At 45.3% G+C, this 576716-nt stretch overlaps 1 protein-coding gene across 1 annotated transcript; it reads right to left on the bottom strand.

Moving 5' to 3' along the window:
* Window positions 1-100640: 100640 nt before the first annotated feature.
* Window positions 100641-450331, bottom strand: LOC147724920 (fucolectin-1-like). Its single transcript, XM_086967087.1, has 4 exons — window positions 450321-450331; window positions 449144-449223; window positions 170454-170736; window positions 100641-100785 (listed from the first exon to the last, which is right to left on the bottom strand). Exons 1-4 carry the CDS (start codon window positions 450329-450331, stop codon window positions 100641-100643), a joined length of 519 nt encoding a protein of 172 aa, XP_086823213.1.
* Window positions 450332-576716: the final 126385 nt, after the last annotated feature.

The raw sequence follows: 576716 nt of genomic DNA, 5'->3' as shown, positions 1-576716 counted from the left end.
TACAGCGGGTAGGTGTGGACCATTTAAATTGTTATTTCACACACAACCACGCCAATACCCCGAGCGAGACCCGAATCTTTGATTTTGTGTCTCCCTCAACACAGCTCCTTCCAAATTGAATGGGAGTACCATTGCCATTGCTTATCTGAAAAACAGTATATTTTAAATCAGGTAAGCTTCCAAAGTTTTTTAAGTTTACTTGAATGAATCTTGTAAAATCCAACAGAGTGGTACTAGTGGCATATAATGAACGACGATTCATTGTCATTTTTATAGTGTTCGTTGAATTCCGGAGTGGAAGTTCGCAATTTACCGACTTGGGGGCATTGATTTTCCAAGCAATAAGGTAATTGACACCGCCCAGCAGGGTAATACATTAGTAACTATTAGGTAGTTTATACAGGGTATACTGATGCAACTTTAATTAATTTTAGGTACCGCCCACCATGTCACATATGAAATAGCGTCACTCTGACATGGACCAAGATATGATTTCAAGGTAAAATGATACTTCTGCAGCAACAGTTACCATTGGTAAATTTGCATACCAGTTTATCTAGATTCTGAATTCCATTCCATTTTGTCTCTACAGGACTCCTGTTGAGATGTGAAGTAGTGTGGCTCACTGGTTAGAGGCGGCAGACCCGAGAGCAGAGGACGGCCCGGGACCAGGGTTCGATTCCCGGCGTGGCAGGTTTCTGGACCAGGGTCAGCGGACTCGATAATTCTCTCGCCTCGGTGCCCACTCTGATCAGCGATCACACTCGGCAACTCTGGGCATTAGCTTGCCTCATCTTCACTAACGGCCCCACCAGACCGCCGGGGATGCCTGGTCTCACCCTGGAGATACCCATTAAGGGACCATCTCTCAGGGAAGCCAGGAAGGGTTTCGCAGCGGTCGAAGCGCCTTGGGACCCTACGGGTAAGTAGTGCGCTATATAAATGCCAATACATACATACATACATACATACATACATGTGGTGAATTCGGATCACCCAACATCGTTTTCTCTACTACGAAGGGTAAGAGAAACTGCCAAACCCCATGTGGGGGATAGGCTTCACCTTTACACCACAGATAGTAATTTTACAATTCCTCTCTTTTTAGGGTTATTCAATATCCCCGGGTTGCCTCGTTTTGCTCTTTGTCCTGATGAAGACTCGCAATCCCCAGGTCCAAATCACCGGTTGGGAATAAGTCGAGTCGAAACGTCGACATTTTCAATATATGTACCTAGGACCATTGTTTTTCCAACATTGTAGACAGTGCAAGACTGAGGACATTTATGCTTGTGTACTACAATGTTGTTGATCACAATCTAATGAACTACGTCGTTGGCCAGGTGTTCAATACGGTGAATTTTGTGTCCAGTATTGATTGTTAAAATTATAAAAACCATCTCTTAATCACTACTGTGTAATTCCTTTTCTCCTCCTCACTTGTTTTCACTTTACTGGATCACATCTTTTCTTTTGCACGCTCCCGTCTTGGGGCAACCTATGTGTTTTTATCGACAAAAAATAATGTAAAAAAATGAATACAGAAAAATTAAACAGGACTATATCTTTGAAAGGAACCTTACACCACGGTTAAAGAAAATATATTTCCGCCTCAAACCAGATGCACAGCATTGTGATGCTGACATGTCTACATATTCAAAATTTTAACCATCAATTCATCCATCTTTTCAAATTTTCTCCATTTGTTAACTCCTGTTTTCTGTTATGCTAATTCGCTGTTCCACTTGTAGGGTACATTCAGCTATTTCCCAAGTTTCTCATGCAAAACTGTGCCCATCCGAGCCTCTAGTTAAAACACGACTGATGCCAAGGTTCGTTCCAGACAGTGTTTATTTAAACCCAATGAAACTGCTTCACTCCTCCGTCTCGCGTAGAGACGCACTACGCGAGATGGAGGAGTGAAGCAGTTTTAACCGTTACAGCAGTGTCCCCTGACGAAGGGCGTACCCCGCCCGAAATGCATTGGGTTTAAATAAACACTGTCTGGAACGAACCTTGGCATAGTCTACTTCTCCGGCCCTGTCACTTCTCCTGTCCATTACTTCTCCTGGCTGGTCAACTCTCCTGCCCTAGTACCTCTCCTTTACTGTCATCTCTTCTGTCCCATCACTGCTCCTGCCCAGTTCACTCAGTGTACAACATTGACAAATTACACAAGGTGCCAAATTCCCTACAGTACTCTGTCTGGGGAAAGTTCCTCTGTAATCACCAACTCCAATCTCACTGGCACTTGATATGTTTAGGGAGAGGGTGGGCGCATTGTCATTCGAAAGGGGATAATCTGCCTCAATCGGAATGACAATGGGCCTGCCCTCAGTCTGTGTGAGCTCAGGGAGGGGCTGCTGCAGCCTCTGGAGTTCAACAGAGAAGTGCAAGCAGCCCCTGGAAGCTGAATAAAAAAAGTTATTGTTTGCCGTCCCGGGACGATACTTTGAAAGAAAGAAGAAGGGGAACGCACTGAAATTTTTTTTAGAAGTTGGGGTAAGCCGTGCCCTTCCGTCCCCGCCCACATCTGCCACTGTTCCAAATTCAGACTCGCGCCTTTCGCCTGCCAAAACTGTTTCATTTAAAGGAAAGAGCGTGCAGAGGTGATTAGATAGTGCGTGAAAGTCCACAGAATTCACTCTGAGGGGAACATGAATTGGGAGGTGCCAGGCAGCGGCATGACATCTGACAGAAGCCGCAGTCTCAGGGAGGGGAGGAAGGGAAGGAGGCGCTCGGGACCCGAGCCAGCCCCGCTCCTCTTTGCGACAATAGCCCAGCACTTTCTGGTGCAGGGGAGGGGCACGGACAGTTTAAGTGCACCGCAGGAACTTTCATACTTCTGCAACGTAACATAAGCCACCCAAGCTTAAAGGTACTTTCAATGCCAAAAGTAAACACTGTCAGGTACCAAGGCACAACTAAAGTGACCAGGCACATTACCAGCTAACTTGCCACATTGTAAAGAGAATTAATTCCAGCCAAGTAAGGATTTTTTTTTTACAGATTAAGTAGACGTGAACCAGGAACACATCTTCCTGAATGCAATAATTGTTAAAATAAGGGTAACGAATATCTTCATTACTTTTCAAACTAACCTGAACTGCTGCTGTTGGTGGCAGTTAAATAGATTTTCACTCCATGCGAGGCTCAAGATGGCTGCCAACACTTCCTGGTTTGAAGTGTTGACAGCCAATTAGTGCCAAGCTCGTGCTGAGGGAGGGAGGATTAGGCTCCGCCCACATATGTAAAGATTTTTTCCTCTAATATCTCAAAAATTACTGAACGGATTGACACCATTTGAGAAATAGGGCTCTTTCTGAACCAAGGACTAACTTTTTGCCAAATTTGGTGTAATTCCGTTCAGCAGTTGGGGCTGTAGCCGTGGCTTGGAAGAGCTTGGGATTACTAACAATGGATTAGGAATGACCATCCCATTGAGGTTCCGTGACAGATTGTAAGTGAGGTTTTTGACTCGCACGAATATGGTCGAGTCTGGTATCTATGAACCGCAAATGACGAGTTTAGTGGGTGTACGCGTTTTTGCAGTGCTAACCTGAACCGTTCGTTTGTTTCGTGGGTTTCTTCATCTGAACCCGCGGGTTCCATCTTAGATACGGCATCCATTTTGTGTCTTGCCCTCAAGTAGCCAGCGAACGGACGCTGTCCGCTTCGCGACCCTGGGATTCCCAAACTCTTGCGGAAGACACGTTTCCTTTGAAGGTGTCATTATGATGAGGGGGATGACACTGTAAGGCAGATGGCCCCGCTCGAGGCTCATCTTGTCGTGCCGGTCTATTGTCTCAGTTGTGCATTCATTAGGCACGTCCCCTTTGATGCCTGCAACTCGAGTTTCCTGGTACCACCCCTTTTACACCCTTTTCGATCTGTTCACTGTCCTCGTCTTCCTCTGCACCTGTTTCTTTCCTTTCCTCGATTCGTTTACTGCGGATTGGAATGTACTAATGGTGGGAAGATATACTTTTACAGTTGGGAACCGCTGAATGTTACTGTAATTATGTTCCGGGCTCTGAATACATGAAAGCGACCCCCTATGATCTTTACAATGGGAACCAAGTTGTAATCCTTTGTGCACCATGTTATCCTATGCTCGAAAACTGTATAAGAAGAGCGATCCACAGATACAATTTGAAGCAGTCTCCTCGAACCTACACATGTTGTACTTCTTGTGACTTCTGTGTTCCCTGCAGTAATAAACCTCGAATCTTTGACGCCGCAGGAAGTGTCCCGTGTCTCTGTCATTTGTACGCCGGAACAGGTTACCCACGAAGGTTTTAGGTGTTATCCCTGGCACCGCTGGGTCTTAGCAAAAAGCCAGTCCTTCAGTTGGCGCCCAACGTGGGGCTGCATCAGTGGTACTGGTCCAAAGCCCAACGATCGTGAGGAACTTCGTTTGAAATCTCCGAGGGAAGGTGCACCCTGCTTCATCGATCCTGTTGTCGAAACAAGTGGCCCGACGACTTTTCCCGCGAAGATCCCCGCCTCCTGATGGCTGCGACGGACTGCTGCCCTGACTGTAGACCTGTTTTGGCGCCTGGCTTAGACCTTGGTACAGCGAGACGATTGACGGGCCTTCCTGGTGACGCCATTGATCTTTGAGTTAAGTATTTGTGGGTCGCTCCCAGAGTCCTTTGTTGTGGGTGCTTAGTTGTTGCATGGTTCCATTGCATTTGTGGTTCTTGGTATTTTGTTCTTTGTTGTGATATTTGACGTCTGCAGTCGCCAAAAACCGAGGGTTTTTGCTCTTTGCAGGGACATTGTAATCCTATAACCCTTGACGTTTGTGAAACTTGGTCAGTGTGCATGATGCCTGGCCGTAGTACTTTGTTCAGTTGCTTTAGAGGTTGTGGTACGGATTCCCGACTGGAGGACTCGTGTCCGATACCTCCGGTTGGAACTCCAACTTATGAGTTGTATAGTCGACACGGTTTGGGTACAATCCCATTTAATAAGTGTTGGGTTTGTTACACTAAAAATGACGGTGTCCTTAGTTGGCCACCTCATGGTAGTTTTGAGGCACCGATTTTAGATAATCTTGAAGCTAAATTGTTCCAAAGAAAAGCAAGGCCGGCCATGTTTGATTCCTTTCGGTTGTGGCGTAAAGAAGCCAAGCAGAAAGAAATCAAGCAGCTAAAACGTAATAAGAGAGAAGGGATCGTCACAACGGTAAGAAACGCAGAGCAGTTTCAGCGAGATAAGGAGGAAATGGAAAAGGAAGTTTTCGATAGATTGCAGCGCATGACTGTCAATAAGTGTTACCCCGCTTTAACGACGGGTACGGATAAGAAGGAGGACGTAGTAGAGGACCCCTTGTTGTCCTATCTCTTGAAGTCACCACCCCCGTATGCACAGGGTACCATACTTCCTGTGGTTCCCCCTCCGCCTGCTCCTGTTCCTGTACCCCAACCTGTTCCCGTTCCTCAACCTGTTCCTGCTCCTCTACCTGCTCCCGTCCCTACTGCTCCCCGGCTTGTACTTCCTCACACTCCTGCTCCCGCTGCTTCTAATGTTCTGATTACTCCTGCTGTCCCTTCTGTTCCCGACACTTCTCTTGTTTCCCCGGTGTGTTACTCTACTACCCCATCTGCTCGACGTCGTGTTCCTTCTGTTGCTGCTAACTTTTTCGATTCTCTTGGACCAGTTCTTGAGTCCGCTGGTTCCGAAGGTCCCCAAAGACGAATTCAGCTTCCTCGTAGTAGGGAACGTGATTCGCTATATAATATGGCGATGGGTTGAATTAGATACCCCCTTAGGAATCCTCCACGTGTAGTACTTGATACGTTTTCTCAATTCAACATACCGACACAGAGGTTCGTGTTTGAGGAAATGTGCAAGCTTTTACGTGATCAAATATCTGCTGATGCATCTGATGGTGTATTGACTGCTCTATCTAATCTCCAGCTCCAGTTTGAGAGTGGTATAATGGTAGGTAGCAATGTTCGACGTGCTGTCGAGCAGTTGCTATCCTTTCGTCCTTCCATAATGCCTCGGGCATTGTTTTTAGAAGACATTGAGGGACCGCCAGCTGCGCCTGGTCAGTATCCCATGCGCGAAGTTCCACCAGTGTGGATGCCAGGTAACCCTGGTGCTGCTCCACCGATCCTGCCACACTTCCAGAGAGTGTGGATACATCTTCCTTGGAAGAGATCGGAAGTATTGCAGGTGAAGCAATCTTTGCCTGACCCTCGCAAAAATCCTGCAGGGTACTATAAAGAATTGTCGCAGCTAGTGGATGCTATGATAATGAATCTTGCTGACATCGATATGTTGTTCGGTAACGTAGTTCCGCAACCGGTTTGGGCGAAAATTCGTCAAGAAAATCATGCGGCAGAATTAGGTGGTGATTGGGCTGCTCTTATAGCGGCGGATACACGACAAGTTGGTGGGGCTAAGCCTGAACAGTTAATTACGGCTTTGCCCAAGAGAATTATTACCCTTATGAAAACGCTTATGCCAGCTATGAAGGTGAATTGGGACAAGTTGTCCGCTTGCAAACAAAAGAAGGACGAGGGTGTCTCTGATTTCTTTACAAGATTCGAGGAGGCATTCATCGATCATAGTGGTCAGGATATGGGTACTGAGGGAGGTCAGAGGTTGTTCGTGGACAAATTTGTGTCTAATTTGTTGCCGGACTTAAGCAACAAATTAAGGAATTCTGAGAGTGCGTGGGCTGTTTCCACTTCTGCTCAAATATTGGCTACGGCACAATATTATGAGAATAGGGAGAAAGAGGAAAATGATTGTGCCGATAAAAAGACAAAAGAGCTCAAAACTAAAGTGTTGTTGCAACAAGCGTATCCTCTGCGTTCGAATCAGAATGATTCGCAAAAGCGGAATCGATCGCAGTCTCAGTCGAATAGGTCGCAATCACGAAATGACTCCTCTTCACAAAGATCTTTGTTGGAGTACAATCAGTGTGCCTATTGTAGGGGAGAGGGTCATTTGAAATTCGAGTGTCCAGTTTTACGTGATCGCAATAGTGGTAATTCATCTAGAGGAGGTCGTAGTGGTCCTCAACAAGCATCACGTGGTAGAGGCCGCGGTGCTCAAAATGATCATTCTGATAATTCTTCAGATTCTAATAATTGTTTCGATCAGCGTGGATCGTCGCAAGGGAGATCTGCGCAGTACAATGTGGACGATTATTACGTCGATCAGGGCACTGATGACGGTAATTACTAGGACAGCCATAGACAAGGAGAGGGAGTAGTATCAGTTCCGGTTGATCAGAGAGGGCCTTACGTCGCAGTTGCCACCTCGGGCGAAAGTTGAGCCTTTTCTGTTGGACACTGGTGCAGCGAAAAGTTCCATCATGCATTCGAAACTCCCTGGCGCACCTTTGTCTGGCTTAACAAATGTTTCCGTTGGATTCTCTGGCGCCCCCGTTAGCAATCCAGTTTCACGCCTTTTGCCCCTTGCAATTGGGCCTCGTGAGCTGAAAGCTCCTTTGATTTTGACTACTGGTTGTGGTGAAAATCTCTTGGGCCTGGATTTGCTAAAACGTCTGTATGCGACTCTGTATTGTTCTCCTGTGGGAGTAAAGCTTACTTTGGGTGAGAGAGTTATCTCTCCTATGTACTTGTCTCTCGATAAACTTCCACCGGAATTGGGTTCTCTTCCTGCATCTTTGTGGGCAACAGGTCCCAATGACTTGGGCCTGCTTGATATCTCCCCTTATGTTGTTCACCTGAAATCTAATGTGCGTTTGCCACGTATTCCCCAGTATCGTATCTCCCTTGATGGAGAGCGAGCGCTGTTAGCTATCATCTACGATTTGATTGAAAAAGACGTTATTGAGGAGACTCGGGGAAACGTGTGCAATAGTCCTGTGCTGCCCATTCTGAAACGCACTGATCCATCAAAGCCTCCTATTTATTGTTTTGTTATCGATTTACGGGAGGTGAATAAAATTGTGATTCCTCAGTTCCCTGTGGTGCCTGACATTACGGCTCTACTGACTCTGATTCCAGCCTCTGCATCTTGGTTCTCAGTGATCGATCTGAAGAATGCTTTCTTCAGCATTCCGATTGCTGAGGAGAGTAGAGACCTTTTCGGTTTCTCTCTAGGTGGCCGCAGCTTTAGGTTTAAACGTGCTCCTGAGGGCTACTATGAGAGTCCATCGATATACAGCCAAGCCTTGAAGAGCCAACTTGATGAGTTTGTGTTACTGGCTGGTGCGGCCTTGATCCAATACGTCGATGACTTATTGGTGGCTGCAGATACTCAGGACATTTGCAAAATTGCTACGGTGTCGTTGTTGCAACATCTCTGTGATTTGCATCACAAGGTGTCACCTTCTAAACTGCAATATTGTTGTCAAGAAGTAACCTATCTAGGTCACTTATTGTCAAAGGAGGGAAGAAGGTTGACCCCAGAGAGAATTGCAGCAATTGCCCGAATGACTATGCCAACAACTCAGAGAGTTGTGCGTGCCTTTTTAGGTATCACGTCATACTGCAGGCAATGGATTCCAAATTTTTCATTGCTAGCGAAGCCATTGGTGGCTCTTACGTGCAAGGATGTTCCAACTCCTTTGCCATGGACGGAAGAATGTCAGAAAAGTTTTTCTGAACTACGCGATGCGTTGTGTTCGGCCCCTGTGTTAGGTACCCCTGACTACAGTAAGCCGTTTACACTATACGTTCACGAGAGGGAAGGTTGTGCGTTGAGTGTTTTGACGCAACAATTCGGTAGTAAGCAGCGTCCATGTGCATATCTTTCCTCGACTTTGGACCCAGTAGCTAGAGCATTGCCGAGTTGTTTGAGAGCAACAGCGGCAGCTGCGGTGTCCATCCGACAATCTGCAGGATTGGTCATAGATAATATGCTTACGGTGATGGTTCCGCATGCAGTTGACACTCTCTTGAATCGTACGAAGACCCAACACCTAACGAGTGCAAGGTTGTCTGGGTATGAGTTGACGCTTTTAGCAAGTCACATTCAAATAAAACGCTGTAATGTCCTGAACCCGGCGACTTTGTTGCCAATCAGTATGGAATCAGACGAAGTAGCACCTCATGACTGCTACTTACGAACTGAGGAGGAAACGAAAGGTCGTGTTGACTTGAAAAATACCCCATTGGAAGACCCCAATGGTACCTTGTACGTGGATGGGTCGTGTTTTAAGTTGCCAAATGGTGATGTAACGACTGCGTATGCTGTGGTGACGTTGAGTACGGTTGTGGAGACTGCGAGACTGAATCAGAATTCTGCACAGGCGGCAGAGCTGATTGCCTTGACTAGAGCATGTGTGTTGTCGAAAGGGAAACGGGTGAATGTGTTTACGGACAGCCAGTACGCATTTGGTGTTGCTCATAGCTTCGGACGATTGTGGAGAGAGAGAGGTTTTATGACGTCGCATGGTACGAAGATCCAGCATGGACAGCTGGTGAATGATCTTTTGGATGCACTTACATTGCCTGAGCAGGTGGCGATTATTAAATGTAGTGCACACCGTAAGGTGACGGATGATGTTGGTCGTGGCAATGCGTTTGCGGATGAAGTTGCTAAGGAGACTGCCAGGAACATCAGCACTAGAATGTATGTGACGAGTTCGGTAAGGTGGCCTACAGAAACGGGTATGTGTGAAGACACTATCGAGAGTGTGAAAGCGATTCAGAATGAGGCCACCGAAACTGAAAAGACGAAGTGGAAAGAGAGTACGGGAAAGTTGGATGCAAATGGCTGCTGGATTGATTTGTCGGAGCATAAGAGGTGGATGTTGCCGGATGCATATGTGCTAGCTGTCGTGACGATGGCACACGGCTTGGCACATATTAGTGCGAAAGGTATCTGCAAGTTGTTGTCCCCTGTATGGAAGAAAGATGGTATCACTAAGTGTGCTGAGAGATTGGTGAGGAATTGTATGATATGTATGATGTACAACCCTGGTAAGGGAACCCCTACACCTCCTGGCCATTTTGCTCCCCCTTCATGTCCCTTTGAGGTGATTCAGCTAGACTTCATCCATATGGAGCGATGCAATAACCTGAAGTACGTTTTAGTTGTGGTTTGCGCATTCTCCCGATGGATCAAGGCTTACCCGCTTAAAGACAACACTGCTCTGTCCACTGCAAAAATCCTACTGAAGGAATACTTTCCTCGGTATGGAATGCCCGGGTTGTATGGTCTGATAATGGAGGTGAGTTTGTGGGGAGTGTGATGAAGAATGTGTGTAAGGGCCTTGGAATTACACAGAAATTCCACAGCGCCAATCATCCCCAGTCAGCAGGTTTGGTTGAAGGGTATAATGGCACCCTTAAACTGAAACTAGCGAAGATTCAGGCTACGACTGGTCTCTCGTGGCCTGACGCTTTGCCCTTAGCTCTTCTGTCAACAAGGGCGACTGTACACTCCCGAGTAGGGCTCAGTCCCTATGAGATTGTGTTCGGCCGCCCTGCAAATGTTTGGGGGGTCCCTAGACCCAGTGTGTTCTCTGATCTTGAGTACAAAATGTTGATCGATTATCTTCATGATCTGACTGCTAAACTGAGGTTAATTCACCAACAGGTCTTTGAAGCACTGCCGACGCAGACGGAGGGTCCAGGCCACCAGCTCCAGCCCGGAGACTGGGTGGTGACGAGGAATTTCGCCCGGAAGCGCAACCTTGAGCCTCGTTTTACCGGACCCTACCAAGTGCTCCTTGCCACGAGGACTGCTGTTCGTTTGGAAGGGCGTAAGAACTGGGTGCATGCCACCCATACCAAAAAGGTACCTATACCTTTACCAGCAGACTCGTGGGGGAGGAAGGGCATTGCCTTGTCTGAAGTCGAAACTGTTGAAGGACTGGGTTCTTTTGGACCCAGCGGTGCCAGGGCACAACACCTGAAACCTTCGTGGGTAACCTGCTCCGGCGTACAAGTCACAGAGACACGGGACACTTCCTTCGGCGTCAAAGAGTCAAGGTTTATTTACTGCAGGGAACACAGAAGTCACGACAAGTACAACACGTGCAACTTGGGGAGACTGCTTCAAATTGGTTTTGTGGATCGCTCCTTTTATACAGTTTTTACCCATAAGATAACATGAGACACAATAGTTTACAACCTGGTTCCCACATGTCGCTCTCAGAGGGGTCGCTTTGGTCACTTTGAAACACATTAGGTCCGGAACGTAAGTGCGGAAACATTTGGCGGTTCCCAACTGTAAAAACCCATCTTCCCACCATTAGCAAATTCCAATCAGCAATAAAGTAGATCGAAATAGGAACGAAGACAGGTGCAGAGGAAGACGGAGACAGTGGGGAGATCGGAAAGGGTGTAAAAGGGGAGGTAACGAGAAGCACGAGATACAGGCATCAAAGGGACGTGCCTAATGAGATGCACGGCTGAGACAATAAGTCCGTGCGGCAAGATGAGCCTCGAGCGGCGCCATCTGCCTTACAGTAGCAACCCCCTCATCATAAAGACACTTTCAAAGAACATGTGTCTTCCGCAAATATCTTGGGAGTCCCAGGGTCGCGAAGCGGACAGCGTCCGTTCGCTGACTACTTGAGGGCAAGAGACAAAATGGATGCCGTATCTAAGATGGAACCCGTGGGTACAGATGAGAAACCCACATATCAAACGAACGGTTTAAGTTAGCACAGCGAAACTGCGCACACTTACTAAACTCGTCATTTGCGGTTCATAGATACTAGACTCGACCATATTCGTACGAGTCGAAAACACCACTTACAATTGTCACGGAACCTCAGACGCTCCTTTTGCCCTCATGTAGGCAAGCACTAGTCGGAATCATATTCGATATTCATCAGACCATCAAGATGTCGTTGTAGCATAGCTCTGTCCAACCGAGTCCCCTTGGTAACAGATGGTTGTCTCATACACGTTGTAGCACAGAGGCCACATAAGGCAGGACCACACTGCACACAAAGGCAACACGTGAACAGGAACACTACCACAACCCCGATGATCATCAGAATCTTCCAACCCCAAGTCGACATCAGGCCCCAAAACCAACCAAGTAGCGTCCAATCCCCTACATCCACGTGTATGGATTCGGAGATCTTATGCAACTTCGAGATGGCTTGATAGACAGTAGGAGCATTATCAGGTATGAAAATGCAACAGCTCGAATGGATCACTTTACATACCCCACCGCGATCTGCCAAGACGACATCTAAAACCATACGGTTTTGCAACGTCATAAGTCTCTCCGCCTGAAGTTCTGTGGTGATATTACCAAGGGCACTGGCAGTAATATTAGCTGTCGATTCTACCACTCGAGTCAAATGTCTCAGGTTCCTACTATTAACCATAGGTCCCCAAAACGGGAGGAAACCCTTGAAAAAGTCTCCTGCCTCTTGACCGGCAGTATCCTCTTCGCTAATTACGCCTCGTACAACTCTAGTCTTATGATAATCGGCATCTACAGTAAACGTCGGAGGCAACAGATTTGCAACAAAACATGAGCCCATGAAGTCTGTGGGCAACCATGTGTATGCACGATCATGACAGATAAAGTACGTACCCTTGGCAGCCAGAAACACAGGGGTCGGGGACATTGGCAGAAGGTAACTTTCAGTGCAAGCACTGGCTCCAAGTGAGGCTTGCGAACCACGACCCACAAGACAAAGATTACCAGTGTGGGGTACGACCCATATTGGAGACGAGCTTTTAAGCTGCTTTTCATTAGTGAACGTACTATATTCCCCTCTACTTAGGACCCTATAGGCTTGCACCTCTTCTGTAGGGATGAGAAAAGCATCATGGATCTCATCTTCCATATCCTCTATTGCCATCGATAGCACCCACTGATACGAGGTAGGACCAGAGTTGGGGGAACGTTGTTCTGGAGTGGGGTGGAAACCCAATGCGCTTCGAAGCATTGTTTGGAATGCTCGAGCTGACCCTTGGGAACTATACGGTAACACCAAATATGGAATTCCCTTACCCGTAGTATGTGGCATCAGCCCACACACCCAACAATTAGTAGTGTTAACCACTAACTGATGCTGATGGAGGAGCTGGATAAAGGAATTGTTGCGGAATTCTACACGTCTAGCCTGTTCGTGTTCCGGTAACATGTGAAAGGAATGAGGAGAAGCGGTAGAAGTAAGATTAGGGTAAGGAGTAGGAGTAGGGGTAGGAAGTAAGAAGTAAAACATAGTGTAATACACCCCACCCGCCAAAAATGCAGAAGCAGTCAGAAACAATACAAACAACGGAAATACAAAACATTTAGTACGACTAAGTTTCTGCAGTCTGACTCTATACGCCTGAGCTCCTTCCAAATCATTAAGCTTCGAAAATGCCATTTCCCTACGACCGTCCGCAACGTTTCTTGACGCACTTCGTTCGGTGCAGCAATAGTCAATCCCCAGGAGTTCCTAGGAACCGACGGCCTTTAACCTAGCGTCAAGACCTACTGTCCAGAAGGAAGTACGCGCGCGGCCCTACGGCCCTCAATACACAATATGTATTTTATTTAGCACAATATTTCAGCTGTGGAAGAAAAAGATACAAGGAAGGAGCTTATTATATGTACAAAAACAATTCAATGATACGATTGTTCAAAGTTGATCAGGGGAAACGAGGATATTGCAGTTATCAATTCAGCAAAGCAAGAAAATTTTATTTGTCCTTAGTATGAGAACGCAGAGAATATCGATGTTTCCCTGGACGTGTCTGCTCGTCGAACAAAGGATCCGTTGAAGAGACAGCGTCCTGTTGATCAATTGGTTGATTTGATCTTGAGTCCTTTGCTGACAAATGTTCAACAGTGGCTTTCTGCTGCGCTGAGTGTTCAACAACAAGCTGTGCGTCGCTAAAAGGTACAAACGCCGGCAATGTTTCTGCTTCTATGGACGCAATGCCTTTCCTCACCCACGGGTCTGCCGGCAAAGGAATAGGGACTCGCTTACAATGGGTAGCATGTACCCAATTCTTCCGCCCCTCAAGACGAACAGCAGTCCTCGTGGCCAGGAGCACCTGGTAAGGTCCGATGAAACGGGGGTCCAGATTCTTCTTGCGTGAAAAATTACGGGTAACTACCCAATCTCCGGGCTGGAGCTGGTGGCCTGGACCCTCCGTCTGCGTCGGTAAGGCGTCGTAAACCTGTTGATGAATTAACCTCAGTTTAGCAGTCAAGTCATGTAAGTAATCAATCAACATCGGATACTCAAGATCAACGAATATACCTGGCCTAGGAACCCCCCCACACATTCGCAGGACGGCCGAACACTATTTCATAGGGACTAAGCCCTATTCGGGAGTGTACAGTCGCCCTAGTTGACAGTAATGCTAGAGGCAAAGCGTCAGGCCACGAAAGTCCAGTCGTAGCCTGAATCTTCGCTAGTTTTAGTTTAAGGGTGCCATTGTACCCTTCAACCAATCCAGCTGACTGGGGATGATTGGCGCTATGGAATTTCTGATTAATTCCAAGGCCCTTACACACACTCTTCATCACACTTCCAACAAACTCACTTCCGTTATCTGACCACACGACTCTAGGCATTCCATACCGAGGAAAGTATTCCTTCAGTAGGATTTTCGGAGTAGACAAAGCAGTATTATCTTTGAGGGGATAGGCCTCGATCCATCGAGAGAATGCGCAAACCACAACCAAAACGTATTTCAGGTTATTGCATCGCTCCATATGGATGAAGTCCAATTGGATCACCTCAAAGGGATACAAAGGAGGAGCAAAACTGCCAGGGGGAGTTGGGGTTCCTTTGCCAGGATTGTACACTATACACACCATACAATTCTTCACCAAACGTTCAGCACACTTAGTAATGCCATCATTCTTCCATACATCAGCCAACAACTTGCAAATGCCTTTCGCGCTAATATGTGCTAACCCATGTGCCATTGTCACAACGGCTAGTACATACGCATCAGGCAACATCCATCTTTTCTGATCTGACAAATCAATCCAGCAACCATTCGCATCTAACCTTCCCGTACTTTCTTTCCACTTTGTCTTTTCAGTCTCGGTGGCCTCATTCTGTATTGCTTTCACACTCTCTATGGTATTTTCACACATACTCGATTCTGTCGGCCACCTAACCGAACTCATCACATACATTCGAGTGCTAAGGTTCCGGGCAGTCTCCTTAGCAATCTCATCTGCAAACGCATTACCACGACCAACATCATCCGTCACTTTACGATGCGCACTACACTTAACAATCGCAACTTGAGCAGGCAAAGTCAATGCATCCAAAAGATCGTTCACAAGCTGGCCATGCTGTATTTTCGTGCCATGTGACGTGAAGAAACCACGCTCTCGCCACAACCGTCCAAAACTATGCGCTACACCGAAAGCGTACTGACTATCGGTGTACACATTCACACGTTTACCTTTTGCTAATACACATGCTCTAGTAAGAGCAATCAGCTCTGCAGCTTGGGCAGAATTCTGATTCAATCATATTGGAGTTTAGAAGGTGACACCTTATGATTTAACTCACAGAGATGTTGCAGCAACGATACCGTAGCAATTTTGCAAATGTCCTGAGTATCAGCAGCCACCAATAAGTCGTCGACATATTGGATTAAAGCCGCACCAACCGGCAACCTAAACGCATCCAGTTGACCCTTCAAAGCTTGACTGTAAATCGATGGACTTTCACAGTAGCCCTGAGGAGCGCGTTTGAAGCGGAAGCTACGTCCACCAAGAGAGAAACCAAAAAGGTCCCTGCTCTCTTCGGCAATCGGGATGCTGAAAAACGCATTTTTCAAATCAATCACCGAAAACCACGAAGCAGTAGCTGGAATCAGAGTCAGTAGCGCCGTGATGTCAGGCACAACAGGGAATTGAGGAACCACAATTTTATTTACCTCCCGTAAATCGATAACAAAACGATAAACAGGCGGTTTAGTAGGATCAGTACGTTTAAGAATGGGCAGTACAGGGCTGTTGCACACGTTTCCCCGAGTCTCCTCAATAACATCTTTCTCGATCAAATCATAGATGATCGCCAACAAAGCTCGTTCACCATCAAGGGAGATACGGTATTGGGGAATACGTGGCAATCGCACATTAGATTTCAACTGAACAACATAAGGGGAGATATCAAGTAGGCCCACATCATTTGGACCCGTCGCCCACAAAGACGCAGGAAGAGAATCCAATTCCGGTGGAAGCTTATCGAGAGACAAATACATGGGAGAGACTACTCTCTCTCCAAACGTAAGCTTTACACCCGCAGGAGAACAATACAAAGTTGCATACAAACGTTTAAGCAAATCCAGACCCAAAAGATTTTCACCACAACCCGTGGTTAAAATCAACGGAGCTTCGAGCTCACGAGGCCCAATTTTAAGGGGCAAAGGGCATGAAACTGGATTGCTAACGGGGGCGCCAGAGAATCCAACGGAAACATTTGTTAAGCCAGACAAAGGTGCGCCAGGGAGTTTCGAATGCATGATAGAACTTTTCGCTGCACCAGTGTCCAACAGAAAAGGCTCAACGACGCCCGATGTAGCAACTGCGACGTAAGGCCCTCTCTGATCAACCGGAACTGATACCACTCCCTCTCCTTGTCTTTGGCTGTCCTAGTAATTACTATCGTCAGTTCCCTGATCGACGTAATAATCGTCTACATTGTACTGCGCAGATCGTCCTTGTGATGATCCACGTTGATCGAAACAGTTATTAGAATTAGATGAATTGTCAGAACGGTCGTTCTGAGCACCACGACCTCTACCACGTGATGCGGGCTGTGAACCACCACGGCCTCCCCTAGATGAATTACCACCACTACGGTCATTTAAAGCAGGACAATTGAATTTAATGTGTCCCTCCTGTCTACAATAAGCACATTGATTGTACCCTAACGAAGATCTTTGGAAAGAGGAATCGTTACGCGACTGCGATCGATTCGATTGCGACTGTGGTCTATTCTGCGGAGACGCATTCTGATTAGAACGCGGCGGATATGCTTGTTGCAACAACACTTTAGTTTTCAGCTCTTTCGTCTTTTTATCAGCACGGTCAGTTTCCTCTTTTTCTCTATTTTCGTAATATTGTGCCGTGGCCAATATCTGAGCTGAGGTAGAAACGGCCCACGCACTTTCTGAATTCTTCAATTTATTGCACAAGTCGGGCAATAAGTTCGATACGAATTTATCCACAAACAACCGTTGTCCACCCTCGGTACCCATATCCTGTCCACTATGATCAACGAATGTTTCCTCAAACCTCGTAAAGAAGTCTGAAACACTCTCATCCTTCTTCTGCTTACAGGCTGACAACTTATCCCAATTCACCCTCATAGCTGGCATGAGCGTTTTCATTAATGTAATGATTCGCTGGGGAAGAAGTTCAATCAACTGATCGGGTTTAGTAGCAGCCACTTGTCCAGCGTCTGCCGCTGTAATAGCAGCCCAATCACCACCTAATTCATTTGCGTGATCTTGGTGACGAATCTTGGCCCATACCGGTTGCGGTACGACATTGCCAAACAACATGTCAATATCGGCAAGATTCATTATCGTAGCGTCTACGAGCTGCGATAATTCCTTATAATACCCTGCAGGATTTTTGCGAGGATCGGGCAAAGTTTGTTTCACCTGAAGCACTTCCGATCGTTTCCATGGGAGGTGTATCCACACTCTCTGGAAATGCGCCGCCACTGGAGCATTAACATTAGTATTATCAGCGGGTACCCAAACCGGCGGAACTTCACGCATAGGATATTGGCCAGACTCATCTTGTTTTTCAATGTCCTCAACGAACAATGCATGAGGAATAGGAGCGGGACGAAAAGATAACAACCGCTCAATAGCACGTCGGACATTAGTGTCGACTATCAGTCCAGTTGCGAACTGAAGCCGAAGTTCAGACAGGGCGTACAGCACCTCGTCAGGCGCAAAGGCCACTATCTGATCATGTAAGAACTTGCACATTTCATCAAACACATATCTCTGAGTAGGTATGTTGAATTGATCAAACGTTTCGAAGACAACACGAGGTGGATTTCTAACAGGGTTTACTATCCAACCCATCGCCATATTGCATAGCGCAACACGTTCTCTATTAGCAGGAAGCTGGCTACGTCTCTGAGGACCATCAGAACCAGCAGACCCAAAAACAGGTCCAAGCGACTGAAAGAAGTTTGGCACACTAGGAGAATTACGGTTACGAGTAGAGGGACAAGAATAAGACACAGGACTAACAAGAGAAGGAGTAGAGACATTAGCAACAACAGGGGTTAACAACGCAGGAGCAGTAGTGTGAGCAGGAGTATGTGGAAGCGGAGGAGCAGTAGGAATAGAAACAGGCACAGGAGCAGGAATAGTCGGAAGAGCGGGTGCAGGTTGAGGAACTGGTGGAGGAATAACAGGTGGAAGTACAGGTACGGCAGGGACCACAGGAGCTGCGATACCCTGTACGTACGGAGGTGGTGACTTCATAAGATAAGACATTAAAGAATCCTCAACTGCCTCTTCCTTCTTATCCGACTCCGTAGGCAAAGCGGGATAGCATTTATCTATGGACATACGGTGTAGCCTCTCAAACACTTCCTTATCCTTATCCTCCTTATCACGCTGAAACTGCTCAGCTTTCTTCACTATGGTAGCAACATTATCTCGCTCACTACGTTTATTCTGTCTGATCTCTTTCTGTCGGGCTTCTTTGCGCCACAACCGAAAGGCATCAAACATGGCCGGCCTAGATTTGCGTTCGAACAACTTTATTTCTAGATTATCTAAGATCGACGCTTCGAAGCTACCGTGAGGTGGCCAACGAAGATCGCCGTCTTTCTTTGTATATTTTATCCAATAATCGTTAAAAGCAATCGGGCCTAGCCCATGTTTGCTATATAAGTCATAAGTAGGAGTTCCAACCGGAGGTATCGGACATGAGTCCTCCAGCAGGGAATCCGCACCACAAGGTCTAAAACAACTGAACAAAGTACTGCGACCAGGCATCTTGCACACTAGCCGAGTTTCACAAACTTCAAGGGTTACGGGATTTACCAAGTCCCAGCAAGAACAAAACCCTCGGTCTTTGGCGGCTGCAGTCGTCAAACAAATACAACAACAAAGTACGCTAGCAAAGTGTCACCGACAAAAACACTCCCACAGCGTGCACAACAAAAACACTAGTGTTTACAACAAAGACACTCACTAAAGTGTCTACAACCAAGAACTCTGGGAGCGACCCACAAATACTTAACTCAAAGAACAATGGCGTCCTCAGGAAGGCCCGTCAATCGTCTCGCTATACCAAGGTCTACGCCAGGCGCCAAAACAGGTCTACAGTCAGGGCAGCAGTCCGTCGCAGCCGTTAGGAGGCGGGAATCTTCGCGGGAAAAGTCTTCGGGCCACTTATTTCGACAACAGGATCGATGAAGCGGGGTGCACCTTCCCTCGGAGATTTCACACGAAGTTCCTCACGATCGTCGGGCTTGGACCGGTACCACTGATGCAGCCCCACGTTGGGCGCCAACTGAAGGACTGGGTTCTTTTGGACCCAGCGGTGCCAGGGCACAACACCTGAAACCTTCGTGGGTAACCTGCTCCGGCGTACAAGTCACAGAGACACGGGACACTTCCTTCGGCGTCAAAGAGTCAAGGTTTATTTACTGCAGGGAACACAGAAGTCACGACAAGTACAACACGTGCAACTTGGGGAGACTGCTTCAAATTGGTTTTGTGGATCGCTCCTTTTATACAGTTTTTACCCATAAGATAACATGAGACACAATAGTTTACAACCTGGTTCCCACATGTCGCTCTCAGAGGGGTCGCTTTGGTCACTTTGAAACACATTAGGTCCGGAACGTAAGTGCGGAAACATTTGGCGGTTCCCAACTGTAAAAACCCATCTTCCCACCATTAGCAAATTCCAATCAGCAATAAAGTAGATCGAAATAGGAACGAAGACAGGTGCAGAGGAAGACGGAGACAGTGGGGAGATCGGAAAGGGTGTAAAAGGGGAGGTAACGAGAAGCACGAGATACAGGCATCAAAGGGACGTGCCTAATGAGATGCACGGCTGAGACAATAAGTCCGTGCGGCAAGATGAGCCTCGAGCGGCGCCATCTGCCTTACAGTAGCAACCCCCTCATCATAAAGACACTTTCAAAGAACATGTGTCTTCCGCAAATATCTTGGGAGTCCCAGGGTCGCGAAGCGGACAGCGTCCGTTCGCTGACTACTTGAGGGCAAGAGACAAAATGGATGCCGTATCTAAGATGGAACCCGTGGGTACAGATGAGAAACCCACATATCAAACGAACGGTTTAAGTTAGCACAGCGAAACTGCGCACACTTACTAAACTCGTCATTTGCGGTTCATAGATACTAGACTCGACCATATTCGTACGAGTCGAAAACACCACTTACAATTGTCACGGAACCTCACTGTGCCGACCTTCGTTCCTTTTAGCGACGCTCAGCCTGTCGGAGAGACCTCAGTGCAGCAGAACGACATTGTTGAACATTTGTCATCACAAAATTCAACATCTGAACAATTGACTGATCAACAGAACTTTGTCTCATCATCGGACCAATTGTTTGACGAGCAGACACGTCCTGGGAGGAGCCGATATTTTCTTCGATCCAGTACTAGAGACTTATAAAGATCTTTTTGCTCTCTTCCCGGACATCTACGTTACCCCATTATCACTGACCAGTTTGAACACGCTTGCATAATTTTGATTTTTGTAAATTTTTAGTCTTTTTCCACATATGTGTTTTGCTTCCACAGCTAGGAGATTTTTGTACATATTGTTGATTAAAGATACCTTGCATCCGGGTAGACCGTAGGGCCGCGCGGGTACTTCCTTCTGGTTAGTAGGTCTTGACACTAGGTTGAAGACCGTTGATTCCTAGGAACTCCTGGGGATTGACTACTGCTACACAGAACGAAGTGCGTCAAGAACGTTGCGGACGGTTTTAGAGGATGGCTTTCTCGAAGCTGTCAGAATTGGAAAAGGCTCAGGGCCATAGATTCGAGTTGCGCAGAATTGCACATACAAAATGTTTCATGTTTCAGATGTTTCTCTTATTCCTAACTGTTTCAAGTCAAGTCAAGTCAAGTCATAACATTTATATAGCGCACTACATACCCAGAGGGTTTCAAGGCGCTTAGGAAGGGGAGGAGGATTATTTGTCAAATATCCATGTTTTAAGCTGCTTTCTGAACGCTAGGTGATTCTGGGTGAGGCGAAGGTAGGCGGGGAGTGAGTTCCATGTTTTGGCAGCTAGGTATGAGAAGGATCTGCCTCCCATGGTGGTCTTGTTGATGCGAGGTACAGTGGCGAAGGCTTGGCTGGAAGAGCGAAGTTGGCGGGAGGGGGTGTAGAAGGATAGTCGAGAGTTGAGGCAGTCTGGTCCGATGTCGTAGAGTGATTTGTGTGCGTGGGTAAGCAGTCGGAAAGTAATCCTCTTATTGACGGGTAGCCAGTGGAGGTCTTTAAGGTGACCAGAGATGTGTTCATTGCGTGGGATGTCTAATATGAGCCTGGCTGAGGCGTTTTGGATTCGTTGTAGTTTTTTCTGGAGTTTAGCGGTGGTACCTGCGTAGAGGGTGTTTCCGTAGTCCAGTCGGCTCGTGACTCGAGCGTGGGTGACTGTTTTCCTTGTTTCGGAGGGGATCCAACGAAATGTTTTTCTGAGCATGCGAAGGATGTTAAAGCAGGAAGAGGATACGGCGCTGACTTGTCTGTTCATTGAGAGTGAGGAATCCAGGATGACGCCAAGGTTCCGTGCGTGGTCTGTCGGGATGGGTGCATTTCCGAGGGCTTCCGGCCACCAGGAGTCGTCCCATGCAGAGGGGGATTTACCTAAGATGAGGACATCTGTTTTGTCTGAGTTCAGTTTCAGACGGCTTTGTTTCATCCATTCGGCGACTTCTTTCATTCCTTCGTGTAGGTTAGTTTTGGCGGTGCTGGGGTCCTTGGTGAGAGATAGGATCAGTTGAGTGTCATCCGCGTAAGAGATGATGTTGAGGTTGTGTTGGCGGGCGATGGCCGCGAGGGGGCTCATGTATACGTTGAAGAGGGTGGGACTGAGTGAGGATCCTTGTGGTACGCCGCAGATGATTTCAGAGGCCTCGGACTTGAAAGGTGGGAGGCGGACTCTCTGGGTTCTTCCGGTGAGGAACGAGGTGATCCATTCGAGTGCTTTTCCTTGTATTCCGATGTTGCTGAGGCGTTGTAAAAGGGTGCTGTGGCAGACTGTGTCGAAGGCTGCAGAGAGGTCGAGGAGGATAAGGGCGACTGTGTCTCCATTGTCCAGTAGAGTTCGAATGTGGTCTGTTGCTGCGATGAGGGCGGTCTCAGTGCTGTGTTTGGCTCGGAAGCCAGATTGTGAGGGGTCGAGTGATTTGTTGGCTTCGAGGAAGGCGGCGAGCTGGTTGTTGACAGCTTTCTCGATGACTTTGACCGGGAATGGAAGAAGCGAGATGGGGCGGTAGTTTTTGAGTTCGGTGGGGTCTGCTGTTGGTTTTTTCAGAAGGGCGGTGAGTTCAGCGTGTTTCCAGTCTTCTGGGAAGGTAGCGGAGTTGAAGGAGCAGTTGATGACGTCTCGGAGGTGCGGAGCTATGACAGAGTCTGCTTTGTTGAAGATGTGGTGAGGGCATGGGTCTGTGGGGGATCCAGAGTGGATGGAATTCATCAGGCGGATGGTGTCCTCAGTGGAGATTGGGTGGGGTGTATTACATGATACAGTCCTTGTTGCCTACTGCCTCACCTACCCCTTCTTCTGAACCTAAACTTACCTCCACTGTTTCTCCTCATTCCTTCCATATCTTACCCCAACACGAACAGGTTAGATGTGCGGAATTCATGAACAATTCCTTCGTTCAGCTCCTTCATCAGCATCAGTTGGTGGTTAACACTACCAATTGTTGGGTGTGTGGGTTAATGTCACATACCACCGATAAGGGAATTCCGTACCTGGTCCTTCCTTATAGTTCCCAGGGTTCAGCTCGAGCATTCCAAACAATGTTTCGAAGCCCACTAGATTCTTACCCCAATCGAGAGCCACGTCCTCCCCACTTTGGTCCCGGTCCGTACCATAAGTCTTTGGCGATAGCAATTGCTGATTTAGATAGGGATATCTATGAGCCGTCGCTCATCCCAGAGGAAGAGGTGCGAGCCTATAGGGATCTGAGTGAGGTTGAGTATAGTGCGCTCGTGGGCGAAAGACAGCTTAGAAGCTCGTCTCCAATATGGATCGTACCCCACCTTGGTAACTTCTGTCTGAAAGGACGTGGCCGAAGCCCGAGAGCTGACCTTGGGGAGAGTGCTTGCTCTGAGACGTATGTCTTACCAATGCTCTCTTCTCCTGTTCTCCTGACTGCCAAGGGTACGTACTTTGTCTGTTACGACCGTGCGTATACATGGTTTCCCCTGGACTTCGCGGGCACCTGTTATATTGCAAACTTGTTGCCACCGACTTTCACGGTTGCCTCAGATTACCACAAGACTAGAGTTGTGAGGGGCGTGATTAGCAAAGAGGACACTGCCGGTCAAGAGGCAGGAGACTTTTTCAAGGGTTTCTTTCTGTTTTGGGGACCTATGGTTAATAGTAGGAACCTGAGACAGTTGACTCGAGTGATGGAATCGACTGCTAATATCACTGCCAGTGCCCGTGGCAATATTACAGCAGAGCTTCAGGCGGATAGGCTGATGACGTAACAAAATCGTATGGTTTTAGACGTTGTCTTAGCAGATCGAGGTGGAGTATGTAAGGTGATCCATTCGAGCTGTTGTATTTTCATTCCAGACAACGCTCCGACTGTCTATCAAAGCATCTCGAAGTTGCATAAGATCTCTGAGTCCATACACGTGGACGTAGGGGATTGGACGCTTCTCGGGTGGTTTTGAGGCCTAATGTCGACTTGGGGTTGGAAGATTCTGATGATCATCGGGGTTGTTGTAGCATTCCTGTTCACGTGTTGCCTTTGTGTGCAGTGTGGTCCTGCCTTATGTGGCCTATGTGCTACAACGTGTATAAGGCAGCCGCCTGTTACCAAAGGAAGTCTGATGGATAGAATTATGTTGCAACAGCATCTAGATGGTCTGATGAATATCGAGATCGATTATGATTCCGACTAGTGCTTGCCTACATGAGGGCAAAAGGAGCGTCTGAGGTTCCGTGACAGATTGTAAGTGGTGTTTTTGACTCGCACGAATATGGTCGAGTCTGGTATCTATGAACCGCAAATGACGAGTTTAGTGGTTGTACGCATTTTCGCTGTGCTAACCTGAACCGTTCGTTTGTTTATTGAGTTTCTTCATCTGAAACCATGGGTTCCATCTTAGATACCGCATCCATTTTGTTTCTTGCCCTCAAGTAGCCAGCGAACGGACGCTGTCCGCTTCGCGACCCTGGGATTCCCAAACTCTTGCGGAAGACACGTTTCCTTTGAAGGTGTCATTATGATGAGGGGGATGACACTGTAAGGCAGATGGCCCCGCTCGAGGCTCATCTTGTCGTGCCGGTCTATTGTCTCAGTTGTGCATTCATTAGGCACGTCCCCTTTGATTCCTGCAACTCGTGTTTCCTGGTACCACCCTTTTACACCCTTTTCGATCTGTTTACTGTCCTCGTCTTCCTCTGCACCTGTTTCTGTCCTTTCCTCGATTCGTTTACTGCGGATTGGAATGTACTAATGGTGGGAAGATGTACTTTTACAGTTGGGAACCGCTGAATGTTACTGTAATTATGTTCCGGGCTCTGAATACATGAAAGCGACCCCCTATGATCTTTACAATGGGAACCAAGTTGTAATCCTTTGTGCACCATGTTATCCTATGCTCGAAAACTGTATAAGAAGAGCGATCCACAGATACAATTTGAAGCAGTCTCCTCGAACCTACACATGTTGTACTTCTTGTGACTTCTGTGTTCCCTCAAGTTATAAACCTCGAATCTTTGACGCCGAAGGAAGTGTCCCGAGTCTCTGTCATTTGTACGCCGGAACATGTTACCCACGAAGGTTTTAGGTGTTATCCCTGGCACCGCTGGGTCTTAGCAAAAACCCAGTCTTTCACCATCATCCCCAATATTTACTTCATCCCTTCATATATATATGTTTAAAACTCCAAAGTCCTGTGAAACACCACTACGCTGCATTTTCAAATCAGGAACGGACCACAACTTTAAATAAAGTGCATATTTATTTTCTTCCCACCAACATAATGTGTTTCGATCGGGCTACCCCGTTCTTCATCACATGACATGCTCAAACTCCCGCGTTCTTTAAATGCCACATTTCCTCATCACAGTCCCTCCCAATCACTTTTATAGAATTAAAAGACAGACTATCAGGTTGAATACATGGAGCCACTTAAGTTTCTAATAACAGTTATGTTGTTAAAAAAACCGGCATAAAGTATATACATTAAGATACCATAAAGGGCAAGTGCCCAAAATCAAACCCACAAAAATAGTCAAAAAACTATCGTAATTCTACAAGGGAGATGAGGACTAAAATATGTACACCCAAGTGTAAAAAATACAACGTACTGTATAGATAACCTAAACAGTACCAAAAATTCAATTTTCATATTCATGATATATATATATATATATATATATATATATATATATATATATATATATATATATATATATATATATATATATATATGTTTTCCGTCTACCATGAATTAAGTTTAATATTTTTTACATGTTTATTGTCACGTGCATAAGTGCTATAGTATAGTTGTCATGTGAACAAGGTCCTTTGCGGACCGAAACGCGTAATGGCAGAAAATAAACCAGCATTCTAAGCACTGAATCCTGGGTCCGTGTCTGCTTACTGCTCGGAAAATGAAGGAGGTGGTGAAAAGTGGCTATCTTTGATATATATATATATACCATCCAATGCTCACCCTCCGTTGAAAGTAAGCGGGACACAGCTCCGGATTCAGACCAGGTAGGATTTTTATTGAACTTTACAGCACATTTCCTTGCAGTCCGTGATACGTTTTGGTTCTATGGGCAGATGCGTTTCTGGCCGTCTTGGCCGTCTTCAGTGCCGATGTCACAGGCTGCTGGCAATTCGTGTGGGCTTTGGATCGCTGGCCACTCCTTTTAGGACAGTCCTACACCTCATTGGGGGGACCCCTCCCTCCAGGGCGGTCTCACAACTCCACCTCCCCTCTGCAGGTGTTTGTGCTTGGAGCGCCTGGCAGACTGCATCCTGGGATGTGTAGTTCAGTGTGGATTCCCTGCTTAATAGCGGAGTTCCAAACATTCGAAAATGTCCTCTTCCCTTGGCACCGTTTCATACATCCTAGCAGTGTAGCCAGGAAAGTGTTGTTCCGTCACCACCTGTGTCTTTGTCCTATCGGGTAGTGCATTGCTACCTCCTCTCTCCCCATCGCGAAATTCAGTCACCTTTGCAGGCAATGTTCTCGCTGGGGGGGCGCCGCACCTTGTACTCCTCGTACTGTCCAAAGTTTTTTGCTGTATGGTGCGGTGCTCCTGACCGAGAGTGCGTGCCCCACCGGTTTCAGCTAACCGTAAAACCTACACCATCCAATGCTCACCCTCCGTTGAAAGTAAGCGGGATATATATATATTCACTGAAAAAACCATAGGTTTGACACATGTTATAGTTAGCTGGACATTTCACTCATATAAAACCAATGAAATTCCCCCGTTATAGTTACTTCAGCTAACTATAACTCGCACGCCCGCAATGCACTGCTGATGATGTCACACATCACATCACTCATACCATCATCTATTAAATGGGTTAGTTTTGAAAATTACATATATTTTATATATGTAGAGCCTAAAGTTGGTTGAACAAAAATGTAGTATATAAGTGAATAAACGGTTGCTTTTTTGGTGAAAAATAGATTCTATAACTGACTGATTAAATATATCTTAATGAGTACATGGATTACTGAGTAATATTTAAATATATACCTATCTGTGCCTGTCTATCAGTTTCTACTTTAGTGGCTGAATGTGTTGATGAGTAGCTTTATCACTGATAAATTATATCTATATAGGTTATTGTTTCTTTATTATTACCAAAAGTGTCTCAGTGTCTAAGTGTTAATATGCTACATTAGGAGATATTACATATTGCATACATGCAAGAATCAGTGACATACTATTCCTAAATGTTGAAGGCAGGATATGTTAGATATTAGATATTATCAGTGATGTCAAGAGTGATGTCACTAACCGTATGATGAGTGATGTAATATGTAACATCATCAGCAGTGCATTGCGGGCGCGCGAGTTATAGTTAGCTGAAATAACTATAACGGGGGAATTTCATTGGTTTTATATGAGTGAAATGTCCAGCTAACTATAACATGTTTCAAACCTATGGTTTTTTCAGTGAATTTCATAGGTTTTTCAAATGCTACTTCCTAACTATAACGTGTGTCAAACCTATGGTTTTTTTCAGTGAATTTCATAGGTTTTTTGAATGCTAGTTCCTAACTATAACGGATATATCTGAAATAAATATCGGCATACCAATCTTACGTGCGCGACCGAGTGTTCGCACCCACCTTTATATTTCGTGAAAGCTTTGCAATTTGAACTTAATGAATTTCTTTATAGAACAATCAAAGAACTTATGGAAAGGGGCGACCACTCGGTCCCCCCGAACGTATGGCGGAGTGCCTCGATCCCCCCGGGAAGCCATTTTTGGGCGGGAGGCGCGTCTCGGCTGGTATGCCCGAAGCGGCGTAGCCGGGGCGCGCCTTTTCCCGCCCTAGAGTGGGCTGGCCTAGACACCGACGTAGCCAGCCCCGCCCTAGGGGCAGGCAGGGGCGGGTTCTCGCCCGCCCTGAAGACGGATAAAAAGAGACGCAAGACCAGAAGACGTCCTCTTGTTCTTGTGCTCCGAAGCTGCACCTCCTCGCTACCCGTGAGCTCGGGACAGAACGAAGAGCCAATTTTGAGCGTTTTGATCTTTTTCTTTGTCTTCTAGATACTTCGTCGGAGAAATGCCAAAGAAAGTCGCAAAGAGAATGACGACCGACCAGATGGTGCGGGCCCTTTGCAAAGAGGTGTCCGACATAAAGAAACGGTTGGCGATACGGGACGGGGAGGAGGGTTCGGGCCCTGCGCCGGCTGGAGGGAGACCTAAGAGGCCGAGAAGGGTTCCAGCCGGTGGAGACGTCCCGGTCCCCTCTGTACCGCTCGAGGCGCCGACCCCAGTACCAATGGAGGGAAATCCAATCCCCGTTGTCGTCACCCCGACATCCAAAGAAGACATGCCCCCCGAGCTGGCAGCACAGCTAGCAGCTTGGTTGGGGGAGAGTAGTGATGGCGCCACGGCTGCCGAGGCACAGGCGCTGATAAAAGGGCTTCGTGAGAAGAGAGATGCAGCTAAAGTGACTGCGCCGTTGGCGGGAATAGACAAGCCGCAAGCGGCCGAAGCTGCGTCCGGTGCAGGTAAGCGGCCATTGCCGATTGCAAGGGACGAGTCAGCACCCTCTCGTAGAGAGAGATTGGGACAACATGTGCCTTTAGCTATAAAAGAAAAGATCTGGGCTGGGGAGTACGTGAATATTTTCTCCTTGCTTGTTGATCATTATGAGGTGGAGCATGTTAAAAGTCAGAAGGACCTAATGCATCCGAGTGTTTGGCGCGCAAAAATGGCCGCCTTTAAGGTAAATGAGAATATTGGCAACTGGGGCAATGCGTGGGGTATTTTTACATCGATTTTGGGGGAACGTAGGCCCGAGTTGCTTTCTGAATTTCCCATTTATCAATCACGAATTATGGGTTACTCGACAGCGTATCAAGGTAACCATTGGTTTTGTTATGACAATCTGTTCAGGAAAGAAAAGGAACATAACAAGGGTTTGACTTGGGATTGTTACGATTCCGTAACATGGGATAAAATGAAAGAATCAGGAATGTTAAAGATGCCATTGGTTGGGAGCAATGTTGTAGATTACTCCCGCCAAAATGTGGGGACGCCCTTTCGACCAAGTACGAGCACCGACGATCAGTCGAGGCCCGCAGGCAATTCAGGGAGGAAGGGTTTCTGCTTTAATTTCAACAAAGGGAAATGTACCAGACCTCCGGGATCGTGTAAATTCAAACATGAGTGTAGTACGTGTGGGTCGTCCCATCCTGAGTCATCGTGCAGAGCCAGAACGGGTGAGAATGGGGGTAAGGGAGGCGCCAAACAGGTCTAAACTAGTCCGAGGGGCGCCTTTACCAACCCCGATTGATACCTTGGCAATGATTCCCTGGCTCAGTGAATACCCGGATCGTACTTCTGCTGGGGTGCTGCGGAACGGTTTTTCACATGGTTTCCGCATCCCGGTGGGGGACTTTCAGGGTGTAGGGATTTGCAAAAATCAACTTTCTGTTTTACAACATACATCTGTGGTGCAAGAAAAAATTCAGAAAGAGGTTAGCCGGGGACGGGTTGCTGGCCCGTTTAGTGTACTCCCGGTACCGGATTTTGTTTGTTCTCCGTTAGGGGTGGTCCCCAAGAAGGACCCGGGTGAGTTTCGTTTGATCCATAATTTGTCTGCTCCACACGGCCTTTCGGTGAACGACGCAATTGATCCAGAAGTTTGTTCGGTGCGATACGCATCGTTTGATGAGGCAGTAGCCATCTTGAATCGCCTGGGGCCCGGGACGTTGATGGCGAAATCAGATATCGAGTCAGCGTTCCGGTTGCTCCCGGTACACCCAGACGATCAGCGTCTTTTGGGATTCGGGTTCCAGGGGTCATTTTACATGGATAGGTGTATGCCAATGGGATGCTCTATATCATGTGCTTATTTTGAGCAATTCAGTACTTTCCTGCAATGGGTGTTCACTAAGAAAACGGGTTTCCGAAATGTAATGCACTACCTTGACGACTTTTTGTTCCTTGGTCCCGCCGGAAATCCCGAATGTGCTCAGGCCTTAGCTGAATTCTGTGTGTTGATGGGTCATTTTGGCGTGCCATTGGCACCGGGTAAAACTATGGGTCCCACGACTTGCCTCGAGTTTTTGGGGATCGAGTTGGACTCAAGGGAGGGGTGTTTCCGTTTACCAGCTAGCAAAGTGTTAAAATTCAGGGCAGCCCTCCAAGTATGTTTGAATGCATCTAAGGTTACACTGCATCAGTTGCAACAATTAGTGGGAAAGTTGAACTTTGCCTTGAGGGTGATCCCAATGGCTCGCCCTTTTTCCCGCTCAATTGCCCAAGCGATGGTTGGCCTAAAGGAGGGTCATCATCGCACGAGGTTATCGGCTGAGGTCCCCCAGGACATGCGGATTTGGTTAGCATTTTTGGCGGACTTCAATGGCCGAGTCGTCTGGAACAAGCCAGCCGTGTCCTCAGAAGAGCTTGGGCTATGGACAGATTCAGCAGGAAGCATAGGCTTTGGCGCCATCTTCGGCACAAAGTGGTCTGCTCAAAGGTGGCCCCTATGGTGGCACGAGAAGGGGCTAACGAGTAATATTGCTTTCCTTGAACTATTTCCCATTCTGGTGGCCCTGAGAACCTGGCCAGAAGGGTTCAGAGATCATTCTGTCGTGTTCTGGTCCGACAATATGACCGTGGTAGAATGCATCAATAGTCAGGCAGCCCATTGTAAATTGATTTTGAGGCTGCTCAAAGAAATTGTCCTACTGTGTATGCAACTGAACGTGGTATTCAGAGCAAAACATGTCCCAGGGGTGATGAATCAGGCTGCTGATGCACTGTCTCGTTTTCACATGCAGGCTTTCTCGGGTTTCCTTCCTTCAGCGGACCCGGAGCCGGCACCCTTCCCCGAAGCTCTCTGGTCTCTCGGTGCCCCGAACTTCGTCACCTCGTGGGAGAGAGTCTAGCACCCAGGACAAGGAAGGCATATGAAGGGGCGTTCCAGGCCTATTTAGCCTTTTTGGGGGCAGAGAGAGGGGGACTTTGGGGTCAGGAAGAGTGGGTAGTACTTTTTCTGATGTCCTTACGTAGGGCTGGGAAATCGGTGGCTACGGCCCAAAGGCATCGTGCCGCCATTTCTTTTGTTGCCAGGGCCCATGGCATCCTGGACCCAACAGCGTCTTTTACAGTACAGAAAGCGCTGCGTGGGTGGCAACGCCTAGAGGGTCGCAGAGTAGACGTAAGACGACCGATAGGTTTAGACAGGTTGTCCCAGTTACTGGCCACACTCCCTAACACATGCTCGTCCCCTTTCGAGACCTGTTTGTTCCGGACTGCATTTACGCTGGCATTTCACGGGGCTATGAGAGTTAGTGAGCTAGTTGCAAGGAACAAACAGGATGTGACGGGGGGCTTGTGCAGGGAACATGTTCAGATCAGGGGTGATGCGATGATTGTCTCCTTTCTCAGGTCCAAGACTGACCAAGATGGGAGAGGGGACTGCACGATCATTCGCAGGAACCCCGAGTCATCCATGTGTCCGGTACAGTGCTTAGAAGACTACCTAGCACGAAGGGTGGCATCATGGGGGGGGACATTGTTGAGGCATGCAGACGCCACCCCGCTGACGAGGTTTCAGTTTCAGCGGGTGCTTGCAATGGCCATTGCCGCAGCGGGCTTGGACCCGGGCGAATTTGGGACCCATTCCTTTCGAATAGGGGCTGCCACTGAAGCTACAGCCAGGGGTCTTAATGTAGAACAAGTGAAACGTGTGGGGCGCTGGTCCTCCAATTGTTATAAGAGGTACGTGCGATTGCACATGTTGTGAAGCTGTAATCATGTACTCACGCCTCTTGTCTTTTGTTTGTTTTCAGCTGCGCAAGCCTACGCGGCAGGGCGGACTGTGCAGTCGACCCAACACCAGGCCAGCGGTCGCACGTCACCGGCTGTGAGGAAGGAGGTGTGGGTCGTGGGCCACTCATACGTGAGACGGGCCGCAGACGTATTCAAAGCAGGTGACATGATTCACGTACCTGGGGAATACGGGTACAGAGTGTCCTTCTACGGAAGGGGCGGTCTCTGTATTGACCAGTTTCAGGAATTTTTTGAGGGTTTGTTAGAGCGGATGAGGTCACCGCCGTCCATAGTCATAGTGCATTTGGGGGGCAATGATTTGGTCACCACCGGTAGACGACTTCTCCTGGAGGCTATGCTTTCCACGGTAAGTTGGTTAGCGAGGAGAGTTCCGGGGTGCATAATTGCGTGGTCTCATATGATCCCACGAAAAGTGTGGCGGGGGGCTATCTCGATCCCTGCTTTGAATCATTCTGTTAGAAAATTGAATAACAAAGTGAGTAGGTTGTTCCGTTCCAAGACATTGCATTCGATCTCGCATAGTTGTATTAATGATGACAGTATGTATCTGGGGGATGGTGTGCATTTGTCGAGGGTGGGGAATGAGTTACTCATAGGTGACTTCTTAGCTTGGTTAAAATCGTTGAAACATGACCTTTAGGTAGGAGTTTTGTGGGGGGTCCGGATAGCCGGTCAACTATCCGGACCTGTGGCGGTAAGGTCATGATCGGTGAGCACTAATTGGTAGATCCCTATGAGTGGGCGTCACCCAACACGGATGGGAGCGCTCGGGAGAGGTGGCCATTGGCCCCTCAATGGGGAGGCGGTCCCGTCTAAGGGCGGGTCACCGGAAGTAAAGGAAAGGCGGTCAAGGCCCCTTCCTTTGTAGGAGGGGTTACAGCCCCCTCCTGGGGGAATTTCCCGGGGCCAGTGTCATCTGCGACGGCAGATGCGGTAAGTTGTGTGGGGTGGGGGGAGGTCCACGATACCTTCTAGATACCACACACAAGTCTTCGAACGACCTTTAAATGGCGTCGAGTCTTAAGTGCCCCCGTCAAGTCAAGGGAAATTGTTAGTAGTTGCACTTGAGGTAAGCCTCTGTGCTGTCGCCCCTCCCAAGTGGGAGGGGTAAGTCTGGTTAGGGATCTTGACACCGGTTATGACCTTGCCGTTGGCCCTTAAACGTTAGGATGTACAATTTCAGTGTTTCTAGAGAATGTTTTTGTAGGATGCTAGTTCGGCTAGGAGAACCTCTGTATTAGAGAATATGTTAAGGTTAGCCAAACATCGCAATGTGATAATGAAATGGTACATAACATGAAACGTTTAATGTTTTAATTTTTTGCTTTAATAAATACGACCGGGAGGGTCACTCCCTCCCACATCCAAAAACTTTAAGAACTGTTTCCGGTTTCCCTCCTTTTGGGGATTGTGTTGAGAGGGGGTGGCGGGTATCTCAGCCATATGGAAAGGGGCGACCACTCGGTCCCCCCGAACGTATGGCGGAGTGCCTCGATCCCCCCGGGAAGCCATTTTTGGGCGGGAGGCGCGTCTCGGCTGGTATGCCCGAAGCGGCGTAGCCGGGGCGCGCCTTTTCCCGCCCTAGAGTGGGCTGGCCTAGACACCGACGTAGCCAGCCCCGCCCTAGGGGCAGGCAGGGGCGGGTTCTCGCCCGCCCTGAAGACGGATAAAAAGAGACGCAAGACCAGAAGACGTCCTCTTGTTCTTGTGCTCCGAAGCTGCACCTCCTCGCTACCCGTGAGCTCGGGACAGAACGAAGAGCCAATTTTGACCCACCCACCAGCCCCTGAGGACAGCAAGTCGTTGTGCAATAAAGTGAATTTTTATAAGTATGTTTTACGTTTCGTTTACAGGCTGTGAAAGTATCAGTTTGTTGTTGATCATAATAAAGTATGGTGAATATCGTGTAAGTTGTTACGATTAAAATGATTTGATGTAGTGTTGCATTTTAAGCATGTTCTTTCGGTCGTAGCGGCCAATGTTTTCTTAGGTTTGAGTAAGAATTGTCGTATTTATTTTTGGTAGGCGGTAAGGTCATGATCGGTGAGCACTAATTGGTAGATCCCTATGAGTGGGCGTCACCCAACACGGATGGGAGCGCTCGGGAGAGGTGGCCATTGGCCCCTCAATGGGGAGGCGGTCCCGTCTAAGGGCGGGTCGCCGGAAGTAAAGGAAAGGCGGTCAAGGCCCCTTCCTTTGTAGGAGGGGTTACAGCCCCCTCCTGGGGGAATTTCCCGGGGCCAGTGTCATCTGCGACGGCAGATGCGGTAAGTTGTGCGGGGTGGGGGGAGGTCCACGATACCTTCTAGATACCACACACAAGTCTTCGAACGACCTTTAAATGGCGTCGAGTCTTAAGTGCCCCCGTCAAGTCAAGGGAAATTGTTAGTAGTTGCACTTGAGGTAAGCCTCTGTGCTGTCGCCCCTCCCAAGTGGGAGGGGTAAGTCTGGTTAGGGATCTTGACACCGGTTATGACCTTGCCGTTGGCCCTTAAACGTTAGGATGTACAATTTCAGTGTTTCTAGAGAATGTTTTTGTAGGATGCTAGTTCGGCTAGGAGAACCTCTGTATTAGAGAATATGTTAAGGTTAGCCAAACATCGCAATGTGATAATGAAATGGTACATAACATGAAACGTTTAATGTTTTAATTTTTTGTTTTAATAAATACGGCCGGGAGGGTCACTCCCTCCCACATCCAAAAACTTTAAGAACTGTTTCCGGTTTCCCTCCTTTTGGGGATTGTGTTGAGAGGGGGTGGCGGGTATCTCAGCCATATAGTACCTTAAAGAGACTGAACCTAGGCTTCTTTTTTTTTCATATGAACTTTTTAATTAAATTGAGCCGAATGTCTTTTTAAACTTTCGTGCGTGACTGGATGTACACACCTTGATATTTTTTTTAAGAATATAAAAGGTTTTATAGTTTAACAATTGTATACTTGAATCGAGCTCTGAAGATATGTAAAATCCGTATGTGTTTGAATTTACTCCTTTTCACGTTTTAAAACTTCGCTGAAGAAGAACGCTACTTCCAAATCACGTACGTGACTAGATACTGTCACCGCGTACACGTCCTGAGAAGCGCATGTGAAGTCATGTGACTTGAAAACAACACTTCCAATTTGTTCTTAGTAGTTTATATTCTGGAATTTACACGCAGCACTCCACCAACTTCCCTCACTATCTTTTCTACTCTCAAGAGAGAACAACGTCCAACATTTTTCCGAAGACTTTGCTGAAATGGCTGCCACTCCGCATTCATCTTCCGAATCTGAAGAAAATGAGCGACTACCTTTAAGAAGAAAAAAGGAATCTTTCATTTGGCAATTTTTCACTTATTCTGAAGATGAAAAGAAAGTGAATGCGCCAAAAGTATCCTGCACGATATGCAAATCGGAGCTCTCAAGAGGAAATCCAACAAAAAAATATTCCTTTTCCATACATACCATGAAGCGGCATGTCAAACAAAGGCACCCTATAGAGTTTGCAAAGGCATCGACAAGAGCCCTGGCCACGCTATTACCATCAGAAGTGGATAGCACATCTTCTGCAGGACGACCTGTATCTCCATCGAGTGCTGAGATGGACTTGAGACCATATCTTGCGAAGGTGCACATGAAATGCAACGACTGTGGAGAAATTCTTCTGTACGGAGAGCAGAGCCTCATTCTAATCAAACTCAAAATTGAGAGTCATAAATGCTTCGAGAAAAGATACATTTCTTCATTTCATTTTGATCGTATGTCATACCTAAAAATGTTGTTGCAAGTTTTCAGAACTAACTCTTTGTACCAAAAAGAGCTCCAAGAGCATATTATAAAGGGAAGTTTAACGCCGCTTTTTTTTCGTGCGCGACCGGGTGCGCGCACCCACCTATATATTTCGTGAAAAGTTTGCAATTTGAACCTATTGAATTTCTTCATAGACCCACCAAAGAACTTATAGTACATGAAAGAGACTAAACCTTGGCTAATTTTCTACTATTATCAACATTTTCATTAAATAAAACCAAATGTCTTTTTAAACTTCCGTACGTGACTGGATGTACACACCTTTGTATTTTTTTAAGAAATATAAAAGCGTTTATAGTTTAATAATTGTATGCTTGAATCGAGCTTAAAAGATATACGAAATCCGGATTTGCTTGGATTTACTCCTTTTCACGTTTTGAAACTTCGCTGAATTGGACCGCTACTTCAAAATAACGTACGTGACTAGATAGTATCATCGTGTACACGACCTGAGACGCGCATGTTAAGTCATGTGACTTGAAAACAACTCTTCCAATTGGTTCTTAGTAGTTTCTATTCTGGAATTTACACGAAGCACTCCACCCACTTCCCTCACTTTCTTTTCTACTCTCAAGGGAGAACAACATCCAACATCTTCCGGAAGACTTTGCTGAAATGGCTGCCGTTCCGCATTCATCTTCCGAATCTGAAGAAAATGAGCGACTACCTTTAAAAAGAAAAAAGGAATCTTTCATTTGGCAATTTTTCACTTATCCTGAAGATCAAAAGAAAGTGAATGCGCCAAAAGTAACCTGCACGATATGCAAATCGGAGCTCTCAAGGGGAAATCCAGGTAAAAAATATTCCTTTTCCATACATACCATGCAGCGGCATGTCAAACAAAGGCACCCTGAGCATTATGCAAAAGCATCGACAAGAGCCCTGGCCAGGCTATTACCATCAGAGGTGGCCAGCACATCTTCTGGTGGGCTACCTGTATCTCCATCGAGTGCTGAGATGGACTTGAGACCATATCTTGCGAAGGTGCACATGAAATGCAACGAGTGTGGAGAACTTCTTTTGCACGGAGAGCAGAGCCTCATTCTTATTAAACTCAAAATTGAGAGTCATAAATACCCCAAGAAAAGAAACATTTCTTCATTTCATTTTGATCCTGTGTTACACTTCAAAATGTCGTTGCAAGTTTAAAAAATCAAGAACATCAAAACACTTGTTTCCCCCCCCAAAAAAAAAAGAAAAAAAAAAAGTTCTTTTCAGAACTAACTCTTTATACCAAAACGAGCTCCAGGAGCATATTATAAAGGAAGTTTATCGCTGCTTTTTTTTCGTGCGCGACCGGGTGCGCGCACCCACCTATATATTTTGTGGAAAGTTTGCAATTTGAACCTATTGAATTTCTTCATAGACCCATCAAAGAACTTATAGTACGTGAAAAAGACTAAACCTAGGCTTATTTTTTATTATTATCAAAATTTTCATTAAATAAAACCGAATGTCTTTTTAAACTTTCGTGAGTGACTGGATGTACACACCTTTGTATTTTTTTTAGAAATATAAAAGGTTTTATAGTTTATTAATTGTATGCTTGAAACGAGCTTAGAAGATATACAAAATCCTGATTTGTTTGGATTTACTCCTTTTCACGTTTTAAAACTTCGCTGAATTAGACCGCTACTTCCAAATGACGTACGTGACCAGATACTGTCACCGCGTACACATCCTGAGACACGCATGTGAAGTCGTGTGACTTGAAAACAACACTTCCAATTGGTTCTTAGTAGTTTCTATTCTCCAATTTACACGGAACACTCCACCCACTTCCCTGGAGAAAAAGTTTATCGGAAAACTTTTAAACCCTCCTCTTATCAAACATTCGACATTGTTAACATAACAGTGTAGTAAATAAAACTAGATCCACCCCGTCCCTTAATTACAAGGGACACATTACTGTGTGAAAACAACTTTTGTTTTCACGCGATAATGTGAAATACTGAGCCTGTTACAGGATTTTCTTTCACATATATGTTCCCATTGATCTTCAAGCACTAACACCGTGGAAAATACCACCGATAGCTGTGATATTTTTTAACGCCGAGAACGGGCGATTTTTATCGCTTAGAGCCCTTGCTATTATAAAGGTTTATCTCCTAAGTCTCTGATTCTCCAACTGTGCAACGCGGCTCCTCTGTGTGTCGTAATGAGGTGCTAGGGGCGCCGCGCTCACTCTACTGTGACTAAGCATCCATAAATTCCACGGACATCTCTACCCTAGTATCTGCAATTGTAAACATCAAAAGGAGCTACGCTGCGCCCCTCGGAGAGGCCTCACTCCCACTGCTACAGCGGCTTGGCAGTCGTCCAGATGCACAAGAACAGCCTCTCCAATCCATTGAACTTCTGTGACGGTCTCAATGAAAATAAGCACTGAAGAATATTCGAGTATGGAGTAGTCCTCCTGCTACAGCATACAGAATGCATTCTGTTAGGTATAAAAAAGGGAAACACCCACACAACAATCATACAGAACACTTCCTGTAAAGAAGCCTGTGATTAACTTTAAAACATCAGGTTAACCTTTTTTCACTCTCTCATCATTGTTAAAGATAAGTATTTATAATACTATATCAAACAATGCCATGGTTCTTGCTTTTTTTATTTAAAGAATCTTGCAATCATTCACAAATCCAATACTCATGGCTTCTTTTTCGTGAGAAAAATCTTGCAACATTATATATCTACATAGAATAACAGAAAAAACATAACACTGCAAAGGCCGAACACTCTACTAAACGCAGATTTGTAACATATAGGGCAGATTTATGTTAACTACTTCATACCCAGATATGCACCAGTTAATGTGCACCACAGTATGCTAGTGCTCCGTCACCCATGGTGTGCCACATTTAAAATGAGGCGCACCATGGCACAAACACAGCATACATGCGTAACATATCTGTGCAGAAAAAATCATACATTACTAGAGTTGCATCGCAAATGTAATGCAGCTACAGCAAGGCTCACCAGTGCACTTTGGGGCATAATATCAAGCAATAGCGATAATTAACACTATTGCTTGGTTAGAGACAAAAATTTACCGATTTGTACCGCAAATAAACCTTGGTATTACCAAGGTTTAACGCAAAGGCGGTAAAAATCGTTGCAAAGCATGAATATCGCTGAAAAGTCAGCGATATTCATGCAATAGCGAGCTAATGCTCTTAGCCATGTTATCCACCTCCCATTGGATAACATGGCTAAGAACTGCTCAGGGCAGGTGTTAGCTTTTGGAGATATTCCCGCTTAGCGCAAATATCTCCAAAAGCTGGTAATAGGAGATAGCGATGTTAGCGACTGTTTTCAGTCGCTAACATCTTGGCACGCCCACTTTGCATCTCATTAGTGATAAATATCACTGACATGCAAAGTGGGGCCCAAGATGGTCGCTATCTCCTACTAGCTGTCGCTAACTGGTGTTAGCGGCAGCTAGGTCATAGGGAGATAATTTTATCTCCGCTTTCTTGGCTTTTAAAGCCAAAAAAAGGAGATAAACCCCCTTGATAATATACCCCTATATTCAAATTGCTGCATCAAGACCTACGCCTGTTTCAAGCACATGCACAGTTTTGAAACAGCATGGGCCTGAAAGTCACTGAGTAAAATCTCATGGATTACAGTCAGCCACTTTCAAGACGCATTACTTCAGAGGAACACTTCCTTATGATACAGGGCTTTAGAATGTCACATATCTCCTAGATTCATTAATGTTGTATATATGATACATTATTTCCACTGTCATTATAAAAAATAAAGTGACAAAATTGTAGCGCAAAGAGACGCAACGTCAACATAACGCTGCCACAATCTGTTTTAAAGTACCCTTTAAATTACAACCAACACTCTCTTTGTAGAGACCCCTCAGGTTTTTTTAACACCTGTTAAATCCTTCCATACTCATCACAAAGCCGCTCCATCACGAGCATCACCTCAGCTGTCCTCAGGACGGACCACAATTGTCATGGGCTTGCCCCTGTGTTCGCGCAACACTAACATTGCGCCTCCATGACACGTTCTATTGACTAAGCAGAACCATGACGGAATTACTCTATCATGAACACACCACAACCATGGCTCGGAAAGGAGTAGCTCTATCATGACCATACAAGTACCACTCAGCCCCCCAGCTCCCTAATCCTGAGGCAGAATTACCACTGCAACACAGGATTTAAACTCCTGCAAAGAACACCATGTAACATTTAATATCATTTTCCACCAATATTTTCATATATCAGTATTGCTAAAATCACTCACTGAAATGTCGCTCATTTCATTAAATCACTTTTAAAGCACGCCTTATAACAATGCACCCAATCCTTTGTGGAAGTGTTTATTTTAAACATGACATTGCTTTAACGAGGATAGACAAAGAAATGACACAATGATGTAAAAGTTTCTTTATTTTATATACTTACCTAAAAAAAAAAAAAAAAAGTAAATTTCTTTTTTAAAACGTAGTACCTGTGGAAGAAAAGTAAAAATAAGATTATAAAGTACATTTCATTAAAGAAAAAAAAATAGTAGACAATAAGAGAGAGGCAGAGAAAACTCTTGGATATTATTAGTTGTACTTACCTTATAAATATAATATCTGTGGAGGACAGTAAAAAAATCTGTTATAATACATATTTCTAAATGCAATGTAACAAAATAAGTCAAACAACATATTAAATGGTTTATTTTTGCTGTCCTCAGAATACAATGATTTTCACTATGAAGAGTGATTTCAATATTAATCATCATATAACAGCGGGGAAAAAAAACACAATCAAAATGATTGTGTTTAAAAAACCCATACAAAATCTCCATACATATTATAAATACCTGAAAAAAACATGTCTTAAATGTTTTTCTCAAATTCGCAATTTCTTGAGTAAGCACACTACATCTTCCACAGTTACAAACTAATTAAAGTATACGACCTATTTTTCAATCGATCTTTACAGTATACATCTTCCTACAGCAAGTCATTCTACTGAAATTTGGGTTCCAAAAATAACAGATAAGAGTTAGTTAAGGCAGAAGGCAAACGTTTCTTAAAAGTCAATTGGCTATCATTGCAAAGCGTCCAGCCACTAGCACACTTCAAATAAGCTGTATAATGTCCTGATGATGTAGAAGGCCCTTCATGAAAAATAATGGCTACAGTTACAAATGTTCTTCTAGAAATAGATATTTGAGAAGCCACAACATTTTTAATTAAAGTTGACAATTTACTCCCATCAGCTCTGCATCGTTGAAACATTAAAATTACATATTGTCCGTATCTATGGATAAATAAAGTTGATAACATTTCAGACTTACATTGAGAACAGACCATGTTCTAATGCGCATCTTTAACTAGTTTATTAAAAGGCACTTCTTTGCAGTCTGGTAATGTTAAATATAAAAATCTTTCACTGTGTATATCAGTACTACTTGAAAATGAGCAATTACCACAATTATGTTCCCATTTATAAGAAAGGCCAAAAAGACTATCTATATCTACACCTTCATCTTCCAAAACTGTAAACATATACATGATAAATTCCTGACAATCTTGCTGAATATTCTGAGAAAATTGATTTACTCCTGCACATATGTCTAAAACATTCCTTAGTTCTGAAACACTTGCTACTTCACTATCACCACTACTACATATTTCAAATATAGAATTTAAAGAATAGCAAAATGTTTGCTCCTGATTTTCTATAATCTGTTCCTTAACATTTTTCAGAAAGAAAACAACATTAACTACTACATTTGCATAGCAGTTGACACCAGACCTATTTTTAAACTTAAATCCAACAATCTCTTCAATACTAACAGTTTGTTTACGGCTACCAACAACAGCTACATCTTTTTTTCGTTGTTTCTCGACTACTTCAGCACATTTCTCCTCATTTTTCCTTTTCTGACCAACTATACGCCTTTCAATTAAACTATACTCCTTCACACAATTTAAATCTGCACTAATCGTTGTCTCATCATAATCAATTAGATAAAGTCCACATAAAGTTCTAACTCGCAATAAAGCAACATACGCCATACCCTCTTTGAATACAGTGCTTCCAATATTTACCAAAGCACAATCTACACTTAAACCTTGAGATTTGTGTATAGTCACTGCATATGCCAAACAAATTGGAAATTGCTTACGACGGACATATAAGTCTTTCACAAGCAAAAAACGAGTTGAACTTGTTGAACTTCCTCAATTCCATCACATTTTATTCTCAAAAATTCAATCTCATCTTTATTTGTATAATTGACAAAACCAACAACATTACCCATTGTTCCATTTACCAATCCTCTTTTTACATGTAAATTTCTCCTTAAAATTATCCGACAATTTAAACATACATACAGATTGTTCTCTAAACCAGCAGTTTTAGATATAGTTCTTTGAAGAGAATCCAATTTTAACTTCAACTTTTCAGACAAAACAATAGTACTACCTTCATGCTCTATTCTATCTTTAGCTTCCAGTTTCTTAATTTCTTGATTTTCTAAATTCAACATTTTCTCATTAAAAACTGAGAATTCTTTCAGAGTTGGCATCAAGCATATCACTGACTTATCTGCTACCTCTTAACTATTTATTTTCTCAGGTACATTATCTTCATTAGGAAATAGCTTGGAAAGTAATCGTGTTCGTAGAGTGTGTTTCGCATCTTCAGTTAGTTTTCCAATCCTAATATCTTGAAGAATATTTCCATATTTAGTATCCTTTGCCTGTCGCATATTTTGAATCAGTTCAGTATATTTGAAATGTGACCATATATTTACATTTCCAATACTGCCCAGGCACTTTCTGGTCTTCTCATGTGTAACAGTTTCAAATACAGGTTGTCCTTTCACAGGAGTTAGCTGCAGTAGATCTCCAAAAACGATGGCATGTTTACCTCCAAATAACACATCATACTCTGTCTTAAGTGTCTGTTGCATTCTTAAATGCACAAAAGCAAGCATTGAATTGGATACCATGCTTACTTCATCAATAATAAGAAGTTTCATTTTTTTAAGGACTCTAGAAACTTCCAAACAAGCTTCTCCAGATAGCTTCTGATATTGTAATTTATTTTCATGTTCAACTGGCAGCATTAGTAAACGATGTAAAGTAACACCTTTAATATTATATGCTGCCAATCCAGTTGGAGCAGTAACAACAAACGACAGTGTTGACTGAGTTGTTTGCTGTAAATATGTAGTAATTCCTTTAATTAGGAAACTTTTACCAGTCCCAGCTTCTCCACTTACATATAATCGAATAGTTTCAAATGACATACATGAGCAATCTTTTCTCTCATGACGAAAGCCATGCTCAATGTGCTCTGTCACTTCATCATATATCTGTCTTTGCTCAACATTAAACTGCTTCTTTAATTCTTCTAAGTTGATTACTTCCTCTTGACCTTGCTGCATTGCTCTTTCCACCTCATCCATGGCGGTGGCTGCTTCATTTTGGATAATTGGTTGTCCCAGTGGATCTTGACTTAATGAAGTCGAACTTTGACTACCTTGTGAACTATCTCTAGCAATCTCCGCTGCAATTGTCGCTTCTTGCTCTATTTCATCATTCAACATTTGGAGATAATTACTAAAAACAGGACATTCAATACTACTTTTAGATGCGTCGAATGAATCTTCATAACTATCAAAGTCTCCAAGTAGTTCCTTTTCTCTACGCCATGGTTTAAAGAGTTGCAAAAGAGCAAAATAGTAAAATTCTCTTTTGTCAGGTGTTTCGCAACTCAGTTTCCGATGATTAATCAAGTGTCCTTTTCTTTGTTTCACCAGACATCCTTCATGTCCAATTACAGCGTGTACACCTTTATCAATGTTCTCCGTAACATTCTTTTTAAAAGTGTAGTTTTGAAGTATTTCATACAGACAAATGTTTTCAAGCAGAGTACTTCTATTTGGATAGTATGTATCCAACATATTTGTTTTCAGAATGTCTGTACTGTTTGGTTCTTTCTGGGCTAATTATTCAATTTCTTGCACAGGTTTCAGAACACGGTTTCCTGTTTCTGCTAGGCCCAAACTCACCCAGAGAATAGTCCTTGATTTAGCATAAAGACTTGCTGATGATAATCGGTCACAACATTCATATGCTCCAATTTCTCGATGAGACAGCATCTTCAAACTGTACGTATACAATTTCTTGCTGTTAGAACCGGCTGTCTCTAGTTGGAAGAGGTATACACTTCTGACAAATAGGGACACACCTTTTCTAGTCAGGGCAAGGGGATCACACCCTTCGATAACCCCTGCTCACCCCCTTGGTAGCTTGGCAGAGCAGAACAGGCTTATCTCAGAGGCTGTGTGTTAAGCATTTATGACCACATACAGCAATACAGTGAATACACTACGAATGGACACGACACGGTAGTATTCTAAAAAATAAGTATTTTTATCTAAGGCTTAGCACAAGACCAAATAACGACAAAAATGTACACAATCTTAATAAATACTCGGGGAAGGGAAAAAGGATAGTTCAAAGGTGGTTTCTCCTTTAGCACGAAAGTCTTTTAGTATCAAAAGCAAATCTTCTTCTTGGCAATACAGTTCTTAGCAACAGGGTAACCCACACGGGGGCTACACGACGTCGAGGCAAAGTTAATCCAAAGGTTTGGCGTCGACCGCGAGGAGCGCTACGTCAAGCCCGGAGTCACACGGACCCCCAACAGCACAGTACCTTTGGAAAATGAAGCACACGATGATCAGCGGCGTCGAGCAATCCGGCGTCGCGTCTTCGGTGTCGATCAGGCCTCAGCAGGCGTCGTCGTTGATGATGCGGTTGCACAGAGTGAGCAGCGCTCACGGAGTCGAGAGGGCACGAGGGCGATGCGATCAGCAGCGGTGCAGACACGAGGTCCCTTGGAGCTGGAGCCGTACTTCCATTCACTGGCGTTGCTGCTGGCGTCGGTCGGGCCCGGCGGCCGGTCGTCGAGGAAGCAGGACACTGGGGCCGTTACCCACTATATCGAGCTGGATTCGGCGACGTCCGTCGGCGTCGAGGTTGCTGGCCCTTTCAGAGGTGCTGGATTCACAGGTTCCAGCAAATAGCACTTTAAGCAGATGAAGTCTTTTAGCCCTGTGACTTCAGCAGGAGACTGGCACTCTTCCAGTCCTTGGAGATTTTCTTAGCAAGCGTGAGAGTACACACACAGTTCCTCTCTCCTGGTTTCCTTGGCAAAAATAAAGAAGCACTCTAGGATTCCCCCCAGCAAACAGCACACTGGCAGAAGGGGTAGGCAAGTCCTCAGATCAGCAGGCCTCTTGTCCTTGGTTACAGGGTTCCTTGTCAGAAGTGATCTAAATTCTTGGTTCAGGGGTCCTTCTCTTATACCCCTTTTCGGCTTTGATCCCTTTGTCCATACAGGGGAATTCCCCACATCCTGGGTCTGTTGTGGGTGGAGCCAGGCAGAAGCACCTGGCCTATTCACTGAGCAGGGCTGGGTCCTCGGACACCCAGCAGGAGGTGGAGTCAGCATTGACACTGGCAGGAGCAGAGCTATCGGCCTCCTGGCAGGAGGTGGGGCTAGGATCGTCCATGGCAGGCACAGTGCCATCCGCCGCTTGGCAGGAGGTGGAGCCAGCATTGTATCAGGCAGGGCAGGCTATCAGCAACTACTCTCCCCCTACTCTCAACGCAAATGTCCCACTCATCCCACACTGACTCATCCAGACCTGTGGAGCCACCCAGCTCCTGTCACATACAAGCAAGACCAGCAGAAACCAGAAATGGTTAGACAAGAAAATAGACACTTTCTAAAAGTGCTATTTTCAAACCCAGAGTCCAAAAACCATCCACACCAACGGATGCGTAATTAAACCCCGAGTTCAGGGATACCTACCTTATACTTACAATGCACCCTGCTCGCGGGCCTACCATAGGGGTGACTAACATGAAGTCAAGGGAAGGTTTGAGGGGCTGGCAAGCAGGTATACCTGCGCAGCTTGCGTGACAGCACTAGGCTGCACGTGGGTCTCGCAATGACCGACCCGTAGACATTCTTTTACGAGGCCGCTCTTGTGGGTGGCACAACACGTGCTGCAAGCCCACGAGTGGCATTTATATTTACAAGCCCCGGCACTCCTGGTGCACAAGACTAGGGACTGACAGTAAACCAAATAAGCCAAACATGGATACAATCGATACATCAATTTAACATAGGGAGCACTTGCGCTGTGGCACTGATCAGCAGTGGCACGGCACCCAAAGCATATACCAGCAAAACATCGAAAAACAGTGGAGGCAAACAGAAAAAATGGAGGAGAGACTCAGGCCAATGATGTCAGGTCTAGGCTTCCCACATCTCCTTCAATTCTGTCTTTTCAGATTTCGTTATGTAAGACGTTACATATCGAGCCACAGCAATAGAATTGTCCGCAACATATTGTATGTCCATGTTAGCATTCCACATGGACAAAATGACTGGGTTATAGTCATTTATATATTTGGATTCTTCACCTCTTCTTAAATTGTATGTATTTTTAGGTGACCTCCTTCTGATATTATGTCGCAAACATGACATCAAATTGTTGACTCTTCCTTTTGAAAGTCCAGTCGTGCAAATACAAAACGACATTTGGTGTAGAATTTTCTCTTTGATTTGAATTTTCTCCGACCATATTTTCCACAACGATGACTTTGAAAACGTAACACTTTTCCTCTTAAGTCCTTATCAGTTGTACTATTAGGTATGTCACAAGTGGCATACTGTTCAATAAAAGACAGTACAGTCTCATCCGAGTCTGTTTCAAATTTAGGAGCATCCTTGATCCATAACAGCATATGAATATGAGGAGCACCTCTTGCTTGATATTCTTTTCTCCAAAAGAAATCCAGTACTTCACCAAGAGGCAGATTTTTCTTGTTTGTAATGAAAGACATCATAGCTTCAAATCTATGATTAAAATATCTGCAAACAATAACTGGATCTAATGAACACAGTTCTCCAGGTGTCTTGTAGTTTATGTTTTATATGTTTGCATTCGCCTCCCGAAGAAATTCAAGTAAATCTTCCCAAGCATACTCTGCACAGCTTAGAGTTAAAAACCATGTTGGTGCTCCTAAGTTTCTAAGCATGCACTTCAAATCTCCATGACGACGGTACCAATACTCATTAGTACCACACTGACAAGCCATTAAATTAATTAGGTGTGAATCCAAAACACTATCTTTCTGTTGCACTTTATCCATAAATTCCTTTGCTGAAATATTTTGCAGATGAACTCCACTTTTTAAGATATGGTTTACTGCATAAGACAGACCAGATAAGTCACTCTCAAACAGAAGATGAAACAAATATGGAATGCATTGGCAAAACCTCGGATCTTCTGCATATAATCTTGTTGTCCGGTATGCAGATGCAGGAATCTGCATAGGTCGATCATCATATCGTGTACCTTCACCTGTAGGGAATAACTGTGGAAAACAACGACCTTCCAAACTTTCTTCCCAAACACTAATAGGATTTCCTTTCGCCTTTTTCATCTGAAATAATTCAATAGCATTCCCTATTGCTTCTTTGGAATGCAGTGGATGAACACTGTAATGTTCATAAATTTCTTCACTTCTGGATACGTCAACTTTTTCAATTTGTCCACTAGACAAATCACTGTCCTCTTCTTCACTTATATCTTCTTGTTCTACGTATACATCTTTGTAGTACTTATTGTTTTGCACTAAATACAACGTTGCCTTTTTCACTTTCCTAACATCCACTAAATCTTGCCAGATTGTCTTACTCTTTGTAGGTACACCATTAACTAGAATAACTAGAGGTTCCTCTTCTACATTTTCAACACCAATTGTTTCCATATTTTTTTTAAATCAAGTGGCAAATATACAACTCTACCCTTTAATCCTCTTTGTAAATCTGAAGGATTTAATTTACCAGTCTTAGGCTCCATACGAACAATAGCCTGAAAAGGATGTACACATTGAATCAGAATAGTCTCATAAGTATTTAAATCCATCAATTCTGATGGAATATTTATCAACTCTAGATTATTATGAACAGCTCTAGCAGGCATTTTATTTTCATTTAATTTATTATAACAATATTTACAAACACGTTGCTCAAAACCCAAATCAAAATAGTTTTCCACCAACAAATAAGTTGCAAAATCTTTCCATTGACCATTACTTTCATCTTCACTTTTTAAATATAAATCAACTAACCTAGTTTGACTTTTATAATGAATGCGTCGACAACAAACACAAGATAAATTTGGTTTCTCACCTGCAATTACCTTAAACTTGATTATATCCTGTTCAAAATGTTCAATATTAACATGTCCAACATTTTCTAATACATTTCCTTCTATAATTATATCAGTTTCTGCACTGTCTTCCTCTGGACCAAAATAACTTACCTCAATTTCTGCACAAATCTTCTTAACATCTAATTGACATCCATGCAAAAGAGCACTATTTAACTGTTTAAGTTTAAGTGCTGGACTTTTTGCATAATTTTCTCATTTCAGTATGATGCACTGCTAACATCCTGAAGTGATGAAACACACTCTGGCATATTTTTTTTAGAAAGACAAGCCAGTGAATGACCTTGCAGACCTATTTTTTCTTGCACTCTGCATTGTTCTAATTCTTGCAACATTTTAAATTTTTTTTAAACTTTCTTTAGTGTACTTACGTAAGAAATTGCGAAAGAAATCAATTGAATCCTGTCGTACACTACAAATGCTACTACAAATCCAACTGTAAACAGGAGCATTAGGACGTCCCTCTAAAGCTTCTCCAGCCATAACCTCTTCTGCATTTCTAACCACAATTTTCTCTTTCTCAATTACACAACCATCCTTCACCTCATACGCTCGACCACTGGTGTCAACTGCATGCAACAGATCGTTAATTTGAAAGTAACTCTCTTCATTGAAAAATATCTCAGAAGTTGAAGTATGCATCCACTTCCCAGAAAACAATTTACAAAAATTACTCCTATTTATGTGTCTCTTCCATTTACTTTTACCTTTTAAAACTCGAATTGCCTTATTTAGAATATTTATTCTATTAAGTACTAAAATAAATAATTTTCTTTTTGTCTCAAACGCGCGCTCAATGATACCCTCTATATATTGTTTCTTCTTAAGAAAAGCAGATCTTCTTTTAGAAACTTTCTCCTTTTGAAAATAAATTCAAAACTAATCTGTTGTAAAACATACGCTTCCTGATTTGGCTAAATTGATTAGTCCGGGTTTTACTGTACTCTTTTTCTTGTCTCCTAATTCCAGAATTTTTTTTATCTTTGATTCCACATCTCCTTCTCGATACTGATATCGTTTTCTTCTTCTGGACTTCAATATTAACATTTTTCCTTCCCAAAATTGCTTTCAAAAACTTTTTAGTTTGCTTACCAGGAGCACTCTTCTTTGTATCCGTCCTCTCTTTGTTTGAAAATTGTTAGATTCCTTTCTTCTTCAAACTGTAAGTCCGTTTATAGAGTTTTTTTTTTCAATTCTGGTCGGCATCTTAATTTAAAATTTTGATGAAATTGTCAATCTGTAAACCACAAAAATAACAAATATTATAGTTTACTACTAGCATATACCGTACAAATTAAAACCACAGATTCATTTCCTAATAGAATAAAGAAAATAACAGAAAATCTCTGAACAAAGTAGTAAATCCTGAAGTGAATGTTTGTTCTAAATTTATCACACTCCATATCTGTTTTAACATTATAGACAGTTTTTTATTCTAATTTTTAAAGCATACAAACAGTACACTTTTTTCAAGAACTATCGGTCATCGTAGATGTTTTAATCTTTTTTACTACAATCTTCTTTTACACTTCATGAGAACATATCTTAGCACTCTTATAAAGCACATCATCGACGAATATGTCAAGAAAACTGTTGTCATGAATGCTTTGCTATCAATTTTTTTTATTTAATCAAAAGTTCATAATTTAGAAGAACTTCCAACATTAGTTCATCAGGAACTTCTTCAAGTCCATAGTCCTCATCTCCTTCTACCATCTCTAAGTAAGCTGAGTCTAAAGATATGTCCATAAAATCATCATTTTCATCTATTTCCTCTCCAAACACTGCGTCTAAAATTTCCTCCATCACTTCGTTAATGATGTCAAAATGAATTTCATTGTCATCTGAGCAATTCTCCATAACTAGACTGTGTTTATTCTTCTGTATCCTTTTAAAAAACATATAGAGACTAAATTATATCTTTTTTCATAAGTGTATAACTGAAAAGTACCTTTACTAATTTTTAAACTACATATATTTTTATAATCTCTAACTTATTAACTCTATATATTGTAAGATACCACATTCCTCTTGTTTTGAAAAGAAATTGGCAATATAACCCTAAACATTTACACTGATCTTTTTTTCCATTAAATAATTACTGTTGTTAAAAGACATTTCACTGTAAAATTTATTTTTAGATTTCTAGATATCAGAAATATTTATTACCTGTACAATAATTTTTAGAGACCCATTTTTTGAGTTCATCACTATAAAGTGCAATATAAATTATATGCACTCTGAAGAAAAGGATCACACTATACAAACGATAGCATTCACTTAACAAATTACTACTTCCCACAGAGGCAGTTCCTTTTATGTTTCAACAGCATACTCACCATGTAAATGTCATAGCATATGCAAAATGTCATACTAACCATGAAGAACCACTTCATAATAAAGCTCTGCATTAATATGTAAAACAGTGCCTATACATAGAAATGCAGGAAAGATGCCCATCACACCTAGAACCATATCATAATACCTCTCTGTAAATAAAGGAGAAACACTGCCAAACATAATACAACAAGATTTCAAAAATAATGAGAATTTATTAAAGGAAACCTGAAGGAATTATACTCCAATGATCCGTAAATCTGAACTCCTTCCAAAAGAACACATGCACCAAGCTCATTAAAGGATAATTTGAACTGTCAATGGAGAACATCTCAAAATACATATCTAGTATAAGGAGATAGAACCACATGTGAAACATTTAAGATAAAATCATGTTCCAAACATTTAAAAAAATAATCTTTATTATTTTCATAAGCACCCAAAGAAATTGACAAAGCAAAAAAAGTAACTCACCTGAAAAAAAGAATATATTTCCTCAAATTGTATAACTCAAAAGGCAGGTTGTTGCTTTCAGGCACCAAACACTATAAAAAAGGAAATAATAAAATGTAATTAACTTATTACAGACTTATTTCTTACACAACATAGAACCATTATAGCAAAGAATAAGCATAACAGATAAATTCCCCAAAATTCTATCATTAAAATAAGATACAAAATGTCTCATTTATGAAAGCGTTGCGCCACAGATATGTTACTTTTTCCCATGTTAAAACTGATGCACCAGCGACACTAGGCCATCATATCAAAAAGCCCATGTGACAGAAAACAAGTGCATAAACAGAAAATACAAGGCCCGCCTTAGGCATATGCAAGCAGTACACATGCACAAGACCACCAAACCCCAGGGGCCACCATGTAAATATATATCCTTAATATAATAATCCTCTAAGGATGGATACATATTTGCGTGGCAACCCATGCCAGAAATTTGACATCCTCTTGATCTGTTCCACTTCCAAACACCCTGACCTCCCCCCCTTGTCACTGAACTCCGCACTCCACTCCGCCCAGACCCCCCGTTATGAGGCCCCATACCTACGCTCCCTGCCCAGGGCTACCATGAGCCTAGAGCCGCCCCTGGAAAATATATAAGACACAGCAATAGTAAAGGTCAAAGAATAGTCAACAGGCTAATAAACTAAACAGTAGATAAAGAAACATATCTTTTAGATAACCCCATTGAAAAACATGTAGTGATTTTTTTAATCTACCATGCATCTGGCCCTCCAGGACCACTTTGGAAACTCCTGCTTTAAACCTTTACATTTCTTTTTGAAACCATACACACGTTTTTTATCAAAGCTGCCTATGCAAAAAATACCAACTCACCTGAAAAAAAGAATATTATTCCTCAAAAAGTATAATTCAGAAGGCAGGTTGTTGCTTTTCAGCACCAAACACTATAAGAAAGGAAATAATAAAATGTTATTAACTTATTACAAACTTAGTTCCTACACAATATACAGCCATTATAGCATTGAACAAGCATAACTGATAAGTTCCCCAAAATCCTCTATCATTAAAATAAGATACAAAATGTCTCATTTATAAAAGCATTGCGCCACAGATATGTCACTTTTTCCCATGTTAAAACTGATGCACCTGCAACAGTAGGCCTTCATAACTAAAAGCCCAGGTCACAAAAAAACAAAGGCCTTATTTATGAAGACCTTGCGCCGCCGGTCCGTAACTTTTAACATGGGAAAAAGTGACGCACTGGTGGTGCAAGGCCTTCATAAATAAGGCCCCATGTCCATAGACAAAAAATACAGGGCCAGCCTTAGACACATGCAAGCAGTACACTTGCACAGGACCACCAAACCCCAGGGGCCACCATGTTAATATATATCCTTAATATAATAATCCTCTGAGGATGGATACATATTTGCGTGGCGGCCCATACCAGAAATTTGGCGTCCTCTGACTCTGTTCCACTACCAAACACCCTGACCCCCCCCCCCCCATCTTCACTGAACTCCGTACTCCACCCCAACCGGACCCCCTGTTACAAAGCCCCCTACCTACCCTCCCTGCCCAGGGCCACCATGAGCCTAGAACCGCCCCTGGTAAATTAATAAGACACAGCAATAGTAAAACTCAAATAATAGGCAACAGGTTGAAAAACTAAATAGTACATAAAGACACATATTTTTTACATAATCCCATTGAAAAACATGTAGTAATTTTTTTTAATCTACCATGCATCTGGCCCTCCAGGACCGCTTTGAAAACTCCTGCTTTAAACCTTTACATTTCATTTTTAAACCATACACTTTCAATTACATTTTTTAATTAATTACAATTCCTGTAATGTTACACACCTTTTCAAAAATACACCAGTCCCTGTTATTATAACAATTTTTTTTCATTCTTCATCAGTGATATTTTTTTAACATATAATGAAAATCACTATAACTTTTTAAACGACAAAGCTAACGCGGTAAAAATAACTCTCCATTTGCTTCCCTTTAAGAATGTAGATTATCTACCCCACGCATGCGATCCTTGATATTTCCATCTGGCAGGGAATACCGACCTTGAATCGGAAGACATGAACAACAGCTCCATTGTCACATTTAGAACTTAATGTAGCATCTGCTCACACACATATCTTTCACTTAGCTAATATTCACAGAGAACAGCATTCGTTTAAAAAAAAAAGTGACCTTCCTTTACAATTTGCTGAAATGACTCCCTTATTTTTTAACGCATCCTCCACTTCAAGACAGGCTATTTTTTTTGATAACTACTAAGCAATATTTAAGTGACTACTCTTCTTGAAATGTTATCAAGTCATTCTGCTACTCTTCACTACATAGACCTGTTTCTGTGGACTTCCTGTTGAACTGGCAGTGCTGCGACGTTTGCCTTACCATCTTGGTGAATTCAAAATGGATGTCCCTCCTGTCTTCGCAAACGAGCTGGACCACTTAGAACTATTTTGACAGAGGATGCTTCTCTACTACGGCACCTTAGCACTCTCGACTTTGAATACTTCATATCGATTATCATTTCGATATTCGTATTTCACCTGTGTGCAGCCTGTATTTCATTGCCTGAGCTGTGATTTCATGTGGGCCCTGGACTTATGTCTCTGCAACTTGGTACCTCCTGAAGCGAATTACAATTCATGAATCCGTTAATTGATCATGAACAGCTTTGTTACAACGGAGGGTTTATGGCCTTTGCAGCGATACAAGGAGTTCTGGGTCATTAGAATATATTCGCAGCGGCGCAAGATTTCCTAACAGAGAGCTACATCGAAAACCCACCGAGCTGTCCTCTGATGGTAAAAGAGGCTCCGATAATAACAGATCATGAATGCTGCTTTCCTCTTTTCAATTGGATGGCTGACATGTTTTCAGATGATAACAGTGATTTCCTGTTAGAAGCCCTTGCTGCCTACTTTGCTTACCCAATGTGCGGATAACTCTTTCCTAACAGAGAGCTACATCGTAAACCCACCGAGCTGTCCTCTGATGGTAAAAGAGGCTCCGATAATAACAAATCATAAATACTGCTTTTCTCTTTTCAATAGGATGGCTGACATGTTTTCAAATGATAACAGTGTGTAGTAATAAACCACTACTGTTGAGGGTTCTAATGATTAGTTTATTAGTCATAAGTACAAATGGTGCTCCCGGCTTGGCGGCTTCAACAATCTCCGAACATTCTAACCCGCACTCCCGGATGGAGCGTGGTTCATACCAAGGGAGGGGAGAGAAAGGGGGGGAATGGGGAGAAGAGAGAGGAGTAAGATTACAACACACCTCCCTCCTTAAGGAAAAGAGGGGAGGAGAGAAACTGAAAGACTCCACACAATGGGTGCGAGGCGGAAGGGAGGGAAGGGGGGGGGGTGAGAGAAGGACACAGTACAGCAACGTAGGGGTCGGAAAAGGGAACCCCTAGCTACAGTCTAAATGGGTGATCAGTCAACACTGCACACTAACTGTGGCGCATTAGCTCTGAACAGTAGGTTTCTTTTTTCCAGTAGACGAGGCTGGAGAATAATACTCAATTGATCCCAAGGCACGTAATGTATAGATTTCATGAGTAGCTCTAGTCCACATTTATCTGCAGGAATCAAGATAAGGCTCTTAAGAATTCAGAAAGTAATGAGTAAAGTTCTCAGGTTGCATTGTCAAACGTTAAACAACAGTAACTGTCAAGTGCATTTAAAACTCAGCAAGTAATGGGTAAAACTATCAGGTTACATTAACCAACATTAAGCAACAGTGACGGTCTGGAGCAAACAGGGCGTGCACCGTTAAGATATGGTAATACAATTCCATGGATGCACGGGGTGATGCTTAAGGCATCCTGGCATAGGTGGACCACAAGTATTTATCACCAACTTTTCACCCTTGTCTCCCCTATGTCTGAGCTTGCTACGCCGTCAATTTCTCCCTAGGATTCCGAACTCCTCATGCTGGAATACATCCCTTTTCGGAAGACTGAGAATGGCTGTGCAGTTCATTTCCCTAGGCAGTAGCTTGAGCCAGGACACACCCCAAGACTACCTCTTACTGAATAAAGCCTCAGTTTCCCTGTCCTTGTCCATGCAGGGACTGAGCCTTCTTCTGCTCTCATTTCCTAGGCCATGACCAGTATTGTAATCTTTATCGCATTTTGTTTTAGACAGCCCCCCGATAATTTGCATGAGTCTCATCAGGCATAAGTATGTCTTCCTGTTCCCTCTTGGGCTTGCCATAACAGAACTTGTCTGTGTTTTCTGGACCATTGTACTTTGGCTTCCTCTTACGATCATTTGCATGAGTCTCATCAGGCATAAGTATGTCTTCCTGTTCCCTCTTGGGCTTGCCATGACAGAACTTGTCTGTGTTTTCTGGACCATTGTACTTTGGCTTCCTCCTACGATCATTTGCATGAGTCTCATCAGGCATTAGTATCTCCTCCTGTTCCCTCTCGGGCTTGCCATGAAAGAACTTATCCGTGTTTTCTAGAGTATTGCACTTCGGCTTCCTCCAATGATCATAGACTGAACCCCTCTTCCCCTCCATGACTTTTAGTGAGGATCCTCTAGGGTTTCTCCGCGTTATATTACTCTCCCTCTCCTTCATTCCATACTCGATCCCTTGTATGTATACATCTTTGTTCTCTCCTTTTGACTCAATGTAACTTGCACCCCTCGCTCTTTCCGGATCACAATTGTCCATGTGCTCCTCTGACCTCTTGGGTCTGAACCCAGCCAACTTAATTCTTTTCCACATCTCCTTGCAAATGGACTTGTTGTTTTTATTTTTTTTTCTTCTGCCATTCTCGTTCTATGGTTGTGGTATTTACACACTCCACCTCCCTTCCAAATTTTCCATCTGTCTCAGTTTATTGTTTCCTACTGACCATTCTCTCTAGTTTCTTACGTATTTCTCTTTCCTCCACCTGGCTTTGATATGTGTTTTTTCTCTCGTTGAGTTCGTCCCTAATAGCTTCTCTTCCCCACTTTTTTTTACTTGAAGCTCTTTCAAATGCTGCATTACTCTTGGATGGTTGCATGCGAACATTAACAGTTTCAACTCTGGTATCTTGTTTGCCTTGATTTCGTGCCTGCTCATTCCTGTGTCCTTTTACTTTTTTCTCCAATGAAATCCTCAACTTTTGTTGATCTCTCCACCCTAGCATGTTGATACCACCTTCAGTTATGTATATGGTACTTCTCATATTGTTTCCTTTACAAACTACTTCCAGGACTTTGTCGCCAATGGCCTGTATATCCTCCCCTGCATATGTTTTAAGGACTGTGTTAGCCTCTTTTAATTCATTACCATATTTTTTTGCAAATTTTCTGTCCCAATCACTTTTGCTTACCATACTATATCTTGAACCCGAGTCTGTAATCATTTCTGTCTCAACTTCACCTATTATAACGGTACATCTCTGAGATGTCTTCCTGGCTCTTACATCCTCTTTGCCATCCCTTCTTCCCTTGAAACCTACATCCTTTAGTGTCTTTCCACTTGTGGCTTGTATATAATATTCATCCCACACGTTCAAAATGTTCTCATACTTATTTCTATCAGTTCCTTTTATGAAAACCTTCTCCATATTGTGATACATTTTCCTTCCTCTCTTTCCTAAGCTGTGAAGTAGAATTTCCGCCTTTACTTCCGGGGACAGAGACGCTACCTCCTCCACCAAGACAGACAAATAGTTTTCAAAATACACTTTCCACTCCTTCCACTCTGCAATGTTTTTATTATCCTCCTCCATGAACGGCACAGGTGGAGGGAGATTGTACATTCGGCCCCACTCCATGTTTGGGGTGCTGCAATACCTCTGAATTACCCAGGAAGGTGCCACCACCCCAAAAAAATACAGCACCACAGTACCCGAACTGATCACTACGGGGCACTGCTACTCTATTAGCCACGTTGCCCGCTATAACCCTAAGGGGTATGAAGCACTTGCGTTGGATTAATATGAATACTACAACAAGGCTTCTGGGAAAACTGCTCGGACAACCCTTCCGAAAAATGACAAGAGAGATTAAATCCTGGCAGGATTGCCAAAGTGGGGTGGTCAGGTTGGTGGCAACTATGGACAGGGGGTGAATATTAATGGTAATTACTGTGCTGGTTTAACTGAGTGCATATAGATAGGGGCTCTTGAATTGTAATGTGACGTGACTGAAATGCGCCCTTGCCACGCGCTGAGGTACTCGCAGAGTGTAGAATACTTCTCCCACTCACACGCTGCAAACTCCGAGTTCATTAGCCGCGTCCCTTGGATGAGCAGTGCGCAGCCTATGTCCTGATGTTTCACCAAATCAGCCGTATGCCCTCAAAGCGATCGTCTCCCAACCGTCGTCCTCGCCTTCGCGCTCTTCACCTCTGCGCCAACAGTGCCCAGACAAACATACGAACTTGGTCTGACGCGCACCTCCTTTGATCGAACGGCGACACCCTTCAAAGCTTAAGGTTGGTCGGACGTGAGGTGCCCGACACGACACCTGAAATTAATTCCCCAGCTCCTTGACCTTTTCCCTATGCCCATGCGCGAGGATAGAGTCAGGGATCCTGCGTCTGATACTCTAATGGGGTGCGTAGTTTTCCCGCTTACACAAACGATGGGTGGTCACTGCTTCTGTTACCTCACCTCAATTGCTCCCGTAATATTATTTCCATTACTTTCTTCTTTGACCTCAATGAATTCACCTCAGGGAGACAACAACCACTGTCCCTTGTACAGTTTACTTTTACTTCCTTCCTCAATAATCACAGACGAAATGTCACTCAAGGTACTGCCTCGGTTAATTTTCAGTCACGGGAACACAAGCTCGCTAAACTTTATGTCCCTCAAATATTTTTCTCCCAGCAGTTACAATACTCTGCCTCCGTACAGTTCCATGAGTTTTCCACACCATATGTTTAGTTGAGCGCTCCTCCTAGCGTTTCAATGGCTCAATGCAATCATGCAGCACGGCTGCGGTTAAACCTCCTCCCAACTTAATGTGAATACTTCCAAATTCACTGTGGCTATTAATTACTCGCCTCCATTACTTCTGGGAGTTAGGGGTTAGTGGCTCCCCCATGCTGTCACTCACTCATTCCTCGAACACATAGCGCTCACCTCAAAACCGTTTAATTCACGTTGTCGAGAAAGTGACTTTGTTCCTTGTTCAGCTCCCTTCTCCTCACGCAGCTTCAAGGACTCTCCACACAGACCTGTGCAATTTGCTCGGAAACCACGTGGAGTACCTTCAGTTTCCCCAGCTCTCTACTCACTTCACACTGGAAGAGCGTAGGTTACGAGGTCCTCCTTCTAAAACGCGTCCACAGGACCGGAACTTCCCGTCAACAACTCTGCGCATAATCCGAGCAAGACTCGCTCCGTCTTCTACTCACGAGGGCTCCCTGCCTTTCACCGACAGCATGACAGTCCACACAAACCACGGAGGGGACTAAGCATGGTGTAAAGGAACGCCCCTTCAAAACCAGGAACGGAACACAGCTGCCGAGAGTCATATGCTTCACATCGACTTTGACAGTTTCACTTCATGTCTCCTGCTCTCCACCAGCAGCTCGTTAAACCGATTTCCCGTTCATCAACTGGGTGAGTCTTACTTGTAACTTCATTCCGCTCAAGCTTCAAATATGTCCAGGGGGGAGACACCACACTGACCCTGGCTCAGCTCCACGTCCTCGTCGCCATAAATGTAGTAATAAACCACTACTGTTGAGGGTTCTAATGATTAGTTTATTAGTCATAAGTACAAATGGTGCTCCCGGCTTGGCGGCTTCAACAATCTCCGAACATTCTAACCCGCACTCCCGGATGGAGCGTGGTTCATACCAAGGGAGGGGAGAGAAAGGGGGGGAATGGGGAGAAGAGAGAGGAGTAAGATTACAACACAGTGATTTCCTGTTAGAAGGAGAAGCTACCTACTTTGCCTACACAATGGTTCGATAACTCTTATGCAAACCATTGACGTCCACATTTCCTTTTGCCTCCCTATGTTCTTCACGTTCTTTTGGATATTTTCTTAACAAGAACAGACCTATTGGCTTTACTAACAGTGGACATTATGATTCCGTGCTGGTTAAATTTTGGTCTTTTAGGTGGACTACATTTTTTTCTTCAGCTACTCAATTTTCAACTTAATTTTTTTTTAAACTCTAATCTCAACAATTCTATTGCATATCTTATCTTATGTTATTTCAAACGTACTCCAAGCAAAACTCGCTAATATATGCTACATGTGCCCTGATTAATGTGTAAATATAGAATGAGTTTTTTATAACTGTAAACTCCATTTTGCCTTTCAACTGCTTATTTCCGCCTCACACGCCTCTGCTCTTTAATTTTCCATAAAAATATTTTTTTTTAAATACATAAGAGAAAAATATGTTCTTTCAATTATATTTCCATTGTTTTTCGTGCTGTATTTCAAATGCAATTCTGCAACCTTGAAAGGATATCTCAATACAGTAGTTCTTCTCAACAGTGATTTGCGAACGATCCAACAGATGAGATACATGCACCTCTCGCCATTTTGTCGCTTTTGGCGCCTTTTTTTCCCTTACACAGGAACATAACACAAACTTGATAGTGCTTCTCATGTAGACAGCTGATTGATAAAGTGATGATGTATAACCACTAGCATTTTCATATATCGTTCCTAAACTGAAAGGCCAGAGACCTTCTTCCATTTATTAAAATATAATATACTTCCTTATAAGAGTGTACAATTAATTTTGCGAAACTATATTCATTTTTCATCAACTATAGCGTTTGTATTCCAGGTACTACTGACTATACCGATTACTTTGTTTTTTGCAATGGCTGTACTCATATTACATAATGATTTGCCTTCAAAACAGTGCATTTCTAAATAAACTTCTCAAATATACACGTTCTCTCTTTTAATCCATAATCTCAACTGAAATGATTGTATATTGAAAGAGTATTCATGTGTTCCACGTAACCTCAGCTGTACTAACTTAATGTTTTCTTTTGTCGACCTCACTTACTGATACTAGAACCCGCAAGCCTATAACGGTCCGTGAACTCTTTTTTAGTAGGTCGCGCACCGTACAGACAGTTGTACCGCTGTTAAAAATTGTTTTATTACTGTTACCAAGCACCGACACAGTTCCGCTTGACTCAGAGGTAATCACTGCTCCCACGCTTCTACAGGCCAGACGCTATGTCGTATTTCACTCCTTATCACGCTTTCATCTCCACAATAACAAACAGTTCTCCGCCAACCACCAGAGAACAAACTGCAGAGGCACTAACTAGTGAAATACGACATACCCTCTGCTCTGTGAAAGCAACCAAGCGGTAATTGTGAAAGAAAACATTCACTAGCGCTTCAAAAAAGCAATGCAATTATATAATTATTTTTTAGAAAAGGTTCCAACTACTTCGATAGGACTATCTGTGTGTGCCTCCACAGCAAAATTCCTCAGCCCGAACTGAAGGCAGACACAGACAGACACACACATAATAAGATAACACAAGGCAATGGAGACGGAAAACAGAAGGGACATAAACATGCAGTCAAACAGCAGGAGTGAGAGAGATATTTTTATACTCCGTTTGGTACCTCAATTTACGAACACATTTACTGCACAAATCTGTGTACAACTTCATGTCAAAACTTTTCATTTAATTTCACTCGACCACCTCCCCTTCTCACCCCACCAGTGCAAGCCGCGGCCAGAAACCGCACTATAATTTTGTCGTCTAACAGAAACTTTCTGAATACCTTAATCATTACCACTTTGGCCCCCTTATCCCTCCCTCTCGCCCCACCCCCACCAGTGCAGGCCACGACCACCAACCACACTGTAATTTTGTCGTCTAACAGAAACTTTAAGAATTCATTAAGCATTACCACTTTTTCAAGACGATATCACAAGTACTATACCAACTTTTCATTTTATTTCACTGAACTACCTGCTCCTCTCAAACTATGCCCACCAATGCAGGCCGCGTCCAGAAACCGCCCTATAATTTTGTCGTCTGACAGAAAGTTTACGAATTCATTAACCATTAGAATTTTTTGACGACAGTATTACATGTAATTTACAATTTTTCTCTCTATCTGCATTATCTGTCTCTCTGCTAATATTTACGAACACATTTACTGCACAAATCTGTGTACAACCTCATAGTGAAAACTTTTCATTTTATTTTACTCGACCACCTCCCCTTCTCACCCCACCAGTGCAAGCCGCGGCCAGAAACCGCACTATAATTTTGTCGTCCAACAGAAACTTTGTGAATACCTTAATCATTACCACTTTGGCCCCCTTCACCCTCCCTCTTGCCCCACCCCCACCAGTGCAGGCCACGGCCACCAACCACCCTGAAATGTTGTCGACTGACAAAAAGTTTACCAATTCATTAACCATAGTCATTTTTGGACGACAGTATCACATGTAATTTACCATTTCTCTCTCTATCTGCATTATCTGTCTCTCTGCTAATATCATTTTTTCACTTCATGAGCAACTTCTCATTATATATAAAAGCTTCAAAATCTCACAAATAATTACTCTTTATATTAAACATATTTTATACTGCGTATTTCACATTTAAATAAAAAAATAAGTTTTAGAAATACAACACATTATGACTGCCAAAAATTCGTTTTCTTTCAGGATACGAGGAAAATCAATCAATGTTTGTGATTGAACCATATTTTACAGTACATTATAAAACAAACTGTTACAGACTTACCTTTACCAATGCTTTGTACGATATACAACAGTGACAGTCACAAAACAGATATTCGTTTGACGGAACTCTCTATTAAGCTTCTATCACTGCAACCAAAATTCAATGGCACAGATATCCAGTCAATACAGACTCATATAACTCTCTTCAGCCAATCATATTTCGTCACGCAAAATCGTAAAATGAAATTTACATTTCAATTGGTTGTCCCTCACAATATTTTTAATGTCACATAAAAGTCACCCATCACCCACTGCCATCTCTGGCTGTTTCCATGGTAACACCTCATTCTGCACCTGGCTGAAGGCACAGGTCAAAAGTTCATATCTCAACGGCCTACAGAAAACTAACAATACTGTTTTCCCTCCAGAAACACCTCCCAATCCACAGCTCTGTTACATGTCATTTTTTCACACCCAATAGTACTTTTCCTCACATATTGCATCATTCATGACATGGTCAGTGACATCACTGATGACATCACTGATGACAACATCCAGTGACTGTATGTTTCTGTAAACCTAAAATATGTCTTACATATTGAAGAATGAGTGAATGTATAAGTGTCTGGATGAAGGATTTAGTAGGTGCATGACTGACTGTATGAGTGAGTGATTAAAAGTGTCTCACTGATTGCATGGGTTAGTGACTAAACGGTCTTAATTTGTGCATCATTATGTCTGTTGTTCTGTAAACTGCTGCATGTGTTGATCAGTAGCTATATGAGTAACTATATGGGTTATTGATTGGTTGCCCAAGTATTTGTATGGGAGACTGAGAGTGTGTGTGGGTGGCTGGGAGGTGTATGACTCTGTGCATAGATGTGTAAGCAGTTGATTCACTAGATGTATGGGTTCAAAATTGCATGTGGAAACAGCTGTATGGGCAGTTGACTGTGTGCATGAGTGTATTGGTGAGTGAATGGATATCTCAGTGCTACATGTCAAAGTAAGTACATATGTAAAACACAGTACATGTGAGAGTTGACATATATAAATAACTGTGCATAAGAGCCAGTGAATGTGTGAGTGGCTGTATGGATCATTGTGAACTTGTATCAGGGATTGTATAAGAGAGTAAATATGTGTTAGTATATGTTTGAATAAGTAAGGTGTGTATAACTGTATAGTTGAGGAAATGGAGGTGTGATTGATTCTTTGCATGACTGACTAGGTGTGTGAGTAACTCCATGGATGAGTGACAGTCTGTGAGTGTCTGTTTACACTGAGTGTATCTAAGGTTATATTAGAGTCTGAAGAGGTTCATTGTATAATCACATGAATGATGTCATCAGTGATGTGATCAGTAATGTCAAATGAGATGTCATCAGTGATGTCATCAGTGATCTCATTTGAGATGTCATCAGTGATGTTATCAGTGATGTCATTTGAGATGTCATCAGTGATGTCATCAGTGATGTCACCCACCATGTCATAAACGATGTAATATGTGACATCATCAGCAGTGGATTGCGGGTGCGCGATATATAGTTATTGCAACTAACTATATATGCGGATTTCTATGGTTTTGTGCGAATAAAATAAGGTTTTGTAAATGCTAATCCCTAACTATATATGGTCTATAACCTATGGTTTTTTCAGTGAATTTTCAAGGTTTTGTAAATGCTAATTCCTAACTATATATGGTCTATAACCTATGGTTTTTTCAGTGAATTTCAATGGTTTTTTAATAGCAAATATCAAAAGCTGTCAAATGTCAAGTACGTGATAGGTAAAAACATTTTCGTGTTTATGCACGCTGATGTGCTTTGAACGCTGCCCCCCTCCCACCCCCTCCCTCTTTTCTCTTAGGAGTACTCTCTCTTTGCAGATAGTGAAGGGTGGTTAACGCAGGCCTTTGCCCCCGTTGTAATCCGTTGTGCCTGCTTCTCTCCCTATTTGATTGATTGTTATCCAAGCATTTACTGTTTTAGAATTGGTTCTCTTTGGTTCATTCTCTATTTAAAAACAAGCACAGAGTCGCAATACTCTGTTTAGTCTTTGCAGATAGTGAAAAATCATTTAACAAAAGGAATCGAGCAAAATCAGTAGGCCACTAATGGGATCTCTTTTTGACCTCGCTAAAATAGAAACATTAAGAACAACCCCTCATGAGAAATACAAAACTAGTGACATGAACTGAGCTCCACACCATGATGGCTGCAAGACAGCTCGGCTCCGCCGCCTACCCCGCCCAAAATACTGACAAACCCTATGCAAACATCATAAATATATACAACACACCAGCAAAGTAACAGGGTAAAACATTTTATTTAATAACTATTTACATAACTATTTTATACTTTTTGTTGCCCAATCCGGCTAGCTCAATTGATCGAGCATGATACTCATGCACTCTGATCTCCTTGGCCTCAGTCAAGCATTAATAGTAAGATTTTCATACATGAGTGTACTTTTTGCCTTTTGGTGACTCTTTCATTCTGACCATTTTTCCACAATCCGTTTGACCTGAAATGATTACACAAATAAAACATTTGTGAGTTTTAAATTTCCGGAGAAGTATAATTCACCAATAGCTTTCTCTGTAGATCTTTTTCCATTAACAATCCCAGTACCATCACCCACCCGGAATATCACTACTGTTGGATGTCATTGTTGTTTCTGTTTTAATAAAAAATGTTTTAAGGTGTTTACTGTTTTTGTTGCGATGTATATATTTATAAGTTATTAAAGTGTTATAATCCTACAAATTATTTATCGATTATTGCTCTTTGAGATATTCCCTGTCTACAAACAGAGAAGAATAGGAATATTCTGTCTCCCTTTGCAGATAGTGAAGGATAGGTAATGCGGACTTTTGTCCCCCGTTGTAATCCGTCATGCCCATCTACTCCCCACTGATTGAGAAACTAGTTCCACCCGGACCATTTATTAGAGGTACATCATCTGGCTCAACCGGAGAGTACCCCTAATAAAGAAGACATATGTAAAATACGAAGTAATCACTGTATCCTGTTAAACAGAAACTTTAGCATGAAACACATTTGAAAAGGAAGGGAAAGAAATCGAACAAAATCAGTAGGCCACTGATGAGTTTTTGACTTCGCTAGAAATAAGAAACATGGAAGTGGTGAAAGAAGCCAAGCTTGACGTTACGGCAGCCACGAGGTAGCTAACCTCCGCCACCCCCCCACTGCTCCAAGCATGTCTGTCCCACCGCTCGCCACGCCCAATAACGGTAACATGAAATAGATACAAATCAGCAGATACCTACCCCCATTCCGGAAACTCCCGAAGTGCAACAGGTCCACGGTTACGCCCATCCGGAAGACGAGGCCTCGACACGTGCAGGGCGGGGCCCGACTAGCTGCCATCAGCCGGAGAAGTCATGGGATGGTCGGCCCGGAACGTACTGGTCCTCCCATTCTCTTCTGGCGCCCTGCAGGCCACGGGGGGGATGTCTTGCCTCTGCCTCCGACCCCCCCCTCTTATCGCCTGGTCCGTACATCACGGATATCAATGCCAGGTGTCGGCGTGGGGTGCGCTGGGAGGGAGAGGCGGCGCAAACGAGCCTCTCCCACCCCCACAGGTGGGGGCCCCTCGGCTGCACCCCCAATGCTCCACTCACCCGACAAGGGTTCGTCCACTCTTGCGATGCAGCGGTGCTCCACTCACCCAACAAAAGGTCCTAAAGCGGCGCCCTGCAGGCCACGGGGGGGATGTCTTGCCTCTGCCTCCGACCCCCCCCCTCTTATCGCCTGGTCCGGACATCACGGATATCAACGCCAGGTGTCGGCGTGGGGTGCGCTGGGAGGGAGAGGCAGCACGAACGAACCTCTCCCACCCCCCCAGGTGGGGGCCCCTCAGCTGCACCCCTAACGCTCCACTCACCTGACAAGGGTTCCTCCACTCTTGCAATGCAGCGGTGCTGCACTCACCCGACAAAAGGTCTCGTCCACTATTGCGAGGCAATGATGCTCCGCTCACCCAGCGGGGGTCTCATTTACTTTTGCAGTACAACAACGCTTTTGAGTTCAGCTAGAAAATGAGTCCTGCGTCCAGAAACGTTCTCCTCAATTTTGAAGATTCTATAAGAGCCACAGGGGAGCCGATGGGGAATGACTGCCATGATCACCCACGGAACGACCACAACGTAGCCGCGGGACGTCGGCGCGCTCATGCCGGCGCCGGCCTCAGTCTTGAAATGACCAAAATCCTACAAGAATACCAACTTGATCAGTTCCGGTGGGACACCAGTATGACCCGGTAGGAGAGATTGTTGCCTCCCACCCCACTTTGACTGATGGTTCATGTCGGCAGTCCCCTCTGCTACCCTTCAACGAAAACTTTTGGACTGCCGAAAGAGGTCCCGGTCCAACCACGAGTTGGTGGAGACATTTTGACTATACTTGGACCTTCCTGACCTCACCCAAAATGGCGCCGGTACAAATGAAACTCTCAACTCCTTGTTGTGCCCCGATTGCTCAGCCTTGATATCATGAGATATGTATGCAGTTTTTAGCACATGAATTGATATGGGATACAACTGATTATATGTTCGGACAATGAATTGATCCGGGATGGGTATTGATTATACGTTCGAACAATGAATTGACATGGGACGGGTACTGATTACACGTTCGAACAATGAATTGATATTAAGTTCTAATGCATCATTGATTACTGTATTTATTATTGAAGGTTCGAATTGTCGACACTTTTGGTACTTGCTCACAATGAATTATCAATATGATTTTGTTGCACTTGTCGCACTTTTTACTATGAAATCAACGACCACGTACCACTGTAGGTTATCTCTCTTCCTCAAAAATGACAAAAATTACTTTCTAGGACGTTTTGGACATTGATGATTTTCATATGATCTATTTATTAAAGTAATACTCATCTCGCCGCATGAAATTAATTTTCCACATGCTACACAAGTCAATCTCATCTGCCCAAAATTCTTTTGCAGATTTGGGACCGTTTCCCTTGCCTCTGACTCACTTATTGCTAAGTCATTGGTGGATGTTTTTGCCGGTCGGGGGTTATCCACCAAATCTCGAAGTTGTGCTTTAGAATAATTAAGAGGGTGCCACCTCTCCATGTGCCGATGCATGGTATGATTACCATAGCTATATTTTTTTTCGGTCTCTCTCGAGAGTTTTTTTTTTGCAGATGAGGCAGGTAACGAACCTGGCATTAACTTTTTTTTCATGAGAAGAAAAAGAAAAAAATTGCCAGATAAAATTCACTTTCACATGGGACGTTCTTGGCATTTCTTTCAGAAACTTTTACATCACTGTGTCATTTCTTTGTCTATCATGGTTAAAGCAATGTCATGTTTAATATAAGTACTTCCACATAGGATTGTGTGCATTGTTATAAGGCATGCTTTAAAAGTGATTTAATGAAATGAGCGACATTTCACTGAGTGAGTTCAGCAACACTGATATATGAAAACATTGGTGGAAAATGATATTAAATGTTACATGGTGTTCTTTGCAGGAGTTTAAGTCCTTTGTTGCAGTGGCAATTCTGCGTCAGGATTAGGGGGCCGGGGGGGCTGAGTGGTACTTGTATGATATGTAGAGTGAAATAACAGGCTCTCCTCATGAGAAATAAAACTCTGTTCTTGTGTTCCTGCTTCCAGCGTCCGTCTCTTTATTTGGTAACCGTTCAAGATGGGAACTAAGTGGCGTCTTGTGCCAGCAGCCTGGGCATCGGTTGTAATCTGGGCTGAATTTTCCTCAGCACGGGGTGTGATTCTCAGGGAAGAGCAGCGCATATGGGAGGAGGTTTATGACCCATACATGAGAGAGAGAGCGTGGGTGACCAGTGCATGGGGGAGATGTTTAAGAGGGTGGGGAGCCATGCTGAGGATCGGCGGCAAAAGTGTGGCATTGGAAAAAAAGCAAGATGGCGCAGACAATGTTTATCAATACGGATTAATTTATAACAATTATTTTTAACAATATATTTACTCGCAGTGTCAAAATGGCGGTCAACACTTCCTGATTTCCTTCGAATCGAACGTTAACAGAAGTCATGCAGCAAAAAAAAACAAAAAAACGCTCACGCGCAACCGCTGGAAGACAAGTATCAACATATATGAGCCTCCTCAACCACCCTCAGAAAACATAGGGGGTCAGGATACGTCTCCCATACCTCCTTATACCCAATACTCACATTGCTTTTCCTCCATCTTGTAATTTAATTAAATCGAAACACAAAATGGCGAATTCCCGTTTCGCTACCAGTTTGCGACCCGGTTCGCGAACCGAGAAGCGCTTCTACCGCGAAAAATCAAATTTTTTTTATTTGCCCCACGGGACCCTTTAATAACCCCAACATCATTCCTAGGGGGTCAACAGGAGTCTACCTTGCCCCTTTTCATTAAATTCCCCCTTCGTTTTTCTCCTCCTCTTGTCTCTCGATCCTACCGAGAGACAAGATGGCGGCCGCACCGGACTGTTTAGAATGTTGACAGGCACCGGAGAGCCAATCAGCTTCGCTTCGCAAAGCTCCGTAACGCGAAAAGTACGCGATCTGGAGCGCTATCCGGGACGCTGTCACAGATATATCTGTTTTTTTCGTCAAGGGGGGGCCGAGAAAAAAGGGGGGTCCCAAAACGCGTTTTTCCCATGTTAATTTCCATAGGGCCTTTGGCCTCACTTTTAGCTCAAACGGCTGAATGGATTTACACGAAACTTGGCAAAATTGTAGGGACTGTTAGCCCGATGTGCCTTTGCTGGGTCTCAATATATGTGCTCTAGTGGATTTCGAGAAATTAACGTTCAAAACAAGATATATATCTGTAACAGCGCTCCGGGCTGCGCTCCGGTCCGCTTACTTTTCGCGAAAAGGAACTTTGCGCGCAGAAAGCTGATTGGCTCTCCGGTGTCTGTCAACATTCTAAACAGTCCGGAGCGGCCGCCATCTTATCTCTCGGTAGGATCGAGAGAGAAGAAGAGGTGAAAAACGAAGGGGGAATTTAATGAAAGGGGGCAAGGTATACCTCTCTTGACCCTCTAGGAATGATGTTGGGGTTATTAAAGGGTCCCGTGGGGAAAATAAAAAAATATATATTTTTCACGGTAGAAGCGCTTCCCAGGCCGCGAACTGGGCCGCAAACTGGTAGCGAAACGGGAATTCGCCATTTTGTGTTTTGTTTTAATTAAATTACTAGGTATAAGGGGGTGCGGGAGACGTATCCTGACCCCTTGGCTGAGGAGGCTCATATATGTTGATACATGTCTTCCAGCGGCTGTGCGTGAGCTTTTTTTTTTTTTTTTTTTTTGCTGCGTGACGTCTGTTAACGTTTGATTCGATGGAAATCAGGAAGTGTCATTTTGTCACTGCGAGTAAATATTTTGTTATAAATGAATCCTTATTGTTAAACATTGTCTGCGCCATTTTGCCTTTTTGTCCAATGCCACAATTTTGTCGTGCACGGCAGCCATTATAGATGCCTTGACCAGACCCACTCTCTGCATGCCGTTGATTCTCAGCACGGCTCCCCACCCTCGCAAGCATCTCCCCCACGCACTGGTCACCCCCGCTCTCTCTCTCATGCATGGGCCATATACTTCCCCCCATCTGCGCTGCTCTTCCCTGAGAATCACACCCTGTGCCTGCCCGACACCTCCCTTTCACCCTATTCACTACCGCACCCTCTGACACTCCTCTTCCTCTGTGTCCGATTGTCCAGGCCGGACCCAGGCTATCACCTAGCCCTGCGGATGTAGTTTATGGCCCCAGCTGTAGAGAATCCAGACATACCAATCCTCCCGATTCAGGCGTGAGACTACTGATTTCAGTGCTAGTCTTCCGCCTCCCGATTCCTGCAAGGAAATACCCGGGGGCATATTACCAACAACTAGCGATAATTTTTGTCTCTAACTTGTTTAGAGACAAAAATTATCGCCGCACATCGGCGAATTTTATCGCAGATAAACCTTGCTATTAGCAAGGTTTATCCCAAATGCGATAAAAAACGGCCGCAATGCATGAATATCGCTGAAAAGTCAGCGATATTCATGCATTATCCAGCAAATGCTCTTAGCCATGTTATCCACCTTCCATTAGATAACATGGCTAAAAACTGCTCAGGGCAGGTGTTAGCTTTTGGAGATATTCGCGCTTAGCGCAAATATCTCCAAAAGTTGGTAATAGGAGATAGCGATGGTTAGGGACTGTTTCCAGTCGCTAACATCTTGGCACGCCCACTTTGCATGTCATTAGTGATAAATATCACTGACATGCAAAGCGGGGCCCAAGATGGTCGCTATCTCCTTTTAGCTGTCACTAACTGGTGTTAGCGACAGCTTGGTAATAGGGAGATAATTTTATCTCCTTTTTTTTCGCTTTTAAAGCCAAAAAAGCGGAAATAAACACCCTTGATAATATGCCCCACGATTCCTGGGGGGTTTCAGCTGACAGGGCTTGGTATTGTGTTACGTGCTAATTCTTCCAGGAAACGTCAGAGGGTCGATGTAGGGGTTCTAGAAGGGGTGATAAACCATTTAAGCCTCATGAACAAGCGCATGGTCTTTTAAAGATTTGTGAAGTACTCAGGGCGGCGGTGTGTGTGTGCCCTCTTTCAGGAGCGGGCGGGGGGGCACTGCCAGCAACTTGCCAGGCCAGGCAGTGTTCAACACGTGCATCACCCTTTCTCTGCCTGCTATTGCGCTCCATGCTTCGGAAAGGTAAGAAAAAGAACGTGCATTTGAGTTTGAAATGTCCGATTCTGTAGCAGTACACTTGCAAAGCCCACACATGACAATAACCCGATTCAAGGCCCCATTCACCCGATTTTTAAAAAAAGATATAGTACTCCAAGAAAGTTGGATTATAAAACTTTATTAACTTTTAAATATAACGAACGCAACAAAAACTGTAAATATATTTAAACATTTTTTGATAAAAAAAAACAACAATGGTCAGAAGCTGTCTTTTGTGCGAATAGTCCCAAGGCAGCACAACGTGCTGAGTTGTGGAAGGCACCCAGGTCACCAACTATAGTTTCAATGAGTGCTATGTCCCAGGTTTTACATAAAGTAGTGTTTACCTAGAGTGGTGCTGTGAAGGACACTCTGAATGGAAATTAACCAGAACTATAACGATAACAACAACAACAACAATAATATAACTTTTATGCCCAAATTACGCAAACATTTAGCTAATCTGCTAAAGGGGGGAGTCGCCATTTCTTTACAATAATCAATAATGAAAAATCAACATCAATAGGGTTGTCCGTATTCCCGATGCAGCTCTATAGTGCAACATACACAGCACCTGGGGTGTCAAGAGTGAACAGGTTCTAGCTGCTTAACCAATGACTGACAAATGCTATATTAAACACTTACTATGTATAATACTTGCGTTCACAATAGTTTTACTTTACAAAACAGAACAAAAGATGTCCCCTGTAAGTAAACCCATATTAGCTGTTTCAGTTATTGAACATCCTAAGGTTTTATGACATGGGGAACAGTGGTGATATCCTGGGCCACCTATCCGTAGCCTCTCTAATCTCCATTACAATGTGTTTCTTTGTTCCTTAAGATGTCATCTGTGTCAACCTCTTCCGAGAATGCTGATGCATTAGGGATTTCCTTGTGTTTCTTAATAGCATTGGTGTCTGCACACTTCTTTGTCAATTCTGTGAACATGACAGCTGCTTCATAGACAGACGATATCTTTGTTTAGTCATTAGTGTTAAGTGTGTCTGAAACTACAGTGCCCTTCTGTTTTTCTTTCTTCAGGCTCTACAGAGTTTTGTGTGTTGTTCTTTTGAGCGACAATTATTCCAGAGGTTTCAGGTTCACTTGTTTTGTCCTGCAGTGAGTTAACAGCTTTAGAGACTTCATGTTTATTTGCTATGTCCTGCTGAGCGTCAACTGCTTCAGAGACGTCAGCCTCATTTGTTATGTTTGACTAGATCCTGGACCTGCCCGGCCGCGCCCAAAATGGTGCCGGTGTAAATGGGACTCGTAACTGCTTGTTGTGTACTGGTTGCCCAACCTTGATATCACGAGATACGTATGCAGTTTTGAAGCACATGGCGGAGGCTCGTCTGCTGTAGTGGGGCGCCCCTTTATCATTTCAGTCGCCATTCCGCCCGCTTTTGCTACACTGTGCCTTTTCCGCCATTCAGCTGTTTACCGCCCGCTCTTACGGCTACAGCGTCTCGCTCACCATGTAGTTGAGTTGCTCCCACTCTTGCGGTGCAGCGATAGGCGGCTGCCACAGGACGCTTAAAATGGCGGCCGGCTCTTCGTATTTGGGCCTGGTCAAGTAAAATGGCCCTGGGACACCTTGGAACTCGGACGCTTGTCTGCCAGGGCTTGGGTCCCATTCTCGAAAGCGTCCCCTCAGCCTTGAAGATTGTACAAAAGTCTTGGGGGCCCTCGACTCCCGCAGGCTTCCGGTGGGGAGCGGCTGCCATGATTGCTTGCGGAATGGCCACGACGGAGCTACGAGATGGTGGTGCTCTCATGGTGACGCCAGCTTCAGTCTGAAACATCCAGAAACAAGGTGGGGCTTTCATCGTTTGGGAAAAAAAATGTTCTAAACCAATGAAAAGTGTTATTTTTAGGTCACATGACCTAGTCTTACATCATTAGGAAAACAAAAGTAAAATGAACCAATGAAAAGTTTTATTAACAAGTCACATGACCTGTTATGCTTACGTTACGCGCTGCGCGGCGCGCTCTGGATCGTTTCCGGGAAGCTGCGCCTTGCGCACCGGAGCACTTCCGGGTAAGCTAACGCGGCGCGTCATATGACGCATTACGCGACAACGCAGGTCCAGAATATAGTCAAAATGTCTTCACCAACCAGCGGTCGGAATACAACCGCTTTCAGCAGTCCAAAAAGTTCTGTTAAATCTTAAGACCGGGAGCAACTCAACTACATGGTGAGCGAGACGCTGTAGTCGCAAGAGCGGGCGGTAAACAGCTGAATGGCGGAAGAGGCACAGAGTACCAAAAGCGGGCGGAATGGCAACTAAAACGGTAAAGGGGCGCCCCACTACAGCGTGTCTTCAGGTCAAACGGATTGTGGGACAAGGTCCAGAAAGGAAGAGTCATCAAAAGGCAAAAAATTCCGCCGGACCCCGGGATCCGGCCGCCTATGTTGGGGGCGATCTCAGGCCACACCAGGGCAACACGATTTGGGGAGGGGGCAGGAGCCAAGCGCCCCCTCCCAGTCCGCGCCATCTCACCGCCCCTCAGGGGCCTCCGTCAAGCGGTTTAGGGAGGCACCGTATCACATTGTTTTCCAATGCAGTCAGGTCCACAAACGGACCCCACTTACTTTGAATAGTGAAGCTGCAGCAGGTGCAAATAAGGTTTAGACAGTGTTACAAGCGCTGCTTAGAACTCTGAAGTATGGCACTCAACATCCAGAACTTATGCCATTTGTGTAAGGCAGTGACATCGAAGCAACTCAGGGACCAAAAGCATGAACGAACACTCACGTATGAAAATCTTATTTGGGGAAGGGGCAGGATCCAAACGCCCCCTCCCAGTTCGCGCCACTACACCGTATGTAGAAAATCTGAAGCCATCGTTCTACAAACTCTCAACGCTTGCTATCAGTGCATGAGTTTCATGCTCGATCGATTGAGCTAGCCGGATCGGGCAACAAAAAGTATAAAATAGTTATGTAAAAAGTTATTTAATAAAATGTTTTACCCTGTTTCTTTGCTGGTGTGTTGTCTATATTTATAATATTTGCATAGGGTTTGTCGTTATTTTGGGCGGGGTGGGTGACGGAGCCGAGCTGTCTTGCAGCCCTCATGGTGTGGAGCTCAGTTCATTTCACTATTTTCGTATTTCTCATGAAGGGTTGTTCCTAATGTTTGTATTTTAGCGAGGTCAAAAAGAGATCCAATTAGTGGTCTACTGATTTTGCACGATTACCTTTATTTTTTTACACGATTTTTCACTATCTGCAAAGACTAAACAGAGTATTGCGACTTTGTGCTTGTTTGTAAATAGAGAATGAACCAAAGAGAACCAATTCTAAAACAGTAAATGCTTGGATAACAATCAATCAAATGGAGAGACAAGCAGGTACGACGGATTACAACGGGGGTAAAGGTCTGCGTTAACTACCCTTCACTATCTGCAAAGAGAGAGTACTACTAAGAGAAAAGAGGGGAGTGGGGGGGGGAGCGTTCAAAGCACATGAGCGTGCATAAACACGAAAATGTTATTACCTATCACGTACTTGACATTTGACAGCTTTTGATATTTGCTATTAAAAAACCATTGAAATTCACAGAAAAAACCATAGGTTATAGTCCATATATAGTTAGGAATTTGCATTTACAAAACCTTGAAAATTTAATGAAAAAACCATTGGTTATAGAACATATATAGTTAGGAATTTGCATTTACAAAACCTTATTTTACTCGCATAAAACCATTGAAATTCCATATATAGTTAGATGCGCTAACTATATATCGCGCACCCGCAATCCACTGCTGAGGATGTCACATATTACATCATTCATGACATGGTTAGTGACATCACTGATGACATCACTGATGACATCTCAAATGACATCACTGATAAAATCACTGATAACATCTCATTTGACATGACTGATCACATCACTGATGATATCATTCATGTGATAATACCATGAACCTCTTCAGACTCTAATATAACCTTAGATACAATCAGTGTAAACAGACAGTCACAGACTGTCACTCATCCATGGAGTTACTCACACACCTAGTCAGTTATGCAAAAAATCAATCACACCTCCATTTTCTCAACTATACAGTTATACACACCTTACTTATTCAAACATATACTAACACATATTTACTTTACTCTCTTATACAATCCCTGATACATGTTCACAATGATCCATACAGCCACTCACACATTCACTGGCTCTTATGCACAGTTATTTATATATGTCAACTCTCACATGTACTGTGTTTTACATATGTACTTACTTTGACATGTAGCACTGAGATATCCATTCACTCACTAATACACTCATGCACAGTCAACCGCCCATACAGCTGTTTCCACATGCACTTTTGAACCCATACATATAGTGAATCAACTACTCACACATCTATGTACAGAGTCACACACCTCCCAGCCACCCATACACACACACTCAGTTTCCCATACAAATACTTGGGCAACCAATCAATAACCCATATAGTTACTCATATAGCTACTGATCAACATATGCAGCAGTTTGTAGAACGACAGATATAATGATGCACAAATTAAAACAGTTTAGTCACTAACCCATGCACTCAGTGAGACACATTTAATCACTCACTCATACAGTCAGTCATGCACCTACTAAATCCTTCATCCAGACACTTATACATCCACTCATTCTTCAATATGTAAGACATATTTTAACTTTACAGAAACAAACAGTCACTGGATGTTGTCATCAGTGATGTCATCAGTGATGTCATTTGAGATGTCATCAGTGATGTCATCAGTGATGTCACTAACCATGTCATGAATGATGTAATATGTGACATCATCAGCAGTGGATTGCGGGTGCACGATATATAGTTAGCGCATCTAACTATATATGGAATTTCAATGGTTTTATGCGAGTAAAATAAGGTTTTGTAAATGCAAATTCCTAACTATATATGTTCTATAACCAATGGTTTTTTCATTGAATATATATATATATATATATATATATATATATATATATATATATATATATATATATATATATATATATATATATATATATATATATTCACTCGAACCTCCTGCACAGCAACGTGAAGGAATCACAAGCCACTCCAGCCGGGTAGATTATCAGGTATTCTTTAATGGGCACAAAGAAGACGCGTTTCGAGCACACAGGCTCTTGGTCACATGACCACCATGGACATAGTTTCTCTTTAAATAACATGACACAACATAGAATAATGGAGGTGAAGAAAATACTCATTGTTTACATCACATTGAGCTTTCTAATGCTTTAGAAGAGTTAAATTAAATCATGTGAATACATGTAAAGAAAATTATTTAAATAAAGCACAGTTTCAATACATTTGTGTTTTGAGGCAAAACATTGTACAATTTCTAATTCATTTAGTACAAAATTAAGGGTGTAGTACCCGATTAGTTTTATAACTGAGGCTCTTATAAGGGGGTAGGGGAAAAAGATATATTGATTGATTCATCTAGATTACAGAGGAACGACTGTTAATAGAAAAACTTTTCAGGGAGTAACAGCGGCTATGGTGAAGAATGTATCGATATAATCGAGCATAGGGTGACTAAAGTTCAAAATCCCGGGTATAGTACCCATAGTTGTGAGAGCAAATTTTAGAGATAAAGTTGCAGTTCATTAAAGTAACAAATGAGGTGGGGGGGGGTTCTTGTCATAATGGCAGTAACTATCCTATGACAGTCTTAACCCAATTTTTATATATAAGCTAATTCGCACAAGTGTACTGTGTCTTTTCAATTTGTTCATACAAATCCGTGCTCTTATCATATTATCACTACCAGTCGGTGAACGTAGTCGTGCTCATATCAATATCCTATACCCGTGAGGTGGTTTAATCACAGTGATGCGTCCATAGCCTGTATTCTGGAGATAAGACAAAGACAAAGAGATATTGGTCATTATATCATTATCACATACTCATTTATACAGTCTTTTCATTATATCATAGTTCATTAGATTCAGTTCTCCTACCATTCACACAATGATTTACGACTACACAAAATTATATATCAACAAAAATATAAGTGGGTGTTTAAAAACCATATGGTCAAAAGGATCAGAGTCCCTAAAGGTAGACGGAAGAAGTTCTCAGATCAGAAAGCAATTTTACAAATGAACGTACATTTCTTCGTCGACGTTCATCCCCATTGGAACGATACTACCTGCCTGGAGAATGAATCTCGATTCTGCTCTGTGTAGTGCTGTTACTCTATTACCACCTCTTACGTGTTTTGGTATAGAGTCAAGGACGGAAAAATTAGCCTTAGTCCAGTCCCCATCATGATGGCTATGGAAGTGTTTGGCTGTGCTGTGTGTGAAATCTTTATTGGTAATGGCACGCCAATGCTCCAGAATTCTCTTTTTGGCTGGAAAAGTGGTGGACCCTATGTACCATTTACCACAGGGACATGTTACAACATAAATGGCAAATTCTGTATTGCAAGTGATTTTTTTTGTTTATCTTCCACTTTTTGTTGACCCTGCTGAGTACTACCTCCTTCACATTTGTACTGTACCTACAGGCTTTGCATTTACCACATGTTGAGAATCCGCCCTTTGGTTCTAGCCATGTCTTTTTCTTCTCCATGTGGCTTTGTACGATTAAATCCTTAATCGATTTGTCTCTTCTGTAAGTTATTGATGGGTGTTTGCCTAGTTTGTCTTTCAATGTTTTATCCTGTAAAAGGATATCCCATCTTTTTCTTATTATTTTACTGAACTCTGGCGATTGAGTGTTATAGGTAGTTATTAACCTAATTGGTTCAGTAGAGGGGTCCCGTCTGCACTTTGGTGCTTGAAACAGGGTGTCTTTCCGGTCTATTAGAGAGACTCTAGCCTCACTTTTCTGGAGCATATTCTGATGGTAACCCCTTGTTACAAATCTCCCATACATGGCTTTCTTGTGTTTCTCAAATGAATTGGGGGAGCTACAATTTCTTTTGGCGCGTAAAAATTCGCCAAATTGTATTGCCCACCTGAAGCTTGGGGGATGACTGTTGAGGAGTCTTGCGAGACTCTTCTGACGTTTTCCTCTCGAGCTGCAAACTCCCAACTCCCTCAAGGATCAACCAACCCAATCAGGACGTTGACACTGACTGGATTGACTTCTCCCCCAGGGAAAGGGGAAGTGGACAGAGAGACTCACAACAAATTATACAAGATTAAATCTTCTGTTGTCTCTCTCTCTAGGAAGTGCTCCAGGCCGAGGACCTTTTCTTAAGAAATGTTCTGCGCTGTCTTCACGCTACACTGTGATGCAATATAAACAACATTTACTCATCTGTAGCTTTCTTAACTGGCTTAGATAATTAATTAGACATCATGCTTACTGACCATTAATCCGTCTGGCCCTTGTTTGCACTTTTACGAAGGTTTTTAACTCTGACTCTGTATCTTGTCACCTTCAAATAAACATTACATGTCAGAAAATCTTAAGACTACTACTGAAAAGCCAGGCAAATTAGATTAATAGGGTTAGTTTAAACTGAACTTGTAACTTCATGCAGGATCATACCTGAATCTTTGGTTACTTCTTCTGTTAGGAAGTTCTGCAGTAGGAAGACAGGTAGACACAACCTATCTAAATTCACTCTTCTATCTAAGGTTAATTATCCTGACTGACCTTGTAAATAAGCTAACCTTTCTCATATAACTCTGCAAATAAACCAACATATCACAGAATTAATCATACACATTTGGTTTGCCTATTTAACACCTTTGCCTTTATCTAGGCTAGTTTGTCTCTTATCTGCTACAGAGCGCTTACAACAATACAATACTTGGCTCTATGTAGCTACTGCCATTAATCTCCTCCACAACTCGTTTAGGTATCTCCAAGTTTTGCAAGCGCTTGTCCATAGGTTTAAATGTTCCAACTCCACCTCATAAGTCACTTGCCTTTACCAAGGCTTGTTCCTTGGTTAACACTAAACGACGAGTAATTTCCTTTTTTAGCGTTTCTAAGAACTTACACTGAATTAACCTAGCCACATTGCATTTAGACAAAGTCCGTGGCCTTTTTAAAAACAAAAGCGATCTCTTACTGTCTTCTTTTCATTTAGGCAGAGCAGCGCTGCCAAGAGACTCGAACTGCCGGCAGAGAGGGAGCGAGTAAACAAACCTCCCGGCTGGCTGCCTCAGAGAAGCTCCGGAGTCCGCCCGCGTCGTCTTCTTTCACTGTCATGAATCAACGACGCTGACAGCCAGGAGCTTGGGAAACTTGTCAACACGGGGTTTAAAGGAACGGAATAAATGGGGCTTGAGTTTTCTTTCACGAACGGAAACAAGAGATGACAGGGACTGAAGGATCCAACGTGGGAGCAGAAGCTCTCGTCAAGAACAACGAGAGACGAAGCATTTGACAGTTGGTAGAAGCTCATATTTATAGCTTCCACCACGAGACTCAGCGCGAGCCTCTTACAACGTAACACCAAGCACGAGGGCTGGCGCGAGCCTGTCTCAACAGAGCGCACATTCTAGGAATTAGTTCATGTTTCAGTAGGTAAATAAACAAGCATTGCCAAAGGCAATTATCAAAATAACCTTACTAATTCACAAGATGTTAACTGAACCAGTTCTGAATCAGAATCTAATGAAGACGACCGGTAACACCCCTAACAATGACAGCTAGTGGAGTGTAACAATGAGTTTCCTGCTGTCTCTTTTCTGAAAATTTCAGTTTCAATTTTATTTTCAACGATATTCATTCTAATGTCAAGGAAGTCTAGGGTTTTTTGACTATACTTCATTGTAAATTTCAAATTAAGACAGTTTGAATTCAAAACATTCACAAATGTGGTTAGTTCGTTCTCACCTCCCTCCCAGACAAAGAAAATATCATCGATGAACCTTACCCAAACGTTCACATTTTTAGTCCATTCCTCAAGGGCATCGTCTCTGAGCACCTGTTCCTCCCACCAGCCTACCAATAGATTGGCATAGCTGGGGGCAAAACAGGTGCCCATTGACGTGCCCTGTATCTGCTTATACAAAGATCCATCAAACAAAAATACATTTTCCTCGAGACATAGCTCAATCATTTGTAACAACATAGTAGAGTGAGCTTTCAAATGTTTACTTCTGGTCTGTAAGAAGTATTCACAAGCTTTAAGGCTGTCTCTGTGTCTTATAGACGTATAGAGACTCTCCACGTCCAAAGATACTAGCCAAAAATGATGCTCCCAGTTAATGTTCTCCACTTTTTGGAGAAAGTCCTTAGTGTCCTGTATGTGAGAAGTTAAACCCTTCACATAGTCTTTCAAAAAGTAGTCCACATAGTGAGATACATTCTCCATAAGGCTATTAATAGAGGACACAATGGGCCTTCCTGGGGGTGTAGTGGGGTTTTTATGTACCTTGGGCAGTAGGTAAAATGTGGGTGTAGTTGGATTTTTATTGATGAGGAACTTAGTCTCATCCTAGTTTAACAGATCATTGTTATTCCATTCATGTATATACTGGTGAACTCTGCTCTGTAGTTTGGTAAGGTAGGTGTGGTTTACTTTAACATAACATGTGTTGTCTGACAGTTGTCTCATTGCCTCAGTGATATATAGCTCCCTGTCCCATAGGACGATATTCCCGCCCTTGTCTGACGGCTTGATGATTACAGAGTCGTCATTTCTTAAAGATCTTAATGCCTCCCTCATTTCTATATATATTAATTACCTACTGGCGGTAGGTAGTTATAGTTAGGATTTTTTTCAATGTTAAATCTAAAAAATTTTTGGGAATAACTTTGGCACCAGTTGACGAATCTGCCTGAAAATGTCCTCAAAATGGCCTCCTCGAGTTTCGGGCTTCCCTGAAAGTTTGGGGGGGATTCGTCAAGCGGGGGCCAAGATAAAAGGGGGGTCCCAAAACGCGTTTTCTTCATTTTAATTTCCATAGGGCGGTCGATTTCACTTTTAGCTTGAACGGCTGAATGGATTTACACCAAACTTGGCAAAATTGTAGGGACTAGTAGCCCGATGTGCCTTTGCTATGTCTCAAGATGTGTGCTCCAGTGGATTTTGAGTAATTTAGGTTTAAAAAAATATATATATCTATAGGCGCGCTGATTGGCTCTTGGGTGTCTGTAAACATTCTAAACAGTCTGGAGCTGCCGCCATCTTGTGTCTCGGTAAAATCGAGACACAAGAGGTGGCAAAAATAAAGGGGGGAATTGACCATAAGGTGTCAGGGTAGACCCCCTCCTGACCCCCTAGGTTTAATGTGGGGGCTTAAATAGGGTCCCGCGGTGTATTTAAAAAAAATATTATTCTCGATTTGCGCGGGGGGAGCGCCCGGTACGCGCACGGGGAAGCGAACCAGGGAGCGAAGTAAGGGGAAAATCCAGGACCATATTTATGAAGGCCCTGCGCTGCCAGTTTTGCGCCGCCTGTGCGTCACTTTTTGTGACGCACCAGCGGTGTAAAAAAATGCGCCTTGTTATACGCTATATTTAAAAAGTGACGCATCTAGGTAGATAGGTCACTTTTTAAAACCCTGCGCCACATTATACCTGCGTCAGGTATAATGTTTGCAGAGGGGGCGTACCTTGCAAAATGCTTCGTAATAGCGACGCATCTCAAATGTCATCAGTGATGTCATTTGAGATGTCATCAGTGATGTCATCAGTGATGTCACTGACCATGTCATGAATGATGTAATATGTGACATCATCAGCAGTGGATTGCGGGTGCGCGATATATAGTTATTGCAACTAACTATATATGCGAATTTCTATTGTTTTGTGCGAGTAAATTAAGGTTTTGAAAATGCTAATCCCTAACTATATATGGTCTATAACCAATGGTTTTTTCAGTGAATATATATATATATATATATATATAAATATATATATATATATATATATATATATATATATATATTTTTTTTTATTTTTTTATTTTTTTTTCACATCACATTGAGCTTTCTAATGCTTTAGAAGAGTTAAATTAAATCATGTGAATACATGTAAAGAAAATTATTTAAATAAAGCACAGTTTCAATACATTTGTGTTTTGAGGCAAAACATTGTACAATTTCTAATTCATTTAGTACAAAATTAAGGGTGTAGTACCCGATTAGTTTTATAACTGAGGCTCTTATAAGGGGGTAGGGGAAAAAGATATATTGATTGATTCATCTAGATTACAGAGGAACGACTGTTAATAGAAAAACTTTTCAGGGAGTAACAGCGGCTATGGTGAAGAATGTATCGATATAATCGAGCATAGGGTGACTAAAGTTCAAAATCCCGGGTATAGTACCCATAGTTGTGAGAGCAAATTTTAGAGATAAAGTTGCAGTTCATTAAAGTAACAAATGAGGTGGGGGGGGGTTCTTGTCATAATGGCAGTAACTATCCTATGACAGTCTTAACCCAATTTTTATATATAAGCTAATTCGCACAAGTGTACTGTGTCTTTTCAATTTGTTCATACAAATCCGTGCTCTTATCATATTATCACTACCAGTCGGTGAACGTAGTCGTGCTCATATCAATATCCTATACCCGTGAGGTGGTTTAATCACAGTGATGCGTCCATAGCCTGTATTCTGGAGATAAGACAAAGACAAAGAGATATTGGTCATTATATCATTATCACATACTCATTTATACAGTCTTTTCATTATATCATAGTTCATTAGATTCAGTTCTCCTACCATTCACACAATGATTTACGACTACACAAAATTATATATCAACAAAAATATAAGTGGGTGTTTAAAAACCATATGGTCAAAAGGATCAGAGTCCCTAAAGGTAGACGGAAGAAGTTCTCAGATCAGAAAGCAATTTTACAAATGAACGTACATTTCTTCGTCGACGTTCATCCCCATTGGAACGATACTACCTGCCTGGAGAATGAATCTCGATTCTGCTCTGTGTAGTGCTGTTACTCTATTACCACCTCTTACGTGTTTTGGTATAGAGTCAAGGACGGAAAAATTAGCCTTAGTCCAGTCCCCATCATGATGGCTATGGAAGTGTTTGGCTGTGCTGTGTGTGAAATCTTTATTGGTAATGGCACGCCAATGCTCCAGAATTCTCTTTTTGGCTGGAAAAGTGGTGGACCCTATGTACCATTTACCACAGGGACATGTTACAACATAAATGGCAAATTCTGTATTGCAAGTGATTTTTTTTGTTTATCTTCCACTTTTTGTTGACCCTGCTGAGTACTACCTCCTTCACATTTGTACTGTACCTACAGGCTTTGCATTTACCACATGTTGAGAATCCGCCCTTTGGTTCTAGCCATGTCTTTTTCTTCTCCATGTGGCTTTGTACGATTAAATCCTTAATCGATTTGTCTCTTCTGTAAGTTATTGATGGGTGTTTGCCTAGTTTGTCTTTCAATGTTTTATCCTGTAAAAGGATATCCCATCTTTTTCTTATTATTTTACTGAACTCTGGCGATTGAGTGTTATAGGTAGTTATTAACCTAATTGGTTCAGTAGAGGGGTCCCGTCTGCACTTTGGTGCTTGAAACAGGGTGTCTTTCCGGTCTATTAGAGAGACTCTAGCCTCACTTTTCTGGAGCATATTCTGATGGTAACCCCTTGTTACAAATCTCCCATACATGGCTTTCTTGTGTTTCTCAAATGAATTGGGGGAGCTACAATTTCTTTTGGCGCGTAAAAATTCGCCAAATTGTATTGCCCACCTGAAGCTTGGGGGATGACTGTTGAGGAGTCTTGCGAGACTCTTCTGACGTTTTCCTCTCGAGCTGCAAACTCCCAACTCCCTCAAGGATCAACCAACCCAATCAGGACGTTGACACTGACTGGATTGACTTCTCCCCCAGGGAAAGGGGAAGTGGACAGAGAGACTCACAACAAATTATACAAGATTAAATCTTCTGTTGTCTCTCTCTCTAGGAAGTGCTCCAGGCCGAGGACCTTTTCTTAAGAAATGTTCTGCGCTGTCTTCACGCTACACTGTGATGCAATATAAACAACATTTACTCATCTGTAGCTTTCTTAACTGGCTTAGATAATTAATTAGACATCATGCTTACTGACCATTAATCCGTCTGGCCCTTGTTTGCACTTTTACGAAGGTTTTTAACTCTGACTCTGTATCTTGTCACCTTCAAATAAACATTACATGTCAGAAAATCTTAAGACTACTACTGAAAAGCCAGGCAAATTAGATTAATAGGGTTAGTTTAAACTGAACTTGTAACTTCATGCAGGATCATACCTGAATCTTTGGTTACTTCTTCTGTTAGGAAGTTCTGCAGTAGGAAGACAGGTAGACACAACCTATCTAAATTCACTCTTCTATCTAAGGTTAATTATCCTGACTGACCTTGTAAATAAGCTAACCTTTCTCATATAACTCTGCAAATAAACCAACATATCACAGAATTAATCATACACATTTGGTTTGCCTATTTAACACCTTTGCCTTTATCTAGGCTAGTTTGTCTCTTATCTGCTACAGAGCGCTTACAACAATACAATACTTGGCTCTATGTAGCTACTGCCATTAATCTCCTCCACAACTCGTTTAGGTATCTCCAAGTTTTGCAAGCGCTTGTCCATAGGTTTAAATGTTCCAACTCCACCTCATAAGTCACTTGCCTTTACCAAGGCTTGTTCCTTGGTTAACACTAAACGACGAGTAATTTCCTTTTTTAGCGTTTCTAAGAACTTACACTGAATTAACCTAGCCACATTGCATTTAGACAAAGTCCGTGGCCTTTTTAAAAACAAAAGCGATCTCTTACTGTCTTCTTTTCATTTAGGCAGAGCAGCGCTGCCAAGAGACTCGAACTGCCGGCAGAGAGGGAGCGAGTAAACAAACCTCCCGGCTGGCTGCCTCAGAGAAGCTCCGGAGTCCGCCCGCGTCGTCTTCTTTCACTGTCATGAATCAACGACGCTGACAGCCAGGAGCTTGGGAAACTTGTCAACACGGGGTTTAAAGGAACGGAATAAATGGGGCTTGAGTTTTCTTTCACGAACGGAAACAAGAGATGACAGGGACTGAAGGATCCAACGTGGGAGCAGAAGCTCTCGTCAAGAACAACGAGAGACGAAGCATTTGACAGTTGGTAGAAGCTCATATTTATAGCTTCCACCACGAGACTCAGCGCGAGCCTCTTACAACGTAACACCAAGCACGAGGGCTGGCGCGAGCCTGTCTCAACAGAGCGCACATTCTAGGAATTAGTTCATGTTTCAGTAGGTAAATAAACAAGCATTGCCAAAGGCAATTATCAAAATAACCTTACTAATTCACAAGATGTTAACTGAACCAGTTCTGAATCAGAATCTAATGAAGACGACCGGTAACACCCCTAACAATGACAGCTAGTGGAGTGTAACAATGAGTTTCCTGCTGTCTCTTTTCTGAAAATTTCAGTTTCAATTTTATTTTCAACGATATTCATTCTAATGTCAAGGAAGTCTAGGGTTTTTTGACTATACTTCATTGTAAATTTCAAATTAAGACAGTTTGAATTCAAAACATTCACAAATGTGGTTAGTTCGTTCTCACCTCCCTCCCAGACAAAGAAAATATCATCGATGAACCTTACCCAAACGTTCACATTTTTAGTCCATTCCTCAAGGGCATCGTCTCTGAGCACCTGTTCCTCCCACCAGCCTACCAATAGATTGGCATAGCTGGGGGCAAAACAGGTGCCCATTGACGTGCCCTGTATCTGCTTATACAAAGATCCATCAAACAAAAATACATTTTCCTCGAGACATAGCTCAATCATTTGTAACAACATAGTAGAGTGAGCTTTCAAATGTTTACTTCTGGTCTGTAAGAAGTATTCACAAGCTTTAAGGCTGTCTCTGTGTCTTATAGACGTATAGAGACTCTCCACGTCCAAAGATACTAGCCAAAAATGATGCTCCCAGTTAATGTTCTCCACTTTTTGGAGAAAGTCCTTAGTGTCCTGTATGTGAGAAGTTAAACCCTTCACATAGTCTTTCAAAAAGTAGTCCACATAGTGAGATACATTCTCCATAAGGCTATTAATAGAGGACACAATGGGCCTTCCTGGGGGTGTAGTGGGGTTTTTATGTACCTTGGGCAGTAGGTAAAATGTGGGTGTAGTTGGATTTTTATTGATGAGGAACTTAGTCTCATCCTAGTTTAACAGATCATTGTTATTCCATTCATGTATATACTGGTGAACTCTGCTCTGTAGTTTGGTAAGGTAGGTGTGGTTTACTTTAACATAACATGTGTTGTCTGACAGTTGTCTCATTGCCTCAGTGATATATAGCTCCCTGTCCCATAGGACGATATTCCCGCCCTTGTCTGACGGCTTGATGATTACAGAGTCGTCATTTCTTAAAGATCTTAATGCCTCCCTCATTTCTATATATATTAATTACCTACTGGCGGTAGGTAGTTATAGTTAGGATTTTTTTCAATGTTAAATCTAAAAAATTTTTGGGAATAACTTTGGCACCAGTTGACGAATCTGCCTGAAAATGTCCTCAAAATGGCCTCCTCGAGTTTCGGGCTTCCCTGAAAGTTTGGGGGGGATTCGTCAAGCGGGGGCCAAGATAAAAGGGGGGTCCCAAAACGCGTTTTCTTCATTTTAATTTCCATAGGGCGGTCGATTTCACTTTTAGCTTGAACGGCTGAATGGATTTACACCAAACTTGGCAAAATTGTAGGGACTAGTAGCCCGATGTGCCTTTGCTATGTCTCAAGATGTGTGCTCCAGTGGATTTTGAGTAATTTAGGTTTAAAAAAATATATATATCTATAGGCGCGCTGATTGGCTCTTGGGTGTCTGTAAACATTCTAAACAGTCTGGAGCTGCCGCCATCTTGTGTCTCGGTAAAATCGAGACACAAGAGGTGGCAAAAATAAAGGGGGGAATTGACCATAAGGTGTCAGGGTAGACCCCCTCCTGACCCCCTAGGTTTAATGTGGGGGCTTAAATAGGGTCCCGCGGTGTATTTAAAAAAAATATTATTCTCGATTTGCGCGGGGGGAGCGCCCGGTACGCGCACGGGGAAGCGAACCAGGGAGCGAAGTAAGGGGAAAATCCAGGACCATATTTATGAAGGCCCTGCGCTGCCAGTTTTGCGCCGCCTGTGCGTCACTTTTTGTGACGCACCAGCGGTGTAAAAAAATGCGCCTTGTTATACGCTATATTTAAAAAGTGACGCATCTAGGTAGATAGATCACTTTTTAAAACCCTGCGCCACATTATACCTGCGTCAGGTATAATGTTTGCAGAGGGGGCGTACCTTGCAAAATGCTTCGTAATAGCGACGCATCTCAAATGTCATCAGTGATGTCATTTGAGATGTCATCAGTGATGTCATCAGTGATGTCACTGACCATGTCATGAATGATGTAATATGTGACATCATCAGCAGTGGATTGCGGGTGCGCGATATATAGTTATTGCAACTAACTATATATGCGAATTTCTATTGTTTTGTGCGAGTAAATTAAGGTTTTGAAAATGCTAATCCCTAACTATATATGGTCTATAACCAATGGTTTTTTCAGTGAATATATATATATATATATATATATATAAATATATATATATATATATATATATATATATATATATATATATATATATATATATATATATATATATATATATATATATATATATATATATATATATATATATATATATATATTTTTTTTTATTTTTTTATTTTTTTTTCACTGAAAAAAACTTAGGTTTTACACCAGTTATAGTGTTATAGTTAGCTGGAAATTTTACTGACATAAAACCATTGAAATTCCATGTTATAGTTAGTTGGACTCACTATAACTTGCGCGCCTGCAATGCACTTCCATAGTTTTCATAACTGGTGTGAAACCTATGTTTTTTTCAGTGAATTTAATAGGTGTTTTAAATGCTAATTCCTAACTATAACCCTTTCAAAGTTTTTTTAATAGCAAATTTCTATAGCTAAGAAATGTGATATTTTTTAAAATAATGAATCCTATATTGTATATTTATGGAATACTATTTTTTTATGTATATTCATATATATATATATTTGTTTCGCCTTGGATCGTTCCCGGTGCGCGTACCCGGCAGCGCACCCAAAAAAAAAAAAATTATGAAGGAGTGGGCATGAAGAAAAGGGACAGAGAGAGTGGTGTTAAGAGAAAGAGAATTTGAAGGAGGAACACAGAGGGACTGTGTAATAGATAGTAAGACAGAGAAAAGGTGTTAGAGGAAGTAACTGAGAAAAGGAAAGACATGGGAAGTAACAGAGAGAAAGGACAGAGAGAGTAAAGGAAGGAGTGACAGAAAGGGATTCAGTGAACCAGAAAAAAAGGTAAGTGAGGGAGTGTAGGTGAGCAGGGAGACTAAAAGAAGTTGAATGTGGTAGGAAAGTAAGGAAAAGAGAACTAAACATAGAGGATAAGAATAAGTGAGGGAAGCAGAGTAAGGAAACAGGGGTGAGGTAGGGTGAGAGAAAAGTAGTGAGGTTAAAGCAAAGGGTGATGACAAACTACATTTTTTAGTAACACTGACCATATAATTAATGTAAACTTAATTACATGTTTTTACTACACTTTGTATCTGTGAAAGACAGAAGAAAAAATAAGTTATAATTAGTAAAATATATATTTTAAAATGGAAGAGACAGGTCAAGAGGTAAAAAACATAAAAGTGTACTAAGAAATAAAGCAAGAGTGAAGGATACAGAAAGGGAAATAAAGTAATATAGAAGGAGAAAAAGAGGGAAAAAGAAATAGAAGGAGAGCAAATTATTGAAGGTAAGTAAGATACTGAAAGAATGTGAGATACTAAAACTAAATCAGGAAAGAGGAGTAAGTAAAAGGGGAATGAGTGAAAGGGAAAGGAGTCTGATTGAGGATACATTTACAAGAAAGAGGAATGGAAGATGACTGAGAGTGAGTGAAGGGGAGTCATAGAGTGAAGGAATGAAGGGAGTGAGGATAATATAGAAGGATTGAGGGAAAAGGAGTGAGGAGGTAAGTACACAGAAGGACTAAGGGAAGGACTGAGTGAAGTGCAGTACAATGAGTGAAGAAAGGAAAAATAGTAAAGGAGCAAAAGAACGAAAGAGAGGGGAAGAGGACTAAAGCAGTGGTACTATGAGAATGTGATAAATCTAAAAAGTGGTGCAAGGGAGAGAGGGGATGCAGACAGTTGAAATGGGATTGAGGGATTGTGAAAGAAGTGGAGTAAAGGAACAGCAATGAAACAAAGTGAGAGAAAGGCAGTGTGAGTGTGTAAAGAGAGCTGAAAAAGGGTGGAAAATTGAAAGTGAGTGTGAGACAATGGAAATACAATATAAATTACACAATACAAACTATAGAATAACTTGTACAACATGTTAGATAGTTTATTTTTGCTGTTCTCAGAATATAGTGAATTTCACTAAAAACAGTAAGTTCAAACTATTCATCATATGACAGCGGGAAAAAAAACACAATCTAAAAGATTGTGTTTTAAAAAACCCATATAAACTTACAAATCATATATGCACACTAATCTTTCATTCACTTACTTTTCCTTGAGGCCAAATAGTAGATCGTGAAGGTCCTTTTTGTTAGAAAATACTCTGCTGTTCTTTTAAATTTCCATTTCATCAACTTTCTATAAAAAAAGATCTAAAAACATCTGAAATAATTCTCAACGTTTTCATTTTCCTCCTTGTGTTAAGTTATGACTCTTTGCTCATACCTTCAACTTTCCTTACGGCCAAATAGTGTCAGATATGTCAGTATGTTTTTAAATTTCTCAAATAAAACTCTGAAATTACCGTTTATCCAATGTTTTGAAAGAAAAGCTCATATGACATTTTCACAATGTTTAAATATTCATATTCCCTTTTTGGATCACTCATGTTCAACATTTCCTATAATACTGATATCACTTACTATGAGATCCACTTACAGTACCTATATGAAAACTGGATTTTTTATATTATGTTGATCACTTTTACTCACAATATAATTTTAAACAGTGAACTAACTTTTATTAACTGCTCCCGTCTTCATAGGCCAATTACCTTTACTTAAACTTTGGTTCTAAAAACAAAAACACTAGGTAAGAATTTTTTAAGGCTAAAGGCAAACGTTGTTTGTAAGTCAAATGAGTATCATTGCAGTAAGTCCAACCTTTTCGACATTTTAAATAAGCTGTATAATGCCCTGATGTTGTCGAAGGACTGTCATGATAAATAATAGCTACAGTTGCAAAGGTTCTTCCTGAAATTGATAACTGAGAAGCCACGACATTTTTGACACAAGTTGTCAATTTAGTTCCATCAGGTCTACATCGTTGGAACACTAAAATGACATACTGACCATAAGTTTGTATAAATAATGTGAACAGCATTGGACACTTACATTGGGTACACACCATATTATGATCAGCTGCTTTAATTAAATTATTACATGACACTGATTTGCAGTCTGGTAAAGTCAAATATATAAATCGTTCAGTGTCTATTCTAGTAGTACTTGATAAACTACAATTGTCGCAGTCATGCTGCCATTGATAAGAAAGACTAAAAAGATTTTCTACATCTACACCTTCATCTTCCAAAACACCAAACATATACATTAAAAATTCCTGACAATCCTGCCGAATGTTCTGTGAACATTTTTCTTGACCCGAACATATGTCTAAAATATTTTGAATTTCTGTTACACTTCCCATTTTTGCTCTATCACTGCTACATTTCTCAAACACAGAATTCAATAAACCGCACAATCTTTGATCCCGATTTTCAACAATCTGTTCTTGTAAAGTTTGAAGAACAAAAACAACATTAACCACCACATTAGCATAGCAGTTGACACCAGAACTGTTTTCAAACTGAAATCCAACAACATTTTCATGAGAATCCTTTTTCTTTCTGTTTTCAATTACATTTTCATCTACTTTTTGTCTTTTTGCTACTACCTCACTGCAATTATTCTCATTTCTTCTTTTTCGGCCTACCACACATTTTTCAAACATCCACTACCTCAAACACACTGCATCCACTACCTCAAACACACCTACCTGCTAACCTACCTGTTTATTTTCTTGCAGCCTTTGCCAAGTATTATTCTAATTCAAATTACAGTCCCTAAAATGGGCCCGGTGTTGTACCTTTTCAGCCCTACCACCCACAGTGGTAACTTAATGCACTCACATTGATTCCTTCAATCTGGTAGCCATTTCTTAGCATCCCACTGCACTATTTGACGCCCTATCCGTATAATGAGGTGGAAATTCAAAGATCCACTTCCCTGACAAGTCAATGGATACTTTGCACGTCTGCAGCCTTTCTAATTTTTCACCTTTTTTATCTTCCACTCAATTAACACATCATCTACACCTAACACACACCAACTTGCTAACATTTTTGTCTGGGGTTATCAATCATTCTTAAATTTCATATTCTAATTCAACTCATGGCCCTTTATTGAACCGTTTTGTTGTAGCTACTACCCCAGCCGAAGGCAGTGGTAAATGTGCAAACTTGCTGCCTTTCTTGGCTGGAGTTATACATTATTCCAACATTAATTCAAATTCAAAACGCAGACCCTTCATTCAGCCTTCTTGGTAACTACTAATCATGAAGTGAGTAATTTGCATACTTGCGTACTTTTTTGCGTCTTTTCTACCGCACAGTGTGCGTACTTTCTGCACTTCCACTGTTTGCTTAGATGTGATACCCATTTCTCAGGCTCCCACTGCCAAATTTGACACACAGTCTTTGTAATGGACTGGAAAACCAAACACCCACTTCCTTTACAAAGCCCAGGGTAGTTTCAACGTCTGCTGCCTTTCTTAATCTTCACTTTATTCTGCATCCCCTAGTACAAACACACCTACCTGCTGCCTTTCTTGACTGTCTCTGCCAACTATTATTCTAGTTCAAAGTAGAGGCCATGGAAAGGGCCTGGTGTTATTTTTGAGCACTACGGCCCAGAGTGGGAACCTAGTGCACTTGCTTTGCTTCCTTAGATGTGGTAGTCATTTCTCAGCGGAATCCAACACCCTGTCTGTATAATAAAAAGGATATCCAAAGACCCACTTCGCTGACATGACAGAGGGTAATTTGCGTATCTGCAGCCTTTCTTATTTTTCACCTTATTCATCTTCTACTCGATCAAGACACCATCCACACATACACCCATTTGCTGCCTTTTTTAACTGGGGTTATCAGTTATTATTCAATTTCATATTCTAATTCAAAGACAAGGGGCCTTTATCAAGCTTTTTTGTTGTAACTACTTCCCCAACTAAGCACACTATGTAATTTGCACACTTTTGCTGCCAATAGAAAAATTGGAAACTTTAATTACATTTTTTGTAGCTGGTCAGGTTTCAATATCAGGAAGAATTTTTGTAGCTGTTGCAATAATTTTTCATCATGTACCTTCTACAACATCTGGACATTACACTGTTTATTTAAAATGTCTGAAAGGTTGGATACATTCCAATAATCAATCAGTTTTTTAAGCAACATTTGCCTAAAGAGTTACCAAATTGTTACCTAATATTTTTAAAGCCAATATTTTAAGATCAAAATTTGGTGTTTCAGGATTACTTCGGTTAAGGTAGATCAGTCTGGTGTTGTAGAGTATTTTGTAACTAAGGGTGAGGAGCTAGAAGGTGATCCTATTATTGGTATTGATGCAGTGTACCTGTATCAGGAGCTGAGTGATGTGGCTGCCGCAGGGGAGATTGATAATCCCTCGGGTGGAGGTCTTTTAGATATGTTGTAGGTGTTTGGCTACAATTCCTCTGTACAGAGTTTTCCCACAGAGTAGTCTGCTGCTGATGAGGGACTGTGTCACTGTTCTTCTTCTTTTGGTTAGGATCCACTTGTAAATGTTGCAGAGCATGTGGAGGGTCTTATAGCAGTACGAATAGACAATGTTGACTTGCTTACACATTGAAAGGAAGGATGTCATGCTTGCAGGTTGTGCTACTCTGTTAATGGAGCTGACTTGCATCCAGAAAGCCCTGGAATCTGATTTTTCTATGTTATGCAATATGTTAGCCCAAAAGTTGTTAGCTTTGTTTCTTTTTTCCATACAGACCAGCTTCTTATATTGTCTCCTTGTCGATCGGACTTCTTGCCAGATGGGACTCAAGGTGCTGGGGGAGAGGGGTCCGTTACTGCTCGAAAAGCCAGGTCCTGCGTTGCTTCCTGAAGAAGAGATGGTCCTGGGTTAGCCGAAGGTGGATGGGGAGGGAGTTCCATGTCTTGGCTGCCAGGTAGGAGAAGGATCTTCCTCCGGCGGTGGCTCTGCGGATGCGTGGAACTGCGGTGAGGGCGAGGCTGGTCGATCGTAGCTGGCGGGTGGGCGTTTAGAAGGTCAGGCGGTTGTTGAGGTACTTGGGGCCCAGGTCGTGGAGGGCCTTGTGTGCGTGGGTGAGGAGTCTGAAGGTGATCCTCTTGCTGATGGGGAGGCAGTGCAGGTCCCTCAGGTGGCCGGATATGTAGCTGTGTCAGGGGATGTCCAGGACGAGTTGTGCGGAGGCGTTCTTGATGCGTTAGAGTCATTTCTGAAGTTTGGCTGTGGTTCCGGTGTAGAGAGTGTTTCCGTAGTCCAGTCGGTTGGTGACGAATGCCTGGGTGACCGTCTTCCTGGTTTCGGTGGGGATCCATTGGAAGATCTTTCGGAGCATGCGCAGGGTGTTGAAGCACGATGATGAGACAGCATTGACTTGTCTGGTCATCGAGAGGGAGGAGTCCAGGATGAAGCCCAGGTTGCATTGGTTGTCTGTTGGATTGGGAGTGGTGCCCAGGGCAGGGGGCCACCAGGAGTCGTCCCAGGCAGAGGGTGATGACCCCAGGATGAGGACTTCCGTCTTGTCTGAGTTCAGTTTCAGGCGGCTATACTTCATCCACTCGGCAACGTCTTTCATCCTTTCATGTAGGCTAGTTCTGACGGTGACAGGGTCGTTGGTGAGGGAGAGGATCAGCTGGGTGTCGTCGGCGTAGGAGATGATGTTGAGGTTGTGTTGGCGTGCGATGCTGCGAGGGGGCTCATGTAGACGTTGAAGAGGGTGGGGCTGAGCGATGATCCCTGTGGTACGCCGCAGATGACTTCGGTGGCCTCGGATCTGAATGGGGGAGGTGGACTCTCTGGGTTCTTCCGGCGAGGAACCGAGATGATCCACTCCAGTGCCTTCTCCTGGATTCCGATGTTGCTGAGGCGCTGCACTAAGGTGCGGTGGCAGACAGTGTCTAACGCTGCGGAGAGGTCCAGGAGGATGAAGTCCGCTGTCTCCCCGTTGTTGAGCAGGGATCTGATGTCGTCAGTGGCTGCGATGAGGGTGGTCTCGGTGCTTTGGTTGGCTCGGAAACTGGACTGCGAGTGGTTGAGGGATCCGTTCGTCTCGAGGAAGGTGGCAAGCTGTCTGTTGACGGTCTTCTCGATGACTTTGGCAGGAAAAGGGAGGAGCAAGATGGGGAGAGTGGGGGTCCAGCGGTTGGGTGGAGAGATCCACCCAACCGCCCCCCAGTTTGAAATAAGACTTAATATGTCCTACAGAGAAATATATATCCAGCATACTGTTCTGCTTGTCCTGGCCCCTGTCTCTCAGGTCTCCATAGCCCTCTTGGTGGTCCACCTCTTGCCCCGTGACTCCTACCTTTCATCCTCCTCCTATTTCTTCCTTTGCCAGCCCCCCCTCCAAAATGGCTTTAATCAGATACAGTGTCCATGCCTGTCACACATATTACTTTTGTCTTCCAAATTTCTTTTAATGAGACAGCAATATCAGGTACAGAAATGAGGCCCAGTAGAGACAGGACCTTGCCCATTTAAAACACTTCTTAACATGTTTAAAAAAACTACCATTCCCAATATGCATTCTGTAAGTGACTAAAACTACAGTGTGGCTGAAGGGGCCACTCATTACATGGGACCAAAAAGCATGAATTTAAAAAACCTACGCTCCTGGGTGAATAGTATGAACATATGTATTTAATCACTTGCAGCAGAGTGGACTCCTCCTGTAAAATATTTTACTTGTCTGCCTCCTGCTTTTACTTCACCTTTTCAAGGAAACTCTATTACAGTGTCTTGCTCAATTTACCTCCTGCAGGTGCCTCGTAACCTTGTGTCTGCAAACACCAATTTTCTACTATATGTGTTCCTCCCCATGGGGCCCAGATGCCACTTATCTGTATGCATTCCCTGTTTGCTGCTGCTTGTTGACGTTTGCTGTGTTGCCAGATTTCAAATACTAGGTAAGAACAATTCACCTTAAACAGAAACCTGAAGCTTTGCATGAGGCCTTCCATAACAAGCCACTAAAGAGCTCCCCCCACAAAAACAACAAAAGGAGCATTATGAACATGAAAAACTATGTATTCTTATGAGTGACTAGCAGCCCGTCCCGACGTTGTCCGGGTATGAATTGCTGCCGGCCAGTAGTATATTGTTTTGTAGGATTTCGTTTAGATACCATTTCTTATCTGTGACAGGCCTGTGAAACACTCTGATTCACAGTGCACTGATGAGTGCGCGTTCAGTAGTGTGTGAACTCGAGTTTCCATACTTTATTTTTCCTTGCAATATTATATAGAGCGAACTCGACAACATGGCATGAGCACAATTTACATTACAGAAGAACACATTCATTTGTGGTAGGCACGGGTAGACAAAGCGATTTGCCTGGAATCACAGGATGTTGAGCTGATGCCGACATTCAAACGTAGCTCCCCAGCTCTAAAGTTCGCGATTCTAGAACTTGTGGCGGGAGGTGTGTCTAAAAGTGTATGTCGGTGCTGGCCATCAATGTGAGAGACCTGTGCATTTTTCAAATTGGTGGTGAAAAAATATGAGTATGTGGGCCGCCGTGCCACCAATGTACTTACCAGGGGAGGGTAAACACCCATTATTCCGCAACTTTCTTTCCGCATACCATCACTCCGCATACTTTCATTACGAAAGTACCATGACTCCGCAATGCCATTATAACGCATGGCAATACATTTTATATGCTTTTACCACGCATACATTTACAACGAAATTCATTGTAAATGCATGAATGGTAAAAGCATGTTTTTTTTAATGTTTGGATAAGGTAAGTATGGGTATAGGGGTGTATGTTTTGGGGTACTGAAGTATATGTTTTGGGATGTTTGGGTATTTTAAGGGTTCAGATATAGTTTTGGGGTATGGGGTACAGGGGTAGTTTTAGGGTTAAGGGATAGGTATGGGTTTTGGGTACAGGGGTATTTTTAGGATTCAGGGCTAGGTTTGGGTTTTGGGGTATTTTTAGGGTTCAGGGGTAGGTTTGGGTTTTGGGGTACAGGGGTATTTTAAGGGTTCAGGGCTAGGTTTGGGTTTTGGGGTACAGGGGTAATTTTAGGGTTCAGGGCTAGTTTTGGGTTTTGGGGTACAGGGGTATTTTAGGGTTCAAGGCTAGGTTTGGGTTTTGGGGAACAGGGTTATTTTTATTGTTTACGGCTAGGTTTGGGTTTTGGGGTACAGGGGTATTTTTAGGGTTCAGGGGTAGGTTTGGGTTTGGGGGTACAGGGGTATTTTAAGGGTTATGGGGTAGGTTTAGGTTTTGGGGTACAGGGGTAATTTTAGGTTTCAGGTCTAGGTTTGGGGGCACAGGGGTATTTTTAGGGTTCAGGGGTAGATTTGGGTTTAGGGGTACAGGGGTATTTTAAGGGTTCAGGGCTAGGTTTGGGTTTTGGGGTACATGGGTATTTTAGGGTTCAGGACTAGGTTTGGGTTTTGGGGTACAGGGGTATTTTAAGGGTTCAGGGCTAGGTTTGGGTTTTGGGGTACAGGGGTATTTTAGGGTTCGGGGGTAGGTTTGGGTTTTGGGATGCAGGGGTGTTTTTAGGGTTCAGGGCTAGGTTTGGGTTTTGGGGTACAGGGGTATTTTTAGGGTTCAGGGGTAGCTTTGAGTTTTAGGTACAGGGGTATTTATAGGGTTCAGGGCTAGGTTTGGGTTTTTGGGGTACAGGGGTATTTTTAGTGTTTAGGGATAGGTTTGGGTTTTGGTGTACAGGGTATATTCATAGGGTTAAAATGGGTTAGTGTTTAAGGGTGTTGGGATATTTTAAGGAGTAAGGGTGGGTTATGATTATGGGGTGCAGGGATATTTAAAGGGAGTAGGGTGGACACCCGGAGCTGGAATTTACAGAACCTGGGAAGAAAAAGCAATGAAATATTTGGCAAAATGCTCGCTTTTTTTTCCATAATCCTGCGCCCCGCACACGCAAACACCCCCAGCACACGCCCACAGCACACGATATGAGACATGGCATGAAGGGCGGAATGTACCACACCCCCCCAGCGTTTGTCATGCCCCCAGCACACTCCCACAGCACAATGCAGACACGCCCACAAGGGACTACTTTGCTGGCACAGTTCTTTTACCTTTTAGATGTATATGGTGGGTGTCTGCATAGCCTATGTCCTTCTGCTGCAACTGCCCTTTCCAACGCTGTATTGAGTGTTGTGATTGGCGCTGTGGTTCCTGAGATTACCCGCCTCAAAGTGTTGGGCTCTCTCTTTATTACATTAGTATAGATTAAAACATTTATGTAGTAGTCTTTGCTGACAGTCAAATACTCTCTAACTGAAAAGCAAAATATCTGTGTTCCATACCCTCCTGAATCTTCTATTTTATTCCTTCATGTCCCATTTGAATATTAGAAATGTTTATTTAAAATTGATTTATATTTTTATCTGAAAAAGATACATTTTTACATCAATAAAACGTTTTTGAGTAGCTTCTAGAAACTGATTGTTAATCAGACATGCCATGAACTGTATGGGCTCATCCCAAACTGATGCTGGCTTGCTGCCAGTTCACACTCAAGAAGGATGGATTATCCTCGTAGAAATGCAGTGCCTCCTAAGAGAACACAGACAAGACATGCTAGGGCAAAAAACAGTCCAAATGCAGGTGAAGAATGGAGGGGGAGAACATTCCGACTGCTGCTGATTTAAGTGAAAATGAAGTTCACAAGAGCAGTAAAGATGGGGAGCATTGGTTCGTAGGTAAATATCCACATGTCCAGAGACAAAATGCTAGGACTGACTGTGAAGAAAGCCAGGGACTGGAGTGGGCTGTTCCATTGCCATATGTGGAAGGCTGTGATGGGTAGGCCTACATTGCGAATGACACTACAACACACCAATGGATGAAGAGGGATGATGAAAGCTCATACTTATGTCTGCATTTTTATAAAGTATTAATAAGGAAAAAACAAAAGATCCTGGCTAGTGCGACACCTAAAAAATACAATGTCAACAGCCAAACCACAACTACTGAGCTCGAGGTACTGTTGTTTGTGGTATTTTCATCTCCACTACACCCACACCTGGCTTTGGGACAAAATTGTGCATGTTGGACTTCAGTGGATGAACAAAACAATTTGTAGGAAAGTAAACTGTTATGTTGGCTACTGTATACCTGTGGGATTTGTCACTCTTGGTCAAGCAGCTTAGTGAGTGATTGCACCTTTCTGATTGCACCTTTTTAAGGCATCCGGCTGAATTGTGAATGCTTTGGGACCTACATAATAGGCATTTGCCAATTTTAGGTTATCTCCTTGAATTTATCAATTAATATTACCAGCCTGTTCCACAAAATGTACGACATCCTTTGTTTATCAGCATGTGTTTTGGTGAGGCATCACCCTGTAACCCTTTGTTGTGTGTCTTTTTTGCATTTTGCTGGTTGTGGCATTGAGCTATGTACGAAAGGGATCATAACATGAAATTTGAGCTAACGTGAAACTTTACAGAGCATACTTTGAGGGTAAGGTGTGGCTGACATTCTGTGATTCTGGACCAATCATATAATTTCATGCATCTAAAAAAAGGAATGTGTAATGTTGTCTGGTTCAGTTATAAGTTGCTCAAATGTTCTTGGACCAAGTTCACATTGTGTAAAACTGGCAAACAAAACTGTAGGATTCTAAATGCTTTCTTCCAATGTATTGTTGTCCTTCATTCTGTTTTAGGCCTGGTTTGACATCACAGCTTTCTCTGACACATTGATACCAATTCTTTTAAATATATATGCATTGGCCTTATGCTCCACGGACAGAAATACTATAAATCCTATTGGGTGTTTGGTTATCATTCCACTCTACAAGAAGTTCTTGCTTCAACGGGAAATTATGAGGTGTTATTTTAAATCTCAAAGTATAGTCAATTATCATGCTGTTTGTCACATTCAGTTCTCTGTCTTCTGTATGCATCCAATACAGATAGAAATCATATTTTGCTACCTATTTTCCCAGCACTGGCATAGCCGATATGGAAGGCTTTAATGTGATAAACATAATTTGAGGATGCAGCACATGCAAACGGCATTTGAGTATCTCAGTATTTACTTACGTAGGCATGCTGGAACAAACCATTTGGCTTTGCAATGCACTTTTTCGTAGCCCAGTCCATTACCCTCCGAAACGTGTCATTAAATGAAAAACTGAGGGGCATATTATCAAGGGGGTTTATCTCTGCTTTTTTGGCTTTAAAAGCCAAGAAAGTGGAGATAAAAATATCTCCCTATTCCCTAGCTGTCACTAACACCAGTTAGCAACAGCAAGTAGGAGATAGCGACCATCTTGGGCCCCACTTTGCATGTCAGTGATATTTATCACTAATGATATGCAAAGTGGGCGTGCCACGATGTTAGCGATTGAAAATAGTCGCTAACATCGCTATCTCCTGTTACCAACTTTTGGAGATATTCGAGCTAAGCTCGAATATCTCCAAAAGCTAACACCTGCCCTGAGCAGTTCTTAGCCATGCTATCCAATGGAAGGTGGATAACATGGCTAAGAGCATTAGCTCGGTAATGCATGAATATCGCTGACTTTTCAGCGATATTCATGCATTGCGGCGATTTTTATCGCATTTGCGATAAACCTTGGTAATACCAAGGTTTATTTGCGGTAAAAATCGCCGCAGCTCAGCGGTAAATTTTTGTCTCTAACCAAGCAAAAGCGATAATTATCACTATTGCTTGGTAATATGCCCCTGAACTTTAGCAAGGCTCAGGGCCATTTCTAGGTCTTTTGCCGCCCTAGGCGAGTATTGAAAAATACCGCCCCTCACTTTTACTACCATCACTCTCTTCCCCCTGTCATCCAGGCTAGAAGAAAGACACATCAAACATTAAATATCACTGAAATTCACAACAAAATAAACACTGAAAACTGGGCAGGCTGTTGGATGGCTCTTCTCGTGCTCTGACTCTCAACCAGACTCCGCATTGCCTATCCTCATTAATTTTCTGACCCCCCTCACCCAAGACTAAATTGCTAATGGCTGGAGTTGCTTAGTGGGTGAAAAAAAGGATGAATTTGTTTGATGCACCATTTATTTACCACTGGCTGAATTTACTAGAAAAATCCCACCCGTGCCTTTTTTGTTTTTCCATTTGAGATGTTCTGAGTATGATGGGTAGTCCCAGAACTAGAACTTGTGCTCTGGTCTAGAAAAAAACACAGCCAGCTGGTAATTATACAGATATATTTAGGAGGTTAGATTCCATGTTCTTTTTGGCCTGCAGGTGTTGGTAAATTTGTTGATACAGTCAGCGTGGGTTTGCGTATAAATGGAGAGTCAGGGTTGCATGTTGAAATAAGAAGGACTAGATCAAAAGCATCAAATCACAAACTACTCTATAATATATGTGCACTGCTTAAAAAACACGTTTATCTTTAGATGCAGTCCAATAAAACAAGCTCTCAATCTAATTCATGATGGGAGTGCTAAAAGGGCAGCAATATCGTTCTCAAAAAGTACAGGTCTTAAAAACTGCTGGGAGGGACAAACAGCATACATTTATTTTTTATATCTGTTTAATTCATAAGCGAGGATGCCTTTTGAACATGCAGAACCTGCTATTTATGAGTTTACGTCTGTCGCTGAGGAAAATATGGACTATTTAGCACGTAATATACAGACGTTCTTGGGAACTTTTTCAATACTCGCCTAGGGCGGCAGAAGAGCTAGAAACGGCCCTGTCAGGAAGCAGACAAAACAAGAGATTAACTACAGCCAGTTACGTACTTTCATAGTTTTTTCTATGTTGGCTCTTATAAATGCCAGTTTCAACACATAATGATTTCAAGTAAAACAGTTGTGCAATCTGCCGGCTTGAGAGCAATTAGCGCGTGCTGAGGTAGGGAAACGTTAATGCCTGCAAGAACACATGAGTGACTGGGTCATATTTAATCTGTGACGGTATTCTGCAGCCAGGGTATCTCGGGTAATTAACAAAGTAATAGTGACAAGATTGCATTTTTTTTCTTGAACTGTAGATTAAACCCACTTGCTAAATGTACTGGGGATTTCCAAACTCGTGCTTTTGCCGCCCTCCCACTTTTGCCGCCCTAGGCAGCCGCCTTGTCCTGCCTAATGGTAGAAAGGCCCTGGCAAGACTATAATCATATCACTGGCATTTTATTAGAATCCAGAAAAATTCATGAAAACCAAAAAAGAAATTAGAATGGCTGCTTAAAAGAAGACACCAAACACCAGGTTTTTCACATATAAAATTAATTAGCTATTACAACAAACATGTAAGAAAGAAGGTGATACACAGGGTGAAGGCCATTTCCTAGACCATGGTGCAGCCAGGCTTATCAGAGCTCGGAGTATCTTGGCTCATTATACAGACTATGTGATGTGTCCGTTTTACTTCTGTCACTTCACCGCATAAACCTCTACTTCACACAGTGTAAGGAACTGGGCATAGTATGGAATAAGGATATGGACGTATTGTCCCTCCATCCCATTGCAGCAGAATACGGCAGGGTTGTAAATGTCTGACAGTGTGATCATACCACAGCTACGACAAAAGAGATAAAAGCAACAGGTTTAGGTTAATGAGAAACAATCCTGACTAAAAACAAAGGAATACATCATAAATAGGAATATATTCTCACTACATTTATAATTTCCCTCCGCTTAAATAAAGAAGGCAACCTCAAATCAATGTGACATTAGTTTTTTGGACTCTCTCCCATCTTTCCATTCTTGATGGATTCCTACATACCATGCCTTTACGTAGAGAATGTGATGGCTTTACCCTTCCTTTCCTTGTCATGGTGGCCCAGCTTTATCGATACATTACTTTGGTCCTATCAATATGGCACTGACCTTTGTGAATGTCTGCAAGCCTTGACTTTCCTATGAACATAGATGACCCCCAAACATAACTCTTCTCTGTATAACAACATCTTGTGAGCTCTTCAGTTGACCCACGCCTATCTTCATATTGACTAAATTCAATTTGGCACAAATTGGTAGACTCCTCTTTGATCTATAAACATTTCTCAAGAATCATCATTATCTGATTGTAGCAGCAGATTCACCTCATAATCCCTTGATGTTCCAGCCAATGAATTTAATATGCTATAAAGTGCACTCCCCAAAGATCACCATATCTCAAATTCATATCCTGTGTGATGAGTGAGGGAGTCTCATTCCAGAGTACACATGGACAACAGAATACTGCTAAAATGGAATGTGGTTCTTTGCTTTTCCACATCAAGATGCCAACAGGGTTTCTTTTCTGGGTTGTGCATGGGCTCAGTTCACAGAGATTTAATACACTGGGGTACTGATTCATGGGGATGTAAACCCTTTTCAATCAGCAATCACAAAAGGCCCTAAGTTAACCCTCTTGTAGGTTTGTCAGAAGCAGTCAGGCTAAACTTCGAGGTAATTTGCAAAGTATTAATGCAGCATACACAAAGTATTTAAATTAAACACAACACAAAAAATATCCTAAGTCAATAAAAAATAGATTAAATGAAATGAGACTATAATGACAAAAGTCCAATCAGTAGAATCTGAGATATGTAATGGTAAAATATTACGTGGATGCAGTGTCTAAAAATTAAAAGAGCCACTCTCAGTCCTCTGGTCATGCTAGACCCGGAGAAAGTCACATTTGCAGGCTGACTAGAAATAAACATACGAAAGGCACACAAATAATGGATGGAATGCAGAACAAATCAAAACATTTGTCCAGAGTCAAGAGACCTGGGTTAAATATATAGTTATTTTGCTTACCATGCCACCCCAGTTTAGACCCAGCAATATGCAAATCAGTCCTGACTCTGTCCGTTATGGGAAAAAGTCTAGCCCAAACTGCCAAGCCAGGTCCTTCGTGGATCGGAACAAGCATCCTAGGGCCAGTTTTTGGGTTTTACCCCTCTTCAGCTAGGCTAACTTGAATCCAGTAGCGCAGTGAGCCTGGGACCCACGTCTAGGCAAACCCATTGCACTTAGGGCTAGAAAGCAAAAGACACAAGAGTCCTGTGGTCTCCATGCCACTAGAGTCAAGCTAGCCGGGTTGATGAGCGTTATAACCCCAAAACCGGTTCCAGAAAGCTTGTTTCCAGTCCAGTGAGGATGAGGCATGGCATTTCAGGCTGCACTGTTCTCATTAGGAGAACTGTCAAGACTGATTTGAATATGGCTGGGTTTACACTGGAATGGAACAGGGGGCAAACAAAATTGATTTAGGCACAGATCTCTATATTAGAGTGAATACTTGACATTGTTCAGCATTCAGTCAATCAAGTGTTCTTTTTGAATTTGTCACTACGAGTGAAATGGGTATACCCAGACATGGGTCCTGTGCTCTCCATGCCACTGGAGTCAAGCTAGCCTGGCTGATGATGGGTGAAACTCCAAAACCAGTCCCAGGATGCTTGTTCCCAGTCTAGGGAGGGCCTGATCTGGCAATACGAGATGGACTGTTCACATTGGGAGCAGGGTCAAGATTGATTTGTATATTGCTGGGTTTAAACTGGAAAGGCATAGGGAACAATACAATGATGAATTTAGGCCCAGATCTCTGAACTGGGGTAGATGCTTGACATTGTTCAGCAATCTGTCCATCAAATGTTCTTTTTGTAGAATGAACCAATGGCCAGATACAGGAAACAGGATAGTCCCACTGAGAAAGGTTACCTTCTCCAAGTCATGTGCAAGAGTCGAGAAATTCAGGAGTTCTCCTTTTTTTGAAGAGGAGTGCACGCTGATGCCATCCAATGCTCCAGTGACTGGAGAGGCACCTCTTGGGGATAAGAGATTCTAGTTGAGCCCAGCAAGACACAGGCTTGTTCAGTTGCAGCAAGTCAGCTGGTCAGTTGCAGGGAGGCCTCTAGAGAGTATTGTGTCACTGTAGCTCAGAACAAGAGGTCGGTCAAATGACCTTTAGAGTCACTCAGGTAGCCTGGGATAAAGAGAGCAGGTCTAGTCTTTCTTCGCAGTGAGTAGTTCAGGACCCAAGCAGCATGGCAGTCCTCTGGAGAACAAGTCTTGCCTCAAGCAGTAGGGCAATCCTCTGGGGAACAATACAATCCTCAAACAGCAGTGCAATCCTCTGGTAGCAGCAGGGCAGGTTCTCAGAGGAAATATGCAAGCCTTGTCCCTTGCCTCTGGGGAACAAGGCAAGTCTCAAGCAGCAGAGCAGTCTTCTAAAAGCAAGGTAGGCCTCCAGCAGCAGGGCAGTCTTCTGAAGAACAAGGTAGTTCTTCTTCTGTATTGTCCTCAGCTATAGGAATGTACTGAAGAGTTGCTCAGGAGGTCCAATATTTATTACTCATGCCATCTGTTGAAGTGGGGGAATTCTACAGTCTATCACTACATCTGCTTCTGCAAAGGTCTTACCATGCCATGCCACGGATCAAAGAAGTCTAGGGTCACAAACACTAGTGTTAGGTTTCTTTGTGTGTGCTAGAGGCAAGCCCTTGGAAATATAAATGGGTGCAGGGTACAGCTCCAACCCATCTTTTCTAGAAGGATGGCCATGCTATTCACATTTAGTCCACTATTGTTAACTCTCTGGGTCCAATACGCATTCTTGATGGTGGAGCCATTAAGAGACCTGGGCAGCTGGGAATTCCTAGAAAGCCTAAGAAGGAAGGCTATGGGTAGGAAAATGTGTGCTTTCTAAAAGTGGCATTTTCTAAATGTTAATCTAAAATTTGATTTAACCATCAAGGGGGATTTTAAAAAACAATTAATTTAAGTCCAAACTTGAAATATGAAATGAAATGAAATGAAATTGGATTTATAAAGCGCATGGCTGCCCGTAAGCGTCCCAGCGCTACCATGCGAAAATAAGAAGCTCTGAAGAGGGGCAGGGGAATTTAAGAGGCTTTGGGAAAAAGAAGGAATTTAAGAGATTTGCGGAATTTGCTAAGGGATGGTTCAGTGCGAATGTGTCTCGGGTGGGCGTTCCAGGTCTTTGCTGCATTTACCGAGAAGCGACGGCCTCCCGAGCGAGCTTTCCTAACTCTGGGGACTATGACCAGGCTTTCAAGGTCCAATCTCAGGGGCCGTGAGGGTCTGTACGGGCGTATCAGGCTACTTAGGGCCTGGGGACCTTTACCTTGAAGAGCTTTGTGGACGATGCATGATGATTTAAAGGAGATACGTTCACGCACTGGGAGCCAGTGCAAGGCTTTCAGCAATGGCTTTGCTGATGCTCTTCTTGGGGCACCCAGGAGCATCCTGGCAGCAGCGTTTTGTACTCGTTGTAGGATGTTAATAGTGGCTTCCGGAGCTGCCAGGAGCAAAGCATTACTATAATCCAGTCTGGACAGGATCAGTCCCTGAATTAGTAGTTTTCTGGATTGGAAGGGTAGCAGTGGCAGGACTTTCCGCACAGTTCGGAGCAGGCCGAAACATGTGCCTGCCACTTTCTGGGCATGTGCCCTGAAGGTTAGTTCAGGCTCGAACCATACCCCCAAGCTCTTGATTTTGTCTTTTGGTGAGGGCACCTCTCCCATGCAGGGGGGCCAAGATGTATTGGGTAGAGAGGAGAGTTGGTGACCCAGCATTAAAATCTCGGTTTTTGCTCCGTTTAATTTGAGCTTGGAGTTAGTCATCCAGGAAAAAATTTCCGAGAGGCAGGCTGAGAGGTTTTCTGAGCATCCCGAATTTTGCATCAGCGAGATGACTAGTTGGGTGTCATCAGCGTAGGTGACGCATTTAATCCCGAACGGGGCTACTACCTCCTCCATTGGGGCCATATAAACATTGAATAGGGTAGGGCTCAGGGATGAGCCCTGGGGGACTCCGCACTGGAGGGGAGTAGATTTGGACATGATGCCATTTTCCCAGATCTTAAATGCTCGTTCATCCAGAAAGGATTCCAACCATTTCAGGGCCATTCCCGTGACCCCGAGTCTTGCAAGACGGTGGACTAGTATTTTATGGCCCACCGTATCAAATGCAGCGCTTAGATCCAGGAGGATCAGAACTCCGGATCCCCCTGAATCCAAGATGCATCTAGCTTCCTCAGTTACCACTATGAGGGCTGTGTCAGTGCACTGGCCTGGGAGGAAGCCCGTTTGCGAGCCACTCAACAGGTCATTGTTTTCTAAAAACCCAGAGAGCTGTTTATTTACAATTCTTTCAGCAATTTTCCAAGCAAAGAAGGTTAGCACTTATTATATGTAATAAGGTGTATAAATGTTATACACTGGGAGAGATAGCACTTCAGATAGTAAAAAACTAAATTTGTAATTTTTCCACTACCTGGACATGTAAAACCTACCAACACATGTGCTATTTTTTAAATATAATGCACCCTGCCCTATGGGGCGACTTCAATGTGTAAACAAAGGTCTAGCCCTCACAAAAGATGTATTTTGCTAGGCCAAAATGGCAGTTTAAAACTGCACTACAGATTGAAGTGGCAGACCTGAGGCATGTTTTTAAGGGCCACTTTAGTGGATGGCACTATGAGTGCTGCAGGTCCACTAGTAGCATTTAATAGTACCATTTTACTAGAGACTGACCATTAAATTGAATCTATTAATCAGGTTAAAGTCAATTGCACCATGCTTGAGGGAGAGAGCACAAGCACTTTAGCGCTAGTCAGCAGTGGTAAAGTGCACTGATTCATAAAAGACAACAACAACTGATTCAAGAAAGGAAAAGTGGGAAGGCAAGCATTGGGACAACCCTGCAGAGAGGGCCAGTGTCAACAGGAGACATATATGACGTGAATAAAAAGGACAGAAACATCCTCAAGGAGTAGAAAACTTTATTTAAGCCTTCAGCAACATGTTGGGAGACCACCTGAAAAATGTTCCTAAAGAAGTAAAAATTTGGATTTTTAGTCTAATTTAACTTAATCCACATTTCTAAATAAGAACACAATACCAATTTTGAGAAAGCTAATGGGCATTTATTCTGATTTTTTTGTAATAATATCATCATAAAGTACATTAGACAACAATGTACATTTCAAGACATACAAGCACACATAGCTACTCCTACAAGCTTCCATTTAACACTATGGGGCAGATTCTGATTCGGGAAAGAAAACCGTCCGACGATTCGTATTCGTAGCCGTTTCCGTACGAATCGTCCAAATCCACCCGAATCACATAGTACGATCCATTTCATAAAAATACGTCTGAATCCTTGCAAACCGTACGAAATTCATGCGAACATCCGCACAACACGGACTTGGGAAATAAACCGTACAATCCGTAAACATGTTGTATGACCCGACAAGTACGATCCAGACTGGAGACTGAGAATGGGATTCGTACGGGAAAACGTCCTCACGTATCAACTATGATTTGTACGGAAAACATCGCGTATGAGCGAGCCGCACAATCCAATACGATTCGAACACCCCCTGCACAAAGCACATGCGAACCCCGGAAAAACGTCGCGTATGAGCGAGCCACAAAAACCAATATGATTAGAACCCCCCCTGAATGAAGAGCACATGAACCCTGGGAAAACAATGCGTATGAGCGAGCCACAAAAGCAAATACGAATCGAACCCTCCCCCCTTGAACTAAGCGCGCACAAACCCATAAAAACAGCACAAGGAGGGTGCAAACGACTCACACAACACCACAAAACATATCTCCTGTGTACAAATCATTACAAATGAATGTCCTGGCCAGATCCAAACAGGCAAACAGAGGGCCTAACTCACACCCACCCCTTATAACACACCCACAAAAAATTTAAACAAAGTCCCACCCACAAATGGACCAATAAAAAGGGCCCACACACACAAACCATGATCCTTTGCAACACACCCATTTAGCCACAGAGAGCCAGACAACAGACAAACAACTGCACACATCCACCTTCACACATAGATGAAGTCATCAGAGTCGAGCCACAGCTGTTTGGTGCATTGGTCAGACAGACCAGCATACCTCAGAAAACACAACTGTGTTGCACCCATCAGACGCACAGGACAAAATGCCAGGCCAGATGGTACGATCTGCGGAGGATGGTGAAGAAGAAGATGGACACCGACTACCAACAGAGCCAATACACTGGAGGTGGTGGTCCCCGCAGACCAGTACAGTACCATCCCTGGGAGGAGAAGGTCATGGTCCTGCTACCACCTGTGGGAGTACATGGGATTGAAGGATTCGTAGAGCCTGGTGAGTGTACAAACAACTCATGTAACATGGGGGTAATGGCAGCTACACAAAAAATGCCCGCAACAAGCGCCAAGTGCCAGCTGTCCAAAACCACAGGCAAAAACAACGCAAATGCTACTAACATGTGTATGTTCCATTAACCAACGAAGGCAATACCATGTCCCATGCTACAGGAAGCACAGACCCAAGATCAGATGTTCTGTATTCTGGGAGGGTGGGTTTCACTAAATGCATTGTGGGACCCCAAATCAGACCCAATTTCCTGTGCGTCCGCAAGGGGTAGAAGGGGGGATCTTGGGCCCCCCTGGATTGCCAGTGTTACTGGTGTTGGCCCAATCAGGGCCGGCCCTAGTCCATCGTGCCTTAAAAATGGTCCCATTGTCCCAGGTGGTACGCTCGACATTGGGTGGGAAATATTGCAATGGGTAGGGTGAGAAGGGTGCAAGGGGGAGTGGAGGAGGGTGCAGGGGGAGGGTGAGAAGGGTGCAAGGGGGAGTAAGAAGGGTGCAAGGGGGAGGGTGAGAAGGGTGCAAGGGGGAGTGGAGGAGGGTGCAAGGGGAAGGGTGAGAAGGGTGCAAGGGGGAGTGGAGGAGGGTGCAAGGGAGAGGGTGAGAAGGGTGCAAGGGAGAGTGGAGGAGGGTGCAAGGCAGAGGGTGAGAAGGGTGCAAGTGGGAGATGAGGGGGTGTAAGGGGGAGGGTGAGAAAGGTGCAAGGGGGAGTGGAGGAGGGTGAGAAGGTGCATAGGGGAGGGTGAGAAGGTGCATGGGGGAGTGGAGGAGGGTGCAAAGGGGAGGGTGAGAAGGTTGCAAGGGGGAGTGGAGGAGGGTGCAAGGTAGAGGGCGAGAAGGGTGCAAGGGGGATGGTGATGAAGCTAAAATTTTGCACACCCCTATAAACATCTCTGTGGATGCCCATGTCCAATTGTACTCATCCCATATGGCGCAGGTACACAACCCTTCACCATGCTCAATACACATCGAGTGTAAATGTACTGACCAGTTACCTGACACTGGGCCCTGGTGTAGGCAGCACAAACCCCTCCTGTGACCAGTGCAAACACAAACACCAGGACATCAAGGTCAGATATCCTGTGCAGGAACTCACAGCCACTGTCATGGCAGCATGCTCCATGGGTGGACAGCCACACCATGAGGGAGGCCAGTGCCAACGCAGACTCCAACTACCACCACAGGCTGTCATACACACCCCTTACACAAACATACCCACCTGGAACAGGCAATGGAGTTCCCCACTGTCACAATGGTCTTGTAACACAACTCAACCAATTCAGATCTGATGAAGCATCCAAGCAACAAATGCATGGTGCACGTTCACAAGCCACTTGCGCCTCTTACATGCCCCTGATGCGTCACCTCTGTGAAACAGCTGCGGCACAAAAGAGGTGCCATAGTGCTGGGAATTTACAAGGTGACGCATCTGGGAGATGTGTTACGTCCTAAAGCCCTGCACCACAAGTAGGTGTACTGACACAAGGGGGAGGGGGTGGGTGGGGGTAATGGCACAGGCATGCCTCTCAAAAGTGGCAATGTGAAATCTACAAGATTCCACCCTGTCACTTATAAGCACTTGCTGCGTCAAAACCCTGTGCATGGCTGATGCAGGCGTAAGGAATGAAGCAACATTGTGCAGATATGTCCACACAGACGATTGTTGGAGCTGTCTTGCGCTGGTGACGCTACTCCATCAATGAGCCTACTTATACAGCACAGATGTGTGACGCTGCTGACCCATTTTTCCCACTATGGTGCTCCACAATGTGAATGCGTTGCATCTGTGCTGGCATTGGTGTGGTGCACAAAGACTGGTGAATCCCTGCTGATATGCAGGGCTGTGCCAGTTATAGTAAATATGGCACCCCCATGTCAATGACTCATGGGGGACACATCAATCGGACACCACAACATACCCATCCACAAGTGAACATTAAGGACAATCCAAAGCATGGACAACTACCAGGTAGAACTGTGCCAACTACAATGTGTATGAGAAATGGATGTTGCATTAAATTGCATTAACATAGTCTTTCTCTCACACCCACAGGGCAATGTGCAGAATTGAACCCCAATGATGGGGAAGATGATTCACAGTCCCAGTGTCCGCAGGACCCTCATCCCACCAACAGCGACACCTCTCACCACTCCGCGGATGACCCCGACCGACCTGGCACCTATGGTGCCCCAAAACGTGCAGCATCTGGATCAGGCAAACCTTCGCCACCACCACCACCATTCCTGCCACATCCCAGCAGACAGCTCAGAGCCCTGCTCACACTCAAGAACTGAGCCAGTCTGACAATGAGGGACAAGGTTCGATGGCCACCCATGAGGGGGCAGACAACACCACCACTGCCATCACTCATGGATCCCGTTGAGCCGATGTGCTCACAACGGCAGGCCAGGCTCATGTGGGCAGGGGTGGCGGGAGTGGCAGCAGGCGGAGGCGAGAACCTGACCAGACAGCAGCAGGTCCGGGTATGTCTTAGCTCCGCAACATCATGGAGGATTACCGGCAGTACACCAGGGAGTTCAGCCAGGTAGTAGGGGTCCTCACAGAGATAAAAAACCTGCAGGCAGAGCAACAAGCCAGTCAACAAGAACATCAAGGACGGATGGAGGCAAGACTGGCTGAGGGACTTTAGCCATTCACTCCGTCGGATTGCTGACAACATGCAGCACCCTCCCTGTGTCACCAGTTAAGACACTTTGAGGCAAAGACATCCACCAGGCACAGGGAGGGAGGAGGAGGAGGAATTATCTGATGGAGCATCCATTGCATCATCAAGGCCTGCACATGAGGGTCCCCCAAGAAAGGTGGATCGTCCACAAAAGACACACTGAGAGGCAGTGGGACATGCACATCTCCCAGGACACCTGGTTTGGCACCTGGAATCTCTGTGCAACAGCATTACCTCATTTGACTGTCCTACACTCCCACATGGACTTGCTGGTTGCAGTCTGACCAATGATGCCAAGCACTGTGGTCTGGACTCTGGTGACTCAAACGCCAAGGCATCACATCTCCCTTTGTGAACTTTGGTTACCCCCCCTTTTTGTACTGCACCCATCACCAACTCACATTTCCTGCACAAGAAAGATAAATAAAAAAAAAACACTACTGAAATTGATGTTGTAGTCAGTTTCCATCATTCTACAACATACGTGTGGGGATTAGACAAAGTATTCCACAGTGTGGAACAAACTCAACCCATCCATACACAGGGATCTGAGTATGGTCGAGGACACACATAGGTCACAATGTATCATCAAATACATACATGGATCGCTTTACTCACCTGTGATGGTTTCAATCTGCTGAGGGGGGGGGGGGGTCTGCCATACAGCTCAGACAGACAGTTTTGGAAGAGTGTAATGAAGGTGTAGAGGTCATGGGTCATGTGGAGGTGCCAAGGGAGGGAGTACCAGGTCTGTTTGGTGAGGTGGGAGAACTAGCTTCCACATGCAGTTGCACTTTGGATGTAAAGAATGGTGCACAGGGCAAGGTTGGCTGGAAGGAGTTGGTGCAATGTTAAGTTATGTTATGTTAAAATCATTTTTACCGCACACGGTCACCAGACGGTTTCATGGGGCTCATAGACTAAAGCAGAAGGGTCAAGCAGCAGGGTTACTCGTAGGCTAACTGGAAGAGATGTGTTTTAAGAAGTTTGCGAAAGAAGGTATAATTGGAACATGCAGCACCCTCCCTGTGTCACCAGTTAAGACACTTTGAGGCAAAGACATCCACCAGGCACAGGGAGGGAGGAGGAGGAGGAATTATCTGATGGAGCATCCCATGCATCGTCAAGGCCTGCACATGAGGGTCCCCCAAGGAAGGTGGATCGTCCACAAAAGACACACTGAGAGGCAGTGGGACATGCACATCTCCCAGGACACCTGGTATCTCTGAGCAACAGCATTACCTCATTTGATTGTCCTACACTCTCACATGGACTTGCTGGTTGCAGTCTGACCAATGATGCCAAGCACTGTGGTCTGGACTCTGGTGACTCAAACGCCAAGGCATCACATCTCCCTTTGTGAACTTTGGTTACCCCCCCTTTTTGTACAGCACCCATCACCAACTCACATTTCCTGCACAAGAAAGATAAATAAAAAAAAAACACTACTGAAATTGATGTTGTAGTCAGTTTCCATCATTCTACAACATACGTGTGGGGATTAGACAAAGTATTCCACAGTGTGGAACAAACTCAACCCATCCATACACAGGGATCTGAGTACGGTCGAAGACACACATAGGTCACAATGTATCATCAAATACATACATGGATCGCTTTACTCACCTGTGATGGTTTCAATCTGCTGAGGGGGGGGTGGTCTGCCATACAGCTCAGACAGACAGTTTTGGAAGAGTGTAATGAAGGTGTAGAGGTCATGGGTCATGTGGAGGTGCCAAGGGAGGGAGTACCAGGTCTGTTTGGTGAGGTGGGAGAACTATCTTCCACATGCAGTTGCACTTTGGATGTAAAGAATGGTGCACAGGGCAAGGTTGGCTGGAAGGAGTTTGTGCAATGTTAAGTTATGTTATGTTAAAATCATTTTTACCGCACACGGTCACCAGACGGTTTCATGGAGCTCATAGACTAAAGCAGAAGGGTCAAGCAGCAGGGTTACTCGTAGGCTAACTGAAAGAGATGTGTTTTAAGTAGTTTGCGAAAGCAGGTATAATTGGGACAGACTCGGATTGTAGTCGGAAGAGAGTTCCACAGTGCAGGGGCAAGAAAAGAGAAACAAATGAATGAAATGAAATGAAAATTGCACTTGTATAGCGCATAGCTACCCGGAGGCCTCGCAGCGCTTGTGAATGATTACTTAGTGCGTGCTTGGGGTAGATTAGCAGGTGTTAGCAAACAGGTGCGTTTTCAGGGCCTTCCTGAAGGACATGTGATTGTTGTGTTCCCGAAGAGAGAGCGGGAGAGAGTTCCAAAGTCTCGCCGCCGTATGAGAGAAAGAGCGGCCTCCCCAGCGAGCTTTCTTGATTTTGACGGACGTTGCCAGCTGGAGGGTGCAAGAGCGAAGGGAACGGGACGGAACATATGGCGTGACCATAGGATGTAGAATTACAGGGCCCGTTCGATGGAACGATTTGTGTAAAATACACATGGCTTTAAATTGCACTCTTGCCGCCACAGGGAGCCAATGGAGCTCCCTCAGGGCGTTCTTAGCTGACTGCCAGCGGGGGATGTTGTAGAGTAGGCGCGCCGCACTGTTTTGTGTGATTTGGAGCTTCTGAGTAACGGAGATGGGGACTCCCATATAAAGAGCATTCCCATAGTCCAGGCGGGAGAGTATCAGGGCCTGGACCATAACCCTCCTCGCCTGGAATGGGAGCAGAGGGAGCACCTTCCGCAGCATCCTCATTAGCCCAAAACAGGTGGCGGCCGTCTTGGTAGCCTGGACCGAAAAATCGAGTGCTCTATCGAGCCAGATCCCAAGGCTCTTTATCTGGGACTTGGGGACGGGGAAGGAGCCTAAACATGGAGGCCAGATGGATGCAAGGGCAGAGGGAGAAGGGTTGCCCAGTAAGATGATGTCTGTCTTCTCCCCATTAAGCTTTAAGCAGGAAGATTGCATCCATCTGGCGACAGCCTCTAGACAGGGGCCTAAGGTGAGGGACGATCCCTCAGAGTGGTCTAGAGAGACCACCAATTGGGTATCGTCTGCGTAGGTGACGATACGCACACCAAAGGGATGGACTATCCTGTCTAGAGGTTCCATGTAGGCATTAAAAAGGGTAGGACTTAGGGAAGAGCCCTGGGGAACCCCGCACCTAAGTGGGTGTTTGGGAGACACCACTTCACCCTCAAAGACTTGAAAAAAACGCTCATCCAGGAAGGATGTCAGCCACTCTAGAGCCGCGCCCGACACGCCCATGCCCGCCAAACGATGTAATAACGTGGCATGGTTAACCGTGTCGAACGCGGCGCTGAGGTCTAGTAGAATGATGGCGACTTTTCCTCCCCGATCCAGCACGGCTCTCGCTTCTTCCGTTACCGCAAGGAGGGCGGTTTCGGTTCCGTGCTGAGGACGGAAGCCTGTCTGAGAGGCACGCAATAGACTATTGGACTCTAAATAGTCCATTAGGATGTTATTCACGTGCCTCTCAAGCAATTTACTCAGCCACGGAAGAAGAGAGATGGGGCGATAGTTTGCCCAGTTGCTCTGGTCGAGGTTGGGTTTTTTTAACAAAGCCTTCACCATCGCACATTTCCAAGATGGTGGAACAGATTTGGAAGAAATGGACGCGTTAAGAACGTCTAAGATGACTGGACGAACGACGTCCAAGACCTTGATGAGGGTCTGAGGAGGTGCTGGGTCATTGGGAGAGCCAGAAGTGATCTTAGGGATCAGTTTGTCTAGTCCAGGGGTGTCGAGAAGTGGGATTTCCTCCAGCTTACAAGGAACAGAGGAATCAGAGGTGATGAGGAATTTTGAATCGTCCGTAGTGTTGTTAAATGAAGAGTATATGGCCTGAATTTTTTGAGAAAAAAAGACGGCCAGATCATTACAACGGTTTTGGGCGCCTTCAGCGGAGGGACGCTCAGCCGGAGGCGAAATAAGGGACTTAGCGATTTTGAAAATTTCCCTGGGGGCATTCGCCGCCGCATTGATTTTCCCTTCATAAAAAAGAATTTGTGCTGTTTTCATCTCCAAACAAGAGCCTCCGTGCTTTTTAAGTTTATACCTGGGGACAGTTAGGAGGTTGTGTGCAGAGGACCGAAGATTTCTTGAGGGAATGTGATGCTTGAGGCTGAGGGAAGTGAAAGCTGGGGCAAGAGCAAGAAGTGCCTTAAAAACAGTGCAACCCAGTTTAAAAGTGCATCGAGAGGCAACTGGGAGCCAGTGCAATCTCCTCAACAGGGGCGAGACATGTTGGTGCTTAGGCTGTTGAAAGACCAGTCTGGCCGCCTGATTTTGTACCAGCTGAAGCCGATGAAGATAGCAAGCAGGAATCCCAGCATACAGGGAGTTGGCATAATCAATACGGGAGGTGACAAGGGCCATGATGACAAGTGTGAGAGCCTCAGTAGTGAGAAACCTGTGAATTTTGCAGATCCTGCGCGGATGGAAAAAGCAGGAAGAGGTGACAGCATTAATTTGAGGCCTCATAGATAAATCACTAGATATAATTACACCAAGGCTTTTCACCGAATTGACAGGACAGGGTGGGGGGCCAAGGGAAGGGGGCCAGAAACTAGAGCTCCAAGGATTAGCCAACCCTCCTTTCAGCACCAGCTCAGTCTTGCTGGGATTGAGCTTCAGCTGGCTAAAATGCATCTACTCGGAGATGGCAAGCATGGTGGATTGGAAATTAACACAGGAAGAAGGGGAGGAATCAATAGGAACAATTAGCTGTAAATCATCCGCATAATTGAAAATAGTGACCGGGGTTTGACGGAGAGAAACTATAAGGGGTTGCATGTAAAGATTAAATAGGAGGGGCGAAAGAGCAGAGCCTTGAGGGACACCACAGGAAAGTGAGGAATAGGGGGCTGAGAAAGTGGACAGGTGGACTGACTGGGTGCAAGAAGGAGCTGATCCATGTTAGAGCCATGCCCTGGATGCCCGCATTTTTGACACGGTCGATCAAGATGGCATGATTGACCGTGTCAAAAGCAGCCGACAGATCTAATAGAACAAGGGCTTGCGGCAAGTTCTTATCGGCGCCTTGCCTCAGCACGTCCATTACAGCCACGATGACAGCTTCTGTAGAGTGGGCCAGTCTAAAACCAGCTTGCTGGTCATCTAAAAAAGAAGACCCTTCAATGAATGCCTGAGGCAGCGGGTGACATAAGTCTCCAGAATCTTCCCCAAATAGGCGAGAAGGGAGATCGGCCGATAATCACTCAGGACAGATGGATCAGCGCCATGCTTTTTAAGTATGGGGACAACAACCACCTGTTTAAAAGCATCAGGGACAGAGCCTGTGGCAAGCGAGTTGTTAAGAAGTACCAACGGGGGATCAGGACATGCAAATAAGTCGGCTTTCATGATTTGGGGGGGACAACAGTCGTTAGGGGAGCCTGAGCTGACCGCGTGTAACAGAGAGATGAACTCTGTCTGGGAAATGGGAGGGAACTCGTTAAAACAACGAGGATTCATGGGGGGTAAAGAACAAGCAGTAGACGAAGAAGGAGGATGGATATTGTTTTTGATGGTGATGATTTTGTCAATAAAAAAGAATTAAGGGAATCGCAAAGGACTGGTGAGGGTTGGGGTTGGGCAGTAACACGGTCAGGCAGAGAAAGTTCCTCTACGATTGAAAAAATATCCTTAGTTTTATAGGCAGAACTTCGGATTTTCTAAGAGAAATAGGAAGTTTTGGTCAGTAAAATAGATTTTTTGTAGAGTTTTAGTAAATCAACATATGCAGTTTTTAAAAGTGAGTCATAGTTACGCCTCCAACGGCGCTCAGCTTGTCTAAGGGCCAGTTTGTCCAGTTTTAATTGATCTGTGAACCACTGCTGAGCATCGTGAGGACGTTTAGTTTTAGTAGTTCTCAGCGGGGCCACCACGCCGCTCGCATGTTTCAGCCACTGTTCGAGGGCGTCAGTCTGGGCAGATGACATAGTCATGTCGCTGGGGGCTGTAGTGAGTAGGATAGAATGAAATTCAAAGATGTCAGCTCGCTACCAATTCCGCGCAGTAAAGTTGGTGGTGGGTGAAGGGCGGTAGGGCAGGGAGAATTTCAGTGAAAAAGAGATGAAGAAGTGATCCAACCAAGTGCAGGAATATACTGGGGGAGGAGCGATATCAAGATAGCAAGATTGGCTTTCCACACTTGGTCGAGCATATGGCCTTTATTATGAGTAACCACTGAGATGTGCTGTTTACAATTCAGGCCAAGTAGGAGATCATTAAATTCTTCAGAAAGGCTACTTTCACAGGGGTCTAGCGGCCAGTAATTAAAATCGCCAATGATGAGAATTCTATAACTAGCCGGGAAATGAGGTTACCAAATTGATGGGAGAAAAGAGGCATATTGTCGGGGGGTCGATAGACAAGAACACAAATAAAGGAAAATTTGGGAGAAGTAAATTTCAAAGTGAGAATATCAGTTTTGGGGAGAGTGGTAGTTTCTAAGATTGTAAAATATATTGGGAACGAATGATAGCAGCTACCCCCCCACCGACTCTACCCGCTGCCCTATTGGACTGTAGGATGTAATAGCCCGTAGGGACAGCGGCGAGGATGTTGGGGGTAGAGTCATCAGTTAGCCAAGTCTCCAAGAGGAGAAGAATGTCAATATTGCTATTGTCCAGCAACTGAAATATTTCAAGCTGATGCTTAGCCAGCGAGCGGGTGTTAAGGTAGACTATTGACATGGAGTAAGGTACTGATGGCCCAACAGCGAGTGGCATGATGGGAGAATCATTGCAAGTAATGGGAGTGCACACATCAGGTGTTCCTGAAAGAGATCTGTGAGGGTTCAAGATGCCGCAATCTCGAGCGGCGCCGATGACACAGGGATCGAGAGGGCCAGGGTGTTGAAGGGAGAGGAGGGCCTTGGAGGAGTAAGTGATGCCGTCGGCATAGTGGGCGGCCGCTGGACGCGGCCGGCCGCGGCCGGCCGCGGACGGGCGCAGACGGGCTTGATGGGGTGTTGGATGGGAGACGTCCGTGTTCGTCTTTGAGCCTGGAGTTGTTGAGTGCCTCTTGAGTGTGGAGTTGTCCCAGCCATAAAGGGACATCCCTCAGATCATGATCCCAGTCTTGTCCAAGTCCAGCCTCGTGTGGCTGAGGTACCTCCATTTGTCAATGAACCTCATGCCTTCTTGAATGTTAGATCTGGGAGTGGCTGGGTCTTTGGTGAGGGTGAGGAGCAGCTGGGTGTTTATGGCAGAGGACATGATGATGAGAACATGTGCGCATGTGATGTTGGAGAGGGGGGTCCTGGAGATGATGTAGATAGTCACACTGCAAGATGACAGATGGGCCCAATGGCTCCAGTGTACATGCTGAAGGGGAGAGGCAGACTCCCTGGGCCTTGCTGGTGAGGTACTTGGGGCTTTCATCCTGGCACTTCCCCGGGATCCCAGTGTTGGAGATGTGTTATCTGACACCGTGGTACCACATGGTGTAGAATGCTGCATGAGAGGTCAATGGGGTAAGGGTGGTGTTCTCACCATTGTTGAGCACGGTCCAAAATGTTGTTGTTGGTGGCATTGACGGCTGTTGCAATGGGGTGATTACTGTGGAAAATGGTCTGGTGCGGTTTGCCTGGAGATGTTTGCTTGGAGTGAGATGGTCAGTTGCTTGTTGACTGTCTACTTGATGACATTTCCGGGTAGGGAAGCAGGGTGATGTTCCAGGTGATCCTGCGGTACAGCCGTATGTCATAAAAATAGGGCCTGGCTTCCTGCATGCCTACAGCTCCCATGGAAAGTGGCATACTCAAAGGAGACATTCATGATGTTCCTGAGATGGGCTTCAAGGATGGGGTATGCTGTGATTGAGATGTTGTGAGGAAAGGGTCCAGATGGTGCGCTGGCGTGGATAGTGTACATGAGCCAGGTGGTGTCTCTGCTGCTGATTCGAGTCCAGGACCTGAGGGGGGCTATGTCCTGTGGAAAAAGCGCTGTCTGCCGCTGTGTTGCGAGGCTGTCGTGTACATCCAGGAGTTTGAAGTAGTAGTAAGTTGCAAGGGATCCCCTTGGCCTTGCCAGGGTGATATTATTATTATTATTATTATTATTATTATTATTATTATTATTATTATTATTATTAAAGACATTTCTAAAGCGCCTGGTCACGCACACCGGCGTGTTCCTGCGCTATGGTGAGAGACAGTGAGGAGGCCCACTAAGCCACTACACAAGTGTTGAGCGGAACAAATGGGTTTTAGGAGCTCTACAGAACTTAGACTCTGAAGGTTCCAGATGCAGCTCCATCGGGAGCATGTTCCAACTCTTGGCTGCCAGGTGTCTGAATGATCTGCCCCCCCATTCGCGCCTTCTTAATTTTGGGAACAGCTATCAGGCCAACGCCAGTGGATCTGAGTATCCACTTTGGTCTGTAAGCTGTGATAAGGCTTATAAGGGGCTAGGCGCCTTGCCCCCGAAAAATGCGGTGACATGTGCATAGCGCCATAAATGCAATCCTCTCCCTGACAGGAAGCTAGTGGAGAGTCTCCAAGGTGGCTTTGGAGGCTGCTCTTCTAGGGAGCCTCAGCACCAGCAGGGATGCGGCATTCTGTAACACGTGAAGGCGGTTCAGACTTTTGACCGTAGTCCCCAGATAGAGAAGGTTAGCATAATCTAGTCGCGAGGTTACAAGGGCGTGCACCAGCGTCCGCCTAGCACCAACAGGAAGCAAATCCAAAGTCTTCTGCAGGTTTTTAAGGACGCCAACACATGTCCCAACCACACGACCAATCTGGGGAGTGAAAGAAAGGTCTGAGTCAAACATTACCCCAAGATTTTTAGCCTGCTGACAAGGCACAGGAGTAATGCCTAGGCATGCTGGACACCATGCTGAGGACCACACAGACGGGCCACCCCCCAACACGAGCACCTCAGTTTTGGCACCGTTCAACTTCAGGCAGTTGTTAGACATCCAGGAGGCAAGCTCCTGCATGCAGGCACTGAAGCAAGATGCCGCAACCTCGGGCACCCGTGACAGCGAGATTACTAGTTGAGTGTCATTGGCATATGACACAATTTGCATGCCATGGCTCTCCACGATATTTGCTACGGGGGATACATATAGGTTAAACAGGGTTGGACTCAAGGCAGAGCCCTGCGGCACTCCTTGATCCAAATTGATCATATGGGAGTAATACTCCCCCTGCCTAACCTGAAAACCCCTATTGGACAGAAAGGATTGGATCCACTTCAGCGCAGTCCCCATAACTCCACCCTTGTTCAGACATTGTAGCAAGGTGAAATGTGCTACAGTGTCGAACGCAGCACTCAAGTCAAGTAAGATGAGGGCCATCGTCTGCCCTTCATCTATCCCTTGCCTGATGGTTTCAGTGGCCATAAGTAGCGCTGACTCAGTGGAGTGGCAAGATCGAAAGCCAAACTGAGTTGGATAAAGCAGGCTGGCATTCTCCACATGAGCCATCAGCTGAAGATTAGCCACCTTCTCTGCCACTTTGGCCAGGTAGGGTAGGAGAGAAATAGGGCGGAGGTTATCCAATCTTTCCCAACTAACATTTAACTTTTCTTTTAAGCGGAAGTACCACTGCTTGCTTCCATCTATCAGGTACGGTATGAGTACTGAACAATAGAATGGTATGTCTCTTGGATGGATTGCTGGGATCAGATAGTTTTTTCACGATGCCGATAAGGTCATGCATGTCGTGTGTGTTGGTGCCTGGAGGTTGTCCTGTTGTCCATGCTGATCATATGGTGATGTCTGTGTGTTGTGGATTTCATGGCAGAAAGTTAACTGATGGTTGTTTGTTTTATGTAAGTCTACACATGAGTCTTGGTAGACGTGTATGAGTCCGGTAGTTCTGCCTTGTCCGGGCTGGCTTAACTGTTGTTGTGCTTCACAGGAAATTCCGTCAATGTGAGAAGAGTGTTGGGTCAGTCGGTGATCCAGTGTGTGTGGTTGCAGGGTGTGGCAGTGTCGTTAGTTGGAGTGTCCTGTGTGAGGGTGCCACACAGCTTGTTTGTGTTGACTATGGTCAGTCATTCTTGGTGGATCTGTAACGGAGTGTGATGCAGTGTGTTGTTTTTTGGTCCACTGGATGCAAATCTTGACGTACACATGCAGGATGGTGCTATGGTTGTCCTCCAGCCAGGAGTTGCTGTATCCATGACCCATGTTGTCAGTGTAGGTGAGGTCCTGCGTGCTGATGTTGTTGTCCAATATCTGAGTACCAATCTGTAAATCCATTTCCCCTCACTGTGGTCTCAGTATATCTTATACATGTTCATGTGAAGCCTCTCTTCTCTAATTGCAGATGTGTAAATCCCTTAACCCTACTGACCCCTTACCCCCAAGCCATACAACATCGATGCTAAGAGTCACAATCACCATTTAAGCTCCATCTGGAACCTTTCCCTCAAATTTGGCTCTAATACAGATGTGTGGAGACACGTGATCCTCCTGCCCATCTTAAGGAATGCCAATGCAGAGCCTGCATTTCCTTGCAATCATAGACCTAAATCTCACGTACCAGCTGTGGCCAAGTTAAGTGAACAATTCCTTGCAGCAACTGATGGCCTTTGTTGAAGATAATAGCCTCCCTCACGACTCTTAATCCAGCTACAACCCCGGATAAAGTACAGAGTCGGCCCTCATTGAAATGGTAGACTCTATATCAATCAATCAATCAATCAATCTATACGCTGGGCGGTTGACGGAGGTTCCAAGGCGTTGTTGGTGCTGTTAGACTTGTCTACAGAATTTGACACAGTTGCACATCTGATTCTTCTGAACCTCCTAAAGAACATAGGTATGTGTGGCTTCATTGTGAACTGTATATCATCCTTCCCATCTGACTGCAGGTCCAGACCTATGCATCCATCTCCCCAGTCAAATCACTGAAGTGGGGCTTGCTGCTTGTCTCTGCTCTGAGCCCTTTGTCTTGTAAATTTTACTTAACACCGCTGGCTGCATCGATTGCCATGTCTGAAGACCAAATCATATCATATGCTGATGAGCCTCAGCTGCTAATCACCTAGAATGCTGTGTGTGCCGCTGACTTTTGACCAAGTAGGAAATATTCTCTAGATTATTGTGGCCTGGATGTACCACAATTTCTGAAAACTTCTTACAGTTACCACAAAGTTCCTCTTCCTCTAACCAACCTTCTCCCCTCTCATCCAATCTTTGGTGACCACAGGAACTGGCCGTTGCCCCAGCACACAAGGACGTGATCAGGAATCTGGGAGTAAGATAAAACAATCAGCTATCCCTTGCCATACAGGTACAAGAGGCGGGTGCTGCTTGTATTCGCAAGAGTAAAGTCATCAAGAAAATTATAAAATATCTGCACATTGTAACCCGCAAAACGGTGCTTCACGCACTGATTCCAATGGCGTGCTGGTGGATGTAGCGGGTGTGCAGTATGAGGCACATAACCTTGTTGTACGGACATGGTCTGTCATGCATGGCAGTGCGTTGCTGGCAGTAGGAGTTGCATACAAAGCCAGCAAAGCTGTAATGGTTGTACTTAGGGGTTGCCTGATAGCAGGTGGATGAATCTCTTTTTGTTCCCTGTTTTGAGGGGGCTGGAGCATGAGTCTGTTGTGTTACCTGTGGCATGGAAGGACCAGAGGGTCTTGCACAGTGCATGTTGCATGTGCAGACGGTCCTGCCTTTGGCACGGATGTGGCGCAACAGTGGCACTGACAAGCCTGCATTAACAATGGTTGGAGGGAGGGAGGAGCATCTGGGAGATCTGTGTTGAAGAATCAGGGCACTCGGTGGTGTGGTGCCACAGGGGAGGAACAGGTGCAGCAGGAATGAGTGAACACATGATGGTGAAAGGGGTGAAACACCATGCATAAACTAGCAGAGAAAGAGAAGAAGGATCGAAAGGCCCAATGTAACCGGTGTATGGAAAGGAAGGAGCGTCTGGTTACTCATGGGTCAAAGACCTAAAATGGAAGAAAATCACCATAAATAAGAGGCACAGGATTAGGCACCAAAAGGCCAAAATGCGCACAGGACACACATCGTCAGCAGGTGTGGGCTGCCCGTTGTATGTATCAAGCTGCAACAATACATACACAACCATGTACTTCATGCACAATATGGATCATTACCTATGATGAACACCATGCATGTTGACCCAGTACACATACACCCCTATGTACAATCTTTGTCAAGTATGTCATAGATGACGCATGCAAACTAGAAGGAGATCGGCGTTAATAGTAATGTTGCACATTGTGCTGTATGGGACACATTTGCTATACAAATGGATGAAGTTTGTGTGGAGGGCATGCTGCTTTCCCCAATGTCCATGTCTAGCTCCATTGATCAGAAGAAAATAACCCTCATGCAAGGAGTTTACCTGTAATGCTGGTCAGACAATGTGCACAAGACTGCCTGGGACTGGTGTTTCCTTGAATCCTCATAAAGGTGCGATGATCATTGTGGTCCACCTCCCAACAGCCCCTTGGTCTGAGTATAAAATACTGACTCAATAGGGTGATCATGCGAGGAAAGGAAAGGAAGGGTACAGCAGGGAGGGAGATCTGAAACAAAGACAAACAAGCATAAGCATTCAACACATCTTGCCACTGATTCACATGATACCTCAGGACCTATACTGTAACCGTTACACCTGTAAAGGAAAACAACAGCCACTGTATCATACTTGGCATGACAGTAATGAAAATAATTTCTAGATCTGATGTTTCAACATGTAAACCTAACTGGTAGTAGAGTTACCTGCAAAAATGAAGTGTGTATAACGCTGTGCAGGCAGCTTCAATGCAATTAGAGCCATTGGGTAACGAACGTACTCACAGTGTATGAATAATGCACCAATTTTAAAATGCACTATTGCGTTGCAGGGGTACTCACACAAAGGCAACAATCCGTAGTTACCCCTGGCAATCAGTGAGGGTCAAAAAGGGAAATCATACATCACCCGCAAGAGCCTTAAGAAGCTCACCCAATGAGGGAGGGAATTATGTAAACACACGAAGCCCCACAATAGACAGTCATTGTCTCATCCAATTGGGCTTAGAAATGCCTAACCTGACAAGCTGCTGGTCCGGCAATCAACAGAGAGTAATGAGGAGCAATGCCACAAAACAAATCCTAATATTTTGGATATACAGCATGACACAAGAGAATCCTGGAATTGACGTCACCCGACTGGTGTAACATAAGCGTTCACATTAGCTACATCATAACGTTGTGACGTCATCAGCGCAAGATTCCTGGCATCATGGGAATAGAAAGGTAACATCAACTGACCAAGAAGGCTTGCAAAGCAGCGTTCTCCACTGGCCATGAGGAAGCAACGTGACAGTGACGTGACATACTGGCACAAGGGGCAATGCATCCATACGAACAGACTCACAGGATACGTGACAGAACAGGTGGGACATAAGCTGGCCTACACATTCACAACATGGTTGTTGGAAATCCCAAAGTACTGGCACACAAGATTAAGTGGTTGAGCCAAAAACATCCTGCTGCACACAGTGAGGCTGCAATTCACCATGGAGCGTGTGGTTGTGATGTCCCACACAATGTCAACAAGAGGAATACTTAAAGTGTCAGGGTCAAGGTTGACACATATTCATGCCTTCACCAGAGTCAATACTCCACAACGGATGACTGTCAAGAAGGGTGACTGTCCTGTCTTGGGAGTGGTGCAACATGTAATTCGATCCATGTCGATTACACATTTATGGATGGTTCTTCAACATGCACAGTAACACTTCCCACAAATTCCCAAACAATACCAACCCTTAAAAGCCTGTTTGGTTCTCTTACCTGAAATGACATTTACACATGTCGTGCATGGAACGCTGATTCACCCCACGTTGCAATCATCATGAGGAATAGCAGGAGGACTGAGATGACACAAACAGACAACAGGCACAGCAACCTGAGAATTAGAGAAACTCAAGGGCTCACTGTTACAAATATTTGCTAAAGACATAGGTAGGTACAAAATACTTACAATGTAGTACGCATGTAAAATTAAAGCTAAGTCATTGGGCATTTCAGTGTGGTATGACATCAGCACTTGCGTGATGCATCAGAACACACATCAAAGTGACTGTGCATACAGTCAGCTGGACACACACATTGCAACACATGCCACTGAACACTACAAGCTTGCTCACTCATTTGCAGTGACTCCCCATTATGAGAAGTTGCGTATGAGCTGACACTGGACATCCTCCTTCTCCTCCTCCTCCTCATCACTTGCATCGTGACCAACCCCTTCATCCTCAACGGGTGGATGTTCCTGCTCCTCAGGATCCAGGATGAGTGGCACTGCCTTCTCAACTGCCATGTTGTGCAGCATGCAGCACACAATGAAGATATTACAGACTTTGGCTGGGGCATATGGGAGGAATTCGCCGGTCTTATCGAGACACCGGAATCTGCTCTTCAGGAGGCCAAATGTCCGCTCGATCACTCGCCTGGTCTCCCGTGTGCATTATTGTACCGCTGATCTGCAGCTGTTCCTGGGTTCCGGAGAGGTGTCATCAGCCATGGCATGTTGGGATATCCAGAGTCACCTGCAAATATACATCATGTAAATAAGTGGTTCATGAGATGCAGGCAGAGCAAAAGATACTGAAACACAGAGGACACACAGAGTATACCCACCAACAAGACATGCCCGATGGTTGCGCAGATGCAGCATCAATCTTGGCACCATGCTACGTCTCATGATGAATGCATCATGGCACGATCCTGGATAACGTGCATAAACATGGTAAATCCTCATGTTAGCAAGACACACCACCAGGGCATTTATTAGAGTGATAATGTTTCCAGTTGCGGAAAGCCTGTTCCTGAGCTTGTGGTGGCACCAAAGCCATATGTGTCCCATCAATGGACCCAATTACATTTGGCATCCCACCCAGGGCATAGAATTCACCTTTCACATCTCTAAAATCTTCAGGGGTAGGAAATGTGATGTATTCATCAATATGCTCCAACATGGTGGATGACACATCACGCGAAACGTGGCTGAACATTGTTTGGGACATACCACCTACATCGGCTATGGTCAATTGGAACGTACCTGTTGCAAAAAAATGTATTTATTTATTTATTTATTATAACATTTGTAGAGCGCGAACGAAGGCCCTAGGGCATCTCGGCGCTGATAACTGAAATGTTAAACCCACAAGGGGTGCCTAGGTGATAGTCAGGATCATTGGTTAAAAAGCCAGGTCTTCAGATTCTTTCGAAAGGACCAGAGGGAAGTACTGGTCTTGATAGAAAGAGGAAGAGTGTTCCACAGCTTCGGTGCCGCTAGGGCTGCCATCAGCTTTAGCTTGGCTGTCAGTGCAGTAGGATACCTGTGTTGCGGTAGGAGATGTGGTGCCAGCTTGTTTGTCGAGTCCTGAATCAAAGCTCAAGTGAATCTGTAACGTCGGATGCAGTCATGTTCCCTTATGGTATCCAAGTCTGGAAATGGCCTTGGTAGAGGCGGTGCCCTGCAGGACTTATTTGGAAAGAATGCATGGCAAGGTACATATCACATGCAAAAATGCTACTAGACATCAGATCACTATGGAGTCTGGCATGTGCAAGCAATTCCGGACAGATATGTGGAGAAGTGTGGCTCAATGGTTAGAGTGGAAGACCCTGATGCAGAGGTCTGGCCAAGGACCAGGGTTCAATTCCCGCCTCGGTGGGTCTTGGTCTCAATTTCCTCGTACCTGATAATTCTTGCCTCAGTGCCTATTCTAATCATGGGTCCCAGTCTGCAACTCTAGGCAATAGCTTGCTTAATCTCCACAACAGCCCCAACAGCGCTGGGATTCCTGGCTTCAGCTTGGGGGTGCCCAGGAGTGGACAATACAAAGGGAAAAGCCAGGAAGGGTTCCACAGCAGTATGCGTCCAGCACCAGGAAACCCCAGTTGGGGTATGAGTGCGCTTTACAAGTACAAATTAATTTCATTTCATATGGCAGTTTGCTGCCACTCCTAAGTAAACCCAGATACACCTGTGGTTTGCCTCAATAAATATGACATGCCCTGAGACAAGCTGCTGGTGTGGTCTGAGTGCACAACCCAAGGTATCACTTGAGTGACACATTGTACTAAACCTGCAGTGGAAGGTCGACAACCCATCCAGACAGCTGACTGCAAGGCACATACACAGGTCACATGAAATAGCAAATTTACATATAAAAAACATAGCGATAAAGCTGTGCATGTGACAAAATAACTAGTCAGCCCTTGTCAGGATGCAGACATGTGTGCCTTTGGTAAATTGATGCCTGATGCCATCAGACCCAAAAGCTGTAGACATGTACATGTGGCATGGTGAGCGTACATGTGAAACCATTCCCCATCTCAACACAGACCCATGTTAGATGCACCAACAGCAGATGCAGTTTACGTGACACAAACAACAAGCTCAAGGTTTGACATAACACACACCGGCCATAGTCACATAGGATCATGCTGAGCGTGAAATGTCAAGTGTCAAATTGCCCCGGTCCCTGGCATCATGAGACAGGTGCCTATATTGATGACTGTGCCATCCCAGTGTTGATGTAAATGGCTACATATGCATAATTGTACCCATGTGACAAGTGTAAAGGTTATGTGTACCACATAGTGACACATCACACATGACATGTGTCAACATGTCAGCACACATCAATTGTGCAACAAGATCAAATGCCCTGGGCTATATCACTTCCTGCCACACCTAGGGTCTGCACATGTATGAAATTAAAAGTACTTGATACATATCATTGTTTGAACCATACCCCTACATCCCTGCCATGTGTGTGCCTCGTATCACTATTGTAATGGTGCCATACGTGAGCGTGTGATACGCATCATACCCCTGCATTCACAAGTTTGTGTGTGAACAGCATCTCACTATTGTAATCGTGCCATACATGAGCAAACCATACCCCGACATTACGTGGGTGTGTGCGCAGCGTCTCACTATTGGTATGGTGCCATACACAACGAGCCGTACCCAGACATTACGTGCATCTGTGCGGCACGTCTCACTATTGTAATGGTGCCATATGTGAGCGAGCCGTACCCCGATATAACGTGCGTGTGTGTAGCACGTCTCACTATTGTAATGGTGCCATACTCGAGCGAGCCGAACCCCGACATTACATGTGTGTGTGCGGCACGTCTGATTATTGTAATAGTGCCATACGCGAGCGACCCTAACCCGACATTACATGCGTGTGTGCGGCACGTCTTACTGTTGTAATGGTGCCATACGCGAGCGAGCCGTACCCTGACATTATGTGTGTGTGTGTGCGGCACATCTCATTATTGTAATGGTGCCATACGAGAGCGAGCTGTACCCGACATGACGTGCATGTGTGCAGCACATCTCACTATTGTAATGGTGCCATACGCGAGCAAGCCGTACCCCGACATTACGTGCATGTGTGCGCAGCATATTACTATTAAAAAGGTGCCATACGTGACGTGAAACACAACGTACATGTGTTTGGATCTGAAAAAATACATAGGGGACACCTAGGGGATGAGTAGTAGGCCCTGAATTCAGCTTGGTTGTCATGGATAATGAGATTTGAGTGTGTGCTACAGGTGTCCTGCAAAAGTCAGTTGGGCAAAAATATACATTGTTGCAAATTTGTTATGGAGCTAAAGCTCAAATTTTGAACCATGCAAATGTGTGTCAGGGCATTATGTTTAAAGGGATTGGATGAACGTAGGATGCAAAGTAATCTGGCCTATCACACTGTACTCCTGAGAGTGAAAGCCCCTCAGCAGCACTGATTTAAGGCTGCATGCGGCTGTGAGTGAGCACTTGCCTGCACAACATTGGAGTGGACTACACTGCTGCTGACTCTGCATTCCCTGGACTCTTATGTCGCGTACAATGGAGAGGGCACCAGCATTCACTGATGAGGAAAACCAGACCCTGCTGGATACCCTCCTTCCACAGTACAGCAAGCTGTATGAGAGAACAGGGGAGCAGGTGAGTGCTGACTGCAGTACCTTTGACTGTGCACCTGTTGTGTGAGTGTCACAACAGGCATTGTGTATTGGTGGGACGGAGATGCAATGTTGTTCTGAGAGTGTCCCAGGGGGTGTACATGGTGGTGTCTCTCATGCAGAGCATGATGTAGTTCATGTGTGTTCAGTCCTCAATTGCATTGTGCTTACTGTGACATTCACTGCATAGTGCGTGACACATTCAGCCATGCAAGACCTTGTTGGCTTTATTCCCAAATGTCCGAGGTGTAACAGTAGTCCCCCAGAGTGACATTGGACTGTACTCACAGCTATGTATGACTTGTGTGGGTGGACCTGTGGTGATATTGTACAAATGATGTGTTTAACCTCATGGACATTGCAGTGTGTGAATGTTCCTTATCATCTGGGTGAGTGTGTATGTGAAGTGTTACACCACAGATGCATGGCGTTGGCAGCAGCTAGAGCCATCTGATGTGACTAGTAAGCAGTGGTGTGTGCCTGACTTGCAAAGTTAGCACAATGCCTGTGACACCTCTTTGTCAAGTGGCACATGTGCAAAGTGAGGGTTGTTTCCACTTCTGTCAGTGACAGGCGAGTGATCTGTGCCAGGGTGTGTCTGTCTGGTCTGCTGAGGGTTGTTAAGTGGAGTAAGACATGCGACTGCTTGCCACGTGCTGTCCCACACCCTGCTGTTGCATGTGCTGTACAGTGCGTGCCATGATCAGTGTGTGTGTTGCATCTGTTACACCATCTGTTGCCTTTAAATGCCATGTAGTGCATTGGGGTTTGCCCAGAGGCCTAATTCACATGATGCAAGTCCTGTCAGCATCCAATGCGCTGTTCACATTATCAATGGTGTGCGAAGTGTGTGTCTCTGGGAGATGGAGCAGGTGTAGTGATGTTGTTTCACTTTGTGTTCCTGACAGGTATCTGCCTATGAGAAGGGAGAGATATGGCTGGAGATCGACAGGGCTGTCAGGATTGCGGGGGGCGATCGTCGGCGGCTGTGCAACATTAAAAAAAGGTGGCAGTGTAGTGTACTCCCTATTTTCCGAATAGGCTCTGCGCATTGGAATAACATAAACAGCAGTGTAGACATAGGACTTAGGTCTTCTAGGTCTCTACTGACTATGTTAAACTTAATTTAGGTTTGCGCCAGCTAGCTCAGAGGTCACTGGAAACTTTCTTGAATGAATAGGTAGGGATCAGCTTCCCTGGCTCAGACAAGAAGGGATTCAGCTTCCGAAAACCATATAACATGACAACTTTGCTCCCCCAGAATAAGAGTAAATCTCTAGAGTCGTGTGAAAACAATAGACAACTATTTCACTCAGTCAGAAGTGCGTTCTTAGTTTCCCCAGAGTGCAGAGAAGAGAGAGACAGGCGTTTTCAATAAAAAGATATTATTTATTGAGCAGTCTTCCTTCTCATGCAAGAGAAATGAATTGCCACAATTGCAATACTTAATATAAAGTAGAGTACGTACAGTAAAAGGAGTATTATGAAATAATACTGCAAAAGCATTGATATGGTTTCTTAGCCATAAGACACTTTAAAATGGATGAAATATATACATACATATGTACATTGACTAACGTGCTCAACTGATGCTTCTAAAATACACCTACACCGGTGTACCTGACCTAAGCCTAATACATGGGAAGGAGTAAGTAAGTAGCAGTTTAAGTGAAGTCGTTTTTGCCAAGAATCTGATTCAAGAATTCTCTCTAAGGGTTTAGTCAGCACTGTACCTTGGGAATAGAATGTAGGTGGGTGAGTCGGAGTGCGAAAACCCCCCCCCTCAAAGTTGATTGGCTCCCTCGAGCTAGAGCTGACGAGCTCGGAGATCGCACCCGCGCCAGAGAGGTACATACCTGAGAACACTTGGCAGCCTGCACAGCTAACCCCGAAAAACCTCCACTCTGCTGACGAGGAACAAGAATTCCGAAACACCGGTGTCCAGAGTTGGTGCTGCAACCTTGCTACGACACACTTTCAACGCAATAGCGCACACGCTATTTAGAGACTGCATCTACCATGATGCTCCTGGGGCACACCTGCTGGTGGGTGAGTCGGAGTGCGAAAACCCCCCCCTCAAAGTGGATTGGCTCCCTCGAGCTAGAGCTGACGAGCTCGGAGATCGCACCCGCGCCAGAGAGGTACATACCTGGGAACACTTGCCAGCCTGCACAGCTAACCCCGAAAAACCTACACTCTGCTGACGAGGAACAAGAATTCCGAAACACCGGTGTCCAGAGTTGGTGCTGCAACCTTGCTACGACACACTTTCAACGCAATAGCGCACACGCTATTAAGAGACTGCATCTACCATGATGCTCCTGGGGCACACCTGCTGGTGGGTGAGTCGGAGTGCGAAACGCCGCCCTCAAAGTTGATTGGCTCCCTCGAGCTAGAGCTGACGAGCTCGGAGATCGCACCCGCGCCAGAGAGGTACAAACCTGAGAACACTTGGCAGCCTGCACAGCTAACCCCGAAAAACCTACACTCTGCTGACGAGGAACAAGAATTCCGAAACACCGGTGTCCAGAGTTGGTGCTGAAACCTTGCTACGACACACTTTCAACGCAATAACGCACACGCTATTAAGAGACTGCATCTACCATGATGCTCCTGGGGCACACCTACTGGTGGGTGAGTTGGAGTGCGAAACCCCCCCCCCTCAAAGTTGATTGGCTCCCTCGAGCTAGAGCTGACGAGCTCGGAGATCGCACCCGCGCCAGAGAAGTACATACCTGAGAACACTTGGCAGTCTGCACAGCTAACCCCGAAAAACCTACACTCTGCTGACGAGGAACAAGAATTCCGAAACACCGGTGTCCAGAGTTGGTGCTGCAACCTTGCTACGACACACTTTCAACGCAATAGCGCACACGCTATTAAGAGACTGCATCTACCATGATGCTCCTGGGGCACACCTGCTGGTGGGTGAGTCGGAGTGCGAAAACCCCCCCCTCAAAGTTGATTGGCTCCCTCGAGCTAGAGCTGACGAGCTCGGAGATCGCACCCGCGCCAGAGAGGTACATACCTGAGAACACTTGGCAGCCTGCACAGCTAACCCCGAAAAACCTACACTCTGCTGACGAGGAACAAGAATTCCGAAACACCGGTGTCCAGGGTTGGTGCTGCAACCTTGCTACGACACACTTTCAACGCAATAGCACACACGCTATTAAGAGACTGCATCTACCATGATGCTCCGGGGGCACACCTGCTGGTGGGTGAGTCGGAGTGCGAAACCCCCCCCCTCAAAGTTGATTGGCTCCCTCGAGCTAGAGCTGACGAGCTCGGAGATTGCACCCGCGCCAGAGAGGTACATACCTGAGAACACTTGGCAGCCTGCACAGCTAACCCCGAAAAACCTACACTCTGCTGACGAGGAACAAGAATTCCGAAACACCGGTGTCCAGAGTGGATATATGATGTTACAACGCGGACTATTACAACGCATACCGTTACAACGCGGATTTTACAACGCGGATACTGTAACAACGCATGTATTTACAACGCATTTTTCTACAACGCAGGTACCTTTACAACGCAGACCATTACAACGTAAGTATTGGTAAGTATATATTAATATTAATAATATAATAGTAACTTAATTTTTAAAAATATAATTTAATGTAATTTTAAATAATTTAATTTCCGTTAATTAATTTAAATTTAAATTAATATTACTTTATTTTTACCCTGTACCCCTGTACCCCAGAAACTCAAAACTGACCCTAAACCCCAAAAATAAATTAAAGTAATTTTATTAAATATAATTTAAATTAATTATTGTAAATTAAAAAAATGATAACTTTATTTTTACCCTGTACCCCTGTACCCCAAAAACTCAAAACTGACCCTCAACCCCAAAAATAATGTAATGTAATTTAATTTAATTTATTTTCTATTAAATATTTTAATTTAAAATTAATTTCAATTTATTTTTACCCTGTACCCCAAAAACTGAAAACTGACCCTGAACCCTAAAAATACCCCTTTACCCAAAAACTGAAAACTGACCCTGAACCCTAAAAATACCCCTTTACCCACAAACTAAAAACTAACCCTGAACCCTAAAAATACCCCTTTACCCAAAAACAGAAAACTGACCCTGAACCCTAAAAATACCCCTTTACCCAAAAACTGAAAACTGACCCTGAACCCTAAAAATACCCCTTTACCCAAAAACTAAAAACTGACCCTGAACCCTAAAAATACCCCTTTACCCAAAAACTGAAAACTGACCCTGAACCCTAAAAATACCCCTTTACCCAAAAACTGAAAACTGACCCTGAACCCTAAAAATACCCCTTTACCCAAAAACTGAAAACTGACCCTGAACCCTAAAAATACTCCTTTACCCAAAAACTGAAAACTGACCCTGAACCCTAAACATACCCCTTTACCCAAAAACTGAAAACTGACCCTGAACCCTAAAAATACCCCTTTACCCAAAAACTGAAAACTGACCCTGAACCCTAAAAATACCCCTTTACCCAAAAACTAAAAACTGACCCTGAACCCTAAAAATACCCCTTTACCCTAAAACCCAAAACTGACCCTAACCCCTAAAAATACCCCTTTACCCCAAACATATAACATTTAAAATATAACTATATACTTACCAATACTTACGTTGTAATGGTATGCGTTGTAAAGGTACCTGCGTTGTAAAAAAATGCGTTGTAAAAACATGAGTTGTAACAGTATCTGCGTTGTAATAGATGCGTTGTAACAGTAGTGCGTTGTAAAAAATGCGTTGTAACAGGTGCACACCGTCCAGAGTTGGTGCTGCAACCTTGCTACGACACACTTTCAACGCAATAGCGCACACGCTATTAAGAGACTGCATCTACCATGATGCTCCTGGGGCACACCTGCTGGTGGGTGAGTCGGAGTGCGAAAACCCCCCCCTGAAAGTTGATTGGCTCCCTCGAGCTAGAGCTGACGAGCTCGGAGATCGCACCCCCGCCAGAGAGGTACATACCTGAGAACACTTGGCAGCCTGCACAGCTAACCCCGAAAAACCTACACTCTGCTGACGAGGAACAAGAATTCCGAAACACCGGTGTCCAGAGTTGGTGCTGCAACCTTGCTACGACACACTTTCAACGCAATAGCGCACACGCTATTAAGAGACTGCATCTACCATGATGCTCCTGGGGCACATTTGCTGGTGGGTGAGTCGGAGTGCGAAACCCCCCCCCTCAAACTTGATTGGCTCCCTCGAGCTAGAGCTGACGAGCTCGGAGATTGCACCCGTGCCAGAGAGGTACATACCTGAGAACACTTGGCAGCCTGCACAGCTAACCCCGAAAAACCTACACTCTGCTGACGAGGAACAAGAATTCCGAAACACCGGTGTCCAGAGTTGGTGCTGCAACCTTGCTATGACACACTTTCAACGCAATAGCGCACACACTATTAAGAATCTGCATCTACCATGATGCTCCTGGGGCACACCTGCTGGTGGGTGAGTCGGAGTGCGAAAACCCCCTCCTCAAAGTTGATTGGCTCCCTCGAGCTAGAGCTGACGAGCTCGGAGATCGCACCCGCGCCAGAGAGGTACATACCTGAGAACACATGGCAGCCTGCACAGCTAACCCCGTAAAACCTACACTCTGCTGACGAGGTAAAAGAATTCCGAAACACCGGTGTCCAGAGTTGGTGCTGCAACCTTGCTACGACACACTTTCAACGCAATAGCGCACACGCTATTAAGAGACTGCATCTACCATGATGCTCCTGGGGCACACCTGCTGGTGGGTGAGTCGGAGTGCGAAAACCCCCCCTCAAAGTTGATTGGCTCCCTGGAGCTAGAGCTGACGAGCTCGGAGATCGCACCCGCGCCAGAGAGGTACATACCTGAGAACACTTGGCAGCCTGCACAGCTAACCCCGAAAAACCTACACTCTGCTGACGAGGAACAAGAATTCCGAAACACCGGTGTCCAGAGTTGGTGCTGCAACCTTGCTACGACACACTTTCAATGCAATAGCGCACACGCTATTAAGAATCTGCATCTACCATGATGCTCCTGGGGCACACCTGCTGGTGGGTGAGTCGGAGTGCGAAAACCCCCCCCTCAAAGTTGATTGGCTCCCTCGAGCTAGAGCTGACGAGCTCGGAGATCGCACCCGCGCCAGAGAGGTACATACCTGAGAACACATGGCAGCCTGCACAGCTAACCCCGAAAAACCTACACTCTGCTGACGAGGAACAAGAATTCCGAAACACCGGTGTCCAGAGTTGGTGCTGCAACCTTGCTACGACACACTTTCAACGCAATAGCGCACACGCTATTAAGAGACTGCATCTACCATGATGCTCCTGGGGCACACCTGCTGGTGGGTGAGTCGGAGTGCGAAACCCCCCCCCCTCAAAGTTGATTGGCTCCCTGGAGCTAGAGCTGACGAGCCCGGAGATCGCACCCGCGCCAGAGAGGTACATACCTGAGAACACTTGGCAGCCTGCACAGCTAACCCCGAAAAACCTACACTCTGCTGACGAGGAACAAGAATTCCGAAACACCGGTGTCCAGAGTTGGTGCCGCAACCTTGCTACAACACACTTTCAACGCAATAGCGCACACGCTATTAAGAGACTGCATCTACCATGATGCTCCTGGGGCACACCTGCTTGTGGGTGAGTCGGAGTGCGATCCCCCCTCTTCAAAGTTGATTGGCTCCCTCGAGCTAGAGCTGACGAGCTCGGAGATCGCACCCGCGCCAGAGAGGTACATACCTGAGAACACTTGGCAGCCTGCACAGCTAACCCCGAAAAACCTACACTCTGCTGACGAGGAACAAGAATTCTGAAAAACCGTTGTCCAGAGTTGGTGCTGCAACCTTGCTACGACACACTTTCAACGCAATAGCGCACACGCTATTAAGAGACTGCATCTACCATGATGCTCCTGGGGCACACCTGCTGGTGGGTGAGTCGGAGTGCGAAAACCCCCCCTCAAAGTTGATTGGCTCCCTCGAGCTAGAGCTGACGAGCTCGGAGATCGCACCCGCGCCAGAGAGGTACATGCCTGAGAACACTTGGCAGCCTGCACAGCTAACCCCGAAAAACCTACACTCTGCTGACGAGGAACAAGAATTCCGAAACACCGGTGTCCAGAGTTGGTGCTGCAACCTTGCTACGACACACTTTCAACGCAATAGCGCACACGCTATTAAGAGACTGCATCTACAATGATGCTCCTGGGGCACACCTGCTGGTGGGTGAGTCGGAGTGCGAAACCCCCCCTCAAAGTTGATTGGCTCCTTTGAGCTAGAGCTGACGAGCTCGGAGATCGCACCCGCGCCAGAGAGGTACATACCTGAGAACACTTGGCAGCCTGCACAGCTAACCCCGAAAAACCTACACTCTGCTGACGAGGAACAACAATTCCGAAACACCGGTGTCCAGAGTTGGTGCTGCAACCTTGCTACGACACACTTTCAACGCAATAGCGCACACGCTATTAAGAGACTGCATCTACCATGATGCTCCTGGGGCACACCTGCTGGTGGGTGAGTCGGAGTGCGAAAACCCCCCCCCCTCAAAATAGAATGTAGGAGGTCTGGTATCTCTCTCTTAGGACTCGATATCCCAGTCACCCGCAAGGGCAGGCTGGAAACGCCGGAGCTGGATTTTCTCGGCAGAAGAAAAGGCAGTGTCATTCTCAGCGCGTCAAAGAGGAGGGGCAGCGTCCGTGGGCTTTTCACATCAGCTGGGCTCTCGGAAAGTAGATAGCTTCTCTGCTCTAAAACCACCACCGTGTGTTTGTTTAAGGCAACGTTGGCATATTTATACCTGATAGGTGCTGAGTTTGACATAAGGTTTGGACATAAGACGTCAATAAAGATGTCACTAAGAACTGGCCGTTCTTACTGTGTTCGCAGGAGTTCTATTACAAATCAAAAGAAAGCAAGTAGGGATTTCCCAGGTTGCTGGAGGTTTGGTGTGTCGAAAGAACTCAATGTGCTTTCTAGGAATCCAAGGAAGTAGCTTTTGCCGTGCCTTGGACTGCAAGGGCGAATTACTGAAATATGGATCTGATTCTTATGCCATTATAGGGATATTATTGATTATAGCCGTACAAGGGCATAGAATAGCAATATTGATTCAGGTTCCTAGATAAAAACACAATACCCACTCCACGATCTAATGTCCATCATTACTAAAAACTAAGCAATAGTCAACATGTAAAGGTGCATGTGTATTCCAACCCACCCCAAAATACATTTTTGCATTTGAAATTGTGTATGCAAAATACACAAAAGATTATTGGTACTGTACGCTTATCAAGCAGTGTAATCATTCAGTAAAAAAGGATGCATATATATTTAGCTGAACGATTTGCGAAAATTACACATGAAATGTCTCTTAATACAGAAAAGAAGGTCTGGACTATTTCATCACATATAAATGCAATTGCTTGTGCTTGTGCTAGAGGCTGAGGTAATATTTTGTCTCTAGAATTACTAAAAATAGAAGCTCTGTTCTTTAAGAATAGTTCTACTTTAAGCAGAGTACATGTGCCAGAAAAAAGGGTAAATATTTTGGAACTTTGAAAAAAAATAATTTCGTTTTCAGAGGAGAAAATACTTCCAAATACTTTTAGTAGCTTTTGTTTATCAAAGCTGAAGGCCGAATTCAGAGTTCAGAGGAAAGCTGTGTGCCGGTTTGCTTAAAAAGTTATTCTTTCTGTTCAGGGGAGAACATTACTTCAGACAGATGTGCAAAAAAACAGTCTACAGCTTCAGGTGAAAGATCGACCATGGTTGAAAATGCTGTAACGGGGCAGTCGTGAGAATGATTGCTATCATCGATGTCAGGATCAGCAATGCTCACAGAAGGTCGTACCTGGGTGATGTTGCTCTCATCTCGTACTTCACTGCCACCACCTAATCATAGTGGTGAAGTTTCAATGAATTCCGTCATCAGGATTGGTAACCGCTGGGGACAACACGATGCATGAGCCGTTACAGGACTTAGCGAAGTATCGATATCCATTAGTACTGCTGATTGTGTACAACACACATTCTTCTCCGCATAGCATACATCGAAGCACAGGTAAGATGCAGTTCTGCCATATAGGTCTGAATGAAAGAAACCAGGTCATATTCAGATCTCTTAGCCGGGCTAATCCAAGGACTTTAGTTATGCGGTCCCGATAGCGTATAGCTAGGATCGTTTTTTCCATTGTTGCTGGAGTCTTGTCTGTGGTTTGGCTTGCCATATCGGAGCAGAAGAGTCAAAAAATAAAATTCCTGCTACGAGTCCCAAAAGTAGTGGTAGGCCGCCAAAGACAGAATGGACAAAATTGGGAAAGATGCCCAGGATTGCTTCGAAGGGTGTTAACAGTCCCGAAAATATTGTCTTAAATACATGTGCGATGCCACTGGCATCTGACATATTTAGACTTTGGCTTAGCATTTCTGCGAAATGCATGGGGCAATCAGTTGAAGATCATACGTTTCTTTTGATGACGTTAAAGGCACGGTTTTCTGTAAAATAACAGACTTCATTCTGCTTAAAGTATCAATTCGTATAGAAGAGATATTTAGGCATGAGCGGGAAATCCGATACGCCCGCGGATTTTGCGGATTTTAAGGAAATCCGCAATCTGCTAATTTTGCAGATTTCCCACAAAATCCGCAAAAAAAAATCAGCGGACTTAACGGGTTCAAAAGTTGAACCCCCACTCATGTAACTATTTTACAATGGCGCCAGCAAGCTGCCAGCGCCGTTGTAAAATAGTTACAAAGTTAGCTTGCACAGGAACCACTAGATAAAACGAAGCAGGTGCTGCCTTATTTTATCTAAGTGCTTCCTATGCAAGCTAATTTTGTAACTATTTTACAACGGCGCTGGCAGCTTGCTGGCGCCATTGTAAAATAGTTACATGAGTAGGCTGGGCACAGGTCTGCTTTCTCCCCACATCTACCTTCAAAAATCCGCTGTGATGCTGGACAGAGCCACTTGCATCCTTGACTTTCACGAGCGCAATACCAGTGCTGTTCCTGTGACCAGGGGCTTCTTTCTCTTCATCTGCTGAACTGATCTTTCTCTGACCTTTTATACACACAAGAGGCATGTGAACTCGCATTGAAGCCATGCCTGTTTGGCCCCGCCCGCACACTCGCGGTGTGCACCGTCTTCCCGCCATTTACCCGCTATGATGGACAGCTCACTCAAGGGCCCCCTGCGCCCTTCGGCGCGATTGCATAGTAACACACACATGGTCGCTCGAACTAATTGAAGCTCAAATTCAGTGACTCATTCATTAGCCCAAAAACAATCATGAGGGTCGTTTAGGCTGGGCAGGTCTGCCTTCTTCCCAAATCTACTGTGGAACATCAGCTGTGATGCTGGATAGAGGCCTTTGCATCCTTGACTTTCACGAGCACAACACCAGTGCTGTTCCTGTGACCAGGAGCTTCTTTCTCTTCATCTGCTGAACTGATCTTTCTCTGACCTTTTATACACACAAGAGGCATGCGAACTCGCATTGAAGCCATGCCTGACCATACACATAGGAGGCACGTGAACTGGCACAGAAGACCCCCTCCCACCACAAAATCCTCAAATCCGCGGATTTTGTGAAGTCGCAAATCTGCAAATTCGCTAATGAATGAGTAACTGAATTTGAGCTTCAACTAGTTCGAGCGACCATGTGTGTGTTACTATGCAATCGCGCTGAAGGGCGCAGGGGTCCCTTGAGTGAGCTGTCCATCCGCTCATGCCTAGAGATATTCAAGGAAGGCCAAATCGTCACCTCTGTATCAGGAGGGCCTTTTGGATACAATACTTGCATACAGCAAGTGACCATGGAACTAACGCTTACGAGATATGCTTTCCCTGGCACCATGCCACAACTGCTGTGGTCTGTTTTTAGAACGTAACTCCCGTTAGAAAGTTGTCTGAAGAATGGCTCTATTTGTGTTGCAGGTGTGCCATGCTGGTGGCATGAAAGGTTATTTGAAGTCCCCTCACAGGCCCCAGGCAAATTAATACCTTGGCACAGAAGTATACCACTTACTGTAATGTACCCTTTACCCAACCTTTCATACTGGCCTGCTGGTATATACTCTTGGCAATTTTTAAATTGGAAAGTTGTTATCGAAATTGTGATTATTCCGTTTACTATCCATTCAATGACAGGTCTTTCTGACATTGTCATTGGTAATCTCTCAAGTTTTTCAATGCTCAGAATTGTATAGTCTGCTCCTTTTTGTGCCAAACTGATTTGTTTATCAGTAAGGTTAAAGATAGAGAATAATGACGATATGTTTATCAGACGCCATGGCACGTAGCCTGAACGCAGGTTTTGCAACATCCAGCCTAGCTGTACAATAGAATGTAATTGGGACTGACCGTGTTGTAACATTAGCAAGTCCTGATCTATTATATCGATAGCAGATGATACAATACTGTCCAGTGAATATATTCTGGAAGACAGAGTCATTAACCCATTGTCCACAACAGAAAGCGATTTTTCCAAATTAATATGATCAATTTCTCGTATTTTCTCTACTGTCTCAATTTGAGTTACGTTCCAAGCTTCGTTGTACGCAGCGTATATACTGGCCGCTATGAAACGTTTTTTACGCTGTTTGCGTGGTCCCATTATGAAATCGTGCAAGTCAGCACCATCTTTAAGTAAAGCCAAGTGTTGCTTAATTTCTGCCAGTGTGGATGTCTGTAGCCATTCAAGGCATAATTTCCCTTCACTCTATGTTGTTACTATACCTGGATGTTGTCTCTGGGAGTATCTAGGGTCTGGTCTGGTCATTTTTAACCCCTGTATTTTGTTCAGGAATCTATCTTGACAGTTATTTGTGTCTGTTGGCCAGATTAACCACTTTTTCAAATCAGGATGTGTTCTGTTTTGGTGTAAAATTTGGGATACGTCTATCTCAATATGTGTGGTTGTATTATCAGGTATTGGTTTTGGAATAGACGGTGTGTTTAAGTCTTTAATCTTAGCTAGGCCAAGACAAGTAGTCTGTTGAATGGTGTCATTCAAGAACATTATTTGTTCTGGGATCATGCAGCCATGAAATAATGCTTCTAAACCTGTGACCTGCTATTCTTTTGTACCCCAGATGGTTTTTGTTTCAATGTTGTTTTTCCAGAAATCAAAACCAAATGTAATAATTTTTTCATAAAATGTTTCCGAATAAATCAATTTAGTATTTGTCAACATAGTTTTTATCCCTGTTTTATCTAACAGTTTATAATAAAATGTTTCTGCATCACTTGTGTTAAACCTTGAGAAGTATGGGAATTTCTCAAAAATGTTTTCGAACTGCTTTTAGTTGGAGTTGCACAATGTTCCCATTGATTATATTTAAAAATATTTCTAGGTTGTGCAGATTTATGCAAATAGTGAAGTGCATAGTGGTTATAGCAGTACATTTGTTCATAGTTCGATGAACCCTGTAAATAATCATGTTCTGTAAATTTTGCTGACATTACTAAATCTGACATGATATTATTTATGCTTTCAAAGTCCCAATCATCAGAAAATGTACTTGGTTTTACAAAGTCACTTAATGAAACCTTGAACTGGTGAGGATATTTCAAGAGTTCGACCGGGCCATAGATTTCGTAATCCGTTTTGTCCCAAACTACCCCACCGGGTATTGGAATGGCTGTGACATTCACTGATGATAGTTCTCTTTTCTCGATGTGAGATGACTTGTGTGGCTTTAGGACCAAGTTGATTTTCTGACTTGCTGTGTCCATTGTACTGTATTTTCCCTCAATGAATTTTCCCAAACAAAGTACCATGATGAGCCATAGCAGGAGGAGAAGTACACCTAACACAATCCAAAATTCAGTCCATGGAGAAATCAGATAGGTTTCTTTGAGTTGATGAAAGAGTTCTGTTTCTTTGTCTTTAAAAGTTTTTGTTGTTGGATTTTCTTCAGGTTCGCTTGGATCTTCAGAAAAGTTATCGAAATTGATGAAGTAGCCAGATGCAGTTCTATCAATTGTTGGAATTGCTTTTTCAAGTTTTCTTTCATTAGCATAGTCTGAGGCTACATCGTTGTAGACTGGTGTTACTTGACGAACTGTTTCAATTTGGGTTTCAAGAGGCAAAAGTTCCATGGCATTGTTGCATAGTCCTTTTTTATTCACTTTAGGTTTATCAAATGTGATTAGTCTCTCAGTTTGAACCTCTTGGATTGTAGCAAGTTTTGGAGTCCTGCTAATTCTTGGGAGTCCACTGGGCCTAGTACTTATTATTGGCCACATGGTTGTGGTTTTACCAGGTCAATGGATACAACTCGGTTCTCCTTTTTATCAGCAAGGGGCGGTAGTACAACTGATCTTGTTCCGCTGACAGCTGAGACAGGTACTGCTTTTCTGTAAGAAGGCCCAAATTCCTTCTTCACCGCGATCTTCTCTCTGACCAGATCCCCAATCTTTGGAATCCAGACAGACCTTGCTGGGACAGGTGGTGTTTCTTCAGTGGTTGTTTGCTGTTGTTTTAACTTTATGTTACTCAGGGCTTTTCTTGTTTCATTTAAGTCCTGTAAAACAGCCAAACGATCTTTGATGTCAAAGCATGTTTTCTTATCTTCTACCACTGAAGTTTGACTATCTAAATCCTGAATATACATTCTAGTTCCGACCAATAGTTCGTACGGGCTGAAACCTTTTAGAGAATTTCTTGGCAGATTGTTAAGACTACGTTGAACACTTGTTAAATGTTGGACACACCCATCACCCGAACCTAATACCTTTGCTGTTATGGATTGCTTTATGTCTCGGTTTTTTCTTTCCACAATCCCATTTCCCTCAGGATGGAAGGACAAGAGTACCGCAACGCAATGCCCATGCTGGTCATGGCCTCCTTATAAGCTTGAGAGCTTAAAGCAGGACCCTGGTCATAATGTAGCATGCCAATTGCGTATGTGCCGATAAAGACTCGCAAATCTTTTATAACAGTTCTGGCGTCAGCTGAGCGCTGGGGTCTGTATTTTTAAGTGAATCTAATCTTAAAAGGAATTAATGGGACGCTGGATTTTACGTATAGATAGCCTTATGCTAACTACAGAAATGGACATGGCAATACTCCGGTTGGCTTGCTACTGCGATCTCTGTTGCAGTTTGGACAGCTCTTTGCAAATTTATAATGTTGCAGGCTCATCCCCGGCCACCAGTATTCTGATTGTAATTCTGTCGGAGATTCCTTGATCTGTTTGTGCCTCGGCCCTTCACCCATGTGGGTGACGTGGTGGCACTCCAGTGGCCTAACAGGTAACATTGGGTTCTTGGAGCTATTTCCCATTTGGGTGGCTCTGTTGGCATGTCCAGAAGATTTTAGGGACCGCTCAGTTGTGTTTTGGTCAGACAATATGACAGTGGTCGAGTGCATTAATCAGCAGGCAGCACGCTGCAAGTGGATCTTAAAACTGTTGAAGGAAATTGTATTACGTTGCATGAGATTGAATGTACAGTTCAGGGCAAAGCATGTGCCGGGTGTGCTGAATAATGCAGCTGATGCACTCTCTCATTCACACATGCAGGCTTTCAGGGGCTATCTACCTACAGCGGATCTAGTGGCGGCACCGTTCCCCAAAGCACTATGGCTGATTGGTGCCCCGGATTACAGGACCTTGTGGCAGCCAGTTTAGCGCCCAGGACGAGGAAAGCCTATGAGGGAGCGTTTCGTTCTTACTGCGCCTTTTTAGGGCCGGCAGGGAGTCATAGCTGGGGGCAGGAGGAATCCTTCCTGGGGTTCTTAGTGGCGCTTCATAGAGAAGGCCGATCAGCGGCGACGGCCAACAGACATAGGGCGGCCATATCATTCATGGCACAGCTCCACGGAATACAGGACCCAACGGGTTCCTTTTTAGTCAGGAAGGCGCTTCATAGTTGGCAATGCCTGGAGGGTCGCAGACAAGATACAAGGCACCCGATTGGTTTAGAAAGATTGTCTCTGCTACTAGCAAAACTGGATGAGACATGCTCCTCCCCTTCCGAGGTAGTTCTGTTCCGAGCAGCTTTCGCCTTGGCATTCCATGGGGCTATGCGGGTGAGTGAACTTGTAGCGGGGAACAAGAAAGATATGGAGGGAGGCCTATGCAGGGATCACGTTCAAATATGGGGTGATTCTATGCTAGTCTCGATAGCCAGGTCCAAGACAGACCAGGATGCTATGGGGGGTAGTGTTGTTGTGCAGCGCGCTCGAGGGAGCCCCAGTTGTCCGATAAGGTATGTAGAGGACTACCTGGCACAGAGGCCGGCGACATGGGGAGGGAGTCTGCTTAGACACAAGGATGGCACCCCTCTGACGAAATTTCAGTTTCAGAGGCTGCTGGCACTTACAATCCCTGCGGCGGGCATGTACCCGTGCGATTTTGGGACCCACTCATTCAGAATTGGGGCCGCTACTGAGGCTACGGCTCGGGGTCTGGGTGCGGAAGAAGTGAAACAGCTAGGCCGTTGGTCCTCGAACTGTTTCAAGAGGTATGTGCGATTGCACATGTTGTAAAAGACTGATGAAATGCACTCACGCTTGTTGTCTTTTGTTTGAATTACAGTTTCGCAAGCCTGTGACGCAGGGCGGAATTTGGGATCAACCCATCACCAGGGGACCAGCGGTCGAGGATCACCGACTGGAGAGCAAGTGGTATGGGTCGTGGGCCACTCATACGTGAGGCGCGCCGGGGAAGTATTAATGGCAGGTGACGCGATTCACGCATCTGGGGAATACGGGTTCAGAGTGACCTTCCATGGGAAGGGAGGCCTCTGTTTTGACCAATTTCAATCGTTTGTGGAGGGTCTCTTAGGGCGGGAAAGGTCACCGCCATCTATAATCATAGTACACTTGGGGGGCAATGATTTGGTATGACATTTTGTCGGCAGTCAGCTGGTTGGCTAGGAGGCTCCCGGGGTGCACAATTGCCTGGTCCCACATGATCCCCAGGAGAGTTTGGCGGGGGGGTTTCTCAGTGTCGGCGTTGAACCACTCGGTAAAGAGGGTCAACAATAAAATTGGGAAATTGTTTCGCTCAGCGCATTTGCATAGCATTCCCCATGGGTGTATTCGGGGTGATCACTTCTATTTGAATGATGGGGTTCACCTGTCTAGGGCGGGGAATGATTTACTCATAGGAGACTTCATAGCATGGCTAGTGGGATTGAGGAGGCATGACCTTTAGGAGGTGTGGGGGGGCCGGATAGTCGGTCAACTATCCGGCCTGTGGCGGTAAGGTCATGATCGGTGAGCAGTAATTTCAAGGTCCCTAGGGGGGGCGCCACCCAGAATGGATGGGAGCGCCCAGGAAGAGGCAGCCATTGGCCCCTCCCACGGGGAGGCGGCACCCACTACGGATGGGTCGCCTAGGGGGAGACGGCCATAGGCCCCTCCCAGGAGGGAGACGGCTAGATGCCCCTCCTACGAATTTCCCGGGGGCCAGATATCCGCTCCGGCGGAAGAGAGTGTGGGGAAGGGGGGGAGTCCACGCTGTCCTTCTTACAGATACCTCACACGGGAACTCGGACACCCTTTAAGATGGCGTCGAGTGAAAGGGGGCCCCCACGACAAGGGAAGTTACAGTTGGCAATGAGGGTAAAGTCCTCTGCGCATGCGCCACTCACACCGTGAGGGCGGGAGTTTGATAGTAGGGATCTGACACCGGTTAAAGACCTTGCCGTTGGCCCTTAATGCTAGGATGTACAATTTTATTTTAGAATATATGCATTTTCAGGATGCTAGACTCGGCTAGGAAACCTTTGTATTAGAGATCTGTTAAGGTTAGCCAAAGAACATGTCTACATCAAAATGTAATGAAAGTACATTTGTACATAATTTATGAAACGTTTTAATTTAATGTTTTACATTTTGTTTCATATTTTTAATAAATACGGCCGGGGGGGGTAACTCCCCCCCCGCCTTCCAAAAGCTCAAACTTGTGTCTGTCTCCTCCCCTTGGGGAATTGGTGTTGGGAGGGGGTGGCGGGCATCCCGGCCATATCTTCTTCATATTTCAAATCATTCAGTTTTTTCATGTTCGGGTCAAAATAGTATGGCACGTCTTCTGCAGCAAGAGAATTTTCCCACTGTATCCATTTTGGATCTAATGCCACCGTTTTTAGATTAACTGGGCTGAATAACGCCTCAAAGGCTGGTTCTGCTGTAAAAACTGTTATTCTTTTGCCTTGGGCTTGGGCTCTTTCTTTTGCTACAGCAGTCTGAACCGCCTTTACAGTATTTTCTGTAAGACTGAATGTTTTTTCAGCTTGTGTGTACAAATGTGATTTGTAAGCAATTGGTACCGTTTCTCCATCATTAGAGGTCAGGTACGTGAATCCGCATCTTCCTGGGATGACTCGGATTACAAGGTTGCATGTATTGTCACGAGTTTCTAATTTTGTTTTAGCTAATATGTCTGTTTGCAATGATCTCAAAATTTCTGTGTGTTTCTGAGTCCAATTGATTAGTTTAAAATCAGGTTTTATTAATTCGTACAGAGGTTTAACCCTCTTTGCATAATTTATAATGTAAGTTCTTCCAAAATTCAGGAAGCCTAGTATCGATTCTTAAGCGTTTTTGGTGCTTTGAGTACAGCGCACTTCTCTAAAAAGTTGTCTGCTAGGCTTTTGCCTTCACTTGATAATCCATATCCTAAAAATAGGACAGTTAGATGGGCAATTCGTGACTTTTTAAAGTTGAATTTGTACCCCTTTGCTGCGAACCCAAATATTATGGTGTTCTCTCATTTCAAGTGAGTATCCAAGTCGTCATCTGTGAGATAGATGTCATCGACATAAGATAATGCCTCATCATCATATATTTGTAGTAACTCTGTTACTCTTGCTGAGAATAATCCTGGGCTATTCTTGAATCCCTGTGGGAGTCGACAGAAATTTTACTGTGACCCCATTATTGAGAAAGCGGTTAAATACCTGCTTTCCGGTGCAGTGTTTTGACAAAAGAATCCGCTAGAAATTTCTAATGTTGTTTTGTATTTTTTACGAATGATGTTATTCATTAGTGCCGCACTGTGCGAATTTTGTACCGCAAATGTCTTGCAACATGAGTTAAGATGTCTGTAGTCCAAGACTAGACGATATGAATCATCTGGTTTGGAGACAGGAAACAAAGGATTGTTCATTTGAGAGGTGCATGTTTCAATCACCCCTTGGTATTCAAGTTGATCTAAAAGATCCCTGACCTGCTTTTTTAGCTTCTTGCTTAATTGTGTACTGTCTTTGTGCAGTTGGTTGACTTTTTAACTGGATTTTGTGAGGAGGAGAGTCCTCATCCCACCCTACATGATTCTTATATAATGCAGGTGCTTGAACTACTGCCCATTTTCTCGCATACATGTATTTTCTATGTATTGGAATATGATTTGAGAATGCAGGCATAATCATTTCTTCACCATGAGGGCACTCCCTGACAAACTCTAGTGGCCAGTCTTTCTCAGCTAATAGGATGTCATAGCCTTTTGAGAGGTTATCCCAAAACAGACCTCTTACCTTCCTAGTCTTATCTCCCTCTATACGCAATGTTATTTCGTATATTTTATGAGGTTCGCTAACTCTGGTATCTGCAGTTTCCACCTGAATGTATTCATTCGTGTCCACTGTCTCCAGATGATTCATCAGGATCTTGCGAGCTATGGTCACTTCTGCTGTGCTGTCTAGCATTGTCTGGGCCCACTCTCCGTTTTTTTGCTGTGCCCTCGGTATCCTCTGCATGTTTGATTATTTTAATACTTGCTACCTTCTTTCTTGGAAATTGTAATTTTTTACATTGAGCACGTTCCTTGTCTTTGGACTTGACGTGCTTTTCCCTGTGTTCTGACCGTCCTCTTCTTTCCGATTTCTGTGAGGAATATATCTTGATATCTATCAGGCTTTTTCAAATTATCCCTATTTCTAAGGTTGTATCTTTTTTCAGAGGGCTCCCTTTGGGGAGACTTGTGTTCTCGGTTCGGAGATCTTTCTCTCCACCGAGGAGACCTTCCTCTGGAGTGGAATCTTTTTTTCTTTGGGAGTGGATTGTTTGTTTCCATCCCAGCTTTTTCTTTTGGAGTGTTTAGATTATTTTTAATAAATAACACCGCTGTACCTGACCTAAGCCCAATACGTGGGAAGGAGTAAGTAAGTAGCAGTTTAAGTGAAGTCGGTTTTGCCAAGGATCTGATTCAAGAATTCTCTCTAAGGGTTTAGTCAGCCCTGTACCTTGTGAATAGAATGTAGGAGGTCTAGTATCTCTCTCTCAGGACTCGATATCCCAGTCACCCGCAAGGGTAGGCTGAAAATGCCGGAGCTGGATTTTCTCGGCAGGAGAAAAGACAGCGTCTTTCTCAGCGCATCAAAGAGGAGGGGCAGCGTCCGTGGGCTTTTCGCATCAGCTGGGCTCTCGGAAAGTAGATAGCCGCTCTGCTCCAAAACTACCACTGTGTGTTTGCTCAAGGCTTTGGACAGAAGACGTCAATAAAGATGTCACTAAGAACTGGCCGTTCGCAGGAGTTCTATTACAAATCAAAACAAAGCAAGTGGGGATATCCCAGGTTGCTGGAGGTTTGGTGTAACGAAAGAACTCGATGTGCTTTCTAGGAATTCAAGGAAGTTGCTTTTTCCGTGCCTTGCACTGCAAGGGCGATTTACTGAAATATGGATCTGATTCTTATGCCATTATAGGGATATTATTGATTATAGCTGTACAATGGCATAGAATAGCAATATTGATTCAGGTTCCTAGATAAAAACACAATAGCAGGACATACGGTGCTGGACCCGGCGGATGAACCATGGCACCTTTACTAATGCCAAAAAGTGCATTTGTAAAAGAATTCGCAAATTACAACCAACTACAAGTTGGTGGTAGTTTGCGATTTCTTAAGGCAAAATCGCTAATTTTAAATGCATGATGCATAGCATTTAAGGAATCGCAATTTGCGATTCCATAAATGCTTTCGCAAAATTAACGAATCGCAAATTTTGCGATTTTTTAATTTTGCTATGCATTTTGCTTCATACATTCTAAACTACTAATTTTTAGTCGCAAACGCTGATTTTTTGCGATTTGCAGCATTTGCAACTAAAAATGACCTTGATAAATCTGCCCCCTTGTGCCTTGATCTCTATAGACATGTCCCCTCAGTTGAATTTGTGAAGTATGGTAAGTCCCAAGATGCCAACAATGTGTTACATTATGTTTCACCCAAATGTACTTACAGGGCTCTGAGTGTGGTGTCACCTTGGGGAGTGAAGTGTGTCAGTTTGCCCTGAGGGGTACCACAACTGTGTATTTCTTTGTGAACTTGAGGTGGCATCACTTCATTGTATAGATTTGCTCTCCTGTAAACAAACAGAAGCTTCTCAGTGTTACTCTCATTCGAGTTGCGGCCTGGTGTGTTCTTTGGATCCTTGTGTCCAAGTAGCACTGTATCTATACCAACTGGGCAGTACTAGTCTCAAAAATGTGCTAAGCTATCTGGCTGTTACTCATGATGTATGCCATGATTTGCAGTGTGACCAACTGTGTTTGTGCTCATGTGTCAGATGTGTACAGGTGACTGATGCATTTTTGGTTCTTCTCCATGCCCACAGCATCACCAACCGACGCAGGAGGAGACATGAGCACGGACCAAGAGGAGGGACCCAGCAGCAGTGCCACCACATCTGAGGAGTTGTAGGGAGCCAGTGTCACTGAGAGTGAGGGGAGTCAGGCGGCTGGACCTGTGGAAGGCGACACTTCTTACCATGCAGACGGCTCGGCATCTAACTCCCAGGAGGAGGGGGAATATGCAGCGACACCATCTACCATCACTGTGTCTGTCCCCACCTCCTCCAGACCCATCACCACCCTCCCAGTTTCTAGGGTCCCCTCTGTCCGTGCTGTCTCCCATGTTTCCTTCATCCCCAGGACATCAATGCTGACTGTCCTCCATGGCCATACTACAATACTGACACAGTTCTTATCATTCATGGAGGGCATTACAGCTACGATGTCTGACCAACGTCAGATTCTATCGTCCATGGACTCCTCACTGACGGCAACGGTCCGTCCCCTCATCCCTCGGACCCATCCACACCCCCCTCTCCCATTACTGTCCAGAGCACACGCAGACAAACAAGATCATGCACACAAACGGACACAAACAGCACACCACCACGGAAGTGTAAGCGCAGATCTCCTGGCACGCAATCTCAGGAGGATGCAGGCACACCCACAGGAACTGGGGTCAGACGACAGGCACACAGCCCAGATATAGTCTGCAAGACTCACAGCCCTATACCTCCACTCCCATTGTGTCCCCGGTTGCAGGTGGTGGTCTGGCTGAACTGGCAGCAGTGTGCAGCTCTGAGTTTGTTTCTACCTTTGGCGCTGCACAAGCCACTATGGAGGATTCCTCCCCCCTACACCCACAACACCTACCCTTCCCTCACCTGTCCCTGCGGTGCCTGGCCCTGAGCAAGATGATGCCCCCCCACGGGCCAACAACCCTTTAGCTCCATCATGTGCAGGCAAGTTTGGGTTCGACGACCTTCCCAACATCCCCCAACCAGACTTTAATGTGGACTGGCCATTGGCCTTGTTTGAGCTGGGACTCATTTTTAAAATCATTTTCCTTTGGAGCTGAATAAAGCATTTTATTTCTAATTCTAAACTATTGCATTTCATTTACTTTCTTTAGGTGCTGGGTGCCTAGGAGTTGGTGTCATGCTAATGTTTTGGGGTTGTGAAAGATGTCTATTTTATGATGGTTATGATGTGGACCATGGTATCTATGTGCCATCATAATGTGTCTGCAATTAATCTTTGGTTGTGTGTGTTCAGTTTGCCTACAGACATTGTCCCAAGGAGTGTTCCTTCCTCAGTGACACATGAGATCTTCACTACAGACAGTTGCACTATTGCTGACATGTGTGCAGATTTCCTATTTTGTTGAACGTTCTCTTCAGCAATGGCCATGCCTGCTCACAGATGACTAGTGCTCATTAGTCTGTGCCATCAATGCTACTCACTGTACTTGTGTTTTGAGTAATGTAATGTAATGTAATTGCCCATTTATACAACGCAACAATCGCTCCAAGGAGCATCTCGGCGCCCATGTATGGTCAACCTGGTGTCATGTTGCCTTACTGCTTGGCTTAACCAGGACCGGAATCACACTAGAGCTCTGGCAGTTGTGTCTTGAAGGTTATAGATCCAGGTTTTTAATTGTTTACGGAATTCTGATTCCCTGTCCAATGCTCTCAGGTGTGGAGGGAGGATATTCCACGCTTTTGCACCTAGTACCGCCAGGGACTTGCCCCCTCGGGTTTTGAGTCTGAACCCTGGGACGGTCAGTAATTTGGCATTTGAGGATCGTAATGCTCGAGTTGGACAGTATCTCACAATTTTTTTTCTTAGGTATAGTGGGCCTAGGTCGTGGACAGCTCGAAAGGTAATTATCAGCACTTTAAACTGGACCCTTTTTGTTATAGGAAGCCAGTGTAGTGCGATAAGAGCTTTGGTTGCTGAGGATTTTCTCGGCTATTTTAAAATCAGCCTTGCTGCTGCATGTTGCACCATCTGGAGTTTATCGGTGACCACTTTATTGGTGCCAGCATACAGGCTGTTACAATAGTCGATGCTTGACGTCACTATTGCAGATCTAATAAGATCAGGACGGCCTTCATGCCTTGGTCTAGGGCTGAGCGGATGGTTTCAGTAGTGAACAGGAGAGCTGATTCAGTGGAATGTTGAGTCCTGAAACCTGCTTGGTTAGGATGCCATGCTTCACTATCTTCCAGAAAGCGTGTGAGCTGCTTATTTACCATCGACTCTGTGATTTTACACAGTGCTGGAAGTAGTGAGATGGGTCGTAGGTTTGATAGTGTAGTGGGGTCAGGAAGTTGTTTTTTTTGCAGAGGTTTCACTGCTGCCAGTTTCCACTCTGAGGGGACGTTGTACCAATGCCTTCATGGACACATTCGCCCTTTTTTTACTATGCAGATGTGTAATCACAACCTACCCCTATGTTGGGATTTGTTATGCAGGGTATTTATGCACATGACTCACAATTTTGTGCATTGTATCTATGGGGTTTCAACCCTATTCCTTCCATGAGAGAGTACATGTTGGTGGTCTGACCACCACCTGGACATTCATATCAGCCCAGGGATGTACATGACAGTGTGTGTTCCCTTTCATTCGCTTTATTTGGTGGGCTGTTCCATGACTATTCTCTATTGTGTCATTATGGTAGGGTGTGTAGGTTGCCTGCAACCTACATGGGTGGGTATGCATGTGGGATCTGACATCACACCCACATGTGGTGTGTCACGTAGTGTGTGACAGAAATCCATCCTCTGTGTAGTGGTACACTGCTGTAAGAGATGTGTTGCTATGGCACTCTCAGGACACTCACAGAATAGGGATGTAACCATACACCCATGTAGTTGTGGTATGATGATGATAATGCCCACCCCCCTATATCTGAGCACTGCTGGGAGTCATGTGCACCCACCCCTCATATGTCTGGACACTGCTGGGAGTCCTTTGCACCCACCCCTCATACTTCTGGATACTGTTGGGAGTCCACCACTCATATGTCTGGACACTGCAGGGAGTCCTGTGCACCCACCTCTCATATGTCTGGACACTGCTGGGAGTCCTCTGCACCCACCCCCATACTGTAGGCCTATGCTGGGAGTCCTCTGCACCTACCCCACATATGTCTGGACACTGCTGGGGGTCCTCTGCACCCACCCCCATACTGTATGCCTTTGCTGGGAGTCCTCTGCACCCACCCCTCATATGTATGGACACTGCTGGGAGTCCACTGCACCCACCCCTCATATGTCAGGACACTGCTAGGAGTCATCTGCACACACCCCAATACTGTAGGCCTATGATTGGAGTCCTCTGCACCTACCCCTCATATGTCTGGACACTGCTGGGAGTCCTCTGCACCCACCCCCATACTGTAGGCCTATGCTAGGAGTCCTATGCACCCACCCCCATACTGTAGGCCTATGCTGGGAGTCCTCTACACCCACCCTTCATATGCCTGGACACTGCTGGGGGTCCTCTGCACCCACCCCCATACTGTAGGCCTATGCTGGGAGTACTCTGCACCCATCCCTCATATGTCTGGACACTGCTGGGAGTCCTGTGCACCCACCCCTCATATGTCTGTACACTGCTGGGAGTCCTCTGCACCCACCCCCATACTGTAGGCTTATGCTGGGAGTCCTCTACACCCACCCCCATACTGTAGGCCTATGCTGGGAGTCCTCTGCACCCACCCCCATACTGTAGGTCTATGCTAGGAGTCCTGTATACCCACCCCTTATATGTCTGGACACTGCTGGGAGTCCTCTGCACCCACCCCCATACTGGAGGCCTATGCTGGGAGTCCTCTGCACCCATCCCTCATATGTCCAGACACTACTGGGAGTCCTGTGTACCCAGCCCTTGTATGTCTGGACACTGCTTGGAGTCCTGTGCACCCACCCCTCATATATATGGACACTACTGGGAGTCCTCTGCACCCACCCCTATTATGTAGGCCTATCCTGGTAGTCCTCTGCACCCACCCCTCATATGTCTGGACACTGCTGGGAGTCATATCCACCTAACCCTCATATGTGACGCACCGTACCCCCGTGTTCAAGGCATGTGTGCGGCTTGTATCACTAGTGCAATGGTGCCATACGCAAGCACTTGTGACGAACCGTACCCCAACATTCATGGCGTGTGTGCGGCTCATATCACTTTTGCAATTGTGCCATACGCGAGCACTTGTGATGCACTGTACCCCAACATTCATGGCGTGTGTGCGGCTCGTATCACTATTGCAATGGTGATATACGTGAGCGTGTGATGCACCGTACCCCAACATTCATGGCGTGTGTGCGGCTTGTGTCACTACTGCTATGGTGATATACGCGAGTGTGTGACGCATCGTACCCTAACATTCATAGTGTGTGTGCGGCTCGTATCACTATTGCAATGGTGGTATACCCGAGCGTGTATGATGCACTGTACATGTACACTTCCGTGGTTTAGGTACGTTGTACTCACCGTCTGTGCCGTCGTCGGTTTCTATGCACCAGGTTGTAAGCGTGCAGGACTGTGATGACAGGTACCGGGATGCGTTTCGGGCCGGACTCTGCTGTTACGGCAGATTTTGGTTCCCGTAGAAAAAGGGTCGTACAGAGTGTTGCAGAAACGAATCGTACTTGCTGGGCCGGAAAATGCTGCTTGTTTACGTACGGACATAGCGTATTGCGTGACCCGGATACAAAACTTATGTATTGTTGTGTCGTACGGTGTTTGGTACGATTTGCACGGGGTTGTGCGTTGAGATAGGATCGTACTTGAACGTACGTACGGGGAACTTGATGGTGTACGATTCGTACGGGAAATAAGCTCCGTACAACTATACTGAGCGCATTTTTCCAAATCGGAATCGACCCCTAAATATATACCCTGACACCATTAAATGTAAACTTACATGTTCATATACATATGCATTTGCAATCCCTCTCTAGTCTTTCCAACAAGAAATAACCAACGTAATAAAATCCTAAACTCTTTAGTTAACATTACCTAAACATCTCTAAAGATACACATGCACATAAACGCATACACACAAACACACACATGTCCACACCAACACACTTAATCTTAAGGGCAAGCTACGGGCATCAAAATGCACACACAAAAATCATTATAGAATCATATATACAGCAGCCTACATATACTTCCATATAGCCACCCTATTGCTACAATAAAACGGAACAAGCCTCATTATTATTACTGAGTAGTCCTACTACTAGTCCCTATAATGGATGTCTTGTGTGGTAAACTCACAGATATGGGAGAAATCCTCATTAATTTAAATGGCATCACTTGCAACAACAGAGAGGTCCTCTGGCTTGACGTTCCTATATTTAAATAGTTCTGTAGTTGCCTGCAAAGCTTTTTGGTGGGTTTGGGGGCACTTTTTCACTGCTTTCTGAGAATGTTGGTGCTAAACCACATGCACCCTGATTCCATTCAGGGGGTATAGATCTTCCGGCATTTCAGTGTGTGTATATGAATATTTCTAGCAGTCCCTGACTGCTATTGTATCCTATGCTACTCACTTTGTATTCATATGTTCCCTCAGTTGGAGCTTGAGTTTCTTTGAACTAATTCTGAGGACATCCGTGCTCAGTGTAATGTTTTGAGAACTAGACATTCATCTACCTTCAGAGGCCAACAAGGAAAAATATACCAAAGGTCTTGCTGGAGTATGGGACATCATATTTTCATCCATAAATTCCAATGCAGAGTGGGTACCCCTGGTAAAGACAAACATTACCTTTGAAGCAATCCACTATAACCCTAACTAACCAAATCTTCTGGGCAGTTTAGCAGATTATAAAAATCAATTATGGGACAACTAGATGAATTGGGTACTAAAATGGAATCCCTCAGATAGGACATTGACTCACTTGTAACCAGGATGATGGATCTGGAAAATAAAGCCACTCAACTGAAAACCCCAGGATGTAAGGAGATGGATAACCGCTTGTTAGAAAGTTGGTTTCTGGCTGGCAGAGGTATGCACTCTGTCCAAGCAGAAACTGTAACATCCTAGTCAGCTTAAGTCAGAGACACATCCTATATTAACCTGTGCTCAGCCTCTGGTAGCTTGGCACAGGGCAGACAGCCTTAACCATGAGTCAATATGTAAACTATTTTTTTAACACTTCAAAAAGTAACACAGTGAAAACACCACAAATAGACATACCAGTTTATAAAAATAGATCATGATTTTATAAATAAAACTAGACAAAAATGACCCAGAAGTCAAAATATGCATTTTTAAAAATTAAATGTACAAATAATTATTGGGATCCATACACGCCTAAGGGAGTTATCTGGTGACCAGTGCAAAGTCAAGAGTTCAGGCTGACCATGAAGGAGTGCAGGCCAGATACAGCAGCCACACAAGGCTCGCTGAACTAAGTATTCTGATCCTTAAAGCAACATCGAGATGTGAGGTGCAGCCAAGCAATGAGTCAATGTTGATCCCGCAGTTGAGGTGATGCAGTGATTTCCCTGATGTAATGATGGTGATGCACCAGTTCTGCAGGCGAAGCCAAGATGTATTTGTTTTGAAGTTGATGCACTGGGTTGCTCCATGGAGTAGAGGGATGCTTCAATATTCTCACACTGCAGAGGCAGCGTTGCAGCAGTTCACATATGCATGCTTCTTGTGGCGCTGTGCTGGTTCAAGTGTGATGCACTGGGCCTGTTCCAGCAACAGTGGTGATGCACTGATTCTGAATCCTTCGTCAGAGCATGCATTAGTTGCAATTCAGAAAGCATGTGAATCCACTTTAAATGTACCAGGCACAGAAGCAGGGGGTGAGGCTTTTATACACCTGAGTCTCAAAACAGGAGCAAGGAAGCTTGCTCTTAGAGATCACACTCAGTTCCAGCAAGACTCTAGTTCTTTCTCAGCAGGGCAGAGCATAGCTGGCATCATGGCACCACAGCAGAAAAGCAGTTATTCCTGAGTAGCAGTCCAGTAGAGTTACCGCCCTTGCAGCAGCAGAGCCATCCTTCTTCTTGGCGAAGTTTATTTACAGGCCCAGAAGTCTCTGATTGGGTTGGGCCAGAGATCCTGCACTTATATCCAGTTGTGCCTTTCAAGTGAAGGTGACTTCAAAGAATGACTTTGATATGCACAGAGGTCCTTCACTCCAGATCCACTACAAGTGGGCAATCAACCCTTTGTCTGGTACAGGACACAGCACATTCAATCAATCAAAAACTTTATTTTGATCACTTATAGATCACAAAAGTACATCAAAACACAAAACAATTACAAATACACAATACAAATAAGATTTAAAATTATAAATAAACAATCACAATACATATGCAGTCACAGCATTATTTATACTTAATTGAGTCATCATAGAATACTTTAAAAAGGAGGGAGTAAAATATGTTAAAAATAAACAGCCATTTGAAATAACTCATGACCCGTAAGAAAACCCTAAGCAGGTGCAATAGAATATGGTACGCCGTAGGAAGTAAACCTTAAACACTATCAGGAGAGTACTTAGTGCGCCTGATCCACATGTCCAATAAAAACTACAATCATTTGCGCTGGTCTGCGTTATTCTATACGACTCCTTGTACCTCCTGTCTCCCAGATTTCTACAGGGAGGCGCAATCCATTTTACTCTGGATTGGTGGTACAGGGGACAAAAAAGAAGAATGTGTTCAGGTAATTTGGTGATCCCACGGCAATAGGGACAATGTTCTTCAGTGCTCTCGCCTGCTTTAGACCAATTCTTTTAAAATAATTTACAGATAAACAATCATACATAAACTGTAGGTAAAGTTTCCTTGCTAGTGGGGTTCAATTTCATCCAAAGTGGGTTCTAAAAACACAGACTGTTTAAAATTCATAAAAGCAATCGACAGTGATCCCTTATAATTCACTATTCACCAATCAGTTTCAGCCATACCCCAATATACATTTTTGAGTTGTTATTTTTTAATCTGGCTAAGGGTTTCCAAGAAATCTTGTCCACACAAGATGTTGTCATTAGTTCACGGACGCCAGCCTATAGCGAGGGAGGGCTGCCGTAGGCCATAACTGATACCAAAACATTAGTATCCGCAACATAAATGTATGTGTAATTCTCTTTTGGCCAAGATGAAAATAAAGAGGAAACAATGGGGTAGATAGCACTAGATTCACTAATGATCTAAGAAACCCTTTGTCCATGACTGGGAGATTACCACAGTTCGAACTACCCCAAAGCTCTGCACCACATAAAGTTGCACCTAGTGCTTTAATATTATAAATCTCCAGCACTTGTGTCAGTTTTCTAGAAACTGCTTTCCTGTGAAATTTCAAAATACTCGCCGTTTTGTGAACCAGAGTTAACTGTGATTTTTGCAATTGTGGGACCCATCTCATATTCGGTGTGAGTTTAATACCCAGATAATCAAACTTTGTCACTAGTTCTAGTGGTTCACTGCCCACATTCAAGGGCTTCTTGGATTTGGACTTTAGAATAGATGAAAAAAGCATACATTTGAAATGAAATGAAATGAAAAACAACTTATAATGCGCAACTAAAAGCCGAAGGCATCATGAATGAAATGAATGAATGAGATTTTTATATAGCGCACGACTTACCCTGGGGCATCTCAGCGCTTGCTTAGGGAACCCGTCCTGGTATTCCCCTGTGAGATACCCTGGCAGGGTATCCACAAGGTGAAAGCCAGGCATCCCACCGCGAGGGGCCGTTGTGGAGATTAAGCAAGCTATTGCCCAGAGCCACAGAGTGTGAACCTGTGAGTCGAGAAGGCACCGGAGCGAGAATTAACGAGTCCGTGGAATTTTTGAGCCCAAGACCCGCCGAGGCGGGGAATTGAACCCTGGTCCCAGGCCAAACTCAAGCTCCAGGTCTGCCGCCTCTAACCCCTGAGCCACACTTCTCCGCCTAACAGACAAAAGTCCTAAAAAAAAGGCAGAGACAAAAACTACAGGTAGGCTTTGGCAAAAAGACGAGTCTTCAAAGCCTTTCTGAAGGCTTGCATAGTAGGCAGGGACTTAATTTCATTCGGTAGGGTGTTCCACCATATAGGTGCAAGGCTCGAGAAAGCTCTGCCCCCCCACTTAGCTCTACGAATGTGGGGCGCTCGTAAAAGAGACTTCTTGGCAGAGCGTAAATTTCTGGAAGGGCTATAAGGGACCAAAAGGTCTCCTATTCCTCCCAGCCTACTTCTCGCCAAGGCTCCATATGTCAGGCAGAGCATTTTAAAAAGAATCCTGTCCTCCATCGGGAGCCAATGAAGGAGTTTCCTAGCAGCGGTGGCTGATGAACGTCTGGGCAGGTCTAAAACAAACCTCGCTGCGGCGTTCTGAACCATTTGTAAACACTGCAGCAGGCCCTTGTTGATCCCTGTATACAGCGCATTACAGTAGTCCAATCTTGACCCTATGAGGGCTACCACGACTTGCTTTCTCGCTTGCGGGGACAGGTAGTGTTTGATCTTCCTTAGAATGTGGATAACACCCCAGCAGGTGGCAATTGTTCTGTTCACCTGCTGCTGCATGCTAAGCGAGGGGTCGATCAGGACTCCCAAATTCTTAGCCAGGCCCGTAGGTGCTGGACAGGCTCCCAACGAAGTGGGCCACCATTCGGCCGACCATATCTCCTCCTTTCCGCTGAACACCAGAATCTCCGTCTTTTCGCCGTTAAGCCTCAATGAATTGCTGATCATCCATTGGGTGACTGCCTCCATGCATAGTCTAAAATTGGAGGCAGTCAGAGTGACAGACTGGGCGAGAGACACCAGAATCTGTGTGTCGTCGGCATAGGAGACTACCTCCATCCCAAAAGATCTAATAAGCCTGGCCAGTGGGGTTACATAGATGTTGAAGAGGGTCGAACTTAATGCCGACCCTTGAGGAACCCCACAGTGCACAGGAAGGGATGGAGATATAAACTCCCCCAGCTTGACTCTCTGTTCTCTCCGATCAAGAAAGAGGTCAGTAGGCTAAGTGCAGACCCCTCCACCCCTATCTCCCTCAGTCGAGATGTTAATACCGAGGGAGAGAGGGTGTCAAACGCAGCTGTGAGATCCAGAAGGATGAGCAGGGTAGTCTGGCCCCTATCCACTCTAGAGAGGATGTTGTCGAGCACAATGGTGAGGGCAGACTCCGTACTGTGCCCCCTCCTGAAACCATGCTGCGAATGATCAAAAAGATCGGAGTTTTCAAGGAAGGCTGAGAGATGCTGGTTCAGTTGTATTTCCAGCATCTTTGCAGGGGCTGGGAGCAGGGAAATGGGGCGGAAATTTTTTAGCACCCCCGGATCCAACGTGGGTTTTTTCAGCAGTGGTTTCACCACTGCCCTCTTCCACTGCGATGGAAAAATACCGTCCCTCATCGCCCTATTCATGATCTCCAAGAGTGGCGGCAGCAGAGTCTCCTTGCACTGCTTTAGGAGCTTGAGGGGGCAGGGGTCTAGCGGGGAGCCCGACCTGATCCTGCTGAGAAGATTCTCCAGGTCTGAAAGAGAAAGGGGAGGAAAGCTACTCAGACTACCCTGTAAAGAGACCTCAGCCACCAATAAGGCGGGGGGGGAAGAAGGGGGAGAAATGGATAATAAAGTCTTCTGCAACTCTAACGCAGCATAGATATCCCCAATTTTTGATTGAAAAAATTGGGCAATGTCGTTGCAGAGCTGTTGAGACCCAATGACGGGGTCAGACATCTGCAGGGAGGTGAGAGAATCCACGATTTTAAAAAGCTCTTTCGGAGAGGACAGGTAGGTGGTACGAGTTGTAAAATATTCCTGCTTGGTTCTGATAACCTCAGCCTTATACCTCCTCAATAATGTTTTATGAGCTACTTTGTCCTTAGGGTCCCAGGAAGCCCGCCAGAGGCGTTCCTTTCTCCTGACTCCCTGCCTAAGAAGCCTTAGCGACTCAGAAAAGCAGGGGGCCAACGGCCTTTTCATGGCGCAATAACGCAGGGAGGCCGGGGCCAGCTCATCAATTGCTATTATGACAGCGGTTTCTAGTTGATGTACCGCCATGCCTACATCTTCCTCCCGGGAGATAGCCTCACTAGGGATCCTCGGGGCAAGTGAATCATTAGAAATATTTTTAAAATTTCTCAGAGATTCCATTTTACTCCCATCCTTAGCTTTACTATTCGTGGAGGTAAAGGTCAGTTCTATCGGGACGGCACGAGAGAGGAAACGGGTCAGCCTCCCATCAAAAAAGATCCCGTCAAGCGTATGACCCGCCTGGTGGGTAGCCCCCTTTACTCGCAGTTGTAGCCCACAAGCAGATAAGGCATCCAGGAGGGATAGGGTTTCCGTGGACTCCAAATTCTCTAAATGGTAATTCAAGTCCCCCAGAATCGTTAGGTGCTTGCAACCAAAATAGGGTTCTAAAATGCCGAGCAAATTTTGTCCAAAATCTTTTCTGGACCCCGGAGGTCAATAGATGAGGATGCCCGTTAATGGGATCACATAGGACCATTTAAAGAGAAATAAAGAGCCTGAAAGGCATCCTGAGGGTCAGTTAAAGTGATGGTGTGATATACGAGACCCTCCTTAAACAGAATACCTAACCCTCCTCCTATCCGTCCGACTGCCTGACCAGTGTGTAACCTTCTGGGACAGCTTCCACCAGAACAGGGCATGAGGAATCTTTGGCCCTAGTTTCGGTAGCAAAGACCCAAGAGGGTTTTCAATCTAGGACGAAATCCTTAAAAGCGACATTATGTTTTATAATTGATCGTGTGTTTAAAAGGAATCTATGTTCCCCCAAGGCGCAACTGCCCATAGTATCACCTTTTGCGCCCGAAATAGGGCCCAAGAAAGAAGCAGACTCAACGGAACCTGTCTGAAAGCAGACGCACGGGGGTGAATTAAGAAAATCCTCCGGCCTGAATTTATGATGGCAAGACATCCTGGTCGGATGAAAAGTCAGCAGATCCTGCCAAGAATACCTGATAGGAGGGAGCTCCCCAGCAACCACCCCAGTCGTCCGCCCGACCACCCCATCCTCAGCGGGACGGGCGCAGACAGGCTGGACTCTGGCGTGACTCCGGTGATGCTTCGGCGCACACGCAGCTGGCACACGCTGCGCGCCACCATACCACGATTTTGAAAGGCTCTAGCTAGTCAGCCTGACTGCTAGAACGCTCGTCCCAAGTCTAAAGCGTCCCCTCACAACCCCCAAGATGGCGCTCCAAGTTGCCCTAAACGCGATGGCCAGCCCGCTGAAGCCGCGGTGGGGGAACACAATTATGGTGCAGGCAATGTGGTGGGTGAGCTAAAAGCAAGGCGAAGTGCAAAAATAAATTTAAACTAAAAAGACAAAACGAGGAAATTTAAAAGTAAAGCGGCGCCTGATTTACAAAGCGCAGCGCGCAGTGATGTATGCCTTAACTTAATTTAGTTATCGAACTATTAGCTTCAACCCCTGCACAAAAAACCTGAAAGCCATCTAACGGCTGCTGGAGACCTTGCGGTGTCTTTGTTATGAGCAGAGTCTCATCTGCAAAAAGGAGAGCAGGGGCCATTTGCCATCCTATTTTTGGAGCATCACAACTATCCCTGCTCAAAAAGCTAATAATATCAACAGGGAAACAGGGTGGGCACGAAGACACACACCTGCCTTACTCCTTTTTCAATATGGATCACTCTCGTCAGAGCCCCATTATTGCCCCACCAAACGTGTGCCAGAGTATTAGCATGAAGTCTAATTAAAATATGGAGAAAGGATGATGGCACTCGCATGTTTTTCAACACTTCCCACAATTTCACTTTTGGTACCATATCAAAGGAGGCACGTTGATCCACAAAGGCAACATATATAGTTTGCCCTTATGGATTGTCACTTTCCTCCAGAAGATACACATGAAGCGGAGGATTTGGTCTAGGGTACTAACTTGGGTCCTAAGCCAGCCTGCCACTCTAAAATAATACTCCCCTCTCTAATCCAATTATGAAGGTGGACAAGAACCTGTTTACAAACCATTTTTTGTAGTGAATCAATAAGGCTAATAGGCCTATAGTTTACCGGGAGTGCTTGACCTCCCTTCTTAAATATAGTAAATATCTCTGCCAGCTATCAAGAGTTGGGTTTTTCTATAACTGAAAGGATACTATTAGAGAGTAGATTTGTGTATGGACCCAAGGTTTTTAGATCTTCTTTATAAAGATCATTAGGTATCCTATCAGGTCCAGGTGCACGACCAAAAACACAGGAGCTGATTGCTGTTTCTGTCTCAGTGAGTGAAAAATACAGATCATTAGGCTCAGATTAGGCCTCACTTACAACTAAGGTTTCTCTGTCATTTTCCAACTTGTGGTTGTCTGTGTACAAATGGCTGTAATGTGCAACCCACTCCTCTAGTTGTATACAAATGTCAAGTGCAGGTTTGTTTCACCAAGAAACAACAGCTAGAACTTTTCCAAAAATATCTTATGTCCTTATTCACCAAAGCATCATGCAAATCCGACCATATCGAATCTTCCCACACCCTTTTTGCGTTAACAATTAGTTGTATGGTGTGCTCTGGATTTAGTAATCCTTAACTGTGACTTAGATTTGATAGCAGCCAAAAGCTCACCTTTGGCTGCTTTGCAGTCATTATTGTACCGGGACTCTGCTTAAGGGCAAAGTTTTTCTTGTTTCTTTCTTTACCCAGGACATCCCTAATTGTCACCCCTAACTTCTCAAGTGTATGCAGCATCCTTTCATTTCTCTCAATAGCGGGGAGTTTAGACAGATGATCAAATTCAGCCCTGACAAACTCCTTGACAGTAAATAGAGCCACAGGAGTTTTACCTGCCCATTCCCATTTAAAAGATCTCATGTTATTTGTGGGCTGGAGCTCTCCAATGTCACAGTGGCCTCTACTCCCAAGGTGTGGTGTTTTCTTAAAGCTCAGTGACATGCTGAGGATGTTATGGTCACTATCTAATTAATCAATCACTTCCATATCCATTATGGTAGGCTTTAGATCGACTTGGACTAAGACATAGTCTATTTTACTACAGTGACCTGGTCTATTAAAAGTCACTTTTCCCTGGTGATCGGAGGGACACCTGGCATTGATGGCTCTAAGATTGTGCTCAAGAGTTAACGCCAACAGCTGGCCAGCTTTTAGTGTTCACCTAACCTAGGGCAAATCTAAATGGGGTTTTCCCCATTGATTATAGAAGTCCTAAAGATAGGTCATGAGGGGCCACCGCTACTGGCTAAAACGTTGTGTTAAGATCTCCCCCCAGCAGTATAAAATCTGTTTCCCCAGGGCTCAAAAGCAATTGCTTGAGTTGATAGATAGTGTTTGTTTCATTATTCCTGCCCTCAACCCTATTATAAACATGCATTATCTTTATGGTCAATCAGAGGGAAACAAAATTCTAAAGGCTAAAATATCCTTTGAGCTGCAGGGCAAAGAGCTGATGGTACATCACAGCGATGTCTTAATCCAGATACCCAATCCCCCTGAGGCTCTTACCTTTGTACCCTTTGTTTTTTTCAATACAAAAGGATGTATACCCATTTCTAAACATGGGTTTCTTGAAATAGGTATATTTCATAGGTCTCTAAAAAATCTCCCAACTCAACATCAGACAAGAGTTTTGCTGATCCTGCTACATTCCATGATGCTATCTTCTCCACGGAATCCAAGTTTTGTTCAGCCTCGTATGGGGTAAGGATAACTTTTGAGGTACTCACAATGGACACATTGTTACTTTCTGACAACAATAAGTCTTCTTGCTTACACAGGGGATTGCCATACTCAAGTTCCCTATTTTGGAAGATCCCCCTCTTGCAGTGGAAGCGTCAGTAAATTCTTAACCCCCATATTTTCACATACATCCACAGAACAAAGGGGCCTGTACTGCAGTCAATGGTGGTTTCTACTAGCTACTCTGTTTTCTATACCTGATCCCATATCTGTCAACACACACTGAGGGCTCAAAAGGTCAATAGGGGAACACAATTTGAGCTGGACAACAGTAGGTGCATTTGAGATTTTACGTGCCTCAACCGCCAAAAGTCCCTCCACTATGTCATGACTTGTAAAAGAGACCCTAATTAGGTCTTGTGTTCCATCTAAATTAGTGAGCCTTTCCACATTTGAGATATCGCTCCTAAATATTGAATAACACTGCCTTATTTCATGGAACCAATAGATGACTTTGTTTATCAGGGACTCTGTATCTTCCCTTAGCCCCACAGGCAGCTTTGCAACATGAGTTAAATATACAGCTAACTTAACAACACCCCCCCTCGTCCCACCATTACTTTGTAACCGTTGATTATCCAAATGGGGAACACGAGTCCACAGCCCCCCTCCACTGCTCCTTGTTAGCGGCCTCAAGCTCTGCAGATGATCTCTCCCCATACAACCTTCTTGGGGGCAGCCATTCGTCTATCTTTTCCCTCCTATATGGTGTCATGTAAGGAGCTTGTTTGGACTGGGCACCTGTAATTAAGGGAGAACCATGCCGACATAGGGAACCTGAGTGTCTCTTTAAAGAGAAAAATATAACCTATTTTTAGGTCTGGTGTACTAAAAGAATATGTATAATTTACTTATTTAAAGGGGATTTCAGCAAAACTCTTCATCCATTGGTCTGCTATTGTGTAATTCATATTTTTTTCCCGCTCTCTATGGCATAAAGCATGGGCCAATGGATAACTTCAGCTTAAGTGATTGCATTTATCTTTTTCACAAGTTGCCCATCCGCACACTAGGTTGTTCCCTTCAGTGTCAGTGTATTTGTTTTTACTTTATTATTGCTTTAGTGTTAACTTTGTTTGTAGTGTTAAATTTGATAGCAGGATTTTTTCTGTCTGATAATACAGGTACCACTCCAGATTTATCAGTAACTGTTGCCTGTCAATGCTATTGTCAAGGCTCCTGCTAAGATCTTGAGTGGCAGGTAGGAACTATTGGCACCCTATGTCAAGCACCTTTTAACTTTGTCATTTAAATCGGGCATGGTGCCGAACACATGCAAGCAGGAGGTAGGGTGTTTAAATAGTGATTACAAAAATATAGCTGACATAAATATCGTTGTAAAAATATTGTTTATAAAAATATCGACACCCTATACTTAAACAGGTAAGTACATAAATATCGACTCCAAAATATTGTTGTAATTAATATAGATGTAAAAAATATCGACTTTTTAAAATAATTAAAATTACATTAAATAATAAATACATATAAGTACAATTAACAAAATACATTACATTACTTGTATTTTTTAACTATTTAAAACAAATGAACAACACTTTTTAATTATAAACTTAATAAATGTGGACATATACATATATTTAACACATTACTTTATATAACAACAATAATACATACATATAATTAAAATATACAATATATTATTAATTAAAACATTTGATAGCGTAGGAGTAAAAATTACTATTCCCACTCCAGAGGGTGCAACAGTAGGGAAAGCGTTGGATAGCGTAGGGGTAAAAATTACTATTCCCACTCCAAAGGGTGCAACAGTAGGGAAAGCGTTGGATAGCGTAGGGGTAAAAATTACTATTCCCACTCCAGAGGGTGCAACAGTAGGGAAAGTGTTGGATAGCGTAGGGGTAAAAATTACTATTCCCACTCCAGAGGGTGCAACAGTAGGGAAAGCGTTGGATAGCGTAGGGGTAAAAAGTACTATTCCCTCTCCAGGGGGTGCAACAGCAGGGAAAGCGTTGGATAGCGTAGGGGTAAAAATTACTATTCCCACTCCAGGGGGTGCAACAGTAGGGAAAGCGTTGGATAGCATAGGGGTAAAAATTACTATTCCCACTCCAGGGGGTGCAACAGTAGGGAAAGCGTTGGATAGCGTAGGGGTAAAAATTACTATTCCCACTCCAGGGGGTGCAACAGTAGGGAAAGCGTTGGATAGCATAGGGGTGAAAATTACTATTCCCACTCCAGGGGCTGCAAGAGTAGGGAAAGCATTGGATAGCGTAGGGGTAAAAATTACTATTCCCACTCCAGGGGGTGCTACAGTAGGGAAAGCTTTGGATAGCGTAGGGGTAAAAATTACTATTCCCACTCCAGGGGGTGCAACAGTAGGGAAAGCGTTGGATAGCGTAGGGGTAAAAATTACTATTCCCACTCCAGAGGGTGCAACAGTAGGGAAAGTGTTGGATAGCGTAGGGGTAAAAATTACTATTCCCACTCCAGAGGGTGCAACAGTAGGGAAAGTGTTGGATAGCGTAGGGGTAAAAATTACTATTTCCACTCCAGAGGGTGCAACAGTAGGGAAAGCGTTGGATAGCGTAGGGGTAAAAATTACTATTCCCTCTCCAGGGGGTGCAACAGTAGGGAAAGCGTTGGATAGCGTAGGGGTAAAAATTAGTATTCCCACTCCAGGGGGTGCAACAGTAGGGAAAGCGTTGGATAGTGTGTGGGTAAAAATTACTATTCCCACTCCAGGGGGTGCAACAGTAGGGAAAGCGTTGGATAGCATAGGGGTAAAAATTACTATTCCCACTCCAGGGGGTGCAACAGTAGGGAAAGCATTGGATAGCGTAGGGGTAAAAATTACTATTCCGAATCCAGGGGGTGCAAGAGTAGGGAAAGCATTGGATAGCGTAGGGGTAAAAATTACTATTCCCACTCCAGGGGGTGCTACAGTAGGGACAGCGTTGGATAGCGTAGGGTTAAAAATTACTATTCCCACTCCAGGGGGTGCAACAGTAGGGAAAGCGTTGGATAGCGTAGGGGTAAAAATTACTAAATGTATTTAGTCATTTATAAAATAACAATTATTTAATTTTTTTTTAATCATTATTTAAATAATTAATCAATTAAATTGTGATTAATTTACTACATTTTCACTAAAAAATTCCTGTACACACACCTCAAATTAATTAAAAAATTAACATAATTAATTACATAATTATTAATCAATTAACTAATTGAAATTAATTAACTATTATTTATTACAATATTTATATTCATTCAAAACATTAATTAATCTATTATTTAAATTACTTCCCACCCTTCTCCCCTATAAACCCACAACCCGCTACGGAACTATTAATACTAAATTCTACATAAAATACATTATTAACTAATAAAATACTACTAAAAATACAACTTTGACTACAAATACTCATTAAAAACACTACATTACTTATATTTATTTAAAAAACGATATTTTTGTAAACTATGTTTTTGTAAACGATATTTATTACAACTATATTAATGTTATCGATATTACTTACCTGTCTGTCGATATTCTGGTCAGACTATATTTTTGTCATCGATATTTCTTCCTGTAGATATTTTTGCAGCGATATTTAGGTTTGTCGATATTTTTGCGACGATATTCCCGTTCTGTACCCAAGCAGGCTGTTGTACTTCCACTCAAGAAAAAGCCACAAATTAGCTCCCTTTTCCCCTACATATCTAAAGTAGCCGAAAAACTGGTTAACCATCAATTGTCGGCTCACATCAAAGCGCACAGGCTTTTCCATCCCTCCCAGGCCAGTTTCCGTGCCTATCACTCCACCGAATCTGCCCTCCTCTTCTCCACAGAGGCGCTGAGGAAACACGTAGACGAGGGACAGACAGCGGCGCTCATTCTTCTCGATCTCAGCGCCGCGTTCAACAATGTAGCCCATTACACCTTGCTACAGTGTCTGAGGAGAAGCGGAGTGACTTGGAGGGCTTGGTCATGGCTGGAATCTTTCCTCCATGACCGCAGCTTCTATGTGGAACAGGGTGTATATAGGTCAGAGGTTTTTGACCTAAAGCAGGGAGTTCCCCAGGGCTCCAGTCCTTAGCCCCACCCTGTTCAATCTGTACGTAGCGCCGGTGGCTGCTATTACTGAGCAGTATGGGATAGAGGTGGTGACTTATGCTGACGACACTTAGCTGGTTGTGGCTCTGTTGCAACCAGCTGAGCACGCAGCCAGCAGATTCGCATTCTGCCTTCAAGATCTGGCAGGCTGGATGGCCAACAAATGTCTCAGACTGAACGGGGACAAAACCGACGTGCTCATTGTTGGCAGGTCCCCTTCGGTGTGGACCTCTTCCTGGTGGTCGCAGGTTCTGGGCCCATTACCCGTCCCCAAGGATCATGTGAAGAACTTAGGCATGTGGATAGATTCCAAAATGTCCTTTGATTATCACACTCGGGGTGTCGCAGGGACGTGTTTTGGAATACTCCGCAGTCTGAGATGGACACTCGACCTCCTCCCAGCATCTGCCAGAAGGGCCCTGGTCCATGCCTTGGTTACTTCTAGGCTGGACTATGAGAATGCCCTATACCTGGGAGCTAATGCGAGTTGTATCCTAAGACTGCAGCATATCCAGAACGCAGCTGCGCGCCTGGTGCTGCAGCTACCCAGAAGAGACTCCTCAAAAAGGGCCTTGTAGACACTGCATTGGCTCCCCATCAAGGAATGCATCGAGTTTAAAGCACTCTGTGTCAGTCACAGGATTGTTCATGGTAAGGGTCCCTGCTTTCTGCGCAATCTGCTCCTCCGGTACAAGCCCACCCGGCTCCTGCGCTCTATGGATGCTGGCCTGCTCTCGGTTCCTAGAATCAATAGGGCGAGAATAGCAGGGAGATCCTTCTGCTCCTTAGCCACACAGAGATGGAACACCCTCCCACTCAGGCTCCATGTGGAGCCCTCGGAGGCGGTGTTCCGGAACGTTCTGAAAAGTTTCCTGTTCCCTAAGCCTTAATTTTGTCAAAGCAGGGCTATTTCCCTTCTATCTTCTCAGGGTGCTGCTCAGTCCTTTGATAACACGGGGGCACACTGGCAAGTGTAACCAGGCACTTTAGAAACTCAGAATTATTATTATTATTATTATTATTATTATTATTATTATTATTATTATTATTTTAAATTCCTTTTCAAGTGTCCTATTTCACAGCATATAAGATTGCATCCATTTGAAACTGTTCTGCATTAAGTTATTCCCTTTTAACTGTGCAGGCAGTACACAAACCAAAAGCTACAATAATATACATGTAAATTTGTGAGCAGAACATGGTTATTCTGGACTCATTTTACAAATAGTTCTTTAATGTATTTTGTTCGAGAACAAAATCAGCCTTCATTATGTTTCATTTGCAGCACTTGTAACACTTTTTTTCTTTCTTCCTTCCTTTTTTCTTGTGTTTTCTTTCTTACTTGTATTCTTTCCTACTCGCCTCTTTCTTTCCTTTCTCTTTCTTTCTTTCCTTACTTCTTACTCATTTACTTGCAGTCATTCTTATGTTTTGTTTCATTTATTCACTTCTTGTTTTCTTCCTTTCTTGCTGTTCTCTTTCTTTATCACTTGCCTTTTATTTTCCTTTCTTTCTTGCTTTCATAAAGGCAAGAGCCTGGCTGTCAATGGCTGCAAAATTTGTTTTTTTAGGTCTCTGTTTGCCAAGACAATTAGATTTTACTAAAATGATGGATTGTGACTTAGCTATTTATAGGGGTCTCCAGCAATACTTAATCTATTTGCAGGCGGTAATTGCAAAAACCATGAAAAACAAGAATTGGTAAAAAGTTGATGGACAATGGCCGACCTATTGAATTTGTCAATAATTGCTTCAATTTGGTTTGATAGTGTTGTGTTTCTACTTTCTCAGCTGTTCTGGTACTTCTAAATGCTTTACTCTTGTGCTTTTGATTAAGTCTGACTTCTCTGAGACCCCAGGAACCTAGTACTGAAGAAGACCCGCCTCGTAAGGACAATTTCCCTACACAGAGTTTGGGTCGAAACGTCGACAATATAACTATGACCAATCTCCTACCCCAACAAGACCCTATCGGCTGAAGCGGAGTTTGGTTCGGTGCATTTGTTAAAGTTTTGGACTCTCTTTAGAGCCTTATACTGTGGCCCTTTGGCTATAGGGACCGCGTGTACTCGTTTTCCGAATTGTGATTAAAACTTGTCACAGAATGAATCGTAATACCCTTTGACCCTACCCTGCCCTTGACACATCCTTCACTCCCCCCCTCCCCGTTGTGAATGTGGGCACGTATATCTAATATCAATTTGAAAGGTGTTTAACTAAATATGATATGAATTTCAACCAGTAAAAGGTATTCATGCAAATCTGAATAAATACTTTTTTGCGTTCATTAACTTTGTACTTTGAATTCATCAGATGTTATAAGTGTATATATTAATCTGTCTTTTTGTCTGGGACCCCTTCCCTTTATAACGATACCTACCCAGGTCCCTTAGACTTCATTGGGTCTGACCCTGTTCTTCATAATCTAGTACTGAGCTATGGTTTTAAAATTGCACCTGACTGCACTTGATTTGGAATTTTGACATTATTACATGGAAAGGTCACACAACCACACCATACAATGAACCATTTGCCTCACACATTTTAAAAGAAATGATAACATTTCTGTCTGCTTTGTTCAGCAAACTTCAAACCTGACAGGTCACTGTGGAGAAGATTACTTTGCAGTAGTATAAATGTATCCTCACTAAGGTATTTGTGACTTCAGCCAACAGGTCAGTTCAGGTTGAAGGAAAATTTTCATTCCTAACCTTGGTTACTGTAACCGACTTGCCCCACCACAGAGTTATTGTGCGAACCTAAAACCTACAGGAAATATAACTTCCAAGATTTTTGGCTTCAGGGTAGGATGTGAGCCATGGATGCCCCCATATTTATTAACAGGCCATATAGAGTAACTCGGAATCTGCACCCATGTCTTCATAGTGGTTTGGTCCTTGGTATTTCGGTGGCCTTATGACTTAATATCCATCAAACTCTAAGAAAGACAGTTATAGGCATTCCTTCGTACCTTTGATGCTTTATTAACTTTGGCAGTAGATTAGGTGTTCAAACCATTATTGCTTACTTAAATTAAAAGAGTTCATAGAACCGCAGCAATGACTTACAGAGGATTGATGCCATCTGGAGAGTTTCCAACACGGATTTGAGCCAACATCAGGCGCTTTGCGCAACAGTCATTTCTGTTAAATATCCTGATTGCTGATATTTTGTAGGGTTTTCCCAGATTCAGGCTCCACCAGGGACTCTTCTCTCTTGCTGTGTGGCTGCAGGAAGACATTTTGAAATCCATTGAATTGAGTCCATCAATGGCAAGCCAAGCAGTAGCCCCTGGTAATATTTTGGACTGAGAACTCTGACGGACATATCCTTTCCGGGCAATATTAAATTCTGAAACAATGAAGAACATTAAGAGATATGACTCAACAAGAATAGAGAAGGCTGTGTAATACTGAAACCTATGTGCAAGTTACACCTAAAAGTGCTTGACCATTTTTTATTAAATATAAGAAAAAAGATTGAGGCTAAACAATCAAGCAACCATGAGAGAGAGGGAAAGTCTGGGAGCAGTCTAAGATATACATGTGTGTTAATTAGTCCTTTTCTCATGTATCAGCACAGTTGTAGGACAAGATGTCCTAAAGTTAGGAATAGCAATTTCATAATTAAGATTTGTTTGCAAATCGAAAGTAGGAACTCTCTATTCCTAATGTAGGAAACACTTTTGAGTTTCAATGGAGATTCATAGTGGTTCAGAAATAGACCTACCTCATAAATATTATTGAAGCAGGTCACAATTTGTGGCTCACTGTGATTTAGTGTCACCACAGGGATGGCGGCCTGCTAGAGTCAATAGACCACCATTTAGGTGATTGCTTTTAAATAAAGCAATTTTTAAACAGCCTGTTTTACTTAAAAGAAAAAGAGACGCGTTTAAAAAGAAATACAATAATAATTTCTTTCCTTTTTTTAAAGGTACACAGGTGTCCAACAGACCACTGCCTACTCTTATAAATATTTGTTCTACCGTTCTCAAAGGAGGCAGGGTCTTATTGGAACCCTTTTCCATTTACAAGTGGGTTCCCACCAACTTCGAGTTGCTGATAATGTACAAACACAAAATTTGTGCATACCAATGCAAATTAGTATTTTTTATGGATGCCCTAAACACCCCCTTCACATAAATGATTCGTAAACCCAAATTGCAATTTGGTGATAAGTTACTGATGCGCAACCTGGACTTTTAACATTTGGAAATGCTTTTTGCATTCATGAATCAGGCCATTTGCAACCTTAAAAAGATTATGCACATCTAGCCCTATCTTCTTAGAATACTTAATGACTTTACGCGGTCTGTGTCTCTGATGAAATGTTGGATACACAATGACCTATTTGTGTTATGCAGAAAACATTACTTAAGCGGAGCAGCATGTATGTGAGTCGTTGCTGCTCACATATTTGCAAAAAGAGTTGTTACATAACAGTAGTCCAGCCCATCCTCACTTTTCACAAATTAATCAGATTTGTCGAAATCATATTTGGAACCAGCCGAAAAGTACGCACTTTGGCATCCCATCGTCTTGTATGAAGAACCCAGCATGAAACAATTGCTGCTCCAGACTGAAAGGCAGAGCTGTTGTTACAGAAACTGAAAAATTGATTTTACAGTACACTAATGGCATTACTACAGAAAAAGTGGACAGCAAAGAACACCTAAATTCTGGATATGTTATATAGTAACATTGATATTTTGCTGCTTAGCCCGGTGCAGTCGCCACCAACACACGCATTTGAACAGAAAATTATATTAATTTTATTAATTCACAAAATCATTTGATTGAAGGATATGCAAAGTACACTATGTCCAGAGTGATATTATGGCAAAATACATATATTAAAAACAGGGCTCAATTACTGTCTACAATAATACACTGTCACATTGCAGCATCACTCAGTCTCAAAAAAATTCATGATGTCTTTAGTGTCCCCCAAAATGGTACATACTTTAAAAATGTGGAATACGATCCAGCTGAAATGTTACTAGTGTCTTTAGTTAATGAAGACTTACATACCATTTTTTTTCAGTTGAGATGGCTACTTTCAAAGCAGCAGAATGACCTTTGTGGAAACTGAGTAGTTCTATGGCACAACATGAACGTCTGTTCTACAAAGCACAGAAAGTCGTTTTCACCTGAAACACACTAACATTTGAAGAACAGCTATGTTGATGGACCTCCAGCACATCTTTGGCATCAATCTTGGTTAATATTTATGTTGATCTATTTGAAGAAATGCTACACTCTGAAAACAATCCCTGCAATGCAATTAGAGCCATATGGTGACATTATAGAGATAGAATTCTCTGAATTTGCCATGATACATGCTCACGCTTCGCATCCTAACATGATTATATTTATTATAATTTCTTCTATATTTCACATGGTCAATTAGCTCTGAGAGTTTTTGCTCTATGTCTCAATGTAGAATAATTTAAAAAAGGCCTTCTAATAAAGAAGCATCACATGCACATTGATAAGAACCCCTACTACATTATCTATGTTGCCATCCCTGTACCCATTGGTACAAAGTACATGTGGATCATATTTGAACATTTAGAGCCTATGACTAGGCTTTCCTGTTTTAGGTTTAAACCTATAATAGCTGATAAAAACCCCACCGAAAGAGAAATAACACCCACCGGTGTAAACATGTTATCACTGAAAAAACCCATAAACAACCACAACTAAATGCCATTCAAAGAAAGGAAAAGGAGAGTGAAGGAGTCATTTTTATTTTTTCCAGAAGTGCCCAATACATTGTAACTTTGTTATACAAGGTAGCAACAAGAAAGACTGGGCTAACATAGTTTTGCTTGAGTTCTGTTGTTTAGAGGTTGTCACTAAAATATTGTTTCTTCTTCCTTCTTTTTTTTCAACTTTGTGCTCGTTGGTCTAAAGATGAAGGGTTAAGAAGCAGTTTTTAAGGTCTTCTGTAATTACTTTGTGATGTATAGAGAATAAGGAAATGTCAAAATCATATTTTGGATATGTTTAATTCTTTCACTGATAGGTAAAATAGCTGGTTTCATAAAAATCTTTCTAAATATGTACCATTACATTTAACCACAGACAGAGAATGGGTGAAACCCTTTGGTACATCATCCCCCTTTTTTAGTGAGTCAGTATTGATAATAGGCAAATTACTAACAGTCCAGGCTTTTGAGCATTCAATGCAAGGTGTAGTGATAGGTATATGTAAAAAGAGTGCTGCCACCCAGCATTTGGGAAAGTGGTGAAACCTTGACACCAGACCTTTGGAAAACATGGAATGCAGTGTTACTTGAAATGCTGTTGCAAAAATTCTTACCAAGTCAAAAAAAGATCAGAGGGATATTTTTTGTATTTGCAGTGATTCAGTAAAGTTTATGAAAACACCTGAGCTGAAGTGCTTCCCTGTAAGAGATACTTGCCAATTGCTAGATGGTATGCTGAAAACATATTTACAATGAACAGAGTTAATGAAAAATGCTATTGAATTTGTAGTCCATTCTGGTGCACTATTTCGATATCCACTGGAACTAAAATACAAATATTTTTCATTTTGTGCTTTGTGCGTCATCAAAGAAAGTAATTGCAACGGTGTCATTTAGTCAGCGATTCTCAGTCATTGAGGTTGTAAATGCTATATTATTCATGTGGCAACCGCTTACAGAATTGTTGCATAGTGATAATGCCAAAGGAAAGAAATGCAAGGATCTTTGGTCGCATACTGATATTGATGTGAAAAAAAGACTACTGCATTCTTAGATTTTTACAGGAAAACATCTCCTTGAGAGTATACTGGGTGACACTTTCAGTGATTTTAGCACTGTAACATGTTCCATGTTAGAATGCTTACCACTTGGTAAGCAAAGAAATGTTGAGGAACGATTCAGGAAATTGTATTTTATAATGCACTAGCTTACCCGTCGCGTGTTGCTGCTATTTCAGAAGAAAGGAAATTTAAAGAAACTTGTTATGATAACATTCAATTTACATTGTGTCATTTTTATTGACACTTATTCATTTCAATATGGAAAACATTTTAAAGTATTGTTTTAATTCTGTTTATTTATTCGAGTGCTTGTGGATACATGGTATTTTTTGTTTTTCCATCTGGTGCATACACAAATAAATCAGAAGGTTTTCCGATGTGTGAGCTTGCCACATACAGTTGTCCATGTAAGAAGCACGGATTCTCCAAATCTAGTCCACACACTTGCACCGATTGTCCTTGTGCTTTGCTGATGGTCATTTAAAAAGCGAGCCGCACCGTAAACTGTAAACGTTCAGTATTGGAAAGATCATGAGGGGGCCGGGAGGGCCGATATTTAACAATTGTCTTTTTTTTTGCCAGAAACCTTCGGGGGAGTGTACTCAACAACTTTTAGCACATTATTTTTTTATTTGTATTTTTTTTGCCAGAAACCTTCGTGGGAGTGTACTCAACAACTTCCCAAAGTTTCATGGCGATCAGATGAATGGTGTAGTAATGCATAAAGGACAAACAGACATACTTTTTATATATATAGATGAGTAAGGGCTTGCAATGATGCATAGACATGTCCCTACACCAACCATGGCATCTGAAGTCAATGAAGCCTCACTGTGGTACTCTGCACAAGTTCTAGATCCCTTCCATAAAGGGGAATTGTCTCTGGACTTTCAAAAATACTGCTTCCTTTTTGATTGCTTCAAGAACTCTGAGGGCCTATGTGCCCAGTTCAATGCCTAAGTTGCAGAACCTGTCCCAAAGAATCTCAAAATTTAGGTGCACAAGTATTGGTATCAAAAGTTATGTCAGTGGCCAGAGTAAGCAAATGTACTGGCTGTTTTGGTGTCACCGATCTCAAGTGCCAATTTTGAGAAGGCCTTTCCAATAAAAGTTTACATGGAAAGGAATGAGGGAGTAAACATGACTAAAAGCTCACTGAAGAAGTATTGTATAGTGTACTACAATCAGTTTGCTTTGTAAAAAAGTATTTGGACCTCATATACACTGTACGCAAACTCTCTGTACACCATACACTATCAGTGCAGTAAGCAAGTAGCAAAAGCAAAATGTTCCATAAACACCAGAAAAACACTGTTTCTGTTGTTTTTAGTGGCACAAAATATGTAACCACTGAAGAAAATGACAAAACCCCAATAAATATGACCAGAGTTATGAATTTTCATAGAATGCCATGAAATGTGTGCTATATGTTCATGCTAGATCGAGTTAAAAACAAATGTTCAGGCTGACCGCTATGTTGTGTGGGTTGAATACAGGGGCTCGCTGCAAAGTACCTTAGTTGTGTCATCAACGGAGCCAAGATGTGCCTTGCAAAGAGGAGATGTGTTGTTGTCGAAATGGAGGAAGAAAATGAGTAGGCTCCAAACCACACCAAGTCAAGGATATGCCAGGAATGGTGGTTATACACTGTACAGTCGGCAGTGCGATATCCTTGATCTTCGTGGCAGCATTGTTTTTGGAGATGTGCTGGATCAGAGCAGTGCAAAAGCGTCAATGCATGGATTTCTGCTGGTGCAGCACTTTATACTCCCTTTCAAGTGCCTACGACATACCCCAAGGATTGTCTCTCAGCCCGACACTCTTCAAAATCTACATGGCACTGCTCGCCAGCATCGCCAGATCGCATGACCTCAACATCGTCTCATACACGATGAGACCAAGCTGATCCTCTACCTCACCAAGGCCCCCAACACCACCAAATCCAACCTCCACAAAGGAATGAAAGCCAACTCTGAATGGATGATGAACAGATCCCTGAAACTTCACTCGGACAAGACACAGGTCCTCATCCGCGGCTCCACCCCTTCCGCTTGGGACAACTCTTGGTGGCCGGTGGCACTGGGATCTGCAATCATGACTACAAACCACTCACGCAACCTGGGTGTCATCCTGAACTCCGAAGTGTCAATGACCCAGCAAGTGAACATTGTCTCCTCCTCCTGCTTCAACACCCTCCACATGCTCCGCAAGATTTACAGATGGATCCCCCAATGTACCAGAAGGACAGTCACCCAGGCCCTCGTCAGCAACAGACTGGACTACAGCAATGCTCTCTACGCAGGAACATCACCCAAACTTCAGAAATGACTACAACGCATACAGAACGCCTCTACATGCCTCATCCTCGACATCTCCCACCACAGCCACATCACAGCCCACCTGAAAGACCTTCACTAGTTCCCCGTCAATGAGAGGATCACCTACAAGCTCCTCACCCACGCCCACAAAGCTCTCCACTAAATTGGACCAGTGTACCTCAACAAACAACTCCCCTTCTACACCCTGAATGGCCAACTATGCTCCTCTGACCTCGCCACCTTCCCCCGCCCCCGCCGAGCGACCGCCGGGGGCAGAACGTTCTCTCACCTCACTGCAAAAACGTGGAACACCCTCCCCAATCACCTACAACAGACCCAGGACCTGCTGGCCTTCAGGAGACTTCTCAAGACCTGGCAGTTTGAGCAGTAGCAGCACTCCCACCCCCCAGCACCTTGAGACCCTGACGGGTAAGTAGTGTGCTCTACAAATGTACTGATTGATTGACTGACTGACCTCATCAGGACCACCAAGAAGGCCTCCTTCAAAGACCACCTCGACAACAACACACACAACAGCAAGGAGCTCTTCAACATCGTGAAGGAACTCTCAAACCCTGGCTCCTGCATCAACGACATCCCGCCATCTCAAGCCCTCTGCGACGCCCTCGCTGCCTTCTTCCACCGCAAGATCACCAACATCCACTACAGCCTCAATCCCCGGATGCGCCCCACCAACCCCACCGCACCGTTACCACCGGCACCCACCGACCACGACCACCTCACCGCATGGACCAACGTGACCACCGAAGACACCATCACAACCAAGAGCACCATCCACTCCGGCGTACCATCCGACCCTCTTCCCCACCACATAATCAACAAGGCCGACAGCTCCATCGTACCCCACCTGCGGAACATCATCAACCTCTAATTCAAGACCGCGACCTTCCCTGAGTGCTGGAAGCACGACAAAATTAACGCCATGATGAAGAAACCCAAGGCAGACACGAGCAACCTCAAGAACCTCTGGCCCATCTCCCTGCTCCCGTTCCCGGCAAAGGTCATCAAAAAAATTGTCAACACTCAGCTCACCCGCTACTTGAAAGATGACAACATCCTCCACCCCTCCCAGTCAGTTTTCTGCAAGACCCACAGCACTGAGACCGCCCTCATCGCCACCAAAGACCAAATCAGGATCCTACTCGACAATGGCGAGACAGCAGCCCTCATCCTCTTGGACTTCTCCGCCGCCTTTGACACCATCTGCCATCACACACTATGCACACGCCTCTTCGGCACAGGGATCCACAACAAGGCCCTGGAATGGATCACCTTTTTCTTCTCCGACAGAACCCAAAGAGTCCGCCTTCCCCGTTCCACTCTGGAGTCACCAGGACCATCTGCGGTATCCCGCAAGGATCATCCCTCAGCCCGACGCTCTTCAATATCTACATGGCTCCACTCGCATGCATCACCAGACTCAACGACCTCAACATAATCACATATGCTTATAACACACAGCTGATCCTCTACCTCACCAAGGACCCCCTCTCCACCAAAGCCAACCTGCACCATGGTATGAAGGCTGTCGCCAACTGGATGGAAGACAGTCCGCTCAAACTGAACACGAACAAGACAGAGATCCTCCTCCTCGGACCCAACCCCTCCGCCTGGGACGACTCCTGGTAGCCTAACTCCTTCGGCACCTCCCGACTCCTACCAAACATGCACGCAACCTGCGAGTCATCCTCGACTCGGAACTCACCATAGCCAACCAAATCAACGCAGTCTCTTTAACCTGCTTCTACACCCTCCGCATGCTTCGCAAGATCTACAGATAGATCCCTACAGACAAATGGAAAATGGTCACCCACGCCCTCATCAGCAGCAGACTCGACTACGGCAATGCCCTCTACGCCAGAGCCCCATCCAAGCTCATCAGCAGACTGCAAAGAATCCAGAACGACTCGGCATGCCTGGTCCTAGACGTCCTCCGCCGAGACCACATCACTTCACTTGAGAGACCTGCACTGGCTCCCCGTCGACAGAAGAATCACCTTCAAACTCCTGACCCACGCACACAAAGCACTACACAACACCGGCCCAGAATACCTCAACAGCCTACTGTCATTCTAGGTACCCAACAGAGATCTCCGCTTTGCCGACCTCTCACTTCCCACCGTCCCACGTATCCACAGAAACACCGCCGGGGCAGTTCCTTCTCACACCACGCAGCCAAGACATGGAACGCCATCCCTCTACCCCTATGCCAGATAGAAGACCCACAGACCTTCAGGAGTCTACTCAAGACCTGGCTCTTCGACCGCTAGCTGCAGCCCCCCTCTCCCCAGCGCCTTGAGACCCTCGCGGGTGTGTAGTGCGCTTTATAAATTCTGTGATTGATTGATTGATTGTTGACACTAATTGGCAGTGTGAGTCTCTGAAATGTCAGAGTCCAGGTCTGTATCAGGATGAGTTGGAAGTCATTGATATTCCTGAGTCTTCAAAACAGAAGACAAGTCTGAAACTGAACTCGGACAAGACAGAGGTCCTCATCCTTGGCTCCACCCCTTCTCCAGGGACAACTCGTGGTGGCCGGCTGCACTTGGAGCTGCAATGATGCCCACTAACCACCTTCACAACGTGGGAGTCATCCTGGACTTTGCAATCACCCACCAACTAAGCACCAACTCCTCCTGCTTCAACACCCACTGCATGCTCCGCAAGATCTACAGATCAATCCCCACTGGTACCAGAAGGGCAGTCACCCAGGCCCTCGTCAGCAACAGAATGGACTGCAGCAACGCTCTCTATGCGGGAACATCAGCAAAACTCCATAAATGAATACAATGCATACAGAACGTCTCTGCACGCCTCATCCTTGACATTGCCCGCCAGAGTCACATCATAGCCCAACTGAAAGACCTGCACTGGCTCCCAGTCAACAAGATGATCACCTTCAATCTCCTCACCCACGCTCACAAAGCTTGCCACAACACCAGAACAGCATACCTCAATGAAGAAGTCATTGAGTTGGAAGTCATTAATGTTCCTAAGTCTTCAAAACAGAAGACAAGCCCTTGTAGGCACTCTGAGTTTAAGTGGTGCATCTCTTGTTATTCTCACCCAGGCAAGCAGGGTAGTCGGCAGGTCTGCACAGCAGAAAAGCAGTTCTTCCAGAGTAGCAGTCCAGCAGAGTGGTAGTCCTTCAGCAGCATAACAGTCCTTTTTCCTGGCAGAGAATCCACAAGTCAAGAAGTGTACTGAATTGATAGTGTCAGCAATTCAGTACTTAAACTCCATTGTGCCTTTGAAGTGGGGGAGACTTCAAAGAGGGGATTTGAAGTGCACAGAGGTCCTCCCGTCCTGTCCTGGCTACAGACTCAGTACAATGGGTTAAGCAGTCGTTTGTGTGGGGACAGGACACAGCCTATGATGGTGTGAGTGTGAGGCTGTGTTCAGCTCCTCCCTCCTATCCTGACAGTAATGGCCAATCCAGATGTGGATGGGCCATTATTCACACCTACGGTCTCTTTGTTTGTCGCTATCTAGAGGTAATACTCAAAGTCCGGCAGGCATCCACCTCAGAAGTATTGTAGGCATGCAGCAGTCACATAGGGCTAAGGGTAGAAAAATTATATCTTTCTAAAAGTGCTATTTTTAAAATCATAATGATAAATTCAACTATACCAGTAAAGCGGAATTGTCTTTACAATTCTAGAGGTACGAAACGTGACAACACTTAATAGATATAACAAGGAAACACTTATGTTAACCTATGAGAGGGGTTGGCCTCAGTAGTGGAAAGCAAATTTGGGAATTTTTCACGACCAGGACTTGTAAAACTTTAAAGTATATGTCATGCCTTTTGCTTACTCATCACCCTGCCCTATGAACTACCTTGGGCCTACCTTAGGGGTGATATATATGTATTTAATGGGGGGGTTTAAGGCTTGGTAAAGGGTAAAAATGGTAGGTCACCATGGCAGTGTAAACTGCATACTTTGCAGTGGCACATCTGAGACATATTTAAAGGGGTTACTTAAGTGTGTGGCACAATTAGTGCTACATGCCCACCTGTAGAAATTAATGTACAGGCTCTGGGCACATTTAGTGTATTTTACTAGGGACTTATAAGTAAAGCAAATATACCACTTGTAAATAGGTCAATCACACTATATTTAGGGGTACAGCACATGCATTTTAGCACTAGTTAGCAGTGGTAAAGTTCCCTGAGTTCTTAAACCCAAAAAGCAAGATCAGCAAAATTGAAGCAAAACAGGCATTACGTTTGGAGGAAGACCACCCCAAGGTGACAGGTCAGGCCGTGATTCTACACATGTTAGGTGTATGGTTTGGTTTGTACATGACTGCTAAGATACATTAGCTTTACATGCAAAAAAGGGTGTAAAGTAAATGTCTGTACTGTAAAGCAAAGAAAACGGAATATTAAGCTTGACACCCATTTTAGGGAAGTCAATCAGCACTTTCAAATGGCGGGACTAGAGCATGATACAGCACACAATCGCTACATGAAGAGCAACAATGGATCTTTCCCGAAACATGCTGAGGCTGAAGGACTGAATGACTGTTTAGATTGTATCATTTTAAGATGTTGATAGTCAGCAAATAATTTTTTTTGTCTTTGTTGTAAAAATGTAGTACTTTATACAGATCCTACACATGTTGTAGCTCAGAGAGTGGCTTTTTCTTTTGTAAGTGATGACATTATTTTGAGAAGTAGGTCCTACATATGCTCCTCATTTCCTTATAGTATGGCTCATTGCTCTATGTTACTTTATTTTATGGGGCTATATATAACGCACAGCTGCCCCAGCAAAGGGCTGGGAGAGAGTTCCAAAGTTTAGCTGTGGAAGGAACAACCACCTGTGCAAAACTTCCTCACCGGATGGACGGCCATCAGATGCTGGCCCATAAGATGGCGAGTAGGTGTATAGGGTGAGAGCAGGTTTCACAGAATGTTAGGGGAGGAGAACTGTATAATTTTGAAGGAAATACAGAAGGACTTGAACTCGACGCACCTAGCCACTCGCAAGCAATGTAGTCGGCGGATGGCATTAGTCATTGAACAGGTTCTAGGGAGGACAACGAGAGTTCCAGCAGCCGTGTTTTGAACACTCTGCAATCATAGAATTTCAGCCTTGTTAACCCCCAGATAAAGAGAGCTGGCATAGTCTAACCTAGACATGATGGTGGCCTGGATGACGAGTGGAAGGGTAGAAGAAACCAAACAACGGTCTAAGCTTGTGCAGGAGACTAATACCCGCAACTTTTTTAGTTTGAACCTGGAAACTGAGGGCCGAGTATACCCACCTGTTTAGGGGTAGGTGCACATGCCAGAGATGCCGGCGACCAGCACTCGCTCCACAGCTATGAGTCTTTCCCTACCAGCAGCACCTCAGATTTGCATGAGTTGACCTGGAGACAGTTAGCAGACTTCCACTTCACGACAGCTGCAATATTGCTCCGAAACTTGAGGGTATCCTGCATGGGCTCATCAGAGAGTGATACTACCAATTGAGTATCATCAATATATGATACTACTGTTAGTCCTCTGCTCCTGGCCACGGCCGCCAGCAGTTGGCCATACAAATTCAAAAATGTAGGGCACAATGCTGAGCCCTGTGGAATCCCTTGTTTCACAGTATGTATCAGGGAAGCGAAAGGGGGGTCTGCCCCCTGGAAGGTTCGCTCAGCAAGAGAAGGGGCTGTGCCCTCGATTCCGGCCTCCTCCAACTGTTGTAGCAAGGTCTGGTGTGATACTGTGTTAAATGCGGCGCTGAGATCCAATAAAATCTGTGCCGAAGTACGTCCTGCATCTATATAGGAAGAGGGTGAAATTTGTCTGCTTAAGCTGGCCTCTGTGTATCATACCCCCTTATATCTTTAGGTTTACATTACTATAGTTGTATTGACCCATACATTACTCGTTTGAAGATTTTGCAATATTTGTGCATCAAAAGATTAAACCATGGTAGTTTGGAATGCAACATTAACACCTTTGAGAATTTCAAGCTATAATGGCTGCTCCTTCATTTGCATACTACTAGATGGTGCACATTTTCACTCTTCAACATGTTTCCTTTCAAGATAATCACTGTCAAAGAATTGGTCTGTGGGTATGTATACAATTCTTGTTCTGAAGAAGACCACAAGTAATTCATCTTCACTCTGCTTCGCTTCATCTTTTACAGGGTAGACACTTTTTCTAATGTAGAAAGAGACTGGCACAAGAATGTGTTTATGCACTGTCAAATATTTTTCTATTCATGAGGCTTTCTTTATCATTGACATTAACAAACTTGTGGTGTGAGTGATGATACCCTTTTTTCCTTTTCCATTTTAATTCTCCATTTTAATGTGGACTTATCATAAAAATTGTGAAGATACTTTTGGGCCTATTGTTGCACTACATATGTGGGGAGGGGCTCCAGGGTACCTGGCTCCAAGATAGTTGCACCTCTGTGATGCTACTTGGAATGGGATCTTCATCTGTATTCATCTCAGTGGATACTGTAGTGTCCTCCCCTTGCTGACAGCATACAAATGAACACACCACAATCAGAGCTCTGGATTGTATGTCTATATTCCTAAGCAGACAATCATGTTCTGTTCTCTGATTATGTCATAACAGTTAATAAACACACCTTCACGCCTCCCACCAACTTATGTACTTACTCTATTGAGGTCATCAGAACTACAAGGCTCCTAGAACACAGAGTTTCATTGAACTACATCTCACCCATTGTTAAACCACAATTATATTATATGAGTCATTTAGGTACTGGAACTCAATAAATCAATCAAACTTAGCATTATACAGCACATTAAATACCTGTGAGGGTCTCAAAGTGCTAGGGGGGAGCTGCTACTGTTTGAAGAGCCAGGGCTTGTGAAGTCTGCTGAGGGTTAGGAGGTATGGCTGGAATGCCAGAAATCAGTCCTCGAAAGCTTGTTTCCAGTCCAGGGAAGACATGGCTTGGCAGTTCGGGCTGGACTGTTCCCATGAGGCAAAGGCTCAGACTGATTTGCATATAGCCATGTCTGAACTGGGGTGGCAGAGTGGGCTAAAGAACGGTGATGGATTAAACTCAGATCTTTTGACTGGGTGTGAGTGTTTGATTGATTCAGATGCTTCGTCCATCACCACCCCCTTTTGTACTGCTTTTGGTCGCCATAGGTGAGGCAGGGTATGCTCAGACGTGAGTCCCTTGCTCACTTTGCCACTGGATTCAAGCAAGCCGGGCTGAAGACGGCTGGAATCCCAGAAACCAGTCCTCTGAAGCTTGTTTCCGGTCCAGGGAAGACAGGGCTTGGCAGTTCGGGCTGGACTGTTCCCATGAGGCACAGGGTCAGACTGATTTGCATATAGCAATGTCTGAACTGGGGTGGCAGAGTGGGCTAAAGAATGAGAATGGATTAAAGCCAGATCTTTTGACTGGGTGTGAGTGTTTGATTGATTCAGATGCTTCGTCCATCACCACCCCCTTTTGTACCGCTTTTGGCTGTCATAGGTGTGGCTGGGTATGCTCAGACAAGAGTCCCTTGCTCACTTTGCCACTGGATTCAAGCAAGCCCGGGCTAAAGACGGCTGGAATGCCAGAAGCCGGTCCTTGAAAGCTTGTTTCCGGTCCAGGGAAGACATGGTATGGCAGTTCGGGCTGGACTGTTCTCATGAGGCACAGGGTTAGACTGATTTGCATATAGCCATGTCTGAACTGGGGTGGCAGAGTGGGCTAAAGAACGGTGATGGATTAAACCCAGATCTTTTGACTGGGTGTGAGTGTTTGATTGATTCAGATGCTCCGTCCATCACCACACCCTTTTGTACCGCTTTTGGCCGCCATAGGTGTGGCAGGGTATGCTCAGACGTGAGTCCCTTGCTCAATTTGCCACTGGATTCAAGCAAGCCGAGCTGAAGACGGCTGGAATGCCAGAAACTGGTCCTCGGAAGCTTGTTTTTGGTCCAGGGAAGACATGGCTTGGCAGTTCGGGCTGGACGGTTCCCATGAGACACAGGGTGAGACTGATTTGCATATAGCCATGTCTGAACTGGGGTGGCAGAGTGGACTAAAGAACGGTGATGGATTAAACCCAGATCTTTTGACTGGGTGTGAGTGTTTGATTGATTCAGATGCTCCATCCATCACCATCCCCTTTTGTACCGCTTTTGGCTGCCATAGGTGTGACAGGTTATGCTCAGACGTGAGTCCCTTGCTCACTTTGCCACTGGATTCAAGCAAGCCGGGCTGAAACCGGCTGAAATGCCTGAAACCGGTCCTCGGAAGCTTGTTTCCGGTCCAGGGAAGACATGGCTTGGCAGTTCGGGCTGGACAGTTCCCATGAGGCACAGGGTCAGACTGATTTGCATATAGCCATGTCTGAACTGGGGTGGCAGAGTGGGCTAATGAACGGTGATGGATTAAACCCAGATCTTTTGACTGGGTGTGAGTGTTTGATTGATACAGATGCTCCATCCATCACCACCCCCTTTTGTACCGCTTTTGGCCTCCATAGGTGTGGCAGGGTATGCTCAGACGTGAGTCCCTTGCTCACTTTGCCACTGGATTCAAGCAAGCCAGGCTGAAGACGGCTGGAATGCCAGAAACCGGTCCTCAGAAGCTTGTTTTCGGTCCAGGAACGACATGGCTTGGCAGTTCGGGCTGGACTGTACCCATGAGGCACAGGGTCAGACTGATTTGCATATAGCCATGTGTGAACTGGGGTGGCAGAGTGGGCTAAAGAACGGTGATGGATTAAACCCAGATCTTTTGACTGGGTGTGAGTGTTTGATTGATTCAGATGCTCCGTCCATCACCACACCCTTTTGTACCGCTTTTGGCCGCCATAGGTGTGGCAGGGTATGCTCAGACTTGAGTCCCAGACTCACTTTGCGACTGGATTCAAGCAAGCTGGGCTGAAACCGGCTGAAATGCCTGAATCCGGTCCTCGGAAGCTTGTTTCTGGTCCAGGGAAGACATGGCTTGGCAGTTCGGGCTGGACAGTTCCCATGAGGCACAGGGTCAGACTGATTTGCGTATAGCCATGTCTGAACTGGGTTGGCAGAGTGGGCTAAAGAACTGTGATGGATTAAACCCAGATCTTTTGATTGGGTGTGAGTGTTTGATTGATTTAGATGCAACTTCCATCACCACCCCCTTTTTTACCTCTTTTGGGCACCATAGGTGTGGCAGGGTATGTTCAGACGTGAGTCTCTTGCTCACTTTGCCACTGGATTCAAGCATGCCGGGCTGAAGACGGCTGGAATGCCAGAAACCAGTCCTCCGAAGCTCGTTTCCGGTCCAGGGAAGACATGGCTTGACAGTTCGGGCTGGACTGTTCCCATTAGGCACAGGGTCAAACTAATTTGCATATAGCCATGTCTGAACTGGGGTGGCAGAGTGGACTAAAGAACGGTGATGGATTAAACCCAGATCTTTTGACTGGGTGTGAGTGTTTGATTGATTCAGATGTTCCGTCCATCACCACCCCCTTTTGTACCGCTTTTGGCCACCATAGGTGTGGCAGGGTATGCTCAGACGTGAGTCCCTTGCTCACTTTGCCACTGGATTCAAGCAAGCCGGTCGGAAGACGGCTGGAATGCAAGAAACCGGTCCTCTAAAGCTTTTTTCCTGTCCAGGGAAGACATGGCTTGGCAGTTCGGGCTGGACTGTTCCCATGAGGCACAGGGTCAGACGTGAGTCCCTAGGTCACTTTGCCACTGGATTCAAGCAAGGCGGGCTGAAGATGGCTGGAATCCCAGAAACCGGTCCTCTGAAGCTTGTTTCCGTTCCAGGGAAGACATGCCTTGGCAGTTCGGGCTGGACTGTTCCCATGAGGCACAGGGTCAGACTGATTTGCATATAGCCGTGTCTGAACTGGGGTGGCAGAGTGGGCTAAAGAATGAAAATGGATTAAACCCAGATCTTTTGACTGGGTGTGAGTGTTCGATTGATTCAGATGCTTCGTCCATCACCACCCGCTTTTGTACCGCCTTTGGCCGCCATAGGTGTGGCAGGGTGTGCTCAGACGTGAGTCCCTTGCTCGCTTTGCCACTGGATTCAAGCAAGTCGGGCTGAAGACACCTGGAATGTCAGAAACCGGTCCTCTGAAGCTTGTTTCCGGTCCAGGGAAGACATGGCTTGGCAGTTCGGGCTAGACTGTTCCCATGAGGCACAGGGTCAAACTAATTTGCATATAGCCATGTCTGAACTGGGGTGGCAGAGTGAGCTAAAAAATGGTGATGGATTAAACCCAAATCTTTTGACTGGCTGTGAGTGTTTGATTGATTCAGATGCTCCATCCCTCACCACCCCCTTTTGTACTGCTTTTGGTCGCCATAGGTGAGGCATGGTATGCTCAAACGTGAGTCCCTTGCTCACTTTGCCACTGGATTCAAGCAAGCTGGGCTGAAGACGGCTGAAATCCCAGAAACCAGTCCTCTGAAGCTTGTTTCTGGACAAGGGAAGACATGGCTTGACAGTTCGGGCTGGACTGTTCCCATGAGTCACAGGGTCAGACTTATTTGCATATAGCCATGTCTGAACTGGGGTGGTAGAGTGGGCTAAAGAATGAGAATGGATTAAACCCAGATCTTTTGACTGGGTGTAAGTGTTTGATTGATTCAGATGCTTCGTCTATCACCACCCCCTTTTGTACCGCTTTTGGCCGCCATAGATGTGGCGGGGTATGCTCAGACGTGAGTCCCTTGCTCACTTTGCCACTAGATTCAAGCAAGTCGGGCTGAAGACACCTGGAATGCCAGAAACCGGTCCTCTGAAGCTTGTTTCCAGTCCAGGGAAGACATGGCTTGGCAGTTCCGGCTGGACTGTTCCAATGAGGCACAGGGTCAGACTGATTTGCATATAGACATGTCTGAACTGGGGTGGCAGAGTGAGCTAAAATACGGTGATGGATTAAACCCAAATCTTTTGACTGGGTGTGAGTGTTTGATTGATTCAGATGCTCCGTCCATCACTACCCCCTTTTGTACCGCTTTTGGCCGCCATAGGTGTGGCAGGGTATGCTCAGATGTGAGTCCCTTGCTCACTTTGCCACTGGATTAAAGCAAGCCGGGCTGAAGACGGCTGGAATGCCAGAAACCGGTCCTCGGAAGCTTGTTTCCGGTCCAGGGAAGACATGGCTTGGCAGTTCGGGCTGGACTGTTCCCATGAGGCACAGGGTCAGACTGATTTGCATATATCCATGTCTGAACTGGGGTTGCAGAGTGGGCTAAAGAACGGTGATGGATTAAACCAAAATCTTTTGACTGGGTGTGAGTGTTTGATTGATACAGATGCTCCGTCTATCACCACTCCCTTTTGTACCGCTTTTGTCTGCCATAGGTGTGGCAGGGTATGCTCAGACGTGAGTCTTCTTGCTCACTTTGCCACTGGATTTAAGCAAGCACGGGCTAAAGACGGCTGGAATGCCAGAAACCGGTCCTTGGAAGCTTGTTTTCCGGTCCAGGGAAGACATGGCATGACAGTTCGGGCTGGACAGTTCCCATGAGGCACAGGGTCAGACTGATTTGCATATAGCCATGTCTAAACTGGGGTGGCAGAGTGGGCTAAAGAACGGTGATGGATTAAACCCAGATCTTTTGACTGGGTGTGAGTGTTTGATTGATTCAGATGCTCCGTCCATCACCACCCCCTTTTGTACCGCTTTGGCCGCCATAGGTGTGGCAGGGTATGCTCAGACAAGAGTCCCTTGCTCACTTTGCCACTGGATTCAAGCAAGCTGGGCTGAAACCGGCTGAAATGCCTGAAACCGGTCCTCGGAAGCTTGTTTCCGATCCAGGGAAGACATGGCTTGGCAGTTCGAGCTGGACAGTTCCCATGAGGCACAGGGTCAGACTGATTTGCGTATAGCCATGTCTGAACTGGTTTGGCAGAGTGGGCTAAAGAACGGTGATGGATTAAACCCAGATCTTTTGATTGGGTGTGAGTGTTTGATTGATTTAGATGCAACTTCCATTACCACCCCCTTTTTTAACGCTTTTGGGCACCATAGGTGTGGCAGGGTATGTTCAGACGTGAGTCTCTTGCTCACTTTACCACTGGATTTAAGCAAGCACGGGCTAAAGACGGCTGGAATGCCAGAAACCGGTCCTTGGAAGCTTGTTTTCCGGTCCAGGGAAGACATGGCTTGGCAGTTCGGGCTGGACTGTTCCCATGAGGCACAGGGTCAAACTAATTTGCATATAGCCATGTCTAAACTGGGGTGGCAGAGTGGACTAAGGAACGGTGATGGATTAAACCCAGATCTTTTGACTGGGTGTGAGTGTTTGATTGATTCAGATGTTCCGTCCATCACAACCCCTTTTGTACCGCTTTTGGCCACCATAGGTGTGGCAGGTTATGCTCAGACATGAGTCCCTTGCTCACTTTGCCACTGGATTCAAGCAAGGCGAGCTGAAGACGGCTGGAATGCAAGAAACCGGTCCTCTAAAGCTTTTTTACTGTCCAGGGAAGACATGGCTTGGCAGTTCGGGCTGGATTGTTCCCATGAGGCACAGGGTTAGACTGATTTGCATATAGCCATGTCTGAACAGGGGTAGCAGAGTAGGCTAAAGAACTGTGATGGATTAAACCCAGATCTTTTGACTGGGTGTGAGTGTTTGACTGATGCAGATGCTCCGTCCATCACCGCCCCCTTTTGTACCGCTTTTGGCCTCCATAGGTGTGGCACGGTATGCTCAGACGTGAGTCCCTTGCTCAGTTTGCCACTGGATTCAAGCAAGCCCGGGCTGAAGACGGCTGGAATGCCCGAAACCGGTCCTTGGAAGCTTGTTTCCGGTCCAGGGAAGACATGGCATGGCAATTCGGGCTGGACTGTTCCCATGAGGCACAGGGTCATACTGATTTGCATATAGCCATGTCTGAACTGGGGTGGCAGAGTGGGCTAAAGAACGGTGATGGATTAAACCCAGATCTTTTGACTGGGTGTGAGTGTTTGATTGATTCAGATAATCCGTCCATCACCACCCCCTTTTGTACCGCTTTTGGCAGCCATAGGTGTGGCAGGCTAGGCTCAGACGTGAGTCCCTAGGTCACTTTGCCACTGGATTCAAGCAAGCCGAGCTGAAGACGGCTGGAATGCCAGAAACTGGTCCTCGGAAGCTTGTTTACGGTCCAGGGAAGACATGGCTTGGCAGTTCGGGCTGGACGGTTCCCATGAGACACAGGGTGAGACTGATTTGCATATAGCCATGTCTGAACTGGGGTGGCAGAGTGGACTAAAGAACGGTGATGGATTAAACCCAGATCTTTTGACTGGGTGTGAGTGTTTGATTGATTCAGATGCTCTGTCCATCACCACCCCATTTTGTACCACTTTTGGCCACCATAGGTGTGGCAGGGTATGCTCAGACGTGAGTCCCTTGCTCACTTTGCCACTGGATTCAAGCAAGCCAGGCTGAAGACGGACGGAATGCCAGAAACCGGTCCTCGGAAGCTTGTTTCCGGTCCAGGGAAGACATGGCTTGGCAGTTCGGGCTGGACTGTTCCCATGAGGCACAGGGTCAGACTGATTTGCATATAGCCATGTTTGAACTGGGGTGGCAGAGTGGGCTAAAGAACGGTGATGGATTAAACCCAGATTTTTTGACTGGGTGTGAGTGTTTGATTGATTCAGATGCTCCATCCATCACCATCCCCTTTTGTACCGCTTTTGGCTGCCATAGGTGTGACAGGTTATGCTCAGACGTGAGTCCCTTGCTCACTTTGCCACTGGATTCAAGCAAGCCCGGGCTGAAGGTGGCTAGAATGCCAGAAACTGGTCCTTGGAACCTTGTTTCCGGTCCAGGGAAGACATGGCATGGCAGTTCGGGCTGGACAGTTCCCATGAGACACAGGGTCAGACTGATTTGCATATAGCCATGTCCGAACTGGGGTGGCAGAGTGGGCTAATGAACGGTGATGGATTAAACCCAGATCTTTTGACTGGGTGTGAGTGTTTGATTGATACAGATGCTCCATCCATCACCACCCCCTTTTGTACCGCTTTTGGCCTCCATAGGTGTGGCAGGGTATGCTCAGACGTGAGTCCCTTGCTCACTTTGCCACTGGATTCAAGCAAGCCAGGCTGAAGACGGCTGGAATGCCAGAAACCGGTCCTCGGAAGCTTGTTTTCGGTCCAGGAAAGACATGGCTTGGCAGTTCGGGCTGGACTGTACCCATGAGGCACAGGGTCAGACTGATTTGCATATAGCCATGTGTGAACTGGGGTGGCAGAGTGGGCTAAAGAACGGTGATGGATTAAACCCAGATCTTTTGACTGGGTGTGAGTGTTTGATTGATTCAGATGCTCCGTCCATCACCACACCCTTTTGTACCGCTTTTGGCCGCCATAGGTGTGGCAGGGTATGCTCAGACTTGAGTCCCAGGCTCACTTTGCGACTGGATTCAAGCAAGCTGGGCTGAAACCGGCTGAAATGCCTGAATCCGGTCCTCGGAAGCTTGTTTCTGGTCCAGGGAAGACATGGCTTGGCAGTTCGGGCTGGACAGTTCCCATGAGGCACAGGGTCAGACTGATTTGCGTATAGCCATGTCTGAACTGGGTTGGCAGAGTGGGCTAAAGAACTGTGATGGATTAAACCCAGATCTTTTGATTGGGTGTGAGTGTTTGATTGATTTAGATGCAACTTCCATCACCACCCCCTTTTTTACCGCTTTTGGGCACCATAGGTGTGGCAGGGTATGTTCAGACGTGAGTCTCTTGCTCACTTTGCCACTGGATTCAAGCATGCCGGGCTGAAGACGGCTGGAATGCCAGAAACCAGTCCTCCGAAGCTCGTTTCCGGTCCAGGGAAGACATGGCTTGACAGTTCGGGCTGGACTGTTCCCATTAGGCACAGGGTCAAACTAATTTGCATATAGCCATGTCTGAACTGGGGTGGCAGAGTGGACTAAAGAACGGTGATGGATTAAACCCAGATCTTTTGACTGGGTGTGAGTGTTTGATTGATTCAGATGTTCCGTCCATCACCACCCCCTTTTGTACCGCTTTTGGCCACCATAGGTGTGGCAGGGTATGCTCAGACGTGAGTCCCTTGCTCACTTTGCCACTGGATTCAAGCAAGCCGGGCGGAAGACGGCTGGAATGCAAGAAACCGGTCCTCTAAAGCTTTTTTCCTGTCCAGGGAAGACATGGCTTGGCAGTTCGGGCTGGACTGTTCCCATGAGGCACAGGGTCAAACGTGAGTCCCTAGGTCACTTTGCCACTGGATTCAAGCAAGGCGGGCTGAAGACGGCTGGAATCCCAGAAACCGGTCCTCTGAAGCTTGTTTCCGTTCCAGGGAAGACATGCCTTGGCAGTTCGGGCTGGACTGTTCCCATGAGGCACAGGGTCAGACTGATTTGCATATAGCCGTGTCTGAACTGGGGTGGCAGAGTGGGCTAAAGAATGAAAATGGATTAAACCCAGATCTTTTGACTGGGTGTGAGTGTTCGATTGATTCAGATGCTTCGTCCATCACCACCCGCTTTTGTACCGCCTTTGGCCGCCATAGGTGTGGCAGGGTGTGCTCAGACGTGAGTCCCTTGCTCGCTTTGCCACTGGATTCAAGCAAGTCGGGCTGAAGACACCTGGAATGTCAGAAACCGGTCCTCTGAAGCTTGTTTCCGGTCCAGGGAAGACATGGCTTGGCAGTTCGGGCTGGACTGTTCCCATGAGGCACAGGGTCAAACTAATTTGCATATAGCCATGTCTGAACTGGGGTGGCAGAGTGAGCTAAAAAATGGTGATGGATTAAACCCAAATCTTTTGACTGGCTGTGAGTGTTTGATTGATTCAGATGCTCCATCCCTCACCACCCCCTTTTGTACTGCTTTTGGTCGCCATAGGTGAGGCATGGTATGCTCAAACGTGAGTCCCTTGCTCACTTTGCCACTGGATTCAAGCAAGCTGGGCTGAAGACGGCTGGAATCCCAGAAACCAGTCCTCTGAAGCTTGTTTCTGGACAAGGGAAGACATGGCTTGACAGTTCGGGCTAGACTGTTCCCATGAGTCACAGGGTCAGACTGATTTGCATATAGCCATGTCTAAATTGGGGTGGCAGAGTGGACTAAAGAACGGTGATGGATTAAACCCAGATCTTTTGACTGGGTGTGAGTGTTTGATTGATTCAGATGTTCCGTCCATCACAACCCCTTTTGTACCGCTTTTGGCCACCATAGGTGTGGCAGGTTATGCTCAGACGTGAGTCCCTTGCTCACTTTGCCACTGGATTCAAGCAAGGCGAGCTGAAGACGGCTGGAATGCAAGAAACCGGTCCTCTAAAGCTTTTTTACTGTCCAGGGAAGACATGGCTTGGCAGTTCGGGCTGGATTGTTCCCATGAGGCACAGGGTTAGACTGATTTGCATATAGCCATGTCTGAACAGGGGTAGCAGAGTAGGCTAAAGAACTGTGATGGATTAAACCCAGATCTTTTGACTGGGTGTGAGTGTTTGACTGATGCAGATGCTCCGTCCATCACCGCCCCCTTTTGTACCGCTTTTGGCCTCCATAGGTGTGGCACGGTATGCTCAGACGTGAGTCCCTTGCTCAGTTTGCCACTGGATTCAAGCAAGCCCGGGCTGAAGACGGCTGGAATGCCCGAAACCGGTCCTTGGAAGCTTGTTTCCGGTCCAGGGAAGACATGGCATGGCAATTCGGGCTGGACTGTTCCCATGAGGCACAGGGTCATACTGATTTGCATATAGCCATGTCTGAACTGGGGTGGCAGAGTGGGCTAAAGAACGGTGATGGATTAAACCCAGATCTTTTGACTGGGTGTGAGTGTTTGATTGATTCAGATGCTCCGTCCATCACTACCCCCTTTTGTACCGCTTTTGGCCGCCATAGGTGTGGCAGGGTATGCTCAGATGTGAGTCCCTTGCTCACTTTGCCACTGGATTAAAGCAAGCCGGGCTGAAGACGGCTGGAATGCCAGAAACCGGTCCTCGGAAGCTTGTTTCCGGTCCAGGGAAGACATGGCTTGGCAGTTCGGGCTGGACTGTTCCCATGAGGCACAGGGTCAGACTGATTTGCATATATCCATGTCTGAACTGGGGTTGCAGAGTGGGCTAAAGAACGGTGATGGATTAAACCAAAATCTTTTGACTGGGTGTGAGTGTTTGGTTGATACAGATGCTCCGTCTATCACCACTCCCTTTTGTACCGCTTTTGTCTGCCATAGGTGTGGCAGGGTATGCTCAGACGTGAGTCTTCTTGCTCACTTTGCCACTGGATTTAAGCAAGCACGGGCTAAAGACGGCTGGAATGCCAGAAACCGGTCCTTGGAAGCTTGTTTTCCGGTCCAGGGAAGACATGGCATGACAGTTCGGGCTGGACAGTTCCCATGAGGCACAGGGTCAGACTGATTTGCATATAGCCATGTCTAAACTGGGGTGGCAGAGTGGGCTAAAGAACGGTGATGGATTAAACCCAGATCTTTTGACTGGGTGTGAGTGTTTGATTGATTCAGATGCTCCGTCCATCACCACCCCCTTTTGTACCGCTTTGGCCGCCATAGGTGTGGCAGGGTATGCTCAGACAAGAGTCCCTTGCTCACTTTGCCACTGGATTCAAGCAAGCCGGGCTGAAACCGGCTGAAATGCCTGAAACCGGTCCTCGGAAGCTTGTTTCCGGTCCAGGGAAGACATGGCTTGGCAGTTCGGGCTGGACAGTTCCCATGAGGCACAGGGTCAGACTGATTTGCGTATAGCCATGTCTGAACTGGTTTGGCAGAGTGGGCTAAAGAACGGTGATGGATTAAACCCAGATCTTTTGATTGGGTGTGAGTGTTTGATTGATTTTTGATGCAACTTCCATTACCACCCCCTTTTTTACCGCTTTTGGGCACCATAGGTGTGGCAGGGTATGTTCAGACGTGAGTCTCTTGCTCACTTTACCACTGGATTCAAGCATGCCGGGCTGAAGACGGCTGGAATGCCAGAAACCAGTCCTCCGAAGCTCGTTTCCGGTCCAGGGAAGACATGGCTTGGCAGTTCGGGCTGGACTGTTCCCATGAGGCACAGGGTCAAACTAATTTGCATATAGCCATGTCTAAACTGGGGTGGCAGAGTGGACTAAAGAACGGTGATGGATTAAACCCAGATCTTTTGACTGGGTGTGAGTGTTTGATTGATTCAGATGTTCCGTCCATCACAACCCCTTTTGTACCGCTTTTGGCCACCATAGGTGTGGCAGGTTATGCTCAGACGTGAGTCCCTTGCTCACTTTGCCACTGGATTCAAGCAAGGCGAGCTGAAGATGGCTGGAATGCAAGAAACCGGTCCTCTAAAGCTTTTTTACTGTCCAGGGAAGACATGGCTTGGCAGTTCGGGCTGGATTGTTCCCATGAGGCACTGGGTTAGACTGATTTGCATATAGCCATGTCTGAACAGGGGTAGCAGAGTAGGCTAGAGAACGGTGATGGATTAAACCCAGATCTTTTGACTGGGTGTGAGTGTTTGACTGAGGCAGATGCTCCGTCCATCACCGCCCCCTTTTGTACCGCTTTTGGCCTCCATAGGTGTGGCACGGTATGCTCAGACGTGAGTCCCTTGCTCAGTTTGCCACTGGATTCAAGCAAGCCCGGGCTGAAGACGGCTGGAATGCCCGAAACTGGTCCTTGGAAGCTTGTTTCCGGTCCAGGGAAGACATGGCATGGCAATTCGGGCTGGACTGTTCCCATGAGGCACAGGGTCAGACTGATTTGCATATAGCCATGTCTGAACTGGGGTGGCAGAGTGGGCTAAAGAACGGTGATGGATTAAACCCAGATCTTTTGACTGGGTGTGAGTGTTTGATTGATTCAGATGCTCCGTCCATCACCACACCCTTTTGTACCGCTTTTGGCCGCCATAGGTGTGGCAGGGTATGCTCAGACTTGAGTCCCAGGCTCACTTTGCGACTGGATTCAAGCAAGCTGGGCTGAAACCGGCTGAAATGCCTGAATCCGGTCCTCGGAAGCTTGTTTCTGGTCCAGGGAAGACATGGCTTGGCAGTTCGGGCTGGACAGTTCCCATGAGGCACAGGGTCAGACTGATTTGCGTATAGCCATGTCTGAACTGGGTTGGCAGAGTGGGCTAAAGAACTGTGATGGATTAAACCCAGATCTTTTGATTGGGTGTGAGTGTTTGATTGATTTAGATGCAACTTCCATCGCCACCCCCTTTTTTACCGCTTTTGGGCACCATAGGTGTGGCAGGGTATGTTCAGACGTGAGTCTCTTGCTCACTTTGCCACTGGATTCAAGCATGCCGGGCTGAAGACGGCTGGAATGCCAGAAACCAGTCCTCCGAAGCTCGTTTCCGGTCCAGGGAAGACATGGCTTGACAGTTCGGGCTGGACTGTTCCCATTAGGCACAGGGTCAAACTAATTTGCATATAGCCATGTCTGAACTGGGGTGGCAGAGTGGACTAAAGAACGGTGATGGATTAAACCCAGATCTTTTGACTGGGTGTGAGTGTTTGATTGATTCAGATGTTCCGTCCATCACCACCCCCTTTTGTACCGCTTTTGGCCACCATAGGTGTGGCAGGGTATGCTCAGACGTGAGTCCCTTGCTCACTTTGCCACTGGATTCAAGCAAGCCGGGCGGAAGACGGCTGGAATGCAAGAAACCGGTCCTCTAAAGCTTTTTTCCTGTCCAGGGAAGACATGGCTTGGCAGTTCGGGCTGGACTGTTCCCATGAGGCACAGGGTCAGACGTGAGTCCCTAGGTCACTTTGCCACTGGATTCAAGCAAGGCGGGCTGAAGACGGCTGGAATCCCAGAAACCGGTCCTCTGAAGCTTGTTTCCGTTCCAGGGAAGACATGCCTTGGCAGTTCGGGCTGGACTGTTCCCATGAGGCACAGGGTCAGACTGATTTGCATATAGCCGTGTCTGAACTGGGGTGGCAGAGTGGGCTAAAGAATGAAAATGGATTAAAACCAGATCTTTTGACTGGGTGTGAGTGTTCGATTGATTCAGATGCTTCGTCCATCACCACCCGCTTTTGTACCGCCTTTGGCCGCCATAGGTGTGGCAGGGTGTGCTCAGACGTGAGTCCCTTGCTCGCTTTGCCACTGGATTCAAGCAAGTCGGGCTGAAGACACCTGGAATGTCAGAAACCGGTCCTCTGAAGCTTGTTTCCGGTCCAGGGAAGACATGGCTTGGCAGTTCGGGCTGGACTGTTCCCATGAGGCACAGGGTCAAACTAATTTGCATATAGCCATGTCTGAACTGGGGTGGCAGAGTGAGCTAAAAAATGGTGATGGATTAAACCCAAATCTTTTGACTGGCTGTGAGTGTTTGATTGATTCAGATGCTCCATCCCTCACCACCCCCTTTTGTACTGCTTTTGGTCGCCATAGGTGAGGCATGGTATGCTCAAACGTGAGTCCCTTGCTCACTTTGCCACTGGATTCAAGCAAGCTGGGCTGAAGACGGCTGGAATGCCAGAAACCGGTCCTCGGAAGCTTGTTTCCGGTCCAGGGAAGACATGGCTTGGCAGTTCGGGCTGGACTGTTCCCATGAGGCACAGGGTCAGACTGATTTGCATATATCCATGTCTGAACTGGGGTTGCAGAGTGGGCTAAAGAACGGTGATGGATTAAACCAAAATCTTTTGACTGGGTGTGAGTGTTTGATTGATACAGATGCTCCGTCTATCACCACTCCCTTTTGTACCGCTTTTGTCTGCCATAGGTGTGGCAGGGTATGCTCAGACGTGAGTCTTCTTGCTCACTTTGCCACTGGATTTAAGCAAGCACGGGCTAAAGACGGCTGGAATGCCAGAAACCGGTCCTTGGAAGCTTGTTTTCCGGTCCAGGGAAGACATGGCATGACAGTTCGGGCTGGACAGTTCCCATGAGGCACAGGGTCAGACTGATTTGCATATAGCCATGTCTAAACTGGGGTGGCAGAGTGGGCTAAAGAACGGTGATGGATTAAACCCAGATCTTTTGACTGGGTGTGAGTGTTTGATTGATTCAGATGCTCCGTCCATCACCACCCCCTTTTGTACCGCTTTGGCCGCCATAGGTGTGGCAGGGTATGCTCAGACAAGAGTCCCTTGCTCACTTTGCCACTGGATTCAAGCAAGCTGGGCTGAAACCGGCTGAAATGCCTGAAACCGGTCCTCGGAAGCTTGTTTCCGGTCCAGGGAAGACATGGCTTGGCAGTTCGGGCTGGACAGTTCCCATGAGGCACAGGGTCAGACTGATTTGCGTATAGCCATGTCTGAACTGGTTTGGCAGAGTGGGCTAAAGAACGGTGATGGATTAAACCCAGATCTTTTGATTGGGTGTGAGTGTTTGATTGATTTAGATGCAACTTCCATTACCACCCCCTTTTTTACCGCTTTTGGGCACCATAGGTGTGGCAGGGTATGTTCAGACGTGAGTCTCTTGCTCACTTTACCACTGGATTCAAGCATGCCGGGCTGAAGACGGCTGGAATGCCAGAAACCAGTCCTCCGAAGCTCGTTTCCGGTCCAGGGAAGACATGGCTTGGCAGTTCGGGCTGGACTGTTCCCATGAGGCACAGGGTCAAACTAATTTGCATATAGCCATGTCTAAACTGGGGTGGCAGAGTGGACTAAAGAACGGTGATGGATTAAACCCAGATCTTTTGACTGGGTGTGAGTGTTTGATTGATTCAGATGTTCCGTCCATCACAACCCCTTTTGTACCGCTTTTGGCCACCATAGGTGTGGCAGGTTATGCTCAGACGTGAGTCCCTTGCTCACTTTGCCACTGGATTCAAGCAAGGCGAGCTGAAGACGGCTGGAATGCAAGAAACCGGTCCTCCAAAGCTTTTTTACTGTCCAGGGAAGACATGGCTTGGCAGTTCGGGCTGGATTGTTCCCATGAGGCACAGGGTTAGACTGATTTGCATATAGCCATGTCTGAACAGGGGTAGCAGAGTAGGCTAAAGAACTGTGATGGATTAAACCCAGATCTTTTGACTGGGTGTGAGTGTTTGACTGATGCAGATGCTCCGTCCATCACCGCCCCCTTTTGTACCGCTTTTGGCCTCCATAGGTGTGGCACGGTATGCTCAGACGTGAGTCCCTTGCTCAGTTTGCCACTGGATTCAAGCAAGCCCGGGCTGAAGACGGCTGGAATGCCCGAAACCGGTCCTTGGAAGCTTGTTTCCGGTCCAGGGAAGACATGGCATGGCAATTCGGGCTGGACTGTTCCCATGAGGCACAGGGTCATACTGATTTGCATATAGCCATGTCTGAACTGGGGTGGCAGAGTGGGCTAAAGAACGGTGATGGATTAAACCCAGATCTTTTGACTGGGTGTGAGTGTTTGATTGATTCAGATAATCCGTCCATCACCACCCCCTTTTGTACCTCTTTTGGCAGCCATAGGTGTGGCAGGCTAGGCTCAGACGTGAGTCCCTAGGTCACTTTGCCACTGGATTCAAGCAAGCCGAGCTGAAGACGGCTGGAATGCCAGAAACTGGTCCTCTGAAGCTTGTTTCCGGTCCAGGGAAGACATGCCTTGGCAGTTCGGGCTCGACTGTTCCCATGAGGCACAGGGTCAGACTGATTTGCATATAGCCGTGTCTGCACTGGGGTGGCAGAGTGGGCTAAAGAATGAAAATGGATTAAACCCAGATCTTTTGACTGGGTGTGAGTGTTCGATTGATTCAGATGCTTCGTCCATCACCACCCGCTTTTGTACCGCCTTTGGCCGCCATAGGTGTGGCAGGGTGTGCTCAGACGTGAGTCCCTTGCTCGCTTTGCCACTGGATTCAAGCAAGTCGGGCTGAAGACACCTGGAATGTCAGAAACCGGTCCTCTGAAGCTTGTTTCCGGTCCAGGGAAGACATGGCTTGGCAGTTCGGGCTGGACTGTTCCCATGAGGCACAGGGTCAAACTAATTTGCATATAGCCATGTCTGAACTGGGGTGGCAGAGTGAGCTAAAAAATGGTGATGGATTAAACCCAAATCTTTTGACTGGCTGTGAGTGTTTGATTGATTCAGATGCTCCATCCCTCACCACCCCCTTTTGTACTGCTTTTGGTCGCCATAGGTGAGGCATGGTATGCTCAAACGTGAGTCCCTTGCTCACTTTGCCACTGGATTCAAGCAAGCTGGGCTGAAGACGGCTGGAATGCCAGAAACCGGTCCTCGGAAGCTTGTTTCCGGTCCAGGGAAGACATGGCTTGGCAGTTCGGGCTGGACTGTTCCCATGAGGCACAGGGTCAGACTGATTTGCATATATCCATGTCTGAACTGGGGTTGCAGAGTGGGCTAAAGAACGGTGATGGATTAAACCAAAATCTTTTGACTGGGTGTGAGTGTTTGATTGATACAGATGCTCCGTCTATCACCACTCCCTTTTGTACCGCTTTTGTCTGCCATAGGTGTGGCAGGGTATGCTCAGACGTGAGTCTTCTTGCTCACTTTGCCACTGGATTTAAGCAAGCACGGGCTAAAGACGGCTGGAATGCCAGAAACCGGTCCTTGGAAGCTTGTTTTCCGGTCCAGGGAAGACATGGCATGACAGTTCGGGCTGGACAGTTCCCATGAGGCACAGGGTCAGACTGATTTGCATATAGCCATGTCTAAACTGGGGTGGCAGAGTGGGCTAAAGAACGGTGATGGATTAAACCCAGATCTTTTGACTGGGTGTGAGTGTTTGATTGATTCAGATGCTCCGTCCATCACCACCCCCTTTTGTACCGCTTTGGCCGCCATAGGTGTGGCAGGGTATGCTCAGACAAGAGTCCCTTGCTCACTTTGCCACTGGATTCAAGCAAGCTGGGCTGAAACCGGCTGAAATGCCTGAAACCGGTCCTCGGAAGCTTGTTTCCGGTCCAGGGAAGACATGGCTTGGCAGTTCGGGCTGGACAGTTCCCATGAGGCACAGGGTCAGACTGATTTGCGTATAGCCATGTCTGAACTGGTTTGGCAGAGTGGGCTAAAGAACGGTGATGGATTAAACCCAGATCTTTTGATTGGGTGTGAGTGTTTGATTGATTTAGATGCAACTTCCATTACCACCCCCTTTTTTACCGCTTTTGGGCACCATAGGTGTGGCAGGGTATGTTCAGACGTGAGTCTCTTGCTCACTTTACCACTGGATTCAAGCATGCCGGGCTGAAGACGGCTGGAATGCCAGAAACCAGTCCTCCGAAGCTCGTTTCCGGTCCAGGGAAGACATGGCTTGGCAGTTCGGGCTGGACTGTTCCCATGAGGCACAGGGTCAAACTAATTTGCACATAGCCATGTCTAAACTGGGGTGGCAGAGTGGACTAAAGAACGGTGATGGATTAAACCCAGATCTTTTGACTGGGTGTGAGTGTTTGATTGATTCAGATGTTCCGTCCATCACAACCCCTTTTGTACCGCTTTTGGCCACCATAGGTGTGGCAGGTTATGCTCAGACGTGAGTCCCTTGCTCACTTTGCCACTGGATTCAAGCAAGGCGAGCTGAAGACGGCTGGAATGCAAGAAACCGGTCCTCCAAAGCTTTTTTACTGTCCAGGGAAGACATGGCTTGGCAGTTCGGGCTGGATTGTTCCCATGAGGCACAGGGTTAGACTGATTTGCATATAGCCATGTCTGAACAGGGGTAGCAGAGTAGGCTAAAGAACTGTGATGGATTAAACCCAGATCTTTTGACTGGGTGTGAGTGTTTGACTGATGCAGATGCTCCGTCCATCACCGCCCCCTTTTGTACCGCTTTTGGCCTCCATAGGTGTGGCACGGTATGCTCAGACGTGAGTCCCTTGCTCAGTTTGCCACTGGATTCAAGCAAGCCCGGGCTGAAGACGGCTGGAATGCCCGAAACCGGTCCTTGGAAGCTTGTTTCCGGTCCAGGGAAGACATGGCATGGCAATTCGGGCTGGACTGTTCCCATGAGGCACAGGGTCATACTGATTTGCATATAGCCATGTCTGAACTGGGGTGGCAGAGTGGGCTAAAGAACGGTGATGGATTAAACCCAGATCTTTTGACTGGGTGTGAGTGTTTGATTGATTCAGATAATCCGTCCATCACCACCCCCTTTTGTACCTCTTTTGGCAGCCATAGGTGTGGCAGGCTAGGCTCAGACGTGAGTCCCTAGGTCACTTTGCCACTGGATTCAAGCAAGCCGAGCTGAAGACGGCTGGAATGCCAGAAACTGGTCCTCGGAAGCTTGTTTACGGTCCAGGGAAGACATGGCTTGGCAGTTCGGGCTGGACGGTTCCCATGAGACACAGGGTGAGACTGATTTGCATATAGCCATGTCTGAACTGGGGTGGCAGAGTGGACTAAAGAACGGTGATGGATTAAACCCAGATCTTTTGACTGGGTGTGAGTGTTTGATTGATTCAGATGCTCTGTCCATCACCACCCCATTTTGTACCACTTTTGGCCGCCATAGGTGTGGCAGGGTATGCTCAGACGTGAGTCCCTTGCTCACTTTGCCACTGGATTCAAGCAAGCCAGGCTGAAGACGGACGGAATGCCAGAAACCGGTCCTCGGAAGCTTGTTTCCGGTCCAGGGAAGACATGGCTTGGCAGTTCGGTCTGGACTGTTCCCATGAGGCACAGGGTCAGACTGATTTGCATATAGCCATGTTTGAACTGGGGTGGCAGAGTGGGCTAAAGAACGGTGATGGATTAAACCCAGATTTTTTGACTGGGTGTGAGTGTTTGATTGATTCAGATGCTCCATCCATCACCATCCCCTTTTGTACCGCTTTTGGCTGCCATAGGTGTGACAGGTTATGCTCAGACGTGAGTCCCTTGCTCACTTTGCCACTGGATTCAAGCAAGCCTGGGCTGAAGGTGGCTAGAATGCCAGAAACTGGTCCTTGGAACCTTGTTTCCGGTCCAGGGAAGACATGGCATGGCAGTTCGGGCTGGACAGTTCCCGTGAGACACAGGGTCAGACTGATTTGCATATAGCCATGTCCGAACTGGGGTGGCAGAGTGGGCTAATGAACGGTGATGGATTAAACCCAGATCTTTTGACTGGGTGTGAGTGTTTGATTGATACAGATGCTCCATCCATCACCACCCCCTTTTGTACCGCTTTTGGCCTCCATAGGTGTGGCAGGGTATGCTCAGACGTGAGTCCCTTGCTCACTTTGCCACTGGATTCAAGCAAGCCAGGCTGAAGACGGCTGGAATGCCAGAAACCGGTCCTCGGAAGCTTGTTTTCGGTCCAGGAAAGACATGGCTTGGCAGTTCGGGCTGGACTGTACCCATGAGGCACAGGGTCAGACTGATTTGCATATAGCCATGTGTGAACTGGGGTGGCAGAGTGGGCTAAAGAACGGTGATGGATTAAACCCAGATCTTTTGACTGGGTGTGAGTGTTTGATTGATTCAGATGCTCCGTCCATCACCACACCCTTTTGTACCGCTTTTGGCCGCCATAGGTGTGGCAGGGTATGCTCAGACTTGAGTCCCAGGCTCACTTTGCCACTGGATTCAAGCAAGCTGGGCTGAAACCGGCTGAAATGCCTGAATCCGGTCCTCGGAAGCTTGTTTCTGGTCCAGGGAAGACATGGCTTGGCAGTTCGGGCTGGACAGTTCCCATGAGGCACAGGGTCAGACTGATTTGCGTATAGCCATGTCTGAACTGGGTTGGCAGAGTGGGCTAAAGAACTGTGATGGATTAAACCCAGATCTTTTGATTGGGTGTGAGTGTTTGATTGATTTAGATGCAACTTCCATCACCACCCCCTTTTTTACCGCTTTTGGGCACCATAGGTGTGGCAGGGTATGTTCAGACGTGAGTCTCTTGCTCACTTTGCCACTGGATTCAAGCATGCCGGGCTGAAGACGGCTGGAATGCCAGAAACCAGTCCTCCGAAGCTCGTTTCCGGTCCAGGGAAGACATGGCTTGACAGTTCGGGCTGGACTGTTCCCATTAGGCACAGGGTCAAACTAATTTGCATATAGCCATGTCTGAACTGGGGTGGCAGAGTGGACTAAAGAACGGTGATGGATTAAACCCAGATCTTTTGACTGGGTGTGAGTGTTTGATTGATTCAGATGTTCCGTCCATCACCACCCCCTTTTGTACCGCTTTTGGCCACCATAGGTGTGGCAGGGTATGCTCAGACGTGAGTCCCTTGCTCACTTTGCCACTGGATTCAAGCAAGCCGGGCGGAAGACGGCTGGAATGCAAGAAACCGGTCCTCTAAAGCTTTTTTCCTGTCCAGGGAAGACATGGCTTGGCAGTTCGGGCTGGACTGTTCCCATGAGGCACAGGGTCAGACGTGAGTCCCTAGGTCACTTTGCCACTGGATTCAAGCAAGGCGGGCTGAAGACGGCTGGAATCCCAGAAACCGGTCCTCTGAAGCTTGTTTCCGTTCCAGGGAAGACATGCCTTGGCAGTTCGGGCTGGACTGTTCCCATGAGGCACAGGGTCAGACTGATTTGCATATAGCCGTGTCTGAACTGGGGTGGCAGAGTGGGCTAAAGAATGAAAATGGATTAAACCCAGATCTTTTGACTGGGTGTGAGTGTTCGATTGATTCAGATGCTTCGTCCATCACCACCCGCTTTTGTACCGCCTTTGGCCGCCATAGGTGTGGCAGGGTGTGCTCAGACGTGAGTCCCTTGCTCGCTTTGCCACTGGATTCAAGCAAGTCGGGCTGAAGACACCTGGAATGTCAGAAACCGGTCCTCTGAAGCTTGTTTCCGGTCCAGGGAAGACATGGCTTGGCAGTTCGGGCTGGACTGTTCCCATGAGGCACAGGGTCAAACTAATTTGCATATAGCCATGTCTGAACTGGGGTGGCAGAGTGAGCTAAAAAATGGTGATGGATTAAACCCAAATCTTTTGACTGGCTGTGAGTGTTTGATTGATTCAGATGCTCCATCCCTCACCACCCCCTTTTGTACTGCTTTTGGTCGCCATAGGTGAGGCATGGTATGCTCAAACGTGAGTCCCTTGCTCACTTTGCCACTGGATTCAAGCAAGCTGGGCTGAAGACGGCTGGAATCCCAGAAACCAGTCCTCTGAAGCTTGTTTCTGGACAAGGGAAGACATGGCTTGACAGTTCGGGCTAGACTGTTCCCATGAGTCACAGGGTCAGACTGATTTGCATATAGCCATGTCTGAACTGGGGTGGTAGAGTGGGCTAAAGAATGAGAATGGATTAAACCCAGATCTTTTGACTGGGTGTAAGTGTTTGATTGATTCAGATGCTTCCTCTATCACCACCCCCTTTTGTACCGCTTTTGGCCGCCATAGATGTGGCGGGGTATGCTCAGACGTGAGTCCCTTGCTCACTTTGCCACTAGATTCAAGCAAGTCGGGCTGAAGACACCTGGAATGCCAGAAACCGGTCCTCTGAAGCTTGTTTCCAGTCCAGGGAAGACATGGCTTGGCAGTTCCGGCTGGACTGTTCCCATGAGGCACAGGGTCAGACTGATTTGCATATAGCCATGTCTGAACTGGGGTGGCAGAGTGAGCTAAAATACGGTGATGGATTAAACCCAAATCTTTTGACTGGGTGTGAGTGTTTGATTGATTCAGATGCTCCGTCCATCACTACCCCCTTTTGTACCGCTTTTGGCCGCCATAGGTGTGGCAGGGTATGCTCAGATGTGAGTCCCTTGCTCACTTTGCCACTGGATTAAAGCAAGCCGGGCTGAAGACGGCTGGAATGCCAGAAACCGGTCCTCGGAAGCTTGTTTCCGGTCCAGGGAAGACATGGCTTGGCAGTTCGGGCTGGACTGTTCCCATGAGGCACAGGGTCAGACTGATTTGCATATATCCATGTCTGAACTGGGGTTGCAGAGTGGGCTAAAGAACGGTGATGGATTAAACCAAAATCTTTTGACTGGGTGTGAGTGTTTGATTGATACAGATGCTCCGTCTATCACCACTCCCTTTTGTACCGCTTTTGTCTGCCATAGGTGTGGCAGGGTATGCTCAGACGTGAGTCTTCTTGCTCACTTTGCCACTGGATTTAAGCAAGCACGGGCTGAAGACGGCTGGAATGCCAGAAACCGGTCCTTGGAAGCTTGTTTTCCGGTCCAGGGAAGACATGGCATGACAGTTCGGGCTGGACAGTTCCCATGAGGCACAGGGTCAGACTGATTTGCATATAGCCATGTCTAAACTGGGGTGGCAGAGTGGGCTAAAGAACGGTGATGGATTAAACCCAGATCTTTTGACTGGGTGTGAGTGTTTGATTTATTCAGATGCTCCGTCCATCACCACCCCCTTTTGTACCGCTTTGGCCGCCATAGGTGTGGCAGGGTATGCTCAGACAAGAGTCCCTTGCTCACTTTGCCACTGGATTCAAGCAAGCTGGGCTGAAACCGGCTGAAATGCCTGAAACCGGTCCTCGGAAGCTTGTTTCCGGTCCAGGGAAGACATGGCTTGGCAGTTCGGGCTGGACAGTTCCCATGAGGCACAGGGTCAGACTGATTTGCGTATAGCCATGTCTGAACTGGTTTGGCAGAGTGGGCTAAAGAACGGTGATGGATTAAACCCAGATCTTTTGATTGGGTGTGAGTGTTTGATTGATTTAGATGCAACTTCCATTACCACCCCCTTTTTTACCGCTTTTGGGCACCATAGGTGTGGCAGGTTATGCTCAGACGTGAGTCCCTTGCTCACTTTGCCACTGAATTCAAGCAAGGCGAGCTGAAGACGGCTGGAATGCAAGAAACCGGTCCTCTAAAGCTTTTTTCCTGTCCAGGGAAGACATGGCTTGGCAGTTCGGGCTGGATTGTTCCCATGAGGCACAGGGTTAGACTGATTTGCATATAGCCATGTCTGAACAGGGGTAGCAGAGTAGGCTAAAGAACTGTGATGGATTAAACCCAGATCTTTTGACTGGGTGTGAGTGTTTGACTGATGCAGATGCTCCGTCCATCACCGCCCTCTTTTGTACCGCTTTTGGCCTCCATAGGTGTGGCACGGTATGCTCAGACGTGAGTCCCTTGCTCAGTTTGCCACTGGATTCAAGCAAACCCGGGCTGAAGACGGCTGGAATGCCCGAAACCGGTCCTTGGAAGCTTGTTTCCGGTCCAGGGAAGACATGGCATGGCAATTCGGGCTGGACTGTTCCCATGAGGCACAGGGTCATACTGATTTGCATATAGCCATGTCTGAACTGGGGTGGCAGAGTGGGCTAAAGAACGGTGATGGATTAAACCCAGATCTTTTGACTGGGTGTGACTGTTTGATTGATTCAGATAATCCGTCCATCACCACCCCCTTTTGTACCGCTTTTGGCAGCCATAGGTGTGGCAGGCTAGGCTCAGACGTGAGTCCCTAGGTCACTTTGCCACTGGATTCAAGCAAGCCGGGCTGAAGACGGCTGGAATCCCAGAAACCGGTCCTCTGAAGCTTGTTTCCGGTCCAGGGAAGACATGCATTGGCTGTTCGGGCTGGACTGTTCCCATGAGGCACAGGGTCAGACAGATTTGCATATAGCCGTGTCTGAACTGGGGTGGCAGAGTGGGCTAAAGAATGAAAATGGATTAAACCCAGATCTTTTGACTGGGTGTGAGTGTTTGATTGATTCAGATGCTCCGTCCATCACCAGCCCCTTTTGTACTGCTTTTGGCCGCCAAAGGTGTGGCAGGGTATTCTCAGACGTGAGTCCCTTGCTCACTTTGCCACTGGATTCAAGCAAACCGGGCTGAAGACGGCTGGAATGCAAGAAACCGGTCCTCTAAAGCTTGTTTCCTGTCCAGGGAAGACATGGCTTGGCAGTTGGGGCTGGACTGTTCCCATGAGGCACAGGGTCAGACTGATTTGCATATAGCCATGTCTGAACTGGGGTGGCAGAGTGGGCTAAAGAACAGTGATGGATTAAACCCAGATCTTTTGACTGGGTGTGAGTGTTTGATTGATTCAGATGCTCCGTCCATCACCACCCCCTTTTGTACCGCTTTTGGCCGCCATAGGTGTGGCAGGGTATGCTCAGTCGTGAGTCCCTTGCTCACTTTGCCACTGGATTCAAGCAATCCGGGCTGAAGACGGCTGGAATGCCAGAAACCGGTCCTCAGAAGCTTGTTTCCGGTCCAGGGAAGACATGACTTGGCAGTTTGGGCTGGACTGTTCCCATGAGGCACAGGGTCAGACTGATTTGCCTATAGCCATGTCTGAACTGGGGTGGCAGAGTGGGCTAAAGAACGGTGATGGATTAAACTCAGATCTTTTGACCGGGTGTGAGTGTTTGATTGATTCCAATGCTCCGTCCATCACCACCCCCTTTTGTACCGCTTTTGGCCACCATAGGTGTGGCAGGGTATTCTCAGATGTGAGTCCCTTGCTCACTTTGCCACTGGATTAAAGCAAGCCAGGCTGAAGACGGCTGGAATGCCAGAAACCGGTCCTCAAAAGCTTGTTTCCGGTCCAGGGAAGACATGGCTTGGCAGTTCGGGCTGGACTGTTCCCATGAGGCACAGGGTCAGACTGATTTGCATATAGCCATGTCTGAACTGGGGTGGCAGAGTGGGCTGAAGAACGGTGATGGATTAAACCAAGTTCTTTTGACTGGGTGTGAATGTTTGATTGATTCAGATGCTCCGTCTATCACCACCCCCTTTTGTACCGCTTTTGGCTGCCATAGGTGTGGCAGGGTATGCTCAGACGTGAGTCTCTTGCTCACTTTGCCACTGGATTCAAGCAAGCCCGGGCTGAAGATGGCTGGAATGCCAGAAACCGGTCCTTGGAAGCTTGGTTCCGGTCCAGGGAAGACATGGCATGGCAGTTCGGGCTGGACAGTTCCCATGAGGCACAGGGTCAGACTGATTTGCATATAGCCATGTCTGAACTGGGGAAGCAGAGTGGGCTAAAGAACCTAGATGGATTAAACCCAGATCCTTTGACTGGGTGTGAGTGTTTGATTGATTCAGATGCTCCGTCCATCACCACCCCCTTAAGTACCGCTTTTGGCCGCCATAGGTGTGGCAGGGTATTCTCAGACGTGAGTCCCTTGCTCACTTTGCCACTGGATTCAAGCAAGCCGGGCTGAAGACGGCTGGAATGCCTGAAACCGGACCTTGGAAGCTTGTTTCCGGTCCAGGGAAGACATGGCTTGGCAGTTCGGCCTGGACAGTTCCCATGAGGCACAGGGTCAGACTGATTTGCGTATAGCCATGTCTGAACTGGGTTGGCAGAGTGGGCTAAAGAACGGTGATGGATTAAACCCAGATCTTTTGACTGGGTGTGAGTGTTTGATTGATTCAGATGCTCTGTCCATCACCACCCCATTTTGTACCACTTTTGGCCGCCATAGGTGTGGCAGGGTATGCTCAGACGTGAGTCCCTTGCTCACTTTGCCACTGGATTCAAGCAAGCCAGGCTGAAGACGGACGGAATGCCAGAAACCGGTCCTCGGAAGCTTGTTTCCGGTCCAGGGAAGACATGGCTTGGCAGTTCGGGCTGGACTGTTCCCATGAGGCACAGGGTCAGACTGATTTGCATATAGCCATGTTTGAACTGGGGTGGCAGAGTGGGCTAAAGAACGGTGATGGATTGAACCCAGATTTTTTGACTGGGTGTGAGTGTTTGATTGATTCAGATGCTCCATCCATCACCATCCCCTTTTGTACCGCTTTTGGCTGCCATAGGTGTGACAGGTTATGCTCAGACGTGAGTCCCTTGCTCACTTTGCCACTGGATTCAAGCAAGCCCGGGCTGAAGATGGCTAGAATGCCAGAAACTGGTCCTTGGAACCTTGTTTCCGGTCCAGGGAAGACATGGCATGGCAGTTCGGGCTGGACAGTTCCCATGAGGCACAGGGTCAGACTGATTTGCGTATAGCCATGTCTGAACTGGGGTGGCAGAGTGGGCTAAAGAACGGTGATGGATTAAACCCAGATCTTTTGACTGGGTGTGAGTGTTTGATTGATTCAGATAATCCGTCCATCACCACCCCCTTTTGTACCGCTTTTGGCAGCCATAGGTGTGGCAGGCTAGGCTCAGACGTGAGTCCCTAGGTCACTTTGCCACTGGATTCAAGCAAGCCGGGCTGAAGACGGCTGGAATCCCAGAAACCGGTCCTCTGAAGCTTGTTTCCGGTCCAGGGAAGACATGCATTGGCTGTTCGGGCTGGACTGTTCCCATGAGGCACAGGGTCAGACAGATTTGCATATAGCCGTGTCTGAACTGGGGTGGCAGAGTGGGCTAAAGAATGAAAATGGATTAAACCCAGATCTTTTGACTGGGTGTGAGTGTTTGATTGATTCAGATGCTCCGTCCATCACCAGCCCCTTTTGTACTGCTTTTGGCCGCCAAAGGTGTGGCAGGGTATTCTCAGACGTGAGTCCCTTGCTCACTTTGCCACTGGATTCAAGCAAACCGGGCTGAAGACGGCTGGAATGCAAGAAACCGGTCCTCTAAAGCTTGTTTCCTGTCCAGGGAAGACATGGCTTGGCAGTTGGGGCTGGACTGTTCCCATGAGGCACAGGGTCAGACTGATTTGCATATAGCCATGTCTGAACTGGGGTGGCAGAGTGGGCTAAAGAACAGTGATGGATTAAACCCAGATCTTTTGACTGGGTGTGAGTGTTTGATTGATTCAGATGCTCCGTCCATCACCACCCCCTTTTGTACCGCTTTTGGCCGCCATAGGTGTGGCAGGGTATGCTCAGTCGTGAGTCCCTTGCTCACTTTGCCACTGGATTCAAGCAATCCGGGCTGAAGACGGCTGGAATGCCAGAAACCGGTCCTCAGAAGCTTGTTTCCGGTCCAGGGAAGACATGACTTGGCAGTTTGGGCTGGACTGTTCCCATGAGGCACAGGGTCAGACTGATTTGCCTATAGCCATGTCTGAACTGGGGTGGCAGAGTGGGCTAAAGAACGGTGATGGATTAAACTCAGATCTTTTGACCGGGTGTGAGTGTTTGATTGATTCCGATGCTCCGTCCATCACCACCCCCTTTTGTACCGCTTTTGGCCGCCATAGGTGTGGCAGGGTATTCTCAGATGTGAGTCCCTTGCTCACTTTGCCACTGGATTAAAGCAAGCCAGGCTGAAGACGGCTGGAATGCCAGAAACCGGTCCTCAAAAGCTTGTTTCCGGTCCAGGGAAGACATGGCTTGGCAGTTCGGGCTGGACTGTTCCCATGAGGCACAGGGTCAGACTGATTTGCCTATAGCCATGTCTGAACTGGGGTGGCAGAGTGGGCTGAAGAACGGTGATGGATTAAACCAAGTTCTTTTGACTGGGTGTGAATGTTTGATTGATTCAGATGCTCCGTCTATCACCACCCCCTTTTGTACCGCTTTTGGCTGCCATAGGTGTGGCAGGGTATGCTCAGACGTGAGTCTCTTGCTCACTTTGCCACTGGATTCAAGCAAGCCCGGGCTGAAGACGGCTGGAATGCCAGAAACCGGTCCTTGGAAGCTTGGTTCCGGTCCAGGGAAGACATGGCATGGCAGTTCGGGCTGGACAGTTCCCATGAGGCACAGGGTCAGACTGATTTGCATATAGCCATGTCTGAACTGGGGAAGCAGAGTGGGCTAAAGAACCTAGATGGATTAAACCCAGATCCTTTGACTGGGTGTGAGTGTTTGATTGATTCAGATGCTCCGTCCATCACCACCCCCTTAAGTACCGCTTTTGGCCGCCATAGGTGTGGCAGGGTATTCTCAGACGTGAGTCCCTTGCTCACTTTGCCACTGGATTCAAGCAAGCCGGGCTGAAGACGGCTGGAATGCCTGAAACCGGACCTTGGAAGCTTGTTTCCGGTCCAGGGAAGACATGGCTTGGCAGTTCGGCCTGGACAGTTCCCATGAGGCACAGGGTCAGACTGATTTGCGTATAGCCATGTCTGAACTGGGTTGGCAGAGTGGGCTAAAGAACGGTGATGGATTAAACCCAGATCTTTTGACTGGGTGTGAGTGTTTGATTGATTCAGATGCTCTGTCCATCACCACCCCATTTTGTACCACTTTTGGCCGCCATAGGTGTGGCAGGGTATGCTCAGACGTGAGTCCCTTGCTCACTTTGCCACTGGATTCAAGCAAGCCAGGCTGAAGACGGACGGAATGCCAGAAACCGGTCCTCGGAAGCTTGTTTCCGGTCCAGGGAAGACATGGCTTGGCAGTTCGGGCTGGACTGTTCCCATGAGGCACAGGGTCAGACTGATTTGCATATAGCCATGTTTGAACTGGGGTGGCAGAGTGGGCTAAAGAACGGTGATGGATTGAACCCAGATTTTTTGACTGGGTGTGAGTGTTTGATTGATTCAGATGCTCCATCCATCACCATCCCCTTTTGTACCGCTTTTGGCTGCCATAGGTGTGACAGGTTATGCTCAGACGTGAGTCCCTTGCTCACTTTGCCACTGGATTCAAGCAAGCCCGGGCTGAAGATGGCTAGAATGCCAGAAACTGGTCCTTGGAACCTTGTTTCCGGTCCAGGGAAGACATGGCATGGCAGTTCGGGCTGGACAGTTCCCATGAGGCACAGGGTCAGACTGATTTGCGTATAGCCATGTCTGAACTGGGTTGGCAGAGTGGGCTAAAGAACGGTGATGGATTAAACCCAGATCTTTTGACTGGGTGTGAGTGTTTGATTGATTCAGATGCTCTGTCCATCACCACCCCATTTTGTACCACTTTTGGCCGCCATAGGTGTGGCAGGGTATGCTCAGACGTGAGTCCCTTGCTCACTTTGCCACTGGATTCAAGCAAGCCAGGCTGAAGACGGACGGAATGCCAGAAACCGGTCCTCGGAAGCTTGTTTCCGGTCCAGGGAAGACATGGCTTGGCAGTTCGGGCTGGACTGTTCCCATGAGGCACAGGGTCAGACTGATTTGCATATAGCCATGTTTGAACTGGGGTGGCAGAGTGGGCTAAAGAACGGTGATGGATTAAACCCAGATTTTTTGACTGGGTGTGAGTGTTTGATTGATTCAGATGCTCCATCCATCACCATCCCCTTTTGTACCGCTTTTGGCTGCCATAGGTGTGACAGGTTATGCTCAGACGTGAGTCCCTTGCTCACTTTGCCACTGGATTCAAGCAAGCCCGGGCTGAAGATGGCTAGAATGCCAGAAACTGGTCCTTGGAACCTTGTTTCCGGTCCAGGGAAGACATGGCATGGCAGTTCGGGCTGGACAGTTCCCATGAGACACAGGGTCAGACTGATTTGCATATAGCCATGTCTGAACTGGGGTGGCAGAGTGGGCTAATGAACGGTGATGGATTAAACCCAGATCTTTTGACTGGGTGTGAGTGTTTGATTGATACAGATGCTCCATCCATCACCACCCCATTTTGTACCACTTTTGGCCGCCATAGGTGTGGCAGGGTATGCTCAGACGTGAGTCCCTTGCTCACTTTGCCACTGGATTCAAGCAAGCCAGGCTGAAGACGGACGGAATGCCAGAAACCGGTCCTCGGAAGCTTGTTTTCGGTCCAGGAAAGACATGGCTTGGCAGTTCGGGCTGGACTGTTCCCATGAGGCACAGGGTCAGACTGATTTGCATATAGCCATGTTTGAACTGGGGTGGCAGAGTGGGCTAAAGAACGGTGATGGATTAAACCCAGATTTTTTGACTGGGTGTGAGTGTTTGATTGATTCAGATGCTCCATCCATCACCATCCCCTTTTGTACCGCTTTTGGCTGCCATAGGTGTGACAGGTTATGCTCAGACGTGAGTCCCTTGCTCACTTTGCCACTGGATTCAAGCAAGCCCGGGCTGAAGATGGCTAGAATGCCAGAAACTGGTCCTTGGAACCTTGTTTCCGGTCCAGGGAAGACATGGCATGGCAGTTCGGGCTGGACAGTTCCCATGAGACACAGGGTCAGACTGATTTGCATATAGCCATGTCTGAACTGGGGTGGCAGAGTGGGCTAATGAACGGTGATGGATTAAACCCAGATCTTTTGACTGGGTGTGAGTGTTTGATTGATACAGATGCTCCATCCATCACCACCCCCTTTTGTACCGCTTTTGGCCGCCATAGGTGTGGCAGGGTATGCTCAGACGTGAGTCCCTTGCTCACTTTGCCACTGGATTCAAGCAAGCCAGGCTGAAGACGGCTGGAATGCCAGAAACCGGTTCTCGGAAGCTTGTTTTCGGTCCAGGAAAGACATGGCTTGGCAGTTCGGGCTGGACTGTACCCATGAGGCACAGGGTCAGACTGATTTGCATATAGCCATGTGTGAACTGGGGTGGCAGAGTGGGCTAAAGAACAGTGATGGATTAAACCCAGATCTTTTGACTGGGTGTGAGTGTTTGATTGATTCAGATGCTCCGTCCATCACCACACCCTTTTGTACCGCTTTTGGCCGCCATAGGTGTGGCAGGGTATGCTCAGACTTGAGTCCCAGGCTCACTTTGCGACTGGATTCAAGCAAGCTGGGCTGAAACCGGCTGAAATGCCTGAATCCGGTCCTCGGAAGCTTGTTTCTGGTCCAGGGAAGACATGGCTTGGCAGTTCGGGCTGGACAGTTCCCATGAGGCACAGGGTCAGACTGATTTGCGTATAGCCATGTCTGAACTGGGTTGGCAGAGTGGGCTAAAGAACGGTGATGGATTAAACCCAGATCTTTTGATTGGGTGTGAGTGTTTGATTGATTTAGATGCAACTTCCATCACCACCCCCTATTTTACCGCTTTTGGGCACCATAGGTGTGGCAGGGTATGTTCAGACGTGAGTCTCTTGCTCACTTTGCCACTGGATTCAAGCATGCCGGGCTGAAGACGGCTGGAATGCCAGAAACCAGTCCTCCGAAGCTCGTTTCCGGTCCAGGGAAGACATGGCTTGACAGTTCGGGCTGGACTGTTCCCATTAGGCACAGGGTCAAACTAATTTGCATATAGCCATGTCTGAACTGGGGTGGCAGAGTGGACTAAAGAACGGTGATGGATTAAACCCAGATCTTTTGACTGGGTGTGAGTGTTTGATTGATTCAGATGTTCCGTCCATCACCACCCCCTTTTGTACCGCTTTTGGCCACCATAGGTGTGGCAGGGTATGCTCAGACGTGAGTCCCTTGCTCACTTTGCCACTGGATTCAAGCAAGCCGGGCGGAAGACGGCTGGAATGCAAGAAACCGGTCCTCTAAAGCTTTTTTCCTGTCCAGGGAAGACATGGCTTGGCAGTTCGGGCTGGACTGTTCCCATGAGGCACAGGGTCAGACTGATTTGCATATAGCCATGTCTGAACTGGGGTGGCAGAGTGGACTAAAGAACGGTGATGGATTAAACCCAGATCTTTTGACTGGGTGTGAGTGTTTGATTGATTCAGATGCTCCGTCCATCACCACCCCCTTTTGTACCGCTTTTGGACGCCATAGGTGTGGCAGGGTATGCTCAGACGTGAGTCCCTTGCTCACTTTGCCACTGGATTCAAGCAAGCCGGGCTGAAGACGGCTGGAATGCCAGAAACTGGTCCTCGGAAGCTTGTTTCCGGTCCAGGGAAAACATGGCTTGGCAGTTCGGACTTGACTGTTCCCATGAGGCACAGGGTTAGACTGATTTGCATATAGCCATGTCTGAACAGGGGTAGCAGAGTAGGCTAAAGAACTGTGATGGATTAAACCCAGATCTTTTGACTGGGAGTGAGTGTTTCACTGATGCAGATGCTCCGTCCATCACCGCCCCCTTTTGTACCGCTTTTGGCCGCCATAGGTGTGGCACGGTATGCTCAGACGTGAGTCCCTTGCTCACTTTGCCACTGGATTCAAGCAAGCCCGTTCTGAAGACGGCTGGAATGCCCGAAACTGGTCCTTGGAAGCTTGTTTCTGGTCCAGGGAAGACATGGCATGGCAGTTCGGGCTGGACTGTTCCCATGAGGCACAGGGTCATACTGATTTGCATATAGCCATGTCTGAACTGGGGTGGCAGAGTGGGCTAAAGAACGGTGATGGATTAAACCCAGATCTTTAGACTGGGTGTGAGTGTTTGATTGATTCAGATGCTCCGTCCATCACCACCCCCTTTTGTACCGCTTTTGGCCGCCATAGGTGTGGCAGGGTATGCTCAGTCGTGAGTCCCTTGCTCACTTTGCCACTGGATTCAAGCAATCCGGGCTGAAGACGGCTGGAATGCCAGAAACCGGTCCTCAGAAGCTTGTTTCCGGTCCAGGGAAGACATGACTTGGCAGTTTGGGCTGGACTGTTCCCATGAGGCACAGGGTCAGACTGATTTGCCTATAGCCATGTCTGAACTGGGGTGGCAGAGTGGGCTAAAGAACGGTGATGGATTAAACTCAGATCTTTTGACCGGGTGTGAGTGTTTGATTGATTCCGATGCTCCGTCCATCACCACCCCCTTTTGTACCGCTTTTGGCCGCCATAGGTGTGGAAGGGTATTCTCAGATGTGAGTCCCTTGCTCACTTTGCCACTGGATTAAAGCAAGCCAGGCTGAAGACGGCTGGAATGCCAGAAACCGGTCCTCAAAAGCTTGTTTCCGGTCCAGGGAAGACATGGCTTGGCAGTTCGGGCTGGACTGTTCCCATGAGGCACAGGGTCAGACTGATTTGCATATAGCCATGTCTGAACTGGGGTGGCAGAGTGGGCTGAAGAACGGTGATGGATTAAACCAAGTTCTTTTAACTGGGTGTGAATGTTTGATTGATTCAGATGCTCCGTCTATCACCACCCCCTTTTGTACCGCTTTTGGCTGCCATAGGTGTGGCAGGGTATGCTCAGACGTGAGTCTCTTGCTCACTTTGCCACTGGATTCAAGCAAGCCCGGGCTGAAGACGGCTGGAATGCCAGAAACCGGTCCTTGGAAGCTTGGTTCCGGTCCAGGGAAGACATGGCATGGCAGTTCGGGCTGGACAGTTCCCATGAGGCACAGGGTCAGACTGATTTGCATATAGCCATGTCTGAACTGGGGAAGCAGAGTGGGCTAAAGAACCTAGATGGATTAAACCCAGATCCTTTGACTGGGTGTGAGTGTTTGATTGATTCAGATGCTCCGTCCATCACCACCCCCTTAAGTACCGCTTTTGGCCGCCATAGGTGTGGCAGGGTATTCTCAGACGTGAGTCCCTTGCTCACTTTGCCACTGGATTCAAGCAAGCCGGGCTGAAGACGGCTGGAATGCCTGAAACCGGACCTTGGAAGCTTGTTTCCGGTCCAGGGAAGACATGGCTTGGCAGTTCGGCCTGGACAGTTCCCATGAGGCACAGGGTCAGACTGATTTGCGTATAGCCATGTCTGAACTGGGTTGGCAGAGTGGGCTAAAGAACGGTGATGGATTAAACCCAGATCTTTTGACTGGGTGTGAGTGTTTGATTGATTCAGATGCTCTGTCCATCACCACCCCATTTTGTACCACTTTTGGCCGCCATAGGTGTGGCAGGGTATGCTCAGACGTGAGTCCCTTGCTCACTTTGCCACTGGATTCAAGCAAGCCAGGCTGAAGACGGACGGAATGCCAGAAACCGGTCCTCGGAAGCTTGTTTCCGGTCCAGGGAAGACATGGCTTGGCAGTTCGGGCTGGACTGTTCCCATGAGGCACAGGGTCAGACTGATTTGCATATAGCCATGTTTGAACTGGGGTGGCAGAGTGGGCTAAAGAACGGTGATGGATTGAACCCAGATTTTTTGACTGGGTGTGAGTGTTTGATTGATTCAGATGCTCCATCCATCACCATCCCCTTTTGTACCGCTTTTGGCTGCCATAGGTGTGACAGGTTATGCTCAGACGTGAGTCCCTTGCTCACTTTGCCACTGGATTCAAGCAAGCCCGGGCTGAAGATGGCTAGAATGCCAGAAACTGGTCCTTGGAACCTTGTTTCCGGTCCAGGGAAGACATGGCATGGCAGTTCGGGCTGGACAGTTCCCATGAGGCACAGGGTCAGACTGATTTGCGTATAGCCATGTCTGAACTGGGTTGGCAGAGTGGGCTAAAGAACGGTGATGGATTAAACCCAGATCTTTTGACTGGGTGTGAGTGTTTGATTGATTCAGATGCTCTGTCCATCACCACCCCATTTTGTACCACTTTTGGCCGCCATAGGTGTGGCAGGGTATGCTCAGACGTGAGTCCCTTGCTCACTTTGCCACTGGATTCAAGCAAGCCAGGCTGAAGACGGACGGAATGCCAGAAACCGGTCCTCGGAAGCTTGTTTCCGGTCCAGGGAAGACATGGCTTGGCAGTTCGGGCTGGACTGTTCCCATGAGGCACAGGGTCAGACTGATTTGCATATAGCCATGTTTGAACTGGGGTGGCAGAGTGGGCTAAAGAACGGTGATGGATTAAACCCAGATTTTTTGACTGGGTGTGAGTGTTTGATTGATTCAGATGCTCCATCCATCACCATCCCCTTTTGTACCGCTTTTGGCTGCCATAGGTGTGACAGGTTATGCTCAGACGTGAGTCCCTTGCTCACTTTGCCACTGGATTCAAGCAAGCCCGGGCTGAAGATGGCTAGAATGCCAGAAACTGGTCCTTGGAACCTTGTTTCCGGTCCAGGGAAGACATGGCATGGCAGTTCGGGCTGGACAGTTCCCATGAGACACAGGGTCAGACTGATTTGCATATAGCCATGTCTGAACTGGGGTGGCAGAGTGGGCTAATGAACGGTGATGGATTAAACCCAGATCTTTTGACTGGGTGTGAGTGTTTGATTGATACAGATGCTCCATCCATCACCACCCCATTTTGTACCACTTTTGGCCGCCATAGGTGTGGCAGGGTATGCTCAGACGTGAGTCCCTTGCTCACTTTGCCACTGGATTCAAGCAAGCCAGGCTGAAGACGGACGGAATGCCAGAAACCGGTCCTCGGAAGCTTGTTTTCGGTCCAGGAAAGACATGGCTTGGCAGTTCGGGCTGGACTGTTCCCATGAGGCACAGGGTCAGACTGATTTGCATATAGCCATGTTTGAACTGGGGTGGCAGAGTGGGCTAAAGAACGGTGATGGATTAAACCCAGATTTTTTGACTGGGTGTGAGTGTTTGATTGATTCAGATGCTCCATCCATCACCATCCCCTTTTGTACCGCTTTTGGCTGCCATAGGTGTGACAGGTTATGCTCAGACGTGAGTCCCTTGCTCACTTTGCCACTGGATTCAAGCAAGCCCGGGCTGAAGATGGCTAGAATGCCAGAAACTGGTCCTTGGAACCTTGTTTCCGGTCCAGGGAAGACATGGCATGGCAGTTCGGGCTGGACAGTTCCCATGAGACACAGGGTCAGACTGATTTGCATATAGCCATGTCTGAACTGGGGTGGCAGAGTGGGCTAATGAACGGTGATGGATTAAACCCAGATCTTTTGACTGGGTGTGAGTGTTTGATTGATACAGATGCTCCATCCATCACCACCCCCTTTTGTACCGCTTTTGGCCGCCATAGGTGTGGCAGGGTATGCTCAGACGTGAGTCCCTTGCTCACTTTGCCACTGGATTCAAGCAAGCCAGGCTGAAGACGGCTGGAATGCCAGAAACCGGTTCTCGGAAGCTTGTTTTCGGTCCAGGAAAGACATGGCTTGGCAGTTCGGGCTGGACTGTACCCATGAGGCACAGGGTCAGACTGATTTGCATATAGCCATGTGTGAACTGGGGTGGCAGAGTGGGCTAAAGAACAGTGATGGATTAAACCCAGATCTTTTGACTGGGTGTGAGTGTTTGATTGATTCAGATGCTCCGTCCATCACCACACCCTTTTGTACCGCTTTTGGCCGCCATAGGTGTGGCAGGGTATGCTCAGACTTGAGTCCCAGGCTCACTTTGCGACTGGATTCAAGCAAGCTGGGCTGAAACCGGCTGAAATGCCTGAATCCGGTCCTCGGAAGCTTGTTTCTGGTCCAGGGAAGACATGGCTTGGCAGTTCGGGCTGGACAGTTCCCATGAGGCACAGGGTCAGACTGATTTGCGTATAGCCATGTCTGAACTGGGTTGGCAGAGTGGGCTAAAGAACGGTGATGGATTAAACCCAGATCTTTTGATTGGGTGTGAGTGTTTGATTGATTTAGATGCAACTTCCATCACCACCCCCTATTTTACCGCTTTTGGGCACCATAGGTGTGGCAGGGTATGTTCAGACGTGAGTCTCTTGCTCACTTTGCCACTGGATTCAAGCATGCCGGGCTGAAGACGGCTGGAATGCCAGAAACCAGTCCTCCGAAGCTCGTTTCCGGTCCAGGGAAGACATGGCTTGACAGTTCGGGCTGGACTGTTCCCATTAGGCACAGGGTCAAACTAATTTGCATATAGCCATGTCTGAACTGGGGTGGCAGAGTGGACTAAAGAACGGTGATGGATTAAACCCAGATCTTTTGACTGGGTGTGAGTGTTTGATTGATTCAGATGTTCCGTCCATCACCACCCCCTTTTGTACCGCTTTTGGCCACCATAGGTGTGGCAGGGTATGCTCAGACGTGAGTCCCTTGCTCACTTTGCCACTGGATTCAAGCAAGCCGGGCGGAAGACGGCTGGAATGCAAGAAACCGGTCCTCTAAAGCTTTTTTCCTGTCCAGGGAAGACATGGCTTGGCAGTTCGGGCTGGACTGTTCCCATGAGGCACAGGGTCAGACTGATTTGCATATAGCCATGTCTGAACTGGGGTGGCAGAGTGGACTAAAGAACGGTGATGGATTAAACCCAGATCTTTTGACTGGGTGTGAGTGTTTGATTGATTCAGATGCTCCGTCCATCACCACCCCCTTTTGTACCGCTTTTGGACGCCATAGGTGTGGCAGGGTATGCTCAGACGTGAGTCCCTTGCTCACTTTGCCACTGGATTCAAGCAAGCCGGGCTGAAGACGGCTGGAATGCCAGAAACTGGTCCTCGGAAGCTTGTTTCCGGTCCAGGGAAAACATGGCTTGGCAGTTCGGACTTGACTGTTCCCATGAGGCACAGGGTTAGACTGATTTGCATATAGCCATGTCTGAACAGGGGTAGCAGAGTAGGCTAAAGAACTGTGATGGATTAAACCCAGATCTTTTGACTGGGAGTGAGTGTTTCACTGATGCAGATGCTCCGTCCATCACCGCCCCCTTTTGTACCGCTTTTGGCCGCCATAGGTGTGGCACGGTATGCTCAGACGTGAGTCCCTTGCTCACTTTGCCACTGGATTCAAGCAAGCCCGTTCTGAAGATGGCTGGAATGCCCGAAACTGGTCCTTGGAAGCTTGTTTCTGGTCCAGGGAAGACATGGCATGGCAGTTCGGGCTGGACTGTTCCCATGAGGCACAGGGTCATACTGATTTGCATATAGCCATGTCTGAACTGGGGTGGCAGAGTGGGCTAAAGAACGGTGATGGATTAAACCCAGATCTTTAGACTGGGTGTGAGTGTTTGATTGATTCAGATGCTCCGTCCATCACCACCCCCTTTTGTACCGCTTTTGGCCGCCATAGGTGTGGCAGGGTATGCTCAGTCGTGAGTCCCTTGCTCACTTTGCCACTGGATTCAAGCAATCCGGGCTGAAGACGGCTGGAATGCCAGAAACCGGTCCTCAGAAGCTTGTTTCCGGTCCAGGGAAGACATGACTTGGCAGTTTGGGCTGGACTGTTCCCATGAGGCACAGGGTCAGACTGATTTGCCTATAGCCATGTCTGAACTGGGGTGGCAGAGTGGGCTAAAGAACGGTGATGGATTAAACTCAGATCTTTTGACCGGGTGTGAGTGTTTGATTGATTCCGATGCTCCGTCCATCACCACCCCCTTTTGTACCGCTTTTGGCCGCCATAGGTGTGGAAGGGTATTCTCAGATGTGAGTCCCTTGCTCACTTTGCCACTGGATTAAAGCAAGCCAGGCTGAAGACGGCTGGAATGCCAGAAACCGGTCCTCAAAAGCTTGTTTCCGGTCCAGGGAAGACATGGCTTGGCAGTTCGGGCTGGACTGTTCCCATGAGGCACAGGGTCAGACTGATTTGCATATAGCCATGTCTGAACTGGGGTGGCAGAGTGGGCTGAAGAACGGTGATGGATTAAACCAAGTTCTTTTAACTGGGTGTGAATGTTTGATTGATTCAGATGCTCCGTCTATCACCACCCCCTTTTGTACCGCTTTTGGCTGCCATAGGTGTGGCAGGGTATGCTCAGACGTGAGTCTCTTGCTCACTTTGCCACTGGATTCAAGCAAGCCCGGGCTGAAGACGGCTGGAATGCCAGAAACCGGTCCTTGGAAGCTTGGTTCCGGTCCAGGGAAGACATGGCATGGCAGTTCGGGCTGGACAGTTCCCATGAGGCACAGGGTCAGACTGATTTGCATATAGCCATGTCTGAACTGGGGAAGCAGAGTGGGCTAAAGAACCTAGATGGATTAAACCCAGATCCTTTGACTGGGTGTGAGTGTTTGATTGATTCAGATGCTCCGTCCATCACCACCCCCTTAAGTACCGCTTTTGGCCGCCATAGGTGTGGCAGGGTATTCTCAGATGTGAGTCCCTTGCTCACTTTGCCACTGGATTCAAGCAAGCCGGGCTGAAGACGGCTGGAATGCCTGAAACCGGACCTTGGAAGCTTGTTTCCGGTCCAGGGAAGACATGGCTTGGCAGTTCGGCCTGGACAGTTCCCATGAGGCACAGGGTCAGACTGATTTGCGTATAGCCATGTCTGAACTGGGTTGGCAGAGTGGGCTAAAGAACGGTGATGGATTAAACCCAGATCTTTTGACTGGGTGTGAGTGTTTGATTGATTCAGATGCTCTGTCCATCACCACCCCATTTTGTACCACTTTTGGCCGCCATAGGTGTGGCAGGGTATGCTCAGACGTGAGTCCCTTGCTCACTTTGCCACTGGATTCAAGCAAGCCAGGCTGAAGACGGACGGAATGCCAGAAACCGGTCCTCGGAAGCTTGTTTCCGGTCCAGGGAAGACATGGCTTGGCAGTTCGGGCTGGACTGTTCCCATGAGGCACAGGGTCAGACTGATTTGCATATAGCCATGTTTGAACTGGGGTGGCAGAGTGGGCTAAAGAACGGTGATGGATTGAACCCAGATTTTTTGACTGGGTGTGAGTGTTTGATTGATTCAGATGCTCCATCCATCACCATCCCCTTTTGTACCGCTTTTGGCTGCCATAGGTGTGACAGGTTATGCTCAGACGTGAGTCCCTTGCTCACTTTGCCACTGGATTCAAGCAAGCCCGGGCTGAAGATGGCTAGAATGCCAGAAACTGGTCCTTGGAACCTTGTTTCCGGTCCAGGGAAGACATGGCATGGCAGTTCGGGCTGGACAGTTCCCATGAGGCACAGGGTCAGACTGATTTGCGTATAGCCATGTCTGAACTGGGTTGGCAGAGTGGGCTAAAGAACGGTGATGGATTAAACCCAGATCTTTTGACTGGGTGTGAGTGTTTGATTGATTCAGATGCTCTGTCCATCACCACCCCATTTTGTACCACTTTTGGCCGCCATAGGTGTGGCAGGGTATGCTCAGACGTGAGTCCCTTGCTCACTTTGCCACTGGATTCAAGCAAGCCAGGCTGAAGACGGACGGAATGCCAGAAACCGGTCCTCGGAAGCTTGTTTCCGGTCCAGGGAAGACATGGCTTGGCAGTTCGGGCTGGACTGTTCCCATGAGGCACAGGGTCAGACTGATTTGCATATAGCCATGTTTGAACTGGGGTGGCAGAGTGGGCTAAAGAACGGTGATGGATTAAACCCAGATTTTTTGACTGGGTGTGAGTGTTTGATTGATTCAGATGCTCCATCCATCACCATCCCCTTTTGTACCGCTTTTGGCTGCCATAGGTGTGACAGGTTATGCTCAGACGTGAGTCCCTTGCTCACTTTGCCACTGGATTCAAGCAAACCCGGGCTGAAGATGGCTAGAATGCCAGAAACTGGTCCTTGGAACCTTGTTTCCGGTCCAGGGAAGACATGGCATGGCAGTTCGGGCTGGACAGTTCCCATGAGACACAGGGTCAGACTGATTTGCATATAGCCATGTCTGAACTGGGGTGGCAGAGTGGGCTAATGAACGGTGATGGATTAAACCCAGATCTTTTGACTGGGTGTGAGTGTTTGATTGATACAGATGCTCCATCCATCACCACCCCCTTTTGTACCGCTTTTGGCCGCCATAGGTGTGGCAGGGTATGCTCAGACGTGAGTCCCTTGCTCACTTTGCCACTGGATTCAAGAAAGCCAGGCTGAAGACGGCTGGAATGCCAGAAACCGGTCCTCGGAAGCTTGTTTTCGGTCCAGGAAAGACATGGCTTGGCAGTTCGGGCTGGACTGTACCCATGAGGCACAGGGTCAGACTGATTTGCATATAGCCATGTGTGAACTGGGGTGGCAGAGTGGGCTAAAGAACAGTGATGGATTAAACCCAGATCTTTTGACTGGGTGTGAGTGTTTGATTGATTCAGATGCTCCGTCCATCACCACACCCTTTTGTACCGCTTTTGGCCGCCATAGGTGTGGCAGGGTATGCTCAGACTTGAGTCCCAGGCTCACTTTGCGACTGGATTCAAGCAAGCTGGGCTGAAACCGGCTGAAATGCCTGAATCCGGTCCTCGGAAGCTTGTTTCTGGTCCAGGGAAGACATGGCTTGGCAGTTCGGGCTGGACAGTTCCCATGAGGCACAGGGTCAGACTGATTTGCGTATAGCCATGTCTGAACTGGGTTGGCAGAGTGGGCTAAAGAACGGTGATGGATTAAACCCAGATCTTTTGATTGGGTGTGAGTGTTTGATTGATTTAGATGCAACTTCCATCACCACCCCCTATTTTACCGCTTTTGGGCACCATAGGTGTGGCAGGGTATGTTCAGACGTGAGTCTCTTGCTCACTTTGCCACTGGATTCAAGCATGCCGGGCTGAAGACGGCTGGAATGCCAGAAACCAGTCCTCCGAAGCTCGTTTCCGGTCCAGGGAAGACATGGCTTGACAGTTCGGGCTGGACTGTTCCCATTAGGCACAGGGTCAAACTAATTTGCATATAGCCATGTCTGAACTGGGGTGGCAGAGTGGACTAAAGAACGGTGATGGATTAAACCCAGATCTTTTGACTGGGTGTGAGTGTTTGATTGATTCAGATGTTCCGTCCATCACCACCCCCTTTTGTACCGCTTTTGGCCACCATAGGTGTGGCAGGGTATGCTCAGACGTGAGTCCCTTGCTCACTTTGCCACTGGATTCAAGCAAGCCGGGCGGAAGACGGCTGGAATGCAAGAAACCGGTCCTCTAAAGCTTTTTTCCTGTCCAGGGAAGACATGGCTTGGCAGTTCGGGCTGGACTGTTCCCATGAGGCACAGGGTCAGACTGATTTGCATATAGCCATGTCTGAACTGGGGTGGCAGAGTGGACTAAAGAACGGTGATGGATTAAACCCAGATCTTTTGACTGGGTGTGAGTGTTTGATTGATTCAGATGCTCCGTCCATCACCACCCCCTTTTGTACCGCTTTTGGACGCCATAGGTGTGGCAGGGTATGCTCAGACGTGAGTCCCTTGCTCACTTTGCCACTGGATTCAAGCAAGCCGGGCTGAAGACGGCTGGAATGCCAGAAACTGGTCCTCGGAAGCTTGTTTCCGGTCCAGGGAAAACATGGCTTGGCAGTTCGGACTTGACTGTTCCCATGAGGCACAGGGTTAGACTGATTTGCATATAGCCATGTCTGAACAGGGGTAGCAGAGTAGGCTAAAGAACTGTGACGGATTAAACCCAGATCTTTTGACTGGGAGTGAGTGTTTCACTGATGCAGATGCTCCGTCCATCACCGCCCCCTTTTGTACCGCTTTTGGCCGCCATAGGTGTGGCACGGTATGCTCAGACGTGAGTCCCTTGCTCACTTTGCCACTGGATTCAAGCAAGCCCGTGCTGAAGACGGCTGGAATGCCCGAAACCGGTCCTTGGAAGCTTGTTTCTGGTCCAGGGAAGACATGGCATGGCAGTTCGGGCTGGACTGTTCCCATGAGGCACAGGGTCATACTGATTTGCATATAGCCATGTCTGAACTGGGGTGGCAGAGTGGGCTAAAGAACGGTGATGGATTAAACCCAGATCTTTTGACTGGGTGTGAGTGTTTGATTGATTCAGATGCTCCGTCCATCACCACCCCCTTTTGTACCGCTTTTGGCAGCCATAGGTGTGGCAGGCTATGCTCAGACGTGAGTCCCTAGGTCACTTTGCCACTGGATTCAAGCAAGGCGGGCTGAAGACGGCTGGAATCCCAGAAACCGGTCCTCTGAAGCTTGTTTCCGGTCCAGGGAAGACATGCCTTGGCAGTTCGGGCTCGACTGTTCCCATGAGGCACAGGGTCAGACTGATTTGCATATAGCCGTGTCTGCACTGGGGTGGCAGAGTGGGCTAAAGAATGAAAATGGATTAAACCCAGATCTTTTGACTGGGTGTGAGTGTTCGATTGATTCAGATGCTTCGTCCATCACCACCCGCTTTTGTACCGCCTTTGGCCGCCATAGGTGTGGCAGGGTGTGCTCAGACGTGAGTCCCTTGCTCGCTTTGCCACTGGATTCAAGCAAGTCGGGCTGAAGACACCTGGAATGTCAGAAACCGGTCCTCTGAAGCTTGTTTCCGGTCCAGGGAAGACATGGCTTGGCAGTTCGGGCTGGACTGTTCCCATGAGGCACAGGGTCAAACTAATTTGCATATAGCCATGTCTGAACTGGGGTGGCAGAGTGAGCTAAAAAATGGTGATGGATTAAACCCAAATCTTTTGACTGGCTGTGAGTGTTTGATTGATTCAGATGCTCCATCCCTCACCACCCCCTTTTGTACTGCTTTTGGTCGCCATAGGTGAGGCATGGTATGCTCAAACGTGAGTCCCTTGCTCACTTTGCCACTGGATTCAAGCAAGCTGGGCTGAAGACGGCTGGAATCCCAGAAACCAGTCCTCTGAAGCTTGTTTCTGGACCAGGGAAGACATGGCTTGACAGTTCGGGCTGGACTGTTCCCATGAGTCACAGGGTCAGACTGATTTGCATATAGCCATGTCTGAACTGGGGTGGTAGAGTGGGCTAAAGAATGAGAATGGATTAAACCCAGATCTTTTGACTGGGTGTAAGTGTTTGATTGATTCAGATGCTTCGTCTATCACCACCCCCTTTTGTACCGCTTTTGGCCGCCATAGATGTGGCGGGGTATGCTCAGACGTGAGTCCCTTGCTCACTTTGCCACTAGATTCAAGCAAGTCGGGCTGAAGACACCTGGAATGCCAGAAACCGGTCCTCTGAAGCTTGTTTCCAGTCCAGGGAAGACATGGCTTGGCAGTTCCGGCTGGACTGTTCCCATGAGGCACAGGGTCAGACTGATTTGCATATAGCCATGTCTGAACTGGGGTGGCAGAGTGAGCTAAAAAACGGTGATGGATTAAACCCAAATCTTTTGACTGGGTGTGAGTGTTTGATTGATTCAGATGCTCCGTCCATCACCACCCCCTTTTGTACCGCTTTTGGCCGCCATAGGTGTGGCAGGGTATGCTCAGATGTGAGTCCCTTGCTCACTTTGCCACTGGATTAAAGCAAGCCGGGCTGAAGACGGCTGGAATGCCAGAAACCGGTCCTCGGAAGCTTGTTTCCGGTCCAGGGAAGACATGGCTTGGCAGTTCGGGCTGGACTGTTCCCATGAGGCACAGGGTCAGACTGATTTGCATATAGCCATGTCTGAACTGGGGTTGCAGAGTGGGCTAAAGAACGGTGATGGATTAAACCAAAATCTTTTGACTGGGTGTGAGTGTTTGATTGATACAGATGCTCCGTCTATCACCACTCCCTTTTGTACCGCTTTTGTCTGCCATAGGTGTGGCAGGGTATGCTCAGACGTGAGTCTTCTTGCTCACTTTGCCACTGGATTTAAGCAAGCACGGGCTGAAGACGGCTGGAATGCCAGAAACCGGTCCTTGGAAGCTTGTTTTCCGATCCAGGGAAGACATGGCTTGACAGTTCGGGCTGGACAGTTCCCATGAGGCACAGGGTCAGACTGATTTGCATATAGCCATGTCTAAACTGGGGTGGCAGAGTGGGCTAAAGAACGGTGATGGATTAAACCCAGATCTTTTGACTGGGTGTGAGTGTTTGATTGATTCAGATGCTCCGTCCATCACCACCCCCTTTTGTACCGCTTTGGCCGCCATAGGTGTGGCAGGGTATGCTCAGACAAGAGTCCCTTGCTCACTTTGCCACTGGATTCAAGCAAGCTGGGCTGAAACCGGCTGAAATGCCTGAAACCGGTCCTCGGAAGCTTGTTTCCGATCCAGGGAAGACATGGCTTGGCAATTCGGGCTGGACAGTTCCCATGAGGCACAGGGTCAGACTGATTTGCATATAGCCGTGTCTGAACTGGGGTGGCAGAGTGGGCTAAAGAATGAAAATGGATTAAACCCAGATCTTTTGACTGGGTGTGAGTGTTTGATTGATTCAGATGCTCCGTCCATCACCAGCCCCTTTTGTACTGCTTTTGGCCGCCAAAGGTGTGGCAGGGTATTCTCAGACGTGAGTCCCTTGCTCACTTTGCCACTGGATTCAAGCAAACCGGGCTGAAGACGGCTGGAATGCAAGAAACCGGTCCTCTAAAGCTTGTTTCCTGTCCAGGGAAGACATGGCTTGGCAGTTGGGGCTGGACTGTTCCCATGAGGCACAGGGTCAGACTGATTTGCATATAGCCATGTCTGAACTGGGGTGGCAGAGTGGGCTAAAGAACAGTGATGGATTAAACCCAGATCTTTTGACTGGGTGTGAGTGTTTGATTGATTCAGATGCTCCGTCCATCACCACCCCCTTTTGTACCGCTTTTGGCCGCCATAGGTGTAGCAGGGTATGCTCAGTCGTGAGTCCCTTGCTCACTTTGCCACTGGATTCAAGCAATCCGGGCTGAAGACGGCTGGAATGCCAGAAACCGGTCCTCAGAAGCTTGTTTCCGGTCCAGGGAAGACATGACTTGGCAGTTTGGGCTGGACTGTTCCCATGAGGCACAGGGTCAGACTGATTTGCCTATAGCCATGTCTGAACTGGGGTGGCAGAGTGGGCTAAAGAACGGTGATGGATTAAACTCAGATCTTTTGACCGGGTGTGAGTGTTTGATTGATTCCGATGCTCCGTCCATCACCACCCCCTTTTGTACCGCTTTTGGCCGCCATAGGTGTGGCAGGGTATTCTCAGATGTGAGTCCCTTGCTCACTTTGCCACTGGATTAAAGCAAGCCAGGCTGAAGACGGCTGGAATGCCAGAAACCGGTCCTCAAAAGCTTGTTTCCGGTCCAGGGAAGACATGGCTTGGCAGTTCGGGCTGGACTGTTCCCATGAGGCACAGGGTCAGACTGATTTGCATATAGCCATGTCTGAACTGGGGTGGCAGAGTGGGCTAAAGAACGGTGATGGATTAAACCAAGTTCTTTTGACTGGGTGTGAGTGTTTGATTGATTCAGATGCTCCGTCTATCACCACCCCCTTTTGTTCCGCTTTTGGCTGCCATAGGTGTGGCAGGTTATGCTCAGACGTGAGTCCCTTGCTCACTTTGCCACTGGATTCAAGCAAGCCCGGGCTGAAGATGGCTAGAATGCCAGAAACTGGTCCTTGGAACCTTGTTTCCGGTCCAGGGAAGACATGGCATGGCAGTTCGGGCTGGACAGTTCCCATGAGGCACAGGGTCAGACTGATTTGCGTATAGCCATGTCTGAACTGGGTTGGCAGAGTGGGCTAAAGAACGGTGATGGATTAAACCCAGATCTTTTGACTGGGTGTGAGTGTTTGATTGATTCAGATGCTCTGTCCATCACCACCCCATTTTGTACCACTTTTGGCCGCCATAGGTGTGGCAGGGTATGCTCAGACGTGAGTCCCTTGCTCACTTTGCCACTGGATTCAAGCAAGCCAGGCTGAAGACGGACGGAATGCCAGAAACCGGTCCTCGGAAGCTTGTTTCCGGTCCAGGGAAGACATGGCTTGGCAGTTCGGGCTGGACTGTTCCCATGAGGCACAGGGTCAGACTGATTTGCATATAGCCATGTTTGAACTGGGGTGGCAGAGTGGGCTAAAGAACGGTGATGGATTAAACCCAGATTTTTTGACTGGGTGTGAGTGTTTGATTGATTCAGATGCTCCATCCATCACCATCCCCTTTTGTACCGCTTTTGGCTGCCATAGGTGTGACAGGTTATGCTCAGACGTGAGTCCCTTGCTCACTTTGCCACTGGATTCAAGCAAACCCGGGCTGAAGATGGCTAGAATGCCAGAAACTGGTCCTTGGAACCTTGTTTCCGGTCCAGGGAAGACATGGCATGGCAGTTCGGGCTGGACAGTTCCCATGAGACGCAGGGTCAGACTGATTTGCATATAGCCATGTCTGAACTGGGGTGGCAGAGTGGGCTAATGAACGGTGATGGATTAAACCCAGATCTTTTGACTGGGTGTGAGTGTTTGATTGATACAGATGCTCCATCCATCACCACCCCCTTTTGTACCGCTTTTGGCCGCCATAGGTGTGGCAGGGTATGCTCAGACGTGAGTCCCTTGCTCACTTTGCCACTGGATTCAAGAAAGCCAGGCTGAAGACGGCTGGAATGCCAGAAACCGGTCCTCGGAAGCTTGTTTTCGGTCCAGGAAAGACATGGCTTGGCAGTTCGGGCTGGACTGTACCCATGAGGCACAGGGTCAGACTGATTTGCATATAGCCATGTGTGAACTGGGGTGGCAGAGTGGGCTAAAGAACAGTGATGGATTAAACCCAGATCTTTTGACTGGGTGTGAGTGTTTGATTGATTCAGATGCTCCGTCCATCACCACACCCTTTTGTACCGCTTTTGGCCGCCATAGGTGTGGCAGGGTATGCTCAGACTTGAGTCCCAGGCTCACTTTGCGACTGGATTCAAGCAAGCTGGGCTGAAACCGGCTGAAATGCCTGAATCCGGTCCTCGGAAGCTTGTTTCTGGTCCAGGGAAGACATGGCTTGGCAGTTCGGGCTGGACAGTTCCCATGAGGCACAGGGTCAGACTGATTTGCGTATAGCCATGTCTGAACTGGGTTGGCAGAGTGGGCTAAAGAACGGTGATGGATTAAACCCAGATCTTTTGATTGGGTGTGAGTGTTTGATTGATTTAGATGCAACTTCCATCACCACCCCCTATTTTACCGCTTTTGGGCACCATAGGTGTGGCAGGGTATGTTCAGACGTGAGTCTCTTGCTCACTTTGCCACTGGATTCAAGCATGCCGGGCTGAAGACGGCTGGAATGCCAGAAACCAGTCCTCCGAAGCTCGTTTCCGGTCCAGGGAAGACATGGCTTGACAGTTCGGGCTGGACTGTTCCCATTAGGCACAGGGTCAAACTAATTTGCATATAGCCATGTCTGAACTGGGGTGGCAGAGTGGACTAAAGAACGGTGATGGATTAAACCCAGATCTTTTGACTGGGTGTGAGTGTTTGATTGATTCAGATGTTCCGTCCATCACCACCCCCTTTTGTACCGCTTTTGGCCACCATAGGTGTGGCAGGGTATGCTCAGACGTGAGTCCCTTGCTCACTTTGCCACTGGATTCAAGCAAGCCGGGCGGAAGACGGCTGGAATGCAAGAAACCGGTCCTCTAAAGCTTTTTTCCTGTCCAGGGAAGACATGGCTTGGCAGTTCGGGCTGGACTGTTCCCATGAGGCACAGGGTCAGACTGATTTGCATATAGCCATGTCTGAACTGGGGTGGCAGAGTGGACTAAAGAACGGTGATGGATTAAACCCAGATCTTTTGACTGGGTGTGAGTGTTTGATTGATTCAGATGCTCCGTCCATCACCACCCCCTTTTGTACCGCTTTTGGACGCCATAGGTGTGGCAGGGTATGCTCAGACGTGAGTCCCTTGCTCACTTTGCCACTGGATTCAAGCAAGCCGGGCTGAAGACGGCTGGAATGCCAGAAACTGGTCCTCGGAAGCTTGTTTCCGGTCCAGGGAAAACATGGCTTGGCAGTTCGGACTTGACTGTTCCCATGAGGCACAGGGTTAGACTGATTTGCATATAGCCATGTCTGAACAGGGGTAGCAGAGTAGGCTAAAGAACTGTGACGGATTAAACCCAGATCTTTTGACTGGGAGTGAGTGTTTCACTGATGCAGATGCTCCGTCCATCACCGCCCCCTTTTGTACCGCTTTTGGCCGCCATAGGTGTGGCACGGTATGCTCAGACGTGAGTCCCTTGCTCACTTTGCCACTGGATTCAAGCAAGCCCGTGCTGAAGACGGCTGGAATGCCCGAAACCGGTCCTTGGAAGCTTGTTTCTGGTCCAGGGAAGACATGGCATGGCAGTTCGGGCTGGACTGTTCCCATGAGGCACAGGGTCATACTGATTTGCATATAGCCATGTCTGAACTGGGGTGGCAGAGTGGGCTAAAGAACGGTGATGGATTAAACCCAGATCTTTTGACTGGGTGTGAGTGTTTGATTGATTCAGATGCTCCGTCCATCACCACCCCCTTTTGTACCGCTTTTGGCAGCCATAGGTGTGGCAGGCTATGCTCAGACGTGAGTCCCTAGGTCACTTTGCCACTGGATTCAAGCAAGGCGGGCTGAAGACGGCTGGAATCCCAGAAACCGGTCCTCTGAAGCTTGTTTCCGGTCCAGGGAAGACATGCCTTGGCAGTTCGGGCTCGACTGTTCCCATGAGGCACAGGGTCAGACTGATTTGCATATAGCCGTGTCTGCACTGGGGTGGCAGAGTGGGCTAAAGAATGAAAATGGATTAAACCCAGATCTTTTGACTGGGTGTGAGTGTTCGATTGATTCAGATGCTTCGTCCATCACCACCCGCTTTTGTACCGCCTTTGGCCGCCATAGGTGTGGCAGGGTGTGCTCAGACGTGAGTCCCTTGCTCGCTTTGCCACTGGATTCAAGCAAGTCGGGCTGAAGACACCTGGAATGTCAGAAACCGGTCCTCTGAAGCTTGTTTCCGGTCCAGGGAAGACATGGCTTGGCAGTTCGGGCTGGACTGTTCCCATGAGGCACAGGGTCAAACTAATTTGCATATAGCCATGTCTGAACTGGGGTGGCAGAGTGAGCTAAAAAATGGTGATGGATTAAACCCAAATCTTTTGACTGGCTGTGAGTGTTTGATTGATTCAGATGCTCCATCCCTCACCACCCCCTTTTGTACTGCTTTTGGTCGCCATAGGTGAGGCATGGTATGCTCAAACGTGAGTCCCTTGCTCACTTTGCCACTGGATTCAAGCAAGCTGGGCTGAAGACGGCTGGAATCCCAGAAACCAGTCCTCTGAAGCTTGTTTCTGGACCAGGGAAGACATGGCTTGACAGTTCGGGCTGGACTGTTCCCATGAGTCACAGGGTCAGACTGATTTGCATATAGCCATGTCTGAACTGGGGTGGTAGAGTGGGCTAAAGAATGAGAATGGATTAAACCCAGATCTTTTGACTGGGTGTAAGTGTTTGATTGATTCAGATGCTTCGTCTATCACCACCCCCTTTTGTACCGCTTTTGGCCGCCATAGATGTGGCGGGGTATGCTCAGACGTGAGTCCCTTGCTCACTTTGCCACTAGATTCAAGCAAGTCGGGCTGAAGACACCTGGAATGCCAGAAACCGGTCCTCTGAAGCTTGTTTCCAGTCCAGGGAAGACATGGCTTGGCAGTTCCGGCTGGACTGTTCCCATGAGGCACAGGGTCAGACTGATTTGCATATAGCCATGTCTGAACTGGGGTGGCAGAGTGAGCTAAAAAACGGTGATGGATTAAACCCAAATCTTTTGACTGGGTGTGAGTGTTTGATTGATTCAGATGCTCCGTCCATCACCACCCCCTTTTGTACCGCTTTTGGCCGCCATAGGTGTGGCAGGGTATGCTCAGATGTGAGTCCCTTGCTCACTTTGCCACTGGATTAAAGCAAGCCGGGCTGAAGACGGCTGGAATGCCAGAAACCGGTCCTCGGAAGCTTGTTTCCGGTCCAGGGAAGACATGGCTTGGCAGTTCGGGCTGGACTGTTCCCATGAGGCACAGGGTCAGACTGATTTGCATATAGCCATGTCTGAACTGGGGTTGCAGAGTGGGCTAAAGAACGGTGATGGATTAAACCAAAATCTTTTGACTGGGTGTGAGTGTTTGATTGATACAGATGCTCCGTCTATCACCACTCCCTTTTGTACCGCTTTTGTCTGCCATAGGTGTGGCAGGGTATGCTCAGACGTGAGTCTTCTTGCTCACTTTGCCACTGGATTTAAGCAAGCACGGGCTGAAGACGGCTGGAATGCCAGAAACCGGTCCTTGGAAGCTTGTTTTCCGATCCAGGGAAGACATGGCTTGACAGTTCGGGCTGGACAGTTCCCATGAGGCACAGGGTCAGACTGATTTGCATATAGCCATGTCTAAACTGGGGTGGCAGAGTGGGCTAAAGAACGGTGATGGATTAAACCCAGATCTTTTGACTGGGTGTGAGTGTTTGATTGATTCAGATGCTCCGTCCATCACCACCCCCTTTTGTACCGCTTTGGCCGCCATAGGTGTGGCAGGGTATGCTCAGACAAGAGTCCCTTGCTCACTTTGCCACTGGATTCAAGCAAGCTGGGCTGAAACCGGCTGAAATGCCTGAAACCGGTCCTCGGAAGCTTGTTTCCGATCCAGGGAAGACATGGCTTGGCAATTCGGGCTGGACAGTTCCCATGAGGCACAGGGTCAGACTGATTTGCATATAGCCGTGTCTGAACTGGGGTGGCAGAGTGGGCTAAAGAATGAAAATGGATTAAACCCAGATCTTTTGACTGGGTGTGAGTGTTTGATTGATTCAGATGCTCCGTCCATCACCAGCCCCTTTTGTACTGCTTTTGGCCGCCAAAGGTGTGGCAGGGTATTCTCAGACGTGAGTCCCTTGCTCACTTTGCCACTGGATTCAAGCAAACCGGGCTGAAGACGGCTGGAATGCAAGAAACCGGTCCTCTAAAGCTTGTTTCCTGTCCAGGGAAGACATGGCTTGGCAGTTGGGGCTGGACTGTTCCCATGAGGCACAGGGTCAGACTGATTTGCATATAGCCATGTCTGAACTGGGGTGGCAGAGTGGGCTAAAGAACAGTGATGGATTAAACCCAGATCTTTTGACTGGGTGTGAGTGTTTGATTGATTCAGATGCTCCGTCCATCACCACCCCCTTTTGTACCGCTTTTGGCCGCCATAGGTGTAGCAGGGTATGCTCAGTCGTGAGTCCCTTGCTCACTTTGCCACTGGATTCAAGCAATCCGGGCTGAAGACGGCTGGAATGCCAGAAACCGGTCCTCAGAAGCTTGTTTCCGGTCCAGGGAAGACATGACTTGGCAGTTTGGGCTGGACTGTTCCCATGAGGCACAGGGTCAGACTGATTTGCCTATAGCCATGTCTGAACTGGGGTGGCAGAGTGGGCTAAAGAACGGTGATGGATTAAACTCAGATCTTTTGACCGGGTGTGAGTGTTTGATTGATTCCGATGCTCCGTCCATCACCACCCCCTTTTGTACCGCTTTTGGCCGCCATAGGTGTGGCAGGGTATTCTCAGATGTGAGTCCCTTGCTCACTTTGCCACTGGATTAAAGCAAGCCAGGCTGAAGACGGCTGGAATGCCAGAAACCGGTCCTCAAAAGCTTGTTTCCGGTCCAGGGAAGACATGGCTTGGCAGTTCGGGCTGGACTGTTCCCATGAGGCACAGGGTCAGACTGATTTGCATATAGCCATGTCTGAACTGGGGTGGCAGAGTGGGCTAAAGAACGGTGATGGATTAAACCAAGTTCTTTTGACTGGGTGTGAGTGTTTGATTGATTCAGATGCTCCGTCTATCACCACCCCCTTTTGTTCCGCTTTTGGCTGCCATAGGTGTGGCAGGGTATGCTCAGACGTGAGTCTCTTGCTCACTTTGCCACTGGATTCAAGCAAGCCCGGGCTGAAGACGGCTGGAATGCCAGAAACCGGTCCTTGGAAGCTTGGTTCCGGTCCGGGGAAGACATGGCATGGCAGTTCGGGCTGGACAGTTCCCATGAGGCACAGGGTCAGACTGATTTGCATATAGCCATGTCTGAACTGGGGAAGCAGAGTGGGCTAAAGAACCTAGATGGATTAAACCCAGATCCTTTGACTGGGTGTGAGTGTTTGATTGATTCAGATGCTCCGTCCATCACCACCCCCTTAAGTACCGCTTTTGGCCGCCATAGGTGTGGCAGGGTATTCTCAGACGTGAGTCCCTTGCTCACTTTGCCACTGGATTCAAGCAAGCCGGGCGGAAGACGGCTGGAATGCCTGAAACCGGACCTTGGAAGCTTGTTTCGGGTCCAGGGAAGACATGGCTTGGCAGTTCGGCCTGGACAGTTCCCATGAGGCACAGGGTCAGACTGATTTGCGTATAGCCATGTCTGAACTGGGTTGGCAGAGTGGGCTAAAGAACGGTGATGGGTTAAACCCAGATCTTTTGACTGGGTGTGAGTGTTTGATTGATTCAGATGCTCTGTCCATCACCACCCCATTTTGTACCACTTTTGGCCGCCATAGGTGTGGCAGGGTATGCTCAGACGTGAGTCCCTTGCTCACTTTGCCACTGGATTCAAGCAAGCCAGGCTGAAGACGGACGGAATGCCAGAAACCGGTCCTCCGAAGCTTGTTTCCGGTCCAGGGAAGACATGGCTTGGCAGTTCGGGCTGGACTGTTCCCATGAGGCACAGGGTCAGACTGATTTGCATATAGCCATGTTTGAACTGGGGTGGCAGAGTGGGCTAAAGAACGGTGATGGATTGAACCCAGATTTTTTGACTGGGTGTGAGTGTTTGATTGATTCAGATGCTCCATCCATCACCATCCCCTTTTGTACCGCTTTTGGCTGCCATAGGTGTGACAGGTTATGCTCAGACGTGAGTCCCTTGCTCACTTTGCCACTGGATTCAAGCAAGCCCGGGCTGAAGATGGCTAGAATGCCAGAAACTGGTCCTTGGAACCTTGTTTCCGGTCCAGGGAAGACATGGCATGACAGTTCGGGCTGGACAGTTCCCATGAGGCACAGGGTCAGACTGATTTGCATATAGCCATGTCTAAACTGGGGTGGCAGAGTGGGCTAAAGAACAGTGATGGATTAAACCCAGATCTTTTGACTGGGTGTGAGTGTTTGATTGATTCAGATGCTCCGTCCATCACCACCCCCTTTTGTACCGCTTTGGCCGCCATAGGTGTGGCAGGGTATGCTCAGACAAGAGTCCCTTGCTCACTTTGCCACTGGATTCAAGCAAGCTGGGCTGAAACCGGCTGAAATGCCTGAAACCGGTCCTCGGAAGCTTGTTTCCGATCCAGGGAAGACATGGCTTGGCAGTTCGGGCTGGACAGTTCCCATGAGGCACAGGGTCAGACTGATTTGCATATAGCCGTGTCTGAACTGGGGTGGCAGAGTGGGCTAAAGAATGAAAATGGATTAAACCCAGATCTTTTGACTGGGTGTGAGTGTTTGATTGATTCAGATGCTCCGTCCATCACCAGCCCCTTTTGTACTGCTTTTGGCCGCCAAAGGTGTGGCAGGGTATTCTCAGACGTGAGTCCCTTGCTCACTTTGCCACTGGATTCAAGCAAACCGGGCTGAAGACGGCTGGAATGCAAGAAACCGGTCCTCTAAAGCTTGTTTCCTGTCCAGGGAAGACATGGCTTGGCAGTTGGGGCTGGACTGTTCCCATGAGGCACAGGGTCAGACTGATTTGCATATAGCCATGTCTGAACTGGGGTGGCAGAGTGGGCTAAAGAACAGTGATGGATTAAACCCAGATCTTTTGACTGGGTGTGAGTGTTTGATTGATTCAGATGCTCCGTCCATCACCACCCCCTTTTGTACCGCTTTTGGCCGCCATAGGTGTGGCAGGGTATGCTCAGTCGTGAGTCCCTTGCTCACTTTGCCACTGGATTCAAGCAATCCGGGCTGAAGACGGCTGGAATGCCAGAAACCGGTCCTCAGAAGCTTGTTTCCGGTCCAGGGAAGACATGACTTGGCAGTTTGGGCTGGACTGTTCCCATGAGGCACAGGGTCAGACTGATTTGCCTATAGCCATGTCTGAACTGGGGTGGCAGAGTGGGCTAAAGAACGGTGATGGATTAAACTCAGATCTTTTGACCGGGTGTGAGTGTTTGATTGATTCCGATGCTCCGTCCATCACCACCCCCTTTTGTACCGCTTTTGGCCGCCATAGGTGTGGCAGGGTATTCTCAGATGTGAGTCCCTTGCCCACTTTGCCACTGGATTAAAGCAAGCCAGGCTGAAGACGGCTGGAATGCCAGAAAACGGTCCTCAAAAGCTTGTTTCCGGTCCAGGGAAGACATGGCTTGGCAGTTCGGGCTGGACTGTTCCCATGAGGCACAGGGTCAGACTGATTTGCATATAGCCATGTCTGAACTGGGGTGGCAGAGTGAGCTAAAAAACGGTGATGGATTAAACCCAAATCTTTTGACTGGGTGTGAGTGTTTGATTGATTCAGATGCTCCGTCCATCACCACCCCCTTAAGTACCACTTTTGGCCGCCATAGGTGTGGCAGGGTATGCTCAGACGTGAGTCCCTTGCTCACTTTGCCACTGGATTCAAGCAAGCCAGGCTGAAGACGGACGGAATGCCAGAAACCGGTCCTCGGAAGCTTGTTTCCGGTCCAGGGAAGACATGGCTTGGCAGTTCGGGCTGGACTGTTCCCATGAGGCACAGGGTCAGACTGATTTGCATATAGCCATGTTTGAACTGGGGTGGCAGAGTGGGCTAAAGAACGGTGATGGATTGAACCCAGATTTTTTGACTGGGTGTGAGTGTTTGATTGATTCAGATGCTCCATCCATCACCATCCCCTTTTGTACCGCTTTTGGCTGCCATAGGTGTGACAGGTTATGCTCAGACGTGAGTCCCTTGCTCACTTTGCCACTGGATTCAAGCAAGCCCGGGCTGAAGATGGCTAGAATGCCAGAAACTGGTCCTTGGAACCTTGTTTCCGGTCCAGGGAAGACATGGCATGGCAGTTCGGGCTGGACAGTTCCCATGAGGCACAGGGTCAGACTGATTTGCGTATAGCCATGTCTGAACTGGGTTGACAGAGTGGGCTAAAGAACGGTGATGGATTAAACCCAGATCTTTTGACTGGGTGTGAGTGTTTGATTGATTCAGATGCTCTGTCCATCACCAACCCATTTTGTACCACTTTTGGCCGCCATAGGTGTGGCAGGGTATGCTCAGACGTGAGTCCCTTGCTCACTTTGCCACTGGATTCAAGCAAGCCAGGCTGAAGACGGACGGAATGCCAGAAACCGGTCCTCGGAAGCTTGTTTCCGGTCCAGGGAAGACATGGCTTGGCAGTTCGGGCTGGACTGTTCCCATGAGGCACAGGGTCAGACTGATTTGCATATAGCCATGTTTGAACTGGGGTGGCAGAGTGGGCTAAAGAACGGTGATGGATTAAACCCAGATTTTTTGACTGGGTGTGAGTGTTTGATTGATTCAGATGCTCCATCCATCACCATCCCCTTTTGTACCGCTTTTGGCTGCCATAGGTGTGACAGGTTATGCTCAGACGTGAGTCCCTTGCTCACTTTGCCACTGGATTCAAGCAAGCCTGGGCTGAAGATGGCTAGAATGCCAGAAACTGGTCCTTGGAACCTTGTTTCCGGTCCAGGGAAGACATGGCATGGCAGTTCGGGCTGGACAGTTCCCATGAGACACAGGGTCAGACTGATTTGCATATAGCCATGTCTGAACTGGGGTGGCAGAGTGGGCTAATGAACGGTGATGGATTAAACCCAGATCTTTTGACTGGGTGTGAGTGTTTGATTGATACAGATGCTCCATCCATCACCACCCCCTTTTGTACCACTTTTGGCCGCCATAGGTGTGGCAGGGTATGCTCAGACGTGAGTCTCTTGCTCACTTTGCCACTGGATTCAAGCAAGCCAGGCTGAAGACGGCTTTAATGCCAGAAACCGGTCCTCGGAAGCTTGTTTTCGGTCCAGGAAAGACATGGCTTGGCAGTTCGGGCTGGACTGTACCCATGAGGCACAGGGTCAGACTGATTTGCATATAGCCATGTGTGAACTGGGGTGGCAGAGTGGGCTAAAGAACAGTGATGGATTAAACCCAGATCTTTTGACTGGGTGTGAGTGTTTGATTGATTCAGATGCTCCGTCCATCACCACACCCTTTTGTACCGCTTTTGGCCGCCATAGGTGTGGCAGGGTATGCTCAGACTTGAGTCCCAGGCTCACTTTGCGACTGGATTCAAGCAAGCTGGGCTGAAACCGGCTGAAATGCCTGAATCCGGTCCTCGGAAGCTTGTTTCTGGTCCAGGGAAGACATGGCTTGGCAGTTCGGGCTGGACAGTTCCAATGAGGCACAGGGTCAGACTGATTTGCGTATAGCCATGTCTGAACTGGGTTGGCAGAGTGGGCTAAAGAACGGTGATGGATTAAACCCAGATCTTTTGATTGGGTTTGAGTGTTTGATTGATTTAGATGCAACTTCCATCACCACCCCCTTTTTTACGGCTTTTGGGCACCATAGGTGTGGCAGGGTATGTTCAGACGTGAGTCTCTTGCTCACTTTGCCACTGGATTCAAGCATGCCGGGCTGAAGACGGCTGGAATGCCAGAAACCAGTCCTCCGAAGCTCGTTTCCGGTCCAGGGAAGACATGGCTTGACAGTTCGGGCTGGACTGTTCCCATTAGGCACAGGGTCAAACTAATTTGCATATAGCCATGTCTGAACTGGGGTGGCAGAGTGGACTAAAGAACGGTGATGGATTAAACCCAGATCTTTTGACTGGGTGTGAGTGTTTGATTGATTCAGATGTTCCGTCCATCACCACCCCCTTTTGTACCGCTTTTGGCCACCATAGGTGTGGCAGGGTATGCTCAGACGTGAGTCCCTTGCTCACTTTGCCACTGGATTCAAGCAAGCCGGGCGGAAGACGGCTGGAATGCAAGAAACCGGTCCTCTAAAGCTTTTTTCCTGTCCAGGGAAGACATGGCTTGGCAGTTCGGGCTGGACTGTTCCCATGAGGCACAGGGTCAGACTGATTTGCATATAGCCATGTCTGAACTGGGGTGGCAGAGTGGACTAAAGAACGGTGATGGATTAAACCCAGATCTTTTGACTGGGTGTGAGTGTTTCACTGATGCAGATGCTCTGTCCATCACTGCCCCCTTTTGTACCGCTTTTGGCCGCCATAGGTGTGGCACGGTATGCTCAGACGTGAGTCCCTTGCTCACTTTGCCACTGGATTCAAGCAAGCCCGGGCTGAAGACGGCTGGAATGCCCGAAACCGGTCCTTGGAAGCTTGTTTCTGGTCCAGGGAAGACATGGCATGGCAGCTCGGGCTGGACGGTTCCCATGAGGCACAGGGTTATACTGATTTGCATATAGCCATGTCTGAACTGGGGTGGCAGAGTGGGCTAAAGAACGGTGATGGATTAAACCCAGATCTTTTGACTGGGTGTGAGTGTTTGATTGATTTAGATGCTCCGTCCATCACCACCCCCTTTTGTACCGCTTTTGGCAGCCATAGGTGTGGCAGGCTATGCTCAGACGTGAGTCCCTAGGTCACTTTGCCACTGGATTCAAGCAAGGCGGGCTGAAGACGGCTGGAATCCCAGAAACCGGTCCTCTGAAGCTTGTTTCCGGTCCAGGGAAGACATGCCTTGGCAGTTCGGGCTGGACTGTTCCCATGAGGCACAGGGTCAGACTGATTTGCATATAGCCGTGTCTGAACTGGGGTGGCAGAGTGGGCTAAAGAATGAAAATGGATTAAACCCAGATCTTTTGACTGGGTGTGAGTGTTCGATTGATTCAGATGCTTCGTCCATCACCACCCGCTTTTGTACCGCCTTTGGCCGCCATAGGTGTGGCAGCGTGTGCTCAGACGTGAGTCCCTTGCTCGCTTTGCCACTGGATTCAAGCAAGTCGGGCTGAAGACGGCTGGAATCCCAGAAACCGGTCCTCTGAAGCTTGTTTCCAGTCCAGGGAAGACATGGCTTGGCAGTTCCGGCTGGACTGTTCCCATGAGGCACAGGGTCAGACTGATTTGCATATAGCCATGTCTGAACTGGGGTGGCAGAGTGAGCTAAAAAATGGTGATGGATTAAACCCAAATCTTTTGACTGGCTGTGAGTGTTTGATTGATTCAGATGCTCCATCCCTCACCACCCCCTTTTGTACTGCTTTTGGTCGCCATAGGTGAGGCATGGTATGCTCAAACGTGAGTCCCTTGCTCACTTTGCCACTGGATTCAAGCAAGCTGGGCTGAAGACGGCTGGAATCCCAGAAACCAGTCCTCTGAAGCTTGTTTCTGGACCAGGGAAGACATGGCTTGACAGTTCGGGCTGGACTGTTCCCATGAGTCACAGGGTCAGACTGATTTGCATATAGCCATGTCTGAACTGGGGTGGTAGAGTGGGCTAAAGAATGAGAATGGATTAAACCCAGATCTTTTGACTGGGTGTAAGTGTTTGATTGATTCAGATGCTTCGTCTATCACCACCCCCTTTTGTACCGCTTTTGGCCGCCATAGATGTGGCGGGGTATGCTCAGACGTGAGTCCCTTGCTCACTTTGCCACTAGATTCAAGCAAGTCGGGCTGAAGACACCTGGAATGCCAGAAACCGGTCCTCTGAAGCTTGTTTCCAGTCCAGGGAAGACATGGCTTGGCAGTTCCGGCTGGACTGTTCCCATGAGACACAGGGTCAGACTGATTTGCATATAGCCATGTCTGAACTGGGGTGGCAGAGTGAGCTAAAAAACGGTGATGGATTAAACCCAAATCTTTTGACTGGGTGTGAATGTTTGATTGATTCAGATGCTCCGTCCATCACCACCCCCTTTTGTACCGCTTTTGGCCGCCATAGGTGTGGCAGGGTATGCTCAGATGTGAGTCCCTTGCTCACTTTGCCACTGGATTAAAGCAAGCCGGGCTGAAGACGGCTGGAATGCCAGAAACCGGTCCTCGGAAGCTTGTTTCCGGTCCAGGGAAGACATGGCTTGGCAGTTCGGGCTGGACTGTTCCCATGAGGCACAGGGTCAGACTGATTTGCATATAGCCATGTCTGAACTGGGGTTGCAGAGTGGGCTAAAGAACGGTGATGGATTAAACCAAAATCTTTTGACTGGGTGTGAGTGTTTGATTGATACAGATGCTCGGTCTATCACCACTCCCTTTTGTACCGCTTTTGTCTGCCATAGGTGTGGCAGGGTATGCTCAGACGTGAGTCTTCTTGCTCACTTTGCCACTGGATTTAAGCAAGCACGGGCTGAAGACGGCTGGAATGCCAGAAACCGGTCCTTGGAAGCTTGTTTTCCGGTCCAGGGAAGACATGGCATGACAGTTCGGGCTGGACAGTTCCCATGAGGCACAGGGTCAGACTGATTTGCATATAGCCATGTCTAAACTGGGGTGGCAGAGTGGGCTAAAGAACGGTGATGGATTAAACCCAGATCTTTTGACTGGGTGTGAGTGTTTGATTGATTCAGATGCTCTGTCCATCACCACCCCCTTTTGTACCGCTTTGGCCGCCATAGGTGTGGCAGGGTATGCTCAGACAAGAGTCCCTTGCTCACTTTGCCACTGGATTCAAGCAAGCTGGGCTGAAACCGACTGAAATGCCTGAAACCGGTCCTCGGAAGCTTGTTTCCGATCCAGGGAAGACATGGCTTGGCAGTTCGGGCTGGACAGTTCCCATGAGGCACAGGGTCAGACTGATTTGCGTATAGCCATGTCTGAACTGGGTTGGCAGAGTGGGCTAAAGAACGGTGATGGATTAAACCCAGATCTTTTGATTGGGTGTGAGTGTTTGATTGATTTAGATGCAACTTCCATTACCACCCCCTTTTTTACCGCTTTTGGGCACCATAGGTGTGGCAGGGTATGTTCAGACGTGAGTCTCTTGCTCACTTTACCACTGGATTCAAGCATGCCGGGCTGAAGACGGCTGGAATGCCAGAAACCAGTCCTCCGAAGCTCGTTTCCGGTCCAGGGAAGACATGGCTTGGCAGTTCGTGCTGGACTGGTCCCATGAGGCACAGGGTCAAACTAATTTGCATATAGCCATGTCTGAACTGGGGTGACAGAGTGGACTAAAGAACGGTGATGGATTAAACCCAGATCTTTTGACTGGGTGTGAGTGTTTGATTGATTCAGATGTTCCGTCCATCACCACCCCCTTTTGTACCGCTTTTGGCCACCATAGGTGTGACAGGGTATGCTCAGACGTGAGTCCCTTGCTCACTTTGCCACTGGATTCAAGCAAGCCGAGCTGAAGACGGCTGGAATGCAAGAAACCGGTCCTCTAAAGCTTTTTTCCTGTCCAGGGAAGACATGGCTTGGCAGTTTGGGCTGGATTGTTCCCATGAGGCACAGGGTTAGACTGATTTGCATATAGCCATGTCTGAACAGGGGTAGCAGAGTAGGCTAAAGAACTGTGATGGATTAAACCCAGATCTTTTGACTGGGTGTGAGTGTTTGACTGATGCAGATGCTCCGTCCATCACCGCCCCCTTTTGTACCGCTTTTGGCCTCCATAGGTGTGGCACGGTATGCTCAGACGTGAGTCCCTTGCTCAGTTTGCCACTGGATTCAAGCAAGCCCGGGCTGAAGATGGCTGGAATGCCCGAAACCGGTCCTTGGAAGCTTGTTTCCGGTCCAGGGAAGACATGGCATGGCAGTTCGGGCTGGACTGTTCCCATGAGGCACAGGGTCATACTGATTTGCATATAGCCATGTCTGAACTGGGGTGGCAGAGTGGGCTAAAGAACGGTGATGGATTAAACCCAGATCTTTTGACTGGGTGTGAGTGTTTGATTGATTCAGATAATCCGTCCATCACCACCCCCTTTTGTACCGCTTTTGGCAGCCATAGGTGTGGCAGGCTAGGCTCAGACGTGAGTCCCTAGGTCACTTTGCCACTGGATTCAAGCAAGCCGGGCTGAAGACGGCTGGAATCCCAGAAACCGGTCCTCTGAAGCTTGTTTCCGGTCCAGGGAAGACATGCATTGGCAGTTCTGGCTGGACTGTTCCCATGAGGCACAGGGTCAGACAGATTTGCATATAGCCGTGTCTGAACTGGGGTGGCAGAGTGGGCTAAAGAATGAAAATGGATTAAACCCAGATCTTTTGACTGGGTGTGAGTGTTCGATTGATTCAGATGCTTCGTCCATCACCACCCGCTTTTGTACCGCCTTTGGCTGCCATAGGTGTGGCAGGGTGTGCTCAGACGTGAGTCCCTTGCTCGCTTTGCCACTGGATTCAAGCAAGTCGGGCTGAAGACACCTGGAATGTCAGAAACCGGTCCTCTGAAGCTTGTTACCGGTCCAGGGAAGACATGGCTTGGCAGTTCGGGCTGGACTGTTCCCATGAGGCACAGGGTCAAACTAATTTGCATATAGCCATGTCTGAACTGGGGTGGCAGAGTGAGCTAAAAAATGGTGATGGATTAAACCCAAATCTTTTGACTGGCTGTGAGTGTTTGATTGATTCAGATGCTCCATCCCTCACCACCCCCTTTTGTACTGCTTTTGGTCGCCATAGGTGAGGCATGGTATGCTCAAACGTGAGTCCCTTGCTCACTTTGCCACTGGATTCAAGCAAGCTGGGCTGAAGACGGCTGGAATCCCAGAAACCAGTCCTCTGAAGCTTGTTTCTGGACCAGGGAAGACATGGCTTGGCAGTTCGGGATGGACTGTTCCCATGAGTCACAGGGTCAGACTGATTTGCATATAGCCATGTCTGAACTAGGGTGGTAGAGTGGGCTAAAGAATGAGAATGGATTAAACCCAGATCTTTTGACTGGGTGTAAGTGTTTGATTGATTCAGATGCTTCGTCTATCACCACCCCCTTTTGTACCGCTTTTGGCCTCCATAGGTGTGGCGGGGTATGCTCAGACGTGAGTCCCTTGCTCAATTTGCCACTGGATTCAAGCAAGCCGGGCTGAAGACGGCTGGAATGCCACAAACCGGTCCTCGGAAGCTTGTGTCCCGTCCAGGGAAGACATGGCTTGGCAGTTGGGGCTGGACTGTTCCCATGAGGCACAGGGTCAGACTGATTTGCATATAGCCATGTCTGAACTGGGGTGGCAGAGTCGGCTAAAGAACGGTGATGGATTAAACCCAGATCTTTTGACTGGTTGTGAGTGTTTGATTGATTCAGATGCTCCGTCCATCACCAGCCCCTTTTGTACTGCTTTTGGCCGCCAAAGGTGTGGCAGGGTATTCTCAGACGTGAGTCCCTTGCTCACTTTGCCACTGGATTAAAGCAAGCCGGGCTGAAGACAGCTGGAATGCCGGAAACCGGTCCTCGGAAGCTGGTTTCCAGTCAAGTGAAGACATGGCTTGGCAGTTCGGGCTGGACTGTTCCCATGAGGCACAGGGTCAGACTGATTTGCATATAGCCATGTCAGAACTGGGGTGGCAGAGTGGGCTAAAGAACGTTGATGGATTAAACCCAGATCTTTTGACTGGGTGTGAGTGTTTGACTGATTCAGATGCTCCGTCCATCACCACCCCCTTTTGTACCGCTTTTGGCCGCCATAGGTGTGGCAGGGTATGCTCAGACGTGAGTTCCTTGCTCACTTTGCCACTGGATTCAAGCAATCCGGGCTGAAGACGGCTGGAATGCCAGAAACCGGTCCTCCGAATCTTGTTTCCGGTCCAGGAAAGACATGGTTTGGCAGTTCGGGCTGGACTGTTCCCATGAGGCACAGGGTCAGACTGATTTGCATATAGCCATGTCTGAACTGGGAAGGCAGAGTGGGCTAAAGAACGGTGATGGATTAAACCCAGATATTTTGACTGGGTGTGAGTGTTTGATTGATTCAGATGCTCCGTCCATCACCACCCCCTTTTGTACCGCTTTTGGCCGCCATAGGTGTGGCAGGGTATTCTCAGACGTCAGTCCCTTGCTCACTTTGCCACTGGATTAAAGCAAGCCGGGCTGAAGACAGCTGGAATGCCAGAAACCGGTCCTCGGAAGCTTGTTTCCGGTCCAGGGAAGACATGGCTTGGCAGTTCGGGCTGTTCTGTTCCCATGAGGCACAGGGTCAGACTGATTTGCATATAGCCATGTCTGAACTGGGGTTGCAGAGTGGGCTAAAGAACGGTGATGTATTAAACCGAGATCTTTTGACTGGGTGTGAGTGTTTGATTGATTCAGATGCTCCGTCTATCACCACTCCCTTTTGTACCACTTTTGGCTGCCATAGGTGTGGCAGGGTATGCTCAGACGTGAGTCTTCTTGCTCACTTTGCCACTGGATTTAGGCAAGCACGGGCTGAAGACGGCTGGAATGCCCGAAACCGGTCCTTGGAAGCTTGTTTTCCTGTCCAGGGAAGACATGGCATGACAGTTCGGGCTGGACAGTTCCCATGAGGCACAGGGTCAGACTGATTTGCATATAGCCATGTCTAAACTGGGGTGGCAGAGTGGGCTAAAGAACGGTGATGGATTAAACCCAGATCTTTTGACTGGGTGTGAGTGTTTGATTGATTCAGATGTTCCGTCCATCACCACCCCCTTTTGTACCACTTTTGGCTGCCATAGGTGTGGCAGGGTATGCTCAGACGTGAGTCCCTTGCTCACTTTGCCATTGGATTCAAGCAAGCCGGGCTGAAGACACCTGGAATGCCAGAAACCGGTCCTCGGAAGCTTGTTTCCGGTCCAAGGAAGACATGGCTTGGCAGTTCGGGCTGGACAGTTCCCATGAGGCACAGGGTCAGACTGATTTGAGTATAGCCATCTCTGAACTGGGTTGGCAGAGTGGGCTGAAGAATGGTGATGGATTAAACCCAGATCTTTTGACTGGGTGTGAGTGTTTGATTGATTCAGATGTTCTGTCCATCACCACCCCCTTTTGTACCACTTTTGGCTGCCATAGGTGTGGCAGGGTATGCTCAGACGTGAGTCCCTTGCTCACTTTGCCACTGGATTCAAGCAAGCCGGGCTGAAGACGGCCGGAATGCCAGAAACCGGTCCTCGGAAACTTGTTTCCGGTCCAGGGAAGACATGGCTTGGCAGTTCGGGCTGGACTGTTCCCATGAGGCACAGGGTCATACTGATTTGCATATAGCCATGTCTGAACTGGGGTGGCAGAGTGGGCTAAAGAACGGTGATGGATTAAACCCAGATCATTTGACTGGGTGTGAGTGTTTGATTGATTCAGATGCTCCGTCCATCACCACTCCCTTTTGAACCGCTTTTGGCTGCCATAGGTGTGGCAGTGTATGCTCAGACGTGAGTCCCTTGCTCACTTTGCCACTGGATTCAAGCAAGCCTGGGCTGAAGACGGCTGGAATGCCAGAAACCGGTCCTTGGAAGCTTGTTTCCGGTCCAGGGAAGACATGGCATGGCAGTTCGGGCTGGACAGTTCCCATGAGGCACATGGTCAGACTGATTTGCGTATACTCATGTCTGAACTGGGTTGACAGAGTGGGCTAATGAACGTTGATGGATTAAACCCAGATCTATTGACTGGGTGTGAGTGTTTGATTGATTCAGATGCTCCGTCCATCACCACCCCCTTTTGTTCCACTTTTGGCCACCATAGTTGTGGCAGGGTATTCTCAGAAGTGAGTCCCTTGCTCACTTTGCCACTGGATTCAAGCAAGTGGGCTGAAGACGGCCGGAATGCCAGAAACCGGTCCTCGGAAGCTTGTTCCCGGTCCAGGGAAGACATGGCTTAGCAGTTCGGGCTGGACTGTTCCCATGAGGCACAGGGTCAGACTGATTTGCATATAGCCATGTCAGAACTGGGGTGGCAGAGTGGGCTAAAGAACGTTGATGGATTAAACCCAGATCTTTTGACTGGGTGTGAGTGTTTGACTGATTCAGATGCTCCGTCCATCACCACCCCCTTTTGTACCGCTTTTGGCCGCCATAGGTGTGGCAGGGTATGCTCAGACGTGAGTTCCTTGCTCACTTTGCCACTGGATTCAAGCAATCCGGGCTGAAGACGGCTGGAATGCCAGAAACCGGTCCTCCGAATCTTGTTTCCGGTCCAGGAAAGACATGGTTTGGCAGTTCGGGCTGGACTGTTCCCATGAGGCACAGGGTCAGACTGATTTGCATATAGCCATGTCTGAACTGGGAAGGCAGAGTGGGCTAAAGAACGGTGATGGATTAAACCCAGATATTTTGACTGGGTATGACTGTTTGATTGATTCAGATGCTCCGTCCATCACCACCCCCTTTTGTACCGCTTTTGGCCGCCATAGGTGTGGCAGGGTATTCTCAGACGTCAGTCCCTTGCTCACTTTGCCACTGGATTAAAGCAAGCCGGGCTAAAGACAGCTGGAATGCCAGAAACCGGTCCTCGGAAGCTTGTTTCCGGTCCAGGGAAGACATGGCTTGGCAGTTCGGGCTGTTCTGTTCCCATGAGGCACAGGGTCAGACTGATTTGCATATAGCCATGTCTGAACTGGGGTTGCAGAGTGGGCTAAAGAACGGTGATGTATTAAACCGAGATCTTTTGACTGGGTGTGAGTGTTTGATTGATTCAGATGCTCCGTCTATCACCACTCCCTTTTGTACCACTTTTGGCTGCCATAGGTGTGGCAGGGTATGCTCAGACGTGAGTCTTCTTGCTCACTTTGCCACTGGATTTAGGCAAGCACGGGCTGAAGACGGCTGGAATGCCCGAAACCGGTCCTTGGAAGCTTGTTTTCCTGTCCAGGGAAGACATGGCATGACAGTTCGGGCTGGACAGTTCCCATGAGGCACAGGGTCAGACTGATTTGCATATAGCCATGTCTAAACTGGGGTGGCAGAGTGGGCTAAAGAACGGTGATGGATTAAACCCAGATCTTTTGACTGGGTGTGAGTGTTTGATTGATTCAGATGTTCCGTCCATCACCACCCCCTTTTGTACCACTTTTGGCTGCCATAGGTGTGGCAGGGTATGCTCAGACGTGAGTCCCTTGCTCACTTTGCCATTGGATTCAAGCAAGCCGGGCTGAAGACACCTGGAATGCCAGAAACCGGTCCTCGGAAGCTTGTTTCCGGTCCAAGGAAGACATGGCTTGGCAGTTCGGGCTGGACAGTTCCCATGAGGCACAGGGTCAGACTGATTTGAGTATAGCCATCTCTGAACTGGGAAGGCAGAGTGGGCTGAAGAACGGTGATGGATTAAACCCAGATCATTTGACTGGGTGTGAGTGTTTGATTGATTCAGATGCTCCGTCCATCACCACTCCCTTTTGAACCGCTTTTGGCTGCCATAGGTGTGGCAGTGTATGCTCAGACGTGAGTCCCTTGCTCACTTTGCCACTGGATTCAAGCAAGCCTGGGCTGAAGACGGCTGGAATGTCAGAAACCGGTCCTTGGAAGCTTGTTTCCGGTCAAGGGAAGACATGGCATGGCAGTTCGGGCTGGACAGTTCCCATACGGCACAGGGTCAGACTGATTTGCATATAGCCATGTCTGAACTGGGGTGGCAGAGTGGGCTAAAGAACGGTGATGGATTAAAAACACATCTTTTGACTGGGTGTGAGTGTTTGATTGATTCAGATGCTCCGTCCATCACCACCCCCTTTTGTACCGCTTTTGGCCGCCGTAGGTGTGGCAGGGTATGCTCAGACATGAGTCCCTTGCTCACTTCGCCACTGGATACAAGCAAGCCGGGCTGAAGACGGCTGCAATGCCTGAAACCGGTCCTTGGAAGCTTGTTTCCAGTCCAGGGAAGACAGGGCTTGGCAGTTCGGGCTGGACAGTTCCCATGAGGCACATGGTCAGACTGATTTGCGTATACTCATGTCTGAACTGGGTTGACAGAGTGGGCTAATGAACGTTGATGGATTAAACCCAGATCTATTGACTGGGTGTGAGTGTTTGATTGATTCAGATGCTCCGTCCATCACCACCCCCTTTTGTACCACTTTTGGCCACCATAGTTGTGGCAGGGTATTCTCAGACGTGAGTCCCTTGCTCACTTTGCCACTGGATTCAAGCAAGTGGGCTGAAGACGGCCGGAATGCCAGAAACCGGTCCTCGGAAGCTTGTTCCCGGTCCAGGGAAGACATGGCTTAGCAGTTCGGGCTGGACTGTTCCCATGAGGCACAGGGTCAGACTGATTTGCATATAGCCATGTCTGAACTGGGGTGGCAGAGTGGGCCAAAGAACAGTGATGGATTAAACCCAGATCTTTTGACTAGGTGTGAGTGTTTGATTGATTCAGATCCTCCGTCCATCACCTCCTCCTTTTGTACCGCTTTTGGCCGCCATAGGTGTGGCAGGGTATTCTCAGACGTGAGTCCCTTGCTCACTTTGCCACTGGATTAAACCAAGCCGGGCTGAAGACGGCTGGAATGCCTGAAACCGGTCCTTGGAAGCTTGTTTCGGTCCAGGGAAGACATGGCATGGCAGTTCGGAATGGACTGTTCCCATGAGGCACAGGGTCAGACTGATTTGCATATAGCCATGTCTGAACTGGGGTTGCAGAGTGGGCTAAAGAACGGTGATGTATTAAACCGAGATCTTTTGACTGGGTGTGAGTGTTTGATTGATTCAGATGCTCCGTCTATCACCACTCCCTTTTGTACCACTTTTGGCTGCCATAGGTGTGGCAGGGTATGCTCAGACGTGAGTCCCTTGCTCACTTTGCCACTGGATTAAACCAAGCCGGGCTGAAGACGGCTGGAATGCCTGAAACCGGTCCTTGGAAGCTTGTTTCGGTCCAGGGAAGACATGGCATGGCAGTTCGGAATGGACTGTTCCCATGAGGCACAGGGTCAGACTGATTTGCATATAGCCATGTCTGAACTGGGGTTGCAGAGTGGGCTAAAGAACGGTGATGTATTAAACCGAGATCTTTTGACTGGGTGTGAGTGTTTGATTGATTCAGATGCTCCGTCCATCACCACCCCCTTTTGTTCCACTTTTGGCCACCATAGTTGTGGCAGGGTATTCTCAGACGTGAGTCCCTTGCTCACTTTGCCACTGGATTCAAGCAAGTGGGCTGAAGACGGCCGGAATGCCAGAAACCGGTCCTCGGAAGCTTGTTCCCGGTCCAGGGAAGACATGGCTTAGCAGTTCGGGCTGGACTGTTCCCATGAGGCACAGGGTCAGACTGATTTGCATATAGCCATGTCAGAACTGGGGTGGCAGAGTGGGCTAAAGAACGTTGATGGATTAAACCCAGATCTTTTGACTGGGTGTGAGTGTTTGACTGATTCAGATGCTCCGTCCATCACCACCCCCTTTTGTACCGCTTTTGGCCGCCATAGGTGTGGCAGGGTATGCTCAGACGTGAGTTCCTTGCTCACTTTGCCACTGGATTCAAGCAATCCGGGCTGAAGACGGCTGGAATGCCAGAAACCGGTCCTCCGAATCTTGTTTCCGGTCCAGGAAAGACATGGTTTGGCAGTTCGGGCTGGACTGTTCCCATGAGGCACAGGGTCAGACTGATTTGCATATAGCCATGTCTGAACTGGGAAGGCAGAGTGGGCTAAAGAACGGTGATGGATTAAACCCAGATATTTTGACTGGGTATGACTGTTTGATTGATTCAGATGCTCCGTCCATCACCACCCCCTTTTGTACCGCTTTTGGCCGCCATAGGTGTGGCAGGGTATTCTCAGACGTCAGTCCCTTGCTCACTTTGCCACTGGATTAAAGCAAGCCGGGCTAAAGACAGCTGGAATGCCAGAAACCGGTCCTCGGAAGCTTGTTTCCGGTCCAGGGAAGACATGGCTTGGCAGTTCGGGCTGTTCTGTTCCCATGAGGCACAGGGTCAGACTGATTTGCATATAGCCATGTCTGAACTGGGGTTGCAGAGTGGGCTAAAGAACGGTGATGTATTAAACCGAGATCTTTTGACTGGGTGTGAGTGTTTGATTGATTCAGATGCTCCGTCTATCACCACTCCCTTTTGTACCACTTTTGGCTGCCATAGGTGTGGCAGGGTATGCTCAGACGTGAGTCTTCTTGCTCACTTTGCCACTGGATTTAGGCAAGCACGGGCTGAAGACGGCTGGAATGCCCGAAACCGGTCCTTGGAAGCTTGTTTTCCTGTCCAGGGAAGACATGGCATGACAGTTCGGGCTGGACAGTTCCCATGAGGCACAGGGTCAGACTGATTTGCATATAGCCATGTCTAAACTGGGGTGGCAGAGTGGGCTAAAGAACGGTGATGGATTAAACCCAGATCTTTTGACTGGGTGTGAGTGTTTGATTGATTCAGATGTTCCGTCCATCACCACCCCCTTTTGTACCACTTTTGGCTGCCATAGGTGTGGCAGGGTATGCTCAGACGTGAGTCCCTTGCTCACTTTGCCATTGGATTCAAGCAAGCCGGGCTGAAGACACCTGGAATGCCAGAAACCGGTCCTCGGAAGCTTGTTTCCGGTCCAAGGAAGACATGGCTTGGCAGTTCGGGCTGGACAGTTCCCATGAGGCACAGGGTCAGACTGATTTGAGTATAGCCATCTCTGAACTGGGAAGGCAGAGTGGGCTGAAGAACGGTGATGGATTAAACCCAGATCATTTGACTGGGTGTGAGTGTTTGATTGATTCAGATGCTCCGTCCATCACCACTCCCTTTTGAACCGCTTTTGGCTGCCATAGGTGTGGCAGTGTATGCTCAGACGTGAGTCCCTTGCTCACTTTGCCACTGGATTCAAGCAAGCCTGGGCTGAAGACGGCTGGAATGTCAGAAACCGGTCCTTGGAAGCTTGTTTCCGGTCAAGGGAAGACATGGCATGGCAGTTCGGGCTGGACAGTTCCCATACGGCACAGGGTCAGACTGATTTGCATATAGCCATGTCTGAACTGGGGTGGCAGAGTGGGCTAAAGAACGGTGATGGATTAAAAACACATCTTTTGACTGGGTGTGAGTGTTTGATTGATTCAGATGCTCCGTCCATCACCACCCCCTTTTGTACCGCTTTTGGCCGCCGTAGGTGTGGCAGGGTATGCTCAGACATGAGTCCCTTGCTCACTTCGCCACTGGATACAAGCAAGCCGGGCTGAAGACGGCTGCAATGCCTGAAACCGGTCCTTGGAAGCTTGTTTCCAGTCCAGGGAAGACAGGGCTTGGCAGTTCGGGCTGGACAGTTCCCATGAGGCACATGGTCAGACTGATTTGCGTATACTCATGTCTGAACTGGGTTGACAGAGTGGGCTAATGAACGTTGATGGATTAAACCCAGATCTATTGACTGGGTGTGAGTGTTTGATTGATTCAGATGCTCCGTCCATCACCACCCCCTTTTGTACCACTTTTGGCCACCATAGTTGTGGCAGGGTATTCTCAGACGTGAGTCCCTTGCTCACTTTGCCACTGGATTCAAGCAAGTGGGCTGAAGACGGCCGGAATGCCAGAAACCGGTCCTCGGAAGCTTGTTCCCGGTCCAGGGAAGACATGGCTTAGCAGTTCGGGCTGGACTGTTCCCATGAGGCACAGGGTCAGACTGATTTGCATATAGCCATGTCTGAACTGGGGTGGCAGAGTGGGCCAAAGAACAGTGATGGATTAAACCCAGATCTTTTGACTAGGTGTGAGTGTTTGATTGATTCAGATCCTCCGTCCATCACCTCCTCCTTTTGTACCGCTTTTGGCCGCCATAGGTGTGGCAGGGTATTCTCAGACGTGAGTCCCTTGCTCACTTTGCCACTGGATTAAACCAAGCCGGGCTGAAGACGGCTGGAATGCCTGAAACCGGTCCTTGGAAGCTTGTTTCGGTCCAGGGAAGACATGGCATGGCAGTTCGGAATGGACTGTTCCCATGAGGCACAGGGTCAGACTGATTTGCATATAGCCATGTCTGAACTGGGGTTGCAGAGTGGGCTAAAGAACGGTGATGTATTAAACCGAGATCTTTTGACTGGGTGTGAGTGTTTGATTGATTCAGATGCTCCGTCTATCACCACTCCCTTTTGTACCACTTTTGGCTGCCATAGGTGTGGCAGGGTATGCTCAGACGTGAGTCTTCTTGCTCACTTTGCCACTGGATTTAGGCAAGCACGGGCTGAAGACGGCTGGAATGCCCGAAACCGGTCCTTGGAAGCTTGTTTTCCTGTCCAGGGAAGACATGGCATGACAGTTCGGGCTGGACAGTTCCCATGAGGCACAGGGTCAGACTGATTTGCATATAGCCATGTCTAAACTGGGGTGGCAGAGTGGGCTAAAGAACAGTGATGGATTAAACCCAGATCTTTTGACTGGGTGTGAGTGTTTGATTGATTCAGATGTTCCGTCCATCACCACCCCCTTTTGTACCACTTTTGGCTGCCATAGGTGTGGCAGGGTATGCTCAGACGTGAGTCCCTTGCTCACTTTGCCATTGGATTCAAGCAAGCCGGGCTGAAGACACCTGGAATGCCAGAAACCGGTCCTCAGAAGCTTGTTTCCGGTCCAAGGAAGACATGGCTTGGCAGTTCGGGCTGGACAGTTCCCATGAGGCACAGGGTCAGACTGATTTGAGTATAGCCATGTCTGAACTGGGTTGGCAGAGTGGACTGAAGAATGGTGATGGATTAAACCCAGATCTTTTGACTGGGTGTGAGTGTTTGATTGATTCAGATGTTCTGTCCATCACCACCCCCTTTTGTACCACTTTTGGCTGCCATAGGTGTGGCAGGGTATGCTCAGACGTGAGTCCCTTGCTCACTTTGCCACTGGATTCAAGCAAGCCGGGCTGAAGACGGCCGGAATGCCAGAAACCAGTCCTCGGAACTTGTTTCCGGTCCAGGGAAGACATGGCTTGGCAGTTCGGGCTGGACTGTTCCCATGAGGCACAGGGTCATACTGATTTGCATATAGCCATGTCTGAACTGGGGTGGCAGAGTGGGCTAAAGAACGGTGATGGATTAAACCCAGATCATTTGACTGGGTGTGAGTGTTTGATTGATTCAGATGCTCCGTCCATCACCACTCCCTTTTGAACCGCTTTTGGCTGCCATAGGTGTGGCAGTGTATGCTCAGACGTGAGTCCCTTGCTCACTTTGCCACTGGATTCAAGCAAGCCCGGGCTGAAGACGGCTGGAATGCCAGAAACCGGTCCTTGGAAGCTTGTTTCCGGTCCAGGGAAGACATGGCATGGCAGTTCGGGCTGGACAGTTCCCATGAGGCACAGGGTCAGACTGATTTGCATATAGCCATGTCTGAACTGGGGTGGCAGAGTGGGCTAAAGAACGGTGATGGATTAAAAACACATCTTTTGACTGGGTGTGAGTGTTTGATTGATTCAGATGCTCCGTCCATCACCACCCCCTTTTGTACCGCTTTTGGCCGCCGTAGGTGTGGCAGGGTATGCTCAGACATGAGTCCCTTGCTCACTTTGCCACTGGATACAAGCAAGCCGGGCTGAAGACGGCTGCAATGCCTGAAACCGGTCCTTGGAAGCTTGTTTCCAGTCCAGGGAAGACATGGCTTGGCAGTTCGGGCTGGACAGTTCCCATGAGGCACATGGTCAGACTGATTTGCGTATACTCATGTCTGAACTGGGTTGACAGAGTGGGCTAATGAACGTTGATGGATTAAACCCAGATCTATTGACTGGGTGTGAGTGTTTGATTGATTCAGATGCTCCGTCCATCACCACCCCCTTTTGTACCACTTTTGGCCACCATAGTTGTGGCAGGGTATTCTCAGACGTGAGTCCCTTGCTCACTTTGCCACTGGATTCAAGCAAGTGGGCTAAAGACGGCCGGAATGCCAGAAACCGGTCGTCGGAAGCTTGTTCCAGGTCCAGGGAAGACATGGCTTAGCAGTTCGGGCTGGACTGTTCCCATGAGGCACAGGGTCAGACTGATTTGCATATAGCCATGTCTGAACTGGGGTGGCAGAGTGGGCCAAAGAACAGTGATGGATTAAACCCAGATCTTTTGACTAGGTGTGAGTGTTTGATTGATTCAGATCCTCCGTCCATCACCTCCTCCTTTTGTACCGCTTTTGGCCGCCATAGGTGTGGCAGGGTATTCTCAGACGTGAGTCCCTTGCTCACTTTGCCACTGGATTAAACCAAGCCGGGCTGAAGACGGCTGGAATGCCTGAAACCGGTCCTTGGAAGCTTGTTTCGGTCCAGGGAAGACATGGCATGGCAGTTCGGAATGGACTGTTCCCATGAGGCACAGGGTCATACTGATTTGCATATAGCCATGTCTGAACTGGGGTGGCAGAGTGGGCTAAAGAACGGTGATGGATTAAAGCCAAATCTTTTGACTGGATGTGAGTGTTTGATTGCTTCAGATGCTCTGTCCATCACCACCCCCTTTTGTACCGCTTTTGGCCGCCATAGGTGTGGCAGGGTATGCTCAGACGTGAGTCCTTTGCTCACTTTGCCACTGGATTCAAGCAAGCCTTGCTAAAGACTGCTGGAATCCCAGAAACTGGTCCTCTGAAGCTTGTTTCCGGTCCAGGGAAGACATGGCTTGACAGTTCGGGCTGGACTGTTCCCATGAGGCACAGGGTCAGACTGATTTGCATATAGCCATGTCTGAACTGGGGTGGCAGAGTGGGCTAAAGAATGAGAATGGATTAAACCCAGATCTTTTGACTGGGTGTGAGTGTTCGATTGATTCAGATGCTTTGTCCATCACCACCCCCTTTTGTACCGCCTTTGGCCGCCATAGGTGTGGCAGGGTATGCTCAGACGTGAGTCCCTTGCTCACTTTGCCACTAGATTCAAGCAAGTCGGGCTGAAGACACCTGGAATGCCAGAAACCAGTCCTCTGAAGCTTGTTTCCAGTCCAGGGAAGACATGGCTTGGCAGTTCCGGCTGGACTGTTCCTATGAGGCACAGGGTCAGACTGATTTTCATATAGCCATGTCTGAACTGGGGTGGCAGAGTGGGCTAAAGAACGGTGATGGATTAAAAACACATCTTTTGACTGGGTGTGAGTGTTTGATTGATTCAGATGCTCCGTCCATCACCACCCCCTTTTGTACCGCTTTTGGCCGCTGTAGGTGTGGCAGGGTATGCTCAGACATGATTCCCTTGCTCACTTTGCCACTGGATACAAGCAAGCCGGGCTGAAGACGGCTGCAATGCCTGAAACCGGTCCTTGGAAGCTTGTTTCCAGTCCAGGGAAGACATGGCTTGGCAGTTCGGGCTGGACAGTTCCCATGAGGCACATGGTCAGACTGATTTGCGTATACTCATGTCTGAACTGGGTTGACAGAGTGGGCTAATGAACGTTGATGGATTAAACCCAGATCTATTGACTGGGTGTGAGTGTTTGATTGATTCAGATGCTCCGTCCATCACCACCCCCTTTTGTACCACTTTTGGCCACCATAATTGTGGCAGGGTATTCTCAGACGTGAGTCCCTTGCTCACTTTGCCACTGGATTCAAGCAAGTGGGCTGAAGACGGCCGGAATGCCAGAACCGGTCCTCGGAAGCTTGTTCCCGGTCCAGGGAAGACATGGCTTAGCAGTTCGGGCTGGACTGTTCCCATGAGGCACAGGGTCAGACTGATTTGCATATAGCCATGTCTGAACTGGGGTGGCAGAGTGGGCCAAAGAACAGTGATGGATTAAACCCAGATCTTTTGACTAGGTGTGAGTGTTTGATTGATTCAGATCCTCCGTCCATCACCTCCTCCTTTTGTACCGCTTTTGGCCGCCATAGGTGTGGCAGGGTATTCTCAGACGTGAGTCCCTTGCTCACTTTGCCACTGGATTAAAGCAAGCCGGGCTGAAGACGGCTGGAATGCCTGAAACCAGTCCTTGGAAGCTTGTTTCGGTCCAGGGAAGACATGGCATGGCAGTTCGGAATGGACTGTTCCCATGAGGCACAGGGTCATACTGATTTGCATATAGCCATGTCTGAACTGGGGTGGCAGAGTGGGCTAAAGAACGGTGATGGATTAAAGCCAAATCTTTTGACTGGATGTGAGTGTTTGATTGCTTCAGATGCTCTGTCCATCACCACCCCCTTTTGTACCGCTTTTGGCCGCCATAGGTGTGGCAGGGTATGCTCAGACGTGAGTCCTTTGCTCACTTTGCCACTGGATTCAAGCAAGCCTTGCTAAAGACTGCTGGAATCCCAGAAACCGGTCCTCTGAAGCTTGTTTCCGGTCCAGGGAAGACATGGCTTGACAGTTCGGGCTGGACTGTTCCCATGAGGCACAGGGTCAGACTGATTTGCATATAGCCATGTCTGAACTGGGGTGGCAGAGTGGGCTAAAGAATGAGAATGGATTAAACCCCGATCTTTTGACTGGGTGTGAGTGTTCGACTGATTCAGATGCTTTGTCCATCACCACCCCCTTTTGTACCGCCTTTGGCCGCCATAGGTGTGGCAGGGTATGCTCAGACGTGAGTCCCTTGCTCACTTTGCCACTAGATTCAAGCAAGTCGGGCTGAAGACACCTGGAATGCCAGAAACCGGTCCTCTGAAGCTTGTTTCCAGTCCAGGGAAGACATGGCTTGGCAGTTCCGGCTGGACTGTTCCCATGAGGCACAGGGTCAGACTGATTTGCATATAGCCATGTCTGAACTGGGGTGGCAGAGTGAGCTAAAAAACGGTGATGGATTAAACCCAAATCTTTTGACTGGGTGTGAGTGTTTGATTGATTCAGATGCTCCGTCCATCACCACCCCCTTTTGTACCGCTTTTGGCCGCTATAGGTGTGGCAGGGTATGCTCAGATGTGAGTCCCTTGCTCACTTTGCCACTGGATTCAAGCAAGCCGGGATGAAGACAGCTGGAATGCCACAAACCGATCCTCGGAAGCTTGTGTCCCGTCCAGGGAAGACATGGCTTGGCAGTTCGGGCTGGACTGTTCCCATGAGGCACAGGGTCAGACTGATTTGCATATAGCCATGTCTGAACTGGGGTGGCAGAGTGGGCTAAAGAACGGTGATGGATTAAACCCAGATCTTTTGACTGGGTGTGAGTGTTTGATTGATTCAGATGCTCCGTCCATCACCACCCCCTTTTCTACCGCTTTTGGCCGCCAAAGGTGTGGCAGGGTATTCTCAGACGTTTGTCCGTTGCTCACTTTGCCACTGGATTAAAGCAAGCCGGGCTGAAGACAGCTGGAATGCCAGAAACCGGTCCTCGGAAGCTGGTTTCCAGTCAAGTGAAGACATGGCTTGGCAGTTCGGGCTGGACTGTTCCCATGAGGCACAGGGTCAGACTGATTTGCATATAGCCATGTCAGAACTGGGGCGGCAGAGTGGGCTAAAGAACGTTGATGGATTAAACCCAGATCTTTTGACTGGGTGTGAGTGTTTGACTGATTCAGATGCTCCGTCCATCACCACCCCCTTTTGTACCGCTTTTGGCCGCCATAGGTGTGGCAGGGTATGCTCAGATGTGAGTCCCTTGCTCACTTTGCCACTGGATTCAAGCAATCCGGGCTGAAGACGGCTGGAATGCCAGAAACCGGTCCTCCGAAGCTTGTTTCCGGTCCAGGAAAGACATGGTTTGGCAGTTCGGGCTGGACTGTTCCCATGAGGCACAGGGTCAGACTGATTTGCATTAAGCCATGTCTGAACTGGGAAGGCAGAGTGGGCTAAAGAACGGTAATGGATTAAACCCAGATCTTTTGACTGGGTGTGAGTGTTTGATTGATTCAGATGCTCCGTCCATCACCACCCCCTTTTGTACCGCTTTTGGCCGCCATAGGTGTGGCAGGGTATTCTCAGACATGAGTCCCTTGCTCACTTTGCCACTGGATTAAAGCAAGCCGGGCTGAAGACGGCTGGAATGCCAGAAACCGGTCCTCGGAAGCTTGTTTCCGGTCCAGGGAAGACATGGCTTGGCAGTTCCGGCTGGACTGTTCCCATGAGGCACAGGGTCAGACTGATTTTCATATAGCCATGTCTGAACTGGGGTGGCAGAGTGGGCTAAAGAACGGTGATGGATTAAAAACACATCTTTTGACTGGGTGTGAGTGGTTGATTGATTCAGATGCTCCATCCATCACCACCCCCTTTTGTACCGCTTTTGGCCGCCGTAGGTGTGGCAGGGTATGCTCAGACATGAGTCCCTTGCTCACTTTGCCACTGGATACAAGCAAGCCGGGCTGAAGACGGCTGCAATGCCTGAAACCGGTCCTTGGAAGCTTGTTTCCAGTCCAGGGAAGACATGGCTTGGCAGTTCGGGCTGGACAGTTCCCATGAGGCACATGGTCAGACTGATTTGCGTATACTCATGTCTGAACTGGGTTGACAGAGTGGGCTAATGAACGTTGATGGATTAAACCCAGATCTATTGACTGGGTGTGAGTGTTTGATTGATTCAGATGCTCCGTCCATCACCACCCCCTTTTGTACCACTTTTGGCCACCATAGTTGTGGCAGGGTATTCTCAGACGTGAGTCCCTTGCTCACTTTGCCACTGGATTCAAGCAAGTGGGCTGAAGACGGCCGGAATGCCAGAAACCGGTCCTCGGAAGCTTGTTCCCGGTCCAGGGAAGACATGGCTTAGCAGTTTGGGCTGGACTGTTCCCATGAGGCACAGGGTCAGACTGATTTGCATATAGCCATGTCTGAACTGGGGTGGCAGAGTGGGCCAAAGAACAGTGATGGATTAAACCCAGATCTTTTGACTAGGTGTGAGTGTTTGATTGATTCAGATCCTCCGTCCATCACCTCCTCCTTTTGTACCGCTTTTGGCCGCCATAGGTGTGGCAGGGTATTCTCAGACGTGAGTCCCTTGCTCACTTTGCCACTGGATTAAAGCAAGCCGGGCTGAAGACGGCTGGAATGCCTGAAACCAGTCCTTGGAAGCTTGTTTCGGTCCAGGGAAGACATGGCATGGCAGTTCGGAATGGACTGTTCCCATGAGGCACAGGGTCATACTGATTTGCATATAGCCATGTCTGAACTGGGGTGGCAGAGTGGGCTAAAGAACGGTGATGGATTAATGCCAAATCTTTTGACTGGATGTGAGTGTTTGATTGCTTCAGATGCTCTGTCCATCACCACCCCCTTTTGTACCGCTTTTGGCCGCCATAGGTGTGGCAGGGTATGCTCAGACGTGAGTCCTTTGCTCACTTTGCCACTGGATTCAAGCAAGCCTTGCTAAAGACTGCTGGAATCCCAGAAACCGGTCCTCTGAAGCTTGTTTCCGGTCCAGGGAAGACATGGCTTGACAGTTCGGGCTGGACTGTTCCCATGAGGCACAGGGTCAGACTGATTTGCATATAGCCATGTATGAACTGGGGTGGCAGAGTGGGCTAAAGAATGAGAATGGATTAAACCCAGATCTTTTGACTGGGTGTGAGTGTTCGATTGATTCAGATGCTTTGTCCATCACCACCCCCTTTTGTACCGCCTTTGGCCGCCATAGGTGTGGCAGGGTATGCTCAGACGTGAGTCCCTAGCTCACTTTGCCACTAGATTCAAGCAAGTCGGGCTGAAGACACCTGGGATGCCAGAAACCGGTCCTCTGAAGCTTGTTTCCAGTCCAGGGAAGACATGGCTTGGCAGTTCCGGCTGGACTGTTCCCATGAGGCACAGGGTCAGACTGATTTGCATATAGCCATGTCTGAACTGGGGTGGCAGAGTGAGCTAAAAAACGGTGATGGATTAAACCCAAATCTTTTGACTGGGTGTGAGTGTTTGATTGATTCAGATGCTCCGTCCATCACCACCCCCTTTTGTACCGCTTTTGGCCGCCATAGGTGTGGCAGGGTATGCTCAGATGTGAGTCCCTTGCTCACTTTGCCACTGGATTCAAGCAAGCCGGGATGAAGACAGCTGGAATGCCACAAACCGATCCTCGGAAGCTTGTGTCCCGTCCAGGGAAGACATGGCTTGGCAGTTCGGGCTGGACTGTTCCCATGAGGCACAGGGTCAGACTGATTTGCATATAGCCATGTCTGAACTGGGGTGGCAGAGTGGGCTAAAGAACGGTGATGGATTAAACCCAGATCTTTTGACTGGGTGTGAGTGTTTGATTGATTCAGATGCTCCGTCCATCACCACCCCCTTTTCTACCGCTTTTGGCCGCCAAAGGTGTGGCAGGGTATTCTCAGACGTTAGTCCGTTGCTCACTTTGCCACTGGATTAAAGCAAGCCGGGCTGAAGACAGCTGGAATGCCAGAAACCGGTCCTCGGAAGCTGGTTTCATGTCAAGTGAAGACATGGCTTGGCAGTTCGGGGTGGACTGTTCCCATGAGGCACAGGGTCAGACTGATTTGCATATAGCCATGTCAGAACTGGGGTGGCAGAGTGGGCTAAAGAACGTTGATGGATTAAACCCAGATCTTTTGACTGGGTGTGAGTGTTTGACTGATTCAGATGCTCCGTCCATCACCACCCCCTTTTGTACCGCTTTCGGCCGCCATAGGTGTGGCAGGGTATGCTCAGACGTCAGTCCCTTCCTCACTTTGCCACTGGATTCAAGCAATCCGGGCTGAAGACGGCTGGAATGCCAGAAACCGGTCCTCCGAAGCTTGTTTCCGGTCCAGGAAAGACATGGTTTGGCAGTTCGGGCTGGACTGTTCCCATGAGGCACAGGGTCAGACTGATTTGCATATAGCCATGTCTGAACTGGGAAGGCAGAGTGGGCTAAAGAACGGTAATGGATTAAACCCAGATCTTTTGACTGGGTGTGAGTGTTTGATTGATTCAGATGCTCCGTCCATCACCACCCCCTTTTGTACCGCTTTTGGCCGCCATAGGTGTGGCAGGGTATTCTCAGACGTGAGTCCCTTGCTCACTTTGCCACTGGATTAAAGCAAGCCGGGCTGAAGACGGCTGGAATGCCAGAAACCGGTCCTCGGAAGCTTGTTTCCGGTCCAGGGAAGACAAGGCTTGGCAGTTCGGGCTGGACTGTTCCCATGAGGCACAGGGTCAGACTGATTTGCATATAGCCATGTCTGAACTGGGGTTGCAGAGTGGGCTAAAGAACGGTGATGGATTAAACCAAGATCTTTTGACTGGGTGTGAGTGTTTGATATATTCAGATGCTCCGTCTATCACCACTCCCTTTTGTACCGCTTTTGGCTGCCATAGGTGTGGCAGGGTATGCTCAGACGTGAGTCTTCTTGCTCACTTTGCCACTGGATTTAAGCAAGCACGGGCTGAAGACGGCTGGAATGCCAGAAACCGGTCCTTGGAAGCTTGTTTTCCGGTCCAGGGAAGACATGGCATGAAGGTTCGGGCTGGACAGTTCCCATGAGGCACAGGGTCAGACTGATTTGCATATAGCCATGTCTAAACTGGGGTGGCAGAGTGGGCTAAAGAACGGTGATGGATTAAACCCAGATCATTTGACTGGGTGGGAGTGTTTGATTGATTCAGATGCTCCGTCCCTCACCACCCCCTTTTGTACCGCTTTTGGCCGCCATAGGTGTGGCAGGGTATTCTCAGACGTGAGTCCCTTGCTCACTTTCCCACTGGATTAAAGCAAGCCGGGCAGGAGACCCACGGGGGATAGGTGCAGTGTCTAAACACAATAAACGTCTATGAGGAAAGTTTACGTTACAATTTTAAAGAATAAGGGCACTTAGGAGAGGACTGCCGTGCACCCCCTTTAGACGAGGACACTTTGAGAGTCAAGACCCACAGGAGCACCGAAGTACTCATCTTACCTCACCCAGGGAAGCCGGGTTCAGAACTGTCTTTTCGTGTCGGGTTTTGTCGTTGTTTCCAATGGAAAGCTGCGAAGAAGTGCTGCAGGCGACCAGAGGAAAAATGTTCGGGATGATCCAAGGGTGGATCGGATATCTGAAGAACCTGAAAGCAAAGGGGACAGAGTCTGGGTCACCAGCCAGTGACCAGGATGGTGACAAGAAGATGCCAGCAGATGTTGAGTGCTTTGAAGTGAAGTAGGTGAAGCTTGACTCTTTAGCCACGAGGACCAGGAGGTGTTGACGACAACCAAAAGCTGGATCCGAGCTGCCCCACGAAGGATGTTGAATGCTGCAGCATCGGAATCTATTGGACCTAACAAGCCTTGGCAACAGCAACCCATGCAACCCATGCAAGGTGAAAAGATTGTCTTTGGTGCAGACCAGCAAGTTCTCAGGGACTCACCCTTTGGAGGGGGGTCAGAGTACATCTGGAGCAACCAGGAAAGCTCAAGAAACAAAGGATTATCCTTCATGGGGATCCACTAGCCAATGGACTAGGGTTCACAAAGGCGCCTCGAGTTGCGGTGTAAAAAACAGGGCCCACGGAACACTCGTGGACTGTAGGCCTCTCAGCTTCTGTGAAAAAGTTGCTTGTGGCAAGGCAACAAATAGACCAATGCACAACTTCGGGAAACTTCGGGAAGTAGGTGCACTTGCAAACTTGCAGGGTGTCCAGGAGTTCTGGTCCCACGTCTCTCGTGATAGCTACAGGTCTCAGCTTTGCTGAGGACTCGTGTCAGCTTTGGAGATGTCTGGAAGTCTGTGTCCTGTGTCGCAGATTCTTCGGGATCCAGCGGGAGTCTTGAAAATACAGACCGGCAAGATGCTTCTTTGGTGCCTGTTTGAACAGGGAGGTGACTCCTTGACCTCAAGGGAGATTTCTTCTGTCTTCCAATCGATATGGAATGTTGAAGGTCCAAGATTTCATCTTCAGAGTTTCGTCCAGGGTAATCTAAAGTCCTAGGTACTGGGTTCCTATACTTATACTAAGTTTAGGGGTTGGACTAACTCTAGGGTCCCACCTATGGGAGGACCTGGGGAGGGGGTGGTTACACCTCTTCCCCTTTGTCAAGTTTCATGTCAGAGCTGGGGCTGAGTGCCCCAGCAACCGGTTTGAACTGGGAAATGCATGGGACACCTTGTGTGCCCAAGGCAGTGTCTGCAAAGCATTCACTGAATGCAACCCTCTCAGCCCCAATACACTAAAGCCTGTCTGGGGAGGGGGGGGTAGGATTCCAAAGTGTTTGACACCAAACACAACATGTTTTGATGAAGCCAAACCGAAGTTAGCATTAACCGTGAGGATTATAATGCACTTAAGAGTATATGGTATGACTATACCATATAACAGCTATAAGGAAGGGATTCCGAAAGCTGCAGAGGGGTTCAGCTCATGCTAGGGCACCCTCTCACACAAAACCAAGCACTCTGCCTTCAGGATTGTAAAGGCCTGCCATATGAGTGACTTATAGGTTAATATGTGTCTATATATATAGGTAGATATAGGTATACTACATCTAATTAAGGGGTGATTATACCACCTTACCCAGGCTGCAAGTGCAGACCGGTGGTGTCATTTTGGAAGGCTTCCCCGGGGTGGCATAATACATGCTTCAGCCCCTGGTAGGCCTTTGGGGTACCTATGCCCTTGGTACCTAGGGTATCATATACTAGGGGCTCACAAATGTAACTCAGTAACCAATCTGGTATGTACCTAATGTACATGGATAACAATTTAGAGTTAGAAAAGCTAGGCTGTGGTCCTGATTAGCAGGGCTACAGCCAGACTAAAGTCGAAAAAACAGTGAAACACCGCAAAAAGTTGGGGTAACCATAGGAAGCAGATCGTACTCTCCTACAACCTCCCCCCCCCCCCCCCAATGCAGGGACATTAAACTAACCTTGACCAGTTGAGTCTTCATGTTCTAAGTGGAAATATCTGGAGAGTCCATTTGCATGGTTACTCCAAGGTCTATGTTCCACTGCTCAGGTGGTCCATTTCCCTACAGGGGATCGACCACCTGAGCAGTTTGGGATTTTCACCCTTCATCTGTTTTAGCCATCAGAGGGGCTCATGGTCTGTCTGAACTGTGCAGTGAGTGCCAAACAAGTATGGCTTCAACTTCTTCAGAGCCCAAACCACAGCATAGCCCTCCCTCTTAATAGCTGACTAACGTTTCTCTCTAGGGGTCAGCCTTCTGCTAATAAAAGCTACTGGCTAGTCCTGACCTTCATCATTCAATTGAGATAGCAAAGCCCCTACCCCCAGCTCAGATGCTTCTGTTTGGACAATAAACTCTTTGGAGTAGTTAGGACTTTGCAGAATTGGTGCAGTACACCTGGCCTTCTTTAGGTCATCAAATGCCTTTTGACAGCTTACTGTCCACTGAACATTCTCAGGCATCCTTTTAGAAGTTAAGTTATTCAGGGGTGTCACAATGGATCCATACCCCTCGACAAATCTCCTAAAGTACCCAGTCAGGCCCAAGAAAGCTCTGACCAGAGACTGGATGGTTGGAGTAACCAAGTCCATTATGGTCAGGATTTTTCTCTGCAATGGTTGAACCTGGCCTCCACCTACAAGGTGACCCAGGTACACAACCTGACTCTGCCCTATCTGGCACTTAGTAGCCTTGATAGTTAGGCCTGGTTTTTGCAGGGCCTCCAAAACATTTTTCAGGTGGATCAGGTGATCCTCCCAGGTGGAGCTAACGACAGCTATAGCATCAAGATAAGCTGCACAATAGTCTTCCGGGCCTGTTAGGACTGTATTCACCAACATTTGAAATGTGGCAGGTGCTTTTTCAGACCAAAGGGCATTACTACAGATTGACATAGTCCACTAGGGGTTGAAAAGGATTTCTTTAGCTTTGCATCATCAGCTAGTCTGATCTGCCAGTAGCCAGCTGCTTAATCAAATGTACTCAAAAACTTGGCAGAGGCCAAAATATCTATGAGCTCATCTGCTCTGTGTATTGGATGGGCATCAGTCCTAGTGACTGCATTGAGACCTCTGTAGTCTACACAAAATCTCATCTCTCTCTTACCACCCTGGTTGTGAGGTTTTGGTACCAAAACTACTGGACTAGCCCAAGGGCTATCTGAGGGTTCAATAACTCCCAATTCCAACATTTTCTGGACTTCTGTCCTGATACAGTCCTTGACATGATCTGTATGCCTGTAAATCTTTCTTTTAACAGGCCGACTTTCTCAAGTGTCCACTTCATGGGTGCACTAGCTAGTCTGACTTGACGTCAATGAAAACATATTTCTAAACAGTTGTAGAACTTGTCTGCAATCAGTTTGATATTTCTCAGTGAGGCTGCCAGCCAAGGCTACTCCATAATAATAATAATAATCCACATTTGTAAAGCGCACAATCACCCGTAAGGGTGTCTAGGCGTTGGGGGCTGTCGGGAAGATTAAGCAAGCTATGGCCCAGAGTCACATGGTGTTGGGCTAATCTGCCGCCGGTGCTGGGAAGCGAACCGTGATCCCCAGATCAGTTGCCCTAGCCTCGGCACCACACCGCTTCCCATCAACTGATCCATTATCAGGGTTCTGAGAGAGCAGGTCTGGGAGAGGGTTACTCTCTTCCTCCTGTCCTTCATCAGTAGCCATGAGCAAGCCCATGTCTGCTATGTCAACATATGGTTTCAGCCTGACATGAAACACCCAATGGGGGCACCTGGGAGTTCCAAGATCTACCAGATAGTCAACCTCTCCCTTCTGTTCAAAAATATTGTGAGGTCCACTCCACTTGTCTTGGAGAGCTGCTGGGGCCATAGGCTCAAACACCCAAACTTTCTGTACTGGCTGTTAAACAGTCAGTACAGTCTTTTGGTCACGCCAGGCTTTCTGTAATTCCTGGATAGCCTCAAGGTTTTTGGATCCATTTTTCATGTACTCAGCCATCCTAGAGCGGCGATCAAGTACATAGTCCACAATATCCTGTTTAGGGGGTTTGAGAAGTAACTTCAATCCCTCCTTCACCAGACAAAGTTGTCCTCTAACAGGGTGCCCAAAAAGTTCAAATGGGCTTTAGCCAACCCCCTTCTGTGGAACCTCCCTGCATGCAAACAAAAGGCAGGGTAGTAGGATATCCCATCTCCGCCTGAGCTTCTCTGGGAGACCCTTAATCATTTCCTTTAACGTCTTGTTGAATCTTTTAACTAGACCGTTGTGGATGATAGGGTGTGGGGAACTCCACACTCCTTCCACATTGCAGTCAAGTAACTAGACATAAAGTTTGCACCTCTGTCAGATACTACCTCCTTAGGGAAACCCACTGTTGAGAAAACTCCCAAGAAGGCTCTTGCCACAACAGATGCTGGAGTGGTCCTAAGAGGAATTGCCTCTGGGTACCTGGTGGCATGATCCACCACCACCAGGATTAACATGTGCCCAGATGCAGTTTGAGGATCCATGGTCTAACAATGTCAATCCCTACACGTTCAAAGGGAACCCCCGCACCAGGTAGTGGTATAAGGGGGGCCTTTGTATTGGCACCTGCTTTGCCACTGGCTTGGCAGGTCACACAGGAGTGACAAAACTCCTTGTTGTCCTAAGACATGTGGGGCCAGTGAAAGTGAGGGAAAATTCTGTCCCAAGTCTTGTTCTGGCCCAGGTGTCCTGCTTAGGGAATAGTTGAGGAAGTGAGCAACCCGGAATACCCTTGAGGGCTTGGGTAATAAAGGTAGAGGGGTAAACGTGCCTTCAAGGAACTTTATTCAAACTATGTTTGGTGATTGGAATTATTTTTGTAAAGAACTAATAAATCGTCCTTATAGTGAATTAATCAAAATTAATCAATTAGTATCATCAACATATAACATATAAACAAAGACACAAGGTGTATATGAAAAAAATGTTTTTATCAAGTAGTTCATTGAAGGAAATCAGTTTCATATACAGATAATTAAGCAAATAAGGTTTTAGGACTGTGGGTACACATAAAAAATTAATTAATCAGTGACTCAACAGAACCTAAACGACACCTATCCCAGAATACATTTGAATAAAACAAAAGAAAAGGATGAGGTGTAATGTCGACGTTTCGGTTTCTAGCAGTTATTTGATGAAACCATCCTCAGGACTGTTTTTGATTCAGATCTGTATAGAAATATTGTGATCTGCTTGCAGGTTGTTTATGCAGTATACAATGGGAGGATAGTGGACCAGTCACAGTATCCCCGGGGCCTAATAAATGCGGAAACCGCTCGTCAAAACTGAATCTCAAGGCAAAACTTCACTTGTATATGGTTCAGGAGATTAAAATCAGCACAATCCGTCCGGTATAGCTCAGACCTCGTCTTGTCAAGTCTCAAAACTGAGTAGGAGACGTAGCGAGCAATTGAAGCTTAATTCGGCTTATAGGCAGTCTCAAATCCTGCAGCGTCTTAAGTCACAGCGAGGTGCAGCCAAAGGTGTGTGTCATCCAAAATGAGATCACAAACTATATACAAGTGAAGTTTTGCCTTGAGATTCAGTTTTGACGAGCGGTTTCCGCATTTATTAGGCCCCGGGGATACTGTGACTGGTCCACTATCCTCCCATTGTATACTGCATAAACAACCTGCAAGCAGATCACAATATTTCTATACAGATCTGAATCAAAAACAGTCCTGAGGATGGTTTCATCAAATAACTGCTAGAAACCGAAACGTCGACATTACACCTCATCATTTTCTTTTGTTTTATTCAAATGTATTCTGGGATAGGTGTCGTTTAGGTTCTGTTGAGTCACTGATTAATTAATTTTTTATGTGTACCCACAGTCCTAAAACCTTATTTGCTTAATTATCTGTATATGAAACTGATTTCCTTCAATGAACTACTTGATAAAAACATTTTTTTCGTATACACCTTGTGTCTTTGTTTATATGTTATATGTTGATGATACTAATTGATTAATTTTGATTAATTCACTATAAGGACGATTTATTAGTTCTTTACAAAAATAATTCCAATCACCAAACATAGTTTGAATAAAGTCCCTTGAAGGCACGTTTACCCCTCTGCTTAGGGAATGTCATGGGCTAGTGTAAATAGGAAGCCCCTGAATTCCAAAGGTATGACCAAGCTCCTGGCTGCACCAGGCTTGGGTTCTCTACTGTCTGAAAACAGGAGTCCATCATTCCAGTAGACTTTATGGGTGCCACTAGTATTCCCAGCAGCCTCTGCAGCAGCTTGCTGTCAGAGGGGTTCAAGAGAATGGCAGGTCCTTCTTGGCGTGAGGAACATGGCGGTGGCAGGCTAACGGCTGCTGCGGAGCTCCTCGCCCAAGATAGCACTATGCAGTTTCTGAGTGGTCGTTTCCCCATGTAGAGGACGGATATTAATACTTTGAACGGTGAGGATATGAGTACTCTTCCCCTTCTTTATATTAAGGTTGGAGAATAAACTCTTGTTTTGGCTTTCTTTTTCCTTCGGCGTTTTGTGAGGTTCTATGGAGGCGCTCCGGGGCACTAGGACCCAGCAGTTGCGGCTCCGGAGATGCTGACGCGGTTCATGCAGGAATTCATGCAGTGGAGAGCTTTGGGAGGAGGACGCTGCGTTCCCCAATTTAAGTGGCCCGTTACAGTCAATACAGTCGGTAAAATCGGGTGACCGGCTGTGGGAGGCTCGCATTTTGAGCAAAATATGAGTAAAAAACAGAGAGACATAATAGGTTCACTCAAAAATGACCCTTCCATAGTGATTAAACCGGAGGACAAGGGCGGGCCGATAGTCATCTGGCCCCGTCCTATGTACCTGTCAGAGGGTGGGAAGCAAGTCAACAATACCATCTGGTACCGCCCACTAACAGAGGACCCCACAAAGGACATCCAGGGACAAATTGCGAGAGTCTTGGACTCCGGCAAAGAAAGTGGTTTCCTGGGCAATAAGGAGTAGGATTACCTCTTAAAGGAAGTGCCCTAGGACCCCTGTCCTCTATCTTCTACCGAAGATACATTACAGCTTGACAGAGCCCCCCAGACGTTCCATCGTGTCGGGCTGTGACTCCTGTTTAGAGCCGATAACGCAATATGTGGATTTCTTTCTAAAGCCATTTGTGTGCCAGGTTAAATCTTCTTTGCGTGACACAACCGACTTTTTGAACAAAGTCGAAGGTACCATCTTTGAACCACAATCGCAAATCATGGTTACAATGGACGTTACATCCTTGTATATGCAAATCCCTCAGGAAGAAGCCCTAGAAGTCATGCAGTTATATCTGGACATGAGAGAAAGACCACATCGGGTTCCGACTGCCTTCATTTTAGAATTGGCAACAATATCACTGAAGAGAAATGACTTCACCTCAATGACAATGACTTCTACATGCAAGTGAAGGGCACCGCCATGGGATGTCCTTATGCCCCAGAAATGGCGGTGCTCTTCATGGCGCAGTATGAAAAAAGGTTTGTGGACATGAATAATCCCTTTAAACATCAAATACTACAGTGGTACAGGTACATAGACAACGTCTGGCTCCTGTGGCAGGGGAGCCAGACCGATTTAATGGCCTTTCACGTATGGCTTAACACTAGGCACAGAGATATAAAATTCTCGATAGAAAATAGCCCTAGCCGGATGACTTTTTTGGATATTGAAATGAGGTGTGTAGACGGTCGGTTGGTTTCATCATTGTTCAGGAAAGACACCGACAGAAACACGATTTTACATCACAGAAGTGCACATCCCCGCAGTCTAAAAGCTAATTTACCCTATGGGCAATTATTAAGAATAAGACGGAATAGCTCAGAAATACAAGACTATGAGCTGCATGCCCAAGCATTTTGCTGTGATATGCAAGAGCGTGGTTATCCACGGAAGCTCCTTAAACATTCTCTTAAGCGTGCCAAATATACGCCTAGAGAATGTTTATTACAAACCAAACAGCGCGCACCCTTGAAGAAACTCGTGTGTGTCACCACCTTCTGCCCGGACACACACAAAGTAAGACAGGCTGTCTTAAGGAATTGGCATTTGTTGGAGGGGTTGAGCTGCCCGTTCCCCAAACCCACTTTTGCCTACAGAAAAAATCGCAGCTATTGGCCAGGAACTCATCTGAGCTGATGTGGTTATTCCTAAGCCTAAGAGCGACTTATTGGCGCAATGGAATCTCAAGCCTTTCGAGGGCCACCACAAAGTGGTAACTGCCTCACCTGCTCCAGCACAATAGAAGGCGACGAGTTTGTACATCATGCAATCAAGTGGAAGCACAAAGAATTTTCTAATTGCAGAACAAAGAACGTTGTGTACATGATTCTATGTCCGTGCCAATTAATTTACATTGGAAAAACCAGTCAGTAAGTCAACCAAAGAATAAGCCAGCACCCATCGCGAATTAAGAAAAAGGTGATGTCTGATCCAATGGTGGAGCATTTCTGTGAGAAGTCCCACAATGAACAAGAATTCAAATGGTCTGTTCTGTACACTATGAATTCCAGGTGAAAATGCCATGACGTCGAGCGCGTTCTGTTACAAAAAGAAGCGTATCTGATTTTAAAATTTAACAGTGCACAGACTGGTTTGAATAACCTGTCTGAGATAGCGCATATCTAATTACATCTGTCCTGATTTGCACCGGTTAGACATCCCTGGTTTTTCTGCTGGTCTTGGTCCTCTATCTCATGAGAATAGGTCCCTGGCCCCGAGAAGCCACCCAAAACGCTAGCACATTCTAGCAGAGTCATTCTTTGCTTTAAAACAAACAATACATCAAATATTTGGGAGTGATGTACCCATTACTTCCAAACTACGATTAGGTGTTGACGATAATATGCCCAGCACCCACTCATGATTTTTGTGGCAATAATAAAAAAATGTTTTTAAGTAATTGGGATTTATGGGACTACATGCCCCATAATGCATCAGCACAGTTTTTGCATATATAACAAACAGGAAATGGCGGCGGCCATCTTTATTGAGAGAAATTTGAATCCAGCAGCACAGAGCAGCAGCTCCAGCTACAGGTATTTGCCTCCCCTGCACTAACAAGGGCTCGCCTAGGGCTGAACTAGCAAGAACATCCCACTAAGATCGCGCTTTGTTTTTCCCTTTAGAAAGCTGAAATTAACAACCCTTTCCATGTCAAAAGAGAGATTAAATCAAGGTAGGCAACCTTTCTTTGAATTGTCCAAGCGAGTGTGAAAAACCATTTGCACGTCGCCAAGCCTCTGAATGTCAATCTCTCTCATATCTCAGAATCAAATTGATGGTTACGCCGCTCCTAATGCATCTTGCCAGCACTCAGCACTACCCAAAGTAAAAGGTACGCTTTCACTTCTCCAAACTGACTCAGCCACTAGCATAATGAATGAATCAATCATGAAATTAAAAACCATCCTTAAAATCTTCCTAGGCTTCTCTGTCCGGCCACGCTATTCATTTAAACGGATCTCCAAAAGACCCCCTCTGAAATTCTACATTGAGCAGCCTTGGTACGTAGCGCACACCGTCATTATAGCTACTTCATGGTAATAAGGAGCCCACACACAAGACTAAGCAAAACATTGCTTTTGTATTCTACAGATAAAAGACACATACAGCCCTGATGACAGGCCAGTGATTCCAGTCTGATCTAGAAACGCGTTGGCAGTGTTGTTTGGGAGATACAAAGTATCATTGTTGTACAAAAGCTAGGACCGGCTGGTCCAGAATTAAAATATATATAAGTCATTTAATTACTTATATTCTATCCTCCCAACCCCTAGTGTCTCTCATTGAGTGTTTGCAATTTTTTTGTTGTTTGTGATAAAAATGTTTGTATTATTTTTTCAATAATTGTTTTATTTAATGTCTGATGTGAGAACTCTTTCTAATGTGTGACATAATGGTTTCTAAATGTGTAAATGGTCTTTGCCTTTAATGTTTGTTAAAGTTTGTTTAGCCTTGTAAATATTTGCAATCAATGTCTTTTTCTGTCAGCAATTCTTTGAAAATATATAAAATACAAAATGACTGACACAAAATAATGGTGTTTAGGGAAGCAACAATAAATTGGTTTCTTACCCTGTATCAAGAAAACGTATTGAGTCACTGTGGTTTGAGTACTTTGTGTTGTTCGCATTTTGAGCAGTGGCAGAGGCTGTGGTGGTTGTGGCTTCTACATTGGGCATTGGCAGAGGACAAGAGGTGCGCTAATACAACGCGTGAAAGGCCCCGTGTGTCGGGGGCTTTCCGCTATCGAGAAAAGTACAACAACAATTGCGGGTAAGAGGTCCCAGGAGGGGGGGGGCTTGCATGGGGATAAAGGGTTTGAAGCCCATATCGTCTGAAGCTGCAGGGTTAGGTCAAGCCGACACTGAAGCTGGGATTGTGTCTGTGACTGTGGGTACAGACCTTGTCCTCCTGCCCTCCGGTATAGTAGTAGCCCTAAAGTTGCATCGAACCTGACAGAGAGTGTAGTTTCTGGTAAAAGTGCTGGACATTCGGGAGAGATTAGAAATAGATATCAGTTAAGGTCAAAGCAGGCACTTAGGAAACAGGGACTTTGGGAATCAGGGGATTCAAGTGAGAAGAGAGGTCCTATACCGATATCTCCTAAGCAGAGGAGGAGAGGGGGTCCCAGGAAAACAGGGTCAGTCAGGGGGAATAAGCAGTTTCAGGCTCAGAGGAATACGCCCTCGCTTAAAAGCTTTTTCAAGATAATGGAACAAGCAGTTAAAGATGGGGAGTCAGCGGATAAAGCCGTCAACACAAACACCAGTACTGGCGCTGGCACCAAGGATAATACTAAGGCCAACATTAAAATAAAGACAATTAAGACAGTCGTAGCCGATCAAACTAAAGTTGACCAAACGAAGGTAACCCCCAGCCTCCCATCTACACATGTATCATCTGCCTTGTCTTTCTTGCCGCTGGAGAATAAGTATTCTGTGCTGGAAAGTATACCTTGTGAGGGCGGGGGAAATCAGACAATCCCAAAGGACGCCCTAACGCCCAGGGCCCCTCGAGAACGAAAGGTTGGTGGCAGCAACTTAGGTCTCTGGGAACCTATTGCTTTGCAATTTCACGTGCAGTTAATGGTAGTGATTGCTGCAGTACTGGCATGACTGATATGGCAGCGCTGCATAATATTTTATGTCCGATATTTTAATTTGAATATCGATTGCACTCACTTAAACTTGCCCACTGTGTTGTGTATTTCATCTGTACCCCGCCCCGTTCCACCGCGGCTGGTGCCGTTTGTGTGGAGGGCGAGGCGAGGCGCAATATTGGGTGGGGCTGGAGCGGAGCTAGCGGTCTAGTTCTTCCGGGAGGCAGGCCATAAAACTAAACGTGTATACGGGAGCGCAGCGGACGAGCGCAGCGGGCGCGACGAATGCGCGCCGAAGTCGCGCATAAGTCAAGCCCGTCTGCGCCCGTCCGCGGCCGAACGGGGCTTGGGGCTAGAACCCCTGGCCAAATTTACACTTATTCTTCCCAGGACCTGATACTGCTAAGACCTACAGATAATTTATGCCCACTATTACCATCGTATGTACTAAAGCGTGCAGCTACTTATGGCATTCTTAAGCCTAAATATATAGCCGGTAAAGCCACGCATCCCAATCCCCGCATTCCCCCTCAACCCTTAACGGAACTAGAGACTACGCTTAAATGTTATTATTTGAACACTAGGTCACTGGCCAAACACCACATGCACATATTTTTTCTGCTACAAGCTGAGCAACCTGACCTCTTGCTCCTTACAGAGACTTGGCTTAACGCAGATTCATTACCATATATTTTAGCGGCCGTCCCTTCTGATTATTACATTTTAAATGTTAATAGACCTGCTGATAAAAGGGGCGGAGGAGTAGCAGCCATTATCCGCAACATCTATAAATTCTCATTATTACCATCTCTTGACCTTACAGGATCAGAGGACATTGTTCTTAAAATGGACACTGATAGTGGATCATTATTAATAATCCTCATCTACCGCCCCCCCTCAAACCATGCCTACATTTGCTGTATCATTGGCAGAACAACTAGCTCCCCTCACTATGAACTATAAAAAAATTGTGCTGCTGGGCGACTTTAACCTTGGCTGGATACCACTGTGTTGGACACCCAGGCAGCCGCGCTGAATGAGGCAATATTAGATTTGAACTTAACCCAACAGATTCACTCCCCCGCCCATGAAAAAGGGCATAGCCTTGATCAAATATGGTCTCAGAATATCCCCCTGGCTATTTGTTCCATTACTCCTTGTATTTGGACGGACCACTTTCTGATACACTTTACTCTCGCTATTGCGAAGAGTAGAATGCAGCCTTTCCAGAAAGGTGGGAAAGTTAGAATATGGAAGAACACTGATATCTCAGTTTTTATGGACACTTTGACGTCTTCTCTCCCCCCTTTGGCTCAGGACATTGATGGCATTGAAGAAGCCTATACCAACTGGCTACGTCAGGCAGCTGACGTACATGCCCCTTGTTCTAACATTCCCCGCTCCCGCCCTAATGACGCACATAAGTGGTTTACACCTCACTTAAAGTCTCAAAAACTTGATTATTTGGCACAAGATAAAGCCAACTACCGCAAGGCCCGTAAGGACTATCAGAAACTTGTCCTAAAACATAAAACTGAATATTTTTCAGAGAAAATTCTGAATTCCCACAATAAATCAAAAGAACTGTTTAATATTGTAGACGGTCTTAGTGGTAGTGACAGAATTACTCCATCGGTCACTCATACTCAGGACCTTTGCAACTCACTAAACTCTTTTTTTTCCTCGATAAAATCTGTACTATAAGACAAAGCATCTCTACTACTCTGCTCCCCCCCCTCTCCTGGATGATGCATATCATAACTCTTTGACGTTGGAATCATTTCCCCTTATTGATGGTGATACCCTATCTAAGTTGTTTGCTAGGGTCAATTCGGGCTCACCTGATGATATCTGCCCCCCCGTACATCTTGAGAGAGGTGGGAACAGCCATTCCCGAGGGTATGCTTTCTCTGTTGAACGGATCTCTTCTACAGGGTAAAGTCCCCAATAACCTCAAAAAGGCCCTACTCATCCCTTTGATAAAGAAGGTCGGAGCAAACCCGCTTGACCCGCTTAATTACAGGCCTATATCACTGCTGCCGTACTGTGCTAAGCTATTGGAGGCTCACGTCTGCGATAACATGTCTAAATTCATAGAAGAAACAGAATACCTAGAACCTAATCAAGCCGGCTTTCGCTCGTGTCACTCGACTGAGGCAGTCATCCTGGCGGTACAAAATACCCTGAGGCAGAACGCGGACAACGGGATTCACCAGGCCCTGGTTTTATTGGACCTCTTGGCAGCGTTCGACACGGTTGATTATACCATCTTGGTCAACCGTGTCAAACAAGCTGGTCTTAGGGGACCTGCGTTGAGTTGGATCCGCTCATTCATTACTGGCCGCACTCAATCTGTAAGATTGGGCCCTTTTACAGCTCCCACTATTTCCATCACATGTGGAGTACCTCAGGGCTCGTCCCTGTCACTTTTACTTTTTAATTTGTACCTACGCCCTCTACTGTATGCCCTAAGAAAAGCGAAAGTTACCATCTTTGATTACGCAGACGATCTGCAACTCATCTTCCCTCTGAACACCAAGGACTCAGTGGAGGAATTCCAAAACACCATGTCACATATTCAGGGTTGGATGAGTTGCAACCATCTGAAACTTAACCCAGGCAAGACAGAATTGGTCTTGCCTGGGCAGAGCGTACTAAGGTGGAGCCCATGCTTTTGGCCATCTGGCATGGGGACTCCACCTTCCAGGTCGTCCTCAGTTAAAAGTCTGGGAGTACTAATTAGTGAGGATCTGTCCTTGAAAAGACAGGTAGGCGCGGTGGTGTCATCCAGCTTCTTTCAATTAAAGAAAATTAGGAACATTGCTTGCTTTTTCTCACAGGCTGCCCTCACCCAGATTGTAATTGCCTTAGTTTTGTCTGGACTAGACTTCTCCAACAGTCTCTATCTGGGGCTCCAGATTGGAGAGTTAAAACGTCTTCAGCTAGTCCAAAACTAGGCTGCCAGACTGATTCTGAGCCTTCCAAAAAGGCAGTCTATTAAACCTGGGTTGAAACATTTACATTGGCTGCCTGTTGCGCAGCGAGTTGCATTTAAAACAAGGTGTATTTTATTTAAATCCTTACATGACTCTGGCCCAAAGTTCATAAGAGATCTGTTCCTCAGATACGATCCTTCCCGTAATCTTTGGTCCGCTCAAAAATCCCTTTTGAGTGTTCCATCTTATAAAAGGAAGCGTCTAGGTGGTTGCTGCTTTGATCATCTTGCATCCACCTTCTGGAATTCCCTTCCTCTACAATTGAAACTGAGCGGTAATCTTCTGAGCTTCAGACACTCCCTTAAAACCTGGCTATTCTCACAGGCTTACTGCTAAGTTGTATTATTACTATTTTTAACTGTTATGTTATGTTATGTTACGTGCATTTGTACTGCGCAAAGCTGCCCCAGCTAAGGGGCGTCCTGGCGCATGGCAAGGTAACACGCAACAGCCACAAGAAACACAACAGCTAAAAAGAAGAAAGCAAGTTAAAATAAGAACGTTTTAATAGCCTTACGAAAGGAGAAAAGATCCTCCAACAGCCGAATTTCCACCGGGAGGGAGTTCCACGGTTCGGCTGCTTTGACCCGGAAGGAACGGCCTCCAACACGGCACAGCTTATATCGAGGGGTGATAGTAAGCGCTTGACCCAGAGATCTCAGAGGCCGGGTGGGGACGTACCAAGACAGGAGGTCTATAAGAATTTGGGGAGCTGAACCCTTTAGAATTTTGAAGGCTAGGCACAGTACCTTGAATTGGATTCTGGCCCTGACTGGCAGCCAGTGCAACGCTTTCAAAGTACTGGAAACAGAGCAGGATCTAGGAAGACCAACGATTGCTCTGGCGGCAGCGTTCTGCACGCGTTGGAGGCGGGTGACTTCGACCAGGTTAACCCCCACCTGGAGAGAGCTGGCATAATCCAGGCGCGATATACCAGTCCCCTGTATTACCAACTGCCGGGTGCGGGGGTCGAAGAACTTCAGGACTGGTCGCAGAGCCCGGAGGATTCCAAAACAGCAGGCAGCCGTTTTCTTCGTGTGCCCCACAAAACTTCTAGTGGGATCCATCCACACTCCCAAGTTTTTTAATTCCGTCACCGGAAGCGGAGCCGACCCAAGCTCCGAAGGCCACCCCCTGTCCCCCCAGAGATCCGCCCTTCTACCGACGATCATGATCTCGATCTTCTTCGCGTTGAGCTGGAGGCAGTTGTCCTTCATCCAGCTTGCCACCGCCCTAAGTCCACTCTGAAACCTGGGGGTATCCTGGTCCGCATCCCCGCTGATCGTAACCGCTAGCTGGGTGTCATCGGCATATGACACCATGGTCATATCCCACTGCCTGACAACCTCAGCCAGCGGTCTCACGTAAAAATTGAACAACGTGGGGCTCAGCGAGGATCCCTGCGGCACTCCCTGTTTCAGAGGATGGAACTTGGACTGGAACGGTGGCACCGCAACGCTGAAGAAGCGACCATCGAGGAAGGACCGGAACCACTGGAGGGCGGATACCCCCACTCCAATCTCCTCCAGGGGATGCAACAGGATGGGATGAGAGACAGTATCAAAGGCGGCCCTTAGATCTAATAGTACAAGCGCCGCCGTCTGTCCTGCATCCATCACTGTGCAAAGATGTTCAGCCATGGTGAGAAGGGCGGTCTCCGTGCTGTGTCCAGCACGGAACCCATTCTGGGTGGGGTCTAAGATGTTAGGTCGAGTGAGTTGGTCGGAAAGAACCTTGTTCACGTGGGCCTCCACGACTTTGGTCGGCCAAGGGAGCAGGGAAATAGGCCGATAATTTTCCGGCTTTTCCGGGTCCAGGGAGGGTTTCTTTAAAATAGGGGAAACCACAGCCCGCTTCCAACTTGCTGGAACCGTACCCGAGGCCATCGAGATGTTAATCAGGGAGAGTACCAAGGTACGACCCACAAACGACTGGTCTCTGAAGAGGGCTGGCTTAAGCGGATCAGCGGGCGACCCGGATTTCACCTGCTGAGCCAAGATGTCAAATCCCTCAGATGTCAGCGGGGGCAACACATGAAGCAGAGAATCTCCATAGATGTTGCATAGAGTGCCTGCCGGTGGCCTAGTGTCAGGGAATGTTAAGTAGATGTTCTGAACTTTTTCTAAAAAGAACAAGGCAAGAGCCTCACAATGCGCCGTGGAGCTCGTTGTAGTGGCCGAGGCTCGCTTTGCCACAAGGTCCTTTACCACTTTGAAGATGGTTTTTGATGGATAGCGGCTATTGCTGAACTCCGCAGCGTAAAAAGCTGCCCGGGCCCGGCATATAGCGCGATGGTAAATTTTAACGGCAGCGAGATAAGCGACCTTCCCGCTGTCGTACACCTTCCGCCATTCCCTCTCTGCTCGCCGGCAACTGCCCTTAAGTGCACGTAATGCACTGTCATACCAAGGGCTTGACTCCCTGGAGCTGATTTTCCTAGTCGAGATGGGAATCAGGGAGTCAAGTGCCTTAGTGACCCACGAGCAGAACCGATCGTACCCTGCCTCTACATCCTCCAGAGGTCCCAGCGGCACTGCTGCGAGGGCTCGATGAAGGTCCTCAAGTCTCAATTTACTCCAATGCGGTGTGGAGACCATCCTTACGGGAGCAGAAGAAGAAATTCCCGGCAAGGGGACATGGATGGCCACTGAAGAATGGTCCGACCAGCCGAGCGGAGAGACGGCCGTAATTGTGGCCTCTGTCAAGTTCGTAAAGAATGGATCCAACGTATGGCCACCTACATGTGTGGGATGCCGCACTATTTGGTGGAGTTGAAGAGCCTCCAGATCGGCTAGAATACAGCACACCGTAGGGATATTGAAACCTTTACTTTTCAAAGACGCTTTCACGTTCCAGTAGCCGATCATTAGCTCTAGACACTTCTATATTTTCTTCTTGTTTCTTGTTGCTGTACTTGGTCAGTAGCGCTTTGAGACCTGTCGGTGAGTTGGCGCGATACAAAACCCAGTTACAAATTACAAATTACAAATATTCTGATTCTCAAAGTGCAGATTAAGGTCCCCCAAGATGGAAAAGTTAGCACACCCCACCGCCAGAGAGCTTACAGCATCAGGAAAGGAAGCCCTGAATGCCACCTCGCTTCCTGGAGGGCGATAGACTACCATCCCTGAAAGGGAAAACTGAGGGTTAACCCGAATTTTAAAGACGGCGCTCTCGCAACCTATGATGCTAAGGGCAGACCAACAGCAAGAGAGACTAGACCTCATTGCGAGAGCGATGCCCCCTCCCCTAGTCGATCAATTCAGGGTGAAGACCGAAAAATCGGAGGGAAATGCCAGATTAATAATGGCCGTATCATCGTCCTTCAGCCACGTTTCCATAATAGCCACAATGTCAGGGGCCTCATCACGCATCAGGTCCCTAACAGCTTGGTGGTGTTGAACTAGAGACCTCGCAATAAAGCTCAGGATGCGCAGAGCATGAGTCTGACGGCTACTGCCCGAAGCGACCGGTCGAGCCTCCTGACATATCTTAACCGGAGAGTCCACCACCCACGGGGCACAGGCGCACTGATAAGGGCCACAGAGCGGGTGTACAGGTGCATGTATACGTCTCGGGACAGAGCGTCCTAAGACCCGCAGCGTGGCGGCAGAATAAACAATCATAGCGCAATCCTGTGTAGCCGACCCTGAGGATGTTTAGATACCTAAAGACTGCCGCGCCCGGCGCTTCCTTGGCGCGGACGGGCGCAGACGGGCGCAGACGGGCAGGACTCAGGCACGACTCCGGCTAAGCGACGGCGTCCCACTGCGCGATCCCGCTGCGCGGGAGAGGAAGACTTTAAGTAGGCGAGGCGATTAGCACACCGAGCGTCGAGACGCTCCAAGATGGTGCCCGTAGAAGATCTAGACAGCCCAAGGCAAGATGGCGCCCCCCGAACCAACCCCAGGACCCGGACCCGCCAAACGGTGGTGCGTTAACACATTTATGTGCAGGTGAGAGGGCCGAAAGATTTCCCTGAGCAAAGCGCCTAAAAACAGGGAAGAACAGACTCAGACTAACACAAATACAAAACGGGCAAGTTTAAAATAAGCAGCGCAGCAGCAGCGCGACCTGCAGCAAAGCCAGTACCTTGACCAGGCTACTGGTGAGGAGTCCGCTTTAAGTAGGCGAGGCGATTAGCACACCGAGCGTCGAGACGCTCCAAGATGGAACCCGTAGAAGATCTAGACACCCCAAGGCAAGATGGCGCCCACCGAACCAACCTCGGGACCCGGACCCACCAAACGGCGGTGCGTTAACACATTTATGTGCAGGTGAGAGGGCAGAAAGATTTCTTTGTGTTGTGTTCTCTCCTATAGCGTCATGAAGCCCTTGGGCGTACGAGCGCTTAATAAATACATATTAACATTAACATTAACATTAACAAAGGGATCAGTACGTAACCCAGAACAGGACTTTGCTCCCATTTCTAAGGTTGGGGAGCTAGAGACATTGGTTTCTTCAGTTCCCCCAGGTCCCCCTGTTCCATCTGCTCCCCCTGCCCCTCCAGTTACAGCAGTTACAGCAGATACAGCGGTTGTTTCAGCCTTCCCCCTGCACCCCTAGCTATGGTAGTTACTCCAGCTTTAAATTCTGTGTTAGAGGGGAGAGCAGTACCTACCACTGTACCTCAAACTGTTACCCCAGGAATATTTGCTCCAATCACACCAATGTCACTGAGACCATCTGCATCCGCCCCATTGACACAGGGGGGGGAGTGGAACGGGGCCATTTCTTCAACTCCAACCCCAGCCGTGGAAGGGGAAAATGTAACCCCGGTCGCATTAACTGATCTGTTTACAGCATTGCCAGTACTACCGACTCCTTCAAACCCCCTCCCTGCAGCCTCACACAATTTTCCCATGTATTCTCCCCGCCCCTCAAGTAGTTATGCAATTAGTACAGCTCAAAGTAATCCGTGTTTGAATAGAGAGGTTCAAGATGTAGCGGTAGGAGGAGTGGAGGAGGACAGGCTTGGTCAACTGTTCTACTCACTGAGGGAGGATTTGATGGAGAAATTTGCCACATCGGAGAACTACCAAAGAGGGCTTCATGACAGATTTGATATTTTGGAGGCAAAAATTGAGGGTATAGCGGCTCGAACCGGTGTGTTAGAAGGAAAGGTTACCTCATTGTCAGAAATATCAGTGAAGAATACCAAGGATATTGAGGCTCTTAAAGTTCAAAATCGTAAATTAGTTAAGGACAGGGAACGGCTGGAAATGCAGAGTAGACGGAATAATCTACGAATTCTGAAAATTCCAGAGGGCGCAGAAGTGGAGGATAGTAAGGGTTTTGTATGCCGTCTGTTACGGGAAGATGTACTAAAAGACAGACCTGACATAGACCTGGAAGCTGAGATACAACGTGTCCACGGAGACCCCTTCAGACTGCATCCGGAGGCTCCGAGAAAAATACTTGTCTACTTCAAACGTATGCGGTTAAGGAACTTATCCTTAGTAGATGTCTTGCACGCTCTTCTCTCCATTACCGTGCTAATCCTTATCAAATTAGATCAGATATGGCGGGGAAGACTGCGCAGAGGCAGTGGGAGATGAGTTCTAGGATGCCCGAACTCCGATCATTGGGCGCACAGGTCCAAATGAAATTCCCCGCACTACTGAAGATCATGTGGAAAAACAAAATTTATTACTGTAATTACCCAGAGGAGGTAGATGAATTGTTGGTGGGGATGAGAAAATAGTAGGGTAATAAGTTCATTTCTAATGTAATCATCTTTTGGCGGGAGGGAGCGATAGACGGAGGGGCAATATGGTGAAGGGAAGTAGGGAAAAAAAATTAGAGAAACTTAAAAAGTTAAAAAAAAAAACCTTAAAAAAAAAGGGGAAGGGATGCCAAGAACGCAAGCTATAGGTGTTGTATAGGTTCAGTAAAAAAAAAAGTCAAGGTATATAAGCATTAAAAACAGAACTAAAGTGGGTTGGGAAAAATTCTACTAGATGTGCTTTGGGCTGGGAGCTCCTTATGCCGTTGGATACGCCAATTGTGAAGGGAGGGTTCCTCGGGGGGAGGGGGGAGGTGAAGGTCCAAGGGGGTAGGGGTAAAAATAAAAAAATGTCCTCATATGCCAGAAATTTATGTTGTAAAGGTTTGGAATATCACTACAAGTCTATACAATTATTAGTCAAAAGATTATTACTCTATCAATATATATATGGCATTGAGTACTAGAATCCTATCATGGAATGTAAATGGATTGGGAAGCCAGACAAAAACAACAGAGAATATGCGTGTTTTTCAGGAATTCTGAAGCATTCTTGTATCTTTTGCAGGAAACACATTTTGAGTCGAAGGAGTGTGCGCAAATCTTTACCAGATATAATTGGGTCCATGAAGTCCTGTGCTCAAATCAGAAAGGGTCAAATAGAGGTGTAGCTATCATAGTACGGGCATATAAAGGGATAAGGGTGATCAGTTGGGGTACTGACCAGTCGGGAAGGTGGTTAGCAGCATTACTGTCTGTTGGAGGTTTTACTTTTCTTTGCGCTGTGTACGATGGCCCTAATGAAGATAACACAGTGTTTCTTCAGAAGCTACGAGAGTATTTGATACAGTATACAGTGCCAGTCATACTAGGTGGCGATTTTAACTTTGTGTTTTATCAAGATCTAGACCGCACCTCGAAGGTGAAATATAATCCCCCCAATAAATCCATCTCAGCACTAAATAATATTATCAAAGAATTTGTTTTATTGGATGTCTGGAGAATTAAGCATGGTAATCTTAGAGAGTACTCCTTTCTTAGCAAAAAATATAAACAATTTTCCAGAATTGATTTTTTTCTGATAGATCAGACTTTTCTTTCAGACATAGTGTTTATATCTTATATGCCAGTAGGTTTGTCAGACCACTCTGTGGTGGAGTTGGAAATGAATTTCAAAATTAACTATACAGAGCGGGGGTGGACCCTGGATAGAACAATGCTCTTAGACGAAAAAGTTAAATTAAATATCAAAGAAAGTCTCTCTGAATTCTTTCTGTTTAACGTAGGGACAGCTTCAGAGCGAATTGTTTGGGATGCATCAAAATCCTTCCTAAGGGGGGTCTTTAAGTCTCAGAAGGTTTCAATAATAAAATGTAGAAAAGAAATAGACATCCACAATCTAGAAGAGATTAAAAATAAGAAACGGCAACTCCAACGGGCAGTGTTAAATGACAGAGGTAAGATCCAGGTATTAGAAAAGGAACTGGGCGAGATACAAGCACGTCTTAAGGCTCGTACTTATAAAATTAACAGGGACAGGTGGGAGGTGAGCAAGCTTCGTAATTTCGAATATGGGAAAAATGTGCGGCTCGCTCCTCGCATGGAAGGCTAGATCTGAGAGAAGCAGAAATAATATCACGTCGTTAATTAAGGAGGAAACAGGGTCAAAGCTAACAGAAGACTCCAAAGTAAGGGATGAAGCAAGAGGGTTTATGGAGGAACTTTTCAAAGAACAAGATATGCCTAGTGAAGATGCATTGGAAAATTGGTGGGTGGAGAAAGTATTGCCACAGTTGAGCGAATCAGATAAACTTTACCTAGTTACAGCTATAACAGAGGGAGAGGTAAAGACCCAATTAAAAAAAATGACTAGAAACAAAGCGGCAGGCCCTGATGGGCTGCCGACTGAAGTCTATAAGGATAACCTAGAGGAAGTAGTAGGCCCACTTGTTTCATTATTTAACAGGATTGGGGGAATGTTTTCCTGATACTTGGGCTGAGGTAACAATAACATTGCTGGTAAAACCTAACAAGGATCCAAAAAGAATAGCTTCATACTGGCCGATTTCGCTCCTTAACTCAGATTCCAAAATATATTCCGGCATCCTTTCGACTAGACTTGCAACAGTAATTAAATCCATTATACACTCAGATCAGAGAGGTTTTATACCTGGACGCCAATTAATGAACTAACATATCAGGTTATAGGGGCCATAGACTTTGCAACTAAGAACGGGCTTCCACTGGCTATCGTTGCGATTGACGATGCAAAAGCCTTCGATCGAGTTAATTGGAGGTTTCTGTGGAAAACCATGGAAAAATTCAGATTTCAGGACACATTTATCAAGGGGATTGAGAGTCTATACAGACAGCCTAGGGCTAAAGTTTGAGTTAACGGAAGCCAAACAGATTGGCTATATATTTCAAGAGGAACAAGACAGGTTTGTCCCCTGTCACCTCTTTTATTCGATATTTACACAGAGCCCTTTGTTTGTTCCATAAGATCTGACCTTAATATTTTACCATTTTTGTTGTCAAATTTGGAGCTTAAGACGGTACTTTATGCCGACGACCTTTTACTTTATACATCAAACCCAGATGAGGCTATCCCACGCTTAATAGAATTGGCCAAAGATTTTGGTACAGTGTCAGGGTATGGAATAAACCAAGATAAAACTGAATTAAAACTGAATTGCCCGTCCCCCATATTAGAGGCGAAAATAAAAATAAGATATTTGGGGATTTGTATCACTCAAGCCTTGGATGAAGTAGTGAAGGTCAGTTGGAACATAGTATTAAAAGAAGTTAAGAAACTCTTGACAAGATGGAACGCTCTGCCTTTTAATATCTATGGCTGAGTGAATTTGGTTAAGATGATTATTTTACCAAAGTTCACTTTCTTATTTAATTCAATTCCTCTGGGCTTTGATAAAAAAGATATAGCTAATCTTCAAGGTCGGATCGGCTCATTTATATGGGCTACTAAATCCCCTAGAATAGCATGGAGAAAATTGAGGAGGGGTTTGAAACTAGGAGGATTGGCTTTACCAGATTTACTTTTTTACTGTTATGCTTTTCAGTTAAAAAATTTTAGGCTCCTGGCAAATAAATTGGATACGTCATCTCATGGTAAACTTTTTCAAGCTATGCTTACAGACTTGCCACAAGGTTTCGATTTTTTTTTGTTTAAATTTGGAGACCAGACATTTTTTATGAAGGTTCGTTTGAAGGTTCTGAAGACTGCACTCGCTGTGTGGCAGGTGATGCGAAGAATTTTTGATATTCCCTACTATCATCATTTGGCCCCCATCTGGGATTCTCCAGGTACCCCAGAATGCTTATTGGACCGTTTATGTATTCCATTGAAAGTTGCAGGTTTTTAGCAGTGGGGTGATTTGTGTAATCACGGAGAACTATTAAGTTGGGAATCTCTTCTTAACCTTACAGGAGGTACTATTTCACGGTTTAAGTTTTATCAACTGTCCTCATGGTGGGGAGAGCAATGTGGGGGAAATATAAGAGAGGTTGTAATGTTGGAGCATGTTAACAGGGGAGGGGGCTGGAAGGGTGAGATATCACACTGGTACACCACAATGTTATACGAGAAAGATAATTTGGGAGCAGAAATAGTTAAACTCTGGGGGGACTTAATAACGGAGGACTCGGGGGAAATGGTAAAATTATGGACGGATTCTTTTGTTCTCTCACAGAATGTTATGAAGCCCTCTAATCTAAGGAGGAATCATTTTTATACAGAGTATAAGGCCTATTGGACTCCATCAAAGCTCTCAAAGATCTCTGTAGATGAATACCTATGTCCCAGATGTAAGACAGTAGCAGCCGATGATAGGCATATGTTTGCGGAGTGTCCTGTATTGGAAACTTACTGGGAGGAGGTTGCTAGCTTTTTAGAGCAGGTAACATTATTACCTGTTGAATGCAATACCAGATTAATACTTTTCGGCCTCCCTGAAGACTATGATATTAGAAATAATATTACACAATTGATGTTTTATGATCTAATCATTGCAAGAAGGGAAATATGTAGGGAATGGAAGTCCGCCAGTCCTCTGAGATTTGCGGACTGCCTTAGAAACATCAAAAAATCTTTATTTCGATCTATGCGATCATAAAAGATATACAAACAACAGCATCACAGTATTTAAGAGGTGGTTTAAAACCATAACATGTTAAAAAATACCTTTTTAAAACACATTCAATCCCAATATTACAGATTAGTTCATAAATGTATTAAGAAAAATTTTATCACGACACAGTGCAGTCTCTTAAAAGTCTTGCGCGTACTCTCCACATAGCTGCTAAAAATTTAGCCATTACAAATACTGTCAGAGGTGAAAGATCAGTTTTGAGGACTCTATAGGCTGGGACATAATTTCGAAAGCCCATGTTCCTTAGATGTGGTTTTAGCCAAAGTTTCCTGATGTTGGAATAGGCTTTGCAGAATAGAACTACATGAACGTCGTTTTCCACTTTATAATTACAAGCTGGACATTTGGGTGAAGCATCCTTTTCGTCCCAATTTTTTGTGAGCGCCCTCAGGGGTAGAGAACCATATCTCCACTGCAAATAAATTTTCCTAACATGTACAGGGGACATTGCATCGAGGACATATTCAAAACTGTAGATGTCCTTTATTTTGATGAATGTATCAGTTAGCGAACCCTCTCGAGTTGAGGTGATAGTTCTCTGAAGCATAAAACCATAAAAAAGTTTGGAGAGTGCTTTCCTGGGAAGCCTTAGCGATGTTGCGTGTGGATCATTCCATAGCTCTGGGACTCCAAGAGTCAAACACATATCTCTAATGTACTTGAGCCATTGAATTTTGGATGCAGAAATTGATCTAAGAAGCTCTTGCAGCTCAGTTCTATAGTGGCTCAAATCTTGGCTGCTCCACAGACGTCTCCAGTAGGTCAATGGTTTGAGGCTCACTTCTTCGCTGATTGGGCGTATGGCCAGGTCCATTCTCAGGGGGAGTAGAGGTGTACTTAGTGGAAGAGCCGTCAGCTGCCTAATAAAGTTATTCTCCGCAACTTGAATGGAATGGAGGGGTGTGTGGCCCCAGAGTTCAGCCCCGTATATAATGCCACCCCGCGCTTGGGCCCTATAAATTTGTATTGCAGGGGCCAATGGACGAAAGGGGGATTTGTTAGCGATTCTAGTGATAGCACCCGCCCTCTGGATTAGTTTAGTGGTTGCTTTTGTTTTATGCGGCAACCAAGTTAAATTGTGGTTAAGTGTTATGCCCAAATACTCAATCACATTAACTCGCTCCAGAGGTGTGTGCCCTAAACGTGGGTTTGGGCAGTTTTTATGTTTGCGGCTTAGAATCATGAATTTCGTTTTTGTTGGGTTTATTTCTAAGCCCCTTTTATTACAGAAATCCAAAAACCCATCCAAGATCCTTTGCAGACCCATTGGCGTTTTGGACAACAGCAGGGTGTCATCTGCAAACATAATCGCAGGCACCCTGCTGTTGTTCAATAGTGGCGCGTCGATGTTGGCGATTTTGCAGAGATGCTCTATCACCCCATTTGTAAACAGGCAGAACAGGGTCGGCGCCAACACACACCCTTGTCTTACGCCACGTTGAACAGGAAACCTATCTGTAAGCCTCCCTCCCTTACCGTACCTTACCCGCGCATAGTTGTTGGAGTGGAGCCTAACGAGAATCTGCAAAGTATCCTCAGGGACGCCCATATCCTCCAACACCGCCCACAACCTGGTCCGAGGAACCAGGTCGAAGGCGGCGCGGAGATCCACGAAGACTGCATACAGAGACCCTCCTTCAATGTAAGCAGTCTTCCAGAATATAATGTTTAGTCTCAATATTTGGTCTACTGTAGAGACACCCTTCCTAAAGCCTGCCTGGAGAGGGCTCAAGATCTCATTCTGTTCCATCCAGCATTGGAGTCTGTCCAGAATCAGCCTTCCGAATAGTTTTTGACTGACATCAATGAGGCTGATTGGCCGATAGTTGGCGGGCAGCAGAGGCGAGCCCTTTTTATATATCGGGACCACCTCTGCTCCCAGCCAAGTATCCGGTAGCCTCATGCCCTCCAAAACTGCATTAAACAAGACCATCAAATATGGGGCCCAGATCCCAGGTTCCTGCCTAAAGAGATCGCCAGGGATACCATCTAATCCCGGGGCTTTTCCTGATGACAGACCCGCTATGGCCATCTCGACGTCTTTCAGGGTGAAGGGGAGTGAATTACATATATTGGAAGAGCTAGCTTCGGGTTGTTGTGGCTCCTCTGCCTCGGGGGCGTATAGCCCCTGATAGTGATCTTGCCAGACATTGGCTGCAATGTTTGGTTCTCTTGCAGACGGAAGGTCTGCGCAGCCATGATTAATGATTCTCCAGAATCTACGAGAATCCCTGCTAGCTAGAGACTCAGCCAAGTTCTCCCAGTGGTGTATGTCCCACTCCAATCTTGCATTGACTAAGAGTAGCTTGTAGGCACGTCTTTTAGATTGGATCTGCGCTAAACTACCTCCCTCTTTTATGGTCTTAATGAGGTCTCGTTTTGCTAGACGGCATGAACGATTGTACCAGGAATTATTAAACTGCCTTTGTGTTTTCGGGCGTACCTTGGTAAAGAAAGCTGGTTCAAGCTTCTGGGTCAGACGGAGATGATTCTGGACTAAGACCTCGTTTCTTTCCCTATTAGATGGTAGACCCCCTAGTTCAAAAGCCTCCTCAAGAAAAGGGATGATCCCAGCGTAAAGGGAGGTAAGCCTATCTTCGCTGGAGGCGATAATGTCCCATTTTATCCGCCTCCTGTTATTCTCTAGAAGGAGTCCCCCTATCGATTTCTCCTCGCCAAGTGCTTTCTCGCAAGGGATCATATACTCTAGCTCCAAGGTGTTATGGTCGCTATCCTGTCTTGTTGCTATTTTGAAATCAACCACCCATTTCCATGATTTTAGCTGTACAAGGAAGTAGTCGGTCCTAGATTCCCTCCCTTGTCTATTAAAAGTACATTGAGAGGGGATGTCGGACCGAGTGCGACCGTTGCAAGCCCTCAGCCCATATGTCAGATTGAGGGTGTTAATCTGCACAGCCAATGTTGTCCATGCTCTGGGTGGAGGTGCTTCAGTCCGAGGAACCTGCCAACTCGAATCCTCCTCAAGGGAGGGTCCATCGAGAAGACCAGGTAGAGGCTCGAAATGGGAATTGAAATCGCCCCCAATTAAATAGGACAATTTCTCTGGGATACTTTCCAAAGTACCAGAAAGGAGCTCTATAGTTTTAGAGGTGGACCCATTTTTGACAGGCCTTGAATAGATATTGATGACCATCAGCTTCAATTTGCCTGGCCATTCAAGGACCACAGCCAGTATATCTGGAGAGTCTACTGGGTATCTTGAGGCTCGGCATCCTATATCCGAAGCCACCCAGGTTTCTAATCCTCCAGATGGTCTACCTTTTCCGCCCCATACTGCCGGAATTGAGAATATGTGGAAGCCCCGACAATGGGACTCCTCCCTTAGCCAAGTTTCTTGGAAGAGGCAGACACTTTTTGATTGGATTAATTCCACCCATTCATCTGTGTCAACTTTATTTGCCAAACCTGCAACATTCCATGAGAGAATGTTCATGGAATGCGACAGTTTTTGGGTAGGTAGATTCGTTGACATAGAGATTGTATTTCCAGGGGAGAGGGGTCTAGCTGTTTCCCTCTCATCTGCCCGCAGGGAATCTCTAGTGATGTCCAATTGATGTTGGACTTCACAGTTTTCTATTGCTATTGCTCTTGAAGTGCCCATCTTCCGTTTGCCACCTGAGCTGGGCTGCCTCTTAGGGTTGATTCCTTCATCATATTTTCGGGGTGTGTTGGCCAGCTGTCAATCAACAAAATCGAGGGAATCGTAATGATTGTACAGCGGCAAAGGTGGTGGGTGATAGACTCCTTGGGACCATGGGACATCTCTCACAAATCCACCCCCTCCCATCCTCCTTCTTGGGACAGTTTCCCATCCATAGGAGTCACTAAATATGTTTGGGCGGAAAGGGGGTATCTGTGGTTGAATAAAGGGGGTCCTCCTTCTTTCTTGGTTGCCCTGCCAATTCCCCCTAAAGTTCTGGTGGTTTCCTCTACTAGGCGGTTTGGCCATACGATCATTGGACGGATAGAAGAAGGATAGGGGAACAGGCTGGATGTTGCTGCCTTCGTCTTCCAATGATGGGTTACAGACAAAGGCGGCTGTTCCCGGGTCACCAAAGCTGACCAGTAGGCAATCTCCGCTGATTGTTTTTGGACTCTTGCCTACCCAAGAGACCCGTCTGACCATGCGAATATCGCTGGTCATGCCTCGAGGGAGTGGTCTATGCGTAGACAGCCAATTGATGACCTTGTTTTTCAAAGATTCTTCCGTTTCGTACGAATCTGCTTTTAATTCTGGTGCCCCAACTAGGATAACTGTATAGGGGGCAACCTCAGGTGGTAGATTTACAGTGACCGTTCTGGATACCTTTGACTTTTTGTAATTGTCTTTATTCGGTATAACAATAGAGGAGGGCGTTAGGGAGATCATTGTTTGAGGGGTTGGAAGCGATTTGGTCTTGTCTGCATTTTGTGGTTGGCTTGTTGTATGCAACTGCTTAGGTAAGCTAATAGTAGGATTTTTAGCTGATTTGAGGTTGGCTGGTGGCTGTTGGTTGGCGCCTGTATTTGTGTTATTTCCGCCGGTTGTGAGTGTGGTCGCTGATGCATTATGTGTTGCAAGATTGTGAGTGACAGGGGTATTATTATGTTGAATGTCAGTGATAGTAGGAGTAGAGCCTAGGGCCCCAGGTTTCCAGGAATCCATAATCTGGATGGCAGTTTTTTCGATTTTTATTAGTCTTGCCTCCATTTTTATTAGACGTGCTTCTAGGGGGCCTATAATTGTCTTAAGGAGATGGCCAATGTCTGCTAGAGTTATATCCTCTTCTGGTAACTCCAGATTATGATCTACTATGGATGTTGTATGATCAGTTAGGATATTAGGCTGTAACAGCCGCGGGGAGTGATCAGTTACTAACACTGGTGAAAGGTTCTTCTGGTTATTAGTATTTAAGGTTGGTAAGATGGGGATGCTCCCTGTTTGTTGTATAGAATTTTTGGACTTTTTGCCCCTGTTTGAACGTTTCCCCTGTGCCCTTTTTTGAATGGCTCCTTCTCGTATTCCTCGATTAGTACTAGGTGACCCTGGAAGAATTGAATTGTTACTTGCTATGGTGTGTTCCTCCCTATTTGGTACTACAGTAGCCTCCCCCGGATTTATGTCGTAAGGCAATTGAGCAGTTTCTTTTGTGGGCAATTGCAGAAGGCTCATGTCCTCTAAGTCCCCTAGTGTATCCTCAGTAAGATCTAAACCATCAAGTTGCTGTGCCCCCCCCTGGGAACCTTCTTGTTGGAAATTTCCGAGACGTCTGCCTTCGGGCGTTTTGGCCATAGCTATGGTACCCATCGAGGAGCGCTTGACCCACTCTATCTCCTGTGAGATGCGTCGTTCTAATAAGTGGATATCATCTATTAAGAGGGAGCCAGCTTTCAGGAAGTAATTGTCAATTGTGCCTTGAGATGAGGCAGTTGGTGTGTTGGCGATAGCTGCATGGTTGACTTTACTCCTCGTCTCCATGTGACTCATATTTGAAGTTGGGGCAGGAAAGAAGGATGAACAAGAATTTCAGCTATAGCTTGTTGAATATGGTCCCTACCTGGTATAAATGGGGTGGGCCAGTCCAGTCCTTTCCGTCCTCGAACGGCCTCAAACGGCCCGCTCTTAGCCCGGTCTTGACCCGGGCTGCGTCCCGCGCTGCGGGAGAAGTAACTCCAGTTATAGGAAGGTTAGAGGGCGGTGGGCGGGCCGGCAGGGAGAGCGGACCGGAAGTTGACACGGTCTGTCAGGGACTCCTGGGAATTGGAGTCCCTGAACGCTCGCAGCCCTGCAGCCCTCCGCCGGCGCTGTTTCTATCTCACCAGGCTCTCCCAAAGTGCTCCTCCTCACGAAGGTCCGTCGAAGCGGCACCCGCGTAGCGGGTGTGGCGAGGCGTGGGTAGGATGTGTGCAGGCCACGAGGTGTCCCAAAAAGGTAAGCGCGTCCCAGCTAAGCGCTATAACAAGGTTCAAGTGCTGTCCCAAGAGATACTGGGCGGCGTGGGGTTTTTCAAATCACTCCGGTGGGCGGGGGCGGGCCGGCAGGGAGAGCGGACCGGAAGTTGACACGGTCTGTCAGGGACTCCTGGGAATTGGAGTCCCTGAACGCTCGCAGCCCTGCAGCCCTCCGCCGGCGCTGTTTCTATCTCACCAGGCTCTCCCAAAGTGCTCCTCCTCACGAAGGTCCGTCGAAGCGGCACCCGCGTAGCGGGTGTGGCGAGGCGTGGGTAGGATGTGTGCAGGCCACGAGGTGTCCCAAAAAGGTAAGCGCGTCCCAGCTAAGCGCTATAACAAGGTTCAAGTGCTGTCCCAAGAGATACTGGGTGGCGTGGGGTTTTTCAAATCACTCCGGTGGGCGGGGGCGGGCCGGCAGGGAGAGCGGACCGGAAGTTGACACGGTCTGTCAGGGACTCCTGGGAATTGGAGTCCCTGAACGCTCGCAGCCCTGCAGCCCTCCGCCGGCGCTGTTTCTATCTCACCAGGCTCTCCCAAAGTGCTCCTCCTCACGAAGGTCCGTCGTAGCGGGTGTGGCGAGGCGTGGGTAGGATGTGTGCAGGCCACGAGGTGTCCCAAAAAGGTAAGCGCGTCCCAGCTAAGCGCTATAACAAGGTTCAAGTGCTGTCATGGTAGTGAGTGGTTTGGATTTGTTGTGTGGTGGAGAAAGGGCAAGTAGGGTATGGTCTCCACTGATGGCATGGTCTGAGAGCTAATTCGGAACCAAGCCCGATGATTATGCCAGAGGTTTTTTGGTCCTATCCTCCCGTAGGGCAAGAATCACCGCAAACCGGAGTGGGATGGGAAACGACCAACCTCTAGGTGATCTCCGTTGGCTACTTGCAGACTCCAGGGCTGGAACAATTAAGTCTGAGGTGGTGGCCCGGAGAAAGCCTTTCTAGAGTTATATTTCTGGTGGCATTATATGAGGACTCAAAAAAATAGAAAGAAAACAAAAGAGAATGGCAGGTCAACTGCTCCTGACTCAGATCTGCCCTGGAAGGGCCCCCTGTCCCTAAGAATTCAACCTGATAATGATCAAGCTCCTCTGAGACTGTTCCTACTTCAGGGCTCACAATCAGCCTCCTCAGAAGGCTGATCGTCACTCTGAGTCAGGGGGGAAGGCACTGCCTTAACCCTAATGCGCCTTTTCTTGGTGGGCAACTGGTCCATTATTCCAGAATCCATTGTCTGTCCAGTGTTAGACTTTCTGATGTGTGACCTAGTCACTGCAAGGACAAGTGCTGAGATTTCTAAAATTTCTGCATGGGTCCAAAACTTCACGTCTGACCAGTCTGAAGTTTCCAGGTCATTGCCAAGTAAGCATTCAACAGGGAGGTTTGCACTTATCACAGCTTTCTTAAGGCCAGTTACCCCCCAAGGAGAAATTAACAACTGCCAGACTATGGTTGGTCCTGACATTGCTAACATTGATCAATTTGTAAGTCTCTCCAAGTATGACTTGTCCAGGGTCCACAAAGTCTGGTATCACCATTGCGACACTTGTCCCTGTGTCCCTCTAGGCCTCAGCCTTTTTATCATTAATTAAAGGTGTTTGTCTGTACTTGCCCAGATTACTGGGACTCACAGAGGATGTCATATCCATGCCTCCATCACAGATCAAAACAGCTTGAGATGGCACTTTGACTAGGCCAGAGTCTATCTAAGATCCCAGGGTTAACCCGACTACACCCTTTTGCTGGGAAGTACCACTTGTAGCTGTACTAGGGGGAACAGTTACCTTAGGGGCAATGGTGGCTGGAGCCATCTCCTTTTTGGTGCAATACTAGTCCAGTGACTATTAACCTTAGAAACTTTGCACCATGGTTTCTTTTTGCCTTCTTTATTTTTAGATCGGGGACCCCCACCGTCAGAAGCTTTTAGGGGACCTTGTGAAGACTTCTGGTCTTTACCTTTCTCCCCACCCTTTCTGTCTTGACTCTTTTGGTCACCACCTTGGTTCTGTACCTTCTGCATCACCTTGGTTCTGATCCATTTGTCTGCCTTCTTACCCAATTCTTGGGGAGAGGTCAGATCATTGTCTACCAGGTGCTGATGCAACGGCTGGTTTTGACAGTTATTAAGAATTTGTTCTCTCGTGATCAGATTATACAATCCTGTATAGTCACTCAATTTACTGCCCAACAACCAGCCCTCCAGAGCCTTAGTAGCACAATCAACAAAGTCAACCCAGCCCTGAGTCTTTGCCTTCTGGGTATCTCTAAACTGTATCATGTACTGTTCAGTGGTTAGGCCAAACCCATCTATTAGAGCACTCTTAAGGACTTTGTACTCATCATCATCTTCTTCTCTTACAGCGAGGAGCTTATCTCTACCTTTTTCTGCATAGGAGAGCCACAAGAGTGCTGCCAACTGATCCTGGGGTACCTTGTATACTTTGCAGGCCCTCTCCAGTGCAAATATTCATTTGTGGATGTCATCCCCATTCTGATAGGGAGGGACAATCTCGCTTACGTTTCTATGGTCATAAGACCTTTCCCTACCACTAGGTAGATTGCTGCCACCATGGGGCTCTAGCCCCATCTTTTGTAGTGCTCTTTCAAGAGCTAGGGTTTCCGTTTCTAAGGCTTCTCTTTGTCTCCTTACTCTCAGTTGGGCTTCTTCGATCCACACCTGATGCTTCCTCTTCTCCTTAGAGGTTGCCCTCCTATTACCAGAGGCAGAGCACCCTACAGATGTCCCAGAATGATTGGATTCCACTGAAGGTGATCTATCTCTTCTGGGTCCACCACCAACTCTTCCCGGGGGGACAAAGAGAGGGCCATTTAGGCCATCCTCATATGCAGGCAGAACTGGATTCTCCAGGTCTAGTTCATGGTCAACTTCCTGGTCAACTTCAGACTCTGAATCCTGTGGGGTTGGACCACTAAGATCTTCCTCATCCGCTGCTCCCAACCCACTGCCCACCTGTCTAGGCTCTGTAGCCTTCTTCATGTCATCTAACAGTAGTACCTCTCTGAAGCGTTGGGAGTTGGCACGTTTGCCGGCCTTCAGTTGTCTATCTGTACACAGAGCCCTTAACTCAGAGAAAGGGAACGTGTCATACTTAGATGTCTGAAATATACTGTCATCTGGTAAGGATCCACTAGGTCCTGCTACTGATGTAATAACTAGTGAGGTGTGGTGTATGCACTACCTACTCTAGTTGGTTTCCTACTAACTCACTTGAGTTGAAACGAGGGTGTGCTAAGGCCTTACCACTCGCAACTCTAAGTTCAGTAGAACTTATTGTATTCTAAGCTTGGTTTATATGTACCTACTGGTACCTTTAGTGATTTTTCAAATGATATTCTCAAGATTATCTGGTAAAACAATGCAAGCTGGAATCCCACAGGCTGCACACCAATTTGAGATATTGGTGTGGCATATGTTGTCCACTATTCTAGTGGGAACCTTGCACCAGTCCAAATGACCCTTATTGATGAGAGGTTTAAAGACAACCTATTAGAAAGCTATTTTAGTGGTAGCTGTGGAGAGCAGCCTTCAGGCTAAGTCTTGAAGGAATGTAAAACAGTTTGTTTTACCAGTCTATAATCTCTTGAATGATCCAATGAAAGTACACCACACAAGGTACATATCAATAATATATGTATTTATTCTAAACACAACCCCTCTAGTCTCTTCATGAGGCTAGAGGCAAAAGTACAATACAAGAACTTTAAATAGCACACAGTAAATAGCATAGTATACCTTTTGCCCTAGGGGCCTCACAAACCATATACTAAAACAGTGGTATAAGAACCATGTGAGGGATAGAAGTGAGGCCTAGGGCCTGTATAACCGCTGGGGCAAACAGGAATCACCCAAGGTAGGGACGCAGGAGACCCACGGGGGACGCGTGCAGTGTCTAAACACAGCTGCAAATCACCATAGACTTCTATGAGGAAAGGTTAAGTTACAATTTTAAAGATGAAGAACGCTTAGGAGTGGGCTGCGGTGCAACCCCTTTAGACTAGGACACTTTGAGAGTCAAGACCCACTGAAGCACCGGAGTACTTGTGTTACCTTAACCAGGGAAGCCGGGAGCATAGGTGTCTTTTCGTGTCGGGTTTCGTCGTCATTTCCAATGGAGAACTGCAAAGAAGTGCTGCAGGCGACCAGAGGAAAAGTGTCCAGGTGGATCCTAGGGTGGATCGGAGATCTGAAGAACCTGAAAGCAGTGGAAACAGAGTCTGGGTCACTAGCCAGTGACCAGGATGGCGACGGGAAGAGGCCAGCTGATGTCGGGTGCTTTCAAATGAAGTAGGTGAAGCTTGACTCTTCAGCCACGTGGACCAGGAGGTGTCGACGACAACCAGGGGCTGGATTCGAGCTGCCCTCAAAGGATGTTGAGTGCTGCAGCGTCGGAATCCAAATTGGACCCAACAAGCCTTGGCAACATCAACCCACGCAAGATGCAAAGATTGGCTTTGGTGCAGGCCAGTAAGGTCTGAGGGACTCACCCTTTGGAGGAGAGTCAGAGCAAGTCTGGAGCAACCAGAAAAGCTCAAGAAACAAAGGATTGTCCTTTGTGGGGACTCACTAGCCAATGGACTAGGAATCTCGAAGGAGCCTCAAGTTTCGGTGAAAAAAACGGGCCCCACAGAACACTCGTGGAGTGTAGGCCTCACAGCTTTGGTGAAAAAGGTGCGCCGGGAAAGTGCAACAAACAGTCCAATTCACAACTTCAGGAAACTTGCAGGATGTCCAGAAGTTCCGGTCCCACGTCTTTCGTGATAGCTCCAGGCATCAGCTTTGCTGGGGACTTGTGTCAGCCTTGAAGATGTCTGGAAGTTCATGTCTTGTGTCACAGATTCTTCAGGATCTGGTGGGAGCCTAAAAAATGCAGACCTGCAAGATGCTTCTTTGATGCCTGTTTGAACAGGGAGGTCACTCCTTGACCTGAAGGGAGATTTCTTCCGTCTTCCAGTCAAAATGGAATGTCGAAGGTCAAAGATTTTTTCTTTAGAATTTTGTCCAGGGTAATCTAAAATCCTAGGGACTGGGTTCCTATACTTATACTAAGTTTAGGGGTTGGACTAACTCTAGGGGCCCACCTATGGAAGGACCAGGGGAGGGGGTGTTTACACCCCTTCCCCTTTGTTCAGTTTTGTGCCAGAGCTGGGGCTGAGTGCCTCAGCAACCGGTTTGATCTGGGAAATGAATGGGACACCTTGTGTGCCCCAGGCAGTGTCTGAAAAGCATTCACTGAATGCAACCCACCATGATCAAAAACATCTTGGGAGACTGTGTTTTGGTCAATTTTAGGGATGTACGGGCTGTATCTCACATATGCGATTGGATGCAGCCCAATTCCGGCTCAGTTATACAAACCCTACCACTGTCGTATTTTTATACCCCAGGCCCCATGTGTTACATGCCAGCTATTGATCGAGACTGGAAGAGAGTTGGGTCTTGTGGAGGGGTGGGGATAAATAGGGGCAGGTAGGGAGTAGTTCCTCAACCCTTCGACATTCACACACAAAACAGATACAGCTGTCTGGATATTGTGGATTGACTGGAACATAATGACGAGGATTCCTTGGGGTCAATCCTAGGGACAGAGAGGGTGAAACAACCAAATAGGCTGAGAGGGAATCTCTTGACATCTACAAGTAATGATAGCATGGGAAGAAGTTTGGTAAAGATAGCTCCCTATGTCTCTCAAACTAACCAACAAACCCCCGCTCTAATCAGTATTGAATCCTCATTAAACACACCACTCGAGCCTGACACAATCACAGCAGTTGAAGATAGTCCATCGGGTTCTGTGGTGCATGGCTTTAGACTTCCTAAAGGGGGACAGAACGAGTCTGTAATGAGCACTTAGCCGGGAAAAAAGGGAGTCACACTCAAGATACTGCCCTGGAACATGAAAGGTCTGCATAATAAAATGACATGCCCTGACTGGTGATCTTTTGTAGACACAAATAATGTATGTCTCTTTCAAGAGACTTGGGCGCGTGAAGAACAGTGCCGGGGGGGTTTGCTACATTCCACGTCCCGGCACTTTGGGGGGGAAGGTCGCCCCTCGGGAGGCCTTATTATCTGGGTTTGCTCCCATCTGGGATGCACTGCTACGACGTTAACCACCCATTTGCAAGATGTTCAATGTGTAGTTCTTATATGGCCCAATGAGTGAAGCTTGCCCTCATCAACATTTACTCCCGCTCAGTGTCCATAACCAGTGAGTCTAGGACCATCGAGGAGCTGTCCCACTTTTTGCATACCTTCGGAGCGACATTCATCTTTTGGTAGGGGCGATTTGAACTGTCATTTTGAGCCCCTAGAGGGCCTGAAGGATGAAGTTTTAGCGGCAGAAGATGACATTTGGTCTATACCTGTGACTCAGGCCCCATCTCTGAGGGCATGGTCTCCTCTAGCCATACAGATTATGGCTCTTACTTTAAAATATTCTCTACGAGCCTGTAACAGACGCACTCCATCTGATACCTTAGGTAAGTGCACTTTTAATAAACCAGGCCAGATGTCCCATCTTGACCATATCCTGGCAGAAACTCAGCTATGCCACTAGTTATTGATTTTTATGTAACTACACAAGTGGAGAATGACCATAATCCCCTGACTTTAGAACTGGGCCCGCTTAACGTTGGTGAGAGTAGCATCCCAGCCCCTGGGGATTCTGATGATAGATTAATTCTCTCCAATGATCGGCGTAGAGTCAGATGGCAAAAACTAGTGGAACATCTGGAAGAAATTCGGAAACTCTATAGCCGGATTGTCCCCCTGTTTACTGAGGTTGACACCCTAAATACCCAACCATTACCCCATGACTATTACACAAAGATGCAGGCTCTCCATGAGGATCTAGTATCCAATTTGTCGGAGGTACTCAATCCTCAGGGAACTAGGAGGAATAAAAGGGCCAGACAACACACTTGGTATAATGCAGCTTGTAGGGCTGCAAAGTTCCAACTAGTCCGGGCTTTTAAGGAAAACAACAGTACATCTGACATTAAAGCCAGGAGAGCGTATTATAAATGCTTGATAAAATACGCGAAGGAGGAGTGGGACCATGAGAAGGGGACCAGCTTATCAACCGCACTATTAACCAAAGATTCCCGGAAATTTTGGTCAATAATTTATTATTGGAATGGGAGAACCAAAATGTGCCACTGAATCGAACATAGCAGCGGAAGTGTGGGAAGACAACTTCCTGGCTCTCTACTGTAGCGAGGATCAGTCTGATGATCAGGAACTTTTATTGGCTTACCCAGCTTTTAGTCTACATTCTGAGGTGGAGGCAGGATTCACGCTTAGTGAAGTGTATAATGCAATTTTCAAGTTGGCCCTAGGCAAAGCCCCAGGCCTAGAAGAACTTCCGGGCAATCTATTTAGGCAGGAACCGAGAATATGGGGGACCATATTTTCAGATCCTGTTTAATGCAGTCTTGGGAGGCATGGCGGTGCCCTTTACTTGGCTGGGGGCAGAGATAGTCCCTATCTTTAAAAAGGGTTCTCCGCTGCTCCCAGCCAACTACAGGCCCATCAGCCTTATAGATGTCCCGCAGAAGATCTTCGCTAGGTTAATCATAAATCGCTTGCAGGACGGGATGGAGGAGCACACAATTCTTAGCCCATACCAAGCAGGGTTTAGAAAGAACACTTCCACTATGGACCAAATCTTTCGACTGTCACTAGTGTTTTGGAAGACTGTGAATATAGAGGGTGGCAGCCTCTATATGGTGTTCGTCGACCTTCACTCAGCTTTTGACCAAGTCCCTCGGGGGAAACTATGGATTGTTCTCCTGAAATTGGGCATACCGGTCCCACTGTTGACCATATTGATGAGGTTACACGAGGCGAATTTCGCCCAAGTCAGATGTGGAAAGAATGGTGCACTGTCTGCAAGGTTCCCTGTTGGCAGGGGGGTTAGGCAGGGTTGTGTGCTTGCACCTACCCTGTTCTGCCTCTATGTCAACGGGGTAATCTTGCACCTGAATGGGGTACAGAATAATCATGCCCCAAAGTTGGCAGGCAGTAGGGTTCCTGCGATTATGTTTGCAGATGACACCCTCTTGCTATCTAAGTCCCCAATGGGGATACAGCGCATTCTGGATGGTGTCGAGGAATTCTGCAGAGGAAGGGGTTTGGAGATAAACTCGTTAATGATCTTCAAACCCCCAGTAACCACTCGCCCAAATCCTAGTTTAGGTATGTCAACATTGGAAAGGGTCTCGACTTTTGATTACCTAGGCGTTACCATTAATGAGAACCTGACCTGGGGCCCCCAGCAAATCAAGTCGCAGCTAAAACTGGCCAAACTTGTGGGCGGCATCCTGAAGCTATCCAATACTTCCACTATATAACCGGTTGGCCCGTCACTGGAAGTATACAAAATGCAAGCTAGGGGTGCGTTTAAGTACAGAGGGGAACTTTGGGGGTACTCTTGCTGGACTGAAATAACTAAGACAGAAAAAATATTCTTAAGACAGTTGCTAGTTTTACCATCCAGCACACCATTCCTGCCACTAAGGATTGACTTGGGACTTAGGCCCAATAATGAGGAGCTAGCCCTCAAACCCCTAAGGGTTTGGCGTAGGCCCTGGGTGACTCCGGAACTTGCACACTATAGGCAGGAACTTACTGAATTACTAAGCCTCCCTGGAGCAGGGAAAATTCCCTGGCTCAGATTCATAAAGAATGAATCCGCAAGAATTGGACTACCCGTCCTCTGGTTTGATCCAGAGAAAGGTTTCAATATGATTACATGAAAAAATCTTATGAAGATCTATTGTGAACATAAACATGCTGCTGCTTTGTCTAACTCCTTAGTCAGCACTTTAACTGTTTCTTTTTTAACTGTCAAAGATTTTTATCACTTTGAACAGTTTATAGATGAAATTTACCCTACTTTAGCAAGAAAACTGTATATACAATGGAGGTACAGTGTTCTACCTTTGCTAGCCTTTACTAGCAGGTGGTCATCGCCAGCTTTGGAAACTTGTCCTGGGTGTAACTGTGACAGGGAACATGATCTGCACATTCTCTTCTTTTGTCCAGCTTACCATAAGTACAGGAAGTGTTGGCTCATACCCCTTTGTAAGAATTTGGGTTTTTTCACACTGTATGTATGCTTTTAGAGTCTTAAAAACCGACACATCCAGACCTATTGTTTTTGCTGTTTCTCAATTTTTGGTAGCAATGTGGCACAAGCGAAGGCTTTTAATTCCCAAAACCTGATTGTGACTATGACATGCAGTTCTTAGAGCCTTGTCTATAGCATTGTTTTTTACTGAATTTACTTTTATTATTGCCATACTGCTCCCTATGGGGAATTTTTGGGGAACTTTTGGATTCTTGCTATAGTGCTTTGAATTGACAACCATGAATATTCTATTTTACTGTTTTATATCTTTTATGGCAAATTGCTGAAATAAAGATTTTATGATGATGAATGCAACCCACCCTGCCCCAATACACTAAAGCCTGTCTGGTGAGGTGCTAGTACCTTCCTGGGCAGGAAACCTATTGTCCAGGTCTCCCATGCTGTAGTTTCATTCAGCAGCAAGAGGTCAGACTCGTGTCTGTGGCAGCAGAATCCATTTTGTGATTCTGGGGCTCTATTAAACTATTACTGGGAAAGTAAGTGTGTATATGTCTTCTCCCTCAAGAAAGGTGGAAATCTACCCCTGCCACCAGAACTGGTGGGGGTAGGATTCCAAAGTGTTTGACACCAAAGACGACATGTTTTGATAAAGCCATCCAAAGTTAGCATCAACTGCTAGGATTATAATGCACTTAGGAGTTTATGGTATGGCTATATCATAGAACAGCTATAAGGAAGGGATACCAAAAGCTGAAGAGGGGCTCAGCTCATGCTAGGGCACCTTTTCACACAAAGACAAGCACTCCACCTTTAGGATTCTCAAGGCCTGCCATAGGAGTGGTTAATATGTGTCTATGTCTATAGGTAGATATAGGTATACCATATCTAAGTAAGGGGTGCTTACACCACCTTACCCAGGCTGCAAGTGCAGACCTGTGGTGTCATTTTGGAAGGTTTCCCAGGGGTGGCATAACACATGATTCAGCCCCTGGTAGGCCTCTGGGGTACCTATGCCCTTGGCACCTAGGGTACCATATACTAGGGGCTCACAAGGTAACTCAGTAACAAATCTGTTATGTACCTAATGTACATGGATAACAATTTAGAGAGAGAACAGCTAGGCTGTGGTCCTGATTAACAGGGCCAGAGCCATACTAAAGTCGATAAACCAGTAAAACACAGAAAAAAGTGGGGGTAACCATTGGAAGCAGACCCTACACCAGCCGTATGCAAATCAGTCTTGACCCTGTTCCTTGTGAGAACAGTCCAGCTCGAACTGCCAAGCTAGGTCTACCCTAGACCGGAAACAAGCATTCAGGTACATGGATAACAATTTAGAGAGAGAACAGCTAGGCTGTGGTCCTGATTAACAGGGCCACAGCCAGACTAAAGTCGATAAACCAGTAAAACACAGCAAAAAATGGGGGTAACCATAGGAAGCAGACCCTACACCAGCCGTATGCAAATCAGTCTTGACCCTGTTCCTTGTGGGAACAGTCCAGCTCGAACTGCCAAGCTAGGTCTACCCTAGACCGGAAACAAGCATTCAGGTACTGGTTTTAGGGCATCACCCTTCCTTAGCCAGGCAAGATTGAAACCAGTGTTGTAGTGAGCACGGGACCCACGTCTAGGCATACCCTTCCCACTTAGGGTGAAAATGCAAAATAATTAATTGATGGACTTAATGCTGGACAATGCAAACATTCACTCCCAGTAACAAGGATCTAGGTTTAATCCTCCATTCTTTTGGTCACCACTAAACCCCAGTTTGCAGCCAGCCAAATGCAAATCAGTCTTGACCCTGTTCCTTGTGGGAACAGTCCAGCCAAAACTGCCAATCCAGTTCCTTCCTGGACTGGAAACTAACATCCCGGGACTGATTTCAGGGCATCACCCTTCATCAGCCAGGCTAGCTTGAATCCTGTGGTGTAGTGTGCACAGGACCCATATCTGGGCATACCATTCCCACTTAGGGCGACAAATGCAAAAGAAACAATTGATGTCACAATGCTGGACAATGCAAACATTCACCCCCTGCCATAAGGATCTGGGTTTTATCCATCATTCTTTTGCTCGCCACAATACCCAGTTTGAACCCAGCCATATGCAAATCGGTCTTGACCCTGTTCCTTGTGTGAACAGTCCAGCCCGAACTGCCAAGCCAGGTCCTCCCTGGACCGGAAACTTTCATCCTGGGACTGATTTAAGTGGATGAACATTCATCAGCCAGGCTAGCTTGAATCCAGTGGTGTAGTGAGCATGGGACCCATGTCTGGGCATATCCTTCCTACATAGGATGACACTTGCAAAAGAAACCATTGATGTACAGCCTGCTGGACAATGCACACATTCAACCCCAGTCACAAGGATCTGGGCGAGCAATCATTTTGTTGTTCACCGCACCACCTCAGTTTGGACCCAGTCATATGCAAATCAGTCTTGACACTGTTCCTTGTGCAAACAGTCCAGCCTGAAGTGCCTTGCCAGTTCCTCCCTTGACCGGAAACAAGCATCCTTGTGGTGCTTTACTGGAGGTACCTCGTGGGCCAGTTGGACTCCAGGGACCCTTAGGATTGAAGGGGACTTAATCAACCAACTTAAAACGCGCCACAGGCGCGTTAGCACTAAGTATGGGTGGAAAATTCGTTCCTCCCGCGAAATTTGCAGATTTTCTGTAATTTCGCGATCGCAAATCTCTCAAAATTGCAGAAAAATCAGCGAAATCACGAGCAGAACAGATTTTGCAAAACTGAAGTGCATGTAGCACTTACAGGGTTACAGCAGGTGCCCAAGTTGAAGCTAATTTCTGTGTAACCATTAACAAAATGGTTACAAAGAAATTAACTTCAACTTGGGCACCTGCTGTAACCCTGTAAGTGCTTCCGAAGCGGCGCCTCCAGAGTACGTTGCCTTCTTGAAACTATTCTCTGACCCTGCTCTGACCCTCAAAGCAAGGTCAGAGAATAGTTACAAGTATGGCACAATACTCCTGTCACAAAAATTCAACCGCAACAGGAAGCACTTACAGATAAGGAAGCAGGTGCTGGACTTGAAGCTCAAATTCAGTAACACATTAACCAGCCCCAAATTAATTTGTCTCGGTTGAGGCTGGGCAGGTGTGCTTTCTCCCCATAATCTACAGTGGTGAGATGAACCAGAGGGTGGCAGTGGTGAACCAGAGGGTGGCAGTGGTGAACCAGAGGGTGCTGTGATGAACCAGAGGGTGGCAGTGGTGAACCAGAGGGTGGCAGTGATGAACCAGAGGGTGACAGTGGTGAATCAGAGGGTGACAGTGGTGAACCAGAGGGTGGCAGTGATGAACCAGAGGGTGGCAGTGATGAACTGAGGGAGGCGTTGCTAAACTGGGCGTTGTGAGCCCCCGCGCTACTGAACTGCCCCGGGGCCCAGTTGGTGTGAGCCCTCGTGCTGCTGAACTGCCCCGGAGCCTTCTCAGTGTGAAAATCATTTGTGCTAAATTGCCTGGGAGCCCTCTGGGTGTGAGCACACATTGTGCTAAGTGCCCCCCTGCCCCCAGTACATATATACCCATACCGCACAGCACCATTATGCTTTTGCACCATGAAGTCTGGTGCCTGGATGCTCCTGATCCGCGTAGCTGGTACCACCGACTGGTGCAGTCAAAATGTAATCATAACTTGCTACACAGCTCCAATAAACACGTGTCCCCCCTGGCACTGGTATGCGCATGTACCAGGCGTGCAGCACCCGCATGCACTGCACCCTACTGCCCAGTACCAGCATATGCCTGTACGGGGCAGTTTAGTATGAGATGGGACATTGTCCAGCAGCAGCAGCTGCATGCACCTGCACCCACTGAGCAGGATCAGAATGGCTCTGTACCAAAACACGCAGCAGAGCTATCATGGACATCTGAAGGATTCTGGGGTCCTGTGCCAAACGTATTTTTGCATCCATGAGTTTCCCGAGCACCATCCCCATGTAGCTCCTGTGACCAGGAGGCTGCTTTCTCCTCATCTGCTGCTCTGCTTGGTCTCTGACCCATTATAAACAAGATGCATTTGAACTCGCATAGAAGCCCTGCCCATTTGGCCCTGTCCACCACACACTAGCGGTATGAAACGTCTTCCCGCCCGTCCCCACTATAATGGCCAGCTCACTCAAGAGACCTCAGCGCCTTTTGGCACACTGGCAAAGTTACAGGCACACGTGGTCACATATTTGTGCAAATAGCAAAATCGGTTTTTGCCATTTCGCTCGAATTTGCAGACCGAGAATTCACAAATTTAACCCATACTTAGTTAGCACAGTGGTGAATGTAGGGGTGGGGCCTGAGGTGACATGTGTGCAAACACGTCTTTTGGTGCTTTTTAGGTTGGTGAATTTAGTCACCTTGAATCCTGAGGGTCCTGGGTCCAACTTCCCACCAGGCACCTCCAGTAAGCGCCACAGAGCTCAGTTGCAGAGAGGTGTAAAAAGGGGCGTGGTCTCTGAACACCTCTCTGCAATGCAGCTCCCTGGTGCATACTGAAGGTACCTGGTGGGCTAGTTGGCCCCCAGGGACCCTCAGGATTGAAGAGGAATTAATTCCCCAACTTACAACACTCCACAAGACGTGTTTACACACATGTCCCCTTCCTTCATCACTGTGCAAACGTCCCCTGGTGAGTTGTAAGTTAGGGGAATTAATTCCCCTTGATTACTGAGGGTCCCTGGGGGTTAACTAGCCCACCAGGTACCTCCAGTATGCGCCAGGGAGCTGCTTGCAGAGAGGTGTTCAGAGGCCACACCCATTTTTACACCTCTCTGTAATGCAGCTCTGTGGTGCTTACTGGAGGTACCTGGTGAGCTAGTTGGACCCCAGGTATACTCAGGATTCAAGAGGACCTTGCCACTCACCATGCTTTCCTCCAGTCAGCCATCCAGCACCATGTACTAATCCATTCACTGCGCCAAAACCTCACCACGTATAAATTCACCCAGATAGTCTCCCTGCAATACTCTAATCATTCAGTCAGTACCCAAGTATTCATGCAGTGTCCCAGGCCTTAACACATGGACTGCTACAACCCACTCTCCATATGCGTACAGTCCTCTAATCACCTACACAGTTGTCTTTCACACATTCAATTGGTCAGGTAGTACCTATACACTCCAGCAATCACCCTGTCACCCATGCACCCCCCAAATCAGCCATCCAGCACCATGTACTAATCCATTCACTGTGTCAAAACCGAAACACTTAAAATTCACCCAGGCACTCGGCTTGCAGTACTCTAATCATTCAGTCACAACCACATACTCATTCAATGACCCCAGCATTAACACATGCACTGCTACAAACCCCAGGCCATATGCATGCTGTCCTCTAACCACCTACACGCTTGTCTTTCACACCTTCAATTTCCCAGTCAGTATGCATACACTCCAGCCAACACCCTGTCACTCCCCTTACACTCCTCCAGTGACCCTTTCAGCACCATGTACTAATCCATTCACTGTGCCAAGACCCAACCACTTATACTTTCACCCAGGCACTCTCCTTGCAGTACTCTACTCATTTAGTCAGTACCCAGGTACTCATGCAGTGACCCAGGCCTTAACACAGTTGACAGTTGGATTACCTCATTTAGAAGATTAACAGGACAGAGATGTGAAGCATTGCCTTCAGCATTGGTCGCATTAGCAATGTAGGAATTGGTTGGTACCTGTGTGCCTGTAGTTTCCTCTCGTACCTCAGCATCAGCATTTTGCATCTGTGAGATCTCAATGAATGCCGTCATCAGAATTGGTAGCCGCTGGGGACAACACTGCGCATGGGCTGTTACCGGGTCCAGCAAAGTATCAATATCCGTTGGCATGACTGATGGGAGTGTCAGACAGATGTCTAGCTGCATAGCAGGCAGTGTAGAACAGGTAAGATGCAATCTTGCCAGATTGGTTGGAATGACGGAAACCATGTGGTATGTAATTCTCGTAAACTAGGTAATCCCAAAGTTTCGACATTGCGCTCACGACACTTCATCTCCAATAGAGCTCTCTCTATGGTGTTTGGAGTGGCGCTGGTGATTTGACATCAGTGGCACAGTTTTTTGCAAAAGAATGGCTTTCATTGTGCTTAAAGTATCAATTCGTATAAAAAAGATATGTTCAGTGAAGGCCATAAAGGCGACTCCCTGTGTGTCTTGGTTTTAGGAAACAATACTTGCGTCATAGGATTTTTCAATTATTCTAGCCAGTTCTTGTGATTGCTCAGTTACATCAAATTCCCTTAAATTTTGGCGGATCGCCACTGATGCTGCTTCTCCTTTAATATTAGCTAATAATATTGCTGAGACCTGTTAGTAGGTTCATTCCCAAATTTAAGGCAGGCTCTACCCAGTATTCATTTTGAATCTGTTTCAGGACATCAGGTAATACCACCATAGAGGTAACACCATGTGTTTTAGTGTAGATTGCACCCCAAGTGTTGCAGTCTTCCAGATGTTGTGCGATCCCCATGGGTAAACAGATTGATACAATCCTGTGTTTCTCATGAGGTGTAGTATTAGGAAATACCCTTCGATCTGAGTAATTTTTTGAGCTATCCAGAATGGAATTTGTTCTCGTTTTGCAGGTAATTTACCAATGACTGAGTGTAGAATTATTTCCAGTGTATTCCCCTGGTGTGGGATATGTTGTGGAATCATTATTGCTGGCTGGACTGTAAGAGTCTAAAGTCTAATAATCTAAAATTAACTTTAAACTCTCTAATCACATCCAGACAAATTGGCCAGCTTGAACACTTTTGGCTTCTCCGATGAAGACTTAATCTCAATGGTAGGCTCTTCGGTTAATTTTGAAAGCCGAAAAACAACAGGTACAGATAAAAATGATGACTTTATAAAAATGCTGTCACTAAAGAAAAAATCCAAATGGATTGAGTTGCATGGAGAATTCATGTTAGATTATTTGCGAGCAGGAATCATCCCGCAAGGTCTTCAGATAAAAAACATTCCAGGTTTATTTGTACAAATAAAAGCATTTCTAAAAAAGTGGTCTATGATCGCTAATAGATGTAGTAGAGATCTAATGATGCTGATTGTGGTAACAGTGAAATAATTGCTCTCAGAGATACTTAATGAAATCACCGAATTAGAAGATAAAATCAAAAATTCTGCTGCCGTAGAGGATGCAAAGAAAAAACTCGAGGAATTAGATCTGGAATTAGACTCCTATACAGAATATCTATTGAAAAGAAAAACAGAAAAATTAAAGAACGATATTAGATACTACAGTCGAGAAAACACTTATCCATACTTGTCTGAAGGGTATTATTGCTCATCAGAAACATCGGAACCAGATTAAATGTCACATCAACAACCTAAAAGTTACCACTTTCTCCGAAAGCTCTGAGTCAGACAATGAGGGATCACCAGGGAATTTTGATAATAAAGGCACGAGATACAATTCCTGACCAAATCAAAGCTATTGTCAGCCTTTTTTAGGGAGGCGCTGACAGACAAGGGGGAACTGGCGACCGCCATACCAACAATATCAAACACAATTTACACCCCAACCACAGTACCAAAATCAATTCCAGGGACATCAACATTACAATCAGAACCACTACCTAGAAACAAGGAATGCAAGGTACTGGAGAGAGTAGATGAAATCCCCATCTTCAATCTAAGCTCTACTGAGTAACTGAGGCAGCTAACAGCTTGTTATCCAAGGGTTTAACATTTGTCCCACATTCTGGATTAAATAGATGTGAACTATTTAACGATCTTATGTCTTTTTTCAGAAAAGAACGCCTTAAATGTTTTTTCACCAACAGTATATCAACTGATGGCGTAACAAATAAATCAGGACTTACTCCAAAATCGACATTTACTCCTTCAAGTGATCAGATTGATCCAGAAGTAAAAATCTTTGAGCAAGTGGTATATAAAAAAACTATTAGCTGCCACTAAATTTGTGCCAAATACCCCCTTCAATAATAACGAAGAAGAATATTCAGCGTTAATGAAACTTAAAAATTTGCCAGATATTACAATCAAATGCTGCGATAAAGGAGGGGGTATAGCCATTCTGGACACCACAAACTATATATCCAAAATAGATGAAATGCTCAATGATAATCAGTTTTACCAAAAGATTTACAGAAATATAAAATAAATAAAAAGATTCTCAAAAGAACATCGAAGGCCCTTAAAGATGGAGACATATGCCAAAAAGAATTTGAATATTTAAATGTTGACAATCCCAGACTAGAAAGCCTCTATGGCACACCAAAAATTCATAAGGATGAGAACAATCTCCCCTTTCGCCCGATAGTTACGGCAATAGGGTCAGTAACTGAGCCAATCTCAAAATAACTTGATACAATTCTACGTCCGCCATATAATCAATCTGATCGAAGCGACTACATTCAATCCAGACCAACAATGGTTAGTAACACTAGATGTAGAAAGTCTTTATAGTAATATCCCCTGTGGCTGGGCCATCAGTGCAGTTGAATGGTTCATACATCTAATGGATATTGATTGTAATGTGAACTTCATCTTGGACTGTCTACACATAGTCCTAGAAGAAACATTTTTTGAATTCCGCAATGACCTATACAAACAGGTCAAGGGGGTAAGTATGGGTGCATCTTGCACCCCAACTATTGCGAATATCTATGTAGCGTACTTTGAAAGCAAGTTCATCTATAATGAAATAGCGCCCTTTTATGAGACAGTGTTACACTGGGCAGGCTATATAGATGATATTTTTCTAGTATAGGATGACAATACAGAAAAACGAGATGAATTTTTGTTATGGCTCAACCTATGCGATCCCAATTTACGATTCACATCTAAAGCTGACAACCATAAAATTGACTTTTTAGACATCTGGATCAAACAGGAAAATGGGCAACTGATGGCACATCTTTTTGTAAAAAGGAGTGCAAGGAATACACTCTTACATTACAAATGCCTTCATCCGACCACACAGAAAGACAGTATTCTCTTTGGCGAGTTTCTTCGTCTCCGAAAAAACTGTACCAAATTAGAAGATTTTGACCAGGATTTATCCAGGAAGATTGGTGAGACAATCCTATAAAAGGGCGAGATTTTACGATCACCAACATTTGCTATAAAATACCAACACCAAACAAAATGAAAAATTGTTTTTTGTTACACAACATTCTGTTATGAATGAACAGATTTGCCAAATAATTTTTTTCTAATTGGCACCTATTGAATATCAACAATGCATTTCTGACCCCATTGGAGAAACCATTACTTGCATATCGCAAAAACAAGAACCTTAAAGATATTGTAGTTAGGTCACGCATGAAAGGAAACATGAAAGAGCCAACACAGAGAAGTGTTGAGGACATGCAACCTATAGTAGGTAACTACAAATGTGGCTGTTTTAAAAGTTGCCCCATGGCCCTGGGAACAAAAGAAATGGAATTCAACGGTCAGAGAATAACATCTAAGGACATCACGAATTGTAAATCGAAGAATATAATATATCTGCTGATCTGTCCATGTGCCAAAGGCTACGTAGGGGAAACCTCGCGTATGCTAAGTGTCAGACTAATTGAACACAGACCGGCCATTAGGACACAAAAAACATCTTCCCCTTTGGTTTCACATTTTCTATCAGAAGGTCACACAGAAAATGATATTGTCTGGTTTATACTAGAGAAGATTAAAACCAAAGAAGGTATAGACTCTGACACTATAAGAAAAAAACGTGAAGTGTTCTGGATCTTCTTATTGGATATAGTGACTAGAGGACTAAATCTCGAAATCCCGTGGGAAAATGCCATAATCTAAATAAATAATATCTAATCTGTTTATAGTCCCAATATAAAACTTCATACGATAATGAAAACTCAAACATATATCAAAGATTTAGCAATAGCATTCTGTCTCTTCATAACTAATTTTTTACCTTGGGTTCAGACGTTTGTAAAAATATTTAAAGGATATTTAAGTCAATGGTATCCGGTAAACAGACACGGACCTTTTAAAATGGCACCCATCGTTTCCACCTTGCTACTCTTAGCAATAGAGACATAAAGAATAACAACTACTGAAATAAGTTTCAGGATAAAATATACTCTCTTCGGGATAAAATATACCTATGTAACTATATATGTGCCCAATAACAAGTATCCATCTTAATCATCTCGTATTGACTGATAAGCACCCGTTATCATGATACGGTAAGTCCTCACGTAACAAGTCCAAAGTTTAGCCCTGTTAAGATGGCGACCGCGGGATGTAAGTCTACTTTCCATCTCCATGACTTGATTATCATGTGACCAGACCCAAGTGAAATAAAGAAACGCGGAAATCGGAAGTCTCGCTGATGGCGTTTTTCGAGCCCGAGACAGGCGGAATGAACTAGACAGACACGGTAAGCCAGTACTGGGAAACTATTAAATACCATGATAATAGGTGCATGAGGAAACCTGTCAGAGATCCTTTCTCTTTCAGAATAACAAAAGCAGGCTAAATCATGCTTACTCACCGGTAACTAAGTTTCTTAACTTAACTACATTTCAGAAACGATGGCTGGCCATTAAAAGACTGCATAACTCTGAGGAAGCGTGATACATCCCATGGTAAGCCGAGGACTGGGAAACAACACAATGGTATCTATGTAGCATATATCTAGCTTATGCGTCTATCTCCCTAGAGAATACTCGATTTAAAAGGCAATATATCTTGATTACAGACACATACGTTGTCGGCGTAATATGAAATTATCGCCAGGCGTACCCGAGTTAACCTAGAAGATCTATCTATCAATTTAAAGTAAGAAAATACTCACTTTTATTGTATGAATGTGTCTAACTAATCAATCTGCCATCTACCTTACGATGTTACATAGCAATGCATTATTTACTTTCAGAATACGCACTAAAACGTCGATACAGAGACATTCACTGATTTCAATATAAGCGATCATATTTGAAAACTTTATCAAAACGTTCAGGTAGGAAGCAAAAACTGCTCGCTATCTAGATACTTTAAAAGCTTATATAGCTGGGTAAATTAACCAATAGATGCTTTTTAACACTTTCCATGCTCATGACAAGCTCAGCACATCATGCAGTACACTGGTCGTGTGCTTATGAAGAGCTGAGCTCGTCATGAACAATGGAAATCTGAAAAGTTCAGCACCAAGCGGGAATTGCTACAGCCGTCAAGGTGTTAATATATGCCCCCTCAGACGTTATAAGCCAATCCGCATGGGATAAACTGAAGTCTACTCAAAAACACTGGACTGTTGAAAAAACCCCCAAAAAACCACTGAATGATATAATATGTAAGTATGCAACAGAGCTTGAACTTAGAATTAGACAAGTAAAATACAATATAGATCAACAATACTGTAAATCAACATATGTGCTACTCCATCTCTTGCCTTTTATCATAGACAAAACAACTGTTTTATGAAGTAGAAAGTGAGTATACCGCCTATTTTGTGTGAGTCTAACAAAAATGAGATAGATATGGAATGGCCGGCAAATAAGTACTGTTGCATATAAACTAGATGTATTAGTCCACATAGGGTACTCGATGCTATAGTTCATCCTGAATACTAAAATATTAGGAAAGGTATAATATGAACCATCGTATATATATATATTCACAGAAAAAAACATAGGTTTCACACCAGTTATAGTTTGGAATTAGCATTTAAAAACTGAAAAAAACATAGGTTTCACACCAGTTATAGTTAGGAATTAGCATTTAAAAAACCTATTAAATTCACTAAAAAAACCATAGGTTTCACACCAGTTATAGTTACCTGGAAATTTTTACTGACATAAAACCATTGAAATTCCCACGTTATAGTTAGTTGGACTCATTATAACTTGCGCGTATAATGCACTGCTGATGACATCACATATTACATCACTCATGACATGGTCAGTGACATCACTCATAACATCACTGATGACACCATCCAGTGAATGTGTGTCTTTCAGAAAAATAAATATGTTTTATATATGTATATGTAAAGGTCGATGGAAGAATACATGTTTAAATAAGTGTCTTAATGGATGTTTTTTTATTAAAAAAATTGATTTTGATTTTTCACTTAGCACTTTCATTATTGTTATTTTACTGTTTTGGATCGTTTGATTTTAAAAAACGCTGCACGTGTCTATAACCTTTTAAAAAATAACATTTGCACTGTGTAGGATTGTTGATCTTAAAAACTCCTGCACGGGTTACTGCCCCCTCGAACTGACTTCCAGAGTGCACTTACACTTCCTGGTGCCTGGAGAGAAGGGGTTCGGCCATCTTGGGTGAGGGAGGGGTAGCGCTGCAGCTGCTGGCCGCTTCCCGCCCTCCCACACTACTTAACTCGGTAAGCAGCGCTGCTCGCTGACTCTACCGATGTCTTTCCCCTGAGGCAGAAGCCGGGGGCGCTGTCTCTAGCTCATTTTTTATAATAACATTGCACTTAGCACTTTCATTATTGTTATTTTACTGTGTTGGATTGTTTGATTTTAAAAAAAGGCCGCACGTGTCTATAACCTTTAAAAAATAACATTTGCACTGTGTGGGATTGTTGATCTTAAAAACTCCTGCACAGGTTACTGCCCCCTCAAACCGACTCCCAGAGCGCACTTACACTTCCTGGTGCCTGGAGAGAAGGGGTTCGGCCATCTTGGGTGAGGGAGGGGTAGCGTTGCAGCTGCTGGCCGCTTCACGCCCTCCTCACTCCGGATATAAGGAGATGCACTACCGTCCGCGCAGTGGGCGGGTGCAGCGGGCGAGCCGGCGGCGTGCCAAAGGCAAGCCCGTCTGCGCCCGTCCGCGCCTTGACCGGGTCCAGGGCCATGACCCCTGTTCGTACGGTTATTTACAACCGCAGTGCTTTAATGGAGCTCCACCAAACCTCCTCCCCCCATTGTATAAAACATGACTTATTTCAAAATCTCATGGATATTAACACAAAATGCTCTCACTGCGACAGTATAATTCCTTTTAATAACTCCAGTACCCCTGCTAAAGTACCAAAAGACGTCAGTGAGATGGTCGTTATGAGCCCCTTATCAATGCGCGATCCCTGGGCAAACACTGCCAAAAGATAGCGGACCTTATTACTGATCACAACTTAGATGCCCTCTATATTACAGAAACATGGACTGATGAGACATCCGCCCCCGACCTCGTAACGGCTGTCCCACCTGGTCATAACGCCTATCGGCAGGATAGGGCCAGAAAGAAAGGCGGAGGTCTAGCCATTATAGTAAGAGACCAATTTGAGGTCCGCATATCACCTAGTCCTGTCACGTCATGTGAAGCAATACATTTTAATATAAAATTCACACCTCTTTTTAACTTTAAGAGAGTGCTCCTATATCACCCTCCTGGGACTAGAGCAGCCTTTCTCACCAACTTAAGTACCATAACGGAATCAATAGCCACCGAAGCCTCAAGTGCAACCCCAACAAATCGGAGGTGCTCTTCTTTGGCTGTCAGGTTGACCCGCCTTGGCAGGAATGGTGGCCAGTGAGTATGTCACCCCCTTCTTCTTCTTCCACGGTTGCTAAAAACCTTGGGATTGAAATTGACAACACCCTTTCACTGAAATCCTAAATTACAGGTCTCACCAGTACTTGTTTTGGTCTGTTAAAAATGCTGCTCCCTTTGGCCCACAGGAAGTTGACGGTACAGGCTTTAATTTGAATTTGAATTTGAATTGTAACATATTTATTAAGCGCACTTATACCGAGACGGTTTCATGGCGCTAGGCGGCGGTGAACCAGTGGAGGCAGAGAGGGAGGCTAGACTGCTAGAGATCTGGAAAACAGGAAGGTCTTAAGATGTTTACGAAATTCCGGATAGGAAGTAGAAGCTCTGATGGCAAAAGGGAGCGAGTTCCAAAAAGATGGAGCTAGAACCGTGAATCTCGTCCCCCCGGACCTCTGCTTCCTGAAGCGGGGAACTGACAAGAGGGCCTGGTGGGAGGAGCGAAGCTCTCTGGCCGGAAGATAGGAAGATATAGCTTCACAAAGGAAAGCGGAGGCAGTCCCTGACCTAGCCTGATAAGTAATGCAGCCCAACTTGAAGAGAGCCCTCTCCTTCACCGGTAACCAGTGCAGAGATTGCAACAGAGGGGTGGCATGGGGAAATTTGGGAAGACCATAGATCAGGCGAGCGGCCTGATTTTGTATCAGTTGAAGCCGGCGAATTAGATAATCTGGGGCGCCATTATAGACCACATTCTCATAATCAAGGCGCGATAGCACCATGGCCATGAGAATGAGCTTAAGGGCGGGAACAGAAAATAAACGGGAAACCTTACGAATGGTGCGAAGGGAAAAGAAACAGGAGGACACCACTGAGTGAACCTGCGTGTGAAGAGAGAGCTGGGAATGAATAAAGATGCCCAGGGTTTTGACCTTAGAAACCGGGAGGGGAGGGGGACCAAGAGAGTGGGGCCAGAAGGAAGGGGACCAAGGACTGCAACCACTCCCGGTCAAAACCAGTTCGGTTTTGTCTGGATTCAGTTTGAGGTGGTTGCAGTTCATCCAATCTTGGATGAAGAACATCACCCTCTGGAAATTCTGGGCAGAAGTGGGGGAGTGGGAAAGGTTAAAAAAAAGTTGGAGGTCATCGGCGTAATTGAACACCGAGACCTCCATCTGCTGTAAAGAAAAAATGAGGGGTGAGATGTATAAATTAAATAACAGGGGGGACAAAGAGGAGCCCTGGGGAATGCCGCAAGTCACTCTGCGAGAGGGGGCAGCAAAGTCTGCCAGATGGACGGCCTGCTCCCTGTCCGTTAAAAAGGACCGGAGCCAGGCATGGGCCGTGCCCCCAATGCCCGCCGCCTCGACACGGGTCAACAGAATGTCATGGTCCACCGTGTCGAACGCGGCGGACAGGTCTAAAAGGACCAGGGCCTGGGGGAGGCAGATGTCAATGCCCTCCCTCAATTTGTCCATCACCGAAACTACCACCTTCTCGGTAGAGTGCAGCGGGCGAAAACCTGCCTGACTAGAGGAAAGGCGGCCAGTGGACTCCACAAAGGAGCTCAGAGAACCGGTTACATGAGCCTCTGAGACCTTCGCCAGGTAAGGGAGAAGGGAAATGGGACGGTAGTTAGTTGGCAGAGTTGGATCGGCACCTGCCTTTTTTAGGATCGGAATAATGACTGCTGATTTGTGGGCATTAGGGACGATGCCAGTTTTAAGGGAGTGATTAATTAATGTGAGTGGAGGGGAGTAACAGCTAGAGAAGATCTCTTTCAGGGCAAATGCCGGGCCGATATCCTGGGGTGAACCTGATTTTACCCGGGCCAGTAAGGAAAGGAGGGTTTCTCGTGTCAAAGGAGGAAGCTGAGTGAGGAGGGGAGCCGCGGGGGGCAGGTGAACAGTGATCGTGTCGGGAGAGCGGGAGGGATGTTGGCCTTGATGAGAGCTACCTTCTCAATAAAGAAGGAGTTAAGGGAGTTACAGAGTGATTGAGACGGGGGAATTTTAGAAATCAACCTGTCTGAGGCAGCTAGCTCGTGTACTGTGGCGAATATTTCCTTGGATTGATTTTCCGCTGCCAGAATTCTACCAGAGAAATACTCAGTTTTTGCTTTTAATATGTCCCTTTTATATTCATTGAGTACCAGGCAGTAGTTTGCTTTAAGGAGGGGACAGTAGGTGCGTCGCCATGCTCGTTCTGCTCTGCGCGCCGCCAACTTCTTGTCCCTAAGAGAGGGACCAAACCATCTGTTGGCAGCGTGGGCGCGTTTAATAGCCACTCTCTTAAGGGGAACAAAGGTGTTACACGCCTTTAGCAGCCAGTTGTTGATAGCTGTGAGCTGAGCAGGAGGGGACAGATCACTAAGCTCAGGGCTAGATGCAGCAAGGGAAGTGCAAACATCGGGAAGGTCAGCCTTGTCCCACTTTCTAACCCAGGTGTTTTTGGGCAAGGGAGGTTTTGGCTGTCGTCCAAGGTCCAGTGCAAAAGAAATAAAGGAGTGATCTGACCAGGAGCAGGGCGAGATGGTGGGGGAGTTGGATGGAATATTGAGGGTCCATATTTGGTCAAGCTGATGACCTTGGATGTGGGTAGGTGTTGCAGGCTTGATTACTCCAATATCCTCTACCTTGGTCTGCCTGACTACCTCCTGCACAAACTTCAGGTAGTCCAGAATTCCACGGCAAGGGCCATTTTTGGCTTACCCTGCCATGCTAGGGCATCGGAGTTGCTTTTTTCCCTTCACTGGCTTTCTGTCAGGAAGCGGATTACATTTAAGGCTCTTACATTGGCCCATAAGGCACTCCATTCGGTAGGTGCCTATTACATTCAGAAACGGCTTTCCCTCTATAAGCCCACTCGATCTCTTAGATCTGAATTCCTTGGCCTGGCAACTGTTCCACCCACTAAGAAAGTCAGGATAGGTGGACGCTCATTTAAACATCTCGCCCCTAAACTGTGGAACTCCCTTCCCGTCGATCTGCGCCGCATTCCCAATTTGCTGGCTTTTAGAAAGGCCTTGAAAACATGGCTTTACAATCAATAACTGGTATGTCCCCTGTTTCCTTATCTCTCTTTTCAGCCATGGGTCAGAAAGCGCCGGGACACTCCTTGGAGTAGCCGTGCGCTATATAAGACACCCATTAACATTAACATTAACCGAAGAGTCCATCACAGTTATGGGCGACTTTAATTTTTATTTAGAGCAAAAAAATTATAGGGACACTATCGCCCTCACATCAGACCTAGAAATCATGGGCCTAAGACAACTGGTCATGGCCCCTACCCACCAGGCAGGACACACGCTGGATGGCATATTTTCCAACGTAGAAGGTCTACATGTAACCAAAACTCTCCCCATGACTTGGACAGATCATTCTGCCATATTCAGTAGCCTAACTATTAAAGGATCATTGAGGAAGAAGGTCTCATCCTCGAAGCCAGGTGCTTTTAAAGCATGGAAGGACATAAACTATAATGATCTAAACATACTCCTGAACAAGACTAGTCCTGATCTATCTAATGAACTTAACGCCACAACTCGCCAATTCCATGAATGGCTGGGTGATGCTACTAATCAACTAGCACCCACCAAATCCCACTCAAGGAACAGGAGTACTCTGACTGCTCAGTGGTACACAGAGGAGTTAAAAATCCCAAAACAACTAACTAGGAACAGGGAAAGGCAATGGCGTAGAACTTACGATAGTGTAAGTACGAATAAATATAAAGAAGCCCTCGCCACCTACAAAATAATGACAACAGCAGCCAAAAAACACTTTTTCCCGCTACATATAGAAAAAAGCGCAAAATTCCAGCAAGCAATTGTATGACATTGCCAAACCCCTATCTGGTAACACACTGGACCTAAATCCGCCCGTCACAATCATTATGCAACGCTTTGTCCGAGTTCTTCTTCTCTAAGGTAAACAACATATATCAAGCTTTTACTTCAGAATCTAACATAAGCAGTGCCTCCACTCCCTCTATCATCTTGGGAAACACCATGACTAGTTTTAAAACCCAAACCACTGATCAAACAAAGGCCATTGTGAGGTCTATCAAATCGGGATCAGCTCTGGACCCCTGTCCCACCTCTGTACTCTCCATGGTATCGGATAAAATTATTCAGATTATTATTCATGTCTGTAATACGATACTGAGTTCTGGGACCTATCCTGACTCTTTAAAAAACACGCTGTCAAGCCTCTGCTCAAAAAACCAAATCTAGATAAGGAGGAATTAAAAAATTACCGGCCTATAGCAGGTCTCCCTTTTTTAGCTAAAGTGACGGAAAAGGCCATGAACCAGCAGTTATCTGAACATATAGAAAGAAATAATCTGCTTGATGACACTCAGTTTCGTTTCCGTAAGTACCATGGTACGGAAACTGCCCTTATCAAAGCAGCGGACGATATCAGAATCATCCCTGACCAAGGAGGAACCGTACTATTGGTACTCCTAGATCTCTCGGCAGCCTTCGACACGGTCGACCATAAGACTTTGGTCGACCGTGTCGGAAGGATGGGTGTTCAGCTCACTGCGAGAGACCTGCTTACCTCCTTCCTGGCCAACAGAACACAGTCAGTCACACTGGGACCATACCAATCTGCCAAATTGTCATTACCGTGTGGGGTTCCCCAAGGCTCATCCCTAAGTCCGACACTATTTAACATCTATGTGTCGGACCTTGCTAGTGTCATCAAAGCACATGGGATGAGACTAACCTCATACGCAGATGACACGCAATTGGTGTTGGCCATCAAGGGTGATGGGCAGGAGGTAGCAGAACGTTTTCAAAATGGAATGATTGCTATTGGTGAATGGATGGCGGGCAACTGCCTGAAGCTCAATTCCGATAAAACAGAGGTTGTCATTTTTGGAACTCTCTCCCCGGCCTGGTCTGCAACCTGGTGGCCCCCAGCTTTTGGCACCCCCCCATGTCCTACCTCTAAGGTCAGGAACCTAGGAGTAACCTTCGACGACCAGCTCCATTTCATGGCACATGCAAATAAGGTAGCGGCCTCTGCCCACTATAAACTTAGAATGATAAGAAAAATCATTCCTTTTCTGCCGGATGCGGCCACCAAGACCCTGGTTACTTCTTTGGTTTTAACATCTTTAGACTATTGTAACGGACTGTTTCTTAACGCACAATCTCGAGTTACAAAAAAGCTGCAGACTAGACAGAACGCGGCGGCACGCCTGTTGTCCAGAACACCTAAATTCGATCCCATCTCAGACACCTTGAGGACTTACCACTGGTTGACCATCCAAAATAGGATTAAGTTTAAATCTCTATGCACAGTTTATAAAGTACTGCAGGACCAAGGACCTCGCTTTCTCAAAGACCAGCTTATTCCTTATAACCCGGTTAGACAGCTTCGATCTACATCCCTAAATCAACTAGTGGTCCCACGTTCCAGAACAGTCTCCTGGGGCGACCGCCATTTTTCAGTTGCGGCTCCTAAGATCTGGAATACTCTGCCACACCACATAAAAACCAGTCCTTCACTCCTGCAGTTTCGAAAAAGACTGAAGACATGGCTATTCAACCAATAACATAGCACACCAATCTGCATGAGCTTTTAATCACTTGGGAGGGACATTACTGTAGTCAAGCGCCGAGACGCCTATGGGTATTCGTTTGCGCTCTATAAATGTCAGTAAATAAATAAATAAATAAATTGGTTAACTGGCTTATTAGGCGTATCTTAGTGAATACATATATTAGCGAGCAATGTTTAAATATTTAAATATATGTATCAGTGTTTCACTTTGTGTATAAGTGTCTGCATGGGTTGGTGAGTAGCTACATGTGTTTTTATATGGGTTATTAGATGTTTTTTTTAGTATCTTTATAATTGTCAGTTTGATTTGGTGGGGGTGTTACTTAGCACATAGATGCATCAATGACTGACTCACTGTTTGTATGTGTTTTGAAGACAGCATATGTGTCGGACTGTATGGGTGAATGAGTGTGTATATGTATGTGTTAGTAAGTGAATGACTGTCTCACTAGTGTCTTTATCAGTAACTACATATGTTGTAATCTAGTATATGTGAGTATTGATGTATATAAGTGAGTATATGTGAGAGTGAGAGATTGAAAGAGTTCTTGTTTTAATAAGTATGTGTTTCTATAAGTGATTGTTTAAGAGAGTAAGTATGTGTAAGTTTCCTTAGAAGTAAGGTGGTAGTGTGTATATAGCTGTATATGCAAAAAAATGGATGCTCAATAGTTTATTTGCATGTGTGAGTATGGAAAGGGGCGACCAATCGGTCCCCCCGAACGTATGGTGGAGTACCCCGATCCCCCGGGAAGCCATCTTGGGCGGGAGGCGAGTCTCGGCTGGTATGCCCGAAGCGGCGTGGCCGGGGCGCGCTTTTTCCCGCCCTAGAGTGGGTTGTCCTAGACACCGAAGCCGCCAGCCACGCCCCCGGAGGCGGGCGGAGGCGGGTTTACGCCCGCCCGAAGAAGGATATAAGGAGCGACAAGCCAAAGTAGCATCCTCTTGTTCCTGTGCTCTGAAGCTGCACCTCCCCGCTGCACGTGAGCTCGAGACGGAACGAAGAGCCAATTTTGAGCGTTGTAATTTTGTCTTTGTTCTTTCAGACATCATCGTTGGAGAATGCCGGGCAAGAAGGCCGGAAAGCGGGTCGGTACCGATCAGATGCTCCGCATGCTCGTAAAAGACATGGCCGTGATGAAGAAGCAGATGGCGGCAATGAACGGTGTAGGGGGCCCTAAGCGAGTCGTCGGACCAGCATTGCCGGGAGTAGTCCCCAACGGGAGAGGCAAGAGGTCCAAGAGGGGGGCAACTGGGGGAGAGGCCCCGGTTCCCGAGGCGCCGCCGGCGCTTCCCCATACACCGATTGAGGAGCCGATCCCGGTTCCAAAGGAGGGGCAACCAATTCCCGTCGTAGTCACCCCTGTGAACGGGGAGGATATGCCTCCCGAGTTGGCTGCACAGCTGGCAGCGTGGTTGGGGAAGGATAGTGAGGGCACCATGGCAGATGACGCCAGGGCAGTAATGAGGCAGTTGCGGCAATCAAGAGAGGCTGCAAAGGCACCATGTTCTTCTGTTTCCCCACAGGCTCCAGTGGGTGAAACCGCAGCGGGCACGAGTTCGGCAGCGACTACGGCTACAGCTTCAAATTTAGGTAAGCGGCCACTGCCGATTGCGGGGGAGGGGTCTGTACCCTCACGAAGGGAGAAAGTGGCCCAGCATATTCCGATTGAAGTCAAGGAAAAGATTTGGGCTGATAAGTATGTAAACATGTTTTCTTTGCTAACTGATCACTATGAGATCGAGCATGTGAAGGGTCAAAAAGAGTTTCTGCATCCGAGTGTTTGGCGCGCCAAGATGGCCGCCTTTAAGGTCGATGAGAACATAGGTAACTGGGGCAGAGCGTTTGGCATATTCACTTCAATTATGGGGGAACGAAGGCCTGAACTGTTGGCCGAGTTGCCCGTGTACCAGACACGTATTATGGAGTACTCTCAGTCATATGAGGGAAATCAGTGGTTTTGTTATGATAATGTCTTTCGGAAGGCCAAGGAGTACGACACATCTCTGACGTGGGATTGTTACGACTCCATTTCCTGGCAAAAGATGGAGAAATCAGGCATGTTAAAGGCACCACTGTCGGGGGGGAACGGGGGGGAGTTTTCCCGCCATTCATCTGGGGTGCCCTTTCGGGCGGGTGCAAGTAACGAGCATCACTCAAGGTCGAGTGGCAGCACAGGTAAAAAAGGGATCTGCTGGAATTTTAACAGGGGGAAATGTACAAGGCCCCAGGGGTCATGCAAGTTTAGACACGACTGTGGGGGGTGTGGGCAGTCCTCTCATCCTGAGTCCATGTGCAGAGCCAAAACGGGTGATAACGGTGGTAGGGGAAGCGCCAAACAGGTCTGAAATAGTCCGAGGGGCGCCTTTACCTACCCCGGTGGATACCATGGCAATGATTCCTTGGCTCAATGAATACCCGGATCACGACTCCGCTGGGGTGTTGCGAGACGGGTTTTCGTATGGTTTCCGCATCCCAGTGGGGAATTTTCAGGGTAAGGCACATTGTAGGAACCAACTGTCGGTCCTGCAGAATACGGCGGTGGTACAGGCAAAAATTGGGAAAGAGGTGGCCCGGGGTCGGGTCGCCGGACCTTTCGACATGCCACCAGTTGCTAACTTTGTTTGTTCCCCCTTGGGAGTGGTCCCCAAGAAGGACCCGGGTGAGTTTAGATTAATACATAACTTGTCAGCCCCGAGAGGTCTTTCAGTGAATGATGCGATAGACCCGGAGGTGTGTTCGGTGTGGTACGCATCTTTTGATGAGGCCGTCGCCATGTTGAATCGCCTGGGGCCTGGAGCGCTGATGGCCAAATCAGACATCGAGTCAGCATTCCGGTTGCTCCCGGTACACCCAGACGATCAGCGTCTCCTGGGTTTTATGTTTCAGGGTCGCTATTACATGGATAAATGTATGCCGATGGGATGCTCCATATCTTGTGCTTATTTTGAGAAATTCAGTTGTTTTCTGCAATGGGTTTTCACAAGAATGACGGGGTTTCAGCATGTTATGCATTATCTTGACGATTTTCTGTTCCTGGGGGCGGCCGGGGACCAGGAATGTGCACAGGCCTTAAAAGAATTTTGTAGTCTGATGAATCGTTTCGGTGTGCCACTGGCGCCAGGTAAGACTGTGGGGCCATCTACTTCGCTCGAGTTTCTTGGAATAGAGCTCGACTCCGAAGAGGGTTGCTTCCGGTTGCCCAAAGAAAAGGTAATGAAATTCAGGGCCTCGCTTGAAACATGTATTCGGGAGACCAAGGTGAACTTGCATCAATTGCAGCAAACTGTGGGTCAGTTGAATTTTGCCCTTAGAGTCATGCCAATGGCCCGCCCTTTTTCCCACTCGATTGCACAAGCCATGGTTGGTCTTAAAGAGGGACAGCACCGCACGAGGCTCTCGGCAGAGATTCGCCAGGACATGCGCATTTGGTTGGCATTCCTGGTGGATTTCAATGGTCGGATTGTCTGGAACAAACCGGCAGTGTCCTCCGAGGAGTTGGGGCTGTGGACGGATTGGGCAGGGAGTATAGGCTTTGGCGCCATATTCTGGTCGGCTCAAAAGTGGCCGTCATGGTGGCACGAGTGTGGGCTGACGAGTAACCGTGGTCGAGTGTATCAATAGTCAGGCAGCACGATGTAAATGGATTCTGAGATTGCTCAAAGAAATTGTGTTACTATGTATGCAATTGAACGTGCTCTTTAGGGCAAGGCATGTGCCCGGAGTACTTAATCAGGCCGCTGATGCGCTTTCTCGTTTCCGTATGCAGGCCTTCTGGGGTTTTCTGCCCACAGCGGACCCGGTGGCGGCACCATTTCCCGAAGCTCTCTGGTCTCTCGGTGCCCCGAACTACAAAACCTCGTGGGAGAGAGTTTAGCACCCAGGACAAGGAAGGCATATGAAGGGGCGTTCCGTTCCTATTTGTCCTTTTTAGGTTCGGCTAGGGGGGAGCTTTGGGGCCAGGAAGAGTCTGTCGTAAAATTTTTGCTGTCTTTACATCAGGCAGGCAAATCGGTAGCCATTTCCTTCATGGCGCGGGCTCATGGGAACCAGGACCCTACTGCATCTTTCGTAGTACAGAAAGCGCTGCATGGGTGGCAACGCCTTGAGGGTCGCAAAGTAGATGAAAGGCACTCGATAGGTCTGGAGAGGTTGGCTCTGTTATTTTCCGTTCTCCCTGCGACTTGTTCATCCCAGTCTGAAACAGTGTTATTCCGGGCCGCTTTTGCATTAGCATTCCATGGGGCTATGGGGGTAAGCGAACTGGTGGCGAGGAACAAGTAGGATACGGGGGGGGGGACTGTGCCGAGAGCACGTTCTAGTTAAGGGGGATACGATGATTGTTTCGTTTCCCAGGTCCAAGACCGATCAGGGTGCGATTGGGGACAGTGTAGTAGTCCTTCGGATGCCCGGATCTCCCATGTGCCCCGTCGTATGCGTTGAGGAATATTTGGCGCAGAGGGCGGCATCATGGGGGGGGACTTTGTTGAGACACACTGATGCCACCCCACTGACGAGGTTTCAGTTCCAGCGGGTGCTTGCAATGGCAATTTCGGCCGCGGGCTTGAACCCGGGCGATTTTGGGACCCATTCCTTCCGGATAGGGGCTGCTACAGAGGCTACAGCCAGGGGTCTGAGTGTGGACAAAGTGAAACAACTGGGGCGTTGGTCCTCGAATTGTTACAAAAGGTATGTGCGGTTGCACATGTTGTGAAGCTGTAATCATGTACTCACGCTTCTTGTTTTTGTTTGGTTTACAGTTTCGCAAGCTTACGAGGCGGGGCGGACTGTGCAGTTGACCCGACACCTGGGAACCAGCGGTCAAAGATCACCGGCTGCGGAAAAAGTGGTGTGGGTCGTGGGCCACTCATACGTGAGGCGTGCCGGGGACGTATTCAAAGCAGGTGACATGATTCACATGGCTGGGGAATACGGGTACAGGGTGACCTTCTACGGAAGGGGCGGGCTCTGTATTGACCAGTTTCAACCTTTTGTTGAGGGTTTGTTAGGGCGGACAAGGTCACCGCCATCTATAATTATAGTGCATCTTGGGGGCAATGATTTGGTGACCACTGGTAGACGACTACTTCTCGAGGCAATACTATCCACAGTAAGTTGGTTGGCGAGAAGGGTTCCAGGGTGCACGATTGCATGGTCCCATATGATTCCACGAAAGGTGTGGCGGGGGGCAAATTCTGTATCTGCTATAAATCATTCAGTGAAGAAGGTAAATAACAAATTGGGTAGACTGTTTCGTTCAAGTTCATTGCATTCGATTCCTCATGGTTGTTTTAGGGGGGACAGTATGTATATAGAGGATGGGGTACATTTGTCTCGGGTGGGGAATTCTTTACTCATAGGAGACCTCGTAGCATGGCTAAAGAGTTTACGGCATGACCTTTAGGTAGGAGTTTTGTGGGGGGTCCGGATAGCCGGTCAACTATCCGGCCTGTGGCGGTAAGGTCATGATCGGTGAGCAGTAATTGGAAGATCCCTATGGGGGGGGTGTCACCCATTACGGATGGGAGCGCCCCGGGGGGAGGTGGCCATTGGCCCCTCAACGGGGAGGCGGTCCCTTCTAAGGATGGGACGCCGAAAGGAAAGGGAAGGCGGTCAAGGCCCCTCCCTGGATAGGAGGGGCTACGGGCCCCTCCTGGGAATTTCCCGGGGCCAGGACATCTGCGACGGCAGATGTGGTAAGTTGTGTGGGGTGGGGAGGGGGGTCTACGCTACCTTCTAGACACCTCACACGAGTCCTCGGACGACCATAAAATGGCGTCGAGTTAATTGGGGCCCCCGTCAAGACAAGGGAAATTGGTATGTGCACAGGAGGTACAGTCCTCTGTGCGGCCGCCCCTCACAACTGAGGGGGTAGTTCTGGTTTAGGGATCTGACACCGGTTACGACCTTGCCGTTGGCCCTTAACGTTAGGATGTACAATTTCAATTTAAGAATGTATTTGTAGGATGTTAGTATCGGCTAGGAGAACCTTTGTATTAGAAATATGTTAAGGTCAGCCAAAACATCGTAATGTGGAAATGAAATTGTACATGATATGAAACTGTTATTTTAATGTTTTAATTTTTGTTTCATATTTTAATAAATACGGCCGGGAGGGTAACTCCCTCCCGCCTTCCAACAGTTCAGAAAACGTTTCCGTATTCCCATTCTTGGGGATTTGTGTTGAGAGGGGGTGGCGGGTATCTCAGCCATATGGAAAGGGGCGACCAATCGGTCCCCCCGAACGTATGGTGGAGTACCCCGATCCCCCCGGGAAGCCATCTTGGGCGGGAGGCGAGTCTCGGCTGGTATGCCCGAAGCGGCGTAGCCGGGGCGCGCTTTTTCCCGCCCTAGAGTGGGTTGTCCTAGACACCGAAGCTGCCAGCCACGCCCCCGGAGGCGGGCGGAGGCGGGTTTACGCCCGCCCGAAGAAGGATATAAGGAGCGACAAGCCAAAGTAGCATCCTCTTGTTCCTGTGCTCTGAAGCTGCACCTCCCCGCTGCACGTGAGCTCGAGACGGAACGAAGAGCCAATTTTGACCCACCCACCAGCCCCTGAAGACAGCAAGTGGTTTGAAATAAAGTTTTGATGGTAAACGCAATTTTCTTACAGGTTGTTGATTAAAGTCGTGATTCATTATGCAATAAAGTGGATAATTCTTTACAGTATGCTTTATCGAATAAAGTTTTGCACCAGTGTTGACCAGTGATGTTTCGACAGTTCATACTTTGAGGATCTGTGTCTTTTAGTAATTAGTCTTTTTAGTTTAATGTCGTATTTATTTTTTCGGTCGGGCGGTAAGGTCATGATCGGTGAGCAGTAATTGGAAGATCCCTATGGGGGGGCGTCACCCATTACGGATGGGAGCGCCCGGGGGGAGGTGGCCATTGGCCCCTCAACGGGGAGGCGGTCCCTTCTAAGGATGGGACGCCGAAAGGAAAGGGAGGCGGTCAAGGCCCCTCCCTGGATAGGAGGGGCTACGGGCCCCTCCTGGGAATTTCCCGGGGCCAGGACATCTGCGACGGCAGATGTGGTAAGTTGTGTGGGGTGGGGAGGGGGGTCTACGCTACCTTCTAGACACCTCACACGAGTCCTCGGACGACCATAAAATGGCGTCGAGTTAATTGGGGCCCCCGTCAAGACAAGGGAAATTGGTATGTGCACAGGAGGTACAGTCCTCTGTGCGGCCGCCCCTCACAACTGAGGGGGTAGTTCTGGTTTAGGGATCTGACACCGGTTACGACCTTGCCGTTGGCCCTTAACGTTAGGATGTACAATTTCAATTTAAGAATGTATTTGTAGGATGTTAGTATCGGCTAGGAGAACCTTTGTATTAGAAATATGTTAAGGTCAGCCAAAACATCGTAATGTGGAAATGAAATTGTACATGATATGAAACTGTTATTTTAATGTTTTAATTTTTGTTTCATATTTTAATAAATACGGCCGGGAGGGTAACTCCCTCCCGCCTTCCAAAAGTTCAGAAAACGTTTCCGTATTCCCATTCTTGGGGATTTGTGTTGAGAGGGGGTGGCGGGTATCTCAGCCATATGTGTGTGAGCAAGTTTTGGAAGACTTTCGGTGTGTGAATGGATGTAAAGGTGTCTCACTACATATGATAAGTGAGTATATGTATGAATGACTATATAGAACTGTTGATGAATGAGTGGAGCTGTATATAAATGGTGGAATTACTGAATTGGTTGTTGTAACTGGTATAGGTATCAACACTTTTTTGAAAATGTTAGTTTCTGTTTTTGAATATGTGTTTCAAGGGTTACTTTACAGTGCAAGGAGGTCAGTCACTCTGTCACAAGGATGGTGTCATCAGTGATGTCATGAGTGATGTCACTGACCATGTCATGAGTGATGTAATATGTGATGTCATCAGCAGTGCATTACACGCGCAAGTTATAGTGAGTCAAACTAACTATAACGTGGGAATTTCAATGGTTTCATGTCAATAAAATTTCAAGGTAACTATAACTGGTGTGAAACCTATGGTTTTTCAGTGAATTTAATAGGTTTTTTAAATGCTAATTCCTAACTATAACTGGTGTGAAACCTATGTTTTTTTCAGTGAATTTTATAGGTTTTTTAAATGGTAATTCCTAACTATAACTGGTGTGAAACCTATGGTTTTTTCTGTGAATTTCATAGGTTTTTTAACTGCTAATTCTTAACTTTTTATAGGGCCTCATACCTATGTGTTTTTTAGTGAATTTCTAAGGTAATTTTTTTGGCAAATATCTATAGCTTAGAAAGGTACGTTTTTCTAAAAATGAATCCTATATTTTATATTAATATAATATATAATTTTTTAAAAATATATTCATTTTTTTTTATATTTCTCTCTGGAGCGCCCCGGTGTGCATACCGGGGTGCGTCCCGTCAGCGCACCCAAAAAAAAAAAGAATGAAGGAGTGAGCATGAGGAATGGGGACAAAGAGAGTGGTGTAAAGAGAAAGAGAGCTAGAAGGAGAAACACAGAGGGACTGTGTAATAGATAGTAAAATAGAGAAAAGGTATAAGAGGAAGTAACTGAGAAAAGGAAAATGAATAAGGGAGCTAAAGAAGAGATAAAATAGGAAGAAGACTAAAGCAGAGGTTTTGGGAGAATGTGAATAGGTGATGAAAGTAAAAGGAAGGAGAGTAAAGGATGGGGAATGACAGCTAGTGACGGAACCAGAGAAAAGGAACAGTGGTGACGGAGGGAAAGAAAATAGCAGTGAGTGTAAGTAAAGAGGAGTGAAAGAGGGTGGATAAAAGTGAATAAGGGTAAGACATGGGGAGTGACAGAAAGAAAGAACAGAGAGAGTAAAGGAAGAAGTGTTGAAAGGGACTAAGTAAAGCAGAAAAAAAAGGAAAGAGAGGGAGTGTGGGTGAGCAGGGGCACTGAAAGAAGTTGAATGTGGTAGGAAAGTAAGGCAAATAGAAGTAAATATGGAGGATAAGAATAAGTGAGGGAAGCAGAGTAAGAAAACAGGGGTGGGGTAGGGTGAGAGAAAAGTAGTGAGGTTAAAACAAAGAGTGATGATAAATTCCATTTTGTACTCACACTTACCATATAATTATTGAAAATGTACTTTCATCTTTAAACTACACTTTGTATCTGTGAAAGACAAAACAAAAAACAAGTTATAATTAGTAAAATTTATATTTTAAAATAGAAGAAAGAGGTCAAGAGGTGAAAAATATAAAAAAGTTTACTAAGAAATAAAGCAATAGTGAAGGATACAAAAACAGAAATAAAGTAATGTAGAAAGAGAAAACAGAGGGAACAAGAAATAGAAAGAGAACAAATTACTGAAGATAAGTAAGATACTAAAAGAATGCAAGATACCAAAACGAAATCAGGAAAGATAAGAAAGTAAAAAGAAAATGAGTGAAAAGGAGAGGAGTCTAAATGAGGAACTATTAATAAGAAAGAGGAATAGAAGATGACTGAGAGTGAGTGAAGGGGAGTCACAGAGTGAAGGGATGAAGGGAATGAGGTTAATATAGAATGATGGAGGAAAAAGGAGTGAGAGAGTAAGTAAACAGAAAGACAAAGGGAAGGACTGAGTGAACTGCAGTACAATGAGTGAGAAAGGAAAACGAATAAAGGAGCAAAAGAAGGAAAGAGAGGGGAAGAAAACTAAAGCAGTGGTACTCAGAGAATGTGAGAAATATGAAAAGTGGTGGAAGAGAGAGAGGAAATGCAGACAGTTGAAATTGGATTGAGGAGTTGTGAATGAAGTGGAGCAAAGGAACAGCGATGAAACAAAGTTAAAAAAAAGGCAGTGTAAGTGAGTAAAGAGAGCTAAATAAGGGTGGAAAAAGGAAAATGAGTGTGAGACAATTGGAATACAATATAAATTACACAATGCAAACTATAGAATAACTTATACAATATGTTACATTGTTTATTTTTGCTGTTCTCAGAATATATTGAATTTCACTTAAATTAGTGAGTTCAAACTCTTCATCATATAACAGCGGGAAAAAAAAAAGAATCTAAAAGATTGTGTTTAAAAAAAAACATAAAAAACTTACAACTCATATATGTACAATAACCTTTGATTCACTTACTTTTCCGTGAGGCCAAATAGAAGATAGTGAAGGTCCTTTTGGTGGAAAAAAAGTCTGCTGTTCTCTATAACTTCCAGTTCATCGACTTCCTATGAAAAAAGATCTAAGAACATCATACCTTACACTTTCCTATCGGCCAAATCGAGTCAGATATATGAGTATTTTTTACTATGAGATCCACTTACAGTACCTATATGAGATAAATAATTTTAAACATTAGATTAACTAACTAACTAACTTTTATTAACCATTCCCGTCTTCAAAGGCCAATTACCTTTACTAAAACTTTGGTTTTAAAAACACTAGGTAAGAATTTTTAAAGTCATAAGGCAAACGTTGTTTATAAGTCAAATGAGAATCATTGCAGTAACTCCAACCTTTTTTACATTTTAAGTAGCATGTATAATGTCCTGATGTTGTCAAAGGACCGTCATGATAAATAATAGCTTCAGTTGTAAAGGTTCTTCCTGAAATTGATAACTGAGAAGCCACAAAATGTTTGATACAAGTTGTCAATTTAGTTCCATCAGGTCTACATCGTTGGAAAACTAAAATGATATACTGACCATAACATTGTATAAATAATGTGGATACCATTGGACACTTACATTGGGTACACACCATATTATGATCTGCTGCTTTAACTGGATTTTTAAATGACACTGATTTACAGTCTGGTAAAGTCAAATATATACATCTTTCAGTGTCTATTCTAGTATTACTTGATGAACTACAATTGTGGCAGTCATGCTGCCATTGATAAGAAAGGCTGAAAAGATTATCGACATCAACACCTTCCTCTTCCAAATCACCAAACATATACATTAAATATTCCTGACAATCCTGCTGAATGTTCTGTGAAAATTTATCTTGACCATAACACATATCTAAAATATTTCGAATTTCTGTTACAATTTCTATTTTTGCTCTATCACTGCTACATTTCTCAAACACAGAATTCAGTAAACCACACAATCTTTGATCCCGATTTTCAACAATCTGTTCTTGTAAAGTTTGAAGAAAAAAAACAACATTAACCACTACATTAGCATAGCAGTTGGCACCAGAACTATTTTCAAACTGAAATCCAACAACATTTTCATCAGAATCATTTTTCTTTCTGTTTTGAATTACAGTTTCATCTACTTTTTGTCTTTTTGCTACTAGCTCACTGCAATTATTCTCATTTCTTCTTTTTCGGCCTACCACACGTTTTTCAAACAGAGGATATTGAGGCAAATGTGGAGCATACTCTCTTCTTAACCTATTGTATTCTTTAACACAATCTAGATCTGCACAAATCTTTGTCTCATCACACTCAATCAAGTACAATCCTGATAAAGCTCCGACTCGTGATAATGCCCCATATGCCATACCCTCTTTAAACACAGATCTTCCAATGTTCACCAAAACACTATCTACACTTAAACCTTGAAATTTATGAATTGTTACTGCATATGCCAAACACACAGGAAACTGTTTTTGGCGAACATATTAGTCTTTTACAAGTAAAAATCTAGCAGGACAACGACTGATTTGTTGTACTTGCTCAATACCATCATATTTTCAATTCCATCTCTATTTCTATAATTCACAAAATCAACAACATAACTAATTGCTCCATTTACCAGACCTCTTTCAACATTTAAATTCCTTCTCAAAATGATACGACAATTTAAACACACATTCAGAGTCTTTTCAAAACCAGCTGTTTTAGAAATACTTTTCTCTAATGAATCCAATTTTGTTTTCAAATTTTCTGACAAAACAATTGTTGCACCCATATGCTCTATTTTATCTATTGCTTTCAGTTTCACAATCTCTTCATTTTCTAACTTTAACATTTTGTTGTTGAAGATGGAACATTCTTGCAGAGTTGGCATCAAACATATCCCAGATTTCTTCTCAGTCATATTTTTTAAAATATTTTCTGGAAGAATGTTCTCATTTGGATACAAATTTGAAATTAATCGAGCATGTAAAGCTTCTTTCCCAAGCTCACTTACTTTTCCAATTCTTACATCTTTTTGAATATTTTTATAATCTTCATCCTTTGCCTGTCGCATATTTTGAAGGAGTTCAGCATATTTAAAATGTAACCATATATTAACGTTTCCAATGCTTCCAAGGGACTTTCTGGTATCTTCATGCGTGAGCATTTTAAACACTGGTTGTCTTTTCACTGAAGTCAACTGCAGTATATCTCCAAAAACAATAATGTGTTTCCCTTCAAATGACACATCATACTCTGTTCTAAGAATTTCTTGCATTCTCAAATGCATAAAAGCAAGCATTAGATTTGAGACCATGCTTACTTCATCAATGATAAGAAGTTTCATTTTCTTCAAGACTCTGGAAACTTCAGAACACGCATCTCCGAATAACTTGTTCTAATGCAATTTATTATCATGCTCAACTGGCAGCATCAGTAAATGATGTAGAGTAATCCCTTTAATGTTATGTGCTGCCAGTCCAGTTGGAGTAGTTACAACATAAGACAGCGGTGAATCAGCCCTTTTCTGCAATAAGTTGCAAAGGCTTTAATCAGAAAACTTTTTCCTGTTCCCGCTTCTCCACTTACGTACAGTCGAACAGGCTTAAATGATGTACATGAGCACACTTTTTTCTCATGTCTGAATCCATGTTCAATCTGTTCTATAACTTCGTCATATATCTTTTTCTGCTCAACGTTTAGTTGCTTTACCAAATCTTCTAAGTTAACTCCATCCTCTTGATCTTGTTCCATAGCTCTTTCTACCTCATCCATGGCAGTTGCAGCTTCATTTTGGATAATTGGTCCTCCTAGTGGATCCTGACTCAATGAAGTAGAATTCTGACTGTCTTGAGAACTGTCTCTAGCAATCTCTTCAGCAATTGTGGTTTCTTGCTCTATTTCTTCGTTCAACATTTGCAGATAATTTAGAAAAACAGGACATTCTATGGTATCCTCAGTTGCATTAAAAGAGTCTTCATGAAAATCTCCAAGTAGTCCCTCTTCTTTAAGACATGGCTTAAAGAGTTGCAAAAGAGCTAGATAGTAAAATCCTCTTTTGTCTGGAGCTTCGCAACTCAATTTTCGATGATTAATCAAATGGCCTTTTCTCTGCTTTACTAGACATCCTTCATACCCAATGACAGCATATTTTCCATTATTGATATCTTCTGTGATGTTCCTCTCATAACTGTAGTTTTGCAGAACTTCATACAAACAAGTGTTCTCAAGGTGAGTACTTCTATTTGGATAGTATGTATCCAACATATTTGTCCTCAAAATATCTGTACTGTTTAGTTCTTTCTCTGCCAAATATTCAATTTTTAGTACAGATTTCAAAACTCGGTTTCGTGTTGCAGCAAGACCTAGACTCACCCAAATGATTGTTCTTGATTTGGCATAGAGACTTGCTGATGATAACCGATCAGAACATTCATATGCTCCAATTTCTCGATGCGACAACATATTCAGTTTGAAACTGTATAATTTCTTGCTTAGACTCTTTTCATGTGAAATGTCCTCCCACATTTCCTTAAGTTCTGTCTTTTCTTTTTTTGTGATGTAAGATGTCACATATCGAGCCACAGCAATAGAGTTGTCAGCAATTAACTGAATATCCATGTTAGCATTCCACATGGACAAAATCACTGGGTTGTAGTCGTCGATGTACTTGGACTCTTTGTTTCTTTTTAAATTATATGTATTTTTGGGTGATTTCCTCATCACAGTATGTCGTAGAGATGACATCAAATTATTTACTCTTCCCTTAGAAATCACTGGTCGCGGAAATGCAAAACGACATTTTGTGTAGTACTTTTCCTTGTTTTTAAATTTTCAACGACAGTGCTTTCCACAACGATGAGATTGAAAACGTAAAACTTGTTGCCTTAAACTGTTTTCTTCAGTAGTTTTTGGAACAGCACATGTTGAATACTCTTCAATGAAACTCATCACTGTTTCATCCGAATCTAATCCAAATTTGGGTGCATCTTTAATCCATAACAACATATGTATATGAGGAGCACCTCTCGCTTGATATTCCTTCCTCCAAAAGAAATCCAAAACCTCTCCAAGGGGAGGATTTTTTTTGTTGGTAATAAAATACATCATAGCTTCAAATCTATGATTAAAATTTCTGCAAACATTTACTGGATCCAAAGAACACAGTTCTCCAGGTGTTTTTGATTCTATATTTTTATGTTTCCATCTGCCTCTCGTAGAAATTGAAGTAAGTCATCCCATGCATACTCAGCACAGCTAAGAGTGAGGAACCATGTAGGAGTTCCTAAGTTTCTTAGCATACATTTCAATTTCCCATGACGAAGGAACCAATACTCATTTGTTCCACGCTGACATGCCATGAGATTGATTAGCTGAGATTCCAAAATACTGTCTTGCCGATTGACTTTCTCCATAAAGTCCCTTGCTGAAACATTTTGCAGAAGAGCTCCACTTTTCAATATATGATTAACTGCATAAGAAAGCCCAGACAAATCACTTTCATAAAGTAGATGAAACAAATACGGAATGCATTGCCGAAACCTTGGATCTTCAGCATATATTCTTAGAGTCCGGTATTCAGCTGCAGGAATTTGAACTAGTCGATCGTCATATCGTCCACCACGACCTGTTGGAAATAACTATGGAAAACAACGAGCTTCCAAACTTTCTTCCCATACACTAATGGGACTTCCTTTGGCTGCTTTCATTTGAAACAAGTCAATTGCATTCCCCATTACTTCTTTGGAATGCAAAGGATGAACAGTATAATGTTCATATATTTCTTCACTTCTAGGCACATCAACTTTTTCAATTTGGCCAACTGAACAATCACTGTCTTTTTCTGTAGCTGTTTCCTCTGCTCCAACACTTACATCTTTAGAGTACTCATTGTTTTTGACCAAATACAATGTTGCCTTTTTGACTTTCCTAACATCCACTAAATCTTGCCAGATTTTCTTACTCTTTGTCGGAACCCCATTAACTAGAATAACCAGAGGATCCTCTTCAACTCTTTCTACACCAATATTTTTCTTGACATCTAGAGGCAAATAAACAACTCTTCCCTTTAATCCTCTTTGTAAATCTGTAGGAGGTAATTTCCCTATCTTAGGCTCCATGCGAACAATAGCTTGAAAAGGATGGACACATTGAATCAAAATTGATTCATAAGTATTTAAATCTATCAATTCAGTAGGAATATCTATCAGCTGAAGATTATTATGAACAGCTCTAGCAGGAATTATATTTTCATTTAATTTTTTTAAACAATAATTACAAATACACTGATCAAAACTCAAATCGAAAGAATTCTCCACCAACAAATAACTTACAAAATCATTCCATTCACTATTATTTTCCAATTCACATTTTGCATATAAATCAACTAACCTAGTCTGAATCTTATAATGAGTCCGTCGACAACACACATAAGTTAAATTAGGCCTTTCACTTGATTTCACCTTAAACTTGGTAATTTCCTCGTCAAACTTTTCTATACTTGAAATATGTACATTGTCTTCCACATTACCATCCATTACTATATCCATTTCTACACTGTCCTCTTTGTTCCCAAAATAACAAAACTCTTCACAAATAGTCTTCACATCTACTTCGGATCCATGCAAAAGAGCACTGTTTAACTGTTTAAGCTTAAGTGCTGGACTTTTTGCATAATACAACCTTCTCACTAATTTCCTCACCTTATTATGATGCACTACTAACATCCTAAAATGATGAAAAACACTCTGACATACTTTTCTAGAAAGACAAGCCAGTGTATGCCCATGCAAACCTGTGTTTTCTCTTACTCTGCAAGGATCTAACTCTTGCAAGATCTTCATTTTTTTATAGAGTTTTCTTACTATATGTACGTAAGAAATTACGAAGCAAATCCATAGAATCCTGTCGCACACTACAAATACTACTGCACTTCCATGTGTACACTGGACCCTTAGTACGTTTCCCTAATACTTCATCATTTAACACCTCTTCTGCATCTCTAGACATAAGTTTCTCTTTTTCCATCACACAACCATCTTTCACCTCATATGCTCAACCACTGGTGTCAACTGCATGCACCAAATCATTTTCCTGAAAGTAACTCTCCTCATTAAAAAATGGCTCAAAACTTGAACTATGCATCCATTCTCCAGAAAATACTTCACAAAAATGAGTCCGATTAATAATTCTTTTCCATCTACAGTTCGATTTGAAAACATCAATTGCCTTATTAAGTATCCTAATTCTATTGATTACTAAAATAAATAATTTTTTCTTAACTTCAAAAGCCTGATCAACAATCTTCTCTACACTTTTCTTTTTCTTGTAAAAAGCAGCTCTCTGTTCACCTTTCTTTTCATTTTTTAGCAAATTTAAAACTACCCTATTGCGAAACATTCGTCTACAAATGTCCCTAAATTGCTCTCCAGTGGGAGACCGATGCAAAGAATCCTCTACAACAAGTACTTCAAAAAACACCAGAAAATCTCCTGGTAAGACAATTAAGTCTTTTCTTCGCAATTTATGTAGATCAAAAAGTAATGTTAACGGTAATGTGAAGATCCAGAAGCAGAGAGCAAATCTAAAAAGGAAGGAGAGACCCTCAAAAAATGTCTCTATTGGAGCAGGAGATAAGAGCAGAAGCCCTCTCTCTTAATTGGGGTGAAAGAGAAATCAGATAATGTTCCTTCATGGTGGTAGGCTGTGCAGTGGTCAGGAATGTCTCATGAGTGGGTGCGCTTTCTTTCATAATCCAGAGGGTGGTCATGAGAAGGAGGCATAAGAGGAGGGCAATAAAAAGTGCAATAGTTTTTGCACTGTGGATTTTGTCAGTCTTTGGATTTCTGTAGCGGATCTTCGGATGTCCGGCTGCTTCCATCATCTTCTTATCGGGCGCTTCCATCATCTTCTTATTGGGCGCTTCCATCATCTTCAAGGGAGCTTGCTACCTCCCCCTCGGCTTAGAACAGCACGAGGCAACGACGGAGAGTGCATGTCCTCCTTTATCCTGAGCCGTTGCCAGGTGAGGCGAGGCTTCTCATCCCAAAAATTTGGGAGATGATATACCAATTGGGATATTGTCTGTAGACTGTCATTCACAGCACATAAAGTAAGTGTTGCAGTAGTGAATCATAGGTCCTGACGAAAGCCTATAAAGGCTGAAACATGTTGACCACATAACATCTATGGTAAATAGCAATTCTTTGCAATCTATTATCACTCTGCTTTTAATGATACCATCTTGATGGGCAGACCTATTAAAGTTGTCTTATGACATCAAGATAGGTATTTTTAATCACTTGGATAATTGTCTTTCCTTTTTCTTTTTTCACATATTTCTAAGCACTGCAACTAAGCCTTATCACCCTATACTCTGTCATCCTCTTTGGTTGAGGGTTCAACCAGTGGGTCCAGGAATAGCTAGCCTCAAGTATTTCTTGGGGAAGGGCTTATTGGGCACCAGTTTCCAACGTGAAATCCCAGATGACGAAGTTCCACTATTGAGTGGGCTGATGGGTACTTTTTCAGTTTCACACTCTGAACTATATCTCACGACTCCCTATCTCCTCTGTCTCTTCTTCTTTGTAGTGACCTTCTGGCTCTACCACCTATGTAGGACACTTTACAGGTTCTATATAGTAATTTAATCAACCTAAGACCTTTGGTATCTCTCGTGTGTTTTAACTTTGTAGTTGGGGGACAAGGTACCACTAGGTCTATAAATAAGCTCTCCCCTCGGGCCCTCCACCACCCTTTGTTTTTCTTGTTTCTCTCCTGACAGCTTTTGTAGTGTTAGGCCACCGATCTGAGAATTTTGACTTAGTCAATGGTCTGCTTAGCTGAAACTCCCTCCTTTCGTCGCAGGTTATACCCTTCTCTGGATGGCACAGTGGGATCAGGAATCCTTGCCAGTTCGAGTGTCTCTGTGTCCGGATAGCAGTTCAGTGATGGTCGGTCTTTGTTCAGGAGCTCTTCCCGGGTGGTCAAGTCTTCGGTCGTCGTCAGAGTCGAAGAGATCCGCTTGCAGTGGTGCGCATGTACCCAGTTGCGTTTTCCCTCCACTCGAAGTGCTGTTCGGGTGGTGATGAGGACTTGCCAGGGGCCCGTCCACACGGGGTTCCAGACTCTTAGAACACTGGAAATTCCGGATCAGAACGAAATCCCCAGGTTGGATGGTGTCCGGGACCCCTGGAAGCGTCAGGGATGGCATGCAGCACCTGTTGGTGGATAACAGACAGTGTCTTAGTCAACTGGCATAAGTAATCAGACATTAGGACGTCCGGGACGTCATGAATGGATGTCGGTTTTGGTGCAGACCAGATATTCATAGGCCGGCCGAATACAACCTCGTAAGGAGTCAAGTGGTGTTTGATGGGGGTGGAACGCATTGAGAGCAATGCCAGTGGGAGTGCGTCTGGCCATTTCAGTCCTGTGATAGCCACTATTTTGGCCAATTTAAGTTTCAGTGTGGCATTATGTCGTTCCACTAGTCCAGCAGATTGGGGGTGGAAGACTGCATGGAACTTTTGTTTTACACCCAACCCCTTCAAGATGAATTGGATAACTCCGGCTAGAAAGTGGGGGCCATTGTCGCTCCACAAAATTTGACAAAGGCCGTAACGAGGGAAGAATTCCTTTAGTAGTACTTTTACGGTGGCCATGGCAGTGTTGTCACGGGTTGGAAAAGGCTTCCACCCACTTGCTAAATGCGCACACCACAACTAGTACGTACTTCAGGCCTTGGCATCTATCTAGCTGGATGTAGTCCATCTGCAGGACTTCAAACGGGTGATTGGGAATCCCAAACCCTCCCCGGGGTACTAGAGTTCCTTTCCCAGGGTTGTGTTGTAGTCATATCAAACATTGCTGGACCAGACGTTTGGCGGAGTCTGCGATTTTATCATTGTGCCAGACTTTGGAGACAAGTTCGGCCATAGGGGCTGGTCCTATGTGAGCAGGGGAGTGTGCCATGGTCAGAATGGGCAGAATGGGAATCAGGTATGAATCAGGTAGTAACCATTTGTTCGAGTCTTGTGTCCGCCAGCAGCCTTCATCATCTTTCAGTTCCACCCGTGCCCATTCAGTCAATTTGTGTTGTGAGCTAGCCATTTGAATGTCCCTAATAGTGTCCCTAGCGTCTGTCCATTTCTCTGCTTGTGACCTGGTCACGTACATGCGTGTCGTCGTCCTATTCTTAGCTGTGGTCCGAGCAGTGATGTCGGCTAGTGCATTTCCCTGTCCAATAATGTCTGTCACTTTCTTGTGTGCCTGGCATTTGATGACTGCAAGTCTTTTGGGGAGGAGGACGGCTTCGATCAGGGCGGAGACTAGATCTCCGTGTAAGATGGGGGTGCCGTGTGAGGTCAAGAATCCCCTCTCCTTCCAAAGGAGCCCAAAATGGTGAACCACCCCGAAGGCATACTGGCTGTAGGTGTAAATATTTGCTGTGGTTCCTGCTGCCAGGATACATGCTCGTGTGAGGGCAATAAGTTCTGCTGCCTGTGCAGATCTTTGCGTGATGCGGGCTATCTCTACTACAGTTCGGGCTGTGGTGACTGCATAAGCAGCTGAGGTGGTGCCATCGGGGAGTTTGATGCAAGAGCCGTCCACCCACAGCTCTCCGTCAGGGTCAGAAAAAGCTGTGTCTTTGAGGTCAACCCTACTCCTGGTCTGTTCGTCCGTGATGGTCATACAGTCATGTACAGGGGACACATTGGGATCGTTCTCTGGTAGGGGCAACAAAGTTGCCGGGTTCAGTGTGATGCATCTTTTCAGGGTGATGTGGGGTGCAAGCAGAGTCAATTAGTAACCAGTCAGTCGTGCACTCGTCAGGTGTTGCATCTTAGTTTGGTTCAGGAGGGTGTCAACCGCATGGGGTACTAACACCGTGAGGGAATTCGAGAGTACGATCCCCTCACTCTGTCGGATAGAGATAGCAGTGGCAGCTCCAGCTCGAAGGCAGGCATGCAAGGCTCTGCCTACGGGGTCAAGAGTGGCAGAGAAGTAAGCGCATGGTTGTTGCTTTGGGCCAATGGACTGGGTCAAGACAGACAAAGCACATCCCTCCCTTTCGTGAGTGTAGAGGGAGAAGGGCTTCGTGTAATCGGGGGTTCCTAGGACAGGGGCTGAACAAAGGGCATCTCGTAGTTCTATGAAGGAGGATTGGCATACAGGGGTCCAAGGGAGTGGGAAGGGGACATCTTTAGCTAGCAGAGAAAGCAGCGGTTTCACAATGAGGCTGAAGTTTGGCAACCACTGCCGACAGAAGGAGGTGAGGCCTAGTAGGGAGCGGACTTCTTTCTGCGTCTTAGGGACAGAGGTCTCTAGAATGGTTTGGATCCGGTCGGGAGTAAGTTTCCTTCCGTCTTTAAACAAAAGTTGGCCTAAGTAAGTGACCTGGGGTTGGCAGAATTGCAGCTTCTTTTTGGAGACCTTGTGGCCATTTTCCGCAAGGAAGTGCAGGAGTTGGATGGTGGCTGTGACTGCAAGTGGAGTGGTATCGGCCGCCAAAAGGATGTCATCGACGTATTGTATCGACACCACTCCATCGGGTAACTGGACTTCGTTCAGTTGTCTCTTGAGGGCCTGACTGTAGATGCTGGGGCTTTCTGTGTAGCCTTGGGGTGCTCGACAGAATCTATATGAGCGGGCTTTTAGGGTGAAGCCAAAGAGGTATCGGCTGTCTGGATGGATGGGGATAGAGAAGAAAGCATTTTTGAGGTCAATGACAGTGAAGTTGGTGGCGGTAGAAGGAATCAAAGTCAGAATAGTGGTGATGTCCGAGACCACGGGGTACTGAGGTATAACTACTTTGTTGACCTCTCGAAGGTTGATGATGAAGCAGTACGCTTTCTCATCTCAGTCTCCTTGTTTCTTTATGATGGGTAAGATAGGGCTGTTACAAACATTGCTAACTACTTCCTCCACCACTCCTGCGTCTATCAGGGACTGAATGATCTTTACCAATGCCTTCTCGCCCTCGGGTGATATCCGATATTGTGGAAGTTTCGTGAGTATTGCGTCCTGTCGAACAGTGATGTGCACTGGGTCAATCATCATGCGTCCTACATCCGAGTCAGTCTTGGCCCACAGATACAGAGGCAGAGTGTCAAGGAGGGATGAGTCAGTGTCAGTGATGGAGAACATGCGTCGGGAAGGGCAATGTCTAAGCAGAGCCGGGTTGTCGTACAGAAAAACTCGAACTCCGTCTTGTGAACATCTAATGGTAGCTCGGAAATTTTCAGCAATTCAAGTCCCATAATGGCGTCAGGAGTATTGGAGGAAAGCAAAACATTGTATCAGTGGTGTTGTTCTCTAGGTCAAAGGAGATCGGTGTGGACAAAGGGTTAGTGGAGGGCGTTCCATCGAAACCTATCGATGTTACAAGTGAGCCAGACAAGGGTGCCCTTGGAATCAGTCATTTAGATAACCAACTACGTGTTGCGCCAGTGTCTACCCGGAATGGAGACTTCGTACCTAGGACCTTAGCGGTGACATAAGGACCTTGCTGGTCAACATAGAGCTCGACTGGATCCTTCCCTTGTCCTAGGCAGTCCTATGCGAAGTCACGGGCATCGTTGCAGTCAGACTGCTGGTACTGGTTCTGTCTGGGACGGTCAAATGTATTCGGTCTGCTTGATCTATCGTTATTTGTGTCATCCGCGGACCCCCGTTGCTGTCCTCTATTTCTCGGTCCACCCGCTACGTCTTTGGGGTCCCTATTCCTGTTCATCTCCAACAGAACCGGGCACTTGAATTTCCAATGGCCGAATCCCTTTCAGAATGCACACTGGTCCTCGCTACTGTCTCTCCGTCCAACATGGGGTGTCCGAGTACGGTCTTTAGGGGGTGCGTTCCTAGGGGCATTTGTCTGGTAATTCCCTTTGTATTGCTCTCGTCTTATAGTCGCCCCTTGCAACTGCGCAATCATCACCCTCTCTTGTAAGTCTTTCTTCTTTTTCTCTGTCACTCTATCGTTTTCATTTTTCTGGTGCTCGTAATATTGGGCCATCTGGAGGATAGCCACGGGTTTGGAGGCTGCCCAGCTACTCTCGCTGGCCTGCAGTTTCTGAGAGACCTCCTGCGACAGACCCTTTACGTATTTCTGGACAAACAGATGGTGTCCGGTTGCAGTGGTCATGTCCTGGCCGCTGTAATCGGAGAACACCGTTGCAAACCGGGAGAAGTATTCGATACGTCTTCCTGGGGTTTCTGGCGACAGGCCGTTACTATCAATCAATCTACTAATCAGTGCTCCTCACTCTCTTTTCTTTCTACTAGTGTCTTTACTATCTTGTCAATCCCTGCTCGCTCATCTTTGCTCAACCTGTTTGTTCTTGTGGAATCTGTCTTTCGGGCCTCAGGGTCATCTAACATTGTCGCTTGTGCTGTATCTAGTACAAGGGGTTCGGCCGGCGCGGAGGCCAAGGGGGCCAAAGCTCTGATACTACTCTCGCTGGTGCTTGGGGGCGACGGGGTCTGTGCTAAAGGTTGGGAAGGGGCATATGGAGGGGGCATGTAGATGATCGGAGGACCTAACAAAAGATCATCGTTGGCTCGCCGTTTCGAGGGTAATTCAGGGTAGAGCGTAGAGGGTGTTCTAACCGGACACTGATTTGATGTCTCTGACTCTTGCTTCCGTTTGGCTTCCTCTCTCTCCTTAATCTCTTCTTCTAATTTCCTAGCAGCTAGGTGGGCTGCCTTTCGCAGTTCTTTCTCTAGTCTAATTTCGCTTCTCTTCTTACGTTGTTCTGTTTCTTTGCACCACATGCTGAGACTATCAAGCATAGTGGGCGTTGTCTTATTGTTCCCAAGGGCTGTTTCTAGCGTGCGAGTTTTGGAACAATTCCTGCTGCACCAACACAATCTTGCTACCAATGCCACCAATTGCTGGATCTGTGGGTTGCTACCCCACGCCACTGGACATTCAATTCCCTTCATCCCTTCACCCTTCTCAATTCACGGCTCTTGCCTTGCTTGGCTGATCCTCTTGCAATAGAGCTATAGGGACAATGCCACTTCCAGCAAAACTATGACACATTTCTTCCATGAGGTCTGGCAGAACAAAACGAAGACACACTTCTGCCCACAGACCTCCAACGACTCTATCCACATGGACATCCCTGTCAAAGAACGAATTGAAATGCAGGTATTTAACAATCCGACCAGACCCACCTTCTCCTACCTTCGCAAACGAACAGCTGCCACCCTGACTGTGGCCCTATCCGTCATCAACGTCAAAGGCCTTATGTGCATCGAAGGGCTTGGGACACAGCTCGTGGGTCGCAGCGCTTGCCGCATCACCAGAACTTTGGACTCCACCGATCCACCATGTGAGACCTGTCTGCTTTTGGGGGTCCTCTCACAACTATGATTTATTTTGTCCCCTTTGGCCTCCGAGTGTTATTATCTTTTTCTTTTATGTCCACCCAGATTTTTGGTTGTCAGCATTGACTATGGGGCTAGGTGTTCCTTGAGTAGGACGTTGCACCTTATCCTTGAGGCCTAGTCATCTACCTGAAAATTTAGTGAGATCCCTGAATCCCTGACATAACAGTCATCCTAACCAAGCTGACCCATTGTGTTGCCTGAGGAAGGTTCTGGAACCAACTGCCAAGTCCAACTGACTAGGGTCAGCCTATAAAAGGACCGTACTCAGGTGGCCATTTTGTGTAAGCCTGTGACCAGAGAGGTAGCAGTGACCAGTGAGGAGAGAGGTGAATTACAGAGGAGAGAGTTGCACCAGTAGGAGCCCACTTGTCCTGTGGTCGACTGTGTTCTACTTGGATGTGACCCCCCTTGGATCCGACTGAACCCCACTGAGTCCGAGTGTCATCTACGCACCTGGACTTTCACCTCAAAGGCACCGTAAATTCCCTTGGTGTACTTTGATCATAGCGGGGGTTCATCAACCCCTGGGTCGCTCCTGTCAACATTCAACTTAATTGCCCCTTTTGAAACGGCATTAACGTGAAGAAGGAAGAGGAGCTGAAATTACAACCGCTGTGTCTGCCCTCACAGCAGACGAGGCACACTTACCGAGTCAAAGGAAGAGTAGCCTGTAGCAGAGGTCGAGGAAGAGATCATCCGTCCCACTCGAAAACACCTGAAGCAGCATTGGTGTATCTGAGGGACGGAACTTTCGCGAAACTGTAGTGGTGGAAGACGGACCAATGCCAGCGAAGGCGGGGCCGAGGAAGAGCTTCTGAAGGAGAGCCGAGCGACGTCGGTGAGGGCGGTCCCACGCAGAGGAAGGTACAGCGCTCGCACTGGTGAGGAGATCGGGAGGAGTGGTGACGCGCGCTGTTAATACCGCCGGTGGACGTCCCGCCCTTGACCTGTTCGCAGTGGAGAAGTATCGCATGCCGACCCCCTGACCTCTGAGGTGAGGTGGTTCCCAAGACTGTTTCATCCAAGCTGACAAACTCCGGCAGTGTCGAAAGTAAGCTGGGGCATTGCTAGGAGAAGGGTGGAAACGGTTCTTGGAGGAGCAGTGCTTGAAAGGGGTGACAGGCGATTCCCGTGTGAACTAGAAGCCGGCCAGAGTATTTCCCTGAACTTGAATGTCACAGTACGAGTAAGCCAGTAGAGGATCAAGCCTGATAAATACGAGGAGAGTGAGAGGAGCGAGTGGAACTCGTAAGGGGCTGTGGGTTAGAAAACCAGGAGTTGTGGGGAGATAGGCACAAATTCCATCATAGGGAAGTGTGTAGATACCATCCTCCAATCTGAGGTGACAGTGTAATCAGATCCTACTAAGCTGCCTAAAGGTCAGCGGGGGTGATGTTACTGGGGCCGAAGTGAAATGTGATGTTAATTTGCCTATTCTTCCCTAGTGTAACAGCCGTGCCAACCCTTGAGAAGTATTGTGTACAGTGAATGTTAAAAGTGATCTGAACCTGAAGCAGCGGGGGTGAAGTATACTCTGGTTCGTTCTGGGGAATCGTTTATTGATCTTTCTGTAAGCAACTGAATTGTATTGATTTCTCTAACAAGAAGAAGGAGGGTCATGTAAAATGAAATTGTAACGTGAAATGTAAAGAAACGTAAGAAGTGATAAGAATTGCATTCATTTGAAAGGTGATGTACTAATGTAATAAGAAAGTTATCTAACCAAAGAGAACAGAGTCTATTTTTATAAAGTAGGAACCTTATTTTCCTAACAAGGTGTAGTGTCATTTTTCGAATGGATGGGCGCTGAGTTCCTGAGAGGTTTTACGCAAGCTTACACATTTAGCCTTTGGAATCAGTCTTCCCCTCTGTGCCATACTACCCACGTGTTGACTAGGAGACCCCTAGGTCTAACATATTGGTGTTTCTGCGGTGGGATACTACTTGTGCTTGCGTATACCTTGCAGTAATTCAGGGTGCACCATAAACCTACACCTGGAGTTTTCTCCAAGCGGTCTCCCAAATTTATATTTTGATTTTCCAAATTTACTTCTGGTGGTGGGTGGAGGTTATCCACAGATTACGCTTCTTAGTTCTCTCCTGATACCATATTTGAAAAATGGAATTAAACCTTGAAAAGATAGAGACCTACACTGTGACCCAACTTAAAGAGTGGTGTCAACGACAGGGGGTGTTCTTCAAAAAAGGTGCCAAGAAAAGTGAGTTACAGAAAAGCGTGAGGGCATGGGTGGAAGCTCATATAGAGGAGGAACGGGACACAGAAGAGAGTGATAGGGACACTGTCCTTGAGACCGCAATGCTGTACCAAACTGAAGGGGGGAATCTGCTGACAGGTCCCAGGACACTTTAAAGGGAGGGCAGCAGTGTCTCAGTGAGGAGTTTTACTGACGCCGAGCTGGAAGACAGGAGGGAAGAGAGGAGACTGAAATTGGAGTTAGCTAAATTAGAAATGGAGCGGGAGGACAGAAGGTTGGCCCACGAACGAACAATAAAGGAGCTAGACCTTCAAGCCTTAACATTAAGGTCCCCTAATCCAAACAATGGTGGCAGCGAAAACAAAGAAAAAAGGGAACCCAGACCCTATTTATCCAAGGATGTCATTGCTAGTTACACCCCAGGTGATGATATTGCCAAATGGTTAGCCGCATATGAGGTCTCTTTAAGGGCTCATGGGATCTTAGAAACCCACTGGGGGGGTGGGCTGTATAAGTATATGCCACCTGCTGGCAGGGATACCTTGTTGGCTCTGGAGCGGGATGAGCAAACCCACTACCCTACAATAAAAGTGGTGCTGGTGAAAAAGTTTGGACTTACCCCCGAAAAATACAGACAACAATTTAGGGGAAGTCATAAATTGAGTACCCAGAATTGGGTGGATTTCTTAGATTACGCAAAGAAAGCCTTGGAGGGTTGGGTGAAGGGCAGCGAGGTAGGGGATTATGAAGGTTTATATAACCTCATACTCAAGGAACACCTACTCGAGAAATGTTTTCCCAAGCTGCGACAACACCTGGTGGACAGCAAGCTGACCAGCCCCAGAAAGCTTGCTGAGGAGGCGGACATCTGGGCTAGTACCCGGGTGTCCACGAAGGGGACTGGAGGGGATTCCCATAAGACTGGACAGGGCGCCCCCCAAAAGAAAGAGGGGGGGGTTAACAAAAGGGAGTTCTCAAAAGGTCCACAAAATACTTCACAAGGAAGGGGCAGAGGATTCATCCCTAAGGTTAACCAACCCCGCAACCCTAATCCTGGCCAAAGCCAGCAGCCAAGGGTTGTACATTGCTTCGAGAGTGGTGGTGTGGGACACTATAAAGGAAATGTGAAATGCCCAAAAAGACCACCCCCCTCCCACTGGAGGAAAAGCCCCGGGAATAACTAGTGTAGTGCTCGGGGAGGAGATGCCTTTGGATAAGGGAGGGGAGCGGGCGGGTGTCACTTTAGTGTCCCTGGGGGATAAGGAGATGGTGCCAAAGACCCAATTACCCTCAAATACTACCAAGTATGAGCAGTGGTATTACCATCAATGGCCATAGAGGGGAGGCTCTGAGAGACACAGGAGCCAGTATGACTATGGTGAGGAGTCAGCTGGTGTCTCCGGAGCAGATCATCCCAAATGTACCCCATCCCGCTGTGATGGCTGACAGCAGATTGGGCCACTATCCCGTGGCCGAAGTACCCTTTGAGTGGGGAGGGGTTGCAGGTTCACTTCGAGTTGCCGTAAGCCCTGCCGTGCCTGTTGATTGCCTGTTAGGAAATGATATGGAGCACAATGCTTGGAGGGAGGTGGAATACCGGACTCATTCTGAGATGCTGGGTACACCTGACTGGGCCTGTGTCAGCACAAGGTCCGCGACTACCCGGAGGGGGAGTTCGCTTACGCTGGAGCCTGGAACAATGGCCCAGCCCGCTGCCAGAGAAGAAAAGGACAGTAGGCAGGAGGAACCTGCCTCAGCATCTCTACCTCGTGAGATAGATGGGCCACCTGCAGAGGTGGATCTGGAGTCCACGGAGGAGGATGTTACTTCCCTGGAGAACCTACCCATCCCTGCAGACAATTCTATTGCTGTGGCTCGATATGTAACGTCTTACATCATGAAATCTGAAAAGACGGAATTGAAGGAGATGTGGGAAGACATTTCTCATGAAAAGAGCCTAAGCAAGAAATTGTATACGTACAGTTTGAAGATGCTGTCTCATCGAGAAATTGGAGCATATGAATGTTGTGACCGATTTTTATCAGCAAGTCTTTATGCTAAATCAAGGACTATTCTCTGGGTGAGTTTGGGCCTAGCAGAAACACGAAACCGTGTTCTGAAACCTGTGCAAGAAATTGAATATTTAGCCCAGAAAGAACCAAACAGTACAGACATTATGAAAACAAATATGTTGGATACATACTATCCAAATAGAAGTACTATGCTTGAAAACATTTGTCTGTATGAAATACTTCAAAACTACACTGTAATTGGACATGAAGGATGTCTGGTGAAACAAAGAAAAGGACACTTGATTAATCATCGGAAACTGAGTTGCGAAACACCTGACAAAAGAGAATTTACCTATTTTGCTCTTTTGCAACTCTTTAAACCATGGCGTAGAGAAGAGGAACTACTTGGAGACTTTGATAGTTATGAAGATTCATTCAACACATCTAAAAGTAGTATTGAATGTCCTGTTTTTAGTAATTATCTCCAAATGTTGAATGATGAAATAGAGCAAGAAGCGACAATTGCAGCGGAGATTGCTAGAGATAGTTCACAAGGTAGTCAAAGTTCGGCTTCATTAAGTCAAGATCCACTGGGACAACCAATTATCCAAAATGAAGCAGCCACCGCCATGGATGAGGTGGAAAGAGCAATGCAGCAAGGTCAAGAGGAAGTAATCAACTTAGAAGAATTAAAGAAGCAGTTTAATGTTGAGCAAAGACAGATATATGATGAAGTGACAGAGCACATTGAGCAAAGATTGCTCATGTATGTCATTTGAACCTATTCGATTATATGTAAGTGGAGAAGCTGGGACTGGTAAAAGTTTCCTAATTAAAGGAATTACTACATATTTACAGCAAACAACTCAGTCAACACTGTCGTTTGTTGTTACTGCTCCAACTGGATTGGCAGCACATAATATTAAAGGTGTTACTTTACATCGTTTACTGATGCTGCCAGTTGAACATGAAAATAAATTACAATATTAGAAGCTATCTGGAGAAGCTTGTTTTGAAGTTTCTAGAGTCCTTAAAAAGGTGAAACTTCTTATTATTGATGAAGTAAGCATGGTATCCAATTTAATTCTTGCTTCTGTGCATTTAAGAATGCAACAGACACTTAAGACAGAGTATGATGTGTTATTTGGAGGTAACCATGTCATAGTTTTTGGAGATCTACTGCAGTTAACTCCTGTGAAAGGACAACCTGTATTTGAAACTGTCACACATGAGGAGACCAGAAAGTGCCTGGGCAGTATTGGAAATGTTAATATATGGTCACATTTCAAATATACTGAACTGATTCAAAATATGCGACAGGCAAGGGATACTAAATATGGAAATATTCTTCAAGATATTAGGATTGGAAAACTAACTGAAGATGCGAAACACACTCTACGAACAGGATTACTTTCCAAGCTGTTTCCTAATGAAGATAATGTACCTGAGAAAATATATAGCAAAGAGGTAGCAAAAAAGTCAGTGATATGCTTGATGCCAACTCTGAAAGAATGTTCAGTTTTTAATGAGAAAATGTTGGATTTAGAAAATCAAGAAATTAAGAAACTGGAAGCTAAAGATAGAATGGAGCATGAAGGTAGTACTATTGTTTTGTCTGAAAAGTTGAAGTTAAAATGTGATTCTCTTCAAAAAACTATATCTAAAACTGCTGGTTTAGAGAAAAATCTGTATGTATGTTTAAATTGTCGGATAATTTTAAGGAGAAATTTACATGTCAAAAGAGCAATGGTAAATGGAGCAATGGGTAATGTTGTTGGTTTTGTCAATTATACAAATAGAGATGAGATTGAATTTTTGAGAATAAAATTTGATGGCATTGAGGAAGTTCAACAAATTAGTCGATGTTCAACTCGTTTTTTGCTTGTGAAAGACTTATATGTCCGTCGTAAGCAATTTCCAATTTGTTTGGCATATGCAGTGACTATACACAAATCTCAAGGTTTAAGTGTAGATTGTGCTTTGGTAAATATTGGAAGCACTGTATTCAAAGAGGGTATGGCGTATGTTGCTCTATCGCGAGTTAGAACTTTATGTGGACTTTATCTAATTGATTATGATGAGACAAAGATTAGTGCAGATTTAAATTGTGTGAAGGAGTATAATAGGTTAAGAAGAGAATATGCTCCAAGTTTACCTCAATATCCTTTAATTGAAAGGTGTATGGTTGGTCACAAAAGGAAAAATGAGGAGAAATGTGCTGAAGTAGTCGAGAAACGACGAAAAAAGATGTAGCTGTTGTTGGTAGGCGTAAGAAAACTGTTAGTATTGAAGAGATTGTTGGATTTAAGTTTGAAAACAGGTCTGGTGTCAACTGCTATGCAAATGTAGTAGTTAATGTTGTTTTTTTTCTGAAAAATGTTAAGGAACAGATTATAGAAAATCAGGAGCAAACATTTTGCTATTCTTTAAATTCTATATTTGAAAAATGTAGTAGTGGTGATAGTGTAGTAGCAAGTGTTTCAGAACTAAGGAATGACATATGTGCAGGAGTAAATCAATTTTCTCAGAATATTCAGCAAGATTGTCAGGAATTTATTATGTATATGTTTACAGTTTTGGAAGATGAAGGTGTAGATATTGATAGTCTTTTTGGCCTTTCTTATAAATGGGAACATAATTGTGATAATTGCTAATTTTCAAGTAGTACTGATATACACAGTGAAAGATTTATATATTTAACATTACCAGACTGCAAAGAAGTGTCTTTTAATAAACTAGTTAAAGATGCGCATCAGAACATGGTCTGTTCTCAATGTAAGTCTGAAATGTTATCAACTTTATTTATCCATAGATATGGACAATATGTAATTTTAATGTTTCAACGATGCAGTGCTGATGGGAGTAAATTGTCAAGTTTAACAAAAAATGTTGTGGCTTCTCAAGTATCTATTTCTAGAAGAACGTTTGTAACTGTAGCCATTATTTTTCATGAAGGGCCTTCTACATCATCAGGACATTATACAGCTTATTTGAAGTGTGCAAGTGGCTGGACGCTTTGCAATGATAGCCAATTGACTTTTAAGAAACGTTTGCCTTTTGCCTTAACTAACTCTTATCTGTTATTTTTGGAACCCAAATTTCAGTAGAATGACTTGCTGTAGGAAGATGAATACTGTAAAGATCTGAAACTTACTAGTTTACAAATATCATGTGACTGAGGGTGTACAAATCTATAAATGAAATTTGTGTTTGGCATAGTGATAACATCAGGTACAAATTTACTTAATGTTTGATGATATAAAACATGTTACAAATTTTAATTGTAAATGTTCAGAAAAGAATAGATAAGACTAAGAATAAATAATTTTAGAAAAAAACTTCTTAACTCATAGTATTTGGCCACGTGGAAAAATATGAGAGAAGAAAATGAGTACTTTAGATAATTATTTTAGAACTTATATGGACGCAAGTTTTTGGGAGAGGTATTTAAAAGATAATGAGTTAGCTTATACAATTTGGCCACGCGGAAAGGTATGAGAGAAGAAAATGTGTCCTTCAGATAGATTTTTTATAGGAGATACTTGCACTGGGCTTTGTTGAGATATATTGAAAAATAGGTCGTATAGTTTAATTAGTTTGTAACTGTGGAAGATGTAGTGTGCTTACTCAAGAAATTGTGAATTTGAGAAAAACATTTAAGACATGTTTTTTTCAGGTATTTATAATATGTATGGAGATTTTGTATGGGTTTTTTAAACACAATCATTTTGATTGTGTTTTTTTTTCCCCGCTGTTATATGATGATTAATATTGAAATCACTCTTCATAGTGAAAATCAATGTATTCTGAGGACAGCCAAAATAAACCATTTAATATGTAGTTTGACTTATTTTGTTACATTGCATTTAGAAATATGTATTATAACAGATTTTTTTTACTGTCCTCCACAGATATTATATTTATAAGGTAAGTACAACTAATAATATCCGAGAGTTTTCTCTGCCTCTCTCTTATTGTCTCCAATTTTTTTTTCTTGAATGAAATGTACTTTATAATCTTATTTTTACTTTTCTTCCACAGGTACTACGTTTTAAAAAGAAATTTACTTTACTTTTTTACTATTTTTTAGGTAAGTATATAAAATAAAAAAACTTTTACATCACTCTGTCATTTCTTTGTCTACCCTGGTTAAAGCAATTTCATGTTTAATATAAACACTTCCACGTAGGATTGGGTGCATTGTTATAAGGCATGCTCTAAAAGTGATTTAATGAAATGAGCGACATTTCAGTGAGTGAATTCAGCAACACTGATATATGAAAACATTGGTGGAAAATGATATTAAATGTTACATGGTGTTCTTTGCAGGAGTTTAAGTCCTTTGTTGCAGTGGTAATTCTGCCTCAGGATTAGGAGGCCGGGGGGCTGAGTGGTACTTGTATGGTCATGATAGAGCTACTCCTTCACGAGCCATGGTTGAGGTGTGTTCATGATAGAGTGGTTCCGTCATGGTTCTGCTTAGTCAATAGAACGTATCATGGAGGCGCAATGTTAGTGTTGTGCAAGCACAGCGGCAAGCCCATGACAAATGTGGTCCGTCCTGAGGACAGCTCAGGCGATGCTCGTGATGGAGCGGCTTTGTGATGAGTATGGAAGGATTTAACAGGTGTTAAAAAATCCTTAGGGGTCTCTACAAAGAGAGTGTTGGTTATAATTTAAAGGGTACTTTAAAACACATTGTGGCAGGTTTATGTTGACATTGCGTCTCTTTGCGCTACAATTTCGTCAGTTTATTTTTTACAATGACAGTGGAAATAATGTATCATATATACAACATTAATGAATCTAGGCGATATGTCACATTCTAAGGCCCTGTATCATAAGGAAGTGTTCCTCTGAAGGAATGCGTCTTGAAAGTGGCTGACTGTGATTCATGAGATTTCACTCAGTGACTTTCAGGGCCATGCTGTTTCAAAACTGTGCATGTGCTTGAAGCAGGCGAAGGTCTTGACGCAGCATTGTACATATAGTGCACTGGTGAGCCTTACTGGAGCTGTATTACATTTGCGATGCAACTCTAGCAATGTATTACTTTTTCTTCACAGATATGTTAGGCATGTATGCTGTCTTTGTACCATGGTGCGCCTCATTTTAAATGTGGCACACCATGGGTGACGGAGCACTAGCACTGTGGTGCACATTAACTGGTGCATATCTGGGTATGAAGTAGTTAACATAAATCTGCCCTATATGTTACAAATCTACGTTTAGTAGAGTGTTCGGCCTTTGCAGTGTTATGTTTTTTCTGTTATTCTATGTAGATATATAATGTTGCAAGATTTTTCTCACGAAAAAGAAGCCATGAGTATTGGATTTGTGAATGATTGCAAGATTCTTTAAATAAAAAAGCAAGAACGATGGCATTGTTTAATATAGTATTATAAATACTTATCTTTAACAATGATGAGAGAGTGAAAAAAGGTTAACCTGATGTTTTAAAGGTAATCACAGGCTTCTTTAGAGGAAGTGTTCTGTATGATTGTTGCGTGGGTGTTTCACTTTTTTATACCTAACAGAATGCATTCTGTATGCTGTAGCAGGAGGAGTACTACATACTTGAATATTCTTCAGTGCTTATTTTCATTGAGACCAACACAGAAGTTCAATGGATCGGAGGGGCTGTTCTTGTGCATCTGGACGACTGCCAAGCCGCTGTAGCAGTGGGAGTGAGGCCTCTCCGAGGGGCGCAGCGCAGCTCCTTTTGATGCTTACAATTGCAGATAACAGGGTAGAGATGTCCGTGAAATTTATGGATGCTTAGTCACAGTAGAGTGCGCGCGCCGCCCCTAGCACCTAATTACGACACACAGGGGAGCCGCGTTGTACAGTTTGAGAATCAGAGAGATAAAACCTTTATAATAGCAAGGACTCTAAGTGATAAAAATCGCCGGTTCTCGGCGTTAAAATTATCACCGCTATCGGTAGTATTTTCCACGGTGTTAGTGCTTCAACATCAATGGGACCATATATGTGAAAGAAAATCCTGTAACAGGCTCAGTATTTCACATTATCGCGTGAAAACAAAAGTTGTTTTCAAACAGTAATGTGTCCCTTGTAATTAAGGGACGGGGTGGATTTAGTTTTATTTACTACACTGTTATGTTAACGATGTCAAATGTTTGAAAAGAGGAGGGTTTTAAAGTTTTCCGATAAACTTTTTCTCCAGGGAAGTGGGTGGAGTGTTCCGTGTAAATTGCAGAATAGAAACTACTAAGAACCAATTGGAAGTGTTGTTTTCAAGTCACATGACTTCACATGCGCGTCCCAGGACGTGTACGCGGTGACAGTATCTGGTCACGTATGTCATTTGGAAGTAGCGGTCTAATTCAGCGAAGTTACAAAACGTGAACAAGAAGTAAATCGAAACACATCCAGATTATAGATATCTTCTGACCTCGATTCAAGCATATAATTGTTAATCTATAAAAACTTTTATATTTTTTAAAAAATATCAAGGTGTGTATATTCGGTCACGCACAAAAGTTAAAAAACACTTTTGGGTCCATTTAATGAAAAATTTAAAAATAACAAAAAAAGAAGGATAGGTTTAGTCTCTTTGACGTATTATAAGTTCTTTGATGGGTCTATGAAGAAATTCAATAGGTTCAAATTGCAAACTTTTCACAAAATATATAGTTTGGTGCGCGCACCCGGTCGCGCACGAAACAAAGCCACAAAAGCGGAGATAAACTCCCTTTATAATATGCTCCTGGAGCTCGTTTTGGTACAAAGAGAAACTTTTTTTTTTTTTTTTGGAAACAAGTGTTATGTTGTTTTTGATTTTTGAAACTTGCAACGACTTTTTCAAGTGTAACACAGGATCAAAATGAAATGAAGAAATGTATATTTTCTTGGGGCATTTATGACTCTCAATTTTGAGTTTAATAAGAATGAGGCTCTGCTCTCCGTACAGAAGAATTTCTCCACACTCGTTGCATTTCATGTGCACCTTCGCAAGATATGGTCTCAAGTCCATCTCAGCACTCGATGGAGATACAGGTCGTCCTCCAGAAGATGTGCTAGTCACTTCTGATGGTAATAGCGTGGCCAGGGCTCTTGTCAATGCTTTTGCATAATGCTCAGGGTGCCTTTGTTTGACATGCCGCTGCATGGTATGTATGGAAAAGGAATATTTTTTTGTTGGATTTCCTCTTGGGAGCTCCGATTTGCATATCGGGCAGGTTACTTTTGGCGCATTCACTTTCTTTTGATCTTCCGGATAAGTGAAAATTTGCCAAATGAAAGATTCCTTTTTTCTTCTTAAAGGTAGTAGCTCATTTTCTTCAGATTCGGAAGATGAATGCGGAACGGCAGCCATTTCAGCAAAGTCTTTCGGAAGATGTTGGACGTTGTTCTCTCTTGAGAGTAGAAAAGAAAGTGAGGAAAGTGGGTGGAGTGCTTCGTGTAAATTCCAGAATAGAAACTACTAAGAACCAATTGGAAGTGTTGTTTTCAAGTCACATGACTTCCCATGCGCGTCTCAGGTCGTGTACGCGATGATACTATCTAGTCACGTACGTTATTTTGAAGTAGCGGTCTTCTTCAGTGAAGTTTCAAAACGTGAAAAGGAGTAAATTCAAACACATACGGATTTTACATATCTTCTGAGCTCGATTCAAGTGTACAATTTTCAAACTATAAAACATTGTATATTAAAAAAAAAAAAGGTGTCTACATCCAGTCACGCACGAAAGTTTAAAAAGACATTCGGCTCCATTTAATTAAAAGGTTCCTATGAAAAAAAAGAAGCCTAGGTTCAGTCTCTTTAACGTACTATAAGTTCTTTGATTGATCTATGAAGAAATTCATTAAGTTGAAATTACAAAGCTTTCACGAAATATATAGGCGGGTGCGCGCACCCGATCGCGCACATAAGATTGGTATGGCAATATCCATTTTAGGTATATCTTTTATAGTTAGGAACTAGCATTCAAAAAACCTATGAAATTCACTGGAAAAAACCATAGGTTTTACACACGTTATAGTTAGGAAGTAGCATTTAAAAAATCTATGAAATTCACTGAAAAAACCATAGGTTTTACACACGTTATAGTTAGGAAGTTGCATTTGAAAAACCTATGAAATTCACTGCAAAAACCATAGGTTTGACACATGTTATAGTTAGCTGGACATTTCACTCATATAAAACCAATGAAATTCCCACGTTATAGTTACTTCAGCTAACTATAACTCGCGCGCCCGCAATGCACTGCTGATGATACCATAATCTGTGTTGTTATTGCCCCATGCTGCTCTACAGTGTACATGTTAAAACTGATGCATAAGTGGTGCACGGGCCTTGTAAATACACCCCTATGTGTGCTTAGCCATTTCAAGTCACTTCCCCCTGGTTCAAAGGCCTTGTAAATACGTCCCCATGTGTGTTTTGTCATTTGTAGTCACTTTCCCCGTGGTGCAAGGTCCTTGTAAAAAATACGCCCCCATGTGTGCTTGATAAATTTTGATTTTGATTGTTTGAGTTACATAGCCATGTTAAAAGTGATTGAAAAAAAGGTGCAAGGACCTTAAAAAAATGTTTTCATGTGTATTAGTTCCCCATGAATGTAGGTATATAATTGTTTTACATAAAAGGTTTAAAAACGTTTTTTGAAATCAATTAGGTTTCTTGATATGTACTGCTAGTGTTTCATAGGTTGTTTGGGGCATATTTACAAGGCCTTTGAGTCCCTTTGATGTAATTTTTCCAATTTTAATTTAAGACATTTCCCCTGGAGCAAGGTCCTTGTAAATACGCTCCCATGTGTGCTTGGGTAATTTAAGTATTGATAGGGTGTGCTTCTACATAGGACGTAGAGTACATCTGCATAATGAGATAAGTAAGCTGAAGAAATACAGGTGATGTGATTGTTAAATGTGCAAAAATATTTTCACGTTTTTCAATTATATCACTTGTGTTTCCTAACATTACGAATCACATTGTGCAGATGATGTTTAGTCGTGTTCAGGGAGATAGAGGAGGTCTGGCCTTTGTTCAAGAGTGCAGTGGACATGATTCACTTCATTGGTAGGCCTGTACATGTATTATCACCTCTGTACTCTTCAACAAGTCTAAATTTCATCTGCAACCCTGAGTAGGCCTCACCTCAAACAAACTTCTAGATAGTCCACACCTTATCGTCATCCTGAATCAATCATTTAAAGTGTTAGGGGCAGATTTATGAGGGTTGTGCACCTATTTTGTGCTGCTGTTGCGTCACTTTTATAATGCAGTAGTGATTTACAAGATGCATCATGTTGCAAGATAGCAGCCGCGGGTTGTGGAGGGAGTTACGGTGGGGCAGGGAGGCGGGGAGGGGGAGGGGCAGGGTGGAGGGATCTAAACACTGGCATATGTATTATTGCTGGTAAGTACACAATTTAATGTGCGTCAAGTTTCATGTGGGCTTTTTGTTGCAGGGGGGCAGTCATTTGCATGAAAGCCCTGTAATACTATCAATATCACAGTAAAATTAAGAAGACTTCACTGAACCATCTTTATAGCATTGCTGAATCAAATCCTTACTGTTATTGATTTACTGTTTAGTAATAGTGGTTATTAACATTTTTTATTATATTTTACCACAGATTCAACTGCAGATTATTTAGAAATTAGACAATGCCGTCTAAGGATAGAATCCGAAAGGCTACAAAACGTCAAAGACAACAGATTACTAAATGCTTGCAGCAGTCCTCTACATTAAAATCACCTCAACGCACAAAGAAGCTCCGGGTAAGAGAACGAAATCATTCCTTAGAAACATTTGTAGAAACAAAAGTATAACTACAGAACAAGTTTTAGTCCAGAAAAAGAGAGCCAATTTAAATGGAAAGGAAAGGCCCGTCAAAAAAGTTTCTGCTAGAGCAGGAGATAACTCTGTGTATGGCAGTAGAAGGGAAAATACATTCAGGGAGATTCGTAGGCGAATGTTCCGTAATAGGGTAATTGTCAATTTGCTAAAACAATTTGAGAAAGGCCAACAGAAAGTGGCATTTTATAAGAAAAATAAAAATGTAGAGAAAATTATTGATCAGGCTTTCGAAATTAAGCGAAAGTTATTTATTTTGGTAATTAATAGAATTAGGAAACTAAACAAGGTAATCTAATAGTAGATGGAAGAGAAAAGTTAATCGAAATAATGTTTGTGAAGTTTTCTCAGGAGAATGGATGCATAGTTCAAATAGTGAGGCATTTTTTAATGAGGAGGGTTATTTTCAGGACAATGATTTGGTGCATGCAGTTGACAGCAGTGGTCGAGCATATGAGGTAAAAGATGGTCGTCCGGTTGAAAAGGAAAAACTTTTGTCTGCAGATGCAGAAGATGTGTTAAGTGATGAGGTTTTAGGGAGATGTCCTAAGGGACCAGTGTATACCTGGAAGTGTAGTTCTATTTGCAGTGTGCAACAGGATTCCATCAATTTGCTTTGTGATTTTATACAGACATTTAATAAGAAAAGTTTAAAACAAAAAATAAAGTTGTTGCGAGAATTAGATCCTTGCAGAGTGAGACAAGTGACAGGTTTGCATGGTCATTCACTGGCTTGTCTTTCTAGGAGAGTATGCCAGAGTGTTTTTCATCATTTCAGGATGCTAGCAGAGCATCATAATAAAGTGAGGAAATTAGTTAGAATGTTGTATTATGCTAAGAGTCCAGCAATTATGCCTAAACAATTAAGCAGAGCTCTTTTGCATGGTTCTGAAGTAGATGTGAAGAATATTTGTCAAGAAATTGAGTTCTGTTACTTTGCTGGTAAAGAGAACAATGTTGACATTGAACCACTAGAAGAAGGTAATGTGGAAGACAGTGTACAGATTTTCAGTACACATAAGTTTCACAAGGAAATTTCCACTTTTATGGTGAAATCATGTGAGAGGCCTAATTTCTCTTGTGTGTGTTGTCGACGGACTTATTATAAGAACCAGACTAAGTTAGTGGATTTATATGCAAAAAGTGATATGGAAAACAATAGTGAATGGAAGGATTTTGCCACATACTTGATGGCAGAAAATTGTTTTGATTTGGGAGCGGACCAACGTATGTGTACTTATTGTTATAACAAATTAAACCAAAACCAGATGCCTGCTAGAGCGGTTTATAATAATCTGGAATTAGTTGACATTACTTCTGAATTGAAGGATTTAAATACTTATGAATCTATTTTGATTCAAAGTGTCCATCCCTTCCAGGCTATAGTACGAATGGCCAAAGACAGGCAAATTGCCTCCATCAGATTTACAGAGAGGATTAAAGGGAAGAGTTGTTTATTTGCCTTTAGATTTGAAGAAAAACATTAATACAGCTGGAGCAGAGAAAGTGGAAGAGGAACCTCTGGTTATCATAGTTAATGGTGTTCCGACAAAGAGTAAGAAAATCTGGCAAGATTTAGTGGATGTTAGGAAAGTCAAAAAGGCAACATTGTATTTGATAAAAAATAATGAGAATGTATGTGTTGCAGAAGAGGAAGTAAGTGAAGAAGAGGACAGCGATTTGTGTGCTGGACAAATTGAGAAAGTAGAGGCCTCTAAAAAGGAAGAAATAAATGAACATTATAGTGTTCATCCTTTGCATTCCAAGGAAGTCATGGGGAATGCTTTTGAGTTGTTTCAAATGAAACAAGCCAAAGGGAGTCCCATTAGTGTTTGGGAGGAAAGTTTGGAAGCGCAATGTTTCCCACAGTTATTTCCCACAGGTCGAGGAGGACGATATGATGAGCGACCTGTTCAAATTCCTGCTTCAGAATACCAGACTTTACGATTATATGCAGAAGATCCTAGGTTTCGTCAATGCATTCCCTATTTATTTCATCTACTGTTTGAAAGTGATCTCTCTGGATTGTCTTATGCAGTGAACCACATCTTGAAAAGTGGTGTACAACTGCGAAATATCTCGGCAAGGGACTTTATGGATAAAGCCAATGTGCAAGACAGTATTTTGGATTCTCACCTGATTAATCTCATGGCTTGTCAGCGTGGTACTAATGAGTATTGGTACCACCGTCATGGTGACTTAAAATGTATGCTGAGGAACTTAGGAACTCCCACATGGTTCCTCACTCTCAGCTGTGCGGAGTATGGCTGGGAAGACTTACTTGATTTTCTACGAGAGGCAAATGGAAACATTGAAAATATCTAATTCAAGACACCCGGAGAACTGTGCTCTTTGGATCCAGTGAATGTATGCAGGTACTTCAACATGAACAAGAAAAATCCACCTCTTGGAGAGGTGTTGGATTTCTTCTGGAGAAAGGAGTATCAAGCAAGAGGAGCTCCTCATATACATATGCTGCGATGGATCAAAGATGCACCCAAATTTGGAACAGATCCGGATGACTTAGTGATGAGTTTCATAGAACAGTATGCTACATGTGCTGTTCCAAAGACAAACGAAGATAAAAGTCTAAGAGAACAAGTTTTACGGTTTCAAAGCCATCGTTGTGGAAAGTACTGTCGTAGTAAATTCAGAAACAAGGACAAGTACTACACCAAATGTCGTTCTGCATTTCCACGGTCGGTGATATCAAAAGGAAGAGTTAACAATTTGATGTCTTCGCTGCGACTTAATGTGACGAGGAAATCACCCAAAAACACATACAATTTGAAAGAAACAAAGAGTCCAAGTACATTAACGACTACAACCCAGTGATTTTGTCCATGTGGAATGCTAACATGGATATACAGTTTGTGGCTGACAACTGTATGTCTGTGGCTCGGTATGTGACGTCTTACATCACCAAAAAAGAAAAGACAGAACTGAAGGATATGTGGGAGGATATTTCCCATGAAAAGAGCCTCAGTAAGAAGTTGTACAGTTTCAGTCTGAAGATGTTGTCGCATCGAGAAATCGGAGCTTACGAATGTTCTGACCGGTTATCTTCAGCAAGTCTCTATGCCAAATCTAGGAGTATCATTTGGGCGAGTCTTGGTCTTGCTGCAACGCGTAATTGAGTTCTGAAACCTGTACGGGAAATTGAGTATTTGGCGGAGAAGGAGCCAAACAGTACAGATATTTTGAAGACGAACATGTTGGATACATATTATCCAAATAGAAGCAGTCACCTGGAGAATGTTTGTCTGTATGATGTCCTACAAAATTACGTTTTCAAGAGGAACATCAAAGAAGATATTGATAAAGGAGTGTATGCTGTAATTGGAAGTGAGGGATGTCTGGTCACGCAAAGAAAATGTCAATTGGTAAATCATTGAAAATTGGATTGCGAATCTCCAGAAAGAAAAGAGTTTTTCTATTTAGCTCTTTTGCAACTTTTCAAGCCTTAGCGTGCAGAAGAGGAACTGCTTGGAGATTTCCTCTGTTACGAAGACTCTTTCAATGCAGCCAAGGAGTCCATAGAATGTTTTGTTTTTCCAAAATATCTAGAAATGTTGAATGCAGAAATCGAGCAGGAAGCAACAATTGCAGCTGCGATTGCTAGAGACAGTTCTCAGGACAATCAGAGTTCTGTTTCATTGAGTCAGGATCCACTAGGAGAACCAGTTGTCGAAAATTAAGCTGCTACAGCCATGATTGAAGTGGAAAGAGCCATGGCACATGCTCAGGATGATGCGGTTAACTTGGAAGATTTGGAAAGACAACTCAACGTTGAGCAGAGGAAAATATATGACGAAGTTACCAACCAAATTGAGCATGGATTAAGTCATGAGAAGAAAGAGTGCTCATGTACGTCGTTGAAGCCTGTCCGACTGTACGTCAATCAGTCAAAATACTCTTTATTCGATTTTTGTTAAAATCATAAAAGGCATAAAGCAAACACAATACAGTATTTTAAAAACATCACTTAATCACATTAAAAAGAGTGGTTTTCTACATAGTGATTACATTTCATCAGATTGTTGCATGCAATAGTACAAATCTATTTACAAATGTTAAAAATGTTTCCTTTAAAAACAAATTTGAATTAAAACAGGTCAATCTGGGGTAGCCTTTTTTTCCTAGTTCTAAATGCCGCAGTTAGATAGCAAGCAACACTAAACATGGTGTAAGTATCTGCTAACGTTTGAAGGAAGATTAGGGCTGGCCTTATTTGAGTAAAGCCCGCTGCCTTCAGAACAGGGAATAGATATTTCTTCCTTTCACTGCTATAAAAATCACAAAAAAATATAAAATGAAGGGTGTCTTGAACTGAAAAGTTATCACAACCGCATGGCGGGCCATCATCAGGTTTTGACCACACCGGAAAATTTCCTAAGGAATAATGAATTAAATTCATCCTAAATTTGGTCAGTAGGAGTCTATGAAGAGGATTAGTCACGGTTTTTAGGTAAGGTTCCATGGTGGGTAAAGTAGTTAAAACAATATGTGCCCTCACCATGGGTTTCCTCAGTTCCAGATCTTCTCTATCCATACGGGCCCTCTCCAAAAACATCTGCTTAATCCACCTAACATCCTCCCTCCTAATGTTGGTTGGGTCATTAAAAAGTTCCGGTCTCCCCAGCATTAGTAAGGTAGATTTAATAAATTTTAGCCAGGGGATTCTCATGGCGTTATCCCTTGCGATGACGTCCTTAAGGATGGCATGGTTCAGCGTCAACTCGGGATTCAACCACGTTTTGACCCAAAAAAGGAGGGGTGCCAATTTAAGTTTATCAGAGATGTATGGTAGGCCTATTTCCTCATGAATAGAGAAGGTAGGTGTGGAGTCTGGGACAGATAGGATATTCCTGATGATACCGTTTTCTACCCTCTGAATTTTTGCCGTCTCTACGTAGCCCCAAATCGCAGATCCATACATAGCGATTGGAACGCACTTGCTATTATATATTTTGATCACAGCCTCCATTGGTTTTGCTCCCAATCGTTTTGTAAAGGCCAGCAAGGCTGATGAGGATCGTGCTAAGCTAAGACTTTTGGCTGTGACCTGTGGAACCCAAGACCCTCTTTGATCAAAAAGGACTCCCAGGTAAGGAAAGACTGGGACCCTAGAAAGGGTCTCCCCTTTACAGATAAAAGATTTTTTCTGCAGCATATTAACTTTACGGCCAATGATCATGGTGTGGGACTTGGAGACATTAATTTTCAAGTCTAGGTTCTCCATAAAGGAACCAAAACGGTCCAGAAGAATCTGTAGGCTAATCCCTGTTCGTGCTATCAGGACGGCATCGTCCGCGTATAGGAGGGCTGGGATCTGAGCGCCTCCTACACGTGGAACATCCGCCGATCCTGTTTCTAGGTATTTCCCGAGACCATTTATATAAATAGTAAAAAGAAGGGGGGCCAGGATACAACCCTGTCGCACCCCTTTTTCAGAATTAAAACTTTCTGTGCACCTACCGTCCCTGGTGACTCTTATTTTTGCCTTGAGATCTTGATGTAGCCTTGCCATAAATGCCACCAAGGGTTCCTCTATACCTAAATCTAATAGGGTAGTCCATAGCTTACTTCTATTCACCAGGTCGAAAGCCGAGGAGAGGTCCATAAAGGCCAGATAAACTGTCCCCTCCCCGGCCACCGTATACCTGGAGACTAGAAGGTGGAGGTTGGAACATTGTTCCAATGTCCCCCTATTCTCACGAAAGCCGTATTGGATATTCGAGAGTCCCCCATTCAGTTCTATATTTTCCCTTAGTTGATTCAAAAGGACTCTACCTAAGATTTTAAAAGTAGAGTCGATGAGGGAAATAGGGCGATAGCACCCAGGGTCCTCCCGATTTCCCTTCTTAAAAATGGGAACTATTATGGATGTTGCCCAGGTTTGAGGTAGGCATCCTTCGGCTGCTGCTCTGAACACTCTGGTCAAGACTTTACTCCAAAGTACTGGGCAATATTTAAAAAAGTCTGCCGGGACACCATCCGGGCCTGGAGCCTTATTTTTTGTGGTATCCGCAATGGCTTTAAGGACCTGCTCTTCCGTAACTACCACTGTGGCTGCACAGGAAGTCACCACAGTAGTACTTGGACAAACTGACGGTTCACCCCCGTAGATCTTACTAAAATGCTGTACCCATCTTTCATCGGGAATTACACAATCTGTGTTCAGATTGTTCTCTCCTGAAAAAAAGGAGTGGTTGATAATTTCCCAAAACTGTTTACTGTTTTTTAAGACATCTACATTGAGAAGATCAGTCCAAGCATTATTCTTAATTTCATTTTTCCTTGCCCTCACGATGGTTTTATAGGCCCGTCTTAAATTTGAGATTAATACTTTATCCCTTTTCTTGGCCTTAAGAGCCGTTTTCAATTCTCTATGTGCCCTTGAACATTTGCTATCGAACCATTTGTGGGGCTTTGTGGGGTACTTAGATTTAGGTTTTATAAGATCCCTAACGGTTTGTGCACAGATGCAATTAAAAGCTGCAACAACCTGAGGGTTCGAGGCAGTTTGATCTAGACAAGTTTCTATCGGTCCCTCAATTTTGGGAAGTAGGGTTTCCATAAACCGTTCCTCCATGGCCATACCCCATCTAAGTCGTCTGCCCTGATCACTGGGCACCGTCAAGGCGCAAACCCGGGGCTGATCCACCTGCCTGCGCCATAAGTCACTCCAGTGTATTGCAGTTGACAGAGGTTTATGATCACTATGATGTGAGACAGTGACTTTATAGTCACTTGCCTTTGAATTTAAGCCTACGGACATATATATGTAATCAATTATCGTCCCTTTGGTTGTACCTTTGTACGTGGGGACCTTCTCATTAATAGCAGTTTTAAAAGATTCGTATAAATTGGAATTGGCACACAATAAGTCAAGTGTCTCCCCCATTTTGGTGTGTTCAAAGTGAGGAATGCAGGCTCCGTCAGGAGAATCTGCATCTAATGATTGGCAAGGCAAATGACATTTGTGGCTATTAAAATCGCCCATTAAAAGAATTTCGAATGGAGTATGTGAATTTTGACTGTAATTATTTATCAAGTTCGCCAAACAATGCACATGTTCATATTCATTTGGTCCACCCCAGGCATTGTAAAAGTTAATTACTAGTATAATACAGCTTGGGGAGACTGTCCATTCTATTGCTAGGATGTTTGGGGAACCTGAATTCAATGAGTTAAAAGATCCTACTAGATCTAAAGAAAAAAGTGTAATGAGCCCCCCTTTTGCTCTCCCCGCGTTACTGGTACTGGCAGGTATTGTGTAACTTAGGAATCCATCTAAATAAAAGGAAAGTGAAGTGTCCCACGTTTCTTGCAGAGCTATGACCTTATGTTTAGAAATATATTGGGTCCAAGTAGGGTCAGATGTTTTAGCTCTTATTCCTGCCACGTTCCAAGTCATGAATGTACATGGTAGGGAGGTTACCCTCTCAGGCATAACTGTTGTAGGTGATGTTAGGGGTAAAGGTAGTCAATCGTTGGTGTTCAGATCACTTAAAGGATTAAAACGATTTACCAAATCCATAATAGGGCCTGTGTTATGGGACGTTGGTCGGTTTCGTCTCACATTCCTAGTTACAGTTTGCCACCCATTCACTGATGGGACCGTAATTGGGGGGGGCATCCTATGTGGATAAAAATGGGGCTGTGGGGGATAAAAGAAACCTAATGGGACTGCCCTGAGGCTATCACTTTCCTTAATATCTGATCCATCCCAGAACAAAGTGCTCGGGCAATGGTCGTTGTTAAAGTTTATCACCACACAGTCACCTTTCACATTTTTAGCCCGTTTTCCCACCCATCCTACCCTTCTAGCGGCTATGATACTAGAGGATGTATTTGAATCACCACTACTTAAATCATGACACCATTTTTTTGCTTTTCCAATAAGTGCAGGAGTTGACTCCTCCTCGCCTTCCCTTAGCGGAGTCACCCCTAGGAAAACAGCTACATAGGGTACTACCACTGGGGGCAAATTTAGATGAATCTTGCTTCCCGGGAAATTAGTTGCCCCTGGTGTTGAGTGGATCTCCTGTGGGATAATAGGTATGGGTGATTGGGCAACCTGTAAGCCTGCTATACCTGATTCCATGGGCTCGGAGATGGTCTCAGGTGGTGGTAAAGGTAGGTGTTGTGCTCTGTGACAATCTACGACCTTTTTCTCGCCAAGATGCAAGCTATCAAGTTTTTTCGCTATATCATCAATCAGGACACATTTTTTTAACAAGCCTTCGAGACATGTGGTCATTGTGTCTACTATGTCCTTTGCAATTCCCACTAAAAGGGGTTCAATCCGTTCCTCAAAAAGAGCCTCGATAAGGTCCTTTAGAAACTCCTCCATCCCATGAGTGACTCGGGGGGGGGGCTTCCCTCTTCTTGCGTTTTTTCGAGGGTGATTTTAAAGTTCCCAAAGGGTCCGGAATCACAGTAGGGAGCAAAGTTTGGGATGCGCAAGATTGATGTAAAGTGGAAACAGTAGCAATTGTGGGTTTTGTTATAATGATGTCAGGCTCTAAAGGGATGGCTTGTGTTTCAGATGATGTAGCTGGGGGGGGGAGATTTAGCTATTAAACCCAGTTCTTGTTGTGCTGTAGCAATTTCCTTGGTTAAAGCCCCCACCGCAGAAGTAAGATAGGACAGAATAGAGTCAGATTGTTTTGCCACTTTAGCTTTTTTTCCGCCATCTTCTGCGGTAGCACCGCATTTCCGCTTACCCATATTTGCAGGAGATGTACGATAGGTGGCCCAGCCCTGCCTGGTCTTGCCGTGGACTGCCGTAGACTGTCCCGCCCTTGTCCCGGGCTTCTCCCGGGCTGCTCCCGCGCGCTCCCGCGTCGCGGGGGGAGACGCTGATGTTTATGCGCCGCCTGGCGCCAAATCGCGGTATGCGGCTTCCGGCCGCACTGGTTGCTGGGGCTTGTAGTTTCTGCTCCTGCTGCCCCCGGTGGAGTGTGCACGGCGGCGGCGGCGCTCGAAGGCACAGAGCGCCGCGGCTCCAAGCTGATGGCTGTTGTCCCCTCGCGGGCCCCTCACGCCTACACCACTACAACGTTGCGCCCCTGGTAGGTGCGCTGAGTCCCCCGCTCTGCCGGGGGAGACGCTGATGTTTATGCGCCGCCTGGCGCCAAATCGCGGTATGCGGCTTCCGGCCGCACTGGTTGCTGGGGCTTGTAGTTTCTGCTCCTGCTGCCCCCGGTGGAGTGTGCACGGCGGCGGCGGCGCTCGAAGGCACAGAGCGCCGCGGCTCCAAGCTGATGGCTGTTGTCCCCTCGCGGGCCCCTCACGCCTACACCACTACAACATTGCGCCCCTGGTAGGTGCGCTGAGTCCCCCGCTCTGCCGGGGGAGACGCTGATGTTTATGCGCCGCCTGGCGCCAAATCGCGGTATGTGGCTTCCGGCCGCACTGGTTGCTGGGGCTTGTAGTTTCTGCTCCTGCCGCCCCCGGTGGAGTGTGCACGGCGGCGGCGGCGCTCGAAGGCACAGAGCGCCGCGGCTCCAAGCTGATGGCTGTTGTCCCCTCGCGGGCCCCTCACGCCTACACCACTACAGCGTTGCGCCCCTGGTAGGTGCGCTGAGTCCGACTGTACGTGAGTGGTGAAGCAGGAACTGGAAAAAGTGTCCTCATTTAAGCAATTTCATGTTATCTGCAGAAAAGGACTGAGTCATCGCTGTCTTGTGTTGTGACCGCTCCAACTGGACTGGCAGCACATAACATTAAAGGGATTACTTTGCACCGGCTACTGATGCTGCCAGTGGAGCATGATAACAAATTACAATACCACAAGTTATCTGGGGATGCTTGTTGTGAAGTATCTAGAGTCTTGAAGAAGATGAAACTTCTTATCATTGACGAAGTAAGCATGGTTTCCAATGCCATGCTTGCCTTTGTGCATTTGAGAATGCAGGGAGTTCTTAAAACAGAGTATGATGTGTTATTTGGTGGCAAACACATCATTGTTTTTGGTGATCTCCTGCAGCTGACACCAGTGTAAGGAAAACCAGTGTTTAAACTGCTTACACATGAAGATACCAAGAAGTGCCTAGGGAGCATTGGCAACGTTAACATATGGTTAAACTTCAATTGTGCTGAGCTGCGTGAAAATATGCGTCAGGCGAAGGACGAAGATTACAAGAATATTCTACAAGATGTTAGAATCGGGAAAATGACTGAGCGTGGGAAAGAAGCTTTACATGCACGATTACTGTCATATTTGTATCCAGAAGAAGACGTTCTGCCAGAGGACATTTTTCAGAAAATTACTGAGAAGAAATCTGGAATATGTTTGATGCCAACTCTTGCAGAATGTTCCATCTTCAACAACAAAATGTTGAATTTAGAAAACCAAAAGATTGTTAAACTGGAAGCTATTGACAGAATAGAGCATATGGGTACAACAATTGTTTTGTCTGAGAATTTGAAAACTAAATTGGATTCATTAGAGAAGACTATATCTAAAACTGCGGGTTTTGAAAAGACTCTGAATGTGTGCTTAAATTGCTGTATCATTTTGAGAAGGAATTTACATGTTGAAACAGGTCTGGTAAATGGATCAATGGGTAATGTTGTTGATTTTGAGAAATACAGAAGTAGAGATGGAATTGAATTTTTAAAAATTAAATTTGATGGCATTGAGGAAGTACAGCTAATTGGTCGTTGCACAGCTAGGTTTTTGCTTGTAAAAGACCAATATGTTCGCCGTAAGCAGTTTCCTGTTTGCTTGGTATATGCGGTGACAATTCATAAATCGCAAGGTTTAAGTGTAGACACTGCTTTAATGAATATTGGCAGTTCTGTGTTCAAAGAGGGTATGGCTTATGTAGCATTGTCACAAGTCAGAACTTTATCGGGATTGTACTTTATTGACTGTGATGTCACAAACATTTGTGCGGATCTAGATTGTGTTAAGGAATACAATAGGTTAAGAAGAGAGTATGCGCCACATTTGCCTCAATATCCTTTGTTTGAGAAACGTGTGGTAGGCCGGAAACGAAGAAATATCAGTAATAGTAGGGAGTTTGAAGCAAAAAGACCAAAACTTGATGAACCAAAAATTGTAAGCAGGAATAAAATGAATTCTGTTGAAAATGTTGTTGGTTTTGAATTTGAAAATAGTTCTGGTGTCAACTGCTATGCTAATGTAGTTGTTAATGTTCTCTTTTCACTAGAGACTTTAAAAGAACAGATTGTGATCAATTCGGAACAAAGTTTATGCTGTTTGTTGAATTCTGTGTTAGAGAAATGTAGCGCTGATAGAACAAGAGTAGAAAGTGTGTCTGAAATTCGTTATCTGTTAGACGAATGTACAGGTCAAACACAATTCTCTGAAAATATTCAGCAGTATTGTCAGGAGTTTTTAATGTATATGCTTGATGTATTGCAAGATGAAGGTGTAGATGTAGATTATCTGTTTGGCCTTTCTTATCAATGGCAGCATGATTGCGAGAACATATAGGCTATCAAGTACTACTAGTGTAGACTCAGAAAGATTTATATATTTAACTTTGCCTGACAGTAAATCAGTATCCTTCAATAAGCTAGTAAAGGCAGCCGATCAAAACATGGAGTGTAGCCAATGTAAGTCTGCAATGCTGTCCACGTTAATTTTACGAAGTTATGGCCAGTATGTCATTTTAATGTTCCAACGATGTAGGCCTGATGGAACTAAATTGACAACTTTAATTAATAATTTTGTGGCTTCGCAGTTGTCAATATCAGGAAGGACTTTTGTAACTACAGCAATTATATATCATGACGGTCCTTCAACTAGTTCAGGACATTACACAGCTTATTTAAAATCTGTAAACGGCTGGTCATTCTGCAATGATTCTGTTTTAACTTTCAAAAAATGATTGCCTTTCCACCTTCAAAATTCTTACCTGGTGTTCTTACAACCAAAATTTTAGGAAAGAAGCCTTGGGATTTGTTCAGAGCAATTTCAAGAGGTTCTAATGGCTCCTACTCTATATGGCCTTGTTGATAATTGTAGTACAGAGCGAAAACTGTTTGTTTATATAAGCTAAGTCAGGCAGCAGATCAAAATAAGGAGTAGAGGAAATGTAAGTCTGCAATGCTGTCCATATTTTTTATGGAAACTTATGGGTGAAATGTTTTTGAAAGGTTTTATATTTTTTTTGTTTTTTTTTCAGGGGGAAGAACGAAAAACAGGCATTAGAAACGGCTCAACAGGGGCAACAAAAAAAAAATCACTTTCTGGGGCGTTTTGAGCACTTGTTATTTTCAAATGCTCTGTTCATTAATGTAAAGCTCATCTTGCCGTAACAAAGCAAACCCCCACAATAAATGCACACCAGCTTGATATGTTGAAAATTAGTTTGAATAGTGGGGACCATCTCCCTCGCCCCTGGTCCCGAAAGACTTTCATGGGATGAGGTGTTGGCCACAAGAGTTGGTGGATTTTCACGTAGGTTACGCACCTCCGCCATACTATAATTTATTGGATGCCACCTTTGCATGTGGCGATGCGTTGTATAGTTACCAAAGCTATACTTTTTATCCGTGCCTCGAGACAGAGGTTTTTTACATATCAGGCATGTAACATACCGTGCATTCACCTTTTTTTGGCCTGCAGGAAATGAAAAAAACTACCAAATAAAATTGTCCTTGCGGTGTGATTTCCGGGGCTCTTCAGGGAAAAATTCTATTTGATGTACATCTTGTTCTTCTTCTTCCTCCTCTTCTTCAGGGTTGGGAATAAACTGGGGAGGTGGTCCATCCTTCCTAGGAGGTTGTTCTTCCTCTCACAAAGTTGAAAGTCAGAGTGAGAAAAATAGAAGGGGGCTTGCATCATTTTGGAAAAAAAAATGTTCTAAACCAATGAAAAGTGTAATTCTTAAGTCACATGACCTAGCTTTACATCATTCAGAAATAAAAAATGAAATCAACCAATAAAAAGTGTTATTTCCAAGTCACATGACCTGTTATGCTTACGTTACGCGTCCCGTAATAGACCCGGATCGCTTCCGGGTAGCTGCGCTTCCCGCCTCCGTTCGCGTTACAGAACGCTTCCGGGTGCGCTAATGCGGCGCATCATAAGACGTATTACGCGGTAACGCGATACGTCGCGCTTACGCGACGTGTCACAATGTTGTTTTCTAACGCGGTGGTTGCACTAATGGAACGTTTACCGGTTCGCGGACCGGGTCGCGGAACCATATTAAGCTAACAAATAAATATAAAAATAATATTACAAAAATATAAAATATATTTTTGAATTAGAATAAGAATACATTTTACAGCTTTTGATTTTTGCTATTAAAAAACCATTGAAATTCACTGAAAAAACCATAGGTTATAGACCATATATAGTTAGGGATTAGCATTCACAAAACCTTATTTTACTCGCACAAAACCATTGAAATTCGCATATATAGTTAGTTGCACTAACTATATATCGCGCACCCGCAATCCACTGCTGATGATGTCACATATTACATCATTCATGACATGGTCAGTGACATCACTGATGACATCACTGATGACATCTCAAATGACATCACTGATGACATCACTGATGACAACATCCAGTGACTGTATGTTTCTGTAAAGTTAAAATATATCTTACATAAATCAAAATGTCCTCATTTTTAATCAGGAAATCTACTGATTGTACACATTGAAGTAGTTCATAGTCCCGTAATTCATCCATGAATTCTGAGTTATCATTGGGTTCAATAACTTTTTCATTGTTGCTCTCCAGAACAATTTTGATGGAAATTTTTGTGCTGTAATTTGCATTTAAAAAAAAATATCAGTAGAGATAGGGCACTGTTGGGTTTAGGTTCAGACAGGTCCTTTGGTTTTTTTAACAGTGATTTTATCTTTGGCAGTGTATGGTATCAGACTGGAAGTAAAAATATAAAAAAGTGTATGTGATAAAGCCTAAGTAAATTCATAATTATACAAGACAAGCCTAACTCCATCCATAACTATAACAGAGAAGTCTATCTCATTCTATAACTATTACAGAGGGATAGTATATAACTATCAGAAAGTGTTTTCCAAATTAACTTGCACAACATACTTCGGTTTTTAAAATAACATCTTACCTTTCAAAAAGAAGTTTAGGTTGTCAGTGAAAATGCTCTTGAAATGTACTTCCGGAAGTAGTCGTCAAAATGGCTGTGTTTCTCTCTCTTTCTTTATATATATTCAGGTACATAACCAATCAAATGCCATGAAATAATAGTAGAAAATGAAAGTAACATTTTAATTGGTTGTCAATTCTAACACTTCATATGTGTTTTTGTCATGTAATTTACATCAGGATATTTAGTCAGGCCTACAGTATAAATGTCTCAATGGAATTCCATCAAATTTGGGTAAATGGTAGGGACTGTTTGTAGTAGGGACTGCTATGTAGTAAGGCCTATTCTATATTTGAATAAAGTGTTTCCAGTGGTTTTTCTGTAAATTACTTTCCCACCTTTTTTTAGGGAGCGCTTACCGGTGCACTCCCCGGTACGCGCGCCGGCAGAGTTACGGGAGTCCTCCATTATGTGTTTAGGTAGAATCGAGACACAAGATGGAGGACAAACAACGTTGGAAATGGGTAGTAGGGGGCACGGTAGACACTTCCTGACACTCTAGGTTTTCTGAGGGGGGCTTAGGATGCTCATATAGGCCAAAAATAAAATACTAAATTTCGCCGGGGGAGTGCCCGGTACGCGCACCGGTAAGCGTACCGGGGAGCGTACTTTGGTGAAAAATAGTGAAAAAAATTAGAAAAAGATAAACGTTTTGAATGATCAGAGGTAGGGTAGCTCTGAAAAGAGCTTTTGGGTTCTGTGGCTGATTTAGGTACCTACAAGTAGGTTCCAATGCACAGTCTTAAATTCGGGAGGAATATTTTATTCCCCTCATCTGAGAAGTGCACACCATCTCCTCTGTAGATGTCTTGCATGTTGTAACGCAAGTTATTGTTGTATATTGAACCCATTCCAAAGTCTCTCATGTAAGCAGAAACAGATTTATTCACTTGTTTCCGTGCTTTCTCAAATTGTGGACAAAATTGGTTGGACCAGTTCCATTTCTATCTTTGGAATATATTGGAATATACCAAAGCAGTTTGTGGAAAAAGTGTCATCAATTGATCAAAGGTGTCCTTTAAAAGCATTTCCAGACCAACCCCAGTCATAGTGCCCAAATCATTTCCACCACAGTGCACTATTAAGAGGTCAAGGTTTGGCAGATGCAAAAAGGTTTTCACCAATGGTATCAATTGATGACATCTCAATCCTCTCTGGCCAATCCACTTGATTTCCACATTTGATAAATCAAGGTTGTGATCATTTCTGCTTGCTGCATACCTTTGAGCCCAGTGGATGTAGCTATGTCCAATAATCCATACAGAAAACATTATGAGAGAAGGTTCTGGTGCAGTCAGATGAAGTGTGGGAATGAAATGGCAGTTGGAACAGTATGAGTTTACAAAAAAAAATTGTGGAGTTTCCCTGCTGTTGAATCACAAGCAATGATTGGTGGATTCATATAGTTGAAAACTGAAAGTTAGGTGCATGGTTGTGTTGAGTGAAAGAAGTAATTCGAATGGTTAAGAAAAAGTCACTAAAAGCAATAATGCCCTGGATAAGCTGGCGTATTGAGAGGTCAAACATCCTTGCTGACTTAATTTGCAACATTGTAGAATAAACTTTTGAACCTGAGAGTTCAGGTAGGAGGGAGTTGCTATGGTAACAGATAGAAAGGTCTGAGAGGGGGAAGGCTGTTGGTTTGAAAATAGTGAGGGAAGACTTTAGATTGGTTTAAATGAGGCATATGTGTGTAAAGTCAGACCCCCCAGGATATAGCGGCATGGATTAGCAAATTTAGCGGCACAAAAATAGAAATTTAGCAGCACAAATATGGAAATTTAGCGGCAATTTTGCGGCATTTTATGTGACCATTTTTCCTACAACAAGCACAGATATCTTAGTTTTTTAGTTATTTAACAACATGAAGTTATGTATATTTGGTTTCTTTACAATATAGACACTTTGGGGCAGATTTACAAGCCCCTTGCGCTGCTTTTACGCCGCCGTTGCGTCACTTTTGTGACGCAGCAGCGGCGCAAAAGATGCACCATGGTGCAGGGTATTTACAACGTGACGCCGGAGAGTACAGCCAGGGTGCAGATAGTACGGCCCATGTGTGCAGAATCCGGCCCAACTGCGGATGTAAAGATACGACTCGCAAACGATCTCTGTAAATACTAAAAGTCATAAAGTTAGACCTTTATCTAAGATTACCTTTGGGAATCGGCCCATAAGTTTCTCATTGCTTAAATAGGTGTAATTTCTGATATTTATGTTTCCCTCGTCTTCATTGCTTGATTTGCTTGTGAGAAAGTGTCATTCATAATCGTTGAAATGTAACTCCTATTCACACTGAAAAGTATGAAAATGTCACACATAACAATCTGAAGCCTTGACAGTTATGCTGTTTTATTTGCGAATAGAGGCCACTATTATTTTGGCGCCAGCGCGTACTTTCTGTTCCAGAGGACACTGCTTGTTGGTGGTGCAGCAGATCGCACAGTGTTGTCACGAAGGAAACGGTGGAAAACCACTCGAGAAAGTTTTAAATATTTTTGTTTGAGAAAATTCAACAACAAGTGAATCCCAAAAAGAAATTGCTGCTCCTCAACAAAAGCTTAAAGATGAGATCGTTATTCATTACCAATCAATGCTTGGTTTTAACATTAAATGCACCGCACAATTAATTGTTTACCAGAGAGGCTTTTAATTGGGCACCTGCAAAGGGAGGCACTGTGGCATAACAGTACAGCACTACTCAAGGCTCAAGAGGCGCTAAAAGGGTTTGTTTATTGAGTAGTTTACACAACGCCGCGCCCCCTCGAGATCTCCCCCTCCACTGATTTATAACCTTGTGATAAGAATGCCGTTTGATTAATCTCTCTGAAACCTTGTAACGAGAAACATAACAGCCCTGTATATATTTGTCATAAAACCATCAGGGAGTTAGCGGGTATTATATGTGCCTCGGAGATCAGCACCTCTCCCCCTTTGTGAACATCACGAAGAAAGGAAGGAAGGCCTGTCGAAAGAGCCAGCACCTGCCCGTCAGTACCGGGGGATAAGAGCAGGCGCCCTTAGCTCGAGCCATCAGTGCAGAAACAGCAGGCGGCCTTAGCTTTGACCAATGTGGAAACCAGCAGGCGGTGGTGACGGCTTGTAGGTTGGCTGGAGAGGAAGGCAGACAGCCACAAACACGCCAGGTACGGTAAACTACCCAATCCACAGGCGATAGCCTCACAATTGCCAAATGGGCTGGCGCTGGGCTTGGCACCTTCACTCCTTCCTAATGTTTGTCAAGCTGTGACTTGTAGGTTTGCAAATTTGTGTTGACTGAATCTCCAAGACGCGCTGGAGGTGTCAGATTCTACACGAGCCCTTGCATCAGCTTTGCAAAGGAATCCCTGACTCCCGGCCCCTGCTGCCAGTGTATCATCTCGCAGCGGCCTTCATGAAAGGAAACCGAAGCTCGCGGCCTGATAATCTACCTGTTCAAGGTGAAACAGAGGGAATGCTAGAGCTGGGAGTTGGCATGTTTAAATTCCATCGAAACAGAAGAACTCACCTGCCTACCTTGCTTGGCCTCTCTTTAAAAATGCTTGGCTATCTAGTGTACCCCAGCCAGCTTTCCACCACTGACTAGGCTGAGAAGTTATCAAGGACGCCCAGCCCTTGGTCGCACATTTCCCATCCCAAAATGCACTGATTCGAGGTGCCAAAAGTTTCACGGGACTCTGACACCTGGCCAGATGGCAGGAGAAGAGGCGGGGCAGCGCATTCCCTCCCCCTGGTTCCCAGCCTGTGAGGTGGGGTGCGCAGGCCATTTGCATTGCTGATTATTGTGTTTGATCACAAATGAGTTGCCAAGACAAAGGGCACATTCAGAGCTGTGGTGCGGGGTGTCAGATGTTATATACACCCATTCCAGGACAAAGATCTTTCAGCATGCTGTGTGAAAAGGATTAACGCGCACCCGTTTTTAGGTTAAGTTTTCTTTTTAGGGTTTTAAGTTTCCCCGTAATGAACTGTTGGTCTCGCAACCTAATTACATGCCCTTGCGATAACTCATCTGAGCAGTCTGACATCCACATCCTTTTATTCAGTAAATACTACACTTTACCCCAGAAAAGACTGATTGTACCAATTTTAAAGGAAATGAATGTTAGACGATGTCGTGCCGCCTTTTTAGAACTCAAGAAATTAGACATTATTTTTATTGTAGCTTCCATTTCGGAATATTTTAGCAATGTTTTTGGATTACGTAAATCAATTTGCACCTGAAGTCAATGTATGTTGCATTTAAATGTATTGCATATTTGTACTTATATTTGCATTTCTAATAACCTAGTGGTCCTAAATGTTTCTTTTAATAACAATGATGATGTGGTAAAATATATTGTTTTATGTACTTTTATGGTTAATAATTTTTAACCAAATAAAGTCAAATTGAATTGAATTAAATACTTATAATAAATCAGGACAATTGTACCTGCTCGACTATATTTTGGTTGAGACAAGGCTATGGTCCCTGGTCATTGATTTCAATGTTGTCACAAGAGCTGACAGTGATCATAATGCCCTTTTTTTAGAACTGGCCTTACCTTATAGCAGTAAGAAGGGTGCCCCAGCTTCTGACACCAAAGATGACAATTTTACCATCTCCAATGATAGGCGGAGAGTAAGTTGGCAGAAATTGGTGGACCGAACGGAACAACTATGGAAACTTTATAGCTCAATAATTCCTTCATTCAGTGAGGTTGCAGTATTAATTAATCAACTAGCATCTCATGAATATTTAAGTAAGCTGGAGGCGATCCATGAGGGCTTACTGCTAAATTTGGCCGAGCTACTGAACCCTCGGGTGCCCGAGAGGGTAAAAAGGGTGCCTCACTGCTCATGGTATAACCCAGCTTGTAGGAGGGCCAAAGCAGAGCTATTGTAGGCCATAAAATATAATGATAGAATAGCAGGTAAAATCAGTAGGGTATACTATAAACGGTTGACCAACTGTGCCAAGGAAGAGTGGGACCACGAAAAGTGGTCCAGTTTATCTCTGGCGCTTGCAACTAAAGACTCCCGTGAATTTTGGTCTATAGTTGATCATGGCAATGATGAGCAGAAAGCAGAAATAGAACCAAACATAGAGCCTGAAGTCTGGGCAGGTCACTACTGGGCCCTATATGCAACTGAGGGATTCATTGATGACACTAAGGACTTGGACACTATGCCTGAACTAACTCTCACCCAGAGGTGATTGAGTTCACAGTGCCAGAAGTGTGTAATTCCATCTCCAACTTTGCCTCAGGTAAAGCCCGGGGTTTGGATAAACTTCCAGGGGATCTCTTTAAGCAGGTACCAAAGATCTGGGGTCCATACTTTCAGATTTTGTTTCATGCAATCCTGGGAGGCATGGTGGTTCCCTGTACTTTTCTGGGAGTGGAGATAGTGCCTATATTTAAAAAGGGCTCTCCTCTGCTCACATCCAACTACAGACCCATTAGCCACATTGACCAGCTACAGGAATGGATGGATGAGTCTGCAATTCTCAGCCTCTATCAGGCAGGGTTCAGGAAGAACACCTCCACTGTGGACCAAATTTTCCGTCTACAACTTTTGTATTGGAAAACAGTGAGGATAGAGGGTGGCAGCCTCTATATGGTGTTCATTGACCTCCGCTCGTCCTTTGAACTTGTTCCCCGGGGGAAACTCTGGACAGTTCTCCTTGAGCTTGTCATTCCCATGCACCTTCTGTCTGTTCTGATGAGGTTTCATGTGTCAGGATCTGCCCAAGGATTGCGCCTGCTTAGAAACTACAACTCCCAGATGCCTCAGTGTGCATTAACGCATGTTATTTAAATGACTGCGATGCACTCCTGAGCGTGCGTAATTTTCGAGTTGACGTTCGTCCAGGAAGTTTGTCAGAGTGGCGAGTTTGTCTGCATCTACCATGGATCCGAAGCGTGGGTGAGTTTTATCATCTTCTGCTTCCCAGGCAGCGGTTCTGGATTTAATAGTGGATGCCTTTTTGTTCTTGGCTGTGTTTGTTGAGGAAGCCGCTGATTTCTTTTCACCGCTGACGCCCACATCATTGCTCTGATTTAGGACAGGACTCTTCGGTGGGCGGCGGTGAGAGTAACCGTGACCACTTGCCTTTCTCTTGTTTGGCACTATACGGCGGCGGTTGTACAAATACCGCGGAAGCCCCACAGCCTCTCTCGGCGGCGGTTGTACTAATACCGCGGAAGCCATTGCAAGTACGGAAGGGGCTACGGTGACGTAACCGTGGAAGCCCATCTCTTTTCCTCATCCTAAGTTTGACATTTGTTCTTGGCGGCGGTATGTACACCGTCGAAGTCCAGCATCTGCTCTTTTTCTTTTGTTAACCTTCATGTTGGCTAAGAAGGAAAGATACAATGTTTAATTCCGATAACTGATTTCAATTGGATCATATTCTTTGTTTGAACTGTTGAGCCACTGAGTATACATTAGGAGGGGGTAAAATAAAAGCCTGTTTGAGTATGCCGCTGCTAATGTTTTGATCTGTTATGCATTAGGTTCTACCAAAGTTGAAGCGCTTTGTTATGATTGATGTTCTGACAAGAATATGCTAGTACTTCTGGTAGATAAGTTATGCGAAGATCCCTAGCGAGAACATATGAGAGTAGACTGCATATATATTATGTTTCTGATCCTGTCATTTTGTATTTTCAGGTTCTCATCCCGCTGTTCCGTCCCTTTCCCTTTTTTCCCCCGCCTGACCACTTTTAAGCTTTTTACAATTATGGTTGGATCTTGGGGATGCCTGGAGGTGGAGCATAGTTTATGTCATCCAGATCCTGAGGAGTGCCGATTCTGACATCATGAGGCCAATTTTGGCCAAGTTAGGTCTGGGGAAAAATGGCTTACTTCATCTAGATTTCCTGTTTGCAGGGGGGTAAGGCAAGGCTGCATGCTCGCATCGACCCTGTTTTGCCTCTATGTCAACGGAATAATCTCGCATCTCAATGGAGTCTTGCACAATGATGCGCCAAAGCTTTCAGGCAAAAGGGTCCCTGCAATTATGTTCACTGATGACACCCTTTTGCTTTCTAAATCCCCAATGGGTGTCCAGCGAATACTGGATGGTTTTCAGGAATTCTGCACCATATGCGGCTTGGAGATCAAACCTTTGAAAACAAAATTCATGATCTCCAATCCACCGAGATCTACAAGGCAAAACCCAAGTCTAGGGGCAATGTTATTAGAAAGGGTATCCACCTTTAACTATCTGGGGGTCACAATTAATGAAAATCTGATGTGGGGGCCCCTGCAGATTAAGTCACAATTAAAATTGGCCCAACTCTCAGGGGGAATTCTTAAACAATCCAACAAGTCTACAATCAAACCGGTGAGAAATTGGAGGTTTACAAAGCACAAGCGAGGGGTTCCATTATGTATTGGGGCGAACTTTGGGGCTATTGTAACAGGTCCGGAATCATTAGGAACGGAATTTTTTTTTTTAAGGGTGTTGTTAGCACTACCGTCTAGCACAGCACTCCTCCCCTTAAGGTTTGATCTGGGAATTAGACCGATTGATGAGGAGTTAACTCTAAAACCCTTGAGATTTTGGCACAGGCTTTCGGTAACCCCAGAGCTGATATACTATAGAGAAGAACTCAAGGAAATGCTGACCTTTACAGCTTCAGGGAATATTCCCTGGCTACACATATGAGAAAATAATTCACAAGGCTAGAAATATCTGAGCTATGGTCTGACCCAGAGCAGGGCTGTAAAAAGCTGTCGCGCACCAAGCTTACAAATATATTTCATGCTGATAGACTTACTGTTGCATTATGCAAATCCCAAATCAGCTTTGCAACAACCTCTTTTTTGTGGGTCAAAGATTTTTACCTATTTGAGCAATGTTTTGGTAACATTTACCCACTCTCAGCAAAAAAAATATATGTTCAGTGGAGGCATGGGGTTTTAACACTGTGAGCTTTCACCAGCAGTTGCTCACCCGCTGCCCCAAAAAACTGTCCAGCTTGTAAATGTGACACCGAAACTGAGCTTCATGTGTTGTTTTTTTGTCCAGGGTACCATAAGGCTAGGAACCACTCGCTCGTTCCTTTATGTAAAAACCTAGGTTTCCACCAATGCATGCTGGCATTTAGAGTCTTAAAAGCCGACACAACTGGTCCGATTGTGTTTGCTGTTTCAAAGTTTTTAGCTGCCATGTGGCATAAGCGCAGGCTCCTAATTGCCTGAACTTGAGCCGGGACGTCAGGCCAAGGTTATTTATTGTCTTTTTATATGATTTTAAATCATTGTATGAAATCTATTTATTAGTACTATTTTAACATACATCAACTGTGTTTTAAACTCATGAATTTTGACCAAATGTGTCTGTGGTAAAAGTTGCTGAAACTATTTTTTGCTTTAACTAATTATTCTCTCATCAATTTGTATCTCTTTTTACATTACTGTTCCCTTTTATGGCATATTGCAGAAATAAAGGTCTTTGAAATGAAATATTCCAGGAAATTAATGCACACCTTTTACGCTCAAAATCAAAATGCAACTCATCTATGCAAAAGAAGTTCTGAACTCCTCACAATACCATCCACTCACTGTTTTTAACATGGCAGTTGCCAAACTCTTATGAGTATGATGGCCGATTGCTGGATATGAAATGTGGGTCTGTGAACACTGAGTTCATGCTATACAGTGCTTTTATACAGGCTTTTTAGAGAGCACTCTAGTTAAAACAACTAGAGTGTACTGCGCTTGCCTCATTAGACCTACTTCCTCTTTCATAGAAAACACCTGTGATTAAAACAACTACAGTGGACTGCTCTTGCCGCGTAAGATCTACTTCCTGTTTCTTAGAAAACACCTGTGATTAAAACAACTAGAGTGCACTGCTCTTGCCTCGTTAGCCCTACCTCCTGTTTCATAGGAAACACCTGTGATTAAAACAACTAAAGTGCACTGCTGTTGCCTAGTTAGACCTATTTCCTGTTTTGCTAGTGATGGAGCAGGGGAGAAACAAACATTTTTGCGTAACCCTTGCAAAGGTAATCTCTCATAACCATAATAGTATTAAAGGAGTGAAGAATGTAAACTAATTAACAAAATATATGTAAGAATTGACACTACACGTGGGGAAACTAATTGCTGTTTGCAAAAAAAATATACTAATGAAAACAAAATGAGTCATACTAACATAGAGCTGTGATAATTTATAATGGACTAAATAAGTGTATATTTGTGCCTATATTAAAAGTCCTTTTGTGGCAAAAGAGAATGCAGATGGTGAGTAAAATGACGCTTACTTGTACGCTTTTGCTAGGTAACATCTATAGGAAAAAATTAGAATGGTGGGAGGTAAACAAAAGGGCTAAAATTCTAAATCTAATTGCTGTTATGTTTATTTTCACATTAGTTCCCATTGAGGCCAGAGCGGCCTAGTATGAAAGATGACTGTTTACTGAATTAATGGCAAAACTCCAGAAAAGATGGCCCCACACATGCGTGGTGCGCAAGAAATGTAAGTGGACTCCCTGTGCTCAGAGTGAGAGATGTCAAGGTCAGCTTGAACAATAAGCAGGAGATGTGCCAAAGGATGCCTACATCTATAAGCGTGAGAAAGGAGGCTTAACAAAATACAATGATGAAAAACTGATACAAGGAATGGATGATCTAGTAAAGTTTCGCCCTGACATGTATGCCTAAAAGCCAGGGATCAATTCCATTGTGTTTTTGTGGGGATTAGCCTATATAATGCAACCAGCCCGATGTATTTTGACTTATGACTCCTAATACGCTTTATAATGTATCTACCATTTTAAGATGGCGGCGAAAATCGACTGCAGGGTCATGAAGCCTATATAATGCACTAAGCCTGATGTATTTTGACTTATGACTACTAATACGCTTTATAATGTATCTACCGCTTTAAGATGGTGGTGAAAATCGATTGCAGGGTCATGAAATCCATGTTACTCTTTGCCTGATCGTCATTAACATAACGTGTGATTCCTGTACATACATATATGTACTGACACTTTGCTCATTTATCAATTTTTTTAAAATTATGTCCAGTTCAATTAAATTAGTAGAATAGCAAACATGACTACCTTATTTGTGATATATTTACTATTTAAATATGTCAGCTAATACGGAGTGCAGGATGTGGATACTACTGATATGTGAAGCTTGGTCATTTTAGCCATAACGTATAAGTTTTTGAATAGACTGTTAGATATGTTAAGTGTCCAGACATAAGCATATGGACACTTATGACATTTTCCATTTAAACCATGTTTTTATGAATTCGTGTTATAGAATGGTAATTACTACTACCACCTCCCTATGACTTTTACTTGAAATCATGACTTTATTCTTGCCGGATATGCGAATTTGGGGAGTTTCGTTAATATTTATAATGTATCATGCTTACCTAATGGTTGTTGGAGAGTGAAGAAGTTATGATGGTCAACATTTCTACCATTATAAGTAAGGATATCTGTTATAGCTCACAAAATGATATCTTTTATAAAGCATGTTCTGAAATATGAATTATCCCTTATCACACTTTTCTGTGCTGGTAATCGGAGGATATAGACTGATTAGTAATTTTTTCCTCCTAGATCCGGTAATATACAATAATTACATCAACAATACACTTTATAGCTCTCCACTAGAGCTTTTTAGATTCAAAATGTCACATCATTCCTATTGAGGTATGTGTGCTTATATAAAAGTTATTTGTCATAAATCCTGAAACTATGGTTATAAGGAGTGTTTATATATTTTGTTTCTGATGTCTTTATTTAGGAAGCTTACAGAAGCATTTAAAACATTGTATCTTTGACAACCATCTTGCGCATTAATAAGAGAAGAAAAGTAGAACCGGGTAAAAAACATCACTAGAATAATAATATTTTTTGGTAAGCCTATACAATTAACTTTTTCCCTGCAAATAGCTTCCCTTAAATCATTTAATAACATAATTCAAAGCAAATTCTTTGTATATGGTTAGAAAGGTGCCACCCAGGATAAATCTTTGATGATTTATATTAAATGTGGTTTTTGAATTAGTTGTCTGACTATATATTTGCATTAAAAATGTGTTTACCATGCAATGACTGTTCTTGAATGAAGACTATTCTCTCTTTGGTTGCTTCTTTAAAAACGTGAGAATGTAAACTTTTATTTCTTGCCTATTGAGTCAGCAGATTTTGCTTATTAAGATACTAGGGGGGCTTAATCGCTTGTCAACTTTGTGTGATCTATCTAAAACAATTCTCAAATACATAAAAATTAGATCATCAGAATAGAGTTCACTGTTTGAAAAGAGGATTTCTTAAAATTGCTTTTTTTTGTACATAATACCTATTTTTGTAGTGTTTATATATAGTGTATATAGGATAGACTTTGTACATAATATCTATAAATCATGTTTTTATGTATTTGTTTGTAGCCCTGAAGAAGTCTGTAAGGATGAAACACGTTGGCTACTCCATGTCATAGTTTTTAAGAAAGAAAATAACACTGAATAAAGAAGTTATACCACGACCTGCTGACTCATCTCTGGAAATTGTGTTTATTATAAAAGTTTATTTCTGAAAATTGTGTCTATTATAAGAGTTAATATTATTGGTTGGAGTGCTAGATCATTTTGTGTACATAAATGACCGAATTAAATGCTAACAGTTGTAAGGAAATCTGTGATTGAGCTGGTCCTAATTGCCATCAACTGACTTCTACTAGTTGGTCCATCTACAGAATAGCGGAGGACCTTGATGTATTGTTTTCCTCTTATTCAGGTTAGACGATAACTTTGAAATGTATATAATGTATAAAGTATAAATCTTAGGTACCCCGCTAACCAGCAGCTCACCTTCTTTTCACTTATTCAGGAGCGGTGTAGTGTGTGAATGTGTGATTGCAGCGTTATGGGCCCCTCCAATGAGTAAAAGTAAAATTACTCCTGGGTTGAGTGGGACGAGTATTGAGGGTTGTTGGAGAGCTTAGCTGGATCACTTGTAACCCTTTGCACCCCTTTATGTGGTTTATGTGGCCAAATGGAAACACTGATTCTAGGAGGTTACTGAGGATAAGAACGATGTTCCATCACACCCATCAAATTAAGTCAAAACAGGTGATTTTTGTTATAACGCTCTGGTTAAATATATCTACTTACATCAATTCAAATAAGAATAAATGAATAATTTTTATTTATCACCGGATGATCAAACCCTAATTAAAGTTAACTGGTGTGTCTAAATTTAACACAAATAGAATCGTCAAAATAGAACATTGCTAGTGGAATAAAACGTGACATACCATAGTCCTATTCAGAGGGTTTGCATATTACTTGCGATCAAAGCATTGATTATTGTGGTCATCTAAGAACAACAAATTATATATATCTCAATTAGATTTATACGATCCCACTGGATGGGAATGACATATACATTTAGCAGGATATCAAGAAAAAGCCTCATATTTTGGGTGCCAGATAGTTTACTTGAAAGGCCTTAGAGTTGGGCCTTATTTCTCTAGCGCCAACACTTGATGCTGAAAAAACATTTTCTGAATCCTAATTATAGACAGTTGCACTCAGCAAGCCTTTAAACAAAGATTGTTCTTACCGAATATTTTATATGCTAGTTTGCAATGTATATATCAGTGTAATATGTACAAATATGAAAAACAGGTTAGTTATCACAGTAAGTGATAGAGTTCCTCTTCCTTATTGAAGCCTAAAGTGAAAGCTTTAAGTTTGAAATTCAGGAAACTCTCTCTTTCATGCAATTGTTCCTCATGATCTCCACCTCTTCTATGCAGTTTAATGGTTTCAATTGCTGTAAAAGGGATACTATTCTGTTTAGGACCACACAAATCACATTGTATTTGCATAAAGTGATAAGCAGAGCCAATTACATTGTAAATATCACATTGTAGTACTATCATTTTTAAGTGTCAATACACGGTTTAATCGCTGTGCATCAGCACAAAATACCTAAGGTGTATTATTTCAATTATATTTAGAGAGTCAGCAGTATGCGTATGAAGAACACCGCATCCTTTTCACTGATTGTAACACTGTAAAATACCCAAGTTAGGTATGGTCCCTCTCTCTCAATACTGTATACACTTTTTCAACTGTTCAAGACGCCAAGGTTGAATGAATCATGTAGCACACAAAGCTAGAAAGGGCAGTTGGCCTATATCTTTTTCATGACACACAGTGTAATTGAGACTGCCATTATTCCCTTTTTTATATTAAGTTAAATTGCATGCTTGCTGCTTTTGTACTAAATATGTGTCACCTTGATTTCAAAATAATGTCTCCTTTCTTTTAATTTTGTCCAAGATTGTCAATATATTTTCATTGTGTTACACACTCAACGTGACGTCCTGTTAAAAAATATTGTTCTGTAAAATATGTTATTTTAGTTCATATTAACATATGAATATGTTTTGTCTTTCTTCAATTTGAATTTTTGGTTATCTGTAAAATGATTTCTTCCATCCATGATCAACTTTTCTTGATTGTCATAAAATGTATTCTTATAATTGCTGTGCATTTATTATATCAGTTAATACATTGATATCTTTTGGCCCTGACAAAGTTGTTATGAAACAATTATTGGTCCATGAAGAATACTTTGAGTAAAGAGCAGTAAAACCATTTTTTGATACATTTTTAAACTTCTAATCTATGAATTTATTTAGCAAAATGACCTCAAAAAACAGTTTAACTATATCTTATGACAAAACATTGGAGTTATAGCCACAGATGTCCCTCACACAATAATCTGGAGAGAAAGCCTTTAAGGCATTTCTGTCCTAGATCAGCCTCATGAAAAGGGGTAATAGAGAGGGCGTTCTCAGTACTTAAACACATGTTTCAAAGTATAAAGGAGGGTGATAATGTGCAGCAGGTGGGGTGAATTCTAACTGCAAATTGTCCACCTTCTCCAAACAGTTGTCCACATACTATAAAATAGCTATTCCCAATCTACAAAGATGTTCTGTGAACAACACCACGACCTTATTAAAAATGCGATAAGCCGAAGTGAATCCAATAGGAATGACTACAAACTGGTAGCAGTTCTACCATGCACCAAATCTCAAGGACTGCAATATTCCACTAGGCATTCTGGGAGTCCTAGGACTGCATTCTTTCCTGAAGATCCATGAACTGAAGAGCTTGGCTGAGGAAGATCATTTAGATTTTTTGTTTCCTCATGAAGGAGTTAGGGACATTCAAGTTTCAAAAAAGCTTCAGGCTCTAATCTTACTTGGGGACCAAGAATTAGCATAAGCTGCACCCCAGACCCTTGTGGAACTTCATACTCTCTAATGACACCACATGCAAGAAGGTTTAGGAATCATTTTCTCTGAAAAGATATGGCCAGGAATGGCTGGAGGAGAAGAAAATATGGAGGGGAGAACTTTCCCTGGAAATATCTTGAAGGGAATATCGTATCCTTTGTTAATGATTTGGAGGATACCCATTTCTGAATTTACAGAATGTTAGTGGTCCCTAAACGTAGACATCTGTCTACTAGTCTGGTGATTGTGTTCTGCTTGGACAAAAGTAAAGTGTTTCAGAGTAGTAAGTGTGGAAAAGGGGATGAAGAATGCCACTGTTGTTGCGGGGTGTTAGACCTGGCACCATTGGCGTGGGTCTCCCTTCCATTTTTGCTGCTGCCTCTTGTATTTTTGCTGGTGTTAGATGCTTTGGGCACTGTGTCACTCCTGTGCAGTGCCACAGTGCAAGTACTCCCTATTGTAAATTGATTTAATAATCAGTGGTTCCATGTTTAGCTATTTGGTTTACTTGTCAGACCCTAGTCTAGTGCACAGAGTGTGCCCAGGGCATGTAAATACAAATGTTGCTGGTGGGCCTGCAGCACTGGATGTGCCACCCACAGAAGAAGCCTGGTAAAATGTGTTTAGGGTGTGCCATTGCAGAGCCTGCATGCAGGCTGGTACTGTCATGCTTACTGGGCAAATGCACCCACTTGAGAGTCCCTAAACCTTCCCTTTTCTTCATCTCAGTCACCCCTATGGTAGGCCCAAGGGCAGTGTCCAATGTAAGTATAAGGTAGGACAAGCCCTGTGTGTCATGTCCTAATAGTGAATTACAGCCATTTTCGTTTTTCACTACCTGTTCTCCATAGGCCAGAATAGCCTGTTAGATTATTACATGTTTATAATCCTAACTGTCACTGCGATCATGGTAAAAATTTGAGTTTAGTATGCCTGAACTCAGAATGATAACATATATCTTTTAGTGAAGTTGGTTTTAACATTCTGTGTTTGCAAATACCTCTTTTAGAAAGTAGGTATTTGCTTGTCAAACTATCCAAAGCCTGCCTCTGCTACGTTGTGTATTTATTTTGTCTGATTTTATGAGTGACCGGGCTGGAGGATTCCAAGGGACAGGATGAGTCACCCAGCGGTAAATAGAGATATCTGCATATAGATGGGAGGGAGAGTTGCATCTGAACCTTGAATAGGGCTGTGCCTCCCTTCCACAATGCTGGCTCCACCTCCTGGGGAGCCGCTGATGTCTCTGCCCCGCACACTGAAAGAAGGAGTTCTGTAAACAAAGAGCTCCAGGACGATATTTGCCTTCCACAATGCTGGCTCCACCTCCTGTGGGGCGTCTGATGTGCCTGCCCTGCACTGTGAAAAGAAAGAAGAAGTCTGGTAAACAGCGTGCTTCAGAAATGGTTTGGACTGGGCAAAGGCACCTATCGCCTCAGAAACAAAGGATTTTGTGGTATAAATATTGGGACCCTGATCCCAAGAAATTAGATCACTTTGGACTACAAGAAGAGACCTTTACTGAGGAATAGAATCTGAAGAAAATGAGGAGAGACTATTCCCAAGCTGAAGTGCTGCTTGGGGGATTGGCCTTCAGTGGTTACCTTACTGCCAAAGGAAGGAGAAAGGAACTTTGTGTACTTTGCTCTGCGCTTGTGAAGGATCTCTTGCGACCCTTGACCCTGTCTTCAGCCAGGTCACTCCCCACGCCGTACAGCTCTACCTGACTGCGCCTGTGATCCTGTGCTCCCGCTGCTGACTCATTCTGCGTGTGTTCGAGGCACTCCTCCACCCGTAGGCTACCACCTGTGTCTCATTACTGGTAGCCAGTGGGCCTTAGTTTTTTTTTGCCACTAGTTTTGTGCCTCCAGTATCATTTTGCCTTGCCTTAGGCTTGTTTTTTCCTTCCTGCCCGTTCCCGCTGCTGCGTCCCAGCGGCCCCGCCACGATTGGCTCCCTCCCTCCTCCCAGCTGATCCTTCCTCCCACATCCCCTTCTTATGGTGGGCGCTGCACGGCCGCACAGCAGACGCGCGTAGCGGGCGCACCGCTGGCGCACCAAAGGCTAGCTAGTCTGCGCCTGTCAGCGCCTGTACCGTGCCCAGTGCCAGAACCCCTGGACCCCGAAGCCGCCACAACCCCAAACTGCACTACGACTCAAGCACCCTCCACGCACTCAACCCTGGGCAAGATCACTCCTGAAACCGGGCCACCCCGAAGCGCACCCAAGGGCCCTTCACCTGCCGAAACTGCAGCTTCACCAGCTTCCGGCCCGCCAAACCATCAACCAGAGAACCCAACCACCTCCATTGCATACTCCTCAAGACCCGCTACGCTCGCAAGCACGCCATCGAACTCTAGGACCTCCTAAACTCAACCATCCCCGATGTCAACTTCCTGACAGAGACCGGGCTGAACACCACATCGGCACCAGACATCGCCATAGCCATCCCAGAAGGCTACAAGTTCTCCCACAGAGAACGCACCAACGGAGTGGGAGGGGGAATCGCCATCATTCATAAGGACACCCTCAGAGTCTTGACCAACACCGATGACACCCTCACCACCGCCTAGGACATGCACTTCCAGATCCACACCGACCCAAACACCACCCTCAGAGGAACACTCGTCTACAGGACCACCCAGACCCCCTACCACAATTCAGCAACTCCATCGCTGACGTCATCAGCACCCACGCCTTCGCCTCCACAGACTACATCCTCCTCGGGGACCTGAACTTCCACCTCGAGAAGAACAACGACGCCAACTCCACCGCCCTGATCGCCAATGTCGCCAACCTCCGACTCAAACAGCTCGTGACGAGACCCACCCATGCCGCTGGACACACACTGGACCCCATCTTCACCACAAGCCCCCACGTCTCCTTCAACCACACCACCGAACCCCACTGGACAGACCACAGATGCGTCCACTTCACCTTCAGGAAACCCACCACACACCACCGCACCCAACAGATGCCACACCGCTGCTGGGGCAAGGTCACCAAGGACTCATTGGCAGGAGGGACTCGTTACCCGTTTTTCCATCAGAGAGGATTTCTGTTCGTTTCTAGACACTCAACAGTGTAGGAATGCCTCTATTCGCATAGACTTCCACCTTCCTCTGTGAATGTTCCAGCCACCCCGCTGGCATTAAGGCTTTCGAAACATCTAAGCCCCACCTATTTTCTGTTTGAATCTGCGCTTCTAATACTCAAATACGGATGATGGTTCTGGATTCCACAGAACCGCTGTACATTAGCTGAGTGTTCTACATCTTATCTGACGTTCTTCTGGGTCTTGTTTCCATACCTTGGACCTCTGGAGGACCGGGCCGATCCCCCTTGCACTTCTAGGATATCGCCTGTGGCCTATTCTAAGCCGGCTTTATGATCTGTGTTGCCAGCCACGACTGTGACTAGGACTTGCACTTTTGGTCTTTCTACTTTGAGAGACCGTGCTTAAATCTATTTTCAGTGTTCTGCGCCCTGATGAAGGAAGCTTGTATTGGCACTTTTCCGAAACGCGCCTCGGCGCTTTCTTTGTATGTCTAGGTTTGAATGTGTTTGTGTGTAGTGGTATGTGAATGATTTCAGTTTGAATGTATGAGTGAGGGAATTATGTGCCAATCTTTTATTGTCTCTTGTGTCCTTAGGCTGATGTTACATTTTCTATGTATGTTTTTCTAAGAAAAATGTATACAAAAATATGAGAAAGAAATGTATTGTGTATCAATTAACTATTGACAAGTTATATTAAACTACATGTTTTTATGTGAATAAAAATAAATATTTGCTATTATTTAGTTGTTCTGTGGGCGTTTCTTGGACAGTTGGAGATATTTTCTTTCCCTCTTTCTACCGTTGGGAACTCCCCTTTCATGTTGTTTGACCACCGAGGACCAACTGACCACCACCCTTGCCCTGGGACGCCCGCCGACCCCACCGACCCCGACACCGCAGCCATCAACCTCAAACAGTGGATCAACGGCTGCACCGACACCCTCTCCCCACTTAAGACCTCCGCCACCAATCACACCAACAAGAAAGCCACATGGTTCACTGAAGACCTCCGGACCTTCAAGCCTACCTGTCGGAAGCTGGAGAAGTGCTGGCTCCGTGACCAAACACCAGACAGCTACACAGCCCAGAAGAACGTCACACGCAGACACCACCAACTCATCTGGACCGCCAAAAGGACCGCCTTCAAGGACCGTCTAGACAGCAACGCACACAACAGCAAAGAGCTCTTCAACATCGTGAAAGAACTCTCCAATCCCAGCTCCAACACCAACGACATTCCACCATCATAAGACCTGTGCAACTCACTGGCCACCTTCTTTCACCGCAAGATCACCAACATCCACGACAGCTTCAACACCACCACCCCCACATCCACCGCCGAGACCACCACCCCTGCAACCACCACCCGCACCAGTCGTCTGACCGCCTGGTCCAACATCAGCGACAAAGACACCATCAAGACCATGAACTCCAGCCACTCCAGATCCCCATCAGACCCATGCCCTCACCATGTTTTCAACAAAGCCAGCACAGCCATCGCACCCCATCTCAGGGAAACAACCAACATCTCCTTCGAGACAGCAACCTTACCAGAGAGCAGGAAGCACGCTGAGATCAACGACCTGCTGAAGAAACCCAAGGCCGACCCCAACGACCTCAAAAACTTCCAGACCGTCTCCCTGCTCCCTTTCCAGGCGAAAGTCATGGAGAAGATCGTACACAGACAGATGACCCGCTACCTCGAAGACAACATCCTGGACCCGTCCCAGTCCAGATTCCGCAGCAACCACAGCACCGAGACTGCCTTCATTGCCGCCACCGATGACATCAGGGTCCTTACGGACAAAGGAGAAACAGCCGCCCTCATCCTTCTGGACCTATCAGCAGCCTTCGACACGGTCTGCCACCACACCCTAACAGCATGCCTCAATGACGCTGGAATCCTAGAGAAGGCCCTGGCCTGGACCACATCTTTCCTCTCCGGCAGAACCCAGAGCATCCGCCTCCTACTCTTCTGCTCCAAGACCACCGAGATCATCTGCGGCATTCCACAGGGATCATCCCTCAACCCGACGCTGTTCAATATCTACATAGCACCACTCGCCACATCGCACGACAACATAGCCTTAGGCCGTCGCCGAATGGATGAAGGACTGCAGGCTGAAGCTGAACTCAGACAAGATGGAAGTCCTCATCCTCTGTCCCACCCCCTCAGCCTGGGACGACTCCTGGTGGCCAACATCGCTAGCCTCAGAACCCACCGACCACGCACGCAACCTGGGGGTCATCCTCAACTCCGCCCTCTCCGTGACCAAGCAGGTCAATGCCATCTCCGCTTCCTGCTTCAACACCCTCCGAATGCTCCACAGGATCTTCAAATGGATCCCCTCAGACATGAGAAAAACCGTCACCCAGGACCTCGTCACCAGCAGACTAGACTATTGGAACGCCCTTTACGCAGGAACAGCAACCAAGCTCCTGACACGGCTGCAACACATCCAGAACGCCTTGGCACGACTAATTTTCAACATCCCCCGAAGCAGCCACATCACACCCCACCTGAGAGGTCCGCATTGGCTCCTGTCAACAACAGGATCACCTTCAAACTCCTCATCCATGCACACAAAGCCCTACACAATGCCGGACCAGCATACCTCAACGACCGACTCAGCTTCCACACCCCCACCCACAGCCTCCGCTCTTCCAACCTCGCCCTCGCCACAGTTCCACGCATCCGGCAAACCACCACCGGCAGCAGATCCTTCTCGTACTTCGCCACCAACACCTGGAACACTCTCCCTACCAGCCTACGAGAGACCCCGGACCTGCTGGCCCTCAGAAGACTTCTCAAGACCTGGCTTTTCGATCAGTAGCAACCCCCCCCCCAGCGCCTTGAGACCCTCACGGGTATGTAGCTAAGCATGGGCGGAAAATCCGTTTCGCTCGCGGATTTTGCGGATTTTCGGTAAATTCGCAATCCGCGAGATTCGCGAATCTCCCGCAAAATCCGCAAATCCGCGAGCAGCGGATTTTGCTCGCACTGCTCGCACTGTTCGCGTGAGTTCGCGGCTTCCTAGTACAACTTCGCGCCCCGCGAATAAGTGCAAAATTGCAGAAATACGATCTTAGCAAAACTGAAACTACTTACCAGGTTCAAAAGTTCAGGCTCATCATTAGTAGCCATTTCCTGTAGTGCTTCCTGAGGGGCCCCTCCAGAGTTCAGTTGCCAGTTGCAACTATTATGTGACCCTGCTCTGAACCTCAGAATAGTTACACATATGCCACAAAGGTCCTGAATTACAGCTAAGGGAGACAAGCAGGAGCCAGGCTGGAGGTTCAAATCTATTAATCAGCCCCTAATTCATTATTGTCAGTTGGGGCAGGGCAGGTGTTGTAACTAATTTTGCAACAATGAAAGCACTTAGCAAGTTCAAAAGATCACTAATCAAGAAGCACTAAGGAAGCAGGTGCCAGCTAAAAAAATATTCTGTGACACATTAATCAGCCCCAAATTAATTCAGGTCACTTGAGGCAGGGAAGGTGTGCTTGCGTTGCCACAATAATGTACACTGCTGGACAACCAGAGGGTGCTGTGATGAAACAGAGGGTGGCATGGGTGGGCCAGAGGGTGGCATGAGTAGTCAGAGAGTGGCAGTGGTGACAGAGAGTGGCAGTGATGAAGAAGAGTGTCCCAAACAGGCTGGACACGTAGAAACAACAAGTTCGCGAAACTTGCGACCCGACAGGTAAGTTCGCAATTTGCGACATTGTACAAAACCCTCGCGAACTGGCAGAAACCCGCGCAAACACACAAAAAAAAATCCGCAAATTCGCGAGAATTCGCGGATTTTGCGGATTGCGAGATCGCAAATCCGCAAAATTCGCGAACGCGAGATTCGCAAAATTCGCCCATGCTTATATGTAGCGCACTTTACAAATGAATTGATTGATTGATTGATCTCCAAGGGCTTGGAAAAGAGCTTGCCTCCGGCTGAAGTCTCAGGGACAACAGACTTCAACCCGCAGCCCCCCAGAGTTCTTATGGAAGTACCTGCTGCCTTTTTGGGCCTTCTGAGGAACTGGGGGTCGCAAGGAGCTGGAAGCCCGACTCAACGAGAAGAAGCCTATCGCTGTTGCTGGGCCTGCAGTGACAACTCCGAAGAAGGGTTTCGCCTCTGAAACTGTGGCACTGAAACCTCATCGGAGAGAAGCGTGCCGCGACGAAGAGGAAGCGTGTCGCCGCCGCTGCCGCTGCAGTTGCAACCCTGAAGGAGGGTGTCGCCGCTGTAGTCGTCGCACTGCACCGCATCAGGAGAAGAATCTCGCAATAAGGTCAGAGTGTGTCGCCTATGCTGTGCCTGCCGTCGCAACTCCGAAGGAGGGTGTCGCCACTGGAACTGTTGCACTGCACCTCGTCAAAGAAGAGCACCTCGCATCCCCGTGAAGCACACCACCGCTGGAGCTGCTGCCATTGCATTGTAGATGACACCGCTGTAGTTGTCGCATCAAGCGGTAGCTTCATGCATCATTGTAGAAGAGTGTCGCCGCTGGAGCTGCTGCTGTCGCATCATCAGGGTGTCGCAGCTGCCGTCCACGTATCGAACCAAGACCTTCTTGCATCCCTGAGAAGCATGCCGCATCTGGAAGATCTTCGCGTCTTTATTTCTTTGTATCTGAACTTTGCCGCATTTCCCATCACTGCAACATTGCTTGTCGTGAAAGCGCAACGCAGCCTTAGGTATATTGATGCAAAGTGTTGCATCTAAGAATTGAACTGAACTAAGCTTAATCTACCATTTTAAAGTAATAGTATTGTGTATTTTTGTTGTTAATGGTCTTGTGGTAACTCTATATAAAGTATACTTATTTTTTATATAAAAACTGTGTGGTGTCCATTTGTAGTGATGTCACTGGGTTACTGTATGTGGTCACAAATGCTTAACACACAACGCCTCTGATATAAGGCCTGTCTGCTCATGCCAAGCTACCAAGGGTGTGAGCAAGGGTTATTTTAGAAGTGTAATCCTCTTATCCTGACTAGAGGCGAGGGTCCCTATTTGTCACAAGTACCTACCTGTGTCAGTTAGAGACCCTCAAATCTAACATTGGTGGTCAGCGGAAGGGATTCTGGAATTGCATTTGTGACTCATGCCCAGTGACTGGTGAACACTACTTAGTGAGTGCAGACCATAACGATGCCTTTTTGGTAGATTCTTTTTTGGATTTTTGTTCCGTTTTTGAAAGATGGCTGGATCAGTTGTAGTAGAGAGAGCATAATCCACAGCCTCTGCTGATCTTTTATGGGAAGGAGAGAAATTGGAAAGTTAAAAAGTTGCGCACTTGAAGTATTTTTGCAAAAAGTTCAATGTTTCAACCTCTGGGTTCAGAGTGAAGGAAGAATTCTACAAGGCGCTGGGGGTGTGGGTAGAAGCAAGGAAAACTCTGGAGATTGAGAAGGATGACTCTGCAATTGTGCAACAGGAAGGGCCAGTGGTCTCAAGAGGAAGCAGAGTACCTTCCCTCGCATGTAGCGTTGGTTCTGGCAAAAGTCTGTCTCCAGAGGAGTTGGAGGACAGAGAGAGATCAAGAAGGTATGAAATGGAGATGATCAAGTTCAAGGTGAATAGGCAACTGGAGTTAGAATATTAGATATTGAGGAACAGAAAATACAGTTTGAGCATGAAAAAGTTTTGGAGTTTAAAACCAAAAGTTTAGAAGGTACTCCCTCTGGTGGCAGTATACTGTCAGTACATACAGAAAGTAGAGTGTATATTCCCAAGGATGTGGTGAAAGAGTTTTACAAAAATTATAATTTTGGTCAGTGGTTCAGAGCCTATGAGGTAGCCATGTCTTCCCACCAGGTCCTTGAGAGAAATTGGGGAGCGGGGTAGTTAGGAAGGTTCCCTAGTGAGGGGCGGGACACATTGTTAGACTTGCCTTCTGAAGTCCACAAATCATACAGCCACATGAAAGGTGCATTGATGTCTAGATATGGTTTGACACCTGAGCTCTATAGGCAGAGGTTCAGGAAATACAAAAAGTTAGAAAACAGTATTTGGGTTGAATATGACACTTTCTTTTGCAGAGCATTGGATGGTTGGGTAAAGGGCAGCAAGGTTAATGATTTTCAAGGTCTCTTTGATTTGATTGCATGGGAGCACTTGGCAGATAATTGTTTTCCAGAGCTGTGCCAGCATCTGATAGATAGCAAACTGATTAACCCTAGGAAGCTTGCTGAGGAGGCGGACCACTGGGTGAGCACAAGGGTCCACAAGGGTCACGTGGGAGACTGAGCAAAAGTGGGCAGAGTCCCCAGCAGTAGAGTGGGGGGACAAGGGTAAACAGAAGGAGTTCCACAAAGGGCCTCAAAGTAATTCCCAAGGGAACAAAAAGAAGGGTTCCCAGCCTCCCCCTGAGAAGAAGCAGGGGGCCCGACAGGTAATCCTGTTCCCTCGGGGCCCCTGAAGTGTTACAAGTGTGGTGCCCTGGGTCATAAGGCGAATGATACCAGGTACCGCCTGTTTGGTAAACCAGCACCCACTGGTGCTCCGCCCCGGTAGATGGCTAGTGTAGCCTTGGGGAGGAGATTGATGTCCAAGGTAGGTGGGGTTCCGCACAGATGACCTTAGCCTCTTAAGGACACTGTGAGATGGTCTCATAAGCTCAGCTACCCAGGAACCCTAAGAAATATAGGCAGCGAGTGACCATCAATGGCCAAAAGGTGGAGGATCTTAGAGATACAGGAGCCAGTGTCATAGCTGTCAGGTGTCACCTGGTGTCTGAAGAGCAGATTATCCACGGCCCAGGAGGAGGTAGACCCTGAGGGGGATGCCCTGGAGCCTACCGGGGAGCAAGTAGCTGAACTGGGGGACCTGCCTGAGCGGACCCATTGGCAGCAAGAAGGAGGCCTCTCCACGGAGGAATTTTGCAAGGAGCAGAGAGAGTACCCGTGTCTTGTGGGATTGCGGCACCAGACTGCAAGTCAGGCAAACGGTGATCAGTTAGGTTCACACTTGATTTACTGGGAGAATGGTCTCCTGTATAGTGAGCCTAAGGTTGCTGAACCTTGGTCCACCCATGTGTTGTAAATAAAACAGCGATAATTTTAAGCATTCGCTGAAGACATGCTATATATGTCTTCGTTGTAGTTTTCCCGCTCATACTCGAAAATATGGCCAGACTCCATTTTGTTTTCTGGCGTCCATCTTGTATGCTACACTCCGCCATGTGCTCGCCAAGAGGCAAGTCCTACTTCACTGATTGTCACCCCTGGAGTTTGCCCAGCAACAGGCTATAAATAGTTCCAGCTAGCCTAGCGTATGCCCAGTACGTGTAATATCGTTTTTTGCTTAGAGGGGTTTGGAATGTGCATTCGGGGGGCTTCATGAACCGCTAACTCCACCCATGTATCGATCATGTTTGAGAAATGTCCATATATGGTCGTAAATCATGCTTTTGAGTTGTAACCGCCCACGTATGAGCCCCTTCTTTTGTGCATAAAAGGGGAGCGCATGTTCGAGTTCTTTGTGCTACCTTGTACAATACTGTAGAGTGTTGTGTGAGCTGTAGTACCACCTTTAAAGGTTTATTAAACTATGTTTTTGTATTTCCAGTTTCCATGCAAATTTCTTGTGTAGTCTGAGGACTTTGCGTACAGAAGGGCGAACTCTTTTGCACTCACTGGCCTTGTTGAGGCCTGTACTCATCAATTGGCGCCCGTCACGTGGGGCTCATCGGCCACTTGGATGCTCGAAGGACTGGTCGTGACGAAGGATTGGAACCTTGCCAATGACGTGATCACTGCCAGCAGCTCCTTTTAGTCCTGGCATCCCGAGGTATTCTTTCTTCCCTTCCGATCTGACCATCTGGGTGATGCCGGTCATCGACTGAGACCTCTTCTGTCAGATTGCCGCGTAGTGGCCGTTTGGGCGAATTCGGAACTTGGAAGTTGGAATCTGGACGCTCTTGATTTGTAAGAATCGTTGTACGATCCTTGCTCCGAGCCTTTGATAGTCTTGTTTGGCAAGGCAGTTTTATACGCTTGCCCCGACTGAATTGTTTGATTGTTTGGAAGTGACTGGTCATATTATTGGTAGTGAATTTATATATGAGTTGCAACCCATGTAGGCGGGCAATGTGGGGATATTTCTCCTGATCTGTGAATTGGAGCGGCGCAACGTTTTAAGTGCCATTTAATTATAATATTGCATATTCTGCATTATTTTTAGACATGCCTGTTTTTAGCGCACTCCGTAAGTGGTGCTGCTGCTTTGGTAATGAACGGTTGGTACTTGAAGAATCACAGCCGGCTCCCCCAGAGGGGACGCCGAATAGAGACATGTACGTGAAATTTGGTCTTTCCCCCACAATGTACAGCACATTGTGGCGGAAATATACTAAGAAGGATCCTGAGTTGCGATGGCCTATGTATGGATCATTTGATTTGAATAAAATTGAGTATGTGGAGCAGTATTTGTGTAATTGACGAGTGCGACAAGATATGTTTGAATGTATACGAATGTGGGTGAAAGAGGTGCGAGAGCGTGAGAAGCGTAAGCAAGCACTGATTTAGAAAGAGCAGCTAAAGAGTGAGCGTGAGAAGGTGCATAAGGTGAAAAAACACGAAGCAAAGGAATTAGAAGAGAAACAGGAGAAAGAATGTCGGTTGCAAATATCTGGCCAGTACCCTGTTCGTCAGCCTCTTTATCCTGTCCTTAATAAATCGGATGATGATTTTTCGTTATTAGATCGCTCACTGCCCCCGTACATTGGTCCGTCTGCCTCGAGTGGAGGAGATCAAGATTCTAAACCGTCCGGACAGAAAGTGGATACACGGTCTATGTTATCGCTCGACCGTATGACTGATCTTCGTAAGATTGCTCATCGGGTTAATAAAGATTCCATTTCCCTTACTGACTTGTTGGAAGCACTTGAGTCAGGGGAAGATAGGGAGAAAATATATTTTACTGATTATGTTTCTAGTGAAGTAGTGTCAGCTTTTCAAAAATATTCCGATGTTCTTGAACAAGATGATGTGATAGCTGATGCAAAGGAATTGCGTAAAGGTCTTTTTTCTCCTTCTCAGGTGCCCACTGCGATTTGACGGCTATTTGCGTTGCGGGATGAGACGTTTTGGCTACGGGACGAAGCACGGAAACGGAAAGCTGGCGAGGAGCAATTGAATCCGACTGGCGGCGGGAAACAGTCATCCATCTTTTATTCAGATAAGATCTATGCAGTGCATGCTAAACCAATGTGGGGACCGGCGCCCTTGTATGTTCCCCCTAAAGGAGCGGGTACTAGTTCAGATAGAGGGTCAGCGGATGCTCAAGGGTATTTTATCTACAATTGGGTTTATACTCCTTGGAACAGGGCAGACGTTATGGCATTGAAGGCAGCATTACCTGATCCTCGAAAGAATCCCGCAGCCTTTTATGTGGAAGTTGAGGGGGCTTTGAATTCTTGTACCATGACTCTGGCCGATATTGACTTATTTTTCGGGCTTATATTACCCCCAGATATGTGGAGATCAATACGAAAGATAGATGATCTTCAGGAATTTAAAGTTCGATGGGCGGATCTCGAGGATGAAGACAGGGAGAGAAAACCAGCACAGAAGCCGCCCCAGTCCATTTTAGACCTTCCTGCTGCCATGCCATTTTAGCTACATTAAAAATGCTTATCCCACCTAAAAAGATTGATTGGACTATGTTAGCGTCATGTAAACAGAAAGTAGATGAATCGTTTTCAGATTTCTTTACAGGATTTGAGGAAACTTTTCATGTTTTTAGTGGGCAGTCGCTTACGGATGACACGGGTCGACATCTTTTTGTTGATAAATATGTTTCAAATTTATTACCAAGTATAGCAGCTCGATTAAAAGTGAATGAAAGTTCCTAAACGACTTCGACACCAGTATCCCTCCTCATACTGCTCAAATATTTCCGGGCCACGATACGGTGCTCCCCTGAAGGAGTACGGGTTATTTTGAATGATAATTATCCAACCATGGAGAGGGTGTATATGATTACCGTAGAGGCGGCTTTGGCCTCTTTGCCTGAATATTTGTGAGCCACGTCCAATACCGACATGGGACAAATGATTATCCCTCCAGTGCACATCAGTGTAAAGGAGGGAGTGGTGCTGCCACGCCTGCCTCAGTATCGGATATCGCAGGAGGGGGAGGAGGCGCTCATACAGATAGTGCAGGACTTGATTAAAGTAGGGGTGGTTGAAGAAGTTCCATACAATGTGTGCAACAATCCTATACTACCGATTTTGAAGAAAGACACTGACACCAGGATTTATCGATTTTTTATCGATTTGAAGGAGGTCAATAAGATAGTGATAACTCATTACCCAGTGGTATCTGATATTACGACACTCCTTACCTTGGTCCCGCCAACTGCGGCAACGTTCTCTGTTATAGACTTGAAAAACGTTTTCTTTTCGATCCTTATTCATCCTGACAGCCGATATCATTTCGGCTTCACGTTGAATAATAGATCGTACAGATTCTGTAGAGTTCCTCAAGGCTATACTGAGAGCCCCAGCATTTACAGCTAGGCATTGAAACGAAAGTTGGATTCTTTTGTTTTACCTGAAGGTGTGGTGCTTATACAATATGTTGATGACATCTTGCTGGCCGCCAATACCCCTGCACAATGTGAGGAGTGCACATTGTCTTTAGTTTCCTTTTTGGCATCCCACAACCATAAAGTATCGAAAAAAATTGCAATATTGTAGACCAAAGGTAACCTACTTAGGTCACCTTTTGTCTAAGGAGGGGCGTGCACTTACACCAGAGCGTATTCAAGCCATTTTAGACACACCAGTACCCTCCACGCAGAAAAAAGTTCGAGCCTTTCTGGGTCTCACCTACTTTTGTAGACAGTGGATATTACGGTTTTCATACATAGTTAAATCACTGTTAGGCCTGTTGACAAAGGATACCCCAGTTCCCCTTCCATGGACGGATGAATGTGAGAATGCATTTTACCAATTACAACAGACCCTTTGTTCAGCACCAGTGTTAGGCACCGCTGATTACATGAAGCCCTTCACATTGTATTTGCATGAGAGAGATGGATGCGCATTACAGAAGGGCGAACCCTTTCGCACTCACGGGCCTTGCTGAGGCCTGTACTCATCACATATGCTGGTTGTACCCCAGAAGTTCAGAGCCTCTGACCCTCTGATGTCTGACCTCTGACCCTGCTCGCAGGCAGGTCACTCTGTTAAAGATTGCAGGAATTTCTTAGCATGAGCTGAAAGCCATTTTATATTTTGGCAGCCATTTTAGTTTCCTTCTTCAGAGCCTTGCACATGCTTAGAAGGGGGGGCCTAGCTAGTAGAATGCACCTGCTTTTCTCATACAACTGTCAGGCTATTTTTGCTACTGTATGAAGAAGTGACTCTCCTCCCACTTTGTTGAGCAAGCAGATCTTGCATGCCCATATTAGACATTTTGCATGCTTACATGGGCTAGGACTGCCCCTTGGTCTTATGCTGACTATGTAACCCTAAGCATATATAAGGCCTCTGTTTTCTGTACTTATTCATTTGCTAAGGGTTCTCTGTGACCTAGTCTCTCTCATTTGCGGTTAATAATGATGTTACTTTTATATTAGAGCTTCTGTGCCAATTTCTTCTTTGTTGGTTTAAAAGGACCAAGTATCAGTCAGACCCCTAAGAAGGTTTCTATGTTCTTCAGCTCCCCACGCCACCACAGGGCCATTAGCTGCCTCGTACCTGCTAACTGCCGCCCGCCTGTTTTCCCGCTGTTTCCCACTCCTTCCCACTGCTGCGTCCCTGCGGCCCCGCCCCCCCTGCTCTCCATTGGCCACCCCGCTCCCTCCTCCCAGCTGCACCTTGTAAAAGAAAAAAAAAATACGTTGGCCCTTGCGGAAAGAAAATATTGTTTGTTAACCGTAGTTTATATTAATTTCTGTCTGTAACCTGCTTGCAAATAAGCAGATCCCACTAGTCTTAATGAAATGTTGCTCCATGGTGCACGGCTGGTGCACAGAGGGTTAAATTAAGTTGTCTGAAATTCAGCTGAAACCAGGAAAGAAAGGCAGGTGAGCTTGTGCGTGCCCATTCTGCTGAAGCTCCAAATTGTTTAATGATTCACTAGCTTTCACCTATGTACCAGAGGCAGTTCAGTCAGTTCAGCGAGCTTTTTCCAGGAATTGCTCGCTGACCTAGAATGTGATAAGTTCGGCCTGTCCTTGCCTTGTTGTCCTAAAGAGGCAAAGTGTGTGCCCAGCACAGATAGCAAGTGCGTCATTGTGTGAGAAAGCAGAAAACACGGGCCACTGCTGATAAGTAGATCAACATTGAATATGTACATTTCAAGATAACCGACTAAGGCAAGGCTGACACGGGCCTCTGCCGATAAGTAGATCAACATTGAATATGTACATTTCAAGATAACCGGCCAAGGCAAGGCTGAAAAGACAGGAGATGGTGGTTTAAAGATTAACCTGTAGCTGCATGGTCAGATGTGTCGCAAATAACGTAAAATGTGAACGTAGACATATTTTTGAAATGCACCTTGATACTGTAATGTACACGTGGATGTAGTTCTAGCATGGTCACACCATGATGTAATAGTTAATGAACAACCTGTCAAGAGATTGTGAACATATATAAAGGCTGAATTCTCTCTGTGAAAATTAGATCTCTTTGCACTCCTGCAAATTGTCTCAAGCTGCAGCTTTATTGGCAATAAAGCCACTATTCTTTTGAAAACCTTGTATGTGCCCTTCTTCATTGTCCCTATTAATAATTTTCATGCTTTTACAGATGGTGCCAGTGACTCGTGGGGAACTGATGGTCTCTGCAGGGGATACAGAACTGCTGTCTTTGGATTCTTCAGGAGCCTTGATGTCTCGGTGTATTCTGCGCAGCTACTGAGAGGACTTGTTTCCTGACACGCCCAGATGACGGGGCTCCCGTTGATAAGCCTTTGACAAAAGACACCACCAGCTTCCCTTGAGCCATCAGGTGATTTTGTTGCCACAGCAAAGAAGGACGCATACAACGGCATACTAAATGGTCTAATGTTCAGGTAGGCAGTGCTTCATTGCACTGAACTCAATATTGTCAATTGAAATAGTGTTTTTTCTAAAATACATCAGAAAGTACAAACTGAGATCCATTAGGGGTCTCTAGGGGAGGTCTGAGGGCGCCTTTAAGATAAGTGCCTGAGGAGGACTGTCCAACCTGTGAAAGATCTTAAGGATCCCAAGGACAGGAGAAAGGACCGTGGGTGGTCGCTTTTCTAAAAGGGACCATGGGTGGTCGCCTTTAGACAGAGCATGCTTCTGAGAGACGTCTAAAAATTAAAAGTACATATGCATATTGTTGAAATAGGTCATACAACTGTATCTTGCACGAGTGTTGAAAAATAGTATAAAAAAAGAGTGTAAAGTAGTGTACAATAGTGTATTTTAAGTGCATTTTAAAATAAAAAGAAATAAAAAGTGATAGAAGAGGAAAAATAATAAAATTAGTAACTAAATAAAATTCAAAATGCTTAGCAAACTATTTTTGAGCACAGCTAAAGGCCGCAGGACAGCCTTAGATGTCACTCAGCCAACACCTCCTCGTGGCACACCAGCATGGTACGTGGCACGGAAAAAAGGGTACCATACAGCTATTCACTTAGATCAATGGACTCATTACACCAGGAAAAATCCTGACCTACAGTTTCCAGAATATGGGACATTTGACAGAGATAAAATGCTTTATTTAGAAGATTGTTTAAGGGAACGTGAAAAGAAAGGGAAGAAAGTACGTTTATTACAATGGGATGCATTTCATGCATGGCGGTCATATGCCGCTAACAGATGGCCAGTGGAACCTAGGACAACGAAAGGAAAAGCTTTGGCACATGATAGGGAGAAGGCAAAAGAAAGATGTGTAACAATTTGTAGGGAAAAAGAAATGGAAATGGATAAATGTCTTACAGTTCACAAGCCTATACCAGATGTGTACCCCACTCTACCTAATGCTCCCTTAGAACAGGAAGATACAGAAGACCCTGTAATAGAGGCATTATTAACAACTCCACCACCATACAGCCCACAAACAATGCAAACTACATCAGCACCACAGACACACACACCACAACATACATCACCAACTAGTAAGACAGTACCTGTAGCACTACAAGAAACACCTCTCTCTACCTCTGGTAGACCAGGGTTAAGGCCAAAAATAACAGAAAAAGAACAGAAAATGATACACGAGTGGGTGATAGACATTATGAAAAATGGTACTTCTACATGGCGTACTGCAAAAAGTCGCTTCCCCACAGATTTCACACCTGCGCTTCAACGCAGTGCTTTGGAAAAACTAGACAAGAAAAGTTACAACTGGTTTAAAGACTGGGAAAAATATTGGCCTGAGGAAGACGGCTACCCCCAACCTGACAGATTGTCCCGTGCTCTTAGCAACACAATATCAGCAGCAATAGATGATGTAGGGGCATCAAGCACAGATATATTAGAGGCTGTCCAGATATTAGCTGAATGGATAGATACTCTTCTGATGCTACAACAAAAATGTACAAAAAAGAAAAAAGGTAAACAGGAGGAAGATAGTACTCTTTCCACTTCCATAGCCTTGCCATTAAGAGAAGTACCAGGAAGTCAGGAAGGGAAGCCCACTATTAAAGTTCACACACCATGGTCAAATGTTGAATTACATAGATTTGCACTTCAGTTTCCAGACATTAGACAAGACAGAGAAGAATGGTTCAGACAGACAGAAATAATACTAAGAGTTGGCCCTCTCACGCTGGAGGACATTGAACAAATGTTTTCTATAATATTGCCACCAGACATTTGGGGAAAAATAAGGAGAGAGGATGATGAACTTTTAAAAATAAAGTGGGAAGATATAACTTCAGTCACAAGGAAAGGAGGAGATGATATATCAGATGATATTAGAGACTTACCAGCAAAAATAATGGCTAAAGTGAATACACTGGTCCCCAGAAAACAAATAGACTGGTCAAAATTAAATGCATGCATTCAAGACACTGAAGAAACAGTATCTGGGTTTTTCGCCAGAATACAGAAAGTCTTCACAGCTTCAAGTGGTTTAGATACTGAAAAGGAAGCAACACAAAGTGCACTTGCCTCTTGTTTTGTAAATAATTTAAAACCATCAATTAAAAAAGGGATTCTAGAGTACAACCCTACTTGGTCATGCAAACCACTAACAGAAGTTTTACAATTGGCACAGTACTACGAAATGCTAGGTAAAAAGGAGTTGGAAAGTAAAAATAACAAATTAAAAGACTTAAAAACTAAAGTTTTGATTCAGCAGGCAAACCAGTATAGCGGCAGAGGACAAAGAAGCAGGGGTAGAGGAAGAGGCCGTGGGGGCCCACAAAGGTCATTTTCTACTCCCCCTACACAGCATACCACCACAAATGAACAAGCACACACACAAGGATGCTTTAATTGTGGGGGTCAGGATCACTGGAGAGCTCAATGCCCACACCCCGTCAAGCAGTCACAAAGAGGGGGTGGGATGGGAAGATCAAGAGGCCGGGGAAGGAGCATGGGAAGAGGTGGATATCAACAGCAAGGACGTGACTCACAGCATGGCCCTACAGAGTATCCCCCCAACACAAATTTCTTTGATAATGAACAAATACCAAAAATGCAGGTGCATCACCCTTATGATGGAATATATCAGGAAGGGCCCCAAGGGGAATGGGACTATTATGCACAAAAGGGGGGCCCGAGAGAGTTTATACAGAGGATGGTAATCCCTGTAGATCCCACTGGACCATATGTGAGGGGTAAGATTGAAGGTACACCTGTGGAATTACTAATAGATACAGGGGCCACCAATTCCTCCTTGACCAAGAAAAAGTTTCCAGATGTTCCTCTCTCGGGAAAAATAAATAAGTCAGTGGGATTCACCAACATATTTGTAACAAGCCCAATTTCAGCACCCTTGAAATACAGCATAGGCCCAATTCAGGACACGCATTCATTCCTTATATCAGACAAATGTGCATTTAATTTGTTGGGATTGGACTTGCTAAAAAAGATGAATGCCACTATTAAGTGCACTGCAGACGGAGTTTTCTTGGAAGTAGATGGACCAATGACAGAGGAAATGGGCAACTGTTTCCTATCAATAGGAATACAAAATATTGCCGCACAAATAATGGATCAAATAGATTCAAGGATATGGGCAAAACACAAAAATGACACAGGGAAAATGAACATCACACCTGTCACTATTACAGTTAAACAGAATGTAAAATTACCAAGAATACCACAGTACAAAATTGCTCCAGAGGGTCTAAAGGGATTGCAGGATATAATAGCTGACTTATTAAAAGAAGGGATTGTTAAAGAAATATCAGGCAGTCCTTGTAACAGCCCTATTCTTCCGGTCTTAAAAAAGAGTGATGGAAATACTAATGAAAAAAGTTACAGATTCATAGTAGATCTAAGAGAGATTAACAAAATAGTGGTGCCACAGTTCCCGGTTGTCCCAAATGTAGTATCAATATTGTCAACACTGTCACCAGAAATGGCATATTTTTCTGTGGTAGATTTGAAGAATGCCTTCTTCTCAATCCCAATAGATGAGGGTAGCATGTACCTCTTTTCATTCTCTTTAGGCGGGAGAAGCTTCTGCTTCTGTAGGATCCCTCAAGGGTTCACAGAAAGCCCGAGCATTTACAACCAGGCCTTAAAGAGAGAACTAGACACATTCAATTTATCACCTAATTCTGTGCTAATTCAATATATAGATGACCTGCTGCTTGGTAGCATTTCTGAGACACAATGTACAACTGACACCATTAATTTGTTAAATTTCTTAGCTGAACGTGGTCACAAAGTTTCACCAGAAAAGATTCAATTTGTTCAACAGGAAGTATCCTACCTAGGACACATCCTGTCGAAAGGGCAGAGAAGATTGGATGATAAGCGCATTAAATTGATTCTACAGACACCAGTGCCACGCACCCAAAAACAAGTGCGAGCCTTTTTAGGTATGGCCAGTTATTGTCGACATTGGATTGCTAACTTCTCCTTGATTTCAAAACCTTTATTGGCCCTGACCCACAAGGACACGCCCGAACCCCTTCAGTGGTTGCCAGAACATGAACAAAGCTTCCTTGCCATTCGGCAAGCTCTCTGCTCTGCTCCTGCTTTAGGCCTACCAGACTATTTTAAGTCTTTCCAACTCTATGTTCATGAGTCTGACGGGAGTGCTCTTGGGGTTCTATGCCAGCAGTTTGGTGACCACAAAAGACCATGCACATATTTCTCTGCCACCTTGGATACTGTAGCCAAGGCTTTACCTTCCTGTATACATTCTGTTGCAGCAACCGCCTTAGCACTACAACGTGCAGAAAGCATAATAATGGGACATGAAGTTGATGTCTATGTTCCACATGCCGTAGAGCTGATACTAAATAAGACACGTACGCAGCACCTCACAAATGCCAGGCTCACGCAGTATGAGATCTGTTTATTTGCAGCACATGTGACACTTCACAAATGCAATGTGCTTAACCCTGCTACTCTGTTACCTATTCCCACTGATGATCTAGTGGACACAGACCATGATTGTATTTTGTTAACTGAAGAGCAAACAAAAGGAAGAATAGATATGACAGACATAGCCTATGCAGATGCAGAGGGAGAATTGTGGGTGGATGGTTCCTGCCTTAGAACAGAGGATGGAAATACATCAGCAGCCTATGCAGTTGTAACAAATAAAACTGTAGTTGAGTCCTGTAAGATACCCGAGTTATCTGCACAAGCAGCAGAACTTGTGGCACTCACACGAGCTTGTGAATTATCTGAAGGAAGGTGTGTTAACATATATACAGACAGCCAATATGCCTTTAATGTGGCACATTCCTTTGGAAGACTCTGGAAGGAAAGAGGTTTCATTACCTCACAAGGCACAAAGATACAGCACGGAGTGCTTATCACCAAATTACTTAACTCCCTGGCACTTCCAAAGAAATTGGCCATAGTTAAATGCAGCGCCCACAGAAAAGTAACAGACAAGGTAGGCCAGGGAAATGCATTTGCTGACATAACAGCAAAACAGACAGCAAGGAATAATTCAGCACTAGTACTAACTGTCCAAGAATTACCAGATGAAGTGAAGTCACTAGATCTAACAAGTGAAGGTATAAGACTAATGCAACAAGGAGCAACCACAGAAGAACAGATGAGTTGGTCAAAGAATGGGTCATTTGTTCAAGGATGTTGGATGAATGACGCCAAGGATAAATATATGTTACCAGATAGGATGGTCTACTCTATGTGTTTGGCCATGCATGGCCCAGCACATATATGTAGAGATGCAATTGTAAATTGCATGGACAAGTTCTGGGTGAACAAGAACATAAGAAAAATAGCACAGGAGATATGTCAAACATGTATGGTATGTGCACAGTACAATGTGGGTAAGACTGCTCCAGTACCCAAAGGCCACTTTCAGAAACCAACAATGCCATTTGAAGCCCTGCAAATAGACTATGTGGAGATGCCCCCTACAAATAAGTATAGGTATATCCTGGTGGTGGTGTGCATGTATTCAAAGTGGATAGAGGCATATCCGGTGAAACACAATGATGCCATCTCAACAGCCAAGTGCTTGATAAAGGAACTGATCCCACGTTTTGGGGTCCCAAAAACAATATTTTCAGACAATGGCAGTCACTTCTGTAATGAACTAATAAAGGTTACATGCAAAGCCTTAGGAATACAGCAGAAGCTACACTGCGCCTACCATCCAGAGGCCGCTGGTGCAGTGGAAAGAAAGAATGGCGTGCTTAAGTCCAAGATAGCAAAAATATGTGCTGACACAAAATTGACCTGGATGGATGCCCTACCTATTGCCCTAATGAGCATGAGGAGCACACCAGATGCCAAGACCAAACTCAGTGCACATGAAATTGTCACTGGGTTGCCAATGGTAGCTTGGGGAGTTCCAGACAAAAATGCTCTGCCTATGATGACGAATGAACTGTTGAATGATTACTGCATGTCACTTACACGTACTCTTGCTTCTATCAACCAGCACGTGAAGGGAGCCCTTCCAGAGCCGCTGCAGGTCGAGGGGCACAAGTTCAAGCCCGGGGACTGGGTGCTCATTAAAGCATTCCAGAGGTCCAACTGTCTCCAAGCTCGCTGGAAGGGACCGCAGCAGGTGCTGCTCGCAACAAAGACAGCGGTGAAGTGCACCAACAACAAATCTTGGATCCACGCCAGCCATATAAAACTGGCACCTCCTGAGACTGCATCCAGCCAAGACCCAGGTCAGCAGCACATGCCAACACCAGAGCTGATCAAAGAAGAAAAAAGGTACAATTTGAGATCTACAAAGAAGAAGGAGATGAAATGTCAGTAATTCTGGTACCTGATCTTCTGCAGGAAATAGATGAAGTACTACTATTAGATATTATCCTGACAGATATCTTGACAACAATTTTTGACTTTGAGAATAGCAGTGAAGAAGACAACGAAGTCACACTCAGTTACCTTGAGGAAGTATTTAGTCAGCTAAAATACCAACTAATGCAAGATTTGAATAGTCTAGCATTACAAGAAGCCTTGAATAGAGTACTTGCTGACTGAGAAAAATAAACTAGGGTATATTGCACACTACCACCAGGAATAACAGCCTGTCTGCATAACAGGAAGAGACTACAACAATTCATCAGGGAAGTTCTTAGTAAAAAGTGGGCCAGTACAACGTTGAGTAGATGAACTGATCCAGGAGGTATTTGCGAGTCCTCCTGTAACTGCATAGTGCCCGTGCCACTGCAGTAATTAGTAGATGAACTGATCCAGAAGGTATTTGCGAGTCCTTCTGTCACTGCGAGCACCCGTGCTGCTGCAGCAACCAGCAAAGGACTTGAACGGATCCAGAAGGAATTTGCGGGTCCTTCTGTCACTGCGAGCACCCGTGCTGCTGCAGCAACCAGCAAAGAACTTTTTCCAGATCATCAGGACAGCCAACTTCAGAAAGAAACATTTGGGGTGAGGTATAGTGGACACTCCTGTAAATGTAAATGTGGTTGCACTAACAAGTGATATCTATGATCAAAGGGTCGTGTTTTACAAGAATTACATGCATATCTTTGGGAGGAGAGAAGTACAAAGAAATACTCAAAGACCATCTGAAATATTAATGAATAGCTGTTCGCAATATATTTTATACTACAGCCTCACCTTATATGTGTTTATGCTTTTTGTGTGTTTAGCCTATATTATAGTAAAGATTCATAGTGATAATTCACAACATAGTATCATCAATAGCACTACATCCAATTAAAGAAAGTATAAGAATAGATAGATAGATATGGATAGGGAAAATACAGTTCTAAAAATGAAGAGAAAATGGTACAAGTCTAAAATGTGCATATCTGGGGTGATATTCTGTCTGTTATTATTAGCATTAATTACTGTATATCTATTAGATGTGTTCTATCCCATGGAAAAGTTGATCTCAACGCCAACAACACCTGCTACAATACCTGCATACACTTTGTCACCTGAAGAAATAGCCCACAGAGAAGATATGCACCACAATTCCTTTGTGACTTTGATGCATCATACCAATAAGATATTAACAAGGGGAGATTGCTGGATATGTTTGCAATTCCCAGCTTCTGTAGACCAAAGTTTGCCCCTGGTTCAAGTCCCACTACCGTTTGCAGCATCCTGTTATGCCATTTACATAACAATAGTAAAAATAGAACTGATAGCTGTTTTGCAGAACTTAAAGAAAAGTACTGCTGGTGCAGGGGCAACTATGGCCCCACCAGCAGGAACATTATATAACAAATATATGGCAGATATTCTGACACTAGGGAACTGCACGGAAGTGATAGAACCAAATGCAACATTTCCCCTGTCTGACATCTTTACCCCGCTCTTTCCAAATAAGAATACAAGCATTAGGATAGCAGGCCCATCAAAAGAAGCAAATAAGAATATACCATTTTTAAAGTTAAAATTAAGAAAACACAACGCAATAGGGAGTATATGTATTAAGAGTAATGGGACCTATCAGGTAGGAAATAGTACAAATTGTAACATGACATTTGAAATGACGGCCGGAAATATTAGTATTCCACTTTACGTAGGTGACTCAATTTATTTCATTTGTGGAGAGAAGGCTTATACATGGCTTCCAACAAATTAGGGTGGTTGTTGTCACCTAGGTTTTGTATTACCTGCTATAGCAATAAAAGACACAAAAGAAGTTTGAAGGGACATGCAAAGACATGCACCACGGCGAGGCAGGAGAAGTGTGGATGTGGATCAAAGAGATACAGCATCACAGATAGCGGGTGACATATTTAAAGGAGTGATACCATGGATTGGTCCAGCTATCAACTCCAGGGATATACGTAGATTATCCAGGCTACTAGAAGCAACAATAAATGAAACAACAAGTATACTTTAAAATATTACAGTAGAGCTTCAAGCTGTGAGATTAGTTTAGTTACAAAATAGAATGATTCTCGACATGATGCTAGCAGAAAGGGGAGGAGTCTGTGCAATTATAGGGGCGTCCTGTTGCACCTATGTCCCGGACTCCTCTGTTACTGTCAGGGAAGCAATAAAAAGATTGCATCATATAGGTGTAGAAGCACATCAGGATTCTGGTACATGGGATATAGGAGGTTCACTTTGGAGTTGGTTGAGCACATGGGGTTGGAAGATAGGAATGGTGTTCATAACAATTTTCCTACTAATAATAGGCTGTTGTCTATTAGTTAATTGCCTGCCAATGTGCTGTCAACTATTGGGACAGCTGACAAAATGCCAAGTGAGGAAATTAAAGGAAAAAGAAAGAATGCTGATGCAAACAGTCACTACAGAGTTAATGAACATAGACATTTCTGACGATGATAAGAATGAACAATATAATTATTAAATTGTGATATGCTGCGTGATGAAATTATTTTAAACTGAGGTTCAAAGGGTCGGTTTGTAAAAGAAAAAAAAAATACGTTGGCCCTTGCGGAAAGAAAATATTGTTTGTGAACCGTAGTTTATATTAATTTCTGTCTGTAACCTGCTTGCAAATAAACAGATCCCACTGGTCTTAATGAAATGTTGCTCCATGGTGCACGGCTGGTGCACAGAGGGTTAAATTAAGTTGTCTGAAATTCAGCTGAAACCAGGAAAGAAAGGCAGGTGAGCTTGTGCGTGCCCATTCTGCTGAAGCTCCAAATTGTTTAATGATTCACTAGCTTTCACCTATGTACCAGAGGCAGTTCAGTCAGTTCAGCGAGCTTTTTCCAGGAATTGCTCGCTGACCTAGAATGTGATAAGTTCGGCCTGTCCTTGCCTTGTTGTCCTAAAGAGGCAAAGTGTGTGCCCAGCACAGATAGCAAGTGCGTCATTGTGTGAGAAAGCAGAAAACACGGGCCACTGCTGATAAGTAGATCAACATTGAATATGTACATTTCAAGATAACCGACTAAGGCAAGGCTGACACGGGCCTCTGCCGATAAGTAGATCAACATTGAATATGTACATTTCAAGATAACCGGCCAAGGCAAGGCTGAAAAGACAGGAGATGGTGGTTTAAAGATTAACCTGTAGCTGCATGGTCAGATGTGTCGCAAATAATGTAAAATGTGAACGTAGACATATTTTTGAAATGCACCTTGATACTGTAATGTACATGTGGATGTAGTTCTAGCATGGTCACACCATGATGTAATAGTTAATGAACAACCTGTCAAGATATTGTGAACATATATAAAGGCTGAATTCTCTCTGTGAAAATTAGATCTCTTTGCACTCCTGCAAATTGTCTCAAGCTGCAGCTTTATTGGCAATAAAGCCACTATTCTTTTGAAAACCTTGTATGTGCCCTTCTTCATTGTCCCTATTAATAATTTTCATGCTTTTACAACCTCCCTCCCGATCCCCCTCTTATGGAGGCCGCACGCAGCGGCCGCACCGCTGGCGCACCAAAAGCAAGCCTGTCTGTGCCCGTCCGTGCTTGGACCGCGCCCAGCGCCGGAACCCCTGGACCACGCGAACGGCAAAACACCAGACTCCGCTGTGACGCCAGCACCCTCTACGCACTTAACGCCGGCTGAAACCACACCTGCTTCCAAGCCGCCCTGAAATGGACTCACAGACCTTTCTCCTGCCACACCTGCAGCTTCACCTGCGACAGAACCACGAAACCTCCAAAGACTGGACCCAACCACCTTCACTGCATACTCCTCAACACCTGCTCCGCATGCAAACACGCCATCGAGCTCTGGGATCTGCTCGACACCTTCGCCCAAGAAATGGACTTTCTGACCAAGACCTGGTGGAATGACTCCTCGGTGCGCGACCTCGCCATAGCCATCCCGGACGGCTACAAGATATCCAGCAGGGATCGCGTCAATGGAATCGGAGGAGGAATAGCATTCGTCCACAAGTCCACCCTCAAGGTCGCCACCCACACAGACGGCACCCTCAACACCGCCGAACACCTACACTTCCGGATCCACACTGACCCCAACACCACCCTCAGAAGAACACTCATTAACAGACCCCCCGGACACCGAGCTCAAATCAGCGACTCCATCGATGACTTCGCCAGCACCCAGGCACTCGCCTCCACGGACTACATCCTCCTCGAGGACCTGAATTTTCACCTCAAAAACAACAACAACTCCAACTCCACCACACTGATCGCCAACCTCGCCAACCTCAGCCTCAGAAAACTCGTCACCGCACCCACCCATGCAGCTGGCCACACCGTGGACCCCGTTTTTTCCACAGGCTCCCACCTCACCTTTGACCACACCACCGAACTCCACTGGACCGACCACCGCTGCATCCATTTCTGTGAAGGTGAGAAAAAGGTGAATGTGAGGAAGGTCACCTGCTCCATATTTCGCAAGGTCTCGTCAAGAGAATAGGAGAAGAAATATTCCTGTAGAAAACCATCCATGATGAAACGCCTGGAGATGATGCATCCAACTAGTCTTGCATGGGATTTTATGGCTAAAAAGAAGAGGGACCACGCTGCACAAGATGAATTAGATTATCCTTCTATATCTGGTAGAGCTGTACTACCAGAATCACAGCTGCAGATCTTCCCTGAGTTGGAAGATGCTGAAGTGCACTGTAGAAAGTGCTAAATCATTTTATGTGCTGGTGAGCAATCGATCTATGCTATTATTATTCTTCTAAAAGGACACAAATGTAAAAAAAAAGTGTTGTATTACCAGCCTCATGTTTCATTGTTTTTTGAAAGCACTTTGTTTCAAAGATTTAACTTTCTGTTTTTTCTATGTCAAAACCACCCTAATAAATTAAAAATAGTTGGAAAATACAAAGAAACTCAAACTAGTTAAAATAGGTGCTCTTTATGCATGTTTCTGACCTTTAATTTGCCTCTTTCATCTTGTTTCTGATTCTATGTTGCCCCTTTCTGCTAATTTCTGACATTTATTCTGCCTCTTGCTGCAGGTTTCTTACCATACTCTTGCCGCTTTTTACTCATTGCTAACCTTTATACTGCCATTACTACTCATTTCTGACCTTTGTTCTGCCTCTTTCTGCTTGGGTCTGACCTTTTGTTATGCTTCTTTCTTGCCTTTTCCCACCAAACCATGGCCACCGTGGTCCCAGCCAGCTCCCTGCCTCCTGTGGGAGCTCGCATTGTTCTCACAGGCACAGAGCTGCAGAAGAGGCATCTCCCTGATGTCGAGAGCTATTGTTTTGTATTTTTCCCTGCCCACATGACTGCTGGCTGGGCCAGAGACGAACACTTCACTCCCAGCAAGTTGTTAATGTTAATGTTAATGTTAAAAATTTGTTAAAGCGCAAAACAGCTGCCCCAGCAACATGGCGTCCCGGCGCTGAACCTAAACAGTACATGAGGGGAGGGGGAGAAACCGCAGGAGAGTTAGATTACAGAGTACAGATGAGTTTTGAGTTCCTTTCGAAAGGTAGTCAGGTTGGTCAGGGTACGGATATGCAGAGGCAAGGAGTTCCAAAGTTTTGCCCCTAAAACTTTGAAAGAACGGCCGCCCATTCTGCTGAGCTTGGTTCGAGGAACCGCCACCAGATGCTGTCCTAGCAAGCGCAGGGTGCGCTGGGGAGTGTAGGGTGCTAGAAGCAGGCGTAGGAGTTCAGGACCGTCTGACTTAAGAATTTTAAATGCAGTGGTCAATCGGCAGCCAATGTAGTTTCCGAATGGTGGCTCTGGCAGAGCTCCTGCGAGGAAGGCCCACCACGGTCCTGGTGGCCGAATTCTGAACCCGTTGTAGCCGTGCTATTTCTGTTTTATTAGCGCCTAGGAATAGAACATTGGCATAGTCCAGCCGAGCAAGGATAATAGATTGGATGATTAGTTGGCGAGTTCTGGAGTCGAAGAAGCCGAGTATCGGCCGGAGACTCCTCTGTGGTAAATTAATTTTACCGAATCATTTTTGCCATATAATTATCAATACAAGACAGCTCATTCAAATGAGAGGCAGAGTCCGTGGGTTCCGAGTCATACGGGCTTTAATGGATAATCCACGTGGATGGGACATCATGTTCCATCACCACTAAGGTTCAGGAAGGGACATTCAACTTTTTATTAACAGTACACATTATATATAGTAAAACGGTACAATTGGATTCAATACAGTAGGCGTAACAGGTGAAAAGAGAGAGATAAGAACACATGTACGTAACAAGAGGCGTGTAAGAAGGCGTACACGTGGGCGTGCACTTGATATGTCAGAGAAACGTAACATGAAACGTCACAAGTGGGTGGATGCTTAGTGAAAGTTGCAGAGTCGGCAGAAACTTCTAACCTATATGCGCGCGCAGCTGAGCATGACGTGTATCTGGGGAGAACTGGGGGCTTTGACTATTGCACGAGTAGAGGAGACTGGTGTCTGGGGTGTCAGAACGACCTGCACCTATAGCATATCTGGTATCTCATGTTTGGAGGATGTAGTGTCTGAAGTAAAAGGTCTCCCGGGCAGAGGCCGTTCATCACTGAATGCTAGTGCGTGCAAAGGGATCTTCATGTAGAGTGCGGGGGCCATGGGCCTACCATGGTAACGGGAACAGTAAATTACTTGCATGGAGACAGGAAGGCAGGGCCCTTTGCTCTGCAGCTGGGAATATGTATACCTATTTCACTAGACTGGAATGTGTTTTCGCGGAGGCTGAACAGATAACTGTAGGCAAAATAACGTTTTGGCAGGCAAGCAGGCCGAGCCGGGCACCGCTTGTCTGTGCAAAATGTAAGGTAGAGGTCAGGGATGCATACAGTTCTCAGAAACAGGAGAGATGAGTCTCGGGGCCTCGTTTAAGGGCCTAGCTCAACTGGGCCAGGAAACATGGAGAAAACGTGAGCTGAATTCAAAAGCGCACCATGTAAAGACGTTGGCACCATAGGTTTAGAAACCCAATTAACTGGATATTCATGCATGACTGGATAGCTAACATGTTAAGGATCAACGCAAATCCATATGCGTCTTTCTAGCATGAACAGAACAGAAGTTACACGACATACAAGGAACATGGGTGCATGGATAGGGTGCGAGTGGGGGACACATTGGCTACCTGAAATTTCTATTACCTCATTCCCTCCTAGGCCCCTACTTCACCCTTTAGGATATATCTATATTGATGAGACCATCTATCTGTTCATATAGCATCATTTGCTCTTCTTTCTTTATTCAGGAACGGGAACGTGAACTTGGACGGGGAATACAAGCTGTGGCGCACAAGCCGCAAATCGCTGGCCCACATTGCAGACATAGACAACAACTGAATACAATAAGCAGTATCATTCCTAGGAAGGATAGCAATCTCCATCCCCAGGCGGACAACACACTCCAGAGCCAACCGGACCAAGTCCAGGTGCCTGGATTCTGGTGAATCAGGTGAGCTATTTCATGGAGCCTAGTAATAGCCTTATACACGGATGGCGTGTTATTTGGAATAAAAACGCAACAACTGGATCCGATGACTCTACAAGCCCCGCCCCTATCGGCCAGTATGACGTCAAGGACAAGGCGATTTTGAAGTACAACAATCCTCATAGCAGATTGTTCTTCAGTCAGGTTACCTAAGGCAGAGGTAGTTTTGTTCACTACCGCTTCAAGTGTTCTTGTTAATTTGCGTATTTCTTTACTATTCTGGACAGGACCTACAAAGAAAAAGAATCCTTAATTGAAATCTGTATATTGTTCCCATGTGGTCTCAGTCTGATCGACAATTGGGGTCTTGATCTCTCTTCTATGTCTTATATTCACAAGCCATGAATTCCGATGATAATCAGGCGGGGCTAGAAAAACAGGTGGCAATAGGAACGCAATATAACACGTCCCATCCCAATCAGGGGGCAGATGAACATAAGCTGTATGTCCACAAATAAAATAAGAATGGCGTGAGGCTTTGAAAGTAGACTTTCCTTTATCACTGAATTCAACCACAGTATCACAATCACTGTGTCCTAGATGTACTGAACCACTCTTTTTAACACATAATTTACCTTTCACCGGTAAAACTGTAATAGACGGCAAGTTCGAATTAGTCTCGGACTGGACGTTCAGGATCATGAGATTGAGGGAAAAGTTGCCTAATGCATACACTTCATTTTCTAGATCGGTCCCTACCCTTTGTGGGAGACCGTCAGCATCTGGGAAACATGCTTTATTCATGACTGTATTCAAGTTCCCCCATATCCAATTGTCTTGGTAAACTTTGGACTTACTATCTAGGGAGGGCATTAAAGCAAACCATGCACCACATGAACCATTATGTGTGAACGGGTAAGGAAAGAGAGGCAGAGCTCCCTTGTATTTCTGGTAAGGTGGGAGTCGGCCACATACCCAACAATTAGTGGCATTGCTGGTCTGGTGAGTATGATGTAACATACGAATGAAGGTATTATTGCGCATTGCTAGTCGATAGGACAGCTCATGTGGGGGCAGGTCGCTGAAAGTGTGCTCTGCAGAATCATTAGAGGAAGCATGTACACGTGAATTGAAAGGAAAGAAATCATGTAATCAGAAGCTTGCACAAATTATCAAGATGCTCAGAAGAAACATGAGAATTAATGTTATCACACAACGACTGTGCAAGTTTTTACATTACTGTACTCTCTTTTTGATACGCCTATCTCTCTGACTACTGGGGGGGTCTATCTTATTCATGTCAGAAACCTGTCTAACCGCTTCACCCGAGGGGGACTTAAACAATTAAACGCTGTCTGACTTACTAGACCTTAGTTTTAAACGGTACTCCTCTTGGGGAGTTTTCTCGATCAGGGGGAGTTTAGAGTCAATGTCCGGGAGGGGGCAGTCTTTATTCAGAGTATCTGAGTACAGTCCATGAATCTTCTTTATATGGCTGGAATGCAGTCAGCCTTTTCTTCCTTCCAGCTTTACAGCGGTCCTCGTCGTCATCAGCACCAACTTAGGCTGTTTCCATCTGGGCTCCAGCGGACTTTTCCTGTCGAAATTTCTTACGAGGACATGCTCGCCGGGGACAACGTCATGCGGTTTCACTTGGGTGTTGTCTGGGAAGGCAGCTGCGACCTGTGAACGACAAGATTGTAGTGCAGACATCAAGGAGGCCAGATAATCTGTCAGCATAATACTGTCAACATCAGTTATTTTTTTTGGCATAGGCGTACCCCACATATTGGGAGGCCGCCCAAAAACTATTTCATACGGTGACAATCCTGTTCTGGAGTGAGCTACCATACGCATATAGAAGAGTGCAACTGGCAGTGCTACGATCCAATCTACACCCTTTTCTGTACATATTTTGGCTAACCGTGTTTTCAGGGTCTGGTTGTGTCTCTCGACCAAACCAGCTGCTTCGGGATGTCATACACAGTGGAACTTCCACTGGTAACCTAACAGGAGCGATACCTGTTTCATGAGCTCGGACGAGAATGGTTGTCCGTTGTCTGAGTACACGACACGGGGCAAGCCGTATCGTGGAAAAAATTCACGAACCAGCTGCTTGGCAGTGGTCGGGGCAGTGTAATCTGGGACTGGATATGCTTCTGTCCAACGGGAAAGGGCACATACAACTACAAGGACATATTTGAATCCTCTACATCGGTCCATCTGGATATAATCCATCTGTAGGACTTCAAAAGGATGATCGGGAGGGTGGAAACCACCTTGTTCCACGGGAACACCTTTGCCTGGATTGAACTGACAACAGATCATGCAGGTACGCACTTTCTGTTTTGCTGCTGCTCGTAAATGTTTGTAGAACCATAGATTCTGGATGCTGTCTAACATAGCTTTTTCTCCTAAGTGTGCTGGACTATGTGCAGTGTTAATGATAACTTGAACCATAGAGTCGGGGAGGAACCATGTGGCTCTTCCCTTCGTCATCCATCCCTGATCTGTTTGGATCCCTCCTTGTTCAGTCCATTTCTTGATTTCGTCTGGTGTGGCATGTGTCTGTATGTCGAGTACTTCCAGTATGGGATCCTTCACTGTCATACAATGTGTCTGTGTTGGTGCTATGGTCTTTGTCGGGTTTGTCTGAGTCTGAGCTGTAAGTTTAGCTGTTCGATCTGCCAGGTCGTTACCCTGGGAAATAGTATCAGTGACTTTCGTATGTGCTTTGCACTTCATGATAGCAATGGAAGCAGGTAAGTGTATTGCTTCTAACAGAGCCTGAATAAGGGGACCATGCTGGATCTTGGTACCGTGAGAAGTTAAAAAAACCTCTCTCTTCCCAAAGAACACCGAAGTCATGAACGACTCCGAATGCATACTGTGAATCTGTGTATATGTTTACTTTCTTGTTCTTGGCTAGTATACAGGCTTGGGTCAGAGCGATGAGCTCTGCTGCTTGGGCAGACAGTATGTCAATGCGATGTGTTTCTAAGACTTCAGTTTCAGTGGTCACTGCATAGGCGGCCACTAATTCTCCTGTGCTTGTTCTCATACATGAACCATCCACGTAAAGTGTCAGGTCTGGATCGGGTAATGCAATGTCTGTCAAGTCTTGTCTGGGCTTCGTTACAGTATTGATGACTTCTACGCAGTCATGTGGTGTCGGGTCAATCGTACTTGACGGTAACAATGTGGCAGGATTTAGTATGTTGCAGCGTCTGATTTCTATGTGTGGCTGAAACAATTTCAATTCGTATCCGGTCAGTCTTGCTATGGTCAGGTGTTGATTCTGGGTTCGGTTCAAAAGAACTTCCACAGAGTGCAAAACTTGTACTGTCAGGGGATGTCCTAACACTATTGAATCGCTTTGTCTGATCGCTAGAGCTGTTGCTGCAACTGATTTGAGGCACGCAGGCAGAGCCTGGGCCACTGGATCTAATGTACTCGAAAAATAAGAACAAGGCTTATGGTGTCCTGCTTGATCTTGTGTGAGCACAGATAATGCTGTGCCGTCGCGTTCAGTAACGAAAAGTGTAAAAGGCTTACTGTAACATGGTGTCGCTAAAACAGGTGCTTGACATAAGGCTTTCTTTAACTCGTCAAAAGCTTGTGTGTGTTTCTGAGTCCAAGGGAGGACAGTCGAAGTCGCTGCCTCCTGTGTTGTCAACTGTATGAGTGGTTTGGCTAGATATGCATACTGAGGGATCCATTGTCTGCAATACGAGGTGAGGCCAATGAAGGCCCGTACCTCCTTTTGTGTCTTGGGTTGCGGCAGATGTGCAATTAACTGGATACGTTCTGGTGTCAGTTGTCTCCCCCATTTGGACAGCAAGTGTCCAAGGTATACTACTTGCTGGGCACATAATTGTAGCTTCGAAGGGGACACTTTATGCCCCTTTTTCGGCCAAGAAACATAGGACAATCAGTGACGCGTGCTCGCAATCACGTTCGGTCCGTGCAGTTATCAACAAGTCATCTACATATTGTAGCAAAGCAGTGTCAGCAGGCATGTGAATACTGTCTAATTGTCTCTTCAGGGCTTGACTGTATATACTGGGACTTTCCGTGAACCCTTGAGGTGCACGTGCAAATTTAAAACTTCGGCCATTTAATGAGAATCCGAATAAAAATTGGCTTTCCGGGTGAATGGGGACACTAAAGAAGGCGTTCTTAAGATCAATTACAGTGAAGAACGCAGCTTCGGAATCAATGACAGTCAACAAAGAAGATATGTCTGGCACTACTGGGTACTGGGGAACGATGCATTTATTTAGATCGCGAAGATCGATCACCAATCTGTAGACTGGGGGTGCATTTGGGTCAGTTCGTTTAAGAATCGGAATGATTGGAGAATTACATACATTGGAGTCAGTTTCTATAACTACTCCTTGGTCAATCAATTTGTCTATGATTTTCAATAAGGCCACTACAGCCTCGGGAGGCAATTTGTATTGTCGGATCCGGGGCAGTACAACACCTTGCTTGAGAGTGACACGATAAGGTGTAATGTGCATACAACCTACATCAGTTGGACCTTTTGCCCATAAATGTGCTGGCACATTTTTCAATCTTGGATCACAATCTCGTAACACATAGTGACCCTTGAAGTCACGTAAGAACAATCTCACTCCTTCCGGAGAACAACATATCACAGCTCCTAAAGCTTTCAACATTTTAATACCAAGCAGATTTTCAGGACATGCTTTCGTAAGTAACAGGTCAGTAGTTCGTGATAATGGACCAACTTCTAGGGAAACTGGCTTTGATACTTCATTAACAATAGGCTTTCCTGAAAAACCCAGGGAAACATTCTGTGAGCCTGAGAGGGGTGCCCCTGGAACTTCGTCATGACTGATGGTCGTTCTACTTGCCCCTGTGTCAATCAAAAATTTTCTGTCTTTCCCTAATACCTGACTATATACATAGGGACCATCTTGATCTACAGGAACCTCAATAAGAGGCAAGCCAACCTCCCTCTCTAGGCTGTTTCATGTGTACTGCTGATAGTTGGGGTAATCTGACTGTGCATACTGGTACATTTGTTGCGTGACATGTTGAGTGGCAGCAATAGGCTGTGGTTGAGGTTGGGGTTGGGGTACAGCTACTGTCTGTTGTGTTTGCTGTGGCTGCTGTTGTGTATTCTGTGGGACATGCTGTGGAACGTGTTCCTGTCTAGGAGGACGCGGCCTTTCTTTCGTCCTACCGGTAGCAATATTATGTTTCAAAACCAAACATTCACTAATATAGTGACCTGGCTGTTTGCAGTAATTGCAATTCCCTTTAACGGGAGCTGCAGACTGACCTGGAGGAGCTGTACCCTTTCTTTGACCATCTGCTGGAACAGTCTGGGCTACTAGTACTTTCATTTTCGTGTCTTTCATACGTCTCTGTTCATGATCATGTTCCTCTCTAATTCGGTTCTGGTGGTACTGTAACATTTGTAACATTTGGGAAGGTGTATTTGCTTGCCATGTGCTTTCGACTTTCAGGACTCTATTCTTGACTTGGGGTAAGGAATTCTCAACTAATTTGGTCACAAAAAGATGTGGATAAGATTCACTACTTGTTTTCAGGCCACTATTAATAACAAAACATTTCTCAAATCTGGAATAAAAATCACTAGTGTCTTCGTCCTGTTTCTGTTTGCAGGCTGAGATTGCATCCCAGTCATCCTTTTTAGTTGTCAATAACCTCAGCAAAACCTGTACTAATAATCCTGGTAATGCTTTAGTTTTGTCCCCAAGACCTAAACCTGGGGTTCGTCCGTTTTCCTCGTCTTCGAATTCAGTCCAATTAATCTTTTTATCTCCCACCTCCCATTCTTTTTCTTTGAGTTTCTCGTAAATACCTGCAGGCAATAGTACTTTTAAAATTTTCATAATATCGGGATATGTGTAATCTCCCATGAGTAACATGTCTTTTAACTCACGGTGAAACCCTGCTGGATCTTTATCATGACAAGGCACTATTTTCTTCATTTCCAATAATTCCATTTTACTTAAGGGCGTGTATACGAATACGCGTTGAAGAGTACCCCCTGGAGCCTGGACGGGATGAACTTCTCGTAGGGGATTCTGTCTGTCTACGTGAAAAGGATGGCTTACTGGGGGTGGAACAGGAACAAAATGTGGAGTCAAAAATGTTCTGTATCTATGACGTTGTTCAAGAATCACATTAATCAAATCGGTACCTAGACCTCTCCATCTATTCAGGAGTAATTCATCTAGTATATTGTATAGGGGACCTGGATCAGAGTGTTGACTCTCATATAGCATAATGATATGCTGGATCATGTACATATCAGCTAAACGTTGTTCAGTTGGAGTAAGACTCAAAAATGTTTGCGCTACTGAATCATCTTTATATACGCTATTATTATCAGCCCACTGTACTGCGGACCGTGCTAGTTCTTGTTCATGCATTGTAATAAGTTCATTGTAACCTATCCTATCTTTCAGGATTTTATCAGTGATTTGGAATAAATGTTCAAGAGAACATTTTTCTGGTATGGGAGTAAGAAAACGTCTTTTATTTTCTAGACGTATAGGTCTGTCGAAAGGTCTATCAGAAGAATACTGTTTAGGGAGTTTAACTCTACCTACGTATGCCATCGTCTCGGGGGGATCTGGCTCTTCTAACTCTTGATCCCCTAGCTTCTTTCTCTTTTTCGTGCATTATCAATATATCTTTACGGATCTTTCTATACATGGCATCTATGCAATTTTGTTTATCATGTTTACAATCTGCAATATTATTACTCCATTTCATCAATGCGTCCATCTCTTCTTTGACAGCACCTGGCCGATCTCGTTCCCTTATCAAACAATTAATCAGAAACCGTAAGATCATACCCTGTGTCTCAACCTTCTGGTATGCCATGGCCTCGCGAATACTTCCTGGTCCCTCTCCTGTTCTAATAAAATGATATATTTTATCTAGATGGTTAGTCATGTCTGGTAAAAGCATCAAATATCCTGTAACACGTCGTAGACGTAACGAAACTAACATCATGTCTCCTTCCTTGCCAGGTACTGGGTCATATCTACAATCTGTTAGATACTGTTTAAGGTTTTCATATGCAGCCGCTTTCGACGTACGTTGCATTGCGAATTCTCTAGCTGTCATTCGTTTAATTTGAGGCGGGGTGCGAAGGTAGCCTTCGGCACCTCCTGAAGCAGAAGCGTGGGCATGACCTGACTGATCAGTAGCTGCTGACGTCATAGCGGGTACAGGTTTTAACGGATGTGCACTCTGTGCCACATCTGTCGCGAAAGGATTAAGGGGACCAATAGTAGGTGGGACAGTAACAGAAGCAGTAGCAATAGGTGAGGTAACAGGTGCGGGGAGCGTGACTTGGGAACGTGGAGGGGTCGTGGCTTGAACAGTAAGTTGAACAGTCGGAGCAGACTGCTGTGCATTGTTAACGGGTGGTACGGGTATATTAGTATATGCTGGAGCTACATCATCTAAATAGCTAGAAAGGAAAATGTCTGCTGCGGTTTGTTTGTGACGGAGTTTAGTCGGAACCAATGGTGGTGGCAAGTTACGTGGTACTTCCGGGGTCGCCTTGGGCAGGCCCTCGGCTAGAACTGGATACAGTCCTGTAATAAGGGCATTTCTCTGTCTGTCTTGTTGTTCTATTCTGACTCGTTCTCCTTCTTCTAGTAACTCTTTTTCTCTAGCTTTTTTGGATTCTTCTCTACTTCTCTCTGCTTTCCTGATTTCCTTTTCATTTCGTCTATGCGCTTCTTTACGCCATAATTCTATGACATCTTTCTGAGATTTTCTGGCTTTCTTTTTCCACAATGCTTCTTCTACTCTCATGATGCAATCAGCATTCAATGTCCCTGAGACAGGCCATCTATACTTTTCTTCCAGACCCTTAGTGTAGTCCACCCACAAATCTAGGTACAGTATGGCATCTAAGCCATGCTTATTATACATAAAATGTCCAGGAGTGTCCCTAGGTGGGACGGGAACTGCTTCTTCGAGTATCCCTTTCCTAGTTCCTATCTGACGTAACTTTGAGAACAGCGGCATAATGAGACTGATTCGAGTGTGAACACAATGAACACAGTAATGAATCACAAACAATCATTCATACCACAACATGAAACACATTAAAACATTTTCGAACAGTTGCATGAAAACACAATACTGGATTATTCGCGAATCTCTAGAATACTAGATATACTGGATTTCTAGATGCACTGCTAAAACAGTACAGACCGGTCCCATAAAGAGACACGTGCTGTCGTATTTACCTAAATAAACACGTCCGGACCAGGTCTGTGTACCCAGACCTGTCTTGACCGGGCACAAATTAATGAACCCGTCTAGATGCGTTCCCAATAACGGTACTCACCGGGAAGCAGAAACTGAAGGCCTTGGAAACTGGACTGGACTGGACTGCGTCAGGTGACGATTCTCCTACGCATGCGCTTCGGAACAGGTGGGCCTCTGGACACCTCGGACTTTGCTCTCTCGACTAGGGGCTCTGGTCGGGATCCTCCGCATTCCTCACCGCCTCGTCTGGATGCTGGGCTGCAGTCACCGTCTCCTCCGTAGGCCAGAGGGAGAATAGCAGGAAAACCCGCGGAAGTGCACTGGTTCCGTCGCAGCCGCAGAAGGGGTCAAGGCCTGCGGGTCATCACCGGCGAGTGGGGAAGGGGGGGGTCCTGTTTGGGCGCCAAATTATGTGGTAAATTAATTTTACCGAATCATTTTTGCCATATAATTATCAATACAAGACAGCTCATTCAAATGAGAGGCAGAGTCCGTGGGTTCCGAGTCATACGGGCTTTAATGGATAATCCACGTGGATGGGACATCATGTTCCATCACCACTAAGGTTCAGGAAGGGACATTCAACTTTTTATTAACAGTACACATTATATATAGTAAAACGGTACAATTGGATTCAATACAGTAGGCGTAACAGGTGAAAAGAGAGAGATAAGAACACATGTACGTAACAAGAGGCGTGTAAGAAGGCGTACACGTGGGCGTGCACTTGATATGTCAGAGAAACGTAACATGAAACGTCACAAGTGGGTGGATGCTTCGTGAAAGTTGCAGAGTCGGCAGAAACTTCTAACCTATATGCGCGCGCAGCTGAGCATGACGTGTAACTGGGGAGAACTGGGGGCTTTGACTTTTGCACGAGTAGAGGAGACTGGTGTCTGGGGTGTCAGAACGACCTACACCTACAGCATATCTGGTATCTCATGTTTGGAGGATGTAGTGTCTGAAGTAAAAGGTCTCCCGGGCAGAGGCCGCTCATAACTGAATGCTAGTGCGTGCAAAGGGATCTTCATGTAGAGTGCGGGGGCCATGGGCCTACCATGGTAACGGGAACAGTAAATTACTTGCATGGAGACAGGAAGGCAGGGCCCTTTGCTCTGCAGCCGGGAATATGTATACCTATTTCACTAGACTGGAATGTGTTTTCGCGGAGGCTGAACAGATAACTGTAGGCAAAATAACGTTTTGGCAGGCAAGCAGGCCTAGCCGGGCACCGCTTGTCTGTGCAGAATGTAAGGTAGAGGTCAGGGATGCATACAGTTCTCAGAAACAGGAGAGATGAGGCTCGGGGCCTCGTTTAAGGGCCTAGCTCGACTGGGCCAGGAAACATGGAGAAAACGTGAGCTGAATTCAAAAGTGCACCATGTAAAGACGTTGGCACCATAGGTTTAGAAACCCAATTAACTGCAATATTGTAGACCAAAGGTAACCTACTTAGGTCACCTTTTGTCTAAGGAGGGGCGTGCACTTACACCAGATCGTATTCAAGCCATTTTAGACACACCAGTACCCTCCACGCAGAAAAAAGTTCGAGCCTTTCTGGGTCTCACCTACTTTTGTAGACAGTGGATATTACGGTTTTCATACATAGTTAAACCACTGTTAGGCCTGTTGACAAAGGATACCCCAGTTCCCCTTCCATGGACAGATGAATGTGAGAATGCATTTTACCAATTACAACAGACCCTTTGTTCAGCACCAGTGTTAGGCACCGCTGATTACATGAAGCCCTTCACATTGTATTTGCATGAGAGAGATGGATGCGCATTACAGAAGGGCGAACCCTTTCGCACTCACGGGCCTTGCTGAGGCCTGTACTCATCACATATGCTGGTTGTACCCCAGAAGTTCAGAGCCTCTGACCCTCTGATGTCTGACCTCTGACCCTGCTCGCAGGCAGGTCACTCTGTTAAAGATTGCAGGAATTTCTTAGCATGAGCTGAAAGCCATTTTATATTTTGGCAGCCATTTTAGTTTCCTTCTTCAGAGCCTTGCGCATGCTTAGAAGGGGGGCCTAGCTAGTAGAATGCACCTGCTTCTCTCATACAACTGTCAGGCTATTTTTGCTACTGAATGGAGAAGTGACTCTCCTCCCACTTTGTTGAGCAAGCAGATCTTGCATGCCCATATTAGACATTTTGCATGCTTACATGGGCTAGGACTGCCCCTTGGTCTTATGCTGACTATGTAACCCTAAGCATATATAAGGCCTCTGTTTTCTGTACTTATTCATTTGCTAAGGGTTCTCTGTGACCTAGTCTCTCTCATTTGCGGTTATTAATGATGTTACTTTTATATTAGAGCTTCTGTGCCAATTTCTTCTTTGTTGGTTTAAAAGGACCAAGTATCAGTCAGACCCCTAAGAAGGTTTCTATGTTCTTCAGCTCCCCACGCCACCAGAGGGCCATTAGCTGCCTCGTACCTGCTAACTGCCGCCCGCCTGTTTTCCCGCTGTTTCCCACTCCTTCCCACTTCTGCGTCCCTGCGGCCCCGCCCCCCCTGCTCTCCATTGGCCACCTCGCTCCCTCCTCCCAGCTGCACCTCCCTCCCGATCCCCCTCTTATGGAGGCCGCACGCAGCGGCCGCACCGCTGGCGCACCAAAAGCAAGCCTGTCTGTGCCCGTCCGTGCTTGGACCGCGCCCAGCGCCAGAACCCCTGGACCACGCGAACGACAAAACACCAGACTCCGCTGTGACGCCAGTACCCTCTACGCACTTAACGCCGGCTGAAACCACACCTGCTTCCAAGCCGCCCCGAAATGGACTCACAGACCTTTCTCCTGCCACACCTGCAGCTTCACCTGCGACAGAACCACGAAACCTCCAAAGACTGGACCCAACCACCTTCACTGCATACTCCTCAACACCTGCTCCGCACGCAAACACGCCATCGAGCTCTGGGATCTGCTCGACACCTTCGCCCAAGAAATGGACTTCCTGACCAAGACCTGGTGGAATGACTCCTCGGTGCGCGACCTCGCCATAGCCATCCCGGACGGCTACAAGATATCCAGCAGGGATCGCGTCAATGGAATCGGAGGAGGAATAGCATTCGTCCACAAGTCCACCCTCAAGGTCGCCACCCACACAGACGGCACCCTCAACACCGCCGAACACCTACACTTCCGGATCCACACTGACCCCAACACCACACTCAGAAGAACACTCATTTACAGACCCCCCGGACACCGAGCTCAAATCAGCGACTCCATCAATGACTTCGCCAGCACCCAGGCACTCGCCTCCACGGACTACATCCTCCTCGAGGACCTGAATTTTCACCTCGAAAACAACAACTCCAACTCCACCACACTGATCGCCAACCTCGCCAACCTCAGCCTCAGAAAACTCGTCACCGCCCCCACCCATGCAGCTGGCCACACCGTGGACCTCGTCTTTTCCACAGGCTCCCACGTCACCTTTGACCTCACCACCGAACTCCACTGGACCGACCACCGTTGCATCCATTTCTGTGAAGGTGAGAAAAAGGTGAATGTGAGGAAGGTCACCTGCTCCATATTTCGCAAGGTCTCGTCAAGAGAATAGGAGAAGAAATATTCCTGTAGAACACCATCCATGACGAAACGCCTGGAGATGATGCATCCAACTAGTCTTGCATGGGATTTTATGGCTAAAAAGAAGAGGGACCACGCTGCACAAGATGAATTAGATTATCCTTCTATATCTGGTACAGCTGTACTACCAGAATCACAGCTGCAGATCTTCCCTGAGTTGGAAGATGCTGAAGTGCACTGTAGAAAGTGCTAAATCATTTTATGTGCTGGTGAGCAATCGATCTATGCTATTATTATTCTTCTAAAAGGACACGAATGTAAAAAAAAGTGTTGTATTACCAGCCTCATGTTTCATTGTTTTTTGAAAGCACTTTGTTTCAAAGATTTAACTTTCTGTTTTTTCTATGTCAAAACCACCCTAATAAATTAAAAATAGTTGGAAAATACAAAGAAACTCAAACTAGTTAAAATAGGTGCTCTTTATGCATGTTTCTGACCTTTAATTTTGCCTCTTTCATCTTGTTTCTGATTCTATGTTGCCCCTTTCTGCTAATTTCTGACATTTATTCTGCCTCTTGCCGCTTTTTACTCATTGCTAACCTTTATACTGCCATTACTACTCATTTCTGACCTTTGTTCTGCCTCTTTCTGCTTGGGTCTGACCTTTTGTTTTGCTTCTTTCTTGCCTTTTCCTTTCGAAAGGTAGTCAGGTTGGTCAGAGTACGGATATGCAGAGGCAAGGAGTTCCAAAGTTTTGCCCCTAAAACTTTGAAAGAACGGCCGCCCATTCTGCTGAGCTTGGTTCGAGGAACCGCCACCAGATGCTGTCCTAGCAAGCGCAGGGTGCGCTGGGGAGTGTAGGGTGCTAGAAGCGGGCGTAGGAGTTCAGGACCGTCTGACTTAAGAATTTTAAATGCAGTGGTGAGAGTTTTGAATTGAATTCGAGACTCAATCGGCAGCCAATGTAGTTTCCGAATGGTGGCTCTGGCAGACCTCCTGCGAGGAAGGCCCACCACGGTCCTGGTGGCCGAATTCTGAACCCGTTGTAGCCGTGCTATTTCTGTTTTATTAGCCCCTAGGAATAGAACATTGGCATAGTCCAGCCGAGCAAGGATAATAGATTGGATGATTAGTTGGCGAGTTCTGGAGTCGAAGAAGCCGAGTATCGGCCTGAGACTCCTCAACAGACCCACACACGTAGTTGCCACTTTCTTTGTGTGGGACTGAAAGTTGAGCGAGGAGTCCAGCCAGACACCCAGATTCTTCACCACAGTTTTAGACACGGGAGTGGGGCCAAGCAAAGAGGGCCACCAGTGATCGCTCCAATGGCCAGGGTTTTTTTTCAAGGAGAAGCACCTCAGTTTTCCCAGCATTCAGTTGGAGGCAGTTGCGCGTCATCCATTGCGCAACTGCGGCTAGGCCATCCTTGAGCTTAGCAGCCGAAGTTGATGGGCCCTCAAAAAGAATGATGACCAGCTGCGTGTCGTCGGCGTACGACACCAGCGTGAGGTCCCACTCTTTTGCCATTACTGAAAGAGGCTGAACGAAGAGGTTAAAAAGGGATGGACTTAGCGCTGAACCCTGGGGGACTCCCTGTCCGATGGAGTGGGGTTGGGAGACGTATGGTGGGGCTGAAACCCGGAAGGACCTGTCCTTCAGGAAAGACCGGAACCACTCAAGCACAAGATCACAGGTCCCTATGGCCTCAAGTCGTTTCAGCAGGATATTATGTGAGACCGTATCAAAGGCTGCGCTGAGATCCAACAGGATCAGCGCAGCACTTTGACCGGCGTCCAAAATGCCCTGGAGGTGTTCAGTGGTAGTCAACAGGGCAGACTCAGTGCTGTGTCCTGGCCTGAAGCCATTTTGGGATGGGTCCAGGACATGATTTTGCACCATGTGATTGGATAGTACTTTATTCACATGGGCTTCAGCCAGTTTGGACGCCCATGGGCGCAGCGAAATAGGTCTGAAGTTTTCTGGCTTTGTGGGGTCCAGTGTGGGCTTTTTAATGATAGGAGAGACCCATGCTAGTTTCCAGCAGGTGGGAACCACAGCCGAGGAGAAAGAAAGATTAAGTAGGGTGGCAAGGGGGGGAGAAAGAAATCTAGGGAGTCCAGAAATGTGGCTGGTCTCATGGGATCTGTGGGGGAGCCAGACTTAACCTGTCTGCACAGTGTAGCTAGGTCGTCGTGGGATATATCAGGTATTATTGACAGTCTAGACATACCAGCCACAGGGTTGAGAGGGTTTAGTGATTCAGGATCATCTTGTGGAAAAGTGATGTAGATCTTCCTCACCTTTTCTATGAAGAAGGCGGCAAGGTCCTCACATTGTTTCGAGGAGGTAATACAGGAAACTGGATTGGAGCTGTTTTGGAGGTTTTGTTCGAGTTTGAAGATCGTTTTGGTGGGGTTGGAGCTTAACTTGATTTCCTTTGCATAGAAGGAAGCGCGAGTGGTACGAATCGCTTTATGATACATTCTTAGTTTTGACAAGTAAAGGGCTTTGTCACTGTCCAGATAGTTCTTTCTCCACCCACGTTCAGCTTTTTTACACTCCTTTCGCATGGTTTTAAGAGTCTCATTGTACCATGGATTTGTAGGGGAACTGCAGGTTTTAGTCCATGTAGCCGGGATAATGGTATCAAGCCCTGTGACGGTCCAATCATGGAAGGCAGCATAGGCTGTATTAGTGTCGCTGTTCTTATCAGGGGGGTGGAACTCTCCCAGGTTTCTGATTAGATCATCAGGTGAGAGTTTATGCCATGGCCTCTTATAGCAGGGATTAGAACAGAGGTCTTCAAACTTTTTGATGCCGAGACCCCTTGTAAAACCTTTTTAGGCATAAGGACCCCCTTCCGACAAAAGTTTCTAGAAACTGGGACTCCTCATTATCAACTTTTAACAACCATAAATGCGCCTGTTAGACCTCATCACATCCCTCCATCATTCATCCACCCACAATTTCACACATCCATCCATCCACCCTTTCATCCTTCCATCCATACATCCATCCTTCATCCATTCACCCTTTCATTTTTCCATCCTTTACCCATCCACCCTTCCTTCCATCCACCCACCTTATCACACATCCATCCATCATTCATCCATTCAACCTTTTATCCATTCATACATCCATCCACCCTTTCACCCTCCCATCCATACATCCATCCTTCATCCATCCACCCTTTCATCCTCCCATCCATAAATCTATCCTTTATCCATCCGCCCTTTCATCCTCCCATCCATACATCCATCCACCCTTTCATCCATACATCCATCCACCCACCCTTTCATCTGTCCACCCATCATTCATCCCCCCACCTTTTTACACATCCATCGATACATCATTCATCCATGCAGCCTTTTATCCATCCATACATCCATCCACCCTTTCATCCTCCCATCCATACATGCATCCATCCACCCTTTCATCCATCCACCCTTTCATCCTCCCATCCATACATACATACATCCTTCATCCATCCACCCTTTCATCCTCCCATCCATACATCCATCCTTCATCCATCCACCCTTTCATCCATCCATTCACCCATCATTCATCCACCCATCTTTTTACATATCCATCCATCCATCATTCATCCATCCACCCTTTCATCCATCCATCCTTCATCCGTCCACCCTTTCATCCTTCCATCCATACATCCATCACACATCCAGCAACACATCCATCCTTCATCCACCCTTTCATCCTCCCATCCATAAATCCATCCTTCATCCATCCACCCTTTCATCCTCCCATCCATACATCCATCACACATCCATCCACACATCCATCCTTCATCCACCCTTTCATCCTCCCATCCATAAATCCATCCTTCATCCATCCACCCTTTCATCCTCCCATCCATACATCCATCCACCCTTTCATCCATACATCCATCCACCCACCCTTTTATCCGTCCACCCATCATTCATCCCCCCACCTTTTCACACATCCATCGATACATCATTCATCCATGCAGCCTTTTATCCATCCATACATCCATCCACCCTTTCATCCTCCCATCCATACATCCATCCATCCATCCACCCTTTCATCCTCCCATCCATACATACATACATCCTTCATCCATCCACCCTTTCATCCTCCCATCCATACATCCATCCTTCATCCATCCACCCTTTCATCCTTCCATCCATACATCCATCATTCATCCATCCACCCTTTCATCCATCCATTCACCCATCATTCATCCACCCATCTTTTTACATATCCATCTATCCATCATTTATCCATCCACCCTTTCATCCATCCATCCATCATCCGTCCACCCTTTCATTCTTCCATCTATACATCTATCCTTCACCAATCTATCCTTCATCCATCCACCCTTTCATCCTTCCATCCATACATCCATCATTCATCCATCCACCCTTTCATCCATCCATTCACCCTTCATTCATCCACCCATCTTTTTACACATCCATCCATCATTCATCCATCCACCCTTTCATCCATCCATCCATCATCCGTCCACCCTTTCATTCTTCCATCTATACATCTATCCTTCACCAATCTATCCTTCATCCATCCACCCTTTCATCCTTCCATCCATACATTCATCATTCATCCATCCACCCTTTCATCCATCCATTCACCCTTCATTCATCCACCCATCTTTTTACACATCCATCCATCATTCATCCATCCACCCTTTCATCCATCCATCCTTCCGTCCACCCTTTCATTCTTCCATCCATACATCTATCCTTCACCAATCTATCCTTCATCCATCCATCCTTTCATCCTTACATTCATCCATCCATCCATCCACCCTTTCATTCATCCATCCACTCATCATTCATCCACCCACCTTTTCACACATCCATCCATCCTTCAGCCTTTCATCCATCCACCCATCATTCATCCACCCACCTTTTCTGTGCCTCTCTCATGGGGGGAGGGGGGAACAGTATCTCTCTGCGTCGTCTTCCTTCTTCTGTCCCACTCATGGGAGGGCATCTCTGTGCCTCCCTGCTGGGGGCGGGGGACGTGTCACGGGACCCACAGCTCCAGGTGCGCAACATCCATTGAACTCAAAGGGCTACGCTACAGCCACTCCCCCAGCCCCCTCAACCCCCCCACAGCTACCCCCAGCTCGTGTATGTGAGCCCAGCTGTAATAGCTTCAGGGACACACACACAGTCACACACAAGTACTTGACAGGTCTTTAAAAGACCTTTTACTTGTTAATGAGCCGTTGATGTTTTTCACACCTCGGCTCCGCCGTGAGCACCCTCAGCCCAATGTCAGGAACTGCACTTTGCAGAATCTGCGACCCCCTTCCCAGGACTCCACGACCCCCCTGGGGGTTGCGCCCCACAGATTGAAGACCGCTGGATTAGAAGCAGTTTTAGTGGGCGGTTTTTTCGCCGTTGGATGAGTCTGATAAGGAAATGGTCGGTCCAGCCCATAGGTTTAGGGGGGTCAGCCATAGCCTCTAAGATGTTGGTGAAAACAGGACCTAATAAATGCCAAGTGTTTGCTGTGAGTGGAGTTTGTGGTTGCTCTGCTTTGCCAGGAGTGGTCCATGCTCTTGCCAAATCAGTTCGAACTGCTATGTCCTGGGAGAGGGCGGCATAGACATAGCAGAAGCTAACGGTGGTGGTCCCCAGGGCTATATTTGGCCCAGAAGGGAGATCCTGGCCCTTCCCCATATTTTTCTTGAATATTTGACCTGAGGGAGGTGGTGGGTCCAATGGCCCAGGGGTCTGCAGGCCTCCACATTAGATGTTATTTAGACCCATGGAGGTTGTGGTCCCTAGGGCTCAGGGGGTCCACTCAGCACCTCATCAATCTTTCTTTAGCCCAAGAGAGCTACACCTACAGAATGGATTTACAACAGATAACTGAAAGTGAGATCTGCAAACAAAAATCTACCCTCCTTCCCAACTTGGTGTAATTCCTTCCAAAGCTTCGAGTTGGTCATGTTCAAAGCTGCTACGGGGAATTAACATTGAAAATATCATTGTTGTGACCCCCCATGCATAACTAGACTTACTACGACATTTTATTTAGACACATTTGGGAATATTAGTCAAATAGTGACAAATATATAGCCGGTAAAAAAACGCTTTTTCTGTAGAAACACAGTCCTGACTATGACTACCTACTGGTGACCACCAGTAGATAATATATATTACAAACCAATTAGAAAATGTGCATGAATATTACATTATTTAAAAGTTAATTTATCAATTAAAATACAGTTTTACTATTTCCTTCTATTATTTAACCCCTTGGACGGGCCGTGATTCTGTGCCTTAGCGGCCGTATTGAAGAGTGGGCGGGTTCAATACGGCCCCCAGCCGTCATACGCACACGCCCACCGTGATGCATGACGGCCGGGGGCCATCTTCAGCATGCAAGGGGTTAATTAACTTCCCACATATACCACTACAAACCTCGAAGCCCACGCTTAAAATATAACTAAAATACATTTGAATCACAATTTCAAATTTCAATAGACTTTATTTGATTTCAAGAAAAAAACATAAAACTTGTACAGCACAATTAAAAATATAAAAACATACAGTTCATGACAAGAAAAATGGTGGCATCTTTGTTACGCATTAAGAAATGCTGTGCATCCAGTTTATGGGTGGTTACCTACACCCCATCTCTTCCAGTGATTCATGCAAACGTGACTGGGCAGTCCACGTCCCTGGGCTTGCACACAAACACAAGAAAAGAAATTATTGACTGGTGAAACATGATATGAATAAGGTGTGCACTCCACCACTTGCCTTTGTGAAGAAAAATGTAATAGACACTCCAATAAAATCCAGAAACATATATACAAAAGGATCAATAGTGAAATGGGGTGAAAAGGCGGGCTGTTAGTAGTTGGATGTACTAATTCATAGCTAGAGGGTAATGGGCTGCCTACTGAAATTGGGGATTCATTAATTTTCCATTCAGTTTCTGGATCCCAGTGAGGATTTCAAAAAGCCTACTATGAGTGGAATGCATTCTGGTTTCCACATTTGTAGATAAAAGAGAGCTGGGCGTACTTGTGTATAATTCAGCTCTTTTAAAAGGGGGGGGGGGTTATAAAAAACCTGCGCGGTCCTTCTTAAAATCTACAGAAAAACATAAAGTGCAGCAAGTCCTGTGGAGACACACTGTCACAGCAACAGGATTCTAGCACTTGGCCTCTGCAACTCCCTTTTGGAACAACAAGTAAAAAGTGAAAATAATCCAGCCAGAACCTAGTTAGTAAAAACCGCTCATGGGACGACAAAGGCCACAATAGATGTGGTTCAATGGATGGCGTAGTTTTTATCATAACAAATTTATGGCCGCTCGGTTTAAGCAGTTCTACCACATCTCTATCGAGCTTTTTAAAAGAAGAAAAGACTTCCTTATAAATTCCACATCTGCAGCTTTAGCAAAATCAGGCTTTAAAAAAAGGTCTGGACGCCCCAGCTCTTCAAAACATCCCTTTAAATACTTTAACCATGGAATGCGTAACATGTGTTCAGTGCTCAGGACTTCTCTCAAAATCTGTTGATTAAGAACTAGGGCCCACATGCATCAATGTAGGATTTTGCATTTCTCAAATAGCGAAAATTAAGGAATCGCTATTTGAGAAATGCAAAATGCTATGCATCAAGAAATCCTAAAAGTTTTTAGGATTTCTTCATTTTCGAAAATTGCGATTCCTTAATTGCGAAGTGCAATTAAGGAATCGCATTACATTGATTCCTATGGGCCTAGAGGCCCATAGGAATCAATGTAGTCAATTTGAAGCCAGTAGCAAATTGCGAGTGGCACTTAGAACATTTCATGGGTGCAGGGGGGGGGTCCAAAGGACCCCCCCATGCACCCCTGAAATGTATTTTTCGCATCATGTTGCACACACACATGTCCTAAGGACATGTGTGTCCGTAACATGAACGTTTTAAAAATGCATTTTCTGCATTATTTACAGTTTTTGCAAATTTACCGAGTAGTTCAACTACTCGGTAAATCTGTCCCGCAAAATGCGATTTCTCTTTTGAAAATGTATTCATGCATTGCTTTTAGGAAATCGCACATTTGCGATTTCCTAAAAGCAATCGCATTTTTGGAAATCGCTCAAATGTAGCGATTTCCAAAAATGATTGATGCATTCCAAAATGCATTTTTGGAGTCGCAAACGGCCGATTTTAAGGAATCGCACCGTTTGCGACTCCATAAATGCTTGATGCATGTGGGCCAAGGTCTTTGTTTAGCCACGTTTTTAGCCAAAACAACAACGGCGCAAGGCCGGAATATCAAAAACAAATGGTAACCCTGTTTCTTCATGTACCTCCAAATTTGAATATCCTACAGGCACCCCAAGAAGTTGTTTAAAAAAATTATTCTCTACCACCTGGAGAGCATCAGTTACAGCATAGCCCAATAGCTCGCACCCATAACTGGCAATAGCAACACTTTTGGCCTGGTATAAATTCAGCATGGCCGCAATTGGGCGCTTACCCATTTTTGCGGCAAAGTTGAAGATAGCTGCATTTGCCCTCATCACTGCCCCCTTTTTCCTCTGTATAAGGCTCCTCCAATTCAATTGGTCATCTATTAAAACACCCAGATATGAGAATGTCGGGATCAAAGGCACTTTTTCGTCAGCGACTTTAAAGGGATATTGCTTCTTAGGCCGAATTCCGACCTGCATGACGTAGGATTTGGAGTTGTTAACGGCTAAGTCACAATCGACCATGAAGTTCTTAAAGGTGTCAAGTAGCGTCTGCAGACCCCTTGCTGTCCCTGCGATGAGTACCGCATTGTCCGAATATAGCAGGACGGGCAGTTCACTTCGCCCAACATAAGGAAAGTAGGCCCCTGTTTCTACCAAAGCCTTTTCCAGGTTATTAATGTAAAGATACATCCCTTACGTAATCCCCTTTCAATTTTAAAATCCTTGGAGACCCGAAGATCCTGGGCAAATCTATTATTGGCCTTAGTATCCCTATGCAGGTCCCCCAAGAAGTCTACCAGGCCAGCCTCCAACCCCATGGCCCTTATGGATGGCCACAGTTTCCCCGGGTTGACGCAGTCAACAGCGGAGGAAAGATCCATGAAGGCCATGTAGATCTTACCTTCGCGGGCGACCGTGTACTTCCCCAGGATCAGGCATAGGTTAAGGCATTGGGCTAGGGTAGAATGTCCTGGGCAAAACCCATATTGTATCTCTGCGACAATCTTGTTCTCTTTCGCCCAGGAAGCTAGTCTATTCAATAGAAATCCCACCCACAACCTTTACCACAGAGTCAATAGAAGAGATCTGTCTATAGCACAAAGTGCTATTACGATCGCCCTTCTGGAAAACCAGCACAATGGTTGGGGTGCCCCAAGACTCAAGACATCTGGCCCTATCTGCCGCGTTTAACACAGCGACCAGAACCGGGGCCCAAAATAGAGGGTTAGATTTAAAAAGATCCAGCGGAATGCCATCCAGGCCAGGGGCCTTGTTGCATGACAGCCCAAGGACGCCTTTCTCCACCTCTTTCTGTGTGAATGATACAGGGGTTTTGTTAAGGACTGTAGGTTGTGATTGTTAATAATCTGTAGCACTTTTAAAAATGAGACACCCATTCATCTTCTGTTATGTTGGTGCCTAGTTCCCCAGGCCCATCGTTCTCAAATTGGGGACGATTAATAATGCCCCAAAACTTAGAGCTACTACCTAAAGTACCTGGCTCCAACAGTTCTCGCCATGTTGCTTCCTTTAGTTCCCCCTTGAGAGTGGCCAGTGCCTGTTTATATTTAGAGCTATATGCACGAATCAGAGTTTGCTCTCTCGGGGTCGCTTTTAAGGCTTCCTTTAGATCTCTCGCAGCCCTGGAACAGCAAGTCCCAAACCATCTAGGGTCACATGATGCCATCCTATGGGTGGGTGCACTTAACAGGTCCCCAACCTTGCTGATGATAACATCAAAGGCCTCAAGAACACCCCCCGGGAGGGAGCAAGGGGACACAAAGGATGCAATTTCAGATGCACAAGCCACTTGTACCTTGCCATAAAATAAATACGGTGAGACCTGGGATCACTTTAGACGGCGCCTTCCATCCGTTGGTCTCAGCATACCAGGCGCTGTCACCCAGTCTTGACTAGACAGCAACGACCTCCAAGATTCACACAAATGGGGTTATGATCGCTGAATACACTATCCATGATTCTAAACCCCCGAAGGTTGGACTGGAGCCCTGCTGAGATCAGGATATGATCTATAAAAGAGCCATCCCCATGTCCTTTAAATGACGGGACGGACCGTTTGCTAAGGGGAGTGGTAAGGGACATAGATGATGTATGTATGTATTTATTGCACACTTGAATAGCGCTACTATCACCCAGAAGGTATCCTGGCGGTTTGACTCTACCTGACCAGATGCACAATCACAAAATTATACTACCCTCAGAAAGAGGTAAGTCTTCAGGCCTTTTTTAAAAGATGTAAATTCCTTCAGGTTCCTCAAGAATAGGGGGAGGGAATTTGTCAGCAGCATATCCAAAGGAATGACCACCCATCCGTAATCTCTGGACTCTAGGACTCTAGGAACTGCTACCAAACATGCCGTAGAGGAGCGTAAAGGGATGGCTGTGCGGTGACAGGAGAAAAGATTCTGCAACAGGACTGGTCCCTGATCATGCAGGGCCTTAAAGACCAGGCAATAAGACTTGAAGTGAATACGCTGCAAGACAGGTAACCAGTGAAGGTATTATAGCGCCAGAGAGGAAGAAGCAACATGCGGCCTAGACAAAGCAAGCTTAGCTGCCTCTTTTTGTACTCGCTGTAGTTGTGTCTCAACCAGTCTGCAGTAGCTGACATGCAGCGATGAAAAGTCTCTTTGGACACTGCGTCTTTGCCTTCAAGGGAAAAGATAAGCTGAGTGTCGTCAGCATAATTGATCACCGAGATGCCAAAGGACTTAATCAGGCTGATCAGCGGGCGGAGGTACAAGTTAAATAAAATAGGGCTGATCGCCGATCCCTAAGGCACACCCTGCCCTACTCTTCTAATGCCAGATCTAAAAGGTGGCAGGGCCACCACTTGATGTCTGTTCTGGAGATAAGAGACAAGCCAGTTTCGCGCCAACCCCGCCACCCCAATCTCCTCCAGCCTGCCGATAGGAATGGTGTGGCTGACCGTATCGAACGCGGCCGACATGTCGAGCAGCACTAAAAAGGCTGCCCAGCCAATGTCGACCCGCGAGTGAAGGTCATCCAGCACGACCACCAGCACCGACTCCGTGCAATACACTGGCCGGAAGCCGAACTGGGCCACATCCAAACAGGAAAGAGACCGGCTGACGAGTTTCTCCATGATTTTGACAGGAAAGGGAAGCAGCAAGATTGGGCGATAGTTTGCCTGGTTGTGCTGCGGGCAATGGCAGTTTCCGGGCGCCTCGTGTCGGTCTTCACAGTGCCCCAATGGTCCCAGCGATATTAGCAGTGGCACAGGCGGTAAGTAAAAGGAGGGCTCCTGCCCCGCTAGAGACCTCAGCCCCGTTTGAGCGCCTCCTGGCACTGAACGGTGCGGTGCACAGTGTGCGTGCCACACAGAATGTGGAGAAATGTAGTCTTAGTGGTTTTGCAAGCAATGGCGGTCTCCAGGCGCCTCGCGCCGGTATTCACAGTGGCCCCAATGGTCCCAGAGGTATCAGCAGTGGCACAGGCGGTAGGTAAAAGGAGGGCTCCCGCCTTGTGAGATCCCTCAGCCCCTTTTGAGCTCCCCTTGGCGCTGAACGGTGCGGTGCACAGCATGCGCGCCACACAGAATGCAGGACAATGTAGTCCTGGTGGTGCTGCGGGCAATGGCGGTCCCTGGGTGCCTCGCGCCGGTCTTCATAGTGGCCCCAACGGTCCCAGCGGTATCAGCAGTGGCACCGGCAGTAAGTAAAAGGAGGACTCCCGCCCCGCAAGAGCCCTCAACCCCTTTTGAGTGCCTCCTGGCGCTGAACAGTGCGGTGCACAGCATGCGCGCCACACGGAATGCAGGGCAATGTAGTCCTGTTGGTGCTGCGGGCAATGGCGGTCTCCCGGCACCTCGCGCGGGTCTTCACAGTGGCCCCAACGGTCCCAGCGGTATCAGCAGTGGCACAGGCGCTAAGTAAAAGGTGGGCTCCCGCCCCGCGAGAGCCCTCAGCCCCTTTTGAGCGCCTTCTAGCGCTGAACGGTGTGGTGCATAACATGTGCGCCAAAGGCAAATTTCGACCTGGTGGTGCTGCAGGCAATTGCGGTCTTCCGGCACCTCGTGCCGGTCTTCACAGTGGCCCCGATGGTCCCAGCGGTATCAGCAGGGGCGCAGGCAGTAAGTAAAAGGAGGGCTTAATGATCAGAGACTGAACTAATTAACAGTGAACAATTATTTGTTAATTATTTTTTACCTAATAAACATCCTAACCAATACCCCAACAAAACTAGCCACCTGCAACTAAGATATAACTAAAATAAACCAGTATTGCATGATACACATCATCAATTAGCAATTAAATATTTAGTAGGAAATGTTTAAATAAATGAATGTTAATTAATTATCGCTTGACTTCCCACCCTCTATCCCTTCAGATCCAATCTCTCAAACCTGAAATATAACTAAATTAGTATGTTATTACACAATGTACACAATTGATAGTTGATTAAATAAAGTAATCATGTATTGTTCATTCGTTATATCTTAGTCAACTGCGCACCTTATACCCCTACAAAGCTAGCGGCCCACACCTAAAATATACCTAAAAAATATTTACAAAATGAATAATCAAATACATTATTTATCAACTGATAATTAATTGGTAATTAATTGTTACTTATTTCCTCCCTTATACCCCTATCAACCTAGCAAATACCTACAACACTATAAATTACTATTAGCAATTAAATTAAAAATGCAGGGTAACTAAAAAATATTATTGATAGTTATAAAAACAATAATATATGTACTAAAACAATATTAACAACATAGTACTTATCTAAAAATATAGATATTTTTTTATAACAATATTTGTGCATCGCCATTTTTTTTATCTAAATTTTGTTTCTGGTATGTCTGTCCCCGATATTTACAACTTGAGTAGTTATTTATGAGAGGCTTTCACCACGGAGCATCACATTTTGTTTGCTATGGAGATGTAAACCTCCCAATCATACTCATGAGGCCACACAAAGTCGCTTTGCATGGCTTTTGCAAAGATATGGCGCAAGACAAATCAGCACAAGATGATGCTTTGCCTTATTCTGCACCACTGAGGTAATCCTGGGCATTGTAATGGGTTTCTTATGCAAAAGTAATGGATTTTGACTCTGCCTCAGATTTACTTAGATTTACGAGGGGCAGGGCTAAAACCTTATGCCTCACACAGAAAGAGGACAATGTTTTTTGGGATTGGTTTTGTGCAAGAATGTGCCCCTTAATGTACAAAAATAATGCAGCATGCGACACGGACACCCTTGCATCAGGGTGCAAGGGTGTCTGTATTGATGCTGGGCAACAAATTTTGCACCAGCGCAGGGGTAAAGGAAATGAATGCATCGCATTTCATAAATGTGATGGATTCCTTCCCTTTCACATTGACGTAGGGCAGTACAGCATGAAGAATTGTGGTCCTTACCTACCCTAATTCCCCGTAAATGAGGGTCTAGATATTTTGTCCCATAAATGAGGTCTTTGATATTTTGTGCAAATACCCTACCTGCTCATCACAGTACAGCTATGGAAGTGAATCATACAGGGAATCCGCTAACATTATAAAATTTGAACATACTTTCCTTTAGGCAAAAATACACAGTTACAAAGTTAACAAAAGGTATATATCTAAAAAGGCAATGAGATAGATAAGCCTCAAAACAACATTACGGTGCCGTGCACGTAGAGTCCCTGTATGCAAAAGACATGCTACTATATCTTCAGCACATATGAATGATATGGCCCCCATTTTGGCGGCTTTTTGATATTTTGAGCAGGTAGTGGGACTACGGGATATATTAATTAAATCTTGTGTTTTCCCGCTTAACCGCGATACCCCAGCACAGGTTTTTCCGACTGGACAGAGAGCCATTGACCTGGGCGATAACAGTGATCCGGAATCTCAGGTTTTGCATTTATCCCTCTTAGGAGGATTTGTTTGTCAGCAATCTACAGTGGCCATTTACACCGCTCAAGGTTCAAATACGGTTTTGGCAGAGGTTGCACGTGGCCCTGGCAGGTGGTTTCGCTCTCTCAAAGATGATTGTCCTTCCTAGGCTGCTACACTAGTTTATCAATGTCCTAGTGTTTCCTAAGTGGCTATTCTTTCTTGACTTGGACAGGGGAAGTTAAGACACATGCCAGGATCCAGTCTAACACCATTCACTATAGACCTGCGCGTCCCCGTCCCCTCATCTGCATATGCCATGTTGGAGTTTCCTATCTTAACCAATCTCCAGTTGTTCCATGATGGCAGCCCCACATTTTCAGTAGTATCCAATCATATATTAGGTCACACACATTGCTGATACAGTACCAAACCTTACTAACTATAAACCTGGCCCAGTGAAATATTTACGACTCAAACCTCTAGGAGAGTAGAGGCTCTCTCCACACTGCAGACAAAGCATGAGGCAAGGACACGTTCACCAAAGGGTATATGGCACTGATTAACAGATGTTTGTTGTTACCAAACGGTACTCATTTTATCGACCTCAGAATGATAAGAGGCTAGGTAGAACTGCTGGAATTTGAACCTGTGACCATGAGGTTGAACACAGTCCCCTCTACTGGGCGCATGAGTCCACTGAGCCACCAGAGGCCGCTTCAAGCACAAGCGATAACAAGAGAATGCAACTGTGTTTATAAACCTCCTCTCCTGTTGATGTGAATTATAATTATAAATTAATTGCCTTGTTTTTTTGTTTTTTTTAAAGAATTTTTTATTGGGGTGCCAAGCAAAGAAATCAAACATATTCAATAACAATCAATAATTAAAACAAAAACATCAAGAACTGTGGTTAATTCCCTAAACATTTTTCACAATTTTGACCTCCCCCACCTCGGCGGATTCATCCTTCCCCCAGCAACCCAATTCAGCAAAAACAAGGAGAAAAAAAAAAGGAAAAACAGAATAAGAATAAAATATTAAAATAATACAATAGTACAATAAATGGGCACATGGAAAAAAAAGAAAATATAAATATGTCTTTGACTAACGATTGAGCCAATTAGACATAGGCAGCCAGAGCTTCTCCCCTTTCTCTCTAGCCCGCCTTCCTCTCCTCTTCACCACCGTCATTTCCCAATTATATATAGACAGTAATTTATTAGGCCAAACATTTTCAGTCGGGGGGATCACATCTAGCCATACTGTGGCTATACATAGACAATAGACAGCTATGGCAACAAATACGAGTTTCTTATAATTTTCATCCACCGCTTGATCAGAAATACCCAACATGATTGGCAACGGGGTAAGTGTCAAAGAAAAACCCAGGAATTTCCTCAGCCTTAGTTCGATTTTAGATAGTAATTGCAAAAGTTTGAAACAGGTCGCAAACATATGGGTGCTATCCGCAGCCACCTCTCCACAGTAAGGACAACTGATACCGGAGGCATACCTATGTATTCGGGCTGGGGAAACATACAAATTGCACCAAGTTTTAAATCACTGTACTTGCAAATTGGCAGATATGCATGACGTTTGGCTATAGTACAGAGAGTTCTCACAATCCCCCTGCCCAGCCTGTACCTGTACTTGCTTAGCTAAATCATTTCCCATTCTTTCCGTAATGACTTTATGAATAGCAGAGGTTTGTGGTATCGTATTTCTGAACATTTCTAACGAGGGGATTTGTCCCTGGTTATGGCATTTCCTATCTAAAAAGTCCCTAACTTGAAGAATTGTAAAGAAATCCATGTTCCCAATCACAAACCGTTCCTTAAGAACATCAAAAGAAAGTATACAGTCCCCGGACAAAATATCCCCAATACAATAAATCCCTTTCACCCTCCACCTGCGAAAGTAACCATCATTAAAAATATCCGAGCAAAGAGTGGTATTGCTGCCAAAAGTGGAATACCTATGCACCCGGGGGATTCCAGCTTATTTCCTTCCTGCAGTCCAGACTTCATATACGCTGAACAGCACCTTGAACTTGAACCTCTTGAAATAGGCAACATCAATCTGTCGCTATAGCAAACCCCTGGCCTCTGCCCCACAAATAAGATGAAAAATCGAGCTTCCAAAGTCATCTGGATTTGGGCCAATTTAACAGTTCGGCAGAATACTTCAAGGTGGTGGCCCAGTAATAGATCTGAAAATTGGGATTGGACCATCCCCCCCAATCTCTCGGCAAAGTCATGTATCGTAAAGCCCGTCTTGGGGCGCTGCTCCGCCCATAAAAACCAGGTAATGACCTGATCAAATTTCCGGAACCAAGCTTTACAAAATTCCAGAGGGATAGCCCTGAAATAATAAAGAATTTTTGGCAAAAAATCATTTTGATAACGTTACTTCACCCTATAAGTGTCAAGTGAAGATTACTCATTCTTTTGTTATCAGTTTTCATTTTTCCTAAAAGTGGCACGAGATTTAGATAGACAATTGTGGCTGGGTCGGAACTAATTTTGCCTTTGAGATATCTTGCGCTAGGTATAATTTGTGGATCAACAATATCTAACTTCTCATTAACCACTGTTTGAGTTTTGCTTTCATTTATATGGTAGCCAGAGACTTCCCCAAATGGAGATGTTATAGCCCCAAGCTCAGCTAGAGTATCCTGTAGAGTTGGAGTAACTTTTGCTAGGTCGTCAGCATACCCTAAAATTTTTACCTCCCCTCCTGGAGCGCATACGGGTTGAATTACCTGGCTCTCTTGTATTAATCTGATTAGGGGGTCAATATAGATTGCAAATAGCAAAGGAGAGCAGAAGCTGCCTTGCCTGGTACCCCGCTCTATGCCGATCCAGAATAGCCTCCCTTTAGTGCTATCTTGGCTACAGGATCTAAATACATGCCTTTTATAGCCCGAATATATCCTTCCCCAATTCGACAGTGTTTGATAACTTCCCATAAAAAGGCCGGAGACCCTATCAAAAGCTTCTTCCGCATCAAGTAAAACTAGCGGCATAGGGTCTCCTGTCACCTTGGTGTAATCAAATAAAGTTATGACTCTACGGATGTGGGCTTTAGTTTCTCGACCCGGAACAGAACCATCTTGATTATGTGATACTACTTTTTTTAATGACCGAGGCCAGTTTTCGCAAAAATCTTAGAATACATTTTTACGTCGTTATTAATCAAAGTAATTGGCCAGTATGCTCCTAGGTCAGTGGCTGGCTTGCCTTTCTTTGAAAAAACAACAATTTTGGCAAATCTCCATGAATCAGGTGGAGGTTCCCCCCACCCCTGAATCAAGCTAAATAGCTCCAACAAGATTGGGTCAAGATACATGGCAATTTTTTTTTTATTCTCCTGGCAAAAAGTCAAGCCCAACAGCTTTACCGTATGGAATTGATTCTAGAGCCTTACCAACCTCATCTAAGGTGATTGGTGCTTCCAGCATACCCAGATCTATGGGGTACAGAGGTTCAATTGGAACTTGATCTAGGAATCCCGTTATCTCATCCTGCAAAGTTAAGATATTAATCCTTTTCTCTGAGTATAGTCTCTGGTAGAATTTTTCAAAAGTTAGAAGAATAGCATTGCAATCTTTTACAAATCCAATATCTGGATCATTGATTCCCATGATTTGGGCTTGCGCTTCCTTTTCCCTGATACGCAGAGCAAGGGTATGTCCTGTTCTTTCATTGCTTTCGTACATTTGCGTGCGCCAGGCAAGATACCTGGCAGCTGACTTACTACCCGAGATCTCAGTTATGGCAGTGCCAGAAGTTACAATCTGAATTTGTGCTGCCTCAATATCCCCTTTTTCCCAAAACACCTGGCCCAGGTTTAATTCGGCTCTGCTCAATTCCACATATAGATTATTTATCTTATCCTTCTCTTGTTTTTGAGCCTGCCATCCGAACTGTGTAGTCTCCCCTCTGACCCGGCTTTTAACGCGTCCCAAACAGATTGAGGACTAATGCTGTCCCTATTTTCCACAAAAAAACTAATGATCCAGATACCTATATGCTCCACATATTGGTTATAACTCAATAAAGTCTGATTAAAAGTTCTATTCTATGAACACTTGAGTGAGAGTTCCAGATCCAACAGATTATGATCGGATATAACCTTGGGGTATTTCTGAATGTTGCAACCCGCCACCAAATTATGAGAAATAAAAAAATTATCTAGCCTGGAATGTGATTGATGTGGGGCGGAGTAATATGTAGACCCTTTTTCCCCTCTTCTTATTGCATCCCTTATTTGGCACAGAGACCTAAAGACCTTCGCTTTCCGCCCCTGGTAACCTGCTTCGGATGGATTCTGTACAGCCCAGCCCAGATTTATATTGAAATCACCACAAATAATCAGTGGGAGTGGGCAACCCACCAATTTAGTATTGAGCCAGTCATATACCTCAGTAGCATCTAATATTGGGCCATAAACAGAGCAAAGCGTGAAAACATTATTATCTATAACACATTGAGTTATGGCCCATCTACCATATTTGTCTGAGATCGAGTGTGGGAAGTTCACCAAACCCCTGCGGGCAAATATAGCAACCGCCCTAGTCTTTGTCTCCTGTTTGGAGCGTATCACCAACTGAAACCCATCTAATTTCAAAATGTGGCTTTTACTAGCTTGAGTATGAGTCTCCTGGAGACAGATAATATCGGCCCTGAGAATTCTAATGTCTTCTTTAATCGTGCCCCGCCTGGCTGGGTCATTCAAACCACATATGTGAATCGTGGTTATCCGGACTCCCCCCATTGATTATATATATTGTACCAACAATAAACACAACGTAGGCCTATAAAAAGCACATAAATTCTGATACCTACTTTCCATGTGCCCATTACCTTACCCTCCTTAATAAGGATCTGCCCACCCCCACCCCGAGCCCTCCCCCATCACATTGGCAAAAAAGGCCAACAGACCCTTGTGATGCCTCCCACGCGGTGCGCCCCTGTTGCTACCTGACCCAAGAAAAAAGAAAAATATTAAGAAAACATGGCAACTGCCTTGGCTGAGCCTATTTCAAAAAGACAATACAACCCCAGATCCCCTCTCCATTTACACTTGAAGTCTCCATCCAATAAAATACATCAAGAATTCAGGAGAAGTACAAAAGATCATAGTAAAGAAAATGAATCGACAAGACAAAGGTAAATAAAGTAATTGCCTTGTAATGAAACTCTGACCAATCGATCTCTAATAATGACATGCTTGTCGAAATGTATTATTGTGTTATACAGGATTAAACACCCTAAAACCCCCCAAAATATTAATACAATTGAACGCAAAACAGCGTTATTTCATCTGTCTACACATATTCCAAGGAACAATGTTTGCCATCATTTAACTCCATGTGAACGTTATGCCACTAACCACACATTTCTCCCTGGAGATACTTCCCTATACTCCATTCTGTTCATTCAGCAGACAGACAAATAGCGCCTCCATTTAAAATTTAAATACCATGCCAAAACCCTCTTGTGTGCCATGTAAAACTCCAACATAGGCAACCGCTTTACAAGCTATTTCACATTTCCATGATTTATTTACAGAGCTGTTAAACAGGCTTTCTGCCGTCCGATGCCTGATGGGATTGTAACTTCTCCTACCTGAAGGTGCTGGCTTACAATTTTCGACTGTTTCACTTTTGACCCGGGCCAAAAGCAGAAGATACACAATAATTTCCATCCTGTGGGATGAAGGGAATTGTCAGAGAAACATTGGAAGTATTTACAATGCATAGAAACTGCTAAAACACAAGGAATGACATTAAGAAACGTGTAATTGAACATTGTACTGTGTCGTCGTTCTCAGATCTGATTCTACCTTTAGCCGAGCTCATCTGTGGGAATGATAAACAGCACGTGCAGGAAAGCATGGCTCATCACCGACAATTTACATATCATCCTTCCTGAGAGGTGACTACGAAATAGGGTCATCATTTCCAAGCACATATCTCATCCATGAAAATAAACTAACAGACTCTTCAGTGTGACACTGAGTTCTGGTAGAGCCTCAGACAAGGGAAGAGGTCTACTACAGAGGCAAAGTGATGTCTCTACTAACATTTTATGCAAAGCAGATCATGAAATGTGTGCTGCTGGGAGCGTGGCAGGAGGTACTGCCACCAGCCTCATGGTGGGCTTTACACAAAGTGACCAATGTTGCCTGCATGAACTACAGGTAGGGTAGGGTGTCCACACATCTGTGACTCACCCCCTTTTCCAAGCCCTTCAGTCCTACATCTTCACATTTACTAAAAAGGGAAAGGAAAGGAAGGAGAAATGCAAAGACCCACAGCCAAAGGAAGGCAGTGATGTAAGAGGGGTCAGGTCCACCCGGAACATCGCAGAACCAGAAGGTTTCAAAAGAAGGACAAAAGACCTGGCAATTGATGGAAGAAAAGTAGTTCAAGAGACCTGGACGAGGATCTGGGCAGGTCCTTGAGTCCATTCTCAGGGAAGGCCTGGAGGTAAAGCGTGGTTTTCAGTTCCTCCTGAAATGTCCCATCCAAACCAAGTTAATTCCACACGTCACAACATAGAACAGCCTGGCAGATGGAGCCAGGATCCTGGTTGGCAGCTGTCACTGGCATGTTTGGAGTACACTCAATTAGACAAGACCATGGCAGGGCATGGACCCAACTGACACAGATGGTAGGCATGACCCATCCTCCTTGACAACTGGTCACAATAGTGATCATGTGAAGATGTAAGATGCTCTCTTCAAGAAAACAAGACAAAGTGCAGAAACAAATACCACGATCAAAGTTTCGAGAAGACCCACCTGCTGTTCATATCCAGAAGTTTCTGAGAGATAGAACGCCAGAGCCTGCTTTTCGTTGCACTATTCTCTTCTCACTGCACAAAATGACTCACCGCTGCAAACACACCGGCACACAAACATTTGACTAACGTACTGGGTGTGCTTATGGGTTAGATGCTCTGCCAATAATTTCACCTGTCTAGTGCTTTGAATGTCCCTCCGTAAACAGATGTAAAGACTGTTTTTTGGGGAAAAACACACATCTCTAGTCGAGGAAGTTCTAGGAAGGCCAGATTACCTGACCACCTCTCTGAGTAAGGTTTCCTGTCTTGCATACAGTACGAAAAAATAAATCAAAGCCTAGTTAAATACTCGCTTTTATAACAAAAAGAAGTATTTTATTTATATCTCTACACATTCAAAGGATTACCAATACTCATATACAATAACACACTCCTCTTGTGGTCAGGAATTTAGCATTCGTCAGTCAAATCCCATTCACTGGTGGCTCCAACCAGGGAATGCATAATAGTAGACCATACTCAAGAGTTCCCAGTGGCCTAGCAATGGGTTGGCACCAGGCACCCCCCTCTGTCCTTTGGCCAATGTGGGTTGGTGGCCTCAGGAATAGCCTCCGCTCTTATATTTGGCTGCTGCAGGCGGCAAACGCAGGTCATCGCCATGGGCAGCCTAATGCCTAGCCAAGTCGCTGAGAGTTCTCCTTTGACTCTTTAGTTATTAGTCAAAAGTGTCTATAAAGCTGCAGCACAGGTAGCAGTCAGTCCCCTGGGGTCCGACAGTTCCAATTGCAATCTTACCAGCTCCTGCAATATGAAAGTGGTCAGTGATGTAGCGAGTGCCCCTTCCTTGGACTCTATTGAGTCCAGTTGCTGTTAGTTGAAGGTGTGCAAAGCATAGTTCACACAGTTCCTCTGCAAATCGTTGCTCATTTGTCCAGCAATCGGAGTTGCTCCAGCTCAGCCAACATGGGATAAGTCACTCTTCCTTTAACAGCTCCTGACTGGGGCTCCAGCAAGGGTGGGATGTCTTTGATGATCCATGGGGAAGCAGTCAGGCATGGTTGGTGACTTAACCAACTGGTCATGGTAGGGATCTCCTTGCCAAGGCCACTACTCTAGCACTCAGCACCAAGAGTCCCGTCAGTCCCTTTTGGCATATGGGGTTGCTGAGTTGGAATGAAGACCATTCCTGCGTGATTGCTCTCACTACCCTGGCCCCTCCTGGCCTCTCCTGGCTCATCCTGGCATACAGGGTGCTGATCTCAGTGTACACAAGTCCCAAACTGCTGGGCCAAATAAGTTCAACTTAGGCAACCTCTGGCATACAGGGTCACATGGCACCTGGTGCAGGCCTGCTGCTCCCCCAAGGTACTCTGCACATGGCTGCGTGCACGGCAGACCTCACCTGGCACATAGGAGTCAACAAATTGTTCATGTACAGGGTGTCAATCCAATCAGTGACAGCCGTTCACCTCATATCTCACCCAGGGAGTCCTCTGTTTGGGGCTCTCTACTGGACCTAGAACCTTCACCACTCCTCTCTTCCTCAAAGGGCACAATGACCTTGTCAAGCAGCCAGGTGTTTATGCTCCAGGCTCCAGGCAAAGTGATCTTAGTTTTTCCTCTGTGATGTCACTTCACCCAGTAGGGAGACTAGCGAACTTGGCCCCCGGTCCTATACTCAGGCACAGCTTCCCCTTTTTTCACAACCTGGTTGGCTGCTTGGCAGAATAAAAGTTTGGTGTCTCAACCTCCCATTCGTATAGTTCATTTACAGACACCCAAAACTATTTTAGAGACTGAGGCCCACATGCATCAAGCACTTTTTCATTCGCAAACGGTGCGATTCCTTAAAATCGGCCGTTTGCGAATGCTAAAGTGCTTTTTGGGATGCATGAAGCAATTTTAGAATTTGTAACATGTTTGCAAATTCTAAAATTGCGGGTGCTTTTAAGAAGTCGCAGATGTGCGATTTCTTAAAAGCAATGCATCATCATTTTAAAAAGTGAAAATTCGCAAATAGGGTGCCAAATTTACCGAGTGGTTGAACCACTCGGTAAATTTGGAAAACGTGTTTAAAATGTTGAAAATGCTTTTTTTTCAACATTCATGTTACGGACACACATGTCCTTAGGACATGTGTGTGTGCAACATGATGCGAAAAATACATTTCAGGGGTGCATGGGGGGGGTCCTTTGGACCCCCCCCTGCACCCATGAAATTTTCTAAGTGCCACTCGCAATTTGCATTGACTCCTATGGGCCTTTTGGCCCATAGGAATCAATGGGAATTGCGAAAATTAACTTAAGAATTCGGTATTTCTTTGGGATTCGGTAAAAATTGCGATTTTTACCGAATCACAAAGAAATACCGAAAAAAATGATGCATAGCATTTTGCACTTCTTAATTTGCGATTCCTTATTTTTCGCAAATTAAGAAATGCAAAATGACACAATGATGCATGTGGGCCAGAGTCTTTGATGTTTTATGCTATCTAGAGTCCTCCATGTAATGTACCACTGCAGGCGCACTTACTTAGTTAGATTCACAGTACATGCACTGTCCAGCACTGTTACCTCCTTGCATTGCAAACATTCAAGTACACATACATTCAGAACACATATCCACATATTCAGCACTGATGCTTTTCTAAACTCTACGAGGGTGTGCTATTTGCACACACACACTGCCGGCACACACACTCACTGTGTGCCCTCTGCACAACAGTTCATAAGTTATTGTTATTCATGCAAGCACACATGCACCCAGCACATGCCTTCATTGTGTATATGTTATGTTATATGTTATAGAATATTTTATAGCGCGCTCTATTACTCTCGAGTATCCTGGCGGGTAGTGGGTATGTGAGGAAAGCAGAAAGGAGGACAGTAGAAGCATTAAATAGATAGATTAAACAGATGGGTCTTTAGGCCTTTCTTGAAGTGAACAATATTCTGCATTATGCGCAGGTGGAGAGGAAGAGGACTGCACAGTATTACATTTGTCATGAAATGTATTCCTTGGAGGCATACATACACTTAGTACATGCACTAATTCCACATGTGCTATACAATGTCGCTCTATCCATGTACTTTATCCTTCCCAGGCACACACATCCAGTACAGATTCAATTAAAAAGGGTAAAAAGGTCCTGTTCACTGCTACTGATTGCCACATGGTATGCTGCCACCACCATGCTCATGCTGCTTAACTCTTGGTAAAGACAATAGCCTTCCACCGCTATAAGGGTAGTGCTTTGGGCACCCCTCCTGTTTTAACAAGTTAGTGATCCATGAGACAGGTATGTGTTAATATGTACACATATGATCTGTATTTACATAGGACATAATATCAGCAGTAGGGATCCAGACAACAGTACCCCTAGGGCAAGGTTACACTTTTCTATACATACAGGGAGTTACATTCTTAACCCTGCACTGATCTTTACTTAAGTATATATTAACATCTTAACCGCAGGGGTAATTCCCCTCCTGTGCGGTGTGGTGCCGCGGTGCTCATGACGAGCCCAGCTCGTCATGATGCACATTGCAGCTGTGCTCATGCCGAGCTGGGCTCGTCATGACTCCGCCAACTCCTGTAGAACATCTGCACAGGTGTGGAATTCACCGCGTGGGGGAGTGGCGCGGCCGTTATGACGAGCACAGCTCTTCATGAGCTCCACTGTGCCTTATGACGAGCTGGGCTCATCATCAGCAGGCAAGAGGTTAAAGAGTCCTGCAGTCTTTGGGTAGATTTATAATGTTGTCTTTAGCATTCAAACATTTGATTAATGTGCTTTTTTGTTTTAAAAGTAAAAGCTCTAGCTTAATATTGATTGTATTATGTGTTCTTCAAAGTCAGACTGTTGAGCATTACCAAAATGATGCATTTTGATTGATTCCTAGCTGGTCAATATCTGTTTGAGAGATTCATAGCTAGAAATCAAGAAAAGCTTGGCACAGTATCAGCAAACCCTTTACTATGCCTTCTTCTTCTAACACCTGACAGTGAAGAACGTACCGCTTCAAATAAAAACTTGAGTGTTCACCTAGCTCACACAATGTGCTTGCACTGGGAGAGATGCTGTCATGGAAGACAAACTTACAAACATTCAATTTTCCACAGTAAAGGCTAAATGTGTACTTCAAATGGCTCCCACCTCTACTGTAATATGGTTGAGAAATACATGTGTCCCACAAAATATACATATATTTTTTTATGGGTTGCTTTCATATATTTCAAATGTCAGTGTCAATCAGTGTCAGTAAGTCAGTGTCCGTCATGTCAGTCAGTGTTAGTCAGTGTCATTCAGTCAGTGTCAGTCAGTGTCAGTCAGTCAATGTCAGTCAGTGTCAGTCAGTGTCAGGCAGTTAGTCAGTGTCAGTCAGTGTAAGTCAGTCAGTGTCAGTTAGTCAGTGTTAGTCAGTGTCAGTCAGTCAGTGTCAGTTAGTGTTGGTCAGTGTGTTAGTGTCAGTTAGTGTCAGTCAGTCAGTGTCAGCGAGTGCCAGTCAGTGTCAGTCATTGTCAGTCAGTGAGTTAGTGTCAGTCAGTGTCAGTCAGACAGAGTCAGTCGGTGTCTGTCAGTCAGTTAGTGTCAGTGTCAGTCAGTCAGTCAGTGTCAGTCAATCAGTGTCAGTCAGTGTCAGTCAATCAGTGTAAGTCAGTGTCAGTCAATCAGTGTCACTCAGTGTCAGTCAGCCAGTGTCAGTCAGTCAGTCAGTGTCAGCTAGAGCAGCTCTGCTGCCCTGGTTCTTTGGCTCTAAAGCAGCTCTGCTGGCCTGGTTCTCTCCCCCTAAAGCAGCTCTGCTGAACTGGTACTCTCACTGTAAAGCAGCTCTGCTGACCTGGTTTCTCTGGCCCTACAGCAGCTCTGCTGATCTGGTTCTTTGGCTCTAGAGAAGCTCTGCTGACCTGGTTCTTAGGCTCTAGAGCAGCTCTGTTCACCTGGTTCTCTGGCTCTACAACGGCTCTTCTGACCTGGTTCTCACCCTCTTAAGCAGCTCTGCTGACCTGGTTTTTCCCGCTCTAAAGAAGCTCTGTTGACCTGGTTCTCTGCCTCTAGAGCAGCCCTGCTGACCTGCTTCTTAGGCTCTAAAGCAGCTCTGCTGACCTGTTTTTCTGGCTCTACAACGGCTCTGCTGACCTGGTTCTCTTGCTCTAAAGAAGCTCTGCTGACCTGGTTTCTCTGGCTGTATAGCAGCTCGGCTGGCCTGGTTCTCTGGCTCTAGAGCAGCTCTGCTGACCTTTTTCTTTGGCTCTAGAGCAGCTCTGCTGACCTGGTTCTCTGGCTCTACAACGGCTCGGCTGTCCTGGTTCTCTGGCTCAATAGCAGCTCTGCTGAACTGTTCTATGGCTGTAAAGCAGCTCTGCTGACCTGGTTCTATGGCTCTAAATCAGCTCTGCTGACCTGGTTCTCTGGTCCTAGAGCAGCTCTAAGGCACTGAATCGCTGTCTCTAAAGCAGCTCTGCTGACCTGGTTCTCGGCCTTCAGAGCAGCTCTGCTGACCTGGTTCTCTGGTTCTAAAGGCTCTGACCATTCAAACATACCTCTATAGTCCAACTCCGCTTCACACGAAATATACTCGTCAACTCATCATAGAGCACAAATGAATGCATGAATAGATTGCTTGAAAAAGCTAAACCGCAGAGAGAAAAGGTGTGTTGATGGTGCAGCAGGATTCCACTTTTTGCGAGGGTGGGGGGCTGAAGCAGGAGATGCTGTCAGCGGCCATTACAAGCGTATGGACAGCACTGCAAATTGGGACGAAAAAGTTTTTCGAGTCCTTTGACCCCCTCTCATGCTCATGACAGAGCCGCTCCGTCATGAGCATCGGCTAAGTTGTGCTCATGACGGAGCGGTTCCGTCATGGCCCTGCCACCGCGCCTGCGCAGCGCTGATTTCGCGCCTACGCGGCGCGTTCTATTGAGCGGGCGGGGCCATGACGGAACCGCACCGTCACGAGCACAGCTCAACCGCGGCTCGGGACGGAGCGGCTCCACCACGAGCATGCGAGCGTTGCTCGGCCCCCCCCGCCCCCCCCTAGCGCTGTGGCAGAATTGCAGCCGCAGCAAAGGGGTTAAAGGAAAGAGTGTAAATCCACCCGTAAACAATCCAATTTCAGTGGGCGAGCCTAAAAGGAGACAAGGTGGCAACAAGGAATGATTGGCATGCCTTCAGTGCAATCATTGCACTGCTTTATGCATAATTTTTTACGCCAAATTGCGCGCACAAATGAAAGCTGAAGGCAAAGCTGAGACGTAGCTTCTGGAATTGTATGGATTCCAAGAAGACTCGTATGACGAGAGTAGCGCGCGCTGTTGACGTCAGACTGTAACCTAAAAATTTGGACTGTAGTTAAAATCCAGAATTTTTTCCTTCAGAAACATAGAGTGAAAACAGAAAACACAAGAATTTAGTTTAAAAGTATTTATTTATTTATTCAATCTTTATTTCGACCATATGGTCATAAAAGATACACATACAATAAAATCACATGAATCTGTCACAGTTATTAAAACATCAATGCATGATATTAAAATAAGAACCAGACATTACAAGTAATTGTTAAAAAGTGAGCGATTCTACAATCTACCCAGCATTTTTTAAAAGACGACTGCGCGTATGCCAGACATTCGTGAAGAATTTGGAAAGTGCAAAAACAGTTGGGCCGGAAACATCGCTTTTTAGAATCCTGTACATCGGTACATATTCCCTGCCACCCAAATTCTTGATCAATGGCAGCAGCCAGTACTTTCTAGCTGTCTTGTATGCTGGGCAGAAGAAAATCACATGCAAGTCATTTTCCTCTTTGTCAACGCAAAGAGGACAGAACTTGGTAGAAGGGATTTGTGCCCAGGTACTAGTGAAGGACCGTAAAGGCAGAGTGCCGTATCTCCACTGGAGGAATAACTTTCTGGTGAGTATGGGGTAAACGGGATCAAGAGCTTTCTCAAATGTATAAAGATCCTTGGTTTGCAGGAATAAGGAGGAAAGGGACCCCTCTGTCTGGGTAGCTATAACCCTTGCCCTTTTATGTTCGTGGTACAGCTTCGCCAGTGCTCTCTTAGGGATTCTTGGTGCTGTATTAGCTGGTTCGGTCCACAATTCGGGGAGCCCCAAATCTGTGCAAACTGACTGGATATTTTGGACCCAGGGAATACTGAGCGCCTTGGGGTGTTTTAGTAGTTCGACCAGTTCCGCCCTGTAATCGGCGAGATCGTCACCGCTCCATAGCCTGCGCCAGAAGGCAATGGGTCTTAGACTTATCTCGTCGGCAAGTGGCCGTAGCCCTAAATCAAGCCTCAAAGGGAGAAGCGGGGTGCTAGAGGGAAGTGCGGTAATTTGTCTTAGAAACCTATTTTCTGTGCAAGACAAATTCCGACATGGAATGTGGCCCCACAATTCAGCCCCGTACAAGATCGCCCCCCTTGCCTGTGCCTTATATATCTGAATTAGGGCCCCCAATGGGCGATAGGTCGAACCGGTCATCATCCGGGAAATGCCCCCGGTGATTTGTACTAGTTTAAGGTTAGCCCTAGTTTGATGGGTCTCCCAGGTCATGTTTTCGTTGAGCGTCACGCCGAGATATTCGAACGTGGCAACTCTTTCCAGTCTCGCTGCTCCCAGTAGGGGATTCGGGCGCTCTTTGGGGCTTGGGTTCAACACCATATATTTGGTCTTTGTGGCATTGATTTCGAGCCCTCTATCCTGACAGAAGGCCACAAAGGCATCAAGTATCTTTTGAATGCCCATGGGTGTCTTGGATACCAACAGCGTGTCGTCCGCAAACATTATTGCGGGCACACTGTTGCCATTCAGTTTAGGGGCATCTGTATAGTCGGTGGCATTTAGGTGAGCGATTATCCCGTTGACGAAGAGGCAGAACAGGGTCGGCGCCAGCACACAACCCTGTCTTACCCCTCTGCCCACGGGAAATCTATCAGTCAGCTCCCCCGACCTCCCACACCTCACCTGGGCATAATTATTATGATGCAGCCTCTGCAGGGTCAATAAAATATCTGGTGGAACGCCCATCCCTGCTAAGATGACCCAGAGTTTTCCCCTGGGCACGAGGTCGAAGGCGGCTCTTAAGTCCACGAAAATCGTGTACAGACTACCGCCCTCGAACCTCACTGTCCTCCAGTAGATCAAGTTCAGTCTAAAGACCTGGTCCACAGTCGATACCCCTTTCCTAAAGCCTGCCTGATATGGACTGAGGGCGCCCACCTCCTCAATCCATTCCTGAAGCCTGTTCAGGAGAACCCTGCCGAACAGCTTCTGTGCTACATCTATCAGGCTAATCGGTCTGTAGTTGGCTGGGAGCAGGGGGGAACCTTTTTTGAAAATCGGGACCACCTCAGCCCCCAGCCAAGTACTGGGGATTTCCATCCCACCGAGGACACCATTGAAAAGAGCTGCGAGGTAGGGCGCCCAGACGGTGGTCTCCTGCTTATACAGATCTCCCGGTAGCCCGTCCAGGCCAGGCGCCTTCCCCGAAGCCAGGCCTGAAATAGCAGCCGTAACCTCACTCAGTGTTATTTGATCCGCCTGCAAGCCCTGTCTCACTGGTTCAATTAGCACAGGGGGTTCTCCGGACTCAGCGCTATATAGCGACTGGAAGTGGGCCTGCCACACTCCAGGAGCTATATTAGGCACCACTGCCGAATGCAGACTCCCTGATCCCCCATTCACCATTCTCCAGAACAGGCGTTGGTCTTGTACTGCTAGGGCCTTTGTAAGCTCTTCCCACTGGTTTTCCTCCCATTCTATTTTGGCCTGTGCGAGAAGCTTCTTATAGGCTTGTCTGCATTGCTTGAGACGTTCCCCTCCTTTGCCCTCCTTAATTACTCCAAGGAGTTCTGTTTTGGCCCGCCTGCAGGCTATGTTATACCATTGTGTTTTGCCTCGGGGCCTCACTTTTGGTTTTTGCACTTTGCGTGTAAAATGGGGTGCCGCCACTTTTATAAGTTCTTTATGGGCATCGAACAATTTACTCCTTATATCTGTTTTGTTTGCCACACTGTCAAGGTCCCCGACAGTTTCCAGGATGGGGGTAATCTCTGCATACAGCAGTGGGAGTTTGTCCTTGTTTGTGGCCATATGCTCCCACCTAATTCTTCTCCTGCTGTTGTCTATAAGGAGTGTGGGATAGTTCCCTGCCTCATGGGTCGCAAGGCCCTGAGGTGCTGGGTGGACGAGGTCTAGCTCGAGAGCATTATGGTCACTGTCCATCCTATCAATTACCCTAAAATCCTGTACTGTTGACCACCTCGCTAGTTGTACCAGAATATAGTCCAAATGTGACTCCCTTCCCTGGCGATTATAAGTAATTTTGCCTGGTGTGTCGGAGTTAGTTCGCCCATTACACGCTCTAAGTCCATACCTTAACGTGAGGGCAGTAATTTGCAACGCTAGTGGGGTCCAAGATTTCGGAGATGGGACATCAACCCCAGGTACTGCCCACCTATCTTCTTTTTCTGATAGGAACCCTTCCTGGAGGCCGGGGAGTGGCTCAAAGTGAGAGTTAAAATCTCCACCCACCACATAGTATGAATCAGTCGACAGTTCCAATAAAAAGTTCGAAAGTTCATTAAAAGTCGGTGATTCTTTTGCCCTTCCCATTGGCCTAGAATAAATATTGATCAGCAGGAGGTTGACTTTGTTTGGCCATGTTAGAGAGACCACAAGAATGTCATCGGAGCTGCATGGGAGCCGTGTTGCCACACAGCCCAGGTGAACAGCAATCCATGTCGCAAGACCCCCTGATGGTCGGCCTTTGCCTTCCCACCTAGCTGGAATAGAAAAGGATGCGTAGCCTTGATGCTCATAGTCCTCTCTGGCCCAGGTTTCCTGGAACATACATATGTCACCAGTTTCTATGTTTTAAAAGTATTACAAACCTTCAACAGGGATGATGAATGTTTCCACACTTGTCCATATTCACAGTCAACCACCACACACAATCAGAATATCTTTTGTTATCAATAGACCTGAATAAAAGGGAATAGGATAGTATAGAAAATAAAGACACAGGATATTGCCACTCTGACTCGTCACTACTCCAGGCCTCAACTTCTGCTGGCCATGGTGGATATCTAGGAGAAGATAAAGACCATTTAATGTCTATGAATAATATGCTGCTTCTAACCTACTAATAGGAAACTAATGTACTTTGGAATATCTCTGTGTGTATGGCTGAAACGTCTAACACATACCAAGATCTTATGAGAATCACTTGGATTCATTCAATGGCAATTTTGAAGGGCGTGTATGTACCTAGCTCCGAAACTACACAAACTATATCCTTGTGACACAAACCTTACTGATTGACCTTCTTTAAGTATACAATGAAAAATGGAGATAGAGCGTTTGATCGGTTCAACAGAACTAACACACTTAAATGTGCCAGAAACATTAGGGCAGCCTTCTTCTAAATGTGTCATCAGGTTCTTAAAGTTCAGAACAAGTACCAGCCTGTCCTCAGAATTACAAACAGGCCATCCCCTTTGAAGGCTCTTCAACTCACATGAACTTATTGAGCATCTGGTTCCAGGAGAAGCTCTGCCTCCTGAGAGAACACGCTGCACAGGTAGATCCACTCTGACATATTTGCATTGTTCCAGCAATAAAGTCAAGCCCTTCGTCAATATTGTAGATCTATTTTCCAAATATACCTTAAGATTTAGATAAGACTGACTCTTAGGGATAACTTGTCGAGGTCTTTTTCTGAATTCTTAGTGCTGCTAGCAGGATCCAGATAATCCTGCCCTGTCCCTGTTTTTTTTATTATTATCATTTGTTAGAATTCAGTGGGCAATCCATTCTAAAAGTCTGTTGTTCAATTTGGAGTGCATGGGAATATCGTTTTCTAAAATAAACCTTTGGAACACAGCTTCACAGAGTTATTGTGCTCTTTAAGGCAGTGGAAGTTGTTTCCTCCCAGTACATGTCACCCTCGTATGTTGTGAAGTCCAAAGGCAGGTACCAAAGTACGAAAGTGAGTGAGTTTTTCAGAATCAGCCTAAAGCTGCATTAAGATGGGCATTTTTGTTTTTTCCTAACATAGTTATATACGAGGATCTTCTTGTTGTTCACCGAGCCAAATTGCCTGTTGTCATAGCTGCGGAATTATCATGTATGGAGAACTACGATGATAGGCAGTCATCCAGCGCTACTGTTCTTGCCCTATTCACGGTTTTAAAGTCGTGTGACATGGAATCTGGACACGACACATAATTAATCATCATTTTAAAGTCCATTTTAATGTCCAATTCTGTTTTAATTCCTCCACAATATATAAGTGGGTACTAGGTTGCTGTGGCATTCATGTGTACTTGTGGGTCTGGATTTTTATCTAACATTAAGCCCAAAGATTCTGATGTGAGGTTAGTGGTCTAGTAAATTGAGTGAGTATAGATAGGAGTCTAGGGGCAGACAGAATGTTTCATTTTTCCTGCGGAATTTGTGGAATTCAACGATGCAGATTTCTGTCCAAATTCTTCTTATTTATGCCAAATAATGTCTCCAATATTTGGGTTCTTTATACCCCAATTCATCCCCTGGAAGTTCGGGTGACTGTGAGCGTTGCATCGCAACACTACAAGCAATCATTCTGCCAGGCAGAAAACCAAAGGTCTGTGCTCAGACACCCCCTCCAAGGTGAATGGGGGTTGCCTGAATACCCTATGTGGATGTAGTAATGAGTAAACCTACTTGTGTTAGGTAATTAAGCATAACCCCGATCCTGCCTAGAGAGGGTGCGTGAAGTCACACTCTGTTGGGAAGAAGATACAAGGGGCCAAATCAATATTTACTGCATGAAAGGGCTATAGAAAAATCGGGGCGGAATTGTGTGCATAGCTACCGTGAGTCAGGATGGGACCCTGAATGTCCTCCAGTGTCCATCTTTACTTACTTCCTCACGGCCTGCCGCCTGCCCTGTTCCCTGTATTTCCTTCGAGCAGGATCCCAGCCATGCCGGGTCTCCAGCCAAAGCATGTGTAATAATGGTGAGTGAGAAACGCAGATTTATTCCTAAAGTTAGTATCTCCCAGAGGTTTGCCACTTCAGTTTTAATTATCTAAGGACTTCTAAATCTCACAATGGAAGCAAAATCTTCAGGAATTTTATCCCGGTATCCGTGAGTTTACATAGTGACAAGTTGGTAACTATTCCCAGTTTGCGCTGGTCCCTGCTTGTGGTTCTTTCAATCTGCTCCTGGTGATCGTCCCTGGATTTTGCTCACCGAGTGGACTTGGTTCCCTCTCTGTCCTATGCCTCAGGTTCTTCCCCCTCCTCCTAATAAAGGAAACCTCTACTTTTGGGGAAATGAGCAGGAAAAAAGTTGTGATGGGAAATGTACTGGGAAGCCCTTTGGTCCTTGTCAGGGAAAAGGTTGCAATCGTCTTGGCCACTGATGGCATCTCGCTCTACCCCTCTGTCTTGCTTTGGTGTTACTCCTACTATTTTTTTGGGGTAGGGGGGTGATATAGCGTGAACTTGACCCACAGGTATCAGAGTATTTTACATGAGCACCAGTTGCTTTACAGACTGACACATTCATTTGAGTTGGGCGCAGATAGATCGAGTGATTTGCCAGAATCACAGGATGTGTTGAGCGTCCATGCCGAGACTCGAACCCGGTTCCCCAGCTACGGGGCCGACCCGTCTAGCTATAAGGACGGATCCTTTTCCATTCTATTTGAACCACTTTTTGTGTCTGAAGACTTTTCATCCTTTGTAAGGTCTTTCTGGAATTTGCATATTTTGGAGTGGATTAATTTGGCTTCTTTACCCCTCATTACATTTCAAATCTACTATACCACGACATCCCTGATAGTTAATACTATATTAAACATAATTAACATTTGGAGCGATACCCTGTGCCTCCACAAATTTGCTGTGCTCACAATCTGATTACTGTCATAGAGTCATTTAGTTCATCAAGTTCCCCTCTTTCACCTGACTACTCTGAATAACACAAAATATTAGGGGTTTTATTCTCCACCTTCCGGACAGGCCTGGCAAACTTATCACAATATATGCACACACAATGAAAGTAAGCGTGACGTTCCACACGTTGACTGGGACAGTAAGGGTTAACCATGATGTAGGGGCCTGGCATTTTTAGCCAGTCGGAGGAGACGTTCCACCGCCGTGACGTCTCCACATTAAGGGACACCATTATTACACACGCATCGCCGGGATCCAGCTCGGGATGAAACGCAGGTAACCAGGCAGGAGGCAGGCCTTGAGGAAATAGGTAAACATGCAAACTGTAGGCTGAGGCTCGCAGTAGCTGTGCACAATATTTTGTTCCTATTTTTCTATAACATATTCTCACAGTAATTCATGTTTTGGCTAATGATACCTTCTTCCCAACAGAGTGTGACTACAGGCACTGCCTCCCACCGGGAACAATGTTACGCTTAATTACCGTAGCACAAGACGCTTTACTCATTACTTCATCCACCTAGGGTATAAAGGCAACCTCCATTCATCCAAGTGGGTGTCTGAGCATGGACTTTTGATGTTCTGCCATGATTGTTTGTAGTGTTATGATTCAATGCTCACAGTCACCTAAACATTCAGGTGATTAGTTGGATCGTACATTAGGGGCATTCTTTGTCATAACTGAGTCAAATGTTTGTGATGACCCATATTGTGAGGTGAACATCATGAATGATAATTCCCTCCAGGAGGTCATGAGTATCATAAATGCATTAATTGCACAAAAGGCTGGCTATCAAAGCATGCATAATCAGATAACCTTTATATGAATGGCACAGGTTTAATCACACACTATACCCAGCTCTGCAACCACCTACAATTGCCTAGTACAAGTCACAATCATGCGTTTGTCTTGTTTTGTCTCCCCCTTTTTTTTTAGATAATTCTATTGTTGGTGGAAAATGTAAGTTACGGAACCATTTGGCACTTTTGCACACTTTAGTGTGTTCGTGTACACAATATCTGCTTGGCATCCATGCAGATCTGAACACAACTGGTCCTGAAGAAAACCAACTATCAGCGGTTGATGTGGCTGAAAAAACACGTACACCACTATGGAGGTGGTGTTGTCCCCCAATAAAGACAGGACTCTCTGCTGCTTCCAACGTTATTTATTTATGATAATTACACTACTCAGAGAGCGCCAAGCTTGCTGCCCTTCTGTGGAGCTCCGGCACCCGAATGAGATTTTTTGACCCGATACTGACGAGCCTGTGCGTCTGTTTTCTTCAGAACGTATCTGGACCCTGAAATAAAGAATTTATTCTCAGACCTGGATTACCACATGGATCGCAAACAAAGGGATAAGTTGTTGAATCCCTGAGGGTACAAATTCACACGTTGAACTGCACTCCTGAATATTCATAGTGCTTTCTATGTTTTAGTATAAGGGTCATTCGTACTGCATTTAAACTTATTATCCTGATGATGGTCTTTGGATAAAACTTTTGAGACCGAAACGTCAACACACCAGTCTATGTCTACACCCTGCATCTGACTTTCTGTTTATTCTAGAAGGAGTCAATTTCTATTTGATTTACAGACTGGACTGATTTTCTTATGTATTAATGGTTTGATTTTGTCGTTTCCTTATACTTAAGATTTTTTTGCAACTATTTTGATCATGAACCCTTGCAAAATTTGAATTTGATTTGAAGATACAAATAATACGTTTCTTTAAAAAATAATTTCCTGTGTTGCTTCTCATTATTCTTTGAACTTCATTTGTTGAACAGAATTACCATTTCGTTTGGTGTTTTTCCTCAGGGCTAGTGTGGTAGCTTCTATGAGGTCTAAGCAAAAATATCAATAATTACAACAGTGACTGATTGTCTCAGTCGATAAGTCTCAAGTAAGAAAGACTCTATCATACTGTTTAATTTTTTTTTTTAAATAAATCCCTTGCTGGAACTTTTCCTCAACTATATATTGTCTGCCCGAGCCCGCAAGGGTATATTGGGTTACCCACTTCTTTAATCAGTATTTGCATGTTGTCGCTAACTTTTTTAACGCCACCACATACTCGTCAATAGATTCTCCAGTTTCTTGTTTTCGCTGCTGAAAGTTATAGCGGTCTATTGACAGGCACATTGCCGGCCGGTAGTGCTTGTTGAGTTCTTCTATCGCATGGGCGAAGACGTTGTCATCTGCATCTTGCCGAGGCTTGGGTACTAGGTTCTTGAATACCCTGATCCCCTCCGGGCCTAGGTTGTGTCGTAAAATCCTTCTTTTTCTTTTACTCGTGAACGCCTCCTCATTTTTATCTTCCAGGACCTCAATGTAATTTAAGATGTACTCTCTCCAGTCATCCCACTTCATCAGGGGCTCTCCCGGTTTGGGCAGGAATGGTATCGGAGCCGTCGCTGAGGATGTCTGCGTGCATATGGCTTCGCGCTTTTCCGGCACTGTATTCTGGCTCTTGTGGCTGCCTGGTGCACTGCTCTCCTCTACCTGTTCTGGGTGGAGCGGGTGACTTCCTGTGTCTCCTCTATCTCTACCCCTTGATTCCGCCAGTGCTCCTGCTCAGTTGGGATCTTCCCACGCAGTGTAGCCCCCCTGCGCACTTCCTATCGCCTACTGCCTCACCCTTCCTGGTCGCGCTGCTTCCTCCCTCGCAGCCCTGGCCGTGTGGTGCCCTTGTACCTGGACACTTCAAGCTTTATTGTCAAAGTTGGTGCACAGCCGCTTCTGCCACGCTCTGTGTTCAACTGGCCACCTCCTGTGGCCAAACTTGTAGTGCTGTCTGGTTGTTTTCTCCTCTGCTGCTGTGGGTACCTTCCTAGAATTACCGTTTTTTTTTCTCCTGTGTTTTTCCAGGTCCCACGCTCGTCGCCACTGTGTAGGTGGTATTATCCCCCAATAAAGACAGGACTCTCTGCTGCTTCCAATGTTATTTATTTATGATAATTACACTACTCAGAGAGCGCCGAGCTTGCTGCCCTTCTGTGGAGCTCCGGCACCCGAATCTCGCACTCTTCGCACGTGACCTAAAATGGCGGCCGTTCACGCTACGTGGTGAGGTAGCGTGAACACTAGAATGCCAACTCTACAACCACTTTACTTCCTTAGGTTGTGTGAGATCATTTCTCCTCCTTCACATCCATTATTGATTTTAACCCTGCCCCAGGAAGGCTCCGATAAAATATCCCCTTACAATTTGATCTAGTATCCTGGAGGTAGTTTTAAGGTTCACACTCACTATACTCACCTTTTCACTCAAAAAAATTCGTCTCCTCTGTAGTCAGGCATCGAAGCACGCCTAGAAAGTACCCAGCCCCCTAAGTGGGAACCCAATGAAGAAGCAAGCCGCAAACTAGGTTGGTGGGTGAGGGTTCTTCTAAAAATATTAAGTGTTTTGTGTAAGGGAGACTACTTCCGTGACCGATGGGAGGCTGATCATTTGACACCACAGTTGGCTGGTTGTTAGTGTTTATTCATAGGATTTTAAAGATACTGTTGTAATCTGCTCCTTTAAATATACTGTTTCACCAATAGAATACTAACCATGTCAGCATCGGAACGCAGTAACTTCATTAGATGATAGTGGGATGTAGCGTCCAGCAGCTGACATGGACCTCCTGGTGGGTGTACAATAAACTCTACTTGAAGTTTCTATGGATTGTGTGAGAAGTTGGCCTGGTATATGATGCTCACTAGTTCTAGTGATCACCTTGTACCAGGCCAAGCAACCCTTATGATGATTGGTTGTAAGTCAACCTTATAGACCAGCTATACTAGTAGCGTGGACAAAGCAGTCTTAGGCTAAACTCTGTAAAGGCAAGTGAAGCAAGCTGTTTTACCATACACAATCCCCTTGAATACCAAATGAAAGGACACCACACAGATATATATTGAAAATATATATATATTTATTTACTACAAATATCCCCTATACTCTTTATGAGTACAGAAGCAAATGCGTTAAAACAAAACACAGTTTAAATACACAAAAGTTGCACAATATGGATGAGCCCTAGGGGCCACCTAAACCATATACTAAAATAGTGGTATAAGAACCACCTAGCTGAAAGGAAGTAGGCCTAGGGCCTGGGGAATCGCTGGAGCTGTTCGGGACTAACAGTGAAGAAGTCGGGAAAGGCCAACGGGACTAGGGTGCAGCGCTTAAAGCATACGCATGCACCAATGCAATGTTAATGGTGCGTAAAAGTTATAAAGTTACTGTTTAAGGAACCTTCTGAGTGACCTAGAAGGACAAAACTTAAGACCTAGACACTAGAGGTGTGTACCAGTGTAGGAACACCATCGTTGCTGAGTTAACTCACCCACAGGAAGCGGGAGCCGAGGTGCAAAGTAGTGTCGGGTTTCGTCTTGCAGGTCGATGGTGCCTGAAGATGAAGATGCTGCAGGCGGGTCATTGAGGAGAGTTCCAGTGGATCCAAGGGTGGATCTGAAGTGGTGAAGACCTTAAAGCAGAGGGGACAATGTTCAAAGTCACTAGCCAGTGACTACTGTGGAACCAGGATGGAACCAGGCGATGTCGGGTGTAAACAGGCGATGAAATGTAGCTTGTCTCCTCAGCCACGTGGACACGAAGAGGTCGAGGATGTCCAGAAATCGGTCACGAGCTGTCCCACAAATGTTCCAGCGGATGGCGGTGTCAGCAACTTGATTGGAGCAAACAGGCCTTGGCTAATGCAAGCCACGCACGAAGTGAAGAAAGCTTTTCACTCGGACCAGTAAGGTCAGAGTGGGTGCTCCTTTTTACAGGAGCGAGGGCAAGTCTGGAGCAACCAGATCCGCAGTGTTGATTGTAGGTTTCGTTGCCAAGATGGCCGCTAGCCACATGGCAAGTGGCCGGGATGGCGCGTCGAGTGGCAAAGTGCAAAAGGGCCCCACGCAGACCGTGGAGATGCTGGGGGGCTGATCTTCGGTGCAAATGCTGCTCGGTGGTGGGGCTTCTCAAACCCCAAAGCACAGCATCAAGGGTGCCTCAGGTGCTGCGCAGTCAGCTTCTCGGGGGTCTTTCAAGATGTCCGGTCCCACGTCTCTCGGTGCCTCCACGGGTCTCTTCTTTGCAGGGACTGTGGATCGGGCTCTGAGATGTCTGTGAGTCTGGGTCTCGTTGAGCTCTGGGCTCGGGCTCTGGCAGGAGGCGGCAGAAAAGCAGAGGTCAAGTTGCTGGATGGTGCCTGTGTTCACAGGGTGGCCACTCCTAGGCCACAAGGGAGATACTCTTCAGTCTTCTGTGCAGCAGAATGTCAAAGTTCAGTCTTCTTCTTTGTTTCAAGTTGATTTTAGGATGATATGAGGTGCTATGGCACTGCTCCCACTCTTATTCGCAATCTGAGGGGTGGATCACATGCTAGGTCCCTCCTCTGGGTGGGACCCGGAAGTGGGGCGGTTACACCCCCTTTCCTTTGTCCAGCTCCGTGCCAGAACTGGGGCTGAAAAGCCCAGCACCGGTTCGGACTGGCTTATGCACGGGGACACCTTGTGTGGCCCAGGCATGTCTCAATCTATTCAGCCCTGTCCTACCCAATACACAAAATCCTGTCTGGGGTGGTGCTCGCACCTCCCAAGGCAGGAAACCCTTTGTCCAAGCCTCCCTCGCTGGAAGGACTCCCAGCAGCAGCAGGAGGTCAGACTTGTGTCTGTGGTGGCAGCATCCATTTTGTGATGCTAAGGCTCAAGTTTAACTGTAACCGGGGTTCAGGTTATGTACATGTCGTGTCCCTCTAGAAGGGTGGAATGCTATCCCCGTCGACAGTACTGTCGAGGGGATAGTATTCCAAATCGTATGACACCTTTCTCGACATGTTTTGATAAAGCCAAACCAAAGTTAGCATATAACCACAAGGATTATAATGAACTTAAGAGTATATGGTATGGAAATATCCCAGAACAGCTAAGGGAGTTGTTCCCGACAGCTGCAGACAGGTTCAGCTCATGCTAGAGCACTATCTCACATGAAACCAAGCACTCTGCCTCCAGGATTGCTGAGGCCTTTCATAGGAGTGGCTTATAAGTTAACATAGGGATACTATATCTAAGTAAGAGGTGATTACACCAACTTACCCCAGCTGAGTGATCAGCCAGTTGTGTCAAATATGGAGGTCAGGCCAGGGGTGGCACAATACATGCTGCAGCCCCTGGTAGGCCTTGGATACACCTATGCCCGGGGTACCTGGAGTACACAGTTACAGGGGCCTATAAGGTGAACCAGTTCCAATTGTGTATGCACCTAAGGTACATGGGGTCCAATTTAAAGAGAGAGCAATTAGCCTGGGGCCCTGAATAGCAGGATCCCAGGCCAACTATGTCAAAAAACAGCTAAACACCAGGCTAAACGTTTGGGGGTAACTATAGTCAGATATCCACCTTCCTACAGATTGTACTTTGTTTCATCACTGGCGATGAGCCGAACAAGCTTTCTTTGTTCCCTCCTCTCTCTCATCTTTGTTTAGCATTTTACAATATAGAACATCATTGGGACATCTTCAGTTGACCCAAAAAATATCTACCGAAAGAGGACTTTGCTTCGAAAATGCTGTTTTCATATTTCTTTCATACTTGTTTCTTTTGTTTTGTGAGGCAACTAGGTTCACAGTTGACATTTGTTTTGTCAACAGTAACTTTAATGATTTCATGGTTAGTTATTGGTCTTGGAATACTATAACCTCCTCATTAAGAACTTTTGAAGTGCTGACAATAAGCTACATACTAGGGTAGAGCCATCCAGGTTGTTAGTGTTCATGTGGTACTTATTGGGTCTTTTTTATGACGTTGAAATGAATTCAGTGATTCTAAAATTAGTCTACTGGGGCAAGGCTTTCTAACTGCAGTGGACCTTAATTTTCAATGTGGTATAATATAGATATTTTCATGTGCCTAGATGTCATAAATATTTCAGAAAGGTCATTTTTTCTTTATTAGAATTGTGCTCAAGCAAGATTGGGTTAAAGTACATCATAAAAAGTAATCTGATGATGTTATTGCTTTTTCAGTTGTTGATTCCACACATCATTAGCTTTTGGCGGCCATTCATGAGACATGCAGTAATGCCACACTTTTGGCGAAGGGAGGAATAGCATCACAAGGACAAAGAGAAGAATCATTGGCAAAGCCAATAGTTTTCTCCTACACTATACCTATTGCTGTTGTAAATGTTTTGTAAAGATTTTGCAGTGCAAGCTCTGGTGCTAAATGATTAAAAGTGAATAAAAATAAAATGCAAATGCTGAACTGCTGCCCATGCAGGAAAAGAGCAGTTTAGATTCAATGGCCACAAAGGTGACAACTAGAAGGACAACGCCAACTGATTAAGTATGCCTTTCTATACTAAATATAAGACTGTAATGTATTCTGATCTTAGATACAGGTGGAAATCAATTTGCGAACCAACACTTGGAAGGTGAAAATATCCATAGCCCTGTGCACACTGCTGAGCCATGCAGTGCATAGGGGCACCATCATCATTTTTAGTCTCTGCAAAATAGTATATTGGAAAGTGGCAGCAATGCCTTACCAGTAAGTCACCTAAAGAAGTTGCATTTGTAAGTCCATTTGCCCTTATCACGGTTTTCAATAGCCAACAGGAATCAGATAGCTGTAGGCTGCACTGCATTTTCAATGATGACAGTAAGAAAAAATGTGGTTTAAAATATGTCAGATCCTTTAATTGCAGAACAATCCACCATTAGCATAAATATATTTTTATTTTGATAGTTATCTGAGCAAGTGGGGTCGTGCAAAATACAGAGAGTACTTAAAAAGTCCCATTTAAAAAGTTTGAAGGCGTGTGTTCACACCTATACATTTATATACTGTTGGTAAATTAATACAAGGACATTTTTTGTAACGTTTTAGGAACTTTAGGCTTAAAATGACTATGATCTGAAATATTCGATCTGCACTTTAAAAAGAAAATCTTAAAACCTTTGCTAACAAAAGTAAGCAGCACCAGGATTACGCCTAATGAATATCAATCTTTTTCTTTTAAATGTCTGCAAGAGAAAGTTGCAAATAGATGCAAAAATGAGACGGTGCAACTGAGATTTCTCACACATCTTTACAGACATTCATTCAGACATTCACATGCTGGGGGTGTGGCTTGGACGCCGAAGCGACATGGCGGACCCCGTATGAGCTTTGTCTTTTCACGGAACTCGACGCTCATTTGGAACCTCTGCTGCCCGCACTCGGTCTATTCTCCGGTACCAACCGCCATATGAAGGAGGGGTGAGTCGACCGGAGTGCTCTCCTGGGCGCTTCCAGCTTCTGCTGCAAGCTTTTTGATACCGCCGCATAATCTCCACAGAATGATACGAGCGGCTGCCATTTCCAGACGCGGCGCTCACGCTCGTACTTTGTTTACTCTTTGCCGGTCCTCATGCGGTTTTATGCTCCATATTGGATGAAGTTCGTGGTCTACAGCCATTTATGACTGCCACTAATGAGAAGCTAAAACAAATTGAGGAAAGATGGCTTGTCATGGAAACTAAAGTACTAGATTTGGAGCAAAGAGTTAGTGATATTCAGGATGTCTCTGTGAAAATTTCACTACGTGAACTATAAATTCATAAATTAAAACTTCACACTGAGGATCTCGAAAATCGTAATCAACGGAAGAACCTAAGCCTTTTTGGCCTTCCCGAAAATATTGAGGTGACTGACTTGGTTGCTTTTTTACATAAATTTCTTCCAGAATTGCTCGACCTTCAAGCTGCGTCTTCACCTCTCAATATTCATAGAGCCCATCGCCTAGGCCGTCTTAACTCCACATCCAACAAGCCATGTGGTATCATAATGCTCTTTTTGGAATTTACAGAACTTATGAGTGTCTTGAGAGCAGCAAGACTTAGAAGTCATCTTACTTGGTCTGGCCATAGCATTTTTATCTATCAGGATGTTACTACTGCCACTAATGCTCGCCGTAAAGAATTGCTTGCTCTTCGTCCACAAATGAAGCGACTCAACATCAAACATGGAATTGTACATCCTTGAATCTGCAAAATTTCACATAATGGCCGGTCACGTTCCTTTGATGATCCAACCAAGCTGAAGACTTTCATCGATACACTTTCTTCACAGGACATGGAAACTAATGTTTAATATCTTTTCTCTTTCAGGGTTTTGCCGTTGCTCTGTTTCCTGTGTAATCCATTGTTCCTGTTGCCATTTTTCTTTGTCCTTCTTGAGGTTCAATTTTCTCCATTATTCTTCTCTTCCGGGTGTCCGTGTCCTTCGCTGTCGCCATGCTTCCCCTAATTCATTTTTCTCGTTTTCTTCAGGTCTGGATTTGCCTCCCTGATCTGTCTACTTATTTCCTCTATCCAACTTCTTCTTCTTTTTCATCTTTTTCTTTTCTTATCTTTTATATTTATTTCTCTCTTGGCAATTTTGTTGTTCTCTACATGTTTTCTTTTTCTATTACTCTTTTTTCATCATTGCATAATTTGTGTTTTTCTTGTCTCTCTTATTTATTCCACAGTTTTCCCTCTGTTGAAAATGCCGTCTTATGTTCCTGTTCCCTTCCATACTCCCTAACCTGACTCCATGGTTAATGTCGTCTCGTGGAATGTACGTGGTCTAGGACATCCTATCAAACGTCAAAAGGTATTGTCACATCTAGCTAAACTTAATGCTCCAGTTGCTTTTTTGCAGGAAACCCACTGTGATGATGTTGAATCTTTAAAACTTAAGCGCAATTGGGTTAATCAAATTGTTTTTTCTCCAGCTACTAATCATCATGTTGGTGTTGCCATATTATTTCACAAATCAATCCAAGGTCAAATTGTATCGTCCGACAATGATTCTAATGGTCGTTGGGTGTTAGTTGACGCCACTATTAACACAACGCTTATTACATTCTTTAATGTCTACGGTCCTGTGAAGCCTGACCCTGAATTTTGGCACTCTATTAAATTGAAATTGATGTCTATTTCTAATCCTAATGTGATTATTGGTGGCAATTTCAATAATTGGCTAGATCCCTTCTCTGATTGATTGTCGAATTATAAATGTAAACCTGACAAGACCCACACATCATTCCAATCAGCCATCTCCTCCCGTTCCCTATTTGACTCTTGGAAGACTTGTAACCCTGATGCCTCTGAATTTACCTTTTTCTCCCCTGTACATCACACACGCTCCCATATTGATTATATTTTAATTTCAAAATCATCGCAGCCCTGTCTCCAATCCTCCAACTTTGGTTCTATTTTTATCTCTCACCATGCCCATGTTTCTTCCTGTATTGATACATCCCTTTTTCTTCACAAACAAGGCTGCTGGCGTTTTAATAATTACCTCCTATCTGACCATTCTTTTATTTCAGAAGCAAATTCTTTTATTAAATAATTTTTTACTCTCAATAAATCTCTTGACACCTCCGTACACAATAATTGTGATGCTTTCAAACCATCACTCGGAGCCTTTACCGTTGCCTATTCAGCTAAGAAGAAAAAATTATTGACTAAAGAATATAAAGATATGCTCACTTGAATTAAAACTTTGGAACATAATTAAAATTAAATCAAAATACCATGGGGGCAAAATAAAGCTGGGAAGATGTTGGCAAACTATTTAAAAATTAAATCTGAACAGAAAACATTGGCCCCATTTGTTCAGAATTAGACAATCACCTTCTATCCTCTGACCCTGATATTGTTAATACTTTTCAATCATATTATAATAACCTATATACAGAAACGAATCACCCAACTACACAGGACCTAACTTATTTTTTCAAAAACATTTCCAAACCTACTACCCCTCCTGATATCTTTTCCTCTCTCGAGGAAGATATCTCTCTTTACGAAATTGTCAATGCCCTTAAATCTTTGAAACGATCCAAAGCCCCTGGTCCTGATGGATTTTCAGTAGAATTACTTTCCATTTTTTCCTCTTTTTTTGTCCCTACTTTATTTGAACTCTTTAATTCCTTTCTATCCAATTATAAAGCTTCTAGGTCTTTTTTGAATCACTCATTATTGTCATTCCCAAACCAAATAAAGACTCTATCCTATGTAACAATTTTCGTCCTATATCACTAATTAATTATGATTGTAAAGTTTTTCCCAAAATTTTAGCTAATAGACTGGAGAACCCAACTCCTATTAATCCAGATCAATCTGGTTTTGTAAAAGGTCTTTTGGCCTTTGATAATACTAGAATGTTCCCAAATATTATTACTCTCAGCAAAAAATACCCTTCCCCTTTAGCAGCTCTATCATTAGATGCTGAAAAAGCTTTTGACCGGATCAATTGGGAATTTATGTTTCACACTTTACATTGGTTTGGTTTTGGTACCAAGTTTATTTCTTATGTTAAATTATTGTATACAAATCCGAAGGCATGTGTCTTTGTTAATTGTCTATATTCCCATATTTTTCCCTACAACGGGGAACACGCCAAGGTTGTCCTCTTTCCCCGTTACTCTTTTTATTATGTCTGGAACCTTTTTTTCAACATATTAGACATAATTCAATGATTTTTGGTTTTAAGCTAAAATCCCACCATATTAAATGATCTGCATATGCGGACGATATTCTTGTTTATATGTCTGACCCTGTAACCTCTCTCCCTTACTTTTTACAAGAAATTGCCTCATATTCACAGGTTTCTGGATACAAATTAAATTTCTCCAAAACAGAGATTTTACCATTAAATTATTCCTGTTCTCAATTTATGTTTGATTCTACTAATTTTACATGGTGTCCCCAAAAAATTAGGTATCTTGGAATTTGGTATTCTTCTAATATTCGCAACACACTGTCCCATAATTTTACTGCCTTGAAACTGAAAATTACCAATTTGCTATCCTCCTGGTCACCCTATTCTTATCTCGGTGGGGTAGACTTGATACAATTAAAATGATGATTGTTCCTCAGATATTATTTATTTTGTCAATGTTGCCCTTTAAAATTCCGCATTATTATTTTTCCCAGATTAACTCTTTATGTAAATTCATTTGGAATAATAATCGTGCCCGTATTGCCCTTTCCAAATTGTCTCGTCCTGAATCTGAAGGTGGAGTCCGCTTTCCTGATTTCAAATTATATCATAATGCATTTTTAATTCGCCAATTTTCTGCTTTATCTAGAAATTATCAAGATGTATCTAAATCTTCATGGGTTTCTGTAGAAAATTCATTGTTAAATGATTTCTCTTTTCAGGATGTCATTTTTATGTCTAATTGTACTTTTATTTCTAAGTATCTAATTTTGAAATACTGGCATCACATATTACGATCACTTTTCTTTACACCTTTTGATGTTTATCAGTCCTTTCTCGCCTCCTCATTATGGTTTAATAGTCACATCAGGTTTCGACATAAATCCTTTCACTACAAACATTGGAATGAAAAAGGTATCTTATATGTTTATCAACTGTTTTCAGATGATGTGATTTTGTCTTTCCATAAACTGCAAGAGATTTACCACCTACCAGACTCATGTCTCCAACAATATACTACTCTAATCTCCTCTCTCCAAACCACTTTACAGAAGTTCAATTCTCAACTTTTTCTGCTTTCCCTCTCACCTGATACTCCTCTTTCTGCTATCTCTTCTGACGTTGTACGCTGTGCCTCCTTTCTATACAAAATCTTATCTGCTGCACCCTCTTCTCGAAATAAATCTAAGGTTGAACATGATTTATCCCAAACTCTATCTATTCCTTAATGGGACAAATTATGGCAGAAACTATTTAAAACCTCCAAGGCTGCCAATATAACACAATCATTATGTTTCATTTATAATAGAGTTCTCCTCACACCTGTTCTCCTCCATAAATTTAATCACTCCATTTCAGCCTCTTGTTGGTCTTGTTGTCTTGAGGAAGGCTCTTCAATTCACTTGCTTTTTCATTGTCCTAACATTAATTATTTTTGGAAACGTATTTGGTCAACATGTTTATTGCTTTTTAATATAATATTTCCTTTAATATCCATAATATATTTTTAGGTACCTCATCCCCAGACTTTGACCAAATCTCTCCCAAATCTGATCTGTTTGGCTTGTTTCTTGCTGTTGCCTTTAAAGTTATATTAACTTATTGGAAAGATAATTCTAAATTGTCTGTTTTACATTGGTGGAATCTTATTTGTAGCGAACACAGAATTGCATCAGTTACATATTCTTCCACACACTTAAATATCAAATCTGATTTGTTATGGTTACCATTTACTACTTATTTATCTTCGAACTTACCTTCTACATAATTACCTCTTTCCTTCTCTTTCCTTTCCTCCTTCTCTTCTTTCTTTCTTTTCTATTTTCTTTTTCTCTTTTCTTTCTCCTTTTTCTTTCTCTTTTTCTTATAAAATGTTCTTGTTAATTCTACTATACACTTGTAGGTCCACAGAATTACTCTTTTCTATACTCTTCCTTTTAATTTCTACCTTGCTCCATTGCGATTATTTTATGCAAATATATGAACTCTGTATATTACTGTATCTTTTTGCTTTCAATAGGTTCTTTTTATCTGATATTCTGATATATTCTTGATTTGTTGCACTGTTTCGAAAATATTGTATATCTTCTGCATTTTCTGTGATTATTTCCTTAATAAAAATTATTTCACAAAAAAAAAAAGACATTCACATGCTCCCCATGGAAGCTCCAGGGCTTGGGCTTGGGATTACTCTTTTCTGAATATCCCTGGTTATGCCCTCCATTCGCCCTGCCACATGACATCCGCTTAACGAGTAACCTGTCTGGAAAGTAATGATATGACTGAAAACTATGTATTGCAGAAATTGTGGCATCTAGCCTACCTGTAGTTCTTTTCGCCGCGTTGTTCATTCTGCCTGGGACTGCCTCGGACCGGAGTGTGAAGCAGAACCTTCCGAGTCCTGTTGGATGCTAATGCTCGCTGTCCTGCAAGAGTATTTCATCCCCTGGAATCTGGTGCCTGCTGCCCACTGAATCCGGAGCTCTTCTTGTTGTGGCGAGGATTTAGTTTCTGGTCTATGTAAGGAGCACTCCATCCCTACCCCATCCTGGCCATTGCGATCCTGAAGTTGCCCTTGCTTCGAGGGTCCGATCTGTCCGGCAACTCGCTTCATCCCATAGCTCTGCGGGGGATAAGCCCCATGCTCTGTAGGGATGCTTTAATAGGCTGCAGATGTGAATTTTGGCTCCCAAGCATCTGAGTTCCTGGGGCAGAGGGGATTTCAATACAATACCAATTTTTCCACACTGCATGTAGTACATGCAAAGGTTCCCCATTACTGTCCAATCTGTATCTCCTGCTTCTTCACCTTCACCTCTAAGCCTGCAGTTCCATTTCCAAGAATCCCTTGCCCTGCGGCTCACTCACTTGCCACCGGCCCCTCTTGTCCCTTCCTCCACTAGCTATCCACAGCCGCAGGGTCTCCGGGACCTTGCCTCACATCCCCATTCACACACCTCATTGTAAGACTGTCTGAATGGGATTGCACTCTGCCTTCAACAACTTAAGGCTGATATTTGTAGCCTATCTCACACCACTGAGGATCTCTCAGCTAATTGCAGATAACGCCACTTCCATTTGACCAATCTACATCTACGCTCGCTCCCTGACTACTTTGCACCTGGCGCTTCCTCCCCCCTATCTTAGGTGAACCACATCCCACTCCTCCCACAGAACCCATAGTTGGGCCTCCACTCCCGCCCTAATAACCCCTCTTGCCCCTAGATGAAGATCCTCCTTGTCTGAGAGTGATATTCAATCTCTCCTACTGTCTTATGATCTGCCACTTTCTTCCACCCCATCTAACTCGCATCTAATTTAATCTATCCCCGGTGATCTCTTCAGGGAACCTAAGCCAATTACAAGAACTTTAAATTTGAGCAACCTCAAGACAGTCAACCCCATGCTAACCCCATCAACGGACATCCCCTTTAATCTCAATGTGCGCTCCTAAACTGCAGATCGGCTGTTAAACAAGCTGCGGATATTGCTGAACTCATCCTCGTCCAAGATCTGGACCTTTTAATGCTGACAGAAACGTGGCTAAATGACTCAGCCACTCCTAACCTGGACCTTTTAAAGCCTCCCAATGTTGATATCATTAGGTTGGACAGAACTAGTGGTTAGGGGGAGGCATTGCATGCCTTTATCGTAGTAATCTAATAGTGAAAGTAATTCATGCTGACCTCCTGCCGTCTTGTGAATATCTATGCATTGAAGTGATGGGGGCAACAAGCACATATGCAAACTACATACGTTATACCACCCCCTTGCGACAACCTTCCCTTCACAGAACAGATCATGGATATTATTTCATCTAACACAGATTTCCAGGGCACTCAAATGTTCCTGGGAGACTTCAACCTCCATTGGAATGATTTGAATGATATGATTGTCAACCGCCTATTTGACCTTAACCTTACCCACCTATGCGACAGCCCTATGCATAACAAAGGAGCCACGCTAGATCTGGTCATTGGTAAGCCCTATTCTGTCCTCCTGGAGGCAATCCTTCCACGTGACAGGACAGACCACTAGTGCATCACCTTCCTTGTCCTTGAATCGTTAAGAGCAAGCAGATCCCAACTTAAGAACCCAATACAGTTGAAAAGATACTTATGGAACATCAACTAGTAAGACCTGGCTCTGTGATAACGTGTTGCCACCCCCTTTAAACATGTCCTATGTTCATGACCTGACTGCCCACTATAACCATGCAATGCTTAAGGTTATTGAATCAGTAGCACCACTTTAGCTTAAACGAATGTCCTCTAAATGCTCCAAACTATAGTTCAATGATACTTTTAATGCAGAAATAAGAAATGTAAGACTTGCAGAAAGGAAATGGCGACCGCATCCCTCCCTTGAAAATCTCTGTCACCTGAGATCCTTGCGAAGTACATACAATAAACGCATCAGATGCTCGAAGGCCACCTTCATCAGAACTCAAGTGGATCAAGCAAAAAAACGCCCAAAAAACTGTTCTAACTCATCAAGTCCCAAGCTAATAATTATCCTAACCTTTCCTCGCTGGGTCAAAGGGCACTCCCAAACTGCGAAGAATTTTCTGTTTTCTTCACTGATAAGTCTACCAAGGTTGAGATGGAATTAAGCTTGGCCCTTGATCTTCTCCAGAGTGGTCCTCTGTACACCGATGCCCTCGACTAGCACTGACCCTTCACAGCCCTTCTGCCCCAAAAACAATGCATCTTGGAGTCTGTTCCAAACCTTGGATGAAACAATCAAAATGCTGTTGACGTTGAAATCTTCCAATCACTACAATTACCCTTTGCCATCGAACCTGTTCCCGGAAGTGAGATCCTCCTTACTAACACTCTGGACGACAATAGTCAATACTTCACTTATGCAAGGTGCTTTTCCGGATTGCCTTAAATCAGGTCAAGTTACCCCGATCATAAAGAAACCAAGGGCCCAATGTAGGAGGCTCATTACCAGTCGGTACACCCGAAATTTAGTAAATTTCAGGCTTACCGACTGGTATTGATCCATTTGCTAAGTAGGTGATGATTCGGTAAATACCGAATCAGTATTTACAGATTCTGTATTTACCGAATCATTATTTACCTATTTGGTATTTACGGAATCGGTAAATGGCATGTAGGAAGCACATTTAAGAGTGCATATGTGCTTTAAGGATTTGTTATTTACCACCAACTATAAGTTGGTGGTAAATACCGAATGCCTTTGAAAATGCTAATCTGTGCATTTTCAACTGTGCCATGTGGCAGACATACATGCCCTTAGGGCATATATGTGTGTCACATGTGCATACAAGCACGATTCAGGATTGAAGGGTGGCAGGGTGTCAAAGTGACACCCTGCCACCCTTCAATGTGTTCCCCCTTTTACAGAATCGGTATTTATCGATTCTGTACTTCACATTCATTCCTATGTGCCTCCAGGCCCATAATAATGAATGGGAATTACCGAATCGGTAAATACCGATTCGGTATTTACCGAATCTTACCGATTCGGTTATACTTACCGTATAAATATCTACATCCCATTTACCGATTCTAAACTACCGAATCGGTAAAATGCAGTATTTTAGAATTGGTAAATCTTCATTACCTACATCTGGCCTCAAATGCTGACATCCCTACCTTATCAAAACTCCTGGAGAAATGTGTGCTTGCCCAACTATGTCATCACATCGACCACTTCCAGCTCCTGGATCAATGCCAATCAGGTTTCCGCCCAGGTCATAGTACAGAGTCGGCGCTAACAGACATCGTGGATGATGCGCTTAGACTGCTGGATCACAATGAAGCGTTTCTTTTGATCCTTCTTGTCCTCTCATCAGCATTCAATACTGTCCACCACAATCACTTATTTGACCTACTGGAACATAGGATGGGGCTGTCTGGGCCGGTTCTAAACTGGTTATCTTCGTTCCTTCTACCAGAACCCAAAGCATCAAGGTGAACCACTCCTTGTCTCATCCTGCACTGGTCACCTTGGGGGTTCCCCAAGGTTCAGCACTGTCCCCCACCCTCTTTAACCTGTTCATGGAACCTCTGACCAACATTCTAAAATCATCCAGCATTCATTATCATATGTGTGTGGATGATACCCAACTATACCTGAAGATTGCCTCTCCCGAAGACATTCAGGGGCATATTAGCAAGGACCTCGTTAAATTTATCGCCGTTTTAGGGGCAGTAAACTGCCGTTAAAAAGGTGATAATGGGCTTGCTAATATGCGTTATAGAATTCCAATAGAAGCCCAGGTTAGATGTGTAGGACATCTAACCTGGGCTTCTATTGGAATTCTATAACGCATATCAGCAAGCCAATTATCACGATCATTTTAACAAGGTCTTTGCTAATATGCCCCTTAGTCCCTCATCTCAATCCTGCTGGAAACACAAAGCTGGTTGACAAGTAATCACCTAAAGTTAAATGCTCTCAAAAGGGAATTCTTATTGATCTTACCCCACAACTAATCTCCTGTCATGGAGCAATGGCTGAGCCAGCTGACTGTTCTTAACTGTAAACCTCACCTTGTGGACTCGGCATCTTCTCTGGGTATCATTCTGGACAAAAACTTGAACATGCAAAAGCACATAAGTTCTCCCACCTAAGTAGCGAACTTTCAACTCAGCCTACTCAAGAAACTCAAACCCTTTCTCCCTGCTCATGACCTGAAGGTGGCAGTACAAGATTTAGTGATCTCAAAGCTGGACTATGGTAGCGCAACTCTTTGCGGCCTGCCTAGAGTTAGGACGGCTCCGCTTAGGGCCTCCATCAATTCTGCTGCTAGACTCTCAACTGGCACAAAAAATACCACCACATATCTCCGGACTTGCGAGTCCTGAATTGGCTTCCATATGAAGGTCGGATACAGTTAAAAATTGTATGCATGGCTCACAAAGCCATCCACTTCCAGGCCCTGCTGTTCCTCAGTCAGAAATTGGAGCTCTCCTGTGGTTCTAGAGCCTCCAACCACAACCACAAAAATTCAAGAAAAACAAACCTACAACCGAACATTCTTGGGGATGGCGCAGAGGATTTGGAACTCCCTTCCATTCGAAGTCAGGGTGAACCGCTCCACTGTCTTCTTTAAAAAAGAAGTTAAAGGACTCCTCATGAAGCAATATCTTCTTTAACATGGCTGCCTTATTTGTTTTTGGTCCATACCCGCTTACTATGGCCCAACTACTTGGTTCACAAGTCTTCTTGGACATTTCTAGATTTGGACCTTGTTGAGCTGATGATTTTGTTGTGTTTGTTTTCACCTTAGGATAATGTTTGTCAATTAGACTCTGATTTAGTTGCCTTGTTGATTGTGTATGTTTTATTATAACCATTGTGATGCATAATCTGTAAAGTGCTCCGATACCATTGGTGGTCATGTTCGCACTATATAAAACTTTCAAAATAAATAAAATAAATGTAACTTGTTTTAAAAGGAGCAGAATCCCGATTTTCCAGAGCTGCACCAATACCTTGGTGACAGCAAGGTAACTGATGCCAGGAAGTTTGCTGTAGAGGCAGGCCTCTGGTTCATTACCAGAGTCCAGAAAGGTATCTTGAGAAACTTCCAGAATGTGGTCAGGGTTCTCACCTAAAGAAGGAGGGGAGAGAAAAGGAAGGAGTTCTCTTCTGGCCAACAAAACAACTCAAAGGGAAAAGGGTCTGGTTCACATTCCCAATCTGGCCACAAGAAGAAAATGCACCCTAAGTCTAGTTGCCCAAGCCCATCAAATATTAGTGCCTTATGTATGGACACTACAAAGGGGGTCCCAAGTGTCAAAAAAAGAACACCACCTTCCACTGGAGGAAATATTCAATGGGTGGCTGGTATAGTAATGTGGGAGGAGTTTGTCCCAGTTAATGATTAGAAGTTTGCAGGGGTTACCCTAGTGTCCCTGGGTAACAGTGGGATGATTCTTAAGATCAATGTGCCCTCAAATACTAAAACATATAGGTAGTGGGGTACACAGGAGCTAGAATACCTCTAGTAAGGAGTTAGCTGGTTTCCACAGAGCAGATAGTTCTTAATGCATTCCATCACTTTGTGGTAGTTGACTACAGAGATGATCAGTATTCTGTGGTCCTGGATCCATTTCAGTGGGGAGGAGCTTAAGGTCCTCTGAAAGTTTCAGTGAGCCCTGCCATGCCTGTGGACTGTTTGTTGGGTAATTACCTAAGACACACTCCATGGAAGGGAGTAAAGCTCAAGGCTCATGTGGAGATGTTAGGGTTACCTGAGTGAATCTGTGCCACAACAAGGTGCATGGCTTCCTGGGAAGGGTGTCAAGAATGGTTGAAGCCAGGAGCAATTGCCCACATAGCTGCTAAGAAGGGGAAAGGCAGGCCTGAATGTACCACCAGTGAGATGGATGGGGCACCTGCGGCAGCTGCCACACAGTCCATTGAGGAGGCCATTGCTTCCCTTGGTGTCCTGCCTGAGCTGGCTGGATGGCTTCCACCATGGAGGAGTTCTGTAAGGCACAAAGGGATTGCCCAACCCTGGTGGGTATTAGACAACAGGCTGAAACCCATGGAGCAGATGATGCCTCTGATAGTCACCACATTCACTAGGAGGAGTCTAAGGCTACTGGGCATGGACCCCAAGGTTCCTATTGGTCCAAATATACTACAGGGCCTTCCTATTGGAGCCGCCTCACAAGATTACTCTGACAGGGCTCCTAGGTCAAGTCAAAACCTTTGCAAGACTTGTCCCTCACTTTTATTGGCCTTGGTTCAATAATTCCTCATATGCATTCTAAAAGCCTTGTGTGAACTGCCTGGACAGCTAGAAGTCAGAGGAGAGGATTAAAGACCCATTTAATTAATTGAAGGGGTGTACATTGACTTTGTAGGGGCTATGTATCCCTAGACTGCATAAGGCAAAAGATTCATCCTGATTCTGGTGGATTATGCCATTAGCTATGTAAGGCAATCGCTCTGAGGACTACTACTGCAACCCCAATAGCAAAGGCCCCGATGGGGATTTTTACCCCAAGGACCTTGTGTCTAACAGGGGCACAAACTCCAAGTCTGCCTACATGCAGTCAATGTGGAAGGAGTGTGGGATGACATACAGACTCTCCACCCTTTACCATCACAAAATAATGGGCTTGTAGAGATATTTTATTACATATAAGTCCCCCATCATGTAGTTCTTATACATTTATCCAAGCTCTGCATGATTAGACAACAAAAACTGTGAGACAGGTGTCCAGAATGATTCCAGGTTCCCCCACCGGATATGTTCTCCTGTATACCAGCTAGCTCTCTTACCAAGGAGAGAATAGTTTCTGGCAACTTTTGAACATTACAACTCATCCCCTCAGGGATCTTGGAACAGTACAGTACTTTTCCCTGAGTCACTCTTGCTCACTCTGTCTTAGAGAGATACGTAAAATAACCGGTGGGGATGTTTTCAATAAGGACTTATTGAAACAGCGTCATTCTAGTGTGAAATATGTGTGAGCCATGAGAGAGAACAGATAAACGATTATAAGCACCAACAGAGTAAAAGGAGAGTATGGGTAAATTTCTACCATAGTGCTAAAACAATGAGTATATGCTGCCATATAAATACATATAAATACATGACAGTAATAATGTGTACCCCTACAATGCTAATGCTCAGTAGATGTATATAAATGTACCTAGCATATATGAAAGTGAAGAGACTAGGCCTGGGCTGAGTTCGCAGAGTTGTGCTATGCGAAACTCCCTGCGCTATGCGGAGCTCTGCAAGCGGCGGAGTGCAGTAGATTTTTACTTGAACTGCAGCTTTTTCAATGTGAACAGGCAGTTTCTCAACATGAGGGGTCGTGAGCAAGCGCGACCAATCGCCATGAAAACCCTGTACCCTCTGCGTTGAGACATGGGAAGTTTACTTTCTATGCTGTTGCTCGCCAACTTGATGTTGATGATTGTAAACAAGGAAAAATCCCCCCGGGGGGTGGATTTTCCTCGCTCACACTCACCAACTTGACATTGACAAACATGATCGAGGAACAAAATGTGGAGCAGAGTTTTTCTGCACTCCACAAGCTCCGCGTAACACGGAGTGCAGAAAACATTTTAAATTGTTTTATAAAAAGGCTGAATTCTTCGTAACACATGAAGAGCCAAATGTTTATGTGTCCTGTGTGGAAGACTCAACATCACTGCTGCTTGACTTCACAGATGATGGTCCCTGTGACACCTCATATATCAGGTGAATTGAGCAAAGATGATCTTCCTTAGTTCCCTCAGTCGATGCTGGGGAAGCATTGGAAATATAAAGAACCTGTGCTTCTGTAGTAGAGCTGGTATTCTATCCAACAGGAGCTGAACCATCCCGAATGCCGACATCAACATGGGAATACACAGAGAACACAGCACTACGTGGGCCATTAACCGGTCCAGCACCTATGGTCTTGAATAGGTGTACTATCCCTTTGTATTACACATTTCTAAGGTACGTTGTACCATTTCTTTGAAACTGAAAACGGGAATTTGTTTGTGCCTGTATATCAGCTGAGGACCTAACAACCTGAAGATCAAAAGTCTTTTGGTCTGAGGTTAATCAGGCTGATTGGGTTAATCAGGCTGAACGAGGTATTAGACATTTTTTAAACTGTGTTTTAAACCTGTGACCTGTGTTTTAATCTATTTTTAACTTCACTGCACTTACTTGCAGTTTGACCCGCTCCCTACGGTCCCTTTTCCACTGTGGTTTCTGTTGGAGCGGAGGGACCATGGGAAAAGAGGCCTGGCTTGGAGTACCTACTTCAAGGCATTCACTATTTGATCCGCGTGGCAGAGCGGATGCAAAGTGGCTAATCGAGCTGAACTACATACTTCTAATCATTCACTATTTGAGCCACATAGCAGCATGGACGCACAGTGGATGCATGCAGCGTGCATGCCACTGGCACACCAAAGTTGTGTCATAGGCAAGCCCGTCTGCGCCTGTCCGCACCCAACCATGGCAGGGGCAGGAACCCCTGCCCCCCTATTGTCAGGTAAATCGTGTACACACCATCCAAAATTATAGGGCTAAGGGACTTGGGTAAAGACAATTGCCTTCATTCTATGCACCTAGCCAATGGTAATTCATCATGCACCCTCTGCTCATTTAGACTCTGCCCGGCTTCAGAAAAGCAGCCAGATGTACATGCCCTTCAGATGTATAATATGTTCTCTCTAAACTGTGGCTCTCTGTCCAAACATATCTTTAGCAGATGAACAACCAGTTGTATTATTTTTAACAGAAACCTGGCTGCACTTGAAATCTGCACCTGATGTGGTTAAAACTCTTCCTCCTGGGTGTAATATCCAGTGAGAGGAAGAAAGGGGTGGCATTGCAATCCTCTTTAAAGATTCCTTTACATATTGGGTTGAGCGCAATCCTGTTTCTGACTGTCAAAGCTTATTCTTCTCCATTTCACTCTGTGCAATGCCTATTTTCTCAGGAATCCTTATATATTGATCTCTGGGGTGGGTGGACAATTCTTCAACTGTTTTTCCTGAAGCGGTGGCCTCTTTGGCAAGCTTATCCACAAAATTCACACTTCTAGGGTGTGATAAGGTGGCCTGATATGCAGTGCTCACTATTCTAGTGAACACTATGTATCAGTCCAGCAACCCTTATTGATGATTGGTTGTAAGTCAACCTTATAGACCAGCTATCCTAGTAGCGTGGATACGAGCAGTCTAAGGCTAAAGACTCGAGAGGGCGTGTTAAGCCAGCTGTTTACCACACATATACCCCTTGAATACCAAGTGAAAGGACACCACACAAGTGTTATGAAAATAAACAGTTATTTATTAAGAATCACAACAGCCCTGTACTCTTTATGAGGACAGGGTACTAAGCACAAACCAAAACTCTTACAAAAATACTTAAGTTAGCACAGTATATACAAATGCCCGAGGGGCACGGAAAACCATATACTCTGAAAGTGGAATGTGAAATTACTAGCAGGTAAGTACAGTACTAATAGCCTTTGGAATCGCTAGGACTTGACTATAGAATCGTTAGATTACTTCTAGGAGACCCAGGGGACTCGGGTGCAGTGTGTGCACTCTCACACGAGATGCGGGACAAAGTCTATGGTAGCTAGAAATTGCAAAGTTAGTGTTCTCGGGCGAACCCGACCTGGTAGGGAGAAAACGAAAGTGGATCCTGACCCTTGGATAGTGAGGCTATGCTGGGGCAACGAAATGCCGAAGTTACCTAGCCCAGGGGCTGCAGCTGCGTAGGTCTCAAAAGACGTCGGGAATCCTCGTAGACGGACCAGGAGCCTGGAAGAAAGAAGTTGCTGGCAGGCGACCAGTGTAGAAAGTTCGATGGATCCAAGCCTGGATCGAAGGAAGATGACACCTGAAAGCAGAGGGGACCAAGTTCGAGACTACTAGCCAGTAGTCAGTGGGCACCAGGAGGGCACCGGATGGTAGCCACCTCGACAAGGTGAGTGGGTGACGCTGGGCTCGCAGATCTCACGGACCAGGAGGCGTTGTCGGGGACCAGGATGGAGGAGCGAGCTGTCCCACGAAGATAGAAGCTGTCGGCGTCGCTGGACCCAGGATTGGGCAACAAAGCCTTGGCAAATTCAAGCCCACGCGGTGGACCTAAAATGGCGTCTGGAGTGGACCAGGAGGGTCCGGGGTGCCTCTCTTAAAGAAGGAAGCAAGGGCCAGTCTGGAGCAACCAGACCAGCAGCAGTGTTGTTGTCGGGCGTCGTTCAGAAGGCCACAAGCCAGCCGGCTAGTAGCCAAACAACGCGGTGCACAGCAAACAGCAGAAGGGCCCCACGCCGATCGTGGAGATGCAGGGAGGCTGATCTTGGGTGCTGGAGCTGCGCAGGGTTGGGGCTTCTCGGACCCCAAAGCACTCACCAGTGGGAGACTCGGTGGGCTTGCTATGCAGAAGTCATTCAGTCTTGGCGATCGTCGGTCCCTCGAGGTCTCGTCGCACTCACGGTTCTCAGCTTGGCTGTAGAGGTGAGTAGAGGTCAGAGGTGCCAGGGAAGCCGGGTCTCGTCGAGCTGGGTCATCGGATTCGTGAAGAAGGACTTGCAGCAGACCGCAGTGTTCTTAGGATGGTGCCCGCTTGATGCAGGGTGACTACTCCTTAGCCACAAGGGAGAATCTTGAAGAAGAAATCTTGCAGTCCTTTCGAAGAAAGTCGTGTCTTGATTCCAAAGATGATCTAATTTGAACAGGGGGCCCGCTCCCATCTTTATACTAAAAAAGGGGGCTGACCCGGTGACTAGGTCCTGCCTATGGGTGGGACTAGGAGGGGGGTGGTTACACCCCTCTGCCATGCCGGACTTCCCCCGGCCAGGGGCTGGTGTGCCCCTGGAACTGGTTCAGACCGGCCTATGAGTAGTGAGCACCGGGGTGCCACTCAGCAGTCACCTTCCTGAAAAGCCCTGCCTACCCAGGATACACAAAACCATGTCTGGGACGGTGCTAGCACCGCCCCTGACAGGAAACCCTTTGTCCAGGCTCCCCTCGCTGGAAGGACTCCCAGCTGCAGGGGGTCAGACTCGTGTCTGTGGTGGCAGCATCCATTTTGTGGAGCTGAGGCTTCGCTTAACTTTAACCGGGGTTCACAGTTACATACATGTCGTGTCCCTCTAGAAGGGTGGAATGCTAACCCCGTCGCCAGAATTGGCGAGGGGTTAGTATTCCAATTCGTATGACACCTTACTCGACATGTTTTGATAAAGCAATACCAAAGATAGCATTTAACCGCGAGGATTATAATGCACTTAAGAGTATATGGTATGCGATATCATGGAACAGCTATTAGGACTTGGTTCCGCAAGCTGCAGACAGGCTCAGCTTATGCCAGAGCACCATCTCACACGATTCCAAGCACTCTGCCTTCAGGATTGTCAAGGCCTGCCATAGGAGTGACTGATAGGAATCTGTGTGTCCATTTTAGGGTTAGGTATAGGTATACTACACCTACAGCAAAGGGTGATTACACGACTTTGCCCCAGCTGTCATGCAGCCAGTTGTGTCAAATTTAGGAGGCCAGCCAGGGGTGGCATAATACATGCTGCAGTCCCTGCCAGCCCCGGGTACACCTATGCCCTGAGTTACAGGGTCTGATAAGGTGGCCCAGTACCAATTGGAAATGTACTTAGGGTACATGGAATCCATATTTAAGAGAGAGCAGTAGGCCTGGGGTTCTGATTGGCAGGATCCCAGGTCGACTATGTCCAAAACCAGCTAAAACACAGGGCAAAAAAGTTGGGGGCAACCATAGTCAGGATGTACCTTCCTACACAACCCCCTCCCCAAACGAAAGGAGATAAGGCTATCCTTGTCCAGGTAAGCCTCTATTACCTAAGTGGCCATATAAGGAAGGACCAGCTCTGGCTTGGTTTCCCCCTGTGTCATGGTCCACTAGGCAACCCCTCACCCTAAGGGTACCTGAGGGTCTCCACCATAGGGAATCTCTGTCTCTGGTGTGTCTTGGGAAAGAAGAAGGCTGATGCTGGGATGGAGTACTGAAGTGAGGCTCCTCTACCTTTGGGCTCAACTTCCTCCAATCACCATTCATCATGTGTGCCTTTCTTTCTTTAGCTGAGATGCACTGAGCTCTCAGGGTCAGCCTCTGGCTACCTAAAGCTGGAGGCTGAGTCCCTCTGTTTGGCTTACTGGAGGGACAGGTCAGGTCTGGGGTTTTTAGGCCCCATGTTTGGCTGTGCCCAACAGTGTCCAGCTGTGGGAGTTCCCTAACTACTTTTAAGGGGGATCCCTCAGGAGTCTGACTTATTTTCACTTGGCTAGGTTTACCAGCTTCAGTGACCCTAATCTGCTGATTAAGTGGTTCTTTTGGACAGGGGGCCCTTTGGGGTCCACCACTGGCCTCCCTGACCTCCACAGCCCTGGGCTGACTGAGGCAGGGTAGAGAGGTGCAGGTTACCTGCTCCAGACTGGGTCCCACCTGGGAAGGGTCCCCTGCCATCAGGGGCACTGCCAGGCTAGGCCTGACTACCTCTGGGGCAGTTCCTTCAACAGGGGTAGAGTCAGTTTCCTGAGGAGGCTGGCTCTCACCTAGTGTCTGGGAGGGGGAAGACTCTTCTTCCTCCTCAATGCTCTCTGTTTGAGTGGAGTGATCCATTGTTTCAGGCTTCACAACCTCACTGTCTGTTTGAGTAGAGGCTGAGACCATTTCAACCTTGCCAACCTTTTCAGGAGGGCACTCAGTTTGTGTTTGGGCTGTGACTGTCACAGCCCTCCTATCCTGTTCTGGAAAGTCTGTCTGAGCCTGGGCAGTGGCTACCACTGCCCTTCCAACCTTTTCAGGGAGGAATGGTGCTTGGACTGGGGCTGTAGCTATTACTGCCCCACTAACCTGTCTGGATAGGCCTATCATTCTGGAATGAGTTTCTTGTTCCACCTCAGCCCATGCTGAGAGTTCCAGGTCATTCCCCAGTAAGCAATCTACAGGTAGGTTATCTGTCACTGCCACTCTCATGGGCCCTGTGACATTACCCCAGCTGAGCTTGACTACTGCCATGGGATGCCTTCTCTTCACTCCATGAATGTCTGTCACCTGATAAGTAAAACCAGGGGTCAGTTGAGCAGAGGGGACCAGATGGTCAATCACCATGGTGATGCTGGCCCCTGTGTCTCTGAATGCCTCAACTTTCTGACCATTCACTAAAACCTCTTGTCTATACTTCCCCAAAAGGTGGGGTCCAGTAGTGAAGTTGGCAAACCCCATGCCAGTCTCACAGACAAGAGTGTGGTCAGGGAACCTGGCTAGGCCATAGTCCTCCTGATGGCCCAAAGTAATGCCCACCACATTCTTGGGGGCACTCCCACCACCTGGGGGATTACCACTAGTGGTAACAGGAGGTTTAGGAGTATTACCTGGGGGTATATTTCCCTTATTACCATTTTTAGGGCAACTGGCATCACTTTTGTAATGACCCACCTGTTTACAGGTATGGCAATAAGGTTTCTTCTGTTCCGAAGGAGTGTTCTGGGACCCACCACCCTTGTTGGAGTTTTGGGGCCCTTGGGAAGTCTTCTCTGTGGATTTATCCCCACCCTTCTCTTGAGGCTTGGTTGATTCCTTTTTCTGGTCACCACCCTGGTTTTTAGGCCTGACCCTGGTTCTGACCCATTTGTCTGCCCTCTTACCCAATTCCTGTGAAGAGGTTAGATCAGAGTCTACCAGGTGCTGGTGTAATAACTGGTTCTGACAATTATTTAAGATTTGCTCCCTCATAATTAGATTATACAATCCTTTAAAATCAGTAACCTTACTACCCAGTAGCCAGCCTTCAAAAGCCTTAGTGGCACAATCAACAAAGTCAGTCCAATCTTGAGACTGAGTTTTCTGGGTGTCTCTGAACAGCATCCTGTATTGTTCAGTGGTTAAACCAAACCCATCAACCAGTGTATTCTTCAAGATTTGGTAATTGTTAGCATCCTCAACTCTAGTAGTGAGGAGCTTATCTCTACCTTTACCATCAAAGGAGAGCCACAAGATAGCTGCCCACTGACTTTGGGGAACACCCTGCACAGTGCAGGCTCTCTCCAAAGCAGTAATCCATTTGTGGATGTCATCCCCTTCTTTAAAGGGGGGCACTATCTTATTCAGGTGGTTTTTATCAAAACTCCTTTCCCTATTGCTAGGTTTATTGCTGCCACCAGTTGGGCTGTAGCCCACATAATTCTTGCTCTCTAGCAAGGGCAAGTCTCTCTTTGGCCAGGGCAAGTTCTTCCCTTTCAATCCTCAGTTTGATTGATTGCCCTTTCTTCAGCTTCATACACTCTCCTCTTAGGGGAAGACATCCCTTTGTGAGAAGAGTTGAGAGAGCCATTGGTTCGAAGGGATCTGTTAGAGCCTCTTGATAGAGACCTAACTCGTCCATTCCCAATGTTAAGCTGACCTGAGAGTGGGCCCAGGAGTCCCCTAGTACCAAGCTCATGTCTGCTTAAGTTGGACCTAGTTAGTCTACTGACGTCTACCTGTCCCTTATCTGCCTCATCCCCTGACAACTGGTCCTCATCCTCATCCTCAGCATCATCTGCCTGGAGGGGATGGTCCTGGCTATCAAAGGGCCCCTGTAAGGAGGGCAAACTTCCTTCTGGATTAGAAGGGTCTGGGTTACCAGCCCTACTGGCATCATAAGCCTCTAAGAGACCAATCAGAAAGGAAGTGGTGGGGTTAGACCCCTGTTTTAGTTTCCTGAGAGTACACACTTGTCTCATCTCATGGAAGCTAAGAGCAGCATATTTTGAAGTAAGGACCTGTGGAGGGTCCACTGACACAAGGGGAGACTCAGAGTTTCCTCCTTTGTCTGACATGCTGATTCTAGTGTGGTGTAAGTGATGCACCTACCTACACTATGTGTTTACCTACTGATCCCTTGCTAAGAGTTGCAGCCAAGGTGTGCTAAGCCTTGAGGAGCTGCAACAGCTGGTTCAGTAGAACTCAGAGTATTCTAAGCTTAGTTATATGTACTAACAGTACTTATGCGATCTTTCAACAAGATATTCTTAGGATACGTGTGGTAAAACAACAGCAAGCTCAAATCCCAACCGCTGCCACCAATGTGATAAGGTGGCCTGATATGCAGTGCTCACTATTCTAGTGAACACTATGTATCAGTCCAGCAACCCTTATTGATGATTGGTTGTAAGTCAACCTTATAGACCAGCTATCCTAGTAGCGTGGATACGAGCAGTCTAAGGCTAAAGACTCGAGAGGGCGTGTTAAGCCAGCTGTTTACCACACATATACCCCTTGAATACCAAGTGAAAGGACACCACACAAGTGTTATGAAAATAAACAGTTATTTATTAAGAATCACAACAGCCCTGTACTCTTTATGAGGACAGGGTACTAAGCACAAACCAAAACTCTTACAAAAATACTTAAGTTAGCACAGTATATACAAATGCCCGAGGGGCACGGAAAACCATATACTCTGAAAGTGGAATGCGAAATTACTAGCAGGTAAGTACAGTACTAATAGCCTTTGGAATCGCTAGGACTTGACTATAGAATCGTTAGATTACTTCTAGGAGACCCAGGGGACTCGGGTGCAGTGTGTGCACTCTCACGCGAGATGCGGGACAAAGTCTATAGTAGCTAGAAATTGCAAAGTTAGTGTTCTCGGGCGAACCCGACCTGGTAGGGAGAAAACGAAAGTGGATCCTGACCCTTGGATAGTGAGGCTATGCTGGGGCACCGAAATGCCGAAGTTACCTAGCCCAGGGGCTGCAGCTGCGTAGGTCTCAAAAGACGTCGGGAATCCTCGTAGACGGACCAGGAGCCTGGAAGAAAGAAGTTGCTGGCAGGCGACCAGTGTAGAAAGTTCGATGGATCCAAGCCTGGATCGAAGGAAGATGACACCTGAAAGCAGAGGGGACCAAGTTCGAGACTACTAGCCAGTAGTCAGTGGGCACCAGGAGGGCACCGGATGGTAGCCACCTCGACAAGGTGAGTGGGTGACGCTGGGATCGCAGATCTCACGGACCAGGAGGCGTTGTCGGCGACCAGGATGGAGGAGCGAGCTGTCCCACGAAGATAGAAGCTGTCGGCGTCGCTGGACCCAGGATTGGGCAACAAAGCCTTGGCAAATTCAAGCCCACGCGGTGGACCTAAAATGGCGTCTGGAGTGGACCAGGAGGGTCCGGGGTGCCTCTCTTAAAGAAGGAAGCAAGGGCCAGTCTGGAGCAACCAGACCAGCAGCAGTGTTGTCGTCGGGCGTCGTTCAGAAGGCCACAAGCCAGCCGGCTAGTAGCCAAACAACGCGGTGCACAGCAAACAGCAGAAGGGCCCCACGCCAATCGTGGAGATGCATGGAGGCTGATCTTGGGTGCTGGAGCTGCGCAGGGTTGGGGCTTCTCGGACCCCAAAGCACTCACCAGTGGGAGACTCGGTGGGCTTGCTATGCAGAAGTCGTGCAGTCTTGGCGATCGTCGGTCCCTCGAGGTCTCGTCGCACTCACGGTTCTCAGCTTGGCTGTAGAGGTGAGTAGAGGTCAGAGGTGCCAGGGAAGCCGGGTCTCGTCGAGCTGGGTCGTCGGATTCGTGAAGAAGGACTTGCAGCAGACCGCAGTGTTCTTAGGATGGTGCCCGCTTGATGCAGGGTGACTACTCCTTAGCCACAAGGGAGAATCTTGAAGAAGAAATCTTGCAGTCCTTTCGAAGAAAGTCGTGTCTTGATTCCAAAGATGATCTAATTTGAACAGGGGGCCCGCTCCCATCTTTATACTAAAAAAGGGGGCTGACCCGGTGACTAGGTCCTGCCTATGGGTGGGACTAGGAGGGGGGTGGTTACACCCCTCTGCCATGCCGGACTTCCCCCGGCCAGGGGCTGGTGTGCCCCTGGAACTGGTTCAGACCGGCCTATGAGTAGTGAGCACCGGGGTGCCACTCAGCAGTCACCTTCCTGAAAAGCCCTGCCTACCCAGGATACACAAAACCATGTCTGGGACGGTGCTAGCACCGCCCCTGACAGGAAACCCTTTGTCCAGGCTCCCCTCGCTGGAAGGACTCCCAGCTGCAGGGGGTCAGACTCGTGTCTGTGGTGGCAGCATCCATTTTGTGGAGCTGAGGCTTCGCTTAACTTTAACCGGGGTTCACAGTTACATACATGTCGTGTCCCTCTAGAAGGGTGGAATGCTAACCCCGTCGCCAGAATTGGCGAGGGGTTAGTATTCCAATTCGTATGACACCTTACTCGACATGTTTTGATAAAGCAATACCAAAGATAGCATTTAACCGCAAGGATTATAATGCACTTAAGAGTATATGGTATGCGATATCATGGAACAGCTATTAGGACTTGGTTCCGCAAGCTGCAGACAGGCTCAGCTTATGCCAGAGCACCATCTCACACGATTCCAAGCACTCTGCCTTCAGGATTGTCAAGGCCTGCCATAGGAGTGACTGATAGGAATCTGTGTGTCCATTTTAGGGTTAGGTATAGGTATACTACACCTACAGCAAAGGGTGATTACACGACTTTGTCCCAGCTGTCATGCAGCCAGTTGTGTCAAATTTAGGAGGCCAGCCAGGGGTGGCATAATACATGCTGCAGTCCCTGGCAGCCCTGGGTACACCTATGCCCTGAGTTACAGGGTCTGATAAGGTGGCCCAGTACCAATTGGAAATGTACTTAGGGTACATGGAATCCATTTTTAAGAGAGAGCAGTAGGCCTGGGGTCCTGATTGGCAGGATCCCAGGTCGACTATGTCCAAAACCAGCTAAAACACAGGGCAAAAAAGTTGGGGGCAACCATAGTCAGGATGTACCTTCCTACATAGGGGATTTTAATTGATACTTTGATGACCCAAGTAAAACAGATGCCTCGTAGCTCACTCAAGACCTATCAGCAATTCAATTAATACAAAAAGTCATAGGCCCACATACATTAAAGGCCATACCTTGGATCCCGTGTTTATCAGTAAAATTGAGCTGTCGGTGGAGGCACCCATCCCCCTGCCTTGGTCGAATCACTCACTGATCCCTGTTTTCTTAAAATCTTGGACTCAATGTAATCCCACAGAACCTAGCACCAGGAAAGTCCGCCCTTGGTCCAAACCCTCCATATAGTCCTGGTCTACTGTGCTCAATAACTCAAAACCTAATATAGACTCGAGTCTCAACCTATCTCCTGAAAAATTCACACACTGGATAGAGTCCTCACTGGACACAGTTATTCCTGTTAAAACTAACCACCGTAGGATGAGAGAAATTCTCTCCATGGTACTCGACCAAGTTTAGGCTGCTTGAACAGGCCTGTAAACGGATGGAGCAGAAATGGAGGGAGGGCTATAGCAAGAATAGTTAAATGAAATCCACAGTAATATCCTCCAATCGCTGCAATGAACTTGCAGAATACTTTCAGGAAAAAATTTGGAATATATATTACACGTTCCCATACTCTCCATGTCTCACCGACCTCCATGTCCCAGTGACCTTCCTATCATAACAGGCCTCCGGATCACATTCAGCACACTCTGCAGGAATTTACACTCCGGGACCTGGATACCCTATCAGAAGATTTTTTTGCAAATAAAGTCGGGTTCCCCTCTTGACCCTGCTCCTCCTCACCTTCTGTGCAAGCTTAAAGAGGTGGCGCTACCGGTCATACTGGGTGTAATAAATCTTTGTGCCGCCAATGGCCATGTTCCACCTTGCTGTAAACACGCCATGGTGAAAGCTCCATTGAAAAAGCTTAGCTTAAACCCTGACGTCTTGACTAACTATCATCCTATATCTCTGCTGCCCAAGATCTGTAACGTCCTGGAAAAGTATGTTAACTACATTCTCTCTGACTTCTTAGAAACTCATGAGCTTTTTACATCACTCTCAGACCGGCTTTTGTCCCCATTATGTAACTAAACCCGCACTCACTGCTGTAGTCAAAGAAGGGGAAAGACAATAAATCAGGGAGGAGCAGTAGCCATTATCCTCCTTGACCTTAGCGCTGCTTTTGACACAGTTAATTTTGCCATCCTCCCTAACAGGCTTAGGAGTTCCGGTGTGTCAGGGGTAGTCATTTCCTGGACCCAATCCTACCTGAATGGCCGATCATTTCTGGTCTTCGCAGAGGGGAATGTACCTCAGGAGTCTACTGCTCAGTTATGGAGTACCTCAGTGATCATCTCTGAGTCCTACATTGTTCAAGGTGAACATGAGGCTGCTGGCTGATATCATCCTGCCAGATCGGATCAAAATTGTCACATGTGCGGATGATAGTCAGCTGAAAGTATCTCTAAACCACAGCACAATGCTCCATCCGATCTGGAATCCTGCTTGGAGAATGTGGCAACCTGGATGCAACACTCATGTCTCAGGCTTAACGGAGAAAAAACAATATAATATATCTAGGCAATCTACCAAACGCAGATCTCAAACTGCCATGGTCGACCATTCTGGGAACCACCCGACTACAAAGTCCAAGATTAAAAACTTGAGCATTTTGCTTGACAAGTCACTTAAATTTGACCAACTAGCAGTGGAAGTGAGAGGTGCCTGCTATGGTATCCTTAGAATGCTGTGGAAAGTTCTCCCCCTACTCCCTTTGGAGAATAAGAGGATTATGATCCACGCCCTGGTCCTTTCGCCCCTGGACTATGGCAATTCCTTGTACCTGGGGGCACCTAAATCCACCTCAAGGAAATTTCAAGTTGCCCAGAACTGTGCCTCTCGGAAGCTGCTTGGCATACCTAGAACACGTTCAGCCAAGCCTTGTTTGAAGACCCTACACTGGCTGCCCATCCCGGAGAGGATTACATTGTATCCCTCTGCATAGCCCACATGACCCTTATGGGAAGAGGCCCTTCTATTAACAGGTCCCTTATCACTTTCTACCTCCCCTGGAAACTCCTCATTTCTGTGAGCTTGAGTTAAGTCATCATCCCTAAAATCCAAAGGACACAAATTGGGAACAGTGTCTTCTCTTAAAATACAGCTAAGCTTTGGAACGCCCTTTCCCTGCATCTGTGCTCAGAGACTCGCAATCTCACCTTCCAAAAGCATCTAGAAACCTGGCTGTTCCAGGACACCAACTGGTGAGCCACCTACCATCGCCTGTTCTGCTGCTAGTGCTGGGATGCCTCAGGGAAGCTATGTGCTCAAAACGAGTTAATTAATGATAATAATAATAATAAGAAGAAGAAGAAGAAGAAGGGCACACATTTCTGTAAAAGCATGGCTTTCATCCATCTCAGATTCTCAAACCATATAAAGGAAACATTCAACGAAGGCCATAATGGCAACACCCTGACTGCATGGGTCTGTGAAAACAATACTTGCATAACACATGTCACCCTGGAACTCTCTGCGACTGGAGTTGCAATGCCTGGAAGCATCCCAAAACAACCATGATCATTCAACACTACGTAACTCCCATTTGAGAGCAGCCTGAATGCTGGATTAGTCAAGGCAGCTGGGAATCCTTCAACAGACAGGATAACTTTGCAACTGAACTATTACTGGCCCCATAGAGCATAATATCCTGGCAAATGAGAGACCCACTGAATAAATTCTCGCAGTTTGTACCCCTGAGAAACACTTCAGTGCCCTTATTCCTGCATCTAAATCTATATGGTAATTCTCAAGATTCATGAATGAATCCTCTACCCATTACTTCCTACCTGCCTACCTGGTGGTGTTCCATGCAATTCTGAAACTGGAAAGTTGCTACTAGCATTGTTATATGGCGATGAATTAACCATTCTGTGGATGGTGATTCTGCCACAGTGAAAGTAATTGGTCTCATTTTTCAAAGTGCATCATTGTATATTTCTTATCCCTTTGTGCCATTTGCATCTTGTTTTCAGTAAAATTATATGCAGGGAAGAGAGACATACTGTTGCAATATCACCAGGGCACATAATCAGAGCACAATTCTAGCGTCCAGCTTAATGACATAATAGACCATAACTGTACCTGTACCGGTATCGTTAGGAGTCCCTCAAGGTTCCTGCCTATCCCCTACTTTGTTCAACCTAGTTATGGAACCTCTCACCGCATTGCTACAAGCATCCAACATGCACTTTCACATGTACGCCGATGACACTCAACTATATCTCAAACTACAATCACCCAAAGACATTATGCGCCTGAACTGAACGATCAAAAGCACACAATCCTGGCTGGCCGATAACCACCTCAAACTCAATGCTATGAAAACTGAGTTCCTTCTGATCTCACCTCCCGCGAAAATCTCTACCACCCAAACCTGGCTTAAACACCTAACTGCCCTCAATGTCCAACCGACCATAGTGGATTCAGGTAAATCTTTAGGCGTAACACTTGACACCAATCTCAACATGCAGCAGCATATCAGCAAGGCAACTAAGGGAGCAAACTTCCAAATAAATACCTTGAGGAAACTTAAACCCTTCCTCCCAGCCGTAGACTTCCAAACTGCAGTACAAGCACTAATCATCCCTCGCATAGACTACAGCAGCATTGCCCTCTGCGGTCTCCCCCTAAGCAAAACTGCACCCTAAGGGCTTCACTAAACGCGGCAGCGAGACTCATCACTGGATCAAAAAAACCCTCACACATCACCCCTGACTTTAAATCCCTGAACTGGCTGCCTGTTGAAGCCAGAATACATCTGAAAATTGCCTGCATGACGCACAAGGCTTTACACCTGAACTCTCCCGGCTACCTCACTCAGAAGCTGACAATTTCCGGAGGCTCCAGAACCACCAGAAGTACAAACAATCTTCTGCTGAAACCTCGAAGATTCCGGAAGGAAAGAACCTACAAACGCTCCTTCTCAGGAATGGCGCCTAGGATCTGGAACTCACTCCCTCCTGAAACCAGGCTCATCCCCTCCACTTTTATTTTTAAGAAAGAAGTTAAAGCTATCCTCATGGCTAAACACACTTGAACTACTACTTTTTGATCTTTTAAGACTGTGCGTCGATCTGTACTACTTGTTTGATCCCTTGCACTTGCATTTTACTTGTTTTACCCACCCCACCCCTTACCCCTTGCCTATGTAAAGGGCTCTGTTTTCTGCAAAGATCTTGTTCGCGCTATATAAAACTTTCAAAATAAAAAAATAAAATAAACTGTGATTGCCCATGTTGTAAAATGTACAGATCTTGTTCCAGTGTATCTATTGCAGGAGATGATATGTTGACCAGTGAATAAATCCTAGATGTAAGTTTGGTCATACCATTGTCAACAGCAGCCAAAGCCCTTTTTAAATGAACTCTGTCAAGTTCACGAAGTCTCTCTGCAGCTTCCTGTTGAGAGATGTTCCATATTTTATTATAGACAGTATATTGGAAGCGTTTATGGCATAGCTTTTGTGGACCTTGCAAAACATCCCTTAAATCTATGTCTTCTGATAGTAAGAACACATGTTGTTTCACCTGTGACAGTGTCAAGGTTCTTAGCCAATCTAGGCATAACTTCCCAACACTGTATGTTGTCACCACCCCTGGATGTTCTTATTGTACATAGCGTAAGTCAGACCTATGGATACTAAACCCCTCTCTTGTACCCTTGAACCTCGACTGACACCTATATGTGTCAATAAGCAAAACTAACCAACCCTTCCAATTGGGGTCTGTTGAATTGTATGAAATGCCTTGCATGATGTCCTCTAGTGTATCTATTCTATTTTCAGTGTAGTTTTGCCATCCTTCAAAGTGTGAAAGTGAGAAAATACAAAGTGTTTTCAAGTCTTACTTTTAGCAAACCCAAGACAGGAAGTCTGTTGCACAGTATTGTTCAGGAAAATAATTTGTTGTGGTATTAGGCATGCTCTAATTATTGCCTCAGTTCCTTGAACCTGCGATTTCTTAGTCCCCCAGACAGATTTTATATCTATAGTGTCTTTCCATACGTCGAAATCCTGTTTCAGACGGTTGGGAAATAAAGGATGCAGAATATATCTGTTTTGTATTCGTTGCATATTTTTCGGAGTAGGTGTGGATGCAACCTCATAGTAATATCAGCATGGATCTGCTGTATTAAAACCAGAAAAATAAAAAAATGTGTGTGCAAATGTGTGTGCAAATGTTTGTGAACTACCTTTCTGTGGTGTAGGGTAAAGTCCCCACTGGTGATTTGTGAAAACATTACGTAGTGCACTTTTCTGCAGAAAATGATGACCAAAGTGTTGGGAACAATACAAATTGTCAAAATCAGATGAATCATCAAACATTTCCATTTTTGAAAATGCTGCAGACAGTTCTAAATCAGACAGCATATTATTTACAGTTTCAAAATCCCAATCAAAAGAGTATATAAAAGAGGGGATAATATCATTTAAAGACATTTTAAATACATGCTGTTTTTTCAACAGTTCAGTGGGAACAAATAATCATATGAAACGCTATCCCAAACTATTCATTCAGGAAACAGAACTGATGTAATGTTCACATAGGATAGGTCTTTCAGTTCACGACACGATGACGTATGAGGTTTCAGTACTAATTTAACATGTGATACTGCGGAGCGTTCTGGTATATAATGTCCATTCAAGAGTAATGAAAAGACAGTCACTAAACCTATCCAGATGAGTAGGAACAGTATACTAGTTGCTGTCCAGAGTTGCAGCCATGGTGATAATAGGTATGTCTTTTTCAGCCAAAGGTAGAAATCATGAAGTTGTTTTTGGAGGGAAACTGGAGCTAGCTGTGACTCAGGTTCATTTAGATCAAGAGGAAAATTGTCAAAATAGATGAAGTAGCGAGATGCAGTTTGATCTATCTTTGGTAGCTCAGCAGATTTAGTTAAACTTGCAGGTGTCTCCTGTAGAGGCATATTAATATAGTTGTAGGTGGTAGGCCAAATTAATATCTGCATTTCATTTGTGCTTTGATGTTCAATATCAAGAGGTACGAGTTCCAGTTCATTACTGGCCACACCATTATTACATATAGGAGACTCTTCAAATGTTGTCAGTCTTTCTGTCAGATCCTCCTGTATGGTGGCAGGAGGAGAGTGGCCGCTACCCAGAAGTTCACTTGGCCTGCTTTTCAGTATCAACCACAAGGTGTGGTTTGATCATATCAATGGAGATAAATCTCTTTTCTTTTTTGCCAGCAAGAGACAGGAGAAGTAACGTTTTTGTTCCTTCAACACCCAGGACAGGTACATTCTTTCTGTAGAATTCTTTCATGTCCACTATATTTTCTCTGGCCAGATACTCAACCTTTGTGATCCAGGCAGGTCTTGCTGTTACTGATTTTACTTCCCCGTGGTATTGCCTTTTACTTAGACATTGCTTTGTAGTTCCCAGAATTTGTTGAGTTCCTGTAAAACAACCAAAACAGTTATCAATGTCAAATTGTTTTTCAACTGCCATTGTACTGCCGCATTTGAGGTTGGGTACCAACATTCTCATCTCAAATAGGACCTTGTAAGGAGTATGGCCTCTTAGTGAACTTCTTGGTATGTTATTAGGTGCCCTCTGTAATCCATATAGGTGACTGCTCCAACCACCACCCAAACCTAATGCCCATGCTGTTAAGGATTGCTTTAAGTCCCCATTTATCCTTTCCAAAATCAAATTTCCCTCAGGATGACATGGAGAGGAGTACCACAATTCCACACCCAAACTTCCCATGCCTTTCTTGCAAGCCCAAGAGCTAAATGCACGGCCACGGTCAGAATGTAATGTGCAAATTGCATATATCCCTATAAAGACTTGTAAATCCTTTATAACTGTTTGAGCGTCAGCCAAGCACGTAGGCGAACCCACAGGAATCTAGAGCATGAATCCACTGCAACCATGATGTACTTGTAAGCCCATCAGATTGTAAGGGGCTGCAGTGGTCCAAATAGACCCAAGCAAGAGATCTATCTAAAATCACTAGTGGTGTTTGTGGTGGACGGGCTATGGTCGAAACTATCATCTGCTGACAGATATCAAACTTAAGGACAAATTCTTTTGTTTGTTTTGTTAGACCTGGCCACGAAAAGGGGTTTTTTAGCAGTGAAACTGTCACAGCAATCCCTGCATTTGCTGAACCCAGAGTCTTGTGCGCATCTAGAATCAAACCTCATCTGCGATCTATCTATGTCCAGCGGATCCAGAACGCCTCAGCACGACTCATCCTGGACATCCCCCGTCGCAGCCACATCTCCGGACACCTGAGAGACCTGCGCTGGCTCCCGGTCAACAAGAGAATCACCTTCCGTCTCCTCACCCACGCACACAAAGCCCAACACAACCAAGGCCCAGGATACCTCAACAGCCGCCTCAACTTCTACGCTCCCAATTGCCAGCTTTGATCGACCAGCCACGCCCTCGCCGCCGTCCCCCACATCCGAAGAGCCACCACAGGGGGACAGTCCTTCTCCTACCTCGCCGCCAAGACATGGAACTCCCTCCCCACCCACCTCCGCCTGACCCAGGACCACTTCACCTTCAGAAAGCAACTCAAGACCTGGCTGTTCAAGCAGTAGCGGACCCCCCTCCCCCAGCGCCTTGAGACCCTCTGGGTGAGTAGTGCGCTATATAAATGCGATGATTGATTGATTGATTGATTGATGTTTGGTGTTATGCTATCCCCCACTCCTGGAATTTGAGCATATTTTACGAATCTAACTTTGAGAAGTACTTGATTGGAAAGCCTTTTGGCAAGGGTAAGCTGTTTTTGCATGAAGCACTGACAGTTACCATTGTGCTTCCATCTAGTCTTGTGCTAAAATGAGTAATACCAGCTATGGAAGCAGTTCCCACTGTCACCTTGTCGGATTAATCAGACAATAAATTCACTTCAACTTGAACGCCATGACATTGATGACTTAGTATCACAAACACTCTAGGCAAGTCTTTTTTCAGTTCTGCCACTTGTCCCCAAAGCAGTTTGTGCTTAATTTTGCAAGCTTTTGTGTCTTTAAACCCATTCTTGCCCCAGTAGTGAAGATATTCATTGTAAGACTGGACACAGTAAAATGAATTGCACTCTATGAGTGTGGGGAATTCACCATCCTTATTTATTAGAGCCAGTAATAGTGCTTTTAATTCTACCAGCTATGCCTTGCAGTCTCATAGAGACAGTGTCATTGTACTGCTAGGATGGAACTTGCCTTCCAGAATATGTTCTTTTACAATACATTAACTGTGCTGTATTGTTGTTTACTTCCTACGGCAGGCTGAGCAGAATCGTCAGTGTAAATAATGTATTCATACTGATCTAGAGTCATTATTTTATTTGGAAGAGGATATTCTTGTTCATATTGCAGAAATGCTTGTGTTTTTAAGGTAGAATCATATTTGTGGTCTACATCTGTTGCATCAAGAGAATTGGCCCACTGTATCCATTGTGGATGAGGTGCTTTTGCGGAAGGAATGCTAACTTTTGTAACAGCCAGTAGGGCCTGTACTGGAGTTACGAAAGAAATCTGTTTCCCATGAGCTAGTGCTCTTTATCTCACTATGGCAGTCTGTACTGCTGCCAGAATTGTTTCTGAAGAATCAAAACGCATTTAAGCTTTTGTGTACAAGTGTGATTTGTTTGCTAAGGGTACTGTTTTGCCGTCATTAAAGGTTAGGTAAGTGTACCCAGATTGAGCCGCGATTCCACGGATCACCAAATTTGTGTTATTCATACAGGTGTGTAGGTGTTTTGAAGCTATCATGTCAGCATGTAGGGAACAAAGGATACCTGTGTGTTCCTTTGACCAATGTCGAACTGAAAAATCAGGTCCGATTAGGTCATAGAATGGTTTCACTTTTTCTGCGTAATCCAAAATGTATGTTCTGCCAAAATGTAGTAATCCCAAAATGGGTTGAAATTTTTCTGTGATTTCGGAGGTTGGTACAGTACCCACTTCTATAAAAAGTTAGCTACTAGGCTTTTCCCTTAATATGATAACACATATCCCAAAAACAGTACATTGAGGTGGGATATTTTCAATTTTTTTAAGTTAAATTTGTATTCCTCAGTGGCGAATCACAAAATTATGTTGTTCACCTTGGTCAAATGATCCACCATCTATCAGATAAATCTCATCGAATTAGGATCATTCCACCTCATCAAAATGTTGAATTATATTACGCTACCTGAGAACAACCCAGGAATATTTGTATACCCTTGGGGCAGTCTACAAATTCAACACTGGGAGCATAAGGCTGAAAATGCTGTCAAATACCTGCTTTCAGGTGCTACCTTCTAGCAGAAAAATCCATTTAAGATATCTTGTGTTGTTTCATATTTTTTTCTTCACAATTTTATTCATTAATGCAGCACTGTGTGCATTTTGTACTGCAAATGTCTTTGTGCATGTGTTCAAATGTCTGTACTCTAAAACCAGATGATATGAATTACTGTGTTTCATTACTGGAAACAAAAGATTATTCCTTGAAGATGTGTAATTCTCTATTACACCTTGGTATTCAAGTTGATCTAATATCTCCCTAACTTCTATTTTTTTGCTTCCTATTTTATTGGGTACTGTCTCAGTGGAGTTGGAGTTATTTCTGCCAGGATTACATGGTGAGGTGACTCAGCATCCCACGCAACATGATTGTGATATAATCTGGAGCAAAAGCCACAACCCACTTGTGAGAAGTTGGCCTGGTATATAATGCTCACTAATTCTAGTGATCACTTTGTACCATGCCAAGCAACCCTTATGATGATTGGCTGTAATTCAACCTTGTAGACCAGTTATCCTAGTGGTAACGTGGACAAAGCAGTCTTAGGCTAAACACTGAAAGGCATGTGAAGCCAGCTGTAATGCCATACACAACCCCCTTGAATACCAAATGAAAGGGACACCACACAGATATATATTGAAAATATATATTGATTTATTAACTATAAAATCCCCTGGACTCTTTATGAGCACAGAAGCACAAGCGTTAAATCACAAGACAGTTTAAAATACACAAAAGTTGCACAATATGGATGAGCCCTAGGGGGCACCTAAACCATATACTAGGAAAGTGGTATAAGAGACACCAATTGGAAAGGAAACAGGCCTAGGGCCTTGGGAATCGCTGGAGCTATTCGAGACTAGCAGTGACTAAGTCGGGAAAGGCCTGCGGGACTCGGGTGCAGTGTTTAAAGTGCACGCACTCACTAATGCAAAGTCTATGGTGCGTAAAAGTTACACAAAGTTAGTTTAAGGGCACTTCCGCTGAACCTAGAGGAACAAAACTTAAGACACAGACCCTAGAGGTGTGTACCAGTGTAGGAACACCGGCGTTGTAATGTTACCTCACCCACAGGAAGTGGGTTCACAGGGTCGAAGTGGCGTCGGGTTTTGACACGCAGGTTCTTGGCGCTTAAAGCTGAAGATGCTGCAGGGGATGTGAAGGAGAAGTGTCCGGTGGATCCAAGGGTGGATCTGAAGTGGTGAAGACCTGAAAGCAGAGGGGACAATGTTCAAAGTCACTGACCAGTGACCACCGTGGAACCAGATTGGAACCAGGCAAAGTCGGGTGCAAACAGGTGATGAGGTGTTGCTTCTCTCTGCAGCCACGTGGACACAAAGAGGTCAAGGACGTCCAGGAGTCGATCACGAGCTGTCCCTCGAAGGCTCTAGCTGATGGCGGTCTCGGCAACTCGATTGAAGCAAAAAAGCCTTGGCTAATGCAAGCCACGGGGAAAGTGAAAAAGGCTTATTACTTGGACCAGCAAGGTCAAAGCGGGTACTCCGTTCTACAGAAGCGAGGGCAGGTCTGGAGCAACCAGACCCACTGTCTAAATTGTAGGTTTCGTTGCCAAGATGGCCGCTGACCACGTGACAAGCGGCCAGGATGGCGAGTCAAGTGGCACAAAAGAAAAGGGCCCCACGCAGATCGTGGAGATGCTGCAGGGCTGATCTTTGGTGCAAATGCTGCTTGGTTGTGGGGCTTCTAAAACCCCAAAGCACAGAGTCGAGGGTGCCTCGGGTGCTGCGCAGTCAGCGTCTTGGGGTCTTTCAAGATGTCCGCTCCCACGTCTCTCGGTGCCTCCACGGGTCCCTTCTTTGCAGAGACTGTGGATCGGGCTGTGAGAAGTCTGGGAAGCTGGGTCTTGTCAGGCTTTGCACTCGGGCTCCGGCGGGAGGCGGCGGCAAAGCAGATGTCGAGGTGCTGGGTGGTGCCTGTGTCCACAGGGTGGCCCCTCCTAGGCCACAAGGGAGATGCTCTTCAGTCTTCTATTCATTAGAAAGTCGAAGTCCAGTCGTCTTCTTAGTTTAAAGTTGATTTCAGGATGATCTGCTGTGCAATGGCACTGCTCCCACTCTTATTCCCAATCTGAGGGGTGGATCACCTACTAGGTCCCTCCTCTGGGTGGGACCAGGAAGGGGGGCAGTTACACCCCTTTTCCTTTGTCCAGCTCCTCGCCAGGCCTGGGTCTGGAAAGTCCCAGGAAGGACCGGTTTGGACTGGCTTATGCACGGGGACACCTTGTGTGCCCCGGGCATATCTCAATCTATTCAGCCCTGTCCTACCCAATACACAAAACCCTGTCTGGGATGGTGCTCGCACCTCCCAAGGCAGGAAACCCTTTGTCCAAGCCTCCCTCGCTGGAAGGACTCCCAGCAGCAGGAGGTCAGACTTGTGTCTGTGGTGGCAGCATCCATTTTGTGATGCTGAGGCTCTGGTTAACTTTAACCCGGGTTAAGGCTACACACATGTCGTGTCCCTCTAGAAGGGTGGAATTCTATCCCCGTCGACAGAACTGTCGAGGGGATAGTATTCCAATTCGTATGACACCTTACTCGACATGTTTTGATAAAGCCAAACCAAAGATAGCATATAACCGCGAGGATTATAATGCACTTAAGAGTATATGGTATGGCAATATCCCGGAACAGCTAAGGGAGTGGTTCCCGACAGCTGCAGACAGGCTCAGCTCATGCTAGAGCACCATCTCACATATTTCCAAGCACTCTGCCTCCAGGATTGATGAGGCCGTCCATAGGAGTGGCTGATAGGAACATATGTGTCCAGTTAAGGTTAGATATAGGGATACTATATCTAAGTAAGAGGTGATTACACCGACTTACTCCAGCTGAGTGATCAGCCAGTTGTGTCAAATATGGAGGCCAGGCCAGGGGTGGCACAATACATGCTGCAGCCCCTGGTAGGCCTTGGTTGTACCTATGCCCTGGGTACCTATGGTACACTGTTACAGGGGCCTATAAGGTGAACCAGTTCCAATTGTGTATGCACCTAAGGTACATGGAGTCCATTTTAAGGAGAGAGCAATTAGCCTGGGGCCCTGAATAGCAGGATCCCAGGCCAACTATGTCAAAAACCAGCTAAACTCCAGGCAAAATAACCCCCCCCCCAAACGAAAGGACATAAGGCTATCCTTGACCAAGTAAGCCTATATTGCCTAAGTGGCCATATAAGGAAGTACCAGCTCTGGCTTGGTAACCCCCTGTCTCATGGTCCACTGAGCAATCCCTCACCCTAAGGGTATCTGAGGGTCTCCACCATAGGGAATCTCTACCTGTGGTGTGTCTTTGCAAAGTCAAAGGCTGGTGTTGAGATGGAGTACCGAAGTGAGTTTCCTCTGTAGGGCTCAGCTTCCTCCAATCACTCTCCACCATGTGTGCCTTTCTTTCTTTGACTGAGTTGCACTGTGCTCTCAGGGTCAACCTTTGGCTACCTAAAGCTGGAGGCTGGTCCCTCTGTTTGGCTTACTGGAGGGACAGTTCAGGTTTGGGCCGTTAGGGTCCCAGGTTTGGCTGTGCCCAACAATATCCATCTGGGGGAGGTCCCTAACTACTTTTAAGGGGGGTCCCTCAGGAGTTTTTAAAGTTTGCACCTCACTAGGGCTACTAGTTTCGGTGCCCCTAATCTGTTGATGGGGGTGCTTTATTTGACAGGGGGCCCTTTGGGTCTCACTGTCCTTCTTGTCCTCTGCAGCCCTGGGCTGAGTAAGGCAAGGTAGAGAGGGGCAGGTTACCTGCTCCAGACTGGGTCCCACCTGAGAAGGGTCCACTGCCATCAGAGGCTCTGTCAGGCCCAGCCTAACAACCTCTGGGACAGTTCCTTCATCAGGGGTAAGATCAGTTCCCTGAGGAGGTTGATCCTTTCCTAAAGTCTGGTGGGAGGGAGATTTCTCTTCCTCCTCAATGCTCTCAGTTTGGGTGGAGTGATCCATCATTTCAGGCTTCACTACCCAGGTATCAGTTTGAGTTTGGGCTGTGGCCATCACAGCCCCACCAACCTTTTCAGGAGGAGACTCAGTTTGGGTATGGGGTGTTACCATCACAGCCCTGCTACTCTTTTCAGGAGGGAAGTTGGCTAAAGATGGGGCTGAGGTTTGCTCAGCCCTCCCAACCTTTTCAGGAAGGACATCTTAGATTGGGGCTGTAGCCATCACAGCCCCACTAACCTTTCCATGGAGATTTACCATTCTAGAATGGGTTTGCTGTTCAACCTCAGCTAGGCTGAGATTTCCAAATCATTACCCAGTAGGCAATCTACAGGCAAGTTTGCTGACACGGCCACTCACTTTGGGCCAGTGACACCTCCCCAGCTAAGATTGACTACTGCCATGGGATGATTGGTTTCTATGCCATCAATGTTTGTCACCTGATATCTGGCATCAGGTAAAAGTTGCCTTGAGGGGACTAGACATTCAGCCACCATGGTGATGCTAGCCCCTGTGTCTCTGAAGGCCTCAACTTTCAAGCCATTGATGAGGGGCTCCTGTCTATACTTGCTCAAAGTGTTTGGGCAAGCTGTGAAATTGGCAAACCCCATGCCAGTCTCATAGACAAGAGTATCTGAGTTAGGGGACCTGGATAGGCCAGAGTCCACCTGTCCTCCAAAAGTAAACCCACCCAAATTCTTGGGGGTGCTCCCACCACCTGGGAGACCACTGCTAACAGTGACAGGAGGTGTTGGAGCCTTACCTGGAGGTATAGTCTCTTTATTGCCATTCTTGGGACAACAGCTATCTGTTTTGTAATGCCCCACCTGTTTACAGGTATGACAATAAGGCTTTTTCTGGGTTGTAGAAGTGTCTTGGGACCCACCCCCATTCTTGGAGTTTTGGGGCCCTGGGGAAGTCTTTTCCTTACTTTTATCCCCACCCTTCTCTTGAGGCTTGGTAGTCTCTTTCTTTTGGTCACCACCCTGGTTTTTAGGCCTGATCCTGGTTCTGACCCATTTGTCTGCCCTCCTACCCAATTCTTGTGGGGAGGTCAGATCAGAGTCAACCAGGTGCTGATGTAGAAGCTGATTTTGACAATTACTTAAGATTTGCTCTCTCATAATTAAATTATACAATCCTGTATAGTCAGTAACCTTACTTCCCAGCAACCAGCCCTCCAGAGCCTTAGTGGCACATTCAACAAATTCAGACCAGTCCTGAGTCTGTGTCTTATGGGTATCTCTGAACATTAACCTGTACTGTTCAGTGGTTAAGCCTAACCCATCAATCAGAGCACTCTTCAGGACCATGTAGTTTCTAGAATCCCCATCACTAACTGTGAGGAGTCTGTCTCTGCCTCTACCTTCAAAGGAGAGCCACAAGATTGCTGCCCACTGCTCCTGAGGGATCTGCTGTACCTTGCAGGCTCTCTCAAGTGCAGTCATCTATTTGTGGATATCATCCCCAGCTTTGTAGGGGGGCACAATCTTACTCAGGTTTCTTGTATCAAAGGAGGACCTGTCTTTATCCTTCTGGATAGTGCTGCCACCAGTGGATCCTAATCCACTCTCTCTAGGCTGTCTTGCTCTAGCAAGTTTCTCTTGGGCCAGGGCAACCTCTAATTATTGTCTCTGGATCCTCAATTCAGACTCTCTCATTTTAGCCTCATGTTCCCTTCTCTGAGGGCTAGTCATCTCCCTTCTGGAGTGACCATGATAACCTCTAGAAGCATGGGAGTTGTTAGAGTCACCTGAGTGAGTCCTTCTCCTCCTAGGCTTCTGGTTAAGTCCACCTGGGGGTCTGAATGGGTTGTTCCCAGATTCAGTCCCAAATAGGCTTAAGTTAGTCTGGTTCAGTCTACTGACCAGTACCTGATTATTTCTGTCATCATCTGACTCACTGCTCCCCCTTCTGTCTCTTCTTCCTCTTCTTCCTCCTCATCTGTCTGAGGAGCTCCAGTGATGGGGGCTTCCTCATCTACCAGGATTATAGGGACAGGGGTTTCTACAGTGTCATCCTCAGAAGGATGGCCTCCTTCAGCATTCCCTGTGGGGTCATGCCTTAGAGGTCTTTAGAGTCTCAGACTGGTCTAAGAGCTCTCTAAGGTGGTCTGTAGTAGGGGAAGGCCCTGTCTTCAGACCCCTTAAGACACAAAGCTGTATTAATTCCTTAAAGGAAAAAATAGCAAATTTGGATGGTGCCCTTGGAGGGTCACTCCCAACAGGGATGTTCCCAGTGGAACCCTCTGCTCCAGACATTGCTCTAGTGTGGGTGGATATGTTGCAATCTACCTACACTGGTGTTTACCTACTAAACCTATCTAGTAGTTGTAGTCAGGGTGTGCTACTCCCTTTGCTCTACAACAACTAAGTTCAGTAGAACTTAAGTATACTAGTCTTGTTTTATATGTACCTAGCAGGTACCTGTATGATATTTCAAATGATAATCTCAAAGATTGTAATGGTAAAACAACAGCAAGCTCAGATCCCACCGCTGCCACCAATGTGAGAAGTTGGCCTGGTATATAATGCTCACTAATTCTAGTGATCACTTTGTACCATGCCAAGCAACCCTTATGATGATTGGTTGTAATTCAACCTTGTAGACCAGTTATCCTAGTGGTAACGTGGACAAAGCAGTCTTAGGCTAAACTCTGAAAGGCATGTGAAGCCAGCTGTAATACCATACATAACCCCCTTGAATACCAAATGAAAGGGACACCACACAGATATATATTGATTTATTAACTATAAAATCCCCTGGACTCTTTATGAGCACAGAAGCACAAGCGTTAAATCACAAGACAGTTTAAAATACACAAAAGTTGCACAATATGGATGAGCCCTAGGGGCCACCTAAACCATATACTAAGAAAGTGGTATAAGAGATACCAATTGGAAAGGAAACAGGCCTAGGGCCTTGGGAATCGCTGGAGCTATTCGAGACTAGCAGTGACTAAGTCGGGAAAGGCCCGCGGGACTCGGGTGCAGTGTTTAAAGTGCACGCACTCACCAATGCAAAGTCTATGGTGCGTAAAAGTTACACAAAGTTAGTTTAAGGGCACTTCCGCTGAACCTAGAGGAACAAAACTTAAGACACAGACCCTAGAGGTGTGTACCAGTGTAGGGACACCGGCGTTGCAATGTTACCTCACCCACAGGAAGTGGGTTCACAGGGTCGAAGTGGCGTCGGGTTTTGACACGCAGGTTCTTGGCGCTTAAAGCTGAAGATGCTGCAGGCGATGTGAAGGAGAAGTGTCCGGTGGATCCAAGGGTGGATCTGAAGTGGTGAAGACCTGAAAGCAGAGGGGACAATGTTCAAAGTCACTGACCAGTGACCACCGTGGAACAAGATTGGAACCAGGCAAAGTCGGGTGCAAACAGGTGATGAGGTGTTGCTTCTCTCTGCAGCCACGTGGACACGAAGAGGTCAAGGATGTCCAGGAGTCGATCACGAGCTGTCTCTTGAACGTTCTAGCTGATGGCGGTGTCGGCAACTCGATTAAAGCAAACAAGCCTTGGCTAATGCAAGCCACGGGGAAAGTGAAAAAGGCTTATTACTCGGACCAGCAAGGTCAGAGTGGGTACTCCGTTCTACAGAAGCGAGGGCAGGTCTGGAGCAACCAGACCCACTGTGTAAATTGTAGGTTTCTTTGCCAAGATGGCCACTGACTACGTGACAAGCCGCCAGGATGGCGAGTCAAGTGGCACAAAACAAAAGGTCTCCACGCCGATCGTAGAGATGCTGGAGGGCTGATCTTTAGTGCAAATGCTGCTTGGTTGTGGGGCTTCTCAAACCCCAAAGCACAGAGTTGAGGGTGCCTCGGGTGCTGCGCAGTCAGCGTCTCGGGGGTCTTTCAAGATGTCCGCTCCCACGTCTCTCGGTGCCTCCACGGGTCCCTTCTTTGCAGGGACTGTGGATCGGGCTGTGAGAAGTCTAAGAAGTTGAGTCTTGTCAGGCTTTGCACTCGGGCTCCGGCGGGAGGCGGCGGCAAAGCAGATGTCGAGGTGCTGGGTGGTGCCTGTGTCCACAGGGTGGCCCCTCCTAGGCCACAAGGGAGATGCTCTTCAGTCTTCTATTCATCAGAAAGTCGAAGTCCAGTCTTCTTAGTTTAAAGTTGATTTCAGGATGATCTGCTGTGCAATGGCACTGCTCCCACTCTTATTCCCAATCTGAGGGGTGGATCACCTACTAGGTCCCTCCTCTGGGTGGGACCAGGAAGGGGGTCGGTTACACCCCTTTTTCTTCATCCAGCTCCTCGCCAGGCCTGGGTCTGGAAAGTCCCAGGACCGGTTTGGACTGGCTTATGCACGGGGACACCTTGTGTGCCCCGGGCATTTCTCAATCTATTCAGCCCTGTCCTACCCAATACACAAAACCCTGTCTGGGGTGGTCCAAGGCAGGAAACCCTTTGTCCAAGCCTCCCTCGCTGGAAGGACTCCCAGCAGCAGGAGGTCAGACTTGTGTCTGTGGTGGCAGCATCCATTTTGTGATGCTGAGGCTCTGGTTAACTTTAACCGGGGTTAAGGCTACACACATGTCGTGTCCCTCTAGAAGGGTGGAATGCTATCCCCGTCGACAAAACTGTCGAGGGGATAGTATTCCAATTTGTATGACACCTTACTCGACATGTTTTGATAAAGCCAAACCAAAGATAGCATATAACTGCGAGGATTATAATCCACTTAAGAGTATATGGTATGGCAATATCCCAGAACAGCTAAGGGAGTGGTTCCCGACAGCTGCAGACAGGCTCAGCTCATGCTAGAGCACCATCTCACATATTTCCAAGCACTCTGCCTCCAGGATTGATGAGGCCGTCCATAGGAGTGGCTGATAGGAACATATGTGTCCAGTTAAGGTTAGATATAGGGATACTATATCTAAGTAAGAGGTGATTACACCGACTTACCCCAGCTGAGTGATCAGCCAGTTGTGTCAAATATGGAGGCCAGGCCAGGGGTTGCACAATACATGCTGCAGCCCCTGGTAGGCCTTGGTTGTACCTATGACCTGGGTACCTATGGTACACTGTTACAGGGGCCTATAAGGTGAACCAGTTCCAAATGTGTATGCACCTAAGGTACATGGAGTCCATTTTAAGGAGAGAGCAATTAGCCTGGGGCCCTGAATAGCAGGATCCCAGGCCAACTATGTCAAAAACCAGCTAAACACCAGGCAAAAAGTTTGGGGGTAACCATAGTCAGATATCCACCTTCCTACACCACTCCTGCACATATGAGTGTTGTAATGTTTTGGGAACAAGGTCAGAGAAAGAAGGTACAATTACCATGTCTCCTGATATTATTGTCTGAAGTGGGATGTGTATCTCTGGACTTTGTCTGTCCTTCTGATCTGTGATCTAACCATCTTTCTCTCTGTGCATTTTTTGATGAACCCTGAATAGATTGAGAGGAACATGTATCAGTATCTTGATACCTGTAAGGTTTTCTAATGTTATCACGATTCCTAACATTGTACGTCCTTTAGGAGGGCTCTTGTTGAGGAGACCCACCCTTGATTGCAATCTATTCTTTCTATTCTTTTGTTGTTTATTTTCCCATTTTTTGGAAGGATCAGGCCCTTATTTGGTGTTATCCTTTACAGGACTAACCATTAGTGGAGGTTTTGGTGCTCTAGCTCACAAATATCTCTACCTAGGTAATTCATGCTCCTGTCTTGCAGCAGTTAAATCCCTCATTTGTTGGTGTACTGCCACAGCTGCTGCCTCCCCTTTTATTTTTGCCAGCATAATCATTGATACCTGTGGAAAACTTAGTGATAATTTCATCCCAAAATTTAGAGATGGTTCTGCATCTGGGTCATGGGGCCAGATGTAGGTAAATTAGATTTACCGATTTTTAATTACCGAATTTTACCGATTCGGTAATTAAAAATCGGTAAATCTAAAGGGTGGATATGTAGGTATTTCCAGATGTGGAAATACCGAATCTGTAACAATCGGTATTTACCGATTCTGTATTTACAGAATAGGTAAATACCGAATTTTGGAAGGGTGCAGGGGGTGTCACTTTGACACCCTCTGACATCCCACAAATGGGCCTGTGCGCCATGTGGCACACAGACATGCCCTAAGGGCATGTCTGTCTGTCACATGGCTAGGTGTGCATGCACACATGTGCATGCACACCTGAATTCGGTATTTTACCACACAATAGGATTGTGTGGTAAAATACCGATTTTGTAGGGCCTTTGGGACTCAGAAGAGTCCCACCTACATCTGAGATTTACCGAATCGGTAAAAAGACCGATTCGGTATTTTACAGAATCGGTAAATTTACCGATTCTGTAAAATTGTGCCCCTACATGCCAATCCTTCAATACCGGTCGGTAACGGCCGAAAATACCGATTTTCGGCCGTTACCGACCGACCTACATCGGGCCAACTATGTCTTTTATCACTACTATTGAAGGTATACCATGAGTTCTGGTATAAAGGGCAGCGAAAACCGTACCCCAAAAAGCACAATTCTCTATTGATGCAGCTATCCCCATTGGCAAGCAGATCAATAGCATTCTGTGCTTTTCTCAAGGGCTTGTGTTTAGTAACACTGTCTCTAACTTTGTGATATTCTGAGCTATCCAGAATTGTTTTTGTTCACGTTTTAGTGGGCATACTACCCATAGCAGCATTCAGTGTTTATGAAGTTATTTTAGCTGTAGTTCTTTGTATATGACCTGCTGGTGTAACCCTTGTTGATTGAAATGTGAGTGTTCTCATTATGAACTGTGTTACATTTCTGAAAAGCTTTATTACTTCTTTGTGTAGTAGATGTAAGTGTAGGCTGATAGGACCGGCCACGTCACTCGGCTCTGCTGACCGGACTGAGTCTGTTGTGTGTAGGAGGTCACCTTTAAATAAGTTTATATGCTCCTGGTAGGTGAGCAGAACATCAGTGTCCTCATGTAGTTAGTATTAATCTAGTATAGCATTGGGAAATACTTAATGCACTTTAAGCTGTAATTCCTGATCAGAGACGAATAGCCTTTACATGTTTTTATGTCTTTGGAATGGTAATGATACATCCTATGTTATGGTGGTGTTTGATTTAGCATTAGTGTTCAGAAATGCCATTTTTAGAAAGAGGGTTTTACTCTGGAATTACTGCTCTTTGGGCACGATGTAGGTAATTAGTATTTACCGATTCCTAAATACAGAATGTTACCGATTCGGTATTTACAAATCGGTAAATGCTATGTAGGTATTTTTACCGAATCATTTACCGAATCGGGAATTTTCGGTAATTACCAAATCGGGAATTTTCGGTAATTACCGAATCGGTATTTACCGATTCGGTAATTGCCATTGATTCCTATGGGCCTTTGATTCCTATGGCAATTACCAAATCGATACATACCGATTCGGTAAAATTACCGAATTGACAAGGGGAACAGGGTGTCACTTTGACACCCTGTTGCACCCCTGATTCCAGCTTGTGTGCCATGTGACACACATACATGCCCTTAGGACGTGTCTGTGTGCCACATGGCACAGGTTTACATGCACAGATGTGCATGTACACAGGAATTCTTTATTTACCATGCAATAGTAATACATGGTAAATAACAATTCTTAGGGGCATGTGGCACTGTTTGCAGTGCCACCTACAAATAGATTTACCGATTCCATAAATTTACCGAATCAGTATTTTACAGAATCTGTAAAATAAATTTAGGCCCCCTACATCTCAATCACCAAATACCGGTCGGTAACGGCCAAAATCGGCTGTTACCGACCGGTATTTGGTGACCTACATCTGGCCCTAAGTGCCGTACAACTGTTCTCCAATACATTTCTGGGTTGGGTGATAGCCACACTTTGTGCATTCTATCTAGACAGCTATACGCACAGGAAATCAAACTCATCTTGATTCTGAGTTTTCTTCTGTATTCATCTGGATTATTTTGGGTCTTCCTGGGCAGGGGTGAACAGGAGTGAACATGAGTGGCTGGCACACTTCAATAGGTAGTTTTCTATCAACACACAAATAACTGACATTTCCCCCAGAGGTAGCCTGGCAGACTGGACTGGGTTAAAATGGCTCCATTTGCATTTCAGGGAGCTGCTTTAAAGTCTCCCCCTACATCAAAGGCACTTTTGGGTATAAATACTGGGTCCCTGATGCCCTCTAAAAAACAGACACTTCTGGATCTGGTACTGAACCTCAGTCAGAAGGACTGCTGTGCTATTTAGAGGACTAAAATGGACTGCTTTTCTGAAAGGACTGCTTTTTTGCTTATTTTCCTTCTGCCACTTCACTCTACTGAAGGAGAGCTTGTCTCTACCTTCCATCCAAGTCATATTCTAGGCTTGCTGACTTGCCTCATATTTTCTGAAGCTTCAGGGACACGGAGGACTCCATGCAATTCTGCTGGTATTGCTGGACTTTGCCTTCCGTGGGTCCTACTCTTGCCTGAGGGGACCTCCTCAGGTTCTGGGCCTCAGATGTGGGATTACACAGCTTCTTCCACAAATCAATGCAGCAGTGACTTTGCGCTGATTGGATCTAATGCCTAATCTTCAGTGCCAGAGCATCTGCCGTAGGATGACAAGTATTTTACAACCAGCACAGCCGCGTGCAGAGGCAGCACCTGAATTTCAAAAGTGTTTGACCCTGGAGCTTCCATCGTTGGTGCAGATCAGCAACAATGCTTGCCTCCATCCCCAGATAGAAGCGGCACATCCTTAACTCCTCAACTCTTGTCTTCAAAGTCGACACTTTGCTCTATCAAAGGTAATTTTTTTGTTGGACCTCTTTGAGTCACATAGCCAGCATGCCTTTGGTTGTGGTCAGCCTGAATTTTGGATTTACCCCGGTTTAGTGTATCCTCAAGTAAAATGTTGACCGCTTGTGAATTTAAGCACTCTATTGATTCGATTTTTGCTGTGTGGACTTATTTTGCTCGGATAAATAGTTTTTGCTTTTCTAAACCTGTGTGGAGTCTTTTTGTGGTGTATTCATTGTGGTACTGTGTGTCTGTGTTATGCACAAATACTTTACACATTGCCTTTGTAGATAAGCCTGACTGCTCTATGCCAAGCTACCAGAGGGGGAGCACATGCTATCTTATTGGCCATCTAGCTTACTTTGACTAGAGTGGTGGTTACTGCCTGGTCTGGGTGTACACATCAGCCAACTAGGAATCCCAATTCTAACATAATGTTACAACAACAAGGGTTTCCTCTTATAGGTTGAGATGTTACCTTTATGGTAGAGGCTCACCAAGAATACCAAACAGAGGTATTCTATTTAGGGGTCACTTTTCCTGCAGCATATGACAATGCACACACATTTCACATACACATACCAGCTGTATTACCATGCGAATACAAAGCCTATGAACATTAAGATATTACATTAACATATCAGGAGCATATCAATTGGTTCCAGGGCACTCCATCATATCCATCAAGCAATGCAAGCTTTGGACCCCTATGTAATGAGGGAACAACTAGGTCTGTTCTAGCCTGCTATTCACCAAATCCAACCATGGTACCACTGAATGCTACATAGCACCATGCACTTTATACAGGTCTAGTTATACTGTACAGATATTTAACACACTTTGGCACTCAAATAATAACAACAACAATAGTAAAGGCAGTTCAAGCTGTGTAGCCACATTTAGCAGTGCCTGCAATTTGTCCAGTGACTATCAACGCATTTATGGGTAAAGTTCCCACCAAACAGGAGGAAATTCTCTAGACTACGCAAATAACAAATCAGCTTGAAGCATTGTTTTCCTTTATGGGAACCCAAAAGAAACATAAAATCCTCACAATGTGTCTCCCTCTAATATATACCATAACACATGGTACACCACAATTTGCTGTTTTGCCTAAAGTGCTAAACCATCCAAAATTAATATAGGGGTGCCCTGGATTTGGGGGTGAAACTAATTGACAACTATGCAACAGTGATCCCAATTATTTTAAATAACATATACGAGGAGGCAGCAGTTCTGGCAGTATGCCAATACCTTGCACAAGGTCCCTTTATGGACCAGGAGCACAAACTACCAAAAAGTATTTCTGAAACCCATACATCTAAAGGTTGATATAATTAGGGAGCAAGACAAAATAAGCCACAACTAAAGGGTAATGCCCCCCAAAACTAATGCCAAACAAATAATATAAAGAGAAAACAAAACCACAGGGGGATTTCTGCAACCAGAGTCGTGTCAAAAGCATTATAACCGGCGTAACCATGATTCAGCAAATCCTTCCCATTATTTTCAGGACTCGCCCGACAAACGCTAAAAATAGGAGGACAATCAGAGCACAGTCAAGAAACTATGTGAAACAAAAAAAGGACTCACACCACTCATCTGACATGAATGGAAAAAAAGGATGTGAATCTTCCCCTACAAAAACCCCAATTCAAAAAGAAGATAGTGGCAGTTATTACCATTATTAATGCCACATATAATGAGGAAACTACTTCAGAACAAGACGTGGACAATGATATTGCTAGACAGCGTTCCAGAGGTCACAATAGTTTACAGAATCTTCAAGTGTTTCTGGTTGCAAGGACAATCAATGAATCTATTCAAGTTAAAACAACAGATCAGGAGCGCGCGGCAAAGCAAAGCAAGATGGCCACCATGTGAAGCGCTCTGCTCGCCTGAGCCGCTTTCCCGAAGAAGGGCTCCTGTATTAGGCAGCGCTACTTGGCTGAAACAACAGATTCGGTCGTCAGAAGTAGCAGGGCCCACAATGGCAAGTTCTTTGGACTGAAATATGGTCTTTCTAGCAAGATATCTACTGTTTTCTTATCGTTCTCAGCCAACGGGCACATTTAGATTTTTCCCCTATGCAGCGTTTTCTCTCCTCATCTATCAACTATGATGTCTGACTTTGCTACAGGTTATTCGCCTTATTTACGGATAGAGCTTCCCTCCCCAGCTCTTGTTATGCTGTGCTAAGGCTTCTTTGTTTGTTCTGCTCCTCAGTCCTTCCCATGTTTTACTTCAGAGGTTCACACAATTAGATTGAGGAGTGTTTTGCATACATTCCGTATATAACGTTCTCAACTGCATAGCCTCTGTTGTACTATCTTTTGTTACTTGCTCATATCAGTGCTGCTAGGTCCTTTTATCACTGTTATTTTGCTGCACCTGTGGTGCACGCTTTCAGTACCTCATGTCCCAACGCATCTTGTTGCTGTGCCTTGCTGAAGATTTGACTTTTCTTTCTTCCACGGAGCACTTGTCATACTTTTCCTACGTGCCTCTTCTTTTTCATCAACAGTCTTTCGTTGGCTGTCTTCATCAAGTGCAGTTTCTAGTGGCTGTTCTTTTCATAATGGATCCCTCGCATCCTAATAAACCTCATGGGAATTCTGCAGGTGGTCGCAAGGATCCTATCACTTCTACTGGCAAACGCCTCAAAGAAGACCCACCTTCGCCGTCTAAGTTGCCTCTGCCTATCGCTCTGGAAGACATCATGGAAGAACTGCGTCTCATCCGTCCTTTCATGTCAGACACTGCCGCTACCCTTCAGAAGTTGGATGACAAATGGTCTACCCTGGACACAAGACTCTGATGTTGAACAAAAAATTAGTGATGCTCAAGATGTTGTTGCCAGAGTTGACACACTTACCAAAGAAGTCAGTCAGCTCAAAAAAGTCACGTAAGATTTCGAAAATCGTAATAGACGCAACAACATTCGTATCTACGGTATTCCAGAAGGTTCTGAAGGGTCCGACATGATCCAATTTTTTAAATCTCAAGTGCTCCAAATTGTTGGACTCCCAAAGTCTTCAGATTTTAACATACAACAAGCTCATAGTTTGGGACCAAAGACACCATCTTCTACATCCAAGCCCAGAGGCATAATTGCCTACTTCCTCCTGTACTCAGACCTCATGAAAATTCTTCACGCTGCTAAACAGCATAAGCAGATGCGTTGGTCTGGTCACAAAGTCTTTCTCACTCAAGATGTTTTTAAAACCCACTGCTTCTTGTCGGAAGGAATTTTTGGACTTGAGACCCACGTTGAGAGCCGTGAATGCACGCTACGGTTTAATGCATCCTTGTTTCTTCAAATTAACTTATAAAGACAGAACGTTTAGCTTTGATGATCCTGCTGAACTACGGAAGTTCATTCACACTCTCAAGGGAGAACTCATGGAGCTGAGCAAACCCTGATTATTTCTCAATGTCTTACGTTTCTGTCTTGTTTCATTCGCTTCTCATATGTAAAGTGTAGCCATTTTGTGCTTTTTGTTCATCATTTGCCATATTTTGCAGGTCTCCTTTGTGTGGCGAGTTGTCTGTGGTCTCCTTCCGTATTCTCCTGATGTCTGTAATGTATATTACATCCCGTTGTTGTTTTCCCTTAGTGTTTGGTGAGTTCCCTTCATTTGTTTCATTTGTTTGCCTTCAGTCCTCAGTTACTCCTATTTTTTTTCTCTTATATTATATGGCAACTGGTTATTCTTATTGTCTCTTTTGCATGCGATTGTCTTGCTCCTCGCTGCCCCCCTCCCACATTAATGTTTTTTGTTCAATTGTTCTTCATGGCTAAAGCTACTTGGCTTTCTGTCATCTTCCTTTTTATATTTTCTTCTGGGCATCTTTACCCTACCCACCTTTCTCTGCATCTTTTTCTCTCTTTTCTCTTTTTTTCTCCTGCTTCTTTTTTGGGTCCTCTTCTCTTTCTTCAATTCTTAGTTCTTCTTATTTCAACATGTTTTCTCCTCTAAGTTGCCATGTTGTCTCTTCCATTGCCTGTTCTTCCTTGCCTTTGTTTCCAATAATTTCAAATGACTCTTGTCTATGTTTCCTACCTTTTCTTCTCTTACTTTCAAGTTACTCATTGTTAATGATTTCCTTTCCTTCCTTCTAATTTTCCTTTCAACAAGGATTACGTATCATAACGTAGAACGTTTAAGGATTGCTCAATCCCATCAAACGACAAAGGGTGTTATCGCACCTTGCTAGATTGGATTGTCAAATTGCAATGCTGCAAGAGTCACACCTCAAACTTGAAGATTTATCTATGATACGTAAACATTGGGTGGGTGACATTTTTTGCTCTCCTGCTGTTAATAATAAGAATGGTGTGCTCATTTTGTTTCACAAATCTTTAAATGTTGTATTACAGAACACTTTTTAGATACTGATATTCAATGGTTATATTTAGATGTTACAGTTAACAATCACCAGTTATCTCTTTGCAATGTGTATGGTCCAAATGGAGTGGATGTATCTTTTTGGAGTGATCTTTCCACTTTTCTTTCTTCACATGCAGCCGAACACTTAATCTTGGGTGGGGATTGTAACCAACTCATGGACCCTTTCCTTGATAGGAAATCCCAAACCAGATAAGTCCCGAATAGGATGCAGAAAGGCTTTTTCAAAACCATTACTAATAGGGGATTAATAGACTCCTGGTGCACATTTTCCTTCTTTTCCCCTATTCACAAATCACACTCACGGATTGACTATATCTTTCTTACACAATCTGCATTCCAATTTATGTTTAATGTTGAGATTGGCTCTATATTTGTATCTGACCATGCCCCTGTAATTATTGATATGGACTATCACCTTCCCTCTCATGCTTCTAAGAGGTGGCGCTTTAACAATTCCCTTCTTCTAGATTTGCAATTCTTCTACCAATTCCTTAAATTTGCTCAGGAGTTTTTTCAACAGAACTTGGATTCTGTTTCTCAATTTCACGTTGTTTGGAATGCTTTCAAAGCGTCTGCTAGGGGTTTTATCATTGACTTTGTGTTCGGAAAAAAAAAAAAGCCCTTTCACAGTTGGTATCGCTACTTAAACAAATTAAAGACTTGGAGCATAAATATTTTACTTCTAGCGGTCATGATACTTTACCTCTTCTTATTCAGGCCAAAATGCAATACAACAAACTCTCTTGGGATTCGGCCAGCAATGTCCTCCTTAAATTTAATGCTAAAATGTATGGTGGTCGCAATAAGGCGGGCAGATCTTTAACAAACTATCTTAAGATTAAGAAACAAAAATCTAAATTTGTATCCATTAAGGATGACTCTGGAACTCTACATTCATCAGATTCTACCATACTCAATTGCTTTTCAAATTATTGCTCCTCTCTCTACACTCCTGAGTCTAACCCATCTTCTGCTCTTGTCGATTCCTTCTTCCAAAATATTCCTAAATCCCCAGAAAGCATTCCTGACCTTAATTCCCTTGATGCTCCCATCCTTGCTACCGAACTCTTGGAGGCAATGACCCTACTACCTAAAGATAAAACTCCCGGACCAGATGGCTTTTCTGTTTGATTCTTCCTACACTTCAAAGCATTCATGATCCCCCATCTCTTGTCACTTATAAATTCCCTTTTGCTCACTGGCAAGTCACAGGGCTCTTTCACACAAGCAATGTTGTGTCTAATACCCAAAAAAGATAAAGATCCCTCTTTATGTAAGAATTATAGACCAATCTCCTTAATAAACACTGATTGTAAAATGTATGCTAAACTTCTAGCCCTCCGCATTAACAAGGTCAATTTAGTTAACATATATCAATCTGGTTTCATGAAGGGATGCTCCATTACAGATAGTTCATGCACTCTTCTCAATATCACACATTTAGCCTCAAAATCTGACTTTCCTATTGCAGCTATTACCTTCGACGCTAAAAAAGTGTTTGATAGGGTCAACTGGAACTTTATCTTTGGGTCTCTGAAATGGCATGGATTCAGTCCCACTATCATTAACTTCATAATCATTTTATACTCTGCACCTACTACATCGGTCTGGGTAAATGGCTAGCAATCTAGATACTTCCCTCTTCTCAGAGGCACCAGACAAGGTTGTCCTCTTTCTCCCCTTCTTTTCATCCTTGCTCTTGAACCCTTTCTAGAGACCATTAGACGTTCTAAAGACTATACGGGTTTCCACTTCCAAAATGTCGTCATAAAATTCACTGCTTATGCTGATGATATCCTCCTCTTTATTTCTAACCCAACTGTCTCGTTACCAACCTTTTTTCTTTACTAGAGACATACTCTAGTGTTTCGGGATACAAATTGAATATTGACAAATCAGAAATTTTACCCCTAAACAAATTCTGTATCCGCTCTATGTTTACTGTTTCTGGATTTGAATGGTCTCCGTCTCACATTAAATGTCTTGGTATTTTAAATTGTAATATCCTTAAAGATCTCATTAAACTGAATCATATTGAAATCTTTCAAACAATCACAGCCCTTACTGATAGCTGGTCTCCTCTTTTCCTTTCATGGTGGGGCAGATTGGCCACGATAAAAATGATGCTTCTCCCCAGTATTACTTTTTATCTCTTCATGCTTCCTTTTCTCTCTCCAACACTGACCCACCAGGAAAAAGATTGATGAAACCTTAATTAACTGGATAAAGGCATTTTCAAACTTCCGTGAAATAATGGTGGAGAAATTCCCTGGGCTGGGGTCTGAATTGGTGTGCTATCAGAATAGAATCACATTTGCACACATTGAGTATGGGGGAATGTGTTGGAAGGAATATGACAAGGAATTTAGGAGGGCAAAGGCCTCTGTCCAGGCTCTAGCATGGGATCAAATTGATGTCATTCTGTGGTTGAGGCACATGAAAAACACAAGCCAGGACGCACCAAAGGGGCAGTCCTTTTGGCCAAGTACACCCCAAAGGGGGCGAGGGTGTAGCAAGAAGACAGCGAGTAGGGATTTCAACAAACAGACATGCACAAGGCCCAAAGGTTCCTGTAAATTCAGGCAAACCTGCACTTTCTGTTGCTTGACACCCACAAACAATCCAAGTGTTTCAAAAAATGAAAGGGCAAGGGAGGTAAAACAACAGGAATGAAGATTTAACACTAACTAAATCACACACACCCTAAACACAATGGCTTTGAATCCATGGCTAAATAAGTACTGTTGCCCAAGCACAGCCCTGTTGTAGTTAAAGGGTTTCAGGGATGGTTTCAGGATTCCTGCTCATGGCTATTCCGAGTTCCTTACTGCCGCAATCAGCTGTCAGTGAGAGGGTACATGCCTGTGGCAAAAGATAAGGTGTTAAAAGAGCAGCGTTTGGGGAGGCTGGTGGGTCCTTTTGACTCTCTCCCTGTTGATGATTTTGTCTGGTCACCTCTGGGTGTAGTACCCAAAAAAGACCCTGGGGAGTTCCGACTGATGCATAATTTATCTGTTACCAGGAGTCAGTCACTTAATGATGCTATTGATGGGGCTTTTTGCACCGTGAGATAGGCATCATTGGATTAGGCAATTGCAATGCTTCAATCTCTTGGCACAGGCACTTTGCTAGCCAAATCTGACATAGAATCTGCCTGCACAGGATTTCCTTCTTTTATGGTTCCAGATAGAAGGGAAGTTCTTCATGGACAAGTGCATGCCAATGGGGTGCTCGGTCTCTTATTCTTATTTGGAGAAATTCAGCTCTTTTCTGGAGTAGGTCTTTAGGCAGGTGACCAGGCATCACTGGGTGTTGCACTACTTAGATGATTTCTGGTAGTTGGGGGTGCCACAGTCAGAGGAGTATGGCAAGGCTTTAGAAGTATTCTGCACCCTCATGAGGGATTTAGGGTTCCCCCTGGAACAAGGAAAGACATTTGGGCCATCCACACAAATTGAGTTCCTGGTCATATAGTTGAATTCTATTGAGGGTGTATCATGCTTGCCATTGAGTAAGGTAAAAGGTTTTATGCTAGCTTTAGCCGACTGTTGCACAAAGAAAAGGTCACTTTGCATCAGCAACAGTAGGCAGTAGGCATGCTGTACTTTGCATTAAGAATCATCAATATGCCCGCCCTTTTTCACATTCCATCGCACAGGCAATGTCAGGGCTGAAAGAAAAGCATCACAACACTCGGCTATCCAGCAAGGTTAAGCCGGATATGTGGATTTGGATGGCATTCCTGCATGATTTTAATGGCTCAGTAGTATGGCCCAGCCAGGTCCAGTCCAGAACTTGGCCTCATATTGGATGCGGCAGGGAGTGAGGGTTTTGGAGCCATTCTGGGTTTTGAATGGGCAGCGCAATGTTGGCCCGCGTGGTGGGTTGACACCTGTGTAACAAATAACATTTAATTTCTGGAACTCTTCCCCATTTTGGTGGCCTTGACCATTTGGCCACATCAATTTCGCAATCAGTCTGTGGTTTTCTGGTCAGACAATATGGCAGTGGTGGAATGCATCATTCAGCAGTCTGCCAAGTGTAAGATGATGCTTCACTTGCTTAAAGAAATTGTGCTGCAATGTATGTGATTATGTGATTAAATGTGATGTTTAGGGCGAGGCATCCGAAACCGGCGGACCGCCCCACGCCTTTTCCAGAGCATCTGTGGCAGCTTGGTGCCCCAACCTACCTGACCTCGTGGCAGCTAGCCTAGCATCCAGGACTAGGCGGGTCTATGAAGGGGCTGTTACCGCATACTGCTCACTTCTGGGGGAGGGCTGGAAAAGGGGCATGGACTGAGCCAGGGTCTGTCATATCGTTCATAAGAGAACTAAGGGACAGATAGTGTTCTGTGGCATTCACAAAGCATTAGATGACAGCAATAGCCTTTTTCACAAAGATGCCGGGGCATAGGGATCCCACAGGCTCATTCTTGGTTCAAAGGGCTCTGAGGGGGTGGCTATGCCTGCAAGGTGCCCAGCCAGACATTAGACATCATATTAGCATTGAAGTGCTCCCAGTCCTCATGGGGGAATTGGAGAAAGTATGTAGATCCACCGGTGAGGTCTAACTGTTCAGGTCTGCCTTTTCTCTCAACTTCTATGGTGCTTTCAGAGTGGGGCAATTGGTGGTGCGTAATAAACACGATTGGCAGGGTGGGATGCAATTTGCCAATGTCCACCAACAGGCAAGGTCAGTATCACTATCAATCCCCAGATAAAAAATGGATCAGAACAGGAGGGGTGTTCATGTTATCTTGCACAAAGCTCTGGGGAGCTTGTGCTGTCTGGTATACAACTTGGAGGCAGACATGGCTTACAGGCCATGGAGTGCAGGGGCGGCATTGTTGATCCACCAGGATGGGACTCTCCTCATGAGGTTTCAGTTTAGGAGAATCTTGACGATGGCGCTGGGGGAGGCAGGCCTGAATGCATACAAATTTGGTACCCATTGCTTCAGGATTGGGGCAGCTACTGAAGCCACGGCTCGGGGACTAATGGGACAGGATGTTCAAAGAATAGGGCGGTGGTCTTCAGACTGCTACAAGCGATATGTGTGGCTACATATACTCTAAGTATTGTTACTAATGTTTGGTCTTGTTTCACTTCTCTGCAGTTTCCATGTCTTGTCCCACAGGAGGGGAGATAGCCGCCATCCGCTGGTCAACTGAGCCTCACCCATGCCAGGTACCCACCTGGGGGTCAGGCCACAGGGAAGTCTGGATCATAGCCCATTCATAAGGGAGCAGGTTGAAACAGCATTTTCTCGCATGAAATTTTGCGGACAGGGCCTGCCAGGCAGGTTTAAGGTGCCATTACACGGTCAAGAGGGATTGCGATTGAGTCAGTTTCATAATGTGATGGGTGCTTTGCTCCTTAGTCCCCAGTGACAGCCGTTACGGAAATAATGCATCTGGGAGGTAATGACCTGGTACACATGGGTAGGAAAGGAGTGGTGGAGGCAATAATCACAGAAATAGGATGGTTGTCCATACCGTGAACACAGGCAGTATTGGTATGGTCTCACATGATCCTGAGGTTCCAATTACAAGGGGCGAGTCTGTGTTGGCTTTGAGTCACTCCATAAAGCCGATTAATAACAGGATAGATTACCTTTTCCGGTCTTCAAAATTGCAGACAATTGGGCATGGTTATATCCGGGGGAACGTTTTTTCTGCAGGACGGAGTGCACTTTTCCAAAATGGGAAATTATTTTTTCACTGAAAATCTGCTAACATGGATGTTAGGGGTAACAAACAGGGCATTACCTTGGGTCAGCAGCTGATGGGGAGGCCAGATAGTCGGTCAACTATATTGGCCTGGGGCGGTAAGGTCATGATTGCTAGGTCAATTTTATATCTCTTAGTAGGCGTTCTATTGTTTAATGGGGATGCCTGGGGGGACAGTGGTCCCTCATCACTCTCAGGGAGGCACTTATGGCCAGTAGGCTGAAGGGTGCAGGGGGTAGTAAGTGCCACTTCCTGCAGGCCCCTTGGCCAACCCCCGTGCAGGCAAATGGACTCCAAGGTGGCAAAACTTCAGTCCCTGGGAGGGAGTATTGGAGGGTGTAGTGGTGCCCGCAGAAAGCAAATGGGTCTCCTGTGCATGGTCACTCCATTAAAGGTGGACCTGTCAAGTAGTTAGGAACTGTCATGACCTTGCACGTAAGCTCATCCAGGATACGCAGAAAACAAAATGTACATATTCCAGTTTTAGGTTAGGTATGGCTATGTATTAGAATAAAGTCAAAGTTAGCCATCAAAGAAGTGTAAAGAGTGCATTTGAAATGTTATTGAATATGTTTTGGGTTTTCTGTGTATTAAAATTGTGTTATGAATGTTTAATTATGATGTATTCAGTTTAATTAAATAAGGCTAGGGTTATCCGACCCCTGATCCAGGTTCTATGTTGGATACATTTTATTATCAATCCCTCAGGGGACAGAGGGATTGTGGAATCAACCATCCCATTCATGAGGGGAGTTTGGGTTCAACAAATCCACTAATGGGAGGGAACTTGGCAATACCCGGCCATATTGTTCCCATTTCGGAAATACATAGGTTTCTTTGATACGTATTTTTCATTCTTTATATTTTACCAAATACATTGCTGTATAGCTAGAGCTAGTAACAATGAAAATCCATTGGAAGGTGAAACTCAGGTATTCACTCTGGGAACCTCACGTTCTTGGTGAACCTACAAGCCACCCGCAAACACCACCAACTGATCCGATACACCAAGAAATCAGCACTCAAGGATCGACTCGACAACAACGCCCACAACAGCAAGGAACTATTCAACATCGTCAAAGAGTTTACCAACCCCACCGCCGGCACCAACGACATCACTCACTCCCAAAACCTCTGCGACTCTCTAGCCTCGTTCTTCCACAACAAAATCGCTGACATACATAACAGCTTTGGAGACCAGTCCACCCCACCCTCCTCCGAACTAAAACCCCCCTCCAACAACCTTTGCACCTGGGACCCAATCACCACTGAAGACACCATCCGCCTGATGAACTCCATCCACTCAGGATCGCCAACCGACCCTTGTCCCCACCACATTTTCAACAGAACAGACTCCATTATCGCACCCCATCTCCGAGACGTCATCAACTGCTCCCTCAACTCCGCTACCTTCCTGAAAAGCTGGAAACATGCCGAACTCAGCGCCCTCCTGAAGAAACCCACAGCAGACCCCACTGAACTTAATAACTACCCCCCCCCATTTCGCTCCTCCCATTCCCTGCCAAAGTCATTGAGAAAGCTGTCAACAGTCAGCTTGCCACCTTCCTCGAATCTAACAAATCCCTCCACCCTTCACAGTCCGGCTTCCGAGCCAAACACAGCACAGAGACCGCCCTCATCGCAGCAACAGACGACATTCGAACTCTACTGGACAATGGAGAAACAGCTGCCCTCATCCTACTTGACCTCTCCGCAGCCTTCGACACAGTCTGTCATAGCACCCTTATACAATGCCTCAACAACGTCAGAATACAAGGAAAAGCATTGGACTGGATCATCTCGTTCCTCGCCGGAAGAACTCAGAGAGTCCGCGTCAACCCTTTCAGATCAGAGGCCACCAAAGTCATCTGCGGCGTACCACAAGGATCATCACTCAGTCCAACCCTCTTCAACATATACATGCGTCCCCTCGCATCCATAGCATGCCAACACAACCTCAACATCATCTCCTACGCAGACGACACCCAGCTGATCCTCTCCCTCACCAAAGACCCAAACACCGCCAAAACCAACCTACATGAAGGGATGAAAGAACTAGCCGAGTGGATTAAGAACAGCCGCTTAAAACTGAACTCGGACAAAATCGGAAGTCCTCATCTTAGGATCATCCCCCTCTGCCTGGGACGACTCATGGTGGCCACCGGCCCTGGGAAACACACCCATACAAACGGACCACGCACGTAACCTGGGCTTCATCCTGGACTCCTCCCTCTCGATGACCAGACAAGTCAACGCCGTCTCATCATCATGCTTCAACATTCTACGTATGCTCAAAAAAATCTTCCGTTGGATCCCCACTGAAACAAGAAAGACGATCACCCATGCACTGGTCACAAGCCGACTGGACTACGGAAACACCCTTTATGCCGGAACGACAGCCAAACTACAGAAAAAACTCCAACGCTTCCAGAACGCCTCAGCCAGACTCATCCTAGACATCCCCCGCCATGCTCACATTTCCGATCACCTAAAAGACCTCCACTGGCTCCCTGTCAACAAGAGAATAACGTTCCATCTCCTCACCCACACACACAAAGCCCTCTACAACCTAGGACCCGCATGCCTCAACACGCCCCTGTCCTTTTACACCCCCACCCGCCAACTACGATCGTCCAATCAAGCCCTCGCCGCTATTCCACGCATCCAAAGATCCACCAGGGGGGGAAGATCCTTCTCCTACTTAGCGGCCAAGATCTGGAATTCTCTCCCCTCCGACCTCCGCCTTACACAGAACCACCTCTCCTTCAGAAAACAAATAAAAAACTTGGATATTTGATAAGTAAAGCACCCACCCTCCCTCAAGCGCCTTGAGACCCTCTGGGTGAGTAGTGCGCTATACACATTTTTGAACTTGAACTTGAACTTGTTCAGCAGAAGTGATGGCATATTGCTTTAAAAAATATGCCATAGTTAGAAGTTACAGCTGAAAAAGAATGTGCAAATGGTAGTTTTTTTTCAACTCATTTTCAAAACAGTTGTTTTATTTCATCTGTAACTTTCTAAAGGAAAACCTTAAAGGATGTACACAAATGACACTTCGTGAATTCAGATGTTTTTTTTTTAAACTTTACAGAAATGTATAACTCTCTAGGATCCATAGTTGGTTTATTAACCATTTCTACCCCTAACCCCCTTTTTTTCTGCCCTCAAACTAGCTGTGTCTAGGCGCCGGGAAACCCTTTTTGGGTAGCTGTTGCGCCCTACAAATTGAAAAAAAATAAAAATAAAAAAATAACCGAAAGAGGGTAGAAAGCACAACATATAGGCACAACTCTGTAGAACAATTATGTTTTCTAGCAAAAGTCGGCATGTTCCTGAAAGCTAGGAAAATGGTCATTTTAGCATTGCAAACTCTTTGTTGATATCATTTTTACCCCCAACAAGTAAATATCGCTGTATTTTGGCTAGTGTCTTGGTCCCCTTCAAGGGAATCCACAAGTCCTGGGTATACTTTTAGAATCCTCAGGATGTTGTAAAAAAAGGACCCAAATTTGGCGTGGATGACTTATGTAGACAAAGTATTATGGGGCCTAAGCAAAACTATGTGGTATAGCAAAAACAAGACTTAGCACAAGGGGCAAAAGGCCTAGCAGCGAAGGGGTTACTTCAACTGAAAGCTATATCGTTCTAAAATTACGTCACTTTAACATCTGCCAGAGAAATGTTTGATCTCAGAGTTGCAAGGTTTTCTTCTAAAATACATTTTCAACTGCACACAAATCTACTACATTTTGGGAAACTTGAGCACTGCATATTTAATGATTCAGATACTGCAGGTGTGGTACATTTTTTTAAGCGATTTTGTCAGGCTATGTCAGCACATTTCTGACTTCTACTCAAAGGGATTCTTTCATTATACACTTTCTGGTTTCCAGTATATTTGGAGCCATACCTTTAGTGTTATTCCTGTTTTTTAAAATGTTAGTGCCATGTTTGCTGTTTCACAATGGATGTTTCACCTTGAGGCCAAATGGTGATAGAATCATCACACGTCCGGCTGTGTTGTGAATAGTATGGTACAGTACTTTGGAGTGTCTTTACTTCAGGAACTGAATGGCAACTGGTCTTTGTCCTTTCGACCTATATGGTTACATTGTGGACATCCTGTGCTACACTGTCTATTATTCACTTTTGAGTGTGCACTGGATGTTTGACTTGCAAGGTAAATAGATAGATCTGCAGGTGCGTCAGTTAAGGGCTCCTCTTCAGTGCTTCCTATGAGGTTACCATTTGTTTATTTATTTATTTATTTTCAGAGTTTTATATAGCGCTGGCGGGACTCGAGGGTATCAGAGCGCTTCACAACATATACAATAATGTGCAGATAGGCGATACAGATAGTTGGTAGAACAAGGGGTTTCTAGCCAGGAAATGAACAAAAGGGACAAAAGGGGGAGGAGGGTGCAGGTCCAACCATACGTGAATCAGAGCGGATTCATTGTTCAATCCGGGTGGCAGACCCAAAAAAAAAAGAAAAATACGTTTTCTTGTTCCGAGTCTCTGTCTTCATTCTCCCGGTTAAAGGTACAGTGGAGCGCCGGCAGAGGTACTTCTTTATCTCTTATTGGTTTAGTCTAGAGCAGTCAAGGAAGAGGACTTTGAGTATCTTCTTGAATTTTGGAAACAAGGGGGTCATACTTATGTGGAGGGTATGTTGGTCCAGATTTTGGGAGAGTTTCCAGCAAATGATTTGGCTGCTGTATTTTGCTTACGAGTTTTCAGCGGGATGAGTACCAGAGTGTTGGAGCTCCTGAGGTTTCTGGACTGGCCGGCCCTTTTGCTTTGCCTGTGTGCAGGGCTTTGTGTGTGAGGCATGCTGTTCTGAAGCTGGATCATAACTCAATCGGGAGCCATTTATGTTCTCTGAGAGCGGGAGGGATGTGTTCAAATTTCCTGGCACCAGTGACCATTCTAGCAGCTGCGTTGAAGGTTGTCTTCAGGGGAGCGAGGTTTGATTTTGCTGTTCCAGTCAGGGCTGCAATCCAATAGTCAATTCTGGAGAGCACCAGTGCTTGCGTGGCTTGTCAAAGGTCTTGGAGTTCTGGACTTTTTGGTTCCGTCCAGAGGTGTCAGGGAACAACACCCAAAGACCCCGGAGTTCCACCTGCCTTGGTGCGCAAATGAACAGAAACACGGGCTTCTCGATGGTGGCGTCAAAGACCAAAGGTTTATTACTGCAGGGACACAGAAGTCACAGAAACCACACATGGGCAGATTCTAGGAGCCTGTTCAAATTGTACAAAGAGGGTTGCTCCTTATATACTAATTTTTAAGCTGGGGGCGAATTCTATACATGTAATACATTCTCAAAACCTTTGTGTCTAAAACAATAAATATTTGGCGTTACACAGGAACCGTCGATAATATCTGATGCCAAACATTATGAAGAGGGGTTCCCACTAGTTCATCACAATCCCTTGTCAATATTGCATTCAAGAGTCGGACCGCCTCATCATAAATTTCGTTACCTCCCCCTAATAAAGATTCAGAAAGAAAGGAACAGAGCCAGGTGTGGAAGATAGAAAAGTGGGATAAGGGATGCTTGTGGGTTGTAAATGGGCAAGGCTACCGGCTTCGGCCGCCTAATCATGATCAGGACAATGGACACGAGAACCAGTTCGGTGGGGCTGGCCTCGGGCAGAGGAGGCAGCCTTTGTCGAGTCATGCAGCTACAGCGTGTTCTGTTCCAAGGTGCACGTGTCACTAGAGAGGTGAATCTCCGGCTAAGGCTATGTGTCCTTAATCGAAATGAGGTGATCAGAGGAAATTGCGTATGTGAGGGCAAGAAACACAAAATGGCTGCCATGATCTAAGATGGATGCCATGGGTAGATCAGAAATGTGTCTGTTACAGGAGTACTCTTGCTCGGAGCGTAGCGAAAACACTAGGATATGCTAAATGGATCATTTGCGGTTCGCTGATATCAATATTATGTATTTCCGACAATATTGAAAACACGGGTTCAAATCGTCACGGAACCTCAGTCTTTGGGTGGGAGGAAGGGTTTTATTTTGTAAAGTAATTTCAGGTTGAGAAAGGCTCTTTTAGCGGATCTAGAAATGTGTTTTTTCATGTCAAATTTCGGGTCTAGGGTGATCCCTAGAGATTTTACAGAATCTGCCAGGATGAGGTTACAATTGAGGGCATCAATGGCTTTGAGCCATTCTTCAATTTGAGGGGTTCGGCTTTGTTGAAGATGAGGAGTATTTCAGTTTTCTCTTGTTTGAGTTTCAGTTGATTACTTGAGAGCCAATGTTAAACCTCCTTGAGCATGTTGTTAAGTCTCTGAATGTCGTCAATGGAGGTGGTTTTTAGATAATTGCAAAATTTGTTTTGTGTGCCATTCCTTGATGCTTCTGCTCTTGGAATCTCAAATCCACAGGATCAGCAACTGCTGGTAGGCCTGGATATTGTTTGTTGTTTTGAACTTCCAGTCAGGGGCATTTTGGAATCATCGTCAGTGGATCTAGGTTCCTTTTTGGATCCTGATGACTCTGAACATGGAAAACATTTCAGGAGCCTCCTAGATTTTAATGTAGTACTTTGTTTTTATTCAAGTTGACATGGTATTAATTTTTAATGATTTTGTGTCGTTAATTGGCATTTTAAATGCATCATGGGTTTTCTTCACTTTTATTATTAAATTGCATTTTATTTTCATTTTTATTATTCTGAATGCAGCACACTTCATAAGAAGCATTTTATCATGTCATTCATACACTCTGTTTAAGGATAAGGAACATTGTAAGCAATTCCATTGAACTTATTTTTCCACTTGGAGACAGCTCAGAGTATCAAGACAAACAATTGCATTGATACTGCAGCTTTGAAACAGTGTTATTGGAACCATGCTTTTGTTATACAAACCAACTCTGACCCAAATTAGACAGGAAGAACTTTGACTGAGATTGTCCTGGAACTCTGTTCCCAAGGTGTAGCATGGCTGACTCTATGACTCTAGCCTTCATCCTGCAAATTATAGTAGCCTGCTCTATATCATCCGACATCCTGATAAATAGGCATGGGCAAAATTTGCGAATTCGCGTTCCGCAAATTTGCTGACTTCCCCGCGAAATAGCCAAAAAAATCTGCGAATTCGCGAATTTTCAAGTGGATTTTTTGGAGCTTTGCCCTGGAGTACTTTCTACTGGCTAATCCAGTAAGTGCGCCCTCATTCGGTAAATGTATAGTGCTTTTACTACACTGCAGCTGCGAAAAGGGCCAGAAGATGTGTCTCCAGTGACCATGTGTGCCTGTAACACAGGCACAGGCACACATGGTCACTGGAGACACATCTTCTGGTCCTTTACGCAGCTACAGTGTAGTAAAAGCACTATGGGACAGATTTACAAGTCGCCTGCACCTCTTTTGCGCCACAGTTGCGTCACTTTTGTGACGCAGCGGCAGCACAAAAGATGCGCCATGGTGCTGTGCAGGAACGCCTCTTAAAAGTGGCTGAGGGAAATCTACAAGATTTCACTCAGTTACTTTTAGGCCAATGCTGCGTCAAAACCCTGCGACTGCTTGCAGCAGGCGCAAGGCTTGACGCAGCATTGGGGGGATAGGGCCCCCCAGAGCATTGCTGGAGCTGCGTCGCGCTTGCAACGCAGCTCCAGCAATGCGCTGCTTTTACGGCACAGATGCGTGACGCATCTGTGCCGTTTTTGCCACATTGTAAATGTGGCGCACCATGGGTGGCGGAGCTGCGGCGCACAATAACTGGCGCATGCCTGGGGATGCGCCAGTTATTGTAAATCTGCCCCTATACATTTAGCCAACGAGGGAGCACTTACTGATTAGACAGTAGAAAGTACTCCAGTTGAGTAGAGGTATTGCACAAAAAGGTTGCATCTTCTTGGACAAACACGCAGGGCAGGATTCATTCTGCCCCCTGTTAGACTCGTTTTTTGTGCCCTTCTACCCTCTGTTAGACTTGTTTTTCCCTTGTTTTTCTGCCCTTCTGCCCTCTGTTAGACTCGTTTTTCCCTTGTTTTCCTGCCCTTCTGCCCCCTTTTAGAATCGTTTTTTGTGCCCTTCTGCCCTCAGTTACACTCATTTTTCCCTTGTTTTTCTACCCTTCTGCCCTCTGTTAGACTCGTTTTTTGTGCCCTTCTGCCCTCTATTAGACTCGTTTTCCCTTGTTTTTCTGCCCTTCTGCCCTTTGTTAGACTGATTTTTGTGCCTTTCTGCCCTCCGCATCACCACATCATCACTCAGCGCTACCCCAGCATCACTCAGCACCACCACATTATCACTCAGCACCACCACATTATCACTCAGCACCGCCACAGCACCACTCGCACCATCACAGCATCACTCAGCACCACCACAGCATCACTCAGCACCACCACAGCACCACTCAGCACCACCACAGCACCACTCAGTGCCACCACAGCATCACTCACTACCACCACAGCACCGCTCAGCACCACCACAGCATCACTCAGCACCACCACAGCATCACTTAGCACCGCACCACCACAGCACCACTCAGCAGCACCACAGCATCACTCAGCAGCACCACAGCACCACTCAGCACCACACAGGCATCAATCTGCGCAACCATTCAACAACAACTGGTTCAAATATGTTCTCTCAATGTTTTAAGCTTTATTAACAATGCAACAAAAGATGTTAATATTTCACTTCTGTTCTTGGATTTTCGTCACAATAAAATACACTGAACATAATCTTCACAAAAGTTATTTACAAAAGTTTAAGCTATTGCCATTATAAATTAAAATCACTTTTATTTAAGTATTATTTATTTAAAAAAATTAAAAGCCATTGTAATTTGTAATATCAATACATCTAAGTCACGTAAATACAAAACATGTTGCATTACAAATGCTAAAGGTGTCACATTTACGAAAGTCATAACTATTGGCATTGTAAATGACAAAGCTATTAATTTAGCTATTTTCAAAACCAACACATAAATAAAAAAAAATGTCATTCACAAGACCAATAGCTCAAACTTTCCTAATGCAGGACCTATTGCATTGCAAATGCTTGTTTTTATATCTGTCAGTGCTTCCTGTTGAGGTTTAATTTTCATGACAGGAGCCTCATTGCCTACTTGTAACTGTTCTCTGACCCTGCTTCAAGGGTCAGAGCAGGGTCAGAGAATAGTTGCAAGTAGGCAACGAGGCGCCAGGAAGCACTTAAAGGATTACAGCAGCAGGTGCCCAAGTTGAAGTTAATTTCTTTGTAACCCTTTTGTAAAAGGTTACAAAAAATTTGCTTCAACTTTTGCACCTGCTGCTGTAACCTTGTAAGTGCTTGGCTGAAAATTCGTCCCCGCTATTTCGCGAATTTTCAGCCCATGCTTACTGATAAATCATACATAAGTATGGGGGACAGTATTGTCTCAAGGGATCTGGCAGATGGTAGTCCCACTATCCTCTCAATAGTGTAGGTAGTACACTATTAAGGAGTAGACATATAATAATGGTTATAATGGTTCAACTGTTTATCTTGTTCACCATTCATGTAAGGCTGTTTAATACTTTGCTTCATCTACCAATAATTTAAGCTCAGGCTTTCTAAACAAGAATACAATTGTATTAATGAATACTTGAAAGGCAAATTTGCATCCTTCTTTTTATACCTTGAACATGCCTGAGTAACATGACTTCACAATTCAAATGAAATTACTTATGGCAGCTGAGCAGCTATATCATTTTGTTATCACAGCCGATTAGACGTGTCACAACTCAAATGTATTAATTACATTGGGGAAATGCATTCATACAGAAATTGATGCATCCCATTTTTAGGTTGCGCTTTGATCGACCTGGCATACCTCTTCTGTTGGGTTTGGCAAACCCAATAATTGCCATTGGTTACTATCTGTGGCTTTCAGAAATGTTGGCTTCTTATTGGTGCATTTCTGTAAAAGTCACCCCTTTGTGTGTTCAGCTCTCTTTCTGGTGAATTCACTTAGTGATCATGTGATGGCCTCTTTTCCTTCGTACCATCTGGCTATTGCAGGTGTGGCATTGTACTTTTTAAAATATTATTTGCAGCCTGCGCTCTGATATGATTCCATAGAGGGCTGTCAAGCACTTGTTTTGTGTAGTCAAAAAACACACTGGTCCCTTAGAAGTCATTACACACCGTCCACACCCCTGTCCACTATGCATGCAGTGCTCTAACCACCTACGCACTTCTCTTTTACACCTTCAATTACTCATGTAGTAGCCATCCACTCCAGCAAACACCCTGTCACTCCCCATACTTTTTTTTTGTCACTCGCTTTTCATAGAGAACTCCTGAGGCGGAAGCTGGGAGTGAGGTTCTAATCATTTGTCTCAGCCTTCCCCTGCCTATATGCAGTGAGGATTTTAATAAAATTCACTGTTTTTGTATTTGCACTGCTTTTAACTTACCTAGTACTCCGATCCTTGGGGCTCCTGTGACATTCTTTTCAGGGCAAACCGAGGGCCGATTTAGGGCTCCACTCGGTCACAGGTAGCCTTCCCGGGGGCGACGACTTTGGCTGCCATCTTGGGGCGAAAGGAAGGGTTAGCGCACTAGTGGTCGGGCGAATCACGGCCCGGGCGGTATAAATTAGGAACAACACTAGCAACAGCGCAACTCGCTTTTCATAGAGAACTCCTGGGGCGGAAGCCGGGAGTGAGGTTCTAATCATTTGTCTCAGCCTTCCCCTGCCTATATGCAGTGAGGATTTTAATAAAAGTTACTGTTTTTGTATTTGCACTGCTTTTAACTTACTTAGTACTCCGATCCTTGGGGCTCCTGTGACATTCTTTTCAGGGCAACCCGAGGGCCGATTTAGGGCTCCACTCGGTCACAGGTAGCCTTCCCGGGGGCGACGACTTTGGCCACCATCTTTGGGTGAAAGGAAGAGTTAGCGCACTAGCGGTCAGGCGAATCACGGCCTGGGCGCTACAAAATGAAGACCATTTCCCGTCCGCGCAGCGGGCGGGTGCAGCGGGCGTGCCGATGGCACACCGGAGGTGCGCCAGAGGCAAGCCTGTCTGGGCTCGTCCGGGCCAGACCGGGCTTAGGGCCAGTTACTGTCCCCATGACCTCGAAACAGAAGATAGGGTATTCCAGGGAAGAACTCTTGATGCTACAAGACAAGAAAGGCTTGTGGTGCCGCCACTTCGAGAGTTTTGATAAAGAATTTTGTAGGTGCAATCTCTGTCCGAATACTACCTCAGCGAGGGAAAATGGAAAGGAGATCTGTAGGGATCTGGGGATGACACTATCAAATTGTAGATCGCTGCCAAAGCACGCTGTAGAGATTAACCTACTGATTGAAGAAGGCAATCTCAATGTGCTCTTCCTAACTGAGACGTGGTTATCCCCACACTCTGAGTTTGACATCACCACTGCTCTTCCAGACAGATTTTTTATCCAGAGCCATCACAGGGAACAAGGGAAGGGAGGAGGGCTGGCTATAATCTACAAAGACACTCTCACTTGTCAAATTGAGGATGGAGATATTTCAGATGCAGAAAGTGTCCGCTTTAATATTCAAATAACACCTACCAACTCCCTCTCAGGATTCCTCATTTATCGCCCGCTGGGCTGCATAAGACAGTTTGCAGGATCCTTGCTGGAATCTACTTTAGCGGCAGTAGCTCTGTCATCCAATTTCCTGGTTTTGGGAGATCTGAACCTGCATTTTGATGACCCTAATGATAAAGTGGCCTTAGATCTTAGTTCAGACCTTAAAGCTTTTGAACTGAAACTCATTAATAAAGAGGCAACTCATATCAGAGGGCATCTTTTAGACCCCATATTTTCAAATAGCAACCAGATTACGACTATACCCCCACTGCCTGTGCCATGGTCTGACCATTTTGTATTACCATTTTCATGGAAAATTCGTACAGAAGGGACAAGTGCACCCCGCTCTCGCACTTTACAGAGTGCTTGGCCCAAGTTATCGGTAGAAAAGTTGACACTTGCCTTAGAACAAATTGCCCCTGTTGTAGAACCAGATCCTCTGGTGGCAGATATAAGCTTTCAGAACTGGCTTAATAACTCCCTGAATGCGGTACTACCTTTCAAAATGGTCACCAAGAAAAGTAGTACGTTTACATCAACATGGTATACTGCAGAGCTTAGAGATCTTAGAAAAACCTGCAAAAAATTGGAACGCAGATGGAGGAAAGACTGGGCAGCTAACAATAAAGCCACCTATCGTTCGGCCCTAAGATCCTATGAAGCCTCCTTGAAAGAAACTCAGGCAGCCTTCTTTGAGAAGAAAATTAATTCATCTTCTAACTCCTCGAAAGAAACTTTTAAAATAGTCAATCAACTTCTTAAGGTCCCTTCCCCGGTGATTTCCCATGAATGTTCTGAAGCAAGGTGTAATCAGTTAGCGGAGTTCTTTGACACCAAGATACAAAGAATCCTTGATAGTCTACCACAGAACTTCACTTCTACCCCGGTGACGACACTTATCCAGCACCTACTTACAGGCCCTTTGCTGGATTATTTCAGTTGCATCACAAGGGAGGATTTTTGTAAAACTCTATCCTCCCTGAACAGTGTTCTCTGTCGGACCCGGCGCCTATGTACATCCTTAAGCAGATTGCGGACACTATTACCCCCCTAGCCACAGAACTGCAAAACTCCTCGTTCACCCGTGGGGTGGTGCCACCCAGCTGGAAACAGGCCAGAGTTAAAAAGCTCCTAAAAAAACCGGGGCTTGATACATCTGACGTGTCCAATTTTCGCCCGATCTCTTTGTTACCTGGTCTGGGCAAAATTGCCAAAAAAATTGTCAACCAGCAGCTCTCTGGGTTCCTAGAATGCAATGGGCTGCTGAGCGACTCCCAAACAGGTTTCCGCCCAGGACAGGGCACTGACACAGCCCTTATAGTGGTGGCAGAGGAGGCAAGGTGCATCTTAGATTCAGGGGGATCCGCAGTTGTGATCCTCCTGGATCTGAGTGCAGCGTTCGATACGGTGGACCATGAAATATTAGTCCACCGTCTCGCCAGATTGGGCATAACAGGACTGGCCCTAAAATGGCTTGAATCTTTTTTGGATAAGCGATCGTTTAAGATCTGGGAAAATGGTGTTATGTCCAAATAAACCCCCATCCAGTGTGGAGTGCCTCAGGGCTCCTCTTTGAGCCCTACCCTGTTTAACGTTTATATGGCCCCCCTGAAGGAGGTGCTGGCCCCCTTCGGGATTAAATCATTTACCTACGCAGGCGACACCCAATTAGTCGTCTCGCTAACTCAACAAGATGGATGTCTGGATAATCTTTCAGCCTGCCTTTCCGGAATATTCTCCTGGATGACTGGCTCGAAGCTCAAACTTAATGGAGCAAAAACTGAGATCATGCTCCTGGGCCACCAATTAACATCTCTCCCTAAAGCTTCTTGGCCTCCCTGCATGGGTGAGCCGCCCTCGCCTAAAGAACAAATCAAAAGCTTGGGGGTGTGGTTTGAGCCCGAACTAACCCTCAGGACGCATGCTCAGAAAGTCGCTGGCGTCTGCTTTGTCGTGCTCCGGGCAGTGTGGAAAGTTCTTCCCCTCTTGCCTTTCCAGTCCAGGAAACTACTGTTCTAGGGACTTATCTTATCCAGACTGGACTATAGCAACGCCCTATTCTTGGCGGCTGCAGAAGCCACCATTAATATCCTGCAACGGGTGCAGAACGCAGCAGCAAGGATGCTCCTCGGGGCTACAAGAAGATCGTCAGCCAAACCAGCTTTGAGAGCTCTCCACTGGCTGCCAGTGCGCGAAAGAATTGTCTTCAAATCATTATGCATCGCCCACAAGTCGCTCCAGGGCAAAGGCCCCCTGGCTCTTAGGAGCCTGATCCGCCCTTATAAATTTCCCCGGGCGCTCTGGTCAGATTGGGAAAATTTTGCCATAGTCCCAAGAGTGAGGAAGACTCGCACAGGGGGACGCCGTTTCACGGTAAATGCAGCAAAAAATTGGAACACTCTCCCTAGGCACATTCAGACCGAACCCTGCTACCTTAAATTCCGAAAGTCTCCTAAAACTTTTCTTTTTCCTAAGATCCTCTAAGCAACGGCTCTTCCCCAAGTTTTTCTCTGTTTTCTGTTGAGTTAGCGCTGGGACGCTCCAGGGTAGCCATGCGCTTTACAAATCAAATTTCATTTCATTTCATGCACTCCTCCAGTCAGCCATCCAGCACCATGTACTAATCCAAACACTGCCCCAAAACCCAAATACATATACATTCCCCCAGACACTCTCCTTGCAGTACCCTAAGCATTCTTTCAGTACCCAAGTACTTCTGCAGTGACCAAGGCCTGAACACATGCACCGCTAAAAAACCCCTGTCCACTATGCATGCAGTCCTCCAACCACCTACACACTACTCTTTCACACCTTCAATTAGTGGTGTAGTACCCATACACTCCAGCAAAACCCTGTCACTTCCAATGCACTACTCCAGCCAGCCATCCAGCACCACTTACTAATCCAAACACTTCGCCAAAACCCTTATAAACTCATGCAGGCACTCTCCTTGCAGTACTCTAATCATTGAGTCTGTACCCAAGTACTCATACAATGACCCAGTTCCAAGCACATAGACTGCTACAAACCCAATTCCACTACGCATGCAGTCCTCTAATCACCTACACACTTGTCTGTCATACTTTCATTTCTCTGGCGGTATCTATACACTCCAGCTATCACCCGGTCACTCCCCAAGCACTTCTCAAATCAGCCATCCAGCAGCATGTACTAATCCATTCACTATGTCAAAACCCAAACACTTATAAATTCACCCAGGCACTCTCCTTGCAGTTCTATAATCATTCAGTCAGTATTCAAGTAGTCATGCAGTAACCCAGGGCCTAACACGTGCACTGCTACAAACCCCTATCCACTATGCATGCAGTACTCTAACCACAGACACACTTGTCTTTCACGCCTTCAATTCCCCAGTCAGCATTCATACTCTCCAGGAAACACCCTGTCACTCCCCTTGCACTTCTCCAGTGACACAATCAGCACCATGTACAAATCCATTAACTGCACCAAACCCCAACCACTAATAAATTCACCCAGGAACTCTCCTTGCAGTACTCTAATCATTCAGTCAGTACACAAGTACTCATGCAGTGAACCATGCCTTAACACATGCACTGCTACAAACCTCTATCCACTAAGCATGCAGCGCTCTAACCACCTGAAAACTACTCTTTTACACCTTCAATTACTTAGGTAGTGCTCATCCACTCCAGGAAACACCCTGTAACTCCCCATGCACTCCTCCAGTCAGCCATCCAGCACCACGTACTAATCCAAACACTGCCCCAAAACCAAAACACATATAAGTTCCCCCAGGCACTCTCCTTGAAGTACTCTAATCATTGTTTCAGTACCCAAGTGCTTCTGCAGTGACCCAGGCCTTAACACATGCACTGCTACAAACCGCTGTCCACTATGCATGCAGTCCTCCAACCACCTACACACTATTCTTTCACACTTTCAATTCCGTGGCAGTATCTATACACTCCAGCAGTCACCCTGTCACTCCCCATTCACTTCTCCAATCAGCCATCCAGCAGCATGTACTAATCCATTCACTGCGTCAAAACCCAAAAACGTATAAATTCACCCAAGCACTCTCCTTGCAGTTCTATAATCATTCAGTCAGTACCCAAGTAGTCATGCAGTAACCTAGGCCTTAACACGTGCAGTGCTACAAACCCAAATCCACTATGCATGCAGTCCTCTAACCACCGACACACTTGTCTTTCACACCTTCAATTCCATAGTCAGTATCCATACTCTCCAGGAAACACCCTGTCACTCCCCTAGCACTCCTCTTGTGACACGTTCAGCACCATGTACAAATCCAATCACTTCACCAAAATCCAACCACTTATAAAATCACCCAGGCACTCTTCATGCTGAACTCTAATCATTTAGTCAGTACCTAAGTACTCTTGCAGTGACCCAGGCATTAAGACATACAATGCTGCAAACCCCTGTCCACTACGCATTCAGTCCTCTAACCACCTACACACTTGTCTTTCACACCTTCAATTCCCCAGGCAGTATCCATATGCTCCAGCAATCACCCTGTTCCTCCCCTTGTACTCCTCCAGTGACCCATTCAGCACCATGTATTAATCTGTTCATTGTGCCAAAACCCAACCACTTTAATTTTCACCCAGGCACTTTCCTCACAGTACTCATTCAGTCAGTACCCAGGGACTCATACAGTGGCCCCCTTGCTTTTTTCTACTCTTCTCCCTCCTCTTCCTGCACCCCTGTTGCTTCATTCTGCACTTTCCATGCTTCTATCTGCACCTCCCTTGCTTCTTTCTGCACCCCGTTGTCTCTTTATGTACCTCTTCTGCCTTTCCTGCACTTTGTTTGCCTTTTTCTGCATCTCTCATCCCTCTTTCTGAATTTCTGTTGTCTCTTTCAGCACTCGTCTTCCCTCTTTCTGTACCTTTCATGCCTGTTTTTGCATCTCAGTTGCCTCTTTCTGTACTTTTCTTGCTTCTTTCTATACCTCTGTTGCTTCTTTTAGCAATTCTTTTGCCTCCTTCTGCATCTCTTAGTTCGAGGTATTTTTAATCCTCCTGCCCTATTTTGTACTAGGGCTATACAGGGGAGGTCATGCCAATCACAGGGAAACCCCAACCCATAGTGTACCCTAGTATAGGTAGGTGTTCTTTCACTGTATTCTAAGTATCTTTCAGCATAGCACTGGTTCCGGACCTGGTTAGTCAGTTATCGCCAGTACCTGTCAGCAAAAAGTTGGCGGCACAGGATGACTTTGCAACAACTCCTATGTCTAGGTCATCCTAGAGAGAATAAAAGAACAGACTTGTCATCACTGTTGACAACTCAAATGACATCACTGATCACATCACTGATGACATCACTCATGTGATAATACGATGAACCTCTTCAGACTCTAATATAACCTTACATACACTCAGCGTAAACAGACACTCACAGACTGTCACTCATCCATGGAGTTACTCACACACCTAGTCAGTCATGCAAAGAATCAATCACACCTCCATTTCCTCAACTATACAGTTATACACACCTTACTTATTCAAACATATACTAACACATATTTACTTTTTTATACAATCCTTGATTGAAGTTCACAATGATCCATACAGCCACTCACACATTCACTGGCTCTTATCCACAGTTATTATTATGTCAACTCTCACATGTACTGTGTTTTACATATGTACTTACTTTGACATGTAGCACTGAGATATCCATTCACTCACCAATACACTCATGCACACAGTCAACCGCCCATACAGCTGTTTCCACATGCACTTTTGAACTCATACATCTAGTGAATCAACTGCTCACACATCTATGCACAGAGTCATACCCCTCCCAGCCACCCACACACATACTCAGTCTCCCATACAAATACTTGGACAACCAATCAATAACCCATATAGTTACTCATATAGCTACTGATTAACACATGCAGCAGTTTACAGAACAACAGACATAATGATGCACAAATTAAGACAAATTTGTCACTAACCCATGCATTTAATCACTCACTCATACAGTCAGTCATGCACCTACTAAATCCTTCATCCAGACACTTATACATCCACTCATTCTTCAATATGTAAGACATATTTTAACTTTACAGAAACATACAGTCACTGGATGTTGTCATCAGTGATGTCATTTGAGATGTCATCAGTGATGTCATCAGTGATGTCACTGACCATGTCATGATTGATGTAATATGTGACATCATCAGCAGTGGATTGCGGGTGCGCGATATATAGTTAGTGCAACTAACTATATATGCGAATTTCAATGGTTTTGTGCGAGTAAAATAAGGTTTTGTAAATGCTAATCCCTAACTATATATGGTCTATAACCTATGGTTCTTTCAGTGAATTTTTAAGGTTTTGTAAATGCAAATTCCTAACTATATATGGTCTATAACCTATGTTTTTTTCAGTGAATTTCAATGGTTTTTTAATAGCAAATATCAAAAGCTGTAAAATGTATTCTTATTTTAATGGAAAAATAAATTTGATATGTATTTATTTTAAAAAAAATGTATGAAAGCCAAACCCTGACCTCTCAATAGTGCACTGTGGTGGAAATGATTTGGGCACTATGACTGGGGGAGGTCTGGAAATGCTTTTCAAAGACACCTTTGAGCAATTGATGGCACTTTTTTCCTCAAACTGCCTTGGTATATTCAAATATATGCCAAAGACAGAAATGGAGGTGGTCCAATCAAATTTGTCCACAAATTGAGAAAGCGAGGAAGCATGTAAATAAGTCTGTTTCAGCTTACATGAGAAACCATGGAATGGGCTCCATCTACAACAATAACTTGCGTTAATACATGCAAGATATCTACAGAGGAGATGGTGTGCACTTCTCAGATGAGGGGAATAGAGTTTTCATCCGGAATTTAAGACTGTGCATTGGTACCTACTTATAAGTACCTAAATCTTCCACAGACCCAAAAGCTCTTTTCAGAGCTACCCTAACTATGATCACTGTAAATAAATTTTAAATGTAACTTTTTTTTTTCTAATTTTCACGATTTACGCTTTCCGGAGCGCTACCCGGTTTGCGCACCGGGCGCTAACCGCGTGAAAATTTGATAACTTTTTTCTTTTTTTGGGGCATATATGAGCCTCCTCATCCACCCTCACAAAACATAGGGGGTCAGAATATGTCTCCCTTGCCCCCTTTTACACAATCCCAGCATTGTTTATCATCCATCTTGTGTCCAAATTAAACCCTTACGCAAGATGGCGGACTCCAGTTACTTTGCCGGTAAGCTACCCGGTGCGCGAACCGGGGCGCGCAACGGCACATGCAGCAAAAAAAATGTGGGAAGTTAATGTACCAAAAAAGCACAGGCGACACTTTTACCAAATTTGAAATAGTCCCTACTACATACCAGTCCCTACCATTTTCCCAAATTTGATGGAATTCCATAGAGCCATTCAAGTTGTAGCCCTGTCTAAATAACCTGAGGTAAATTACATGGCAAAAACACATTAGAAAGAGTTGACATTTTCAACCAATGATAACATTACTTTCAAATTGTATTTTTATGTGCTGACATTTGATTGGTTTGCTACATGAAAATATATGAAAAATGAGAGGGAAAGACAGCCATTTTGACTGGAACTCCCTGAGGCACATTTACAGAGCATTTCCTGAGAAACCTAAGACACTTTTCCAAAGGTAAGTTAATAGTTTCTAAGGAGAAATATGTTGTGCACTTAAAGTTATTTTTATAAAAACGTTTCCTGTTAGATATTTACTGTCCCTCAGTTATAGTTATAGATTGATTAAGGCTTCTCTGTTGTAGTCATAGATTGAGTTAGACTTGATCACATGCAGTACTTTATATTTCTACTTCCTGCCTTGTAGAATACACTGCCCAAACATAAATTCACTCTTAAAAACTCAGAACTATGTTGTACACGTTAAGTTAAAAATAAAAATGTTGAAGTTTCTTACTTAAACTCTATTTCTCTCTCTCTTTTTATTCTACCTTAACAGCAATTATGGATAAAGAAGCACAGGAACCCAAAGTACAACCTGAAATACAGGACAATAATGACGATTTTTTTAATGTGACAGTAGACAAACAACTGTTGGAATTTATGGACAATTTTGATAAACAAGAGACAATTTATGAAAATAAAGATCATGAAATTTCAGATGAAGTACTACTTGAAATTTCCAAAGATTTTTAAAATTAATATCAATAAAATTGTATTTATAAATTGAAAATTGTTGAAGACATTATTCATTTTTTTTCAAAATTTAAGATATAATAGTAGAGTAATTATAAAAAAAAGTCAGACTAATGGTAAAGAGTACAACATTTTTATATTACTATGTGCTCAGGGAGTGCTCAAAGGATCTGTTTCTACTTTCCCATGAATCTAGGAGAATAATTTACTTACTTGATGTGTTTTAAAAATTTGTTTTTTGACTTAAAATGGCTCAAAGGCTTTGTAAATATGCCTCATGCTGACTATGAATCTCTAGCAGTATATATCAAGAAACCTAAATGACTTCAATAAACGTTTTTAAACACATCAAGTAAGCAAATTATTCTCCCCCATTCATGGGGAAGTTACTTAAAATGCCCTAACACACATGAGGGCGTATTTACAAGGCCCTTGCACCACGTTTGCATTACTTTTAACATGGGGAAAATAACTTGAAAGTGGCTCAAAGGCCTTGTAAATATGCCCCATGCTGGCTATGAAACTCTAGCAGTACATATCAAGAAACCTAAATGACTTCAAGAAACGTTTTTATACACATCAAGTAAGCAAATGATTCTCCCTGAATCATGGGGCAAGTGAAATATTTGTTTAATGAAGCAGACACCATTTTTTCCTTCTTTGGGGTAGGTCTGGAAATGCTTTTAAAGGACACCTTTGAGTAATTGATGGCACTTTTTCCTCAAACTGCCTTGGTATATTCCAATATATGCCAAAGACAGAAATGGAAGTGGTCCAATCAATTTTGTCCACAAATTGAGAAAGCGAGGAAGCATGTAAATAAGTCTGTTTCAGCTTACATAACAAACCATGGAATGGGCTCCATCTACAACAATAACTTGCGTTACTACATGCAAGATATCTACAGAGGAGATGGTGTGCACTTCTCAGATGAGGGAAACAGTTTTCATACAACATTTAAGACTGTGTATTGGTACCTACTTATAAGTACCTAGAACTTACACAGAACCCAAAAGCTCTTTTCAGAGCTACCTTAATTATAATTACTCTTTTAAAATTTCGAATGTACCTTTTTTCAATAATTTTCACTTATGTTCGCTTCCCGGTTCGCTACCCGGTTCGCGTACCGGCAGCTAACCGCATGAAAAAGAATTTTTTTTTTACGACATATATGAGCCTCCTCAGACACCCTCAGAAAACCCTGGGGGTTAGGATACGTCTCCCGTGCCCCCTTATGCCCATTTCCCACATTGTTTTCCCTCCATCTTGTGATTTATTTCATCCGAAACACAAAACGGCGAACTCCCGTTACGCTACCGGTGAGCTACCCGGTTCGCATACCGGGAAGCGCTTCTACCGCGAAAAATCGATTTAATAACCCCCACATCATTCCTAGGGGGTCAGGAGGGGTCTACCTTGCCCCCTTTCATTAAATTCCCCCTTAATTTTTCTCCACCTCTTGTCTCTCGATCCTACTGAGAGACAAGATGGCGGCCGGTCCGGACTGTTTAGAATGTTGACAGACACCGGAGAGCCAATCAGCTTTGCTTCGCGAAGTTCCATTACGCGTCAGGTACGCGAACCGGAGCGCTAACCGGAGCGCTGTCACAGATATATCTGTTTTTTAAAACGTTAATTTCTCAAAATCCACTGGAGCACATATATTGAGACATAGCAAAGGCACGTCGGGCAAACCATATCTACAATTTTGCCAAGTTTCGTGTAAATCCATTCAGCCGTTCGAGCTAAAAGTGATTCCAACCGCCCTATGGAAAAATGAATGGGAAAAACGTGTTTTGGGACCCCCCTTTTTTCTTGGCCCCCCCTTGGCGAAACCCCCACACATTTTCAGGGGCTGCTCAGAAACAAAATGTGCAATTTTCCTGAACATTTCAGCCAAATCCGTCCACAAACGGCAAAGTTATTCGACATAGAATTTTCCGAAATCCCATAGGAAAAAAATCCTAACTATATATACCTACTGGCGACCGCCAGTAGGGAATATATATATATATATATATATCACTGCTCACAAGGTTGCCCTCTATTTGGAAGCACTCGCACGCCGTTTTGAAAAACAAGTTTTTAATTGGTATGCGCAGAGAGTGAGTGCAGATAGCTTTTGGCAGTTCAAGGCATCCCCAATGCCTGACGTGTTTTGAAGTAACACAGCCTTCTTCCTCAGAGGCTGGGACGAAATGAAATGTGCGCACTGTGGGATTAATTAATTTCATACAGGAGTCCCGCCCTGGATGGGCCGCCCTTATTGCAAGGTATGCTGGGTCCCGTAGTCCTCAGTGATGATGCTCGATATGCTGCCACTCAATTAGAGCCCCCAGATGGGCATCCGCACTTGTCCTCGGCGCTCAATCCATTTAGGCGTGTCTTAAAGGGAAAGCAGCAGTTGGTGGTTCCCCTGATCCCCATGTTTCAAAGTGCATACCAATTAAAAGCTTGTCTTTCAAAACGGCGTGTGAGTGATCTCTAATAGAGGGCAACCTTGGGAGCAGTGATATCGGGACAGGAGCCCAGCCGTCAGGAATGCACCGCCCCATTGAAACATGCTATGCCTGTTTGCATATGGGCGCTTGGGGGGAACTGGTCCTCAGAGCAAAATATGATGATGTGTTCAGGACGCATGTGATTGCCTGGTATCGTTTCATTGATGATTTGTTTGTAGTGTGGAGAGGGACACAGGAGGAAGCATTGAATTTTTTAACTATTCTGAACGACAATCAAAGCAATTTGAAATTCACTGCAACACTCAGTCAAACCAATGTTCCCTCTTTGGACACGGAAGTCTATGGCTACAATAACTAACTAAAGACTAGACTATTTAGAAAGGCCACCACCGGGAATACTATCCTTCATGCGGGTAGTGCTCATCCTCCACATCTGATTATGAGTATTCCCTATGGCGAGATGTTACGTCTGAGAAGAGTATGTAGTAATAACCATTACCTGAATCAAGCCCAGGAAGCCAGTAAAAATCGATTCCTGGAAAGGGGCTACTCTAACCAGACCATTGACAACGCTAGATCTAAATCTATGCTAGTTACCCGTGATGCTCTACTTAAGAAATATGATCTCAGTACGGTATCCACTACAACCACTGACCCTGTGTTGCGGACCCAAACCATGAATCAGGTCACTCCGTTTAGAGTAATTGTGGGTTATAATAATCAACACAGAGAACTTTGGATGATCATTAACAGTAATTGGCCCATCATTCTCAATGACCCAGTTATCGGAGCACCCCTCCCCAAAAAGGCATCCATTACATTAAGCCGGGCTCCCTCTATGAGGGACAAGCTGGTTAATACCAACCCTGAGGTTATTGAAAAGACCACTTGGTTACAAAGCAATAGTGGGTTCTTTAAATGTAAGACCTGCAAATCTTGTACCCACAGGATTAATAAAGAATCTTATACTGATGGTTTTAGCCCTAAAGAGCATCGGATAGACAAAGTACTCACGTGTAAAACGGAGTATGCTGTCTACATTTTGGAGTGTCCCTGTTCACGCAAATATGTAGGTAGTACAAAACTTGCTGTTCATAAGCAGATCCTACAACATCTTAGGGCCATTGCTAACCAAGATAATACATTTCCTGTGGCAAGGCACTTTAGAGAACACCGCCAAAGTGATAACAAAGGTCTTAAATACTATGTAATTGATGCTGTCAATGCCAGTAGATGGGGAGGTAACTAAATATATACTCCAACTCGACACCAAGCAGCCAGAGGGGCTGAACCTTACAGAGGACCTACATACTAGCCTGTACTAAAATTTGGTTTGAAATCACTGGTGATCTTTTATCTATGCATTTTTATACTTCAGTTCTAGTTGTACATAGGCGTTTTAACCGTTTGATATTATTTATTGTTTTATTGATAAATATGTTCTAACATATATCTCCCCTACTGTTTACAGCCACCTGGCCTATTGTGGACACACCCTTTTAGCTACATGGGAATTTTGAGTATGCAAAGAACTATTTTGATATGATGAACCATGATTGAAATCTTTGAAGATTGTTGTTCCTGGCTCTATGTGTGACCCATCTATGAAGTGTTTCTGACTATGATCTGATTTGATCTTTATTTTCTATGTACTGCTGGATCCCCATTCCTTATGCTGTAGTCTCTCTGAGTCACTATTTTAAGTTCTCAACTTACATGAGTTGGTCTAGGTATGACTGGGCTCAGTCTAACAAATGCCTCAATTATATTATGTGTTTTTATTAGTATTAGTTTGCGCTTTGGCACTTTATTATTGCACTGTATAGGTTCTAGTTGCACTTATTAGTTTTAACATGATGCATTGCAACTGCGACATTAATGAGTAATTATGTACTGGATTTTACCCAAGATTCAACCTAGGATGGTCATGATGTAAATGTATCCTTCTTTGCACATGAGAGAAAGATATTGATTCCTATTTTTGGCTAATTTTGCACTTTGGAAATCTGTAAATACTGATTTTAGTGTGATATTAACAATATTTTTAGCCAACTCTCTTGACCTGCTTTTATATGGATAATAATTTGATGTGTATATATATATATATATATATATATATATATATATATATATATATATATATATATATATATATATATATATATATATATGTTTTATATTTTAACATATATTATGCACTTTATTGCTGATCAGTACTTACTCTGTCTTCAGTGTCTATGCCATGTGACCTATGAATGTGTATGCACGGGCACTTTAAATATGGGCGTTTTATGTTCACACATTGTCATGAGATCAAGGCTCACTGGAGCCGAAACGTTATGGCGACTGGAATTGCACAAATAAAATAACTGCATTCTGAAATTTTGGTCCGTGTCCGTACCTTTTGTGCTGAGGACGACGAGTGAAGCACAGGACTGAAGGATTTATCTATATTTATTGGCCACTTGGTTTCATTTGGCCAAAACGCGGGACCCTCTCCAGTGCAAAATGGAGGTCGACGCCATCAACGAAACCAATCCCAGGTGTTTTTGGTTGAAGTTCTTTCCGGAAGGAAGAGAGGCGTTTGACCCCCCTGACCCTGCAAGTGAACTCTGTACGAACGGGAGGAGACTCTGTGAGTGCTGCGCTACATTCCGCGAAACACCGGAGCCGACTCTGAAATTCACGGCGTAATCATACTACCAGGTACCTAGGGGAGGAGAGACTGATTGAATGAGTGGGCGCTACTACGATTTGTATTGTACTTAACGGGTATAAGACGCCTGCAATTATTACATATAAACAGATAGTGCTTTCCGATAATGTCGACCGACAATGTGAGAGAGCGGGAGGCAGCAGCGAGTAGAATGTTCTCAGACAGCCTTCCGATACCCGCAAATATTCGAGGCAGAATCAACGTGGAAAATAGTTCAGGTCATAACACTCTGCATGAAAAATTTAAATTGCTAGGAAACTCTCTGGTGGAGGTCCGTTGTCGTTGGGAAAACATGGTGGCCGCAGGCTAGAGCGGTATGGGCGTCCTGATAGACCTCCCCCAGCACCGCTACATCTTTTCTAGCTTACCGGCGTTTTGAATCCGCTCTATGTGGCTTTTGTTATGAGGAGTGGTCGCAGAGGGGGAAAGTGAAGGTTAAACCCCAGGGAAAGCTTTGTTTTATTAACCTACACAGTACCGGCGCAGATGTGCTTTGCAGCGGGTTTGACACCCCTCCCCTCTGCCTTTCTCCCGTGGTGGAAGCGTGCAGCCGCGGAGCTGAGGCACGGCTGCAGGGCGGTGGCTCGCGGGCTTCTTCGAGGAAACTACGGCGGAGAGAGAGGAGGTGGTGTGATGGCGGCTGGGCTTCAACCAGCATTTACCATTTTTCGTCCAGCAGCTGACACGAAAAGTAACGCAGAGGGAGAGACGGAAGCAGGGGTGTTGACATGCGAAACCTCCGCGGCTCCTGGTGGTTCAGCTGTGGACGGTAAGAGTAAGGTGGGGGATTTGGAAAAGGGTGCAGAGACTCCCCCTCCTAACCCCAGCAAACGCATATCCAAAAGGCGGACATCAAAAGGTAAAAAGCGGGGAAAAGGTCTCAGAAGCTGCATTCATACAGAGAGTCCATGTGGAGAGGGGGAGAAGGGTGACTTAGATCTAGCTCTGTTAGTAGGAGATAGGGAAGTTGATATTGAGGTTGTGGCTGAGGCTGATAGAGCCAGGGACAGAATGGGCGCAATCCAGGGGGCTAGGAGTAAAGAGGGGAGTAAATGCCCTAAAGTCAGTAGTAGCTCTCAGAAGGGGGCTAAAAATAAGTACTTACAAAATAGTGTAGTACGCATTACCCCCTCTCTGCGTTCTTTCTTTAAGATATTGCCCCAGGTGTTGGAAATCTTTCCTGCAAATTCTGTCGACCATAGCACCTCCTCCAATATAAGTATGGCTGAGTCCTCTCCCCCCCCCTCAAAGTTTACCCAAAGTGGTAGCCACCACTGTTCCGGATGCTCCGGACAAGGAGACCATTAATCCCCTGGCTAGAACAGATGATCCCGGGCCAATTGATGACACTGGGGGTCCACCGGCCCTGCGGATTGCACTGGAGGGACAAGTGGGGTATATGTGGAGGGAGAAAAGGGGGTTGGAAGCTCACTCGAGGCACTCCTAACATCTGTGAGGGAGGAGATAAGGAGCAGCTTTGTTGTCTCAAAATTAAACCAGAATGAGATCAGGGCGGCATGTGAAACCCTCGAGAAGAAAGTAGATTGTCTCTATGAAAGAACGGAGACCCTGGAGGGCTCAGTGGGGTCACTGAAAGCTAATTTGGAGACAGCTGAGACAAAGATCCAAAGTTTACGGATAGAGGGAGATGTTATGAGGGAAAGGGTTGAGTCATTGGAAAACTATTCACGGCGGAATAATCTTCGGCTCCTGAAGGTCCCGAATGGGGAAAGAGAAAGAAAGTGGTGACATTAAGGCTTTAGTGGTGTCATTGTTAAAGGACTCCCTAAATCAGGATGAGGCAGCTGACATCCTAGAGAGAGACATCCAGCGGATACATAGAGATCCCTTTCGTTTAAACCCATGCAGAGTCAACTTTCTTACATATATCCTGAAGGAGAAAATCCTAAACCTTGCATTGAAGGCTAAATCATTAAAGGCCCCAGATTTTTCCTTTGAAGTTCGGTCTGACCTATCTAAATCCACTTTAGACTGACAGTGGGAGCTCAGTCAAAGAATGGAGAAGTTTATAGCATTAGGGGCAACAGTGCAGATGAGGTTCCCCGCGTTCTAGCGGGTGATGTACAATAACGAAAATGTATAACATCCGATCCCCTTTTGAGGCCGACGAACTACTAGAATCCATTGGGGACCGTTCGCGGGGGCGGGGGCTAATATAAAGAGCACCTCTCCATTACACAATGAGTATATGATAGGGGGGTATTTGACAAGGCTTTAACTCCCAATATTTTCGGTTGGTGCTGTGATCTTTCTGAGGAGATTAGGGGGTCCTTCTTTTTCAGTGAAGTGAGACTAAGGGGAATGGAGTGGACTAATCAATTAAAATGGGAGGAAAGGATTGCTTGAGAGAGGAGAGGGAAAAAAAGAATTGTTTTTCGAATATTCTACAAAAAGGGGTTTAAACGGATTATATAATGGACAAATGGAGAATTGGTTTTAAAATGGTTAAAGAGAGGGGAGAGAGAAGGAAAAGGGGGAAAAAAGGAAGAAAAGGGAAAAGAGGGAAGAATTAAAAAAAAAAACATAAATATAACAGGGGATAAGGCTTTTGCTTTATTATGAGCCACTTTTTCTATTATCTGTTCTCTTCATCCGGCGCAACCTACTAAACTAAGCGGTGTAGGAGGGGGGCTGTCTGAGGACGCAAACCTGGATATACATCTGGCCAGTGTATGTGTGGGGGGATTTTCCAGGGGGGTGGAAAGGGGGGGCACTAGGTGGGGGGGAAACATTCTAAAAATTCTCAAAAGTCAGCCCTCTTTAAGTCTTTTAAGTCTTTTAGGTATCCTAATTGCGGATACTCCCAGGCTAAGTATTGTCAGCAGTTGTGCCTAAGGCGCCCAGGCCTTCTGGGTTGGTGGATGGGATGAAATGGGATGGAGTAAGGAATTGACATGACCTCCCTGCAATTCTTATCCTGGAATGTTAATGGCCTGCGTGTGAGAAGTGGAAGACATAGAATCCTCCAATATTTGAGAGACTCCCCCACGCAGGTCATTGTCATGCAGGAGACGCATCTTCTTAAGACAGAAGTCACCGATATGCTGAAAAAGCAGAAATGGGTGGAGAAGTTTTTATGCACAGACCAAAATGCAAATATAAGAGGGATCCTCTTTATTTTTAAAAAACAGGCGAAAGTCCAGATACTGGACTATAAAGAGGACCACAATGGGAGATGGCTTTTATTAAGAATATCGGCAGATGGCTTGATTTATACACTAGTGGGCTATTATGGTCCAAATCAAGATGACCCATCTTACTTGAACACGATTCGGAATCACCCGATTACCTCCCAGGATCCAGTTATTTGGGCTGGTGACTTTAACATAGTGCTTAACCCTAACCTTAACAAGTCACCTAGCTCTAGAGCATGCGCACTCTCTAAATCAAGGCAAACCCTAGTGTCAATAATGACACAGTTGGGCCTAGCGGATCTATGGAGGAAAAGGGCAGGCAATAAACTGGGGGTCTCCTTCCAAAACCTTAAATACAAGCATAATTTGAGAATGGACTATGTATTTTTTAGTTACTGCCTTAAAGATCAATTGGCGGAATTGGTATACCTTCCTTCCCACCTGTCCGATCATTCAGCTATCCTATTTATCTTAAAAAATGGTCAGCAGACTAGACATGCCTCATGGTCTTTCGACCGGACAATCTTACTAGAAGATGAGGAAATTAGTTTTCTAGTAGCAAAATCCAAATATTTTTAGACAATCTTACTAGAAGATGAGGAAATTAGTTTTCTGGTAGCAGAATCAAAATAATTTTGGGAGATTAATCTGCAATCTGCTGCCATAGCCACGGTGTGGGAGGCCCTGAAAGCCTATTTGAGAGGATGTATAACTATCAGAGCCTCCCATATACGGAAGGTATACAGAGAGACAAATAAAAACCTTGAGCTGGATATGCGTCTAATGGATCACAAGCTCGGTTCCTCCATAGGCTCAATAGATGAACAAGAGAAGCGGGCTGAGCTGAAATGCAGCTTGAAAACATATTACAATAAAGGGTTGCTAAGAGATGGGAGGAAAACAAGATCTCTCATTTAGAATTTGGGGAAGCTGCAGGCAAGGTTTTGGCTTGGTAAATAAAATCTGACCAAGCACAAAATTATATCAGGGAAATAAAACTGGAAGGCGAAGCAGCATCCAGGACTTCTAATTCAGAAATAGGGAGCGCGTTCCAGGAATTCTTCCAGGCGATATACAAGGAGGATATCATGGATGAGCCTGCTGCAAGGGATTCCTGGTTTGACAAGGTCGCCCGGCCAACTCTTTCAGAATTGCAGAGTAGCCACTTGGAGATGGCAATAACAGAGGCAAAAGTGGGTAAAGCCATTGGACAACTAAAGCGAGGAAAGGCAGAAGGCCCTGACGGCTTACCAGGAGAGCTTTATCGTGTTTCAAGTGCAGCCATAGTTCCAACATTGAAGGCCCTTTTTAACGGTATTCTTCTGAAGGGCTCAAGCTAAACGGAAATAATGACCTGGAATATCACTAATACACAGCTCGAAGTGCCCACCTCCATGCGTTATCTTGGAATTCAGATCACTCAAGAGGTTGGAAACGTCGTGCAAACCAACCTAGACCGGGTCTTTAAAGAATGTCGGAAGTTTTTAAAATCCTGGGCTTGTCTTCCACTTACCATACTAGGGAGGACAAGTTTAGTAAAGATGTCTAATATTCCTAAATTTACATTAATTTTTAACACCATCCCCTTGGCCTTTGATGCTAAACAGCTAGACAAATGTCAGCAAGAGATCAATTCCTTTATTTGGAATTACAAAGCAACTAGGTTGGTCTGGAATAAGTTGAGAAGGAGGAGGGAAAAGGGTGGGCTGGCACTACCCGATTTACAGTACTATGCTTGGGCTTTTCAGTTATCCCATTCTAGAATGCTTTTGAAAACCCCATCTAGCTCATCTACAGGGATAATGTTTAAGGCCATGTTAGTAGGGGCGGACCTTTCAATTGACGGTTTCTTATTCAAATTTGGGGACCAGAATTTTTTTTTTAAAGTGAAGTTAAAGATTCTACAATCTTTGGCAAGAGCCTGGACACAGATTAAAAAGAGAATAGGGCTTTCTTACTACTCAAACTTTGCCCCCTTGTGGGACTCCCCAGGGTTACCACTGTGTTTGAAGGACAGTTTTGCAATCCCCGTGAAAGATGCTGGGATTGTAAGTAGGGATGAGTTATTGGCAGGGAGGGTCAATGGTAGCATGGGAAGAACTACGTGATAGGGTAGGCCCGGCTCTATCCAGATTCAAGCACATGCAGCTTGACAGTTGGGCTTGGGTTTTGGGTAGGAAAGGTGTCCAATTGAAGAAAATGAGTAACCTGGAACAACAGTTGGTAGAGAGGCAAGAGGGAGGCAAAGAGGTGGCTCTTTGGTATTGGAGTATTTTGGAGGAGGTGGATGGGGAGTTTACCCGTCCTGATGAGTTGTGGGGAGGTGAACTAGTCCTTCAATGCGAGGAGTTATGGATAAAATCTTTTACTCTTCTTTATAAAACCGTTAAACTAGCATGGCTGAGGCGTAATCATCTGTTCACATTACATCGTGCCTACCTCTGCCCTCTAAGATCATCAAACTTTCAGCCAGGAAAGAGCTGTAATAAATGCAATCTCCCCAAAGAATCCGATGTACATATGTTTAAGGATTGCCCTACCATTTGTTTGTTTTGGGAAGGAGTAAAGTCGTCATTGGATTCTATTCTCAATATATCACTGTCCATTATTCTGCCACTAATAATTTTTGGGTTAGATGAAAGCGTTACCGGCCAGGCAAGGACTTTCCTTTTTTATGCAATTCTCAAGATGCAAATTTGTAAATTTTGGGTTGATACTACAGCACCATCACATGCAGGCTGGCTAATGTCCCTATACGAAACATCTAAGGTGGACTTGGCCAGACCTTGCAGTAAACCAAATTTGTCTTTCTGGGACTTACTGGTTTAGTGGAGATAGGATTTCCATTTTTTTTTATTCTTTTCCCCCTGGTCCTATGATTATGCCTAACACACTCCATGGACCTTGGGTTATTGGTTCCCTCGGATATTGTAATTGGTCCAACAGGTTGAAAAATACCTTGATGGAATAACTACTAGCCCACACCCCCTCCCTCCTCTTGTCTTCTGGATTCTTCATCCGCCATTATGCCAATCGTGTCTGGGAATGGGAGATAATTAAAAATCTTTTGCTCTCTCAAAGTAGGACACGTAAGGTGGTTGGCGTTTCTCGAAAAGAGGGTAAGGCAAATGAGGACAAAAAAAAAGAAAAATTTAAATTGCTGGAAAAAAAGAAGTTAAGAAACGAGCAGTCCAAATGGTGGGAATCTAAATTGTTACAAAAATACATCAATGTTAACCGTATACCCCGTGGTCTGCGTATTCTTACAGCCCCATGAAAATCCCAACCAAGAGCTAATGCGTGAGTGGGCTGAGAGCAATTTAGAGGCATCACAGTGCCTCGTCTTGATTTTAATAAAATATGCAGACATTGACAGAGCAAGACCTCTGATTGAAATAGCGGCTCTTCATGAGGAACTGAAAACTATCAGTGATGCAGCTGAGAGAACGAAATTGACAAATGAAATGAACATCTGACTGAAAAAAGAGGAAACAAAAATTATGGAACGTAAAACGTATAAGTTCCAGAGAGACCAAAATGATTATGACTTGGGCAAAATCTTCACTTTCTCACGCAAATATGATACACTAAGAGAGCCAGCAGGTGGAGCTCAAGCAGCATCAATGTCACAAACAAATAATAAAAACAAGGAACTAATGGACTCTACTGTGTCAGATATGAGCTCCAGAGGGGGCAGTGAATCTGAGTCAGAATTCCGTAGCGCAATTACAGCCAATATACAAAGCAAACAATCTCCTGGAGAAGAAATTAGTTTTTTATGCCAGGGAAGGATGCAGTCTCTAAGACAACGTACTCAAAAGGACTACAAACAAAATACGCAAACTATGTACGTAGGAAGAGGCGCAATGCAAGGAGGCAGTGGGCAATTCAAAAAGAGGGGCATAGGCCAGTGGGCAGCCAAGAAGTGTAAACTATGGGGGAATCTACGCGCACTATTATCAATTTGACCCCGTTAGTGCTCACGACAAATGAACAAGACATTCTGAAATTGGGCCTCTCATATGCACCCAAAACTGACATGAATTACCCAGCAACACGCATTGATATATACAAAACTGTGAGAAAGCTGAAACTGCGGAAATTCCATCTATTGAAAAAGATGAGTAACAGTGACATACCAAGCAATACTGGCAATCAAAATACCATGGGAGTTGAAAGTGCTGCGACTGCTGATCGCCTTGAGCTCTGGGAAACCGAAGGAGCAGGATATACTGCAAGTCAGGTGAGGAGTGTCAGTGAAACAACAGGAACACTCTCTAATATGACTCCGCTGGCACCATTAGCTCTGTTCAAACTGCCCTCTTCATTCAGTCCCATCATGCCACGTGACATGATTGATGTCTTCCAGGACAATGTGATTACTCAATTGAAATCTCTGCATAGAAAAATACATTCCAATAAACACAGGTTTGACAGCCAGACCAGCCAATGTGATCAGCTAGTGGCGAAATTGAGCAAGGACAACAGCGTCATCATTCGTCCCAGTGATAAAGGTGGCAATGTTGTTCTGACCAGGGTCAGAATATGTCTCCCTTGCCCCCTTTTACACAATCCCAGCATTGTTTATCATCCATCTTGTGTCCAAATTAAACCCTTACGCAAGATGGCGGACTCCAGTTACTTTGCCGGTAAGCTACCCGGTGCGCGAACCGGGGCGCGCAACGGCACATGCAGCAAAAAAAATGTGGGAAGTTAATGTACCAAAAAAGCACAGGCGACACTTTTACCAAATTTGAAATAGTCCCTACTACATACCAGTCCCTACCATTTTCCCAAATTTGATGGAATTCCATAGAGCCATTCAAGTTGTAGCCCTGTCTAAATAACCTGAGGTAAATTACATGGCAAAAACACATTAGAAAGAGTTGACATTTTCAACCAATGATAACATTACTTTCAAATTGTATTTTTATGTGCTGACATTTGATTGGTTTGCTACATGAAAATATATGAAAAATGAGAGGGAAAGACAGCCATTTTGACTGGAACTCCCTGAGGCACATTTACAGAGCATTTCCTGAGAAACCTAAGACACTTTTCCAAAGGTAAGTTAATAGTTTCTAAGGAGAAATATGTTGTGCACTTAAAGTTATTTTTATAAAAACGTTTCCTGTTAGATATTTACTGTCCCTCAGTTATAGTTATAGATTGATTAAGGCTTCTCTGTTATAGTCATAGATTGAGTTAGACTTGATCACATGCAGTACTTTATATTTCTACTTCCTGCCTTGTAGAATACACTGCCCAAACATAAATTCACTCTTAAAAACTCAGAACTATGTTGTACACGTTAAGTTAAAAATAAAAATGTTGAAGTTTCTTACTTAAACTCTATTTCTCTCTCTCTTTTTATTCTACCTTAACAGCAATTATGGATAAAGAAGCACAGGAACCCAAAGTACAACCTGAAATACAGGACAATAATGACGATTTTTTTTATGTGACAGTAGACGAACAACTGTTGGAATTTATGGACAATTTTGATAAACAAGAGACAATTTATTAAAATAAAGATCATGAAATTTCAGATGAAGTACTACTTGAAATTTCCAAAGATTTTTAAAATTAATATCAATAAAATTGTATTTATAAATTGAAAATTGTTGAAGACATTATTCATTTTTTTTCAAAATTTAAGATATAATAGTAGAGTAATTATAAAAAAAAGTCAGACTAATGGTAAAGAGTACAACATTTTTATATTACTATGTGCTCAGGGAGTGCTCAAAGGATCTGTTTCTACTTTCCCATGAATCTAGGAGAATAATTTACTTACTTGATGTGTTTTAAAAAATTTTTTTTTTTTACTTAAAATGGCTCAAAGGCTTTGTAAATATACCTCATGCTGACTATGAATCTCTAGCAGTATATATCAAGAAACCTAAATGACTTCAATAAACGTTTTTAAACACATCAAGTAAGCAAATTATTCTCCCCCATTCATGGGGAAGTTACTTAAAATGCCCTAACACACATGAGGGCGTATTTACAAGGCCCTTGCACCACGTTTGCATTACTTTTAACATGGGGAAAATAACTTGAAAGTGGCTCAAAGGCCTTGTAAATATGCCCCATGCTGGCTATGAAACTCTAGCAGTACATATCAAGAAACCTAAATGACTTCAAGAAACGTTTTTATACACATCAAGTAAGCAAATGATTCTCCCTGAATCATGGGGCAAGTGAAATATTTGTTTAATGAAGCAGACACCATTTTTTCCTTCTCTGGGGTAGGTCTGGAAATGCTTTTAAAGGACACCTTTGAGTAATTGATGGCACTTTTTCCTCAAACTGCCGTGGTATATTCCAATATATGCCAAAGACAGAAATGGAAGTGGTCCAATCAATTTTGTCCACAAATTGAGAAAGCGAGGAAGCATGTAAATAAGTCTGTTTCAGCTTACATAACAAACCATGGAATGGGCTCCATCTACAACAATAACTTGCGTTACTACATGCAAGATATCTACAGAGGAGATGGTGTGCACTTCTCAGATGAGGGAAACAGTTTTTATACAACATTTAAGACTGTGTATTGGTACCTACTTATAAGTACCTAGAACTTACACAGAACCCAAAAGCTCTTTTCAGAGCTACCTTAATTATAATTACTCTTTTAAAATTTCGAATGTACCTTTTTTCAATAATTTTCACTTATGTTCGCTTCCCGGTTCGCTACCCGGTTCGCGTACCGGCAGCTAACCGCGTGAAAAAGAATTTTTTTTTTACGACATATATGAGCCTCCTCAGACACCCTCAGAAAACCCTGGGGGTTAGGATACGTCTCCCGTGCCCCCTTATGCCCATTTCCCACATTTTTTTCCCTCCATCTTGTGATTTATTTCATCCGAAACACAAAACGGCGAACTCCCGTTACGCTACCGGTGAGCTACCCGGTTCGCATACCGGGAAGCGCTTCTACCGCGAAAAATCGATTTAATAACCCCCACATCATTCCTAGGGGGTCAGGAGGGGTCTACCTTGCCCCCTTTCATTAAATTCCCCCTTCATTTTTCTCCACCTCTTGTCTCTCGATCCTACTGAGAGACAAGATGGCGGCCGGTCCGGACTGTTTAGAATGTTGACAGACACCGGAGAGCCAATCAGCTTTGCTTCGCGAAGTTCCATTACGCGTCAGGTACGCGAACCGGAGCGCTAACCGGAGCTCTGTCACAGATATATCTGTTTTTTAAAACGTTAATTTCTCAAAATCCACTGGAGCACATATATTGAGACATAGCAAAGGCACGTCGGGCAAACCATATCTACAATTTTGCCAAGTTTCGTGTAAATCCATTCAGCCGTTCGAGCTAAAAGTGATTCCAACCGCCCTATGGAAAAATGAATGGGAAAAACGTGTTTTGGGACCCCCCTTTTTTCTTGGCCCCCCCTTGGCGAAACCCCCACACATTTTCAGGGGCTGCTCAGAAACAAAATGTGCAATTTTCCTGAAAATTTCAGCCAAATCCGTCCACAAACGGCAAAGTTATTCGACATAGAATTTTCCGAAATCCCATAGGAAAAAAATCCTAACTATATATACTTACTGGCGACCGCCAGTAGGGAATATATATATATATATATATATATCACTGCTCACAAGGTTGCCCTCTATTTGGAAGCACTCGCACGCCGTTTTGAAAAACAAGTTTTTAATTGGTATGCGCAGAGAGTGAGTGCAGATAGCTTTTGGCAGTTCAAGGCATCCCCAATGCCTGACGTGTTTTGAAGTAACACAGCCTTCTTCCTCAGAGGCTGGGACGAAATGAAATGTGCGCACTGTGGGATTAATTAATTTCATACAGGAGTCCCGCCCTGGATGGGCCGCCCTTATTGCAAGGTATGCTGGGTCCCGTAGTCCTCAGTGCTGATGCTCGATATGCTGCCACTCAATTAGAGCCCCCAGATGGGCATCCGCACTTGTCCTCGGCGCTCAATCCATTTAGGCGTGTCTTAAAGGGAAAGCAGCAGTTGGTGGTTCCCCTGATCCCCATGTTTCAAAGTGCATACCAATTAAAAGCTTGTCTTTCAAAACGGCGTGTGAGTGATCTCTAATAGAGGGCAACCTTGGGAGCAGTGATATCGGGACAGGAGCCCAGCCGTCAGGAATGCACCGCCCCATTGAAACATGCTATGCCTGTTTGCATATGGGCGCTTGGGGGGAACTGGTCCTCAGAGCAAAATATGATGATGTGTTCAGGACGCATGTGATTGCCTGGTATCGTTTCATTGACGATTTGTTTGTAGTGTGGAGAGGGACACAGGAGGAAGCATTGAATTTTTTAACTATTCTGAACGACAATCAAAGCAATTTGAAATTCACTGCAACACTCAGTCAAACCAATGTTCCCTTTTTGGACACGGAAGTCTATGGCTACAATAACTAACTAAAGACTAGACTATTTAGAAAGGCCACCACCGGGAATACTATCCTTCATGCGGGTAGTGCTCATCCTCCACATCTGATTATGAGTATTCCCTATGGCGAGATGTTACGTCTGAGAAGAGTATGTAGTAATAACCATTACCTGAATCAAGCCCAGGAAGCCAGTAAAAATCGATTCCTGGAAAGGGGCTACTCTAACCAGACCATTGACAACGCTAGATCTAAATCTATGCTAGTTACCCGTGATGCTCTACTTAAGAAATATGATCTCAGTACGGTATCCACTACAACCACTGACCCTGTGTTGCGGACCCAAACCATGAATCAGGTCACTCCGTTTAGAGTAATTGTGGGTTATAATAATCAACACAGAGAACTTTGGATGATCATTAACAGTAATTGGCCCATCATTCTCAATGACCCAGTTATCGGAGCACCCCTCCCCAAAAAGGCATCCATTACATTAAGCCGGGCTCCCTCTATGAGGGACAAGCTGGTTAATACCAACCCTGAGGTTATTGAAAAGACCACTTGGTTACAAAGCAATAGTGGGTTCTTTAAATGTAAGACCTGCAAATCTTGTACCCACAGGATTAATAAAGAATCTTATACTGATGGTTTTAGCCCTAAAGAGCATCGGATAGACAAAGTACTCACGTGTAAAACGGAGTATGCTGTCTACATTTTGGAGTGTCCCTGTTCACGCAAATATGTAGGTAGTACAAAACTTGCTGTTCATAAGCAGATCCTACAACATCTTAGGGCCATTGCTAACCAAGATAATACATTTCCTGTGGCAAGGCACTTTAGAGAACACCGCCAAAGTGATAACAAAGGTCTTAAATACTATGTAATTGATGCTGTCAATGCCAGTAGATGGGGAGGTAACTAAATATATACTCCAACTCGACACCAAGCAGCCAGGGGGGCTGAACCTTACAGAGGACCTACATACTAGCCTGTACTAAAATTTGGTTTGAAATCACTGGTGATCTTTTATCTATGCATTTTTATACTTCAGTTCTAGTTGTACATAGGCGTTTTAACCGTTTGATATTATTTATTGTTTTATTGATAAATATGTTCTAACATATATCTCCCCTACTGTTTACAGCCACCTGGCCTATTGTGGACACACCCTTTTAGCTACATGGGAATTTTGAGTATGCAAAGAACTATTTTGATATGATGGACCATGATTGAAATCTTTGAAGATTGTTGTTCCTGGCTCTATGTGTGACCCATCTATGAAGTGTTTCTGACTATGATCTGATTTGATCTTTATTTTCTATTTACTGCTGGATCCCCATTCCTTATGCTGTAGTCTCTCTGAGTCACTATTTTAAGTTCTCAACTTACATGAGTTGGTCTAGGTACTACACTCCCAAACGGAACCTCAGGTCCATCGGGCAACACCTAGCAACGGTACCCCACACTAAGTTTTGCCGCATCGGAGGACGCTCTTTCAAACTACTGGGGGCCAAATTATGGAACTCCCTTCCCCTCAATATTCGAGGCATGGACAATATCCTAGCGTTCCGTAAAGCTGTTAAAACCTACCTCTTCCCCCCCTGTTAAGTCCCTCACCTTACCCCCTCTCAGTTGGTTGTGTTATGGTTCCAGCGCCGGGACGCCCCGTTGCGGGGGCAGCTGTTGCGCTTTACAAAACTGCTAACATAACAACATAACATAACATGACTGGGCTCAGTCTAACAAATGCCTCAATTATATTATGTGTTTTTATTAGTATTAGTTTGCGCTTTGGCACTTTATTATTGCACTGTATAGGTTCTAGTTGCACTTATTAGTTTTAACATGATGCATTGCAACTGCGACATTAATGAGTAATTATGTACTGGATTTTACCCAAGATTGAACCTAGGATGGTCATGATGTAAATGTATCCTTCTTTGCACATGAGAGAAAGATATTGATTCCTATTTTTGGCTAATTTTGCACTTTGGAAATCTGTAAATACTGATTTTAGTGTGATATTAACAATATTTTTAGCCAACTCTCTTGACCTGCTTTTATATGGATAATAATTTGATGTATATATATATATATATATATATATATATATATATATATATATATATATATATATATATATATATATATATATATATATATATATATGTTTTATATTTTAACATATATTATGCACTTTATTGCTGATCAGTACTTACTCTGTCTTCAGTGTCTATGCCATGTGACCTATGAATGTGTATGCACGGGCACTTTAAATATGGGCGTTTTATGTTCACACATTGTCATGAGATCAAGGCTCACTGGAGCCGAAACGTTATGGCGACTGGAATTGCACAAATAAAATAACTGCATTCTGAAATTTTGGTCCGTGTCCGTACCTTTTGTGCTGAGGACGACGAGTGAAGCACAGGACTGAAGGATTTATCTATATTTATTGGCCACTTGGTTTCATTTGGCCAAAACGCGTGACCCTCTCCAGTGCAAAATGGAGGTCGACGCCATCAACGAAACCAATCCCAGGTGTTTTTGGTTGAAGTTCTTTCCGGAAGGAAGAGAGGCGTTTGACCCCCCTGACCCTGCAAGTGAACTCTGTACGAACGGGAGGAGACTCTGTGAGTGCTGCGCTACATTCCGCGAAACACCGGAGCCGACTCTGAAATTCACGGCGTAATCATACTACCAGGTACCTAGGGGAGGAGAGACTGATTGAATGAGTGGGCGCTACTACGATTTGTATTGTACTTAACGGGTATAAGACGCCTGCAATTATTACATATAAACAGATAGTGCTTTCCGATAATGTCGACCGACAATGTGAGAGAGCGGGAGGCAGCAGCGAGTAGAATGTTCTCAGACAGCCTTCCGATACCCGCAAATATTCGAGGCAGAATCAACGTGGAAAATAGTTCAGGTCATAACACTCTGCATGAAAAATTTAAATTGCTAGGAAACTCTCTGGTGGAGGTCCGTTGTCGTTGGGAAAACATGGTGGCCGCAGGCTAGAGCGGTATGGGCGTCCTGATAGACCTCCTCCAGCACCGCTACATCTTTTCTAGCTTACCGGCGTTTTGAATCCGCTCTATGTGGCTTTTGTTATGAGGAGTGGTCGCAGAGGGGGAAAGTGAAGGTTAAACCCCAGGGAAAGCTTTGTTTTATTAACCTACACAGTACCGGCGCAGATGTGCTTTGCAGCGGGTTTGACACCCCTCCCCTCTGCCTTTCTCCCGTGGTGGAAGCGTGCAGCCGCGGAGCTGAGGCACGGCTGCAGGGCGGTGGCTCGCGGGCTTCTTCGAGGAAACTACGGCGGAGAGAGAGGAGGTGGTGTGATGGCGGCTGGGCTTCAACCAGCATTTACCATTTTTCGTCCAGCAGCTGACACAAAAAGTAACGCAGAGGGAGAGATGGAAGCAGGGGTGTTGACATGCGAAACCTCCGCGGCTCCTGGTGGTTCAGCTGTGGACGGTAAGAGTAAGGTGGGGGATTTGGAAAAGGGTGCAGAGACTCCCCCTCCTAACCCCAGCAAACGCATATCCAAAAGGCGGACATCAAAAGGTAAAATGCGGGGAAAAGGTCTCAGAAGCTGCATTCATACAGAGAGTCCATGTGGAGAGGGGGAGAAGGGTGACTTAGATCTAGCTCTGTTAGTAGGAGATAGGGAAGTTGATATTGAGGTTGTGGCTGAGGCTGATAGAGCCAGGGACAGAATAGGCGCAATCCAGGGGGCTAGGAGTAAAGAGGGGAGTAAATGCCCTAAAGTCAGTAGTAGCTCTCAGAAGGGGGCTAAAAATAAGTACTTACAAAATAGTGTAGTACGCATTACCCCCTCTCTGCGTTCTTTCTTTAAGATATTGCCCCAGGTGTTGGAAATCTTTCCTGCAAATTCTGTCGACCATAGCACCTCCTCCAATATAAGTATGGCTGAGTCCTCTCCCCCCCCTCAAAGTTTACCCAAAGTGGTAGCCACCACTGTTCCGGATGCTCCGGACAAGGAGACCATTAATCCCCTGGCTAGAACAGATGATCCCGGGCCAATTGATGACACTGGGGGTCCACCGGCCCTGCGGATTGCACTGGAGGGACAAGTGGGGTATATGTGGAGGGAGAAAAGGGGGTTGGAAGCTCACTCGAGGCACTCCTAACATCTGTGAGGGAGGAGATAAGGAGCAGCTTTGTTGTCTCAAAATTAAACCAGAATGAGATCAGGGCGGCATGTGAAACCCTCGAGAAGAAAGTAGATTGTCTCTATGAAAGAACGGAGACCCTGGAGGGCTCAGTGGGGTCACTGAAAGCTAATTTGGAGACAGCTGAGACAAAGATCCAAAGTTTACGGATAGAGGGAGATGTTATGAGGGAAAGGGTTGAGTCATTGGAAAACTATTCACGGCGGAATAATCTTCGGCTCCTGAAGGTCCCGGAGGGGAAAGAGAAAGAAAGTGGTGACATTAAGGCTTTAGTGGTGTCATTGTTAAAGGACTCCCTAAATCTGGATGAGGCAGCTGACATCCTAGAGAGAGACATCCAGCGGATACATAGAGATCCCTTTTGTTTAAACCCATGCAGAGTCAACTTTCTTACATATATCCTGAAGGAGAAAATCCTAAACCTTGCATTGAAGGCTAAATCATTAAAGGCCCCAGATTTTTCCTTTGAAGTTCGGTCTGACCTATCTAAATCCACTTTAGACTGACAGTGGGAGCTCAGTCAAAGAATGGAGAAGTTTATAGCATTAGGGGCAACAGTGTAGATGAGGTTCCCCGCGTTCTAGCGGGTGATGTACAATAACGAAAATGTATAACATCCGATCCCCTTTTGAGGCCGACGAACTACTAGAATCCATTGGGGACCGTTCGCGGGGGCGGGGGCTAATATAAAGAGCACCTCTCCATTACACAATGAGTATATGATAGGGGGGTATTTGACAAGGCTTTAACTCCCAATATTTTCGGTTGGTGCTTTGATCTATCTGAGGAGATTAGGGGGTCCTTCTTTTTCAGTGAAGTGAGACTAAGGGGAATGGAGTGGACTAATCAATTAAAATGGGAGGAAAGGATTGCTTGAGAGAGGAGAGGGAAAAAAAGAATTGTTTTTCGAATATTCTACAAAAAGGGGTTTAAACGGATTATATAATGGACAAATGGAGAATTGGTTTTAAAATGGTTAAAGAGAGGGGAGAGAGAAGGAAAAGGGGGAAAAAAGGAAGAAAAGGGAAAAGAGGGAAGAATTTAAAAAAAAAAAACATAAATATAACAGGGGATAAGGCTTTTGCTTTATTATGAGCCACTTTTTCTATTATCTGTTCTCTTCAGCCGGCGCAACCTACTAAACTAAGCGGTGTAGGAGGGGGGGCTGTCTGAGGACGCAAACCTGGATATACATCTGGCCAGTGTATGTGTGGGGGGATTTTCCAGGGGGGTGGAAAGGGGGGGCACTAGGTGGGGGGGAAACATTCTAAAAATCCTCAAAAGTCAGCCCTCTTTAAGTCTTTTAAGTCTTTTAGGTATCCTAATAGCGGATACTCCCAGGCTAAGTATTGTCAGCAGTTGTGCCTCAGGCGCCCAGGCCTTCTGGGTTGGTGGATGGGATGAAATGGGATGGAGTAAGGAATTGACATGACCTCCCTGCAATTCTTATCCTGGAATGTTAATGGCCTGCGTGTGAGAAGTGGAAGACATAGAATCCTCCAATATTTGAGAGACTCCCCCACGCAGGTCATTGTCATGCAGGAGACGCATTTTCTTAAGACAGAAGTCACCGATATGCTGAAAAAGCAGAAATGGGTGGAGAAGTTTTTATGCACAGACCAAAATGCAAATATAAGAGGGATCCTCTTTATTTTTAAAAAACAGGCGAAAGTCCAGATACTGGACTATAAAGAGGACCACAATGGGAGATGGCTTTTATTAAGAATATCGGCAGATGGCTTGATTTATACACTAGTGGGCTATTATGGTCCAAATCAAGATGACCCATCTTACTTGAACACGATTCGGAATCACCCGATTACCTCCCAGGATCCAGTTATTTGGGCTGGTGACTTTAACATAGTGCTTAACCCTAACCTTAACAAGTCACCTAGCTCTAGAGCATGCGCACTCTCTAAATCAAGGCAAACCCTAGTGTCAATAATGACACAGTTGGGCCTAGCGGATCTATGGAGGAAAAGGGCAGGCAATAAACTGGGGGTCTCCTTCCAAAACCTTAAATACAAGCATAAGTCGAGAATGGACTATGTATTTTTTAGTTACTGCCTTAAAGATCAATTGGCGGAATTGGTATACCTTCCTTCCCACCTGTCCGATCATTCAGCTATCCTATTTATCTTAAAAAATGGTCAGCAGACTAGACATGCCTCATGGTCTTTCGACCGGACAATCTTACTAGAAGATGAGGAAATTAGTTTTCTAGTAGCAGAATCCAAATATTTTTAGACAATCTTACTAGAAGATGAGGAAATTAGTTTTCTGGTAGCAGAATCAAAATAATTTTGGGAGATTAATCTGCAATCTGCTGCCATAGCCACGGTGTGGGAGGCCCTGAAAGCCTATTTGAGAGGATGTATAACTATCAGAGCCTCCCATATAAGGAAGGTATACAGAGAGACAAATAAAAACCTTGAGCTGGATATGCGTCTAATGGATCACAAGCTCGGTTCCTCCATAGGCTCAATAGATGAACAAGAGAAGCGGGCTGAGCTGAAATGCAGCTTGAAAACATATTACAATAAAGGGTTGCTAAGAGATGGGAGGAAAACAAGATCTCTCATTTAGAATTTGGGGAAGCTGCAGGCAAGGTTTTGGCTTGGTAAATAAAATCTGACCAAGCACAAAATTATATCAGGGAAATAAAACTGGAAGGCGAAGCAGCATCCAGGACTTCTAATTCAGAAATAGGGAGCGCGTTCCAGGAATTCTTCCAGGCGATATACAAGGAGGATATCATGGATGAGCCTGCTGCAAGGGATTCCTGGTTTGACAAGGTCGCCCGGCCAACTCTTTCAGCATTGCAGAGTAGCCACTTGGAGATGGAAATAACAGAGGCAAAAGTGGGTAAAGCCATTGGACAACTAAAGCGAGGAAAGGCAGAAGGCCCTGACGGCTTACCAGGAGAGCTTTATCGTGTTTCAAGTGCAGCCATAGTTCCAACATTGAAGGCCCTTTTTAACGGTATTCTTCTGAAGGGCTCAAGCTAAACGGAAATAATGACCTGGAATATCACTAATACACAGCTCGAAGTGCCCACCTCCATGCGTTATCTAGGAATTCAGATCACTCAAGAGGTTGGAAACGTCGTGCAAACCAACCTAGACCGGGTCTTTAAAGAATGTCGGAAGTTTTTAAAATCCTGGGCTTGTCTTCCACTTACCATACTAGGGAGGAAAAGTTTAGTAAAGATGTCTATTATTCCTAAATTTACATTAATTTTTAACACCATCCCCTTGGCCTTTGATGCTAAACAGCTAGACAAATGTCAGCAAGAGATCAATTCCTTTATTTGGAATTACAAAGCAACTAGGTTGGTCTGGAATAAGTTGAGAAGGAGGAGGGAAAAGGGTGGGCTGGCACTACCCGATTTACAGTACTATGCATGGGCTTTTCAGTTATCCCATTCTAGAATGCTTTTGAAAACCCCATCTAGCTCATCTACAGGGATAATGTTTAAGGCCATGTTAGTAGGGGCGGACCTTTCAATTGACGGTTTCTTATTCAAATTTGGGGACCAGAATTTTTTTTTTAAAGTGAAGTTAAAGATTCTACAATCTTTGGCAAGAGCCTGGACACAGATTAAAAAGAGAATAGGGCTTTCTTACTACTCAAACTTTGCCCCCTTGTGGGACTCCCCAGGGTTACCACTGTGTTTGAAGGACAGTTTTGCAATCCCCGTGAAAGATGCTGGGATTGTAAGTAGGGATGAGTTATTGGCAGGGAGGGTCAATGGTAGCATGGGAAGAACTACGTGATAGGGTAGGCCCGGCTCTATCCAGATTCAAGCACATGCAGCTTGACAGTTGGGCTTGGGTTTTGGGTAGGAAAGGTGTCCAATTGAAGAAAATGAGTAACCTGGAACAACAGTTGGTAGAGAGGCAAGAGGGAGGCAAAGAGGTGGCTCTTTGGTATTGGAGTATTTTGGAGGAGGTGGATGGGGAGTTTACCCGTCCTGATGAGTTGTGGGGAGGTGAACTAGTCCTTCAATGCGAGGAGTTATGGATAAAATCTTTTACTCTTCTTTATAAAACCGTTAAACTAGCATGGCTGAGGCGTAATCATCTGTTCACATTACATCGTGCCTACCTCTGCCCTCTAAGATCATCAAACTTTCAGCCAGGAAAGAGCTGTAATAAATGCAATCTCCCCAAAGAATCCGATGTACATATGTTTAAGGATTGCCCTACCATTTGTTTGTTTTGGGAAGAAGTAAAGTCGTCATTGGATTCTATTCTCAATATATCACTGTCCATTATTCTGCCACTAATAATTTTTGGGTTAGATGAAAGCGTTACCGGCCGGGCAAGGACTTTCCTTTTTTATGCAATTCTCAAGATGCAAATTTGTAAATTTTGGGTTGATACTACAGCACCATCACATGCAGGCTGGCTAATGTCCCTATACGAAACATCTAAGGTGGACTTGGCCAGACCTTGCAGTAAACCAAATTTGTCTTTCTGGGACTTACTGGTTTAGTGGAGATAGGATTTCCATTTTTTTTTATTCTTTTCCCCCTGGTCCTATGATTATGCCTAACACACTCCATGGACCTTGGGTTATTGGTTCCCTCGGATATTGTAATTGGTCCAACAGGTTGAAAAATACCTTGATGGAATAACTACTAGCCCACACCCCCTCCCTCCTCTTGTCTTCTGGATTCTTCATCCGCCATTATGCCAATCGTGTCTGGGAATGGGAGATAATTAAAAATCTTTTGCTCTCTCAAAGTAGGACACGTAAGGTGGTTGGCGTTTCTTGAAAAGAGGGTAAGGCAAATGAGGACAAAAAAAAAGAAAAATTTAAAGTGCTGGAAAAAAAGAAGTTAAGAAACGAGCAGTCCAAATGGTGGGAATCTAAATTGTTACAAAAATACATCAATGTTAACCGTATACCCCGTGGTCTGCGTATTCTTACAGCCCCATGAAAATCCCAACCAAGAGCTAATGCGTGAGTGGGCTGAGAGCAATTTAGAGGCATCACAGTGCCTCGTCTTGATTTTAATAAAATATGCAGACATTGACAGAGCAAGACCTCTGATTGAAATAGCGGCTCTTCATGAGGAACTGAAAACTATCAGTGATGCAGCTGAGAGAACGAAATTGACAAATGAAATGAACATCTGACTGAAAAAAGAGGAAACAAAAATTATGGAACGTAAAACGTATAAGTTCCAGAGAGACCGAAATGATTATGACTTGGGCAAAATCTTCACTTTCTCACGCAAATATGATACACTAAGAGGGCCAGCAGGTGGAGCTCAAGCAGCATCAATGTCACGAACAAATAATAAAAACAAGGAACTAATGGACTCTACTGTGTCAGATATGAGCTCCAGAGGGGGCAGTGAATCTGAGTCAGAATTCCGTAGCGCAATTACAGCCAATATACAAAGCAAACAATCTCCTGGAGAAGAAATTAGTTTTTTATGCCAGGGAAGGATGCAGTCTCTAAGACAACGTACTCAAAAGGACTACAAACAAAATACGCAAACTATGTACGTAGGAAGAGGCGCAATGCAAGGAGGCAGTGGGCAATTCAAAAAGAGGGGCATAGGCCAGTGGGCAGCCAAGAAGTGTAAACTATGGGGGATTCTACGCGCACTATTATCAATTTGACCCCGTTAGTGCTCACGACAAATGAACAAGACATTCTGAAATTGGGCCTCTCATATGCACCCAAAACTGACATGAATTACCCAGCAACACGCATTGATATATACAAAACTGTGAGAAAGCTGAAACTGCGGAAATTCCATCTATTGAAAAAGATGAGTAACAGTGACATACCAAGCAATACTGGCAATCAAAATACCATGGGAGTTGAAAGTGCTGCGACTGCTGATCGCCTTGAGCTCTGGGAAACCGAAGGAGCAGGATATACTGCAAGTCAGGTGAGGAGTTTCAGTGAAACAACAGGAACACTCTCTAATATGACTCCGCTGGCACCATTAGCTCTGTTCAAACTGCCCTCTTCATTCAGTCCCATCATGCCACGTGACATGATTGATGTCTTCCAGGACAATGTGATTACTCAATTGAAATCTCTGCATAGAAAAATACATTCCAATAAACACAGGTTTGACAGCCAGACCAGCCAATGTGATCAACTAGTGGCGAAATTGAGCAAGGACAACAGCGTCATCATTCGTCCCAGTGATAAAGGTGGCAATGTTGTTCTGATGACCCGAACTGGCTATGACAAAGAAGCCTATAAACAGCTCAATGACAGGCAGCTTTATGAATGGGTCAACATGAGCCAATTGAAGATTCTGCAACAGGATTACCATTGTAAGCTTTCCCAATGGAGGAGCAAGAAACTGCTATAAGAGGCGGAATACAGGTACCTCAAAGTAGATTTTCCTACAACACCTCTTATCTACTTTTTACCCAAAGTCCACAAGGACAATGCGAACATCCCGGGTAGACCCATAATCTCTACTAGGGGTGGACTTCTGAAAATAGTTTTTTTTATATAGACTATTTTCTACAAGGGTATGTAAGACAACTAGAATCCTATATTCAAGATACTGGTGATTTCTTGTTTAAACTGCAGAAAATTAAGTGGGAAACGGATTACTGGTTGATAGCACTTGATGTAACAGCGCTCTATACAAGTGTTAGGCCTACTGATGGAATCACTGCTGTCAATACTTTTTTAGCTCAGAGGAGTGCCCTCTTCAGGGATCACAATATCATGCTGGAAGAGATGCTAAGGTATTGTCTAGAAAATAATGTATTTATGTACAATAACCTGCTGTACAGACAACTGCAAGGGGTATCAATGGGGGCCAGTTTCTCTCCAAGCTATGCCTGTTTGCATATGGGCGCTTGGGACGAACTGGTCCTCAGAGCAAAATATGATGATGTGTCCAGGACACATGTGATTGCCGATATCAATTAAACAAAACAAAACATCCATTTAGACACTTATTTACCCATTTATTCATCCAACGACCTTTATATATACAAATAAAAAATATTTATTTTTCAGAAAGACACGCATTCACTGGATGATGTCATCAGTGATGTCATTTGAGATGTCATCAGTGATGTCATGAGTGATGTCACTGACCATGTCATCAGTGATGTAATATGTGACGCCATCAGCAGTGGATTGCGGGCGCGTGAATTATAGTTAGCTGAACTAACTATAACGGGGGAATTTCAATGGTTTTGTATGAGTGAAATGTCCAGCTAACTATAGCGTGTGAACCCTATGGTTTTTTCAGTGATTTTTTTAATGCGAATTCCTAACTAAAACATATGTGAAATCAATGGCTTTTTCAGTGAATTTCTAAGTTTTTTTTAAAGTTAATTCCTAAGTGTAACATGCCTAAAAACCTATGTTTTTTTCACTGAATTTCATAGGTTTTGTAAATGCCAATTTTTAAATGTATTAATTATATTCATTTCTTATTCTACTAATTTCCTTAATTTTTATAAGAAGAATTTTAGTTATTTTATTTTTTAAATTACATTACATATTTTTAATGTAAAATAATAAAAAACAAAATTCAAAAATGATTTTTTTTTTCAATATATTACAATTAACTTCTATATATTGACTTTTTAATTTTTTTTGTGGTAAACGTACGGTATGCGTACGGTGCTCGCACCATCCTTTGTATCTGTAATCATACTGTACGCATACCGGCGTATACTAAACGAATACGTCTTGATGTTCCGCGTCGCTTCGGCCCTTCCGCGTGACGTCATGTACGTTTGTACAGCGCACCGTATGCGTATTCCGCAAAAGTTTCCTAATGTTTAAAAAGATATATCTATGTTTTTAATGTAAATATTGAGGCAAGACATTATCTAAGATAATCATGAAAACAGTTTTTTTTACTTTTAATAAGCATATATTACTTTTAAAAGCAATTACGCAAATCTCGGGAATACATCGTCCGTACGTGCATCATAAGTGTACCGTAAGCGCACACCATGTGACTTCAAAACAAGAGATTTGATTAGTTCATAATACTTCCTATTCCAACTGTTGAAAGACCCCACCCATTTTAATCATTCTTCTTTGACTCTCACGGAAGAACCATCTCTTTTCTGGAGCTCCTGTGTTTAAGAAGAGCACTTTATTATGGCTGCACTTCAGCAAGAAGATTCTGCTGAACACTCTTCAGAAGAGGAATTTGTGGCTGAGGAGGCATAGTCAAATAGGAAAGAAGCTTCAATTTGTGAATGTTTCACATTTCCAGATGGAGAGAAGAAGGCGAATGCTGCGAAAATCACCTGCAAGGTGTGTGGGACCACACTATCTAGAGGAGATCCGACCAAAAAATATTCATTTGAAACCGCTATCATGGTTCAACACGTGAAGACCATCCATCCTCGCAATTATGCGAGCGCTTCATGTGATAGGCTGCGGGATGACCCTCCACCAGCTGTTCCCAGCACTTCAACAGCACCACCCACAGCACCATCCAGTCTACATCCTGACATTTGTTCCGATTTTGGAGACTTGATAATTCTTTGTAAATTTTGCAAAGAGACATTATGCTATGGGGAGCAATCAAGTGATTTGATTTGCAGGCGCAAACAGGAACACTGTTGCTCCTTGTATTTGTTTCCTTTGGAGACTTTTTTGTTTGAACAGTTCCATTTAGGCATGGGCGTAAAATCCGTTCCGCTCGTGGATTTTGCGGATTTTCGGTAAATCCGCAATCCGCGAGATTCGCGGATTTCCCGCAAAATCCGCAAATCCGCGCGCTGCGGATTTTTTGCTTGTGTTCGCACTGCTCGCGGCCCGCGGCGCGGGCAGCAACAATCTCGCACTCGCGAAATTACAAAAAAAAAAATGGCGGAGGAGTGAAGGAAGGAAGTGGCCCAGTCTCCAACTTCCTGTTC

The sequence above is a fragment of the Lissotriton vulgaris genome, chromosome 4_1 (genome assembly GCF_964263255.1).
Source record: "Lissotriton vulgaris chromosome 4_1, aLisVul1.2, whole genome shotgun sequence".
Taxonomy (NCBI): domain Eukaryota; kingdom Metazoa; phylum Chordata; class Amphibia; order Caudata; family Salamandridae; genus Lissotriton; species Lissotriton vulgaris.
This window is presented reverse-complemented; position numbering and strand designations above follow the sequence as displayed.

Bases quoted from the DNA above. Each gene is read 5' to 3' on its own strand.
- LOC147724920 (XM_086967087.1), bottom strand. The intron at 170,737-449,143 runs GTAGGAGAAGTT...TCATTGTTTCAG, and splicing joins TTGTAAGCCAGCACCTTCAG to AATTTAATATTGCCCGGAAA. The intron at 100,786-170,453 runs GTAAGTCATTGC...CTTTTGTCGTAG, and splicing joins CCAGATGGCATCAATCCTCT to CTGTGGTATGATCACACTGT.